The sequence below is a fragment of the Cardiocondyla obscurior genome, linkage group LG16 (assembly GCF_019399895.1).
Source record: "Cardiocondyla obscurior isolate alpha-2009 linkage group LG16, Cobs3.1, whole genome shotgun sequence".
Taxonomy (NCBI): Eukaryota; Metazoa; Arthropoda; class Insecta; order Hymenoptera; family Formicidae; genus Cardiocondyla; species Cardiocondyla obscurior.
In genome coordinates this window covers 3,342,456-3,778,483 of record NC_091879.1, presented here as the reverse complement: position 1 = coordinate 3,778,483, position 436,028 = coordinate 3,342,456, and the positions used below count along the sequence as shown (strand labels likewise).

At 42.1% G+C, this 436,028-nt stretch overlaps 24 protein-coding genes and 2 long non-coding RNA genes across 51 annotated transcripts; 14 read left to right on the top strand and 12 right to left on the bottom strand.

Annotated features, from left to right (window-relative positions):
* The first annotated feature begins 24,092 nt into the window (after positions 1 to 24,092).
* Positions 24,093 to 34,272, top strand: LOC139108881 (protein espinas). Its single transcript, XM_070667528.1, has 7 exons — positions 24,093 to 25,072; positions 26,570 to 26,876; positions 28,980 to 29,516; positions 31,107 to 31,426; positions 32,705 to 33,040; positions 33,205 to 33,611; positions 33,688 to 34,272. Exons 1-7 carry the CDS (start codon positions 24,552 to 24,554, stop codon positions 33,939 to 33,941), a joined length of 2,682 nt encoding a protein of 893 aa, XP_070523629.1. The 5' UTR covers positions 24,093 to 24,551; the 3' UTR covers positions 33,942 to 34,272.
* A 5,243-nt stretch (positions 34,273 to 39,515) lies between these two features.
* On the top strand, positions 39,516 to 62,717 carry Nahoda (nahoda). Of its 3 annotated transcripts, XM_070667960.1 has the most exons (18): positions 39,516 to 39,977; positions 45,536 to 45,918; positions 48,448 to 48,518; positions 52,423 to 52,520; positions 52,600 to 52,723; positions 53,038 to 53,269; positions 53,783 to 54,274; positions 54,979 to 55,020; positions 55,234 to 55,809; positions 56,955 to 57,398; positions 57,665 to 57,807; positions 57,889 to 57,966; positions 58,161 to 58,503; positions 58,749 to 58,953; positions 59,018 to 59,205; positions 59,432 to 59,604; positions 60,096 to 60,316; positions 60,871 to 61,011. In XM_070667960.1, the coding sequence occupies exons 2-17, from the start codon at positions 45,729 to 45,731 to the stop codon at positions 60,294 to 60,296; spliced, it is 3,600 nt and encodes a 1,199-aa protein (XP_070524061.1). In that variant the 5' UTR covers positions 39,516 to 39,977; positions 45,536 to 45,728; the 3' UTR covers positions 60,297 to 60,316; positions 60,871 to 61,011. The 3 variants fall into 3 exon arrangements, with proteins under 3 accessions (XP_070524061.1, XP_070524060.1, XP_070524059.1); XM_070667959.1 differs by lacking the exon at positions 60,871 to 61,011 and having other exon boundaries at positions 60,096 to 60,504; XM_070667958.1 differs by lacking the exon at positions 60,096 to 60,316 and having other exon boundaries at positions 39,530 to 39,977; positions 60,871 to 62,717.
* On the bottom strand, positions 62,294 to 72,916 carry Bsg (immunoglobulin domain-containing protein Bsg). The gene is made up of 5 exons (XM_070667967.1): positions 72,781 to 72,916; positions 65,876 to 66,136; positions 64,606 to 64,854; positions 64,065 to 64,512; positions 62,294 to 63,539 (listed from the first exon to the last, which is right to left on the bottom strand). Exons 1-5 carry the CDS (start codon positions 72,854 to 72,856, stop codon positions 63,494 to 63,496), a joined length of 1,080 nt encoding a protein of 359 aa, XP_070524068.1. The 5' UTR covers positions 72,857 to 72,916; the 3' UTR covers positions 62,294 to 63,493.
* Positions 67,614 to 72,753, bottom strand: LOC139109138 (uncharacterized). Its single transcript, XR_011546789.1, has 2 exons — positions 72,411 to 72,753; positions 67,614 to 72,285 (listed from the first exon to the last, which is right to left on the bottom strand). It is a non-coding gene; the product is annotated as an uncharacterized lncRNA (long non-coding RNA).
* A 558-nt stretch (positions 72,917 to 73,474) lies between the features above and the next one.
* Positions 73,475 to 76,834, top strand: LOC139109135 (tubulin-specific chaperone E-like). 3 transcript variants are annotated; one of them, XM_070667964.1, is made up of 9 exons: positions 73,475 to 73,583; positions 74,276 to 74,479; positions 74,567 to 74,750; positions 74,822 to 75,211; positions 75,357 to 75,635; positions 75,746 to 75,875; positions 75,955 to 76,243; positions 76,354 to 76,571; positions 76,652 to 76,834. In XM_070667964.1, the coding sequence occupies exons 3-9, from the start codon at positions 74,569 to 74,571 to the stop codon at positions 76,742 to 76,744; spliced, it is 1,581 nt and encodes a 526-aa protein (XP_070524065.1). In that variant the 5' UTR covers positions 73,475 to 73,583; positions 74,276 to 74,479; positions 74,567 to 74,568; the 3' UTR covers positions 76,745 to 76,834. The 3 variants fall into 3 exon arrangements, with proteins under 3 accessions (XP_070524065.1, XP_070524066.1, XP_070524067.1); XM_070667965.1 differs by lacking the exon at positions 73,475 to 73,583 and adding an exon at positions 73,980 to 74,108; XM_070667966.1 differs by lacking the exons at positions 73,475 to 73,583; positions 76,652 to 76,834 and having other exon boundaries at positions 74,123 to 74,479; positions 76,320 to 76,575.
* On the bottom strand, positions 76,227 to 80,698 carry Xpd (general transcription and DNA repair factor IIH helicase subunit XPD). Of its 2 annotated transcripts, none has more exons than XM_070667961.1 (15): positions 80,449 to 80,698; positions 80,341 to 80,382; positions 80,156 to 80,255; positions 79,818 to 80,072; positions 79,504 to 79,737; positions 79,287 to 79,410; positions 79,118 to 79,214; positions 78,924 to 79,057; positions 78,305 to 78,834; positions 78,024 to 78,199; positions 77,652 to 77,931; positions 77,477 to 77,587; positions 77,293 to 77,391; positions 76,931 to 77,212; positions 76,227 to 76,452 (listed from the first exon to the last, which is right to left on the bottom strand). In XM_070667961.1, exons 2-14 carry the CDS (start codon positions 80,343 to 80,345, stop codon positions 77,078 to 77,080), a joined length of 2,280 nt encoding a protein of 759 aa, XP_070524062.1. In that variant the 5' UTR covers positions 80,346 to 80,382; positions 80,449 to 80,698; the 3' UTR covers positions 76,227 to 76,452; positions 76,931 to 77,077. The 2 variants fall into 2 exon arrangements, with proteins under 2 accessions (XP_070524062.1, XP_070524063.1); XM_070667962.1 differs by having other exon boundaries at positions 80,468 to 80,698.
* A 244-nt stretch (positions 80,699 to 80,942) lies between these two features.
* Positions 80,943 to 83,218, top strand: Fib (rRNA 2'-O-methyltransferase fibrillarin). The gene is made up of 5 exons (XM_070667968.1): positions 80,943 to 81,047; positions 81,438 to 81,808; positions 81,891 to 82,076; positions 82,316 to 82,561; positions 82,746 to 83,218. The coding sequence occupies exons 1-5, from the start codon at positions 81,035 to 81,037 to the stop codon at positions 82,914 to 82,916; spliced, it is 987 nt and encodes a 328-aa protein (XP_070524069.1). The 5' UTR covers positions 80,943 to 81,034; the 3' UTR covers positions 82,917 to 83,218.
* A 303-nt stretch (positions 83,219 to 83,521) lies between these two features.
* Positions 83,522 to 89,007, top strand: Rtgef (Rho-type guanine nucleotide exchange factor). Of its 2 annotated transcripts, XM_070667977.1 has the most exons (13): positions 83,522 to 83,603; positions 83,732 to 84,056; positions 84,192 to 84,318; positions 84,405 to 84,582; positions 84,928 to 85,143; positions 85,261 to 85,459; positions 85,549 to 85,776; positions 85,890 to 85,968; positions 86,052 to 86,170; positions 87,875 to 88,055; positions 88,148 to 88,249; positions 88,352 to 88,436; positions 88,597 to 89,007. In XM_070667977.1, exons 2-13 carry the CDS (start codon positions 83,988 to 83,990, stop codon positions 88,748 to 88,750), a joined length of 1,737 nt encoding a protein of 578 aa, XP_070524078.1. In that variant the 5' UTR covers positions 83,522 to 83,603; positions 83,732 to 83,987; the 3' UTR covers positions 88,751 to 89,007. The 2 variants fall into 2 exon arrangements, 1 of the variants encoding a protein (XP_070524078.1); XR_011546790.1 differs by lacking the exons at positions 88,352 to 88,436; positions 88,597 to 89,007 and having other exon boundaries at positions 86,052 to 87,413.
* Positions 89,008 to 89,653: 646 nt separating this feature from the next.
* Med11 (mediator complex subunit 11) lies at positions 89,654 to 90,769 on the bottom strand. Its single transcript, XM_070667989.1, has 3 exons — positions 90,347 to 90,769; positions 90,130 to 90,270; positions 89,654 to 90,061 (listed from the first exon to the last, which is right to left on the bottom strand). The coding sequence occupies exons 1-3, from the start codon at positions 90,420 to 90,422 to the stop codon at positions 89,940 to 89,942; spliced, it is 339 nt and encodes a 112-aa protein (XP_070524090.1). The 5' UTR covers positions 90,423 to 90,769; the 3' UTR covers positions 89,654 to 89,939.
* Positions 90,770 to 90,809: 40 nt separating this feature from the next.
* LOC139109145 (vanin-like protein 1) lies at positions 90,810 to 94,760 on the bottom strand. Of its 6 annotated transcripts, none has more exons than XM_070667985.1 (9): positions 94,629 to 94,719; positions 93,552 to 93,583; positions 93,302 to 93,385; positions 93,024 to 93,158; positions 92,739 to 92,885; positions 92,503 to 92,663; positions 92,210 to 92,424; positions 92,023 to 92,127; positions 90,810 to 91,932 (listed from the first exon to the last, which is right to left on the bottom strand). In XM_070667985.1, the coding sequence occupies exons 3-9, from the start codon at positions 93,359 to 93,361 to the stop codon at positions 91,187 to 91,189; spliced, it is 1,569 nt and encodes a 522-aa protein (XP_070524086.1). In that variant the 5' UTR covers positions 93,362 to 93,385; positions 93,552 to 93,583; positions 94,629 to 94,719; the 3' UTR covers positions 90,810 to 91,186. The 6 variants fall into 6 exon arrangements, with proteins under 6 accessions (XP_070524086.1, XP_070524081.1, XP_070524084.1 ...); XM_070667980.1 differs by lacking the exon at positions 94,629 to 94,719 and adding an exon at positions 93,691 to 93,884; XM_070667983.1 differs by lacking the exon at positions 93,552 to 93,583 and having other exon boundaries at positions 94,629 to 94,760.
* Positions 94,625 to 103,250, bottom strand: LOC139109144 (osmotic avoidance abnormal protein 3). Of its 2 annotated transcripts, XR_011546791.1 has the most exons (10): positions 103,124 to 103,250; positions 101,833 to 101,904; positions 99,141 to 99,430; positions 98,499 to 98,975; positions 97,981 to 98,302; positions 97,396 to 97,778; positions 96,805 to 97,316; positions 96,334 to 96,658; positions 95,965 to 96,150; positions 94,625 to 94,819 (listed from the first exon to the last, which is right to left on the bottom strand). XR_011546791.1 is itself a non-coding variant. In XM_070667979.1 (9 exons), the coding sequence occupies exons 2-9, from the start codon at positions 101,902 to 101,904 to the stop codon at positions 96,048 to 96,050; spliced, it is 2,484 nt and encodes an 827-aa protein (XP_070524080.1). In that variant the 5' UTR covers positions 103,124 to 103,250; the 3' UTR covers positions 95,964 to 96,047. The 2 variants fall into 2 exon arrangements, 1 of the variants encoding a protein (XP_070524080.1); XM_070667979.1 differs by lacking the exon at positions 94,625 to 94,819 and having other exon boundaries at positions 95,964 to 96,150.
* Positions 103,251 to 103,612: 362 nt separating this feature from the next.
* Positions 103,613 to 105,017, top strand: LOC139109149 (uncharacterized). The gene is made up of 3 exons (XR_011546792.1): positions 103,613 to 103,754; positions 103,829 to 104,216; positions 104,308 to 105,017. It is a non-coding gene; the product is annotated as an uncharacterized lncRNA (long non-coding RNA).
* Positions 105,018 to 109,092: 4,075 nt separating this feature from the next.
* Positions 109,093 to 133,173, bottom strand: LOC139109146 (uncharacterized). 3 transcript variants are annotated; one of them, XM_070667987.1, is made up of 9 exons: positions 133,029 to 133,173; positions 132,650 to 132,891; positions 132,136 to 132,422; positions 131,895 to 131,935; positions 112,112 to 112,409; positions 111,808 to 111,852; positions 109,814 to 110,109; positions 109,487 to 109,696; positions 109,093 to 109,316 (listed from the first exon to the last, which is right to left on the bottom strand). In XM_070667987.1, exons 5-9 carry the CDS (start codon positions 112,404 to 112,406, stop codon positions 109,278 to 109,280), a joined length of 885 nt encoding a protein of 294 aa, XP_070524088.1. In that variant the 5' UTR covers positions 112,407 to 112,409; positions 131,895 to 131,935; positions 132,136 to 132,422; positions 132,650 to 132,891; positions 133,029 to 133,173; the 3' UTR covers positions 109,093 to 109,277. The 3 variants fall into 3 exon arrangements, with proteins under 3 accessions (XP_070524088.1, XP_070524089.1, XP_070524087.1); XM_070667988.1 differs by lacking the exon at positions 133,029 to 133,173 and having other exon boundaries at positions 132,650 to 132,925; XM_070667986.1 differs by lacking the exons at positions 131,895 to 131,935; positions 132,136 to 132,422; positions 132,650 to 132,891; positions 133,029 to 133,173 and adding an exon at positions 121,412 to 121,509.
* A 684-nt stretch (positions 133,174 to 133,857) lies between these two features.
* Positions 133,858 to 135,868, bottom strand: LOC139109082 (uncharacterized). The gene is made up of 7 exons (XM_070667898.1): positions 135,806 to 135,868; positions 135,067 to 135,335; positions 134,805 to 134,969; positions 134,321 to 134,612; positions 134,199 to 134,267; positions 134,025 to 134,114; positions 133,858 to 133,926 (listed from the first exon to the last, which is right to left on the bottom strand). Exons 1-7 carry the CDS (start codon positions 135,866 to 135,868, stop codon positions 133,858 to 133,860), a joined length of 1,017 nt encoding a protein of 338 aa, XP_070523999.1.
* A 7,133-nt stretch (positions 135,869 to 143,001) lies between these two features.
* LOC139108869 (photoreceptor-specific nuclear receptor) lies at positions 143,002 to 162,753 on the bottom strand. 2 transcript variants are annotated; one of them, XM_070667513.1, is made up of 9 exons: positions 161,453 to 162,750; positions 161,164 to 161,325; positions 156,965 to 157,373; positions 153,586 to 153,689; positions 149,947 to 150,061; positions 145,186 to 145,304; positions 144,712 to 144,923; positions 144,307 to 144,595; positions 143,002 to 144,217 (listed from the first exon to the last, which is right to left on the bottom strand). In XM_070667513.1, the coding sequence occupies exons 2-9, from the start codon at positions 161,282 to 161,284 to the stop codon at positions 143,979 to 143,981; spliced, it is 1,608 nt and encodes a 535-aa protein (XP_070523614.1). In that variant the 5' UTR covers positions 161,285 to 161,325; positions 161,453 to 162,750; the 3' UTR covers positions 143,002 to 143,978. The 2 variants fall into 2 exon arrangements, with proteins under 2 accessions (XP_070523614.1, XP_070523613.1); XM_070667512.1 differs by having other exon boundaries at positions 161,164 to 162,753.
* On the top strand, positions 145,722 to 148,135 carry LOC139108875 (uncharacterized). The gene is made up of 2 exons (XM_070667525.1): positions 145,722 to 146,168; positions 146,251 to 148,135. Exons 1-2 carry the CDS (start codon positions 145,891 to 145,893, stop codon positions 148,085 to 148,087), a joined length of 2,115 nt encoding a protein of 704 aa, XP_070523626.1. The 5' UTR covers positions 145,722 to 145,890; the 3' UTR covers positions 148,088 to 148,135.
* A 298-nt stretch (positions 162,754 to 163,051) lies between the features above and the next one.
* LOC139108876 (adenylate kinase isoenzyme 1) lies at positions 163,052 to 166,637 on the bottom strand. The gene is made up of 2 exons (XM_070667526.1): positions 166,059 to 166,637; positions 163,052 to 165,909 (listed from the first exon to the last, which is right to left on the bottom strand). Exons 1-2 carry the CDS (start codon positions 166,276 to 166,278, stop codon positions 165,353 to 165,355), a joined length of 777 nt encoding a protein of 258 aa, XP_070523627.1. The 5' UTR covers positions 166,279 to 166,637; the 3' UTR covers positions 163,052 to 165,352.
* Positions 166,638 to 166,874: 237 nt separating this feature from the next.
* On the bottom strand, positions 166,875 to 234,513 carry Spri (Src homology 2 domain-containing protein sprint). Of its 8 annotated transcripts, XM_070667499.1 has the most exons (20): positions 234,364 to 234,513; positions 234,203 to 234,246; positions 218,083 to 218,292; positions 211,566 to 211,639; positions 177,224 to 177,347; positions 175,879 to 176,070; positions 174,424 to 174,608; positions 174,106 to 174,281; positions 173,882 to 173,980; positions 173,169 to 173,749; positions 172,362 to 173,010; positions 171,757 to 172,239; positions 171,525 to 171,678; positions 171,123 to 171,358; positions 170,580 to 171,046; positions 170,312 to 170,443; positions 169,934 to 170,176; positions 169,524 to 169,716; positions 169,302 to 169,438; positions 166,875 to 169,182 (listed from the first exon to the last, which is right to left on the bottom strand). In XM_070667499.1, exons 3-19 carry the CDS (start codon positions 218,161 to 218,163, stop codon positions 169,335 to 169,337), a joined length of 4,173 nt encoding a protein of 1,390 aa, XP_070523600.1. In that variant the 5' UTR covers positions 218,164 to 218,292; positions 234,203 to 234,246; positions 234,364 to 234,513; the 3' UTR covers positions 166,875 to 169,182; positions 169,302 to 169,334. The 8 variants fall into 8 exon arrangements, with proteins under 8 accessions (XP_070523600.1, XP_070523597.1, XP_070523598.1 ...); XM_070667496.1 differs by having other exon boundaries at positions 166,875 to 169,438; XM_070667497.1 differs by lacking the exons at positions 234,203 to 234,246; positions 234,364 to 234,513 and adding an exon at positions 233,484 to 233,671 and having other exon boundaries at positions 166,875 to 169,438.
* Obp5 (odorant binding protein 5) lies at positions 223,341 to 224,738 on the top strand. The gene is made up of 5 exons (XM_070667524.1): positions 223,341 to 223,514; positions 223,741 to 223,819; positions 223,945 to 224,036; positions 224,127 to 224,241; positions 224,315 to 224,738. The coding sequence occupies exons 1-5, from the start codon at positions 223,449 to 223,451 to the stop codon at positions 224,398 to 224,400; spliced, it is 438 nt and encodes a 145-aa protein (XP_070523625.1). The 5' UTR covers positions 223,341 to 223,448; the 3' UTR covers positions 224,401 to 224,738.
* On the top strand, positions 224,830 to 228,316 carry Obp6 (odorant binding protein 6). The gene is made up of 6 exons (XM_070667523.1): positions 224,830 to 225,372; positions 225,439 to 225,520; positions 225,799 to 225,887; positions 225,967 to 226,078; positions 226,167 to 226,237; positions 226,401 to 228,316. Exons 1-6 carry the CDS (start codon positions 225,304 to 225,306, stop codon positions 226,416 to 226,418), a joined length of 441 nt encoding a protein of 146 aa, XP_070523624.1. The 5' UTR covers positions 224,830 to 225,303; the 3' UTR covers positions 226,419 to 228,316.
* Obp7 (odorant binding protein 7) lies at positions 228,412 to 231,317 on the top strand. Of its 2 annotated transcripts, XM_070667521.1 has the most exons (9): positions 228,412 to 228,521; positions 228,767 to 228,866; positions 228,983 to 229,107; positions 229,223 to 229,331; positions 229,479 to 230,327; positions 230,417 to 230,528; positions 230,654 to 230,769; positions 230,874 to 230,988; positions 231,071 to 231,317. In XM_070667521.1, exons 1-5 carry the CDS (start codon positions 228,480 to 228,482, stop codon positions 229,550 to 229,552), a joined length of 450 nt encoding a protein of 149 aa, XP_070523622.1. In that variant the 5' UTR covers positions 228,412 to 228,479; the 3' UTR covers positions 229,553 to 230,327; positions 230,417 to 230,528; positions 230,654 to 230,769; positions 230,874 to 230,988; positions 231,071 to 231,317. The 2 variants fall into 2 exon arrangements, with proteins under 2 accessions (XP_070523622.1, XP_070523620.1); XM_070667519.1 differs by lacking the exons at positions 228,412 to 228,521; positions 228,767 to 228,866; positions 228,983 to 229,107; positions 229,223 to 229,331 and having other exon boundaries at positions 229,552 to 230,327.
* On the top strand, positions 231,945 to 233,277 carry LOC139108872 (uncharacterized). The gene is made up of 5 exons (XM_070667522.1): positions 231,945 to 232,099; positions 232,288 to 232,390; positions 232,482 to 232,597; positions 232,746 to 232,875; positions 233,067 to 233,277. Exons 1-5 carry the CDS (start codon positions 232,052 to 232,054, stop codon positions 233,147 to 233,149), a joined length of 480 nt encoding a protein of 159 aa, XP_070523623.1. The 5' UTR covers positions 231,945 to 232,051; the 3' UTR covers positions 233,150 to 233,277.
* Positions 234,514 to 236,547: 2,034 nt separating the features above from the next.
* On the top strand, positions 236,548 to 239,697 carry LOC139108867 (uncharacterized protein KIAA2013 homolog). Its single transcript, XM_070667508.1, has 7 exons — positions 236,548 to 237,190; positions 237,432 to 237,903; positions 237,982 to 238,219; positions 238,308 to 238,546; positions 238,617 to 238,844; positions 238,926 to 239,200; positions 239,428 to 239,697. Exons 1-7 carry the CDS (start codon positions 237,010 to 237,012, stop codon positions 239,613 to 239,615), a joined length of 1,821 nt encoding a protein of 606 aa, XP_070523609.1. The 5' UTR covers positions 236,548 to 237,009; the 3' UTR covers positions 239,616 to 239,697.
* Positions 239,698 to 240,245: 548 nt separating this feature from the next.
* LOC139108865 (metabotropic glutamate receptor 8) lies at positions 240,246 to 300,157 on the bottom strand. Of its 2 annotated transcripts, none has more exons than XM_070667505.1 (18): positions 299,576 to 300,157; positions 278,462 to 278,659; positions 272,791 to 273,006; positions 266,125 to 266,256; positions 261,427 to 261,606; positions 259,519 to 259,688; positions 253,357 to 253,511; positions 252,259 to 252,507; positions 250,771 to 250,926; positions 247,426 to 247,552; positions 246,948 to 247,059; positions 246,471 to 246,694; positions 245,932 to 246,212; positions 245,203 to 245,507; positions 244,963 to 245,118; positions 244,723 to 244,879; positions 244,433 to 244,638; positions 240,246 to 244,237 (listed from the first exon to the last, which is right to left on the bottom strand). In XM_070667505.1, exons 2-18 carry the CDS (start codon positions 278,609 to 278,611, stop codon positions 244,097 to 244,099), a joined length of 3,117 nt encoding a protein of 1,038 aa, XP_070523606.1. In that variant the 5' UTR covers positions 278,612 to 278,659; positions 299,576 to 300,157; the 3' UTR covers positions 240,246 to 244,096. The 2 variants fall into 2 exon arrangements, with proteins under 2 accessions (XP_070523606.1, XP_070523607.1); XM_070667506.1 differs by having other exon boundaries at positions 244,963 to 245,091.
* Positions 300,158 to 302,122: 1,965 nt separating this feature from the next.
* On the top strand, positions 302,123 to 306,172 carry LOC139108866 (zinc finger protein 287). The gene is made up of 4 exons (XM_070667507.1): positions 302,123 to 302,601; positions 302,908 to 303,051; positions 303,195 to 304,630; positions 304,765 to 306,172. The coding sequence occupies exons 1-4, from the start codon at positions 302,428 to 302,430 to the stop codon at positions 305,222 to 305,224; spliced, it is 2,214 nt and encodes a 737-aa protein (XP_070523608.1). The 5' UTR covers positions 302,123 to 302,427; the 3' UTR covers positions 305,225 to 306,172.
* Positions 306,173 to 306,953: 781 nt separating this feature from the next.
* Positions 306,954 to 435,567, top strand: LOC139108868 (E3 ubiquitin-protein ligase RNF220). Of its 2 annotated transcripts, XM_070667511.1 has the most exons (9): positions 307,969 to 308,849; positions 311,576 to 311,689; positions 314,756 to 315,293; positions 343,837 to 343,974; positions 431,907 to 432,178; positions 432,339 to 432,606; positions 432,791 to 433,251; positions 434,315 to 434,389; positions 434,510 to 435,567. In XM_070667511.1, the coding sequence occupies exons 1-9, from the start codon at positions 308,784 to 308,786 to the stop codon at positions 434,579 to 434,581; spliced, it is 2,004 nt and encodes a 667-aa protein (XP_070523612.1). In that variant the 5' UTR covers positions 307,969 to 308,783; the 3' UTR covers positions 434,582 to 435,567. The 2 variants fall into 2 exon arrangements, with proteins under 2 accessions (XP_070523610.1, XP_070523612.1); XM_070667509.1 differs by lacking the exons at positions 307,969 to 308,849; positions 311,576 to 311,689 and adding an exon at positions 306,954 to 307,930.
* Positions 435,568 to 436,028: the final 461 nt, after the last annotated feature.

Below are 436,028 nucleotides of genomic sequence, written 5' to 3'. Positions count from 1 at the left end.
CTCGCAAACAGATCGGTAAAAGTCACGTTTTTTTCTTCTCAACATCTCGATATCAATAAGAGAAAAAAAAATACAACATTCCCGATAATCCATATTCCAGATAGCATCTCGTATCTTGCGGCTTGTATCTCCGCGCGAATGATGGATGACGTTCATTTAAATATCCGCGTTATGCTTACGGAATGACTTTCCTCGCGAACGAAAAAAGCGTGTTGGAATTATCGGCGTAATGTGTTTTTGGAGTTGCTTTTCCATTTCGCGAGATGGTTTTTTTTTTTCTTCTTCTTCTTCTTCTTTCTTCATGTTTACCGCAGTCAATGGTTACACGAGTAGAGGTAGTGACGACAGGTGCGGGCGGAGAGGGCTCGCGGGGGTAAGGGGGAATGGCGCGTAGAGGCGAAAGGGCGGCAGCGTGGAGTGCGGCCACGTGCTTCGCAGTCGAGCGGCCGCGAGCGGCGCCGAGCGCGGCCGAGCATCGGGATTTTGTGCGCGGAGTCGCGGACCCACCGTCGGAATGCCTTGCGCTTAGTCGTGGGCGCGTGCCGTCGCGTCGTGTACCAGCTAGGCGCATCCTCGCTCGGTTCACCGAGCATAGGTTCACCTGCCATCCCGCGAAACGAAATAAAGTGATTTGATCCATGCGCAAGCACCGTCCGATCCGCGACTTTCGAAAACGTGGCGTTCAGCTTTTTGCACCGCGAAGTTTTCCTCTCGGATAATGTGAACCTCGCGCGACCTGGTCGACGAAAGTGAACGACAGCAAGGCGGTGATTTGGCGAAGTTGCATGGAGTGAAAAGGTAAATTAATTTTAAGTTTCAACTACGCGCTTAGGAACCCTTTCGATAAAGTTGCAACGCGCGTGAATTAATTGCACATATTACAGTAGATTTTTTTCTCTTTTTCTTTTTTAACTTTAATGAATTTTATTTTTTTGTTGCTGAGGCATGACTAGGTAATTTAAACTATTCCTTTTTTTTTTTTACAATTTTATTTTTAATATTTGATAGAAATTTGTTTTCGCGCCTGACTTGTCGGTTATCTTTAATCCAGGCGCATGAATTATTCAAAGACGATCCGCGCGATACACGCCGCGCGGATATTGAAAGGGTTACGAAATCCGTTACTTGCGCCGCGGTGGAGAGACCGACTCGCTTAGGTCGTTCGCCGAGAAGGGAAAGCGAAGCAACTCGGAGGGAAAATCCATCGGGAGTCTTTCGAGAAGCGCCAATTAGCAGTTGGCGCTTTCGCGTTATGTCCCTTCGGACGTAACTGGAGTGCATCTGCTCGAAGAAACGCGCTCGCGATTACGCCCTTTTGAGCGCATCGCGCGTTTTAATTAGGCGCCCGCGTTCCACCCGGCTTTCTCCGCGGAGATAGCAACGCACTTTCGCCACCGCGGCGAAGATCCTCGGGAACCGATCGACATTTTTGTCCCGCCAATTAATTTACTTGTCGGCGAACAATAGCCGAGCTTTAATTACATCCGCAAACACGTAGTCGATGCAATAGTTTCGTACTAGCGAATTGAATGAGTCATGGGACGTTTTAATTACTGCGCTGCAACGTTCAGAAAATAACGGGAGGAAAAAGTAAATTAATCCTTGCACTATTTTATTATTTTACATAATACTTTAATATCCATTTTTTATTAATATTTCTCGTAGTAAAAGCTTTCTCAAAAGACTGAGATTTTATTCCGAAAAATGTAGAAAGTCCACTTCGAAAATGATACCGTTGAAACCGGTATCAAGTTCTTAAGTCACGATAAAAATGATCGCGAACGATAAAAGCCGAGTTTGATGCGTGCCGAGAAACGGTGAGATCCAGATTAACAGTGTCGTAGAGGGAACGATACGACGGTTCGGAAGGCGCACGATAAGAACTTTTACCGGAGGAAAAAAAAAAAAAAAAATTGCCGTTCCACCGGTAGCGGCCGCCTCGAGTTTCGACTATTTGTCCCCGAAAGACAAGATCCTAATGGGAAAGTAATCCCTTTCGGGTAAGCGGCGGGTAGAGATAAAGGCGTCCGGTCCAGAGAGGAGATTCGAGGAGATCCCCGAATCGCATGTCCGCCGCGAGTCTGGACAGAGCCTTCTCCAGATGAGGTCGCCGATAAGGTTCCCTCTTTCCGGCAGCCCGGGCTGGAATTTGTCTTCCATAGACGAGCGACGTGTCTCGGTCCCCGTGAGCCGCGGTTATCGTGAAAGCTGCCGGAGCAGCGACAAAACATTCGTCGCCACGACGAGAACGTTATAGATCGTCGGACGTCGTCCTATCTTTCTTCGAGTCCGAATTGCCACGGAATTAATCGGGGAAAAGGGAGAGAGGGCTTCAGATTCATTTAGCTTGTTTTAAATTTTATTACTCCTGATTATTCTGCTTATCGTGCCGCTTTTAATGGCCGCGCGAAATTGTCCGGCCTCGTAACGCGGCGGTCGCGGAATTCCGTATTCCGCGTTTATCCAGCGATAGGGGAGAAACGAAAGGGTTACCGCGAGACGAGATAATGAGCGCCCTAACTTTTAAGCCATCTCGTTCGCTGGAAATTAGTGGCAGATTATATTGATAGAACCGGCGGTCGCGAGGCCCGGCCGATGCGAACTTTCCCGGCGGTGGTCGGTGTTGCGAGAGGCCAGTCGCGGTTGACGACTTCGTAACCTGGAGATTCGTCAACGTCAGACCCCATTAGCTCGAGCCCTTCGTCTGCTGTCGTGCCGCTAATTCCCTCAACGGCGAATACACTTCGTCAAGCGAGATACGCGACGCCGCGCGTCGCCTCGGATCACCTCTCGGCTTTATTAGGATCCCTTGATGATCTAGAGATTCTCGAAAGTTATTTTTCAAATAAAAATTAAAGCAGCGGTTGCGTTTAACTGGGTATGTAAATTTTTATCTGAGACGAATTTTTGCTCCGTTTGACAAACATTCCAGTTCAGTTTGAGTCTTTTAAATACTTCCTGCAAGATGCATTTAGAAATTAAATAATGGTAGCAAATAAAACCAGAAAACGCCGAATAAAAATATATTTCGATTTCGTGACTTAAATAGATTTTTTTTTCTATTTCTTTTATTAAAATTATAGGAGAATTTATAAGTTCTCTATTGTTTTAGAGATTTAATGCAATTGTCCGCGCCCCGAATAAAACTGACACGCTCGATATAGGTTTTCGTTGAAAGCGCACGGGTCGATCGCTCTACTCGCGCGGGATATCGATGGAAACCGAAAATAGTCCCCTCCCAAGAAATCAAGGCGGAGAGCTCCCAATTTTCTATTTGTTCTGATATGTATTTTCAGAAGAAATAAAATCGTCCCGTTGTCGTTTTCGGAAGCGAACAACATCTTCACATTATTAATGTCATCGCGCGGAAGGTAAATACGAAAAGGCTGAGAGTTAGCTTCGTGTTTTTCGACTTCGTTTCGTAGTATAAAATTTTTTTTTTTTTTTTTTTTAAGTACGAGAGACGTGACGGGATTTCTTTGGTAAGCGTTAATGCACCGCCACTATATATAGTGCGTATCTGTTTCGCAGAGGTCAATAAACACCGCCCGACCTCCCTCACTCGAGCTTCGACTCACGGTTTATGTCTCGACGCGACGCGTGCCAGCAGCCATCGCTCCCGCAAGATAAAGGATTATTTAGCGCCTTCGCGCACGGGAGGAAGCGGCTTTAACTCCTTTATTACCGCGCGCGATACCGCGGACACTTGTGATATCGTATCGAGCTGGCTGCAACTCGAGCCGCGAAACCGAGCGCCGTCGCCGTTTCGATCCATTTACGCAAAGTCCTTTCTTTACGCTTCTAAAACGGTTGCGACTTCACGGAAATTTACAGCCGGACGTTGGTTACGTCGCGCTATAAGCTTCGGATAAGTTACTTCGGGAGACGATTTCTATTTTGACGTCTTTACTGCTGGCTTTTATTTACGCGGATAGTGTGCAGAACGAGGAAGTCTATATACATATAAAAATTGTGTTGGATTTAAAAACGGGATACTAAAAATGTAAAGATTAAATGTTTACAAAATATAAAAACAAATAAAAAAAAAAGAAAGAAAGGAAAAGTTACAAAATTCAAATTACATTTTATACATTAAATAACATTAAACATTTAACATTAAATTAACATTTAACATTTTATATTAAAGAGAAAAAATTATATTATACATGAAAAAAATATTGCGGCAGCGCGACGTGTGGTCGGCCTTTGCCACACGCGGATCCGCTGCGCGGAAATTTCTTCGAGGCGGTGAGCGCGGATTTGCGGCGCGTATCGCAGAACGGAAGCCTCAAAAATATCCGACGTCGGGACGGACGGCGTTCGAAAATAGAAGCGCGCCACCGCGATATGCGACGAGGGCCTCTTTCCGGTGCAAAACACCTTGCTTTAAAAAAAAATATCATCCGCTGTGATAGAATTCTGTATTTCGGGGTGTATTACCGAATAAAAAAATTACACGACGTACGGTGGACTGAGGCGACGCTTTAGGCAACTATCCGGTCGACTGTAATTTCCGGACGGCGCCGTTTGAGTTTGGCAAATACTTAAATTCGCGGATACGAACCCGTGACGCGTTTGAGTTTCACGCGATATCAAGAGACCCCATTTCGTGTGTCGCTTTGAGAGCGCGAGGGTTGCGGCAAATAACGAAATCATAAGATCCGAACCCGGTCCCCTTCGCCTCGAACAAGGCTTCTGTCACCGGGCGAGAGTTTCTCTTGATTCGTCGATTTTTCTCGACGACACCGGGCCCCGACAACAAATATTCGACGTGATTTTTCTTCCAGCCCCTTTGCCCTTTTGCTCGACCCCTCGTCAGACCTTCTCCTCGGACCTTGCCCCTCGGCCGGTGGGTTTTCTCATCTCGTTACATCATTTTCCGCGAGTCCGACCCCCCCCCCTGTCTTGTTTCCACAATCCGGCGGAATGTTTACTCCCTCGTTATTACTTATTACATTTCATTCGATCCTCGTCACTTTTTGCCGTATATCGATTTTCAAGCGGTTATTTCTCTTCTAGCTTCGCTTTTTATTTTGCGACGGGATCCCTTGGTTCTTTTTACTGAAATTTTCCGGCACGAGGTACAATGTGTAGCGTTTGATTTATTTATTTTAACGCGTCCACGCTGTCTCCTCTCCTCCTCCTCCGTGCTTTCGCTTTCACATCTAGTTTTCCGGAGTTCTCGCGGTAATCACGTTCAGACGGAATAGCCATCGATCTGTCTAGCCCTCCTCTTCCTTTCTCTCACCCGTCGCAGCTGCTAATTCCGGAAAATGCAACCAGGAGAGGTTCACCCACAGCACCATTTACAAATCGACGTTCCCGCCGCGCTTTTTCACGCTTATCGCATTGTTCTACGTCGTCCGTTTTTCCCCCCCGCGATTCATTGCGCGCGGACATTCCGCTGACACTTCTGATGTTTGACGAAAAAAAAAAAGGGTAACGATTGACATACCACACGTCACAATGAACCTCCTACAATTACACTCGGGATTTTTCTTATCCGTACCGGTATTATTTTCTGGTAGCTTTAATGATAACGTTATCGTCTAAGAATTACCATTTAAATGGTAAAAAGAAAATAGAGTATATCTAAAGTTATCGCGGTTTCTTCCTTATACCGCGATGTTAAAATATTTTACGAGCTCCATAAAAAGAAAAATAATAATGATAATAATAAAAAAATAAATAAATATAAAAAAATACTCTTCGAAAATGTAAATTATTACTCGTAGTTTCGACGTTCTCCCGTCGTTCTCGAAAAGCAATCTCGGCGGGATCGAACGCGCGATACCAGCCTTACTCGCGACCGCCTATTCTTCCGAAGGATCGTTCGCGAGCGACGTGTAACGCATCTCGATTCGCGTTCCGCACACATCCGACGGCCGCGCGACACATGGGGCTCTCCTCCGGCTCTCGAAGAAAATTTGATGTACTAACCGTTCCAAGGGCTGGAATATATATGTCGCGCATATGGCGCGCGCGATAAAAACACGTCGCACGCGATGATGTCGCCCAGCACGTCTGTGAGAGAGGCCGGGGTAAAAAAACACGAGGGCGATGCGAGAGATGGCCCGTGTAAGCGGCGATGGAAAGAGAGAAAGGGTGCGACTCGAGGTTGCGCCCGATGCCGCGGCACCAATTGCGATACCGCGTGTTTCAACACTTCGGGGGTGTACCGGGGTGCCCGGGTATTACGCATATGTTAATGGGAAATTAAAGAAGATGAGATTTACGTCGGGCGCCGGTGTCGAATAAGGGCGGCGTGAATAAATTGAACGCGACACTCCAAAGTAATAATTTAATAAAGAAATAATTTAATAATTAATTAAATTTTCAACTTATTTAAATTAATTTATTTGCGAGCTGTGCTTTTCGCAATTTGCTTGGATCAAAGTGAATCGACAGGGACCGCGTTGTGCGTTAATTAAGAATCTAGTTCACCGATGTATCCAATTTGCGAGGAATTTTTAGAAGGTTTAAGAAACCGTTTGCGGCCACCCTTGGAGGGATGACACCCTTCGTTCGCATCGTTTAACGTGCGGCGCGGTCGGATCGTGTGGCACGGGCTTCTAGTTCTTATTAGTCATAGTCGCGGCAGGGAGGACGAGCTGCGGCCGTAACACAGGCAACGGCAGGCCGGGGGAGACCCCTTCGGACATGGCGTCGAGTACGTATACACGCGCGCGAGCGGTCTCGAGCTTACAGGGGGGCTCGTAACGAGGGGCGCGCCCCTTACGACTGCACCCCCGATATCGGCCGTCGCTAGTATTTCGCCCGACGCTTACCCGTTCGCCTCGGCAGCCGCGCGTCTCGAACTCGAAGCGCAAAAAGTTGAGAAAATCAAGCGCGAAGCCGATCCGCGCGGGTTTTTCGGCTGTACTCGACGAGAATCGTGCGTATCGCGGCGTTTCCACGCGCGAACGGTTCGCGTTTATCGGTAAATTTGCACATCGACTAATCCCTTCGCACCCACCCCATTTCCGCACCGGCCTCCGATCCCCATTTCGGCGACCCTCGCGCTCGCAAATTCACGCGTCGCGTAAATCCGCGCGCCCGCGAGCGGAATCCGGCGCGCGTCTTAATTCACGAGCATCGGGAATCGTATTTGCGAATTCACGTGCTAAATTTTCGCTCGCCAATTCATCGGGCATCCGTGCCTTGGCGATCCGCGCGGCCGCGGGCGCAATAAATCTCGCGATCGACACGTTCCGCTCCTCCACAAACGCGCCGATAAATTTACGCGTCTGCGATTTGCGCGGCCATAAATCGGCGCATTTGCGATTCCCGCGGCCACAAATCCCACGCCCGTCATAGCCGATCGCGTGTTCCTACCAGCGACAACGTGTGGACGATGTGCAAGTGCGTTCCGACGCTTCTATATCGCACGGCGACAATAATGCCGGCTTCCGTGGAAGTGTCGCCGTGACGCGGGGGCGGGGACCGGAGGGTGGACGCCGCCGCGAGGGTGGAAGCCCCTGGATCATGGCGCGCGTCGCCCTCGCGTTGCTGGTTTCTCTGAGGCTTCGATCGGCCGCCGGATATCGGAAGGGAAAAGATGCGCCGTTTTTCGCAAGGAAGGCCTTACTACACCATCGGCGAGCAGCTGCGATGGCGGATGACGAACGTGCAACACTCCCGCATCGGATTTGCGAACGTAAGGTAAAAAACCTCTTACGAAGTTAGTGGCGTAGCTCGCGACTTCTTCCGTCTCTTTATAGTTCGCTTCAGGGCGAGCGGCTTCGAGCTTTGTCTCCTCTTCGCTCTGGCGACGAAATCTATGAATATCGCCGCTGTATACTTTGGGCTTTCCCGTGATGCGACTTTTTTATGCCTTCTCGAGCTTATACTAGAGCGCCCATTATCCCGAGGGTGTTGATTCATCCCGACGATCAATACCGAAACCCATTAAAAGTCGGACCCTCGCACGCGTGAAATTTTTTAGAAAACACGTGTGCATCGTGAATAAAACGGAGATAAATTATATTTGACAATTATACGTTTATATTGAAATTGTAACTACAAAATTGTTTTGCACGCTTTTTGTTTAATTATTTTTTTTTTAATTATTATTTGATAAATTTTTTAATTCACGATTTTACGTAGTTAGGATCCGAAATACCAGAGGTACTTATCTCTTTCTTGAATTTATTTATACAATAGGCGAGCGACTCTTGGCTCGCATTTGCTTCGAAACTTCAGGCGGTATTATTGCCAGACGCATGCGATACGCCGATCGTAAATCGCGAACCACGTGAGAATTCTAAAGCGCCTGGTACTATCTCTCAGCTACTCGAAATCCCATAAGATGACGTCGGTATCGTCCTTCTCTCGTGCCACGCTTTTCGCCGGCATCGGTTTCGATTACCGTGCCCTCGTCAGGTATTCGAGACGTGAATTTCGTCGGTATAGTCAGAGGGGTCGTGATTGAATCTACGCGAAGGTGGCGGACTGGCCCACGGTCCAGCGAAGGAAACACCCCCGGCATTTATATCCTACGGGATTCAGACCTTCCCGCCTCCTCCGTTGCGTAAGTCACGGCAGGAATAGTTTTATTATAGCGAACGCGTTGACCATAACGCGCGGATACGAGCCCTACGGCGCCCAACCCCTCGTCCACCCTCCTTGTCCTCCCGCGCGTGTCTTCGCCTCGCACGACGTTCTTTCAGAACCCTACGCACGTTTCTCGTATAATTTCGACGGGTATTTCAACTGGCTGGGACGTGATCATTTACGAAATGTCCATCTGGGAGAAACGAATAAGAGATCTATAAAAGTAAAGGATAAATAAATTGGAGGAGGCGAGGATAGTTTGAATAATTGAGTGCAGAGTTATTAATTTTTTTGTATCGGTTTATTTAACGCGATAGAATTATCATTGCGAGAGCAGTGACTGAATAGAAGTCACGTAGCGCGGATACAAAAGTAAGTCAGCCCGACACTGCCAAGACCCGCCGGCTCTGTTTCTTTCCCCAGCTTGCGTCTGTTTCTTCCCGTCGTATTATTTATCTGCGCCATGCACCATACGGCGAAATCGGTGAATGTATAGGCTACAATAAGCATCAGATTACGAGTGGCGAGACGGGCTTCTCCCTTGCAGGTGGATTATTTAATGGACGCCGAAATGGGTTATATACTTACGTGCCGGATAATAAATATACATTATTGAATTATTACTATGCGAAAGAAAAGAGGTCTCTATTTTTTTTGGCAACTCTTTTATTTCATGAATAAAAATACAAGAAAATTGACAGAAAGTTCTGATAAAGAAGGAAAAAAAAAAAAAAAATTAGCTGCAACTTTTATTAAAATAACGTGGCGTTTTCTATTCAAGTTAGGTTGAAACGTTCTGTAGATAGACAGATCACTCCTTCGTGTAGGCAACCACCGTACATGCAGCCGTCGAGGTGGCTTGCTGCAGGCGTCGACTACAAATCGAAAACACTTCTACCGTATATGCTTCTGAGTCTCGTGAGATTTGTCTCATTTTCTCCTCCCGTCTTTATATTGTATTGTCCCACGTGTCGATCGCTATTTGTTATATTTTTTTAACATACAAACACTTTTGTATGTATAAAAATTTAAATAATCTTTTTTTTTTTATGTCATTATGTTTTTCTTCAAATATTATAAAATAAAAAGAGTGCTCGAAGAGTACGACGAAATTATAAGCTCTCTCACTCCGAGAGTTTGCCGAAACTTCCCTTCGCGAAGTGACGCGTCGGTCACATCGCTGTAATATAGTACACTATACTTCTGGCAAGTGGAGTGCCCGGTCCTTCCCGAGTCGTAAGCAGCCGTCGAGTTTGAAATACGTTTCGCCTTCGGGGATCGTTCGGTGCCCTCCCCCGACCTTCCGGTCCGCTATCCATATTGAATATGGAATCCCATAAGTCGGGCGATAATGCAATATGCCGACGTCAGGTCTCGGGGTTACACGGCGTAAGCCCGCGCGAGAACTCACTCTCTATTAAATCCGACTTTACCGTCGTTCCTTCGATCCGCGCCCATCGAGATTCGCCATAAATCCGACCTACGTTGACTTCACCCCGCTCATCTTTTTTATTGACGCCTATCTAATAACGCTGGCTGGTTACAGGCTCGTACATAAGGACGCTGATGTTATTTCGGCTGTAACAAAAAGAAATTATTTCTTTGAGAATAAGCGTAATGATAAAAGAGTAAAAATTAAGACGTTGTTTTACGTAAATTTTCAGAAACAAAAAAAAAAAAAGAAAAGATATTAAATTTTTTTTTTATATAGATCTTGAATTAAAATTAAATTAAATTTATATAGTATTACACAAATTGCATTTCTTTATGTTTATTATGAACATCGGTTTATCTAGTAATAATGTCATTCATTTTGTTTCCCATTAATTTATCCGCGCCAGCCTCCTTAAGTACATCCGGTGCTTTAAGCGGCGCGACTTAATTGAATATCTCGATATAGCATACCGATAAGTACGGCACATTTACGGCCCGCTCCGCATAAAATGTTCATTAACTTTATTCCGCGGCCTCTTTTTAATTCGCGCTTAACGCGGCGGTCTTGCTAACAACATCAGTGAATGAAGTGCCTCGCTCTCGACGATTTCCCTTCCTCGGTTGTTAATGCGTTCCACCACTTCCATTCGATGTCGCACCATTCAATCCGGCGTAAATAACGACGCTCTTCTCTGTCTCTCCCTCGCTCCTCTTCCTCGCGCTTCCGATCGATCGGCTGCGAAACGTAGCGCTCGTAATGCCACGCCGGTCGTATTTTACGCGTGCCGTAAGCAGCCGCCCTTCGGTGCCCCGAGGGGTGCCCTTCAGCGCCGAGATGTCCGAAGAGAAGCCGGGAGTGCGAGTGGAACGAACGAGCGTCCCGTTATCGAATGAGCGAAGGGTGGCTCGTAAGAAATCACCGTCGTTCAACGTTGGCCGGCACTTCCGCGAGTTCTCCGTGTTTGCAGATCGGGAGGAAAAAACCGAAGGGACAGTCAATTCATATCGGAATGTACGCGTAAACCTTTGACGCCCTTTTCTCCCTAAACTGACGAATATCGTCCCGATATCACGCGAAGCGATGTTCCAATTAGACGGGAACGTCTCGCGGGCAAACGAAGCGCGTAGGCGTAGGAAAACAGATCAACGACACTTTATTAGTTGATAGCAAGGGTCCCACGCTAGCTATTTCGTTGCCTCTCCCGCGCCCCTTTTTTCGTTCGGTTCTGCACCCCGTTAGTTTCGTAGGCCGAGAAATTCGGCCGTAATTGCTATTTGCACATTAAACAGCCGCGCGGTCGTTCGGGAGAATTCCGTGGATTAATGACGCCGCGATAAACGAGACCGGGGTGATCTGTCACCGTGAAAACGTGTACTCGGAGTGACTAATCCCGCCTGCTATTTATCTCGCAAAAACGTCGCGCCGAAGAAGCTCCGTCCTGGAAAAATCTGGACGCTCTTAAAAACGCTTGTGAAACGGTATCGGGCGGCCATTAAGTTTTATTACACCTCGCAGCTCTCTCCTTCGCGGGGAAACATTCTATTAATACGAGGATCGCTGTCCCCCGAGCGACAGCGGGCGACAACGACGAGTTATGTAATCGCGCTCTCGCGTAAAAGTAAGCAACGTAATGATACGGCGGCGTGTCTCGCGGCCACGAGAGCCCTTCATCTCGACCGAGCGCAGATTGAATCTCCGACAGATGCGTAAAACGCGTGGTGCACGCGAATAAAGATATTGGTAATAACAGCATGTGGACTCGCGCCCTTGCGACGTCCGGAGCCTAGCCCTTTTCGTGCCAATTTTATTATACTCTATATTCCATTTAATGAGACACGAGGCCGGCGTTGATCGTATTTAATGAGAGGACTTCCTATTAAAACGGTAGGCCTCCGAGTGTCCGCGTGATAAACTCGCGCAGCCGTCGCGCGCTCCCTCCAGAAGACCAAGCCCGCCAGGCGGCAGATTTCATCTCGCGATCCGCGGAATCGTCCCTTGCCAATGAGCAAAATGAAGACATTAGTAATAACTGCCGCACGCTCGACGCGAGCTTCTCTAATTCCCTGTTAATCTTTATCTTCGGCTGGACTCGCACGGCGGTCGCGATAACCGAAAGTCCCTTCGCGCGCATCGCGTTGCGCCCGAGGCTGCAGCCTGATTTAAGGGCTCGCCGCCGCCGCCGTCTCCGTACCCTACGAGCGCGTTACGCAGCTTCGCCCGCAGGGGTGGAAAAGCGCCCCAACGCGGGCGTATGCCACCGGTAGATAGTCGGTCGCGATAAGCTAAATGCTCGAGCCCCTATATTACGGCCTTCGCGACCGGGCCCTCGAGCTGTAAACCGAACCGCGTCGCTCCTCTCTCTTTCTCTTTCTCTCTCCGGGCTCTCTTTGTCTCCCGGCATAGTCGCGGCGAGACAGATCGTTCGAAGAGCCGACGCGTAATACCGCCACTACGCTTTATACGCGCTACTTTCGCGAGATTGCCTTTCCACGATCCCAGGCGGCTAAATGCCACTTGCCGCGAAAACGTGTGCGTTCAGCTGCGCCTGTATTCGACGGCAAACGTCGCTTGTATGACGTACAACGCGGGAGCAATTAACGCTGAAAATAATTGAAATTTCCTACGATTTATCTCATAATATTTAATTCATCGGGATAATTCGTAAACGCGAGAGATCCCGGGGTCCGTCGTGAAGTATACAGGTAGCGCGTAGGACGGCTGTAGTTTATCATAAATTCGTGCACGATCGGTATTGTCTTGCCATCGAAAGCGGTACGTAAAATGCACGTTAAAGGGTTTAAACCTTCGTCTATTACCGAGGGCAATATTCGAGTTTAACGAGATACGAGCGGCTTGATTTTCCACCGGCGAGGAAGGACACGGGGTGAGGCGAGAGCGAGAGAGCTTACCGTGATTCGAACGAAAGCTCTTGAATTTATGACGCTGCGACATATATCCCACGTAAAGCGGGAAAAGCCCGGCCACGGCCTTGGCTCAATTTCCGCCTCGGCTGCGCCCTAAATTTCAGATAACGCCACAACTTGTCCCCCGCGTATCCTGTTTGCGGGGACGCGTTTACCGAAGCCGTCGTCCTCCCTAAGGGGAAAAAAAAAAATCTTTCTTCGGGTTTAGGGGTGCCCAAATTTAATTGCTTAACCGAATCAGCGTCCCTCCCCGTCGCCTTATTTTCGCGCTTGCGTCTCCCCGTCGAAGACCATTCGCGCGATAAGATTCAAAGCGCTTTAGACGAGCGGCGGACCACCTTTTCAAAAGAAAATTCTATTTAGGGAGCTAAACAGCCTTTGGGGACGGCCGTGGCGGTTTAATGAGCAGGAATTAGATATCGCGTACGTTCGAAAATCCTCGTCTCGAAGGCGGTGAGTTGATCGAGCTCGATTAATTACGTTACGCAGAAAATTAATTAACCGGGATTTCTACGGCGCGCAGCGCGAAGCGACTTGTAGAAATGCGGCGGACAACAAGAGCAACGAAGATGGGAAGATTTCGGTAATTTGTTCGCTATGCCAGGCCGCGAATACCTCGGTGCCCTTTTCGCTTTCGCAGATCGTCCCCTTTCGGCGCGAATCCCACCGGGGACCGGGAGAGGACCGGCAATCCGGCGCGCTGAAGCCGACAGAGAAACGCACGAGAAAATATCACGCTTAATGAATCGCTCCCGTACACTGGTCTCATCTCGCGCAGTAATGGAATTTCAAAACACGCGAAACGCGCGTCTCCCTGTCGGCGCCGCCTCTCCGCCGGGGTCGCCTGTCACCTTCCGCCACGACTATCTTGCTGTCCCGCGGCTTGGAATTAATGTCGAACTGCATTTTTCATTCCCCTTCTGTGATTATGGCCGGTTTATGCAGACGTCGCGCTTCACGCGGAAAAGGGCATTCGAGCAGGCTTCGCCTCTCGGGTCCGGCGCGTCGACGAACATACCACGCGATAATCGTAAGCATTAACATTTCGGTAAGCTCCGCTATTTAAGTTGAAAAGTTTAATAATTTAATAAATTAACTTTGGAATAAATTGTGTTTTATTTTAAGAGCATGTCGTGACTTTATTACGGCATCTGAGAACGAGCATAATATGTTACGACGATGTTTCTCATTAATATTACTTAGCTTGATATTCTCATTAATATGCGATATTATTTAGTAACAATGCGCGACATAATGTGCAGTGATTATAATACTCATCATTAACACGTTAATAAATATTACTCTGAACCGCTCATCTTCTCGGCTCGCTAAGGGGGGCCCGGCAAAAACCCCGCGACAATTTTATGTCTTATAAACGCCGGACAATATTTCAAGCGGTGTCTCATCAGACATGATCGAGGATGCGCGTGACGAGGGGGATTTCACCCGCCCTCTCGCCCTTCTCGCCTGTTCGATACATACTAATCAAAGTCGCGCGTAGGATTAACTTAATAGCGATTTAATCGGAAAGCGGAAACGGTCGTTTATCTCTCGCCGGTCCGATCGAGCGTGTATCTATCTTATCGATAAACAGTTTCTCAATCGGGCCCCACGTTGCCCGGCTAGTTACGGTCGTTGTCGGCTACCTGCAGTTATTATCACGTACAAAACGCCCGCGTGAATCCGTCTGCGATCGCGCGCAGGTTGTTTCTGATCCAGCGCGCGTAATAGAGGCCAGGTAGGCGGGTCGGCGGGCAGCACGAAAAGTAGGGCCCTGCGGCTTCTTCGACGAGCGTTTTTCTCTAAATTACAGCCGCCCTCTTCCCTCCGCGCTCCGTATCTTTCCCCCTCGTGTCCTTCTTTCCCGCGGGGTACGGCGAGCTCCGGAGTCGGGGGCCCCGGCCGCCATCGCTGCTGCCTGAATTGCCGGGCGCGACGCGATCTCCCTTCCTGCGCGCGTGAATAAGAGTTACGCACGCCGGCGCCGAGGCGGACCACGGCGCGGAATTCCGGAGCCGAAGGACGCTCCGACGCTCGTCCACGGTGGATTCCGCCGCCGTGATGGCCGAGCGCGTCCACATCCGGTTAATAGCGCGAAGGAATTAACGGGCAAATTGTATTTTTGATTTAATACGCGCAGCAGCCTCTTAGTCTTTCACCGGCCTTCTGAATCCTCCCGTCTTTCCTTACCTCTGTCTCGATTTGACTCGAGGTTTCCCGGGGAGACGAGAAGCTTAATGCATGCCTCCGGAGAGTATATTATTCTCTAAATTATAGCCGCGACCGACTCGTTCTCTCGGCTGCGATCCTCTCCCGTCCTTTCCTCTTCTTTCGTACTTTCCCCGCGGGGCCCAAAGGAGAAGCCGACTCAGGCAACCGGCTCGTCGCTACTACCTGAATCTCGCGCGAGTTCTCTCCCATGATCGGCGGCGGTGATCCTCTCCAGATACGAGCGATCGCGGCCATTATCGTTGGCGCCGTTGTTTGCGCCCGGAAAATCTAACGCCGCAGCACCGCGCGTTTGTCACTCCGACGATTAAAATCTACCCAGCGGACACTTAAGCCGCCGTTTCAGAAAATTAACAAGCGAGATTAATTTTATTTTACACCTGTCCGCGAGTCCAGTTATATATGCCGTTTTTACTCCTGTTCAATTAGAAGAAGCCACGACGTGACAGAGGCCCGGTCGCGTGAAGCGAAGGAAATGGAGTTGTCTAGAAAATTAAAACGGCATTAAAAGTAGAGAACTCTCGGCCGTTAAACGTGCTCTCTGCCGGTGAAAAAATATATCCGCGTATAATTACGTGCAATTAAATACAAAACGCTTCGATTTATCGTTTATGGATCAATTTGCACTTCGCGGTAAGTCAGGCGAAAAGTCCGTCGACCCAATAACCCTCCTAAATCATTATTATGCTCGTCGGTATCTAGCGGTGTGCCGGCAGCGGTGCGCATAATTCCTTCCGACGTCTCGCAGACTCCGCGAACGGGTCCCAGCGAGGATCCCAGAACCGAGAGGGAGCGCGATATTGCGAACGGTACCCGCGGAGGCCGGTGGGTTTATTTTCGCGAGCCGCGCCGCAGTTTTTCCACGGCCAAGGCAACGCAGCGTTTATCGCCGATGGACCGTGCACGCGAGAGAACGAACCTCGGGACCGTCCGTCGCGAGACGGACCCGACGTTTATTGGACGAGATAGGTAAACCGGATCGCGCGAGCGGTGCCGCTGGCGATCTTTCAGGAATGAAAATAGAGGAGGTGCACCCCGAACGCCGCGGGGCAGACTCGGACGCGAAATTTCCGTCCGTCTCCGTGCAAAGAGGAAACACCGTGGCGTCTTCCCGTTCATGTTTTTCCACCCTCGCGGATCCTCCTTCGATCTCGCGTTCGCCACGCCGCATCTGAATCGAGCATCTCGGATCGCGCGGACCCGTTCACCAATTCGACGCGTTTTTTTTTTTCCTTTTCTTTTCGTACACGATGGGAGGAGGTGAGAGGGGCAAAGTATAGGCAGATTAACGCAATGCGATTAAGAAGTAATAATTTTACCGTTAATAACGGCGATTAATTCGCTCGCGTATCGAGTCGCGAGTGCCGGTTACGGAAACGTGCAGCGCGTGTGCGGTTCTTTCTTTCTTTCTTGCTCCCTTCGCGATCAGCGTCGCGTAAGCGCGCATTAAAGCGCAGACCGCGGAAGGTCGGCGGAGTCGAACGGGTAAATGTATATACGAACGGACGAAGCGAGAAGAGCTGCGTACTCGCGTCCATCGTTTCGCGCACCGCGCGGATGAACTCACGTACGTTTGGCCGAGCCGATGGAGATGGATTCCAACCTGCAATCTGCATAATTCCACCGCCGCAGGATTGCCTGATGCCTTCGCGCTCGCGTGAGCGCGATTCGCGGAACCTCCTCCGTTCACCGGCAAACGAACGAGTTCCGTCCGCCGACTGACCGGCCGAGATTAGAATTCCGCCTGGGACACGGTCCCCGTCGGGCGAAAACCGCGGCCTCGATCAGCGCGAGGCACGATCTTCGCCTCCGGGAGGCCGACTGTGTTAAATAAGGGAAGAACGTCGATATTTGTGCGGCAAACGTGCCGCGTCGGAACGCGACGGTTTCGTTACCGCGAAGCACGACTCGAGTCGGCCGCAACAAACGTCGAACGTCGGTTTGATGACTGCGGCTTACGAAATTCATGCTCGTGGTCCGCCTCGCGGCGGACTCGCGGGGTCAATAAAAGTCAAGGAACGTAATTTAATTTCCAAATCTAATTGAATTAAATCGGAGGAGGCCCCCGTCATCGGCCGGCTCGATTTATGAGCATTCGGAGATACGTAAAAACATAATGACCCTGATACCGGACAAAGAGGCCCCCTCGCTTCCTCCGCGCCGGAGTCCACTTAGCACGTCGTTTCACATTCCCGCAACGACACGATTTCTCCGCGGCCGCCTTGCGGCGATCTAATCGTGAAAAGAATTTAACAACTCGTTAATGGTCATCTTTCCCGGCTTGATCCTCGCGGATCAATAAATTTTTACGACCGAAGGCGAGAAGCGTTGTCTAAGCGGCTCCCGCCTTTTCATCCCTTTTTTTTATTTTTATTTTTTTCTTCTCTTTTTCTTTTACTCTTTTTTTTTTTCTTTATTCCTCTTTTCTCTTTCGAGATATTTATCCACGGTGAAGCCGGTACAAGCCGCAGCGGCATTTTTCTCGCGGGATCGATTTCCTGCGCGGTTTAATCGCGCGCCCGCCGCCCTTCGACCCGACAGGCAAATGCGATATCCGGTAACTGCGTTTCGTCCGGCGTCGTGTAAGGCTACATTGTGGCGATCGGTGCTTGCCTCTTGCGGCTGCCGCGCGGATCGAAATCGCTATTACTTCTCTCGCGGAGAGAAGCCGGGCGTAATCGCCGTGTGCGCTATGGTACCTTCGCCGGACACCGCAACCGCGGCTGTGGCCAATGTCGCACGACGAAATTGCCGGCTGTTTTACCGTACCGCGCCGTGCCCGCGCCGGTGTGCGGACCACAGGGTTCTCAAGCTGCGTTATTTTTGCGCAAATCCGCGGACGTGTAAACCGCGATTGCTTTCCGGTGCGTCTGCATCTTAATCGACTTGCATTTTGCGAGATGTAAATGGACCGTCGCGAGTCCCAAGAAGAAAAAAAAAAAATCCAAGAAAACGCTTGAGGATTTAATTCGACGGATGACGGTCGAAGGCGTGAGGATTTCGAGGCGGAAAGGACCTGTCCCGGTTTCGCGGAACGCCGTTGTTGCGTTATTTATGTTTGAGTGCCCCTGCATCTAGGTGCATCCTGCACGCGAGCGGCTCGACCCGTACGATCGTTCGCGCCGCTTACAGCGCGTTCATCAACGTCGACGATCAAATGGATTTTCGCTTATGCAGACTGATGTATCGCTTATACTTAGCGTCATCGTCTCGAACGACTATATCCGTTTGGGCATTACGTCGAATTGCACTCTTTGGAAACTCCCGATTTGCGGCACGCGCAAATTGCCGGCTCGACCTTACTAAAAAAAAATTTCTTTTATCTCTTGATATAATAAAAATATAATAAAAATAATTATTTAAAATTAAAAAAAAAAAAATACGTAAAATATCATATGTATTATATTTTTAAATATAATATAATATAATTTTTCCACGGAGGTTTCGCTAAAACCGCGGATACGCGACCTGCAATTTTTATTTCCTCGCGCTGAGAATTCAGCTCGAATCAAGCCGCCGCTTCTGAACAAGTGGGTATGAATACGCCACGTTGCGAGCCGTCCACCCATCACCTGTTTCGTTACCGCGCAGGTGTTCCGTGAAAGTTACTCTACTAGAGTCATTCTACATTGTGCGTACTAGGACAGCCGCGCAGCGTTACTCTTACGGTTTCTGTTTGAATATTAAATACACGCGAAATTTTACTTCGCTCTTAAGTAAGTAAAGTGAGTATAGATAATGTCCATCGTCCTATATACTTCGTTACTGTCATTAATAAAATTACACATCAATAATTATAATATTCTCGGCTTACTGGCTTTCCTCTCGTCGCGTTCAATCTTTTCCTCGCGATTTTCCTACCTTCGAAGATAGGTTTCAAAGACATTTCGGTTTCCGGAAACGAGCGGGCACCTGCTGACCGACCTTCCCGTGTTAGCGCTACTCCGCAACGGTAACGACGGCCCTTCCTCGGGCCCTTCGAGGAGGGCGACGGTGCAGGTGCGCCGCGGAACGAAGGGCACCCATCGCGTCGCGCGTGCGCTCCGCTCGTCTTCTTTCTTTCCTGCGCCTCGTCGCGGCAAGAATCTACGGTGGCGAACAGTACGACGACGTCGCTACCTCGCTCCCCCGTTTCCCACGGCGGCTCATTACGGCTTCCCGACCCGCCGGGGCATTCCCGAACGGTGCGCCAAGTGGCATTCCCTGCACCACGCTCGACTTCGTTCCCCGTTAAGAACCACGGGCTAACACGTACCGTGGAACGGGACCACGGTGAAGGGAGAGCCTTCGTTTCAATATTTGTGCTAGAGGTGGGGGTGGGGAGAGGAGGGAACGGAATACCGATTCCTACGCACGATTCCCGTGTACCGCCCCGAGTTCCGCGGGACGCCGAAGGTGCCGGCCAGGAATTGGTTTCGCCTTATACGCTGATACGCCGTGGAGTCTGTCCGCCGGAAAAGGTGGCGTCCAGACGCGCCGAGCAATTTGCATCTGATTTCTTTTTAGCGGATAGTCACTTAACTCGTGACTAATTGGTTAAATTATTTAACACACCGAGCACCGTGGCAGATGGTGGAGGGAAGCCTGTTCTGCGGCGAGGTACAACCTCCGCTACTTCTGCCACGATGTCGTCCTAAGAGAGACGAGCCGCGTTTTCTCCGCGTTGTACTCGGAAACGAAAGCGTTTCGCCCGCTATTTCCGACGCGGTTAAGCGTCGCTCGGCTGAATACGAAAAAAATCACGAGTAATCACGGCTACACCTGCCCGCGCCGCCGATCCTTGAACTGCCGATGAGTCCCGTCTCGGAGAAGATAGAAGACTAATTGCTTGCAAGTAGCTCGCGCTAAGTGCAGCTGATAACTCGGCTAGACTCTCGGCTCCGGTTTTTATCTTCAGATAAGTTCGCGAATGCCGCGAGAGGCACGAGATAAATTAGTAATTTGTAAGATCCACTTCGATACGACTTGTCGTTTAAAGTGCAATTCAAGTTTATAACCCAGGCTCATTCTAGTTAAAAAAATAAAAAAAAAAAAAAAAAAGCCTTCGAGTGTTTACATACGCGAGGCACGCGAGATTTTTCTCAACTTCTCAGGGAAAGAACGAATTTCAGCTTCGACGGGACGACGAAATATTTTATTTAAATCAGCGTTCAAATTAGGATCGATAAATAAAATTAAAAAAAAAAAAGAAAAACATACTAATTCTAGTTAATCGATTTAGATACAGGGGCCCGAAGTGGCATTTTGAAGGGTCTTTCGTTTGGATCTCGCTGTACCTTTCGAAGGGTTATCAACGGCTAGAGATAGAGCCTGAAAAGTTGGACCACCCAAGACGAAAAAGCTATTTCTTGTCCACGTCCGGTGTATCATTAGCTCCTACTTACACAGACCTCACCGATTTCAACAGCGTCCCGTGTTCATCCTTCACGTTTGTAAGATAAGTCTATTTCCGTATTAACATGTTAATTAAGCGATGTATAATACATGAACGGGGTATCGTATTCGGTGATTTTAACGTGTGTTCTATCGAACGGTATTGTCCGCGATGTTAATCGCGCGCGGTAGTCGTGACGGATTATCGGCGGTACAGTTTCAATCTGCGCTCCATAATAGAGGCGTTTATTACGCGCGGCTGAAAAACGCGGCGGTTCTCGTTTTGTTGCGTAATTGGGTCAATTCGCGAGGGGTGCAGCGCGGCCGATTCATCCATACGTGCGCGACACGCCTTCTCCCGTCCAAGTAGATCGGGTTACTTTGAACAAATCCAGTCATTTAAAGCAGACCGCGAGATTTTCCCGGAGCTGCGAGAGCACGTCCTCGCGGGGAGTTGACCGCAAAAACTGTCACACGCGAGGGTTTCGCTCCACGCACGGCGGCGGTCGCGCAAAAACCGCCTTGCAGAATCCCGCAAAATACGAATATTCGCGGAATGTTTTGTTCTTCCGTCCCTCTTCTTCCCCTCTGGCCGGAAATTCCTGCGGCCGCTTACTTGTCGTTTGTCCATCGCGTCGACCAATACAGACAAGATTCTCGCGCTGTGAAGAAAAATTTACGAAGCTAGAAATTTTAAAAATAAATTAATTTAATCGTACGTAAACTTTTAGGCGGCTATAAAATGTAATCTGATCAATCGATGTAATTAAAGATACCGAGGCCTCAACTTGCCGGCCTTCTAAGTTCGCTAATGCGACTTCGGCGTTCTCGTAGGCCGTAACTTCCTTCCCAACGTGTCCTGTCGATACAGTCCCGCGGTTATCTTCCAGTTTACATTTTATAAGGCCCTCACAGCTTGTTACACGGTGGAAGCTCGTGGCGAGGCGGCGTGCCGGCCTACCCGAGAATTAATTTATATCGCAAATGGGGGAATATTAGCGCTGCTCTTTCGGCGCGGAGATTAGAATTCTCCCGGTTAACGGCGGATCGCTCCGCGGCGATCGTCGTTAACGTAAATTATCCGTAGTCGTAGCGTTCCGTAGGATCGGGCGACGATACGCCGGCGGGACCCCACGGAATCTCATATCGTATAATTGGGAATTCACCGTCGGCCGTCGAAAAGAAATCCCTCGCCTCGAGAGGACACGTTACGACCGTAACGATATTGCGGAGTGTTTATTGGGCCTACCCGGGTGTAAGTTATCTTCCACGCCACGAATAAATGGATAATCGCCGCGACGGAGTCCTTCTGATTAATGACGCTTTCCCTTCGTTTCTTTCAACGCGACGATCCTCCGAGACCGCGGCCTTTCCTGAATCTCGCCCGAAAAATCTGTCAGCCCGAGAGCGTGTTGATTCTTCTCTCGCGCCCGAAACGGCGGGGTCGAAGATTGCGCGAGGGGAAAGAAAGAAAAAAAAAAGAAAAGAAAAGGAAAAAAAAAAGTTCGAATGCGGTAGCGTTAGACGCGATCATAAATCTCGCACGCCACGGATCCGCGCCGTACTATTCCGAAGAATGCGGCATAATGAGAATTGTTGCGGAGGAGTCCGCTCGCGTGGCCGACAGGTGTCCGCCGTGGAAACTGTCCTACCTGCCAGCGCGGCGGCCTCCGCCGCTGCTTTGATCTTGGAGAACAGATAATAATTGTATTTATGGAATGTCCTTCCGCTAATTAGTGCCATTGGTGGTCATATAATTTGGCACAGCGGGGACAGTCATCGGGCGGCTAGTTTAATTGGTGCGATCGCCGGCTAATTAAGACACTTGTATAATTTACTATTTGCGCGCTCTGTCATTTGAAGAAAACTGAGGGCTCTCGTTACACGTAATGCCGCGAGTAATTTACGAAGAAAATACTCAAATGCCGCATTAAGTCGAATAGCACGGCGAAAAGCGCGAGCGCGGCGGTCAGATTTCCTGCTAACAGAACGAGGCAGGACGGAGCGGAGTAGAGCAGAGCGAAGCGTCCTCGGCTCGCTCGCTCGGGGGCCCGTCGCGGGGCACGCATACGCGGAACCGGGCTCCGCGCGCGTTCCGACGGTGAAGCCTACGGGCGAGAGGCGTCGGGCCTCGACACGCCGCGCGTATTAGAAACGAATATAAATATATCGAGAGGAGCGAGAGACAGAGAGAGAAAGGAGCGACTTCACCGAAGAAGGGGGCTCGCGCGCGTATTGGTAAAGCCGGAGAGTTACACGCACCGACGCGGTTCTCGCACGCTCGCTCGCTCGCCCGCTCGCCCGTTCCTCCTTCCTCGCGCGGGGCCGGCACTCGCTAGCGGGCCCTCGGCCTGGATCCCCCTCTCGCCCCGTATCCCGCAGACACGGAGGCCCGCTGAGTCCCAGAGTATGCTCAGTGTCCGCTCGGCCTCAGCACGCCCCGTGCCGGTAGAACGAAGGACGAGGACGCCGCCTCTCGAAGGTTTTATGCGCGTCGCATCGCGCGTTCCCTTATGTTGTTCTTCGCGATCGTCGTCAGGTTTCCTCGCGCGAGTGCCACGATCCGAGAGTCACGCGGGGGCGGCTCGCGGGGACCGCGAGAAGTTGCCCCGAAGGAAAAGAAGTCAAAGTGCCGTTTCGCCAATCGTTCCGCGCGAAACCGTCGGCGGAACCGTCGTCCGCGCGCGGGTTCGCGCCGCGATTGCATCTCGGAGAGGGACGCGAGTGTGTCCGAGATCGCGTATCTCGGGGCCCCTGGCCCTGGACCGACCGATCGCCTTTGTACCGCGCGATAGGTGTCGCGTATTAAAACGTTAATCCGCGCTGTACTACCGGTTGCGCGTACATATTGGCCCTCATCCCTGCGACCCGTTTCTGCCCACCCTCTTTCTACCGCGCCGTCTTTCTCCTCCTTTATCCTTCGCGATCCTTCCAGGCCGCGCTCCTCACCTCCTACGGCGGTCGCTTTCGCCGGAGCGATCCTGTCGATCCTCTTTCCTTGTTCTCTCGGCCGATCATCCCCGTGCCCCGCGTTTTCTCCCGCACTACCGCCCGCTCTTCGTCGCCCTCGTTGCCTCGAGGACCGAAGGCTTTCGCTCGCGTTTCGCGACTCGATCGGGAGATGGTCAACGGCGATGAGCTCGATTCTGTCGACGGCGAGACGTTTGCGAGACGACGACGACCGCCGTGCGGCGCGATTGAACCCTCCGTCCTCCGCTTCTTCCGGCGCGAGACACCTCCATTCTGCGCATCTCCATTCCGACATCGGACTATCTCCGCGCCGAGGAACACCTTCATCTCGCGGCGTTTCGCGTGTTTTCTCATTTCCTCCCCACGTCCGTTTCGAGGCGAAACGAGGCGCGCTGCTCCCGCGAACGCGGGCGTCGCTGACGTCTCGAGATAATGGAGCGAGCTGCGGCGGAAGCGAACGTCCTCGCGGCGGCTGACAAGAGCGCATCCGGTGGAAGAACGAAAGGGAACACCACGGGCGGGGAAGCCTAAAGTGTCGGGTGTCGCGTCGTCTCGATGACCGATTGTCCATCGATCAGCTAGATCGAGAGTCGGAGGAGATCTTATTAGCTTTCCCGAGGAGAGTCTCCGAATGCGAGAGCAAATATACCCGACGGCGAACGATTTTTCGAAGAACCGCCGCTTCCAGGAAAGCCGGAAGGTCGGGCTACGGACGCAATCAAGAGCGTATACCACGGGAGAGGCATTTAATACCCCGCAGAAGGACTTCTACGTGGGAGCAAAAACGCCAGAGTGTTTCGAGTGCCCCGAAGCGTCGCCTTATTAGCTTTTGCGCGACGGACGAGCGGCGGCGGTCGCGAAAAGGGACATAATATCTCTGACGGCGGTGAGGAAGAAGAAGAGACCCGCCGGCGCTCTCTAGATTAGAAGGTCTCGGCCACGGCGATTATTACCGTCGGGACCGGGGTTACGCCGCGCACGGAGGAGGAGACCGCCGGTGGTGATCGATCCTAACGACCACCGTCCACCATCGGTCGTCGGTTCCGGATGCGGTTGCCGTAAGAAGCATGTCGAGCCTCGCGCGGAGGAGACGCACGGCGGTGCTCGGCTCGAAGCGCTGGTGGCAGGGCGGATGTTGGGCCACCAGGAGTCACCAAGAGGCGTATCTGCGGAAGCTCTACGGTAGAAAGAACAATCAGGATGCGCGGAGCGGCGGCCAGAATGACGAGGACGCCTCGGCGCGACCCGCCGGCATCGACGCGCCCTGGGCGACGCCCGGCGTTTACGATTTACCGACCATCACCGACGCCGAGCACCATTACTTGGACGCATTCCTGCGGAGTCATCGCGAGAGCGCGGCGAACGGTGACCACGACGTCGACGACGTCGTCGCCGCGATGGTCGGCTGCTCCGCGCTGGCGGCGTCGCGCGCCAGCCCGACGGAAAAGTGCGTCGAGTTCCTGAAGAGCGCCCGTCACGACGACGGTACCAGTTTCGGCCGCCGTGCCGTGGGAGACGCGGAATGCGGCCGCGTACCTGACTGCGGCTCAGTGCATTCGAGTTACGACACGGCCGCCGGCTGTTCGGAGTAAGTGCCGCACGGTCGTCGAGGAGAGTCTTCTTCTTTTTCTTTTTTTTCGGGACATAAAATTTACAGTTCAAGGAGATCAATAAAGAAGTCGCAGAAAAATATGGGGAGGGATTTATTTTAAAATCTGAGTGAAAAGTCCGCGGACGTGGATATAAAAATTTCAGAAGGAACGTCTGAACTTTTTAATACGCGTCAGTTAAAAAATGGGAGCTTTCAACAAAAATTATACACTTTACAAACATGAAAAAAAAAAAGAAAAAAAAGAATCTTATTCCGTATTTTATTTTTTAAACACACAAGGTTTAATTCGAGGGTCAAACCAATTTTCCAGATTTTACTATTATAAATTAGAAATGTGCGAGGAAACGTAAAGTTATAGTCGACTAATTGCACACAATATATTATACACGCATGAGTTACGTTATTAGATTCCAGCGGTATCGTCCGACATATTCATAGAAATTAGATTTAATGAGCCGGGAATTTAACGAGGGGTCCGGGATGTAAAAATCAAACGCCGTGTGACTGAGCGCATCATCAGGCCCGCTTTTACTACCTCGTCTGCTTTCGCGTAAGCTTATCTAGACCGCGATTTCCCGTTTAACATTCTCAGACGCTTCTCCGCGGTTGAAAAACGCATATTTGCACGGTGGAATGTGTATTAATCAGGAATCCCTATTCGACCGCTGCACGGGGACATCATCGCGAGATCGTTTCGATAGTTCTGCGCTCGCCGATGCGGAACATGTGGAACGGCGCGTGCGATTTCTATGCACGCTCGCGGAGAATCTTAGATTGAAACGTGTATCGATTTATTCAAGCGAGGAACCAGGAATCGCCGTCAGGCGATTAGGTGATAATTTACCATTCGTTCCATTTTGTCGTGCATCGTTCCACTTCTCTCGTTGCTACGTTCCCGATTTTTCTTCCCGCACGCGGAAGGATCAGCTCAGCCTCGGACATATTTTAGGAATTACATCTACATCGTAGAATTCTGGTAGAATTTTGGTAGAATTTCCGAGCCACCTAGCCCAGGTAGATTTTGCGAAATTTAGGCCTGTAATTAGGCAGGATTCCAGACTCTAATAAGAAGATCCTAAATTGCAGGTCTGCGTAATTTAATTCAAGGAAACACGAGGCACAATTGCGCTCCTCAAGGATCACTCTCGTGAGAATCTCTCTGTATCTATCTCGAGATCTCGACGTATACTTTGTAGATTTATATTTTTACGTACACTTTCCTCTCTTTTTCCCATTTAGACAATGTGGCGTTAAAAAAATTTACAATCGAGCTCAACTTAACAAGGCAGGTGCGATAACAATAAAAAAACAGGTAGCGTCAGGTATATTTGCCGTAACAATGTCAGAGTGGCTGTTTAAAAATTAAATGGCTCGTTCTAATCTCGATCGCGTACGAGATCTGGCAAAGTATTACGAATAAATGTTTAAATATCGACGAGATAATCGTTACTAACATTTGGTTTTTTTTTACAGGAAAGTGTGCCGAAGCTGCAGGTGCCCGCGGGAGGAGCACCAGAGGGCTTCGACGGAGGCGGGCGGTTCCTCGGGACTCGGTTTGGGCCCGGGTCCGCCGATGGCGATGGCCATGGCCTTTCCGGGCGGCGTCGGGGGCGCCTCTCACCAGGAACCCTTCAAAAGCCCGGTGCAAGCCGCGCCGGCCGGCCTAGCGCTGCAGGAGGCTCTGATGCAGCATCATCAGAGGCACTCGCAGAGCGACGACGACAGTGGCTGCGCGCTCGAAGAGTACACGTGGGTGCCGCCCGGACTCAGGCCCGACCAGGTACCAGCATAGATTTATTTCGACTTGATATAGTAGACTTTCTCCGTGCTTTGATATTTAGACATCCTGTCGTGGAAAAATTTAAAACGAAGTATATTAAAATAAGAAAAAAATATATATTTTTTATTTGCATATCAATTTTTAAAAAAGAAATCTTTTAACGTGAACTATTAAACCTTAAATATATACATTTCATAAAAGATCGGAAGTTAAAATAATGCGGCTGAGCAAATCGGTAAACGGGGCGTGAAAGTTTTTTGCAGGCTTTCATGCTTTAAGTAGTAATAGAGATCAATTAATGCGCCGTTGCGGTGAGAGAGAAAAGAGGTGGAGAAGAAGGCCTTTCCGCCGTCACGTATGCGTGTAATGCGAGGGTGTCCCTGGTGATTCGTCTCGCCGGGGACCAGTGACCGCGACCGCGGGCCCCCAGATAGCCGGGACGATTACCATCATGAACGACGACGGCGCAGTGAGTCATCAGGCCGCGCGCCGGTGAAAGCTCCTCGCCAGGTATAACGATGATAAAGCGCGATCGAGGGGTTCGCCCGAAAAAGGGCACGACAGAAGAGAATGCAGAAGAATGTATTAACAAAACGTGCGGTTGTACATTTCGACCTTCCATTTCGAGAAATTTTATTCTTTAAAAAGAAAAGAAAAAAATATGTTAACCCAGAATATTTCGAATCCTGCTGGATAACGTGATAAAAAAAAAAGCTCGAGCGAGCTTCTTCAATTTTTTACGGAGCGGCTTTGTGATTATCGGTATCCTGACTAATCTACCTCGTTCCTCTTTTTTTTTTTTTTCCGAAACACGTCCTCGCACGTAGAAACGTGCCGCGTCGCGGGATATCGGGAACGGAATCGTTTTACTTAATTAAACGCGCGATAGCGTGAGCGGTCGAATAACGCCACGCAGATTTCCGGCCGAGTCGAAAGGGGACTAACTAACGCATTCGTCGGCCATTAATTGGCGTAAAGCGCGGCACGGCGCAGTGGAATAGAGTCCTTCTTTCTCCCGACTGGCGACGGGTGCCGGCTTTTGCGCGCCGCGGCGCGAACACCGTCGTTTATCTCGCGACTCCTCTCTACCTTCTACGTTTCCTCGCCTCCTCGCCCCCGTACCCCGCTTTTATTTCCCGCTTTCGCTTCTCGTCCCGGCGGCGTCCGTCCGCGCGTTTTCTTTACTCATTTTAAGTGTCATTACGTCTAACGCGCATTATATATTATGACTCGGCGTTCTCCGCGATGGGGACGGTAATCCCGTGCAACAAGCTTTTCGCGCTCTTAAGCCCACCCCTACCTCCCCGCCGGTTGACGCCGTCACTTCGCGTTTTCGCGCAAGCATCTCGAGTGTATCTGAAAGCACAACAATTCGTGCGGCAATTCGCGCGGCAATTCACGGGGATTTTGCATCCGTAATGAGCGACGGCGAGCCGGTATCCGCGATCCCCCCGTGAATCAGAGGAGACCGATATCCTCTTCGGAAATCGGTGACTCCAGCAGGTTTTCGTTTCAGCAGTATAAACGCACGTCGGTGTTTTCCTTCGCCTCCTCGACGTGTTGACAGTGACCCGTCCCGATACTTATCTAAATTCGCGGCGGTCGACAAGGGCTTCAACGACCATCCGTTAATGTCAGCTGCAGTTGACACTAAATTCCTTTCCCCTCGTTTATCTATACGTATCACGTAGCCGGCGATCTGCGACGGGGACGAGAGTCGCCGGGACTGCGTTGGTTGGAGTCTGGCGTTCGTCCACCGAGTTTCAATCGCCGGGTAATAACCGACGTGAAACCAAGACTCTCGATAATAATTTTTTTTTTAACGACCGTTCTTCCCCCGCTGAATCTCGAAGAGTTTTTCGGATCGCTTCGCGAGCACGTTTGCGCTCCGTTAAAGAAAATAACACGCCTCGGGCACGGCCGAATCCCACGCTCGACGTAAAGTAACCGTAGGTCGGTCGCCGCGTGCAATTTTCGCGATAGGCGCGCATTATCGTCCGCACGTGGCCCGCCCCAGAGTGTTCGCGGTATACGGGACTCCGTCCTCCGCGTTCTCGGGGACCCAGGCTCCAGTTCTCAAGACGCGGTCCGCGCTGTTCGCAGGTGCATCTGTACTTCAGCGCTTTACCGGAGGACAAGATCCCGTACGCGGGTAGCGCCGGCGAGCGGGAGCGGGTTAAGCAGCTGCTGCAACAGCTACCGCCGCACGACAACGAGGCGCGTTACTGCAGCGGCCTGACCGAGGAGGAGAAGCGCGAGCTACGCGTGTTCGCGGCTCAGCGGAAGCGCGAGGCCCTCGGCCGCGGACACGCGAGCCAGCTCGAGCGGCCGCACGGCGCCGGATGCCGCGAGTGCGGCCGCGCTATCGCGGCCGGCGAGATGGCCGTCGCTGCAAGCCGCGCTGGACCAGCCGCTCTCTGGCACCCCGCCTGCTTCGTCTGCTGCGTATGCCGGCAGCTGCTCGTCGACCTGATCTACTTCTGGCGGGACGGCAGGCTCTACTGCGGCCGCCACCACGCCGAGACCCTGAAGCCGCGGTGCTGTGCCTGCGACGAGATCATTCTCGCCGACGAGTGCACGGAAGCCGAAGGTAGAGCGTGGCACATGCGTCACTTCGCCTGCCTCGAGTGCGACCGACAGGTAAGATTGACAAACGATCTTTCTCATCTCGCGATCATTGAGCTTCTCGGGGTTTCAAGCTGGAGAAATACTTCTCGCGAATTGAAGAATTAATAGCAAGACTAATTAAAAAAAAAAGAAAAAGAAAAAATAAAAGCTGACACTTTAAGGTTTTGACAATTACAATTTTTAGAACCACGTGGCTGCTATGTAATATCTGCTAATTATTAAATTTGTTACGGGCAAATAAAGACATCCGCGTGCCTCGGTTCCGCACGCGGGGGCACGTAATGTATGTAACGGCCCGCGCGATATAACTTCTCTTCCCTGTGGGGACTGGTCCGCGGACACTGCATCGAGACTCGAGACGGGATCGGGTTTATAAATATATAAATGTGGAATATCGGATTTTTCGTAAGGCGATATTCCGAGCCGCGGCGAATCGCTTCGATCTAACGGTACCCGGCGCAGCGTCGGAAACTGCGCGCCGCCGAGTTAATGATTACGTCGCTATCGAATTTACAGCTGCGCGGCAATTCATAATTCCGCGCCAGCTGACTCTATCTTCAAACACGTCTTCCGACTTAGATAGAGCCGAGATGCGGCACAGAAGCAGCGCGCCTTCCGTCCTGCCAGGCGTTCGGAACTTTAGGTGTGAACTTGTAACAATGTGAAAAGAAACCACGTGTAAATTACCGACAGTAATAAACGTAGAGCCACCCTGTAAAACTTTCTCAAGCATTACGCAAATGGTAGTTGCAGAAATTTTATTGTTTAATATGTGAATATAAAAAAAAAAATTAATCCTGGCAACTTACAGCTAACTTTTTCTTTTTTTTCTTTTTTCTTTTCTTTTTTGCAACGAGGCGCATTTATCACGCGGCCTGGCAAGCTGGGAAAACTTTGAAGGGAACGCGGCCGAGGGGGATCCCTATTTAAATTCACTCGACGCAATTTACTAAGTGATGATATAAGAGTTATTCTCTCCGGTTGAGCGCGGGATAACGCGGTATCTATATCGCGTACGTACGCGAGAAGCGAGAACTCGAGAAGAAGCCAGCGCTTTTATCTGATCGCCGCCGTATGTAGAGTACATGCTCCAGTGAATAACCGGTCACCGGCGCGGTGCCATTATCACCGAAGCCGTGCTTACTTCCCCGCGTCTAGATAAGACAACTATGTTCTCCTACGGTTGAGGAATGCGCTACCGTCTTTCGGTACAACGTACTTCACGACTATGTCCACCCTCCTTGTCAAATTCCACTCATTTCATAAAATGTACAACCCGTGAAAGCTACAAGTCTTTCACAATTAGAAAATAAGATACGATATTTATTTATATTAAAAAAATATATATATATATTTAATACTCCAATTGCGTGTATTGCTTTAAATGATAGTCTTCTCTGTCAAATTAAAAAAAAAAAAAGAATATAGCAAGCGGGTTTTTCTTTCTCTCTTTTTTTTCTTTAAATAAAATTATGCAATGAGTTTGCAGATTCAAGCTCGCGGCACCGTTCGCCTCTCGTAACAGATTTATTCGCGCTCGACCCGATTCCGCATACGGCGCATCGTAATCACGTAATGCTGGATGCCTTTTTCCGTTCGCAGCTCGGCGGGCAGCGGTACGTGATGCGGGAGGGTCGGCCGTACTGCCTCAGGTGCTTCGACGCGTCCTTCGCCGAGTACTGTGACAGTTGCGGAGAGCCGATTGGCGTCGACCAGGGCCAAATGTCGCACGAGGGTCAACACTGGCACGCGACCGAGGCCTGCTTCTGCTGCGCCACTTGCCGCACGTCTCTTCTGGGCCGGCCGTTCTTGCCGCGACGTGGTGCCATTTACTGCAGCATAGCGTGCAGCAAAGGGGAGCCGCCGACGACACCGAGTGACTCCTCCGCCGGTCCGCCGCCGCCCCCGCCGTCTTTCCTCAGGTACTCATTCTCCTCGCATACCTCCTCGGCCCGGCGGGTCACCGGGGGCTTGCCTTCATTGTCCCCCGCCGCCAACTCCGCGAGCTACGCGCGCGAATCCGCAAAAATTATAGCCGCCGGCAACATCCCCGCGATTACGCGCGAGGGTCTGCACAATTCCCGGTGCTCGCGAGCTGCACGGGAAATTATTACGGCCGCGATAAATTATACTAATGCGGCCAGTTTCATCGTCCAACTTGGTCTAACTTGTTTCGCCTCGACGGAACTTGCTTCGGGTAAATCGTTGAAACTGCAGAGATTAAAGTTGGCCGACGTGAACGGCGAAGTAGTCGGCCTTAACGCTCCGCTTGAGCGACGTAGAACCGAAATCGTGATGAGAAGCAAATCACCGGTGCCGAAGCCGTACGCTGATTTTTGATTTACGTGTAAAATATTTTAATTTTATTTTACGGGTGATAGGGCATAATTTAGTACTTTGTACGGATCGTGGTTTTGAGAATAAATGCATATTTTATGAGCGATATTCGGGCGTGAATTATCCTAAGCGAAATCGGTACTCGGCTACTCGGGGCCACATGCTTAAGGACATGTTAATGCGTCATCTATGGAGCGGCGCCTTTTCGTGGTTGAATTTAAATTCGGCTTATACGTAACGACCTCGTTTCGGAGGCGTGCACAGGGAGGACCGAATGTCGCATTTAAATTTTATTACGCGTCTAATTGTCGCGGATTTCTAACGTGCCGCGAGTGTGAATATAATTTAAATTCGGAATGAGAAATAATTAAAAACATCGCGATCGTCCGGCGAAACGGGGATGAATTTTTTAAGTAATTTTTATCTCCGGCGAAAAACGCCGGTTATAATTTAATGAAATGCGAGAGAGCATTAATAGACTGTTAAAAGAGGCTGCGTTAATTAAATACCCTCATATTGGGTCAGGAGAATTTAATATTACGCTTTTAGTTATATTAGTATAATATAATTTATATGTATATTAATATGAATATAGAAAACTGTTTAATATTTAATGATTTTCGGCAACGAACGACGGATGTATTTTATATGATGCTCTGAGCACCTCTCGTTTCTTTTTTCAAATGTAATCTATGGAAATATAATTAATTGAATAATTGACAGGTAACTGGCATTCGTCAATTAAAAATTTGATACATTAAAATGAATTATCTGCCATAATATTAGATCAACGCGGCCCGTCGAGGGACGCACAGTTAGTGGAGCTCCTCCGTACTTATTTTTAATTTATATTTATTCCCTAGGAGCGGTAGAAGACAAGCGGTGGCTATGAGTGAGGGCTCGTCGAGTCCACCCCCGCCGCCGCCGCCACCGCTACCTCCAGGCTCGAGGCATACCCTGGGATCTCCGAGAAATTCGCCTCGGATGATCAGGAGGCACCAGCAAATGTCCGTCTCTCTGGCAACGACGCCCACTCAGAGTCCCCAGAACGCTCTGAATTCCGAGTTCGGCGCGGAAGAGCTCACTTCCAGCGGTTCCCGACCCAGCGGCCTCGACAGGGTGCTTCTGGAGCGAAACCTTGAGAGGCTGTTGCAGGAACGCGGCTCCAACGCCGACGAAAATTGCAGCGAGCTTGGAAGGTACGGCAATTTATGTTTGAGTACTGTTATTTATTTTTATCTAATTCTCCAAGCAGCTGCATTTAAATGAAAATTACAAAACGAGGATGGGACGCTAGTTGAAACGCTTAATTTTGTTCCTCAAGGGACTGTATTAACGTTGCGAAAACGCGATTATGTTGCAGGCTGATGCAAGCGCGGGACCGGGAGCCGCTGAGATGCGTACAGAATTGCACGCCGACTCACGCGTCGAGCATGCCGGAATTGCCGCCACCCCCTCGGTCGTCGTCGGGAGCGTCGGCGTCGACATCGACCGCCGGCGTCCTGACGCAGGAGCCGGCGACGTCGCCGGCGAGCGCCGGGGTTGGGGCCGGAGCCAGCCAGACGGATCCGCCGACGCCGACATCACGGCGCGTGCGATTCCAGGGAGATCTGGATGTCAACGATCACGGTGCGACGTCGCGCATTCCCCTCTCGCCGACGAACGACCGGAACTCGTCTTCGTCACCCTCGCCCACGTCGCTGTCGCGACCGAACGTGTCTCGATCGCGGAGTCTGCAGCCCGAAGAGGTCGCCAGCACGTCTACTTGGGGTGCGTTAACGTAATATTTTATTTTAAAATCTGAGGAAAAAGCATCGTTCTGATTTTCTGAAATTTATTTTCGCAGGAACGCCAGGTACGTCCAGGTCACGGTTAGACGGTGAAGACGACGACGTGGAAAGCTGCTGCTCGACGTGCAGCTCCTCTAGCAGCTCGGACGAAGCCGCGGCTTACGCGCTGCCACCACGGCGAGCTTACGGTGGCGTCCGGATCTCCTACGTGCCGAATGACGCGGTGGCGTGTGCGCGAAAGCGCGCGCCCGCGTCCTCGTCGTCGTCGAACCAGGCGCAAAGAGATACCGAAAAGTGTGTCATATCTTGATAACTCATTCGACGTTACGCGAGCCTCGACGCCGTTCCGTCGTGACGATCGAAAGAGTACAACGCGGTGGAAGAGTTTCCGCGAGGTGGACGCACTTTCCAACATCATTCGGAGCGTCGTGAACGCCTGCGGCATCGCAGCACGCTTCGCACGCACGCGAGGCACATGGACCTGCACGGCGAGCGTGAAGATAATACTCATTTCAGTTCTGTAAATAATGCGAGCTCTCTTCCGGGACACGCGATTGCCGCTACGAACCGGTGCGCATGTTCCCTTATTTTTTAATACCCCCATTAATGTATTTGATAATAATAAATGACAAAGATAATAATCTTAGGCGTTCAGCTGCTATATTTGTCCATTTCGAGATGAAAGTATGCGTAGCTACTGGGCATCGGTGTAATAGCTCGCTTTTTCCTCGCGACTGACAATTCGCGTGCAGAAACCGAGACAGCTCACCATGAGTATACCCTTCTAATTATACGATATTACCCTTTCACGGCTGTATTCGATTGTTTATCGGATGCGCGATGATGCGATAATCGCGTTCGTCGAGGATCATTTCCGCGGACGGTGAAAACTCTAAAGCGAGCACGATCGCTACGGTCAATTGCAATGCGAAGTAATCGTTACACAGCTCCATTTTGATAGAACGCTCTTCGATGCGATTAAACTTTTTTTTTTCTCTCTCTCTTTCTCTCGTTGCAACATTATTTTCAGTGCACAGCATTAATTAGTTTTACTTTTCTTTAACGAGGAAGATTAGATAATCGCTAGTCGCTTAAAGATTTAAATTAATAAAAAGCAGATGCTCTCTTTTTCTTATTTCTTTTTTTTTTTCTAGTTAATGCATAACGCGCAAAACTGTTGTGCAATTAAATCGATAATTTGAAGCCCGCTTACGGCTTCACCGTGGCGAATTACGAAGATACAACGCGGCGTGCTTGAAAACTGAATGATCCGGCCGAGCAAAATGATCCCTCACTCGCTTTCATATTTAGACGCGCGGTATGGAAATCTTCAAGTAAAAGCGGCGAAGACAAGAGCGGCGAAAATTGAAATTTACGGTCGAGTGGCGAAAAGAGCGAAAGTAGCGGTCCCTCTTAGAGACAATCGTTCACGGTCCGCTCGCGGAGGGTATTCCGTGCTTTCTCCCGTACGGTGAGGCACGTTACGCGCTCCCGGCGAAGTGTTGCGTCTGACAGCGCGTCAAAACCCTGGCCATTAGGCCTCGACGAATTCTCCCATTCCCCGATCGGGGATCTTTCGAAAGATCGTCATTAGCATAGACGCACTTACGATCGCGCGCCATTGACGTATTGCCTAATCGACGTTTCGAAGGATGGCTCGTCTGCTCGTTTGTTCGACCGATAGAAACGCCCGAGACGAGATCTGATAAGTTGGGCCTTTGATTAAGGCGTAACGGGCTGTTCCCGTCCGCGAACAAGCGCGCACTGTTTTTCTTTCTCAGTTTTTTTTTTTTTCATTTTCTATTTCCCCTGAAGGTAAAATGAAAGAGCTCCGTCTCTTTTTTTTTTTTTTTTTTTGTAGATATTAGTTGTCGAATGTTTTAAAAGTATATTTTAATTTTTTTAAATGTATTAATATCATTTTCTAAATGACGAAAGGAAATAATCGTGTTAATACCGTTTTATGATTGCAAATTAAGTAACGGTATTTTAATGAGAGTATTTGAGGCAATCGATGCTGCAAGAAGTCGGTCTATTAAAATTTACATATCTCAAATAAGCAGCTATAAGTCTTGATTAAGCAAAGATGAATAGGTGATCATAATTTAAGTGTCTTTTGAATACTGAGGTTTTCGGTATAATGCAGCGAGATTTAAGAAAAGAAAAAAAAATTTTATTTTATGACGCAATATTTATTGAAAGGCTCATGATTTATTACAGATTTGCTTCACAAATAAGCTATAAACTTTTTATACGTTATTTATATGCGGGAAGTGGCAAGGAGAGAGACGCCGGAAGCACCGCGATCGCGCGAAATGCAATTCCGACGCGCCTTCCTAGCGCCGTAAAAATTGGTACCGCCCGCGCGTGTGCGTGAACCAGACCGCCGGTTACGCAACTATCGCGTGCCGAGCGTAATTTCCAAGCCGATCGCCAGCCCGCTAATTATGCGCCCGAAAGAGAATGCACGGCTCGCCTAATCCCGGCAAAACAATTTCGCGAAGATCCGCCGAAGAAACGGAACCGGATCGCGGCCTTGACGTGACATTATCCCGACTCCAGCGTGACAAGGATAAGGCTTCGGATTCATCCGAGGATTCATCAGAAAAAATGCTGTAAGAAAAATAAAAATTTCTAAGGATCAATTTTTGCGTTTCGCAAAGCGTGAAGTTTCACACTCGTAGAATCACGGAGAACGCGAAAAAAAAAAAAGAAAGAGACGAACGGAAAGGAAAAGAGCTGGGAAAATAAAGTCGCGCAATTACAATGTAATTGAATCGAATCAGGGGATATCTTCGCGGCGTGTCCTTTGACGGAGAGAGATCTCCGACGTGCCGTCGCGGCGCACTTACGAGCCATGAGATCACGCGCGTAAAAATACAGAATACGCCGCTACGATCCCCGCGAGTCCATTCACCGCGGTGACTCGTTATCAGGGTGATGGATGCTGCGTACCGCCGTATCGTCCCGCCGCCGGTACTCGCGATTGATCGATGACACGTAATACGGCGCAGTATTCGCGATCCCGGGGACCGATCGGCGACGGGAGGGCGACGGGATAGGAAGGACGACGTGCCTCCGTGACTCCTCGAGGCCGGCCGAGGGAGAGGCCGCATTCCGAGCCGCGCCGCGCGGAGAAAGCCTCTCGTGCGGGACGACAGGCGAGCCTTCGGAGGTCGAGCGAACGGCCGAGCTTCCTTCTCTCTTCACGTATGCCCGTAACGCCGTCTTGCCGTAACTCGCCGACGAAATTTCTCGGTGATCGGGAACGCGACGTGCCACCGCTGGCCGATACGTCGCCGCGAAGTGGCCGCGTCGTCGAGAGATTGCGAGACTCCTCTTGCGCGAGTTGAAAAAAAAAAAAAAATAAGTCTCGTAATCGTCGGATAGTATCATTTAGATGCGAAAATTTCGTTAAGATAGAAGAAACAATTGGAAAATTATAAAACGTTGTGCCTCACACTTATTAATCGATCTAAGAGACCGAGAAGGCATTTATATATTTTTAATTTTTTTTTTTTTCTTGCATTGTCCGGAGGGTCCAGTCTTCTTTCTCCGCTCGGTTAAATCGTGATCAGTTTACGGCTGCCGGGAATATTTTTTACCGATCTGTAGATTATCCCGTTTAATTTTTATATTAATTTTTTCCCTGGTTTTCGATCATGATTGATTCCCAATCGGACAATTGATGCCGCTCGGTGACGCATCGTCGCTTTTTAATGGCATCCAGCCACATTGTAGCGTCCCGAGGATACTTGAATGGGTGAAGGCGCCTGTTAGCCAGCTCGTTTCATAACGAGCGTTTATTAAAAAAAAGAATTCCGACTCGACTCGATGAAGAAGTTATACAGTGTGGCTTCGTTCCTCGTTACGCAATCACCCGGAATAGGATCTACTATTTTTCTATTCGAGGGAACACCTGTTCGACAAATCGCTGAAGCTTCGCTCGCGTTACGCAAAAAACAATCTAACTGGCCATCTTTCTACGCTGGACCCGCGATTCTCTCTCATCGTCAGCCGCAAGAACGGGCGAAGGCCGCGATTCCTGAGCAGATTCGCAAAAAAAAAAAAAAAAAAAAACGTAGTTGCGTATTAAGTGATATCGCGATCGATATTGGTGAGCGAGATCGCGTCCACTACTTTCCATTCCAATCCCCGGTGATCGACATCGCCGGTAAGGACCGCGTGGAGAAACATAAGCGCACTCGTGTGCACCTGTGTGCGCCGACAGTCTAATTGGCTGCGATATTGGGACTGAAGTACCGCTAACTGGACAGTCAAACGCACATCGTATCGGGGTTACCGATGCTTCGACGACGTAAAAAAAAAAAAGTCTCACGTCTAAGTAGCCGAGTGTAATAAACAATATAAATATAAATGTAAAATGCAGTGCGAAGATTCTGCAAAATTTCCTTTGAGTTCTTTCAGTCGAGCGTCGCGTTGACCGGCTTGCGTGGAATTTTTATTTCGGACTACTTTCCGAGATGCGGCACGGAATGAAAGTTGCGTCGGAAAGAAGATTCACCTGGAAAGAGAAGATTCGGAGCGCGTAAATTTGGAGCGCGGTGGGTTGAGCGACTTCGGCGATATGCGTTTTCGTTGATTCCGGGCGCGATTATCCAACTCGCTCGCGGATCGGAATGCCAATTGCGATCGTGCCTTGATGAGGTTTCACGGACGGCGCGAGCAGCAGCTCGGTGCGACTCGCCGAACACTTTGCATCCGAGACTCTCCTGAGAGACGTTACGTAACGAGTCGTTTTTACGTGACGTTTCAAGGTAATTCGAGCTTGCGGAAGTGGCGCAGCGATAGTCTCGATTAGCGTGAATATTTTCACGTGCCGTTGAAGCAGGGGTGCAGCTCGCAAACGAAGCTCACTTTTTTTCTCTTTTTTTTCCTTTAATATTTCTCGCAAAAATTATAGAATTAAAATTGGAAAATGATAGAATAAATTCAGAGAAGCACGATTATTTTTCCGCGTTTGCGGCATAAGCTTATGCAAAGCGAGAGACTTGTAACACCATGCTAATCTTTTTTTTTTTTTTGTAATAGTTCGTGTTACGATAAGCAATCGGCAAAACCGGCCTAGCCGTTTATCGCTCGTTTATGATTCATGATTGGAATTGGATCTAGTACATTTCTGGGATACGTTAAGATCAACCGCCGCGATGCTGTCGCCGTGCCACGTCCCGCTGGCTACCTTGCGACACCTGTTGTGCTTAAAACTGCGTGTCGCGCAACGTGAATTCCTTCGGAAGCTAGTCATGTTGTAAGATTATTTATCGGAATTTAATTCAGTATCGCGCGATTCAGGTCGACGATTCCTAGCGTCGCAAGCTCGCTTTCCATATTTTAGAAACCTCAAATCTTTTCCTCCTCTCCGAACGTTTAATTGTCGAAAAAGAACAGAAATTTCCGAGTTGAATTTGACTAATTTAGATTTCTTTTTTTTTTATTTTATTTTTTTCTTTAAATCGCATTCCGTTTCCGCTCTCTCCGCTCGGAGCGGCTCTCCTGTCCGCGCGAATGTTGCGTAAATCGGTGCGTGATTGAAAAATTCGGGCCCGGGAGACTCCTGTTTTGGCGCGGCTTTCACGGAATGCCGTTCTTCTGCGGAGATATCGAATTTACTATGGCACGTAGTAAAGGCACGAAGGCGCGGAGCACCTCTGCGGCCTGCTCCTCGGCGTAATTCATCCCGGAGTTTTTCAAGTCGAGCCCGCTCGCCCGCTCGCTCGCTCGCTCGCTCGCTCAGCCCGAATACCTGCCTCGCCAGCGAGCTCCAGCGGGAGCAGCGGGGGGTCGTGCGGGGGGGAGAGCACGGAGGTGAGGCAGCCAGGTAAGAAAGCGGGCGAGCGAGTCCTCGGCCTCGCAGAAGTGGGAGGCAAAGGTGGTAGTGGAGGAGAGCGTAAAGTGAGTTTTCGCTCGCGGCGTTCGCTCGGCCGCCCGCTCGCTCGCTGGCAGAAGCGAGTCGTGCCGTCAGTCGTCTCCGTGGTTCCGCGGTGTCGCGTGTATGTCCCGACGGTATCGTCGTCTCACGGGTTGAGTAAGTGGTGCCCTGCCTCGTCTCTCGCGACTTCCTCGCCTCCCGCGGACGTGCGAACATCCGGTCGGCCGCTATCAAGATGGCCGCGCGCTGAGGAGGCCCTCGCCGGATTCCTGACAGTGTTCCGCGGCTCCTCGGTCTTTCTCTCGCCGAATTCGCGCCCTTCCCGAGTGGTCCCCGTTCCCGCCAAGGGCTCACGTTTTCCTGACGATGTCGCCGACGCGAAAACGCCTTGGATAGAATTTTCCCGCCCAAGAAGAAGGAAGGAGCGATTGGAGAACATCCGGCAGACCAGCAACGGTAAGGTAACTTTTATTCAAGCGTTTAAATCCTAAAAGTCGCGCACGGATGATGAATAATTGTCGCGATCGACACGTATGAATGAAAAGACGTGCGATAACATCGGCTGGAGGTCGACGGCATCCACCTGGTTGCCCGTTCTTACGTTCTCCATGAGAAATAAGCCGATTGCTCGTCGAACGTGACGCAACCGCGGGAGTAGAGTATCGCTCTCGCGATTCTTTCGCGAGAAACGATCGCGAACCTCTTCTTCTCTTAAACCTCGAGGATGGTATCTCACAAATTTACGTATAAAGAAAAAAAAAAAAAAAAATACTGGCTATAATAAATGTAAAATTCTACTGTAAAAATCTAACAAGTTGTCACACAAAAAATTACAGTTAATTAATTGCGCAAGTACAAGATATTATGTAATCTTTTATATTCGCACACTTTATTATAAAACTCTTGCAAAAAAAAAAAAAAAAACAATACTTGCAATTATTTGTTCAATAATTACCGAGTTGGTACACTGCAATTTTACGTCTGCGCCAGTTTACTTGTAATTTTCTCTACAGCGTAGCCAGCGTGTGGGATCGATTCCGGTGTCTTTTCCTCACCGGCGGACGTCACGTACGAGCGTTATCGTTTCTATTCAGCTCCGAGTGTCGTAACTTCGCCGACGCTGGTTTGTTTATTTCGGGGCAGGGAAAACGGCTGCTCTCGCGCGCCGCGCCAACGAGCACGGGATGTTAATGAGCTCGACGACGCTCGTCGGAATGCCAGCTCGCTTTCCATAACACATACGTCGACCGGCGCAGTTGCGTTCTCCATAAACGTCCCGCGGCCGGCCGCCTCGCGCCCGCGTATCTCCCCCTTCTCGCGTACGCGAGATAACATCACGCGGCCGGTCCAGGTATGTAGGCAGCTAGGAGAGCCGCGAACGAGCGCGATCGGTAGAAACGCCCGATCGGCCAAGGCCGCCTGAATAACGTCCTCGTGCGATTCGGCGCGGCGTCCCGAAGTCTGCTTGAACCTATCGCTTCTTTTTTTTTTTTTTTTTTTTTCCTTTTTTCTTTCCTTTTTTATTCCGCTTGCCTCCGAGACAATGGTATCTTCCGTTTCCATCTCACTCGCGATGCGCAAGATAAAGCTCATTATATAATTGTTAGATAATCCTTAATACAGATTGAAAAAAATTGATCATAAAAGCTCCGGCCAGTTCTGTTTCGCGCGTGAGAGACTACGGTATTGTTAAACGACTGAAACTGAATTAAATCGTTCCGCGGAGGAAACGCTGTTAAGAGTCGCGCGAGGGAGTACCAAGGACGAGTTAAATTCGCGTCGCGTTCAAGGAAAAGGGGGACCCAAGCGGACGCGTCGATCCTCGAACGGCTAGGACGATGGACACTCGACTTCCGGCGGCGTCGCGTCGATTTCCGCGCTCGTACGGGTCCTCGGCGCCGGCGCCGGGCACATAAGCGGGAACGGGAAGCTCGGCGAGCTCAACGGCATCGCGTTCGCTGGAATGCTAGGCGGCTTTCCAGGACGTAACGAAGGTGAACCGTTCCACGTACGCCGCGTTCTTAATCTCCTACCTCTCTCTCGCTGCCATTCGCTCGTGTACTCCGCTCCTCTTTGCACGTGAATCGAAGTATCAATGAGAACGATCGCGGCTCGGAGCACATCTTCGAGCCGAGCTCGGCGGACTGATCGTTCACCGGATCCCCCGGCTTTCCGAATAAAGATGTTTAAAACTATACATATCATGTAGAATTTTTAAAACCACGCGCTGTATTTTAAATTCCATGCATTGTACATTTGAATTTTATTATATTTATTTGTTTTATTAATTAAATTCCTGGAGACCGAACTGATGAGTCGGCAGAGATTAGGAAACGCTCGAACGTCCGGTGACTAAACCCGTCGAAATATTCTCGAGTCCTTCGTCCTTTTTTTGTTACGCTATCTACCTGTGTGTCTGTACGTCAGAGAATTTTCGGTCGACTGATTAAATTCGTTTTTTTTTTTCTTTTTTTTTTGCGCGCTTTATAGTCTCAGAAATAATAGAACTTTTTCGAAACGCCTGTTCCTCAAAGTACCCGTGTTCTTTCTACCTAAGCGAATCGGGCAGTAATAGCAAATTGGTCTTGCGTTGTCCGATTCGATTAGCCTTATCGCGGGTACGAAGTGATGGATTTTCGCTCTGACGCGTCCGTACGTCGGTGATAAATAAGAACTCGCGTTAGCGAAGACTCGCGTCCATCCTTGTTGCTCCTTTATCGACACCTCGTTCATCAATTACCTGGTTACGTCCACCTGGCCGCCTCGCGTTGACAGCTCCCGTCGTGCGGGACCAAGTCCGTTTTCCGGCACGCGAAATCGGTAACGCAAGTCGAGCCGAGCGCCTTTCGCGTGCTGTTCCGCTCCGGACGATTCCGTAATGGCTGTTATTTTTACGCGGCTGCTTCTCGCGAGCGGAGTCATCGGAGGGAACGAACTTCATCGGAATGCTCTGCCGCTCGCCTTCTGCGGCCGAGGAAGGGAGGACTCCGCGGCTCATCCGCCACGGCCTCGAGCCTCTCGACGCACTTGCAGCGTCTCTCCCGCGATTGTAATCCTTCGCGGGCACCCTGGGTGGCGGTTCAGTACGGTTAGGACTGGAAAACCAGGCGCGGGGGTCACGGGAGGTTAATGAGAAGCCTGGCGGAAGGTGAAACTCGATCACCAGTTCTCTGCCGGCAATTTTCTTTTCGCTAATTAAGTATTTTAACGCGACGTTTTGGAGCGTTCCTCCCGTCTACTGTTTTAAATACTTTCTCGTTGCCTTTCGTGAAAAGTTTTACTTCGGGGGTTTCACGAGCAATGTGAAATTCTTAATTAGCCATTAAGCGGACAATCCTTTTCTTCTTCAGCAATTAGCTTGTCTCAAGACGTCCTCGCGTCTTCAGTTTGGGGAACAATGCCTCGCGTATGCAGTCCCGCCGCGTGGCTTCCCACGTGGAAACCCGACACCTGAATAGGACCTTTCATCGACGTCGCTCGATGTGTCACCGCGACGCGTAGTTCGTCCTCGCGTCTTCACGCTTCTATTCCACTTGGAAATTGTGCAACGCGCAGGTGATTTCAATCCGCGACAATTTTACGCCGTTTGACTGCGCTCGCGTGACGGGTTCGAGCGAAAGAGACTCTTCTCGCGAAATGCGTCGCGTTTGTCGCGTCGTATATTATTACTATTTTTCAAGAGACCCGTATATAAAAGATCTGTAACTTCACATTTATTATGGTCAGCAACTCGCTCTTCGAGATGAATGTAATGTATTCTTCAAATTAAATCAAGGTACGAAGTCGACGCTCTCGAGCGTTATCGAGCGGCTTTCGGGACTCGGGTATCTTCTCCCGCGGCTTCTCACGTCCGCGCGTCGCGAAGAGAGAGTTAACGATAAAATAATTACCGGCTGCAGCCCGTTCATTGTTCACCACCGATCCGGACGCACGCACATTCCTCCGACACACGGCAGTGTCTCGAGACTTCGATGACTCACGAGCGTATCATGGGCAGCGAATAACGCACGCGGTGGAAAGTGCGGCTTGCACCCGTAAGAAACAAAGCTGGAATTCGCGTTGCACAATTCTGTCCAATTCCCGTTATCGGAAATGCAAATCCGGACTCTTTTATTTCTTTTTCCCGGCGCGGTTCTTAATCGATTCTGCATAATGACTCATGGGCCTACGTAAACGAATGCAAATAATAAAAACCTGATTTGTTTTTTAACGGCGACAGAAGCAACATAAAAAAAAAAAATATGCCCAGGTACGAAATTATGTTTTAACAGCGCAGTTTGCGAAACTGCTGTGGAAACTCTTGGCGGATCCAAAAAAATAAAAATCCGACCGTTCTTCCATAAAATACGCCAAGAGATGAGTTTCAGAGTACGAGAATACAATCAGCTTCACGTCAGTCATCTCAGCTCATTTCTAAAAACGGTGCTCGGCAACGTTTCTATTTTTTTTAATTTTTTTTTTCCTTTTCACAAAGGATGACTCACGGTGTGAAATTTAATTTTTATTGCTTGACGTCCACCGGACGCAGGCGGGGAGCACACACTCAGCGTCTTTCCCTCCGCGTTCGTCTTCTCGGAACGTCTGCGTCCTTCTGTCCTGTCGGCGGAAGCGGAGAAGAAGGCTGCTCACGTAAGAGACGCGGGGCATCTATCGAATAACGCGATCCCCGGGCTCGGGCACGATCTCGAGGATCGATAACGAGGAAAGCCACGTCGCCTCCTCGTTCCACCTTCCTCAAGCCGCGCCGAGGCACGTCAGGACTCCTCTTCTGATCGGTCGTTACGTGTTTATTTTGCAATTATTACGTCCTCGTGTCTGGCACGCCGACGTGCATCATCGGCGATTAACGGGCGTCGGAGTTGTGCAAAGAAACGAGCGCCCAGCGCGGCGAAAGCTACCGAAGAGAGCCTGGCGTGTTTGCGAACGTACTTACGTAGGTGTGCCACTCGTTCCACTGGCACGCTTCCGGTGAAATATGGCGTTTTCGCTCTTACCGAATCCGTTCCTCTCGCGTACAGCGAGATAAACACGTCATTATCGTCAAAACGTGCCTCCGCGAGCTATGCAGTCTTTCCTCGCCGCTGACTTCGTTCGATTCTACTCGGGAATCCCCAATTTTAAAATTAATACATTTTTTTTTTTAATGAACGCACGTACAAATGTTTTTAAGTACTTTTCTACACGAAAGTTCCACCGTGGAAGGTTGACAAACCGGCTAAGAAACCTTGGCGAGCGAGCAAAGCGTCGGATTTTTATTTATCTTTCGAATAAAAAAAATTCAATCCGACGGGACAAGTCGAACCGTTACGCAATCGCGAATAAAACGCGTGCAACGAAGGTTACCGCACTCTTCCTGCGAGCTGGTTCTTCGCATAAACGAAGAATTCGTCTTCACATGAGCCATTTCCCACGCGTCCTCGCGAGCGCCTGAGCTAGCATGTGACCGGGCAGAGACGGCCGATCATGCAACTTGCACGCGAGCATCTCCACTTTTCACTTTTCACCTTTTCGCCTTCTGCGCGAGATCTCTTCTCCATTCAAGTCTCACGTGTCGCATGCCGAAAAAAAAAAGAAAAAGAAAAGAAAAAAGAAAAAGGTTCGCGAGCGCGATTTCGACAAGCTCATGCGAAAATTCTCGCCTCTTATCACACTTGACACGCGAGACTTTCACCGTTCGCCCTCTCACTTCGCAAAGACGATCGCATCATCGATACCATCGAAACGGAACGGGATAGATCACGCTCGAGATAAACTTAAATGCTATAAAAAGCTTTGAATTAAAATTCTTTCCGCTCCGCGATTGTTCTGGCCTTTTAATTATCGCAGGGCCTAGCTCGCGAGCCGTCGATCGTGCGTTTTACTCGCCGATCAGCGTCGGACAATAACGTCTATCAAGCCGTACGCGCGTTTTCTCGCGGTCCGGATGCGGATCCCCGCGAGAAAAGTGAGAAACGCGGCCTCGAACAGCGATCGGGATCGATCGCAAATAACAAAGTTCATCGCTCGGCTTTCAGATCGGCCGGAGCGAGGAGCGCGAGGACCTGGACTCGCCTATGCCGGGCGAGGTGAAGGAACGCAGCAGGTGGACCTCCGAAACGTGAGGGGACGAAGAGTCGCTGGTGAAATAAGGACCGGTCGCGAAGGACACGGCGCGTCTCTTCCCGCAAGAGGCTTGATCTCCTCGCGAAGACGCACCTTTGCGGAAGGATGGCACGGAGAACGGGACATTCGACGCTCTCCGCGTCCCTCGCGACGCTGCTGATGACGGCGCTGATAGCGATAACATCGTGGAGGGTCGCCGATGCTCACGTGGCCCTCACGTTCCCTCGTGCGAGGCACTACGACCTGGACTTCCTGGACAATGCCAGGACGCCGGCGCCGTGCGGCATGCCACGCGGTAAGTCTGCCGTTCAATATTCTTAACTCGGGATTTTCTTTTACATTTTATTTTACTTTAGAATTAAATTATATAACAATTGAAAATAAATCTAGCACGAGCGATAAATACCGCGGAAACGCAATCTTGAACGGCTCGAGAAGCGCTCCGAACGCGGAATCCCGCGAGAGCTGAGAGCGTAATGGGCGCGTAATAGAGCTCCTCGTCAGAAGAGCCCATCTCGATCGACATCGAGAGCGCATTTCGGAAACCGCGACGAAAGGCACTTTTCGCGGAGGAATCGCGGTGCGACTTCGGCGCAAAGGGGGATATAACCGCGGGTTTCTATGGGAAAACGACATTAACGCGGACGGTCGGTCTCCCTCTCCCCGGGTGGAGGATACAAGCCCGCCGACGTCGCCGCCAGTCGGTCCGATTCGCGGCGACTTTCACCGGCTTGCATGAAGGGAGCGAGCCTCTCTCGGTACTCGCGGGCATTACCTTTCATGTTTCATGCGTACCTAAGCGCCGATACTTCAGGGCCGCATTTATACGCGCGGAGGGGGAAGTGCGGGCCGCCAGCGAGATCGCGGCCTTCCCCTCGGAGGAAGGAACTTCGAGATCGAATCACGCGCGAGGCGGACCGCGATGTGAAAGCATCTCGTAATTAATTAGACATCTGACCGCGCGAGATAGGAAAATAGCGCGTAGTGTCGCGTTTCCGTAGCCTTCTCTTCGGTAACTCGCGGCAGACCCGGGCTTCCCTCATCTGATTTTCATTCGGGCGATTTAATGACGGTGTATTCATCGGGTGGGATGGAAAACTGCGAAGAAAAGGAGATCGCAGCCGGTTACGATCGCCGGTTTTCGCATTGTTGCGTCGCGAGGCCGTCGCAATTACCTTGCCCGGTGTCATCGATCCTCCCGCCACCCCCTCATTTTTCCTTGCGAAAGCGTAATTAAGACCGAGCCGTAGATGGCACCGCGTTGCGTTACGCAAGCGACGGAGAGAAGAAAGATGTCATTATTTCTCTCCCGTGTGGGTAACGCGGATTATTCCACGAGCTCGAAGAAGTGAGGCGAGCGGGTCCTCTTCGAGATTTCTTTCCGTACGGCGCCGTTCTTATTTATCCACCTCCTTCTTCGCTCATTATCGGGCCGGTGATTAACTCGCGCCGCGCCGCTTGTTCTCTCACGTAAAATTGCGAAAAAGTCGCGTAACCGGCCGTGGAAAACTGCGCCGAGCTGCATAGATCTCGGGAGCGCGCGGGCGGATTACGTAGCGACGTTTACCGTAATCGAGGAATCGAAGGACCCTCGCGATCGTATCGCGCCAACACCCGCCGGTGATTCAGGAAGTACAGCGCTCGTGACAAATTTACATTCCCGGAAGAGCGCCAGAAACTCGCGTCGCGAGAACAGAAATTCGCGCGAACTTTATTTCGCGGCTCGCGGCTTTTTACGAACGCGTGTCGCCACGCTTCGCACTCAATTCTGGATTATAATGACTAAAGCCAGCCGCGGTTTGCCCCGGCTTGCATTCGCGCGATTGCGCTAACGCGGCACCGGCTGCGCGAACGCGCGGCAATAAATTTTTCTTTCCGCGGTTGTAATTTAATCGAGCTATGCTCCGACGGCTCCGCTCGGTCAGCGGAGGAGAAGAACCGCTTTCCTTCCGGAGACGCGCGCCGAGGGGGAGCGGGAAGCGGAAGGTGGGGAGGGACCGTGTATTACGGTAATACCGGAAAAGTTGATTAAAAGTACTGAGGGGAGGGCAATCGGTTATTTGCATTTATATTAAATTAATGCGTAAACTCCGCGGATTCGGCGCATCCTAATAGTACTAGGCCGTTTCCCTTTCCTTGAAATAATTACCGTAATAGAAGAAAGTCGAATAATAACTGCGCGAAATACCGCGATTGTGCTGCACAGAAAGGTATCTGCATCTTCGCTGGCTCTCGTGATGAAATATATTTTAAGATTATTTAATTTTATATGAATTTCTTTTTTTTTCTTCGTGGAAAGTTTTCTAGCTTCGTTCCCTGAAATCTTAATACGTTGGGAGAGACGATCGGATTAATATAGGATACTCGTTCACGTTATATACCATCGTGTACGCGCGATAAAATTCGTTCGCGCACGTAGCTCGGGCTACGTGATTTTTTTTCCCAAAGCGAGTGGTGAAATTCTGCGCGGTCTACATTCGGCGCGTCTTCGTTCTAAAGTTTCGCCTCGTTCGAGAGGCCCGATGGAATGCCTGATATAAGGCTGAATGCAAATTAATAGGCGAGAAGTGTCTCGCGACGCATTCCCGAAATACCGCGAGACCTCCGGAACAGGTTGCGGCACTGCCGAACGAGGCCAGAATCAGACCTCGAATTTTCAGAAACTGATCGCCGATGGCGCGGAACGGAGTCGTATGTCGTTGCTCGATCTTATTTGCCGCTTTTTGCGTCTAATTTTATATATTTTTTAATTATTTGATAAAACGTTCTTTAATCTTTTTACGTAGCTTTTTAAATCTTTGTTAATCGTTCTTTATCTTTTCAGGCCACGTCAAGACGTCGTTGTTGGCAGGAAGCAATTTCAACGTCACATGGCACCTCGCATATCCCCACAGGGTAAGTATAACCCCCATGAAAAAAATATATTATATATATATTTTTTTTTTAAATTTTTTTTAAATACGTATATTGTGTAAAGATCGAGGTTGATTAAACTTTGCGGCGAAGAAACGTTTCAGGCTTCTGCGAAAATTAATTAGTCGCGGAAGTAACGGGAATTTCTCGAGTACCGAAAATAGATTCGAGGAATTTTGCCTCCTTGAATATTTTATGAATGTTTCGCCGACATTCTTTACGCTCGCTCCACGGCGACGTGCGCAATAGCCGATTCTGCGGTATCGAAATCTCCATCTTAATTTTACGGCGCCGAGAATTTCTCGGCGTAAAGAATTACCATCTCGCTGCACTCCTGCCGTCAGTATCGAACTGTCTCAGTGCGTCTTGGTTCACCGTCTGTGTGCCGCGACGTACGGAAGAGCCCGTTTTCCCGAATAAATTAACGCTACTGCCGCGCGGAGCGTCCCGCATGAATCTCTCGCGCCGCGCGCTCGGTCACCGTCGTTAATTTCGTCACGCGTTGTAGATCCGCGCTTAAACACCGGGAAGCAGTAGTCGCTTGAGAGTCCTTATGGCCGGTTACGTGAGGACAGAATAAAATCGCGTACACCGCGAGTTTTGTTATTTCGCATCGGGACCACTTTCTCCGCAGTAGCGCCGGCCACTTTCCGGGGCGGCGCGTAGAACGCGTTTGGCATAATGGGGCATTCTTCGCAGTCCGCTATTTCTGTTTCTCTTTTTGCGTCCCGGTAATTAACCCTTTTGCTTGGCGCTCGCGTTACGCGCCGTAATGGCCACCGCCCGTTTCCGAGGCACTCCAAACGGATCGAGATCAAAGTTCGCACGGCTCGCCGGGATCCTAGAATCTACGTTCAAGCCCGAGTAAATTGAATTCAAATCAGCCGTCACTCGTACGTGGAATACATATGACTTCGTCCTATACACGACTGCAACTGAAGCTGAACGAAGGAGAAAGCTTTACAAGGCTTCGGAGAAAGCACTTAAGTGATCGTGAAACGTGAGATTAACGAGACGTCGCGTTGTTATCGAAACTCCGGGGGACCGCAAACGACGGTCCTCGCTCTATTAAAATCAATTTTTGTCGCTTCAAAGAAGAGAAAGAAACACAAAAAGAAACTGAAAGAAAGATAGAGAGGAAAAGAAACCTGCAAAACAAACCTGCCAACGAAAAAAAAAAACCAATCGGCCTTACCGAACTTCCCTTCGCATAATCACAAATATAAATCCGTCGAAAGACTGGAGATCGTTAAAAGCAGTAATTTATCTCCGCGGACGAGCGTCATCGTTCTCACGACGACGGGCTCTTATCCCGTTGACGCGGTGCGGATGTATCGTCGAATAATAATAACCACGGCAAACAGACTCCTCATTGTTCGCCGGCGCGAGGAGACGCGCGCTCCGACGACGTGGACGGCGATAATCGTCCGTATTCAGCGTAACGAGCACTCACGCACGCCAGTTACGCTGAATGCTCGGCCCGTCGTTCGCCGGGGACATTGCGAATTTGTCCGCGCGCGGTTCCGCGAAGAGAAGAGAGGAGCGACAACGACGACGTGCCGTGCCGAAGAGGCTCTCCTCTCGCGGCCTACGCGCTCTTCGTCGCTCAAGGTGACGCGCGCTGAATTATTCACGAGCCCGGTGCCTTCTCGTAGGCACGCGGACCTACGAGTAGGACGAAAGAGCAGAGGCGGCGCAGAGAGGCGAGCGGAGCCGCGAGGCAGAGCAGATCGGTATGCCGGGTACCGTAAGTCGAACGTCGCGCCGATGACGATCGCTCGAGCACGAAGGCGTCGTCCCTTGCCTTCGAGCGCAAAACCCACGATTCTCTTCTCTGGCCGTCGAGGCGAAGCCGAGCGAGAGCGTGCTCGCACGCAGCGGCGAAACCACCTCTCGTCCTTGCGATTATCGGGCGATATTTGCATGCATTTTCTCGCCGCGAGGCTCTTAGGCGAACGCAAGAGCGCAGTCGGACCGTGGCGTCTCTCTTCGAAAACCTTACATCGCCCGAGATGTATTAGATGGTACGATAGATGGGCGCGATAGCGGAACAATGGACAATAAACAAGTAAATACTATAAAAAGAAGGAAAAAAAAACCGTGGGAGATCTCGAGGAAAAAATTTATACGTAAAATTATGCGTGCGTTTATATATTTATTCATATATAATACAAAATGTATTAAAAAGAAAAAAAAAAAGTTGCATTGCAGCTTAAGAAACGTGACAGGTAAAATATTAAAGATACTTCTATCTTTTTCCTCTTTCGATTCCTCGGCTCGAATCCGTGAAAACGTCAATAATCGCTGCGGTGAAAGACGCGGGGGAAGAATCCAATTCCCATTTTGCAAGATCTTGCGTGTAATGCGCGGGAGAGGCTCGCGATGGTAGGTGCACCCGCGGCGTGCATTCGCGCGGATTACGACGGGGAACAGGTTGAAGTCCCTCCTCTGCGCCTCCCGCGAAAATATCCGCGGCACGAGAAAAATTCGACAACAACAACCGAGCCCACCGTGGAGTGCAGGTGCGCACGGAGCCGTGCGAAGCGGTACCACGGCTCCTCGACGCTTCCCTTTCTCTTGGGATTCGCGTACGAGAGGGGAAAACGCCGCCGTTTCGCGGCCGCCACCGGTTTTTCGTCCTGGCCTCTTGCATCCGAGCGCGAATTTATCTCGGAGATGCCGCGAGGACACTCGAACGCTGGCTTCGCGCGTGCAAAGTCCTACTTGGATATAAATAAAAGTAAAGAAAAAAAAAAAAAAAAAAAAATTGCGGCGTCGAACGTTGAAAGTAGAGGATCGAGTCTCTGCTTAACTGAAAGTATCATGAATGTTGCGCACTTCGATCGAGTCGCAATACCGGCCGCTAATCGTGTCGCGATAATTCTCGCCGCTTCCTACAGACCCGCGGGACGGATGCGGTTACTCAACGACGTTTATGAACTTGCGTACGGGCCACCATACGCTTTCCTAACGGTGCTCGGGACGCGATTATAAAGTCCCGCGTTGTCGCAACCGGTGGCGCATATCAATCGGCCGATCCGTTCATTAAGCCCGCTGTCATCGTGCCGTCATTGTTCCACGGAGGGGCTCGTGCCCCGAGGAGTCACGTTGCGCGCTCCCAATTCGGGACACGTTTCATAAACCGGCAAGGAGTGGGTGTCGCAAGCGCCGAGGTGATTGCGAGGCAAACGTTAACAGAAGCAGCGTGACCGACGCGCGTATACGACACACTTGTAACGCGAAACTCTGTTTGCTATGCTAATTATCGGCACTCCGATGCGAAACCCGACACCTTGAATTGCAGCCTTAGAACTTTGTGGAAATATTGGAAATGTATACCGAGCGCGGCCAATCGTAAAAGCAGAGTAAATAAATTGAATTAGTAATTTATGAATGTAAGCTCTTGATAAGATTGCGCGTGACGCGTTAGCGAAAAATTATGGAACGACAGACGTCGGCTGTGTCTGTATACTTCGAGGCAGAGAAATTCTGATCCGTTATTGTTGATTTATCGAGGATAGCGCGTCCAATTGACGGTGACGGAACGAATCGTCCGCGATGTTTCTTGTAAACTCGACAAGTTGTACGAGCACGGGAAGGGAAAAAAAAAAAAAAAAAAATCGAGAAATCGGACGACCGGCATCCGCTTGCATCGATTCCGTCTACTGGCCGGTATCGAAGCCGCGCTGCCGCGTCGCCTCGTTTCAATGATGTGTCATTTATTGCGGAACTCGAGGGGAAGAGAAAAAAGGTATAAATTTTAACGGAACAGCATGAATGGGCAAAATACGAATGGACGGATGGATGAACGGACGAACGTTCAGCCCGCGGAACATTTCTAAATAGGATGCTCTACGAATATAATCCTTTACAAATTTTATTTTAGGGAGGATTCAGACTTCAGATTCTGGACTTTTACGACAGACCGCTGCTGGATCTGACGCCTATCACGCGGAACAGCGAGTTCGTCGAGGACGACGCCACGTAAGTGCGCGGCAACGCGCTTTTTTTCCTTCCGGATTTCGATTACCCCCGAGTGACCCTGGCGTTTCCGACTTTCCAGGGCGCAGAGCTATGCTGTGCAGCTGCCGCAAGATTTCACCTGCACGGACTGCACCATCAGGTTACTGCGGGAGGCCGAGGAATGGGGCTCCAGCTACAGATTTTGGTCGTGCGCGGACATCGACGTGAGTTTCTCGTGATTTCTCTCGGAAAATGTAGCTTCTAACCCGATTAAACGCAATCGAGTAGTTCGGTCGACGCGGAGTATCAACGCGATTTTATTCGATTAAAAAAAAAAGAAAAAAAAAATTACGCGTATAATTATATCGGAAAATTTAAGTCTTACAATTAGTATTATATAATAATATATAATATTAAAAAATGTATAATTTCACAAATCACATGAAACATGAAATTAACGATGTAAAATCAATTTTTATCACGGGCTCTCGTTTTGATAAGCCTTATCTCGAGCGATCGGTGATTTTTCCGCTGACAGATTCGCGACAAGAAGGACTATCGGGAGGACTGCAGCGGTCACGGACGCTACCTGCTCGGCAGATGCAGGTGCGATCGTTTGTACCACGGTGCGAGGTGCGAATTCAAGGAGGAGTGTCTGGACGACTCGGACTGCGGTATTCAGGGCACGTGCATCGACAATGGTGGCACAACCGCGCCTACCAAGCACTGCTACTGTAACGCCGGCTGGTTCGGCCCGGGCTGCGCGAAGAGTAAGTTTCCCTCCGAGGATTTCTCGCGACAGGTGTTTCGCTTATCCCGCGGCACCGAGGCGTAATTGGAAACGGCGAGAAAAACATTGATACTTGATTTCCCTAACGTAAAAAAAAAAGAAAAAAAAACAGGCGCAATTTATATGTTGCTTTTTTTTTAATTTTATTTGTTCTTTCTTTTACGTCAAATTTGATTTATGTGCGGCGGCATTTAAAACTGCGCTTTCGTTCGATGTATTTACATCGAGATTTAATAGCCGGCGATTTTATCTGGTGCGTCTTGTAAATTCCTAATCATGTTACTTAAAGATTGATGACCCATCAACTTTTTAATAGCTCCTTTAAAACCAGCGGCGATTTGATAGCTGCCACCGCGAGCGGACAGTCTATCGAACGAAAGAGAGGCTCGAGAAAGCCACGGGGCTGTAACAAGCGTTGTTGTCCCTAAGACTAGCCGAGCAGTGAAACCGTCCGTGACAATCGCTCTTGCTTCATCGACGGTTCTACTTTCAGGATCGCCGGTGAAAAGCATCGACGTTAATTTGGACGCGTACACGATGAAGCGGTTCTCCAACGACGTCGCGTTCTACTGGAGGATCCTGAAGGACACCAAGGAACTGGAGGGTATTCTCGTCGCGAACTCCTCGACGTGGATCGCCGTCGGATGGAGGCCTAGCGATCTCGGTCCATCCTGCCGAGCTTTCCCTATCATCAAGGACATACCCGAGCCGCTTCCGCAGCCGGAGCCGAAATCCGAACCGGTCGACAAGTCGACAGCCAGGCCGAAATCGAAACTAAGAGCGGAACCGCATCCGGAACCGGAGCCGGAGCCCGAGCCCGAGCCGGAACCTGAGCCAGAACCGGAGCCGAGTGCGGATGGTGAGAAGTCGATAGCGAAGAGGCGATCGGCGAAGTCGGACACGGCGACATTCGGCGCGACTTCGCGACCGGATGCCGATGTTACCGTGCAGACCAGCGTGACCTACCAAGTCAGCACGAAGCAAGGTAAGATTCATTCATCGTCTTACACTGCGTTAGTTCCCGGAAAGAAAGCACGTGATATTGCACAACGTTCGTGTAACGGAGCGTATCGAAATTGCAGTAGCTTACAATAAAAAAAAAAAAAAAAAAGAAATTTATATTAAGATATATCTAATATTTCTTAAATATTTTTTTATTTTACTATATTAATTTTTATTATATATTTTAAATTAAATATCGTTTTGCGTATGATTTTCTCACGGGTAAACTGTTCCGTTACAGATGTCGACGCGTTTCTTGAACTTTAAGTTACTTTTTGCAGCAATATTCTTGTTTATAAAGCGTACGTGCTTGTATTAGGAAGATAAAACACGTTTGTCGACGCACGCATGATACCCGGCTCATTTTTTTTCTCCTCTCTGCTGCATCGCGCGCGAGATAAACTGTCGTTAATGCGCTATCGCTGCTAGTTAATGTATTCCTACGTGTTATAAGTGATTTGTACGGAGTTCAAGGAGTCCGTAATTATTCGAGGCAACCGTAAAAAGTGACAATGCAAACAGAACAATCCGTGTCCGAATAATGATACGTTACGTATAACACGCGACGGATAACACATGCAATCGTGCGTCAATGATACACGCGTGATTTTTATTTTTAAACTACGACATTAATAAATGATATTTTACGGAAAATTCTGCTTAATTGTAACTTAATTTTTTACACAGGCCGCAAGAGGAGATCTCCAAAAGACGGAATCAACTCGCTTGGTATGTATTATGCACTTGCGTCGGAAACAGCTCCGATGAGTCGCTCGCTTGCTCCGGAATTTAATAGCAATACTACATAGTAATAGATTTACCCCCTTTTCCTCGAGATCCCAGTAGTTTCTGTAACAATAGCCTTTTTTCGAGACACGACGCACGAGGTGATGGCCCCAATAAGTAGATAGCTCGCACGACGTACGATGCTTTGTTGCACAGGGAAACGTGGCGTGTCCAGCGCTGTCGCCGTGCCGGAAACCAGCTCCGAGCCGGAACCAAGCTCGGAGCCGGAACCAAAATCCGAGCCTGAACCTACTTCCGAGCCAGAGCCGAAATCCGAGCCTGAACCCAGCTCCGAGCCAGAACCCAGCTCCGAGCCAGAACCCAGCTCCGAGCCAGAACCTAGCTCCGAGCCAGAACCAAAATCAGAGCCTGAACCCAGCTCCGAGCCGGAGCCGAAATCCGAGCCAGAACCTAGCTCCGAGCCAGAACCAAAATCAGAGCCTGAACCCAGCTCCGAGCCGGAGCCAAAATCCGAGCCCGAACCCAGCTCCGAGCCGGAGCCGAAATCTGAGCCGGAACCGAAATCCGAGCCGGAGCCAAAGTCTGAACCGGAACCTAAATCCGAGCCGGAGCCAAGCTCCGAGCCGGAGCCTAGCTCCGAGCCAGAACCAAAGTCTGAACCGGAACCTAAATCCGAGCCGGAACCTAAATCCGAGCCGGAGCCTAAATCCGAGCCGGAGCCCAACTCGGAGCCGGAACCAAGCGTGGGCCCGAAGTCGGGAGCGACCAAAGGTAACGAGGACCGTTTTAACGCTTACTTTCGCACATATCGCCACGCTGTCATATCATTAACTCCCAGAGCTACCAGAGATTTTTCGCTTTCTAACTCTTAGTTATTTAACTCGAGCACTTTTCAACGACAAGAGTTACAAGTTGGCGATAATTTCCACTGTACATGCGAATATATTACGTTAACGAAAACAAGCTCAACCATAAGATACGCAAAATCTCTCGTAGTTGTAGAACATCTCAATCGGCAATCAATAGCGTATACATCTCTCATTACTTTCGTGATACCCGCGACTTTCACGATAACCGTACGGCCGCCGGTAAAAGTTTATACGCGAGTGGAACGTGAGGACCGCAACGGTAAATAGTTTCCGTGAAAGCGTATATTTAGCGTGCTGATAAGACGCGAGAGTAATCTATTGCATCCGTTAGAATGTATCCACCGGATGCCGGTGCTGATTGTTAATTATTAAACGCAACTGCCGGGGCAAATAAATCCCTCCTACCGATTCCGCGTGAATTCCCGTTGACTTAATAGCCGCGGCACGCGGCGAAAGATAAATAATTGTACGCGGAGATGTCGATAACGCTTATGCTTCACGTCCCCGTTCGTCGCTGCACCAAGCTCACCACGAAAACTGTATTCTCCCCTGTAAATACCGATAACTTCCGGGTTACCGCAGCATGCAGTACCACGACACGAAAATTTTTTTTGCACGTGTCTCGATTTACCACCCATTCACGGTACGACGTAGGGTCACCATTTAATCCTCGCATTACCATAACACACCTCATCTCGTTCCGAGACGAATACCGGTCCCGCTGGAGTTGAAATGCACTTAACGGGAGGAGAGCAATCCTTTTAAATTTAATACGTGTGCGTAAAAAGCATTGAATCAACAGGAGAGCCACACGAGACCTCAAATAATTTAGAATAAAAAGTATTTAATAAGTTACAAAGAAAAAAAAAAAAAAAAAAAAAAAAAAGAAAAGTTGCAAAGAACTTCAAGAAGTAAAAAGAATTGGACGCATTTCAGTCAGCCGTTCGATTTCATCACGAGGCATCGCATCCTAATTAAGCAGCGAATTTTTTTTTCTTCGCAATAATCGAGTCTTTGTGCTAATTGTATTTATTTGCGCACGCGAAGCGTCATTGCCGGCGCCGGGGCACAAGTACACCCCCAAGCACGATTTCAACCCCATGGACTGCACGGACATCATCATCGGCACGGCGCGCGGTGCCAGCTACAGGATTGGCGACTATTACACGAGGGACAGATCGACGCCGCGCAAGGACTCGTACTGGGACGGCAGGGACAGCCTGACGGCCGCCTTCGGACACGAGCGCGACGGCGTTACCACGATACTCTTCCGCAGAAAACTGGCCGCGAGCGAGCCCACCGACCACGAAATTCGCGACGGCAACATGCAGGTGATTTGGGCGAGAGGTCAAGAGCCGGGCAGGTACGTGCACCAGCCGCCTAGCGGGATCGAAAAGGCCAAGGCCAACGTCAGAGACTTCTACAAGGCCGACGAGCTCAAATATCACGGCCACGGAATGCAGAGAGGCGCGGTCACCATGAATTTCTTCGGTGAGATCATCCATTCAACATCCGCCGCGAGATTATTCAAATCCGCGCCGCGCCCGGCGGTCAAGAGCCGCGGCTCGCGTATCTCTGTATTTTTCGTTGACTCTTTAACTTTAATTCTTAGTATTTTATTTTATTTTTTTTTAAATATTTTTTTTTGCTATAGATAACTCTTATTACGCGGGGGATGATTCGTTATTTCTTAAAAATATCCTTTTACTTGCGACGGTGATTTATACGCAATGTTTGAAATATTCTGAACGTTTCAGATGAAGTTAAGAAGCCGGAATTCGCCGGCGGCGTGGCGTCGCAAGACGGCATCTGCGGAGGACAGTGGCGATATCCGAGAAACTGTTCGCCGGAAAACGGCACCTGCGAATATGCCATACAGTGGACGTACAAGGGTAAAAAGGTATAATTTATCTCACATTTCCTGTTCTGAAGCAGTTAAAGACTCTAATAAAATTAATATTAAAAAAAAACTTCTCTACAGGACCTAATAACGTTCGTGATTTCTACGACAAACACTAACACGTGGACCGGCGTTGGATTTTCCGAGGACAGCTCTATGGTAAAAATTTATTAAACAAGGAGACAAATTTTTTAATAAATTTCTTCGGTGCGCAATTAAATCACAAATTAAAATTTAACGTCACTATTATTCAAACAAATGGTTATTTTACTTCTTTTTAAAACGAGACGTCGTGTGAAACGAAAAATTAAATTCTGCGAGGCTCATAGATAATCTGATTCTATTTTTTTTAGTCGCAAACCGACGCCGTGCTTGGATGGGTGGACAAGACGAACGGTCGGGCTTTCGTGATGGACACCTGGGTCAGCGGCTACAACGCACCGTTGCTGGACCCATCGCAGGATGTCTACAATATCAGTGGCCGCATCGAGAACGGCGTGACCACCCTCCAATTCTCAAGAAAACGTGTGACGAAGGACAGCAAGGACCTCTCGTTCACGGACGATCACTGCCTATACATGATGTTCCCGGTGAAGGGGGGTGTATTTAATCCGATCAATAAGAAGATTCGAAAGCACGACGCGAAACCGGTTGTCTCGTCGGACAGAATCTGTATTAAGTCCTGCGGCTTGGAAGGTAAATACCGGCCGCAGCTTTTTTTTGTCGCTTACCGAAGCTACTCGATGTGGCTATTATCACGCGACGTATTTATTAAAAAAGATTTTACTAATATGTATAATTTAACGTGGCGTTACCTAATCAAATTCTCGCAATTATTACAAGCTACAGCTGTGACTTAATTTTTTTTTTAATTAATAAATCATACTGCGTCAATGCATGATTAATATCACCGATTGCTACAATGTCATTTGATTGTCTAGAAACTGAGGACCAAACCACTCCGGCGCCACCGAGGCTGCATTACGATATTGAGGTCAAGCTCGTCAACTTGGGTGACGGATTCGTTGCCCCCTCGCCCGACAGTCCCGACTTCGAAGTGATATCAAACAGGATATCCGAGAGCTTCGGGCCGGTTTTCGAGAAGCTCCCGGGCTATTACCAAGTCCGACTCGACGAACTACGAAAGTAAGAGGAAGAAAAAAAAAAAAAGAAAAAAGCTACCACTTATTCCCGTTCGTTTTCGTTGCAGAGATAACGAACAGGGCGTGATCGCGCGTATGAATCTGATCGTCGATAAGAACGAAGCCAAGGGCAGGTCTTTGAAAGCCGCGGACACCGGTCTGGAAGCGGAAAAAGCGCTGCGCGAAGCGCTCGTCACCGGCAAAGTCGGAGCACTTAGCGTCGATCCGCAGTATTTAATAGTGAGAGCACCACGAGGTAAGTATTTTAAGTTTCCGACGACTATCATTAATGCGGTATTAAATTCTTTCGACAAATTCCCTCCCTCTCTTATCGCCTGAATATAAAAAATATTGCGCTTCCAGCTGTGTCTCTTAAAACTAAAGTAACGCGAAGTTTTGTTCAAGTTATTCAAGACATTCATTATCTTCATCGATTGTGCTATCAAGAGATGAAAATATAACACGCACGTACCTGTTTTCAGTAAACGATATCGAGACAGATGACGAGTACAATCGGCCGCCTTCCGCAACGGACTTGTTCCTGGGGGCGACGAAACTTTACATCGTCGTTGGCTGTGTAGCAGCATTGCTGGCACTCGCTCTGCTCCAGGCCAGCTGCACTCTCTATAGAAGCTCGAAGAGACGAGCAACTAAGGTATGTTCAGTGTGCGGTAGAATCCTCTTGTTCTTCTTCACGTTTTGTTGAATTTTTTTTTGTTTTTTCCTCCACTTTTTCTCGCATCCCCAGATCTTTCTGAGTGTGTTGTGTTCTACTCTTTCTCTAACGAACTTGTGGTGATCCCTAACGTGTCCCAAGGAAGGCAGTTTTCAAATATCATGTCGATAGAACTCCCATGCTTGTTGTAGCAACTAAATAACTGTAGTACTGTAACAAACGTAGCGATTAAAATAATTGAATGCTGAAAAAAAATCAAATTGTAATGTCGTAAAAAAAAAAAAAAAAAAAAAGAAAAAGGTCACAATGGAATACCGAAGAATTCTTCCGTCACAGGAAAACGTAAGACTGATTGCTGAGTTTTCTTGGGACACTCTGTAGCGTAAAGTCTACGCCTCTATCCCCTAATGAACCCGACGTCTTTTGCTTCGCTTGTGTTGCATGACTCGCGCTCCTCGCGACCAAAAAAGAGGGTGTACTCGCTGCCTCTGGCTTCCTCCGACGCGCCCAACCCGATTCATCGCACGAATGCGACGCGGTACCATCGACAGCAAAACGGCGATCATCATCATCACCATCACAACAACGCCACGAACCACCATCATCATCACCATCAGCTACGGCATCACTACGTGCCGTCCGAAATGCACCGGGCTAATCCCAGCTGGTAGAGCTTCTCGTCGAGCAATTGGTGCGCAATATCATACTCGTTCCTCGTTCTATCGCTCTAATCCAGGTATCTTACTAACCCGCTCTTTTAAACTGGCTCTACTTCCGCCGTTGCACGTTCCTGCGCTTTCACGCTCTCGCTATCGAACTCATCTTCTCTTCCACTAACACGAGGTGAACGACTTGCGTGTCTCTATGCACTTTTGTAGATATCCGTTAGCAAGTTCTCGTATATAATGTATAAGAAAGAATTGATTTACGTCGGTTTACTCCGATTACTGTTTCCCGATTGTCGAGATTTACCGGTGACGGCTATATGACTGTCGACTCCCATTGGTGCCTTTTACTTTTTACCGGCGACGGTGGCGTCGCCCTTGAGACTTTTCGGGTACTAAAGCGAATTTAAAACTCGTCGCGAAGTGTAATACTGATAGAAATCGACTTGTTAAATGTGAAACAACTTTTAAAAAGAAAGAATGAATAGTAAATAACGCGCGCAAAGCACGCGCTTTGTGATATCTAATTTCTAATTAAATATTGCATCCTAATAAACACGTTAATTCTTTTTTTTTCCAGGAACGTTTGATCGCTAGTAACGCCTGGAAAGACTACGCCTCCGGCGCGAACACGAATTTCGCGTTTGAAGCGTTCGAGACGGAAGAGAAGGCGCCTCCGCCGCCGATTTCCAGCCTGCCGAGAGCCAGAGAAATGAACGGCATGAATGGCATGAACGGCATCGACGCGGTCGAGGGGCCGAACAGAATAGTCGGGCCCAGAGCGACCTACAGTCTTCCACGTGCGCCCGGAGCTAGACACTCCGCGCCTATTCAACACGGATACTATACGCAAGATCGCAGAGAACATTACGGACGTCCTAAAAGCATGCACAATCCGGCAGGCGGTCATGCGAACCAGCCGGACTTCTACTTTATGCCCAGCCAACGAAAGTACAGCGGTGAGGTCGTGCGCGTTTACGTCGACTACGGCAATCAACCGAAATAGACGGATGGAAGATCAGCTCGAGTTGTGCTAACAACTTACTCGCTTTCGCAAAAAAAAAAAAAAAAAAAAAAGCGATCTGTACATATATATGAATTGTAGTGACAGAGGACGCGGAGAAAAGACTACGCAGACCCTGTGCGGTGCTATTTTATCTCTGTTTCTCCCTTTCCTTTCCTCCGTGACTTTCCTTCACCAAGGACTCCACCAGAGTCCAGGTTGGAGGTACAAGTAAAAAAGTCACCTCCCCCCCGTATGGAAGCATAGAAGCGGCGCTTACGACCAAAGAAAATATCTACGGGGCGCGCGCCCTGTATTTCTATATGGAACTCTCGTCGAACTTTTGTGCTTTTGCGATGGAAAAACTGTATAATTATATGTAAGGTTTATGTAGTAAAGCCGAGAATCTGACAGTCCGAGGATCCCTGGGCCCAAAATACGAATCTTATGACCTAGCGGTATATATTCGAAGATTCAAGAAAGCCATATAGCTTAATAACGCGAAAAATAAGACTCGAAGGACCACGGACCCAAGAATAACAGGATTTAGCAATCCTGAAATTCAAGACTTCGAAGATTCATAGAAAACTAAGTTTATCTCGCTCAAGAACGCGTCCGTTTATATCGCGGAACAGAATCTCAACGTATTCAATAAATGCATCTACATCACCTATTCTAAAAAAATATATATATATAAGCGTGAACACGCGTTTGAGCAATAAAATGTTTGTACATTTTTAAACGAAGTTAACGCATCCTATTTCTTTAATGAGTTACCTTCAGCTTTAAGCGTCGCTTCCACTTATAGATAAAATCGGCCTATCGATACTCCGAAAAGATTGAAAGCATGGTCGTAGCGATAAGAATAAACGAGTAAAATATCTGCGAAGCAATTGCTAACAACTGCTGTGAATAAAAATTGCAACGTCTCTGACAATGACGACATTGTCGATATAGAGAATCGTGTTGGTTCGGATTATAAATTATTACAATAGAGTGATAAAATTAACGATATAATACTTGTAATAATCATAATAACGATAGATGTAGCAGCAGTAGTAACGATGGCAATAATATTACAGTATTAATTACATTAATGTCATTAACAACGGCGTCGCGTGCAGTCAGACTTCCGGGATATTTTCACGAGCGATGGAATATAAGGCGACGCCAAAGATAAACTCACTCGCTCATTCTTTCTTTTCTCTCTCTCTCTCTCTCTCTCTCTCGGTTTCTTTCTTCCTTTCTTTCTCTCCTATGATCTCTAAAATTACGCGAGCACATATCCGGAAGTCAATTGTAGCACGCACTGCCCGCGTTCCTATTATTACATAACTAGCATCGAGCACATATGTTCGGCTCTACCATAAGTTTACTTTTTTTTTTTTTTGTTTCTTCGTTCACACGTGCGAAGTTTGAGAAACGAGTTCTACGCGAATCTAATATGTGGCATGCCCAACGAACGTGAATACAAATGCCATGCAAGTTAATAGAATGATGTGTATGACGAGTAAACGCGCGATCGAGCTATGGCGCTTTGTCAGAATGGCATTCTCGAAGCGTTTTGTAAGAAATTATACGTGATCACGCGCGTATTCGCGTTCGGCGAGCACGCCATTTTATCTCTGCTTTTTTTTTTTTCTTTTTTTCAATCTATCGGTTTACTTATTAGCTTGTCACTCATACAGAAAATTTTTTTTTAATCTTTCTTTTCACACACATACAGGCATACAGACGAGCGCACGCATACCTTCCATTCCCTGGCCTCGTGTCATCATCGGCACTTGTACATAATTCGACGCATCTCGTTCTCTCTCTCTTTCGCTCTTTCTCTCTGGCATTCTCTCTCTTTCACTCCATCGATCAAAAAGCGGTGTAGTTAAAGAATACGAACAGGCGAACATCTGATAAACGGAGTGAACACCGTAATAAGGCTTAATTTAATTTGTTAGTAACTTGTGTGATCCTGCTCTGTACGCGTTTACTGCACAAGCCTGTTTTCACACAGGTATGCATTATGAATGGCCCACGCAAGCCCGCTGCTGTCCACTTTGCAGTGTTTATCCCACGTTTATGACAACACATATCTCTCATTCAAAAGCCGTATTCCGTTGTCTTTACAGGTTTCCATTACAGCACTATACATGAAAATCCGGTCTCCCGCTTCTATCACGTCGCTCTAAGTCATTTGCCTGTTGTTTCATTTCCTCTGCCTGACGTCGGACTCCTTGTTGGGTGTCGGTTTACTATAAATTTAATAAAAACAAAATGTCAGGCTAACTGGTGGCTACTCACGACAATCTATAAAGCATCTCTATTTATAGTTTACATTTTATATCATACTTTATAAAATCAAAAGTATTATTAACGAGTGCTACAAGTATATTAGTAGAAAAAGAATAGAATAGAATTTGAAATGCAGAAGAAAAAATAATTTCCATCTGCAGCTTTTAATTTGTAAATAATTTAACCAAACTAGAACCAATTTTAGAGTAAAATGTTTTCCAAACTTATTCAAGCTGGATGCGAAGTGAACTCCTTTGGATTGAAACTGCGATATTGATTGGATGGAAGGTAAATTAGATGGGAGAGGGCCTTGTAGCGGAATATACCATTCCAGAAGTTCGTCTTCAGGATTAGGTTCATCTTCGGGATTAGGTTTCGAAATACTGCGTCAAGCAGGAAGACAGAATCGCACATTTCGTAAAGGGATAAAATTCCAATAGAAAAAAAAAAAAAAAAATTACGTAATTATTTGAAGGCACACTTACGTGTCAGGGCTTTGATCGGTATCGGATTCTTCAAGTTCAGCTTTGTTTCGTTTCTTCTCGTAAACTAAAATGATGCCGCATAGAACGACAACCTCCGCGCAAATGCCTAGGAAGGGCCAGAGTGCGGCGAGCTTGTCCTTCACCCTGAGGAATGTCTTGGCCTCCGATGAGTGTTCCGGTACGGAATCGGACCAGTTGTACGACATTCTGCAAGTTATCTCACCGCGATCCTCCATATCGATGTCTTCAACAATCAGGAAGGAGCCGTAAATACCCTTGTCCGAGCTCTTGGTAACTTTCACGCGGCCGCTGCTGCGCGTATAATTTTGATCTTTAAAGGTCCAATATATCTTAACGCCGGGAGTGCTCTGTTTACTGCCGCACTCCAATTGCAGTTTTTCACCTTCTACTACGCTTGTAGAATCAGCCAGATGCGCTATCGGCCTCGCTGAAATTTTAGAGTATTAAACGTTAGTAAAATTAACACGGTATTTACCAATTAAGTCGTGTAAATCTAAAAATGCATCGCTGAGATACTCACGTACGACTCTGTACTCGATCGTGGCGTTAGCCACCTTGCAAGTGTAATTTCCATAAGCCTCGTCCTTCTCTTTTACGATCTCCAGGCTTCCAGTTTCGTTATCAATCTTGACAATATCCTCCTTACCAGCCAACGCCGTGTTCAACGGTATCTTTTCCTTCAGCCATTGCACTTTATCGCTGGCGCTTCTGTTTGCGCATTCGAGCACCAAAGGTATGTCTTTTGGCGTAAGTACTCTAATCTTAATATCTGTATCAAACAAGACGTTGTTTTTCAAGGCAAGTTTAAATATAATCGTGCATAACTGCAACGTCACGGAAATTATTGAAAAAATATACCACACGCGCGCGCAAAAAAAAGACCCCCGGCAAGAATTAAATGTCTTACCTTCCACATGTGATATGATAAAATAATCGATTTATAATTGCCCCTCGAATTACTCACGATATTATAATGCACAAGTGATGACGACAGCTACAACTGCAGTTGTATTTATAGAATGTCGTCCTAAATATTCTGTAATAATAGCCGAGAAACGTGGCGGCCGAAGAGACTTGAAACAATTTGCGTATTCTACTTTCACAGAGTAAGTTCATTCACTTTTACATGACTTGCGCGAGTGTTACCGTGTTCTCGTTAGCTTTTCGAATTTTTTAAGCATAAAATAAATTATTGACTATCAAAGTTTAACTTTTTTTTTCATACTTGTAATAAAGTATGATGTAACATGTTGATTATCTTATACGATTAAAGATATGCGGTTAATATAATGATAGCAGATCTTTTTAAGAATGTGGGAACTAATGCGTGATATGTCCTTAACCCATGTGAGTTTCCGCGATGCGTATTGATTCTCTCATTCGACTCATTTCGTCATGCCTAGTGTGATAAATATTAAATGTATCGAGACCAAATAAAAAAGAAAAAAAAAAAAGCGAATGAAATAATCTCATACGTGCAATAAAGCAATAACCGGCAGCTTATTCGAGATGCAGTATCAGTTATCAAATATTATCACGTGTTGAGAAAAGATTTCAGATATAGGCCACGTATCTCCGTTTAGAGGTGTAAATACTTGACTTATTAATTTTATATAGATAATCGATTTTCTAGCTGTCGTTCAAACCCCAAGAATTTGGTGAGCACGTGTGTACGATAAACGTGACGGTAAAATAATTATTTGAAATTCTTCAGGTGATTAATAGAACGCGGTCAAGCGTACCGGACTGCCAATGGCACCCTACGTTTTATAATAAGATGCATTACAAACCGAAGTATATCGAGAGGTGATAAAACTCCGAACCGCCGGTGCACTTGTAATCTCCCTCATGGTTTTCGGTTGCTTGAGTAGCCGAGAGCTGGCTGGTGCCGGTGCCGGGCTTCGAGTAGACGACCAGCTGGCCGCTGGACAGCTCGGGTTCCAGCGTCTGACCGTTTCTGGTCCATCTAATGAGATCATTATCCTTCAAGTCGTCGCACTGGATGTTCCAAGGTTGCCCCTCGTGCACGACCGTTGGCCCCGTATATTTCACTAAAAAAAACAGAGATCTTGTAATCACAGAAAAAATTGTAAAAAAGAAACGGTGTGAAATATTAACAAGAGTACATAAGAGTATATATAAAATAATAAAATCAACGACAGTCAGGGTACTGCAAGTAAAATCAATCAATTAGCTGCGCAATTAATTAAAATGATTAACTAAAAGTTCCAATCTGTAAGTCAAACATCAGTTTGTTTGCGCCTTTGAGGTCGAGCCGAAGAGATTCGCGGCATCGCGCTCGCAGAGCGGGTCGATCAATATTGACTCCAGAAAACTTACGTGATAGATATGCCCCGGGAAACAGGCGCGGCGGAAATGTATTTGTTCTTATCGCGAATGCGAGAGGGAATGATTTGAATATCGACCGTCCCGTGCTCGGGGAACGCGTGGTTACGCACGTTTAACGTTCCGCCGTGCGAGAGAACGCGCCTCGCGGTCGGCCACTCGGGCTATCGATCGCACGTGTATAATCAGTTAATTATCTTAGCGCGCCGCAAAGCAGCGTGTACTGGAATTCTTTCGCGAGAAAAGGCAATTAGCGGCAATCTAAACAATTGCCCTGGCGATCCTCGCGGTGGCTCGCAAAGTTGAGACTCGCTGTGCGTGAATCATTCCGCGGACAATGAACGAAATTAATTTTACATTAAAGCTATCATGCCTTTAAACGCTACTCGTGATACATCGCTTGACATTTACAAATATAAAGCGCCAGACACTTTAATATCTAAGCATTTTTTTTTTGTTATTTTTATAAAAAAAAATACTTAGATATTTGTAAAAAGAGAATATATTAATTTCGGGTTTTCTCAGCCTTTCGTGGAACTAACTTTGCCTGCTTTCAATTCGTTTTCTCTTTTTTGAAATAGTTGCCTTAGGTTTATTGTTTTATAATTAAATCGCGTGAAATAATATAATAGAATAACTTTCATACGGTATAGGAAACCTTCGGACGGACAGCTCGAGGAACTCTTTTCTCGGCGCCGATGACGAATCAGCAGAATTATACCCGCGCGATGACGTACACGTGCCAGTGTACGTGTGAATTACATGCGTCATAGTGGTTTCACGGTGATAAATAGTGACAAAGCCCGCTGCGGCCAGCTGAGAATACGAATCTCTGAGCAAACCCGTTATTTTCGAAGCGCGGCACGGCGGCCTGGCGGTCAAAATAAAATGCTGATAGCGCTATTAACTAAGCAGATCGAGGCGAAGCCTATCCCGATTGCAGACTCAACAGGCTGATAACCGGGCATGTAAACGCCGGGCGGAAAGCCAGGTAATGTACGAGGAAAAAAGAAACTTCCGAGAACAGGCCGCTCGACGTATTACATTGTGTACAATTATTCTCATCGCGGACAATTGTTCCGGTCGCATTGAACGTACATTTGAATTCTTACAGCACAACGCAATGCTTGGATACTCGAGTTTCAAGGTTTCTTATACAATTCACTTATCACTTATTACGGCAAAAAAAAAAAAAAAAAAAAAAAAAATGTAAAATATTCCTGATATAATACTGATATTCTGCGATCGATATCATTAATAATTGGACCTTAGCGCATTTCTTAACGTTCGGCAAGTCACGAGGATACCGCTGAGTATCCATCGTGGTACCAAGTTGATATTTGCACATTTAATTTCGTCGTAAATCAATTGCTCGCGTTCAGTATAAATCTTCTCGGTTGTTTTACGACGCGAATCTTCGAACGGTAATCAGGAGTTTAGTGGGTTGGCGGTACGTCTATCATGAATAACAAGTCCGGCGCGGCCGCATAAGTGGCAAGCAAGCAGTAATAAATGTTTCGCTGGCCGAGCCAGCGTCGATTTTCGTTATTGAATTACTCCGGCCGTCAACGTCGCGTGTTCGCGGCGGCGGGATTTTCCCTTCGATATTTTAATTTCTTTTTCCCCCTTCGATGCGAAGTTCCGTCGAATTCGGCGGAGGAACTGTCGCGGCGGACTGACACCGCTCGACGTTCGAATGCGAATCAGCGGGGCGCGGTAACTCCGGGAAAATCAATAAACTACGAATGTTATTTTAAGCCCGCTTTCACGACGGCACCACGCGGCTGAAAATCCGCGCGTTTGTGCCGTCGTCAAGTCCGCGGATCCGACGGACGGATGCCGGACAATCGAGATAACAAAAAACAACGGAGGTCTATTTCGACCGTTCGGTTCAATCGACGCTTAAGCTTACAATTAGAAGCGGGAGAATAAAGCTAACAACGGCCATCCCGTAATTCTGTTTCCAGCCGGAGACGCCGTTCATCTCAATTCGTTTCATCTCAATACGCCGTCCACTGCCAGCTGTCGGGAATCGAGAGCGCACCGATGTGCGTGGCTTATTGGCTCGTTGAAACTTCGCATACAGTGTTACATTTTCGAGTGCGGTAATCGAGGCAAGATGTGACACACTTTCGGCGTATATTCCTAGACCCGCCTTCCCGTTTCGAGAGGCATAATCTTGAACGTGGCCTCCTCTGTTTCTCAGTTGCGAGGACCATGGGAGGCCACCGGTCGCATTGTCATAAAAATAGACGAAACTTTGCACGAAAAAAAAAGCAGTTGTTTCGGACAGAAAATATTAATTTCATTAAGTTTTTCGACCCTTTGTTAAATCTTTTGATCTTTCGTTATCCTCCGCGTGCGGAGCGCAAGGTGCACGGCCCGACCTTGGTAATCAAGTGACGCGTAAATGCCTTCGGGAAGTTACAGCCGGCCGTGTTTTCTTGAGTCGCCTCTGAGACGTTGTGATTCGCCACGTCTCTCGCGGTTTATAGATGTAAAAATAGGCGGACCGCAAGCTGTTCGGAGTTAAATTTTTAGCGTTCTCCCGCTTCTGGCACAAACGCGAGCGAGCAGGCAGCTACGGAAAGACGACGCACGTCGCCTCTTTCTCGACCCTGTCTCTAGTCTCCCCCACGTCAAGAATATCAGGGACTCTAATGCTTACAACGATTCTCTTCGACGGACGGACACCAGATATGGGTTACCAATCGCGGGAAATGAGCCGAGCTTTCTAGGTGAACGGGAAACAGGGTCGATCGTTGCGCAACGAAAGTCGTCTTCCACCTCGACCCAGTCGCAACATGTTAGAGACGTTTGAAAGAAACAAAAAGAAAAATCGAAAGATTCCGGGTTACCGTAATTCAGCGCGATTTTCACACGTCTAAATCTCATGTAAATTTTTTTTCTCGTTTTTTTTTCTTTCAGACATTTCTAGCAGTCTTTTTCCTTAATGTTTAGCATATAGACTAAGAGATACCGCTTTAAAATAATACATTAGACTCTGAGGTATGAGCAAAACGAAATAGAGTGGCCAGGATAGTGTACCGTTTGAGGGCTAAGAGTGATTGCTCATTACGAAACGTCTCGACACTCTGTACGAAGAACGGAATCGGATACCAAGTTACGCGACAGAGAGAGACTCGAGCCTTGGCAGCAGCAACCTGGTGAGTCCTTCTCGGTCGTGAAAGTAACATTCTCGCGGTGACGTAGCCAGTTATATGTACAAATTTAATAAAATTCTTACAACTATTATCCGCGTAAGTTTTATATCGAATATTCCGTAATGAGTAACTTTTTTTTACAGTGTCATGGCCAATCTATATCACTCATTAGCGCGTACAAATATCCGTCGTACATTATTCAGTGTCTACTATTGTTACGATGCTTAATCGTAACGCCTATCGCGCTATACAATCATTCTCCATTATTATAAATGTAAAGTAACGAAGGAATATAATAAAAGAACAGAATGGCAAGAGAGTACACCAGATTTCGGCGAGTTCGGTGAAATAAAGATTGATGAGAACGACGCCGAAGGGCCGACTGACGGGCTCGTGTGATAGACGCGCGCTGTGACTCGCGAGGATGCACAGTTGCAGCATTATCGACTAAACTTTTTTAGAACGCATCCCGCCGGTGTCGATAACTCTCATTAAAGCGACCTAGAAAGCGACGCGTTGCCGTGAGATATTCAACAAACCGCAAATTACGTTAATAAACGACTTCGATGGAGCGCCTTCTCGCTTGAGATCTTCCGTTCTCTTCAGGAAACCGCGCGCCGAGCGTGCACCGAGAGAATATAATGTAATTACTTTAGACCCAGCTAAAATTTTATAATAATCCTATTTCTAATGTACATCACGTTTGATCGTTAAAAGTAACAAAATTGCGATTGAATCCAGAAGTAATTACATTTTTCTTTCAGTGTTCTATTCGTACACGTCTGTGAGACCGGCGCGGCCTTCGTCATCTTAAAAGTAATCGAAGAGTAAAACGTTTTCCCCGAGGACGTTCCTATTATTTTTCTCCTTTCTCGAAGACTTCGCGCGAGCCTCCCTTGCATTGTAATTGAACCTTCGCGTGTCCGCGCGAATTTCGTGTTGCGTTTCCGTACGTGATCAACACGTGTTACGTGAGAACCGCACGGGAAAGTCAAACTTTCAGTTTCACCGCAGGGAAGTTCCTACGAGTCGCGCTCCGCCAAGATGTGGGTTTTTGGCTCGTCGTTATAAACGCGTCAGAGAGTAAAGCCGTAAACATTAGCGACCCGCGACGAAAAGATCGTACCTGGAAAAGGAAAATCCACATTCAGCACGTGAGCCTCCAACGCGGCAGTTCAGCGGAAAGGCAAATACGCTGACGCGCATATCAAGCTTAACGTCCTTACGCGATAAAACCGCGAACGTTATCTTTTCATAAAGGAAAAAAAAAAAAAAAGAAAAAGAAAAAAAAACCTCCATCGCGAGCAGACTGATTTATATCTGCATTTTCATCTACCTCGCATTGTTTATTCTCCGGCTTTGATTATCACGATAACGATTAGAATTAGAGCGAGGAATTAAGGTTGCGTGCCGCCGTAAATATGAGATTACGGGCAAAAAAGTCGTTAAATTAATAACATTGTGACCTCGGTGAATAATCGCATATAGAACTTCACGGATGTTAATTATATTAAATCACCTTTGCAAGACGCGAAGCTTTAGATTCGCGTTTCCATCCGTATCGCGGTACCGAACCGAAGCAATGTTAAAAGACTCGGAACTTCTATGAGATCCGGCATCGCCAAACAATGCCGCGTCGCAATTTTGCCGGGCGAAACTGCAGGAATCGCGTGGCTATTATTGTCGAACGAGCAATCTAATCTACGGACAGAATTCGTATGATAGATACGGCTACAATGAAACGTCTACTCGAGATAGTGACTTTGCTCTGCGATCGTTTCACGTAACACGGCCGTTACTTTTTCAGATAAAAACGGGAGCTATAATCTATGTCGCGCTGAATACAAAGAAATTTCGTCTCAAACGGCTCTCACATACAAGCAGAAAAATAATAGCGTTAATTTGAATTGTTTATTCAAATTAATGCAATTATTCTTTTGCTCGTATTTCAATCTGGGAGCGATTCTTCTTCTTCTTTTTTTTTTTTTTCCATTAAGCGTCGAACGCGTCGGTTTCCTGTCCATTTCCGCGTCTATTGTGCGAGTTCGAGTACGAAATAGGAGAACAACGATCGATGACAGCCGGTCGTATTTAATCCCGAGTGGAACACAAGCTCCGCCAGTTCTCCTTCGACGACTCAATTCAATTCAATTTCTCCTGACGTCCAAAGTGCCCTGCCGTCGATCGAACGGAGACGGCGGTTTTCGTCCGGGGCGAATTCGACGGAATTAAAAATGATCTTTCGCTCAATGCGACGGCCGCGCACGTCATCGCGCTCCGATTTTAAGGACCCGAGGCGTGCGTTTAAGCACCTTTGACCTTTAACGCCGCCGCTCCTCATCACCTTGGCACGATTAATAACGTATTACCATCGTCCGCGTTACTGGCCGCGGACCGAGAAATCGGTGGCGGTATCATTGACTCGAGGTTTAATTAAACCTGTCACGCTGGTTGGACCGGCTCGGGTCTTAACGACCGCCGTTGGAGGGGCTCATTGGGACCCGCGATCCTCGTTTTAGAAAATTCCGCTCCGCTGTCGGACCGCGCGACGAAAAGTGCGGCCGACATATAGCTTGTCCAATCGATGACGAACGGCCGTGATCAAAAAGCGGCGACGCCGGTTCGTGCTAGACTCCAAATTCGCATCACGGCGCGGTAATCCTCTCGCTGATGGACGGGTGTACTTTCGCCTATTGATAAAACGCTGTTAATTCGTGGTTCCCGTGCGAAGACGGAGGATATATCGAGAATAGATAATCGGAAAAAAAGATCACCCAGGATGTCTTTGCGACAGCGAGCTTAAGTTGCGAAATACCTGGCGTGAGAAACGAGCCTCTCTCGTCGCTATCGCTACTTCCATTCCGCAGTCACGTTTGTCGATCATCGTGAACGTCAATTATCGTAATTAACTTAATACTTGAGCAGCGGCCGTTATCGACCGCAAGCGGGAGCTTTCTTATCCTCGAGAGGCGGCTCATCTGGATTTCAATACGGGACCAAGGCGGGATCGAAGTGGACTTGAATACGGCCGCACCGTCGAGGACGAGGACGCACCAGGAGGCCGGACGGGAAGAGGGAAGCAAGGCGTTGCGTGCGCGAAAACCTCGCGGGAGTGCCTTCACGGCGTCTGCCTGTCGGGAAAAGAAGAAGCAGCAGAAGGGGGGAAGCAAAAGAGGTAGACTCACCTGCCTGGACCGTGACGAGGGTGCCCACCGCTAAATATAGCATCCCCAGCAGCACAAATGCGGCTCGCCTCTCCATCCCGATGGCGCTGCTGCCGACGTACGCGGTGGCGCGTGACCGTGTGTACCGTGCACGGCGATGCGATTACTACCGACGAACACGATGCCCTGCCTGCTCGTCGTCACGAGAGCGCTGCCTGCCGAGACTCCGAGGTCGCCGACGATGCCCGTCGCGCCGATGGTGGCACGTCGTCCTTGTCGCTCGCGACCGGCCGCGCTCGTACACGACGTCGGTGCCCTCGGCCCGTCAGCCGCGATTCCTTTTAGCTGCAACTCGGCTGCGCGATCCGACTTGACGATCGGATCGTTCGCGTGAGAGTTTACCCGTCACACAGCTACCGCTACTGCTTCGCCGCCTCCTTCTTCTTCCTCCTCCTCCACCGCTGCCTCTGCCGCCGCTGCCGTTGCCGTTGCCGATGATGATAGAACAGTCACGGTCTATCACTGACGTCCGCTTATCGTTATCTCAGCAGTCGGCTCCTTATCTTAATGCGCACTACACACGGTGACTGTCCGGGCGCCGTCGCCACCGCCGTCGTCGCCGTCGTCGCCGCCCCGTCGTCGGTCCCTCCTCCGCCTCTCCTTCTCCTCGTTACCGTCGTCGTCGGTTCACCCTCGCGCGGGAAAGAAGGGGGGGCAGAGAGATACCCTGAACACCACGGCGGACAACAAAACGCGAGGCCGCACCAGCCACACGGCAATGTCAGAACAAAAATGGCGGCCGCCGTCTTCTGCTCGAGCTCGAGGTGACCATGGAGCAGAGAGCCCAACTCGGAATCGCGGCTTCCACGCGTACAGATGCAGAGGCTCGTCCGTGTGAAGCCAGCGCTTCGGTTGCCGTCGGATGGAGGAAAAGGCCAGAGCTATACCTTGTCTGTCCTACTCTTTCGCGACGTCGCCGGCAGTTATCGCAGATCCGCTTCTCGGCAACATCGGCGAGTTATAAGAAGAGAGCAGACATATATTCTTGACTCTTTCTTTTTGCGGCTATAGTCGGTGTCGTACAATCGTACTCGTCGCGGTAGCCCACTGTAATCTCGATGCCTTCATCTCATCGAAGAGATCAATTGCGAATAATGCTTAAACTTAACAGTAAAATAAAAAAATCTGCGATAACTGCCGGCGACGTCGCGAAAGAGTAGGACAGACAAGGTATAGCTCTGGCCTTTTCTTCCATCCGACGGCAACCGAAGCGCTGGCTTCACACGGACGAGCCTCTGCATCTGTACGCGTGGAAGCCGCGATTCCGAGTTGGGCTCTCTGCCATGGAGGTAAGAATGTATGGAGGGAGCATTTTGTTAATTTTCCGTGGAGGGGACAACATAAAATGCGATTGGTTTCCACACGAATATGGCGATTTGTACTTTCCTGAGGCACTTTGTGCCCTTAAAGCGCAAATATTTTGACATTCGGTAATACTTTTTTTTTACTTCCACAGCGAAGCCCTCGCAGAATACGCAAAATAGAAAAGTAGCGCGTCACCGTGCGTCTCAACGCTTTTGCCTTTTACGATACTCGCTAAAGTTCCTCGTGCACAGCGATATTGCAAATCCGATTCTCCTACATTTTCTCAATGTGCATTCCTGATTTAGAGGTTACGCTGTCAGCCGCAATCTGAAAAGCAATTTGTATTATCCGATAGGTATATGTAATTTCTTATATAAAACGTGAAATAATGGATATGTGCTCTTTTCTTTGCTAAGAATAATTGTCACTTTGATATTTTTAGGTATGGTAGAAGATAGAAAATATGAGATTCCAAGCCGTATCGAGTGCGATGGATATAGAGGTACGTTAAAATACGTTGGAACCGTTGGAAACACCAAAGGAGAGTGGCTAGGCATAGATTGGGACGATTCAACTCGTGGCAAACACAATGGCACGTACGAAGGTGTAGAATATTTTCAAGCCAGGTATAACACACAAGTCAATTATTTTACAACAATGACACCAGTAATCTATAGCTCTGTATTATTTTCAATAGACATTCCACATCAGGCTCTTTTATACGACCGGGGAAAGCAAAGTTTGGAATATCTTGTCCACAAGCTATCAAAATGCGTTATGGACTAATTGATGATGAATTAGCAGGCATTGACAAAGATGAAGTGTCTAGTTTAAGAAAAGAAATTAATGCACCATTTTTAGAACTTGTTGGCTTCTCAAAAGTAAACAAGAAACAAAGCAAGTTTAATGAGCTAAAGATTGTGTGGTTGAGAGAACAATGTGTGTCCAGTGCAGGAGAGCCACAGAAATTGGAAGAATTATGTCCTAATTTGGAAGAATTGGATTTATCTAGAAATTTAATAAATTCTTGGAAGATTGTAGCTGATATATGTTCACAGCTTCATTTCCTAATACGTTTAAATGTCAGGTGAGTCATTTAAAACTTGTTTTTTTTTATACATGCACATTGAAATTTTTTTACTTATTAATTTAAACATTAAATTGATAATACACATTAATAAATTGCAATTTTATATATAAATTAGTTGCATCATTAAATTTTTCTTTTACAGTGAGAATTATTTGCCTATGGAAGATGTAACATTATTAAAAAATATATTTCCAACAGTTAAACATTTAACAATAGCTAGAATGAATTATAACTGGTCTGATATTCGACACTGTATATCCATGTTTCCATCAGTTGAAGAACTTTCAGTATCTTTTAATATTGTCACAACTATAGAAGATATAATGGCAAATACTAATTTCATGAAAATAATCACATTAATACTTGAAGGAAATTTAATATCAAATTGGGACGAGATACTTAAACTAGGTACCCTTCCCTGGTAAGTTTTATTATAAAATATTCAGTTCCCTTTTATTATTTATTTTTTGTTTTTAAATTAATAAAATATAAAATTTATATATATGTATATATGTAAAAATTTTTTTGCAGCTTAGAATATCTTAATTTGAATTTGAATAAAATAAATAAAATTAGATTTCCATTATCGACATCAACAGATAAGACTGCTTTGTTTCCTACGCTACGTCAGCTACATATTTCGGAAAACCACATATCAGAGGTAATACATTAGAGTTTCGTAACAATGTTGATAAAAAATGTAATTAAAATTTCTGATTCGTTATTTGATACAATTTCAGTGGCAATCGATTAGCGAATTGGATAAATTATTGAATCTAGAAGATCTGAAATTCAGAGAAAATCCAATTTTAAAGAACGAAAGTGTAGAGACTGCTCGACAATTGATAATCGCAAGAATAGCGAAATTGAAAATATTAAATGGAACAGAGATACTTCATGATGAAAGGAGAGGTGCCGAATATGATTATTTAAAATTGTATTTACCAGTGTGGCTCGAAACCGAAAATAATTCAGAATGGAGAACATCATTTATAAATGAACATTCGCGATATCCTATTTTAGTTGGTAGTATGTATATTTTTTACATATTTTTTGTTTTAAATTATAGCAAAAAATACTTACACAAAATAAAATTTAATTACAGTTGTGAAACAAAAGAAATTATTTTATACTTTCAGAATATGGAATTGCCGATATTCCATCGGCTAAACCGAAAGTAGAAATGGTTTCCAATGTGATAACGGTAGAGTTTATATGTCCGGACGATCCGTGTCAGCCTAGAGGGATTAAAAGAAAGTTACTTAAAGATATGGAAGTTCAAAAAATGATTGGGCTTGCCCAAAGACTTTTTAAAACTGGTGGAAAGATTCCGGCTCTTTCGTTTATTCCGCGAAATGTAAGTTTAATATTAATTAAATTATATAAAAATACACTGCTTATTAATCGATGTATAAATCCTATTTTATAACGTTTTAGTTATCGAATGATGAAATCTCGTTGGATAAACCGCTACAAGAACTTAGTTATTATTCAATACAGGACGGTGATCAAGTTCTTGTGAGATGGTGATATCGAATAAATTATATTTATAGATACGGTTGTATTTTTTACGCTGTTAAAATCCGCTGATACTTTGTTATTAAAATTTTTTTAATTGTATCTCATGTTTTTAATGAACCTTGCTGAAATTACTTATAGAAACAATCGACAATTTTATAAAATTATACGACTTCATTTTCGATTTTAATTTCTTACCTATAGTTTTTTCAGAAGCGACATGTTTGGAATACCTGTATAGGCCTTTGTACAAGTAGCATATAAAATATATTTTTCGTAAATAGTACAAAGATCACTCTACTTAAATAAAATTAACTGCATAGGCTTAATGCCATTATCGCATTATCAATTTTGCTGAGCCTTTTGTTCAATTTTAGCAGCCTCTTCTTTCTCGAGTTGTTCTCTTGTCAGTAATGACAATCCAAGCTGGTTCTCACGTGTAAATGGCTGTGCCATTTGTCGCAACCATCTTTTACTGATCTAAAAATTGTAAATAAATATATTGGATAATTTGAAAAATTGTAATCACTAATAGCACCTGTTATCAAACGAAACATTACTTGTATAGCTTCTTCGGTTGATAAATTGCATAAGCTATCGTTCAAATGTTCCTGGATCCATTTCGGTAATTTGCTTCGTTTGTCTACTCTTGAAAATCTCTGTTATATATGTAAAAAAAAAAAAAAAATTATAAAATACTGAAGCATTTTTGTAAGTACATGCGTTAGTTTTCGATAAATTTACCTTATCTGCAAATACCATAATACCGTAATCTGTTTTCCCTCTGATCGCACGCCCTACGCACTGTGCGGCGTGTCTCATAGCATCAAAAGTTAAGAAATCGTTCTCTCGAATCTAAAGAGCGAAATACAAAAGCATAATAACGTTTTATGACGATTTTAATTTACAATAGATTTACCTGAAATTGATCTCTAAGATATTCTAAACGTGCTTTCAAGATACGTGACTGCGTATATACGTAAGGTATGCCGAACATCAGTACGGCTCTGCCCAAATGATGATCAAAGTCGACGCCTTCGGACACTTTTCCGCGAGCTACAGAGAGTAAAACAGCTCCTCTACCATTCTCGCAAGCTTTTATGTAATTGATCAAAGCTAAACTAGTTTCTGCTGAATCCTGCGTTTCAATAAATAATAATTTATACCTCTGAAGTTGATCTACAACTCCTTGATCATACCTATAACATAAAATGCATACATAAATTGTTATAAAAATTTCAATGTATAATATATTTTATCTAATTAAATATATATATATGTATGTACGTACCAAGCGGCCACTACAGATTCCATGTATAAATATGACGTAAAAAAACAGACTAAGCCATCAGGCACTGTTGCAGCAAATTCAACTAATAATTGCCCATAATTTCTTATAACTGCGACATCTTCTCGTGTTTCGTATTTCGATGAAATAGCAACTTGATCGTTACCTTTAGCAACAATCTGATATTGGCATAAATAAAATTGAAATATAAGTATATATGATTAACATAGTAAAAGTATTTATAAGTTATTTATAAAACCAGTTATTTCAATTTTTTAACTTACCATGGGTAGAAGACATGGTCTAGCCAATGTCATTGTAAACGATGACATTATAACCGGATGAAAGTTTAGAATTTTAGGATACATATCTAACGGAGATAACGTCCCAGAAGTAATGATCACTGATTGAAATCTATCGAATATAGGTTTTATAGCAATAGAAGAATCTAAGCAACTAAAATGTAAAATCGGATTCAATACTGTCGGCGTTTTATCGTCAAATGGTTCTACTATAATTGTAAAGCCTTGCGTATATGTAGAGACCAATGTTGCAAGATGCGTCACTAAGATTATCGGAGAGAAATCTGTTAAATCTGTTATCTCCATAGTGCGTAAAAGGGACGCTAATCTTTGAGCACAAAATCGCAACGGCTTCCGCTCAATAGCAACTTTTGCTTGAATATCCCTTAGAAATGCCGCAGGTGATTCTTGCACGACGTGTTGAACGCGCAAACGAGTTTTCAAATATTCAACGAATCGTTTCAGGAAACTGACAAAGTGCTCGGCAATTCTTATGTTACCCGGAACAACCTCTGTAAAGATTTTCTTTTTTAATTTAGAGAAAAATTTTTTTGGGCCGTCTTATGTACAAAAAATATTTAAATTATGATAATTTTGTAACCTTCAAGTATTTCATTCGGTAAAATAGGATTGGCTAAAATGACGTCAGTCTCTCTCTGAAATTGAGCATCCCTCAGTCCTTCAACCAATCTATCGTATTCTTCTTTTAATTTATTTACATCTTCTTCTTTCATTCTATCAAAACAAAATTGATAAAAATTTCTGTAGAATAAAATAATATATTGAAATACTCACTCAGCCACAGTCTTTTCTAAAAGTTGTATATTAGTCGAACTTTTTTCCATTAATTTCCTATTTATTTTAACGCTCATGGAATCGATGCAAACGTTATCTAAAATTAATAAATTTTATTTTCTTGCATTGCAAATTATCCCAATGCCATATATAACAATAATTATTATACCAATATTATGAGCTTCATCAAAGACAACTACAGAGCTCTTGCTTAGTTCTTTGGATACAGTTTCGGCAATTTTTGGATCCAATAAATAATGATAACTGTACACTACAATCTGTGCATGCAAGATCTAAAAAAGTTAAGCGTCAATTTTTAGTTTTACGTCTGTTAATTATTTAAATTGTTTGTAAGCACAAATAAAAGTTTATAAAATTTTATTTACTGTAAATCTCGCGAGAAAATATGGACACCAATTGCGATCTCTTCCATATTCCTTTAAATCATCAATGGAGTAAATACCGGGCGGAACTATTTGCTCTCTGCCCTCCATATCAAACCCTTCATAAAAATTACAAATTGGAGTAGATTCATTATATTGATGTCTCTCTCTTACATAAGATGCTGTGAGAGAATGACAACGGCCGTCTACAATTTTACCTTCGCGCTCACGGCTAACCTGCATAAAAAAAAACATAATTAATTTTAATATAAAGTCAAAATCTATATTATAACCATTAAATAATATAATTTAATTACCTCAGGATGAATGCACATATTTTTTCGCGAACTAAGAACTAGGCCAACAATTTTTGGCTTACTTTTGGTTTCTGTCTCATAATAGTCTACAAGTTTCTTTAATTCTTCAATAACTTTTTCTATCTCTGGCACAGTTCGGGAGCAATATATCAATTTTGTAACATCTAATGGATGCTCCAGCATATATGCCATGATAAGTGACAATAAAGTTATTGTTTTACCAGTACCAGAAGGCATTTCCAGCAGACAGTGTCCCTGAAGCATACCATTTAATTATTTAATCTTTTAATATGCAACTTAACAATGTTAATAAAATATAAGAAAGAGTAAAATAGTACCTTGGCATCAAGACCACGCTTGAGCTCAAGCATGTATGCATACTGCTCTGGATAAATATAATCATAAGGAAAATACACAATCAACCCATCAACACTGATTCTGTAACAAAAACGTAAATTAATAAATATTCATAAATATAACTATGCAAACAAGAGAAACATCCCATTTGATGGAATCTACTTACTTCATATTGTCGTTTGCGCTGTCACATGTAAATGTATAACACCTGCAGGCAGTATATACTTTAAAGTATAATATTAAAAAATCTATTCGGAATAAACCTCCAGCATACCGCAAGTCAGGTTACATACAACCGTTGCCTTGATTTTTACTGCTGATCAGGACAGGAGCGAGGTGAAAATATCGCGCGTTCACAAATGAAAAGAAATCATTAAACGCAATATAACATTTCCTCGTTTTTTATATACATTACTTCGCTTGAACACACTAGTCATTATCACGTAAACATGTGATAAGCAGTGATGAAAGAGGTTGTATCCGATTCTTTCTCTTTATTTATCCCGCTTCCCTCACCAAGCATTCAAATAATTGTTTCACTTGCCATAAAACAAATTTGTCTAGCGCGTCAATTTGCTGCAAGGTAAAAAAGTTCCAACCTTTCAGAAGTTCTTTCTGTATCGCGATTGGCTGTTCGTTTTTCGAACTTTACACGCATCTCAATTATTTTCTCTTTCGTGACCGCCACACTGCGCATGTTGGTCTTCCGGTGCTGCTTTGCGCGCATCCACGCGCAGCAAACTTCCTTCGCTTCTGACTACGACGTGCCTCAACGTGAATACACACGTGTTGTCGGCTAGCGAGAGCCAAATTTTTTTTTTAACGAGAGTTAACTAACTTTGTACATAAAGCGGATTGTTATGGGCAAACCAGGTAATATAAGTATAAGCATATTATATGTATAAGTAGTATATTCGATTTTGATTTTTCACTTTGCGACCACCGGCACCCGCGTGTCGGCCTCTTTTTACGCACGAGGTTAACCCCTCTCGGCGAGGAAAGGAGCGCGTTTTATAATCTGACACGTTGGAGACCTAAATTACAATTTGTATTTTTCGCTATTCCGGTTCGTAGCTTTTTTCTGCAGCGTTTGCGACGGCTGTAAACATATATTTATGTCAGATAATAATTATTTGTTTCACCGGCCGCATGGCGCGTATCTTTCTCTGCTCTCTTTCTCTTCCTATTTTTTTTTTATAAATTTAATTTTTTTTTCTTTTTCTAAATTTAAGTTTTTTTTTCATTAATATTTTTATATTGCAGCATTTTCACCAGGCGGGGGTAGAGGAGGTGGAGGAGGATTCCGTGGCGGCGGTCGCGGTGGTGGCCGAGGTGGTGGTAGACCGAGCTTTGGTGACAGCCGCGGGGGAGGTAGATCAAGCTTCGGTGACAGTCGCGGAGGCGGCAGAGGTGGACGAGGCGGTGGTCCCCCGAGAGGACGAGGTGGTGGTCGAGGAGGAAGAGGAGGAAAGGGCGGCGGCGGTGGTGGCGGTTTTAAAGGCGGAAAAAATGTGATAATAGAGCCACATCGCCATGAGGGAGTGTTTATAGCTAGAGGAAGAGAAGATGCACTAGTGACCCTAAGTTTGGTCCCGGGTGTAGCTGTGTATGGAGAAAAGAGAATCAGTGTTGAGGTAAAGAATTTGTTTAACATAACAGTAATATTTGTACTTTTTACAATTACATAAATAATATAAAATAATTTATACTTTTTAGTCTGACAAGCCTGGCGATAATACCGAGAAGATTGAATACAGAGTATGGAATCCATTTAGATCCAAATTATCTGCTGCTATTCTTGGAGGTGTTGATCAAATTCATATGCCCCGTGGAAGCAAGGTTTTATATTTAGGTGCAGCATCAGGTACCACTGTGTCACATGTTGCTGATATAGTTGGTCCAGTAAGTTTATTTTATAAAAAAATCTATCAAAAATATAAAATATGCATACATTAGAGCCAAATTAGTTTGCTATTGTTAATTTGGTGTCGAAGTTATGCTAGAATAATTACATGTGCGTTTTTCTTGAGTAAAAACGATTTAATTTTACTCTTAAAAAAACGTACGTACAGACTTTTTACCGATTTAAAAACATAAATGATATCGAATAGAAAATAACTCGGTATTTTTATGTTTTATAGGAAGGAACCGTCTTTGCGGTGGAGTTCTCCCATCGAACAGGAAGAGATTTAATTGATGTTGCAAAGAGAAGAAGTAACATCATACCTATTGTTGAAGACGCACGCCATCCTCACAAGTATAGAATGCTTGTGGGAATGGTAGATACTATATTTTCAGACGTTGCACAGCCAGATCAGGCTAGAATTGTCTCATTAAATGCACAGAATTTCCTCAAAAGTGGCGGACACTTTGTTATCTCGATCAAGGTAAGATATTTTGAATTATACTATGATTGTAAAATATATATTTTAACTTAGCACAAAATGCAATATTAAATTTAATAATTAAATAGCGATATTAAACTATTAAAGTTCACTACTTTCGTGCAGATTACCACATTATCTTAAACTTAATTATTCTAGACTTTAAATAATTTATTATTTGTTTTAGGCAAGTTGTATCGACTCACTCGCGCAGCCTGAAGCAGTATTCGCGTCTGAAGTAAAAAAATTGCTTGCCGACAATTTGAAGCCGCAAGAGCAAATCACCCTCGAACCGTATGAAAGAGATCACGCTGTCGTCGTCGGCGTGTATAGGCCGCCACCGAAAAAAGCTTCCTAAAGTCGTGTATATAAATTCGTATATAAGATACGTTATTGAAAATAATTGAAGTTATTATTGTAATTTGTTTTTTTCGCTTTTCCGTTTGTACTATTTTTATAATGATGAATCAAGAGAACGTATAAAACTTCTTTTACACCAAAACATCGCGAAACATTGTATGACGACAATTTTATAAAGCGACAAAACACAAATGACTACATATATAATAAGTACCGTAATTGTAGTATGCATATTATACTGTGAATTATGGCCGTTTATTAAGAAATAATATACGTCGAAAATAAATTGATATACTATTATTTGATTTATATTTTTATACAAATAAACAAGAAAATAAATTTTAAGTGGCAAGTGGCGAGAGCTTTAAAAGGGCGCGTCGCAAGAATTAATTTATACGCGGAGTCAAGATCCTGGCTGCGAATGCTGCAGGTCGTGACGTTCCCCAACATTTACTGCATGCATGCAACAAGCTCGCGCGTCTTCGAGGCGGACAAATAATTGATGCTGATGCACGCGCTGCGAGACCGGTGAAAAAATATCTTCACGGCCGCCGGCGACGTGTCGCCCCGCGGATGTGTTCGTAATTACGATCACGTGACGCAACGATCGAGTTTATTTATAGACGCGAAAATCCGTAGGTTTTGGCAGTCGCGCGTGCACGCGTGGGCTCCGCTAGTTTTAGGGGTAAGTGCGTTTTATTACTTACATGGTGCTGCGAAGTTACAGCTTCGCACAATCGCATTATTACTTGTACATACAAGCTCCGCGAAGCTCCGTGTAATTGTACCACTACGTTTATTGTACATATGTAGCAGCGGTTCTGCTAAGGTGCTACTGGAATGTGTGACGACTGTGACGAGGGCCTTCGCAGCTGTTCTGACCCGTGGACTTTCTCAAAAATAGAAGCTGCACATCGGCTTTCTCGCGTCACGAGAGACCGCTGAGCTAAGGACCTGCTACCTGAAGGCTGAGCTACCGATTCTGAGGGAGAACGATGCGCGGAGATGCTACCTGGGAATTAAATCACCGACGCTTCTCTATGACTCGCGGTTGGTGAGCACGAGAGCTATGTCGAAGCCCGACGCACCGAAGTTCGTCACGGCGCTCTTTTCCTTCAAGGGAAAGAATAACGACGAGGTGTGGCGTTTATCTCTCTTTCCTTTTTTTTTCTCTTTGCGAGACGCTTCAAGTATCGCACTTCTGCAACAGTATCGTGGTTTCTAAAAATACATTCACGAGTGTTTATTATATTTGGTGCTTTTATCTTTTTAGTTGTGCTTCAAAAAAGGAGATGTAATAACGATAACTCAGGTAGACGATGAAGGCTGGTGGGAAGGTACACTGCACGACAAGACTGGCTGGTTTCCTTCTAATTATGTCAAAGAATATAGAATTCCAGGTGAGACAATTTTTATTCAATCTTTGATATTTATATTTAAACATCTTAAGTCGCGTAAAATTACTTTTATATATATTTTCGTGCAGACAGTGGTCTCGCGCCGATTAAAACATCTCCGGAAAGAAGTCCACAAGAGTCACCGGCGCATCAAAAACTCAATCGTGATATAGTATTAAAGGATATCGTTGATTCGGAAAGAGTTAACGTAGCTGAACTCCAAGGATTAGTGAATAATTTTTTGCAACCACTTGAAACATCAAACATGTAAGTAATATTGCTTAATGGATACAAAAAATTATATTGTTACGCTCGAGGTCTCGTTTCCTCGGAACGCTCGCTCGCATTCTCCGCGTATTCTCGCACTCGCGCGCGAGAAAAAATTCTAAACTCACACCTGAAAAGAAAATAGATTATATTATTCGGCTAGAATGCAGATAAATTCGGGAGACTCGGTTATATACGTGTTCGTTGATGGCTCTCTAGCCACGAGAAGCATTTCACTGGCCGAGATCCGGCTCGTGAAACTCGCGAGCCTCAAGTTTCGTCCACCGCGGGCGTAACAATATTATTTAAGCATTTTGTATAATGGAAATCTATAATTATATATAGACTGAAGAAAGACGAGTATAAGCAGTTACTTGGTAATATATACGAGGTCCTAGAAACTCATCAATGTTTATTAGCAAACCTGGAAGGAACTGTTTTACAAGGACTCTCTGCAAGAGTAGGGAATCTTTTCCTAACTATCGCGCCGAGATTAAAATCGATTCATGCTGCATACTGTAATAACCACCCACAAGCCGTTTGTATATTAGATAGATACAGGTGGGTAATCTAGAAATTGTATTTTTTATTCGTTTCGTTTTCATGGCGTTATAGTTTAAATTGTATTATTACGAAACTAAATCCATGTATTATTACATGCATTAATTATTATTACAGAGATGAATTAAATGAATTTATGGAGCGCAGTGGAGCAATATCGCCTGGTATATTAGTGTTAACTACTGGTCTTAGCAAGCCATTCCGAAGATTGGATAAATATTCAGCCATGCTTCAAGAGTTAGAAAGATATACCGAAAAAAATCATCCCGACAGAGGTGATACTCAACGTAGTATAACAGTATACAGGGATATCGCGGTACGACAATTTATCTGTATCTTATACGTATAAAAAATAATATTAATATTTAAATTAAGATTGCTTATCTTAATCGATTTTATTTGTAGGATTATTGCGCTTCCCTACGTAAGCAGCGTGAATTAGCACTTCAAATATTAACTAGTGGAATTAAAGGTTGGGAAGGTGAAGAATTAAATTCATTAGGCGAGATTATTCACGTCGGGTCTGTAACTTTAGCAACCGGCGTAGATCGCAGAGATAGATACTTTGTTTTATTTCCTACTACACTATTGGTGCTTAGTACCAGCCCCAGAATGAGTTCTTTCATTTACGAGGTAGGATTGAAAATATCTCGATCATGTTTGTTCGATCATTTGATCAACGATCATTGCTTTAAAATTTAATTTAAATCAAGATCTTAGTTCACATAGTGCAATTAATTGTACAGGGAAAGCTTCCATTAACTGGCATTAATGTAACTGGAATAGAAGATACAGACGAAATACGAAATGCTTTAGAGATCACTGGTATGTTTATAGCTATTTTATTGAAGTGTAATTTTATCGCGCGAAACAAAATAATTATTAAATTAATTTTATTATATTTTTAGGACCAATGATCGAAAGTATAGTCGTGCTCTGTGCCACAAAAGAGGAAAGACAACGTTGGATCGATCTCTTAATTCAGGAACAGTGTACAAGCGTTCTAAAGTCACCAACAATGTCTCGTGTGAGTTTCCATCATCCTCCGTACGCTCGACTCTCGAGATACTTTGCGAAGCTCGTGAGGAGAAAAGTCATATATCCTGAGTTAATGAAGAAATTATTATATATTCAATATGTCCTGAGGCCAGATTTGAGTAACGTGAAAATGAGAAAGTGCAACGTGACCTATACTATTTTTCCTACTCGCGTTAGCGAAGAATCAGAATCTGATACGCCTACTAATAGTAATGTGCAAGAACACCCGCGAACATTGCGTAAATCCTCATTAATACTGGATGTTAGATATGTAATAGACAATACCGATCTTAGTAACGTTGGAATAGCGAGCACTTCCTCACTCACGAATTTCGCACCGAGAGTTAACTGCGAGAATCGATGTACTTTTGAGACTAGTAAGAGTTTACCCGCTGGTGTTACGATAAATCACGTCCTAACAAACGTTCCGCTCGCGTCGAGTAAATCGTACACTTCGAATCTTCAAGTACGTAATAAATTTTGTCGAGAGCATTTGGAAATTCTACATGACAGAGATTACAGTGATCAAAGTATGAATTACAAATATTTGAAAGCGATCGATGAGATTTATCCAAAAAATTCAGTTGTCCCGGTTCGATATTCGGTGACTTCTGTCCAGAATAATAATTGTGATAGCGTCGGGCGAGAATTTCGAGAAACATGCGCAAATATTAGTTTACAATCTTCGGATTCGGGAATGGCTGAGAGTTATCACTTACGATCATCCGAAGTTAATTCCTGTTACAAGTCATACGCATCTAATCATACTAAATATACAGATCCTGTAAGAATATCTCATAGCGAAAGCGACAATGACGAGAATAAGTTTGAGCATCAGTGTATTTGCACTTCGCCATTTGGCTCAACGCCTCGAGAAAGCGCTCACTCGTTGGTTTCGTCGAAAAACATTGACGAACGCACAAGTTTTACGAAATCTTATAATGCCGATGATAACAGTGTCGATGATAATCTCGATAGTGAAAAGAAAGTTCAGGAAACTATAATAATACGACCTTTGATAAATTATCAAAATGTACAAGGAAAAAGGCATACGCAACCGATACCATATGCGCATCAATGCGTAATTAAGAAAATTGGGAGACGCGTAGTTCGTCCAATCCAGCCGATTATGGAAGAACGTGACGAGCCAACAAATCAAGTGTATTCATCTGGATTATATGCTCATTGGTGGCTCAAGAAATCTATCCCGATATTTGGATGCACGGAACAAGGCAAGCTTCCATAGCATGGCTGTTTCTTTGATCATTTAAGTTTCTTAACCATTCTGGTGTTTTTACTAATTATCATTTTCTATCGAAAAAATCGTATGCTTTTATTTCACAGCCATGTTGTGTGAAGTAAGCTATTGCTTTACTAACACAATACATTATAGAATAGTTTCAAAGAACACAGATTTTTGCGTATGCTCTTATTTTATCACGTCGCAACCATCATTCACCTCACAAACGATTCTAGTTAGCTTGATTTTTTAGTAAACGCAGCTTTAATCTTCAGACAGGGCGGTGCACTCCAAGTAATATAATCACAGTACCTATTCTCTTTTCTATCTTATATTTTAGATAGTAAAAATTTTATATATTAAAAATAGAATCCTGCAAACGGCATGCAATAGAGATGATTTTAATTATTTATTGAAATTGTTGAGTATTACAAATGATACTTTGTATTGTAGCAGACGACCAATCAGCCAAACGGAAAGCACCAACGACTGGCAATGGAGCATTGTACATCGCCAGGGATTAAGACACCTTGGAGTATCGCATCATTAAGACCTGCTCCTCCCTTGTATTCTCTTAAGAATTTTGGAAAAATAGATAACACTACAGATACATCACGTTCACCGCGATCATGCAGTAAGATTTTTAGTTTTTTAAATATTAATCAAACATCGAATTATATATCAGCTAATTTGTACTTTATATTTATTACATATTCTATATTATAGACGAGCGACAATTTGAAGACGATGCTATCATACTAAAAGTAATAGAAGGATATTGTCTTTCTGTTAATGCTAGATTCACTGTACATTCTGGAGAGTCTAACTGTAAGTTCCTAATTTGTTAATCGATATTGTTAATAATTATGGAAATTTTTCAATGTTATTTCATCACGAAAATATTATGTTTGTTTCTTTGCTTTTTTCCAGCAATGCTATTTTGTGATTCACAAAAATTACGGGACAGAACATCATCCACGCATAATAGAGGCAATTGGGAATCTTGTAATGACAGGTAAATATATTTATATCTTTATAAAACACCACTATTTCTTTCCACTATTTCTTAACAAATAGTATTTTAATCGGTTTTAAACATATCCTTATTTAAATGAGAGATGTAGAAATTTTGTTACCTGATATTGTTACTCGAAAAATATATTTTTTTATTACAGAACATTGTCGGAAACAGTTAAAACCTTGAAGAATCAAATGACAGACTTACAGTCGCAAATGTCGCTACTAACAAAACAATTGGATGAAGAAAGAAGATCACGACTCTCGCTAGCTGCTACAGTTAAACGTAGCATGGGAGTTATAGATGGATAAAGTTGATAACATCACAAAAAAAATTACATCACAAAGAAAAATATGCAAAAGCCAATGTTTTATAATGGTTATTTCATGTATACGAGTTTTAATCATAAAATGCATAATATATATTGCATTATATTGCATGGAATGTTTTTATAAAGTATACTATTTTTATGACTATACTAGAACAAACCGTGCGCACGCTTTACGTGCGCTATTTTTTTGAAAGGTCCCAATTCGTGCGCGTCATTATAATTGGGGACATTAATTAATTACAATAATTTCTATATGATAATTATATTATAATTGACTATATTATAGTCGACGACGTGTTATCGGTTCATGAGACTCAATTTTAAACTACGAAAAAAAGGTAATGCGACTTACCAATCTGCATGAGCTTCAGCGGAGTTATAAAATTCTGCCGGTGACTGTAACATAAAATTAAACATTACTGTAGACATGTTAGTATTTAAATTAATGTAAAGGTAAAGCTTTATTTTTATAAAAATTTTATAAAAAAAAGAGGAATTTATATTTACCTAAAAGTTGCTCCGCCGATGCAGGATGCCTCCTGGGCCTGCTCATCCTGTCAGATGGGACGTGTCAAGTCATTCTCCCGCGCACTGGACACTCGCGAGATAGTCCACGATACTCCCGACCGTCTCAAATCCTCGAGTTCGACACGAAAAACGGGCTACGACGCACGGATGCCTCGACATTTTCGTTTCGAACTTGAACCGCGTGCTCGTCGTGTCCTCTAGTAGCACGTAGTAGCACGAGTCACATAGTCTGTTACCAACTCACAATCAGGCGATCGATGGAGCGCTGTAATTGGTCGACGTGCTAAAGTTTTCTATCACCCCAAATGAGAGAACCAATCAGCATTGGTTTTAAAAGACTATATGTAATATAAAATAGACATGTAAAAAGTTATTTATGTATTTTTTGTATATTGTACACACATACTTGGCAGTAAAAAATATTCAGAAAATTATATCAAATATTATTAAATTTTATAATAGCTATATTATCTTTATATGCAGTTTATTACAATGCAATTATAAGTAGGATAATAAAAAAGTTCTAATTAATAAAAGTATATAAATTTATTGTAATATGTTACAGATTGTCGCGAGCAGCATTAATGTAATGTTACTCGCCATTTGTAACATATATTTCAGATTGAAAGATAATTATGTATTTATCGTAATTTATTTTTTATACGTTCCAATTCGTTAACTCTACTTCGTGCATGTTCCAATCTATGCCATGCCATTTGCAAAACTTTCTGACTTGCATATCCAGAGCCTTCGTGAGGTTGACCTATAAAAATGATTATTACAAATGTGTATTGAATAAGAGAGCAAAAATAATGTATCAAATATACATACCAGTAGAAACCTGTGTAAGATAATTAATCTGTTCACTTAATTTGGATTCCAATTGTCCTAAAGTTTTCAAGAATTGATGTGTCTGTGACTCTGCTTGCTTCAAGCTGGACTTCTCTTTGCTTAGTTCCATGCAAGCTTGTCCTGGGCAACAAAGTACATCTCAATCTCATATGCACGTTATATTAAATACCCTTGATTGAGAATGTTTAACAATTACCTGCGCTTTGTAAACACACGATGATATCTTTTTCAATAGTCTCCAAAATCTGGATTCTTTCCATTGGCGGTGTCATGATTTCTATTGTGCCTGCAGCTGTTGTACTTGAACTTGAATATTCACGTAATATTTTTAATTCGGCTTCTTCAGCGAATTTCACTTACATCTCATAACTTTACTCGATCGTGATAGCAATAATAAATATTGAAAAAGATTAAATAATACCGAACACTAAGTTAATATTGAACACACAGAATTTTAGATCTCGGATCGGTTTACAGGTTAGGTAGCTACAGAGAACCCACCGAGTAGTATAAAGGCCTTCACACAGGAATTTACTGAATACATGATAAACCGTAAGGAAATCCTCCAATCAAAATCAATTCTCTTCTACATTTTTCTACGCAAGACTTGTTGAAATTCGTGCGTGAAGACCACAATTAATACAAAAATGAAATATGCAGAGTTTATACAAATTTATATATTTTCTCACTTTAATTGTTGATATCACAAATCACATTTGTTAGCAATTCAATTTAAACAACATAATAATTTCATAATTATTAACAATAAATAATTGCAATCATTAATTATTAGCAACAAACGTAGATTCAATTTTACATTTGTATATATTTTAAGAAAAATATTTTTATACTTATTGATATTATACATATAATATTATATACATAATTAAAACAGTAATTTATGTGTATTCTTTTAATACCGTTATTAGTATATACTTAAAAATGTTACAAGTGGCATATTAGCATAAAACAATGCTGATTTAAATTTAACTTTTAATCTTATAATCAACATTGCTTATGCATATTAAGATACAAATTATAAATTTGAGAACAGCATCACTACTGTCAATATTAAAGAATTAACGATACAAAATGATATTTTATTTGCATTACTCTTGTCAAAATTTCTCACATATATTCCAAATGTCACTAAATTATTTGTATTACTATTTAGAAGCATGTTAACGTGCACATGATTATCGTGAGCGTGTTTATTAAATGTCCAGTTTTCGAGGGTTAATAGATCTGAATTTAACGTAGACGGCATAATTAACTCGCCTTTATTATTGTGTAAAGTTGTTGAAATTTCAATATTATGAAATACCGTCTGTGATTCTTGTACGGAATTGCACGATAAAACCGAATCATTCGAGCATTGAATTATACCACATGCACGTACATAAGCGTCGTCTAAATAATAACGACGAGCTCCATTAAAAACTGCTAAACGATACTTTACGCTTGGATCTGCCTTCGTAATTTCTACTTTGAACTCGCAACAGAAATTGTTTTGGCAGATAGACTTCTCGGTACTTTTCTCCAAAAGAAATGTTTGATAGATTTGAATATCTTCGTGCTTTAATAATATTTCATTAATCGTTATCATTGCATCGTTTACTTGGTTTTTCTGTTGATAATCTAACGAAGTTCTCTGAGCTTGACTCTTTGAAAAATCATGATAATTTTCATTATGTTTAGTTTTAATTATTTTGGGTACTTCAAATATCAATATTTCTTCGTGCGTAGTCTTAGGCATTATTTTCTTGCCAACTCCTTTGCGACCTATATTAAACATGACTTCGTATAGTATATTCGTATGGTAGAAAGTTTTAATTGCGAATGATATAAAATATAACATATAATTTACTGTACCTAAGTAAATTCCACTGCCAACATTGCCAAAACTAGGTCTATTGTAACCCGAAGCTAAAAGATTTACGTCTTCGGCATACGACCATCCCGCTTGCGTTTGTACAGCTGTAATAATTAATAACATTAACATATGTATTTAAAAAAAAAAAATAAAAAGAGAAAAAAGACTTTACTGTATTTTACTTGCCTGTTAAGAATGGTGTCTCAGAAAACCATGCCGTAGGGTACACTATGTCAGTAATTTCTTTAATTCTTGTTAGTATTAATGCCGGTTCAAAAAATAATATATCAAAGCATATAAAAGTTCCGAATTTCACTCCAAAATCAGTATTAAAGCTCACTACTTCCGGATGTAATGTCACGTTAAATTGATGCTCTCCATAAAGATTAGTCTTGCGATACCTAAAAAAATTATAATTAGACATAAATAATATCCATAGACGTACCTTGCAATAGTAATTATAACGCAGAGTTAAATACCTGGCGATAATCATTCCTTTACGATCAAACACAACGTTGCTGTTGTAATAGAACACTTTGTCTCTTGGGCAAGGTATATTATTGCAGGGTGCTTTCTCAGCGATATTGATCACCACATAGATTTCATTATCTCTTGCAGCACACGATATCTTTTTTAATGTCTGTAAGTGCAAAGATTCTCTTATATAATTTATACTATATTACTACTCCCATACAATATAAAGAATATTACATACATTGCTAACTTCAATAGTATTTTGGGTGCAAGGTTTATAGAAATCCATGGGGCTAGGAATAATAGTCGTCCAATCTCCCATTTCTTCTCTCTCTGGTAAATTAACTGTTGTCAAACCATCTTCTGGGAAAACGATTATATCTGCATTCTAAAAAAAATATATATATATATATATATTAAAATGCTTTACATAAATTTTATAACATACTGTGAAAAACATTAATTTCTATAATTATTTTATAAATAATTAATAAAATGTTTAAAACTATTTTTTTTTAATACTCACACTAAGACTAGCTGTTCTAATAAGCCTGACATATGCATCGGAGTTTACGTTTAAAGTCTCATTGGCATTTGAGAAATATTTGGGTGGGTATTCTACCACAGCTGCTATGTAAGTCATTGAGTCAGGCGTTGATTTCTATTAAAATATATATGTAAAATGATAGAAGTTATAATAGGTAAATTGCTTCAGAGCAAATAATATGCATTATAAATAATATTCTTAATACATTAAAAATTTATATTGTTAAATATTATATATAAAAGTTGCTTTATATTTACTTGATGTGATAGATGTACAGATACTATTAGTAGATAAACAGCAATCCACATTCGACCCATGTTTGATAATTTTGCTTTTTTTTCCTGAAAGATAAAGACTTAATATTTTATTAGTATAAAATATAGAGTATATAACAACTTTTTTTAGAAAATTGTCATTTAGATTAAAGTTACGTTAATATAGATTTTTAACAGTTAAAAAAAAAACTTTTTTTCCGATTTAAATAGAGAAGAAAGTATTTTTAAATACCTTGAATTTTGTATCGAAAAAGTAGTTACCGTCTGTAATTATTCTTATTACTTTTCTGGTAACATTTTATTAAAGAAATCTTATTGTTAGCTTATAAAGAGCTCCAATGTATGTAAGTTAATTATGTAAAAATATTTACATGTTTTATAAATATTTGCATATATCATGTTCACTGCACTTATTTAGATGGCTTATTTAACGGGTAATTTTTATAACGTTATTTGCACATAAGGTAATAAATCCTTTCTTTCTGTAAATTTCTCATTCGAGTTAATTTCCTGTACCGAGTTAATCCCAGTCTTGTTAGAAACAAAGTCGATAGTATATATGCTCCTGATACAGAGAAAAAAACGTGTTACGTGTACGCGCTACAATTCCCAGGTGATCTAGGTTTTCAGAACGTGGTTGACCACTTTCTTGCATCAATGTTATCTGCGCATGTGCGATGATATTAGTCTCAGTAAAGTAATCACTTCAGCAAGAAAGTGTTATGTATAATTTCTTTTGATAAGTCTCTTAAAATTAACTTGAATGTTTGAAATAAATTAATAAATTAGCCAAAAGGTGACGTTAAATATAAATGTCGATGTTAATTTATTTTATTCGTATGCAGCTAAATACTGATTCACTTCAAAGGTCTTCAAAAGATACTCGAGATGTTGACGAAAACAAGATATAAACGTCGAACACTCTTCCGAAAAATTCCTTGTAGAAAAATAAATAGACTGATAAAACTTTGTTTAACTTAACTGGCGATTAACTCGTGTAATATTTTGCCAACTAGATAAAGAAAAGCATTCATTAATTTGTCGCTACTTAATACAGTACATAGAAAAGAAGAACGTTATAAATTCTATTAGAAAAAAAAAAAAAAGATATGGTACAAAAATATAATTGATGGAATATATTTGACGCGTAAACGAATAATAACTTTTGGTAGAAATTTTTGATTAATATTACTTCTTAATCTGTCCTGCCAAGCATAAATTGCGAGCTAAATTAGAGCAAACTTAGAAAAGAATTCAGAAAGACTGTTATAAAGTAAGTGGACCCGTTGGAAAAAAATGATATAATTACTTAGATGAAAATTGGATAGAAAGTGTTCACAGCATCTGTATATAGCGTCAGATTTTCTCCGCACATGAACTCACAATCAGTACGTACAGAGTGCTACTGATATAAATTTCTTTAGAGACTTCAGTTTTCTTCCACAGTCCCACCGCGATCGCTCGTCGCGAATGCTGAGTCAATTTTTTTCCTGAAACATTCTTGGAACGTTCGGTGGTAGTGCGATCAGGTTTCCTCTCATGTATTGCACGTACACTCGTACATGCAAAATATTACACAGCATAAGAAACGATAAATGTATCTAAATATAAATTTATTTTATAGAGAGTTGTAAAATCTAAGAGCGACATTCAAATTTATTATTTAAGTCAGGTTTAAAATGAGACTTATGTCATATTCTATAACTGTACGTACGGGAAATATTCAAAATCCCGAATACATCTTACTTGCAATAAAATTTTAAGCTTGAATCTGTATTTGATAACTTTGCGTACAAATAACGATAAAATTAAGATAAGATAAAACTCAAGGTAGAAAGTAAAATTGACAGAAATGCAAGTTATTTTCAAACAAAAGATTTTATACAAAAAGTAAATATCACTTTAATTTAATACGAAAAAATAGACGATGTTTTTTAATTATAAAATAATCATGCTGTGTAATAAACTGCATTCCAGTTTTTTTTTAAATAGATATTTTGTATTAGAAAAAATGACGAAGTCTATCTAGTAAATCATTTTATGAATGTTTTTGTATAATTATCGCGAAAGTCATATCCTATGTGGCAAGTAATAGCTGCAAAATGATTCAATCTCTATTTTAGTCAATAACGTATTTAGTCAGAAACGTAAAGATAATTATTATTAGATAAAAATATATCTATACAAAAAAAAAGATAAGTGAGAAATACTATTACTAAACAAAATATGTCTTTAATATACAATAAATTTTAATTTGCGCTGTACAAGTATAAATATGTCTTTAAATTAAATTTTATTTATTCGTAGTATAGAAGAAAGAATTCAGAATTCACCAAATTTCGACGTTAAACTGAACAAAGAATTTATAATATATAAAACAAGAATTAATATTAATTTAAAAGAATTAATTTATTAAAATTAATTAATTAAATTTAAAAGATAGATTTTTCAAATAACTTTAAATTAGAAATAGGTTTCAGATTTTTAGTAATTCAAAATATGTTTAATTTTAGTCGTTGCATATGATACGTAATTAAAAAGATATAGTTTAATCATCAATATTTTAATAAATAATTAATTTTTTTTAACAAGTAATAACAAAATTATTTTTTTTATGATTAAATTGCGTTTCTCTAACTACATACCTTTTTAACGAGAAGTATCTTGTGTACAATCTCTTTTAATTTTTTTTTAATATAAAATATGACATTTATTAAAAGATGTCTCGTTAATAAGTTGGCGAACACGCGTGTTCGACGTGGAATGGATGATGTCGAGTAAACGTATTATTGCTGTTCAACAATTTTGATGGCAGTTCTCGTTCAGATATTCTGATATAAAGAAAGATCGCGAAGATTAATAAGCTAAGGTAGACTTTATTATTAAACTAATAATACGTTAAGATACTAAAAATTAATTTTAATATAAAACTGTCATCTCTATAAAAAATTCTAATTAACTATATCTATTTAAATTTATTTAAAGCTACTAAAATTGCAATAAAAATTACTTACTCCTTTAATTCCATCTCTTTGACCCGAATAGGCGATTTGAACGGCATGCCATCGCGTGGATATGTAGGTAAGGCTTTCAATATTCTTGGAGGAGGTTTCTTCGTAGTATTGTTAAAAGAATTGTAAGTAGGTCGGTTAGATTGTTCGTCGTATACCCAACCGCCGCGTATCGTTGATCTGTGCTGATTCGGGCTGTAGCTGTTCTCGCCGATCATCGGCGCGCTACTTTGTAAATTCAGTGCGTTTAGCTGCAGATAACCACTGCTACCTGCGATTGGTCCCAAGTCTTCCGAACCTCCCGATTTGCTCAAACGATTTCCCGGCTCTACAACATTCGTATCATTAGTCGCATAATAAATCTTAGGATAGAATAACTCATTTCTTTTTTTCCGAAATTATGAAAATTTAATAGTCTGTACTCTTCAATGCAAAATTATCATTACTGTTATATATCGTGTGATGTAATCTTACCGAAAGTTTTTGCTTCCCTTGCATGTGCTAGAAGAGTATCTACTCTGCTTCTTCGGAAATAAGTATTGACGACATTCCAACCCTTATTTTGCTTTGTATCTCGTCTAATATCCTCGTCACTATCGTTATTCTGACCACCGTCGTTCTCGTCATTGCTGCTATTATTACTATTGTTATTGTGATCCGCCTTGGAGGGAATATCGGTAAGATTGAGAATATCCGCCCGTGCTGCGGGAGCAGCCGGAGGTAGAGGTATATGAGGAGACACATCCGGTAAACGCCATCGTCCTAGCTCATCGCACCAAGTCGCTGCCGCTCTTACCGCCGCGATATCTCGAAAAGGACAGCCGGGACGAAGGTAGGGTATCATAAGGTCGCACAACTGAGATGTTAACAATTCTCTCCGAAGAAGATCGCGACGCTCAGCGTCCCAGGATGCTTGTAGATCCGCTGCTTCAGCTTCTAATTGTTTAACTCGCTTCGCCATTTTCTTTAGCGCATCTTCTGTTGATCTATTAATTTAAATATATCGATAAATTATTATTATTATCAGTTCCTCGTTTCTAATTGCTAAATAGATATTGCACAAACCTCAATTGGCCGTATACTTGGAAGACACTACCATTGGCATCATTGGCTTCCAGCGCTCCTGCAAGAACTTCTAACTTTTTCCTTCTTTTCTCCCTTCGTTTTTTTAATTCCGCGTTGCCGATCTCTTCTCCACCAATTGTTAATTTTTCCAGTCTCCTTAAAACATCTTGTAAAGCTGCTTCTCTCTTCTTCCTTCTTCTTTCCATTCGTTCCTTATCCAGCTCATTAATTTCTTCACACTCTTGATTAGGACTTTCAATTTTATCGGTAATACTCATCATATTTAATCCCGATTCGTAGCGGAATTTTAGAGCTTCTAGTTCTTCTTTTAATTTTTGAGCTGACAAATTCGAGCTCTCACATTCTTTCCTCAACCTCTCCACCTTAAATTTTAATTTTAAACACGTTTACGCTTTTTAAATTAGATTTGTATTTATTAATTAATAAATAAATTAAATTGTATTTTAATTTAAATATAATTTTTTAAAAATAATACGATATAAAAAAAAGATGTGGGATAATTTATTTAAAAAAAATTCACGCTTGTTAAATTTAAAAGGCATTTCAAAAAATGTGTTACATTACCTCTTCAGAATATTGCTTTTCTCTTAAATCCTCTCTTTCCTCATCTACACAATTTTGGAAGTCCGGTCCAACGTTCAATGGATCATTGCTGTCAAGTAATTTCCTTAAACGTTGAAGTTCTAATTGGTATTGTCTAAGAAGAGCGTCTTTGGGATCTTCGTTTACAATAGGCTTATTCTTAATGCATCTAGCCCGAGCGGCATAGCGCAGAGTGCTGAGAGTTTCTTCGGCGTCGATATCGCTTGGACTAACGCAGGCAATCATCAAAGTTCTGGCATTTCCGCCTAGACTGTCTCGTAGCAATCTTGTCAGCTTACTATCTCTGAAAAAATTAATTTAATTTTTTTTTAATTTAATTCAAGTTTAATAATATTAAATTTTTTTAATTCCTACGGAATTTTAAGCATAATTTACAAATGTCACCAAAAGCTCGCCACACAATGACGCATAAAGCAAACTGATTCAGATTGAAAGTTCGCGAGAATTTAATTAAAAAAAAAAAAAATTTAGTATTGTACCTGTAAGGAACGTGTCTTCCATTTCCGGCGGCTAGTGCGCTTATAACATTCCCTAATGCTGATAGACTTAGATTGATACTGGCAGCCTCTTTTAATCGATCTCCCGTAGCTCCGGTTCTGGTTTGCCTTTCGGATCCCGCGAGATCGACAAGGTGTAATCGACCTCTTCTGATAGCATTGCCACGTTTGTCGTCCTCGTTGATGGCGATCGCCTCGAGTGACAAAGTTAGAACGGCGTGACTTCTTGAACTCGCGGCATTCATCTTCGTCGCGGCTGCGGCTCTCCTTTGATCGCCTTGATGAACCAGCGCAGTGCATTCGGTTGCATCTTTAACGGTGACCTCGCGTAATCCACCCGCGACGTAAGTACCTTTCGTAGGGTCCTCTTTCAGGGTCAAAGTCTCCCCGGTGTCGTCTTGTAACAAATCTCGCAATCGCTCGTTATAGATCTCAAGATAACTGAGCAATGCTAAATACCTAAAACGTAAAAAATATAATAAGTACTAAAGAATGTAAGATTTTACGTAAATCTTGCCTGCAATTTTGAATAAAAAAATCGTCCGCTGGAAGGATAATGGGTTAAAATAAAATATTCTATACTCTACATATTTGTAAAAATTTATCTACGATTTTGAAAACTACCTTGTTTCAGAACTGGCGGTAGAAGTCGCTTCGAATAGATGTTCCAATGCACGTTCGATGAATCCTCGCATCGTAAACGATTTCCCGCAGCCAGTTTGACCGTAAGCAAATACGGTGCCATTGTAACCCTCTAATACGGCCTCGACGATAACAGAACCTACGTCTTCGTATACCGATTCTGTCGTAGCGGACGGACCGAAAGCGGCGTCGAATTGGTACACCTTTCCATTTCCATTGATGGTATTTTCCAACGTGCAGGATTTCGTTAGCGGATCGATCGTCACCACGTTCTGCAATAAATGTGTCGGTGAGAAATGCATATAAGGCGATAACAATCGAGAAAGGGTGACGTATTCAGGGGTTTCCTATTTTTCACACTGATTGATCAGCTTGCGGAAGTTTCCATAACACGAGTGTTCAACACATCTCTTTCATCTGGAAATATCTGTTCGATATAAATCTCGCAATAAAATTATAATTACTTCTTTTTATTACATATAACAAAATGCTTCGAGTAATGCTAAACGTAAAATGATATTATCAGAATTGTTTGCGTTAAATATCACGACGTATTGTTATAACAATTGTCAAGCGGAATAGTAAAAAATATATTCGATAATCGGTCAATCGAAAAGTACGATGACTCACAAATGCAGAGCGAGTTTCGCGGAAAAACAGTTCCGCGAATATAAAGCTGCACGTACGAGAATGTGGAATATCGTCGGCTGCGAAGCACTTGGACGAAGGTAATAATTACTAAAGTTAGCGTATAAAAAAGTATTCAAAAAAAAAAAAAATAAAATAAAGGGGAAAGAAGTAAAATAAAATTAACAGAATTAAAAAATAAAATTAGCACAGAATAAAAGTAGCAATTATGTAAAAATAGCGAAAAGTGGCAATTATAATTCTGTTATCAAATCTACATCGTACGGATATTTCCAGCAAACATTAGCCTTTCGTTATCGTTAACAAAAATCGAATGACTAATGCTAAATGTAGAAAGTGACATAATAATGTTACGATCGTTGATAAGAATATTGGAATGCATTGACACACTGTTCCCTTTACCAGGATGGTCGTCGCTTCATTGATGTACATATGTATGTAGGGAAACTGTAAGTGAGTGCCGTAAGTGAATTACGGTAATATGGATTACGTATATCGATGCATAAATTATTTAGCGATTCGTGAGGACATTGTGCACGAGCACACGCTATCTATCTACCCTTTCGTTACATTTAATCTTTACGTACGTGCATAGCGCTTTGAAAGCTTGAATTCTTTTTCCCTTTTTTCTTTTAATTCAAAAACATTTTACATATTAAATGATATAGTAGTGAAAATAAAAAGAAATCTTATTTCAATGTTGAATAATAAATTATGAAGGCAGTACATTAAGATAAAAATTGGAGCAAAATTATAATAGAAACTTCTACAAATTACAGGAAATATTAATTAATTAGTATTTCTATAATTTTAAGCTCTTAATAATAATTTCCATTGGGAACTGTAATAGCGATTTTGGGAATGTTGCGAATGCACGATTGAAAGCTTATCGCATGACGAAGCTGAAAGAAATTGTTACAATTTTCTGCGGGAAATATAGAGGTTGCTTTTTAAAATTGAAACGTGCGAAGTGATCGCGTGAGCCGCAACGTCACTAAAAGCAGGAAAGTGGAATGGTATGTCCGCTTATTCACGTGTGTATGCGTATACCTGCAAAGCTTGTGTCGTCATTTACAGGAAAGATGGTAGAGTAACTTGGCCGCGCTATCGATTTGGCACATATTCCATATTCTCGCCATCGATAAACGGCTTATAAATGTGGTACTGTTTGTATTACATGCAACTACTATACAATGTGTTATAACGGACAAGAGTTGCACAATTTTTAACTATTTAAAGAAAAGGGAAAAAAAAAAGATCTAATATAATGTAAGCTGACTTTCGTAACTTGACTGGGCCAAAATAAAAAAAAATTTTATTTTAATATATGTGCAAGTAACTTAACGTAGAGTTATTTTCTTCTAATTTCGTATTTTTAGTCGATACAATTTTCGTCAGTTTTATTATTCTATTATTTTAATATTGTCTCATAATTTTTTAAAAGTTACATTTTTAATTTTTAAAGTGTCTTCCTCTCTTTTTCCAATTAAAACGACGTACTTGGTGAGAAATGGTTCAATAAATGCCTAATCGATCGCACTGAAGGCATTGGATAGTCAAGATACGATGTCGCTTCCATCAATCATTTTTCATTAGGGTTAAAGCAACCTCCGATCTTGTGCCAGTATTTTTCTTTTTTTATAAAATGTTATCCAAATGACACTTTTCGTTATTTTAGAAATATTAAATTCCTCGCCGTTTTAATGTTAACGATTCTCGCACATAAATAAGATAAGAACTGGCCTATCGATAAACGCAGAGGACATTTATCACTTACGGAATAAAATATTTACAGCAAGACTCTATGATAAATTAAATTGTCCTATACACTCATTTATTATCCAATTTTTACGTTAGTTATGCAGGTATAATTACATACACTTAGCTTCTTAAACTCTAGTTCTTTTTTTTTAATTATTCACGATTTTTTCAATATTTTTTTTTTATAATCTCTTTAAACTGTTACCGAAATATGCAAGATGAGTTTTTGAGATATGTAAGAATGTTATTTAATTAGTACAATTACCTGACACCCCTGTTGCAATTCTTTGCTGGATATAGGCCGACATCTTACCGCCACTTTTACGGACTCGGACATCTAGAAACGAAAGAGAATTGTTTTTTTTTTTTTTTAATCTATTAAATATTAATATTAACGTTGTTACGGTGAAAGTTAGAGAAACCTTGTTTGATGTTTGATTCATGTGTCGGTTTCATAGTTTCGATAGGTGGACTGACCTTGAACTTAAAGGTAAATCGTCTGGGTCGTGACATCGCGTTTTTATCAGTGCGTGGGTACAGTCATACGGTACGTAATTGTATGTGTGTATTCAGAGACAAACATCGAAATGTGCCGTAGAGTGTTCATGATAGAATTATTTATCAAATTAAATAAATTCACTAATAATCCAGTGGATATTTTAATTTTCCTCGAGGTTACTTAATATTAATAACTTTCCACGTAGGGTAAAATAAATGTTTTGCTTTGTCTATAACGTTGCGCATGGTCGTTTTATATGAACGAATTAAGATCACGAGAGGTAGATATTTGGTGGGCTTGTCCGCGTGACCGAGTAAGGTAAAATTCGACCTACTTATGAGATCTTATAATACTACTTTAATTTCCTTGAAAGGCAAAAAATTGCCGAAGAAAAAAAAGAAGAAAAACTAAAAAAGAAAACGTTACGCGCATATTTTTAATATTTTGCTCTCGAAGATTATCCAAAGTTTTACTGTCTACAATCACGTAATTAAATCTGCCTGTTTATTTGAAAATTAATCGAGAACTCGCGACATTTAATTTGCATTCTGCGCGAAACGTTCAGAGACGTGCAAAGATAATTTGCAGCTTGCAAAATAACTGCGGGAATTAATATACTCGGAGAATTTTGTGGGAATATTTCTACTATTGATTTGCCAGTGTTCGTTGTCACTTACGCCGGCGATAAGCGCGTTTTATCTCGTGGTTTTACATTGGAAAGCACGAGAACGTGGTTCTTCGCCGCACAAAAATCGAATCGGAACGGACTTCTAGCAACATACGATAATACGTACGGAACGGCGAGCACATTTAGACTGACGATATCGCGCAGGTCGCGGCGTCGCGACGCCACAATGCTTCCGTGATTCATATTAAATTCAAATCGTTATAGTAGCGCGCGCATATTTCTACATGCGGTCAGAGTCGTACGTTCGAAGCCACTGCAGTTGGCCTGATGTGTACGAGTGCAGTTAACGCATAATATAATGCTGCAATTTCTTTATGATAATTACTATCGAGTGATTTATGGCAGACGGCATGTTGCTGATTTACTTACTCATATTTGTAGCTTTCGGTTAGGTTAGGGCAGGGTAGGTTATTTCCCTCCATCCTTCCTTCCTTCTTTCTTTCTTTCCTTCCTTCCTTCCTTTCATGGCAGTATTCTGAATTATCCTGACGTCTTGTAGCTTAGAATTACTTGACACTGTATTATACTGCTCTGCTTTATTTATCACTCGAGAGACGAACGACTGAAAGAACGACAGTGGATTATCGACAAGTGAAGTCGACAGCGTCGGCACTTTTTCGTAAGCGAGATTATCCTATCCGCGATTGAAAATACGCGTAATTGCGGAGCGATTAGCGATACGTCCGCACTCCCGAAGCTCCGCAATAAGACTGACCGTTAGAGATTTTGGGGCGAAGTTAGTAAAGTAGTGAACATGGCCACAGCTGATCGCAGCTCGGCAGGTGGAGCCCGCCAAGTTTGCGAATTTAAGGTTATGGTTATATCACGGATTGTGGCTTGTAAATAATTAAAAATGCAAACTGGATTACACGATAAAATAAACTTGGAATTATTGGTTAATAATGATAAAACACCGCGAGATCTTGGGCTTTATGCTTTTATCAAGAAAAATGTGTACGAATATTTTTTTATAGAGCTATTTAGTTAACATTATCCAGAGGTATGATTAAAATATTATTAGTTTAATAATGAAATAATTATGTACATACCCTAAATTTTTTATCTTTTTTGTAGGAGATCGATGATACACAAGGATGCATATTCCTCACTGTAACTAGGATGTTAAATAAAAGGAGACCCATATTATGACCTGCATTGATGAGAAAACAGTCCAGTGAGAGTACAATTTGCAGAATAATATTCTTATTTTTTAACTAATACTTCTGATAGAGCAATAGGAGTATACAAAAGCAGTGAAATATTACCGAGAATATTACCATGTAGCAAGGATGGTGAATTAGAGCCAATACAGAAGTTGTAGGATCTTGTGAATGAAACAACATGAAAGAAATATTGCTTTTTGGGAGATGGTGAGCACTGGTGTGAATCAGCAAAGCATCACATATGTTACCTGTGAAAAAAAGCATTGAAAACTTGATGAAACTTTTATGTGGAACAAAAGGTAAGCTTTAATTTTATGTTGTGCTAAGAAAATTAATCTAATTACTGTAATATTTTTTATGATACACCTTAACAGCTGCTTTCAATTGTAGGTCTAGTTCTGAAATTTTTTCTCCCAGTAAAATGAAATGGACTGCTAATCGTGATATCGGCGATGACATCGTGTCGTTAGATCCAGAGGAGGAATTTAATTTTAATATAGAGATGTCACACAAACGTTTTTGTGGGTTTTACAGAAATTTACATTTTTATATAAATTATGCGATCCTACCAATAAATTGAACGGACTACTTGTAAAACAGTTAAAGATAGATTTTTGTCGTGTAAATTTGAACAAAATGACATTATAATGTTAATAATTAAAAAAAAAATTGATTTGCATGGAAAAATTAATTTCTAGATAATTGGAGAAGAAGGGAACCTGTTTTAAATGTTTTACCTCGTATATACATATAACATTCATTTGTAATATATGGAATCTGTTCGCATTACATTTTTTAATTTATATTGACTAGAAATCAAATTTTGCCTATATTTAAATTATACGGCATCGTCTAGATGTATATAATAATATCTTTTAACTAATTTTGTTTAACTCCTTTAAATGTAATTTTTTTTTTTTTTTACATGTATACATTTCGATTTACAACAATAAAGTCTAGCAATTAATTTATATAACATATATTTGTAATTTATATATAGCGAGAATCAGCTTAATACATAGCAATAAGCATTTAACGATTTCACATAATTGATCTGGAACTTTGTACGTTATGAAACTAATAAAAATCCAATAACGGAACAGCCGTAAAGTCTTTTCAAGAATACAGATCTATACTTTAACGAAATAACAATTATTGCTTAATCTATGAAGTAAATTAAGTGCCTCCGCTTTAACGTAACGTTAATGCGTTTATGCATAAGCGTTGTTATTAACGGGTACAATTCAAATACATATCTATATTAAAAATGCATTTGCATACGAACGCAGTTACACGCAATTATTTTTCTAACTAAATCTTTCGTCCATACATAAATAACGCAATCGTAATTAGTTATCTAAAAAAAAAAAAAAATTAAATAAATAAATTGCGCGCAAGTAATTTTTTTAGTTTGAAAACTACATTATTTTAAAATATACAAAGAGAATAATTAAAGAACTTCGGTACACTTCTATTTATTCCAAAATATTTCCACGCTTATTATAAATAAAAATCAATGCACTGTGATAAAGAAGCGGAACACACACGCACGCGCGGACACCCTCGCACACATACACACACGCAGATGCATGCGCAAATTAAATCTTAAATTTAAAATTAGTATACGCTTGATAGAGATATGTTGAAGTGCTGGAAGAAGCAATTGTACATTTATCGTAAATATATGTTTTAGTTTCTCTGTTATTTTTTTAAATACTTTTTTTTTTATTAATTTTTTATTTTTTTTTTTTTTTCAATTTCCTTTCATTACCTTAACTCTACGAGCTTTTAATATTAAATATATTTTACCATTAATTATTGTCTGTCATTTCTGCTCGCAATCTTCTAATTATCTGATTGATTCAGCCAGGATCTGAACGTAGGGAAAAGGCTCGAGCCTACAAGAAAACGTTTTAAAGAAACAATTATATAAAAATTCACTTATATTCACTTCTCCTTTAAAGCGTTCTACTGCAGCTCGAGCCTTTATTTATATATTCAGCCTGTGTCAATCCTGCGGGTGGTTAGTATATATGTAAAATTATAATAATATTAAGGTTTTCTACGTCAAGTACGATGATAAAGTGTAGTCTAGTTAAATTTATCGAATAGATGCACGAGAATCATGTGCATACTATATATATATGTCCATATATGTATATACACGCACACAAGCGTGTGCACGTGTGTATACAGGATGTTTCTTTGAGAATGTGTGAGTGTGCCTGGATGCGTGTTGTACATATATTATAGTATACGTATAGGAGAGTAAATATATAAGAGTGACACTTATATATCTTAAACAATATGCAAGTCTTTCGTTTTAATTACAGAATGCAACGTATTTAAGATTATCTTTCTCTCTCCTGTTTTAAAATATTACCTATGATTTATTGTCATTATATATTTGGCAATTTTTATCTTTTTTTTCTTTTTCTTTTTCTTTTTTTTTTTTCTATATCATAATAAAATATAGGTAAGCACACTGTGAGGTTTCCAAAGTTTCGAGAGAAGGTATTCAAGCCGCTGCGTATTCCCTCTTGCATCATTTTAATCGAAATAAAATTTATTATTTGATTAATATTTTATTCAGAATATTTTATTCTTATTAGAGAAGTTACGTGCGATAACAGTAAAATTCAAGTAATAATGCACTTGTACGTATAAATTTTTTTTTGTGTAAAAGAGAGATTATTGTGGATGTTGAAATTTGTTTAAAATAAATTATTACAAATATAAATATCTTTAATATTTCAATAAAAAAAAAAAAAAATTAAGTTTGCAGCTCGCTTAAATTCTAATCTCGAAATTTTTCGATCTAATGTCCCTAGTTTGTAATATTCAGGCACTGGGTCTCAACTAAGAACCTCAGCCTTAACGACAGTGTTTTAAAATAATCTACGATATTGTAAGTAACAGCCTTTCTTGAAGAAACCTTTCTTGTGTGAAACCTTTTTCACGACGAGCGGGGGGTTGATCGAAGAGTTAATTCAAGCTGTTTGCCGATTGAATAATTTGTAACTTATTCAATAACCGTGACATTAATGCAACAGTTAACAGAAAAATAAATTAAATTATTTGCAACGAAATATAAATTGTTAAATAAAGAAAGGAAAGCATTTCTTTTAATTTTTTTTTTTCTTTTTCGTTAAGTTATAATGACTTATGGTATATGCAAAATAAGGAATTAAATACTTATTTTCAGTTTAAAAAATTTTATTAAAAGGTAATGATTATTTTACGAAAATTGATATGCTTGGCTTTCGATTTTAACTGTATTTAACGTTATGAAACTTTTGCTGAAAAGTATATATGCTTATATTCGCACTTGCTACTACCGTGAAAACGGACGTAGCTGTGAATATAATCGCACGTAACATAGTATATAAAATATCTCAAGAGAAAATGGGAATCAAGGGATCATGTGATATGTTAGTGCATTCGTGTTCGTGTATGTAGATAATAATAATATATATACGTGCACATAGATATGTGGTATTCAAATATACAAGTATAAAGTTTTCCCCTTCGGAGCCGTCATTTAAATATCAAATTATATGCAATAATTATATCCAGCATATTTTTTTTTGTTGTATTTATGTCCCTTGTATGAACTACGAAAGCTAAAAGTGGTTATTCTTCAGCATGAGAGCTACGGAGTAAGCCACACAAATAGCTGTCCTACGTAGTTTCAACTTTTTTTTTCCTTTTTATATAGAATTACAAGAAACTTTTACATTTATTGTCATTAAGAGATTCGTTCTTTAACCCTTAATTGTGTTTGTTCAATTGCAAGTATTACATTTCCTCTTTGGAAGGGTTAAAATTACAAATTAGTAAATATTTTAAATTTTATAGATAAAATATTGAAAGACGTACACTGAATTCACGTTGTCTTTTTGTTCTTACGTGTACGTGAACATTTATACATTTAAGGGTCAAGATGTAAAGTTGCTTGCACGTACAATTAGTGTCAACTCTCGCAAGATTCGCAAAAAGCTTTTGTCTTAATCTTGTTTAATAAGCGATCAGAAATAATACCATCTTTTCTTTTTCTCCCTTTTTCTTTTTTCTCTTTTATCGGAATTTATAGCCATATTCGTATTAAGAACACAGATATATATTGTACGCGCAAACCTTTTCTTAAGAATAATTATTGTCTTTCGTTTTCAATATATATCGGCACATATAATAATCTTGATGGATTATCGAAGAATATACTAGAGTTTCTTACATTTAAATTAATGTACAATGTCAAAAATTGTTAGATATAAGTCTTACTAGTTTATTGTCCACGTATCGTTTTTATCTTTTTTTCTTTTTTTTTTTTATATATTTAGGAAAAAAAGCGGGGATGCGGCATTTTATTTGGCACAGCTGCAAAATATTCATATGCAAACATCCCCGAGAATAGTTTGCTGCATTTAAATTGAGTATCGAGTCATGCAACGAATATTCCTCTTTCAGTCGAATTATCGAGAACCCCTTTTTAACAACAAATTTAAAATAAAATTTGTATTTAAATCAGACTAGAAGAGTCGAAAACAAATAATATAATTTTATTCTATATTTATCTAAATTATAAGAATAAATGTATATTAAAAAAAAAAAAAACTATATTAACAAATTAAAATATGTAACCGATAATTGTAATTAAATTAATATCAAGCAAAATCAACTCTTATCACGTGCAGTTTTCATTTATAAATAATACCAAATTTCAAACAGAGCATCTTAAAATCCAATTCTAACGGGATCGCTTTATATCAAATTATTCGCTTTGACGTTATGCAAAACAGTACGCGAGTATGAAAATTATACGTGCATATTATATACAAAATTCACCCAATGTGTAAATAAAATTTGTTTCATGCATTTAATATTTAATTTTAAATTTAATTCTATTTGAAATGGAGGTGTGCGCACGATTTTCCGATACGTAGCTTTTCGTAACTGTTAACTCGTTGCCAGTAGAAGTCATCAGTTTTTGATACATATTTTCTTTTCCAGAATTAATTTCTTTTCTTTTCTTTTTTTTTTAAATTCAGGATTGAAAGCATCGGTGTTAGGAGAATCGTTTATTTCTTTCGCAGCCGGCATTGAATTAAATTCTCTGATTTTTGTACTTACGTGTTGTTGACAGAAAGAGTTAAAGATTCGTGTGGAGATGTAGGAGCCACGGGTGTTTTTTTTCTTTTTTTTTTTTCAAAATGCACGCGATCGTCGAAGTGAGCCTCGCTTATTCTCGCGCTCGTAGCTTCGTCGACAGACGCAATCGGCTGCGGAAACAGTCTCAGACACTAGTATGCATGCGGCAGTTTTCGGATTTGTACCGTTCTTTCGCAACAGTTCGCAGCATACTAAGGTAACATGTATTCTCGCGAAAGAGGTCCGCTCCTCTGCAACAAAAAAAAATAACTCGTATTTATATTTTAATCGCATTTAATATTTTAGATTATTATTTTTTTTTTAAACGATAATTTGTAAAACGATAAAACGCAAGAAAGGTTTAATTAAAAGATTTGAGAATACTCTTTTCTAACTTTGGTATAGAGATAAGAGAACTCACCGACCAGGCTTGACCAATGTTAGGCGGATTATTATAGCGCCGCTGATTGTAATCGTAATTGACTTTTGGTGTCATTTCTAGAAGTGGCAACGGGTTAGAGAATTGCTTTCGCGATTGTTGTCTGTTCAGCAATTGCTCCTCGCTGGTTAGATCTTTACCGTCTCTATAAGCGGCGCTTTTCGCCGCCATCTCTTCGGCTAGATGTTGCTCCTGCGAAACGGAAATTCTTTTATACACATTTAAACGATTCTTCGCGCAGTTTTTATTATTATTTAATTTAGTTTTTATTCCCATTTATTCGGAAATTAAAAGAAGTCAGTGATCAACCTGCAATTCGCGTGCTCTCTCGGCCTGGATGAGATTCTTAAGCGCCTCGAAACTGCCAGATTGAGGAACTTGTGCCGAGATACCGCCGCCAACGCGGAAGCGGCGATTATTGTTGGGCGCGTATGGTCCCGTGTTCACGGTCCCGAAGTGCCGCGAGAGATCCTCGACGACTCTCAAACGCGATGGACCTCGCATCGCGTTTCGCCATCTGCTTCCTGCCGGCGCCTTGTGCACCATCCTCCCGTAAATCGGCGCACCCCCAGCTGCCCGGCTACGCGGCCGTCCGCCGTGTCTTCCTGCGAATTATTAATTATTTACCTCCTCCCGACTTGCATTTACAAAACTGTCTCATCGCGTGAAAATCAATAACGCCGCGGAAGTAAAAAAAAAAAAAAAAAAAAAAAAAATAAAAGCCAGTTGTAAGATTGTAAAAATCAGTCGTAATTTTTATTTAATTATTTCCCATTATAATACGAGTCCTCGCTGAGAAGCTATTATAAATATTTCGAACGCAAGAGATATGCACTTCCTCAAAAGAAATTCCGTATTAATTGAATAATATCCGGGGCAGACTGAATTCTTTTTCCTCCTTTGTTCTCGTAAAGAGAAGAAGATCTTGTTCGTCCGTTAATTAAGATTCGTAAGAATTAATTTCAACGGGGGAGAACCCTTCGGGCACGTAGCGAAAGCTATTTTAAGTTAACAGCGCGGATGGATTTTCGGAATAACAGTCGTACCACCGCGGCGTAACGTATCGCTTAAAATCATCGGGAATACGTGTGTTTCCGCGCGTTCTCCGCGTGGGTGGGAATGAGTGACGTCAGGTCAAGAAGCCCCGGTGTATTGCGCCTCGATGGGTGAAAAGGGTTTTGAAAAGCTAGGGCGCTGACGTTTCGCGTGGGCGAAGATGTCAGGTATTTCGTAGTAGCTAGCAATCGCGATTCGTTTGGCGAATTAAGCGTTAATCGAGACGAAACTTTGTTTTTAATTTCTTTTTCTTTTTTTTTTCTCTCTCTCAACTTACGCGTTGTGTCGCGTGTCGCGCCGAAGAATTATTATAATCATAATCGTTAACAAGCGAGATCAACGGCGTCACGGCACGCACGTACTTTGGTAGCACAATATTGGCTACCCATTGGACAAACATTGATTTTCCCGAGAACACCCGGGCCAATATTTCCCAGCGTAAAGTCTATACTGGTCGCGGAACAAGTGGTAATGTAAATCTGACGTTGTACGGATAGACCCCCCCTCGAGTTAAATCGATCGGCAGCTACGGAACAGCGCAGCGTCCGGATTTCAAAAACTAACAGCGTGTCGCAAAATGTTTTCGTACGGTTAAGAGCGACGAGGGAAGAGGGAAACTAAATGGCGGGGGCGTTAATGGGGTGCGCGGACTCGCACGGCGGCCGAGGGGCGAAGTCGATGCGCCCCCGAGGCGCTCGGGATTCAACCCTGCGAACGCGATCGCTCTTCAAAGCGATAGGTAACCAACGTTGCCCTCGATAATTAGCTCGAACCGTGGCGTATATACTCGTTAGCGTAAGTGCCGGGCGCGTATGCGTAGTAAAGTGGCGCGCTTGACCCACATGTGCGTCGCGGCGTATTTGCAAGACGGTATTGCCGCCTGCGGGTCTGCAACTCTCTATCGGGGCGCGATGCACCACTTGATGCATAAAATCGATAGAAACTCACGCGTTTCTTCCCTCGTATCTGCTCGCTTTACCAACGACGACACGGGGATCCTTTTACGCCGACGAAGACACGTACACCTGTTCGCGGAACGAATTTGCATCTTAAGACCGCCGATGGCATTGCAAGACTAGCATTTTTGTCTTTTTTTTTCCTTTTTTTTTTATCGAGTCGCGCGAAGTAACTTCTTATTTTTCCCTTATAGACGACTTTTCCGGGAAATATCTAATCCCCGAGGCTATTCGGAGTTTCACATTCATCAGCGCGTACAAGTTGAAAAATTACGCAAAAGACTTGCTCACCTTCTAGCTCTTCTCGCAGCTTCAGTCGTGTGGGAGCGACGAGATCTGCGCAAAGCCGATTAAGTAGTCTTAGATCTTTGAATGACTTATTTTATACTCGAGAAAGAGAAAGAGAAAGAGAAAGAGAGAGAGAGAGAGAGAGAGAGAGAGAGAGAGAGAGAGAGAGAGAGAGAGGGAGAGAGAAAATTAATTATTTTTACCTCTGCGATCTACTTGTACTGGGGCGAAACTCGAGGTTTTCAGGGAGATGTCACCAAGTCCCGTCGCAACCTCGTGTTCCGGGGAACGTAGGGAGGATTCTTACCTCGCGTGTATTCCCTGGATAATTTAATGCGATCAGGAAACATTGCTGTGCGCGGCCATATATTGGGATACGGGTACATCGGGTATCCGTTGGTGGTTTTAGCAGCTCTGCTCTGCCTCTTGGTGTATCTCCACATTGCGCGCAGCTCGTCGCACGACGGCTCGGCCAGGTCCAGTCGTTTGTCGCCGATGTCGCCGCCGCTTCCCGCCTGCGGATCGATGTATCGCAGACCCGCGACAAATGACCCGCTCGTGTACGTCAGGACGAAGGCGATGCACACGGCCGCGGAGCGCATTTTCTGTAGTCAAACGAGAGCAAATCGATCGCAGATTTGATAAATCTGAAACCTACCGGGGAAAAAAGCCTCGCGCTTCAAGAGGGTAACTCCGTTCTTCCAACCCCAGATATTAATTTTATTTACTCCCCAGAGATGCGGCTACAAAGGGAATTAAGGAAACGCGGCGTCTCCGACTCGAAGGGTGAAAAGTATCCCTGTTGACGATTACTGTTTTTTCTTTTTTTTTTTTTTTTTTCTCCTCTTTTCGTTTTTCGCATTTTTTGAATCGTTGGGAGTGCGCGGAGAGCTCGGGTGCGTGAAGCAACAAGCTGTTTGCGTCGCGTTTGCGTTAATTAAGCGTCGGCGCGTGTCGAGTGACACCTAATTCGAGAAGGTTGGAGTACTTTAATGACGCCCGCCGCCGAGAATCTGTATCCGATCGCCGGATTCGCTTCGGAGGGAAAATACAAATCGGATAAAGGCCGCAATCTCTCCGCGTCAGTTTCGCGTATCGAGTGACGTCGCGACAAATCGAATTTGGGACCGGATTTCCCCGGCCGATCTCGCGTTTCACCCACAGGACTGATCGGATGCCTTTTTAAATCACGGCGCGAGTTCCTTTCCTCTCCACGATTTTAAGAAAAGCCTCCGGGCGATTCCGCGAGTCGCTGAAGGGATCGACCCAAGTCGCGAAAAATATGCGAGCAGCGTTCTCGATTTTTTTATTTGATATATTGCCGAGCAATTCCGGGAGAAACGAGCCTTATTTGCCCAGACCCGCAACGTTTGACGTTGAAACGTGAAAGGTCTGCCCTTTTTCTCTTCATTATTTTTCCCCGGCGCGATATTATTGTGCACGTGCGCCGCCGATGGTCGGTAATCCCCTCGATAACCGAAATCATATTTCCTCAGGTACCGGAAATTACATTGGATCCGCAATCGCTACCGTCAACCATAGCATTGTAATAGAAAAAAGCGAGGAAATGGTATACGAACGGTAAGATTTAAAACAAAAAGAGGAAAGAAAAGCAAACGCTCCAACGTTTCGTTGTGGCTCTCGATGTCGGGGTATATCAGAAATATATTTCCTTATCGCTCGACGGAGTTATCGATTGCTCCAACGTTAATTAATTCCCCCCCCCCTTGTTAGTGCCAATTAATTTATCAGTAATTATAATATTAAGCGTGCTATTTTGCAGATCGTTATAATTTTGCGCAATGCTAATAGTGGGGTTATAAATCGGACTGCAACAATGTAATTATATCTTGTTGCTTCGGTTAGAAATGGTTCCGATATAAACACGAATATCGAACAAACGCGTGGGCGGAGCCCGTGAAATCCAATTAGGGAACAATTAGCTTTGCGATACGCGCCTTCGTGGAATTTTAGCCGCGCGCGTTTCGCCGATTTGTTCGACGGCCGATCGTAGGATGCGAGACCGGAGAAGTACGGCGGTATGTGCATCAATGTGATGAAAAGTGCGAACGGAAACGGCCGCGCCGCCGCGGAAGCTCTCATTGTTCCGCAGCGCTGGACCGAAGCGCCGAGGGGATTCAGGCGTTGCGGCATAAAGCTCTCATTATTCACAAAATAAGAACGATAGTGATCCGTCTGCCGCTTGTACCGCCATTGTCTCGCTAAATAATCCACAAAATGCAGCTTGCAATACCTTTTCCTTGACATTTCCCTTTTTTTTTTTATTTCTTTTTTTTTATTTTCTTTTATTTATTAAAGCCGGTCACTCATAAAAAATACGAGACGCGAAAAAGCTCGACACGTATTTCTTTTTTGATCTTTAACGTCAAAAAAAAAAAATTGTTTTTTTATTAGCACATTTGATTGAACACATTTTGCAAATATTAATTTCTATATGAGACACATCTGAAGGTTAACGAGATTTTAATTTTCCTCCCAAATATATGCAATTCTTGTCCGCGCATTGCACGATTACGCGCGTGCATTGCCATATTGAAACGCAATCGGATTACGTTCAGCGGGGGTCGCTGAATGTTATTGCACTTTTGCGGAGAGATTTCTCATTGTCTTCCCCATTTATATTCATACCATTGCGAAATCCGTCCTATCCATTATTGATGATTTCTCGCACACACGCCGCTCCGTGTTCATTATCGGATTTTATCAGGATTTAGGGCTCTTTAACAGAACGGCACGTGCTTTCACGCCTGCTAATATATCCCGTACGCGTACGTTAAACACGATCGCACTCGAATTTTTACGATTACGTTGTGTAATTAATTTTATTCCTCCACCCTATTTCTAATATATGCGATTTCAAAGGAGGATTTTTTTTTTGGACTGTTTTATGGAAATATAACGGCCGATTGAGTTTCCGAGACAACAATGCGTCGTGACACCGTGATTTATTATTGAATCGCCGCCAGAGTCACTATTGAACCGAGCAACATGTGTTCTCCCCGGCGAATGTATTCCAAAGGAACGGCATGTGCATCGAGGAATGATCTATGCATATTCAAGTTATGCGCCGTTGCACATGTTGATCCGCTCGACAATTTCATAGCCAGTCGCTCCACTAAAGATTTACGAGAAAACATGGCGAGCAAGCAAGAGAAATCGTTCACAAAAAAAAAAAGGAAAAAAAAGAAAGAAAAAAGAAAGAAATATATATACATATATATAATTGTATATACGTTATGCATATAATATGCCGCGCATAAGCAGGCGAATAAAGTCGATATTCCAGCTTCGCGAACTGAAGATTCGTCGCGCCGCTCTTTGCTCAATACATCATTTGACATTTCTTTCTATTATGCAAATACATTTCTCTATAGAGACGGTACACCCTCGCCTCGCGTTCGTCTTCTTAAATATCACGCGGATCTATTAAAGTAACATAATAACTGAATAGTATCGCGAGAAAAGAATAACGTACGTGGAATTTATTAACGGTGTTCTGAATATATGTACGCGTGCCTGGCAAGATGTTTTAATTGAATAAAAAAAAAAAACAAAATTAAAAAAAAATTAGTTTTTATTCCGACCTGCGTGGAAATTGTATTTGCCGAGTGGCAACGCGCTGGTTATGAAGGGTGACATCGCCATGAATGTAAAAAAAAACAAAAAAAAAATATATATATATCTACCGCTTCGGATTTTTCACGGTAAATAGCGAACAAGCCGTTTTAACGCGTTTTTGCAACACTTCGCTCAATTTGGCGTGCAAATACGCCGAGAGCAGTCGAGCGTGCACGTACTTATCGAAAGTGCACGACTGTTGCGAATTTTATCTTTCCCAGCTTTTCGAGCTTATCGGAGGGGCAGCTCGGCGCGCGATCTGTCACCGTCTAATTAGGCCGCGAGAAGAAACGTTAATTGCCCGCAAAAGTTCGCCCGGCCTCTAAGCCGGGAAAACTTTATTATGTTAATTCAATCCGCCTCTCGCGTTTGATTGATTAATTAAGTTGATTGTTAAATCCACAGTTATAACAATATTCTAACAGAGTTATTCCCGTAATTATCGCGCGGTATTTTGTCTTTGACATCCTCCGGCTGCGGAGTAATTAAAGTCGGTCGATATAATAAATCGTAAAAAAAGAAAGATACCCCTCTCTCTCTCTTTCTTTTTCTCGAAGCTTTACGTTACGTGAATTTTTTTCTTTTTTGCCGTCGACTCGCAAGCATCGTTAGCCAACTCTTATTCCGCGTAAAAGCCACGGCGGAGTCGACTGACATCTTGACGAGGGATAAACGCGCGAGGGTGAGAATATTGCAGTGCCTTTTCCGATTTCCCCGGGTATCGAGCCTTCATTCAGATGATTTATCCGCGATCGCCTTTAGTCAACAAACCGTAGCAATTACCAACCGAAATGGCTGTTCCAACTTTATCGGAGATAAGAGGCCGGCTTGGAAGAAAATGAAACGTCCGTTCCGTACAACGTTGGGAACTTTCTTCGCTCCGAGCTTACCCTTGTAAAAAGTACTTGAAGCCTCCATCCGGGCTTATTTTTCTCGGTATTATTTTCTTTATGCTTTTACTAAATAATATTTCCAACACCGTCGCCGTCGAGCTTTCGATCATTTCCGCGAACAAGTCGGCACCAGCCGTGCGTTAATTAATCAGTTTCAGATAATTTCGTTATCTTCGATTATTTTAAATTAAAACGGAGAACCGAGGATGCGCTTCCACCCCTTTTATCCCTCCCCCCCCTTTCGTCGGCTCGCGCGCTTAACACTTCTAGCAAATAAATTAAATTGAAAAATCTAACGTGGTTCGCGGGAATGTTAAATTACATCATTTGCATACATTGGTATTTCTGCGAACGCGAACAGAATGCGATGCGCCTCACGTTTTCTATTTATTTGCGGTGTATTTAATGAAGTGGCGCTGAGGGGATTATATATGCGTGTGACACACGCGAAGACAATAAGAAACCGCAACAAATATCTCAAATATATTGTCATATGCTGCGGCGCACGTACAATCCTGTGGGGAAACTGTGTCTCCTACCATCGCGCACTTGATCAAACGCAGAGAAACGGTCTAAATGAATTATTCAACGATACGCGAGCGTGTGAAGCGGAATACGTGTATATCGTCGGGAAATTAACACGCGAATGGGACGGTGCTCGCACGTGCCCGTCGCAATTCCTTACTGATTATTATATTTATTAATTTAATCGCATTGTGCACCGGCATATTAATACCTGGTTAATTTATTACTTGGAAGCGCGACGGTATTGCAAATTGATTTTTGACACGCGGACGGCGGCGATAAAAGTTTTACATTTTATTTCGCGGGTGAGTCGGCTCGATTAATTTACCCGCTGCCGAACGTTAGCGAAAAGAATTAATAATAAATTTTCCAGGGAACAGTTATTACGGTCCGTAGCTCGCGCAATCGTGCGCGTTTTGTACGCTCCTCTCTCTATTTAAGATTAATCGCTACCGCGGGATGCTCGAGTTTACAATTCGCAAAAGGTATTTGCCATTCAACATTAATTTGTTAGCCTCGGAGTTCCCTCTTTCCCGAGAACTCCCGGCGGCACATATGCCAAAGTTGTATAAGGGAAATTATTCCCGGTGACAATTCAAAGGTGACTATTTCCAAGCAGCGGTACGCGAGCCTAAAGTCAAGTAGTACTTCGTAAGCCACGCGCGACGGACTCGGTATATTTGTTCCCCCTACCGAGCGTTAAAAGCAATCTATCTTGTTCTCCTTATTGCACAATGACATTCGCCGTTTAGCACAGATGTGACACGCATTGCCTTTGCAGCCGTTTCAGAGTCACCTCGATTCGCGGCGAGTGGGTTGCGTTGCGCAGATAAATTTATTAAATAAAAATATATCTAAGATAGTGGAAAAAAGAAAAAAAAAATTTAACTTAATCTCTCGCAGATATTAAAATTTTTTTAAGTATAATAAAAAAAAAACAAAATTAATTAAAGACTTTATTTCTCGGCAATGATAATTTTTTAGAGACTGTAATAAATATAAAGTTTGCGTGTTTTTTTTTTTTTTAGTAATATTCATCAATCTTTGAATATTGGCAATGAAAATATTATTAGCTCTCTCTTTTGTGGTCGTAAAAAGCGCAAGTGACGATAAGCACGAGGGAAAAATCTCCTCGGGCGAGAAATCAAAAATTTGAATAGACTTGAACAGGGATGTGCGTCATAAAGCGGAGAGGTTCAACAGTCTGCGGTATCTGACTTTATCTTAGCGCGGCCTTTTTAACGTATCAATATGCTATCGCGCGCAATAAAAGGACGGCCCTACGTAACGGCCCCGGATGATAAATGTGCTAAACAGCGCGTCAATATAAAAGAGATAACAGTAAATGCCGCGAATATACGATTCGATCGTAAATCCCAGCGTTCCCTCGCTCGTCAGTACAACTCATCGCACACCTCTCGATTTCGTCTCTCGTGTTTTTTTTATTTTTTTATTTTATTTTATTTTTTTTTTACGCGTCAAATTCTATTGGTTTTTTTTCCTTTTTTAAAGAGAAGAAATTGTTACGATAACGGTGTACTAAATTAATATTCGAAACCGATAGAACCAGTTAGATATATATACGCAAAAAATATATAAACGTTTTTTATCGATATGCAATAAACTTGCAAAAGGCGGATAAATAAATTAAAAATAAAATGTGAAGAAAGGAATGCTATTGTATTAGACCTTAAAAATAACACTCTTCTGTGTTGCAATATTATTTAAAATTAGCGTCGAAATAACTTCCTCAAATTATAGTAATTGCAACTGCTTAAATTTCAAATTGCTCAATTGATTAATTGATTCGGCAATTTTCGCGCACGCAGCAACGAAAATTTGTCATATATCGCAAAAATACAAAATAAATTTTTTTTTATTTCTATTACTTGGTAATAAATTAATAAAAGAATGTTACGCATTTTTATTGCATATATCGATAATAATTTGGCGGCTGTTATTTATTGCTAATAAAAGATGATCTTTTTTTTCCGCTCGAGTATCTCTCGCTTTAGCGATTGAATTTTTAGTAATATCGATTCGTTTCCGTTTGAGAAATAAGGCCAATGTCGCAAGAATGGAGACAATGAAAATTGTGTAAACGGCCCAATTATTTAAGAGTCAAGGGGGGGAGAGGCCTCGGGTTGCGCAAATCACTGCAACGATCTTCGCCACCTCCGTTCGTGAAACGCGTCATGTTCGATCTCGTGCTCGTAAAGCCACCGTACATTTTTCGGCCGGGAATCCATAAATCATCCGAGCCTCGACAGGGAAATAACGAAAGGCGCTAATCCGATTTGCTCGGCAGAAGAAAAACGAATAAAAAAAAATGATGCTATCTTTCTCGATAGCTCTCTTCTCGTGCGAGCGCATCGAAGTGGAAAGGTTGCAACAAGTGAGATTTGAATCCGACAGGTATAGGCAATCCAGATTATTTGTTGCTTGCAAATATGTCGCGTCGCACGATACGCGGAGCGCGGAATTGCATTCGTCATCCCCCTCGTTGTAACAGTTTAAGTCGGAATTCGCATATATGCAAAATACGATTCTCGTTATACGACTTACGCTCTTTGCGTATGAATATCGCGATTATTCCTCTAAAAAGCGCCAGTAGATCTAAAGACGCGTAGTAAAGCAATAAAGGACTTATGAAATATGAAATATATAAAAAATAAAAAAAATAAATAAAAAAAAATAAAAATCGCAGCAGGTGAATCCTCGATACTGACTGCCAGAATTGGGATAAATGTATCGCCCGCGCGACGGCTTCCGGTAAATAAATTTCTAATCACGATCGCGCTCCAATTATCTCGCGCGTTATCTCGGCGGCTATCGATGCTCGTACACTTTTGCGCGATTAATCAAAACGCCGACAGCCCGCGGAGGAGAAAATTCACGCGGAGTGCGTCACTCGCGAGCGGCTTGACATTTTGCAAATGTTGTCGGTTCGCATTAGCCTAACATGAGGATATTACCGCATTAGTCTCGTGTTTATTCATTATGGCCGTCGTATCAACGCAGTTTGCCCAAGTTAAGCCTGTGATTAATGGCCGACAACGAGGCATGTAATTAGGATGCAAAACCCATCGACGTTTCGCGCGCGTCCGATCGAATTCGATTCGCGCCACTCCTTGCGAGCCACGCCGGAAGTAACGGGTGCCGATCCGCGAGTTGGTTTTCTTTTCTCACGCACACGCAATTTTTTTTCCGCGGCTGCGAAGCCAGCCCGAGGCATCGGCCCGTCTGCCTGGCGAATGCCGCGCGTATAAGACATCGCGTCGAAATTCCTCCGCGCCGATCGACGCGTCTTCCAATTTCGGAACTGACCTACTTTCGATCGATCCGAACGGGGCAATCAGGGATTTTATGACCATTCATATATAGACGTAGTAACCCCCGCGATGATGATCATGAAGCTATTCTATTCTCGTTCAAGGTTACGCCTGATATTATCCGAGTGGGAAAACGAATCTTGAACCTTAACGAATCTAGGACGGCTCGTCGCTGCACGCAGCACACTTGCAGCGAGATCCCTCAGATCGAAACGCTCGCCGGATGAATTTTCGCGGAGCAAAGCTCTCCCTTTCTCACCCTATCTCGCCCTTTCTCTCGCTTGATTTAATTCGCGTTTTCCGTTTCTCGGAGAAACTTGCAGTCTACGGTCTTTTTAGTTGAATGTAAATTATTATTTACGTTTAATTAATGAAAGTTTTATCAAGTTAATTAACAGAAACGACGATTTTTCAAAGTGTTAGATTGAAAACCATTTTTCGAAACGAGATTATTGTCCTCGCGAGAGAGCAGCGGGTCGCGAAGGGATTTTAGGTCAAAATCCATTCCGATAATTTAACGCGCTAAAAAAAAAAAAAAGCTGTAAATCTATAACAAAAAAATCACCTATCAATCCGATTGACAAGTCCATCTATCGAAAAGCTCTGATATTCGACACACGTTTTCCCGTGTGACATTTTGCGTCTCGCGGGCTACGCCTCCGCTCTAATTCTCCCGCTCTAATTCCAACAGTCTCATTAGACACAATTACATTCCTCCTCGGTTTAGTATCCCGACGCCCTACCCCGCGCATCGCAGCCTCTTCTGCAACGCGGTGGTATAACAGGTTGTGCGTCACCGGGAGCGCGAACGCCTAATTCTCATTAATCGGCAAGGAGTGCCTCGCGAAACGCACGTCAGTTGTGACATTCGCGAGCACCGCGACGCCTCATTCCTCAGATTCTCCTCGCGACCACGAGACCGGGACGAAACCGGAAGCCGATTCCGCGGCGCGTTTCGACCCGCGTGTTTATAATTATTCCCCGGGGAAAGGGGGGAGAAAATAAAAAAACGAGAAAGCAAGGAAAGAGAGAAAAAAGGAAAAGTGATCCGGCCGAGCGACCGCCGGCATTGCGACACGTGAAGCGCGACGTGCAAACGGCGACGTGCGAGTCGGAGGGCGAGAGAAAGCGAGAGGGTGCGCGGAAATGAAGACCGGATGGGACGCGACGGAGGGACGTCTCGCGTCTGGTGAATGAACGGGAATCGGATTCACTAACCTGCCCTGCCTGTCCGCCGAGTCCGGAAACCGTGGAGCAACTGAGAGAGATGGTAGCGTCGAGGCGACTGTCCGCGGCTCCACTGCCTTGGCCGTACGAAACCCACCCCCGCGGCACCTTCTCTCTCCGCCACCCCCGCCGTCGATCCTGCCACCACGCCGCCGGGGTCCCTGTTCCTTTCGCTGAACGGGGGATGCTCTTGGGTTGGGACTTCGCTCTCTCTCGCCCCGTTCATGCTCTCATTCGGCCCATTTCCTCTCTCTTCCACTTCCTCCTCTGCCACCCGCCGTTCTCCTCCTCACCTCGCCTACCCCTACGTCAACCCTCTTCCTACCCCCGACCGTCCCCGTCTCTCGCCCCGGCTCGTTCCCTCCGTCACACTCGTCGCGGCTCTTTCATCTCTTTTTCGGGACGATTCTGGGACTCCACCTCCGCGCAGGATTCCACTCGGTCTGTCAACCACCCCCCTCCCCTTCTCCACCCTCGCGTCTCCCCGCTGCTGAATTTTCCCCTGAAAATCATCCTACGGACGAGTGTACGTCCGGGAAACTGCACCCCTCACCGTCAGTGATGTAGTTGTCGCTTGGGGTGCCCTCGAATTCCGCGGCGTTCGGACAGTCGCCAGGCTCTTTGCATTCGCGAGATAACGCGGGACTAAGAGCGCCATGTGTGAATTTAATTTAAACAACGAGTCAGGTGCAGGGCGTGTTAAATTATCCGAGTACACCGAGTTCTAGTTAGACCTTGTTATTTGAGGGGAAGTGAGTGCAAAGAACAGAAACGTTTGCTTTAGCTAATTGGCCACACAACCAAGTTGCGAGGTTCTAAAAGCTCGCTTTTTTTTTCTTTCTTTCTTTTTTCAAAGAACCGACGACGTAGCTCGACGCAGTTAAAAAATATACAAATAAATGTCGGAATAAATATAATATAAAAAAAAGAATAAAAAATAAAGAATAAAAAAAAAAAAAGAAAATAAAATTGAGAGAGCGATCTGATTACTTTAAAGATGCTTCTCGACGAAACCTCGCCCGGGAAAGTCGGGACGATTTTTCCGTTCCTGCCGCCTTTACGTTTCGGCAGGCGCGCGAGGGATGGCTTTCCGCGAAAATGCACTTTACCCGACGTCAGGAAAAATCGCGAAGCAAAATATTACGGCGTTAGCGACGTAAACGCTTCGGAAATAAACGCGACGGCCATTACGCGAGTTCCTCGAGGCCCGCGGATAAGCACTGCATCATGCGAAATGTCAAAGGCTAGCCTCACGCGGCTACATAGAGCGAGCTTAATATTTTTTCGCCCACACGTATCCTCGGAGAAATTGCGAAGGGAACCTACCCCGCTGAGGGCCGATGGGCTCGTAGAGCCCGGTGCCGCGGCGAGTAATAGCTCCTTGTTGACCTAAGTAAATTGCGCCGTCGAAAAAAAAAGTGTTGAAAAAGATCGAGCCGCGTGACGTCCGGGGAATTACGTCCTTTTACCCGGCTTTTCTTATAGACGTTTTACACGTACGATCGAGCGGTGATTGGTGCCAGGGTGGAGTCCCGAACTCGTCTTATCGTTTTACGCCGCCTCAATAAATTGAATACCCGACACGCAATTGCTGAGAAAGATCGAGCGCGAAACTTACTTGGGGAGGGAAGAGATAATTGTGCAAATTTCAATCGTTTACTCGGTGCCTGTAATCTCCGGATTGCGCACAAAGCCGGCGATGAAGCCGAAGTCGACGCAGAAAGCAGCTATTGGATACGTTCACTTATCGCGAAACTCTTTCTATCGCGCAATTTACGGGATAATTTGAGTTCTATCGGAACACGGGTGTTACATCGGATTCGCGCTTACGTTCGTTTTCATCTTCGTGGCTCTTTAATTACACTAATGAACTTCCTGACGAGCCAAGTGAAGGAAGCGAGCTCTTTCGAGCTTGCAAACTCCGGAGCAAAGAAAAAAAAAAAGAAAAAAACGTCGATGAAGCGAACGGACGGCGCGGGCGGAAGCTCGGCGAAGTGCTCGGAAAACTTTTCCCATTTTAGTCGTCGCATCGAAGAGGATTTTCCGCCCTAATCCTCACCGTGGTTGAAGGGTCGGGCGAAAAGTATTAAAAAGGCGCGACCGAATCGCCGGAAGGTTTAATCTCGCGATCGCGAAGGCGAACGCGACGGATCTATTTGCGTTTGCAAAAAAAAAATATTGTATTTTTTTTTTTGGCTTCGAGAATACGCGAAATACTGCTAAATCAGATAGCTACTCGAGCGGAAAATCGCGTACGTGGAATATTGAAGAAGCCGGGGACTTGTTATTAATTGCGTGATCTCGCTGCATCGGGAAAGCTACTCCTCGCGAAAGCTGCGAAATTCATTCACGGTTGCGGCTTCGAGATTAAAACGCCACGAGGATAATCGGGAGAACGAGAAGCCGCCACGAAGCGAGCTATAACGATTTTGACTCCCGGATACTTGTTGCGCAGGCGAGCTAAAACTTAGCTTCTTCAAGCTATATCGACTGTAACTGGTGCGCCGCCGAAAAAAAAAAAGCCCGACCCGCCGAAATTTAATTCCGCCACCGCGTACGACGGATCTTGTGATAAATAAAGATTTTATCTAATAGTTAATAAATTAATTAGGTCTGATTAACTATTGTTACTTATTTAGAATACAATTTTTATGCTACGGTTTTATCTGTTTCGCGCGGAAGAAGCATTTTCTTTTTTTATTTTCTTATTTTTTTTTCTTTTTTTTTTTTTAAGTCTTTTTTTAGGTGTTAAACAGTTTTGTACTTGAAGAACGTAATTATGATTTTCGGAGAATATAAACGCCTACGCGTTTAATGTAGCACAGACCGAACGAATTGTTACGATGCTAGTCATTACGAGGCATGAAATGAGATATATGTAACGATACCGGATCTATTAATATTGAATTGGAAATGTACGCTGTCAGCGAGAAAATTAGAGCAATGCGAATCGCGAGATTATATCGGCAATTATTTTACACGCGGATAAAGGTTACGTTTGTCACATCAAAGACAATTTTAGAAAATCGTCAAGATATCATCTATCGCAGTAACCAAGATCTAATCTTATTATTAGTCCACGATATAAAATCGTAATAAAATTAATAACATAGAAGACTCAATAATTTCGCAATTAGACAATAAAAAATTTATGCGGCGTTTTTTTTTCTTTTTGTATTTTCTAATAAATTATTTTTAATTTTCTCACTTTAAGCATAACTTAAATTTCAACCAAAACACGCTTGCTTTTCACGTCTTTCGTAACTTTTAATTTGTGTAATAATTTAATTCATCGTGTCTGGTAAAGGATCGTTCTTATCTAAAAAAAAAAAATAAAATAATAATAAAAAAAGGGGACAAAAAAAAGCAGACGTTGATTTATATTGCTTATTGAACTAAATAGTTTTAGCCGCGTTCGCTCTTTATCACGGAAGGAAAGGGCATCGGCGCAATGTCGATCGCACGAGTAATTACGGTCGTGCGGCAAATGAATCAGAAAAGTTTTTCGCATTGGCAATTTCTCTCGCCGGTGCTCGCGTCTCAAAATACAAATCTCTCTCTTTCTCTCGGGTAAAATAGAATTTTGTGCCTCGCACCTGACGCTATTATAACCGGACAATGTATGTGTGTCGTGTCAACAATAGATGTCACGCCGCAGTGACGCACATTGTGCCACCCTAGAAGTCTCCTCGAAATAGTTCGATGAATCGGATCGGGGATGGCACGGATCCCGGATGAACGAATTAAATGTAGACGGCGGCCAATGGGAAATTAAGATCAATCAATCATTTAGCTGCCGATTTCTTTTTTCTTCCTCTTTTTTTTTCCCCCCTTTTTTCTTTTTCCCTTTTTTTTTCCCCCGCCAACGTTCGATCATTTTAAAAGAGCGCAAAATGTGTCGGCGCGAGCGATAAAGTGAGGAAATAATTTTGTTCCTCCCGCTATCGTGCATAGAAATTACATAATAGGTTGAAACAGTTGCCATTAATATTCCCGCAGAAACTGGGAGAGTTTAAACTTTCAAGCGCTATGCTTCTTTTTTGATATTAATATAATAAAATAATAAAAGAAATGAGATTAGAATTTTAGATCGTTCCGTCTTTATCAAACTGGACATCACGTTGCAAAGAAAAAAAAAAAAATGTGTACTGCACGCAAAAAAATAATGTAATAAAATTTACGAAGTAACAAAAATAAAGCTGACGTTTAATTCTCACAGCGCAAAATGAGACAAACGAGAGAGCTAATCGGCATCTCGGGAAAGCAGTAACAATCGGAGAACAATAAGATCTCTAAATTTCCTTTCTAAATAAGAAAAGGTTTTTTCTTACGACTACTTTCCGCGGCGAGTCTATCAGAAGTTAACTTCTGCGCGGAAAATTCACATAAAATCAATTGTTTATTCAGTTTATGTTAAAAGGATGAAATGTCCGACGACGTCTCGATCCCGAGGGATCAGCCTGACTTTTCCGATTTCTCAATAAATGCCTCGGAGACGAGAAACGCAGATGCAGATTCGAGTTCGAGGAAATTGCACAGCCCCGACGCATCGATATGCAAGATCTCGATATTAAGTTAAATCACAATCGGGATTGATCGTGACAAAGGAAACTTTCGAAATCAATATCCTCCGCGGAATAGGTAAAGGACGTGAATTATTTTTAAACGCAGATACTTTAGCACGGCCCGAATAAATATTATTTTCCACCTCGTTTGGAAGACCGTTTTGTAAATTAAAACCATACAGTCGTGTGTAATAACGTACAGTTTTTCTATAGACGTACGAATGTGCAATTTCTATTTTCACTTCTCTCTGGTTTAACGCAAATTCTTTAATAAATGCATTTTTCCGGCTACTTTCCGAGGAAAAAAAAATTTACGTAACGTAAGTTTTATGAAAATATTATTTATATAAAAAAATAAAATAAAATTATACACGCTACGACTTTTGAGGCGCTGCATATATTGGAAACGCGGTCAAAGAGTGAAAGACAGTCAGATAAAGAGATAGAGATGAAAGGGTAGAAGTCGTAGATAGAATGCGCAGACGGAAGGGTGCGGGGGTAGATAAAGTGGAAACGATGAGAACGTCGGGGGCAAGAACGGTCCTTTATTCAAGTCCTTGCGGTACGCGCGTTTTCGACAAACATGGAAGCGCATAGTTTTCGCAAAGTTCCCGCGAACACTATGCATCATCTTCCACCAGATATTAATTCTGTCCTCAAATACACGAGGGAGATACACTCAGCGGAATTTGCGTTGTAGGCGTACGCCGAAAGTTCATACATATAAACTGTTAAATTAAAAACGCGCAGGCGATTAATGTCTAACGCTTTTCCGCCGCGTTAGAATCTTCCCCGAGAACATTGATCTTCGGTGAAATTAAACTTTACTCAACTTTTAAAATAAAAAAAAAAGAAATTTTTAATTACCTACATCTTCCTTCGCGCGAAAATAATTCCGTCGAGTAAGGCGAGTAAATAAAAGTTAAATTACGAATAATAGTTTATCGCGTTACACTTTAATTTATTAATTTTTCGGCCGAGCCGAACAAATAATTTTCCTCAACGCATCGTAAATTCATATTTCGAACTCGACGACTCGTAATGTTAAATCGCGGCGACACGCCCGTATATTGGTTATCGTTTATACTTAATGTGCGTGTGCTGGTATCTGTGCGTGTGCCCTACATCCTGCGCGAATCGGTTGCATTGAGCGCAACGAAATTTAACGGGCTAGATAAATATTTGTGGGCTACTTCGGACGAGATAAAACGCGGGCGATTTGTGTTATTGTGTTAATTTCCACGTTGCGTACGGTCTTTAATACGTAATTGACAATAAATCGTTATGTTCCGCTTGCGAGGGAACGGCGGAGGGAAATATCGGACGGAAAAGAATTATATACTTAATGAAATATAAATTTGTTTTATAAAATAACAAGTCGCGTATATGAATCACATTGGGCGGTAATAAATAAACTGTAATCACCGTTTAATTTTCCGGCACGCCACGACATATTACGCGGTATTCTGTAATGAAAGTTCGGTTCGCCGATTCAATATAGTACCGTAATACAAGGGATGATATTTCTGTTAAAATATCTCCACCGCAATTTCCGGGACCGTCGGGCTTTCGATATCAAAGTATTTTCGCGATAGCTCGCGAGGAAGACATAAGTAATAAAGTACAGAACGTCCAGACGTTAATTAAGAGCGCGTAATTGAAGCAATTTATTGAAATGAAAGAAATGTCGAAACCGCGCGCGGCTCAGTGCGGTTGGTTTCCCATTCCGCGGTGCGTTTGTCAAAAAGAAGTGCGTTATTTCGACGTGTAGAATTTCGCGGAACGAAAATAAAAAGAGCAGCTTTTAAAGTGCCGCCGCTTTGGACGGTTTCACAAGCAAAGAGGGGAGAAAAAATAAAAGTGGTTGTAGAATTTTTTTCTCTTTTTTTCTTTTCTTTCTTTTTCTTTTTTTCTTTTCAGAATATATCAAAGCGCATATAGGTGCGCCAGCGATTTTCATCTGCAATTAATTTTCGTTACTTTATTACATCGCCGTTTGCGTGAGACAAACATGTTTAATTTATCAAAATTTATTTTCCTTCAGGCTGTCTCAAATATTTATTCTTTCTTTTTTTTTTTCCTCCCCTCCCCCGAATTCCCTTACGCTTCGCCCAGATTCTCTCGATTACATTTATTAATCACGTTTCTCGTTTATGTGCGGCCAGCTTCACATATTTCGTCTTTAATTAATTGAAATGAAACGAGTTACACGATTAGTCGCGAAGAGTTCGCCACGAACGAAGCCACTCTATTACCGTCGTGCTTTGATTGCTGTGATTTACATAAAGTAACATTAAAGGAGGAAATTCAATGAACGCGATAAGCGTATTCGTACTTACGCGGCGAGCGATTGAAACGGTTTGCTTAATGGCAAAAAAAAAAAAAAAAAAAAAAAAATAAATGAAAGAAAGAAAGAGAGAATTTACGTCAATTTACGTCAATGACCGCCGCGATGCCGCATGCATCTCCAAGAATTTGCGTAGTAACCTCTGGTAATGTCAGGCATGCTTGACGCGCATTATTTTAAAGGAGAACTATGAGCATATGGTACTACGTGCGAGCGCACTGCAACTATTTCCGACAGAGTGAAGCCCCCCCGGGCGAAAATTGCACTTCTTTGACCGACGGTTTCTTGCGCGGACGAGCGGTTTTCACGAAAACCGACAGATTATATTTTAATAGAATCATTTCTTTTATCATTAACGCGATATTGCAATAAAACAGCAGAGTAAAAGCGTTCTTAAAAGTATAACCGTGCAAGAGTACGCAAATATAATATGCAAATAATTTTAATTAAATATTTATTAAGAGATAAAACTTCTTTAACGTAAGCAAATGTAAACTTCCGTTTCTGCTCTCTCTCTCTCTCTCGCTAAAGTTTTATTAGTTCCATTAATTTCCTGGTATCGCCTCGATTTTATTTTATTCCGAAAGCGTATAATTAGTATGCGATTGCCTACGCTTGCCGGTTACTCAGGGAATAATTGTGCCCGTGATGCAGGCGGGGAAAATTCGTGTCGCCGCGGCGCATAGTACGCTGAAAAAAAATAAAAAAAATAAAAAAAAAGAATTCCCTCGGACACCGCGAATTGTCTTAATAAATGGAATTTATTAATTCCACGCCCACGGCGGTGTCGGGCGCGCGAGTTAAGAAGAGATATGAGTATAATTTTCTCCGGAATCTCGCGATTGTCCTTTTAAGCGATGGCGATACGTCGCGTAATTAGATTTCGGCCTGCGGAGAACGGACGTTCTAGTCCGCCAGCTACAGCGGCCATTACACTGCTATCGTATTAGAAAATCTAATAATACTTCGTACGATATTATTATCACTTGAGATTGCGCGCGTAATTTCCTATAAACGTGTTCCGCGGGATCTATCGCTGGGAAAACGGGATTAAATATTTCGTGGCGGTACAGAATTATTTAGACGTATGCCGTCTAGAAATTGGGCAAGCGCGAGCTGGGAATTAGGTAACGAAATAAAGCCGCGGAACTATTCTCCGTCGATTAGTCCGTGGCGTAATGTGCGCAGCACCTTTTGCGAATAATCGTTTCGCTCTGCAGAAAATCAGGAAACGGGTACCGAGCACGAAATTTAAGACATTCCGCGGGAGGGGAGGCGTTTAATAATTTCTGTTTGCCCGAACAAATTTATATTTACGTTTATTAACTCTTCTACGCCCCCGACTTCCTCTTTTTGACAAATAGAAATCTTCTCGACACGAGTATCTTCTCTCGCAACGTACCCTTAAGCGCTTTATTACGCTCGGTAACATCGTAAATCTCTCTCTCTCTCTTCGCTCCGCTACGATATCTTTTACAACCCTCTTCTAAATCCACGCTGCCACATGATATCCACCTACAAGATTCCGAAAACCAACCTATGGTCATGATCGTGTCAATAATTCCGAACGAAGGATCAACGTATCGGCGAAAACGGTTCCGCGTGAACGGAATATCTCGAAGGGTCCGCCCTCGCGAGTTTATATCTATTTCACTTTTTTTTTTTTTTTCTTTATACCTATCTCCCGTTTTATTTTATTACGTATATATACCAATTTTAACGTTTCAAATATTCCGCCAAGCTGTACAAATCCAAGACGGATTACGCAGTCATTTCCGCGAGACGCGTAATTCCGCGGCTTAGAGCGAAAGACCGTCCCGTCGAAACTCGGAGAAGGCTGGGGCCCCGCGGTTGATTCTTCGAACGGTACCGGAGAGAGAAGTTTTCTCCGAAAGCCGATATTAAACGTAAAGCAAACGTTTTGCGAATGGTACTGAGAGATAAACTAAATTAAAAGTAAAAGATCCCCGGTAGGGAAGCCTGCCCGACCGATCGAAATCGGCGGCGAGGATCAAGGAAAGTTAATGGACCGGGGGGGCTTGAAGCCAGAGCTAAATCAGCACGGAGTTTGTAGCTTTTGAATGCCGCGAGCTACTCCTCGATTCCATTCACGCGTTCGTTACTACACGTCCCTAACTGCACGCCCGACTGCTCTGTAAATGCCACGATGGAAAATGGCCGCTCTCGCATCTCGCACCGTTGCAACAAACCGTTCTCTCCGTATGCGTATCGACCACGAGACGCGTGTGCATAATACCATAAATAAGCTGTATACACATTTTCATGCGAATGTTAATTAAAATCGTTAACTAAACCCTAATCGACTTCTTTTATTATTCTCAGTTCCGTTTTTCTAAATAAAAAATTAGCTTAAAAAAAAAAGAAATATTACTCTAACAGCACCCACCAAATTTTATTATTATTAAGTATTAAAAATAATTATCTCTCCTCTCGATTGATTTTAAACGGCAGAGAAAAGTGTCTCGGATATAAGCTTCATCTCCCAGGTATACTTATAAATTTATAACTAAGTTAATTAATTACAAAGCTCGCGGGTAATTAAATGTTTTAAGCGTGCTCCGGCGCGCTCGCAAAACAACTCGCCGAGCCCGTTCGAGCTTCCTCGCGGCGCTAACCAGCAGTAACATAGCGAGTGAAAACCGAAAATTTATGAATGAACAGTAATACAGCTGGCCCGGTCGATAGAGCGGCACCCCGCATGCCCTCGCGTCATCCCACCCTCGACGTAGTAATCAATATGGAGGAGGGGGGTTAGGGCGGACGAGGGGTACGGCGGAGGCGCCAAGTCCATTCAGTAGAAGCGGCAGGCCTTGCTATTGATTGCGTGGGCAGCTAAAAGGGACTTCCCCACTTTCGGCCATTCAGCGGACCGCAGCAGCCTGCAGGGGTGGCAGGGATAACCTAGCAGGGGTGAGGTTCCTGGGGTGGAAGAGAACGCGCGCGTATGTGCGCGTACGTCTGTGTGTCTGTGAGAAAGTGAGCCGAAGCGACGTAGGTGGAAAACGAAGAAGGGGAAACAATATTTTCCGCGAGAGAACCAGGGCTGGCTTTTCGGGCTCTGCTAAAACGATCTTTCAAGCGCGATTTCCGTAAAGAAAAGAGAAAGAAGATTGGTAATAATAATTGTCTTTTTAGTTTTGGAAAATCTCGAGTTCTAAATTGGAAAGGAACGCGGCTGATCTACTTTGGGCTCGGCGTGATGGTCGAGGTGAACGCCCTGTGGCTTAAAATATGATAGGTTTTCGCGAGTGTTAGTTTGTAGAATTATTGCGGGAGAATATTGGCTACTTCCAACGATGAAACTTCCGTATATCGTTTTTTAAATCGAGATATATCAGGGAACGAAGAAGGTTATATAAATATATTATTTGTACATAGGTACTTTAAATAGTAAAATCTTTATGCCCGTTTACTTTAACGATAATTCCCGAACAATGTTCTTTCATTTTACGCCGCGGGTGTTAATTTTATTTTCCGGACAGCATGATTTTTCCCACCCGAAATGTCGATCTACGTTATAAAAAAGTAGTATGCCACTCACCGATTGATGCGCAGCAGCGGAGTTCTGCAGCGTTGATCATTCTGTAAAAAAAGAAATAAAAATATTAATGTAGATATATTAAAAAAGTAAAGAAAAAAAAAATAATAATTTGTACGAATAAAAAAAAGAACTTTACGCGTCTTTAATTATTTTCTGAATGAAATAATTTAAAATAAAATTATTTATTATTAAAATAACAAAGCTAGTAATTATGTATCATAAAGAAAAGAATTATTTTTACCTTCGGGTTGCTCCGCTGAAGCTAGATGCCTCTCCGAGGCCTCCTCCTCCTCTCAGGATGTTGGATGGTCCTCCTTCAGGTTTCGTCAAGTCCTCCTTCAAGTTTCGTCAGGTCCTCCTTCGATGCACATAACACTCGCGACACGCCAAACGTCCCCGAATAAAATAATATCGCGCGACAAAACTACTATTATATATACGACACTCCCGGAAGGAAATTTCGACGAACTGGCTGTAGTTTAGTCACTGCAAAACGGCAACGACAACGTTCCAGTCTCTCCTCTGCATCTGAAAGTAAGAAAAGAAAGTATTGCCTGATTAATCAAGTACGTAATTCTGCAGTTGTATAAATTATTTGATAAAAATGTAATAAAAAAAAAAATCGAGTTCCACGAAAATTCTATTAAAAATATAATTATTCCACGACGCGAGTAAAGGCCCGGGCCCGAATCTGTCGCAATGCGGTTACGCGAGCGACGAGGAGAAGCCGAGCATTAATTCGCGTATTAACTTACCTTGCAGAGAAAGTAGTTGATCTCCCGTGCTCGCCACACATAGAGCTTGGATAGGAGAAGGCGATTTGCGCCGGATGCCACCGTCGTTGGTCGAGATCGAGCTGATTTCCCGGTACGAAGAAGACACCTCCCGCTTCGTCACCAGCTGGGTCCGTAGTCGGAAGAGACATGGAAGGAAGATGGAAAAAACCCCGTCGTATTATTCCGTGGATGAGTTCCGTGGCCGGCAGTAGGCGCCATCTCTATAATTAACGCAGCATCGCGGATTAATCGCCGATCATCTGGCTTGAAGGTCAATCGACGTGGACCCGAATCCTGTCGCTCTGCGATTACGCGAACGACGAAGAGAAGCCGAGCATTAATTAGCGTATTAACTTACCTTGCAGAGGAAGTCGTTCGTCTCCCGTGCTCGCCACACATAGAGCTTGGATAGGAGAAGTCGCCTTGCCCCGAATGCCACCGTCGTTGGTCGAGATCGAGCTGATTTCCCGGTACGAAGAAGACACCTCTTGCTTCATCACCAGCTGGGTCCGTAGTCGGAAGGGAAATGGAAGGAAGATGGCCGCGATCGGAAGTTCTGGATACAGCGACACGTGCGCACGTGGCGCCTCTCGCGCCTGGAAGTTCAACAACTTTTCCCGTCTCTACGAAATTTAAAAGTATTACGAAAGAACTTGTGCGCCGAACACTACAGAGAATATTAATTACACCTTCAATAGGTATATTGCGGAGCACCGGTCACAGAGGACTGAGAGGGAACGCGGCCTACTACACCTCCCACCATTCGGCGGCCGAGAGTGGGGGAAGTTTCGTACGCCAGCCGCCGTCGCCGCGGCAAGGCCACATGTGCTTTTTACTGTATCGCCGACCGCGATTTACGTCATGTAAATACGTAGCTTACACTTACAAAGGTCAAAACACTGCAAAAGAATTTATAAAGTCGAATACTACGTGAAATATTATATTGAATATTACGCCGAATATTCACTTCTAATGTATCACGAATTCGTAATCGGCGGATACATATTTATTACAACTGTAATGTTATAATATATATTTAAAAATATTATTGGATTACATATGAGATATACATGCATTTTTTTTTATTAGTTTTTAATTAAAAATTTGACTGGAAATTAAAATTAATAAAACGTTCGATTAGGTAAAAGAAATGATATTTTTTTTAATTTATAGTTATTCCTCGTTAATTAAATATAGGAGTATTTTGGAGGCGATTGTATCACAAATACTACGATCATCGCAATAAAGTTTCCACACTGAAAAAAATTAAAATTTTATAGTTTCACTTCTGACATGTTCAAACTTGAATATATTTTTTTTTTAATTTAATATGCATCGAAAAGTAATTACAAACCTCAAAGAGGAATTTAAAACCGAAGTAAAAGAGTCCGAGCCCAGAAATTTTTAATGGTTTTCTCAATATTTGAAATATAAATTGCATGATCTGTAAAAAATTATATAATTATAAACATTTAACATTTACGCAAATGTACATTAAAAATAAAAAAAAAAGAAAGTTGTCGCTTACCGTTTGACGAGCTTCCACGTCAAAAGTACCAATTGTCAATTTGTTTAAAAACATTTTCGTTTCATTTGCCTAATATTAATAAGAATATTTTTTTAATATCTACATATCTATTTAGATTAAAATGTATGCGCGTAAATATAGTATATCTTTTTTTTTTTTACCTTAGTACAAACTTCCTCGCAAATGTAATTAAAAACAACCATTTTCGTGATGCTGACTATGATCCAAAAGCACATGCAATAAACATCCACTATTCTATCATAGCATTTTGTATATATCTCCACAATTATAATGTAAAGATTGTAAATAACGTGGACTGTGAAAATGTGAAATGCAACCACATGACTCGCCATTTGCCATCCAAATACCGTGTTCAAATCATATGAAATCGAACATAGTTCGAAATGTATGTGCCTGTAACATTTAATTTAAATTAATTTTGATATAATAGTTTTCAAACTATTATTACAAAGCCTTTAATGCGAATGGAGAATAATATTTAAAAAAATCTTCTTTTATACATTTTTAATTTATTACTGTAAGAAGAATAATAAATAGATATTAAAAACTGCTGTAATGTGTGATTATTCTGCCTGTTACACTTACATTAAAATCCATATCTTTTCTTCACGTGTTTCCTTGTTAGTTATATCTTGATGAATCGATGGTGAAGTAGAAATTGTCCACGCGTATTTCACTTTTTCCTCCTTCGACTGCTCTTTTAATTCTTGAATATACTTGTTAATACGCTCAAATTGAGATTTCACATAGCTGCAATTAAATACAAATAGTTACATGATCTGTTCAATTTATTGTAATTTCGTTTTATATTAAAACATATTTATTACTTAGCAATATTATTACAAACCTTAACAGCAACATATATACAAAATCGTACAACATGTTGATGTGACCGGCATGGTTAATAATGAATGGTAATATTATAGCCTTTGTAAAAGTATGAAAGTGTTTAAGATACCACAAGCCGTCTGTTGAATCTGTTACAAGTCTCAAAACAATCCAGCCGATAACTAACCCCGTAGTTTGTATCCGCAATTTCGCATAATTGTTTGATATCCCAAGTTTCTCTAACGTGTTGTTCAAAACGTGTAGTTTAACCAAACAGTTGTTGAATTTCTGAAAATATATCGTGAATTAGAATAAAGAAAAAAAGAGGATTATATCTTAAAGACAATACGAATAATAAAAGAATCAAATTAGAAACGTTATCATGTTTAAAATATTTTTTTAAATACTAGTTTTTCTTTTTATTACAATTAATTTGTATTGTCTAAAAGAAAATAATGCAGAGGTAGTTTACGTAATGGAATGCATAAAATAAATTATAAAATTCACGACTTGGTTACTTGCAAAATTTGACTAAATCACCGTACCTTATTAAAATATATACTAATCGGTAGACTTAACATTGCAAAAAAAATAGCAGGAAAAATTATTGTAGGAAAATCAAGCTGATGGTTAAGAAGGAACGTTCTCGTTTTTAAGACGATGCAGACGAACACCAACCATGATATCAAAATGTAGAAAACGTAACAATTATTTATATAAAATTTCAGACAACTTTGAGAATAATGAAATGGAAATACTGCAAATCCGCACAAGAACATTGTAATAGTAAGTGGTAACAAAGCTGCTTGAATGTTCTTCATGACGGCTTGTCAGTGCCCAATTCACAAACTCTTACTCCGCGTCAGTACATCAAATGTCTGTTTTACTGTAAATGTGTCGTAATGTGAAATAATAAAATTACATTGGTATTAATGCTTGAAAAAAAAAATGATAATTCTTGTAATTTTATCAATTGCATTAGTTATTCGCACTTATGCAAATTACAAAATCGATCCGAATAGGAAAGGTTCGATTATTATTTTAATTATTTTAAGGTCTGTTCAAATTATATTGATATCGATCAAATTTAAAAATGTGCTGTCATTTTGAGCAGTATCTTTTTTTTGTTTTACTTGTAATAAATAATCAGTACTTATATACTTTTAATCGATAAATCATCCTTTCACCATTATACCTATATAATTATTAAAAGACCTATATTTTATTTTAATATAAAATTGTTCTTATTACTTCTATCTGTAATAATATGTTTCATAAATTACTGTTTATTTTATTGCTTAAAAATATCTTGTTCAGTGCTCGTGTTTCGATGAATTACCATCTGTCCATACCTTCATCCCTATCTCCGATATTAGTTTCAACCCCATTTCCTTAACTATCGACGAGCGATGAGAAACAAGAATAGTTTAACCGGAATCAAGATACGCAATAGTGTACATAACGTAATTTTTTGGTAGAAATGCTTGTATAAAAAAATTCAAGTATATTACATTTTTTTATTGGGGGTAATTTTTATCACGACAAGATAAGCGACAACGACAGTTCAACGAAGTAGAACGTTTCTGTTCCGATAGAAGATTACTCTCGATGATTTCGTCGTTATCAACTAAATATTAATTTATTGATTTAACAATATTGAAGTGCTCGACAAAGACTTGATAAAAAATAGCTATATATTAATTAATTTAAATTAAATTTGTAATAAAAAATTATTTTATCTTCTAAGTTATCGATTTGGATGAAAATTATACCAATCTATTATATAAAATAATATCTATTTTATTTCTTTTATTAGCTGAACTATTTTTTTTTCTTTAAAAAAACCGTGTTAAATCAAATTGAATTATTGTTGTCGCTTTTTCGCGATGAAGATAGTTTCTCTCGTTTAGCTAACTTTGTGTCACGTAAGCAAGTGTCGGCTTAATTTTATTACTTTGTACGCTAACTATGTACCAGAAACATTTAAAATACCACGTGAGATATGTACGTAAAATCGTATTCATTGTTTAAAAAAAAAAGATATATTAACAGTAAAATAAATAATGTTCACCCTCAATTTCAATTAAATAAAAACGATAATTTAATTACGCGATCATGTAAGTAATTGAGAAATTTAAAATGATAAATTCGTATTAATCCCGACGTTCCTCGGTGACGAGAGACTCTAAAAACGTTCGTAACAGAAGTGCATAGTGAGTAAGAATGTATTTTTGATTTTAAACATCTTCGTGTTAACTATGAACTTTTGTTACTTTTCAAACACTCTGGCTCGAGTCTCGCTACCAAGATTTCTCGCAGCTTAACTCGTCGCACGTTCTCTCGTTTGGCTCGCTTGATGCCTCGAGAGTATAAACTTAAAATTATCGTAACTTTATAATTCTCCAATATTAGTACTAAATAAAGACGTGCATATCAAGTAAAAAAAAAAAAAAATAGATTAATTTTATTAATCTACCAGTGACATTAATTAATTTATTAATAATTAAAAAAATATTTTCTATATTTTTTATTTATTTAATTCAATAGAAATTTCGGCAAAATTTGCGCGTCTTTGTAAAGATTTTTTGAATCTTTTTCTTTGCACCGACCCTTTCTCCTGCTATTCGTTCGCGTCTTTAAAGCACAGTCAATAAGTCTGCAGGTCCTTCCGAAAGAGGAACTTCCTCCCTTTGACATCGCGTTTCACGCAACGCTAAGTTATGCGAAGATGCTCCTTGTTTAAGCATAAATTGAGGTTCGCAGAGGTAAGGCTCGCCCGCTATAAAAGATCCTCGCCCTTGAAATTAATTCGCGAAAGAGACAAAGGCATCGCCCTCCCAGTTCACTGAACGACTCGTGTGGCTTTGCGGATGGCAAGCCGGCACGCAGCGAGCAAACGTTGCTTGAGTGGAAAGAAAATAATTGGACAGATAATTGTAACGACATCGTCCTGACTGGTAAAGGGATTGTATTTCCATGAGAAATATCTGCCGGGCAGACTCAAATATGACTACGGCGAAATTGTTAAAGAATAATCTATTTTTATAAAGTAATTATTACGGCATATGCCGCACGCGTAATTACGTTAATCATGGAATTCAATTTGCAAACGTTTCTTTATGAAAGCGTTAGCAATAAAATTTTTGACCGAATTATCAAACGCAAGAAATGGAAATCGACATCCGCATGTTATTTATTAATGATTACACCTATTGATAATACACGATTGCTCGCATTAATAATAGCGTTCCATCACGATTTATAATATGCATTATATAATCGCTTCGCAATTGCAAATTACATTAACGAACGGCGACGTACCTATTGATTTTAGAAAAGAGGAAGGACGAGGTTCGAAGGGAGCGAAGATAAAAATGGTCCGACGGCCTGTTCTGACCGTCGAAACTTTGATCTCAGAAAATTTTTCATGTTAAAAATTTTAGTATATACCTATGCTTTTACAAAATATAAAATATCAATTTTTGTGATAAAATTATAATTTTAAACTTGCATATTTATTTGATAAAAAAATTAAAAAAAAATTATAATAGAAATGTTTTAATTATTATTATTTAAATCTAAGCTACTTATCTTTTTTTTTCCTTTTTATATATAAATATTTGTCAACGAGGGATATTTTTTTTCGCAAGCCGTAAGGTTCGTAGAATTCAGAAGAGAGGGAACAATTTTTCAGGTTGCTCCGTAAGTCCATATCTCGTCCATCTGGAGTATATAGCTGTTTACGGGGTAGCCACCCCAAGAAGATCTCGGCGAATTTTTCATCCAGGACCCGCGAGTCTTGGAGTTCTATTTAAGAAATCAGACTTCCGCCTCACGTATTTCCCAGGATTATGGTCCGTCTTCGTCCTCAACCAGGAGGACAGCTACTTCATCTCGAATATCCACAAACGGAAATGGGATTCGTTTCTTCAACCTAATCGACTTTCCTTACCTCTTTCCTTACTCTTTTTTTTTTTCTTCTTTTATAATAAAATAAAATTTGTTAAATGTAACAATTGTATTATTACTTGTTACTTGACACACGATGATTTTGTTTTCTAATTAATTTCTAATTGTCAAATATACGTATATATATCTCTTCAAGCTCACTTAAAGTATTATCCGCTAAAATATTAAATACAAATATTAAACCTTTACCTCTGTAATACATAGCGCATTTGTTTTAAGCGCTGATTAATCAAGCAGATTACCACAAAATTAATTCAATCGGATTATTTAACTTGCTGTTCTACAAACATAATTTTTTTTTAAACTATTCCACTTTATTAATAACACATTTTATTTTTATCTTTTAATTAATGAATCAATTAATGCGCACGGATTATTATGACTAAAACGATACGTTGTTAAAAAATTGTTTCTATAAAATAATCTTTCCTTAGTGCATAAAATAATATAATTTATGATAATGCAATAAAATCATGGAGTAGATTTACGCAATATCTCTATCTCGATTCTCTCTCCTTCTTCTCTCTGTTTTATAAAATATATATATTTTATTTTCGCCATAAAAAAAAGTGCATATTTTTGTTAATAGCTTTACTTTCGTCAAAGCAGAAATTTCGGTCAGAGAAATTTATTTATCACCGAAATTACGAAACATTGTCGCCTGGGAGGATCATCAGCGCAAAGGAGAAATATTATCCGAATGTTTGTGTGAAATTAAATCGGTCGCGTGCCCAGTGAAAAGGATATGTCTAACGAGATTGTAAAATCCACTAGGATAATTGTATTCGCGCTCAATTTAAACTCGCGTTGATAATCGATGGTCGTTAAATCGCACAATGTTCTCTCTCTCTCTCTTTCTCCGTGCCGTGTCGCTTCCCCGTTTTAATTCTACTTAACGAACGGCTCGTGCGGCCCGATGCACGATTTAATATTCAAACAAAATGCGTTGCATCAAATTCCGTTTATGATATAATTGAAGCAGCGCGGTTTCGGCCGCGCACACCATTCCAAGCCGCCGGCAATACGCGGCACACCATCTGGCCGGTGGGATTCGCAAATTTTTCCATATCAATCCTCGTCGAAAAAGCGCGTGGAAAAATTTGTCAGAATTGGCCGCTGATTTAATCGAGTCGGTGCTCAGACTTAATGAGAAGCTAATTGGTTAAAGCGCGAAACGACACTTGCATCCGGGCACCGCGACGGGAATTTTAAATAAAGATTGTAATGATCCCCCGGAATAATTGGCGCCGCGGCAGAAGGAAATAATAATGGGTCACATTTTTTAATTTTTCCCTGATTAACCGTCCGCAGCGGATTTACATTTCCCCAAACGATGTTTGGAATAATTTTCTTTTTTTACTGTTGCAGCGGTAGAAAGGCTTCATCTATCGTTCGAGATCTTTGCATTGTGCAAAATAATTTTTTTAACAATTACAAGGCACTTTTAATACATAATAACTATGACCAGGTCATTAAAATGTTTAATTGTCTGCTCGCGATGTAATTTTTTTTTTCTTTTATTTTTTTTTTCTCTTTACTTATTAACGCAGAAAAAGAGAGGAGGCGAGATGTAACCCGTTTTTATTTTTATACAACGTTTTTACTTAACGCGAGACTCGGCCGGCTTCGATCAAAGATTAAAGTATCGAAATTTTCGCAGAAGTGAAATATTCGACGGCAAAGGGATGGAGAGAGGATCGCCCATCGGCAAAAGTCGCGAAAGTTTCGCGCAACGATTTGAGAACCGTCGCTTTAAAGTCCCACTTATCGAGCGCCTAGTTGGTATGATAATGTAATAAAATAAATGGAGGTTGCTGCTTCCTCTCCCGAGCGATATAGTCCTCCACCCTCTCTCGTTCCCACCGCTCGCCCTCTCCACCCGGTGTTCCTCCTCATTCCTCTGGGGCTCTGCAATCCGCTGCAGCCCTCTTTCCCCTCGGCGCCGCTCACATCTCCTCTCCCGCCATCATTCCCGACCACCCCGTGGGACCGGGGGGAGGAGGAAAGGGGGTTGCGGGGGGGTCCGGGATGGGGACAGGGATGGAATCGAGAAGGTAGAAGGGAATGGAGAGAGCTCACCTCGAAAGCGAAATACAACAAGTCCCGCCGCCATTGCTGGATCACCCTTCAGCAGGAGTTTTGTCGTCGCGTGGGTGGGGGGTTGACAGCCCCGCACGACGAGAGTCAGTCTCACCCTTCCCGAGCGACCCGGTTGAGCCCGGCGCGACCCCGGCTTCCCTGCTTCCTGGGGGGCAGCGGAATGGAACGGCGGCTGAGGGGGGTGCACGGTGAGGACCCGTCGCGGTAGATAGGTCGAAAACTCCGCCCCCGCACATCCGCGAAAGCGAGTCAATACTATCGCTGCCTTCCACCCTCCCCGCATGCCGCCATGCTCGCCCTTTCTCGCCGGCGAGGATGGATATCGAAATTCGTTACCGGCTGCTGCCCGCGATCCCCGCGGGATTTACGACTGCGAGAGGCATTCCGGGAGAGAAGGGGTTAATCGCGAAAGGGTTCGATACAGGTATCTCGCAGGAAGTGTCGATTTGTCCTCCCACTTCGGCGACTGCGTCGAGCGAGAAATGCTCTTTTAATCCCCTGTTATGTGATCGGTATATTCGGTACGCTGTACAGAATCTGATCGTGACGGGATTAATCCAGGGAAATCTTTGCGAGCCAACTCCTTTTCCGGCATTGATCTCGGAAGGGTAGATTTGTGAAACAAGCGGTAATAACCGCGTCATTGATTTTTTTTATCTCGTCGATTTAATCAGTTTAATATCCAAATTCAAAGATGAGGATCTTTAGAGCTGCGTTTAAGACAAAAAAATTGCTGAATAAAAAAAAATACTTTTCCCACAAAAATTACATAATTAAATATAAAACCAAGCAATTAAAAAAAAAAATCTATGTGTGACAGAGGTATATACTTAGTGAGATATCGTTCGATCTCTTCTTCCAAAAGTCCCGCGAAATGAAGTCTTCCTTTTCTTCAATTATTCCCCGCAATTCGCCGTCTGACTCCGCGCGTTTCGCAGATCCGCTCGAAAAGGCATTAAGGACGCTCACCTCCCCCTCCCTTCGAGCGCCGGGGCGTTTAACTCCCCGATTGCTTTGACAACTTAAGCAGGCCCTTAAACCTCTCTCGAGCCCCGATGTAATTTATAAGCGGCCGAGGGGGTAATTCCGTCGGGGACCGTCAAACTGCCATGTGGCAAAACCCTCCTCGGCAGGGGAAGTCAGGGATTATGCGGTGATAAATAAATATGTACGTTTATGCAACAACCGCGCCGTGACGGGGGTCGCGGAGGGGGTGGAAATATCGTTGCGTGGCGAAGTCAAATTGTGTTTCGAGGGTCCGAATCTCGGGTCCATCCCTTCTCTCTCGTTCCAACACACCGGTGATCTTTAAGCTTTCGATGCACCCCTCGAGAAACACCATCACCTACATGCACTTTCGTCTGACCTACTGAAACTTAGTTATTTCTGCGAGTAATTAATAATTCAGTTGGCGATAATTAACGATGTCGTTAAATCTTAAAGGATCCTCTCGTTTATCGTCGCGCAATATAAGTATTCAATTTCTTAATTTAATTTTTTTGTGTATTTTTATCTTCCGCTGCAATTATCTTTCTATTTTACTTTGAATCTTTGCACTTATAATTTTTTTCTTTCCTTTTTCTTTTAATATTAATTTGGCGTCATTATTATTTTAATATACTCATGTTGAGCTGCAATGTAATTTTTTTAAATTAGTTATGGTATAATTAATGCTTACCTGATATTCCGTTGGGTTAAAAGACGTTTTAAATTAAATTAGTTAATCTAAAAAAGTTAGTGACAATGATTTAGTTAATCGGATTAATTTTTATTACAAGTAATCGTTACAATATATATCACTGATTGAGAATACGTTTTACAGCAAATAGTATCACAACACGAAATATACAGAGAAAGTGAGGACGAGCGTTTCATTTATTACAGCTTGAAAAAAAAAAATTAAATAAAAAAATATTAAAAAAAAAAGAACCGATTCCGCACACCTTTACGAAACAAATTACTTTCATTAATCAATATTATGCAACATTAAATTTTATAAATTCGTGTCACCGGCTCGATTATTTTCGAATGCGATTTAATTTTGAATTTCCCGTTTCATCACGGTTTATTAATCGTACCGCTGATACATAAATTTCGATAAAAAAAGAAGCTTTTTAATTGCGTTAATTTTTTAAGTAATTTTAAACGCGAATTTGGGAAAATGTGAAATAATTGATTTCCATGTCTCGTTTCCGGCCTTCACAAAGCTGCAGAGTGCTCATTGCTCACCCCGTCACTTTTCTCTCTAATTCGGTAATTTTATTTAAATCGAATTAAAAAAAAAAAACAAAAAAAGGAGGGAAAGAGAGGAGGAGAGAGATAAAGAGAAAGAGAGAGAGACAGATAGAAAGAGATAGAAAGCACAAAAAGGAAAACGAACTGTCTCTGAATATCCTGGATTAATTTCTACGAAAAATTAAAAATGTGCTATCAACGTGTCAAGCCTAGCGCCCGATAAATATGTCTATAATAAATAAATACATGTATATACCTATGTGTGTATAGTTACGCCGCGATTGAGTGCCCCTCGGTCGACTTTAGTAGCCGTTTGATTCGTTGGCGGTGCCGTTCTTTCAGTGCCTCGCGTTTGTACGACAGAGATACTTGCCAATCGGTGTCCTTACGATCATCGAAAGTGGAACTTAGGATTTCGTCCTTAGGCCTGATCGCGTTGAAACCAAGTCCGTGCACCCCGCTTCCTTCTTTCGTTTAGCAAAACCTCGCCCGGTAATCCTCGTCTTCTCCCGACGACCTTGCCTTCCACAAATCCCTTCAGCTTCGAATCCGCTTGAATCGTGCGGTGCTTGCGTTTTGTTATATGGCGCTCGCAGCCAAGTCTTTCGGTATCTAAGACGACTTTATTTAGTTTTTGTACATATCGCAAAGGACCTTCTCCATCGGTGTGTTGCCGATGGTTCTGTGAAAGTAGATCAGCTCCACCCTTGCGGCTGGTACCGTTCGCAGCAACGGCAGAAGCAGCAGCAGCCTACCGAAGCGGGCCGGACTGTTCGGCTGTTGAGCGCGCGCGTGATGCCCGAGCATCAGCTGCGCCTGATCCTGCAGGTTCTCGATTTGGCTCGAGTCTTTCAAGCCGCGGGTTTCTGGAACACGAGAAAAATAAATTAAAAAAAAAAAAAAAAAAAAAAAAAATATCTGACTTATGAGAAAATTATAAACGAGAGTTATCAACCTGGGCGGAAGAGAACGATGGCCTTCATGCAGGCGAATTCCGCGGGATCGACCATGACCGCCTTGTATCTCTGCAAGGTGTCGTGCAGGTGTCTGACGTCCGCCGCCACTTGGCTGGGCTTCCCCGTGGTGGTCTGCAGATGCAGACCCGAATGCGGATGCGTATGGGGTGATAAGGTCAGAGCGGTCAGCTCGGCAGCGCTGAAAAGAGGCGAAGACTCGAGCGGCAAACACCATTGAACCGCATTTAACAAGAACAACTCGGACCAAACTTCTTCCAGCAGTATCACCTGCGTGAACAAATAAAACAGGGGCACACTTGCAATTTATTATCAACCGTATCGCCGTCGAGACATAATTATTATCGGACGAATCGTTATCGCGATAAATTTAGCACGGTCGTTACCTGATCTCTGAACGGCAGCCCGGCGAAAGAAGGAAGATTCTTCGCCCATTTGACCGCCATGAAAAGCAGCCTCGCGCTGGTCTCGTAAACTGTTTCGGCACTCGCTGGTGAATATAACGACGGTAACACCGGTGGAAGCTGCGCGCATCCACTTCGCTGAGGCGTCAACGGCTCCTCGTTCGTTACATCTATGCTATCTTCGGACGCGTTTCCTGTTTAGGCGCAAAAGTTTCCTCTTCAATCAAATATTAAATCCCTACGATAGCTGCGACGCCAGCAAGTAATTAAAATCCAGAATTATTAAAAGAATAAAATAATAAATAATTAAATTTTGCGATTTGTAAAATAATAAAAATTCTATGTAAAAAAATTATTATTTTTTTTTTAATTAACACAAGTTCAACATTTTCGTAAAAATATATGTTAATGATTTTTACAAGTGTAAGTAATAATTGCGTTTAACATGGAACTTACCGTCCTCGTTGTCCTGCCGAGGTGGTGTCGACGCGTTGTTCGTGGAGTTTGTCGTCGGGGCGACTGTAGGCAGAGGTAGTGGCGTGGTGTATCTCGCCATAGCCAGAGACACCGGCGGTCTGGAAAACAATTTAACAAAATAAAAAATTAAAAAAAAAAAAAAAGAAAGAAAAAAAGAAAAAAAAACTGTTCAAACGTCCATGCAATATATCCAAGTAACAATCGATCCGAGAATAAATCAAAGTACAACAATCTTCAGCCCGCTCGTGCGCGTGTTTCGTTTTGTAGGTTTTGTTTGGTTCCGCGCAGAGATATTTCACGTTGATTTCAGGGTAAGTAGGCGGTTGAACGATCGATCGCGAACGCCGGGACACCGATCAAAAGTAAAACGCCGTCGATGTCTTCGTAAAAATACTATCTTCGGCTCACGCGTGCTTGGCGGATCGTTCCCCATGGAAATCTGATGATGCAGATGACATTTCGCGAGATTGCGGCTGATCCTCAAGCGAAGCAGCAACGACAAAGGTAAACTTTTGTTCGGCATTTACGGTACCGTGCTTCGGCGTATCTTAACGCTCGGCCACAAATCTGAAGAAATAAAATCCGTTCGTGCAAGTGACGGAGAGGAGGCGAGGTCTAATAGCACGTCGATTCGCAGCGTCGAACGGGACCGCTGTGATTCCGAGGGTGAAATCGTCCGGTGCCATGCACGAGGGTAAAGTCCCGTCGCAGCACCGACGGAAGCTCGACTCCGCGCCGCCGGTTTCGCCGTGCAAAATGGCAATCCCGGCCGGCAGAAATTTCGCCAGTTGCTACATGGAGCTGTGCAAGCAGCAACGATTGCGACCGCTGCCGGTGATATGCGTGACTTTGCCGCACAGTCTGGACTTCACCACCGATCGCATTAAAATGGACGACTGGGGACCAATCTTGAACTCCCTCTCACTCGACCGCTCGCTGAAATCGATCAGCGTGCACAGCAGGTTGAAAACCGATTCGTTTCGATGCACTTTTACATACGTTACTTTCGTACTCGTTACATTTGCGTTGTGAAATTTCTGCCAGGTATCAATCTCGCAAGCCGCTCGAGGAGATAAACTCTGAGAACAAGGCGCGAACGATGGGCAAGGCACCAGTGGTCTTAACGCGTTACCTGCTGGAGTGGCTGTCGCAGAGCGTCGGCCAGTGCTTGAGAAACTCGACCAGTCTGACGCACTTGGACCTCGAGGGCATCCCTTTTCCGCCGGATTGCGTCGCGGTGCTCTGCGTCGGCTTGTCGGGGACGCATACTCTGCATCATCTGTCTCTTCGTCGCTGCTACATCGGCGATAACGGCTGCGAGCTGATCTGCCGAACGATCGCGGACGTACGCAGCGTGAGAACGCTGAATCTAAGTTTCTGCGACCTGACGTCGTGCAGCGGCAGCGCGTTAGCGTCCGCGCTCTCGAGGCAGAAGCTGGCGTTGTACCACGACACTTGGAAACAGTCGTTGAGATACCGCGAGCCGAATATCGACACGATGCCGGGATTACGCCGGCTGATCTTGAACGACAACCCGCACTTGGGGAACCGCGCCGTCAAGGAAGTGATCGAGGCGATACAAGACAGTCTGTGGATGAAGGCGCTAGATCTTCAGCATTGCGGCTTGACGGATCAGATCGGCGGCGATCTGCTGAATCTGATCGAGCAGAACAGCACGCTCGCGGTGCTCGACGTGAGAAGGAACGTCAACCTGAACGGCGATCTCGCGACGGAAGTGATGATGAGATTAACGGACAACGACGTCGAAGGAAAATCGGAGTATAAGTGGATGAAATTGGCGCCGAAGGGCAAGACGATCGTACCGGCCGACACTCGTAAGGACTACGAATACGAAGACGTTCCGAAGCTATCGAGAGCTTACAGTGCTTTTGCGAAATACACGAGGCGACCTTACCAGGTGCTTCCCCCGAGGAGAACAGTCCCGCTGTCGCTTCTATCAACGAAGATAAAGATCCCACCGCATTCGCCGCCAGTTTGCGAAGTCACTCAGCAACGCAATTCAACTCGCCCACAGGCGATCGAGGCCGCGCGAATGGTGCCTAAAGTTTCTCTTCACTTAGATCTTCAATCTCGCATGCAGACCGTCGATCGCGCCGATTGTAACGTAGAAACGCAATCGAGATACAAAAAATACCCGAACGAAGCGAGCCTCAAAAGCTTGGACTCGACCAAGATGGACGTTGGCACGCAAAGTGTGGACCGGCGAGATAATTCCGAAGAGATCCAATGCGTCCTGAGGCAGCTGACGGAGGTAAAAGCAGAGCACGAACGCCTCTTGGAAGAAACCAAGCGGATCGATCTTTTGCTCGTTGAAGAACGCGAGCGCCGCGAGAGCGCCGAGATGGATCTAAGATCGGCGCAAAGCAACGTGACCGAGCTTGAGTGCGCTCTGAAGAGAAAAGAAAACGAGAGCAGAGGCCACTTGCTGGTCGATCAGCAATCCCTGGACGAGATATGCCTGTCCTTCGATCGGCTTCTGGAGCTTCTTGCGAACGTCACCGGCAAATATCCCCTCGACAGATCGCTGGATTCGCGCGAGATCGCGAGCGCGGTTATCAGGCGACGCTTGGCGTCCGTCATCAGGCAAACTAAGTCGGAGAATCTAAAGCGGGGCCAGAAAGTGAACGCCGAGCTGCACGCGGACAGCCCGCGGAAGTTCGCGAAATCTGAGAGCGACGTGAGGTCGAACGCGCCGATTCCCGTAACGCGTATCGAGAAAAAGATCGGCGAATGCCCGGGCGGCGATGACGATCCGCGCTATCGGCGTCGCGACGTCGACAAACCGACGACGTCCGTCGATCGAGCTCGATCGATCTTCGCGAGCATCGTCAGCGGCGAGACGGCGCTCGAAATTTGCTAGCCGATTAATTCTAGAACTCAACTCGGAATCGTTCCGCCAAGATACCGCTTAAACTTTTTTTTTTTAACATGATGTACATATACATATTTCGTATGCGATGTATCACATGCGTGCAAACGCACGCACGTACCGCGCCTAGATGACGTCAAACGACTAAAAAGATACTCCGGTTCCACAGCGGAGTTCCTTCGCAATAGACTCCAGTTTCGATTGGAGCGAAAGTTTTAAATGTTGCCGTAAAAAAAAAAGAAAAAAAAAATCTTTAGACATTTATTAATAGACGTCTTTTGTATTCTGGTTGTTATTTGAGAAGTAAATAATTTTTCTATAATTATATAGCAATATGTATATAAAATTTATATGAGAAAACTGTATCCGTCGAGCAAAATCGACTGGGGAACGTCTAAAAGGGCAGCCTCGGATAATCTTTCATCTTTTTAATGTTCTATCCTACCCGGTGAAGCGGATTACAACTGTTTATAACTGTAACAATAATCTTGGGTCAACGTTAATTTATGTGTAATTATAGATTCTGATGTCATTGACGATTATACGCGTGTCCGCTCCGCTGCAGTTTCAAAGCCTCATGTTTACGCGATTGAATGGTTGATTTTAGTAGAAACGATCTCTCTCTCTTTCTCTCTCCCCCTCTCGTATCTCATGATTCGTATTAAATTGCTGCAGGAAACCAAACAACCGAAGTGTGAATCGTTTTATAACAATAGATTATATATCCAATTACATAAATGCGAAGCTGCAAATCCTCGCGTTGGCACGTTACATGTATCTGATTATCAAACACCGCTTCATTTCTATGAAATTCTCTGCACTATATCAAATTTATCAATTAATTAAATCACGCATCAATTTAAACATTTAAAAGACAATAAAAAGAGAGAGAGAAAGTCCTTTGCATTCGTGTTAAAATAAAAAAAAATTCTTTTTTCGTAAATTTCCCGAGACGAACTCGACGCAAGTCTCGCTGACTAAAGTTCTTCTCGCGATGCTGCTTTCGGCTGCCTCTTGAATTTTGAAATAATATCCGCGCACGGGAGATAAGATCGAAATTAATCTGGGGATAATTTTATTTCGTGGAAAAGACCGGCGACTTGTATAACAACGCAGTGCAGGAACTCGCCGGAGAACAACGGCGCCGGGACGCCGGCCGTCGCTTTTAACGTTCACCCCTTGGCGCTCTATGGATTTTCCATTAGTTCGAACCTGGGCAGCCGGTTGCCTGAAAAACGCTACGCCTACTCGGGCTGCTAGTCAAAGGTAATTTTTCATGATAGATCACGCTCGGCGTGTCGCTCACAACGGCGAAAGGTAAGCTTGGTGCGCAGCAGAAGATCAAACGTGCCAACAACGTCGTGCCGGCCCTCGTTGTTCGCTCTTGCCGTTGCACCCGTCGACAAGTAAACTATCGATCGCCGCCTTCATCGGCTACCGTTCTCTAATCGAGCATACTTAATCGAAAGTTGAAAATTTCGCCGAGCCTTTGTGACGCGAGTCGCTAAGTGTGCGGCCAACATTCAACACTCTTGACCCTTTCGACGTAAATCGCGAGCCCCCGAGAGCCTCGTACAACGCTTCCGAGATCCATCGCGGCGACATTTTGCGTAAATTTCTCAGTCAACACTGTTAATTAGTAACTTGACTCAATTATTTTCTATGAATAAAGTTAATTTTTATTCTTCTCATTTAATTTCGTTTTTTCTCTCTCCTTCTTCCTCTTAATTTTAATACTTTCTTATTTTTTTGTTCTCTTAAATCGCTGAATTTTTTTACGGCTGGTTTCAAAGAACGATATCTCCCCCAAAAAATTTATTAGAAAAAAAAAAAGATAATTAGTGACTTACCCAAAGACGCCTACGGCAACGGCAGCTTCGCGCAGCGCTCGCTCTTGGTCCATTTCAACAAGTGCTTCCGGTCTGATGGTGGCAGTGTTCCTCGGCTGACGTTCATTCTGAACAGCTGCAATTTTTTTTATTTCCCCACATTTATTATTTATTTAACACGCAAATAACAAATTATACACACGCATAGAAAGAACATGCATGAAAGCCGTTTTATTTCATCTGCCGGCGTTCTGGAAATCATCAGGGGTGACGAGCTAAGAGAACTCCTCCGTTTCGAGTAGAAATCAGTACCATTATGCAACGACGGCAGTAACGCGGCGAATAAACCGTGGTATTGGCAAAACGCGCATTTCGCTGAAACCGAATCGTTTCACCGATTGATAGATAACGAGAGAAATCAGCGCCGTAAAACTTTTACAACGACGCGCTTATCGATCGGCTTTTCCTATTTCATTCTGTCGCTTTTCTTTTCTTTTCGTTCAAAAAGAAAAATATGTATATAATTTGCGCAAGAACGCAACTGGCGAACAATAAGAGCGTCGTGCCGCTCGTCAAATTCGCGAACGATCGAAATATTATTGAAATATTAGTCGAGTGGATTCGCGGGGGTGAGTGGGAGAACGAGGGGGGCGGAGAACGAGGTTGTCTGCCGCCCTCTCGTCAAATTCACGTAACGCCACGTTACGTCATGCCGGCGATCTGCGTCTGACACGCGTGAATTCAACAGGGCACGCAGCGAGCCAGCGATGCTTATTGTTTGCAGTACGTAACGCGGTGCGCGACCACCCAAGGGTTTCATTTACCGAGCATCCGCGCGAGGGGGATGAGGAAAAAAAAAGCCATTCGACGACGACGATGACGATTTAACGTAATCAACACGCTTTTATCAATGAGCACGCAACTGGCTATAAATAAAGCTCTTCTAAATAAAAAGGTATCGGCACGGTTCTCAACGTAAGAACCGCACCCTCGCAGGCCCACCGTATCACCGTTCGCAAAAAACGCACAGTGGCGGTTCTGCATTTTTATCACGGAGAATTTAAATCACGCGCGTGCAAGAAAAAAAGAAAAAAAAAAAGAAATCGCGCAGGGTGATCAAGTGGGATTACCCTTAATCTTGATTCAACTTGCATTTTATCGTGTTCTAATTCTTAAAATCAGACGGAGATAAAGGACAAGTTGAGCCGAGATTAAATCCGATCCGAGTTCGGTAGAAATAGCCCTTAATTAAAATGACCCACGTTCGGGGTCGCAAAAATCCAAATCGCAAAGATTGAGCCGTAGCCTCTTTTTTTTTCTTTCTTTTTTTACTTTCCTTTTTTTTTAATTCACGCGAACCAATCGAGCGCACTCGCAAGTTCACGCTCGTGCGGTTTGCCGCGACGCGACAGTCCTCGTCGCCGCCGCCGTAAACACTGCGGTCGTTAGCGACGGTCGCGTGGCCCTCGACGAGTCCCGAAGGGTTAATTGGGGGGAAATAAACGTATGCAACGTGCGGCCGACCGCCCGACGCGCACGCGGAGGCCTCGGCCCTTCGGGGTGTCCCTGCGGCCTCCCCCCGGCCGCGACTCCGGCCGGCGAGAGACGGTCTGGCAAGGACGAAGGATGCGCAGAGTGACGTCGGCGAAAGGGTGCTCTCCCGCGGCGCAGTCGACGATGCAAATGAGAGGAACGATCTGCACGGGGGCGTGCGCGCGAGAATTCGCGCGAGAAACGCTGCGAGGGATAATAATAGGCTGGTGAACACGAGCATTACGTTCTTAACGATTGTTAACGTAACGATCCGTCCCGGCCGCAATTATCGAGCTGTTTTTCTATCACGCGTATTACGTTTAGAATCACCCTGCGTATCAAACCGCGCTTTCGTCGTTTATAATTAATCCCCGCCGCGAGAAAGAATTTTAAACAGCGACGGCGGTACCTTCGCGTTATACTTTCGAGGATTTGTTAGCCACTCGCGCTAAGAATTAAGTGAAAGACAATGAGAAATTACGCGCGCGAGAGTGACCAAAGGGGCTGAAGATTAAAAAGAATGAAGAAGAAGGAAAGGGGGAGGGGTGCAAGGTAAGCGGAGTGGACCTCCCGCAGCGAGGTGCATGCAAATTGAACGGAAACAGAGCGCACGGGGGCGTTTATCTTTTCCGGCGCGAGGGCGGCGAGATGCAGAGGGATGGAGAGAAGAAGCGAAGGCCCGACGAAGCAAGAGGAGCCCATTAAGCCGCCCAGCAGGCCGGAGGTAAAGCGAACCGACACGCTTTTTATTATTACGAAATTACTGCGCCGGGGCCGCCGCTAAAAGGGAAGCCGGGAAAAATTGCGCCCGGCCTGGCGGCAATGAGTGCCCTAATCGCGCGTCCATTAAAGCACGGCGGACACCACGAAGTCTCCTTTTCGCTATCCGTGACACGCTCCGCGTGTCTTTCACGCGCGTTAACACGGCCCGTCGTAATAATTATTCCGCTCGTCCTCGCCGCGTAAACGCGAGAAGTTGAAAGGAATTACACCGTCACGCGATTTTCATCCCTCGCGATTATAGTCCCCGATGTATCTATTATTTTTTCTTCTTTTTTTCTTGTAATTTATTATAACTTATTCCTTACGTTTTAATTGCCGACGCCCTTTTAATCGTTTTCTTTTCCGCTCGGCAATACATATTGTTACTGGATAAAATTGATTTTATCTTAATTTATCTTCTCTCCGCGGGATGGAAAGAAAAAAAGAAATCTGACCGATCAATCGATCAGAGTGACACGCCGGTACCACATCGCGTCGATCATCATCGCGAAAATATATCCGGGATCCTATCTCGGCGTTTCCGAGACATTGTCGCCGGGCGGGAGTTATGGATCCAGCGGATTATCCATTTTCGTGGGGTAATGCCGGAATCAATCAGCGACGGGGAAGTGAAATTCGGGCGGACCCTTTATGTTCGCGACATAAATAACTGGATAAAGGCGGGGCGAAGTTGTACGGCGGAAGTCTGGCTGCTTCGAACAGCCTCCGATTCAACTCTTAATGCCTTTCGGCGAGACGCGGGCGGCGCACCTGTCTTTCCGTTCTCCACTTGTTCTTCCCTGCTTCCGTTCTCGTTTCGGCCCTCAGCGCCGTCCCGCTGATAACTTTCTTATTGCCGAACTCGATATCGCAGAAGGGGGAAGGGGAAAGATCTTTTTCGATTGAATCGAATCGCGTCGCAGCAGCGCGTCGATTTTTATCCAAAAAATAGCGTACGTCTATATAGAATTTATCGTACGGCACGAACTTTAATGGATTTTCAAGTCTCACTTTTTATTAATTATTTTTCATTACGCGGTATAAAAAAAATAGGTACGATTTTTTTTTTTATCAAACTGATACTTTTCTTTTAAATACTTCGCGCTACGCTTTTTATATCTCAAATCTTAACGTAAAAAGATTTTGTTATTGCACTTCTTTTTTTATTTTTTTAATTTATAAAACTTTGAGAAAGGGGTTTTTTTTTATTTTTTGTAATTTATAAAAGTAATTTTATGCCTGCTACTCGACACGTCATCTTATCTTTTTCTTTACTCGCACAATGTTTTATTCCCAATATGTTTAAACGTAATTTCAGACTTCAAGATTTATGCTTAAATGAGAGGATAATATGTCGTTACTCACCGTCTTTATTCATTCCCATTTGCATGCATTTTTTCAGGCGGCAAGCTTGGCATTGATTTCGATGTGCTTTGTCTACAACGCATCTTCCGGTACCAGCTTGACATCTGTAAAAAAAAAAAAATATATTAAACAATTGTTTAATTCCTCACGCATGTAATTAATGACAATGCATTATTGCGCTCGTGAATTTCTGCCACGAGGATTTTCGACACGATCAAATCGTCGTAAAAAAAGGAAAAAGAAAAAAAAAACAAGGGAAAAAAATCAGAGTCGCGACGTTGCATGAAAATTTCACGGCTCCGTTCGAATCGCAGGAGTTTTACGTCCGCGCCGTAACAAGGGAGGGAAAATGGGACTCCTTTAAGGCCGACGCAACGAAGTGGCAGGGACGCTGTCGCTGAATTGAACGAGATTAAGAGGGATAAGAAGAAGGTACGTGACCCCGGACGGTCGCCTCTTTACGTTAGTCAGCCCGGAGGGATAACCGGGTTAGCCCAACAATGAAAGTAATCGAATTTAGCACCATCTCCCGAAGTGCGCGCACCCCGGATTTCCGACAAGTGCGCCCCGAAATTTCTCTCTCGTCGCGGAAGACAAGAGCTGCGGAGCCGCGACGATTGTTGACGAAACGACGTCGTCAAGGATCGATCGACTTCGCGCCGGAATGACAAACTCGTCAGATATCCGGCCATCACGAGTCCCTTCGTTCCGGCCGACGCGAAAATTCAAAGCGAGCGAAAAAAAAAAATCATCGGACTCCTTATTTCAACCCTGCGCAACTGTTTAAGAATTACAATACGAATGATACTTGCGTAACAATGTTCGTCTTCACCTCCGAGAGTGTTTGAAAAATTATGAGTTCTCACCGTCGTGCTCTTTAACGGTGGTAAACTTGTATTTTTTTGCGCCAATTATTTATAATCCTCCCCGACGCGTTGTACGGCTCGACGCGCGTCGCTTATCGCCTCTTAGCATTCATAACATCACGTTACATCAGAAAGATCGTTTAACGGAGGCATATCGGGTAAAGGGCTAACGCCGGCCGCTTCGCTGGGCGACGTCAGCAATAAACAACGCGCGTCCGGAGCGTCCGTGACGTGCAACCGACAGCGCGAAGTAGGGCGAACGCCGGGCGTGATAACCGGTAGCACATGCTTCCGGTAATTCAATGAGGCGGGCACAATGCCTGGGCCGCTCGTAGAACAGAGAGATGCGTAAATAAATGTATGATGTGCTTCTGAAGGGTGAATGCTGGAAAGGGAGGCGCGCAGGGTGGAAGGACCTCGCGCCCTGCGGACTCGCTGGGGTGTGAACGCAAATCAATTTGCGCAGCGAGCCCCCCCGCTGACGTGGCCGAGGGACCGTTTCGGTCGGCGGGCCCCTTGGTGTTACAATGCCTTAGGACAAGATAGCGGCGGCTAGCTTCTTGTGACTGACATTTGTTAAAATTGCGCTAACAGCGGTTTAGCGACGGCCGCCGGCGGCCGGAGGGCTTCCGGTATTAATTCCCGCATATGCGCCACGTGTGCCGCGCGAAAGGGATGAGCGTGGGTTCAAGCCAGATTAAGCCGGTGGCTACGGAATGGCGGCTCGTTACACTTTCTGGCTCGAAAAGAATCGTCAAACGCGGAATCATCCCTCTTTCCGATCGTTCACCGGTCGTTACGCTAAAGCCGCGCTCCGCGTATCCTTGCATGTCGCGAAGCGCGATGTCTTTAAAGAGCTCTTGGTCGACGGGGAGAGAAAGGAAATGTTTAACAATTTGGAGAGATATCGCGGCAATAAATTATCGTTATAGATGTGCTCTTAAATTCGTGCAGCGCCGTATTTGAGCGCGCGGTATCGGCTATTTGTATCAACGGGAAACGTTCAGTTTTATCGCTCGCGAAAATGGGAAGAGAGCGCCGTTTCGTTCCCGTCGGGGAGGGCGGCTGCGGTGCGATAAAGACTGAAGAGCCTTCGCACAGATAACCAATTATCCGCGGTGAGGGGGAACGAGATGCGACAGATGCGTCCCGACGCGATGCCCCGCGACGGCGCGCCGTCCACAATCGCCGGATTAGCGCAAATCCTCACGGATCGGTTAGATGCAATTAGGTGCACCGTGCGTGGATAAGAACGGCCGAAATGTTCGCACGAGCTCCCGCGGGGCCGGCGCTTCAACTTTAGCGCGCAAATGTCGCGCACTCCAGCGACAAAGACCGCCGCGCGTCCTTTACTCCCTTCGCCGCCGCACAGATCGCTTTCAAGAGCGGTCCTTGAAGCCGCTCGTCGAGGTAATACATACGTTTTTTATTAACTTTCTTTTTTGTATCGTTTAACATATCTTTTTTTTTTGCCCTTTCTCTTTCGCACACTTTTTACCAATCAAACGTGCGTATTATAAATATGAACCTACGTCATCGGCTTGAAAGATACTTTTGGTACCGCGGCTGGTAAATTATCATATTACGCTCGCGTGTTGTATAATCTATTAACTGAAACGTCGCCGATGTACAAGTCGCAGGTTTTTCTCGTACTTTTATATCCCAGCCGCGTGAAATTTTGCAATTAAACGGAGATGTTGCATCGATGACCGCTCTCGCGTGATCCGGGGGGGAAGAGGCAGGATTAATATCGAGTTAAGCATCGAACGGAGCCATGTGGCCCAAGTTGAGTGAGCTCGTCCTAATGCCGCGTCGCTACGCGGGACGGTATAATGTCGAATCCGCCGGGGGCCCATCGAGAGCAGCTAACCCAAGAGCCGCCGCGCCGGCGACGAGTTATACCCGGGTATCACGGCCGCCAAGCAAAGCCGGTGGAGGAACTATTACCGTCCCCCGGGAACGGCCATCCATCTCCATCGGATCCCTCTCGCGCGCGACTCGCCGGAATCGGTTCGATCCGCGCGTCGACGACGCGCGCACCACTCGATACGAGCGAGCTATTAACCCTCCGTGCTTTTTGAAAAATAAACAAGCCCCGGCTCCGTGACCGAAATGCAAAGCGCGGCCGGTACCGTCCGCCGGCGTTACAATTCTTTCCCCGTCACGGATTGAGTTGTCGGACTGTTAACGAGTGCGCCGATGAACTATCGCGCGCGAGGGACGTTTGACCGTGACGAATGTCGTTATCCGTTCACCATGCTCGGCGTTCTGGCGTATATACTGTAGAAAAGAAAGCTTCAAACCCGACGGAGGACAATTCAATCGCAATTAAAACCGATAAACGACTGCCAGGGAAGCTTGTCGGATCAACGAACTTATATTAAGAATCCGGAAACGTAGTTGGATAATTAATTATTAATTCCAATCGCATTTTTTTTTTAATCATTTTAACAGACTCGATCTTTAACCACAAGTCCAAACGACGTGAATCTAAACTCGCGGCTTTGACTCACCTGTAGATCAGCTTTCGGCGGACGCTCCTTTTGAAGAAGCCGCTGCACCCGTTGCAGGCGAGTATCCCGTAATGTTTGCCGGAACTGGTGTCGCCGCAGACCACGCATATCAGGCCGAGGCTACGCGGCGGCTTGTTGCCGTGCTGTGGCTGCTGAGGCTGCTGCTGCTGCTGTTGCTGCTGCTGATGCTGCACCTGGCCCAGCAAGTGCGGATGACCGTTTCCAAGGGCGGTCAGGTACGGCGACCGTGCCAGGGGAAAGTCCGTCGGCATTCCTCTGCAAAGAGGCACCGGGCACTCCTGAACTGATCGAGAGGCGTAGGGATCATGGCTGGACGTGGATCCCGTCGCTCCCAGAGGACTATAACGCTCTGGTAGACCAGGAGAAATAACGCTGCTCTCGCCGGAGTCTGGAAGATCCAAAAAAACGTCTCCTGTTATTATTAATATTATTCATTTTTAATTGCGAAATAATAAATATCACTAATTGTAATATTCGTTTGAAACCGTCTCGCACTGAAACCGAAACATCGTACTAAACCGATACCGAATTTCGTACTTTTATTAATACGCATTTGCGTGGGTATTTGCATGTAAAATACAAACGTGAAATGAAATTGGAATTGTTAATAATATTAGTTTGATCCTTGCGCAACTTAATTGAAAATATCGTTCGATTGTTAAATTACCCCGCGCTTATCTGTGATTATAACTTTAATTACAGTTTTAATTATAACGAGCATCAATTTAGCTGAATTATACTTATGGCATTTACATATTTCTATTAATTTAATCCATTATATTTTCAACAAGACAGAAAGGCCGTCAGCGCCACAATTCCGTCACATATTTCGCGCTACATAAAAATTAGTTTTATTTATTTTATCGCTTTAATTTTGTAGAAAAATTGACGCAATTGTTTGTCGGGTAATACCGCGCTTAGACGAGAAGGGATGAAATCATATTACGTCCCCAACTGCAGTATCATGTCTGGCCGCGGCAATCCATTATCTTTTTCGGCCGCAAAATTGCTTGACGACGCGACCAAAGGGCCAAGATTTACGACCAAAAATATCATTCCTTCGCAATCAGTTCGGCGTTCTCGTTTCGATCAGCCGATCGTTACTTTCGGCTTAATCCCCAGAAATCTTTCTCGCACGTTCGGCCGGCCGACCCCCAGGCGGAGCGAGTCGAAAGATCCCCGCTTCATCCTTGATTGATTTCGAAGAGCCGAGGGTCGTCGGGCATCGCGATCGCGCATAAAATAATTGCGCGCGCTATTCTACGCTCGACCACTGCGAGAGTTCGCACGATCCGTTTTGCCAGGACATTTATATTCAATTTGCCGATAGTATCTTGAACACGAAATCGGATCTCGTGACTCGGACGACTCGATTAGATGGAATTACTTCATATTGTCGATCGACGAGACATATTTATGCTAATTGAGTTTCAAAGACGCTTCGTGCGATCGTACTTAAGCGACCGGGAAGAAGGCACTGAAATCGTTTCGCGCGGACGCTATCTGCGTCATCTCTTTGTCAATCCGTATGGTAATTCTCAAACGGATTTTATCTGACCCTGCGACATTAACGAGGCCGAAACGAGTTTTCGATCGAGTTCGTAGACGGCCGACAAATGCGATTCCGGCGAGATCTCGCGCCTCGCCGAGGACACCGGCGTGACTAATAAAGTCGAGCCGAGCAAGAGAAGCGAAATGCGATTTCGCTGATCGCCCAGATGTTCACCACCACGCGACTTTTCCATCAAAACCCATTTATCCCGTCGGTACAACGCGCTGCATTTCGAAAAACTCACCCCTTTCCGTCGCCTTCCCCGCCGCGCATTTCCGGAGGCGGACAATCATCTCGCGTTCTCGAAAAAAAAAATTTTTTTTATGCAATTTACGCGTTTATATTAAAAATTAATATTCACCGAGGAAGAATTACCGGCGGTGGTTTCGGGGAATTTTCGTTCGAGCAAATCTACGGCGGGTTGCCGGGAGCGAGCGGAATCATCCCTCCCGTTACGTTCGGTATACATATTTATATTCGGGCGCTCTTACTTCCTGAGCTTTTTCCAAACTCATTTTCCGATGTAAATACTGTTTGTCCTCGCGATCCGTCCGGTAAGCCTTCAGCGGGGGAGGATTCTTCAGAAGGAACAAGGATTCCCGTGGGGTGTCAGAAGCTTACGAAATGTAGTAACTTCGCCATCGAAAAAAAAAAAAAAAAAAAAAAAAGAGATACCCCGTCGCTCTCAGAATTTCTTTTATCGGTGTCGCTCGGTTGCAAAACCCCAGGTCTCGTCGTTATCGAATACGCTCGCCGCCTCTGACAATCCGATTGTCAGGTTACATCGCTTCCGATCGTTATCAAATCACGTCGGGACGGGCGGCCGTATCAATCTTATTAATTCAACTCACGTGACTTTGTATAAGCGCACGGGCTTTTCGATCTCGTTAACGTACACCCTCTAATCCTGTCGATTGCCAGAGTATATTCCGACGCATTCTAATTCGATCACCAGCGAGGAATCTGCTTGACGGCGGGAACCACTTTTTTTAACATTTCCCCGCCCCTTCGCTCGCAAATCGGCGATAAGCGTTCACCGATTAATATTCCCTCGAGCGTTGCACTTAATTTCGTGCACCGCGGAATCGTGCAAAAGATAAGATCGCGGTATCGTTATTAAAAAAAAAAAAAATAAATAATGCAGATACATACGGACGTTCGCAAATTGCGGCATTAAACTAATCAAATCTCAGCGCGGGTGCAATCTGTCGGCCGCGTAAGGTTAACTGAGAGGAGAAAAATGACGGTCCAATATAAAATACACACCCGCTATAAGCCACCCGCGCCGAGAGTAACGCACGCAAAAGCAGGGGCGTCAAATTTCATTAGCATATCAATGCTGGTGGATGGCAAAGCGCCACCTGCGTCCCCGTATTATGGGATCATCGGGAAAAGTGAGAGGGGGTCGTTCGGAGTAGAGCCAGGGGTTGCATTACTTGCAGAGATCAAAAAAAGCAGTTGGTCCAACCCCCTTCTTCTCGATACATTCCACGCTAATTTCGTCTAATTGCTAACGTATCGCAAGTGCAACAAGCGTTTCTTAACATATATATTTTCTTTTTCTTTTTTTAATCTGTTGCATCAAAAATTATACTCGTAAGAAACCGGCTACCGTTGCATGTAAAATAAATATAAGATAAATTCGCGATTAGGTGAAAACGACCAGCGTCGAATTGTGTCGCGTGGTTTTCTCAAAATTGTCGACTTGAATAAAATAAATAAAATTGTTATTTTCAAGCTTATGCATTTAAGCTGTGCATTTCCTCAGTTCTCGCGTTTCGCTCGTCGTCAAGAGCCGAGAACGTGAAACGACGAGCGGGTTTCACTCTGGTCCCACCCCCGCGACGGTCTTTTATACGAGTTACAGTTGTGGGGTGAGATAAGTGGAAAAAAGAGGGTAGGCAACGACATTATGCCATTAGAATAATCAAATCTCGGCTGACCTGGCGCGAGCGGTGAGAGAGGAATCGCGCGCAAGTTTAGGCATTACATTACGCATTATATTACGCATTACATTAGGCGTTACATTACGCGTTACGTTATGCAAAAGCAACGTCGCGGCGGAAGCTTTAGAGAAATTAATACCTCGTTCATTTGCAGCGAAGATATGCGCGGCAAAAATTAATTTCGAACATTAGCTATTATACGAATTACGTCGACACGTTTCAGCACGGAAGTTTAATTTGTATATAAAAAGATGTACTTGGAAAATTTACGAGAAAGAAAAACTTGGGCGAAAAATGTTAAAAAAAATACATTTGTAATTAAAAGAATTAATGTAATCCGTGAATGAGTTTAATTAACGTTTGATGCACATTATAAGACGTGGTAGTACACGCGCGAAAAGAATTCTTAATAAAAGTTTATTATCAAGTCAAAGCCCCGTTGCACTTAAATAATCTTAATTAATTCTCGCGCACGAAAAATAGAAAAATTACGAAACGTTCGGCATCGAATACAATCTCTGTGCTCTACATCTTTAGGGTTTAAATACTTTTGTGCTTTCTCAACGCACTCTTTCTCAACGGCGGAAATAAATTCTTCATTTCGGCTATGAATTTTCTTCGCGGCGTTCACGGCGCAAGTTCATCTAATAATTTAAATATAATTTTTTAATTTAACTCACCGTGTCTGACGCTCAGTGGACTGGCTGGACTCCGTGGATGCTCCGAGCCGGGCTCATTTTGCGACTGCTGATGCTGATGCTGATGTTCCTCGGTGGCCGCAACTGTCGCCGTCCCGTTCATCTTACGTCCTCGATCATTCGTCAGCAGGCCGATCGGATGCGCTAAAACCGGCATGCAACTCCTTTATACACGGGGGTTACCGATTGCGACGTGAAACGTAAAGCAATTTAAATGTGTAGCAAGTTGGACTTTAACGTGCGCTCGACTGAATGATCATAGTAAACTCACGTCGGGTACTCCGTGTATCCACACCGCGAAGCCGTAGGTCACTTCTTCCGCAATCACTAACTGCTCGACTCTTTTTAGTCTATCATCAAGGTCCCTGGTCGCCCGACCAGGGCGACCTACAGTTCGTTCTCCAAGAGTCACCACCGATGCCCGACGATCGCGGCGCACTTGATCGACCCCAGAGTGATCTCGGAACCGCGTAGACCCTCAGGAATACCGTCGCGAATGCGTGAAGAGTCTGCCGAGGGGGTTTTGCCGGATCCACGCGCCGTCGACTTCTACAACTTAGAGATCGACGGCGTAGGCGAAACGATCGCTCGTCGATGTCGGATTGGCGTATGACGTCTGCGGCGTCCCGATCCGGGATCTCTCGGGCGAGTCGCCGTTACTCGCGGATGACGTCGGTGCCGGCGTCGCCGCCGCCACCGTCATCGTCGTCGCCGTGGCGGTTGCCGTCGGAGGCTGCGGACGAGCAACCCCCGTCGCCGATTGGTCCACGGGCACTTTTGAAGGCGGGATCAGGAGGCAACGCTGGAAAAACGACAAAAACGAGGAGCGGGAGGATTTAACCTATAGCTTCCACGTTTGACGCGGTGCCTCGCCGCGACGCCCGTCGCCAGGACGGGGCGCCTGCGCCGACCCCTTCGACCCTCTTTGATGACGCCTGGTATCTCCCACCCTTTGGCCGACCCGGACCAAACTACCCCTCTACCGAGGCGAAACACCGTCATGGGAAACGACGCCTACCTGAGCATCGGGGCAATTGTTGATCGTTGGCTACGCGACGGCGAGGCTCGCTTTGCCGAGTTGCCTCGGTACCAGATCGCTCGAATAAAAAGTGACGACGCGCTGAACGGCAGCCGGGACTCTTTTGATCTGCCGTAGATTAATCGACTTCTCACGCAAGATGGCTCAATAATTTATAAGCAGAAATTTGCCAGGGGAAGCTCGCGATAAAAGTTGAATCATTTCCATCCTGTGACTTTGAACCTAAAAGAAAAAAAGAAAAAAAACAAAAGTTATTTTATATAGTTTGCAGTACAGTTAAATTTAATACCTTCATGAAAAAAAAAAGAAAATAATGCTGAAAGAAAGAAGACATCGTTAAAATAATAGCGAGATGCCGTGATTAGTTTAGAAATAAAATTATGCTCCTCAATCTAATAATACTTAAACCAAGTTTCCTGACGAGTACTCTAATCTTTTACAAAATAAAAATAAAATTAAAAGGAACTTTAATCACGATTACCTTTCTCGCCACTTTCCGGAAGAGTCAACGTTCAAAAGGAGATGCTAGAGGAGCAATTAATCGAACGATTGAACTTTCGATTCCTGAAGTGTTCTCCCGGACAAATCGAGCGAGATCTACGAGAGTGGGCGCTGGCAATCGGTAACGGGCGACGCCGGGCGTCGTTGTGGTGGCGACGTCTGTGGTTGTGGTGGATGAGCCGCTCGGCGACGATGTCTAGGGGTTGCCGGGTCGCCGCCATGCTGGATTCCTGCCGTCGCGCGAACCCCTGGCTGCCTTCTGGTAATCGTTGCCAGGGTTGCGACAACCCCACCAGGCCGGCGTCGCCACGCCCCGCGGATCGCGGGTGGACCAATGACGCCGGGACGTCGCGACGCCGGCGTCCACCAATAGGATTACCCTCTGATACGCTCTTTCGCTTGTCGGTGACTGCTGCGCGCCCCTTACCCCCGCGCGACCCCTCCTCGCGAAGCTGGATGCCTTTCAATTTCGGACCCGCGGCCTCATAAACGCTGCCAACCACCCTCCGTGCCACCCGCGACGCAGGGGTAGAAGGGATCGCGAACGCGGAGCAGTCGAGGCTGCGTCGGTGTGCTCATCCGCGCACCCAGACAACCGCAGCCCGTAGGGATGAAAGGGGTACGAAGCTCTGCGAGGATTGAGAAACGGAGTGTACACGCGCTCTGGTACATAGGAATGCGCGTATAGACAAGATGCGGTTCGATTTGCGTGCACATACATGCATACGTGTGATCATAGAAGCGGCACAGTGACGGTAATCAATCATTCAAATGTTGTAAGAGATGTTATACGCATAGCTAACGATAAAATTATACTTAATATTACACCCCGGCCTTTTGTAAACGCCGCAGGCACGCGTGACGCACCGCGAACATTGCACGATGCGAATTAAAATTTAATTAGATTTTAAACTCGCCATCGATATTCATTTCTGGCTCGTTTAAAAATCAGTCCTTCGTCGCGCAATAAATTACCGTGCACTAAAAATAAATTAGTCCCGAGTTAAATAATTATTTTCTTACATCGTCGAAAGAATGATCGCGTTAAGTTTAATTAAGTCTTTATCTAAAACAAATTTTTTTTTTTATTAAAAAAAAAGTATTTTTGGATTAAAATGCGTATTTAAATAAAGGTAATAATTGTTTTGCTAATTTATGAGAGTAACATTTTCAGCTCAAGACCAATTTATCTTTTTTTTTTCTTTCTTTCTTTTTTTTTTCTCGCAGCGTGAACGTTGCGCAAGCTTTATTACAATCGCATTAAAATTCTCGTGGACTCCCGTGATTCTTTCGAAACGGGCGACGCATGTATAATCGCAGATTTTACGTAATCCTTACCGGAGGATTAAAGTTTTTGAGGACACGATTACGATCAATTTCTTAGAAACCGAGTATTTGCGAGACATCCATCAAACTCTCGTTCGCCTCGTTTAATGCCACGTTAGAAAGTAGAACGAGCACCAGAGAGGAAGTCGCTTTTCCTCCCTCGATGAATACCTCAAAGGGGATGCTCCGATCGGTGCGCACATCTCAAGCATCACCCCGCAAATTTACACGCCTCTGCTTTCTTAGCGCGTCTTTTGTGCAATTTTCTTTAGACGAGCGTTATTTTCATGCATGTGTGACAAAGATATATATATACATGCATACATACATATGGGAGCCTTATGTGAGTTCTCAGAAAAAAAAAAGTTTTTTACCACAAATACTCGCACACGCGCGGGCGACAGCGATGTACGTAATACGACAATGTGTGGTTGCGTCACGTTCTGCTTGATAAAAAAAATTATGACCTTCGATATAATAATGATATTTAACAGTGGGGTTTGCCGTATAAAAAAACATACTAAAAAAAGCCGTAGTAATGAAAAGAAAAGGGATTATATTTTTAAAAGCTACGGTGGAGATAAAAATTCCCTGTAACTGATATTATTTTTAACAACGAGATTTATGTCATTAAGATTAAATATCATTTTCTTTTTTTTTTTTCCTTTGAGAGTAATATGTTCTTATTCTTCATGACATTAAAAAAAATATTTTTAATTAATTAATATTCTTTAATTTTATACCTTTGAATTAGATTTGAATTCGAGATACTATTTTATCATCGTCTTTCACACGGAATCGATAATGTAATTTGCGCGAGATATCCTGTGTGATTTTTACAAAAAATGTTACGTAATTTAATGCACGTATAATTTATTAATATGTTATTGTAAATTAAATAACTCGCGCATTCTTACGTATATCAAGTAATGATAACTTGCCGCTGGTGAATAAGAGCGAGTGCAATCTTTTCAGTAATAAAAGCTCCCATTTGAATTTATCTTTCGCTGATTTTCAAAAATAATTTTCTACAATTAAACCATTCGGCTATAAATATAATAATTTTTTTTACTCAGTTCTATTATTCTTGTAATTATTATATTACGTAATTAAAATATTAATTATATTTTTTGGATGTATGCATAATTATTATATACCTTTCTCTAAGTACGCAGCATAGTTGATCAACGTAAAAAAGGCAAATTTATTTTTACAACACAATGCAAAATTTTATCAGCCAACTAATAATAGCACGATACGTTACTTATTTCCGTTTAAACTGTCGCCTATATTAACAAATTCTAATTATCCGCTTTTACTTGTACTCGGTAGCTTGGAAAGTTTATCAACGAGATTATCAATCGCGCAGCAAATGTCTTGAAATACCTCTGTCTCGTTCTTTTCGCCGTCGATGACCACCAGCTGTTTCTTGTAATATCTAAGGATAGGCTTGATCATTCGGCGGTGGTTCTTTATTCGCTTCCAATTTTCGTCGAAGCTACGATCTTGCCTCTCGGTGGAGGTGACGGTTCTGGCTAGGATTCGGTCCATCAGCACCGAGTTCCTGACGTACAAATACAGGACGAGATCCGGCGGTCGGATCTGCTGGTTGAAATTCTGGCACTGCAGCTTCTCCCTCGGAAAGCCGCTCAGCAGGAAACCTCGCGTGCCGCCCAACTTATCCAGCATCCGCGTCTTGATCAGCTCTACCATGACGTCCGAGGGAACTAGCTTACCCTCGGACATCAAGTACGCCACGATAACACCTCGCTGCGAGCCCGTGCTCACTTCGCTACGCAATAAATCTCTGCTAACGATAGCGCAGAAGCCGTAATGATCCGCGACCCGTGCAGCTTGTGTGGCTGCAAGAAAAAAAAAATTAAAATTACTTCGAAATCCGAAAACTTCCGTTCAAAGACCGAAGGGTTATATTCAAATCTTACTTTATCGTATCTCAGTGGCAAAAAGAATTTACAATTTTACTTATGTTGCAAATAAATTATCAACGAACCTCTTCCTGCTCCCGGGCCTCCGATTAGAAAAATAATCGGCAGGCTTGATTGCCTGATCGAAGAGGCATCGATTTGAACGCTTCTCGGTATCTCGGCATGCAAAGGATCGACGGGATGCACGCAGCTCAAACCCATCTTCGTCTTCTGCGCGCTCGTTTTCTGCGTGCGGCTTTCGCTGCTTGAAACCGCTTGAAAAATAATAATTAATACCTGATTCATTCGATGTTCTTTTCTTTCGAGTAAAGTCACGCAAATAAAAGTCACATACTGTTTAACTTAACGTTGTTAATATGTAATCTTGCTTTATTTAACGGTGATGCGTTGACTCTTGCGATTGATACTGTCAAAAAGTAACGGTGGCGGCTCGTGACGGTCTCTTACAGAACTAAGTTTCGACGATCAGTAGTACGAGCGAACGTGCCATCGTATAGTCAGATAGTCGTCGATTTCAGTAGTATAAATGCAAATTTAAAAATACTAAAATAAAATAATATAAAGTTATATAAATTGAGAATTAATTTAACATAACAAAATGCGCGATCCAACTCAACTCTGGCTGATTCGTCTTCGACCAGATTTTAATTAAGCCTCGATGAAAATTCAGTCTATTTCTCTGATACTTAGTACATTAAAAAATTTTTACAATTTCTTTTTAAATAGGGAGCGTGACATTTATTCCAGCATCAGTCCGAAAGACAGGCGAATACTTCACTTTGAGTTTCCTCGCTTCCTATTTGAATAATAGAAAAGTGTTTATTGAGCATAGACTTACATATTACAATGATAATCATAATAATAATCACTTACGACAAGTATGTAATTAATTAATGGTACATATTTATTTAACAAATAAAAAGTTATTTACTTAAGTATAATTTTTAATAAACCTTTCCGATTTATATCGGCTTGACTAGCACATTAGATGCAATATCGACATTAAAATCCGCGTTAATCATTATATAGAAAAAGAACGAAAGCACGTCACTACGCAAAGATCACGATACATTATATAGATAGTAAAAACGCGTTTAATAAATTATGCGAAGAAATATACATTCATAGATCGTGAATTATTATTACATGCGTAACGAGTGCGTAAAGTGCAAACGAAAAACAGTAAAAGAATGCAAGGCTGATTTGTACGTTTCACTTTAGTAAAATATTTTTAATATTATTTTCGTAAGATTTTTAAGACCCCCGACGACGTTTTGCAAATTTAAAAAATAATCAATATTTATTTATACTATTTAATTTTATACCGCTGGTTACATTATTGCATTATGTATTATCATTAATTTATCTCACAACGTTCTTGACACACGAGTTATACACAGCCTTCTAGATTTAAAAATCAGCCTAGCAAATTCTTTCGCGAGAAAAGAAAAAGCAAAATGGAAGGGATCACATGTGAAAAGTGGTAATTGAAATTCGTCTACAACTTGTAGTAATAAATACACAAATAATTCGCCTAAGAATATAGATCGTTTAGCTTAGCAGAATTTGCGATATTTTCGTTTCATAGAAAGTACTTAAAATAGAACGTCTAAGCTAGTCTTCTTTGTTTTCTATTCTAAACCTTCACGCGCAAGAGAAAGGGTTCTCTCGTTAATCATGTTTGTCACTCGATATTATAGAAAACGTATAGCAATTTGGGCATTTTATATATCTAAATTAAAGGAAAACCCTTGTGTATTATTCTCTCTATATATATGCATTTAATTATTACATATATATATATAGATGTGTAATATAATACTCGCAAAGCCTTGTGCCCAGAGAACATCGTCTCATTATCATTATGATTGTATATATGCCAATATATTACGAATGCCTTTCTTAACTTAAAGCAAATGCTAATTCATTAACTTAACAAAATAAAACTTTGAAACATTAATTAAGAAAATTTAACTTTTCTTCTACGTAATATTACAAAAAAGTAAAATAGATTTTTAATTATAAATCATAAAATAAATTTTTACAATTCTTTTTTTCTCTCTCTCTAACTCTGAATGTTCTCTGGACATTCTTGTAAGGTATGTTCCTGAAAGAACAAACCTATTCTAATTTATTTTCTCAGGATAGAGCCGTTATCAAGTATTGCCCTTCCTTTTTTTATTGCAGATGTCCACAGACATAGAATACTGAGTAAATACATACAATACGATTTCACGATACATCGTGTGTGTGCGTGTGTATACGTGTATGCACGAGTGTGTCGTGCAAATATGCACGCGCGCTAGCGCGAATTCTGCGTGCGATTGTAAATGGTGTACGCATTTCGAGATTAATCGCACACACGATTACATGTTTTTTTTCTCTTCCTCTTTTCACAATACAGTTTAATCAGTGATCAATTCCGTCAAGTCAACCGATAAGTAGACACTTAATCGCGAACACTATCGCACATGCACAATGCGTTTTTTAAATGTATTCGTTTTAATAAAATATATTAACCCTCAGTACAAATCGTAAATTTTACAACATTTCGTTAAATAATAAATAAAAAGATTACAATAAAACATTATATATAAAAGACGGCACAAGTTATATATTTTTATAAAAAAAAGTTTTTGGTATTAGCTTTTTAATGTTTAACGCAATCTCGTTAGAAAAAATAGAAGTAGAAGATTAATTAAAAGAGAATAAGTTACGTTATTATTTATTAATTATATATAAATATTCGATCTTAAGAAAACCTTAATACTACTTATTATGCTAACTTGTATGCGGAGTTTAATATTTTATTATTCATTTTTATATTCTAAAATCAAAAATTAAACTATTTATCTGCTGAGGGTTAAAATATAAAAAAAATTAACAATTGTACATGATATTGTAATACTTTACAATACCAGTCATTTTATATCAATCGGACAATTTTTACGAAACTTATTTAAGTTTTTTTTTTCCTTACAACCATTTTAATTATAATTACTTAATTCTTCTTTGCAATTAAGTACCCACATTACTTGCACAAGTAACAAAAATTTTCATTTCACTACACTTAATTTTTTACGATAATCGAGTCCTAAAAATGGCAGTGTTGAAAAGATTTCTATCGAGATACTTATAACAAAAGTTTTGAAATACGTAGACAATATTGAATCGTTCGATATCTAAAATCTTGAAAGAGATGTTTTGGTAGAAAAAATATATTTTTTAATAAATTTCCATGTATTTTCAAGATATAATATTGATATCTTGAAAAAGCGCGATTTACGACAAAGATATCTAAAAGTTACCTTTAAATTAGTAAAATATTTTACTACTCTCTCTTAAGAACTGGTCTTGGGCCATGCTATCTTGGCATCAATTCGCTTGTAGGCGAAAAGGCAGTGAGAGAGTTCTTGTGGGCATTCGTGATCTCCGAGTAACGTTTCTAAAATGTTTATAAGTAACACATATAATATTTCCAAATATATTACTTATAAAAAAAATATAATTTTTATATTAAATGCGTTTACCTTCCCCTTGCACCAATTTAAAAAGCCCGTAGTCCTGAGGATTTGTGCATCTGATCTTATGCGCAAGGATGCGACAGATTTCTCTAGTATTCATGTTGGGTCGCACTGGAAGTGTTCTAGTATTTAAGGAACCATGTAGTTCATCCGGTACCAAAATCCGCAATACAGACGAGCAATCCGGCGTTCCACATCCCTAAAAACGAGAAAAAAAATTAATTGACTGTCCCACTTTTTTCGCGATTGTCTCTTTTCCAGTATTTTCGGTCTGCTTCACTCGCAATCGCAAACGTATACTATATTTAAAAATAAAAGTGAGTGCTAAAGATTCTTGCCAAGAACATCATTGCTAATTAATGTAAACTTGATACAGTTTGAAAGATATACGATAATTAGAAATATTTATTCCTTACGTTTAATGTAGACACGGTGCTTTGACTGGACTTGAAGGTCTTTAAAACATGTACAGCACTTGATAACGTTGTCAAATAATATCCGCCTTCGCCACTCAAAAGAGAAGCATGCAGCAGACCCCACATGTATTCGGCTTCGATCTCAGCGTCCACCACTTTACCGCGTACCAAAACCCAAATTACCAACGGTAAAAGATCATCAGCGCCTAGCGCAACATGTCTTCCCAAATTAGCTTGTTTTACCTACAAAATAAATATTTAAAATCTCTGCAAAGTAATTACTATTAATTTTATTACACTAAATTTCTTTCGTTTATTTTGGATTACTTATTTAAATAATACAAGTGGTAATTTGAGAAAGGTTTCAAAAAAACTTACAGAATTAAAAATAGTTGAGATGGCTGCTAATAAGTGTTCTAATTTTTCAAGTGGAGAATCAGCTTTCTGCAATCGCTCGATGCATTTGAGAATACGCTCCAGACTCTCTTCTGAAGGGGGTATAATTTTTGACTGTACACAAAAAAACAATTAGAATTTAGATGCGACAAATTTCAATTCTTCCTTAATAAACTTTATAACTTTCGTAAAACTATTTTATTAATTTTATTACGTATTACATATTTACATATTAGATAAATCTATTTACCTGGACACCAAGATCGTGAATGGTTTTGCCTTGGGCATGCTGAATGTTCTCCGCCAAAGTTTGCAATGCACCAGTAGCGAAATAATGTTCAATAAATAACCGGCACACGTGTTCCCGAAGAGGCCTAACCACGAGGCCCATCATCACGTCCTCGAGAATGGCGTCAAGATTAAGAAACTCGTTCGGACGTAGTTTTAGTCGTTCCTTTTCCACCTCCCTCTCGAATCCGCGTTCGCCGTGTTTTACCAAATAATTTTTCATCCCTGACATGAATTGACGCATATTACGCATTACGATATGCGGCATCGCTTCCTTGCCCTCTCGCGTGCATTGAATAAAATTGTCAATGTTTTGCGAGAAAGTTGTAGTTTTGTCTGCCGCAAGTTGAAGAGCGTAAGCTCTAATAGCCGCTCCAGTCCCGTTAAGCAAGTCACGATTCTTCGCAATCGCTTGAACTCGTGGCGGTGCTGTAAAAAAAATAATTTATATATAATTTTTTAATTAATTATATTTATAAACTGTTAATAAATAATTAAAACTTACATAACAGAGGATCTAGTCGTTCCTTAAAACTCTTGTTTCGTTTGAGTCTTTCTACATCACTTTCCATGTCTGTGTCTAGCATAGTTTCCCACTCGGAAGGATCATACGTGCGATTCTTTCGCGAGTCCGGAGTGTCCCCACGTTCTACATTTCTTTTTTCTACATTGTCATACGACGAGTTCCGATCGCTATATAACGATTCGCAAGTATCTGGCGATTTCAGCAGTTCTGGATACCTATAAAATAATTTCAAGCATTCAATGCAATGTTTTTTATTATATATTTAAATTTCCTACTAGCAATATAAAAAAATTAATCGTTTAAAAAAATTTCAATCACCTAATTTTTTTTTTAATTTTTGTTGTATTAATGTCATTATGTTGTTTCTGTTAGAAAACTTACCGTTGTAAAATAATATTCTGAACAGTTATGGTGTTTCCAATAATGTTTCTATCGCATTCTTCATCACCGGGAAATTTCCTTGCAATATTATCACCGTCGTAATCAGCATCACAGTCGTAATCCGGTTCGCAATCTGGCTCCTCGGCTTCGTTACCTATTTTAAAGAATAAAAAAATGTTATCTAGTAATTCACTCTTTTACATTAATATAATTTTCTATATGTGGAACGTACCGATAAACTCCCAACTAGAATCTACGGTCCAAGAAGTGTCGTTAAATGCTTTGGTTCTTATCTTCGGTGGTTGAACGGGCTTTGCCCGAGGAATCTTCTTCGTCTCCTTAGTTTGAGCTAATCTTTTCGCCAAATTGTCGACTGACGATGAGATTAATGGCGTTTTGTCCTCTGTCTCCTCCGATGGCTCTTCCCAACAATCAATAGGATGCAATTGATTAGCATTATTTCCCGTTGGAGTTTGTAACCAACCTGGTTCACTATGCCGATACTTATTCATCGCCGGATTATGTTTAGTTTGCCGTCTTCTCGGAATAATAATTGCATTTTGAACAATTGCATCAGCAGGTTCCGCATAAAAGGGACTACTTTGTTTAGATTCAGGTGTTTGGGGGCTATTGCTTTCCGATTTCGCTAAAACGAGGCCTAATTTATTTCTTGGAGGTGTTACTACGTTCGGGCTGTTCAATGAATTGGCGCTGCCTGCAAAAAAAATATTTTACTTTTAAAATCTTTGTAAAAAATATTTAGAACTTATTTAATTTTAATAATAAATTGTTATATGTACAGAATGCTATTTATATAATAATTTAATAAACACTTACAAACTCTAGACAGCAAATCGGGCCTCTTTCCCATGCTAATTTCTTCCGGCGAACTCTGGTTAGGACTCTTTACGTCAAGAACAGGCTTGAAACTACTAAATTCTGGACTCATCATTTCTTTGTATCCCATTTTATCGCTCTTTAAGATAAACTTATCGTGCTTGAGAACCATCTGTTCCCCAGCTGGCAATCTTTCATTAACAAGACTCTTTTCGGATTCTTTAGGACTCATCACGTGGTCGTTAGAACTTTTCATACAATCTTGCGGGGTGTTAGCGACCCTGTTACTGTTATCTTTTAACCTGTCGTTCCAAGTTGACTGAGTCGATTGGTCAGTAGTATTCCAAATATCTTCGTAATCGGAAATCTTATCCGCTGGTGAGCTACGATAATATGACTCCAAAATATCAGACTCTTGATAATGTTGCGAGTTTTTTCGATTCTCACGATCACGTCGTCTTTTTGATTTACTAGTACTAGAAGGAGTATTTGGAGAGAGCATATTAGGAGTCTTCGAGAATAGTTTTGAGGTAGGGGATACGACCGGGGTGATAGATGAAAGGGGTGATTTAATGGAAAAGTTGGAATTGAGAGATTTATTAGATTGAGGACTCAGCAGTGACGAATTCGGATCCGACGGAGTGTTTTGCTGTTGACAAAAAAAGAAAGAAATAAAAAAACATTACAATTATTTCAATGGTAGTAAAGAGTTGCGATTAAATTAATTACATTAAAAATTTTTTAATTTATTAGAAAATAAGATAATAAAAAAATTTAAAAAGAACACAGTACTTAAAAAAATTTTACCTGCGAAGAATTTACGTTGCTCTGGTTTACGTTGAACGTCACGGTCGTAGTCACAGTAAAATTATTCTGATTCTGATTGATGCCAGGCTTGGCCCATCTTGGTGGCGGGGGTGGCGGAGTCTTTACATTTTGTCTAGTTCCTTGATTTTCGGCGATGATACTTCTATTATCCGACAATTCTGGAGATGTGGTACACGACTGATTGTTCTGATGAAAATTCGAGACCGACATAAACTTTCCTGAACTCTTGGTGAACTCAACAGGGGTCAATTTCGGTGTGTCCAGACCGTTCTTTAAAGTGTCGAAACTTCTCATATCCTGAATAGGGCTCAGAATGTTGTTTTCAACATTATGTACCACGGGCGAAGGGCATCGCACGCTTTGCACGAGATTTGGCGAGATCAATTTGTGAGAGAGCTTGTCGCTTGGTGACGAGATCCGATCCCTTTTGGCATCACTCAGAGGTTCGTTGAAAGTTGTCAAATTCAAAGTGTTGGGTGGAGTTGGACGAGGTTGACGCGGCAACGACGACACAAATGTCGAAGTGTTCGCGTTAACGGTATTCGTTGGAGAAGGAGTGTCTAAACAAAGTACAAATTTATTATTTAAAAAACTAAGAAGTCATTTAACTTAAATTAATACATGTTTTATTAAAATTCCTAAACTATAACTAAAAAAAATGTAACGTAAAAATGAAATAATAAATATCTTACGTGTATTATGAGAAGATATTGGGGCTAAATTAAGCACTATACTCTCCGTAGTCGGCGTGTCCACGTTATTATTATTATTAATATGATTATTATTATTACCTGCAAAAAATAAATTATATTTTAAACATGTCAAAGATAACGCATTCATTTATTAAAAATCAATAATTTTCAATCAACAATTTATTTGAAATATCTTTTGCGTAAAAATTATTTAAAAAACGTACCTCCATGGAAACTACTCAGACTAGAGGTATTACTGCTGCTGCTTTCCGGTGGTTTCGGATTCGCCATCGGGTATCGCCAAAATTCTTGACCCAGCAACGCTAGTGACGACAACTGCTGCCTATTTTTCGCGTCTCGCATTGCTCTTGGCAGAGTCAATTGCACTGGCAGTTCATCACTGTTTTTAAATAAAAATAGGTCAATCGTGATTATTTAAATGTAAGGATGTATTAGTACTAATTGATAAATTTAGAAAATAATTAAATAATCAATAATCATATATAGTTAAAGAGAAAAAAAAAAAAAAAAAAAGGACTTACCAGCACTGTGAGTAGTGAGCAATCAGCGAAGGGATATTGTCGAACCTGTTCTCGCTCGTTTCCAAGCTCAACTTGCCCTTGTTGGCCTGAATCAGGTAATGCTCGATGTAGGGTCCCTTCCCGGCAGGTAATCTCACTGAAAGAGCCATTGTATCGCTCTGACTCGATTGCCGCACCACAAAGTTCTGTAATCGAAAGATATTTATAATATTTAAATATTTTAAAACGTACGTATAAAATATAATATTCGAAAATTGTCAATAATTGCAATACATGTATAAAAAATTAACTAGCAATGTGAATACAGAAAAAAAAAAAGATTAATTATTTTGTTTTATAATATTAAATTAATTAATTGCTGCTACGTTAATATTAATCTTTTCAATGACGGTTCAAAAATTTATGACAAAAGATTGTACCACGATTATTGTAGCGCATCCGAATGCGGAGAAACGAAAGGAATTTCGTTTCATTCGTGAAAAGGAATTGCGTGGCATATTGTCCTTTGGATAGTGCAATTCGTTCGAAGCAAAAATAGGACTGCGAGAGGATTTTGAAGGAATGGAAATGACGGAGGACGATTAACAAAGGTGCAAAACAATGACCCGTTGGGAGAAACAATGGCAAAAGAACGATCCCCGTCGCTCGCCCGCCGTCATTTTCGCGCTGATTACAGTGTAGTGCTTCGCGCGTTATTACAGAACGTTGCAAAATGAGAAAAAGAACGTAGGCGTGGAAAGAAGACGGTAATCATTTTACTGTTACGTCTTAATCGATTCTTTCGCCAAACCACCGAATAAAAAGTCTATTTTACAATATTTGTAGTTATTATTTCACTTTCCCATCCGACCTTTATAACGCAATCAAAATTTAATTAAACAGTAAAAAATATTTGTAAAATATACGTCCTTTTATTTATTAAGAAAAAAAAATGTAGATGCAATCTCGCGAATTTAATAAAAACATTTATTTGTAACTGCGTTAATGTCGCATCTATAAATTAAAAAAAAAAAATTCTACAATAACCGTAAATAACTAATTTTTGCGCTTCATCGAATCTCGCTGCCTGGATTTATACGCAAGGCACCGGAAGTGTAAAGGATTTTCCTAACGTAACTTCGTGTCGGCTGCATGTCGTCAGGCATTGACACGGTTTCCCATGTGTCTGGGAGCACCATTATTCTTCGAGTCGCCCGGCGTGTTGGATAAGAAGCCGGTATACTCACGCTCATTGTTCCGGGGCATGCCGCGATAGATATACGCGCAGATAGCAAGAAGTAAAAACGGTGCTGAGCGAAAATGACCTTCCACTCGGAGAATAATATTCGGCTCAAGGAGAACGTATTACGTAAGGTATGAAATTGAGAAGAAAAAAAAAAGAGCGACGAGAGAAGTTCCGCTTAATCCCGACGTGTTAAGAATAGAGAAATTCTATGATGTAAGTGTACACCTTACCCCTTCTTCCTTGCCCTGCAACAAGTGAAAGGCCCCGGCTCTCTGGATGCCCGGTAAAAACCAGATCGGGTGAGAGCGTATAAGCCTTTCGATTAGAGTAATATCGCAAGCCACCTCGCTGCCGGAATCCTCCGTGGACCTCGACGATCCTCCCGAAGTCGCTGATTCTTCCGAGGAAAGCGATTCCTCGCTCTGAAAAAAAAAAAAATTAAGTTCGTAATACAAATAAAACAATATGCATTTGTGCAGTACGTTAAATTAATTTCCATAGGAACAATAATAAAATAATCGCTGAAATTAATTCGCAGCATCCCGCTATTGTTTCGACATTTGAGCGCGGAATCAGCGATTTGTTTTATCACTGGCATTTTCGCCTCTTTTGAGCCTCGGGGCGCAAATCCCGCTGGCTTTGTCCCACAATGCGTCCCTAATTCCGCATTATACTCGGCACGGTTATCTCTATTTGCAGCCAACGAATGGACGGAAGATTTATTTGTCGTTCTCCCTCGCAATATATATTTTTTTATCTTTTTCACCGAGGCGCGAAATCATGCCGCGAGGAGAACGATAAGCAATCGTTTCCGAAGGCAAAGGCAAACCGGTGACGAAGATTAAGTCTTCGAAACGCTGAAGACCTCATCGATCCCCCTTCTTTTTTTATTTTTTTTTTTTTTTGTATTCTTGATCTGATTTGATCGATATTGATCGAGCTGTTGGTTGTCCACGTTCTTTCAGCCTAACTCAACCCTTTTTTATCACGGACCTCCGGTATCAATGGAGATGAAAGGGAAAATCGATGATGCCCAAAGCGAAACGAACGGTGGGAAAGGAAACGGGGGACAGGGGGTACAAGCAAAGGGGGCACCCGGTGAAGGGGTTCGAGTGTAATTTAATTTGAAATGCAGACTGACACACGGTTTCGAACTAACGGGATTAAATGCAGACGTGCGTCGCGTGTTGAATACTCTCTCCTCGAGAAAGAGATGGACGAGAATAAGGGGAGGGGGAGAGAAAGAGCTAATTGCAAATCCCTTAATTGCTCGTCAGAAAAAGTCACCCGCGATGAGACACCGTTCGCGACGAGTCTGAATCTAAAACACGGTGACCATTATAAAGTTACGGGCGGCGTTAGTACCGTTCTGTAAGAACGAAAACACGGAGAGACTAAAATTTGCCTTCGGAAAGTCGCTCGTTTAAGATTCATTATTATTTTTTCTTTTTTTTTTAATAAACGGAATGGAATTATAATTATTAAGAAAAAATGAGCATTGACAACGGACAAGTCTTCGAATTCAGATATTATTCAGACTACGCTTTTGCATCTTTTCCGTAATTAACGACTCACCTGTACATGATGTAGCTGCGTAAGTTGATGATGCTGCAGCGGATTCGGTGGCGGGGTGCTCGGCGAGCTGACCACCTGAACGGTCCCGTGCTGCTGCAGATACGGTTCCAGGAAGACATCGCTCCTGCAACACGAAAGGGAGAAAACGGTGCGATTACGATCGGTCACCAAGCTCGTGTCTCATGCATCAATTAGATTGCCTTTATGACGAGTTTGCGGCGCGGGGATGCTACGAGAAACCGGCGCGGAGCGTAGCACTGGTTTTCCCACGCAAGGCCGGCCTACCTGCGCCTCGATATAGCCCGTATCAGCTATATCAGGTACACGTGATCAATATTGGCGACGTAGCGGTGAAATTCCAACTGGATCGGAGACATAAAATTTGCCCGACGTTGTAAAACAGTTATTTTATTCATTAATAGCGAGTAAAAAAAATATAAGCCAAATATGTGAAATGTGATACACCAATTCTTTTTTTTTTTTTAAGAGCGCGTAAAAATGTTGTTGTCAATAAAACAAACAGTTGATTGTTCAATAAATAAAAAATTATTGATAAATTATTATTAGTATTTTATTTTTTATACCTCGCTCTCGCAAAATGTCGAGAACTGAATGTATCTCTGTGAGAGGAACTTTGATCTCGCGGGATGATGATTATACTTGACGGGGACTCAGTATCGCGAACTCTGACGAGTCTTAGGCTCGCTTGTCTGCGAACCAAGCGAGTTTGAAGACGACAGGAGAAATTCTACATTTTCCGTTTAATTTAGCTTGAAGGCTCGTGCCGCCGCTTACGCTTTCCTTGCGATCCCGAAAGGCGTCATGAAAGAGCGAGCGGACAAAGATATCTTTTCCCTACCTCCTACAAAGGACTTGCTTATCGCATAACGGGTGCGCGAGTTCTTGTTGTCGCGTAGAAGTACCCTCGTACCGGTAATCGCTCGGAAACTTGCAGGTAAATTCTCCAAAAGAGAGAAAGAAGGGAAAGGGAGGGCTTGTACAAGGAAGCTGAGGAAGCCGTACAATACGGATACATTGTGTTGTGATGTAAATAGGCTTTTACGTAATTTCCATAGAATTAATCCATGAAAAGACAGTATAAGAGCCGTATAACTCGGTAATTGGCTTTGCCGAATTCTGTTTCATGTTTTCACCCAGAGCAATTCCACTTTCTCGCGAATTATCAAAATTACCAGCCAATTTAAAACCGCACGATAATTAAGAGATACATTATTACAATCATCTCGAGATGTGCATCGCGAGGGAAACTTAATTATTTTCTTTATTTAACTACGCGGCTAATATTTTAATAATAGAGAAAAAATATTTTTTTTTTACATGTAATTAAAATGATTCCGTGAAAGCTCATTAATATTTCAGCGGGCTCGATGCGTCTTGAAGATCGCACTCTGTTAACGTTCTGCAATATTCAAGAGCATTTCGTGTCGATTTCAAGTTGTGTGCCGGGGTGGCAAAGTTACTCGGAAACGATGAATAACTGACGCTGGCGCGTGTCACGGTATAGCGCTTATTTCCGGCGAAGTTTCCCGCGGCAGCGTTGTTCCCGGTATGGAACTTTGCGAGATGGTTGAATGTCAAATTTCGGGCGTGGACATATGCAAAGTCCACATCGCCGGAACAAGCGGCACGATATTGTGATCGCGGCCCCTAACTCCCTTCACGTTTGCCGTTTAGTTATATATTCCGTAAAGACTGGATCGCTAAGGGTGCGCTTTTGAAGCTCGCGATAAATTTGCGCTTAACGGATCTCCAGTAGACACGCGATATAACACTTTTATTATATTATATATAAAAGATTCTACGAGATGTAAAATGGAAAAGTGCAAAGATACGCGAGAGAAAGAAAAGTGTAATGTCACGTTGAGGCATATCGATCTCTTCATATAATATATGTATATCCAGATAGACGGATACACAAAAAAGGTATGTAATATATTCTTCCGCGAAGCCTGGATGTGTCTTGTTCGCGGAATCCTCGAACCGACATTACGCGATGAACTTGAATATGTGAGTGCCGAGAGGCAGCGAGATATCCATATACGGGGTGTCTCGCGACCTGCTCGGCGACTTCGCTTATAAATCTCCGGCGCAGTTTATAGCGAACATTATTTTCAATTAATTAGCCAAGAGAAAATTAATTAATATTATCCCACGCGTGAAAAAAAAAAGAATTATATTAAAATATTTTTAATCGACGTTAAATGTAAAAGATTGCACAAGCCAGCATCCGTGCGATGGTACTTTCATTAAGGGAAAAAGTCGATCTCCCGTTGAAGGAACATTCTCATTTAAGGAAATTATTAAAAAATGTGAATTAAAATTTAGAGATATGCGGTTGGGCGTAACATTTTTTTGTCTTAGGTGAAATGGAGCAAGTTTTATGTCGCGTCAAGCTGAAAAATAATGCAGACAGTAGGGCGATGATGCCGAGGATACATTCCTGGACCGGTAGGGATGTTAGCCGTCTGTGAGATCGGACTATGGGGGTTGCCATGACGATGGGATGGTTCTCAACACGTGGTTCGCTGGTAAGCGACGGCGACATTTTTACCTATTAACGAGCCGCGGGGTGCATTCGGGTGCATAAAAAGGGGTCGCACCCTCCGGCAAAGACAAGAGCATAAAGGACCTCGCGAGAAAGACCTTTACACGCTTTCTTCCGCGTCTTCTTCGTTCAGGAACGAAGACGCCGGGAATTCAGCGGTAAATTGACGTAATTAAACAAGATTCTAACACGATGCACTTTATAACGCACTCCTGCAGAATTAACTTAGAATTTCATCCTCGTGGCGAACGGTATAAAATTAATAAAAAAGCTGAACCCTAAGGTTTTAGTTTTAGTTAAGTTAAGTTAAGGTTTACAAATTTTGAAGAACTTTAATTTTATTTAATAGTAATTTTTTTAAAGATTTTTTTATAATTATTATTTCTTTTTTTTTATTTATATGCCGCTATGTATTCAAGAATTCCAATTAACTACGCGCCGCCAAAGCGATATCATGATAAAAAGAAGGGCGCATTGAAAATAAAATTCGGGGATGTTTGGGGCTGCAACTTCGTGTCTTCCTTCGACCGAATGATCAAAGAGCGGCAAGAGACAGCGATGTTCCGGTACATTTTTCGATGCTTGCGCAAATAAAAATCCGCGTATCCCAACAGACCTAATTTGAATATCTTTCGCTCTTCTGAGACGGAAGCATAATGTTTCCATAAACAGAATGAACTAATCCGACACAATTTAAATTAAAAAAAAAAAAAAACCAGTTGTTTAAATGACTTCTATGATTTTTAATTTTCTCGGGGAAAAAAAAGAAAAAAAAAGGTTAAAATAAAACAAAGTTAGAATTGATTGTCTGTAGATACTGTTGAGCTTCTTTGTTCGGTAAGTTGACGGTGACGCGGGGATGCAAGAAACGAGGTTTATCTATTCAAATATAGGAATAGCAATCTGGTTTCGTATTCAAAGTACGGGCTCGCGCTCGAGAGCGATTTTCAGACGTCGGGTCGCCTCGTTACAATTGGAACGCCGCCAATCTTAGAAGAAAATTTACGATGCCAACGCCGAATTCGTCTTTCGCACGCTTTGGTGCACATTTTACGTGCAGGATCTATGCGATTTCCTTTTACAGATTATTAAAGCAGAGCGGCGGCTTCGTAACGACGAACGTTACTCTACCGCGATTACACATGCGGAGCTACAGAAATTCCTCTTAATAAATACTGAATAATGAATAAGCAATGCGCGAATTAATACGCCTGGCGGTATTAGCGCTGGCTTAGTGCGAAAGTTATTCTAAATTCTGAATCTTTGTTAATTGCAAGAAAAAAATATCTTTACGGAGTTGTCGTGATTCAAAGGCATTCTCGGCGTTGGGCGATAATCGTATATGCCACGTAGGAAAAGTGTCAGAAAGCAGGCTAGTGGTATGTTCTCGTAACAGCTTCCAGTCACGAGACTTCGCGAGCGAAAGGGGATTAGGAAAGCTGTCGATTATGATGATCATCGACCGGAAAAATACGGTCTAACGCTGGGATCGTCCTGGGTCTTTTTCTTTTCGATCGTTTTCTCTAATTCTCTCCTTTTTCTCATTCCTTCATTGATTCCTCGCGTGTCATCCGATAGAAAGTTTATGGAGAAAACGATCGATGCGGCTATGGGAATTGCGACGGTATCGACAGTCATTAAGCTCCAAAAATCATTTCGTCTGCGAATATATATTTTTTTTTGTTTGCTAATTAATTATATGCGCGAGAGAGAGCAGTTTAATTGTAACGCGTCGGTGTTAATTAGAGTGAGGACTTCTTTATTGGAGGCTATTAATTAGACAAGATCATTATTTGTATTTATATTTGATTAATTGTAACGTGTGGCTTTATTTAATTTCTTTTGCTGAATAATCTTTATTGAAGAAAGAAATGAAATTGGACCCAGTTTCTCGCGTGCCATCACGTATGACGAAAGTTCGAAGAACTCTCAAGTGCTTCTCGCAATATGTAGCGAATAGCTTTTAGTCCGAAATGAGAATCACGCATTATGAGAAAAGTATTTCTAGTTCGCAGCTGAGTCATGGCTGTTCAGAACACGTTCATAGTAACACCAAAAAAAAAAAGAAAAAAAAAATGCGACAGCAATCAAACCTATATTTCTACTTATTAAATATTACGAAGAAGCGACGTTCGCTTCTTTCACCTTAAAGAAAAGCTGTTATAACGCATTTAATAATTTTTAGCAATAAATTAATAATGTATGTGATCTTACACGATACTTCAAACACCTCTCGTTCTTTGAAATGTAATTTCAAACATTAATCATATATAAAAAAAAATATATTTAATAATTTATATATTATGTACGATTACACCTATGTAAATTCTTCGCGGAAAGTATGTTACGATCGTCTCAAAAGCGGACGGTACTACTTTCTACTTGTCGTGAAATTGACTACGTGTGCAATTCTCTACGTGCACTGTTACCCCGTGATACGTAAACGTTCGCGAGAAGCTGTGGGAGCACCTTACAGACTCCGCTTGGTCGGTGATTCCGATAAGCGCGAACTTAATTAACACGTCGAATGGAGGGACCGGGCTCCGACAATATCCGGCATTGTCTGGGAGAAGAAGGATGAAATACTACTACGCGCGCGCGCCTGGTCGATTTAATCTCTCTCTTGATTAACCGCGCTGTATAGCGCCGATAACTCGATTATCGCTACATTTCGGCGACACACGCGGGAGCTTTCTTTTTCTTAGGGACAATTACTTCTGCCGCTGCTCCTCATTCTAAAAGAATCCGAGTCCCGCGTGCCTTGGCATCGAGTGGCTCTCGACGGAAATCGGCTTACAAACTGAAGCATTTATCTCTCTTTTTTTTTTCTTTTTTTTCTTTTTGCAAGTAAAAGGCAAAGTTCCAACAAGAAAAGTAGACAGGAAGACGAAAGCGAGAATGGGGACGAGAGATGGAGAGGGAGAAGAACAGAAGTCAGGTGCTTTAGAGCAACTTCCGTGCATCAGCCTATCCGGTTTCTCGCATAAAACGAAACCGAAGCCGAAGAGCATCTCCTTGAATTTCAGCTTGGCAGACCCGTTCACCGTATTATAGCAAGTTTAAGTTACCCGAGTTGTAGCTCTCCGCTCGCTAAGCATCGCGGACGCTTTCGACTTTGTCTGTCTCTTTGTCATTTTTTTTTTTATCTCACGATCGGAAGATGTAAAAAAATAATTGTTCCTTTCTCGAAAACGAGCTATTCTTCAACATACTACGTTAAAAAAAAAAAATAAAATAAAAAGAAAAAAAAGATGAAGAAAAATAAAACATTTTTAATGTCTTCGCAACCTGTTCGTTCATCAATTTTGGCACAGTTCCTAAGTGTCGCATACTTTAGTAATGTAATATAATCACGCGGTTAATATTTTCGTCTTTCTTTTTCGATGACGAGCAGCCATACGTATCCCGCAGCGAGTACAATGACGAGTGGCTGCTCGGCTTAAGGGAGACCGGAAGAACATCGGGTGGACGTGCACATCCCCGTGGACTCCGATGTACTTTCAAAGGTCTCTCAAGTCGATATACCCGCAACCGGGAAAATACCGGGAGACTTCTTTTTCCTTCCCCCCCTTTTCCCCCCGGAGGATTTGGAAGTCAGACTCGATTTCCACGGTAGAAATGGGTTTTTCCTGCCAGCGACCCGCGAGGAATTTTGCAGAGAAAGGATCTCGTCAAAGCGAGACTAGCATTGATATTATTATCCTTCGACGCGTCCTCGCGCGAATCTGTGGAAAGTTTCCCCACCCGTTCTTTATACGATCCGCCGAAATAAGAAGAATCTCGCTCTCCGGTTCCGTAAGTCATTGTTAGAAAATCAGCAATTCGTAATTCCCAAACGTGCAACAATTTATTCTCGACGTATAATATCAATTCCTGTTCTTTTCTTTTTTTGTAATCTGTATAACGTTTTAATAATTAATTGTCAATTTAATGGCTACAGTGGAGTTTGTATAAAATAAATTTTAGGTAAATTAAAATAAAAAAAAGTCTTATTTGTTCTATCAAACCATACGAGCTTCGTGAATGAAGTAACTCGCCAAGGTACCGAGAGGAAATCATGCGAAACACTATATGCTACGCTCCGTCTAACGTTACAAGAGACTCGTACAGTTCAGCGATCATTTAATCTTGCGGTGATGAAGAGCTAGTAGCTTTCCTTTTTTTTATATCGCGGAAGAAGGTAGTGAAATAAAAATAAAGAAAAAAAAAAAAAAGGGAAAAAAAGAGGAAACGAACTGGCGGCTTCCAGAAAGAACGCCTCTTTGAAAAACTGGGGAATCTCAATGGGGATCTGATTAAGTGGAAGGCACGACCGTGGAAATCGTCGAATCTCGTTTCCAGGCAATTTGCAGGCGAAATTAATTCTGTATCGAATCGAGAGATGATTTATTTCGAGAATTGGACACCCTCGGTCGAATAAATGTCGGGTAAAAATTATATGCGGATGTTTCCGCATTGAAATAAAATCCCTAATTTGGAAAAAAATGATCTTGTCTTCTCCTTGAAGATTTCTAGTGGTACGATAGGGCGAGCCTTTCGCGAAAACAAGAGAGAAAAAGAAATAATGGGACCAGTCCAGAGGTCTATTCGTGGGATCGTAAGCGGATTACGACTAAAGCGGCTTACATAAGAATAAACCGAAGGGCTTCCTCTCGCGCTCGGCCACTTTGCTATCATATTTCATATTAACTACTGATTAAAATCGATTTCCTCGCGCCAGCCACTAGCATCCCTAGTTCCCTCTTTTTCGTTGATACTAGATTGTTATCATTTTTACGGCGAGAAATACGTTCTGCACATTCAAGCTATTTTTCAACTTGTATTTTCTCTCCTTTTTCGTTGAATATTTGACAAAACAAAAAAAAAAGAGAAAAGAAAAAAATGATAAATATAAAATAAAGATTTTTATTGCATTGACAATTATTATTTGTAATTTCTTTTCTTTTTTCTTTTTGTTTCTGCTGCTGTATAAAATCTGTACCTACTAGATTTTTTATTCTATTTTTTTTTTATACAAAGGAAATTTACCTTTTAATGCCAATTTCCGCATAACGGCCTCTGTTGACAGTCCGCGTTGCCACCACGTTTCTCCCGTTGCCATTGCCGGGATTCGTGTACAATGTCAATATGTCGCTGTTATTTATGTTGCCGATGATCGGCGGCAACATTATGACAAAAATCCCGCGATCGATTTTCTCACGATTGAACGACGATCAGCATTTCACAGCCGCGCTGATGCGAATCGGTATTCAATCTTTTGTGGTTCTTTAAAAAAAGGGAGGGAAAAAGAAAGGGAACTGTTCGATTATTCGATCGAGTTTAAAAATTCATCGATAAAAAATAGGATCCGTGGAGATATGAATGACTGCCAGTAAAATATCGGTTGCAAATTATCATTATTAATATTATTCGGGAGCGAAACCTTACGTCGGGTTAATATTACTATTTACGATTAAGTTAGTAATAATTTCAATGTATATGGTCGAAAGTCGTTTCAGATTATATTCATGAATACGACGCGTAATAACGATAAAAAAGTATTTATCGTGGCTCGAAAGCGTTCGACAATTTTTACGAAACGACAATGGCACTTAACAATTGAGTTGTACGACAACGGGGAAAAAGGGGATTGGAAGTTAAATGCCGAGAAGAGAGCTGGGAACGAGATATCGTGTTTGTACCGGCCAGCGACTTCCGTTGTGTTCTCTTCCATTTCTCGGCCCGACCAATATCCACGTACGCGCTTCTGAGACCTCTTTTTTTATTTTTTTTTTTGTTTTTGTGTTATCCACCGGCGCGATATCGATAATAACGCACGTTCCTCGCTTCCCTTCCGTGATACTTTTTTTTTTTTTACGTCTGCGAGCAACCTTCATTGGAGGGATAACCCTCATATTTTTGGCGCCAGCGTAACGCACGGCGCGTAAACGCGTTATTTTTTGCTTCCGTCGTTATGTCCTCGGTAAAAAAATATATCGAAAAACACCACGTAAAAAGGATGTGGTTCAAATATCGTCGGTCTCGACCGCACAGAATGCGTTTCCTATTTATATAACATTTATTTCAACACGATCTCTTTTGCAAAGGAAAAAAAAAAAATACAAAGACTCGCGAAACTTTAGAACTCATTCTTTCCTTAGGTTTCGTCGCGTTTGTGGACTTTTTGTTTAAATTATCTAGTAAAGATTTTAAAGAAGACACGCCGCAAATGTTACGACGGTTCCTTTCCTACAATTCCAACAATTGGATCGATCTTATCGTAATCCTATTTCGACTCGTTTCATCGTAAGGTCGCGAACCCAATTGCGCAATCGTATTATAACAACGTGAAATCGGAACCGAAACCTTGAGATTTTCTCTGTCAAGTTGCACAAACAGTTCTATAAAATCGATTTCGATTCTTTTCTTAAATTTAGAATGAATCTATGTGTAAAAACTGTACAAAAATATAAAAAAAGAAAGAGAATTTATCAACTGCAATATTAAAAAATTTAATTCCTTTTCCATAAGTAAAAAAATGCAATAAAATTTTATAAAATATAACAATTATTATAATAGTAAGCATAATAAATAAATTTTAAATATCTTTTACTTTTAAGTACGAAAGTATGATTTGTAGCAGATTGTTTGCCAGAGTATTTATTCTTACTTATAATAAATATCGCACCAAATGAAAATATGATAATTTTTTAAATACTTAGCAAGAAGATTACCTCGATGGGGCGACATGCGCGGGAATCATAATTCATCTCCAGTTATTAATTCCGCGCTTTCACCCGTGGAGAAAAATAAATTCTAATAGTGATTGATGGTTTTGCTCTCGCTGCTCAATCGAGAGAGTTACGACTCGTTTTCGCAAGTCCAATACGATACGTCGACGTCAGCAGTCGCGACGAGACTTAATGACGATCGATGAAGCGAATTAATTTAGAATTTTGCTGTACAGAACGTGAAATTAAATTAAATTGAATTAAAAGAAAGTATTCTACCTGTTTGAACGTCAAATAAAAATCTGCTTCTTTAAATCAAGCTTATTCCCGGTTTATCGCAGAAAAATTATCTTTAAATCGACCACGAGGGCTTCCGGAAAAAAATATCCGGCTGCCGTCTGACATACCGCACAGTGATTGCCGTTAGCGAGCAGCGTAAACGACTTTTCCCTCCGCTTTCTATTTCGATCTAATTGACACGCATTGTAAAGAAAATAATCGACACAGTTGTGACTCGGTCTTCACCGGCGACGTCACGATGACTGCGTTTTTTAGCTCCGTCATTCGGCTACGCGGGCAACATTTAACGTTAATTTAAAATTAAACGTTTAAAAAAATAAAAAAAAATTTCGCGTTACGTATCAGCTTTCAAATGCCGCTTTTAATAGATCGAGATACATCGCGGCGTTTGTTACTCGCGCTTGATTAATTATGTAGGTAAGACGATAAATCATACTCCGTTCCCCCGACCCCCTTCCGCCACCCACCCCTTCCCTATGGTCTCATGAACAGAATGCCAGGCAGCTCGTCGCTAACTAAGTGCGACATCATTTTTCTTACTTGCTCTATACTTAAATGCCCGACACTGACATGAAAATGTAAAGAAGAAAAAAAAAATCATAGTTTTGAGAAAAAAAAAAACGTGCTGCTATGACGCTGCATATGCGAAACGGACTCGGCGGCGTCTCTTTTTCCGTTTCAAACGTTTATAATCATGCACTGTGCACTGTTATTAATCTCCCGTGCTCTCTACCTGCAGCGCGATTTAAATGAATTACCTAAAGCATACGGCGATTCAAGAATCTATTTTCGAAACGTGATTTGATCGGAAACTTTATCTTCGAATCGTCGAAAGGTCACACGTTCGCTCGTTATTTTATTAAATTAGGTAAAGATTTTTATAATTTTATTTGGGGATTAAAACAAAAAAAGGAATTATAGATTAAACTTTTGAAATTGAGTTTTAAACTAAATTTCCACCGGCGGTGATCAAGCGAGAAAGTTTCCGCGCTGCTTTCGTACGACGAAGCCGTTAAACTGCGTACAAGTCGATATTATTCCGGCAATAGCGCGATTACTCATCGTATCGGTCAGTTTATTGCATTCCGATCGTTAAAGTCGACTGCCATTCATGGTGGGCCCAGAGATAAAGCTGTTTTACTCACGATAAGAGGCGCATCTCCTTCCAGGAATGAGCGCTATCAAATCAACTTGCTAGAGAACACAATTTCAAGTGTTGCATTCGACAAAATACGTAAAAAAAATTTTAGAAAAATCACAGAGCTCATTTTATCTCTCCGCTTTCCGAGTATTTATTGCGCACCTTGAAATATAATAATAGACGTAGAAAAAAAAATTTAAAAAAACAGAAGAAGAAAAAAAAGAGAAAATCGATTACGAAACGAGAGAATGGGACTTTTCGAGATGCCGCGACCTTCGCGGTATTTCCGGGGCCATAAAGCCTCACGTTGGCAATTTCTATTATTGTACCGCCGCCTCTGTCTTCGCGTGGAAAAAAAATAGACGGGTAATAAAGGCGAATGCGCAATCAGGAAGCCCGGCGCAGCGAAAGTAAGATGAAGTCCCTCGTCGCGCCGGCCGGTGGAGAGAACGATCCACCCCGTAATGTTCGCGAAAACGACAGTAGCAATTTCCCCCCCGTCGCGTCGCCGCGAAAATCACGGCAATCAATAACGACGGATTTTTCAAAGTGCTCGCCGACCGGAGTTACTTTATGACGCAGCGTTTCCTCTTTTTATATCGGAAGATGCTAAGCTGCGGTATGTACAAAAAAAAAATATATATATGCACGTTGCGACACTTTTTAACGCGATTGTTTTCTTTACACAGTCGACGTGACGCTATATATAAAAATATGCTCACAAAATAAAAGAATAAATAAGTAAAAAGAAACGTTATCGAAGCACTTTTCTCCGTACAAAAAAAATTGACGTAAAAGAATTATTCGCTCACACACGGTGCATATTTTGTTGTACATAAAATACGATAGATATTGAAATGTATTTAAATATTAATCGGAAAAAAAAAGAAGGACAAAATTAATTTTTACAAAAGACGTGATATAAGATATTTAACGCAAGGAACTCGGCACTGTCAGGTTTTAAAATATTGAGACCTCAAAATACATCGATTTATCTCTCGAGTTTTAATTAATTATATCATACGTATTATCATTTTATATGTCTGTGCATTTCAGCTCGATAACACGATAATAATAATCTGCAACCAATAGCCCACCAAATAAAACTACTTAAAAAAAAAAAAAAAAATTCCCCCCGAGCGACAATGTAAATACATTATGCATGTACTCGGATCAGTAGGGTGCAGTCATATCTCCAGGGAAACTATCGGATAAAAGAATTTCGAACCCGATATGCACGCCGTAATCGCGTCGGCGTGCCCAGACGAATGCACCGAAATGGAGCGCGGCGTTCTTCCAGCCGCTCTTTCTTTTCGTCACGCACTATCGAACGCGATACGTAACGCAACAGGAAAAGGCCGACGGCCGACGACGACGGAGACGCGCCGTGACGCCCGTCGACGGCGCACTGCCAACGGCGTCGCGACGACACGCGAAACGTGCACGGGGACGCCAAGCGACTGCCGGTGGAGGCGCGAGACGAGTCGGACGGGACGAGGGCTCCCTCGCGTATATCACAAAAGGGGGAAGAAAAAGGGGGGAACTCTGGTACATCGGAGGCGCGCAGGCGCCGCCGGTTCATTCTAGAGATGCTCGATGCCGCTCGCCCGTCACCATAGGGACCGTACTCGCCGGTGTCCGAACCGGTCCGCTGGAGATGGACCGGCACCGTCGTGGGCATCTGTTACGTCTGGACCGTCCTGTCATCTCTCCTCACCCTTTCCCTCGCCACCCTACCTCTCTTCTCTCTCTCACTCTATCTATTTCTCTCTCTGTTTCTCTTTCTCTCTCTTTCCGTTTCTCTCTTTCGCCCTCGACATCACTGTCCCGGGGGAGAGCATATTAACGAATGTCATGGACAAACCATGGGTGGCTGGAAATACTTTGATATCAATGTCGATATCGGGGACCAATACGGGGATTAGCCGTGACGACTCGATATTAATACGTATCAAATTTTTTTGGATTTTTTTTAAATTTTACTTTATTTTATTTTTTTTTATACGAGGGAGACCTTTTCCTGTGTTCTTGCGTCACCGTTGCGATAATATACCGTTGTAATATCAATCGATTCTTTATACGCTCGCTTTTCCACGTTCGCTTTTGAAATGGCAATTAAACGTGACGTGCAATTACCGTGTGAGCTATTTAAAGTTTGTTTAAAATAAAGGAGGTTTGATTACTCCGGTGAGTTACGCGTTTCACTCCGCATATATCGCGCCGCACGTCTCGCGAATGGGGTGGCAATAAAAGCTTTTTCTTCCGGCGGTGGGGCGAGTGGAGTTTCTTTCGTGTTCGGAGAGTGGAAATCGTAAACGCTTTTCGCGCTCGGGCGGGTTGTTCAACCTTCTGGAAACCACCTGATTCCACGCAGTTTTGATACTGTCCAGTATAAAACCGCTATCGCAACTACGGAGTTAGTCGAACGAGTTTTATGCGCCTTATTGAGTGCTACATTTTTTTTATTCCACCGCTCAAGCCTCATAGATTTTTGTTTCCGGTCAATTTTAAATATTAAAAGAAATTATATTTCCCTCACGCGTTATTAATTTTTTTTTTTAATAAATTATAATTTCTATTAGAAATATAATGATTATAAAAATGCACATAATAATTTATCTAAACTCGTGTAAGATAAGAGGAAAAAAAAAAAAAAAAAAAGAAGAAGAAGATAATGATACTCATTATCATTTACTTGCGCAAATTCTTAAAAAAAACACAGCTTCGAAAAAAATAATTTCCACAGATTTGATCCTTTCGATCGCGCGGCCCGCGCGGGCTTTTTGCAATTCGGCGCGAGGCTCTTTGCGAATGATCGTTTGTCTTCCGGTTTCCCGGCGTGATAACTTTTTCTCACGGCAAACGCGACCGGGGGCGAGCACGGGGGAATAAGTTCAATGCTTGCTCGCGCCAGTAAAATCCATGCCCTCGCCACAAATCTCTTCCGCCCCGGCGTGCTTCTTGGTTCTTCGCGACGTCGACCCTTCGCAACGTCCCTCCTAATCCAGCCGCGCGCGCTCCTCGCGACTTAAGAATATCTATGTACTCTTTCTGCCGAAGAAGTGCCGCCGCCGAGATGGATCAATGCCGAGATGAATAGACCACGGGTATAAAAGTGAGGGTGGAAATTATTTGGCTGGAAGTATGGTCGACGTAACAAAGAATTTTTTCATTTTTTCTTTCTTTTTTAATAAAAGCGCTAACGTATTAATAAATTTTAAAGAATAATAATAAAAATTGAACGGCTTGATTAAGAATATTTAGGCGAATGTTTCGATTAGAAATAATAATTTTTACCGAATATTTTATTAATTATAGGATCTGAATTACTGCGAAAAATTCTCGCAAATGAGCCTCGCGTATTTTCTCGTTGTCAAGCAACGTTACGCATCGTGCAGTTATGTACAAATTAATTAAAGATCATAGTTCCAGTGTATTTTCTTAAGTGCGAGGCGGACGTTGCGAAGGATCGAGGACCTCAGGTGCGGTAAAATTCGCGCAAACTTTTCCGTCTCTAAAGTTTTCTCTGAAATTTCCACGGTAGACCGGACATAAAAATATAACATTTTCGCAGACGAGGAGAGAGCCGCGACGAGCGGAGGTTACCGACTTCATAAGAGTATAAATTCAGGGGGATTACGCGCTACTCGAACCATCAAAGTCCAGCCAGGTTATACGAAGCTCTCATCATAGACTGCCGAAACTTCAATCGTGCGTATCACACCACTTTTGAAAGTATGAAAAATGAAAAGCATGCGAAGAGAAATGCAGAAAAAATGTTATACGACCGTACAGATGTATTTTTTGAACGTATGACGGAAACAAAAAGAGATGAAAGAGGAAAAAGAGAAAAAGAGATTTTCTTTTTTTATATAAATTCATTGTACATATGTATCTTGAAATTCTTTCGCCAGAAACTAGAAATTTGCCGAAAATTTAATTCGTACAACAAAAATCGTTGCTGTATAAAATTTAATTTTAATTATATATTCTGAACTTTTGTTTTTAAATTGTCAAACTTGGAATTATTAATCTAAAAACTTACATCTTATAAATTTATTTTTCTTTTCTCTCATAACTCTCATAAATCTAATTAATGACAATTTTTAACAATTAAGAGTCTTTAAATTTAAGACTTATTTATTATAAAGTTTTACGCGGTTTCGGTTTCTTGGCATAAACACGAAATAAAAGTTGAAAAAGAGGACTGACAAATGTCAGCCGAAGAAAAGTTTTACAAGTAGAGGTAGTCGACCTAAAGGATCGTAAAGAGGTCGTGAAAAACCGTCTGCCATGTCGTTTTCGAACGACGCGAGATTCCCCGCGTGCGAACTTTCCACCGATGCCTTCGTTTTTTTTTTTCCTCGTTTCACGACGCGAGAAAAAGAGATGGGGCGGTAAACGAAAGAGACGCGGAATTAGGAAACAAGTACGCCGGCGAGTAATCATTTTTATATGCATATCACGCGAGCGACAAAAATAATTAATGAGAGCGATGCCGCTTTTATTTTTATAAAAAAAAATAAAAATATCTTGTATATTACAATAGACGAGACTATTTTTTTTTTCCTTCTTCCTTTTGAGTCTCTCATAAATTAATTGTGCAATTAAATATTAATTTCGAACAACGGGATATGATTGCAACGAGATAATCGCCATTACAAACGCATCGAAAGCTATAAATAAACTGCGGGCATGTCGAAGACATTTCAGGATTGCAATCGTGATTGAAATAATTTCTAGTTTTCAACGATTGCGTGCGGCTGCAATTGTAATGGCGAGACTGCATGCATAACAATTAACTGTTTTCTCTTCGCTGCTGATGTTCCGGGGGAATAGGCTAACGGGCTTTCGGCCGCAAAAACTTTTAGCATTCGCTGGCGCGCGGCCGGCAAATTTGTGCGTCGCGGGACTCGCGTGTATGCGCAAGTGTGCAATTTGTATACAACACGTCAGGTTTTTTGCCAGACGAGCGGTCGGGAAATAAATGCAACGAATTTTCCCCGCCCGAGCACAATTTGTGCACTCATTACTTTAATAAAGTTAAATCACATTAAAATGATTAACGCGTTTAATTGCTGCAAAAATTAAATTAAAATATTTATGATTTTTTATTTTATATAATAACGAGACAGCACCGAGTACCAAAAATTTTATTCAGACACCGTTTTTCATTTTTAAATACCAATCTTTTAAAATAAAATAAAATAAAAATTGACATTTAATAACAACGAGCTGCTATTAATTTTAATAAAATTAGGAAGGAATTTGTGGAGGTTTGTCGAGGTACGTTCTTTTTCTCTCTTATCTCTTTCCCCTGTCGAAGAAAGGCATGTCTTTTGACGTTTTCAATGCGACGCGAAATTTTCCGATTCAAAAAGCAATCAGCCAAAGACCAAAGGCGATGGAGGGTCGGGCGAACGTACGTGACGCGATTTCCCTCCGCTCGGGATGATTTTTTTTTTTTCCACGCTCTTTTTTCCCCTCCGGGAACGGACGTCGCTCTTTGACAGAGACGAAGCTCGCGATATGACGAATCGCGCGGCAGCAAAGGAAAAAAATGACAGAGAACGTTAAGGCGCGTGGCAGACGACAAATCGTCGCGCAGATGTGAGGCGATATACGGCGATACCGCTACGCGAAGTTTTTCTCCTCTCTCGTTTCCTTGTCTCTTCTTTCCGTACCAACCAATTCGTTCATATACTCTTTCCCTCCGCGCTTTCTTTTCTCTCTACCGCTTTGCCTCGGCAAATAAGACGGCGAACGAATGAGACGATATTTATTACGAGGATACCATTACGCGAGAAAGAAAGCGATCTTGCTATCAATTCTTAAGAGTCTCCATAACGACAATGGTATTATAGATAACCACCGATCCCCGAGTGAAAATTTATCTAGCTATTCTGATTTTATATCCGATGATCAAATCGCGCAAATTAAATATATATTCTTTAATCAGTGACCAGTTTGATCCTAGCCATAATTTGTAAAGAAAGAAATTTTTTTATTTAATGTCCAGCTCGACTGCCGTACGTCTTTTAACATTATCTAAAATCTTTGAGTTTGCCACAGCGCGATAAAGATGATTCGGGGAACCGAGACATTGGAGGCACAATTTTTTTTTTCTCGCGCGTGTATTATGCATCTCGCATTCGCGCCACATAGTCGCACGTAATTCGTATTACGCATATGCGTATTACGGAGGTCTTATAAACGCTTTGGGATTGCGCGCGCGTGAAGGACCGCGCTTCGGAATAATTTAATTAGAGCGAGCGCATGAAGTGAAGTGCCAGGTCTTGTCCCATGGGTTTAATAGCGAGCTCGTACTACCACCGGCCACCCCCGGGACGCATCTTTCCCGGAGAAAACTCGTCTGCGAGGAGCGAAGTGGTGAACGCGCAACCACTTTGGAGCGGGATCGCGCGGCAACGCGTCTAATGAATTAATTAGGCGTTTATTATGCACGCTTTGTCACAAGCGATTCCTTTTATTTCCTTTGTTATCATCGCCAGTCTTCGACTGCGTCCTAAAGTCACGCTCTGATTGAGAACTCAGTTTGATTTGCCGAGCTACTTTGATTTCTTTATTATCGCTGTAACGTATGTTATTATTTTATTTTATTTTTTTTTTTCTTTTTTCAATAATCCGTTAATGATTTCACTTTTCAGGGGCACAATGTGCCGAGCGTTGAAACGTATTACGGACAAATCGGCGGACTCGCGGGACCGTGTCGTACACGGGGCCACTTTAAAAGCGAAACTTTTAATTAAAAAGTAACCATCGATGTGCCAAGGGCAGCCCCGAGCAATACTAGCGACGGAAAAGTTTTTTTTCAGAATCAACGGGAACCCAGAAGGACCGCGACGATATTAAGCGCCAATTCATACGGAAACTGTTAGCCTTAAATTTGTGAATTCAGACCTTTTTCAAAACTTTTCCCCTGTAATTTGCGGGTGATTTTAACGAGGCGAAAGACAAAGTTGTAATACAAATGCTCTCTTGCGAGATAGCCACGAGTTGGCTACAGCAAACAAATAAATGCATTATTTGTTTGAGAGGATATAAAATATAATTGTGCGACAAACGAGGCATTCGATTCTTAATACATATACGCATTTTCGACTAATTTTCTCAAACAAAGCTAACGAAATGACAACGTCCCGAAGCTCTCTTAATTACGGTTACGGGGTTGCAATAGGGATTCGAATCGAGGGTTCCCTAATGAGACGTCGTTATGGCGTCGGTGAATGTATTCCGTTTATGTTACCGGCTAATATACAAAAAGCAACGTCTGAAACGTTAGCGTAAATGTCCACATTCGCGTAGATATTCAATTACTTTATTCCCATTTTCCCTATTCCCGCGCGTTATTTATTCATTTCTTTTTTCTTTTTTATTTCCATCCTGCTTTTATTAACTCTTATTTTACCCTCCTTGTTACATTTCGCGTCTCAGTTTCAATTTTAAAACACAACATTTTTTTCAAATAAAAATTATAAATTTTTTAGTAAATAAAATAATACTTGGGATATTAATTCAACTTAAACCGGGCACATCGTCGCCATCACTCTCTTCAAAACTCCGTTCTCGGGACGGCTCGTAGTGCTTAATTAAAACCGGGTAACGGCGTCCTCCTGTGCATCCGTAGAGTCGGCAGGAGGTAGTGCCGCACAGGCCGAAAACGAAGGAAAACCAATAAAGGGTGCGATTTATTTTTTTTTTTCTCTTTTTTTTTCCCCCCTTCCTTTTCCTCAACGGAACAACGAACGGCGACGAGATATCGAGCCTCGGAAGTCTTCGCGATCGATCCCGTGGACCGGAAGCTACGAGGGAGGACAATTTATATCCCCGATAAATTCCTTTTCGTTTTCATTAGCGGTCTTGTCCGGCCTACGCCACCCCCGCGAAGAAGTGATGGTATACGATCAGAAGAGAGATTTATAATCCCTCCTACCTCCCGAAATGACTCATTCGGTGAAATAAAACGCGAATTTAGATGGTGACATTGTAACGCTTACGATTTAGCTCTCCGCAGCCTAATTTGGGACAATACGAATTAATCTTGAGCCACGTGGCTGGCAAAGAAACTCACGACTTCTCTGAAGGTGGCAAGACGACGAGCGCGTCTTTCCACCTCGAAAATCGAGATCTACCCTCGGTAAATTTAATAATCTCTCAAAATGGGCACGCCAGCTTCCATTCGATGCGCTCGTTTAAATATGCACTGAACGATTCCCGAATACTAAGCATCCCTTCCCTGGAAGTCGAAGAAATTCGCTCCTGAGAGAACTCGATTATGCCCAGAATTAATGAGCGAAATTAAATCCACTTCCCAATTAGGAGCTCGGTATCATTAAAAGTTGTTATTAATTATGAGGGGTAATTATCGGTCGGCGATGGTGTCGTTATCGCGAAGGGAAAGAGCTTATGCAAAATTTGGGAAAGTAACCGAGAGTGACAATAAGTATGCGTTATCTCGAAAATAAAAGAACCGATAAAAGTTATACCTGACGATTGCAAAAATATAGTTTTGCAAAAAAAAAAGAAAAAGAAAAAAATGTTCGCACAAATTTTAATTAACTCGCAGAAGTATCTTAGTTTGTAATTAAATATTATTAAGTTAAATTAATTATTAAATAAAAAATTGTTACAGTTCAAAGATGTTAAAGGTGACGTATCTGAGAATTTGTCTCACCTGATAATGTGCTGATTGGTGGACCGCAATAGGATCGTAGTGTACTTAGTGATGAGCATCCTTTTTGTACTGTCTCATCCCATTACATGTGTATCCTCGCACGTGCGATTCATAGATCGGCGGGGCCGTGAAAGGCTCCGGAGCTCAACGTGACGTTTGTTAGGCTCGTTGCACGAAAATCGAACAAAAGCAAAATCGCGAGGAGCGAACAGCCGCGACACTGGGATCCAGCGAGAAAATTCTTTCACCTAAATTTAGCGCCCGCATACGAGGTGCTCCCGAAATATTCATTCAAACTGCGGTAATTAAGCTGTGAAAGATCGTCGCGTAATGTATACCAGAATAAGTTTCGTAAATTTAATAAACTTGTAATATTTGTATAATAAAATAATTTTGTAAATTACATTGTTGCATTTAATTTATTCGCGCACGTGTGGCGCAGCGTTCATATGCAAAAGCGATGCTCATCTCGTTGCTATTGGATAGAATTATCATACTACATTAATAACGTTTTATATCTTGATCATAATCGCGTATCCTGTTTCGAACTTCAAGGAGAGACACAGTTCTCCGACTCTATTACGCGATAAATATTAAAAGTTCCAAGGATAAGCGACTCTCTTTTTTTTTTCCTTTTTTTTTCTTTTATTTTTTCGTTAGTAGATTTTCTTTTCTCTTAGAACGAAGAAGTTTAAAAATGACAATTTACATTTCCTTACGGCGATCTAACGAGAAGAACTCGACGCCTAGAAGCGTCTGTCATCTAATTATCTTTTCTCGATTTGCGTAACGTGCTCATAATATTTAATCGTCCATCGTCGCCGAAGTAAAAATAATATTTTGCTTCGCAAAAACGCGTGTTAAAATCTCACGTCGGTCAATGCGGATTTTAATTTTCATCACGTTATAAATATAGACGTGATTTCGCGCAATTTTTAACCGAGCTGACAATAAATTGCGTTCCCGATAATTAAGATCGAAGATTAATGCCGGTCCCAATGAAGTTGATCGCGACGGGGTCATCGTCGGTCGCATATACCGTCCTTGATGAAACGACTCGTTGACTACGTCTCGCGCGCGTCATTGACTCCGATTAATCCCGTAACAAAGGAATGTAGGGTAAACAGAAGGGGCACGACTTTGATAGTTGCTTGTAGAAATGGAACAAATCTATCTCGAGGGCTTTCACGCTTCTCTCAAGAGACTGTCAACCCAACAAAAGTGCACCGCATAGTATTGGAACGCAGAACAAAGTAAAAAAAAAGAGAGAAAAAAAAAAAGGACAAAAATATTCCCGATTCAGAATTCCCTCGCGCCTTTATTCCAAAACCTAATCGAAGTATCGCAAATGTATCAAAAGTGTTAAAATATATTAAAATATGAACTGAAACAAGCGCGGCGTATCGTGATTCATAATCCGCAGACGTGTTTATGAAGAGAAACGCATTTTGTTTCGAGATTCTATTAGCTCGCGTACAGCGCCGTAAATTGTCTTTATCATTAACGCGAGTTTTACACTATCGCGTAGCGAAATTGAATTGATGTATGTCGCGGAGCACGCGCCGATAGCGAAGGAATGTGATGAAATACCTACTCGATACCGCACGCTCGATTTAATTCTACAAGTATATTTCTCCCGGGCTTAGATATGCCGGCTGATCGGCTCCCCAGCTTCGTCGCGAATTGATTTCATGCTCGATCGCGCTCGGTCTCTGGGTCATCCGCGAGGCGTACCTTTTCGAAATGATTACGATCGATTTATATTAAAATAAAAAAATTTAAAAAAAAAACGTAAGAGAGGGCAGACACGAGTCGGCGCATTCAGTCGGTTTCGCTAGAGATTCGACACTCCTAGGGACCGTCAGAACTCAAAAAGTCAACGAAACGAGCGTTTTACCTGCGAGGAGATCAACCAAGACGACGCGCGGACGTGCAATGCCTCGCTTCACCGTTTCGGCGATCGGCGGAATTATTTATAGATGCGCTCAAGGGGTAGACGACAAAGGCGCGGTATCGTCGCGTATTTAGCACCAAACGTGACCGCTTCGAAAGAGGATCCAGAACGATTTTATTAGCGTTCACTTATAACCGGCGTTGTACGCGTAAAATTCCCACCCGTTTTTCTTAAAGATTAATTTAATTCCGCGGAGGCAAAATAAATTCTCCAAAATTATTAATATTACTTTTTTTTTTTAATTATTTTTTATTTCGAATTCTGTAGAGCTTATCTAGGAGGATAAAAGTCTACTTTTATAGTTACTTGCGATGCGAAATATTATCAAACGCACAAGTTTACGTCAACGATTAATAAAGATGTTAAGTCACTTGTTAAATTTTCCGCTTATTATTCAGGCGCAAGTTACGCAAAACGGGAGAAAGTATCCGGATGTCGCGGCATCTCAGGCTGCGATCGTAGCAATCAAAATATCACCTGCGCCGAACACGGACGGGCGTCACTTAACACCGTTAAACGTACCTAACTAACGCCCGTGATATGACACGATTATATTTAGCGCGCTAAAGTACAGAAACAAAGATCCGCGCGTTAGATACGTTCCTCGTGTTGCGTCCCGAGGTTCCAAAACTAGCGCGGGTAAAATAAAAAAAAAGAAAAAAAAAGGATAACGTGAAATAAAAATCTGTGCTCTCCCTGAGTCGCGCAACGGGACGCAAGTGTCGCGTTTATCTCGCGCTTTCACTTTCAGTTTTCGCGGCGAGAGTCGCAAATCGGTCTTCGACACCTTCGGGAAGGACGCGTTCACGCCGCGAGGCGAAGGAGAACGCGAGACAAAGAGATTCGAGCGCCGACTCTCGTTCGGCTGGCGGTCGCGGATCAACTAACTACGCGAGCCGGTCGTTAAACACTGCAGTCGCGCCCGCAAGGCGGGACACGGCCACCTTATGCACCGTCCGCCTATGGTCCACCGCGAATATCGACCGTGCAGATAGGACGTGATCCCTGCATCCTACCGACGTTGTGCCACGTGCACTTGTGTGCGAGAGATTGCGAGATTGAACGACGAAGTCACCTAGGCACGTAGGCATGAAATGCTGCACGCCTACCTGCTTTAAAGCTACGCTTGACGAGCGTTCACCAAAAGAATGAACGAGCTCTTTGAAAAAAGAAAAAAAAAAGGAGATGTATTCCGAGCATTCGAAATAAAAATTAATTAATAATTAACGAGAAATAATATTCTCTACAGTTTAAAAATAGAAAAAAAAGAGATATATATTTTTATAAAGATTCTATAAAAATAGCACCTCGAGGAGTTCGTCGGGGGACTCGAAATTCTGATTATTCTCGATAGCTGATGAATTTATTGTTACATTTAAGCCTTCTATAGGTCTTACGTTTTACGTCATGAACGCGCAGGAAACTGTATTGCCGTTAATCGCCGCTGGCGGAATGCAGCCGTGCACTTTGCGGGATTATTGCAGCGAATTTCCGGCTGAATAAACTTGCGCCACGCTCAAATTTTCAACGACGGAAATGTTGCGCAGCATCAATCCCGGGCTTTGCATAATAACGCGGTGCGGAGCATTAACGTGTAATCGTTAACAGCTGATAACGGCGCGCTATGTAATTCGTGCGGATTAATCATGCTGTTTGGTAGAGCTCGCTTACGCATCTCCGCCGAGTGTTTAATCGCGGTTGTTTATGGAATCAAGTCGCTCCACAATGCGCTCAAAAAAAGAAAAGAGACGGAGTTGAGCAAACTCCACTCACGCGAACAGATAAAATTAAATTATTTAATATTTTTCGTACCTAATAACGATATAACAACCGCTTATTATTTTTCTTTCTTTTTTATTTTTTTTTTGATTTTGTAAAATAAAACGTAAAAAAAAATGTGCTAAATATTAATGCGTTAAGCCTTAAGTGCTTTAATTTAAATAAAAAAAAAATGTTTAAGTAGTCGTACTTAAAAAACCGCACGATAACTCAATATTGAAGCTTGGTAAGGAAAAGGAAGAGTAGCTTTCCCTCATCCCGCCAACGTTCTTTCGTTCGCTTTTAGCGTCTCGTTGGCGGGACGTCGATAAACTAGCCGAGGCTTCGAACTCGTGCTTTCGAATCGTCTGGGCGCCTTCTTTTCGCGCGATAAAGGAACTCCCTTCGATCCGAAAGGGAAATCCAATTAGAAGAAAAATCCCCGGTCGTCCTGAATAAACGTCGCGCTTTCTCGGTCGGTCCACGAATGCCTATTATTTGCTGCTCCAAATACTCGGCGAAGAAAGCCGCGGTAGCGTGCATCAATTTTAATCCCATTAAAATGTAGCGAAACACGCGTATGTAAAACGTATATCGGCGTGGAGCCGATCGTAAATAGATATTACGTTACCAAGTGGCTGGGTTTCAGCGGGAAAAGCTGCTTTGCAGCCGCTGTAAAGATCGTGAATCTGATTGGCGCATGCTACTAAAATTCGAAACTCGACCGTGATTTAAATCGAGAGCATACACGCTAATTAGATTCACGATTTTTTTTTTTTCTGGAGCTGCGAGGCGCCTTCTTTCCGCGGAACGCGGCCAGTGTGTTTGCCACCGAACGAAATACGGGGAATACCATACGTGTTTCTGCCCAACGCGCGCCGTTTTTTCGAGAGCGATCTGGTTCTCCTCCGTGAATGGCGATGCCGCGAGGAACAGGATTGTACGCGAGAAAAATCCGGCGGAAGAAGAATACGGGTCTCATCTGTGACGAAGATGACGAGGGGTGCAGGCCTTCGCAAGAAACCGGGAGCTGTTTTCTCGGCATTTGCCGACGGTCAGAAGAGTGAAGGTCGCCTTCGGTCAGCCGGTAGGCTTCCACAAATAGCCATTGATATCATTGTACCTCTTTCTTTGTTCGCTAATCGACTCGCGGAGGCAATTAAACGTACAGACGTCTCGCGCGTTTAGGCGTAAGTACCTCGGAACTCGGTGATATCTCAAACTTTCCCTCCCGTTGTGTATTTTTTTTTTTTATTTCGTTACGTAATAGCTTTATAAATCGCGATTTTGTAATTATTTCGAATTTCTTACGCTCGTTGCATTTAATTTTTAATTTAATAATCAATAATAATAATATTAAGTAGACACAATTTTTGTTCATCGTTTTATAAATTAATTTATCGAGTCGCTTGTTAAAAACCGTCATTATTATATTATATTATATTATTAAACCGACAGCACGAAGAGCATTCGAAAAAGGAAAACCGAGGAACGTGAAGATGTATAACTTGAAGAAGAATTCCGAGAAAGGAGAAAACTGAGAATGTCTTTTAGCGGAAATTAATCTTGGGTCTTAATTAGAAGGTTAATGGGTTAATTATCGCATCGACAACACGATTATAGTTTTTCACCCGACAGATGTGAAAACTGCTTATTACTCATTTCGAGATAAATTCTTAGCGATGATTTTATGAGACCTTTCCTTGTTCCATTCTATCAGTAGGAGCTAATAGAAACGCGTAGTAGAATATTCGCGCTGTGAATCGCTTCGCGGGCTCATTAATCCCGTGAGTGAGCTCTTTGAGGCTGCTGAAGACCGGCAGATGCGAGTCAACACGGAACTGTTCCGCAAAAAGAACAGTTTGAGCCGTCGGGCAGAGAGAGAGAAAGAGAGAGGGAAATGATTCGTCAGAGTCCCGATTCATTATACAGAGAAATGCAAATCACTTTTCGATCGCCTTTCGTGTATTAATAAAAAAAAATAAAAATAAAAAAAAAAGCGAAACAAAAGGAACCATCACGTTAAATATTAGCAGCAACGTTTAAACATTTACGATTACTTCGAACAATCCCGCGCGAGATGGTAAAGTGTACGCGTGTCTCCGCTTTTCTGGCAGACCCGAGGAAAAGTATGTCTACTCCAGCGGAAGAAAGGGTACGGCTGCAGAGTATTATGCCGCGTGATCCGCGCTCCGTTTACTATCTTTATCCTCCTGAGAAAGTCTGGAGTGCACCACCAAGTGCCACTGTGTACACACACTTATCTCGCGCGGCGCAACTTGGGATTATCCATGGCGTGATATACAATCACCATAAATCGAGCTGGTGAATTTTTCTTTTTTTTTTTTCTTTTTTTTTCCCCTTTCGCGCGAGATTCATGCGATTTCAGCTTCATCTCCTTCGTATTCGATAATCTTTTTGCGCCCTCTCGAAGGGGCTCGTCTCGAGGATCGCGACGATTTTTCGCAGTCGCGAGGCCGTTTTAATATGGAAAAAAATTGTCTCCTCCTACGAATTTATAACGCGCACCCTACCGCCCGTCGTAGGTCGGAAACAAGACTCGAGACTGTATTTAATATATTCTGGTATATTTGCATGGAATTCACGGTGTCGAGGGTAAAAAAAAAAAAATAAGTATTAATTTCATTAAAGAATATAAAAAGTAATAATAATCTACAAAGAGACAGAGTCGATCGTGTAGAACGTAGAGATAACCGATCAAACGAGTAGTATTAATAATAAAAATCATAGTAATAATTAAGCGCAAAAAAGTAAACCTGCGTTTGTATATCTTTATGATGTAATTTCAGTCAAGAGTAGGTACTTGGCAAAGTCAATCGAATTAAAATTAATTTGAGGTTTAATATTCATATCATTTTTTAGTGTCTGAAAGAGAGTTTAAATTAACGAAGAAGGGGCAGCGCGGGCAAAATGCTTTGTGAGGGAAACAGGAGTCGGCCTCGTGAAAATTGTTATCTTTCATTTTTCACTTCATAACGCCTTAACAATAACGCCGTATTCCACCCAAACCCCATTGTCGGCGGTTGAATGCGCATAGCAACCGTGAGGCTTCCCTTCGCGTTGGAAAGCAGACTCTTCCCTGCTTCCCCTTTCGTGACATTAGACGAAACGTGGAATATCCACTAGATATATGTAGCTGACTTTACAGTAAATTTAATTTAATTCTTTCATACGCGAAAATAAAATATTAACATAAAAAATATATATTAAAAAAAATTTACATGCAAAGTAAAATGTAGCCGTGCTTGATATCTCATCGTACAAGTACAGAAAATTATTATTATTTTTTTTTTAATAATTTTATTGAATATAGAACTATCAACGATTGTGAATAAATTCATTAAGCGCAATTTCGAATCACGAATTTACCGAGGTATTTGATGGCGCATCTAACAGCGACCGTACGAGGAATCATAGACGTCTGGACGCGATAAATTTCAACCTGAATGTAATAACGCGAACTAATATTAAACCCGCATATATCTGTTGGCGTGAAATAAGAAAACGTTAAAGGAGCGCCGTGGATCTTGGACATTTCCCGAACTGCCGTGCGTAAATATCCGTACTCGCGATTACCGTGATTACCAGTTAGCGGCTCGTTAATCATCGCCGCGAGATGCGAGGTGCACGAGAATTATCACTTTCCGCGATGTTCGCAAATTACAGCTCGTTCGTTTTAATTGGCCAGCGCAGCAGCGGCAGTCGATTCTCTTTGAATGTTTTGTTTTTATTATTTTTATAGGCAATCTCCATACCGCAAAAGAACGACTAGACTATCATTATACGGGGTGCGGGTAGCTCGATTTTGCATAAAAAAATCGACATGCTGCTTAAGACATTCTGTACAAACGTAAGCTCACCTGCCTCGTCTCCCATTCACCAGCCCGATAATTATATCACAAAAAACCAGCATGTCTTTCAATCGAATAATTTTTTAATAAATCGATACATAAGAATTATTTTCTTTTTCCGAACGAACAAACTGTTATATCACTCGCGAATTAAATGTAAAATTTTCTAAACAGTTTTTCTTTTTTCTTTTTTTTGTACTTCACCCGCACGTTGACGAGAACACATTTCGATGTCTTTCGGAAAGTTCGGCAAGGTGGCTCAGGTCACGAATTAATTAATCACGATGCGCCAATGTATTGAGAAGTACGGAGGTGACTCTATTTGCACCGAACACGCGACGATCCGGCGGATGTCGCCGCGGCACAGTGCATCCCGGTGCAGCGGCCGAGAGTCCACTCGCAGCCTAACATTAGACGGAGACGGAAATAGATCATAATTCGCGAATCGTGATGGTAGGGGAGTGACCGCGAAAAAAAAGGAAGAACAGCCGCAGACAGATCGAGAGCAACGATCGAGCCACTTGGGCGACTTTTCAAGACGACACCCTACGCTACGCGTGACGTTCGTTACTGCGACCTTTTCAATTAGCAGCAATTAAAAATTACGCCTGAAAAAAAGTGTATCTAACGCGAAGGACGAAAGGGAAACCATCGTGGGAACGTATTTCTTCCAGTTCACGGATCATATTCTATTTTTTCGTCCGGATATACTTTTCCCTTATGTCTGTCGTCTCCTTCTCCCTATCTTTCTCTTTTGCTATCATGTTCATCTCTCTTTCTCTCTCCCTCTATCTCTAATGCTCTCCCATGCACGCTTCTACATATCGCTGACTTCGCTGTTTAATCTGATAGCCCGTTCTGATTTACAGTCGAAATTCTTATCTGGCATATACCCCCGTCAGCGTTCAGGGGCTTCGATATTGAAGACGTTGATAAGGAAAAATTATGTTAAAAATAAAATTGAAATAAAAAGAAATACACTTCGTAATTATTATTATATAAAAATCCTGACTTTTTAAATTAAAATTATATTATACAAAATGCGACAGTATTATCACTTCTAATGTCAGTACTTAAAAATTTTTATACTTATGAACTATGATTAAATGTATTCATCCTTTGAAAATCGCTGTTTTACACGGCGTTAATTCTCCGGGTATTATTAAATCCCCGCGTCCGGGAAAACGCAATTTTACGTCGGACGGAAATGACACGCGCGCTGACAAATTGTAATTAGTCCCGCGTATTCGCTGTAAGCGCGATTTGCGCGATTAGTTTCGAACCCAGCGGTGCAGATGTAAGCGACAGTCGTTGGTTTACGCGCGGAAGGGCGGTTATATTATCGATTCCATCCGCGCGCCGCGCACGACTGTCCAATCGGCCGACGAACGTGTCGTTGACTTTGCCGTAAATACGCATAAAAGCCGCCAATAGGCAATGTCAAGGGATATTAATGAATTAATATCGATCTTCTCATCCAGACACCGAGTCTGTCATCGAGACGCAATTTTGTACGAATTTAACAAATTTTTACGAAACATTTTATTAAGTAAAAACGACTGACGTTTAAAGACCGGCATACATAAGAGCGAATAATAAATAACGACCGCAAATATTCCAAAATAAATCAATCGCTATAAAATTAACACACCGACGAGTGCTGAGATTGCTGTGTTCGTTCGCTAAGTGTATACACGCGCGCGTACCTTCAAAGTAACATAATTTATTGGAAACACGTAATTCTCTACGTTTTACTACGTTCGGCTCCACCGTAGTGAATAATGTCATCATCGACCTGATTTATTCCGACCTGCCTGTATTCGATTGTAATTTGTAATACGGCAATTCACGAAATTGCCTGCAGTCTGACCAGCGCACCTGGGACCATGATCCGAAAAAAAGATTCTTTTTGGATGTAAAATGGGGAAAAAAATCTCCACCCTCTTTTTGAATAAGTTTCTTTTCTTTGTAACGAGTAAATAAACGACACACTAAATTCAATCGTTGGTATTTTTTCAGGAGCGATTAGAAAATTATTCATTAAGCAAATGTAATTAAATTATATAAATAAAATTGATAAAAAAAAAGTACCGTGTGTATTAAATTTAATTTTTTAAAATAATATGACATAAAATGTCAGTGTAGTAAGCAATATAATCTACATGTTTCTTTTATCCTGTTATCGCGATATGGTTTCTCAGCTTGTTACACCCTTTCGAAACACGAGAGATTCGATTTGCTTTTCGATAAATTTGATTTCACGCTTTATAGATCGTCTCCCGTCGATACATTGGATATAGTTTATTACATTTATTATTGCATACAGTACACATGAATTAAACGCAGTGCACTTATTTAATTTCGCAAGAGGATCAAACTGTCTAGCATGCCGAGGACCCTTAAAAGAAAACGGTTGGTTTCCTGCCGGCCAAAGCGTGTATAATTCAAGGGTGGACCGATATCGATTGAATCGCTTCTCCGAGCACGAGCTATTCCCTTTCAGTTTCGCTTTCGAGAACGAACGAGAAGGAAATATGTGCAACTTCCTCACAAATAATATATCCCTTTTTTTTTTTTTTTGCGCTATTTTTATTTATTACGCGGTAACGTCGAATATCTTACTTTTATAGGAAAATCCCGAAAAGAAAAATTTTCTCTTTTCCTTTCCTTCGATCTGGCGAGACTAGATTTTCACGGAGTTTTTCTCAACTGGCTGAACGGAAGCTTTATTGCGCGAGGACACGCACGTTAAATAAAAAACGTTCGCGTGCGCCAAACTCAATGTACCTTTTCCTGTCTTTTAGAAAGGGAAAAAAAAGAAACCCCGTGAAAGGAAGGATACACACGCGCGCGTATATGTATGTATAAAAGGAAGAAGATCGCGATTGCCGAACGTAAAAGATGAGATATCGGTGTTATCGTTCCGCTCGAACTACTAAGCGCCCCCTTTATTGCACGACGCCTCATAAACGACGACAATGTATTATCGGCGCTGACTGTGATTAAATGTAATTTCTCACATTCTCAAAATCACTCGTCTTTCAATTTTTTTGCGAGTTTATTTTATTTCTTTTTACTGACTTTTTAAATGACGTGATAATTTTGTACTAATTATACGTAATATTAGCAGCATCAAGAATCTAAACGTATTTTCGCGACGGCTTATTGTAATAATCAAGTACAACGTAAGATTTGATATTAATATAATAGATATTGTAGAATCTAGTCTTTTGAAATCCGCGGCAGACATCGCGACCCTGTTTCACGTCGAATGACATCTTTGTCGAGCGACACGACTGACGCTGACGGCTGCCGGAAATTAGGTGAGATTGTTAGGCTAAGTTCTAAACGCGCCAGTTGTGCGTGCTGACAGTAAGATTAATTAAAAGAACCGACCTATGACGTGATATTAATTAGAAAAGTCAGCCAAAAATATACGACGTGACGGCTCCGAATCTTTTTCCTAATAATATCTATTTCAATATACTATACTTTTTTTTTTTTTTTTTTTCCTCGTCATCTACCGTCTTACTTTTATGGAATTGTCGCAAAGTAAAGCCAGTCCTTTATTCCTTGCTCTCGTAATTTCGTGCCGCTCATAGTGATTTTGTGATCGGCACAATCCGTGCAAACGAGGCCGCGTACCAATGCCGGAAATGATGCGATGCGTCGGACTTGGAAATCTATTATCGGCGGAATTAGCAGTGCCTCGAGGCACGTATTCCAGCGACACGGGCACGCACCCTTTGTCTACCCGCTAACGATATAGGGTGGTGGATAAGGGTGGCCGTAGCGCGCCAGTCCCCTCGGCAAACATCAGACTCGCGTTAGCCGTCAGAAATCAGGGGGATATCCGGAGAAACCGACCCGAGGGAAAATCTCCATGAAGCGGCCGCGCCGTTATATCGAGTTTCCTGATAATTCGATCGTCTTCCTCTCTCGGGCGCGCCCGCTCAATTCGCATTTCACGAAGTTCCCGTGTTCCTTCTCCCGCGTTCGTTTCACTTTAAGCTTGATTTTCGTTTATTTACGCGACTCTCAAGACTTGTATAAAAAAAAAAAAAAGGAGAAGAAAAAAATATCGCGCCTCAAAAAAAAAAAAAAACGATATGAGAAATTAAATAATTTAAAATAATTGTCGAAGGAAATGAATGAATGCCAGCCAAGTGAATTAAACGCGACAATGTATATTCTATATTGAATCGTTTATTAGGGTACCTAAAACCGCCAATGGCAGAAACGGCACGTTGTAGGTCTCATAAATTACAGACAGACGGCGTCTGGACCGGCGACTTCGTCAGATGAACCGCTCCTAGGCGTGGTTTACGCGAGCGCACACTCTATATACTACATGTACGGATCGTAGGTCTGCCAGAAACCTCCGTAGCCCGTAACGGTCATGGCACAAGACGCGAGCAGCTTTCGCAACTCCCGAGAGCATCGTATCTCAAACTTTCCGAATTCACCGTGAACGTTCGCTATATCGAGGGAGATATCTTCGAGGATGCGGCGGCGCAGCATGCAACATTAAATCACACGGGGATCGAACGAAAGAACACTTTCGTACACTAATTTAACTTTAAACGAAACGAGCATAAAAATAAAGCACGATATCAAATTAATTTTTCTGCCGTAAGCGAAACAAAGGACCTTAACATTGTTTCCGTATACCGTATTTATTTCACGAGGGCCCCGAGGAAAAGAATTCCATTCTTACCTATGTAACGCGGGAAATACCGGAAAAGCAAGGCGCGTAAACACGCGTTTTTACGTCGTGGCGAAAATTTTTATCCCCTTGTCTGGCGCGCGCGTCGATCCCATCCAGTCTAACGCGAATCTAATGCCGCGATCAAGCATCTGGAGCTGTCCAGAGGGGTTGCGAGGGGAGGAGATGGGAAATAGCATTATTTTTTGGCATTAAGACGCCGAGCGATGGACGGCGAATACAGAGACGAGAGAGATGCACATTAAAAGAGGATTTGCTGCACTCACAAAATTCGCGTCGGTCGAGATACAGGTCGTTTAATGGCTGAAGGGGGGAAAAATATTCCGAAATACCGTAGCCGGAAGAGAATGTACCATTAGGCTCGTGAAAGGCATTATTAAATTCTTCACGACGTTAAGTTGCCCTTAATACCTACACAATTTTCTATTAACTATATTTTAGAATATTATTAATCGGTTATTTTACTTTATTTTATTATTTTTTTTTCTTTTTAACAAACGATTTTGTTTTCGGTGCTTTTGATTTTTATTTTTATCTTTCTTCGCGTTAATAAAGAAATGAATAGCTCGGCGAGTCCTATGCGAAGGCAAACTTTTTAGCGAGATTACTAGCCGATAATAATTCAACCGCGGGGACCGAGGCTGGAATTTCATTTCAATTCCGCGCCTCGTCCCTCCATTTTCGCCACCCCCTTTGTCGGAACCTGCAAGTGACAGTGGCGCAAAAAGCCCAGAAATCTGCTTACGACGTCGCTGATCAAAAATCCGCGGAGTACGATATTACATACAACTTGCTCTTTCTCAGAAAGGGGATTTAAAAAGCTCAGTAAATTTCAGCAAACAGAATAAGTTTACAGAACTTTTAGTTAACTCGTTCGATGTTATCGATTTAAAAACGCTTTCCGCTATCTTTACCGTCTGGTTGTTTTTCTTTACTTGCAATTTGTAATTTTAAATTCAACAATGCAAAAAAGTGCAAGCGAGAGACAATAGCAGAAAAAAAAAGTTTCGCACTTGTCGCGACGGCCATTTGTTAAAAACGCTTTTTTCTTTTTTCGCCCACTGACACCCGGGCGAAAACATTACCGCGCTTGAATTTGACGAACAAAAGTGTCGGGACTGGAGAACGATATTTCCGGCAAACGCGGAAAGAACAAAAAAAAAAATAAAAGAGGGAAAGGTTTGATATTTCGGAGAACGAAAAGTGATAGAACAGAAATTGGAAATTTTGTTCGCGCAAAACATGTCGCACCGTATCGCTCAGTCATCCGGTTCATTCACATACGGTACTCATGTGTTTTTTGTATCGATTTACACGCGTCGAAGACAAAAATTCGACAGTTTTAGTAATTTAACAATTTTCTCCCGTAAAAAAAAAGGAGGGAATATCGATAATATTTAACTCCGCCTATACTTTGATTACTCTTCCATTCGGTTATAAGATCAGGCGCTTAAATAATTAATTAATTCCACGTTCCGATATTAAGTTGTCTTGAAACTGAATCGCGTGGCTTAATGTCCTGAACGCACGCGAAATTGGCATCTCGGCCAAAACCTAATTCGTGACATGTGCTCGGAATTAGTGTCATAATATTATGCATAATTGCTCTTTCGTTGCCAGCCCGCCCGTCGTTTCAACGTCACTTAATAACCTCATAAAAATAAATTTATTTAGTCTTGTAAGTGCAAGAGAACGAATTACATTATTTAAAACAAACGTTACTCTCAAAAAGTAAAAATGCAAAATTATTATCTTTACATTTGTACGTATTTTCTTTTTAGTAATTTCATTATTTTATAACAAAATTTATAAAAATCCATACCGTACAACGCAGCAAACCTAATGCCCGACTTTGTAATAACCGGCTCGAGTCGTATCAAACAAAGACGCACGTACCCTTCCCGTTTAATTGTCGCAGTTAATCACGTTCGTCGATATGGAACTGAAGTTATGCCAAGTTTCAAACTTCGGCGAGTGCGAACCCTCCCCAAGTCTCATTGAAATTTTGCGTCCTTTCAGGAAGACGCCGTCCATCTTGTCTTTGAAGTAAATAGAGGGTGCACCGTATAGATGTTAAATTTTAAGGTTTAACCCTACTATGTATACATACGTAACAATCTATATAGTACGTGAGCATAACCGCGTATTACGTAAATATCTCACGCAACGGGTGATCCGAAACGAAACTACGAATTTTTTACGCGGGGAGAAAACGCCATTTTATTATTAAAAAAAAAATCCGTCATCGTTTCTCGTAGCGCGAATAAATTAATATAATAAATGCGATAACTGCACGTAATATATTTAATTCAATTAGAACCTGACCGCCCGGTATAACACCCACGATTCCATATAGCATCTCGAATATTGGTTGGTACAATCTCATACATCACGGGGAGGATTCCGCGCGATGTGGAAATTATTCGCGCGAGATTTTCGTCGTAAATTACAGGAATTAATTCGATTTAACCTCCGCCGCACGTGGCAAGAGTGGTTAATATGTTTTCCCCTCCCGTTTTCATTTTGTAAAATCTTTTTCATAATGCGGACGTGTGAAATAAATAATAAATAAGTGGACACGATCGTACACGATCTAGTTAGAAAAAGAAAATCTACTCACCGTTCGTAAACATCCGGAGTCGTGCAGAGCTCGCTCAGCATGCAGTCCAAGTCGGTGGCCAAAGAATTAAGCAGCTGAAAGACAGAAGCAGAGAAGAGGGTTAGGGTCAGCGAGAGAGGTTTGACAATAGGTCATTATTTTACAAACTAGCTCGTCTGGCCGATCAATAACTTAATAACTGCTTAAGAATTAAAAAAAAAAATGTATCGGCGTATGAATTATAATTTTCAATTAATAATCTAACAAATTTCTAAAATTAAATGTCATGTGTATCATATGTATAATGATAATGTGTAAAGTGCCGATAATGACGACCGAAGTATCTTCCTCTCATTGTCGCGACACGGCAAACTGTTCCTGTATTTGCGTTGACGAAAATTGCGAGGCCGGAAAATTAGAAGGATTTCCAACCGTGAACACTTTTGCAAAGTCAATATTGAGCGTTACGAGGAGAAAAAAACGAGTCTATAAAGCTTTTACGTGCGGAAAGATTTTATATACGTATAAAAATTCTGTATTCTTTCATGGCGATCGATATTTACAACAATATTCTATGGTTGCGAATTTATAAATCTGCTATAAAGACATGATTTTGATTTTAACATTGTATATTCTTTATTTAAAAATTAATAAACATATCGAAAATTTGTATAAAGGCGTCGCTTTTAAATTAAAAAGTAAATAAAATTTAAATACTTCGGTAATGCACGGAATTTTATGTGTACAAAAAATATGTATTAACTTCAAACGGGAAAATAACTTAATAATAATAGAAAAAACTAAGAAATTAAATTTGCGGAGTAAAAATAATCGTGGCGTTTTTAAATGTTTGGAGAGAATGCATCTCATGTTTGTGCGCCACGTTGCAAATTTTTCTTTATCGCAGCTGCAAACACCGCGATCATTAGTGAACCACAACCGGCCGTTCGACTCGCGTAAAGTGCGTGCTTGCGGTATACAATAATGCGTGCACGTAATTTAAATGCGCGTTGCCCTCCTCTTGGAAAGGGGGAGTCGTGTTGCGGGAAACAACCTCGGAGGGTCATCGTGAAAATGTAATTGCAGACTATCATCCCTTATCATATATTCCAATCGAGCTCTCTCCTGCCTTCTCCATCTTTCCCGTCGATAGATAAAACAAACCCGCAATCTGTCGATACGAGTAACAGTTTCCGTCGTGAAACCACCGTCATTCCGTGCACGATTCGTGTGCTCTTGAAATTTTTATAGCATTTGATAGATAACAAAAATTAAATCTCCCGTCTTGCAATTTTAATTCGCTCGATAAAAACTGCCGGAATTGACATTACTTTTAATTAATAAATCATAAGAAAAAAAAAAAAAAAACTGTGTGCAACGTGGAAGATGCGCCCCGCTTATGTAACCACGTGGCTGCCACGCGAATTCGACGTGAGTCACGGGAACCCGATGAAGCATAAAACCCCATAAAACGACGATCCGGCCGAATATTCCGCCTGCGGAGAAGCCTTCCACCGAAATCGATAAATTCTCGCGAGAACGTGCCGAGGAAGACGTCGCTCGAGAAACCCTACGTCGATCCGAGACAGCGCGTACCTCCACCCGAATCGAAATCCGTAGGAACGACGGCCTTCGACGGCGGCTGCAGCTTCCCGAAAAGAGGAGCGAAGAGCGAACGTTTAATTGAATATAAATAATAGAATTTGCATGATCTCCCGACGGCGCCTTGCCCGAAATCCGTGATCCCGTAACGCGAATGGCAAACGTGGAAACGTCGCGTCGCGAGAGATTAACTATGTATTGAATATTTCGGCGTCCGGAGGGCCGGAAAGAGATTGAAAAGATCGTGGAACGAAGTTCAAATATTCTAGCCGCGGGTTGATTTAATTAAACAAAGGACGGGATCGAGTTAAACGTATCCCCCGTCGTTGCGCAACGTGTTGCGTGCTCCGCTACGCTTCTTCGAGCGAGCAGCGGAGCGGCTGCCGCCGCGACGAGTGCTGATTGGATCTAATCCGTTTAATTCGGGGAATGAGTTTCAGTGGACCATTTTAATTCGAGTCCGTCGCGCCGCGTTTGCCCGCTCTCGAGTGCTCTTCTTAAACTTGAAGCCTCGAGAGCGCTCCAGGCACGCCGTGCCTCGATATTGAACGACCTTTTACATTCGTGCCTTAATGACCGGCCCGGAAATTCGAGAGCCTAATCTTGAGAGAATATGTTGCGATCTTGAGAAAGATCTCTGTGCTTTGATTTCGGAGTTCGAGTCGATTACAACGGGATCATAAAATTTTGATCCAAAAAAAAAAATATCACAGCTTGCTACATAATAATAATAATTTTTATAAGTATCAAGTCTCTCTTTTTTTTCTTTTCCTTAAACGAGTAAATTCCCTCGTACAAATTGATTCTAATCCAAACGGCTTCCCCTTTCGTTAGATAACGCAATTCAGACAGATAACATTATCGTACCTTTATCGGTCGTGTTCGCACACGTGTTGGGACGTTCGTGTGTCGCCTCGTATCGCGTATTTCCCAGGGCACGCCGTTCGCGGAGACGTGGAGGAACAATGGGGGCCGATTAGACACAACGACGGGAATGACACGGACGACAATTAAACGGGCTCGCGGGCTTGTTATCGTTACGGGCAACACGCATAACGCCGCGGTAACGCGCGCACGCCGTTCGCGCGTGCAGAATCACGCCGGACAGGAACTCGGGCAGATAGGCCGGGTCCACGCAAGCCACGAGTAACAGGCACGAACGCGCACGGCGGCCAGAAACGAAGACAAATAAACGTCGAAGGCATCCGGCTAGCGCGACATGTGTCCGCCGCAAAAGTCCAGTGTCCACTGGCGTTGTCGACGTTGTCGTAAGAATGCGTTTAATAGGATCGCGCGACGACGGGAAGAAAGGCTACCGGGTGTCCCCGAAGAAAAGCCCACGTACGAACCTCGTACCGCAAAGCGAGCCGACCGACGAATTTAATTAAAAACGACAAATTTCGCAAGAATCAAAATACATAATTAAATATAATTTCTCGTGAAAATTGCGACGTAAATTAAAATAAATTGTTTCTTTTTTTCTTTCGACATTTTTCAACGAAGGTATTCGAGACAAATGTGACGAATTAAAATTTCCCACGATCGAAACGACCGCGTGCCGTCATTAAATGATGAGCCATAAAGCGCGCGCTTTTGCGCGATCCACTGCGAGCACGTTGAACTTTGGGAGACCGCGAGAGATTTATTGCACGTGAATTCCGCTCGGCGAATAAATGAGGGAATAAAAAAATGTATCAAGCGCATGCTTCTGTTATTAAAAATTCTATGAACGATAGGCGGCTTCAAATCTATTCGCTGCTACTTGCGAAAAATGAAATCGCAAAGTGCTTTTTGAGGGGAGAAGGGAAAAAAGATACTTTGAAGTCGTCTGAGAAAATCTTTCTTCTTTTCTGTCACTTAAGGAAAGAAACTTACTATCGGGAAAAAACCAAGTTTCGAGGATCCAAGTTGTCCTTTCCAATTATCCTTTTCACTTCGCTATTATCTTTTATTATGCCACCGGCACTCTCATTCGATACGTTGTACAAGAACGTCCTCATCACTGTCCGCACGAGATTTCAAATTTTATTCGCTAACCCGTATACTTTCGCGCTTCATTGAAAAAGTGTCTATTCGCAAACGAAAAATCCCTTCCGATGGTAATTTCATATAAAGCCGACAGGGGACAAGAAGAAATAAAATAAAATAAAAGAAGAGGATAATCCTACTTCGTTTCACTTCTGTTTGCGTTTAATTTCGTGTAGAATTCAAATGTCGAGAGAGTGATCGCGTGGTGACGTTTCTCGCAATTTAAAAGACTTCGCTTCAATACGATTTAAAGACATTCTTCATCACACATTACTGGCATTTTGTTCTGCAGGAATTTACGCGCGGGAAAAAAAATATTTATATATATTACATACATAAAAAAGAAAAAAGAAGAATTGAAATTTATTCTGCAATATTACGCGTGGAGAAAATTCGTTTTCTGTGCTGCGATATTATATCATTCACGTACATGTTATTTAATAAAATTTAATAAAGCTAAGAATCTAACGTTCCGTAATTAAATGTGAAATGCGCCCGGTAATATTTGTGACACTTAACGCGCGTGTTGCGAGTTGCGACTGGACTTAATCTCAAATGTGCAGGCACCGACTGCCACCTGGAAATCGATACACGGGCCGCCAGCGGTAACTTGAATTGCTATAGCAACATTCGATCAAAACAGAAAGCGCCTGTTTACAGTGCGGTATGCTAATAACGCGGGTGGAGGAAAACATTGAGGTAACCGCAAGGAGGAAGGAAAAAAGAAAACACCCCGGTCGCGATAAATCCCGGTTTCAATCAACTTAAAACAATGTTAAATTATTTGAGAGGGCGCAACGGCGGCGCTTCTAAAAGTCGAAACCCGCGAGATATATGTATGTATGTACACTCACCGTCAGGAATGGCGTTCGTGGTTCTGCGACGGCGGCTGGCGTACGTGATCTTGTCGCGGTGTGCGTCGAATCTCACACGAAGCGCGCGCGTAGATGTGTTGCGGAGCACCGGTCACAGAGGACTGAGGGAGAACGCGGCCTCCTACACCTCCCCGCGCTCGGCGGGCGAGAGAGGAGGAGTCACGTACGCCAGCCGCCGTCGCCGCAGAAAATGCCATATCTGCCTTTAAATGTACGATAGCACTCACTGTGATTATTTCTACCGCGTATTTTTAAGTCGACGATTTAAAGAGGACCGGTCGTCTCCGAAAAATTCAACGCCCGTAATATTTTCTACCTTCCATTTGCACCAAAGTACGGACAGTTCCAACTCGTGACCGTCAATTTATCTTTGCCGTAAATGGGCAAGCAATTATTAATACCGCGGTGAAATCTAAAACTGTTAATAACGCCGGCCGATAAGCGGCGACTTTAACAAGGTTCGTATAAAGCGACGAATATTCATTTGTGGAAAAGTACGGTTATCCGAATAGCGAGGAATGAAGTGAGCTGTCGTTTTGCCCGATTATGCTAAAGCGTGACATGGTCCGTTCCGTCATCATCGTCCCCCTTGACGACTTTCGTATTAGCAGCTACCCCGCTGTCCCGGCAGCTTAAAAACGCTTTAACTTGGCGCTCGGATAAGTACAGATGGTCCCTGCTCGAGTAGGCAACGCGGTGAGTTAATGCTCCACTGAATATTCACGAATAGTTTTGTAGTGACCCTTATGCATCTCTCGCATACCTCGCGTATATATGGACATTTGCATAAAACTCATTTCAAGCCATCCCTCGTCTGAGGTCGATCCCCGTTTGTAAAAAAATCGAGTTATAACAATACGGCCGATTTATATATCATCATATTTACGTAATTTTAAAAATGCAATTTTGCGTTATCGTTTAATATTATTATACGTATATTGCCATTCAAATATGGGCCGGTTATTTTTATCGCCAAAATGAAATCCTCGCGCGGCACATTCGAACGATTTATCACATTTTGAGAGCCATCTCCGAGCTCGATCTCGGCCGGAAATGAAAAGGAAACATCGCGGACATTAATTTTACAAAGGCTCGATATCTCGAACGATGCATGACGAAAGTTGGATTAAAGATTTTGTACCACCCTAAATAACGTAATGATACTTTTCCCGCTCCGCTAATTTCCTCGATATTTTTTATACATATCCGTCATGTTTTTTCAAATTATCTTTTTATATCGATTATTTAACATTTTATCTAAATATTGCAACAAACAGAAAAAAAAACAAGAATAATAAAAAGATTGCATTAATATTAATTCAAAGTCTTGCAACAGTTAAACATTTTTTTCCAAAATTAAATTCACAATAAATAATTCATAAATACACATTCTTCTTTTAATAAAAAGAATAAAAAAAATAAAGCTTTTCTTATTTTAAAAAAACTTGACGGTTTTAGTTTTCAATATTTTATATTCGCGCGCTCCTCATCCCCTTGCCGGCTCGTATGAAAAATCGCAACGTGATTTCTACCGAGAACGTTGAATTTCGAATTCCCTGCTACGAAACACGGGAGAATAAAAAATAGAAATAACGCACGCAAAAGTAATCAAAGCGAAGGATGACGCTGATAATAATGCGGAAAGACGTGGGGAGAGAAAGGTGGCGTTGCGCCGTAGAAAAAAAAAACTTTTTTCATGCTCGCCGAAAATTTTCCTGCGACAGGCATCCTGTTATTCCCTCACGCCGCGCCGTGACAAATAGCGTCAGTTTCTCTTATACGTCACGCAATTTTCTTTTTCGCGGCGGTAAGAGACACGCTTACTCGTATCCAAGTTATTCGCGTCGAGACACGTGCGAATCATCAACTACTCAGTGCCAAAATATTTTCTATTTCAATATTTTCAATATTAATTAATTTTTTTAATTCCGTGGGATAACGAGCTATACACAATCCCGTCTTTTTAGCAGATATACATATAGTTCAACGCCGATTCTGAATAATTTTGTAATTTGCTAATAACTGTGACTTACCAGTAAGTAGCTCGACGCTGTGCTGCTGGAGGACTCCCTTTTCCTTTGGCATCCGAAGTCCCTTTGAATCAGCGACGTCATCTTTTCATATTACACATCACAGGACGCTTTCACATCACGCTGCACTTTCACAGTGCGATCAGCTCGATTAGCACATTACGCGCACACACACACACGCGCGGGCGCGTATCACCGTTCACCAATCGTAATCTGAAACAGAAAGAAATAACAACAATGAAACATACAGTTATATAATAATTAAACGTATTAGTTTAGAGATGAATTTTAATAATTAAAATAATAACTCAAAAATTAAAAATTAATTAAAAATTAATGTGCTGCTTATGAATTGCTAGATTAAATCAGCAGCGGTATTTAAATAAATTACAGCTAATGAGATGCACGTAAATAATAAAATATTTAAGATACTAAGTGCAAAAAAATATGTACGCAGGACTATCCCTTTCCCACAGAATTTATTTAGCTTTTCTTCTTCCGCGATGATTTTCATAATGCGCAAGGAAACGGAAATATCTTACGTCATGACTTATTCACGAATTATTCCCGTTTGTTTCGTTTTCCCATCGTATTACACTTCCGCGCGAGCTACGAATTCTTTTTGAATTTATCAGACCACGGAAAGGTCGGGGCCTTGAAAACAGCTTCTACGAAATAATCCTGCAAATATTGTTCAGGAAATGCGCCGATAAGTTTCTCAACATTCGTAAAAATCGATCCTATCGAAAGATAAAAAAAAAAGAAAGAAACATCGATTTATATATAAAACATGTACTAGCGATATATCAATCATAATAAATGTTGAACGTGTCAACTGTATTGTACGCCTAATAGGCCTGCATTTCAGCAAGTCGTAATGAATCATCCAGTCCGTATCTCGCGCACAACAAGAAATGAATCAGCATCTCCGCGATATGAACTTCGATGATTCCCTATCTCGTTCCCGAGGCAATTGTCGGAACGAATCGAAATAAATCCCCGGCTATCTTCTCGAACGGAAGGTCCGCGAATTTTTCCTCCGGTACCGTTCTTCCTAAATTTTTCTTTTTCCTCCCTATCCTTCCCTTTTCCGTAACCCGCGTAAAGCGGAAAACTCGGCGGGCGGATTATCGCGAAAAGATAACCTCCCAATTACGCTTCGGTATATATTATTACGCAACACAATAACTTCCTTCGCAACGAAACGCACGTCGTGAGAGCAACGGCGAGGCGCTGCACGCGAGGCTGTCCGTAAACGTTCGTCGGTGGCGGACAGATACAAGAATATTCTCGACCGTCCGACGTCATCGTTAAGGATCGTTCGAACGATTTTGCAAGCGAGTCAATTTTAATCGAGACCAATCAGCATGTTGCACGGCCGCCACCGCACGCGCTCGTCGAGCAGCTGCAAGTATTTTATGGCAATGAGCATGATGCATAGGGAATAACTGCAACTGCACGCGTCCTTTACTCTTATTATTAGTTTTCTACTCTCGCTCGGCCTTGTGTAACATAAAATAATTGAAATTCATTCCCGAAGAAAATCAAGTTAAAAAAAAAAGGTGACACGAACAAAAATAAAATAAAATAAATATGTAAGAAGATTTGTACTTCACGTATGCTAATTTTAAGAATAATTTTTAGTAATAACAATTCTGAGAGAGCTATAATATTTGAGGAGAGATGTGTATTTTATTTTTTTTTATGCGTTCGTGTATTCGCGCCAGTCTTGCATAACGTTTTGCATAATCCTCTGCATAATACAGAAAAAAAAAAAATTGCACCGCACGACAATAGGTGGCAATAGTAACTGCGTCAAGAAGCGGTCTTTTGTGGTATCTACAGATAATGCATAGTGTTGCATACGAGAAATGTACGCACCTGGGACATGTAATTTTTCACATAAGAAGAAGAACGGGATATCAATATTTAATTATTACGAAAATTACTGTAACTCTTAATTTACAAAAAAAAGTATTATTCTTATCCTTAAAATTTTTCTTTTATTATTTAAAATTTAGCTATCATCACATACCCATTACGCGTATATTAAATTATTTAATTTAATATTCTACTTAACTCAGTCTTATAATTAATTTACCATTCAATTATTATTTGTTGTCTAGATTGAAGACAAATAGTTTATTCATTAACTCTTAAAAAAAAAAAAACGTACTCGCCGTAATAAAATATTTTATATCTGCGCGAAATGCAAATTATTTTGTATATCATAATTCTTAGAGCGCGTTTGTATGTACGGCGGGGTTCAAGCCTCTAAAAGGCAGGCGAACGGTATTGTTCCTCGTTTCCTTGACTGCGTTTCTCTCACGCCTGTGTATCCGATTGTCGTGCCGAATGTGAGAACCCGTCTGTCGAGGAGGAAGAAAAAGAAGATGAGAAAGAAATGACGCTTCCTTTTTCTCCTCCTCGCCAGGGTGAATAATACAGCGAAATACCGGTCGGTCGAATTTAGGAGACAGGACTCGTCCACGGTTCCGTACGGGTGGAACTTAAAGGAACTGCTAACACGTGGAGGAAGGTGCATTCCTAAGAGGCGCTTGCCGTAGTTCCTGCTTTCTGAATGCGCGGTAAGGCCCTATCCCGAGTTCAAGGCAGGTGAAGGCGACCAGATAAATACCGTCGTTCGAATTTAAGAGGAGAAACGCTCGGGCAGAATGAATCACGCTGCGCGTGCGAAATTCGAGAAGACGCACGTCCGTGACTACTCCCGCCGAGAATGTCACTCCGTTCCCTTCGAGTCGCGAAACAAGTCCCCTCCGATATGCAATCGCGAAAGGCAAATGGAAGAAAAGAGATAATACCTCATTACACGGGGAAGATTAAAAGCCGTTGCGTTATCGATGCATTGTTAAAAGAACACTGAAAGCCACTCTTGTCTAGTCCGCTAATGAATTAGAAATAGAGCTTTAAATGTACGTAGGATGCTTAAGTGCTTCATTTACGTGCACGTTTATTAATTATTTGTACACCGCACATATTCACTCACGCGTCATACTTCTCGTTTCTTTTTTCTCTCGTTTTGTTCACATTATTATCACTTGTCTACTTGGATCGATGAATAATTGAATATCCGAAAAATAATGCCTGAGGGATATGTAAGTTTGCCGCAATTAATAATAATTGACCTAGCTATCAAAGCGAGCGTTAAAAAAATTTGTGTTTAAAAAGCCGTACTAGTGGCAGAAAGAGACGACGGTGAGAGCAAGGGGGTCTGGAGCACCACTGGTTCCAGTATTATCGCCATCGTCACCATCAACCGCCTGCAACCACCACCACTAGTACCACCATCATCATCACTGCTATCGAGTTATGTTACTTGCTAGCAGTGCTGACAACGACCTTACGAACGCGTCGATTATTTTTATAAAAAAAAATTATTGTAAGAGAGAAAGACAAAAAATAAAAAAGAAGAAAAATGAATAAAAATTTTATTTAATCTCCTACGTTCTTAAAAGAATTATTTAAAGATAAAAAAAAATGTTTTCCGCTAGATATATAATTAAGATATTATTAGTTAATTTTCTCCGATTACAATAAATTAACAACAACATGCTGTGATTACAGTACAAATTGAATGTAACTATCAACTTTAACTTTTTTTTTTTTTTTTTATTCTTCTACGTATATGAAGATTTAGTCCTGTTATAATGGTAAAGTAATAATTAGTTGTTATTAATTTCTTGCGTAAGCCCGTGGCTCGTTGTTGGCTGATTAAACAGTGCGGCATTTCCGCTCGCTGTTAGTTATTATCATGTACTAACAGAGATTTCTTTCACGATAAATGCATTTACATCGCGGTGGACACTTTATTACCTCGATTTGATCACGTAATTAATAAAGTTATTAATTCATTCGATCATATTAATAAACTTGTATTATTTTACTTTCCGTAATTGCAAATAAAAGAAAATATTTAATTTAATTTTAGAAAATATTGGTTAAAATATAAAACAATATAAAATTTTTTTTTTCTAGCAAATATTCAACTCATGGATATATAATTCATTTAAGAGTTACATAATTAATAGAAATAATCAAAAAGGTTCTTATTACACGTCAATTTAATAAGTTATTTTCAGACGGTATCGTCGCATTTTTAATTTGTTTATCGCCGAGTTGTACTTTTAAATCTCGGAAACGCGCACTATTGTGCGAATGGAAAATCGGCGGAGAGAGATTCACGTCGAAAACATTGTTGATTAGTCATTTCCGGATGCAAGAAAAAAAAAAAAAAAAAATTATCATATCATCCTACGTTCTCTGAACTCAGGATACAGTGCCTCAATGTTTACGCAGATATGCATTCGCTCTTTTTATACTCGTGGTATACTTTAGACACGTGGGTCTCTTAACAAAAAAAATACGCGATGAAATGAGATGAGGCCCTGATCGACATGGGATAGACGGTTCAAGTTTCCGAATTTAATTGAAGGCTAATTAGCATCACAAAAGGCCGGGCGGGTGTGACGGTGATTAATTCGGCGTGACTTTGTCCTATGTCAAATTTTCGCCCGCGCAATCACCCAACGCTTTGATCACGTGCATGACCAATTATAATAATTACCAACGTTCAGTACACACTTTTCTCGGTGTGTCGTACTTTCCCATCTCCAGAATCTCGTTATATTTAAAGCAAATATTACTCAATTCCGAAACCATTATTTATACTTAATTTACGTACGCAAATTAATTTTTCCTACGATTTTCAACCAGTTTCGAAATCCTGACACCTCTCAATAGACGCTTTTTAAAACAAACTAATCAGCTTTAAAATTACCCTCCCCATTGTCTCATACGTGCCTTTATCAGTTTAAACTGCTCTTTGTGGCAGATCAATAATTATATTTTTTTATTTTCTTGCCCTCCCTATCACTTTCCCAGACGTCCTTCAACATTTTCCCGTCTCGCGATTAATTTCTAAGTATTTGTTACACGCCCAAACGTAATTAAAAGTCAGGCTCCCTGTTAATTATTTTCTTCTATCTTTCATTTCGAGGGCTGAACAAAAATCTTGAGCGCAAATTTGCAGCCAGATCCGTTTAATGATATAACATTATGCGAGGCAAATTGTTGATTGCTTCTTCGACATGATAAATCGCGGAAGCTTCCTACCTCGTCCTGACATAATCTCTCTTGTAAAGTATGTATTTTATGCAAATGATACGAAATTAAGCTTCCAAACGAGATTATCACTCGGTATATTAACCACAAACTTGTCGACAGTTGTACACTTTATAAAAGCTCGACGGAAGCTCGGCCACGTTCAGTGAGTAGATTTCGGAAAAAATAATATTTCGGATTAAATCCGTTCGTATTTTTGTGCGTACTGTAATCGGCAATATTACAACATGTGCGCGCGATTAGTGATCTACACTATTATAGTTGTACTTGTTGCAGTGAATCAAGCAGATGCAGTAAGTTTTCACGCGTAATAAATTAATATTTTCAAAATAAATTACAATTGATAACGCTACTGATTCTTTTTTTTTTCTTTCTTTTTTTTTAAATAATTATTAAAAGTAATCAAATATTTTAAATACTTTTCAAATAGGATATTACTATTACTATACGTATAGGTATATTATTTTAACATTAAAATCATAAAACCTAAACCAAAAATTAAACCTTACTGTAATTCAGGTAATGACAATGGAACAAATTCGAAAAACCGCAATGACCATGCGAAATTCGTGTATTACAAAATCCCATGCAGATGCCGGTAAGTAGTGTGCAATCATCCTAGCTTTTATATAATTTATTATTCGTTACTTGCGCATGTACAGAAGTAAAATCAAATAGCGCATATTCGAGGTATGCATTTTTCGATATATTTTCTCGCTGCAGGAGTTGTCGCGGCGATACAAAACGGCGAATTTCCGGACGACAATCAATCGTTAAAATGCTATACACTTTGCGTAATGAAGGCAATGCGAACCGTAAGAAAGACATAAAAGTTTAATATCCCGCGCGATATCAGCAAGTCGGTATTAATTAAATAATTTAAAAAAATTGTTTTTTAATTTAAGTTTAAAAACGGGCGCATAGATGACGGTATGATGATCAAACAAATGGATCTAATGATGCCACCTGAAATGGCCGTCCCTTTAAAAGCGAGCACGACTAAATGCGTGGGCGAAAGTGGTAAGAAAATTATATCTCGGTATTATATTTGATAAATATTTGATAAATATTATCGATTTTTTTTTTTTTACAGCACCCGCAGGCGATGATTGCGAGACTACTTATCAGTTTGTAAAATGCTGCTATAGAACAGATCCGAGTAACTTCTTCTTCCCTTAACCGAAATCGAACGGCGAGAATCGCAGAATACGATCGCGTGCAACGAAGCTGCGTAATTGTTTTAACAATAAATACATATAAGAATGTACGAACATATTAACTTCAACCGTTTACATTGCGAGAACTGTGTTGTCTTGATATTGTGAATTAAATAGATTGTGAAATGTAATATATGTACATTATACATGACGACATATTAGCAGTACTAACAATTAGTAACAAATAATTAGTAACTATGCAATGACATAAGCCTTATTTAATTATTATCATTAACGTAGTTAGTTTTTAAGCAGCTTATATTTAAATAATAGAATAAAATAAAAGCTATTTCCAAATAAGTGAATGCCTAGACTTGTGTTCTTTTACTTCCTCAAATTTCTTTTTTTAACTATTTTTATCTTGTAATTTTAAAACTGAAGTAACTAAACTCGAATATTACTGAAAAATTAATAATGTAAAATATACAATGCTAAAGCTGATAATTCTAACTAAAGAAACTATAATTAATCAATTAAGATCGTTTCTAAGTAAAGGATTTTTTTGTTTTAATCGCTACTTCCTTATACATTTGCATCATTAAATAGATAATACTCTGATCGCGAGTAAGGCATTTGCATAATGCAGTAATTATTCGATCTCGGGAATGATAATAAGACTCGGGTGTCAGTATTAGCGTTAAGTATCCTTAATTACGTCAACCAAAACGGTAATTTAGACGTATTAGGGTGTGTCACCTCTTGCAAAATTAAGGGTTCTCTTTCCATTCTACTTCCGTATATAAAAGTTAGCAGACAGATTTTGCATGCGATTTGAAAGTTCGGGATTAGTGATTCGCTGCGAGACTCAGTCGCGTTCGGGAAATAATTAAAAGAACTCAACGAAATTTAAAATTACAAATTAAAAATGAAAAGCGGTGTTACAATATTCTTCGTCTTATTCGTACTCGTAGCGTATCTACGGCATGCGGAAAATGTAAGTCTTTAAAATCGTCGGATTGGGCCTTATATTTTTAATGTTAAATTTTGTCTACTTGCGTAGAAACTAGTATCCTTCCCTGAATCAAGAGAGGCCTTAATACCGGTTAGGAACCACTGTATCGAAAGGGTGCATACAGATCCAAGTACGTCATATTAAATACTCGAGAAAAAATTTTTATAATATCTAAAAAAAAAAAATCTAACTAAAATCTAAATAATATCTAACTTTCAAGATTTTTAGATTCTCGTATAATTATTAAAAAAAAAAAAAAAAACTTTATAAAAGTTTAATAATATGTAGTGCTTGTAATTTTTGAAAAATCTAAAATTAATTCGATAAGTTTCCATAATGCATTTGAAAATAATTAATTAAGAAATAACAATATAGTGAAGACTACAGTATAGACATTGATTTCTGCAGAGTTAATTGATAATGCTGTCAAAGGCAATTTCGCAGCCGATCGGAAATTAGAATGTTACTACAAATGTATGATGTTAAATACAAAAATGGTAAATACATTTTCAGTCGTAATCATTCATAGACCCCTTCTCAATATATGTGAATTATATAATAAAATTTTTGATTTAGATGAGAAACGATAAGATTGTTGAACGGCTCTTGTATGACTTAGCGGAATTCGCGGTAGTAGAGGAATCTAGGACTGTTTTTAGAAAAGCGGTGGAAAATTGTCACGCACTTGGTAAGCAAAAGTCATATAAATCTTTTCATTAAAACGTTTCTAATAAAGTGAAAACTATTTACGTATAAAATAATTTCTATTTTCAAAGCAACGAAATCGATGGATGGATGTAAATTGGCATATGAATATGTCAAATGCTTGTACGAATATGATCCAGTGGTAAGATATATTAATAATTGACATAAAAATTTATAATGTAAATCTTTTTCGTAGCGAAATATGTCTAACAACGTATCGAATGAGAACACAAATCTAAATAAAATTAATTCGATTTTAGGTACGATTTAATAAAGTGTTTAATAAATTTTCTCAACTTTTTCAGATAATGTTTTTTCCGTAAAGAAAAAAAATTTTTCGAACAATTCCTTTATTTAAATAATTATGGATACGATGTTAATTTTTACATAACGTGTATAAGGAGCGCAATATGACCATTACGTGTCAAATTGTGGAACTTAAAAAGCTACTCCTCCGAATATGTTAAATAAAATAAATAATGTACATATATCACGCTATTTAAATCCTATGTTCTACCTTATCATTCTTTTTATCAGATTTTCAAAAAATCCCAATGCGTTTGCGTCATTATATTTGGGGAAATTAATTAATTATAATAAATTCTTTATAATTACATTTTCAACTTCTGTAATTTAGATAGCTTTCGATAATACTCACGAACGTTTGCTAGTGATCTCAAGTGAAGCGCGGTGAGGAGAGCAAAAATCGCAAAGACCGTCTTTGCCAGGACATAATAATAGCTAATTTAGGCGTCACACTGATTTTTTTATTTAAGATAGGATCTTGCCTTTCTCTTAAAAAAAAAAAAAAAAAAAATACTCTCGTTACATCCTACAATCTCGAGTATTTTGTGAAATGCGCTGCACCTGTGCGTGAACTTATGAATAAACAAAGCAACCTTAACGCCTTGTGAATTATTTAGCGTCGCGACGGTGATAAAGCGTAACGTTTTAACGGTCACTGCGAACGTATATGAAGCGGGGCACATGCCCATGTGCAAGCCTATGTAAAAGCGAAGATGGAGATCGCGTAAGCGACTCACGTCGCCGGTTATAATGGCAGCCGGTAATGCTGGAAGTTAGCTCGTATATGCGGCGTCGCATAAAATTGTAGCCGGATGGAACAAGGGTTTCGAACAAGGTGCTAGAGAGGGTGACATTTTAGATACCGTGGCAAATAGCCCTGGGTTTAAACGCGATTATTGCCTATTAAATACCTATGCGAGACGCTTTAAAAGCTTTCCGAAGCTCGAATCAACGTGTAAATAAAAAATATTTCACGTACCCAAAACTAACGCAGAGAGGAAAGTATAGCGACAATAAAATGTTATTTGAAATGATAACATATTTTATCTAGGATGGCATAATGTTAAAATCGCGTGAAGCTTAATAATACACAGTGAAACGTGACTGTGTTCTGAAAAAAAAAGAGAAAAAAAAAATAAAATAAAATTACTTGTTTAACACGGATATAGGCGTGTCGGCTGCAACTCTGGTTACATTTTATTACCCAATAACCAATTTTTTTTGCCGACAACAAGGCCAGAAAAATTTCGCTTTCGCGGAAACTATTTGCTGTTAAATAAAACCGACAATAGACAATACCAAATTAAAGTTTGAGTTCGTATATCTGTTGCACGCTGCAACGAAATAGCATATTGTGGACCTTGAGCAATAATTGTAATTACTGTCATTATTTTTATCACTTATCGTCATCTTAATTTACTATCATTTTTATCACGCATTATTTCATCGTAATTCTCTATTTTTTTTGTTCATTATTTATTCTTCAATAAACGCGAATGTATTGTTCTATATTTTATATTAACAAAAATGTTTCTTATACCAAATAATAATTATAACCATTACGTCAATATTTCAGTACGAATGTAACTTTGTAAATGTAATACAGTTACGCAATTTACTTTATTATCGAATTACGTATTACTGAATAATTATTAAATGTATATTAAAGAGTAAAAAATAAAATGAACAAAAAAAGAAAATAAAGTAAGAGAAAAACGACATTGTTTGTGCAAGCATTTCACTTGAATAGCAGCCTTATGTGTGGCTACTGAATTTTATTCTGAATGCAGCTAATTTGTACACATACATGCCTGCACGAAACAATTGCGACATTGTAGTCGCATAGTATCAGCGCGATCGAAACTTATGCAAATCTGATATGCCGACCAATTATACCAAATCGCGCTTCCGCAAATCCCCTCACGTATACGTAGCACACACACAGACGCAGAGTTCCCTCTCACTCATCGATGATGTAAGATAACATACAATGCTACGAACGATATAAATATGCGCCATAGAAATACAGTGTGCACAGTCGAATTAGAATTGTGCTAGTTGCCTGATATAAACGAAAAATGAAGAGAGTCGCGCTTTACGCTTTAGCACTCATTGCTATCGTAAGTTTGCTATCGTAATATTTCTACAAATATATTTCTATAAAATAATTGTTGACTATGTCCATGTATTAAAAGAAAACACATATTAAATTTTTTTGTCTTATTTTTTTCGCGTCAATTAAAACAGTGCATCTGCGATGTAAAGACTTATTGTCAAAGACTTAAAAATTTTTTTTTTCTTCTAATTTAATTTAGAAAAAATAATCGACGTGTAACTATAAGCGTATAATATAACTCTACTTTAGGTAGTTGCAGATGATAAAGGTATAGATGATATAGCGAAAAAGTATGATAGTGAACCAAAGGCAATAGAGGAATGTTTGGCAGAAACTGGAATAACCACTGGTAGTTATAATTTATTAAAGAGTTTGATACTTATAAGAAAAGTACCTTTGGACGATGTAAAATCTATTATTAAAATATTATTAACAATGAAATATAATTCTTTTATAATATTTTAGATGAAATATATGATATAGTTGATAAATTTGAAGATGTAAAGGAAGACAGTTTCAGTGGTAATATGAAAGAATCCCTTGCGAAATACAGTCTTTTCCTAAGTTGTATATTAAAGAAGAACGGCATGGTAATAATTTGCAATAATTATTATATTGATAATTAATTATTAATCGATGCAGTTATTAAATCGCTAAATTTTATCATGTCAAAATGTACGTATATTGGCTTTTCTTTTATTGTAGATAGTAGATTCAAAATTGGTTGTAGACAAGATAATTGAAAATATCGACAAAAGCAAGGACGACGGAGAATTGGCAAATAAAGAAGGTTTTAAGGAATGTCTTATTGCACGTAAGTAAATAATTTAGAAAAACATAAAAAATTCTTTTTCTACTTTTTCTCAATTTTGTTATAATTTAATCAACGATAAAAAGAACGATTAATCTATAAATGTCACGCTTCTAATAATTTTTCTAATAATTACTTTAATGATTTCAGTAAACGAAGCCGAAATGTCTCAGGAAGACAGAGTTTTTGGTTTAATGCTTTGCGCAGTAAACGGTCAGGGTTAGATAAGTGGCGACGAAAAGTAAAAGAGAATTTGTCGTTACATTATATATATCGTTCGAATAATAATATTTCCAATATATGTATATTATATGCAGTGATAGTAGAAAAGAAATTTCTTATATCGGGGCTTTTATTAAAAAAAAAAAAAATTAAGACGCCGTTTCTATAGATTCGTAATAAAACTTGTTGCTTATAAAACAAATTGATAATGTTAAATAAAATAAAATTAGTTTAATAGTTTTAATCATTTAATTCTATTCTTATATATTTACCGTTATCCAAGTTCATCTATCCTTGGTCAAAATGCAAAAAAAAAACCCTCAAAAAATCTTTTTCTCAACAACTGACGTTAACTTTAAACTTGAAAAATCAAACGTTATTACACTACTGTTCACATCGCAGATATACTGTCATTATCATGCATGATAAAGTCTCATGCTTTTCGATAAATCTTTCATAAACTTCGGTAAGTTATTAATACCTTCAATGTCTTCGCCTACAAACATGGGCTACTATTTTCTCGTTTTAATTTTCGTTACAAGACGATACAAATTATCAAATAAAGATACTACACGCATGAGACACGATAGTCGGCGATAAAATTTATTTATGTGTTTTCTTCAACAATCATATTTGATACTCGTTTTGGGAGATATAAGTAAGAGCTCATGTCAAAGTATTATCAGTTCGCGAGATTTCGTTCGCCAAAAGTGTTCAACTAGTAAAAGAAAAATCATGAAGTTCTTCGAACTGTTCGTCTGCGTAATGGCAATTGCCGTAAGTAATTTTCAACAGTAGCCGGAATTGAATTAATTAGCATTAAATTATCTTTTCTATATTTTTCATAAAATAATAATTGATTTTAGACGATTGCCCTTGCTAAGACTAATGCAACAGTTACTAATTTAGCTTTATATAGCAGTGCACTATCCGACGCGGATTTGCAACAATGTTATACGAGTGCGAATTTGACGGAAGGTAAACCTTCTAAAATATCTTTAATTAATGTATACATATATTATAATAAAATTATATTTGAGTTCAAAACTGACTGTGTTTTTCTCTCGCTGTACATTTAGAGTGTATAATTATTAATTTTCTAGCCAACGTAATTAAACTTGAGGAAATAAAAGACGAATCTTATAAGAAAGCAGAAAATACGGATAGAACAAAGAAAAGCGGCTGCCTAATATTATGTATATTGCGAAAACGCGGCCAGGTAAAAAATATGCGCATAATATTACTCTGTAAAATAATTTTCGGACATATTAAAACCAAAAGCTGTCTATTGATTCTTCATACAACGATTAAATGTAATTTTAGATCGTCGATTCGGAAATTCAGAAAAAGAAATTCTACAGCAAAATAGCAAGTGCCTTTTTATCTGTCACAACGCAAGTTGAAATGTCTACAAAAATAGATAATTGCATCAATCAAGGTAGGCAGATATTTTACTTTTTTTTTTTTTTTTTTTTTTTTTTCCTTTAATGATAACTTAAATAATTATTTTCTCTTTTCAGTTCAGACATATCCGGATATGTGCGATAAGTCTTTCAACCTAATAACGTGCATTTGGAAAGATATGCTTTAAATGCATAAAAAAAGATCCACGCTGCTACATAATAATTATTAAAACAATTGTTATTAAAAAAAAAATTTTTATGTAAATTAAAATTGCTACTTGTAAAATAAAAAATGTAAAGCACGATATTTTATGTATACTTTAAATTATAAATAAAATGCTTATAAAGAACATAATTAAAAAAATTTTTATTTATGTATGTTCCTCTATCCTTTTCCCTACTTGTAAAAAAAAAAAAGCAAAGTTTATCATTCTCCGATTAGCTAGAATTATTCCAAGTGCAATAAAACAATAATTTTTAAAAATTGCTTCTCGACTGTATCTTTTAAAATATTTTATCACTTTCTGCGCTTGAACAAATAAGTTAATTTAAATAACCGAGAAATTTCAATTTTTAGAATAATGATTTGCATTATCTTCCTTTCTGAGACATCGAAGAACTTGCGTATATTATGAATTAAAACTAGCATCAAATAAAATAAGCCGAAAATTAAATTATTATTATAATATAATTGTAAGAGTAATAAAATGCGATACTAATTTGCATTTAACACCAACGATTGTTTGCCAGATAATGTTTTCTCAATAAATATAAATGCACAGAAATATTACACGTTAATTAGAAATCCGACGCCAATGCATCAATTATGAGGTCACTTCATTAGTCATAGCAGATTTCTCAATAATATAAGCTCCGCAAGCAAATGCTCAGTGAGCACAAAACGTATTTATCTTTTAGTAAGTTTACATAAATATATTCAGCACGATAACCCTCATAATGCGTCAATAATATTTTGTTGCAGTTATTTGAGATTTTTAGATCTCGGCAGAGTGCTGTTAAATAAGTAAATTGTATCTCCGACTCCAGTCTATCGTTGAAAACCGTGTCAGTAGCACGTATACAGAAAATTCGGTAATCATGAAGCAAATAATATTCGTGGTTAGTTTACTTATCGCCGGTGCATGTGTAAGTATTCGACGTAAAAAAGAAAGAACTTCCTTGTGACATAAATGTGATTTTATCTCTCTATAATAATTTATTTTGTAAATCTCAGTTTCAAGAAATTTTTTACTAAGCTTTAACTAATTAATTGTATCTCACTTTTTAATCGTTTGAAAAATATAATCAATGATAATTATCTATTTTAATTATAGGCACTAACTCTTATTGACGAGGTCACAAATCAAGTGGCTGATATTTTATCATTAACGAAATTAGATGTAGAAACGTGTATGAATAAGACAAATGTATTTACTAGTAAGTAAATCCAGCAAAAATGGCACGTGCCAGCCCGAAAATAATGCCTATCTCTGCGAATGAATTTGTGATCTAAATCATTTATTTTTAGCCGATTTAATGAAAATAGAAGGAGTAGGATTCGACGACTTAACGAATCCGGATAGTGAGAAATCAGTTTTGAAAGTTACTTGCTTATTCGTCTGTCTACTTCAGAAAAAAGAAATAGTAAGAATTTAAACAGAATGGTTTTATTAATATTTTAATTTTGATCTTTGTAAAAGAATCGATAATTAAATGTTTATTTTATTTGTGCATGCCTAATACTACTTCTTCTTTATTCATTCATTATTTATGCTTTACGTGAAATCTTTAGATGTCGGGCAAACATTTCAACTTGGAAAATTTAAAAAAAGTGATAGATACTCAAATCCATCCTTCGGCGCTGAAAAATCCCACGTATATCGAGAAGCGTGATCACATTGTGGATATGTGTAACAACCGTGGTAAAAATTTTAATTACATGTGAACTTAAAGTGAAATAAAAATATTAACGTATTCTACTATTAATTTAAATTTAATTCAAGATAAATTATTAAAATTATTAAAGTTCTTAGCTGATTGACTTGTTGCAGTAATTTAATTAATTACATGAAGCAATTGATTACATGCTTTAATAATTAATATTTCTTTTCAGTTCGAAGCAAGTCCAACGAGTGCGAAGTACTTTTAAAATTTTATATGTGCATAGTTAAAGAATTCACACAAGCTGCTTTGTGAACAACGCAACAACAATGTATATACCAAAATAAAAATTAATATATTTGTAATATATATATATTTATCAAAAATAAATTTTATTGTTAAGCATTACAAAAAATTGAAATAAAAAAAATTTAAAAAAAATTACAATATCTAGTTCTTTTTATCTCACTTTAAATCGATGTTTATCTCACTTTCCTTCTACGTAGCTTCGTAAATGTGTTAAAAATAACGTGCGTAAAGATATTAAAACAAAAATTTTTCTAACGGAGTCAAGTTTCAAGCTCAAACGTATGCGTTATCGATTTTGTTCGAATTGGACGCTAGGCGCGCCTCCGAACAACGCACTCACCTGCGCAACTTTCCCCACCACAAAGAGGACAGATAACCGGAATAAAAATCTCCTAATGGCGCCCACGTGTTTGATGCCGCTGGTCTACTTTCAAGACATCCAGATACGGCAAAAGCGTACGAAATACACGCGCGCGCGCTACGTTATCACAGATACGATTACTTATCGACGTCGAGACGCACGCTAAACAACGGCATGCAACACCTGTTGCACGATCAACACGAACTGAGGAACTCTACTATCGCCATAACGAACAATGACCAAGAGCGACAAAATACGATACCTATCGTGCCACCTCGCGTCGATTTTATGGCATTAAAAGAACCGCGCTAAGTTAACGACGAATGAAAATAGTTGAACGTATTGAACAAGACTGCGATATTAATATTATTAAATAAACGAAAAATATGCAATTGGGTTTCTCTCAATTTTATTTTTTTTTATTGCTTTTCTTTCAGACTGATCGGTATTGAAAAATGTGAAAATATATTTTTCTTTTTCTTACAATTGCAAAAAATATATAATTTATATTTATTAGAAAAAAACTATGGGCACGCTTCGCGTGCATTATTTTTTAAAAGGTCGTGCGCGTTATTAAATTGGGGACATTAATTAGAACAATTTTTATCTGATAATTAAAATTGAGAAATATATGATCGACGACGTCTTGCCGGTTTAAGAGACCCAATTAAATCATGAAAAAAAATTATGCAACTCACCAATCTGCATGTACGTCGGCGGAGTTGTAAATATCTGCTGGTGACTGTAACATAAAAAAAAATATTAATGTAGACATGTAAATTGTAATGTTAATAAAGTTAATAAAAAAAGAGGTAGGATTTTATTTAATAAAAATTTTATAAGAGAGATTTATTCTTACCTAAGAGATGCTCCGACGATGCAGGATGCCCGTCCTGAGCCTGCTCCTCCTCTCAGATGGGACGTCGTGACGAGCCATCCTTCCGCGCACTGGAAACTCGCGAACGCGACCGGGTGAAGTTACAATCGCGAAAATTACTTAACAAATTTTTCGACACTCCCGCATTAAAAAGAATCGTAAAACAAAACGCCCGGTAACTATCGGCAGCCCCGAACGACCGACGAACCGGCTGCAGTTCGTATAATTTCGAATCGGCGTGCGGCACTGAGCGATGCGACGCAGCGGAGTTTCTCTTGACCTGAAACAAAAAAATAAAACAATTATTTAGTAGATATAAAATTTAATTAAATGAAAAAAATTAAAAAACGTTATTAAAAATCCAAAGAAAAAATTGATATATACCCATGGGTTGCTCCGCCGGGGCAGGATACCCTTCCTGGGCCTCCTCCTCCTCTCAGGATGTCTGCGGGATGTCGGGTTGGTCCTCCTCGAGTGGTAGAATATTATCTGAAACAAAAAGATTCAAGTTAATATGCTGTTCTATTCAATGTATTATTCAACGCGTGTTGTTTTTATCTTACCGCGCGCGTGTTTTGGTTGTGGGTGACCGGACGCGAATTCCAGCGCAAGCAGAGCTAGCTCGCACCGTCCCCCCCTGCTCCCCGCGCTCCCCGCGCCTACACCCGTTGACTCCCGAACCTACGCAACACGAAACGAGCTAGCTGACCGCTGCTGGCGAGCACCCGTTCCCTTTCCCCGTCCTCTTTGGTGTCCCTCCGCCGACGTAGGACAGATGGAAGACGTGACGACTCATCCTTCCGCGAGGGAGACACTCGCGGGATGGTTCGCGACACTCTCGTTAAACCCTCGATCTCGACACAAGCTAGCTACCGCGTACAGCGAAGTCGAGACAGGCCGCGATATGAAAGGTACGCGACGATAAGCTGCGAGAAAACGCACGGAAATGCCGCGGAAATATTCGTCTCGAGAACCGCTGATCTGTACGTGCCCGGCGTATCTGTTCAATTGCGCAACAATTTTTTGCCGCTTAACCTGAAGACGATCACTGGGGGTCGCGGGTGAGGCGCGGTGAGGGCAGGGAAAATTGTCTTACCTGGACATATTCCACCGGGTCTTCACTCCGGTCATCCTCGATCCCGACGCAGGAAACTGGCTGCGATGTAAAGCCAGGTTACTTTTGATCCTTTGGTCTTCCCGTCGGCGGAATGAACGATGTCGTGTGTGCCAAGTGACGAACGAAACGCATCGCAATATATAATGTTCCCCGCGCACTTTATCTTTCTAATGTTCCTTAAAAGTCACTTGCTCGAAGCGGGATAAGAATCGCGGCCGCGACGGAGAAGACGCGCGAGATGCAGACTCCACGATCCGACAATGGCGATCGTCGGAACTCAGTGAATACCGCTGAAGAAGATGGCGAGTGAAGCGGGTTGGTACTGCCGGCCGAACGCGTGACGCAATTCAGGTCGAACGCCCTCTTACGCTGCACCCGCTATGTACCCTTGTCGCTCCGAAACACTTTTTCGGGGCACGAAACGAGGCACAAAACGATGATTAGAATAACAGATGAGCACAGAACATGATTGTTCGTTCCCGGGTCGACGACGTTAACACTTACTCGTCCGCGAGACTGTCCTTCCTGCGGTCGAAAGTACGCGAAATTGCGGAGCGATTACCGACCCGTCCGCGCGCCCGTGTCTCCGCAATTAGACTGACCATTAGATTTTTTGGCCCTTAGATAGAAAGGGACAGCCGCGTAAAAGAGTGAGACAGCGTCAATGCTCACGTACCGTCGCCCAACTACATGTATGCGAATCTATTACGGCGGAATAAAGAACGAAACAGTTGATCTTTATTCGCCAAGTCGAATGTTGGTGAATGGACAACGACGATGTCCTGTGCGGGACACCTGGGGTTCATAGGGCTGCCAGGGCGAGGCAAGACATAGGTACGCGACGATAAACTGCGAGAGAACACGCGCCGAAGCCTCGATATCCCGTTTCAAAAACCGGAGCTCTGCACGTGGCCGGCGTATCCTCTCAACTGCGCGACGGGCTGCGTACTGTTCGCGATCAGGCGATGGAAGGAGCGCTCTGATTGGTCGGCGCTAGGGTCACCCATCTCTTCTTCCCGGATTGTCGTTTTGTGCCGCTTAGCCTGAACACGATCACTGGTGGTTGATTTTAAAGGAAAATGTCTAGAGCTCGCCGAGATCATCGAAAAAACCTAAACAGATTAATTCGGCGTCAAGCTCGGCGCTTTCGAGAATTCCGCGCGAAAAGGACAGCGTTCAATTCACGACCGGACCTATTGCTGTCTCACTCTTTTACCGAGGTTCTCTCTTTCTATTTAAGGGCCGAAATTGCTCAGTTCTAAAATTTCAGCCTGCTTATTCGGTCGAACATGTCGACGTTTACGTTGTATCCGAGCGCAAGGCTGTTTTAACGCTCTCCGACGCTGTGAGCACGTAACGGAGCCGCATGAGTCAAAAACGATTGAACGAAAATGTGCACGACGTTGGTTTATGCGAACGTTTTTCTTCGGCGATAAGGTTATGTCTGCGGTCGTCGACAGAGCGACGGGACCACTGTTTAGGCAAACGCATTTTCCTGGCACGAGCTCGCGATGAGAACTGGCGGTATTCTGGACGGCCGCGAGGTCGGCAAACGCGTGCGACGTGCCCTAGACGGCAATTATTCGTATCGTAAGATTCTTCTGATTGTCATAGTATGCGGTGGCCTGCTCCTATACTTTGGCCCGACTTTCGTGCAATGGCTTTTCTCTTCCGCCAGGGAACCCATAGAAAGTAAGCGTTTTCCTTTAATTTTCTTAAAACATTCGGATCAATGTTACTTTAAAAATCTCTGAAAATATTTATGAACACTAGATGTAAAGGATTAGCCACTCCTTTTTTTTTTTTTTATAATTTAAAATATACATTTCGATTGAATTTTATTACGTGCAGTTACTTTTCTATATATATATATATATTTTTTTTAAATAATAATTGTTATTACAGAAATACTGATACCTGTATTTTTCTACAGCATTTGAAGATCATTGCATAAATGAGAGGCTAGCAAACTTCTATTTTGATGCTGTGGAATATAATGCAAATATTTTACACAATCCACCAAAAGAGAAGGAACATTCTTATTTGCCATACATTGGCAATGGTGTTTTTGGTGTTCCGATTTCTTCAGAAGCCTGGCTTTATATTAAACATGGACGGGCACTTTTGCTGCCTGTACAGTGGCAACCACTGATCTTACATCCCATATCCAAAGACAGCTTTTATCGGGAAGCGACAGTTGTTCATTTTACAAATGGGATTGTTTATAAATTTCAGTGCCTTAGAAAGGGATACTACATAGAATTTCAATACTATGCTCATCGAGGTCTCGATGGAATTTTAGTGCAGGCTATCAAGTTTTCCAACCCATTTTCGTATTCTCAAGAAATACCATTAAAACCACAGGAATCCATCCATTGGAGTAACTCTCACATTGAGCCTGTTAGGTAAACGATAGTATTAGTATTATATATTTATATAAAAATATACAAGTACTTAACTTGCTGTATTTTATGTTTTATCAGAATTCAGGTTAATGGACTTAATTATGACTACTCCTTCGTGTCTGGATTTGTATACGTGCCCAACTCGAATAAAATAATAGTTGTATCAGTAATTTATAAGACACCACCTAAAACAGTGCAAGTAAAAGCACACAGTTCCGTTAAATTGGAATTTCTGTCGAGCATTCAATATAGCGAGCCAATCTCGTCCGAACAATATCACGTTGAACGCGACGCCACTAAAAAGCGAGCTTTAGACGTAAGTACATAATATTAAATGTATACAAGTTCCCGATTACTTGAATTTATTATCGAGAAAAAAGATATACGTTTTTATTTTTTTACAGTTAATGAGGAAAGCGATCGCTCGCTCGCAACAAAACTTGAGAGAGGAGCATGTAAATCTTTGGCAGAGTTATTGGTACACGAGTTTAAGAATAAGCGATTCCAAAGCCGACGGTGCCATTAATGGCCACAAAATTAATTCTACAGTTTATTACGTGTTATCTCAAGTGTCACGGAGTGTTCAAGATAACGAGAAAAACGTTGCTATGAATGAAGGTTGCTACCGTGGTCATCATACCTTGTAAGCAAAATCCTGCATTTAATGTTTAAAATAATTTACACTTAATAATTACGAATTTTATTTGGCACAGGGATGCTCCTCGCTTGTGGAAGGATACCTCGACCATTGACGCCGTGAATGAGATAGTCGAGGCATGGTTAATTACGTTAGAAAAGCAAGGCTGTCATCATCTGGTAACTGGAGGTCCCGCAGCTGTACAGCAAGCAATTGTACTGAGTCTCGGTAGTTTAAGATTTAGCAATCAACATCTGGAATTTAATATCGACCCTCAGTACCTTCATCGCGACTATTTATTTAAGTATGTCTGTTGCATATAATTATTTTTCTTATATATTTTTAATGTTACAAATTAATTTGCAAATAATTATATTTCTTTCAGACGAATAAGTTACGGAAATTTAACGCATGTAAATATATCCGTAACAGTTGGCGAAGATAATCGTGCAATATTAGGAGTAGCTTTAGATAAAAGTGATAGCATTTATTACGGATGCGATGCCGGTTGTTTGGACGCGCCAGTTCCTCTCGATCAGACTTATACTAATTTCCCTGTAAAATTGACAAGACCGTTAACTGCGATTCTTTACATAACATCCGATCATCAGCACATGCAAGATCTTCGTAATGCTCTACATGTGCACGAAGTAGATGATGGTATGTTAAAATCTATATAATTTAACTATTATTAATTAAATTAGTTCCAAAAACCTTTATTTTTATACAAAATTTTACATTTGAGAAAAATTAATTTTGTCTTACAAAAAAATTCGTTCTCTTTTGTATAAAAATAAAATAAAATTAATAAGCAATGAAATTAAAATTGAAAAAGGGATTTCTTTGTTAGTTTAGAAAATCATTATCAATATGCATATGTTTTTCAGCGCCGGCACATGATCACCAAGTAATGGCTTTACACAAGCATGGACATCAGCTCGGAGGCTTACCCACGTTATTCTGGGTTAGTATATTTTTTTTGATAATTGTGTTTCATTTGTTTCTTTGTAAGCTTATTTGTAATGAGTATTACGGGCACCAAGATCGGCAACGTGTTCGATATAACAAGCCGTGATATAATTGTACATAATTTTCCTGTAACATGAGATGTATATACGTATATTACAATAAGAATATATATATTTTTATAAGTCGTATGGTTAACGAATTAATTATTTTTTCAAGCAATATGGGTGTGTATGCGTGTGCGTATCTTAATGTATAAACTGTATTTTTATAGTATTTATTGTAGTTACTATATGCTTTGCGCTCTTGTCTATGTCATTAAGTAATTACGGATTTGGAATCCTTAAATATGAAAATCTGTGGGATTCTTATATTTATATACACACACACGTACACACGAGAGGTGTAAATCCGACCGTGTAACTTCCATGCGCCAGAGTTCGCAAAATTTTAACTCAAAATATAAAATACGATGCAATTAAAACAATTAGACGAAGAAAATTGAATTAAAAATCAGTTTTCTTCGCCCAAATATGTTTTAATTGCAAAGTATATCTTATAAGTGATATTGTATTATATAAAAAAAAATGTAATTATACAACATACTGCAAATAATAAATTAAAAAATATTGAGTTTTTAAAATTTGCGTGATTATTTGTTTTATTAATAACTTTTAATGAATAACGAGCGTTAACTAAAACTTTTTAAAGATTATTTAAGAGAGTGAGATTTTAACATTATATTCTTTTGGAAAGGTGCGTTTATTTTCGCTTGATTCTTTCTCCTGTCTTCCTACTACAGAAAGAGAAATGCCTGCAGTGCAATATTGAATGTCGAATATAATTATATGAAAAGTTTATTTGAGATTATTTGCATTGTGGAGTTTAAAATAAATCAGAGTTTAACTGTGTTTTGATTTAATTTGATTCTTACTTACGAAAATGAATATATGTGTTTTTTGAAACCGTTGCATATATTTAATTTCGCGCGCTACGTATGTACCATGTTACATATTACGTATATATGTTCTCTTATTTACAAAATCTTACTTGCGTCTAGGTATATCGATTTAATGTTGCAAGAGACAACGATTCTTTGTGAATATTCTACGAAATATAGTTTGCAATTGTATGTACCTAATATATCTATTTTCTATAAACTTTTCCTCTCGTCCTAACATCGATTTTTGGCACTGTAATATATAAAACTCTCTTTTAAAATTGAATACTCTACTGTCAGGAACAGTTTTAAACGTTTAACTGAGAATTCTCGTTTTTTTTTTCTTTTTTTCTTTTTTTTTTCTTTTTCTTTATGTGAAATTCGCATTTGATATTATATGTATACATATATACTCGTATTTAACTTTGTTTTTCACGATTCTCTAACTACCATATCGATCTCAAATGCGTAGACATACGTATCAAATTACCGATAAATGCGTCGACTAAACAAGTCTGTGGAACTTCGTTACAAATTGTACCGCCCAGCAACATATTCGCTAACTAATCGCTCTAAGATACGCGCTTTGATGCACCTGCAACGTCAATTCCAATCATTTGCAAATGTTGGCAATATACATATAACGCTTGACCTGTTTTTTTTTTTTTTTTTACAAGTACTTTTATAAGTACATTTCGTTTAAAATAATTTTCAAAACAAGTCTATGTGACGAATATTATTCAAATAAGATTCTCCACGCCATAACGACGACGAGACGATATGATTCGACCCAATAGGATCGCAAAATTTTCAACTAGAGAAAATTAAGCACTCGTCTATCCATCCCGGACTTTAGAATGAGACATTGCACGAAATTGCACTTAAACCGTATATTGCAGTTTAGACTCATGCGAACAGGTCTCTCCTCAGACTAGCCTTGTTACATATAGAGTCGTCATTCGATAATCGATTTATTATCGCAGGCAGTTGTATTTTTTATAAAGTTACTTATGCACCTTTCAGATCGACAGTTTAATATATAATTTTTCGTCGTATGTTTAATTAACGTATTCAATAATCATTCGTGCATTCCCACTACGCTAGTCTATTTAATCCGTTAAGCCGGGTAATGATTTACTCGTCGAAACGTTTTATTATTTGTGCATCCAAAATAATTATGAAATTAAATTTAAATTTACGAATTATGATAAAATGTTTTAAAACTAAAAAAAATTTATTTTACTTAGTTTTTATCGTTACCCGACTTAATCACAAAGACATCGACATATGGAAAGTAAATCATCGATGCTAGGCACATAAATACACACATATTACAGCTATATCGTATTGATACATGCACGCATTTTCAACGACATTCCTTTGATTTTTAACTCTATATTATATTTTGTACAATTATTAATTAAGAAATATACCATTTTTCAGAAAAGTAAACTTTCCTAATAAAATTGTAATATATATATGTACAAGCGTACTTAATTATAAAAAGTATTAACGTTAGAACTATAAAAAAATAAAGCTATATTTGATTTTACTGAAGGAACTAAATATCTGGTTTTCGAAGAAAACGTAGTATTAAATAAAAAAAATCTACATTTATATATATCTTTCGTTATAAACATTTGTTTTAGATAATAATAATAACACAGTTCCGTTACGAAAAATAATTAACCATGGAGGTAAGACTATCCAGGAGGGAGCGTAAACTACACTTAAAGGCGAGGGGTATGAAGCCAGATAAGCGAGGGAAAATCGTTCGACGGCGATCTTGATTGTTCATAAATATATGTAGAAAGTTAGTTAGATTAACCGCAGTGACGTTACGTTAGCCAACAAACGTCGCTATCTTGTTTGTTCATTTTCGTGAATGTAAGACTTCGTTCCCCTTGCTCTCTTGGTTTCAACCCCGCAACACTACGCTCCCTCCTGATATTCTTACCTCCATGTAATTAACAGTAGTACCTTAGGCATATATACAACGCATAAATTAGCAACGTAAAATCGAATGACTATGACTTCGTATCTTTTAATAACTTTCTAGAAGTGATAATAACAATTCTAACGAGTCGATAGACTTTTGTTTATCTATACTTTACGTTTACGATGGCTATAACAACATTAATGTAATAGTCGCCGAAAAACGCTTTGTCGAGACTTCCTTATCTAACAATTCTTATCGTGCTGCAAGTAAAATCGTTTTAATCTTGTATTTGCATAGAAATGCGCCACTTGTAAGATAGATATTATCTTTATTCTCCTCCCCTTTCTCTTGTAAAGTAGTTAATTATTAGGCGTACTTTTAATGCAGTAATTACGTTGAGACGCAGTTGTTAAAGATCGTTGTCTTAATCTTAGCATATCGCGTCTCGAATTATACGTTCGCGCTGGGGAGTCACGTTTCGTTTTCGCGAAGCTTCCCCAACTTGACACAAATTATTAATTTTTACTTAAAGTTAAGATGTACAAAAGTTTTTGCGCAGAAAACGGAAGATATTCACGTAGGATTTATATTTATATTTCACAATTTTATACGATCTCTTTTTTTATGTAAATTTGAATAAATAAATACAATGTTTTTTTTTTTTTCTTAAAAAATGAATATAAAAGTAAGATTTTTACAGCCAGATTACGATCAACCAATTTCTATTTCGAATATTTGGCAAGTGACATTTTCACACACGGTTATTATTAAGATTATAATTACCGTTCTTGGTTCTATTACTGAGATCAATGCTATCGCTAATATTCGCATCTATGATTCGTTTTCGAGCGATAGGATTATTACTTTAGCTATTTGATTATCGAATTTTAATACTCCCACATATCTTAGAACACCTCTTATATTCGTTCATAATTAATTAATATACAGTTTTATTCCAAAATTACTGATGTAAATGTAATTTTACTGGCGTAAATTTTAAGAACGTTTGCATAATTTTGAGTAAATTGTCATTATTTCAAGTAATAATTATTTGTACCATATATATGTATATAATAACATTGAGATAGTTTTGTCGTGGTTGAATAAGATTTTGCTATTTATCTGGTGCAAATTAATTACGAGAAATATCGAATTTTTTTATTTATACAAATCTCCTTTGTAAAAGATATTTTTCTAGTATAAAATAATATGAAATTATTAAGTAAGAAAGTGTTTTCGATTTTAATTTAAATTTATCTTTTATAGTTTAAATTTATGTTACTTTATTTATAATAAAAATGTCAATTGGTTTAGTTAAGGTGTTTCTTAGAGATGCTGTTCACGACATGCTGTCCAATATTTTAGACGCCAAGTTAAATTCATAAACTTTTCTCATTTCAGAAATAAATATTTTAAGACTATTAATTTTTATAAACTTTTCTTCGCCAAATGATCTCAAAGATCAACTTCTAAAATATTGGAGTACTAAGAAACATTTCGTATAACTCTGTTTAGGTAGTCACGGGAGTATAAAGAATTGAATAAGTGTTGTCAGATAAAATGTACATCTCGTGAGAATGTATAAAATGCCTGGCGTTTATAAAATTCTGTTAAATGCGGTAAGATAAACGAGACCTTTCGTGCTGGTCGAAATTTTCGTGAAGGATGCTGAAGAGGAATTCTGTCGCGGTTCGAAATAGTCGTTCGAATACTATGAGGAGAACTCGGAGAAGGTCGGCGAGTTGCTGTAGCTTAGAATTTGCTCCTCGTTCGTGTGCGTTCCTTCTTTCTTCGTACGTGCTTCTACTTTTTCAGAAATGCTGCTGATTGCGGCTTCGTTGCGATCGTTCGGCTCAAGAAGGAAATAAAAGAGTATATGGAATAGGAATCGAGTGTCGTAACGATGCAAAGCCGTAACGGAAGTTACAAAATATTATACAATAAATTAAACAATGTAACAAAGTAGTTATAATAAAGCTCCAAGAAATTACCTATGTCTAATATCTTAATTAGAACAATTATATCAGAGGTAAGGAAAATCAGTTACCTGATCAGAATGGCGACTTGGCTCGCTTTGATTCCTTTTGCGCACTTGGTGCATCGCTAGGCTCATTGGCGGACTGGCGGTAAGCTCCGGCAGTTCCTGAACGATTGACAGCTTGCGTTCCTCTTCGTCGTCGTCGTCACCGCTGTCGTTGCCGCCATCATTGTCGCCGTTAACATACACCTCCGCCTCGGTCCTCGCCCGTTGCTCTGGACAGGGAGGGAGGTGTATGAGAGCGACCTAGCTAACGGAAGTCTCCTCGATCGACGGACTCGCCAGTGCCTGAGTCTCACCGTTCGCGTGCTTCCGCTCGTCTGCACGTCCCGCACCCCCGCGAGCCATCGGGGGGCTGCTACGTGAGCCCGAGGTCACGCTCTGCATCGTCTGGCTGCGACCAACAGTGAAGCGCATGCTGTATGCTGCACGATTGCCGCTCTGCAAGCCGCCCGTCTGCAGAAGTCCAACGGATTTTAAACATCGTCAAATGGCAGATGAACATGTAAGAACATGTATGCCATCAGCAATACACATACGTTAGGATGCCCGGGACGAACGTTCTTGTAAGGCTGGAACAATACCAGGTAGACCTTGGGCGTAAACAGGCAGCCGAGAGCGACCGAAGCGGAGATGTTGATGCACATGCACATACTCGCAATCTGGACCTGCAACGTAGGCAGCCGTCCGCTCGACTTTACATGTTAACACAAAAAAACGCGCCGTGAGGCTCGTGTGTAGATATAGGAAAAGACGCGCACAGGATTTGCGTTACAGACCTTGTAGTCGTTGTTAGTGCCGAAGTAGATTGGCACAAAAGCCAGCCAGACGATGCACGTGGAGTACATGGTAAAGCCGATGTATTTGGCCTCATTGAAATCCTCCGGTATCTTGCGGGTCTTGAAAGCGTATAAAGTGCACATCAAGATCAGGAACATGTTGTAGACGAGAGACATCATCAGCGAAAACGTGGACACGCGACATGTAAGCACCGCGGACAGCGGATACGGATGGATCTCCGTGGTATTCGGTGGTTCAATTACCAGCCAGACAATGGTGCCGACCAATTGCACTGCGGTGATCGCTGCATAAATAGGAGTTACACAATCCGGGATTAGACTATGCGTACTTTAGAAGCTACTGTTTGAATTGTTAATTGCATGAGTAGAAACGTGAAAAGGGAGAATCTATGTATCACCAAATTATTTTCCTGTTTATAAAAATAAAACTGCACGCACAAACATCACAATTAACGTTGCTCAAATAATTTTTTAAATATTAATTTCTGTAAAAAAAAAAAAATGTTATAAAATGTACCAAGAAAATATTAATAAAGTATGAAATTATTATCTTGATAAAACTGTAGCAAACTCTTATAAAAATCACATCATTATTTTCTCCTTTCGTTCGAACATGACTTTTATTTCACGTTGCGTCGACGCGCAATTATCCTCTCGATGCCACAGTTTGTCGACGTGTTTACCGAGGTGAGTGCAGCTCATACTCACCGATAGCGATTACTACTTGGCTCTTAGGCGATGTATAGGAGAGCCTCTTGATCTTCTTTGTACCCTGGTTGAATATCCGCGATATACGATTGGTTTTCGTAAGGATCGCGCTGTAGCATATACTAAGACAGAGACCGAGGCCGATCCTCAGGTATGTGCAGTTCCACGTTGTTGGCCTGCTCAATATGATGAAACTCATGCCGTAACAGGAGAGAATTCCCACTAACAGAACGTAACATAGCTCGCGTCCCGATGCCATTATCACCGGAGTGCGATTGAATCTGTAATTCAAATACATAATGTTCATAGCGAAATCGATGAGATTATACAAAGTAATTCAGTTTATACAATATCTACAAAAATATTGTTAACTTCGTATCTAAAAGAGATTATCCTGAAATTGTAATATTTAAGCAATATCTCTGCAAATTTCTGGATTATTTTTTATTTTATTATATAATTTTTTTGAAGCCTAGAAAAAGAAAAGAACTAATTAAATATTTTTTTAAAGGAAATATTTCTAGAAAGATGCTGCTTACCGTATAAAAACGACGGTAGTGAAAAGAGTACTGAGAATACCGATAGACGCGAATATCAAAGGTACCAGCGCCCAAGGGCTTGTCCAGGGTATGACTTCAGCGGTGAGCTTAACACAGCCAGTCATTGTAGAATTCGGCGCATACCCAGGATTGCAGTTCTTACATGTGTCGTTGTATACGTAGGCGTCTTCTCGGCAAGCGACACAATTCCAACAGCAAGGTTCCTGAAATTGTTAAATGTTAGAAAAATATTGTCAATTGTAAAACTAACGAAGCGATCAAATAAACCATTATTTGTTTTAAATTTATGTTTATTCTTTTTAAATATCTTTCAATATCCTATTTAATATTCGTATTTAATACTAATTTTCTGATACTCTTATTAGTCAAAAGTGGATCAGTCGCTTACACATTTCATCAGCTAATAAAATTACTCAACGAGCTTGGTTATCTTCAGACTTTGCAGTATGCACTTACTACAAAATTGCGAATGTGTCCCATCGGGCAGTTATCGCTACACATACTACGTGGAATGTGACGCTCGCCAACTCCGGTCGCCCATCGTGTCATATTGATGTCCAGAGTGAGTCTACGAGAGTAAATTATCCTTTAATTAACAATCCAAACGATCCACTGATTTCATCCGCAAATTGTTACACGCCGAAGATATTATTAACGAGGAATGCACAGATAGAAACATAACAGATTCTTTAAAAAAAAAAAAAATTAAAAATGCGTATATATATCGCGTAAATTATTTTTTTAATTGAATGGATTATTCATTGAGCTACAAAGGCGATCGAATTTTTTCAGACAGAATAATCTTATCAATTTTCAAAACTTGCAACAATATGCTGGATACAATACAGGAAGATTAATGCGACAGCTTTGTGCAGTCTGTACGATAAAAGGCGAAAGTTTGCGGGTCCCATTTAAATCACAAGTTACAACTTACTCTTCTCTCCACGTGCCGATGAGGGTATAATCGAAACGACCCTCGTCTTTTCTTTGATATTGATAGATGTTGTAAAATCCGTAGGCATCCCCGTCGGAATTGAACTTGATCTCCGTGTGCTGGCGGCCTAAAATATAAAAATGTCTCGTGTTAGTTTCGCAGTCTAAACACAAAAGCGTAAAATATTGAATTTAATCGTGTTTAAAATTTCTCAAAAATTTGCTGGATTATTTTAATTAATATTACCGACAATTTCAGTTGTGAAATAAAAATACTATAGAAATAACAAACCGAGAAAAATAATATGAAACGTTGGGATAAGACGAGATAAAAAAAAAAAAAAAAAAAAAAGTTTCGACATCCAGTCGGTGGAATTTATGCCGGCTATTTTACGCACGAATTACGGCTTATTTAAAGGATACGTCCAAAAGGAAGAATCAGCATGCGGCTTTATTTCCCGCCTTTGTTAGGATCTATTTCCTTCCCGCGGCTTATTTTTCCACCCTCGCAATAATTCGACGCCCGCATCAGTAATGTGGACCAAATGTAGGCCGTACACAAAACGTAGATATACAAAATGTTATCTCTAAGACCTAATGGAGAGAATAAGCGGTATGAAAGGAAACTTAGAAGAAAAAGTAAATAGGCGCCACCGGGGAAAATAAAAAAAAAGAAGTTGCAAAGAAAAAGAGGGAGAGATTTTATATGCGAAGGCAAAGAAAATTATGAGCGGATTGTGGAGGTAAAAAGAATTCCAAAGCAAAGAACAAAGTTATGTGTGATGAAACGCGGAGGAGAAATTATGAAAATCATAGCAGCAATATAGGGAAAAAAAAATATATATTTTTTTTTTCTCGTTATCATCGTGCGTCTTCGACGTTATGCCCGAGATGTTGATGTTTTCGGATCAAAGAATTAGATCTCTTTTTTCCCTCCATTTACTTTTCTTCTTGATGAGATAAAGAGATGTCAAGTGTAAAGCTAAGTTACGATAAAAGACACGAAGGAACTAAAATTATGTGAGAAATATAAAAAAAAGCTCTTTCATACTTTTATTTCTTGGATTGATTACCACGTTAATTATTTAATGCTTGGTAACTTCCCGAGAGTTTGGTGACAATCACGATTGAATACGGCATATGCAATTAATAGACGCAATTTACTTAAATTGTCAAGCAAATTTATATTGTGAATTTAATTTGCAAGGAAAAAATGTATACGTATAATATAAAAGAATTATGAGTGAGGGATCCCTTGGTAATCAACAAAAATCCAGGGCGTCTCACAATCATCTCCGCTTATTCGATAAACTTATTAGTCGATTCATCAAATGTAATGGGAATACGTGAGAGGGAATACTTCTCGCTGGTCTATTAAATTATTGCTATTATTGCGATTTATTCTTTTTTTTTCTTTGTTTTTTTTTCTTCAACAAAGAGAAACGTGCGATAACGAAAGCACGTGCATTTAGCGCGATGCAAAAATTCGTTCGCGGAATTTATTTGTCTTTCGTAGCAATGTGTGCAAGTGCATATATAATGGGGTATAAATAAGTGCCGGATTGTAGCCGGGGCTAGTAAATAAATTCGACAAAGGAAAATACATGTACATTGTTATTCCGCGCACGTGAGCGCGCCAGATTTGCGAGAAACCCGTTGACAAAACGCTTCAAACAAGTCCACGGCGTTTGTACAGAGTTATCGTTATCGTCATTACAGCGACGACCGGCGTTATCGGTGAAATTATACATCTCGCCCGCTGCAGATTATCAGCTGGAGATCCGTAATTTAAATCGCAGCCATTTAAACGACGAGCTGCTATCGCGTTATTCCCGAGGCGAGTTGCGCGATTTCGTTTGAGGAAAAAAAAAAGAAAGAAAAAAGAAAAAAGTTTCGCTCTCAAACGTAATCGAACCGAAGTTGCCATGTATGTAACGCAGCGAATCACTCGCTTCCGCCCACATGTATATTTCACATTATTTGAATAATATTTGCTTTCGGCTGGCGGCGTTTCTCAGCACTTTTGAATAAACGAAACTCAATTTCCCGAGAGAAAAGTTGCGGTAGAATTTTACTTTTTTTTTATTTTTTTTTATTAAGCAGACTTGTTGAAAATTTGTTTTACTTTTCGTAAAAATGTTATTTATGGCGTAATAAATAAGAGATAAAATAATCGGAAGTCGACTGAAGTAACAAGATAACAAGGGTAATATCGAGCTGAGATTTTGTTTCAGAACTACGGTCGGTTTTACTGCCGAAATACTTGCGAAAATGTTGCGGACAGAAAGGGAATTTCTGTATTAGAAATGCATAGCCCTAAAGAAAGAACGAAAGAATCGTATAGATTATATAGATTAGAGAGAGAAAGATGGTTGGTGGAAGAGTGAGAGAAAAGGAGAAAGAGCCCAGATAAGTCGAAGTTTAAACCAAACTCTTTTCGAAGTTTACCAGTGGCGGCTGCACAAAGTTTCTTTTTACGAAACTCAATTATCGAAAACAATCTGCAAACATAAATAAAGAACGCTGTCTTTATTCGCGGCTGTTTGCTGTGAGATTTGCGGTAACGTTGAATGTTACCCATCACGCAGCATGTAATTAAGCGCCATCGAACGCGGCAGATTCAGCTAATTCCATAATAATCGACACCCTTTTTTATTTATTTTTCCCTCTCGATACTGCGCTCTTTCTCCACAAATTTCAGAATTACCTTGCGGATGCCTATAGATTTCGAACATTTTACAGCTCACGCTCTATTTATACTATTAATATTGATAGGAGCTATTGAAGCGGGATATCCCGATATATAAATTTCTCGTAAAGCGCGGGCGAATACCTCGCGAATTAAAAGCGAACAAAGGATTAGGCGCGCGGGATTGAAAGACGAGGTAGCGATGTTACGAAATTATTGGAAAATTCCGCGGGTGGAGGGAAAGGAGAAAAGTAAGTTCGAAACCGTTATGCAATATCGCCGGGGATAAATCTCTCGGCCGATGCCGATCGTCGAACGGCCAGTTAGAAGATAATCGCATTGCCATTTGATAGCGCGCCGTAACGAGGAGCAGTCTTAATTGCATCAACGTGAAAGTGTTACGTTGTCCATTAAATCAGAGAAAATGCTTTAATTGCAATATTGATGAGGTGTCGGGATCGCAGCTCTCTGACGTCACTGACCGGATTACTCGCCGCGGGAGGTGATGTGGCTCTATCGCTCTCCCCGACGTGCGCGGAATCGCCGCAAATTAATAGCACGTGAGCCAGCCGGTTTTTCGCGGCTCTTAGATTTTACTTAGAAGGTAAATTGAGCGTTAAGCTGGAAATTTATTCTTAAAGAACGGTTCGGACTCACCGATAAAACTGACGTTACGAATATGCTGGAGAAGAGTTGGGCCGTCAGGTGCTGGTACGAGCGACTCGCATAAATAATGCGGTGTACCCAAATTGTTAACACATTCTTCCTCGATAACACTATGAACACCGTGTGCCATGGCGTAAACTGCATCCACTGTAAAATAAACAACCGTGTCACAGTCTGTCGAGACCTTAAGAGCTTTGTAAAATTTAACGAGTACTTTATATCGTATTTTTTTTTTTTTTTTAATTAAATATATTACTACCTATGAGAAAGAAATTGTTCTACCTTCGCAAATAACTGTAAGGATTAAAAAAAAAAAAAAAAAAAAAGAAGAGAGGGATTAAATTATTTTTCTAGATTAAATGAGAGATCGCGTACATTGTCCTGTTTCTACAATCTTACTTGTCTCATTTTTCGCAACGAAATGTGAGTTGAATTTTGGTTTAATTTGCAAGATAGGTACTTCGCGCAATCAGACATTTTTATTCTTTAATCCACTTCGAGGGTTTTCACGTAGCGCAATGGGGGGGAACGTCGTCGCTATTTATTTATTCATGGATAAAGAAAATATCAAGCGCAAATTGTTGCCTGACGTGGCGTGCTAGTAAGATTTATCACTATCGCGATGCACTCGAACGTAAAGAGTTTCCGATCGCTTCGCGCTCGACAAGACTCCGTCATTTATCTCGCAAGAAAATAGAACGTGAGAAACGAGGGAGGAAGAGAAGGGAACATAAATGGAATCTGGGGAAACGTGACGGTTGATTTCGTGCAACTTTTCACACGCTGCCAGACATGTTTGTTAACCCAAAAACCATAGCCGGAGAAAATTGCTTAGTTTTGGCTCGCCACCGACTTTCCTTCCCATATCGCGTCCCTTGCACTACGAGCTCGTCGCGAAAAGCTCGTTCGATTTTCAACCCCGTCGGAAAGTACGCGATTTAATGGGTCGCAAAATACAGTCGGCTAGTTGTTCACCAGCGAATGCTTATGAATAGTTAACCGTCCTGGATTAATTTACTTCCGTTCTACATTCTCAGCGAGTTGAATTCCGTGTGCAGGACGACGTCTTAGTCATTGAAAAACCCACCAACAAGTTTCTTAAAATATTCTACGATTAAAAAAAATAAAAAAAAATTTTGTTAATACTAAAACGCCGCGATTATATAATAATAATTTTTAAATAGAAGGCAATTATATTTTGACGAGTGACAGGGGTTGAGTTTCTTGCGCGCTCAAGCACGGCGAGATGACAAATATAAAAGCCCCCCATGAATAGCGTCTTTCTTATCGTATTATAATTATATAACCGCTTGCCACTTTCTGTCAGCTTGACACAAGCGAGCCTGTGCACGCTTCGAAGAAATACATTAATATAAATTGGCTGTCGTCGCTTTTTCTTTAACGCGACGTTAAAATAAAGTAAGACGTTTGAGGAAATAAAAAAATCTCAATACACGGTGGAATAAATTGGTACGTTACCGACAAAAGGCACCAGACCCTCCTGTTCATAATCGATGAGGTTTTCCTCGCCGGTGCAGCGTCTCACGCTACTCGATGCGTTCGCGCTGAAAGTGCACTTGTGATGCTGCGACCAAAACTCTCGGAACCAGATATTTCGGCAGTTAACTATCTTCTCCTTCTGGATTTTATGGGGAACATTGCTTTCCGTCTGCCCGCTGCATTCGTCGCCTATCCTCGGCCGTAAGCTCAAGTAATAGTCGTCGAAGCCTGGAAATATCAGAATCGTACCGCGTTTCGTACAATCGTGTCGGCGCTACCGATTGCTCGTTGTTACAAACGTATCGCCCTTTTATTGCCGAGAAATTGAAATAAGAAGGCTTAATTTCCCAAAATTTAATCTAGCGTTTGCATTTATTTCGGAAAATTGTAACGGATAAATTGGCAATTGTGGCAATCAGGAAAATTATCTGTTATATCTTGTCACCCCTCGAGGATCCGTCGGTTCATAGAATTAATGAACACCCTAATGATGGCATTTATCTTTTTTGATACTTGGTAGGCCATAATTTCTAGTAATTTAGCCCCGGCTAACGAAGGCACGGTATACGCCTGCCGTTAATTACTTGGCAAAACAGAAATGCCGCCCGTTGCGTCATTTCTTCGGTCTACTAATGCTAACCCAGGAGTTGGGTTGTAACGCGACATAATCGGAAGAGGAAAATATTACTCACTTGTCACGCGAGATTAATGAACGTCAAGCCAAAGTTGAGACGATATCGCTACCGCGGCAACAAAGTTGCACAGTAAGCAGCCGCGGTAACAAGGAATTTCAATTGTGGCTCGGTAAACCGTATCAGTTATGTTGAGGACAAATAAAACGTTAACAAAATTTAATTATTTAATACATTATTAAAACTAATTTTTAATCAAATAAATTTTAGTATTTTAACGAATTAAAATGCCATCCATCCTTGAAACGATAATAATTTTATTTCATTATTTATCCTGTAATCCAAAAACCCGATCTCTAACTCGTCAGTGACTACGTAAAATACGTTTCGAAGCCCTTCCAGTTAAGTCGATAACGATTCGAAAAGCGTGGCGAAGTCTTTTTACCTTTCAGAGCATTTCTATACGGCAGGATAGTGATGGCACCCTCGGCCGCGAACTCTTGATCTCGAACGGGATGAACTTTGGCGCCCCACGAATCACTACCCACCCACATGAAATGGCCCGTGCGATTGGCCCTTACTGTTGCCTGAAGCAGCTTCCTGCAACAAGATAAGCCGCGTGATAAGGATAGATGAATTATGAGCAACGACGAACGCCAGCCACCATTAACTCACCAAGTACAATAGGATCCGCTACGTATCTCGCAATCAGTTAACTAAATCTGCATGATTACAAGACATTATACCCTACGTTTCTCTTATTTTTAGCGCAATGGTATAATAAAAAAAAAAAAATATATACATATATATTTAAAGAGCTAAAAAATCTGAAAATCGTTTAATTAACAATCCTTATCATTTATGTATTAATCAATAATTAGTCGCGAAACGTAGACACGCCAATCATTGACGGTTGAATATTCTTCAAAATTGATCAAATTGGATTATTTATATTTTCTTAGTAATATAAAAATTTCGACGAGAATAATTAACACGCTGCACGACGTTCGTTCTCATTGTTTCAGCGAGGGAGATTCAAGTCAGTTCTCAACTCGGTCTCGTCTTAACTTGATCGCGGCAATAAGAAAATCGACAAAAAGCTGAGCCTTCGCATTACACCGGCAACTTAAGCCCCAAGGAATCGTGATGGGATTTAATCGCGTTAATCCGGAAAGATATCGACGGAAGAAGCATCGGCAGCGAGCCGCAGATCGATATCAACTTATCGGTCCATGGAAATCGAATCGTTCCGGTAATGGCTTTTCTCCGGCGTCGGGAAACTCGGTCTAGAAGTCAATTATTTGCTTCGCGACGATCAAGCTGGGGGATCGTAAGCAACCGAGAGGACATAGTGCTCGACGCGACACGCCGATGGAGCAGCGGGAATCTGCGACCGATCGTTATCTCGTTAATTCGCGTAAGCTCGGAAAAATAGTGTCGCTTGTTCGCGTGTTTACATCAACGGCGCCGCTTCTTCGTTTTATTTATTTCATTTTTTTTTCCCCTATTTTTTTTTTTTTTTTTCCAAAACGCCGTTGCTCGATTTACGTCGTTTCATCCTGTAACGAAGGGCTTTCAAGGCGTGCCGAGTATTAGGTAAGAAATGCTCGGTGACTCGTGTATTGATTAATATTTATAATTATTAATTCCTTCGAAAACGTGAGAGGCACGAAAAATTCCACTTTCGCGATGCTGCGCGATGTCGAGAGGGACACGCTGTTTATTTTTAAGATACTGAAGGGAAACTCATAAAAGTTGGCGATATAGTGTAGAATAAAGCAAAGTGCAAGCACACAAAGGCCGGCGATCGATCTTATTACGATATATCGAGGTCATGAATTCGGATCGCTACCGGCAATAACTATTCACTTCTGCTCCCTGCTTCCGGTAAGGGGAAGGAAACGAGAAATGTACAACCGAGCCTTCCTCCCTCGGCGGAAAGTTTGACCAGTTTCGAACGGATTGCGCAAAAAGAGTCGGGCATTGTTGGATTATGTCGGTGGCGCGATCAGAGAACTTTGGAAATATTTTACGAAATTACATTCGAAATTTTTTAAAGCATTTTGACCAGCCCGTAGCGCAAAAATAACGGGCGGATTCAAGTTGTACAAAAATGCGTGTTTAAAACGGAATAAAAGAGATAAAATTCCGATAAAATTCTTCCCTTTAAAAAACAAAATTTGAATAAAATTATGTCCGATACCAGAACTGCCTTTTGATTCGACGTTTCTGTAAATTTTTGTTGCTGGCCTGACCTTCCGTGATCTTTCTCGATAAAAAGGTTATTTTTTCATCGAGCCAAGTTGCTATAAGAGAAGGGAAAAAAAAACCTTTAAAGAGTAACCGGTGTTCTCTTTATTAACGCACGGTGGCCGACAGTAGCGTGAGTTATGCGCGAAGAAACATTTCAAAGGTTTTTCGACGTTAACGCCAACGTTTCTTCCAACCTTTGGCGGCGCGCCAAAAATTTCATTGCCCGCGGAAACATCGACTGATATCTGTGCTAGGTGGTTGCTCGATAATGTATTGTTTCCTCTTGAACGCGCAATAAAGTCTCGTTGCTTTAAATAGACAGCCGAGCGCTTCTTTCGAGAAGGGAAAAAAAAAAGAAAAAATTTCCGTTCAATACATCATCGGAGTAGCGAGATAGATGGATAGATAGAAAGGGGAGAAGAAGAGAAGATAAGAGACGTGAAGATGACAGAGAGGGAGAGAGAAATCTCAAACCCTTCGACGGCGATGCTGACCGGAAATCCCTTTCCCCTTTTCGTTGAGATGCATCCGGCGGGTGAACGAAATTCTGATCGATTAGGACAAATTTTCGCTTGGGCAACATGATACATATATGAAACGCGCCAACTGAACCGTACGGAATGCGGGGCGCAAGTCGAATAATAAAAGTCACGTACATGATGTATTAGCTCATAAACTAACTTCGCACTCAATTACGTATCTAACTTGCACGCTTTTAAATAACAGTATAAAGATAGATTGCGAAGACTAGCAGTACTTGCACCCAAAGTGACGATATAAATCATAAGAAAAATGATCTGAGAAATAAGTACAGCTTTTTTTGTCAATAACTTTAGCAAAGAGCAATCGCGATAAAAGTTTTTATTAAAAAGAAAGATAGAGAGAGGAAGAAAAGAAAAAAAAAAAATTAACATATCGAAGAGATACTTTTCCGGAAAAGCGTCGTGGTATTCCAACACATATATTTTTGCACAATAAATACAACGACGTGGGAAAAAAAAGCGAGAAAGCAGCAGGGGAGGCAGGGAAAGATTTATCGCCAAGACATTTTCATGGGAAACTTGGAAATACCGCAGATACCATTAATTCTTTACGTGTTACCTTCGCGCGATCGTTGCTCCTGAGGGGAAACTAATCACGAGTTGTCTGCGCTCCCGCGACGCGGAAAGTTCGCGAGCGAGAGCGAGTCTTGGCATTTAGCGTTAATTGAAAGTTTCACACGGAGAGAGCAAATCTCTGGGCGAGACCGAGCGAGAGAACCGGGGGCTGAAATATGTCGCCTTTGAATTGACACGCGAAACACGTGTAAGGGGGCGATTATCCACGGGTCTCTCGCGGCAAATGGGGAATAAACCCGGGGAAGAGAGGCCATGCATCACGATTTCAACGGACTTTACGTAACAGGGGCGAGAAGAGCACGTCGGTGAACATTTCGCGAATCGCTGGCTGAAGCGGTTAAGCTGATTCGCGTCGAGTCGCCTGTGCTTCTTCTTCGCGCTACGTCCGCATTTACGTCACTCGCGCGGCAGCGAAAAAGAAAAGCGGGCCCGAGCACAGTTTTGCAACATCGACATTTACGAAAGAGAAAAATGAAACGGGCGAGGAGGACCGCGGTGCTGTACATCACGGACGTCAAAGGGGGGGAAAAAAAAAGAGCGAGCCGGGCGATTTTGTTAAAATATTGATGTCTGAAGAAGGACCGGGGAAAAATAATCGTTCTCGGCACGCATTTCGATTAATCCAGCGGGGGATCTGCCCGAGCTTCAGTTGAATTATTCGCTACAATGCACGATGTTTAAATAAAAATTGAATTAATAAAAAATATCTCTTCGCGAATATAAGAATTTAATATTAATTTATTAATCTCAGCCAAGTTTGTTTCTTTTTTTTTTTTTTTTTTCTTCCCTCCCAGAAAAATAACGAGCACGTTTAGAAAACGTATTTAGAAAATGTTCAGTCTCTTCATACGATTAGAAAATTTATGCGATCTAGAGTACTAGAGTTTCAAGCACTGGCTGTTAACGAACCGTGATACTGCTTGATATGCTAATATGTATATTCACATACATATTATGTGAAGAGTATCCGTGAAGTTCCACTACTTTTATGCTGATGACTATTGGAAAATGTAATTCCCAGTGCACAATTCATTGAAAGTAACATTGTACGCGGAATTGAATTTACTCTGTACGATTATACGTAAAAAAAAAAAAAAAAAATTAAACAAGACTATAAAATTGGATTAATATAAATCTTATAATTAAATAAAGAAAATCCTTTTTCTGTAAACGTTTAAAACGCGTATTAATTTTTTCACGTGGTTTTTTTAAATATCTTCTTGATACGAGAAATCGATTTTTCATGAATTTTTTAATATATTTACAAAACCGTAACGAGAAACAATTCCCATTTTCTTTCGTTTTAATTTCATTTAAATTACCTACTGTTTCTTTAATAAAAGCTGGCTCATCTTGCTCGGCACTGTCAACTGCAAAAGCCTGATAGGCACGTTTTATCATATGTTTCTTGCGTACTGTACAAGTAGCGAGACCTCCATTATTTTCCTGTTATCGAACGCGGGTGAGAAATGCACTCTTGCAACTGCTCGTCGCAGCTGCTCGACATTTAATTCGGTGTTGGTTTCTTTGTATTCAAAGTAACCGAGGATTGCGCGATGAATATCGGGCGGTTTTGCATTTCTTTTTACGGCGAAGAAACGCGCGCGCTGCGGCATTCTCAAAACACAAGAACGCAAAAAGCGAGGTACTAAGTTCCACCGAGATATTCTAGTCCGTAATTCGCAGCGTCATTAAGCTATAAGTTGCTTTACCTTTTCACGAATTAGAAAAAGAAGAAAAAGAAAAAGAAAAAAAAAAAAAAAAAATTACTGAAAAGTATATTCTTTGATTCAAACATTAAAATATATCTTTATGTGTCATTAAATTTATTCTGCCGAGTAAGATCTAATTGTAGCGATATCGGACGTTTATCTTTTTAATCAATTTGCACGGCCAGAATTTTGAATCGTTAACGCGAGGAAATTTGTCATGCGCTCGCCTTCAATTATCTTTTACCTGCCTCTAAAAGCTAACTAACTAATATCGACTTTTTAGAGCAGAAGATTAATCGCCGCCTGTTATCTCGTCCGCTTGGTTACGCCTTGATTCACTCGTAAGGTCGATTTACACTATGTGGCGTGGACCATCGCATGCCGGCAATAACAGCAGCACGGCGAGGCTTCGCGTTTTAAATGAGATTGTCTTCCCTAATCAGCATTCTTAACTCGTCGTAGGAGAACACACGTCGTTTTCGAAAACCAAACGCTTCGTTCGCCGAACGAATAATCCGGGCGTAAAATTTCATTCCGCAAGTTTACTTTCAGAATTTATTTCGGGAAAGTATTCGGCAAAACATTTGTTTCGCCTGGTGTTAATTATAACTCGTAATTAGATTACAGCGTGTACGCACGCGACTACTCGCGCAGGCACGTTTAAATATATAAATAAATGGTCGCTAATTGCGACAATCATCTTCCTAATTCAATATTATTTCTGCCGATATTACATTAGGTTTCAGGATAATCGGAAATTACACGTTCCACATTATCCACTGGGTATTACGTCATTATGCGAGAGGTTTTGACGTAGAAATTTGGAGCAAATATCGCTGCTTGATTGTGCCGTGGCTTAAATATACATTATCGAAATTAAATCGATTGTAAAATACGATGTTAATCGTTTTAAAATAATACTCCTTTAAATTAATCTTCTTCTTTTTTTTTTTTTTTTTTTAATTATTTTAACATGCCTTAAATTTTCCGATTCATGTTCTTGTAAAATAATTTTCTATTAATTAAACAATCAAATGTAGTTCGGCAGAAGAAAAATATTGGAACTTTTAAATTTAAATATACAATGTATAATTGAAAGTCGGTTATTATAATGTATAAAAAATATTCAGTACGTTTTAATATTTAGATTTTTAACTCTTGCGTCGAATATGTGTCTTTTCTTTTTCTTTTGCTTTTTAATTTAATGAGCACCGCGAGGGCATTGTACGTAATAAAAATAAGTTGCACAAAAATTGTAATTTGTTCCGATGTTTGAGAACATTTTGCTTAATAAAGAATGTACGATAGAAACAGTTAAAAAAAAAATATTCCCCTTGCAGTCCAGTAATTCCATTTTTCTGGTCCGGGTGCGGAGAGGAAAAATAAATAAAGCAAGCGCACGCCGCATGTTTCATGCAAGATAGATTTTAACAATCGTACTTTTTGCAATGTGCACTCTCATACGATATTTTATACAGTGACAACCTTATTTAAATGCAAAAGAGTACGTGAAATTAATCCTACCTTATGTTATCCTCGTCGACGAATATTATGACTCCCCTGGCGTTGTGCTTCGAGCTCAGCCGTTCGATTATTCTATCAAAATCCTCGGTCCTGGAGTTTCTCAGGATCTTCTCGCTGACTGCGACACAGATGTTATACTCCGACGAGAGAGCAATGAAACTGGCGATGCCCTGAAAATAGAGTTTCAGCCGCAAATAAATTGCCCGTCCATCTGACGAGAAATCGAATTTCAGCTGTAGCACGCGAATCTGTTTTCTTCGCAAACTATTGGAATATAACGAAAAGTACAGTATTTCAGAATGCACCTAACCGATCTATATTTATCCACGGCCGTTCGTTATCGACAATAAATTTCCTAAATTTGCATGAAATATCGCGATCATTAAGTAAAAGACGGTTAGGTTGTGGTGTACGAAGATAATATAAAGCAACGGCAAAGTTTCTACTTTCCCAGAGTTTTTTTTCTCTCCTTTTTTCTTTTCTTTTTTTTTTTTTACAAAAGAAACTTCTTTTCACAGTTTATTAAATTTCGTTGTACACTTTACGTTAAGCAAACCCCAATGTTGTATCAAGATTAAAACATAAATCTCGATTAAAATCTTACGTGTATTTAAAGAAACGTTTGCGGCAACAGTGCTTAGCTTGAAACAGTCTGATAATCGACTTTTTTTTACATTGTATAATATTGAACCGAGCGGTAGGGTTAATTCGACGTGTTTAACATTATAAATTTAGTTCGCCGACACAATCTATCTTATGCGTCTGTCACTGTACAATTGTCGAGACGAAATACGATACGGCCGATCACCGGGATGAACTCCACCTGTCTCTCACATTTCTCACCAAATGACATATACGCGATAGATATATCAATGCGGCTGGCTTGTCTTCGCGATAGTGCCCTGTATTTCGTGATATATTCGACTGCGTGTATGTAGGTGAAAATAGGAGAAAAGACGACCGGAGGAGCCCGCGGGAATACGAGACAACGTGTTGCAACCGCAAGTATTATTGACGTGTTTCACGGCGTAATAAAGTCGCGAGAATTTATTACGCTTCGCAGGCACACCGGGCGAAACATTCATCCACGCAATATCTCACGCACGTTGCAATAAATTAATAATTGAAACGATAAATAAGCGCTCTCGTGATTTTTAAACTGGGCACGCGTTTAATAATCACCGACGACAAACGCAGTGCTCTTTCTTTTTTAAATGAGAGATATGAAGATCTAAGGCCGGTATTCATAGTCAGCTCTTATATGTATTTAAGATTGTCTTTAGTCTTATTTGATTTTAAGCCACAGAGCCGTGTATTATCGTCTTAAGGCATTTCTCAAGATCTTGAGAGAAGAACCGACTGTGAATACCGGTCTAAGTATTGCCGCATTTTCGTGATAATTCTTTTTTTTCTTCTTTTTTTCATGCATTTTTTACTTTCTGAAATTTTCGTAAGATTGGATTGCTGTGGTAATCTCTTTACGCGGGCTACTATCGCCGCATATTAATCGCCTAATTTAAGCAGCGCGGGTAGCACTTTAATATTAAGCTTTTTGCTTGATTGTGCAATTAGTTTCATTTCTGCTTATTAACGCGGTCGCACAAAATCTCATATCATAATTACCACTGTTATAATAATAATTATCTGACGTGGCGTTAATGCAATTCTATGAAAAGCTGCAATCAAATGTTACATCGCGTTATATGTTTAATTTAATGTCGCATTTTAATCAATTTCTGGCGTAATTATAGGCTTTAAACGTTATTTATGTTTGAGAACAGTTTAATAAAATTGCACTAAAGATAAAAAAAAATATTACATTACAATAACTACTAAAAACTTTTTTTTCTTTTTAACGAATTTCATTCTTATGCTTCGAAAATAGCAGCTGTTTGAAACAACACTTACCTTCTCACCGTATTCGCCTTCGACAGCGACCGTAGAAACGTATTTCCATCCAAGCAGATGGATGACTTCGACAATCGCCTGGGCCTGAAAATTATCCGGCGGCACCACCCTACTGAAGTACTCGAATCGACTTTTATCTGAGAGTTCTGTACTGGTGGAGGCATAACTTATTTGCGGTATCTGCAAACAATAAAAGCGAAAGAAGCGTTAGATCGATTACATCGATTTAGAGTACACCTTACTTGTAAAGAAAAAAAGCTAACATCGGATATAATTTTTTAAATTTTATACGACTTTGCATTTTCAATTCTAACTTCTCACCTATAGCTCTCGGGGGCGACACGTTCCGTGGAATATTCTGTATATTTAATCACATTCGTAATAAAAAGAAATAGCGCAGATGTGAGAGATAAGCTCCGGTCTCGGAGTCAAGATACATTGCCGCTTTTCCGCGATGTTAATTGGTCCCCTCGCATACTATGCGGGGATTACACGGGTAGATTTATACAATGTGTACATACACGTTAATATTCCGGGCCCAGCGATAATGAGGGAAGCGGTATAAAAACATTGATAATTACCGACATTTTTAATTTTTATATTTTTTACGGCAACGTGCATTTTCCGGCTCGATGGCCGATCTTTATTTCTTCAGCATTCCCCTTTAATATTCCGCATTATTTGATGCGCGACCCTGTTTTCTCGTCGGAAAATGCAACGGGAACTTAGCAGCATCTGTGCAGACAGCATTGCGAATCTAATAATCGTGTGCCTGCTGGCTAATTGTAAGACTGCCGCCATTATCACTCCCGCGAGCTTCTTCGGTCGGCAAGTAACTTAATTTTTGCAAAGAGCACGCGCCTCGCTAACACGGTTTACTTGCCGATAACGTTGCATCTTGGAAGATGTCAATGGTATTATTCCTGATCGAAATTATAGTCCCCGACATGTGCGCGAAGGGCGACAATAGCGTGCCAAAGCCGCGACCGCATTATCGCTTTCCGTATTAATTTGCATCCATTTGTTTCGATAATTACCATTGTGAGACCTACCGACGTGACGTGAATTATAAACTGCGAGATTGATCGAAACTTAACGTTACTGATCGGACCGACGGCACAAAAGTTGCGGAACAATTAATAATATGTATATGCGACGTTACGTTTAATTTTACAGCATTCAAAAAATTTTAATGTAATTATTCAACCGCGAATCTATTTCAATTTTTTTTTTTTACGAACAAAAGTTTATTAAACGAGTTCTTTTCATTAACCACAAATAAGCTTTTTTTGCTAGTCATACTCCACATATAAATATACACTTCTTTTTTTTTAATGGTAACTTTCTAATTAATTAAAAATCTATTTATGCTTTGATACATTTTTGTGCGCCACAAGATACTGAATTTACGTAAATAGCATTTAAACCCTAGAATGTGTTCAAGCAGATTTGTGTGGCTATTTCGTTACCAAGAATTAATGTACTGTGATTTGCAAAGAGTTACAAGCTACACGGCGCAACTGGAGTTAATTAGTTAATTATTGCCTCGAGACGAAGGCAAAGAAAATACAAATAATCAACCGACGTTATTGGCACAGTTAAGGTTACGGCTCTCGTTGCTCATTTAATATGCCAAACGTGGTTGCTTGAATTATTTTTTTTTTTTCTTTCTTATTACGTATCTTATTACGTATATTTTATTACGTATATCTTATTACGTATTACAGAACGCACGTTAATTCACTCTCGTTTCGTCCACGTAAAAGAAAACACGCTTTTACATTTAATTAAAATAAAAATTATTAATTTTTAACAACGGATTATGAAAAACCACCGAGTTTCAGAGACCAGGGCGTGTGCGTTTGTTTATCGCGTTATCGTCGCGTAGCGGGTGACGCGTGGCTTGCGCGGGTGTTATTTACATTCGAGCATAATGCCCGACTCGCCAGACACGCAATACTTGAGATAGGTCATCAGACGCGCTGAGAATCACCAGTGACAAAAGTAAAAGCTAAACGAGACGAATTCGACTCGATCTAACATGGATTTTTTGAGACGAGATTAAGTAAAAAAAAAAAAAAATTACGCGTTTGGAATTTAATACGCAAGAAACATTCCGTTTAATAACCCACCGTGCGAGAAGATACAATCACTAATTAGAACCTTTTAATTAGGATACCAAGATTCAATAGCAATGTTCGGTGTTACAAACAGTTTGTCGATACCTAATTACCAACCGGTAGCAATTAGATTTCTACTCAATACACACGGTCTCGTTTCGTAAGCTATTTGGTATGTCATTTATACATGGTGCTGTAATTTCCGTAATAGAGACGAATCCGTAGATGTAATCTCGAATTCGGAGTCGGAATAAAAATCATCTATTCATATTTTCCACATCATGTACCGCATGATTTTACTGTATCGTAGCAATAATAGTTTTTTTTTTATTTTTATTTTTTTTTTTACGTTCCAGTTCTATTTCCGATAACTAATTTGTTAACTCTACTATTGCGGCCGCGGGCTTTAAAATGAATTTAATACGATTGGGATAAAATTTAAATAAATATCGGCTCATAATTCTATGCATTAATTGCTTATTCTTTATAATTTTACGTATCAATTATTCATTCACGATTATATGCATGATAATAGATATTACAGAGCGCGCGCTTCGCGTCATTTACTCTTGCCACTTTTGTGTCAAAATAAAAAAAATAAAAAAACTATTAAATTCAATAAAATATCATCGCGTTATTAAAATAATAATTGCAATAAGTTAAAGAGCAGTTTTACATTTATCAATGAATTCTTATTTGAGGGACATTCAATTTTCCGCACGGGATATTTAAATGTAAATTTCAAAACCGTTCCACTCTTTCTCTTTCTTGAAATCAAGCTGCATTTTCTAATTAACTTATTATTAATAATTTTAGCGCGCTTTTCCGTGACAATTTTCGACGAAGTAATACAATAAACGGCTCGTTGCAATTCCGATGAGCCATTGCCATTTGTAACACAATGTATAGATATAGCGTATTGAAATAGAGTGCTGTTCCGATCGAAAAATGTTCGATAAGAGAAAAAAAGAAATAAAATAAATAAAATAAAATAAATTACCATTAATCACCGATATATTGTTTAATTCTACGATATTTCATAATAATAAAAAAATAAAACCAATAATTACTCCAACTTTAAAGTTTAATTTTAAATATTATACAAAAAAAAAAAAATTAAAGAACGAAATACTATTTAATTAAGATAGCACCGGCGATAAATTAATTATAATTTCTCGCATTCATTATATCCGTGTTTACCCGAGAGCTTTAACCCGGGTTAATCTCGCGTCTTATTTATTACATATATCGACTTTTCAGGGACTTTTAAATTTGCCTTTTCGGTATAGCTAGTTGATATAATACGAATATGCACGAGGCACAAAGGGTTAATTGCGTCCCACGCCGTACAAAGGAAGAGCATCGCATAACCATCGAGTGCAACGAATGGCTTCATACTGGGAATCCTAACGAACGAGTTACGTTTGCTATGTAAATTGAATGCAACGTGCGCGAACGTTTGCAACGTGGCGAAGATTATTAATTCAAGTTGAATAATGAGTGAAATAACACGGCGATTTTCTTGATGTTTAAGCACGTTAGGTTTCCTTTTTTTTTTTTTTTTTTATGGCGAGATAAAGACACGCGCAATGTGTAAAAGGCTGAAAATTGAATAGCGCATGGAAAAATTGAATTATGCGCGGGGAATCCGCGGGACAAAATCGTATTTTATATTTGACAGGAGCTTCGACGTTCCGTGAGATCCATTCGCACGTTCAATGTTGGCGGCGAGGAATCAATAGAACGTCTTAACATCATCGGATTCCTTTCAGCGAACCCGCGCGGCAAGATGTATTTTTGAGAGCGTTATGAGCTCGGGAGATATCATCTAACATAAGTCCGGTAAAGATATGGAGCCGATTTCGCAAGAGTGGCTCTTCTCCGGCTGATCCTCGCGGATGAACGAGTATGATTGATAGTTGTATCGTCGTCAATTACTGGTTACAAAGTTTCGGAAGTGCCACACTTTGAAAAAAGTCGATAAAATTGATTTGCCGTCTCTCCTCGTTTTTTTTTCTCGCGATCTTTTTTTCTTTTTCTTCTTCTTCTACTTTTTTTTTTTTTCTTTTTCCTTTCTTTCTCAAACTCACCTTTTGTAACCTTCGTATCAAAGGAAGGCACGTTTTCACATGTCCTGTAAGGACCTGCCGATATCCGGCTTTTTACAAAGCTGCTTTCGAATCGGTTATTTTTCGCTTCTCAATCTCGGTAGACGTGGCATAACAACACGTCGAACGGCGCGAATAAAGTAAAAAAAAAGAAAAAAAATGTTAAAATGTTAGATGTTGAAATTTTTTTCAGTTAAAAATATCAGCCTTTAACAGAACGGAACTGATTTACTTATCAAAAATTTCAAAATTATTTTTTTTTCGTAAAAAGCGCTCTTATTTTATACGAGGTTTATGAGTTCGAGGTATTATTTATGGTCGCCTAAGTTGAGTTTGGAACTAATCGGCTTTACTCCGAACTTTATTCGTGAACGTCAATTTATTGCGTTTGTTTCCTCGCCGCTTTTCGTAAACGTGCAAATCCATCCCGGACCGCCTATTCAAAATGGTTGAATTATACAAATAATTACCTTGAAGAGCCTCAAGATGTTGGCGACCATAATGGAGACCACGCTGAATGCGGCACCTATAACACCAGTTACCGGCTTGTGGGGGACATAAGTGGGCGACTTGCCATTCTCGCATTTGTACTCCGATATGTCCTGAAACCAGAAAAGTACCGAGCTCTCCATAAAACTGGTTTTTTTTTAACTCTATTATTATTGTGATTAACGTGTCCGCTTATCGTATCGATAGAATCGAATTTACGTCGATACATCTTTTCGTTACGTCGCGTCTCTCTTTTTTTTTTCCTCCTCATCGGCATCGCGCAACGACAACGGCCTGGAAAATCGCATTTGAGCTTCGACCCTTCACAATCTCGCGGATTTGATTACGGTTCTTCGTCAATTCGGTCCGGCGGAGTAATAACGTTGGTCCCTGGGATTCGCAAAAAATTCTGGGCTTAACTATCATTTGTCACAGCCCGATGAACAAAAAAAAAAAAAAAAAGAAGGGAAAAAATACTCAACTCGTACATGAGTCAACCAATAAAAAACGTCCTTTTCGTGCGCTTTGCGACACACAATGCGCCAAACAAAGACCAATATTTAACTTTGCGCTCAAATATATCCGCTACAAATTTTTCGCGGATTTGATAGAAAGTACGGAGCTATCACGAAACATTTATAACCACAGAAAAACTGTCTTGATAATTCTTTTTTCCTCCCTTCCTACAAATTCACGGATTTTTCTTTTTTGTTTCGCTGAAACAAAATTTATACTAGCGATTTTCATTGAAGACCACCTCCCACGAAAATAGGAATACAGAAATATATGCTTACGCATCTCGTTATTAAAAAAGAATAATTTATTTTAAACGCTACCGTCCGTATAAATGTTTAAAGACGTAAGAATGATACCAAGCGTGCACGTAACATAATTTAATAGCCAAAGTGTAAAATACATTGTGCAGTTAAACAATGGCGACACGCTGCGATATAACTTGCGACAATGTAAACGTAATTGCTACAACTCGGCATAACGACGTAACTCACCGTGGAAAATAATTACAAATTTTTCTTCGTCTTACGCACGCAATACGCAAATTACTCGTTATAACTCTTGCAACGTTGATTAAACCTGACGCCATGTAAAGTAACTGGAAACTAATAAGGGAAGCTAGTAAAACTTTGCGCTTACTAATAAATAACTTTCTTTGAAGTAACCTGACCGACGTAACGTAACCCGCAGACAATTCGTTTAATCTAAGTTACCGCTCTATGGAGATTGATACGACACATGTGCACACAGACTCCCGCAGAGCGTATAAAATTTAATTCCGATCCTCTGATCAATTTCGAATCGGTTTGCTTCAACAAAATTATTAATATTTTTTCTTCATTTTTTTTCCGGCTCCCGATGATAAAAATAAGATTTACTGTCGTTCCAAAGTATTTGTATGTTTTAATCTATAATCCGCTTTCTACATTTTCATGTTGTTAAATGTTTGCATTTTAGAATTCGTTGCGTACCGTATAAATTTCCATTTGTATCTTTCCGCGTTTTATCCTTTTCCGGGTTTCTTTTTTATTTTATTTTATTTTATTTTACTTTTTTAAACGGGCGCATTTAGACTTGTATACTTGATATTTTTTAATCTTACTGCGGGTAACGTTTACAACATCAGTCGTGCCCTCAAATCCCTCGCAGCCCGAAACACTTTCTTTCCGGTCTTAAATCCTTGCATGCGCTTGGTGAATTCTCAAATCCCGTTTAGCCGGCGATTTTGTTTCGCGACAGTTCTACACTTTCCCGAGGATGACGGTCGCTCGGCGGCGCGCAAACCCGGCGAGAAAGTCGGAAAGTTTCTGAAATTGCATTCTGCACGACACGCGTGTAAGGCGCAGTCATAAAACTCGCGCTACAAGAACAGTCGTCAGCGAAACTAGGTGGTTAAATCAAATATCGACAAAACTTGAGTTCCCACCGACTACTGGGGGAATACAATGACAACAGCAGGACTTTGCAAAACTTGATTTCGCCGGTTCAAACAATCGCGACCGCGGCACCAACTTTCCCATTGCTAATATTTATATAAAATGTACGATTTTATTTTAAATAACAAAATAATCAATGCGCAAGTGCCCTTTGACTTATCTATATTATAAAGAAAAAAAAACGACGTTTAAAATTCATTACCGAATATTACGACACGAAATTATAAATCATTATTTAGAATCAGTATAACGGAAAGAATATATTTATTATACTTTTATCGTTAAATAAAATTCAAATAATTTACGGCACTCGATCAACTTGATAATAATGATTATGAAATATATCTCAACGAGACGACGGGGCCGTCATCCGATTTCTCATTATCCTGTGAAATGCGTTGAATAAAGTCCGCTGCGTCTATTTGCGAACAGTAACACTCGAATAAAAATACTCTTTATACATTGCTTTTAAAACTTCGAAATACTTTGACGAAGAAAAGGACGCATTATCGGAAACCGATATCCGTGCAAGAAAAGCAGACAGACTGTAATTACAAGACGTTACATGATACCGATGTACTTTGGCAAGCCATTAAGCAGTTTTTTTAGCATAACCCATAAGAACCATTTCAACGTAACGTTATTTCATTTTTTTACCCTTTTTCTTTTTTCCCTCCCAAGTAAAATAGTTTATATCTGTATGATGTACCGCGAGTTACTTATTCTTTTACGCAGAAAAATAATCGTACGAGGTGCAAAAAAAAATTTCAGTCAAATTTAATTTTTTTCTCGAGATGAAAATTGAGAAGCATACACACATACGTATTCGCGCTATCGCAGTTCGTTCTCTCGGCTGCACTTCCCAACTGCAATTTCTCAAAACTGCCGGGAATGTTGTCATTACATTCGATTTGCTCTATTTGTTTTCCAGCGAGTCTCATATTGATATATGAATAAAATTTGCCGCGGGAAAATCAATCGGAAGGCTAATCTTTATAAAGCCCCGGCAATTATTCGCGTTAGATCATTAAGGCCGCCGCGGCTAATACCTTATCGCAAATCGAAGATATAAAGTCCGTTATAAACCTGAAAGTTAATTTGCAGCTATTATATTTTCCAAAAACTCGTTAAAGAGATTCCGTAATACTCGAGCTAAAAATAATGTAAACGTCATTTATGAAACTTTTTATTTCTATAGTCCCTCTTATATATCCCGTTTTTACTTAATGTGATTTAATTAAACTTTAAAATAGCTCCTTAAATGATTTACCGCGGATAATGCGTGCGTAATCCACTCATAATTTTTTAATCGACGCGATAAAATAACTCAACAAGGCTGACAATTTATAATTTTTTTTTTTTTTCCTTTTTTTCTTTTTCACCAAGTCAATACGTTCTCGCTCAATTTTCTCCCGTTCTCTAATCATATTTTCCCCTAATCATATTTTAAAACGTAATAACTTTTAAATCTTCATACATTTCAATATTCACGCGTGTGAAAGGTCACGTTGTTCCATTCTCGCGACATGAATATATTTTTTTTTTAATTTTGTTTTCAAAGAGCATCGTATAATATTGCAGGAATAATAAATGAAAAAAAAAAAAATCAACGAAATTGAACTGAATCTTTTTAGCTTCGCCCTTTGATTCATACTTAATGTTATGCTTGCTGTGCAAGACAGTAACATAAACCAGTCCATGCATATTAATGTCATGTCATACCGGTGCCGCGAACTATAATGGAACTCTTTGCGTCTCTCGATTTGACTGAGCTTCGCGCTGACATGTGTGGGGAGCCCTCACCATCCGCACTATTCAACGTGCGCATTACAGCCAAGTTAAATTGTGCTAATTCTTATCGGGCATTTTTGCATCGGGGCAAAATCACCGCAATCGACCTGGTTCTGTCTTACGGACAATGGCCGTTGGTTCCTAAATCATGTGCCGCGGCGTCAACGTCATGACGTAACTAAATAGGGTTTGTGGTTATAACTGGGTCAGTCGTTGGTAGCGGAAATGAAAGGAAATAGATTAAATTATTATGTCAAGAGCGTGGACGCAGGCACCCCCCCCGTGATGGGACATCGAGAACGCACGTGCGCGAATTATTTATCGGCCGGCTCTCGTTAATTGATCAATGATTTTGCGCTTCCACGAAAAATTCTGTTTACGAGATACGTAGATGTGACTGCATATCTCGAACGTAACAAATCACGGCATACAAGCGACAGAACATCGAACGAGAAACTATTAAGTGTACCGAAAGTCACGAGTTGTTTAAAATGTAGCACCTTCATATTCATAACTCTCAGCAACGTCCGGCGCAATTTTACAATTGCTCAATACCAACTCGCTATACGTATACATCGTTCCCGTTCCGATGCCGATAAACTTCCCTGATGTCGCATTAATTCATGGCTGCTAGTTCGGTATGGCATTTGTGTAAGGCGTAGAAATCGCTCGAGACGATCTTGCCGCGGAGAAAAAAAAAAAAAAAAAAAAAAAAAATATGATTGCGTTCGCCCGGGGTGTCTATATTCTATATAATAGTATAAACCAGCTAACAGCTGACTCACAGTGAATAAAGGGAGGAAAACCGATCGATCGTGTTCTCTTCAACGCGCGACCTCAGCTTGAGTGGCCCCAGCCTCGAGTGGCCGTGTACAAAAAGCGGCTTGTAGCCACCTACGTTGCGCCAATAAATATTTACCCTGTTTTCATCCCGCCGTTGGCACGTCGATGTAATCGTAAGTGCGAGGGGTGGATCACAGCTTTGTGGGTGGCCGGGGAGAACAGATCCGCGGGCGAAATCGCGAACGAAATCGACCCGGTCTCATTTGTCGCGACTGTGCGATAAATATTTACGGGCGTTCTTACGGTTCACGGAACCTCGGGCGCCGTTGTACTTTGTAATATTCGTAATGGGGACGCGGCGCAGCGATTTCGACCCGCCGTATAATTTCCAGGCGATACCTATTTGTCACACGTCTCGCGCGCGCATTCGGTCGTAATGACGTAAAGGGAGCCGGCCGGAATTATATCCTGAAATATGGAATAATGTCCTGAACATCTCCTGCTTATTATAATATTTACATAAACTTCCTCGTACGTCTTCTTTGCCATGTAACGGAGCGTAATACGTCTCCCGCACTTCGGTGGAGGAGCATCGCAAATATTGTTTTTCGCTTTAAAAGTGACATTTCGGCTGTTATGTTAATAAGATCCCGCCGCGATCAACAAGCCCTAAGATTCTCTCTCTCTCTCTCTTTTTATTTTTTTTTTTATGTTAATTGATTCAGTTTTATATAACTGTTGCATGCGATATTTATATTCGTAATAATATAAAAAAAAAAAAGTATATTCGCAAATTTTTATTGAAACAAGTTTCGAGACGCCGGTTGTTCATTCGGCCAGAAGTGGCGAGGCCATTGGGAGTTGTTGCATTTAATCAGCTTTGTGGAAGATGTTATCCAATCGTCTCTCGCCGCCGCTTCGGCATGGATAACCGACTAAAGCAGCCCGCCGTTACCGTTGGTAAAGTTTGGAAGCTCCCTGAACGATGGCACGCGAGCCATATCTATTTCTGTGAGACGCTCGCTTTGCCGAGGCGCGGTATAACGCTGAACATCAGGACCGCGAGCTATCAAAAAAGATAATTATCTCGAGGCCGCAAGAACCTACAATTTTTGTCATCCGCCGGCTTCTTCGACATTTTTCAATTTAGAAATTTTAATCAACGTCACCGCGCAAACCGTATCGCATAGTCGCATTCATTCGATTAGATTTCTTTTTCCACCCATTTGTTTCGCTCGCGAATCCACGTAAAAAGTTTAATAGACTGAGCTCTATAAATCTTTATGTTTCAATGTTACATATTACGCTACTTCGTTTTACTTTAATTTATTAATTTTTTTTTCTTTTACGTCGAGCATCGCTTATCAACACGAAATGCAATTAGCAAATTATCATAAAATAGCGCGGATATCTAAATATCCGTCTCAAATCCGCAGATTTCCTATTGTACTTTGGAAAACGGACAGCGGTTCTAGCTGAAGAAAATGCTGGCGATCGCGTTTCGGCATGATAAACCTTATTATCGAATCTATGAAGAGAACAAATGTCTGGTGGATAGAAAAGAGAAAGGGAGGAAGTAATGTGCGATCATGCGTCCTGAGCGATTCTCTCGATCAAATTTCTATCCGTATTCCCGCAAGCCCGGGCCGTCATAAATTCTTCCCTTGCGCAACCGCGTAGTCTACTTTATGTCAAATAGATTGAATCTTTTATCTCAAAACCGATGTGAAATAACGTAATTTCCGTGTAATTTAACAAAATAAGCCGTGGCAGAGTTCACGCGCAACAGACTGCACCAACGCGCGCGAGAACAATCGGAAAACGAGTATTGATCGTTAAATTTAAAGACCGTATTGTCTCTATTTATTGTCTTTTTTTTTCTTCTCTTTTTTTTACGCGAATTAAATAATTTCATACACAAAATAGAATTTCGTCCAAAATACGGGGCCGATTTTTCTTCCCGCAAGCCGCTAAGAAAGTTAACAACTACGCTTATCACCCTTTTTCTACTTTCTTTTAACTTCGAAGTTTCACAAAGAGTTACAAGAGTTATCACGCGAATGCTGACGGAACTTGCCGTTAGCGATCCACGCGATTGCGTTTTAAAAGGAAATTGTGACTTACTTGATTCATGTACGATCTGACGAACTCCATGCTTTGATCCAGAGCGTAAGTATCGCTGCTGCAGGAATCGAGGATGAGAGCGCCCAGCGTAGTGTTCGGCAGAAGTTCTTCGTCGTTGTTAATTTGGTCCAGAACATATAACATGGCCTCCAATCGCTGCATGCCCTTTTCTTCTTTCACGGCCCCGCATGGTGATTGTCCGCCGGCGCTTGCGACCTGAAAGCAAAACAATGCGCACGTTATTCGATTTGTTTTTCCTCTCGATTTTCCTTCAATTTCAATTCTTAGAGTCCATCGCTATGATCGCTTATGAAAGTATCTTTTTATTCGTTTAAGAAACTTTGCTAGACGACATTTTTTATCCCTGCTTGTTATTGGAAATAATAATTCAATAATTTTATTGTGGAGTTATTATTTGAAATGAAATAAGTAATAATTTAATATAGCGACACCATTTAATGCGTCGCTTAATAAATTTGTAATTAACGCGAAATTGTACGATTTTAAATAAACAATTTCAAAAGGAAAATCTTGTTTTGTTCTTTAATTACGTTCCTGTTTTTTTATTTTTTTTTCCCCCGCAATATGTTGTGCATATTGCGTTCAAATATTGCATGCGCAGACAATTAAACGTATCGGTGGGAATAATTTTTGATCGGGCCGATGCAGCTTTAAAAGAGCGTAAGCGAAGAATAAAATACACGTACAATCCCGGCGGATTAATGCCCTACTTTTCGCCAAAGCCATTTATTTGTACAATGCGATCGTGTACGAAACCCGGGCTTCTAGTCACGAAATCGAAAGATCAAATGACAAACTTCGATCCGATCTCTCTTGTATTTTCGAGCATCGCGACCGAATGCACCGAATGGCTGGCTCGGTCCTGTTAATCTCGAGTTGAAAGAGTACGAAAGAAGTGGATATGACGTAATGATGCAAATTCCTGCGTCACCACGACTGTAATGGAAGGCTCCCGTCGAGCCGAAAACTACACAGTCCGGCCAAACACGCTCATAAATTTTAGCGACAGACGATCCCGCCGTCTGATTTCCATGTATTAAAAAAACAAAAAAAAAAGCAAATACAAAAAAAATAAAATAAAATAAAATAAAATAAAAATTAATTGAAAACGCCGACTATTTGTTTCCAGAACTGCGAAACTCTCCTGGATTATGAAAGTTTTTAATTTTAACAATCTGGGATTTTGCTTTTTTTATTTTTTATTTTATTTTTTTTATTTTTTAGTCGGCATATGTGGGAAAACGACAAGTATTCTCTGCGTTACATTTGACACGCGCACGCACGCGGTCGGAATTGCGCCGTTTGGAAAAAAAAAAAAAAAAAAACAAAAAAAAAACTGATCATCCACCGGAGTCCAGGTCGACCGTTACTCTCAGGAGTCACTGTATCGAGCGACAAGAACAACTGGCCGGGATGAAAGTTATTCGTTAGGTGGAAGTTTGGCGAACGGCGGTTATTTTGCGCGAACTAGTTGCTCGGCGACAATAAATCAGCTTAAAGTTTTCGATATTATTCCACCTATAGCCGGTGGAAGAAGTAACGTTTCGTGAGCGTGTTTACTTTGCACTTTGCACAGCAATCGTACTTAGCCGCGTACTCGATATAAATGCGAAGGAAGGAGGTTGAGATTGGGAGGGAAAAATAAAATTAGGGAAAGAGAAAAAGCTCAGCAGAGAATTATTTAAATAAAATTTTGAGAAAACCGGGTGGCATGTTGTGTTAAAAGTAATAGCTACTTTTTTTCTTTTTTAATTTAATTAGTACATTTTAGAATTATTAAATAATAACTTTGAAATTCTCAATGTTAAAATTGTAATTTAATTCGTGCTATAAATAACAATTCCATAAATACGTAATTTAAACGCAATAACGTGTATTTTTATTATATTAAAAATTTAAATAGTTAAAAAAATTTTTATCGTCCGTGTATATTTTTTAAAAATTAATATTTACTTTGCATTTTATTTTTTAAAAGACGATTTAAAACATCTTTTTCCTGTTTATCGCGGTACCGTTTGCAAAAACCGTAGCTCGCAGCGGCAGCAAAGTGTTTCCTTATATTTCTGTTTTTAAAATAAATATTACATATTTTTTTTGGTAGACTATATGCGGCGCGCCATACGTTGTGCAATAATATTGCATATAACTACGCAAGAATTAAGAAAAAAGGAAAAAAAAAAAAGGAAGGAAAAAAGTAAACTTTTAGGAGGAAGAATATTAAAGTTAAAAATCGAACTCGATTTCAATTTTCTGCAAAATCGCGTTCATCTATTTTTCTTCTTCCTCGTTCTTTCTTAGCGGAATATTTTGCGACGGTAGGGCGCACATATCGTCACATACACACACACGCGCGGCACCCCGATATCTGTGATCCTCGCAGATGAGACTACGGTGTTATCCTATATTCCATTTGTATTTGTGAGGTATGACGTCAAAGCCGAGAGTCAGTTTGTTACGTCAAACTTTTACATGTATTGTGTAACACGTACACGCTTGATAATTTCAAAAGTTGACTTCATTTTCCATACGCAACGTAATAAATAATTTCTGATAAAATAGCGACGATGTATTATGCGACCCAGTTTATTTATATCACACGAATAAAATAAAAATCGGCACAAAACGCGGTTTTAAGAGATTCAATTACAATTTACTAATTCGCTTAAATTTTTCCCTTTTTTTATTTATTTTTTTTTCTAACGTACCGCTTCCTAAATAATATTTTACCATGACGCAAATAATTAATTCTCGTTATTTTAATTAATTTATTTTTTTTTAATTCTACGCGTTTAAATATCCTGGTGCTAAGCACAGCTAAATTTTGCCTGTCATTAAAAAAACGAAAACAGTAACATTTCACCGCGCCGCAAACATTATTACGAAATAATTAATTAATTAATTTACAAATAAAAATAATTTCTTTTTTAATAAATTTTTCTCACGCGTTCTTCGGTACAAAAGAGGGAGGGAGGGAAGGAAGTTTGTAAAAAACGAGCGACAATTGTCGTGAAAATACAGACGAAAGGATGGCTTTTTTAAATATCATTCCAGCAATTTCATATAATTATCAAATTTACCTCCGAGCCGGTCCGATGCCGTCCAGGCCGTCTCCTTCCTCTCAGCCGCCATTATTGCACAGCACACACTCGCGAATACACGGCGGTTCTAACCTGATCAATCGCTCGTTGTTCGTCACGAGAATCGCGCGACATTTCCACCGACACTCGCGAAATCAATCGCACGTAATGCGCAATTCCGCCGATAAAAAAAGAAAAAAAAAGAGAGCACGGAAAAAGTACTGGCAACGATCGAACCATTGCTTCCGTTACACGAATTATTTCGCGACTCGCGACACGGTCGATCGCTGCACGTCCTCGATAATATTCAGAATAATATCTCCAATCGGTGCGAAATTCCAAGCGCGACGCGAAGCACGCATTTTATCGGCGTGAGGAACCGTTGACGATCGTTGCGAGAACTAATGGCTTACCTCCCCTCCGCCCAGATGTACGTACATTGAGAGAAAGATACGGCATTTGCCACGGCGACGACGGTTAGCGTACGACACTGTCGTGAAGTGCGTCGATCTTCACACGAAAGCCACAGTTAATATATCGCGAAACGCCGGCCGCTGAGAATCACCGAGAACTGAGAGAGAGAACAGTTCCGCTGTCCCGCTACGTCTCCCTCCCCTCCTTCCCCGTCCTCACGATCGTCATTTTTCGGGCCCACCCAGAGAAAACCGCGACGAAACTCGCGAAAAGTAATCGACTACGCGTAATAATCGGCCGCCACTTCGTCGAACGATCGCGAATATAATGCCTGGATATAACTTCGTCTCTCGAGAGGCCTAATCAGACTAATGAAGGGTCGCGACGTCGTCGCGAAGATCGCTGGTCGCGCGGACAACTAGCGACATCCTGGACATTGCGGTGGCGTCCCTAACTAAGTTCGGCTAGTTTCAAGTAGTGGCGCTAAGTGCGCCGTGATTGTTCGAGACGTACGGGTCAGTTTGGGAAGACGCGCCGACATTAACGCTTGTACAGTTCGAAAGGATTTTGTCAGCGGGACCCTTCCGTGCCTTTTCGGCGTCCCTTCGGTGTCCCGATCGACGGTGTTGTTCCATTGTTACTTCAGGAACACGGGTGAGTAGCGGCGAGGCGTCGTATTATCGTCTTCGATTCGATTTCGTGATTAATATTGAGGAGACTTAATTGCCGAACCGAGCGATTCGCGGAACGAGACGCGGAGACGTCATGACGTCACGATTATTCTGAACATTGACTCTTTTATCTCGCGTACACGGGCTAACGCGATTAAAGTACCGTGTGTTTCTTTCTGACGAATGGTGCGTGCGGGAACGTAATTAGCTGCGTATTCGCGAAAGTTGTGCTGTGCTGGAACTGAGTTGAATAGACCAACGACGGAAGCCGAATGGACTCTAAGAGGACCGAATCGCTGGAAGCTGAGAGGACCGAATCTCTGGAAGCTGAGAGGACCGAATCGCTGGAAGCTGAGAGGACCGAATCGCTGGAAGCTGAGAGGACCGAATCGCCGGAAGCTGAGAGGACCGAACCGCTGGACTCTGAGAGGACCGAATCGCTGGACTCTGAGAGGATCGAACCGCTGGAAGCTGAGAGGAAGAGGCGGCCTGGGAGGCATCGGGCAACAGAGGAGCAATTGTAAGGTGAGTTACGCATTTCTACACTTATTAAGTTCTTTTCAACGGTGGCGAATTAGTTTCGATAAACTTGATGCGAAGGTACATCGTCTACTTTCGCCAAAAGCATAGCACATTCAATATGCATTTATAAATATTTATTTGCTTTAATTTTATTTTAAAATAAATTACCGAGTTATATTTTCCCACAACGGTTATGAAACGTTTTCGCCGCTGATGAATATTAATAAACTCGAAAACTGAATGACTTGTTTGTTTGCAGGTAGGGAACACCAGATTCTTGTTTGAAATATTCGTTAGCTTCAAGTGGACAGGCTTGAAAGACGAGAGCGCGATTTTCTGCGAGGCAATTTGAAACGAAAGAGCGCAGAATAAGGGAAAAGTGCACTTTCGTAGATACAAGTGTAACGAGTGGCAAAGTCGAGATGTATACACATTGATCCGCTACAAGCACGGTCCAACATAAAAGAAGCTGCGTACTAATTCAATCTTTACGTACGAAAGATTACATATAACTTTACTCGTGGAAATAAAATTGTAAAAATAACCACCGTATATTTGTAAGGGTTTGATTAACAAGGACTATACATTTTGGAAATCACATGCTTTTAATAAAAGCTAAAATTCGCTTCGCTAAATTAAAGTTTCTTAAGGAATTTCTCGCAAAATGTGGCCAATAAAATGTTAATTTAACTTGAAGGATAAAACTTATTAGCGAATAGCATTATAAATGAATAGTAAAAGTATATGTCTTATTCAGTTGTAAACTTAATATTAATTTTATTTGTAGTTAAATCATCAAGATATTTAGCATAAAAAGATATAATTAATCGAACTAACGTTAGATAGGTTTTATTGTTAATCAAATCTGAACTTCTGCTGAGGAAAACTCAATTCCAGAAGTTATCGAGTTAATCTATAGGTTAGCGCTATTAATACTTTCTGCGTGCAAAAGTTGGAGAAAGTTACCTGTTCGTGCATCGGAAAGATCCCACCGAGGATAATATCACCGCCGATACGTATCAGCTTCGAGCCGTCCTCTCCTCTTTTTTTTATGATATAACATTCGCTTGTAATCAGGAAGCACCACATCCACGGTAGGATCGTATGTAAATTCATCTTGGTCGCGAAAGATGAATTATTCTAGTTCTTGCAGTTGACACTTTCCTAAAACACAAAAGAAACACATTTATGTTATTTTACATGAAAGTAGCATTAGCGGTATTTTCTTATCATTTTATATTAGATACCACTGATATATCGTAAATTTTGCACGACTGATTATATGATAAAGCAACATAAAAATGCCAAAAACATGATGGACTCGGAAAATATTTCTAATATTTATTTTTCTCGAGAAATGGACAATATTAACATAGTATTGCATTTTGATTTTACTTTAGTTGATTAGAATGAAATTGGTGGCATACCATAAATACATATGTTTGCACAGTTTGAATTTCCTTCGCGTAGGTACCTCTCATAATAATGTAATATATTATCATTGTGTAATGCATGTAAGAATTACTTCCAAGTGGCTATATATATCGAGGCATTGGAACGAAAATCGTGATACACAGCATCATACGCAATTCTGTGAGCGCTGAAAATATGAATTTATAGCGAAAACAGATAGATCGTACGTGCAAAATATTTACAAAGATATAAATATATATATATATATGCTCCTCTTCTCTCTATCTTGAACTCTTGCACTCAAGTCACGTTTTCTAAATTTATGACAGAGTTTCTTTTCGATAATAAATCTCCGTCCGCATCATATTAAACTTTCACGTTCAAAGATAGAATCTTTTACTCCGTCGTAACCTTTTTTTTGAATTATCAAGATATAAGTTGTTGCTGCAGAAAGTAACTTTAAACTATTCATATTTTTTAAACTTGTTCAATGGATAATCATGCAATATTATACGAAATTTTATTTAAATTAGTTAGACTTCTTTTTTTTTTCTTGATTAGAGTTCTTTTTTGTTCCCGTGGGGAAGTTACTTTATTACATTTTCAGTAAGCATCAATTTTTATTTCTGTTATGATTCTTTGTATCACGATCGACCACATTCGAGGGTATAATGCTGAGCACTCCACACCTCGACTGAGATTGAATAGCATTGTATCGAACATACCAGAATTTAGGGAACCATTCCAGTGGTTCTAGAAGAGTTTCGTCAATGTAGAGCACCAATACGATCTGTGCCAATAATCACCGTGTAATTCCACGTTCCATTGGCGCATAGTCTTTTATTGGAATTTTCGACTTTTTCAACTTCATTACTAAGTGCATGTTAAAAGAGATAAAGTAATACGCTTTTCCTATTGTTATCTTATCTTGCGAAAACTCGCGAAAGTTTTCCTTTTCATTATTGTTCTATTCTAATAAAGATTATCGTACTTGGTAAGCGAACAAAGAAAGAATGACGTAAAGATGAATTGAACACTCATTATTTTAAACTTATAAACTGACAGAGAAAGAGTGAAAGAAAAAAAAAATCTGTAAAAGATTAAAGCTGACTTTATAATTTAGCTTGCAATTAGGAATTATGAATGTGCCAACTGCGGTCACTCGAATAATTTAGCTTTCGTTGCCAAGATAAACTTACATATTCCGTCATAAAGTACTTCATGTGATGTTTCCCCAATTAGGAGCAGAATGACCAAACTTTCTTCGTTTTCGCGGAGCAAGTTAATTGCAATAATATAAACAAAGTTTGATTTTAAAATTGTAAAATTTTAGATAATTTAATGCTTCGGTGGAACTTGTTTGAGGCACGAATTCAATTTTAAGCGCGTCAGAAGTACCTCAATTTTCTTTTAGTAGTAATGCATCTTGTTCACATGTAACTCAATGAAAGGGGAAGCTTTTTATTGACAATGGTCGCTTTAGAAATAGTATGTTTCACGTCTTTGATTCGATTCGCGAATACCTGCCGAAAAGTGCCCCTCAGAGAATGCTACGGAAGGTAGCCACTCAAGCAAAGATATCGTTTTACTCGAGCAGAAAAGCTAGCTCGAAATAATATGGCTATCTCTAGAAACCAGACGAAAAAGGGAATTCACACTAGATAAAAGAGAGCAACGCAAAGATATGTAACCAAAGTTGAATGCTGGATAAAAAGTGATTGATCGCACCCTAGGCATCACTCGCTTACGATTAAACGCGAATTGATTGTGTAAAATTGTAAAGTAATGAGCTTTGAAAAGAGAGAAACACTCGGGATCTGAATTTAAAATTTAATATCGCAATTAATGATTTTATATTCTATCTGTTATTAAAATAATTAGTTTCGGTACAGCAGTTTTCTCTCCCGTAAACACGAAAATCATGTTGTATATATTATAGATTGACGGTCCTTTTTTTAGATTCGTTATCAAGATACCTGATATTTCCAATTAACAAACACACACATACGCGTACACGCGAAAAATAAAAAAAGGTCGATAAATCGTTATTTATGAAAACTATTAAAAATATTGAACATGTCAGATTCACAATCAGGGCTTGCATATCAAAGAAGGGATAAAAATAGACGAGCGTTTTTTTACGAAAGCATAAACAGTTTTACGTAAAATATAAATTATTAAAGTCCCCTCTGACAAATCGCTTTAAAAGCAAAATCCGGTGCTTCCTTTCTTCTCGGCGCGTAGATGATAATATCAAAGAACCGATGTATCAGGGAAAATGGGAAAACGGTCTAAATAATTTGTTCAATTTAAATATTGATTCGCGTTAATTCTTTAATTAAACCCGAGAGAATAGAATTTATGTAGGAACGGAATTTGTCTGTTTAAAGTAGTTTAATTAGCCGCCTCTCATTGATAATTTCATCCAACAACTTCCTCGCTCTTTTAATATCGTTGGTACTAATTATGTATCTTTTTCGTAATATCTGAATTATTTATCGCTACGGGGGAACTCCGGGGGTGAAGTATCGCTAGGGTTCGCGTAAAAGTTCAATTGCAAATGTTATTTATTTTCTCGCTAAACATTACGTGATGTATAAATTATTTATCTGATCAACGAATATACCGCGACGTATCCGCAGACTTGTAGATTTCGTGATAAATTGAAGTGGAGTGTTCGGTGTACGAATTTTGTTAGGGCGCATTGAACTACGTAAACTGTAAAGGTAGCGGGCGAGATAAATAAACAAAGAGCCGGGCCGGTCCATTGTTTCGCACTATTTCGCCGTACGACCGCCGGTGAATTCCTTTGCTTGGCAGCCGAGCGGTACTCGGTTAGCGTAGAAAATGATAAAATAAAAGCCGAGATTTACTGGAAAGACCGTATAGCTGAATCGCGAAAGCAGATGCGGTATGGATATCAAAAGTCTATCAATAACTTTCGCGTTAAAGTCAAATAAATGCATTAGGATGTATGGAAGATAGATAAATGCATTCGAAAACGGAATCTGAAGTTCCCTGATAAACGATCGAAGCGGATGGAAATGGAAAGTTAAAAGGTGGCAATCGCGTAGCTCTTGAAATCGAGCAATTTGTCACCGTCATGGTAGCTCGATGAAATTTCTTGGGAGGCGCATAATTTTTCATACTACCGTACGTCCGAGAAAATCTGATGGCGATTACCGTGGAGGTAATCGAAAAAAATCAGCGGCAAAGAAGATAGAAATCATCGGCAATTTTTCAAAGTTTAAGATTTCCGTCTCGGAATCTAATTTAGATGTTATCTTTTTGACTTTGTTCTTTTTTTTTTTTATTCTTTTTAACGTGTAATACTACTCGCGCGTCTTATTTTCGTGTACTCGGGGAAAACCCAAAGGAGGAAAGAAAATGCGAGAAGAAAGGAAACGTGTGATGCGTGTGATATTGAGAGAGAAAAATCTATTCGCTGTAGGTAATGAAAGAATATATCGGATTTACGTTATATGTAACATCATAACGCGAGGCTAAGGGTGGGAACGAACTTCTTTATAACGTGTTATGCATAACGCATACGAAAATAAATCAGTCGAACGATTTTTCATTTTTATCTCGACGGCGGGGAACAAAGATCTGATTAGATTTATTTTGCATTATGCGTTATGCAAAAGTCACGATCTAAATTACATGAAAGTATCGCGAGCGTCGGGTCTTCCGGATTCTACGAAACTTGCGGTAATTGATAATTTTACATAAAAATAAAAAAGAGAAAACAAATTTCCAAGGAAATTCTACGTAATATATTTATATTTATTATTCGAGAACCGATCGAGACGAAACGCATTTATAATGCACACGCGACGTAAGTTGATATGGGGGGATAAAACGGATAAAGGTCGACTTTATGCAGATGTTTTAAGATTCAATAAATCCGCGTTACGCAGTAAATCGTGGAGGTAATAAAAATTTATGCCATCCTTTTCGAATTTGCGTGAAAAATTTATCGGGACACGTGGCTGCCGAAGTTAACGTGGGAGTTTGAAGTAGCGTTTCGATTATGACGTGTAATAAGTAGCACTCACTCTCGCGTAACGTTAAGCCGTTGCCGGCGGCATCCCCTGATCTTAATAGCTCCTTTCGAGCGGGATATGCATACACGCCGCATTAGGATATCCCGAAGCTAATTATCTAGAATTTATGCGATAGCGGCGGCGCATTTGACACGCGAGACACAAAGGCGAATGCAAGTGCGACGCGCATCAACCGTGAATGCGAACGCGAGCGATGTTGGAGTAAAGTTAAACGAGCGTAAAAGCGATTACGCGAAAATACCAGAGAATCGAAAGGTGAAGATAGATTGTTGGAGTGGACGGACCCGCCATAACGGGATTCGATCATTTTATTCGCTGTTGTGGAAAAATACGGAAAAATTCTATAGCCCGCGAGACAAAAGGCCGGGCACACTTCTCGTCGAGTTTCCCGCACGTTCCAATCCATCCGGCGAGAATTAATTCGCGGTACGAATCGCTGCCGGGATTTTCTATATCGAGATCACGATCGGTGTTTGCGGAAAGAATTGCCCTGGTAATAATGTAGCGTCTTCGCTACGAGGGCTATTTATTTTGAGAAATGCGTAAACGTGTATCCTTCCTCTCTCCCCGTTAAAGCGTAACGATTTAAAGATTCCTGCCACGAGTTTGGTGATCGGAAACGATTGTTTTAACGTTCGAAAGAAAATGTCCATCGGATAAAGTTTAAACAGCTGCAGTGTCAGCGCCGGCGGAATACCAATGAATTTCAAACGAAATATTATCAGAATTGCATCGTGCGCTTTATTTTAACGGAACCTTCGCGATTTATATTCCAAATTTAATTTCCCATTATCTTTTTCAATAGCGCGTCGAGACAGTCGATTACGAGCGCGGGCGCGAATAATGTGTATAAATTGAAAAATAAGATATACTTGGCCAATTTCCTTTTAAATTTTAAACGACTGAATTGTGGGTTATCGACGCCTTTCGACATTGACGCCGCGGATAACGAAAAAAAAGGAAAAGAAAAAAAAAAAAAAGAGGTACGCGGAAAATCGATGTGACATTATTTCCGATGTGTTTTACCTTCCGTCTTTTACATCACGTTCCTCGCGCACGTCTCATATCTCTTTTCCTTTTATTTTGCACTCAACTCACCGTCTTCCTTCCTTTTAACTTTTATCCGCATCTCTTCCCATTTTACTTTTTTTCTTTATGCTTCTCGGCCTCCGGTAACCAACCCTCAGATATTAAACCTGATCCAGAAAGAGCCCGAGCGCGGCTTTCATCTCGCGTACGAAGCTGGGTCTCGTCTCGTATTCGATGACGTCTCGTCTGGTAATTCAAGGTAGATTTTGCGATCGCGAAATCCGACATTTCGCGACGACTGCGAAAATGTTGCGACGGATAATCACACGGCATTCCCGCCTCTTTCACCTCTAATTATCCGTGGCTTTAATGAGAGTGCATTCCCGTTCCGCTTTGCAAAAATTGTTTCCGTATAATTTGCGATGCCTATTTGTTTATGTTCATAAACCGGGTACACGTTTCGCATACTCGATCGAATTTAATTTATTCCTCCAACATTTCAAGCTCAAAAATCATCTTCTTCCGTTTCCTCCGCGGAATCTATTTTATTTCTAATTTTTTAATCTTTACTACGAGCAGTCATTAATTTTTGATTTTGAAAAAAAAAAAAAAAAAACTGAGATTGAGCGCCGACCAAAGTTGGTTGACCCGAAAAGAAGAGGGAAAGCTGATTTAATTAGTTTTTAATTAAACCATCACGCGGCGAGACGTAGAGATGTCAGAGAATAATTAGAACACATATTTCATTCATCGCTATCGGCGATTTGTTTGCAAAATTTATAACAATCTTATAAATTATAGATATCATTAATTGAAAAATCCTGGGGGATATTTTTTTAATTAATATTAATTTTGTACACGTAAAAATATTTAAAAATCTTTGAACTGCAAATATAATTTAATTTCTATTCCCGTATGAAGAATAATTTAATTTTTTAATTTTTCGAAGACAATTTAGACTGTTAACATTAAGTTTATTTATTTCGAAGATATAGGCAAAGTTATCGCGTGCAAGGGTTATAACTTACGCATCTTTAATACGTGTTAACTTCCCATTAAAACACGGTGTATTTAAGAGGACAGAAGTGCACTTGGGAAAGAGCCAGCGAGCGCTAGCACGGCTCTTTCCATCGGTGAAAAAAAAAAAAAATGGGTTAATTAAGTGCATATTAGTGGATATCGTATACATCCTTGCAAACTCAAGCGGTTTGCAACACGTTAAGAGCATACCATTACTTTCCGCGAGCAAAACAACATCGCATTTTGCATAAACCTCATAACAGCGGGATATTAGTTTCTCGCGATTGTAGTTCCAGTCGTAACTGAAAAAGCAGTCGGGATTATATATTTTGTGACATTTAATCCTAGTATAATTTTCTTTAAAATTAAACTTTATGAGACGTTAAATAATATTGGGTATTTAATTCTTTGAAAAATTAAATTACAATTTTTTGCACTCGTTTTTTTTTTGTATTAATTCGGCGTTTTAATGGCCACGGCTTTGTGACTTAAAAAAAAATTGAAAGTAATTAATTGCTTGTACGTATAATAATGAAAAAATATAAATGCGATGTGTACGTGATATACGGTTTTAATTGAGTTTACGGGTTCGTTAACACGTATTGATATGCATTGTTACGTTCGATATGACTGGACAAACGTATAAAACGCAGCTTTTCATCAATTTTCATAAAATATTATTTCGCGTAAAGCAAAAATACAAACTGTGCTTTATAAAAAGTTCTATTATATCGGAATATCAAATATCGAAAATCGTATACAACTGTTGGATGCTATACACGTAGAGTTGAACATCTGTCGATTGAACTTTCCATCGCTCTAATATCGCGAACTTTCTCTACATGGAAGTGGAATGCCCTTTCCCGAGTAAGTTCTTCGAAGTTCTGGCCCAAAGGATTTTCTAGAAATGGTCTTTGAGAATTCAATGGAGAGCCGTAGTCGACTAGTGTAGATTTCCGAGATCACGACATATCGAAGAAATTCTCTTCCTCCGCGCCTTCGCTATCGCTGACACTAATTTTCGTCGTTCAAAGCTCGGAAAGACGAAGTAGCAAAAGCGTTACGAAATCGGAATTTACGGCTTGTAATAATTATTTATCTTTAAACGTTACGACTTTGATTAAACGCTGCAAAGTTCTGCGCAATGTAAAAAAAAAAAAAAAAAAGGGATTGTCACTCGGCAAACTTCTCTATCGCGGATCGAGTTGCGAAGGATATTTATGCACGCTTTATGACTGATGCTTAATGGGTTGAGAGTAAAGTTGCGGGTGGCATGGCCGATATATACAATATATATATATATATATATATAAAGTGCGAAGAAGAGAATATATACACTGCGCGAAGTTGAAAGAAGCCGCGGCCGGCGTCAGTTTGTTTAAGAATCATCGCCATGAAGACAAGGGATAATGTCAAAGACGACATTCTATACCTTTAGGGGGTTGTCGCCAGACAACTGAGCTCCTTCTATTTTCTAATGTAGAAGACGGGGCTGCGCGGCAGAAAGTAAACATTCGTTCCCATCTTCTTTACTTCCCTCTTCCAAGAAATCCAGTTTAACCCCTCCCGGGTTTAAACAAAACCGAAAGAAGTGCTATTTTCTGCCGCAGGCACGATTATAAGTTATATGAATGAATATTGTGAATGAAAATTGTGGGAGAAATTTTTGACGATAAAAATTTAACAAGTTTCAGCGGCATAAGTTAACGACATATAAATATATTCTACCAAGATTTTTATTTTATATTAAAGTCCTCGTAGTGCGAACTCACGAGGATTTTATTGTGGAGTTATTGAAAATATATTGATAAATAAAAACGTTACTTTAGAGCCACTAAGTTAGAAATATCAAAGTAAACTTATTTCAGGTAGAAAGTTCTCGGTATTATTGGATATTCCTTTAATAAAAGAAGAGCGGCATGAAAAAGACCTACCAAAAAGAGTACTTCGCCTAAGAATCGTTAGACATAACATTGATAATCGATAGCCATCCTCGGGGCCTTCAAAGCTTCATCTAAAGCTCATTATCCGTCAATTTCCTATTCGTTTACGCTGCCCGCTGCTTCCGCAAAGCGAAAAAGGTACAGGTACGGCACCGCGTATCGCGGATCGGAAATTACTGAAACATCAAATTCGCGTAAGGCTATTCATATCACCGTCCCATCTAACCCCGTTTCGCAGTATCCCTTTTCTCTGTTTATAAGCCCCGGCGTGATTCCTAATGGATTCCACGAGTTCTCGAGCGGTACTTACTCGCCATTAAATCCTGATGTGCGGTGGAATCTTAATTCTCTTTCTTTTCAAGCAAAGTGCTTGGAACAACTCTCCGAATAGAAGTGAACAAAGTGATTCGTTGAATTTCGCAATATTGATCACCTCGCTGCACCCCAGAGATACATCATCATAAATTTTAGAAAGCACTCGCGATATCTTGAAAAGTAACGTAGCCAAGATAAACGATGGAATATCATATCGAAGGGCAGACGTACAAAAAATAAAGAAAAAGAAAAAAAAAAAAAAAAAAAAAAAAAAGAAATCAATGCAGAGTGAGCGTAAAGAGAAAGGGGATTTTCTGATTTGTCGCAATAAACGTAAAGGCACAATAATAAAGCTGCCTGTTATCTTCCGGGATCTAAAAAGATTCCCAGATCCGCGAACGAAGCTTTCGCCTGTAATGCTGAATCGGCAAGATTCGCTATTGCGATATGAGGTCGTCGAGCCGACACATCGATCATAGCCGAGGGTCACTTTACGACTCTGAGCAATTCTCGGTTGGTGCGCACCGCCCGATTGCGAATCTCCATTTCCGCTTCCGATAGGAAGTAACTACTGGCACGAAAAAGCTTTTCGCCGAGAGATCGCGTTTAATCTATAACCATTTTCGATGTTGTATTATTTTACAATTAATTAGCATTAGACTCTCTAATTAAATCGCGTTTCTCATTTTACGTTGGATCGCAAAGTAATGAACTGTTGGATGAATCGCTGAATTAAAAGGGAATACTAATACCATGGGTTTTAAAGAATTAAAAATTCTTTTGATAATTTTAAATGAAAGACGAAAATGTGAATAAAAATTACCGACAGAAATAAAGAGATCAAGAAAAGCTGTATTTTATTTTTTTATTACTTTTTTTTCTTTTTTTTTTTTTTTTTTAAAGCACTTTTGGAAGTAACGTAGCTCTGCGGAAAATAATCGTATTTTAATTCTAAAAAAAAATAAAAAAGAAAAAAAAGAATTTTAAAGCTTGAAGCTTCTTTTGGACGCTTTTGTAAATTTTAATTATCTTCTTTTTTCCCCCTAAAACGGTACATGAAAAAAAATCTCGATTTCTTTTTAGCTTCTTTTCTACTACTTTTATACCACCGAAATCGTAGTAACTGGGTCAATAACTTACACGATCGGAATATTCAATCAAGAACGGTTGGGCTCGGGACATTAGTCGTATTGTATGAGGTCTGACATTCTAATCTACAGACGTGATGCAAGATTGGACCGTTCAGGATGATTTGTTACGTGTGTGCCCAACGTTGTCGTTATTGTCAAGCAGACCTGTCCGCAATTCCACATAGTCGAATGAGTAAGCACAATACTCGCGTTCCTTGCTCCGCGTTGTCTGTCGTGGATCGTCGAGGAACGTACGCCGAGGCGTATACAACTAACAGGAAAAACCAATTAGGATGGGCGCACCGGAACTTATAGTCAAGTGTTCTCTCAACAACCCCCGATACGAGCCCCGGTGCAATTTCTGCGAGTAATTTAAACCCCTTCCGGGCGAGTTCTTTCGCCAAGCGTCGTCGAACCTGGCAATCGACGTGATTAGATCAATGTATCAACACAGATTCTACAAATGTCACTCGAACGGCGAAATATTCAATTAATTGCTCGTGCTAATTATGGTTTAATTTCGATTCCGTAATTCTTCCACCTGCTTTGCATTTTCGTAATACGCGCAATATATCCGATAGTGTCTTTTTTTTAATTTACGTTCGGCTTGTTACGCTACGAGTTTTGTCAATTATTCGGACCGTTCCCAGGGGCGCGAAAGTGAAAGAAACTACGAGAAATGATACAGAGGGGAGGAGAGGGTATCATCTTTATGATTGCGCAGAGATGCGTTCGAGTGCGAGAAAATCCGAAGGTTTTCTTAACAGAAATGCGGAACGACGAGGCTTTATCGACGTTCTGGAATTGAAAACTCGAGGACAGGAAAGCGAGCGACTTCTCCGTGGAGATGCCTCTCGCACCTTTTTTCCAAGCGGATTACTTCGCGTCACGATCGATCGAACGCGGTCATCGAACGCGAAAAATACGCGCGTCACTTTTTTACATCGCGCGATTTGCAGTGGAAACTAAAGGAATACCTTATCACAACGAATTATCGGAGGTTTAATCAACGTTCGATTCTCTGGTTTGCTGGATGTACCAAATAAAATATCTACTGTAGAGTAATGAAAAATAACGGTAGAGGAATAGAGGAAAATAACAAGATATATAAATAGCTCTGAAACGTATCTTGAAAGCCTAATTTTTTTTTGCTGCGAAAAACAGATTTTTCCAAATAAAAGCCGTGGGAAGGAAACCACAAAGGCACAGTGCAGCGAGACGCTTGTCGCATTCTCGGCATTTGCATTTCGACCGCATACCGCAATATCCTCGTCGATATTCACGACGTGAGAGTCGCTCGTGCGTTCCGTTGATTTGGCCAAAATTGCACGAGGGTTGGCAAGGATAAACGAGGATGAAAGACGCGCTCCTCGTGGAGAGGAGGGAATTAGAAGCCCGATTGTACGCGGGTGCAAATATTCGAGAATACAAAAAAAAAAAAATTCTAGTATCTATTTAGCCACTGTCTAGAGCGAGCTATGTAGCGAGACGATTATTACTAACTAATAATGAGCCAGAAAAGCCAGATATCCAAACTGATCTACACGTTTTTTTCCGCCGTATTAATCTACTACGCCCGCTGACCTAGCTAACGCGAGCTCGACTTCCAAGTCCGCCGGCTGCTGCGCGCCGCGAGCACGTGCTTGTGTTTACATCGGCCGGCGATCATTCGCGCTTTTAATCATTCGAACGCGAGTAAGTTTCTGCGGTCTATTAATATCGCATTTTCGATTTTTGCAGTTTATAATCAATATGACAGAATTTAATATTAACAGCGCCGGCCTTCAATTAACCGTGTGCGATTAGACATCAGTGTTTAAAAAACGTGACGTCAATCGCTCGCTGATAATTATATAATAAAACCAAAGAAAATGTAGAGCTTAATATTAATTGCGTGTATAAATACGTACTTTTTTACACGCACGTATTTGTAATTAAAATCTAGCTTTATACTCACACATGCGCATACTAGATAGCCGTATGGATGCATTAATTGTCGGAGATAATAATTAGAATTTTTTTCTTTTTTTTTTTTTCTACCATAGAAGATTATTTTAGAAATATGGGGCAATATAACATTAACATGTAAATGAACATTCAACTTGAGCAAAGAGGACCGCGGGTAATATATGGACTACGATTTTTTCGCAGATAAACCGCGTATCGCCAAAAAGCACCTTTCAAGCGTCGAAAGATTTATTTATAGATCGAGCAGCAAAAATCCTCTTTCGCTCACATTAGTCTTCTTTCGTGTCATCCTGCACACAGGCTGTGTATTCTGAAGTAACGTAAGTCACTTAGCTTTAAAGCCCAATAAATTTGAAAGCGACACGAGCTTAACAAAGTTTGTATAATGTGCTTATCCCTATTAAAAAAATATATATATATATTGCTGACATTTTATTGTTATCCGATTATTAGCGTAAATTTTAATCATTATTATTCTTCCGCGTGTAACATACTTTTCTCCAAAACGCTTCATAAATTCATTCTTCTCGTAAAAGATTATTGATTAATCGCAGAAATTAATTCGCGTTAAAATAGTTTTATCTATCGAACATGTAATTAATTTTTGACACGTATAAAGCTCCGCTACCTGCGTGACACTTGCTTGCTTGTTAACGTTTGACTGAGGAATGCGGCGATCATGTTAAAGTCGCGTTTTGTTAACATATCTCGCCCGCTACCTGTACGCACTTTAACGCGCAACAGAAAAATTTACACGCCGAATATTATTCCGAATATTCGCTTTAATCTATCACGAATTTGTAACTGGTGGGCACGGTATTCGTTAATTAAATCAATCGTTTGTAATTTTCGTGATTATTCTAAACTATTTTAAAGAGATGATCGTAATTAATGTTCGAATTTAAATTACATTTAAAGAAACGAGAGGGGGTTTAAATTTTCATGTGAAATACGTACATACTTGCTCTGTCAGAAGTTAAAAAGATAATTTTGTAAAAATATTTTTCCCTTCTTTTTTTTCTTTTTAACAATGTATGGAATACATTAGAGGATATTTTGAGTATATTTAGATTCATGCATTTGTATATAAAATTACATAAAAATTCATGCACACATATTTTTTCAATATAAAGGAATAAAAATATAAACGCATGCATGCACGTACCATCTGGCTTAGAAAATACTGTTCCCAAGGCAGCGATCATATAATTTTACGCGAAAAGTTCTACTTTTAGTAATTCCACTTATCTGGATTCTACGTGAACTTTTCTACTTTTTACGGAGTAATTACGTATTAAAATGTACCGAAAAAAAAAAGGAAAAATAAATTTAAAGTGTTAAATGATATTTATATAATAATCTTATATGAAATCTAGAAATTTTTATAATTATTCGTTCTCAACGTCAAGCGTCGCTCGCCTGTATTAATAGTTTACATATCATGAAATAGGGAAAAGTTAAATAGACGGCGTCGTATTTTCCTGTATATCTACCTTTCTGCCAGTAAATTGCACGGCTAACTAGTTCACGGGAAAAATTTCACGTTTCCGCTTACATGATGGCTAGTCCACGTGAAATTTTTCGCTTTTCACGATTTCACCGTAGGGGAAAATTACGTAATCGAGGCCCTTCGCCGTCGAAAATAAACGAGCTACGCCTGTGACGTCACAATCTGCTTAATGACGATTGTCTGACGACGCGAGCGTTTCATCGCCGGAAAAAAAAAACAAAAAAAAACAAAAAATTTATGTACTCTGTTGCGTCGCAATATCCCACGCTCAGTAAAATCGGTAATTGAAAAATATAATTGTTTTTATTATATAATTTCACGTCTATGCTGCTGATCGAATTTACTTAGAGCTTAATCGGTTTAAACGTTATTGAGATTCGATAATCTAAAGGTCTCTCAATTCGTCGGCTCGCGTAAATTGAATGCAAACTTCGCTGGGCGCGAACTTTAGGCGCGAGACACCGGTGCGTCCCTTTGATAACGAAATCGCGTAAAAGGGCAGCGCAAATAAAATTTTTGAGCGCACGGGAAATTTAGTTTGCGACGTGGTACAGTGACGCGACCTTGATTAATTATTTGCCCGGTGCTTTTGTGAAATTCTCAGCGCGACGGGGCTGCATTATGTTGCACGAGCATCACCGGCGATTCTATTCGAGATAAATCAATTCTTTGTTCTCTTTTGGCCACTTGATGAACGAAATTTGAAACGTCCGTGATAAAAGGGAACGATCAACAGCGCAAATCAGGGGAATAAATTTCGACCGCAATTTAAATTGAGAATTGTCACTGGGCCGTCGGGCGCGCGAGAGCAAATCGGAAATTAATACGATGTTATAAAATAAATGACGGGGCGCCAAAGGATTACGATACCAGCGAAAACATTTATGAAAAAGACTTTGCGATCAATTCACCTCGTAATCGCACGGTTTTTATACAATTTCTATCGAGCCGTTCGTTTCATTTTACCGCGCGAACATCGCACTTTAATTTAATTTCAAGCATATTATTTTTAAGACTCCCAGTCAGTCAAAGTCTACGCTACGTTTGTGGAACATGAAATTCCGACGCGGGGCATTTCAATTGATCCGCGCGATTAAATAACCGTTCTTTAAGGGCGCTAAAAATGATCATCCCCTTGAGCCCCGTTCTTATTTTCTCGTCCCTTTACATAATAAGCGGCTTTAAAGTCCTAAAAACTATATCGACATCCGGGGGAGGGTTTCACTGAGGCGTGCCGAAGGATTAAGAGCTTTTGTCGAAACGTGGCCACTTTGATATGCATTGCCCTAAAGCGGGGCTGGATAGCCTGGCGGTTCCCGGAAACCTGAGACGAAATGCCATAATCGATATACCCCGGTCCCATTTTAGCCGGACGTGCAACTACGAGTTACGCGTTCCATATACCGTGCGGCCTGTTTGCGGAAATGCGGTGTAGACGCGCGATGCAACGTCCATGCAACTACATCTACTTAATCCACGTATAATTGGGGCGCACCTCGTCGTCCAAATAAACTGGCCCCTCCTCTTTAAACAACGCAATATTTCAACGCGGCCGAGGTATTTAAATAACGTTCGTATAAATACACTTTTACATTTGCGGCTTGAAAATTGGGCCTCGCCACCTGGTGCAATCGAGACATTTAAATTCATTACTTGGTTTTAGTTTAATTTATCACCGTACGTATAATAAATTAAATTCAGTCTATCGATTAACCCACGTGTTTTATAAATACTTGAACTTACGGATGGCAGTGGAAAATTGACTGATCGCTGTAAGCGCTAATAGCGAGAAAAACGTGCGCGTTGTTACAGATTCTGTAAACTTTACGGTTTAAAACGGGGAAGATTTATTTCGAGATTGAACAGCTCGGAGTGAGGGGGAAAAAGCGGTAATTAGCATCTATAAATTCGCAGGGCGCATTCAAGTATGCGCGTATACACGCTAACATGGAAACGAGCGCATACGCGAACTATCTCCCGAAATAACTTGCACCGAAGAGATAGAGAGCGGCGTGGAGTTTCTTTCGGTATACCTGTTTGCCGCGCGCTGCCGGCAGACGTACTTGTAATGTAACGCGACAGATAATAATGTAACGACACGAGTTTTGCCGTGTCCGCGTACGACGATCTCCGCGAAATTTATACAGTCGTCATACTCTGCTCGCATATCGCGCATCCAATTTGTTGCGTTGTCGCGCGGCCTTGTTTTCTTTCCCCGCGTTTCCCCCGCCAATTTAACGAAGATAATCGCGCCGCGTTGCATTAAACGCGGTAAAATTTTTCGCCGCCTTTGTCTTGGCGACGCGTTCAACAGAATTGTCGGGTAACACGAATTGCGCGCAGCGTAAATCCCGTTGATATTTTAATGTATGCTCTTCCCATTTATAAATTGGACTTTGATACCGGATTACGAGCCTTGGGCAGGGGGAGGGAGGGCCATTAAACCGATATGAATACTGATTGTTAAAGATAATAGTCAAATCATCATTGGCACAACGGTGAAATTATAATAGCCAATTATTGCTTACACATTAACTATGTATTAACCCGTGATGTAAATTTAATGTTCGCTAATTAGCCGCCGTGCAATATGTGCTCTCGGATAAGTCACGCCGGTCAACCGTATCGGCGGCTTTTCCACCCGTCGCGTTGAAATTCAACGATTTCGGATCCAACTTTCTTTTTTGCAACCGCTGCCTGAGTGCAGCTGTTAGCCACCTCCGTTTAAAAGGGAGAAAAAAAAAAAAACGGAGTAAAGCAGAAATATTCCGCACGTTAATATGCAAATTAGCGTGATGTATAAAAAGCGCAAAGGTAATTTAAAATGGGGGGGAGGAGATATTTCTTTTGTTTGCGACCGGCATAAATTTAAATTTTTTATCGACGAAAAATCGAGTCTCTCTGCCTCAACATTTGGTGAGAGAATCCCCATGTGACATGATAACTTACGTAATTTCCTACTTCATTGCGCCCTCATTTGCATCTTTCGTGCAATATACATATTTGTCATAATATATAATTAAATGTTTTGAATTTATTATGTAAAGCGATAATTACAATAATTATCTTAATGAATTCGGATTTATTACGAATTTTCAAAAATAGCAATAATGTAATAGGCTCGTAATAGCCTCTACATGGTTAATTTATTGAGAAACTTAATTTTGTAAAATAAAACAAGGTTTACATTAATTAAAATTATTATTTACGCTACGCAAAGTAATCTTAATAAAAATTTAATTTACCAAGTAAATAAGAAAAGTTTTACTACGATACGAGTTAAAAGATCATCTTGCTTCAGAATTAAAAAAAGACATAGGTTGAAGTTTGAAAAGTTATCTGCAAAGAGCGTAAAATGAATATCCCAAATATTTTTCGAGATATAATTTTTGTTAGCTTTGAAGAAAACTTGTGTAGATGAACGTTTTTCCGGAAAAAAAAAAAAAAGAAAAAATAGCACAGCGTTCTACACAATTGTCTCCTTCGGCTTTCATGTATTTTTAACACACACAGATAACAACAAATGGTTTTCTCTCTCCTCTGTGACTCTAAGCGTTATTTTCGAAGGTCCGACTCCAATTTTCAAGTAAACAAGCTCGAAAGCGTAGAACGTCTGAACTGATCGCATAGCAATATCGCATCTCGCAAACTTACATTTATTCGAAACTTTGTGCGATGAAGCGTGCAATAATTGATACACACGGCGAACCTTGTCATTGGGTCAAATGTAACGAAAATATGCAAGGAGCAGAATAAAATTTGAATTTTAATAAGCTAGGCGCGAAACGTTTGAGACGTCTAAAAGGAGTCGAATTGAGCGACGACGAAACACATTAAAATGAAATACAGGAATCTTGAAGAAATATATATTTAAAAAAAAAAAAAAGAACGTGTTGACGAGTGAAAATAATTTATTACATATTCGAATATTATTTAATGTACCGTCTCAAATTTTATTATTTTATTTTTTTTTAACTTCTGATATGCGAGTCTGTTCTAGCAAATATACAAGTTACAAAATTATTTCCGTTCCAAGGCATTATCATACCGCTAAGCTCAAACATGTGCCATTTCATTTATTTAGTCGTAAACTTGTTATAGTTCAATCTTTAATGAGGATTGCATTGGGAACTTTATTCCAGCTCAACTAATTTCGAACTGGCTCGGCTCGCGATTTTTAGAGCTAGCGAGGTAGGTCGTCGTACGAAGTTTTTAAATGAGATTAAAGTTAATTCGAACCAATCACCAAGTTCGCCGATAATCAGCCGTTCAAAAGTCCTCGGGAATTTTAGGGCCAAATTTTCAGAGTTTACGATCGCATTCAGGACGGAAAATGAAATAATGGTAAGGAATATCCTATTCATGTTAATCAGGAAAAGTTAATCGCCTCAGGCAGCCTCGGTTTCACATTGAATAAACATAGAATAAGTCCGCGTGGATGAAAAGAAAGGGGTGGAGGGATGATTTCTAGCCTTGTTTCTCTTTCTTTCTCACCGCTTCTTTTTTTTTTCTTTTTTTCTTCCTCCTTTTAACGTTATTATCCGCCCGTATGTTACATTTTTTATCTTATTATATTCGTTTATGTTAGCATTTCTACTGTCAATTGTATAGTTCAGCTATCTTTGTACTACATTAAAAAAAAATATATTTTCCTATAAAATAATCGAGAACAATAGTAGACGTCAACGGTTTCGAAACCGCAAATCGTTCTGATATATCGATTGCATCGCGAATGCTGTCAGTGGACAATGTCCGCAAATCTCATCCACGTAGCATAATCTGGATCTTCTCCTCGCAAAAGTTCTTTTGCGTCGAAGAAGCTCCATTTCCTCTTGTATATTATCGGAATAGCTTCCCGGTGGTTCCGTTTCTCGACCCTCCGGTCGATCCCTCACCCTGACGACGCGGCGCGCGTGTTCTTCCCACTCTTCCAGCCACCCTCCGAAATTTCAATGTCCGAATCGATATGTAACGACGCAATTAAGTCGGTAATCGTCAAATCGGTCAAGCCTCTTTTTTTTTTTCTTTCCCGTCTACCCTTTCGGACCGCGACATTTACGCGAAAAGTCAGAATCACCTCGGCAAATCCCAAACTCCGCGCAATCGAAATGTAATTACAATCCACGCCCTGCGAGAGGCGTGAATTCCTATTTAGCACTTAAAAAGAAAAAAAAAACTAACGACAAATATGCTCTATCTAAATGGGTCGATTTTTATTCAGATTTATGAAAATATATTTAAAAATATTCAATAAACAAGATTCCATAGGAAAACAAAAATGCACTTACCTGCGGGGGATAAAATATACGCAAGCCACACACGTCGGCGTCAACGATAAGATAATCTTTTGCTTATTAATAATAAATATAAATCGAAATAAGTAGAAAGAAAAATTAACGTCAAACTTTTGCTAACCTATTATGTAACTCGGCACTCGGCCGTTTATTTAACCGCAGCTAGCAGGAAACGTACGATTCCTGAAGGTGGCCTACATTTCTCGCGTATTGCGTAAAGTAAATTCCCCTTTAAGACGTGAGCTTCCGGTTTCTCCATCTCGATGAATTATGCCCGTCTTCGTGAGGCACCTAAATTATAGGCCGCTTGCCTGGTAGGCGCCGAAACTTTGCAACCTCCCCGGCTCGATCGCAGTTGTTTCAATTACATTTTCCAGCAGTTGCCACAACTATTAACGTGAGGTCGAAGCCGGGGCCATTATCAATTTCCCCGAGACGTTCTCTCGTCGAATATCGTGCCGCTTGGCACTAAATAGGCGCCTGTCACCGCACATTCGGCTGCGACGTCTCGTTTTGTGCATTAAGAAAGGACACACACGCTTTGCATGCAATAGCTGAGATTCGCGACAAACTGAATTACATGCTGACGAAGGTTCTAAAATTAGTAAACAGCGCTAACGAACAACGCGGCCGGTGCTCGTTGTAAGCAAGGAACAGCCCTCGATAGAGTTTTATTTGCACTGAGCGTTTGTTATCTTAACTCGACTGTGAATTTCAATTCAATTCCCCCGTTTTGATATCGCACTACTAAGTTAGGTGGATGTTAAAAAATGTATAAAAAAGAAAAAAAAAATATATATATATAAATAAATAAAAAAAAAAAAAAAACAACTCACCCGGGCTTCGAAAATTGGAAGTCCCTCTGGTGTGTTGCGATTGATAAAATTTTTAGAGGGAACAAAACGTTAGCGAGCGGTCCTTTGCAATGCGATGCTTTCCCATGTAATCGATATCCCGCAATATCTTACCGCTTATCGATGGTTTTTCGATAAGTAAAATTTTTCTCTGCTTGTAGCTGATCCACTTTTGTGTTTTACCCGCGATCTATTCGGTAGCGAGGATATTACTGACGCACGTCTGCCGAGATCGCATTTGCGTCGAAGTGAATTACGAAAATAAGATACGCTGGTTTCCTGGGAAACCTCATCAGACCGAATATTACGCGGCGCAATTTGAGTTGTTAAAAATTTCGCAGATTTGCGAGAGCTACGTAGAGACATTATTTATTACTTCAAGCCGTAATTATACCGTGAAAGTCGCGGGAGCAATTTTTATTACCCTCCCCAAAGACGACGATAGCCACGCACCGTCGGAAGTCGTGTATTGTGAATTTGTCTAGGAAGAAAAAGAAAAGGGGGAAAAAAAAAAGATAAAATAGAAAAAAAAATTGGCGGACCAGAGAATCTAATAATTAATACATCAGGCACTTCGGAACCGTCGCCGATGCGTGCTACAAAACGGGAAACAAGTAGTACAGCCTCCCTTTCTAGCCGCAGCAGGCGGCTGAATGGGAAACAAATGCCCGCGCCAAACGTGCCCTATCCCTCCCGCCTAGTTTCTAAACTAAAATGAAAAGGGACTATTTTCCAATTTCAACTATTTCGAAATTCAATTTTCCCTCGGATACCCCAAACGCGACCGCCAATAACGAGGTCGTTAAATTTTATTTTTACATTTCTTTTATATTCATGCGAGGTGCCCCTTTTATTAAATTCAAAGGTAGTTTATGGGGTAAGATAAGAATTTAATTGTGATCGAACTAACCTACGTTAATTTTAGAGGCACTGCGAGTTCCCATCGCGCGCAACAGATACACGAAACGACGTTAAAGTTACAGATTAAAAATAAATTTTTTGGCACGCATCGAATAAAAGTTTATTCGGACACTTTGCCTTCGACGTACTCGAGCGGGATTAATATTTCAATATTAAATAAACATAATATTAATTTCTACTAATTCCACTGCGCTATGTTTAAACATAAAAGACATTTAAAATATTATACTCCATATTTCGAGATGGGAAGATCCTTTATTGAAACAGCTAAGCGATTTCAATTAATTAACTACGAAATGAGATTACACACGTACAATCTAATTAAGGCAGAAATGTCATTCATGATAATAGCAACGAAAAAAAAGGAAAAAAAAGAGAAAAAAAAAAAAAGAAAAAGTTCTTCATTCCACCATCGAGAACGACAACTTTAACAAATTGGCAATCCAACAATCGGCAAGAAATAGCAATGTAAAACAAGTACCATTCACGGAGCAGTGAACAAAATTAGAAAGAGACAGACAATCAACGTCATTCACCATGAGGAAAATGAAAGGAGGAATATTCGTTCGCGCAAAAAAAACACAACAACTATTAGACAGCTTCGTCCAGAGTTTACCAATCGGGTAGACGTATATCCGCTATCGAACACCGAAAAGCGATCGCGTTCCGTCTCCGCCGACGATCCCACTATTTAGCAACGCAAAAGACATCACCATATAAGAGTCGCGTTCACTATTAGTTAAATAACACATATATATAGGGCACAGTCACATGCCGCATAGAAGAGAAGTTTTAGCGAAGAACAATCCCATAGGATCTCGCCATTACCACGTCCGCGAAACAACGGAAAGTACTACTGCCGTTCACAATACTCTTGGCCTCTTTTGATGTCAACATACGCTGCTTGTCCAGGAGAAGGAACGTTGTTGCTGACGTCGGCGATGACGACGGCGGCGGCCACGACGACGACAACACCGTTTGACTTATCGCAACGGCGGGAGAGAAAAGGGGATGAAAAAGGAGAAGTCCCGCTCGTTCGCTCGGCCTCCCCTTCTCGGGGTCTCTCTCTATATCTCTATCTCTCTCTCTCTCTCGTTCTTAATCGAGGCCGGGAAGCATCATCACGGGGGGGAGTATTGTCCGCGAAAAGGGGTGGCTCGTGGTAACGTTCTACGACGACCGCGGCGCCGATACTGAGGGTCAGACTGAAATCCGCGCGAGCGATACTTAGTCTCTCGCAGGAAACGCTGGGCGCAAGCGCTACCGGTGGAGGGTGCCGGTCACCCGAGAGGGATGGGCCACGTTTCAAAAAGGGAAGCTCCCGTCGATCCACCCCGTACGGATCGATCGACTTTTCATCGACGCTCGTCAAAACGCGAGCGATGACGGAACGTCATCATCGTCTCCTCATCATTGAGTTAACTCGCAATCGAATTAACCCCTTGTTGCGTAGCATTATCTGGGTGCGCGCGATTAAACGCACGCACACCAAGAGAAAGATTGAGAGAGAACATTTTAATTATTGGTACAATTCCCTAATGTCGATATATTTTTATTTGAAATATTTTATGCGTTTGTACGTAATGTGCATATTTCATTCGATAGCTTTTACATTAAATTTTTTATTTAATTGGCTTTGAAACGGGAGGGATTTTACGGGATAATGTTGAGTGCCGAAATCTTTTTTATTTTGATTTATTAGACTCCCGTATATATTATATATGATAATATAATTAATCTGTGAATTTGTTAATATTCACGCTTTAATTATCTGACACTTTCAGTGATTAAAATCAAATTAAATACGATTACTTAAACGCAATACGATCGTCATAGCTATTTGCGCGTTATAACTTCGGATGTCCATTACAAGGACAATCAGTGTGAACGACGTGCTAGTGGGAGGAACTTTATGTAAAATAAATCCGGTTTTCTTATGGAACTTCGTACGAAGTAAGCCGAGAACTTAGTTCACTTCTCTTTTATCATTTGAATTTATCCTCACTATCGCTGCGTCTGACGCTCGAGTCCACATTACTGATACTTACTTTTCTAATTAATCTTTAACTTCGACGTCGTCTTCACGGTAAAGACAAGCTCAAAGTTCAGACGCAACGATGTTGAATTTTACAATGCGGTTTAATGTAACGGATAATAAGTGAAGGAACATATTTTTTTCTAATATAATAATCCAGATCTCAATTTGTCGAATTAGTTTTATATTAGAAGAAACTATGCGCGCGCTATTTTTTAAGAAACCCTAATTACAAACTACGAAAAAAAAAAAATCATGCGACTTACCGATCTGCATGAACATCAGCGGAGTTGAAGAGCTCTGCCGGTGACTGTAACATAAAATAAAACATATTAATGTAGACATGTTTGTATTTAAATTAATGTAATGGTAAAACTTTATTTTTATAAAGATTTTTCTTTAAAAAAAGATTTTTTTTATTTACCTAAAAGTTGCTCCGCCGATGCATGATGCCCTTCCCGAGCCTGCTCCTCCTCTCAGATGGGACGTGTCGAGTCATCCTTCCGCGCACAAGTCACTCGCGAACACCCCGACCGTGATTTTACAATCGCGAAAATTATTGATCACCTTCGCGCGTTCCTGTTCGGCACTCGCGTTTAGAATAAAGCCATGCAAAAAAATTACGTCCGAATACTGTACGGAACTCCCGGAACGACCGACGAACCGGCTACGGTTCGTATAATTAATAATATCGACAGTGACGACACTTTCGATGACAGCAGTGGATGCAGCTGCGTCGATCTGTAACAAAAAAAAATATATATATTAATTTAATAATAGAATCGATTAATTCAGGCGTTGTACAAATTTTTTACAGATAGGAATATCAGCAAATAGTACTTTTAAATAATTATTTTTAAAAAATGTATATTTCTAAGTGTTTGCTTTAAAATAATTTATAAAATTAAAAATTCCTAACGTGCATTTTTTTATTATTTTTTTTTTATTGTTTTAACGTTACGTCTTGAAAATACGTTTTTATTTAGAGAAGAATTAGAATAGATCAATTTTATGGGGGGATTTAACGATTAAAATAATATTATAATATTATAAAATATGTTATATGTTGACGCATTTAAATATTTATAATTTATATAATCTGTGTTTTTCTCTTTTGAACAGCCACCAAAATTAATCCAACACGGCGCCTGCTCACGTGTTCAGTGATTCTTTAATATAATTGGATCCTGCCTGTGGCCATTTTTTTTGTGTGATTGGCTCCTACAATTACATACAACGTGAAGCTAGAGGCAAGAACCAATCACGTCTACGACTCACAGGCTGCCGACGAGCTCTCTCAGGCGATCCCAGCCAATCGTTAATTGATTCAAAGAGCTGCTTGTTTCGGTGAATGAGACTCGTGATAATTCTGACAGTTCACCGGAGCTGTTTGTTTTTACCGTCTCGCATTTGCGAGCCGTCATTTCGGCGTCATGTCGTGGCAAAGCGAGAAGCCAGAAAATGAGAAACGAGAGCTGATAGATTCCTGTATGAATACGTGTCGCGCGTGTATGAAGGAAGGAGGTAAGATGTTGCCCATGTACGACGATAACATCATTAGCAAAATCAATTTGCCGTACAAGCTCTCGCAACTTACGTCCATCCAGGTAAATACTTCACTTACTTTAAAATATCACGCCCTGACGCATCATAAATGAACGCGAAACGCAACGAAAACACGAATTTTTATATCTAACCTCAACAAGTGTCTGCAATTAGTAGACCTGATTGACGATATTTTAACTTTAATTAAAAAATAATAATAAAGAATCTAGCAGATGTTTAAAACCAGGACGGAAAATGTTTACACGGAATAAGCGTTTGACACAATTAAGATGAGTTAATTCTGTGGATTGGTATCACTCCCCAGTGTCAAATTTTTTATATGTATACTAATATACTTCTTTTAACAGATTGATAGATTTGATGGGTTACCCAATATGCTCTGTCCAAAGTGTGCTTATCGAACCAACGTTTTGTATAACTTCCGACTGGAAGTGCAAGAGTCAGACAAGAAATTTAGAATGATACGCGAAACTCAAATGTGCTCTGTTAAGGTACTGTTACTGAGATTTTAAAAATGACTTTAATTAAAATTTAATGCATATTTAAGTAAGCGTATAAAACATGTCAATTAAAAATTATTTGGATTATAATGTTTATGTTTAAAAAATTTTTTTTTTTTGTTTCTTTTTTGTAGAAAACTCAATCACCTAAGAAGAGTGAAAACAGCAATATTATACAAGCAGATGGACCCTTGGAATTAGACATATCGGATAATGTAAATTTTATACACGGCAATGATAACTTTGAAGATTTTAGTGATAAAACAACAAATGAGAAGCTGGAGGCTGAAGAATACAATACAATCGAAGAATCTCAGTTAGTTGAAAATAGCGAAAATAGTAAAGAAAATTCACAGTTGAACAATCTCTTTTATAATATAGTAGAAACTAATGAAGGCCAAATGGATGTTCAGTTAATGAAAACTGAGATAGCACCTGAGGAAATTTCAAAAATATTGTCAACGCAAGACGTTGCAATAATGTATATATCAAAATCTGCAATGGACTCGATGTCAGTGGAGAACATATTAACCCTCGATATGAAAGAAGAAAAAATTGAAAATGATAATGATATATTTATTTCTCAAATGGAAAACGTGAATAAAACGGTAAACGAAGAAACCTCAAACAACGCATGCGTTTTCGATTGTCTAGAATCTAATGAGGCTGAGAAAAACGAATGTGTCTATTTAAAACAAGAAGATGCATCAACAAGCGCTAATGTACAAGAACACGATATGACGGAAAATGAAGATAAAGAGACGAAGTTCCATGAAAACAATTCTAACCCTGAACAGTCTATAACACCAGACGATAGTGAAGAATCTGATTCCGACTATTTTGTCGACGGTAAAGATAATATATTAGGCAGTGTGAGCGATGCAATTATGCGAATAAAAGAAGTACAACAAGAAAACGGTATTGAATATCAGTGTACATTATGTCTGCAGAACTATAATAAATTAAGGAATATATTGTTGCATACCGTCGATAATCACGTTCCTCTAAGTGGTCCATTTTTTTGTATGGTATGCGAGAAGGACTGCAAAAGCCATCGCGAATTACGCGGTCACGTAAAAACGCATACTGGCAAATTTCCATACTCTTGTTTTATTTGTGAAAAGGCATATACCAAAAAAAGATATCTGAAGAGACACATGGCGTGTCACCCTAACTTCTCACGACATCGCTGCTTGAAATGTGGCTGCCGCTTTAAGTCAAAATCAGAATTGGAGACTCACGTAATGGAGACGCATGAACATGAACATGCCCCACCTTATACTTGCAACCAATGTACACGCGTATTTAATCACAAAGCTAATTACAAACGGCATTTAATCAGCCATTTGGATCCTCTGGGTCTTCATTTACCTAAGTATCCATGCACCTACTGTGGCAAACGTTTTCCTAACAATCGTACACTCCAAACGCATATACGCGTACATACCGGCGAAAAACCCTTCGAGTGCGAGATTTGTCACAAGTCATTCTCGCAACGAGGAAATTTATTAAATCATCTAAAGCTACATTCGAACCCTCGCAGTTACACATGCGAAGTCTGCGGTAAAAGGTTTGTAACATATAAATTTGTAATTTTGTATAAAAAATAATTAAAATATAGAGTATAATATACTATTTACGCATTTTAAATAACAATCTTGTCGAATATAATAAGATATTAATCTTTTTATGTAATTGTTACAGTTTTAATCAACGCGCCACATTGCGGGATCATGGATTATTGCACACGGGTGAAAAACCTCACGTATGTAATGTATGTGGGAAAGCATTTACAGTAAGTGCAGCATTGAGGAGGCATATGTTCAAACACGCCGCTGAAGGCAAACCATTCAAATGTGAGAATTGCAACATGGGATTTGTTGGCAAATATGATTTACGCCGACACATGCGAGTGCATGAAGATCGGCCGAGAGAAAGACGAAGAAAAAACACTAAAACAATAACTTTTTTCGATGAAAAATCAGAGATGTCAGAAAATAATGTTGCATTAGAAGAACCGCATACCGAAACTGTGTATATAGAAGTAGCGGAAGAACTTTTGGACGAACAAAACGTTATACAAACAATGCCTCGAGTTGAATCGGAAAAGGAAAATCAAGATGCATTGTTTAATTTTCAACCTTACAAATCCAGTTTTTTATAATTTAATTAAGTAGGTTATTGATTATAACATTATGCAACAATGATTACGATCTTGTTAACAAATATATATTTTTATTTGATTCATTTATTCGCGAAGTTAGTCACGTTAGCCACATCACTTTTTTTTTAAACTTGCTTTAGTGACGAATGAAGCAATAGAATTTGTATAATACTTTATTAAAGTATATTTTTAATTCTTTTAAAATTAATAATTATTAAGTATAAGTGTATTATAGTAGACACTTGAAAGATTATGTATTTGGTTTCGAAATTAAGATCTTAATACTATAATTATGATACTTATTTTGACAATTTCAGTGAGTTAATGAAATTGATTTTTACGATTTCTACATTTAGAAGTAGCAGTATAGAATATAATATTTTTATTATATATAGTATATTTTATTAGATAAACCAGGTTTTTATCATGGGAGATAGGTTACCAACGGTAACTCAAATTTACTGAACAGTTGGCTGCTTTTTAATATTTACTGCCAGTACTGAAAATCAGTAATTTACGTTACAAATTTTTGGTACTGCCAGTATTCGAACGTAATCGATACAGATAATAAGAGTAAAGAAAGTAAAGTTGCATTGAAGTTAGACATAAGTAAATTTTTATAATTAAACTATTTTATTCAGTATAGATATTAATGATATTGAAAGACGTAAAATTAATTCTTAATATAAATAATTAATTTAAAATGCAGTTAAATTCCTGGTTTATCATTGTACATATGTATAATAAATGAGCAAATTTTTGATGCAGTAGTATTGTATTGTTTATGTATGTATGTATCTATAAAACATCTAAAATTTAAATTATAATTAATTAAAACCTAATCGAAATTCAGGCAATTGCTTGAACTTTTGTAAGAGCGTTCAAAAAAATTATAAAAACCAAAATATTAAATATAAATCCATTAGATTATAGCGTGTGATCATTTAATATATTTTATTAGCGATTTATTAATATTTTTGCTATATTTGTTAAATCAAATTTATTAATAATACATGTACAATTTGTTTTAAGAATCATTTAATGCATGATGAAAATATGATTAATATTTTTAAGCTTTAGTGTCAAAGAAAGCTGTGCCGTTAAAGAAACACTAATTTTTAACACTAAGTTTTAGTAATTATACATATAAATTATAAAGTCTTACTAAAAATCTTTTATAATAATAAATTATATCTTTCGAGTTTATCATGAATTACCATATGGATAAAACGGTACTATTCTTTGAACACAGAAAGCGCCACGTATATCATTTAAGACTTGTTCTGAAATTTAGTTTTTTTGAAACAATTATTAATTAAGAACTTTATGCATATGATTAAGAAATGATTTATAAATTTTTACATGCTCGGGAGTTAAATATTTTCTTTTTTATTTTGTTATTTGAATTTTGTGTGAAAGTAATGAGTATTGTACTGGCAGTTTAATTAATGTCTGTTTAATTTACTGTTTTTAACAATATTTTATTTCGAACTTTATAATCTTTTAATTTTTATATTATTCTTGAAAACTAGTTAGAATACTTGGATAATTAAAGCTCCTGTGCTTTCTTCGTCACCTACTAGATGCCGCATTCTGTCCGTCAGATCATTAAAGTTAAAGATTTTCTTATTTGTTTGATTATACATTATACGGATACGGAAATTATTACTAACAACATTTCCTTATATTAATTAATAGATATTATCAGCGTATTATTATAGTTTATTGATTAATTATTGGTAGTTGTTTCATAAATGAAAATTATAGTTTGGAAATATGAATCCTGAAGCCATGTCATTTCAGTAATATTAGATAGTAATTAAATTGATTAATTACATACGTGGAACTCTCGTAAAGGCTTCATCGTGTATTAAATAATTCTTTAGACAATATAGATTAATTGATTGCAAATTAATTATTGCTGGTAACTTTTTCAATATCGAAAACATAGTATGTTTCAGTTTTGATTTTCAACAGCGTTACTTTTATCGATTAAAGCACATAATTGGCAAAACTCGCCTTTTAATTATTAATGTCATTATTAATTTATAACGTATATTAAATAAAAAATTATATATTTTTACAAATTGACTATTACTCTTCAGGTTTCATACTACGAACGTATCTCTACTATGTATAAATTATAATTAACGCGGCTTCGAAATAGAATGCTACTCTAAACTCTTTATCAATCGACATACATAACGTGCACTTCTAATTATAAAAATCCTCATCACCTTCGGTGTTTCACGGCGAAACTAAACAGAATCTCTGTTTCAGGATTCCATCACGAGTGCGCGTTTAATATTTTGGTGCGGGGAAGCGAGCAGAAAGGGAGAAAGATCGCAAGACAATTCCACGTAGCTGAAGCTGCAAAAGGACTTTTAATCAAGAAACCTCCTCGGCATAACAATTGGAGATTATGTTTCGACGGCCGTCGGACAGAGAAACGACCGATGTTGCCGGCAGCGCGTCCCGTGCGCGATTGAGATCCGCGACAAGTGTCGCGCGTGGCTGTGTGGCGGGCGATTGCGCAAGTCCGCGCATGTGCCTGTACCAAGTTGCCGCTACGGTGGCGCCAGTCATGGCGGCTGAAAACACACGCGCACGCCGCTGCCGCCGTCGCCGCCGCCGCCGCCGCCGCCGGTCGGTGCCTCCACGCCTCTACCTCGCCTCTGCCACCGCCACCGAGCCTGCGACTCGTGGGTAAGTACCCTCACACTCCATGCTCCAATCAGTCTGCACTCGCATGTCCACGAGGTTGCTCGCACGGGCCTGGCGGCATCCTCCTCTCTCTTTCTCTCTCTCTCTTTTCTCCTCCACCTTCTATCTCTCTCCGTCTCTCTCGCTTCGCCCGCTCGCACCACCGTTCTGTCATCGTCTGTCTCGCTCTTTCTTCCCCCTCTCTCATTCGATGCCCGTCTCTCTCTATTCCCGTCTTTCTCTTTCTCTCTCGCGCGCGCTCTTTCATTCACCTGACTCTTAACGCGAGCAGTGCGTTACACAGCACGAGGGTGATACCGGTCGCCAGTCGAGGTACTGGTCGCGGACACCGCGGCCGTGGTTGAGGTTAGGTCGACGGGACCTGTCGGTCGTAAGTGGCGGGACGCGGCGCGGCGGATTTGAATTTTCGAACCCGCGGTTGCCCACCCTGGTACGGCGGCTTCATCGGGCCTCTGCCCGCTGCAGATCGATTCGCGCGCGCGTCGCGATCGGAGGATCGCGGATCATCGCCGTCGTTTTCCCGCCGGACGGCTGACCGCGCGAGCATTGCGATTAGTCCACGTCCGGGTGACCGTTGCGCGCGCCTGCTGATTAGGTGAGGCGACGTGTTCGACCGGCCGCGCGTTTTTCGAAACGAGCAGAGACGCTCTCGCGAGGACGATGCGCCGCGAGTTCTCGTCGCCGTCGTCGTCGCCGCCGTCGTCGTCGCAGCCGCCGCCGCCGCCGTCGTCGTCGTCGTCATCGCCGACGTTGTTACTGTCGCCCAAGTTGCACTCGCGTCTAGTGGAAACGCGCAGCGACGGAGACGAGCTGCGGGCCCTGTGAGGTTCTGTGAATGTTCTCGGACAGCCGCGTGCCGCGGCTAGCCGCGCATCAGTTTCTCAGTGCACACGAGGAAAACGTACGCGTACCTTGGTGATTCAGCAAAATGCCATTCTCGGGCCCGGATGCGCCCTCGCGTCCCGGAATGACGGAGACGTCGTGGTTTGCGGGAAATTTCGGCCCGGCCGAATAGTGCCCGGCGCTTTAAACGACGATGAGAACACCCGTCGAGGAAGTCCTGCCTTTTCCCCGCGGCAAAGAGGCAACGAAGTTCATTAACGCGAAATTTCGTATGGCATTTCCCCGCGCGCTGAGCAGAACTTAACGCGAGTGAACGCGGAACGATAACAGAGTCCCGTAGAAACCGTTATTAGGCAAAACTTTTTCCGCGCGTATCGCTATTCAAATGTTAATATTCACTTACGCTGAGTTACCCGACTCGGTTTTGGCCGATTAGATAAGTTACGGATATTGACGTGCTGTCAGGCGATTGTTTTGCGGGACGACTGACGGAGATTATTGGCATCTCTTTGCCGCGATTAACGCAACAATTTTCGTCCAAAGTTGGAATGAAACTTATGTCGATTTAAAAAGTTACATTACTTACGTTTGAAATTAATAATTAAATTTTTATATTTATTTGTTAATTTGTTAATTTTTTTTTTTTGTACAATTTAAAGTAGAAACGAGATAATTTTAGAAATCGGTAGACACATGTCCGAACGTCGTGTATTTTTTTTGTACATTGACAGATTGAAACTATAGGGGTATTGCGTAAGTGGGTTTCCGTGGACACGCATGAAAGATAAAAGGATTCGTGCGTGAAGTGGGCTCGAAACTCATTTTGCCCGAAATAAACGTTTTCAATTCGATTACTTTTATCCTTTGCGGATGAAACGATAAGACGCTGGATACGTCTGTTTACCGAAATACCGTAATTTAATACCTTGATCGCGCCAAATTACTAATAAACTGATCGAGTCGATACCCGCGAGTGAAATCGATAATCGTTACAAAAATTTAGACGTATGCGAAGGTAATATTATTCTCTTGCACTCCGCTCGGATATTTTATCGCGTTTAATTCTTATTAAATACAGCTTTCAATTGATAAAATTAATCGAATTGAAATGCGGCAATCGAGCCTACGAAAAACTTTTTCGGTTAGTTGTTCGCAAAACAGCACGTCGAGCCGAATTTGTTTGTAAAATTTTAAAATTAGGGACAGTTTACATATTGGCATATTCGCTAATTTTTTTTTTTTTAATTATTAATGTTAATATATATATTTTTTTTTATGCGCAACTTTTGAGCCTCGTTTAGTTACTGACGCGAAAGCAAAGGCATCGATCGACGCAATTACTCGCGGATCGAATTCGATAGCTTTCTGGCTGAAAGGTTAGAAGTAGTAGAAATTGTCAGCAAATCGACACCCGATCCAACACCGGTGATTAATTGACAATCGCGATAATTAATGATACATGCGGTGTACCGCGATCTCGTGCCACGACACGCTGATGTGTTCCATTAAATCGCGTTTTGCGGAAGAAAATATCGAGTGAGTTATGAGCGAATCTGTTCGCGTTCGTTCATTTTTTTTTCTTTTTTTTTTTCGATTTTTTTATTTTTAATGGTTAATTACAGTTACTCGACGCAGCGTTCGATATTGTTATGAAATATTTCTGTATTCCGTGACGCGAGCTTTTGCGGATTTTAATAGTTTACTTTCACACGTTTGCCGTTTTTAAACGGCGAAAGTTTAAGAAGCTGTAGATTATAATTTTATATATAACTTAAAGTTTCTTTAAACGCTTGTAATTTGACTCGGGGAATGTCGAAAGATCAAGTCAGGTGACATAAGAGTTCGGAATGATCTACGACTTTGGACTTTAATTTCGGAAGTAAAGCTTTCTTAAATGAATCTCAAGTTAAGCAATAATTACGTGCCGTGAGAATAAAATTAGCCTAAGGTTCTAGATGTATGTTTTATTGGCTCTTGCCAAGGTCTTCGGCGTTTCTGAAGCGTGGCTTCACGACAGGTGAATCTTGCGTTAACGAAAGTTCTAATAATTAAAGAACTATCTCGGAAAGTGGAATAAATTGCGTAGTCAATAATTACCACAAAATATATAATTTCAAATGTGAACTGCGCCATTAGGGAATGTTGGTTGCCAACGGACTTTATCTGACTATTTCGTAATTAATTAAATTGCTTTTGCGTGCGAGAAGTGCCAATACGAAAATGATAAAATTATCATTTTGTTCCGTCGAGGAAACACGACGTAATTCTCATCAACGTAATTAATGCGCCACGACGTAATCTTCATTGACGAGCAGAGTCAATTTATTGAATTTTGCTTCTCGATCGGTGACGTCTTCTTTTTCCGTTCTGCGCGTCCTTAATTTGCAAAATCTGAATTTAAATTGCTTTTTTTATTTCTAATAAATTATTTATTAATTTATTTTTTTATTAACAATTTATTAAAAAAGTAGCGAGTGAGAACTCGTATGAGAAATTTGAATTGATAAGTTCTCCGATCGAGAAGCGTGGACTGCGCGAGAGGATAGTCTGAAAATCGCGAAGGTCCGATTAATTCCTGAATTCAATTAGTAATTAATAATTGATCGGCCAATATAAATGCGATCGATAAGGTATGCCCCGATTATCGCCGGTCGCGCTTCGGAGATTCCGTGCTCGCGCGAAATTCCCCTCGGGTCTCGCGTTGCCGGATGCGCGAATTTAGAATAGGCTACCGATTAATTCGGGGAAGGCACGAAAGGAAGAAAACGACGATATATGTTTTAGATGGATAATTCTGCGTACGTACCGAATCACCTACCGCCGCCGTCTCTGGTCGTGTTCTCGCAGGCCGGAGGGCTGCCTGAAGCCTTGAGAATGCAAAGACCGTTCAATCCACAAGTTAGTGTCCCATTGTCCTTACCCTTATGCCTTCGCATCAGCTTGCATTTACGCTTAACTGTATTTACGCTTGCTTGCAACGCACAAAAACGCGCTTCGATCGTTTGTCTTTCAGATAAGGACTTCCACCTTCCTGCGCTCCGCGAAAAGAGATCTTTGTCTCTTTTTTTTAAATTTATTTTTTAATTTTTTTTTTTTTTTATATAGAAAGTAATACGATTGTGCGAATGTACCGGCGCGATCTTGATTGTTCAAAGTACACTCGCGGTGGAAATAATATAAAATACAAAATGTCGAATCTGTGTAAATCGATGAATAGAGAATACTGATAAAGACTCGGGGTGTCTGTCTGTCGCAAATTCCGCGTGGCAGGTGTTGCCCAATTATGTGAGAAAATAAACTACGTTTAATTTTTTTTTTTTTTTACATTGAAATCGACAATAAGCAAGATTCGTCGGTGCATTCAAAAGATTAAATCACTTTCGTGTTTACATCGCATGCCGCGAAACTGCCTCTACGGTAATTCGAGCATATCGCATTTGACGGTAACATACGTCACTATTTGCCCGAGCAAAGCAACTTGAAATACGTACAAATTAAAAAAAAAAAAAAAAAGAAAAAACCCATTAAAAAAAAAAGACTAATTGCCGCCATTGATTTCGATGAATCCGTCGAACTGCTCGAGTTACTTCTATCTCGCTTTACACACCGGCCGCTTTATCCGCGCGAGTACTAATTAATGCACGCAATGAATAGAATTTCGGTTGTATAGATGCACGTAAATGTACCTGCTCGAATAACAGTTGCCACCGAGTCAATGATGCGTAATCTTCTTTGGCGAACGACTGCCGTCTTGTTTGCCCGTTTTAATATTTACATAATTATTATGAAATAAATAAAAAGGAGCACTTAAGAAATATAAATTTGATCGGGCATTCGCGGAGAATAATGATTTTTTTTTATTCTGTGGAAAAATTCAAATATAACGAATTGTGCATCGTTGGCTCAAAACTGCGCGTGGTAAGCAAACTAAACGATGAAAAGTAGAATCACCAGTGAGATAAAGTAAGTACTTTTACACGATTAATAATTAAATAACGATTCCAACTGTTAACAGTATTTACGGAGCAGCTGTGATGATTTTTTGATAATTTTAAATGAAGATTGACTCTTAATAAATTACTACAGTGATTTTTCCGGGAGGGCACACTGTCGAGACTTGACCGTCTAAGCCGTCGCGATTTTCTTACGCTCGCTTCGCGACTTGCCGCGTCACAATCAGAATCCCGCGCTTATCGATAACGAATTACCCGAAATATATCGTTATTAAACTTCCGATAATAACAAGACTCTTTTAAATACAATTTTGCATCGCGCGCATTTCATAACTGTGATTGCTGCAAATATTTAACGAACGAGCGTCGCGGTTAATTATAAGCGTATTCCGCAACGTTTTTAAATGCTTGAATATTTTTCATACGTGCGGGACATCAATCGGGAGCCGGATAACGCGTGCGGATACGGAACGGTTGATACAGATAGCGATGAAACGAGGAGGATGGGCGCGAGAATGGGTCGCATCAAAATTCAGCATCGTTAAAAAATGAGATAATTTCGGGGTGAACCTAATTGCGGTGGCTCGGTGACAAAATACGCTCGTGTTTTACGCTTACCCGCGGTGGCAAGCGGGGCTCGGGGCAGGGAAAGCGGGAGAGAGAGAGAGAGAGAAAAAAAAAAATAAAAGATTATTGCAAATATGCAAGCGACGCGCGTCGCGCGACACCGATCGCGAAAAAAGGGCCGGGGTCGCAATTAAAATAATAATGAATACCTAATAAATCACTGATTGGACCGCGGGCACAAATACGCCCGGCCGGCGGACGCGAACCTCATTTCCCCGTATAAAAGAATAATAAACTAATCGCGGCGCACTAATACCCGCACGTGTAACTCATCGCCCGCGTCATTATCGGCCGAATGAAATGTTTATCCGGAAACCGGCTGTCCGTTCTCGCCGATAAAATCGCTTCGATATACTTCCGCGTCGTTTCTTTAACCGCGCGGAATGGTCGAGCGTCACTTTCCGCATTTCGCGATCGCAAGTGAGCCCCGATTATCGAGCTCGATAACAATTCTAACGTTGGAGGGTAAATTGTATTACTTTCGATGCTCGCGCTGGGCGAAAGTCAAGTAACATAAATCACGCGAATCGTTGCTTTATTGCCAGAGAAAATTGTCTCTTTATTTAACGAATAAAAAAAAAAAAATAAAAATAAATAGAAAAAATTTTTTGAAGACACGATTGAATACCTTGAATTATGATATTATGTCATAAAGTACTCGTGCGTAATTACGCGTTGGGGCGTTCGCGTGTTATTCGCGTCATTACGTTTTTCGACAACTTGAAAGCGTAGAAAATACAATGCGCCGTTATTACTTTGGCCACGTTTAATACGATCCGATAATTCTAGCATTATAAATGTTACAAAATCCAACGCGTAGATGCTTCAGCCGAGCATTCAGTATGCGGCTTAATAGACTCGTCAATCACGGCGAATTGAATGATACAACCGGTACACGAGGGTGGAAGAGGACCGCGGGGTAGAAGAGCTTCAGGTTTTGACGGATTATTATAACACAGTGGTTTCGCGTTATTAACAGTATACTACCACGCTGCTTTGATATTATATGCCATTCAGACGTAGCTGAAAGCGCGGAAATATCCACATGCTGCAAATGAGCTATCGAATTACGCGATTCAAGCATTTTCTTTGTTTTTTCTTTTTTTTTTTTTTAATCGCTCGTCACGCGCGTAGTAAAGTTATCTCATCAACCTAGACAATACGAGGGCGATTTCTTGAAACGGGAGCGAGTAACGAACAATTAAACACTGACAGACTGTTACAAACCTGGCTAATTCCTGACGATACCTTTATACCACTTAATCGACGACATTGTATACAAAAAGCAAAGCTGCGATTATTAATATCTAACTGCTTAATATCTAACCCGCCCAGCTGCCGTTCGATTCATTGTCCCTCACCGATTTCTTTTCGTTCGTTTCAGGTGACCGATTCGAAAGATCTACAGGTGCCCTTTAGCACGGCGGCGTCGCTGGGCTACGGGCTGCATCACATGCTGCATCTTCCGCCGCAATTTCTGCATCCTCTCGATCATAGACTGCCCTTCGGTGGCTTCCGGCCCTTGGTGCCGTCCGCGTTTGCGCCCCCCAGCAAGTGCCTCAAGGTCGAGACCGGGAACGGCGCGGTGCCGGGGAACGGCGGCCTGCCCAGCATCGGCTCGCTTTCGAGTATGTCGAACATGTTCTCGCCCACGTCCCTACCTGGCACCGGCGGAGGTACGGTGGTGTCTGTATCCGGTGCGGCGGCCGCCGCGGCTGCCGCCGCCGCCGCGGCCGGCCAGGAAGTCGGCGGGCCACAAAGTCCGGCTGGTTCCGCGAGTCGTTCGCCTACCGGTACCGGCGGTACCGGCTCCGTACCGAATCGCGGCGCGACCCCCGACGAGGAAGACCGTGACGCCAACGCCACCCCAGGATCCGAGAACACCGAGCGGTCCACGCCGGAGGAGGGACGGCCGTACAGACGTGAGTCCAATTTCATGCACGTTACTTGCTTTTTTTACCGAACGGATACCGATCGATACGTGTCTCCCTGAGATTTTACTCCACGTTCAAATATTTAATTAAAAAGTAAAATATAATTAAAAAAAAAAATATATATATATATATTTATATTCTTCGATATTTTCCGTATGATAAATTACATTTTGTGTCGATCAGTCTCTGTTCCTTGCGCAATCTTAATAGTTTCTTAACATTAATACGGTTGGTCGCCGAGCTTCGTTAATACATTAACGAGATATTTTATTCGGGGAAAAGAAGTATGATAAAGTGTCGGTGAAATGTTCAGTCCGTAAGACACTCCTAGTGATGGAAATTTCAAAAATAACCACGCGGATTTTCTTCGGTATGTCATAAACATTTTTCCCCGTTGAGCAAACTCAGCTGGTTCGAAAATTTTCAAAATATACCGCGGGTATGTATCCTAAGAAGATAAGAGGCGAACACATGCCGTATTGTTTGAGAACGCGATCTTTCTCGAGTCGCGGACGCGCTTGGGGTGGACAACGTATATTTTTTCGCGCTGACCCCCGACGTATGGGCGGATTACAGCCCGGCTACACCAGCAGGGAAATCATCGAGATTTGTATGCTTAATCTACCTAAGTCGTTTATTTGAGCCCCCGGCAACGTAACAGCTGTGCCACGAAGCTCAACTTATCTCTCTTCTCTCTTTCCATCTCTCTTTCCATCCCTCCACCGCGCGTTTGTTTATTTTTCACAGTTGTCTTAATTACGGAAAGATAGAGCCATCCATTTTTCCCGGTCGCGACGCCGTTCACTTTTTCTTTCCCCTCTCAACGTGCACCTTCCTTTGGGTTTGCATTGCCAAGATAAATTATTTTAAATAATCCAATACAAAATAATACTCTGAAGAATTTAAGTAAGATTTAATTGGTTTTGGAAGTAAATTTAAAGCGATTGTTCAAAATATTACTCAACTTCGAAAGAAATGCGTTGATCGCTATATAATTTGTATTTATTTTTAAGAGCTCTGCGAATGTTCTTTCATTTTTTTTTTTTTTTTTCTGAACACGAAATCTGATTTGTGCCGTTCGTGCCAAGCGTGTCGGATGCACATCGCGTAGGTAACCATTTAGAAGGATTTATTTTAATAATCGTTATCGGTTTTTCATAAGACTTTTTCAAGACACGGTTAACTTAATATTAATAATACGAAAGACAAATAATTTCTTTCCAAGTGGTGGAATCAGATAGTTCGTGAAGGCTAGGCAAGCCCGTGGCAAAGACCTACGTTTGTTTCTCCGTGCAAAATAAGCGTCGGCGAAAAACGGCGCGATGGTCAGTTCGCTCGCTTTTCCTCGGCTAATTTTCGTTTGATTACGAAAGAGAAAAGGGATTGGGGAGAAAGAGGGGGGAGTGCGAAAAGCCCTCCCTTCTCGCTTCTATTCTTTCTCTCTTATTTCTTTTTTTTTTTTTTTTTTTTATTCCCACGTAGTTGGGTGCAGAGATAACGATGCCCTTTGACCGTCGCGTTTGCGCCCACCGTGCCGGTCGAGTGCGACGCTGGCGCGTTGCTAATTAGTTGATACCGACTTTGTGGCGATGCACGCCGCGTTGCGCTACTCAACAAGGAGAACAGTCATTGCGGAAAATTATTCGCATGATTGAGAGCAAAGAGTCAACTTTAATTACGGGAAATGCCGCGCTGTATGAAGAGAGGAATTGTTTTTTTTTTTTTTTTTCCCCTTTTTTTTTTTTTTTTTTTTTTTTTTTTTTAAATTACCTTCACTCTCGTACTAATTATTCGAATAAGTTCTGAATTTAAAGGAATGCGTTTCACTGTCGGACTGAATTCTTTTCGGTTTGAAATCTCATTGACGCGTTAAAATCCAGTGCCAATCATGGCCCACGGTGCGCCGGAGATGTATTAATGTATTGTTTGATATCCCGTACGTTGGCGGTAATACGCGAGTCTGCCGCGCGCGTATCTATTTTATACCCGATGTGTAATATGGTATTTTCATTATACACTCGCGCCCTTTTTGAGCCGCCTCGCGAAGGGTGCATATAGAGACACGCGGTTGACATACACTCGTGCTTCATCGCTATTTATGGCAAATAATCATGCGCGACTATATCGCGCAATTTACATTGCGTTTGTTTGACTCTAATGGCGCGGCAAAAATATCATGTTAATATTGACTCATCTCTGTACCGCGCGTGTTTGGCTGTATCCACTAGTTGCTATAATCAACTCGTCAATTCGATAATCGTTGTTGCTTCGAAATTTTACTATCGATAGAAAAAAAAGATAGAATTAAAAGCGTAGTTCCGACTGTTCAACTCTTTTAAAGCGCGATCGTTACGTCATCTGTGTCTAAACAGATTTAATTAATTATTAATCGAAGCGGCAGCCTTTTTTCTAATCTTTTATTAATATTCATCATCGAATCCTACGGCTGTAACTTATCGCAAAGAAAGAACGTAGCCTTTAATTGCCAACGAGGCAGGTTAATTTTTGATTATTAAAAATTAAAAATAAAATTCGCCGGTAAAATCGGCCTGTAATCAGCTCGCCGATGCGGAGAATGCAAGCAAGGTAATACGCGTTGTATCGCTTATCCTTGCCGTAACTCGCGAGTGCGGAATCGGGGGCGGGTGTGTGCGGTGTTTGATTCGCAGCCAGGGATTGGAGTGTACAATCGTACCGTTTGGCAGCCTGTTTGAATGTTTTGCGACGAGTTTATTCGAGTTATCAATTTCCTGGCAAATATCTGCATTTCCGCGCACCCACATTCTCTCCCCCTGTCGTTCTTCCCTCACTCCGTTCTCTGTCCTCTCTATATTGCGGTCGCAACGGCATCGCATAAACGGTAGTTTTGCCAAAGGTGCAAACTATTCGCGAGATAACTAATAACGGTCGGTGATGAAAAGAAAAAAATAAAAGAAAAATAAGCCACGGTGTTTTTGTTTAATACTGGCTTATATATTGTTCGTTCCCGGATTTATCAGAATTTGCAGATTAATTCAGATCTTTCTCTGTCTTCTGTACGCGCTCGGAAGTATGAAATAAAATAAATGGCAAGAAAATTGGCGAATTTTTAAAAGTAGATTACGCGTACTGGGAAATTTAATTGATTTATACATGAATTTATACATGATTAATACATCGACTTTTGCTAGCGTGTGTTCGAAAAATGTTACACAAATGTTTCTTTGTTCTAGTTGTATTTGAATTATATATATATATTTTTTTTGCATTATCTGTTATATTGTAGTTTTTAATTAATTTCGCAATTTTGCAATCTTTATATCATCGGAATTTTACTTGTGTGAGATGGATTTGTGACATAAAGAGAAACGTTTGAAAGTCGAAAAGATATAAAGAGTCATCAAAAATCATTGATAATTTAACAAAAACAAAGCAAAAATAAAAGAAAAAAAAATATCAGGCCTTGTTTTCGATATACGCGGTCGCTTTAAAACGGGCACTTTCCCATGTAAAAGCACATCCCGGAGGGTGCGAGCGCACGACCGGCTGAAGGGCTACGCGTGTATTAGCGCGTTATCCGATTTTTTTTTACACACGCATAAATACGCGGCAGTAATATAACATAGGGATGCTGCTCGTCTCGACGGTCATGAAATAGCAAACGTAAACCGGAAGCGTCGTGATTTTTAGCCAGCAGCGAATGTATGGTGCCTTTTTTTTTTCTCCCCTTCCTCCCTCCCAGTTTTGCGTATTTATGTTTGTGCGCAATTTTTCGCGAATCTCGCTCCGAGAGTCATTACCCACCCACACATAGTTTAAAACGCGTTAAAAAAAAAAAAGAAAAAACACCGTAAATTGAAAATTCTTGAAAGAAAAAAAATTGAAAAAGTTATCAACCAAATATTCTACGAAACTAAAAAAAATTAATATTGAAGTGCGAAGTCAAAGAGACTCTTGGGTGAATTTTTTCGTCCTCGTACCGTGTCGTGTATAATAAATTCAAAAAATTATTTCTTTCGGGCAATATTTTACAGCGTGCGTATGGACAAAAGAATATTCTTACTTGCGGAGGAGTTTAAAAAAAAAAAGTTATTGACTCGTGAGGTGTTGAGGAAGTTAAAAATGCAGGTAAAAATGCAGACCTAGCGTCGCGCGTCGCGTATTGTACGTATGTAAATGATCATTTCTTGAGAAAAGCAGTTAGTATCGTAACCGTTACCGGCTACGTCGTACGTCACGGCAAAAGCTTGTAAACGTCAGTTACGTCAATCATTCTTTAATGAGAATGGATTTTGCGTGGGCTAAATCACTGTTGGCCAATAACCGTTTAACGTTAACAAAATATTGCGTATGTCGTCGGTGAATTGATGTACAACTTCGCCGACGAGATGTAGTATAAATACTCGCAGACGTGAACGCTACAACTACGTTAAGCAATCGGGGAAATCGGGGGTAAAATCGAATTTCCACGTAACGCCGCCGCGTAATTGCTACAGCGGTAAATCGATTGGAAATTAATGTCTCTTCGGTTTGTTCTATCGGATATTCTAAATATCAACGAGTTTTATTAAAACGTTCCAATGTGCCGCGACATTCACGGCGCCTTTGCACGCGCGGATAGTCAGATATTTTTGCGCGATATTAACGACGAGGTACTTTTCTCAGGAACGACCGTTGTTCGAATCGCCGCGCTCGTCAATGCGCGAATAGATGTCTACCTCATTTGTATTCTTAGGGCGAGCCGCGAGCCGGCGCCCACCGATTTACTATCACGTCGTACGAATTATTTAGTAATCAAATTTCGCCCCCCGCTTACCGAGGCTTCGACAGCGGTACGAAAGGGTGACTGCGTCGTTAGCTGCTTTTACGATGATTTCTCTATTTTACGGTGGCTGCGTGAGGAGACCATTAGGCAGCCGTCGAGATTCGGTGTAAACGTGCCGCGAAAACCAGCTTTAGCCCGCAGCTTTGCCCTTTTTCTCAGAACTCATTGCGGGAAAGTGTGAAAAATATGATAGTGGAATATGTTGAAGTTAATGTTAAAAGAATTATAGAAAAAAAAATTGCCAAAAATGTGTAATCTTAATTTTTAAGATTCTCGAGATCTTCGTTTAGATTAAAAAAAATTTTTTTTCTTTTTTTTTCTGTACGAGCCCTCTTGTGAAAATACAGTTTTACTTTAATTTATGCGATTTTACGAAGGCGCGTCGTTGCGACCCGACTTTCCGCGAGTTTTAAAAGAGATGTACGGAATTTGCCCACCCGATAATACGCGTTTCGTTATTTTTGTTATTAAAAAAAAAAAAAAGAAAAAAAAAGAGAAGAAAAAAAATTTCATAGCTGATATCGCGACCCAGATAACTTGGCGCCGGGCATGGCTGAACCAACAATTCGTTACCGCGGATTATCCAGCTGTCCGCGTCGAGAAAAGGCGAGTAACGCGAAACTCATTATGATGCAGGAATAACGAGCCGCAGTATAGATTACCGGATTACAAACGAACTGGAATTATTGAATTACAAATGATTCCTCCGATTCCTCCTCCCTGCTACGCCTGATATTTTGTTTCTTCGTTATTATTTTAAGATACACGGTCTCTCGCATTGGCATCCATTTAATTTCCGCTCACACGATCCTACCGACGCGAATCCCATTCCGGGAGCTCACCTGTTATTCTCCCCGTCGTCCACCACCATCGTCGCCCTCAGAATCTTACGAATTCGCTTATTAACGACAATAATAGCATTAAAATATCTGAAAATAATCCTAATTTGAATAGTATTCAAAATCGCTCTGCTTGAAATATTCTACGATACAATTTACGTTCGGCGATCGAGTCCACCGCGGGTGTTTCTTTAAACTGCGATGCGACCCGCACACTCCAACGCGACTTCGCTCGTATATATCGACGGGTTGAGGCGCAAAAACAGACGGCCCGGCCCGTCTGTGACCCATATTACTTGGAAAATTTTTAATTGCATTTTTTTTTCCACCGACAAAGAGGAGCCGGCCGTGTTGTGCCTTACAGGCCCGCGCGTCCATCGCGCTCGTTTGTATTCGACGGGGATGGCTCGCCGAAACGAATGGCGACATTGCGAGCGGACGCGCCACCTCGACGCGACCAATTACCAATCACTCTCGCGGAACAATAAAGCAAAACCGTGGAAAAAAATTCCCGTCAAAAGTATCGCGTTTCATATGCACCTAGCGCGTCCCCGCGGAGGCCGCGGTGGCATATAACCGTCGCGCAAAAAAAAAAAAAAGAAGAAAAAAAAAATTAAAAAAATAAAACTGAAAGCTGAATGCCGCGGGAAAAAGCGCGCCGCCGTGTCGGGCTTCCTTTTGTTCGGCGAAGAAAAATTCCACGCTCGCTTCTCGAGCGATTCGGTACTTTTATGTTGCATTAATCGCGCTCACTTTCGACGAGAGGGGTGACGGATGCAGTCTTCGATAATAATTTCCCTGAGGACGATAACGTTAATTCGTCGGTAGATATCGGACCCGCTGACTGTTGACGATTCACTTAAGGGTTTTTATTTTCTCGCCGTAATTTTCGTTTTATTACCCCGAGAGCCACTTTTCGTTACGCAACGCGGCACCATCGAGCGCGATAATGTCTGGCGGAGTTAATTCACGGAGCGAGTCCAGCGGAATGTTCCAGCGCAATATTAGATAACGCCACTCTACATGCATGATCGTCAATCAACTTCAAAGTCGGTTATTTTAAAACGCTGCGCACTTATCGGACACGCTTCCATTTACTGTTTCCGTCAGTATAATATCGGTGTATCATTAACAGCTGCTAATAGCTCGCTTCTCGGAAATATAATTAAATCGGAATAGAACAGATAGGGAAAAGGAGATTTAAAAACTTGAGATAAATATAAAGAGACGAGAGAAAAAAAAAAAAAGAGACAGACAGCAAAGAAACATACGCAAAGCAGGCGTCATCGATCTCGGGAGTATTTGGCTCGGGGGAGATTTCACAAGGAAGGGGTGAATTCCGCAAGAACCGATGGAAGGATGGGGGCTGGGAGGAAGGAGGGTTGCTATTCATCACGGTCCAAGACCAAGTGATGCAACTGCAAACTGCGGCGACGTGAAGCTCGCCGCGCCTCCAAGCGCGCACAGTCGCTGCGGAAAGGCGGAAGAAGTGGCTCGCGGGGCCGAGGGGACGGGGACAGGGGAATAGAGATGGCATAGTGCCGGTTGGTATCGTAGCCGGGAGTAAAATAACTGAGATACCAGCAGCTGTATCCTCCCGCTCCTCCACCACCACCTCCTCCTCCTCCTCTTTCTCGCGATTGCAACCGGCTAGGCGGAGCTCGACTCGTCGGGCTCTATATAACTGCTGCATTGCATTGGGCACGTAGACACTCCTCCACCTGCATTCTTGCGCAATAGAAACTACCATCGCCGTCTTTCACCCTCTCCGGTTTCCCCGCTCCTTTTTCGCCTCTTTGCGCGGCCCGCGCGGCGCAACTCCCCGCGACTTATACGCGACTTATACGTAGTGCCCGCAAAAAGCCCCGCGCCGCATGATAGTCGGGCACGAAGCAGTTTCGCGGACTTCATTTTTCTCTGCCCCGGGGGCCACTTGGGCTCAAGTAGTCGGTCGTCGCAAAATACCCAGTAAATATTTCCCCGAATATACTTTCGGCAGTAATATTATACGTTTTATTTTATTTTAGTTTAATTTTTATATGTATATATATATTAATTATTAAATATACTTTTAATATAAAATTGTGATCAACGGCAACTGAACCTAAGCTTTCGTTTCCTGTCAACGTAATCGAGGACCGAGTTTAATGTTATTCGACTTTACCGATCTTCTTTGAAGATCCCGCTTTCTGTAATTAACTATACTCTTCTGCACACCGCCGGCAATAAAATCGCAGACCTGCTTTTTCTACCTCTAAGACACTCATAGAGCTACGTGACACCGTGCGTTCGTCATTTAATTCGCCGCTGGGTCGACAACCGCCCTACCTCGATTGCTATCAACCCCCGCTGAAAACCGCGATCGTTTTCCTCGCGACTACCTAGTCGATGTTGCACCTTCCCCTTTTTATCCTCTCCGTCGGGAACGGAAATAATACTTTGTTCGCGAAGAGGGGTCGGAGAGAGAGAGAAAGAGAGACGAGGTTCCTGATTTTCCTTCACGTGTGCGCGTTCGCGGCTGGCGGATTCTCCCTTTTCGCCTTCCGTCTTCTATCTCGTCGTTTCCGCGTTCGTTTAACGATCCGACTCGCGCTGCTAGAAATAGAGGCTCCGCCTCCTAGACCAGGATCCAGAGGTCGAATAAGAGAGAAAGAGAGGCTGGAAGAGAGGAAGTATGGGTTAAAGAGGAAGAGAGGTATCCCTCTCGGATGTGGGAGGACGAGACTCCTTGCGAAGCCCTGGGCGTGGTGAGGGAGGAGCTTCCTACACTGTATACGAACTCGTTTATATCCAGCAAACGGCGGCCGGATGCTGCGGACGACGACGTCGGCGTCGACGTCGCCGAGATCACCGGGGATTATGACGCAGCTTGGCAAATTCGCGAAAACGTCTCGCTGCTGCGCTATCTTTAGAATTATTTCTGATACGCCATGCAGAATAATTTTACCGCTTTGATTTAGGTTTTTTTTTATTTTTATTTTTTTTTTGTACCGATTTTATTAATGCACGTTAAATTTTTATTTATTTATTTATTTGTTAAATTGATAAGGAACGATGAATGATAACGTTAACGTTGCTTGTGAGATAGAGACGAGTGGCGTCTTGCGGGTAATATTGCGTGCGGATTTAAATATAATGCACTCAAGTAAACACACAATAGGTTTGGCCGCATTATAAGGGAATTCTATACGTTCGGTTATTTTGGGGAACAATGGAACGCTACAAGCTCGAAATAATTTTAATCAAAGACGTTAATTTCAATTTATGATTCACGGCGGATTCGACTGGGCTTTAACATAATTTAATGAAATTCGGTGCTAATGCAACATATTTGGCATACGTATTCCGTCGGATGGAGTAGAGTTTCCCTGTAATTTTAATTAAAAGTATTGATTTAAATTCTACGTACTGCTGCACGGCTCTCCACATATTAATTCGATTCATTTAACGCGCGTCGTCAATTTTATTCCCATCGTGCAGTTTGTGTTTGTAATGCAGTCGCGAGATATCTTTTCCAAAACGCTCGCCCGTGAGACGGTTCTGTTTATTTAAGAGATTTTTTTTTTTCTTTTTTTTCTGCGCGCTTTTCGACGCAAGATTGCCCGACAAAGGTTTCGGCACTTCGCAGGGAAGATAAAACCTGCACGTAGAATCCGCCAATCTCGCGTAACTCGATGAACACGAGACTTCGTAATGAATGTAATGAAGAGGGTTAATTTAGATTCGCGTTGCTGGTGAATCTAACCGAATTTCCAGCTTAATGAAATCCGGCAGCGGGATGCATACGATTAATGTGCGATTTAATTGAAAATTTTATTTATTCTCATCGGCCGATTCCAAGACAAAAGTTTTAACCCGCTTCGACTGCGGAATTGAGATTCGGGTACTCGCAAAAATATATTCGCAGGTTTATGTCGATGAAGAAAACGAAACGTTTGGCGAGCTCTCGAGGTGCTTCGAACCATCTACGTTTTATTTTAATAAAGTAAAAAATAATTAAAATTAAAAAAAAAAATTTTTTTTAAACAATACTTTCCTAAAATACGTTCTTGTTTAGGGGCATCTCGTGATGCACGTTTCGCGATCGATGCGCTCGTTTACGTGACGATTCCCGCGAGCGGAGGAAATGCGGGAAGGTGGACGGACCTTACTCGCGAAGGAGGGTTAAACCGGTACAGTTTGCCAATTTGCCGCAGGCGTTGTCGCCGGTGGGGTGCGTAGGTGCGTCATGCCGCGCGAGGGGTACGTTTAGCGGGACCGAGAGATGAAGTGCGCGAACGAACGAGATTCTGCGAGAGGCTGATGTGCGGTTGAGGAGATTAATATGCGCGCGAGGCTCGCGCGCGCCACCCTCCCCCGTTGTCCTCATCCTTCACCCTCGTTTCACCCGTGTCCGCGGCTCTTGCGCCACCGTCGTTTTGCTCTTCTCTCCCTGCCTCGCTCTCTCCAACCCCCTTTTGTCTCCCCCCGTCTCGCACCCCCCCGCGGTCCCATTTGCGCGTGGCGGCGATATATACACACGTATAAATCCAGCGGCGCGCACACGTGCGCCAACGTATATCCGCGGCCGGTCCTGGGCATTTAGTAATTTCTGTCACGAGCCGAACGTTCCGTTCGGAACGTCAACTCACGTGTAACTGCGGAGCGAATGGCTGCTCACGTATGCGCCGAGCTTAGCCGGCGGCCGCGAGAAGAGGATGGCCTCAGCGAGAAAATTCGAGCGCATCGCGACGCTGATGGTACCCCCCCCGTGCCGCCCTTCGGGCCGCCACGTTCGTGCAAATAGTCCGCACGTGGAATATCGAAAGTGCCATCTTACTCGCGGCGCAGACACACGGCCCGAAACACAATCGAGAGAAGTAAAATCCACAATCGTTACAAAGAGAAAATTAATTAATTTAAATCGAGCACTTAATTTCATAACGCGTACGCTTTCGAATTCGAAATCGAATCAAAAGGGACAAATCTGATCGGGAGTGCGAGGAATGAAAAGTGATGGCTTTTATTCAGCGCGATACTTGCATTTCTTTTGGAGGCGCGTCGTTGCCTTTTATTTCCGCGCTTAAAAATTTCGCGTCGGATTCTTTTAATCTGTAATTTTTGTTTTCTTTTTTTTTTTTTTAATTTATACATCGCGTCAGAAATTCAACGATTGGAGGACGCGAGGGGAAAAAAGTCGCGCGCGGGTGGACCGATACTTTACGGAGAATCCGAGGTGAGCGGCGAATCGCGGGACGGTCTTTCTCGGACATTCCGGGGGGAGCATTCCACGTGCATTCCGCGGAAGGATTGAGAGGGCGAAACGGCTACGGTAGGAACCCGGCTCGGTCATTCGGCGGGGTGCAAAGAGCGGCAGAAATCACGCGTGCGGTTTTGCGGGCTGCGTTCCTGACCACCGAACGCCGAAGTTCGGATTGAACTGTCACCATCAGCCCGTACGCCACGACCGCGTGACGTATATTCGTTCGTAATAACTGCGGTCGGCCAGTCGAGACGTTCGGTAAATGTTGTTTTACGAGCCGCCTTTTCTTTCTCTCGCGTCTCCCCTTTGCAGCGCGTTACGATGCTTAACCAATACGCCTGAACCTGACTAAGAAGAAGACGCCTCGTCTTCGCTGAACGCGAGACCCACGTCGACTACGTGGCTTTAACCCCTGCGGTTTTACCCGCGACAGCATAAAGCGATGCTGTAACCGCTACGAAAGCGAACTACGTTCTTTACTTTTATCATGAAAATATTTCTATCGTAATTTTTAAAACTTTAGATTTTTAGATTTTTTTTTTTAGACGAGTTAATGAGATGAATTGTAAAAATAATTGGTTGATCGTTGACGCGCGGAGGCCGGCGAGTCCCGGCTGATTTATGCTCGATCACCCTCACTCGCTCGGAAGGCGGGCACGCACGAGAGGAAACATCTCCCGCGTCGCGTTACATTGTCGTAAGCGTGGGCGTCGCCGGCCTATCGGCGGTTTTCGGAGGCCGTAGGTTATTTGTCCACGTTTGTTACCTTTTTATTTGCCCGCCCGTTATATATAGCGGTACATACGTATGGATACGCGCGCCCATATATCCGGACCGGGCCATAAAAATACCAGCGAGAGCCGATACGTCGGGTATTATTAGAAGCTCAAAACAAGATTGCCCGGACGACTCCCGGGCCACTTTCCTGGGTCCTCCACCTTCGTTTCTGCACCCTTCGTCCGGCCAGCCCTTCGCGCCACCGCCGTTCTCTCACCCCCTCCCCCTCCCCATCTCCCTAGCTAGAATGCGGACACTCGCGAGAGCCCTCCCGAAACGTATCGTCGCCAATAATCGTCTCGAATCCCTTTTGCGTAAAAACATTGACGAGTTTTTGGTTCGGCGATATAACGCGATGGTTCTCAATCCGAGTCTTATTACTCCACGTCCGCGGTCACTCCTCGCCTTTTATCCGAATCTTACGGATGCTGTCCCTCGCCAGCTTGTAAAGAACAGTACGAAACGAAACGACATTTTATTCGATACATACGTCGCGCGTTATAAACTTGTAAAGGGCTGCGATGACAACGTCTCCCTACGTCACTCGTTATATAAATTTAATTGAATTTTTAATTAATTGTAAACGCGGCGGAGCTGATTGGACATACGTTGCTCGATAGCACCTAAATAGATGAGTAAAAACTCGAGCGACCAATTTCGAAACGTTTAAATATTAAAATTCAGGGGAAGCGATAAGGATTTGGTTCCACGCGAAAACTCATCTTTTCGCCGCGCGCGTCATCGCTCGTCGCTGCGCGTCGGTGGGACTTTTTACGTCAGCAAAAATTATTCGGGACTTAGCTCGACGGTGAAAGGGCACCGGGGAGAAGAAAAGAGAGGAGAACGTTCTGTCCGCCGATCGTTCACAAAGGGACACGAGAAAAGGAAGAAGCGGCTTACGCGCGCAGGGCTTACTTAAGCCTATCGGAGTAAGACGTTCCACCTTTAGCCCTTTACTCGTGGCGCCTTCGTGGATATTTACAACGTAGTCGCCCGGGCCCACGTCGGGCGGAAGCCGAGGAGTGAGAAATGGTCCCGCCGACAATTAACTGAAATCACAGCGGACCAAGGCGGTTTGTCACTGTCCGCGCCCTAGAACTACCGTGCCCTGTTGTTGCCGTTAGTGCCACTAATACCCCACGCCCCGACGTCTGTCCTCGGCCAATATCGAGAAATATTTCATACGCCCGTACCCTTTCGCTCGGGCCCTTTCTGATTTTGTTTGCTCGATTTGTTCGTAACGCGCCTCTATTTTAATAACATCGCTGTTTCGTCTTTAAATCGGGATTTTCTGTAAATTTATTACACGACACGAATACGCGGAGTTTACTGTATCGCAATTAATGCAGAGATGAATGTAATGAAATTGATAATTTTTTTTTTTTTTGCCGGGAATGTTGATTAAGGATGTAAAAGTGATAAAAATAAAAAAAAGGCTTTCGTACCCTTCAGACACGAGTGACGTTCTCTTTGACATAAGCATAGCTAGAACGCGATTAAGTAATTAGAGGATTTTTAATCTTGTCTCACCCTCGTTTCGGCACCAGTCACGAGTCGGCGAAAGAATAAATAAACTCAAAGCCGTCGGCGTTCACAGGAATTAAATCGTTGATGAAGAGCCCGTGCCGCTCTTTTTTTTTTTTTTTTTTTTTTTTTTCCCCTCTATCTCGGTTCACTTAAATCGATAAATTATCCGCGATGTAAATTTTTAAACCTTAAATCTCGCTCTCACTCGTCCGCGCTAAGTGCTCTTTTACATTTCGATTCTCATCTGGTAATCGTCAAAAATTTTTATATGTATATCCCCCTGCATTTTTATTTCTCGCCCATAAATTTATTCTGAAACATTTTTATTAAAAATGCGAAAAACTATAATTTTAACTTTTTTTTTTTTTTTTCTTAAATAAATGTATTGATATTAATTTTTTTTTTATTATGGATTAGTCGCTCGATTAATAATTTTAAATAAAGTCCCCGCAAGTCTCTGTATTAAATTCGAGGGTGGCTTCAGCGAGGACGAGCGAGCAAAACAGATTGGAGCGACGGTAAAGGGAAAGCGGAGAGGACCGAGAAGAAACGTGTTTGGTTACAAGTAGCGAGATATTTATCCTCGCCCTTTTAACTTCGCTCTGCTCAACCGTCCATGTGCGCGCGTCGTGTACATTTCTAATTCAATCGCAGAGCGATCCAGCGAGTACAGGAAATGCGTAATAATTCCAAAATAATTCGCTCAAGGCTCCTTTTGTCGCCAAACTATGATAGTTTTTTTTTTTATTAATTGCACAATGCCTATTTTAATTATTCGCGTATAATTTTCTACGAGAGATCGAACGGAACTGGGAAATAAAATCTCTATGCACCTTTCTAACGTCTTCGTCGATCGTTTTCGAACATTTCACAATTATTCGGTAATTTATCAAAGCGTTCGGACACAATGGACCGATATAAGAGCAATCGCGAATAGTTCTCCCTTTGCGGGTCTCGCACGCAACGCGGTGTCTGCGAAATACCCATTCGCAAGAGTAAAAAGTTTCGATACGCACCGAGATAATATTCAAAATATTCTCGACCCGAACAAATTAGCGCATATTAATAAATATTTTCAACGACGAAAGCATTCGCTTTTAATTTCATACGACTTAAAAAAAAAAAATCTAAATAACAACGTAATAAATGTTGTAAAGATGTTTTTTTTTCTTTTTAATAGATGATTTTTATTGCGATCGAATAAATAAGATTAGGATCGAGCTCGCCTACAAATTCGAGAATTAATCAAATCGAACGCTGTCTTTTCCGCACGTCGCAAGAACGCGAGTCGCCGCCGGTCTCTCACAGTCTCTACCAGCATGAAGGGGCCCGGGGCTGCTATACTTTGTTCGGCGATTCGGAAATCACCGTTTGCGCTAATCGTTTGTACCGGCTTTCAATTATAATTAAATACGTTGGCACTGAGACGCCGAATGACGAGCACGGTCGTGAGGCTGCCTCCAATTAGCGGCATACGTCGGTAATATAAAGCAGTAACGTCGCAGATCGACACCGTATTCCATCGCTGATTATCAGCTCGATGGCGGGCTTCGATCGCTGATCCCCGCGCGCTTAATACCCCCGGTCGTCCACTTAGCAGTCCGGCAGTCCGGTTTCTTTGTAGCGGGTCGAATCAGCGGCCACAAAACCGGCGACTAACGATCTCGTCGCTCGGTTTAGCGAATAAACTATCGCGGAAACGGCCGGCAGACATTGCGGCGGTGGCCGTTAAAAACCGGCGGAGTTGATAATTCGATTTAAATATAAGCGCGCGCGGGCAGCCGGCGGTTTTTAATTTTTCCCGCCGGTTCTGCGGACCGCGCGGGATAATGACTTTTTTTTTTTCTCTCTCCTTTTTTTTTCCACGATCGCCGTCGCAGCGGAACTGCGATTTCATTTAATTCACTCGTTTGGGATCCGGACTCTATAGCGAATCATTAGTGCGTGAGTTAACGTCGGAGTTTACAGTTTGGCGCAACGCAGAGCGGCACGCACCGCGCGCGGCTTGTCCCACTCCGCAATTTTTATACGCCGCGCTTGACTTCGCGGGTGTATATTTCGCGCGAGCGCGTTTGATGTAACCCGCTTCAGAGGGGGGAAGAGACCGCCGGCCGTTTTTCTTGCCGAGGAATAGCGCGGAAAGATATTTCGTCGCGGATTATCGAGACACCCGGTGCACCAGGTATCCCTGGTATGGAACGTGGCCGCCCGACATCGAGGCGAACAAGCGCGGTCCCGCGTTCAGGGCGACGGAACAAAACTATCTCATTGTGTGCTAATACACCGCGCCGCTCTGCTTGGCCGACTCGTGCGACCTGCGACTGTAACACGCGGCGACGGTGCGGTCTTAAGTCGAGCTCACATCGCGATTCGCTCGATCGCGAGGAATCATTTTGGCTGCCCGCCGGCGGCAATATTATCGCGCTCGCGTTTCCCACGTTTGCTGCGAAAAATCGCAGAGCGTTTAAATAAAAAAAATAAAATTAAAAAAAAAACTAGACGTTCTATAAACGCATGCCGAAATTATGTAAAAATTCGTGCTCGACTATGTGTTAATAAGACGACGCTTCTCTCGGGGTTACGAAACGACTCCCGTGGATTTTCTCGAACGTTGCAAATGCGACTTTATCCCCGCGACGTTACGTCGTTAAGATAGGCGTGTGTGCCGAAAGAACTCGAGATTCTCAAGCATCCGATTGTGTAAAGGGTGCGTAGGGGCGCGTAAACATGCGAATGCTAAACCATCTGAGCCAGCATCCACTCTCGCCGTTTTACGCCTTTTACTCGAGAATTTTTTTCCGTTTTCTCAAATCATTCTTGGAGATCTCGTTAGTTTTCTACGTGAAGTTTAGATTCTTCCTTCAACTAAAATTCTAGTTTTATATTTTATACATTTAAAAAATATTTTTTTTATTAAATAATTTACTATAATTCCAAAAAGGTTAAATTTTTTTTTTATTTTTTTTTACTGTAAACATTATTGTTTCGTCTAACACGTCTTTGTTTCGTCTAACAAATTCGTTTTTTTTTTCCACCAACGATTCGCGACTGCCGATTAAAATGCTAACAGCCTTAAATTGCGTCTGACCTCATACTTCACCGTTTTACTTCGTTTTTGCGTTGCGGGCTTTTTTGGCTGTATTAGCATCTCCTTAAGAGCCACACGAGTCGCGCATCTCTTTAAATATTCAGAACTCACGAGGCCCATATGGACGACGGCGGGCGGTTTTCGGGGGCAACGGCGAATTCGATAACATAGGTTGCGATTACACATTACTACGACACGCAGACGCTAGTTTGCGAGGCAGCGTCCCTTGGTATTCTAAATTACGCGAAAATTCGAAGACCAATTTTCAACAGCTTAGAGGACTACCGTCTCTTTCTTTCCCTCTCTCTCTCGTTCTCTCTCGCGGGTTTCGTCGGCGGTTAGTAGGTATGGGCGAGCCACATATTGGATCATATCGTATCTTCTCACACCCCATGAATAATGCATCTCAAAGGTCGCCCCCTCCCCTGACCCCGCTTCTTCTCCATCTCGATCTCCCTCTCTCTCTCTCTCTCTCTCTCCCTTCCTCCCCTTCTGCCTATCTCTTTCTCCCTTTCTTTCCGTCTCACTTTCTCGCCCACTTGCTCTCGCAAAAGGCCGGAGTCGCGTTCCGAAATCTCTCCGTAATTAAAGCTGCCATATATTTTACTTTAATCGAGAAGATCGGTCGGCTACCATTGGCCGCGACGATTTATCACGACCGGACCCGTTCGTCCGCCTCTCTTTTCGCTTCTTCACCTCCGCAGAAGATTATAATGCCGAGGATGTATGTACCGGCGCGGATGTAATTGTGAAATGTTCTCACGACCACGCGGGTTTCTCGTCCCCCTGAATCACGGTTGCAACCGACGACACTTGTATGAAAAACGTGTTAATTATTTTAAAAATATCTCCCGGTCAGAATCCCGAAGATTTAAATACTCGTGAGAGAATAATTTTCCGGAACTATCGCATATAATATTCGATCGCTAATTACTATCTCATTTCAATTTGTTCTCATTAAGCCTAATAGAATCAGTATCGTTTCACAAATCAAATTGCAACAGGCGATTATAAATGCACATGCGAAAGCGATCTAGTCTAGCATATTTAATACGCATACTTAAAAAAAAAAAAAAAAGAAAAAAAAGGAAAAAAAGAAACCTCACGTTTGCGCGTCTTAACGATTTGCGCAGGCAATCAAGTTCGAAGTCCGGAGCCCTGCCTTTCTTTTGCTTCGCGCGCGAACGCCTCCAGTCCGCGAAAGCAGAGAGAGAGAGAAAAAGAGAGAGAGATCCGGTAGCCCTTGAAGCAACAGAAGCAGCAGCCCCGGTGTCACAGACTACGAGATAAATCTTGGATTACCACGCGCTCCCCTATCCCCTATCCCGTGCCTGCTTTCTCGAGTAGTAGCACCTCGGCATCCCGATTCTTCTCCGTCCACGACATCCGCGTCTTCCTTCCCCTTCCCCGTCGGTACTTCGTCCTCGCGCCCTGCCCGGCGCGACAACGGGCTTAGCACCGTTTCGCTGCGAGGACTCGCGACTACTGTACTCCCGAATTTACAATCTCGAGAAGTTCCTTGGCTAGATCGCACGCGAGAGCTCCGTATTAATGAGCGATTAGGGACATAAATCTGACTTTAGCTCTCGCTCACATTTTTCTTACGAGTCTCGCCCACTATTCCGCGGATCGTTAACACGTTAGACTCGAACGTCTGGAATACTCGGAAATTATTTTTCTCTCTTTCACAAGTATTAAATTCCGGCGGAGACGCGACCTACAGATTAAACGATTTGATAAACGTTAACGGAAAAAAAGGACACGGTACCGCGGATTAAGAATTTTTTATTATAAATTTTATGGTATATTGTTACCGAAGAGTTACTTTTTTCTCTTTCTCTCTTTCTTTTTTTTTTTTTTCTTCCGAGAATGATGAGAATTGATCGTCATCGAGCGCAAAGGCGCGTGCAAAGGGAGAAGATCGGCGTCAAGAGGGTGGAGAACGAGAGCAACGAGAAACGAGGAACCCTCCTCGTCTTCTCGGTGATCCGCGAGACGCCACGGTAGTCGGAGTAGCTCGAGCGGACCCTCTTAAATTAATTACAGGGAAAAGATCCGCGAGCATCCCCCCGGCAGATAGCCGCCCTTATTCGAGAGGGCAAAGAAGGATACATGCGCGCGCGCTCAGCCAAGTGTCTAACGGATGGAAATCCTCGCTAAAGGAGCGGAATGCTCGTCGAAAAAATTTCTTATACGCTGTAGACGCCGAGATTTTAAGTAGTCTCTTCTTTTCCGTCTCTCTCTCTCTTTCTCTCTCTCTCTTATTCTCGTCTTGCCTTTTCTGTCCTAGTACGACCCACCCCTGTTCTACTATATCTTAGAGGTATCCCTGTGAATTCTTTAGACCAGTTCCCCTTCAAATTGGTTCGGTAAATTTACTCGATGCGCACGCCTTCTTTGACTTGTGCATGTCTTAGGGCGAATTAAAGGTACCTCGATGAGAGGACATCTAGTCTCGCTCACTTGTACGATTTTTATCATATTTAAAAAATAAGAATATAACGAGAGGATCGATTAATCATAATGTTAATTTTTTTTTAATGTATAATAATAAATAAAAAATCTTAAAGTCGTAAGCAGTTGAAAATCGAGGAATCTAAACTCATGTGGAAACGTTACATGTGTAAATGCGTTCGCACCGTGTCCCAGGGAAACGTGAATGTACTACTACCGTGCGGATCTCTAAATAGTTGCAAAGTTCCCGGAGGTCGATTCGCTAGAAATGCTGCTTGTAACCCAGCTTTATCGCAGATCTCGTACAGAACGGTGGAGAACAAGCTAATGCCGTTGTAATCCCATAAGCGGCATAAGTCCCGATGACTGGTCGGAATAATTCCGATAGGCCGTTTCACCCTCTCCGTTGCGTTCGGGTGTATTTTCCCCGTACCTTTCTCTCCCGTGGAGCTTCGCGATCCCCGGCCCGAGCTTACAGTTTGCCGAGAAATAAAATCCGGCTTCGTGTAACTTCGCGCTAACCTTTTGCTCGATTAGCCGATTATCTCTTCGAAAGATTTTTCATAAAATTTTTCCGCTCGTGTTCTCGGCCGTTCTATTTTATTTAACTGCGTTTAAAAATGTTTCTCTCCTATAATGCGCCTTTTCGATATCATTTTACAAGCGTTACAGAACTTTTATAATAAAAAATTGATATAATTGGAGAAAATCGAGATTATTGACGTCGTATGTAAAAAAAAAAAAAGAAATTACTCGCGTTTTTAATGCTTAACCCAAATATCGATTTCGTACGGGGTTTCGACACGGCGGGGAAATAATCTGCGTGCATTCTTAATATGGCTTCTCTTCTCCGATTACCCGATCTCATCGCTCGCAGATTTAATCACACGATTCATATGCGCAACCGGCGCTGCTCGCTTTTTCCTCACTTGCGTATCGGCCCGGCATTGGCTTTCTTTTTAAAACCGAAAATTCTAAAGCAATTGTTTTTGTTGCGTGATATTGCTTTTGACTGTTTATCGTGCAATTTCGCGACACGCATACGTGGCCTGAATATTAAACTCCCATACTGGTTTTTATCGATTTGCCCGCAATCCAGTCCAATATTGAGTACACAATTAAACAACTCGCTTTTATACTGGATGCTTCAAACAACAATGTTTATACAGCTAATAACTTCTATTTTATGAATAAAATTATTTTAGACCGTTCTATGAATTTCCCTACGTTCTATGATCTGCGTTCGTACAGTGCGCGGTGTACTTGCAGTTCGCTTAGCGGTGCGTTAATTAAAATTTAAAGCGTCAGAGAGCCGCCCGCCAACGGCCGCGTAAATCGTAATGAGATCAAGAGATCGCGCGAAACACGGGGCGCTATTAGCGTCAGCCGGAGGAAAGGCCGCTAGATCACGCCGGGATCTTGAAGAACTCGCGGGGAAGAGAGCCGGGGACAGATCGTAAAACAGCCGACGCCGGTGTTGGCGCGCGGCAGGGCCAAGAAAATACAGGCGAAGTGGAACACTGGCGGGCTGTGTCCTCCTTTGCATTAAACGCGCATTCCCCGCTCAAACGATTAAGACTTAAGAGAAACCGCTGTCCCCGGCGCGGAGACACGAATGAATGTCCTTATTGTCTTTCGCCGTGAGAACCTTAGACACGCGCAAATCCGATGTAATTAAATAAATGATGCGCGGCCCGCGCGAGCCGCATTCTCGCGGTCCCCCTGTTCCTTCGCTTCTGTATTCATCTCGGTGGGTGACGTCAGGAGCGCGAAATAAAAGAACCGTATTTCCCTCGTGCGCGTCCGCGACTTTCGAATCCTACCGTCGTCCGTGCGGCGATCCTAGAGATTCCGAATACCGACAGCTTACGGCTCAAATTTTGAGAAGTTTACTCGTGGAGATCAACGTTTTTTTTTTTTTATTTTTTTTTTTACGCCGCCGCGAAGTTTGCACCCCGAGAGTATCTCGTTCTGAGAGGATGCTGAGAGGGAAGCCACGCCGTATTGCGCAAGCCGGATGCTAAACCGCACTTTACTCAATGGGGTGTACATACATAGGTCGGGGAAGCGTAATAACGGGGAAAGCGTTATATAGGTGACGCCGCATGGTGGAGGACGGTGAACGACAACGGGGTACTCCGTTACCCGGTCTGTATGAAATATCAACCACCGTGAAACTTGAACGCCCTGAGAAACTTTGGGACGCTCTCTCGCCGGGGTCTCTCGCTCGATTGACGGATCCGGCACCGAAGCGCGGCGGGACGGCGAAAAATTTCGAGATTCCTCGCCGAGAGGAGCGTATAAACCTCGCCGACCGGACGTGGCGAGCGACGAGGAAGGATCGACGGTGAACTATGCGCGACTACATCAGTCCCCGACTGTCCCTTTCGCGGAAAGTTGTAAAATTAATAAAGACTACGGAAGAACGAGTTTACGAGAGGGTCAATCGCGGCGCCGCGATTTTAAAAATACAGGAGACGGACTAGGAAGGCATTTGGCAACCGTTTGCGATAATAGTCTCCCATCGGAAGCTCGCATTGAATTATCGGGCGATGAGATCGTATAATTTGATTTATTAATGAGAAATTAATACTTTCGCGTCGTAATAAACTTATATCGCCGCTTTCCGCGGCCGAAAATAAAATCCATTCACGGATATTGCATTACAAAAATGTCTTGCGCGATCTGCATTTTGTATGTTATTTTCAGCCGTATATTTCTTTAACGTAAGAAAGGACGTGGATAAAATTCGTCGCATTTCCCGCCGCCCGTTACAATTTATATTTTTATTACGCATATATCTTTTTTCTCTTTTTCTTTTTACGTTCTCGCGCGCAGCGCATTTCGCCAGATGAATTTATTTATATTGCCTTTCGACACCCACGGATCGAGTTATTTAGAAAATCGTCATCCTGTCGATTATTAAACTAATATCGTATTGGACGATTCGAGACTCGGTGCTATTTATGTTCCCGTTTCAATCGGTGGACTTCCGCTGCGGGATAATACGGTTAACCGCGTTAGCCATTAGTCTTTCCACAATCGATACACGCCGGCTGTTACACTGGAAATCGATGTCGATTATCGCGCCGTGGCTCCCTACCGCCTGTCTCTCCGTCTCGATCTTTCCGTTTTCTCCTCTCCTCCCCTTTTCGTTTCTCAACTGCGAATTTTTATCTTTTTGTTTTCCCCCCCTTTTTTTTTTACATCACGTAATGGCATACATGCGATTTAGAGTATCGCATGCCGCGTAATTTCTTAGCATTATTTATTATAATCGAATCTTCAAAGGGATTTAATTAATATTCATATCGATGCAATTTTTAAGGCGCATGCTTTTATATATTTTTTTAAATAATAAATAATATTATTAAAAAATAAATTAACGCGCAAATTTTAAAATGCAATATGACCGTACAAAGGAATATTACTACATTATGCCATCGTATATTTTATTAAATTAAAAAGAATTTTTTTTTGTTTTAAAAATTATGTTTCTTATCGATTTTTTACGCTCGATTGTCTCGCGTTGTGTCGTCGCGAATTTTTTAAACTTTATCTTTGATAATCGCAATTACGGCTTGATAGATACTCTTTCGCGATTCTCCTCGGTTTTCTTAGCTCATCTCGCGTCATATCGTCAGTTTGACATCGTTGTCTAACAGGATCTCACGCCGAGTACTGAGCCGGTTAACTCGCTGCAACCCAATCCACTCTCTCCCATTTCAGTCCCCGAGTCTTCTCGCTCTCCTTACCCTCCTCATTTTCCTCTTTTTTCGCAACTACTTGGTCGGGGACGCGTGCTTTTATGCATCTCGAGATAAGTTTTTATTACCCGCTCGCATAAAGTGGATCCCGATCACCGTGAGTGTAAAAATAAATACTAGCCGCGATTATTTCGCTTCTAAATAATTATTAAAACGTACGAAGGTATCGACTCGGTTCTTGCGTTCATTTATTACGGAACGATTTATCTTGCCGTCGCGCCGAAGCCGCGGCTCGCGCGCTTTTTCTCCTTCGTCCGAGATATAATTGCCGGAAGCAGCGTGCGAACTCGTTTTCACCGTTGCTCAGTGATCGCGTCGACGGAAAAGGGCGCTCTCGACGTGCACCGTAAACAGCGCAGGGCGACCGCTCGTCGACGAGCCCTGCGCCCGATCTCGATGAATTATTCAGGGTGTTTTGATCCGGTCGGCCGACCGACAGACGGATTCCGGTTCGCCCGTTTGTCGCGATGCCCCACGATTTTTTTTTTCTTTTTTTCTCCCCAGCTCTCTTCCAGCCGCCTCTCCCTTCTTTGCGAGCCGGCCAGATTAAGATCGCAAGGATCGCACTGTCAGCTGCGACGATTCGATCTACCGGTGATCCGCGCGGTTCCCGAGCTCGTCTCGCGCGCCATGTACGGCAGTTCTCCGGATCCTCGCTTCTTCATTCATGCGCGGCCCCCGTCGTTTTCGATCGACGTCGATTCACCGGATAGACAGGCGACGAGAGACACTTCGGTCCCAGTCGGACTTGACCACGACACCTAACCATATTCAGTCGCGCAAACAGACGTTACATGCTCGCCAAATGCACCCTTCAGATGCGAGATCTCAAAGCCGCAAAGCTCCCGGAACGCGTCGAGTTTCATAATGTTAAGATTTTTTTTTTTTTATACTACGTGTGAGTAGCGCAATGTTCCCTTTTCACGCAGGATTAGTCGAAAAACTGGGCTCTTTTATTAGACAAACATTTTTACGACGTCCCGGAATGTACCTGATTAATTTGTATATAATGCCGCTTTATCAGCAAAGTGCTCCGAGAAATCACGCGACCTCGTAACGAGGGAATAAAACGTTCGTCGGCAGTAAGTGAAGGCGCTAATGACGCACTGTAGGCGATGGGCGACGCTGATTCCCGATTAGTTTCGAGACGACCGTTTTCACGCTTGTAATTGGCGAGACGAACCTCGCCGGCTGCGAAGCCGAGCATGCACGGTAGTCTTGCGCGAGGATTAACGTTAACAAAGTCCACGGCTTTCATCGCCGACCTGACTCTCGCGGCTTAAACGAGCCGATTCGTCGCGCTATACACCTGACTACGTCTACGGGGTGTCCGCATTCTAAAATACCTTTTTTTTATATATGTATATATATTTTTTAAAAACAAGTAATATAATTTATTATATTTTTAAACATTTTTATAATTGCTCTTAATTACTATTGGTCCAAAAATATTAATTAATTAACAAATATTAATCGTACCGTTATTGGATTTAAAATTTTAATGCTAATCAATATAATGATAAAATATTAATTTGGTGTTAATTAAAAATGTAGGGTTTAAACGTGTTAATTGGCAAAATTTAAGCGGGCAACATGATTAGGGGTTGTTTAATATTTTTTTTTAATAATAAATTCGTAGAAATAATCAGATCGTCGCCTCGGCGAAGATATATTTCTTAATTTCTCTCCCAAGGGCCTAACATACTTTACGTTACGCTCGTCAACTGCGACTGTACGGCAGTTCATAAATTTTCACCATTTTCCAATCACTCGTTTGCAAGACTTCTATTATGAACTCGTCGAAATTACATGATTTTCCAAAAGCGACGTGAACGCGACGGATAATACTCGATCATGCTGCACCGTGCTCGACGTGCGTGCAAGTTTTTCCAGCCGTCAACGCGGATCATCGGGCGCGATCATTTCGCGTACGCGCAACCGAATGACGATCGATCGGCGTGGAATGACGCGCGTCACCTTTTTCGAGGTGCCCGCTGGTCCGTCATCGTTTGTGACGTAGAAACCCACAGCTGCTCGTCGTCGTTCGTTTATTTGACGAGCTCGACTAAACGCGCGGAATTAACGTTTTGGCGTTAACCCTTTCGATATATCCTAACAGAGCGATTTCTACGCGCGTGATATTGAAAGTTCAACTCACTCTCGTGAAGAGATTGATTTGGAGAAAAATCCGATACGTAAGATGGCATTAATGTTTGAAAGTCCATCGAAAAACTAATCTTTTAAACTTTATCTTTTTTTTTATTGGCAAATTTAATGATAGTCGTTTAAGAAAATTTAATTTTTTATATTTAATGAAAATTAATTTTATGGTAAAGGAAAAGAAACCTATACTTGTATTAATTTTTTTTTCTTTTTTTTTACGTTTGATAAAATAAATAGTAATCGTCCGCGAACACCCGTTACACATCTCTGGTTCGTGAGCATGCAAAGGATGCCGGCTTCCTCTCACGCGCGTCTTTTGAGGTTCTCTTCACCGCCTAATTGTATCGGGTGTCTTAATCAGCGTGTAAGCTACTAAGATCAGAAGAACGAAAAGTGAACGAGAAAGAGAAGTAGGGGTCCACCTCCGCACAGTGGGCCACCGTTCTGCATCTCAAAGGCGCAATTTAAAAAGTATGTTAAGTCGCTACCATTATGCTCGATGTACTTATCCGCCCCGGTATTCTGTCAGACATGAATTTAGATTATGGGTCGGGTATTGTGCGTTGCTTTCCCTTCTCTCTCTTTTAAAAAAAAAATTTGAACAGAACCTAGAAGCCACTTCTCGCGCATCTCGTTCTTTCGAAAGACAAAAGAGAATCGTACGGCTTGGATTTAAATCGAAATTGTTTAAATTAAATTAAATAGATTTACGCTTACGCTGTTTTTTAAAAGTTTTTAATTACAAATTACAAAAAATAATATTTTTTTTTTTACACGCGATATTATTTATTTATTAGAAGAAACCTTGCGCGTGCTAAGCGCTCGTTATGTTTGTAAGAATCCCCAATTACAAACTACGGAAAAAAAACTATGCGACTTACCAATTTGTATGAACTTCAGCGGAGTTGAAGAATTCTGCCGGTGACTGTAACATAAAAAGAAAAAAATTAATATACACATGACAGTAAATTAATAAGATTAATAAAAAAAAAAGGTAAAATTTTTTTTTTGATTTTCTAAAAAAGAAAAGATTTATATTTACCTATAAGTTGCTCCGCCGATGCAGGATGCCTCCTGGGCCTGCTCATCCTCTCAGATGGGACGTGTCGAGTCATCCTTCCGCGCACAAGTAACTCGCGAACGCGCCCGGGTGAAGTTACAATCGCGAAAATTACTTAACAAATTTTTCGACACTCCCGCATTAAAAAGAATCGTAAAAAAAACGCCCGGTAACTATCGGCAGCCCCGAACGACCGACGAACCGGCTGCAGTTCGTACTTGTTTAATTTCGGCGTACGATACTTTTCTCCTTCGGATTTTTATCTAAGCAGAACTCTTGTTTCGCTCAGATAAAAATCCAAAAAAGTGTTGAGCTGTAATAATATCAACGTAAATTCCATACAAATGTATGTAATTTACGTTGACATGTGAAATTAATATTAAAACAAAATATATAGTTAATCAAATATTTTTTTTAATTCACCTATATCGTTTTAAAAGTTTTATTTTAGGTTACCGACGCGGTGTATTAATTTTTTATTTTATTAATTATTTATTTTATATCGTGTACTAACATAATTGTGCCGCGGGTAATATAGAATTGATTTCCCACCCGAAATGAATATGACTAAAATTTACAAAAAGGAAACATGCGACTTACAGATTGCAGGCGGCGGAGTGTTGCTAAGATGATCTGTAACAAAAAATTAAAAAAATTAACTTGTAGAGATCTCAATTTATTACTTAGAAAAAAAATAAAATTACACGCGCTTCTGATTTTTTCAATTTAATAATACAAAATTAAATTTAAAAATCGGCAAAGATAAAAGAAAATTGATCCTTACCACTGGGTTGCTCCGCCGATGCTCGATGCCTTTCCTAGGCCTCCTCCTCCTCTCAGTACTGGGCACTCTTATTGGGGATGTCAGATTAATGCTCCTTTGATAAAAGTCCTCCTCGGAATTTTTATCTGAAGCAAAAAAAATTTTATTTGGTTAGTAAAAATGGAAAAAATTAATCGTGTTGCGTTACAAGTAATTATAACTATTCCCTGCGAAGTATTCGCTTCACAAATACCCTACACATGCACTTTATCGATTGCGAAGATCTGTTCGCATCAGCTAATATATTTACTTACACGCGGCAGCCGATCGGCCGGCACATATCTACGTTTTACGTGATAACCGCGCGAGATGTGTACGCCGCGCGCTCGACCGACCTCTACTCTCGGTCACGCAGCTATAAAAATATGTTAACAGAGATTCTCAGGCCTCACATTTCTACGTTACGAATATATATCTCCCGAATCTATCGCGGACTGGTCGATCAAAACCTCTTCCCTCGAGCCCGACTGTACTTATCGACGCTTCGTTTACGGCAACGAGACGTGAATTTAATGTACGCGTATGCACGTGGTTTCCACTTACTTTATATCGAATATATGTAGCCGCCGGTACGCACAGTTATTGCGGGAAGGTTGTCCACGCCTGATTATGTGCACTTGGCCCGTCGAATTTGCGTAGATCTTTAATACGTACGGAGCACGTGCTCCGTACGTACGCTTCGTTCGACCGCTGGAGAAGGATAGAGCGAGAGTGGGAGTAGTGGGGGAACGTAGCTCGCGCGCGGCACGTACGCCGCTCACCCTCCCCCTTCCCCCCTTCCTCCCCAGCTACCTGCCCGTTTCTTTCTCTCTCTCTCTCTCTTTCTTTCTCACCTCTACACGATTCAACGCGTTATAAAAAATGTTATATGCTGAATATTAAATAAAAAATGATTCTTACTCCGTGATTGCTCTGCCGAGGCAGGATTAAAAATTTTTTTTTAATAGAGTATTCAAATGTCGAGCCCGTTCAGATATGAATTTCGATCGGCGAAGAAGGAGAGGGCAGGAATGTAGGCGATTGCACGAGGAATTAAAGGGAGAGTCCGTCGGTCGACAGCCCGGCACGTGCTGAATGTATACTAAAAAGCAATAAACTCCTTCGGGAACTTATCTCGTAATGACAACGCGTAATATCTATATGGGATCATAATAAAGCCACTGGGAGGCAAAACGACGAGGGCCTTTGAGGGCATATTGCTCCACCTTTTGATCCTGCTCGCTAATTCGCTACGTATATTTAGGGATCTGCGAGCCGTACGAGCACGACGGCGTAATTGAATCGAAACGAGCGGAAAGCTTTATGAACTTTTCGCGAGTCTTAGTAAGCGACAATTGAAAATTCGTAAGTGCCGGAAACATTGCGAATAGAAAAAAAATTTATATATATATAGCTGATGAAAATTCGTTTAAATAATTATCAATTTTAATTTATTATAATAATTAAGGCAATCCCGTATCGGCAGTTTCGGAAAGAGCCTAATCTAATCCTGCTCGAAAAATTTACTAAATACATTTGCAGATTAATGCATGTCGTGATAAGATTTTCCACTAAAGTCGACGCAGTCGCAAAGTAATTTTTATACCACGTTTTTGTTTTTAATTGCGTTCTCCAATTCTCTCTCTTTATATTGCACGACTTGTGTCTTACTTTTTATCGATTACCGCTGATTAATCTACTAAGCCATGTTAGTTTAACAAACGATCTCGTATACTGTGGTACCTTAAATATATCTATTCGAATATAAGCTTTTGAAACGTCTTGTTAAAGTCTCCGCTAATTAAATGTAATTATATCTGAGCGAAGGGACCTCTCGGGATTTTCAGGCTTCGGCGAGAAATACCGACTTTTCGGTATCGCCGGCCCGAAAGTGTCGTCGGGTGCCTTGCATGACCAAACTCTTGCTAATTGATTATTACTTTTTTTTTGTGCTACGTGCTTTGATGATGACGATGACTGATGACTACTGTTACATGGGTGATTCTAGTGGGGCCTGTGTTCGGGGGCCGATGCGGCGCGGAGGCGCTCGGTCTGGGGCTGGGGCTGTCGCCGGGCCCGGCCTACAGGTTCGCTCTGCCCCCGGGACTCGCTGCCAAGACCACCCGCTGCCTTGTATTCGACCAAGGTAGGCCTACCAGCCATCTTCATTACCGCGGTAGTCATTAACTTTGACCCTTTCGCGTTTTGCATCCGCGAAACATCCCGTCGTCGTTTCGTCCGCGCGCAATATCCCGGAAAAAAAAAAAATAAAAAAATAAATCAAGGATCCGACTTGCCGAGGCAATGAGAACCGAAAGGGTTAATGAGAATGACGCTTCTATGTGCGAGTACAGTTAGCCGTGTAATTAAGTCGCGCGTCTCCACGGGAAAGTATGCGAGATCGTGCCCTCGCCTCGTTTAAACTAGGAGGAATCGGCGGGAATCGAATTTTGCGCCCCGGGAATGAAAAATATATTTTCGAGAACTTACAACGCGGTGCGAATATCCCCCGGGATCGAGGACGGGAACGAATGAGAGCGTAATTAACGCGAAGAACGACCTGCTCGCGTCGATAATCAGATCCCGAAATGCATAATTAATTTTCGTTAAATAGCGTCTAGTTGCATCGGTAATTTTCGGCGAGTCGCGTAATGAAAAAATAATAATAACAGGTAATTTGATCGGAGCAATTTCGGCAAGAGTAATTTTAATTTAATTATATTGATTGCAATTTAGTTCGATTCATCACAATCATTAAAATTTATGAGGTTATTGCGACTGAATTATTTTAATTAAATTAACGTTACTTTATTCGTAGCCGCGGCGTCCCGCGGCCGTTGCGCGGTACGACTTTAATACCCGGGGCCGTTAATTCGGGCAAAAGCGTCTTTAAACGCCGCCGCGACGAAACGTGGGGTCGCGATCGAGTGCACTGGCGCATCAGGTGCACCCCCGAGCACGCAGCTGGCGAAAGGTCCAGGGGTGGCGGGCGCGCCACCGACGGGGGTCTTAGGAGATTTGTGGACAGGAAGATGATCGTATCTCGTAGGCTTAGCGCGTGCAAACGCGCAAGTCGATCTCGCAGCTGGATTTGCGGGATCGATGGACCGGTCGGCGTTTGTCGGCCGGCACGCCAAATTCGCGGGAACGAACGCACGTCCGGAATCGATAGCTCGGAACTCGCCGGCAGCGGCGCGACGTTCCCACCTTCCCTCCTCCCACCGGACTTAACCGAAATCGATCGGAATCAGTATCTACCTTAGCCATTCCCTGATTCCGCCCTGTTAATTGCCCCGGCTCTGCGTCCCTCAAGATTAATGACTTTCATAAGGTGAATGCACCGGTATCTGACGCTTTGAGCCAGTGACTCTCAGTGCGCGGCGTGTCGGGACTCGTCGCGTTGCAAGCGAGTCGCGATCGAGAATATAAAATCGTTCGCGCGACAAACAACGTTAAACTGTCTTATTAATAATAAAATCAACGAAGCGCACGGCGCAAAAAGTAAATTCGAATGCTGCTTAGCGGGAAAATTGATGATCCCGTTATCGAGCGTGTATTTATTCCCACGTGCGAGGAGAGAGGGAGGGGAAAAAAAAGTACGCAACGTCGTTAACGCGTCGTCATTTAATCGCTACCATTCATTCAGTTTGCAATGGCACGATCCGAGATATCGCTGAAAGTAGAGAACGACAGTTAATGGTGAAAGTTAAACGGTGACACGTCCGGAATATTGTAGAATACATACGCCCGAAATTTTTCATTCCCACACGACACGCGATAATTCCTAGTTTTATTGCCGTGAAAAGCGCGTGTTTGCTGTCGATTTTAACGCGAGCTCGTTAAAGCTTGACTGATGCAACACTAATTTGAACATTGTCTGCAAGATACATTTTCTTTAGCCTTTTTTTTTTTTAATTTATCGCTTTTTACACTTTATAATAAAAAAATTAATAAATATTTAAATACACAGCAGTCTCTTACAACAAAATTTCCTCGCGAACGTTCTCATCAATTGATTATTTTCGTTCGCGAGATAAATTCTTACGTTGCCTTTTACGGGGTTTTTTCTCCCATTCTGGCGCCACTAAAAAATAATACATTATGTATTACGGGAGCTCTAATTTTTCGTCCGAGTACGGCCCGACACGATCGCCAATTAAACCGCTTTGCGGCACGTCTTTTGCTCCGAAAGAGATGAGAACGCGGCAACGGTTTGAGAGCTCCGTTACGAGTGGCTCGCGGTCGGACTCAGGAAGAATATATAAATTTTAACGGCGACCAGCGTCGCTTCTTAATACCGGCGGACCAGTTTTGGTCCGGGAGTTAGTGCCTTTCCTAGTAAAGCGCGATGATCCTCGCCTCCCGCGGTACTTTTCCCGCTCGTAATCGTCGTCGGCGACCGGCATTCGCGGCTTGTAATCAAATCTCGTTGCTCCCCAAAGCCGACTTTTAACCCTTAACTGGTAGCATAAATGTGTGATCACATTTTTTTTTTTTTTTTCTTTGTAGCTGCAATACTTTTTAAAAGGACTTTGAACGATTTCCTTTCTCGAAACACTTGCGGGAATATCACGCAAGCAGAACATGTTCGAAAATATTTGTATATTACGTGCGCGCGGCCGTGACAAATTGATATTCAAGACGGCATACTTGTCGAGGGATATACATTCCGGAAATATCGACGACTAATTTTTCTCAAGAGAGCAGAATTTTTTTTTTTACAAAATTACAGGCAGATTGACATTCGGGAATATTCAATATATAGTTAAAAAAAATGCATAAAATACGGTGGGATCCATGTGAAAGAATTGTGCTTGAATATGTATCGAGCTGTATTATATTTACATAATTTGTAATAAAAATTACGAAAATAAAATTTACTGATTGCGTTTTAAAATGTAATTTATATTTGAATTATTTAATATTACTGATTGTAGCGGTAAATATTAAAAAAAAAAAAAATTTGATAAAACGTGATGTACCTACATTTGCCAATTGGTAACGCATTGCGGAAAATATTTCTTCGAAGCGCGTCGGTTACGAAAATTCAGAACAAGCAGAGAAACCATGTGTTACGCCAAGAAAACAGAAACACGAACATTCGCCGGAATTGCCAGGTCGCCTCAACGCGCGCATAAATTCATATTTTATCGTGGGATGCATAATATATGTATCATTTCAGCGTATTTTAGACGACGGTTTTTAGATGCTCTCGCGCATATTATTCGCGCGTTTAAAACTCCGCTACAGTATATTGCAAACAAACGTAATGACCATTTTATTTATATTTATTTATTATAATTTTTTTATTTAATTATTAATTTATATTTTTTATTTTAATTTTAGACGCGAGATCTATTTTTTTTCCATGCACTCGGGATTCTTGCGCGAAATTAAAGACCGCCGCATTAGTGACGCGCACGATCTTGACTAGGAAAAATATCTCGGCACATCTCTATTAATTCAATTTCTGGGAGATAAGTTCGCCGTTGCGAGAGGGATGTGTTATTAAAATATTAATTGTTCGAGCATTGTCACCCGCAATGTCGAGGTTAAACCTGGGAATTGAAATTAAAATCAGTTAATTGACAATCCCGCGATAGAGTATCGTCCAACTAATTAAATCGGTAATTAAAGGCCGTAAGAAAGGTCGTGGACGAAGGAAGTAAGAGGGGGGGGGAGGTGAAGATCCTTTGGATATTCCCTCTTGGAAGGAAATAAGCTGCTGTTAATTTATCGTAATCGCTCGGTGTGACTAAGTAAGTGAGCGACGCCTCGTAATATTCTTTATTAAAATATCGGAGCTGCCACTTCTCGCGTCTGCACAATTTCACCCTCTCTCCTCTCCCCCCTTCCCCTTGAGACACGACTCGCCTTCTAAAGCGAAGAAACCAATTCGAATATCGCCGATACTTGTATCGCGCAACAATTTAATTAATTATTTTCCTTTTATTTTATCGATACAATATTATTATCCTAAAAAGTTTACTATTTGCTGGGTGATTCGTTCGCTTTATCGTATCGGTAAAAGTGATCGTTTTGACTTAAATGACGCTCCGCTTTGCGCTGGCGTTAAAATCTTTTCGGCACGCGCGTTTACTCAGAAAATCAGGGAGAAACGTACAAACTTTTTCGGCCCTCTCCCTCGACGTCCGAGGGCAGAGGTGACGTTAATTCGCGGCGACAGGGGTGGAAACGCCTCGGCTATGCGGAAGGATACGCGTGACACCGTTTCGATCGATACACGCGTGTACCAGGGTTTAGTGACGGTAGCCTGGTAATCGCATCACGAGGCGATATCTCGATTCGTTTAATCGTACGAAGGCGGCGACGATGAGCAAATGCCAGATGGACATCGCAAAAGTTGCTCCTTCCCTTTTGTATCCCTTGCCCTTTTACTACGGATTAATTAGCCCTTTCGTGAGTCAGCGTGACGAATCGTGACGTGAACGAGAAACGACGTGACTTTCTTTCAACTCGACGGCGAAAGAGATCTGCCGAAATCTGCGACATCTCGATTCTTTACTTAATTTTTCAGACTCTTCTCCTCTCATATTTTTGCGCACCTTTTTTTTCTCTCTTTTTGTCTTTCTTTTCTCTCGCTGCGGATATATGATTCGTATTCTCAACTCGTTCGCGTGACGAGTCGCGACAATTAGAACCCGTATAAATTAATTTAATTAAACTGACGTATTCTCCACGGGAAAATTGTGGACAAGGTAGGGGAACAAAAGGAGAAAGAGAGGCCGGCCTGGTGATAAAAGTCAAGCATCGCTGGACGAATAATCGCTTTTCATAAATAACCATCGCGATAAATCAATTCAATGCCGGGACTCTTTGGATTTCCAAATAAGCAATAACTGCCGAAGTACGGGAACGGGAAAATGAAAAAGCGCGGACTAATGGATCTTTTTTTTTTTTTTTCAAAAGGGAAGGGGAGCTCCCGGTAGAGATAGGGGTGAGGCGCTAAGTGGGTCAGTATCGACACAATGCGGCAGACATGCAACAAAAAACACGTTGTTATACGGACCGCAACGGAGATGCGCTTGGTGCATACACGTTTTATCCGGGCCGATATACCTGATAACGAGTTCCAAAAAAGGAAAAAAAAAAAAATAACTCTCTACAGGAAATGGATATTGAAATGCGTATTCTCGGCGAAGAGGTCGAAGTAGGCCGGATATTGAAATATGCTTCTGCGTGGGGGAATCGCGGCGGGGTTCGAGGGAAGCTTGTGCATTTTTGAACAAAGGCGATTTTTTTTGCAAGAAGGAATCTGCACGTTAGGAACAGATTACATTTTTTTTTTTTTTTATTTTTATATTTGGAAACAAATTTAATTTAATAAAAAATGTTAGTGATTGTTTTGGGAACTTTTTCTTATTGCATCCGTTAAAGACAGTTTGACTAAAGCGCGACTGTGATTTTAAATCTCTGCCGTTTACGTAGATTTCGCACAGCTATTTTTTTTTTTTTTTTTTACTTAGCTAATGAATGAGAAATAAAAGGTGAAAGCGGTTCGTTTAACACGTATCTTTACGAGCATCTTACGTATCATTCTGCGTCGAGTAAAAAGTAATCTTGAAGAAGAGAGAGAGACGTTGCAGATCTAAGGGCAACGTCTGTCTCGATCTTCGCGATCGTTTCGGTGGGAACGACTCGCGGGAATTCGCTCGTGCGACAGCGGGGATATTATTTTTCATAAGTGCGGCGTAAACGGCCGTTTCGCGTGATTGCCAGGATCTTTGGAGGAGTCGGCGAACGAATATCCACTCTGTATAGGATCTGCCGGGTGATTTCTAGTTACGCTTTCATGAAAGTTACAAAGGCCCGCATGCGAGGCTATTTTTCCAACGATATTTTTCGAGATAAATTCATAACTTTTCCTCGCTCTAAAACAACGTAATGGAAGTGCCTTCTGCCTTCTCCCCTCCTCCCCGGCACAAAGTATTTCTAATATCGAGGCCCGAGATAATTAAGAATTAATTAAGACCGAGCGGATCACTCGGAAACCGGCATTACTAAGTCTTGTAAATATTCTTTGCCACGGTATTTTAAACATGCATTTAATCGCGAGGGGTGCGCGAGAGGAACCACCGCGCGAATTCGTTTACTTTCTATTACTTCGTTTTTATCAGGGGATGAGATCATTATGCGAGCCTCCCTTCGCCGCTCTGCGTGACGTCTTGCGTCACCATTTTTTTTTCTTTCTTTTTTTTTTAGCCGGGTTTCGACCGGAGAGAAGCTTCTCGCCTCTCCGCGCGACAGTAATTTTACTTAATTAAATTCCGTTCTTTCCGCCTTTGGTGGCGCGACCCCTCGTTTCGGGCCGGCCACCGCCGACAAACCCCTCCTTTTCTTCCTAGAGCAAATGCCGCCTTTTCCTAACGCGTCACTCGTTGTATCGCCACTGATTTTTCTCCTCCCGCTCCGGGGCTTCGTTCTCGCTTCAAACGGTTTTTTCTCGGTGGACGATCTCAGCCGTCGAAAGAGAGACACCCCCCGAAGTAGAAGGAGCAAATTAAAAAAAAAAAATTTTTAAGAGAATTGCCACAAAGGTCGCATTAATTATTCCAATGTTTTCGATTATTAAATCATTCAAGGGATACATTTTCGTAAAGATTATTAATTTATTGTGTGGTTTATTTTGTAGTTTAATGATAAGCGATAATGTATTCTTGTTTCGCAAGTCTCTTAAACTTATTTTTTTTTTTTTTTTACGAAAGACTAGGAGGATTCGTTACACGTGTTAGGTTATTACAGTACCGCGCTATTATTACCTTCATTGTGCGTTGAATAATATCATCGGCGAATGATTTACATTTAATAGCGAGGAGGGTAAAAGCGCGAAGAGATGTCAGCAAAGTCGTAACGAGGGAGGAATGTGTCTATCGCGGCTTTCGGAGTCGGGATAACGTTCGCGGGTGCTCGTTAAGCGCTGTAAGAATTAAAGCGGCAAAGAAGGGCTCGACTCCGAGAGAGCGAGACGGAGAACAGCTTCTTATTGCCACTTCATCTGCAATTAACATTTATAGGCGCGGGCGAGTGCCGTTGGAAAAACTAATTAAATATTCCGTGACACGCCACGAATCTTAGGGGCCGATACTTTGTACGTAGAAGTACATAGTTTCAACCCTTAAACGTCGCGACGAGGAAAAGGGAATGAAGAGATAAGAAGCCGGCCGGGAAACGTTTCTTTCGGTTTTTCGCTAAAGTTAAATTTAACGCGCGTAACAATTGCGCCGATTAATTTTTTTTTTTTTTTTAATAATAATAAAAGAAAATTTATCCCAATAAAATATATATTTTATATTTATTTATATTTTTATCTAATTTTTTTATTATAATTATTTTTGTAGCCTGCTTAACGGGATTTTTATCACGGACTGTTACGGACGAGTCGGATCCAAAAATCCGTGCGGCAATCGGTCGACATATCTCTCGTGCAATTAAATCGACCGGCGTGTCGGCCGAAACGACGGCAAACCACGCGCGCGGAGGGAGGGGTGGCTTTGTCGCACCACTCGTTTGCGTAAAACGTACGTCATCTTTCGACGCTGATGAACGCCGGTGTAAACGCGGTATAATCGCGACGTGTTACTACCTATTTGTCGGTCGGCTCGTAACGCGGGTCGGCCAACCAACCCCCCCGGGACAGGCGGGGGAGAGCGAGGGAGCGCCGAGGGTTAGCTCGGCATGGTCGGACGAGAGAGTATATCTAACGGATTCGTGTGCGCAAACCGCATCGGGTGGCGGTTGTCGAGCGCGCGATCCGCGTGTAAGCCCCTCACACACGATAAGCACTAGCCGATAACGGAAGAGCATCCCTCCGGCGCGTACTCCGCGCGCGCGCGACTGTTTCTCTCTTCGCGTCTCCCTTTCGGGTTAACCCCTCGTCACGAGGGGGCCACCCCAGCGCGACGGACGCTTTAAATTTTCACCGATTTTCTTTAAAATCTTTCGGAGGGACGCGTACGGCCTGGATGGCGATGGGATAAAGGCGAAACAACCTCGGCGTCGTACGGGCCAGCCTCGACCCCCCGCGCAAGGCGACAAGATAGCGCTGACGGATAGGGGTGCCGGCTGGGGCGATGAGAGCTGTTTAGAGATTTCCGAAGTGATAACGCAGAAACACGGCCGCGGGCGTGCGTTTAAATCCGCGAACGCGTATGCATGCCACCGTTGGGGATTTTCACTGATTTAGTTTCCACGCCACCGTTTTTCCGCCTCATTCCTCTCCGCGGTTTGTCAGTGACGAAAGGCACCCGAGGAGATGAAATTTCCCGCTCGGCCTAGCCGACCGGTCAATCTTAAATTGATCTTCGTTTTGGTTACGGTCTCGCTCGACGATCTTACGATATTAATTGCTTCGTCCCGCGCGATTTGTGAAATGTCATATTTTTAGAAACATCACACGAATCTTTCTCGGTTATTTTTTTATTTTCGTACAAATGGAATTTTTATCTCTGGCAATAAAATTTTATTGTATAAATGAGCTAGTAAGCGATATCGTTAGTATAAATTGTTATTCTTATATTAATTTTGAATATCGATATAATTTTACATTTATATTAATTTTATTTTTTTATTTAATAAAAAAATTTTTTTTTTTTACGCATGTCATCAAACAGTCTCGACGTTCATGAGAACAAATTAAAAATGCTGTTTACTGTAACCTCACTTAATAATTAGTTTTTAAATTTTTTTATTTAATATATGATTGTCATCTTTCTTCAAATTTTCCGTGACTGTAACTACGAAAATTCGTTTGGATTTACTTTTCTAGTTGCGTTTTTTTTTCTGCCCTCCCTTTTTGACAATCGGTTTACAGCGATACTCCTACGACGAAGCGAGCTCACGTGAATGGGTCCGTTTAACGCTATCGCGCCGTCGACATTTTCAGCGCACATTGATCTCAACTGTCGCTTCGTTATCGATAATCTCCCGGCCGACGGAAAAAATCATGTGTCGTTTGTTTCACCGTATTTACGAGCCGATCTCGGCTGACTGAACTCCCACTATTTCGCCAAGGGCGCTGAGGATCCCCTACGTTTCTTTACGATTTCCTTGTAATTTTTATTATCACTGTATAATATTTTTATACCTACATTTTTTATTACCAAACTCATTTATTAATTCCTTTCGGATCAAAAGTATTTACGGATCAAAAATATAAGACTTAGCTTCTTCCAAAATTGTTGTAATTTATTTATTCAAGCATTAACGTTTAAAATTAAATATTATCATTTATGACTAGATCAAGTATCTCTTTGTTAGAAATTAAATGAAGTACCAGCCTGTTCTTTTTTTTTTTCCAAAATACGATTGCTACTCTTCCAACGTCACGGTACATCTTCCTTTCCCTAAAAGAACTTAAACGAAATCCCGCGTTAGCGTAACCAGAAGTAAAACTCTTCGAGATTTATCCGCGCCTCGAGCGTGGCGTATATCCCTGTGTCACCGTTTTTACCCACCGCTTCATAACTTTCCTCCGCCATCCCTTTGTCATCTTCATTTTTTTCTCTTTCTTTTTTTTCTTTTTTCTATTTTTTCGTTTTTTTTTTCTTTTTATTAAACCACCGCGCGCTATTTGTAGTCGACTACGACGACATCGAGAAGCAACAACCCGCCGTAAACCCTGAGATATTATGTAGCCGTGCAAACCGCGCAATGACAAACGTTCGCCCGCCACCCCGCGCTCTTTCCGCAATCACCCCCCGCGCGCGTAACCTGTCGCGCGAACGCGCGGGGGTGAAGGCCCGCCGTTTTTGCGCTCGCACACAAACGTCCACGATTTGCTAGCACGCACGCCGCCCCCGTGTGTACCACGGCAATATGGAAGATCATATGTCATGTAGGGGGATGACGGGGGGGCGCCGCGAACCCGCCGACAGAGAAGAAGAGAGAGAGAGAGAGTGGCACGCACACCCCCTCTGGAGAGGACCGGCCGCTCGTTCCGTTTGCACACCCCGTCCGTTTTCAGTCTGTACGTACACGCTTCAGGGGTGGACGGCGAAGCGAACAAAGAGCACGCCGCCCGCGAGCAGATGAGATCATTTTATTAGGCCCGCTTTATTCAAGATATCTCGAAACGCGATTCGGTTAGGTTATTATATGCGCGAACGTTAATTAACGATATATTTATAATTTTTAAATAGAGAACGGGACAGATATTTCTTTGCGGCGTCAATTATTATTTGGGTTTATTTAATTATTTTTATTTATTTAGAAATTTATTAAATTTATTTAAAAGAGTAATTGCGTCGCTTGTGTCTTACGGTAACATATGATTGAATCGAAGTCGAACAAGATTTTGATCGTTCTACGTAGGAGGCCTTAAAAGTTTTCTGGTTTAATTTGTTAATATCGATGCTATTTGTTCGGCGCTAATTATGTTCGATTATAATAATCGCGTTATTCCAATTTCCCCCGCAGCGTTGAAATTTGATATTTCGATAAAATGTTGCGTTATACCTGCAGACGTTATCACCGCAATCCTGAAGAGCGATACCAAAGCGGGCGACCGGCCCTGTGCTCGCACGCGCTCTCGCGTAGATTGAATTCCCGCAAACGGCGATGTAACGCCGCTGGCGGAAACGAATAAGCCAAATAAAATAAATAGTAAGGGCTTTCCGGCTGCGCCGTTTTCCCCGAGGTGTGCGTGCGTGCGTGCGTGGACGCGCGAAACTGCGTGATGTACGCGCTGTGCGTGCACGCGAGGGTGTGCGTCGCCGACCGATCTCGTGCGCGCGGCTTATTAATCTGACGCTAAAGCGATATAAAGCGGCCGCCCACGCGACAGCCAGAACGGTACTTCATGCCCGCCGCGATCCTCGTAAGCGACGTCGCTGCCTTCGATTATCGGATTAACCCGGCCCCGTCGTTAAAAAATTTCAAGGATAACTACGTACGATAAACGACGTTTTTATTTTTTATTATTTTTATTTACTTATATATTTTTTTTTTAGAGAGAAAATTTTTTTTTTATTTTATCGAATTTAATTTGAAATTGATTAATTTATTAATAATTATCGATTTGTAGGGAAATATAATTTAAATTTTTTAAATGTATTTGCAAGGATAATTATTTTTGGAAGATCAACTGCGATTGGCAAATTATTCTCGGCGGTAAAAAAAAAAAAGAAGGGAACTTATTGACTTTTCTGGGGTAAGGAGGGGTGCAAAAATTTGTTGCGAAAATGATGCTGAAAATTCTTTTCCGGGAGATCGCGAGTACACTGTGACTTTCGGGTGCTGCGTGTAGCCGCGCGAAGGGGTGGCGTTCGGGGCTGGCTGGTTGATATAAAGCGCATAGCGCAAGTCGGCCGTGGCGAGACTCTTTGTTCGGGCAACAATATAAGGGTGAATCGCGGTCGAGGATTGTTTGCGCCATATTGTTAGGGTGGGAGGATGATTCGACCATTTATTACGCCGGCATTCCAGTCTGATAATACGAGTAACGCGACTGCCAGCCGGAATGCTGGGTTTATTCCTTACCGCCGTAATCAGAAAGATGTCCCCGGAATTGGAGCCCGCGAATAATCTCTCGCAGTTTGCGGGAAACCGTACGTTAATTACATCTATTTTTATAATCGATCTCAGAGCATTAAACCGTCGCATTGTATTGTTTTAAACGTTACTTCGAATAAAAGTTACGATGCCTTTCCCTCGTGTGATTTGTATTCTTGTCGACTAATTAGTTTGAACGCCAGTACCGGTGATTCTTTCGCAAATGACATAGATTTCAACGACGGGTTATAAATCCAGGGTTCGCGGCGCGATCGGAGAGACCACGCACCCTCTTTTCTATCGAGGGCATAAAGGGCATCCGTGATATCCGCCCGGTAGAAGCTAATCGATGCACACTTCGCCAGGGCGATTTCCGTAATTGCGGCGACGCATTAAATGTCGTGTGCATCGGCGGCAGACGCTCGTTCGTTGGGAGGATGGGCACTCACAAATTAGAAGAATTCCACCATAAAAACCAGTTTCTGAGGGGGGAAAAGGGGGGGATGCTGGTCGAACTCTCGACACAGCCTCGCGGAATACCGTAGCGGCGGCGGTATTGTGCGCCACCCGATATTAAAATGCCGGTGATTGATGTGTGTACCGTGTCGGGGGAAAGAGTGAGAAAAAGAGAGAAGAGAAGAGAGAAAAATAGAGAGAGAAAGAGAGACCGCGTTACGCGATATGCCGGGGTGGCCAATGGGACGCGCGCCACTCTTCACCCCCGAAGCGGCACCTTACTAAAATACGGGGCTGTCATAACAGGGGTGATATTGCGTCTTCTAGCAGGGGCTACCCTGTTTCTTTGTGGCCGTCGGAGCAAAGTATCCGCGGGCTCGACCATCTCGGGGGAAGAAAAAAAAAGACAGAGAGAGGAAATAGAAAGATATCGCAGCGGCAATCGGTGTATTTATATCCACGTAAATCATTCGGCTATTGTGTCTCGTCCGCTTCGAAAGGAATGCAGCCCGTGTAAATCTCGCGATTCTCGCGACCTTCGTCCCTCCTGATCGCGGAGGGCGGAACGGAACGAAGGGTCGCGCTGGAAGTATATTTTATCGCGAATTATTTTATACGTAACAAAAATTATTATTAAATAATAATAATAGCAAAGCGTAATAAACTGATCCAATTTTTACAAGATAGATATGTCACAATTAAATGACTCGCTTCGACGTTACGGTTCCGTCGTTTCCTCCCGTCAAAATTATTTCCAGAGCACATTTTCCGTTTCTCTTTCGTTCTAATTTGCGCCTAAACCATCTCGGTGGTTTTCAATCGCGGGGCTCGTCTCTTCGTCGGCGTTTACATCGATTTATTACGTCGCAGCTCTCCCCGAAAGCTCGCGGAAATCGAACGATCGGCGAACGGTTAAGTGTGAGTGGCGAGACACCGCGGAAACCGAGTTTTGCGGTGCTAAAATCAATTCCGTGTTTGCCTGTCAATTTGTCGCTAATGGCCGGCCAGGTAACACCTGATGATAACGCGCCATTCTCTGGCAGTTTACCTCGAATGTCGATTTTAGTATTGAAGCATTCAGGCACGACGCGGTTGACCCCCCTCCCCTTCCCTCTTTTCTCCCCTTCGGATTAGCGCTCTCCTGACAGGACACTAGAAATACTGGGTAATACATTTTTAAGACAATGTCCGCGACACTGTCGTAACATTTGCAACAGATTCTCTCGCACAGTCCATTTACTGTTAGGCTGATAATTTTCATTCCTGACCCGATATACACAGCCAGGAAAAATAATTTTTGTTAAACAAACTATACCTTTCAACCAAACCCAGATTTAGTTAATAGAACAAAATTATTAATTAACCGAATGAATTATCGTCCGAACAGACCACAATTTACTTTCGGTTTATTAAAAATTTTATTGTATTAAATCTGGGTTAGTTGAAAGGTTTAGTTTGTTTAACGAAAATTCTTTTTTTTTTGGGGCGCAATAATGCAGTAAAAACTGTGAAATTTACGGAGCGAGACTAAGAATTCAACATTCACGTTGTTTCGATTAAAATCACGAATTTGTTAATGACAATAGAAATATTAGTTTATATATATTTCCGAATCTGCTTATCCGCATTTTTCCAGCCCGCCCGAAAATCGTTGACGGAAACGAATTCATCCGGTAACGCGATAAACATTGGTTGCTGCGAACGGCAAAAACAATAACGATTTCGCGGGCGATGCATTTAACGTGATAATTAATAATATAATGTCGTAATTACGTTCAATGTAATAACCAATAGTGATGTTGAATATCGTATGAGTTTAATGTTTGAGCCATCCATTTTTCCATTCCACGCCTATTAAAATAAAATATTAACGATGGAAATGCGTGCGTATGTGCGTGTGAAATGGGAATCATTAGCGGGATGCTTCTATAGTGATGATGAAAACAAATTTCGGTGCATAATGAACGTTTCTTGCGCACGAAATTTATCTCTAAAATATTCGATTACTTTCTCAATTTTATCATTTTCAGCGGTTACTAACTTTTCTATATGAATTATTAACATTTATATACAACGTAATATATTAATTGTGTGCGAAATAGGGGGAAATTCGAAATTACAAGTTTCGCTATAAATGTGGACCTAATGTGGTAACGTAATACGTTTGCAAAAATATAACGAATCAGGGATGTTTAATGCATCGATAGGATTTGCACGCAATGGCAAAAAAAAAAAAAAAGTTATGTACTATTTATTATTCGGTGCCGACGCAATGTATTTTTTTTTCCCCTACAAAAAAAGAATTATACATCTCCGTTATCACGCGAAGCTTGATGTTTCATTTACATCAAATCACTCTAAAAAATTTATTACGCCGTATAAAATAAACATTGGTATTTTTTAAACTATTAATTATTTTTTTTTTTTTTACGCGTGCGTGTTTTCGTAGCACATGCAATATGTTCTTAATGTATACCTTTTATAATTTTATATAAATTATCTAGATGCCGAACGCATGTTTTATTTGTATCTTTCGCTGATACGCCCATAACATTTCGTGAATACGAAATTTTTCATGTCGCTTATTGCTATCTTGAAAAATATTTTACAGCATTATCGCATTACACATAAAACTCTGATTTATTCGTTATTCAAGTACTGCATAATGTTTCTTTTTAATGTTTTATATAATGTTACGTTAAACCGTGGCTTTCCTCGTATTACGATTCCAACGGGACATAAAAACATCCTACTAAATTATATTGAAAAATAGAAATGATTATATTCTCAATTTACAATTTACAATATAAATTACAATGCAATCAATTTAATAATATGATAAAAAAAAAGAATCGTGATAAAAAAAATACCTTTTCGGAAAAACAGATAGAGCAATTAATAATAGTACAATAAGCAGAGAATATCGCGGGTCTTTAAATTTAAATTAATCCTCGTTGTTATATACAAGAAATAACTTGTTTTCGAACATCACGCGAGAGTAACTTTGATATAGTTTCATGCGTTATTTCGTTTAATTTTCGCCACCTAATTATGCAGGGTTTTTTATATTTTAAAAAATTAATTTTTACATTTTTATTTTTTTATTTTTTATTTTTTTAAGAGAAATATAATAAGGCGACGCCCTCGTAATTTCGGCGGGTACACTCTAGTATCTTTCGGCGCTATGTACACGAATCGTTAGATAATGGGCGCGGATACAGGGCATGCCGGCCGTACGATTAATACGGCGCCTATCAGTTTTTCATGGAGAAATAATCCTCTCAGTGCCGGGGCTACGTCATATCGGCCGCGTCACGAGGTGGAAAAAGGCAGCACGTGTTCCGCGACCGAATTTTACATTTCGCCCGCCGGCGGCGGACGGAAACCGGCAATGCGAAAGAGCACGCGCGGCTTCTCACCCTGTGGCCGAATAAAAATGAAAATATAACGCGCATGTAATATCTGGATTACTATACGATCGGCCGGTGTTGTTTTGGAAAATATTTGCGTTGCTCTTCCACGAGAAAGCCGCCGTCGAATTTCAGCGGCCCGTATTCTACGCCCGTACGGGAGATCTCTCGCGCGTTTTCCTGGTTTCTAATTTGCTTTCCTTCTCCCTTTTTTTTATATCAACGAATTAAAGAGAAAATAATGACATTTAATATTAAGTGCTGATTTTTTTTAACGATCGCATACAAAGAAATATAAATAAAAAATTGTTTTAGTCTTATTTTTTAATCTCACGTCGATTTTTCTAAATTTTGTTTTATGAGATAAAGGTAAAAGTAGAAATTTCTGCACTGTAATACTACAATAATTAACTTTTTTAATCAATAAATATTTTTATTTAACCACGTGTTTATTATACGTAATAAATTAAAGCACCTTGTAGAATCTTAAAAGTGATTACTCTCGGAAATACTTTTGCGCGAGTAATCGGCTCTCTATCACGCTTTCGCATAAGAAACAGGGGGGACGGGGTTGTGTGCAAAGAGGTTTAAAATGCGCGGAGTAAAGGCGGCTTAACACCCCCGTAACCCGGCTGCCGGAAAAAGACGAGAAATTTGTATTTGTCGGCTCGTTTCTCGCCTTTACGAGGAGCATCTATTCACACATACATCCTCTGCCGCCCCTTTTGGCCGCTCGCTATCCCCCGCGATTCCTGTACATCGCTATGCAAACTCCTTCGCGATCTCATCCTCGATAGGATGCAGCCATCCCTCGCGACACTCTCGTGCCACCGTTACGAGAGCTTTCGATACCTCTTACCATTTTTTTTTTCCCCTCTCGTAAGGTTTTACGAGACGCGCTTGTAACGTTGGAAGAGCAGTCGAAAGATCACGCGGAGAAATGTGGGACGATGCGAATGACAGCAATCGAACGCGAATAGATGACACTCGCTCATTTCAAACTTTATGTCACGGATAGTGGACAGCGAATACGCGTTATCTATCAAACTTGACAATTCGAAAATAACCAAATAAATTATAATTTATTGTATCAAAATTAAATTTCAAATAATCTCTAATTGACGCGTTTAATATTACCTCTGCCGTTTTCTAATTCCGTCGATTTCCCAGTTAAGTTTACTTTAAGTGCACACATTTTTCCGAGCGAAGGAGGGAAGGCGTCGTGTAAATTATTTCGCCCGGTTCTTTCCACGACGCTAATGGGTAACGGGTCACGTTTCCTTTTCATTTACCGAACATCTTGTCGCGTTACTTTCGTCATCCCTCTCCCCCCCCCTCCTCCCACCCCCCGAATCGCCGAGAATAGGCTAAGGTTTTCGAGTGAAATGCCACAGAATGGGTTAAAGCTCGTCATTCTATTTTCAGGAAACTAAAAGTTTTCGGGACCGGTTAATCCTCCCGCGTGGCTCTTTCACTCTCTTCCTCCTCCTCCCGTTGGCCTCTCTACTCGCGGAATCCTCTGTATTTCTGAACCCGCCCGTCATTATTCGCGTTTACGCGCGCAATAAATATCAGCGATCGCATGATCGCCCCGAGTGTCACGCGTATCGTGGACCCGGCTCGAATTTTCCGCTTTGATGCGACATGCGCGGAATCATGACTCTTCCGACAGTCACCGTCGCCGTCAACGGTCTCGATATTATCCGCGATGACGCGCCTGGGCCGCGTGTATCAGATTTTCGACATTCGAAATTCGCACCTAGCCCGAGGGCAGGTGTGACGGTGCCCGCTCGATACTTTCGGCAAAAGCTTTCGTCGAAATATAATCCAGCGCGGGGTTAAATTACAGCCGCGGCGCGGCCGGGCCGCGCCGCGCCACGCCGGGCGGATATTTCAATTGACAACGTTATTCCGAAACAGTTATGGACCGATGCGAGCCGCGTGTACGGATACGCCTGTACGTGCCGCTTTTCGCCGTCCCTTTCGGATTCTACGAACGTGTCGCGTGTCAACGAAGCGACCTGTCCCTCTCCCTCTTCCTCTCGAATCCCCTTTTCTTCCTCTTTCTCTCCCGTTCCATGCGGAACGTTGGGCGATTTTTTTTTTTTTTTCCTGTGTGCGCGCGCGCGTGTTTTTTTTACTTCATTCGCCGCGCGTATCAATCGCTGGCCGCAACGCTCCGAAACACGATTTCGATATTCCGCCACCGTATGGAAAACCTTGTAACGACGTTACGTCGTTCGCCATTTAACGGTGGGATTTTTAATGCGATTGCGACGAACGCGCCGAGCGAGCGAGCCGCAATCGCGCGCGAGTCCGCGGAAATGGGATTCGTTTGAGATAGATTGTAAGATTGATTCGCTTGTTACATGTAACTGGCCACGTTCATCGCGCCGAATCTATTTATCCTCTCTTCTTTCATTTCTTTTTTTTTTTTTGGTTTTTGCGCGAAAGCGAAATCTATCGAAAGAAATCCGAATTTGTCTCCGTTCGCCGCGATTTCCGCGTGCTGCCTCTGGGTTTTGAAAACGTTTCAACATTTTTTTTTTTATTCTTTTTCTTTTTTTGCGAAAGTGTCTTTGTACCTTGTAAGATAATTCTGCAATTACGTTGAGCGCCAAAGGAATTTCCGCACACGAGTCCGAATAAAACATTAACGTTTTTATTAAATATTTTCACTGCATGAAAACGTTTTTTAATGTTATCAGTCGCCGCTGGTAATAAACGCGCGATGAAAGTCTTGCGGGTCGTTGCTGCTTTAAAATTATGTAAAGTTGCCGGATTAAAATAAACGGGTGAATTTTGACCGCGATCAAAATGGTCATTCAATTATATCAAACATTCGGGTAACATCCTGGTTACAATATTCTCGACTGTATTTAGAACTGCTTATATTACTGTAGCTATATTATAATGATAAACTATAACCATAATAGCGAATATTCGCGGAGAATATCCGGGATATTCGTAGAAATCATATTCGACGGTATACGCAAAATAATAATCGTCAGAATTGGCGTGCGGGATGTCTAAACCTCGCCGATCCAAAGTGTGAAATACGTTAAATCGCTGGAAAAAAAAAAAAAAAAAATAGAAAAATAAAAAAAATAGAAAAAAATGAACAAAAAAAACATTGGGGGTCGGAGCGAGAGAAAACATATCGCCGTCACGGTGCCAAATTGTCATGATATTTTTTTCCAATATATGTATAACGGATATTTCGTGCGCCAGAAAGGCCGGCGCATTATTGTATCTTTGCGCACATAAAACACAAATGCAGTTAATCTTCGTGAAAGCGGCTGATGCGAATAAACATGAAATATTAATGTATCCCCCCTGTCATTTTCGCGCGGCCCCGTACTTTTCTATTTGTCATTTCGTCGCGATCGCCCCGTCTCTTTTTCCAAGATTTCATACCGACGGCTGCGAAATAATTCTGTCAGCCTGTCCCGTTTATTAACGAAAAGATTTCGGTTTGGAAGAACCTCGCGCGATAAATATCCCTTCAATATTTTCGAGCTCTAGGCGGCGGTCGAGTGTCCCGGTAGATTTTTCGTCTACAGAGATAAAAATCACACTCCATCCGCCGTTCGTTGGCGTTTGTTTCAGAAATCGTGATTATTAGAACGCCATACGTCGCGCGTCATACGAGCTTGAAATTAGGATCGAAAAGATTCGGCAGGAAAAAGGAACGAGATTGGAAATTAGCGTGTCTCGGAGCGGGGGAGAAATTCACGTTTTCCGACGCGGACGGAAAATGAGCGGCCGGCCGCCGTCCGTTTGCGTTTGCGACCGGACGATCATTCGTGGGTCAATCAACGTTCGCGCTTGCACATGTACCAGAAGCCGAGTCCGGTTATCGCGAGACAGATAAATGGGAAGAGAGAAGAGAGTACGCGCGGGCAAAGGGGGAAAGAGCGGGAAAGAGGCGGTGTCGAGAGCTTGCTTTAAATCCGATAGCTCTGGTGCGGGATAACCACTGGCTTTTATTAATTAATAACAAATGTATCCCGGAATGAGTTCAACATCAAATAAAATGATATTCCTGTCGGGTAATCCGGTCGCTCTCTCCCACTCCCCTCCCTCTCCCCCGTCGACGAGGACCTATTCATATCGCGGATTTTCAGCTGTGAATATCCATCCGTCGAATTTCGTACTGTTCAGAGCGAATGGAAAATAGAAACACGTATGGTCGGTAAATAATATCGTGGGATTGATAAATATTACGCTACATCTTATACGCAATATATTGAATAATATTTTAGAACGAATACCGGAAAAATGTGTCGAGAAAAGAAAAAAAAAATTTCAACATAATAAAAAGAAAGATAATTGACGACAAATTTATTATCTAATTTTGTTTTTTAATTATAATTTGAAGGGTCATTTTATCACTATACTATTATTATTTGTTTCACTTTAATTGAGTTGAGATAATCACGAAAGTTTAACGCCGACGTGCTTCATCGAAGGCGTTTTTACAATTGTGATTCTCACTTTTTCCTCCTCGTCGCGTTTCTTTTTCCGAAACGACCGTTCCTGCAGACGAGGTTTCACGAATCGCTGCAAATATAATGCGGAAAATAAATAACGCGGATTGGTGTGTAAAATCGCATCGGTGGGTAGAAATAAACGTATGAATCCGGGCGTAATTGCACGATTAAAATTTGACCGCGCTCTCATTATCGTTATCGCGTTACCGCGATGGAAAATTGCGGCCTTCGCGTAAGTCATTTATGTCGTCTACAATTATTTGCGCAATAACCGACGTTATAAATCTACGCGCTTAATGCCGTGAATTATATATATTTGCGGGGATTTTGATGCACGTCGTGCATCGCTTTGGTATTTTCAAAAATCGCCGCAGGGAAAAAGTCGGAGAGCACGCCGCGACGTGGTTTAAAGAACGCGGTCAAAACAACGCGTCGGTGCGTAACTTTCGTGTACGCTCCGTCCATTAATTACGGATAATATTCTGCCGCTGCCAAGGGGTGAGAGAGGGGAAGGGGAGGATCGCGTGAAATATACGCGGGATAAACGCCGATTTCGCGAGAGTGCGAAATTGCCGTGCGCCGTGTAAAAACGGCGGAAAAATTATTCATGCTGTTTTTACGCGGCGCCTTGCTTGCTCTCGAAAGCCCAGGTAATTCGTAGACGCGCGCGCTAATTTGCAAAACCCGCGAAGGGATATGCGAATTTTGCCCGGCTTTATTTCGCGACGATACGCTGCCGCGATTCGTTATTTCGGCCGCGTGTAAATCCGCGCCGACTCGTCGCCGGAAAGCTTGTTCGCGATGCGAAATTAAAGAACGCGTTCGTTTTGAACGGTGTGTATTTGGCGAATCGAGCAACGTAATCGCGAGGCTGCTATTCGTCTCCGGTTCCCTCTGCGATTGACGAGGATCTCATCGAGATTCAATTTGATCCATGGAGATCGACGCGTTTTCCGCGGAGATCAAGACGCACGCCGATCCGTTGAGGAGGGTTAAAGTGCCGGGTATCAAACCCGTATAATAGCGAGAGTGTCAAGGGCGAGAGATGAGGAAAGGGTGAGGAGGAGGCGGAAGGGTGCTCGACGACGGGGTGAACGATGCCTGGTATAAGTCAGAATGCGGACAAGCGTGTGGTTTCGGGGGTGAGAAGTTTAAATGGCTCGTCCGTATGGTGCTTCCCTACCCCTTTATCCCTTATTCCGGTGTTCGGTCTCTCTCTCTCTATATATATCTTTCTCTCTCTCTTTTCCTCTCTCTATTTCCCTCTCGTTCTCCCTACCTTTTTTTTTTCTTTCTCTCTTGTCTCGCGTAAAAATACGGATTGCAAAGCCCGTTCGACAATCCAGTTATCTTTTGCACCTCCGCGACACGAATTTTGCCCGCAACAAGATATCGAACCGGCATCGAGCTGTTAGCGTTTTCGTTTGTATTTTATTAAAAATATTAAAGCCCGGACAACAATGTCGCTGCCGGTTGCTGGTCACGGGCCGGGCATTTATTGCGCGACCGGGTTCAAGTCCGCTTGCGTCCGCGCGGCTACGCGAATAAAACCGTTGAGGAGCATACGTTTACGTAGAATTAATCGGAAATCCAATAACTCGCCTCTCGTCGTCGATGTAGATTCAATCATGTTTGTCCACGCTGCGCGTTTCTGACCATTTACATGGATTTACATGGACTTAATTATTGTCATCCGACGCTTGAACCGTTGTTCCGGTTTTATTTGTTTTTTTATTTTCTTCCCTTCCTTTTTTTAATTTTTTTTTGTCTTTTTTTTCTTTTTTAATGAAATTTCTCGCGGAACAATCGAGCAGAAGAAAAGGAGAAAACGACACTTTATGTTAAAAGGGAACTTTCGCGCACCTCGCGCCAAATTATTGTTTGCACTAGCGATTTATCCCGGAGGAATTTATATAAGTATATAATATTTTAGAAATTAATTAATTAATTATATTTATGAATAATATGACGTTTGACAATTTTCGCTTAGGTATACGCGCATATTATAAGAAAATTAAAATATTAATTTTTACGATTACAATTGCTTCGGAAAAAGACGCATCCGTTGTGTCACTTATCATTCCTAGATAAAAACTACGTCGCTCAAAGTGCCGTCGGTTATTTTAAGGGCTGCTTTTCCGCGAAAACAGGAAGGAGCGATTTTTATCCAAACTATAACATTTATTATTCCTACGTGGTATTGACTGACGACGCAAACGGTGCCGTCAGTCAATTCGATATACGGTTTTATCCACGAGTGATTTTCGCGCGCGGCAAAGTTCTCTCGCGATAACGTTATCCGTACGCGAAAGCGATACTTCGCGACGGGCGGCGAGGGAAAAAGGAGTCGCAGAATTTTCTCACCGACGATTTGCACCCTTCGCGCGAGAATCGCGCGGCAAAGCCCCCTCGTGTGCTCGTTCTTCCGCCACGTTTCATCCCCCTGCTGTCAGACGACTGACAGTGCGCGGCCGTCCCTCCCCCTCCCACCCTCCCCTTTCGCCGCTAGCTCTTCTGCATCTCCACTCGAAATTTTCCCTTCTTTTTCATAATTTTATTCATTTTTCTTGCCAACCATAGCGATCCCGCGGCCGTCTGTTTGCCTATGCAAATGCAACGCGTCGGAGCGAGCTGCTCTCCCGTTTCTTCCGTCTCGGTTTCGCCGGCCCCTCGCTTCGTATACATTTTACAATACCGACCGCTTTCCTCCCCCCGTCTCACTCCCCCTCCGTCCCGACCTTTTCGTTCTTCTCTATCTCCGGCGAGTGTCTGAATATTATTAGTAATTAACGGAAACGCCCGAATACCGCTTTATGCGGGACTCACCGTCCGCCACCTCGGCGAATTACGTTTCTCCCGCGCGGTATAATTCCATGAATAAATCGCGTTCTACGCAAATTAATGCCTTTCGGGGACCGCGCTGTTACTCTGAAACGTGCGGGGCTAGTCGACGTCGAAAAAGACATCGGGCGTTACGAAATGAAGAAAATCGCCGCTTAGCCTTCCCGTAGCTTTGTCGGAAAGCGACATGCGATGGACTTTTTGCGGTTGAAAGATTTTGTTTCCAAGATTCCGAATGATAGTTTCTTGTACGAGAATTTTTTTTTGTTTTGTTTGCCGAGACGGTATAGCGAATGCGGCAAGTTTACCGACTCATGTCGACGGCGAAATCGACAGGCGAGAAAGACGGACGAAGACGCGGCCGGGCCGCCGTGCTCTTACGATCCGTCCGCACAAGTTTCGTCGATTTGCCGCATCTGTGCGCGTTTAGGAAGTTACTACGTTAGCGTGCCACTTAAATCACTCCCTCATTCGGAGGGAGCCCTCCCTTTCTCCGTGCGCGGAGCATCGGTCGCGATGATGCCGCGCTCTCGTCTTGAACCTCTGCTGGAACAACCTCGTCATTGAAAGTTCATCCCTCCGACGAGACGCCGCGAGTCTTTATTGCGTTGCGAAGTTTCTCTTCGAGGACACGTGTCCCTTCGTAAAGGATCGCATCAAGTACGAGAACATTTTGCCCCCTACGTTCACCGCAATCGCGACGTGTGCGATTAATCTCACGACGTAGCCGAGCGGATTATTTAATCCCGAATTAATGCGCGCACCGAGAAGCAAATTAATGAATCAATTATTTTTAATTAAGTTAAGATTCTGATTGTTAAAAGAAAATTATTAACAAATCGATGCGATTATCGGCGCTTTATACAGAACGGCGGTATGTTTAAAAATCGTGTCGTGGCCTTTTTTTTTCAACGTGGCGAGGGGGAGGGGGAGGGGAGAGGAGGGAAAAAAAATCACACGGCGGGACATATCCAATCGGATTTCCCGTGCTGTGCTCTCTTGATCCTTTAAAAGATTTATATGGGGCATAGCTCGTTATTTATTTAAAGTCATTGATACCATTACTGACGTTTATCCCGCGCTTGAAAAAAATCGCGTCGCATCGGGACCGACTGCATCAAGGGTCATCGATCACGGGGGCTCCTGAAATCCTTTGATATTAATAATACAAACCGATATTTATTTAAAAAACGGGAACGAATTTTTATTTTTTTATTTTTCGGTGTTGAGAGCCGCCGGGGAGGAAGCGTTTGGATAAAATATCGGTGTTCAGAGTGCCGATTTATACGGCGATAATTCGTGGACCTTTCCAAGGCGGTCAAAAAGTTGACGGCCCATCGCGGGATAATAAATACATCGTCTTCGATGTCGATGACGGCGGGGAAATAATTTACGGCGCGGAATCGGGGGAAGCTTTCGGGCTTTTTAAGCGGCGACCACATCGCGCGGGCACACTCTCTCGTGTCGGATACGAGCGATGATCGACATGGCGGTGCACGTGATGGCTTTATAAATTCGTGCGCGTTTCCCGTGCGTGTGCGCGAACTCGCACACGCGGTTCCCAGTAAATAAATACGCAACGGGTGAGAGTACGCGCGCGTATTATTCACCGGATCGAAGTGGAGAGAGTATTATGGAATTTATTTAATCCACCCGACGCACTGGCTTTGTCGCATACGAATGCTGGAAATTGCGATCGATCATTATATCCGCCGACTCTCGTAAACGACAGCTAACGTTCGTTAGGCGGATCTTGAACGACGAAAAAAAAAAGAGAGTGAGAGAGAAAGAGAGAAAGATAGGTTTATTCAATGGTTTTTGTTTATCCTACGTTTGTCGCTGAAATCGGTCCCTTTGAATGTTTTTTTCCCTCTTTTTTTATTATTTTTTTTTTTCCCGAACAAAAAAACGCTGGAGAACGCTACACGCTGCATTATTCCGAAAACGCCAAGCAAGCTCGAACTCTGAGGTGTCGCGCACTTTTGAAATATCCGAGGAAATGTATAAAATATGTAATAGAATATTGTATATATTCCGTCGAGGGGGAATTATCTGTCTCTCGCCGGGCGGATTCGGAATCTCATCCCTTTTGTTCGTCTGTCATCCCCATGTCCCGCGAAAGCCGCGATTCTTCTTCTGCCAATACTGAGCTCTCCGCCCAGGTATTGTATCGTCACCGAATTTGCATCGTTACATGCGGTCTGCGATCTCGCCCGACAATCATTTAAAAAGTTTTGCGGCGGACAAAGGAGTCTTTCTAATTTTTTTTTTCTTTTATTCGTTGCCTTATCTTTTTTGTAATTAAAAACCACTTTTATTACAAGTCGAATTGTGCTATCTTTTTGTAATTTTTTAAATCACATATTTTATAGCGGTAACCTATAAATTTCCAGGACAGTGGAGAGCAACGTATTACTTCCTTTTTACATCGCAACATTTTCGCTTTACGCGCCAGGCTCTCCCGGGATCGAGCGAGAAAATCGGATGGTATAGCGCCGCAGTTCAAGTACAGGGCTGTTAAAATCGAGTGCTCGTATCAGCGGCATTGACGCGAAGCGAGCATAGCGAGGTATTCGAAATTTTTTATTCCGCGCCCCGCGTTATTATTTCATCATCGACGTAAAATTTTTTTTCGACGAGACTGGCAAACACGTCCGAATCCCCCGAATACTTAATACCGGAGCTTTAATTCGTCTCTAAATTATCGAGATATTTATTGAGATAAAGATAGCGGAAGAGAATTACGTCCGATCGCAAAATTCCTTTAGGTATAAATTCAACGCGAGGAGATTCGTAATTAAGAGAGCAAGAGAGAGTTCGCCATCGAATAAAATTGCTAAAAGGCCAAGTTTTTTTTCCCTTCTTTTTACTGACGCTCGACGACCCAGAAATTTAACGCCGTGCATGTAATCGTTGACATAGCGCGTATCGCCCGATGTATTTACGAGCGAGTGCCTTGGAAAGGCAAGGCTCTCGGGATATTTAGCCCGCCATTACATCTCGATAATATCGTTTCGGGAGCCGCCGCGGCATTTAATTAGCCCCAGTTTCGCAATTTCCCGCGAGACCGTTACCGAAACTCGGCCGACAAGCGCGAGAAGACGCGGCTGAAGGGCCGAAGGAGGCCAAGTGGCGCGGAAAGTCGTAATCGCCGGTCGAGAGAGGGTGCCTGCTAAAAGACTTCCTGCGAAATTCTCGGGCGGTGAAAGGGAGCCCGAGATAGGCTTCGCGGTCGGCGGCGCGACTCCACGAGAAAATTTAATGAATATGGGTAAACGATATCAAAGGGGGCGGGAGGCAGATACGTGTATCTCAATTCTTCAGCCTGACGAGGCGGCGAGATTGCGTATTTTTAAGCCCGCCCGACACCAGAAAGAGAAATTTCCTTCCCCGGGCGGCCCCGAGAGCGGATTTCGTTCTCCGTTTCGTTTCACGCAACGGCGGACTCCGTCAGCCGGCTCCCGACGATGCTTTTACCTCCGAGGCATCTTCGAACTACCATCCGGTCGATAGAATCGAGTCTCTGCACCGGCACTTTGCCACCGTTTTTATTCTTCACGTTTTTACGGAAGCTCTTTTTTCGCGAGCTCCTCACGGCAGAGAGAAAGCACGAATACAAATTCGAGACTGCGAATTAATTGAATTCAATTATATGTCCTAAATTCCATGTATGCTTTCGGGTTGCAAATAAAACTACGATTAACGTATAGAACGGTATGTAATTTTTTATCATTTTTTTTCTTTTTCTTTTTATATACGCGTGTAACTCGTAAGAGAGCGTCGAGCACTCCCGCAAATGTTTATCGTCTCAAAACTATTTTCGCCGCTTTATCGTATCTTGAATTGAAAATGTCAGTGAGTTCCATCCCCCGAAAGCCTGTTACCGCGAAACGCTGCCGGGATATACGAGGGAACGGCCGAGGGACGAATCCAGTTACGCGTAACGGTATTTCGATGCATTAATATTTTCGTGCGAGCGAATCGTATAATGTCACTGCGGCCGGACCGCCGCATCCGGATTACGAATTAATTGCCGCGCGATGAAATCAAAACATCCACCTCCGTTTATAATTAATGTTATTGCGTCGTGCAAAGGGCGGTTCACCGCAGGTAAATCGCCGCGGCTGAGCGCGCGAGTAAATTCGAGTTGATCTATGATCGTTTTCGCGGAGACGCGGGACCCGCGCGGGTAGGAGGGACGCTCTAAGGGAAGGACAATTAGCAGAATAGCTCCTCGAAGGGCGATCAATTGGATAACTGGATTAGATTAACTTGTTTTGCGGCCGGATCTCCTTCCTACGTCGATACTCGTCGTAATGGAGTACCACGGCGTCTCTACCGAAATTAAAGGGGCTTCGTTTTGGGGAGCGCACAAGTTTCCTTTCCTGCCGCGGTTTCTTTTTTTTTTTCAAAGAAATTATACGCTTTACGAGGAAATAGTTTTAAACCGTGTAAATTATTTTGTGCGTGAAATCGCTCGACAATTTAATACAAATAAATCTGAATGTATTTAATATTTAATATTGCTAGTAAGGTTGTTTTCAGACGTTTTTAATTGCAAGTTGTTAGATTTTGCGCGTCGAAAATTGTTCTCGGTCAAGTATCGAACTCGTCACGAACGGGATATATTGTATACGGCGTCGAAGTGTCCGCAGCGCGTTATACATTTGATTTACATCCGACCCGGCGTAATCGAGGAAAGATTAGACAGCGGCCAGCTGCTGGGTCAGCGCACCGGCACGGCATGACGATCATGACAGGGTTGCGCGCACGTAGATGAGACTTGTCGAAGGGCTACACAAGCCGATGGCCGGCACTAATCACCCTGTATTCGAACCCGAGAGCCGAACCCCTCCGTTCCAGCTTGACGTTCCTTTACTTTTTACCGCGTCATTCATAAGTGAAACCGAGATTTCCGCGCCATAAGTTGAGCCAAATATCCCCCCGACTTGTTTGCTGAATCGAGCAATTATTGCACGCGGGCGCGGAAAAATACCGACATTTTGAGATAAAATTAAATTACATGAAAAATTGTAAAGCAACTTACAACGATTCTTTCAAAAAATTAAATCTTTCACAATGCTTTATTTGATTTTAATTTGCTTACATAAATTATTTATGTGAATATTTTCATTATTATTATTATTTCTTTTTAATAGATTAATGAAGGAAACTATGTTGTTTTTCAATTTACCGAGCTCGATTTACGCGTGTTAGATATGATATTTTAACAGCGCTGCGATAAGACGACCTCGCCGTTTCCAATTAAAATATGTGAATTAACATTATTTTATATCCCATTACATTATTTTACCCCAATGGAATGTCAGTTGGAAAACAAAGGGCGTAATGATACAAAAGAATCGGTAATTCGCGAAATATATAACAATTTTCGATAAACCGAGGCGCTGGGTGGAAATATAATCTTTCATTTCCACACGCGTGCATTAACGCCGCGCGCTTCTTTTCAGTCGATTTCGATTCTTATTTCCACGGTGCCGTTAAATATCTTAAACGGGGCGCGCGAGGGGGAGGGCATCGCGTCAGAAAAATCGATCTCGCGTTCCATAAACGTCCGCAAACTCATAATACGCACACTCTCGTCGCGGGAATGACCACAGCCGGGGCAATATCGCGAACAACATTGCACATACCATTTAATTTTATTCGCGGCCTCGGCGAGCCACGCCGGAAATATATCGGCGCTCGTATCCGCGGGAGCTTTATAAATATTGCCGCGGTGATATCTCTGTCGCGCCTTGCGCGACTCCGAATCCCCCTTTCCTCCTCCCCCCTCCCCCCCGCCGTGCTTGGGATATTCAAATGTCAGCCGGGATCAGCGGGCTGACAACGTTTTAGCGCCTCGAAATATTATTTTCCGCCCCGTTGCCGTCGTCGCGGCGACGTCCATCGTCGATTCACCACGAAGGAAGAAATACAAGGCGACGACGTCGCTTAAGCGAGGGTCTCGATCTCTTCGTCGTCGCCGCTTCTTTATTCCGCCGGCGGCTTAACGATTCAATAACCGATCCGCGCGGCTCGGTCGTAGTTTTGCATCGAAAGTGTTTGCGACACTTTTGTACATTGTCCCCCTGTTCGAGAGGGCCACTCTTTAGCGATCCGACGCTTCCCGGATACTCAACAATTTCTCTTTGTGCAATTATGAACAATCTGTAATCTCGCCCGATAAGTATAAACTGCGATATTTTACATTCCCCCGGTCTCGCAACGAACGCACCACTTAGTCGGCCGATTTCGCGTGGCTATCACCGAGGTGATTCGTTCGTATCGCGCGGCTGTTGCCCGCTCACAAATTGATCTCGATGCCGATGCACCGATTGAAGGCCCGCCTTATGACAAGTCCGCGTTTACGAGTGCGCTTGAACGGGATTAAATTGACCGGCGAGTCCCGCGCGGACGCGGCTTAATTGACTCGCTGAAATCCGTCAGGATTCCGCGATTTTCGCAGCCGCAATCTTCGGAAACGATGCCGATCCCTCAATTTTTAAAGAGGTATAAAACCCCGGTGTTTCGAGACGCGTCGTTTGCATTTGAATTATACATTCGTGCGTCGGAAGACGCGCCGCGCTCGTCGCGCGATAATTGGATCTGCAGCTTTTGCACAGCTTTTCAAAATGACGAGTAAAACCGCATCCTTGAATCTAAGTTCTCTTTTTTTGTATTTTTTTTTTTTTTATATTTTTTAAATTCTTCTGCGAACGCGTTTTCCGTCATACATAAAATTATACGACAATTGTCGTAAATCTATACGGAAACGTCGCTAACATTAAGATTGCGATATGTACATTACGAAATTGGATGTGAATTACTAAATTCAGATATCTACATACTCGCGCTATAAATTCCGTTTCTGAATTTATTCTACAACTGACATAAAAAAAAGCGGAAAGAAATGTATGTTTTATCGTCCCGGCCAATCAGCTCTTACAGACTTGATTCGGAATAGCTAGACTTCGTATCTTCTTATTTGAATTCGAGGATGAGAGAGAGAAAGAGAGAGAGAACTTGCTTTAAATGTCGCCGAAAATTTACTCAACTTATTTTTTCAGCTTTTAATTTGCAATTTTTCTGCCACATTTATTTACTCTCGGTATTTAATATAACACTTTCAGCTCTTAATATTATCATAATGCATCCGATAGCTTTTTGTCCCAAAGAAAAGGAAATGGCTTTAATTAAACTCCACTTCGATTTAATTAATTTTATTCATGAAGTTGCATATTCTATTCACTATCGGAAAATGATCTTTCGTGTATAACGATCACGCATCCGTGATGCGAAGTTGTGACGGTCGTTAAACCCGGATTCCCGATCGTCCTGTCGAACCAGTATCGAAGTTTGTCGCGTTTTTTTTTTTTTTTACGAATCGTTCAAGTTCTTGATCGTAACAGAGCAACGATTTGCTTGATACAATACTTTGAGTTACGCGGGTCTCAAGAAATGGTTTTTACAATATCGGCGATAAATTTGATGTCATTACGACCGAGATATTCGAGTTTTTCCTAAAACTCCAAAAACACTATCGTGCCTCTTGATTATCAATCCTTCAAAATTAATTTTGTTACGTGCGAAAATAATTTCTTGCATTTATGAAGAATTAATCTTTTGCGTTGTTTATAATTTATTATATATATCAATTACATAGTCACTTTAAATATATCTTTGCCATTTTTTTTTTTTTAATATTATTTACGCCGTTATTATGTTCAATCTCTTTGGAAAAAGAAATAACAAAAAGTGTACTTTAACTCGCAATTTACAACTGTTCGGATTTTATTTCTCAGTGAATTACATGCTCACTGATGCTACAAAGTTGCTGTTCTACACGCGAACGATCGCGGATTTTATTGTCGCTGAGAAACGGCGAGGCGAAGGACTCGTATCGCGGATTGTAAACGTTTGCGGGATTCATCGCGACGTGGAAGAGGCGCGGAATCGTTAGTTAGTTTGCAAGATCGGAATACATCGCGGCCGCGGAACGATTCGGTCCCTCTCGCAGGCGAATTAGCCGGCCTGGCAATATAAGTTTACAGCACTGGATCAGCGATTATAGTCCGGTCTTAACGATTCTTGAAAGTTGCAGCGGGCCCCGAGGCGACTCTCCTCTCGTCTAATGCAAAGGATTTCGCCGTGAAAGCCACCGTGGAGACTTTAACGTCCGGCGACGCGAGGCATTCCCGCCGGTCTCGACAAAGTAGTATCGTCTGGTGGGATACTTTGTAAAGAAATTAAACGGCAGATGTTGATCATATACGAGGTTGTTTAGGCTGTTGGACGTTAATAATTTCCCGGCGATTCGAAGTTAACTCTCTCGTGATAAAAATTCGATTAAAATTCAACCGTTGAAAAAAAAATTAATTAACAAAGTATATCACGATGAAATTAAAATAACGCACCGAGAAATCGCGATAAGAGTAATCTCCTCTTTTTTCTCTTTTTTCTTTTTCTCTTTTTTTTTTTTTTTTTTTTTTTTATTTCGACTCGCGCATCCTATCACGCATTTCTCTGTCGCTGCCTTGTTTCAAGATACGTTACGACGGGAATCGTAGGCCTCTACGCGCGCTATTATTCACGAAGGAATGCTGAAACGATTTAAGAATTTTGCAAATCTGCGGGGACACGGTGTCGGGAGCTCGGGGAAGTAGTAGAAGTCGGTAATATAAGTTTACAGCACTGGTTTGACACGGCGATTAAGCGGGAGGTTTAACGATCGATCGTGGCGAGGTTCCCCCGGTTGAAAGGCGGGCGATCCAATATGCGACGGAGGTCCTTCGATCCTTCTGCGGCCGGCCGCAAACAGGACGGCGGACGAGCCTTTCACAATGTAGACGAGCCTTTCGCAACGTAGACGAGTTGCTCAGCCGTTCTACGTGAAAGGAGTATGTTAAAGTCATCGATTTTTGCGTCTCGTCGGGACGTAAAACTCGCCTGGCTTTACATAGCCCTTTCTTTTGCCTATAGCCCCCGCGGTGACATTAATTTGTTGTTAATAAACGCACGAGAATCTTAAAAAGTCTTAATACGCTATATTCGTAGGTGTAAATTATTTTCAAGTTTTTTTTTTTTTTTTTATTTAACTTAAATTATTTTTTATTTTATTGTTTCTAATATGTAGAGTTTAAAACCGAGTCTACGGGTTCAAGTATCGTTTTTATCACTAGCCGAAAACCTCAACGACCGATCGTAAAGCTCCGATTTAAACGCCTCACCTTATGGCGTTATACGCTCGGTTTCGTTTAATGTCCCCCGCAGCCCAATGTTTTTCTCAAATTTCAAGCTGGGCTGCAACGTGCTGCAGCATTAAACCCTACACGATCGAAGTCGTCTTCATTTTAATACAATAGATACCAAAAAAAAAAAAATTAGAAAAAAAAAAATTAAACTTTACGGAACAGAATGGAGTTTGCGTGTCTGTCAAAAATTTTTAACTAAGTTCTAGCTAAATGTCTGCTCGTGGGAAGCGCAATTTACTCGCGAAACACCCGTTAGAACCTCGCTGTCGATGGAGACGAGGTCTCGCCTGGTTCACTACGTGCGTGCACGCATGCAAATTTGCAAGTTTGTTGTTAAGCGCAAACGGGGCTTCGGCTTGTCGTTCGTCGGCGTGAGATGTGGTCCGTCAAAAAGCCGTAAAACGCCGCGGGCCTCCACCGTCCCCGGGCCCCCCTCGCGTCTGCTCCCTCGCGCGTAAACCCGCACACGCGCGCGTGCGAGTGCGTATACGTACGGAGCTTTCGCGCCCGCTCGCTGGGTTTATTTGCGTCGGTCAAGTCCCCGCTACTTTAGAGGCCCCTCGTTTCCCAGGCATCGCCTTAAACGGCCCCTCGGCGAAGATAATAAAAGGCGCGTCCGCGTCGCGGGAACCGATCGACCCGGTAAACTCGGTGACAACAACAACACGCGCACCTCTCGACGCTAAAAACGCGCTACCTCCGTCCCTTTCCCTCCACTCTCCGTCTCGCCCCGCGATCGAACCGGGCCCCGAAAGGCCTCTGGCTTTCTAAATCTTATCGGTCGGTTGTAAAACTTTATGTTCGCGCCAGGACGAGAGAGAATGAGAGAGAGAGAGGTCTTCGAACAACGACAATAGCCTCGGAAATAACGGCGCGAATTCTTGCGGGCAAAGTCCAAGTGGAAGCGAACGGAACAAAGTAGAGTAGGCATTAATTTTTTGGCTTCAAACGCGGCTGGAAGGGACTCTATTCTCGTCGAAATTCCCACGCGGTGTCATGTCATTTGACTGCAACTGCGATTGCGAAAGAAAATGAGAAATCAGTATCGTAAACTAGGTTTTACTTCTTCGCGCCTTTGCGAGATATCGCCAGAGAATAAGATCGACGGCTTAACGGTGAACAGGTTTTCTAGTATTAATCTAGAAAGTCCAAGATGGCCGCGTCGAGGGAAAGACAGGGAGGGACCGGAGCAAAAACAAACGAGAGTTCCGCCGACCACACGGGGGGTGGGCAGAGCGAGTCTCGGCGGCGGTGTAAGGGTGGATGTAAACGGTCCTGTCCGCGCTTGCGGACCGATGGATCATCCGTCGTCACCCCATATCGCGAGCGGTCCTCGAGCGTAATTTATCCCGTTATGCTAATCGGGACGATTTGTCTAAATTAAAAGGCGCTCGGCCGTTGATCCGCGGTCAGGCCCTTCCCCATTTTCGACCCTCTCGCGCACGTCGTTCTTTCGACGTCGGCTTTCGTCACTCTCTCGCTCACCGTCCCCGGCGCGCCCGCGCGTTTCATCATTATTTCCGTCGTCGTCGTTGCCGCCGCAGTCATCCGTGGTGGCGAGAAACGACCGCCGGACACTAGCCGGCCTCTCTCGCTCACCCCCGAGGGACGACAGTCGTGTTATCGCGGCCAAATCCCGCGGATGATGAGACTTTAGTTTATTGTACGTGCGGTCCACCCTCCCTCCCTCCCCCGGGAAGACAAAGACGCGGCCCCGTTCTAGCTCCCCTCTTCCATTGTCGGTGGGGAAAACGGTTCTCCGATGCCCGCGGATTTGCTTCTCTCCTCGCCCAGCGAGGTCCGAATCGAAGCCCGCAAATCCTACTTCGCGCACGAGACTCGCCTGCGAAATGAGATTCCTTTGAAAAAAGGAAAAGCAAAAGAGAAAGAAATAGCTCTCGGTCGGTCCTGCTGGCCACGCTCGCCTTGCAACGGTTTCAGATCTCGCGGGACTTGCCGCCTTTGAATCGACGGAATCTCGTCAGTTGTATACATTTCGATATTTCAGTCTTGTAAAATATATTTAAAAAAAAAGAAAAAAAATTAACTCCGCAAGTTTCGGTATAATTGTTTTTTTTTCGGCGACTGCTTTGAGAAAGAAATTTTCGGATCAGCTTTTATTTTTTTTATTATTCCGTGGCGAAATCGTTTGTTATTACGTCACAATGTTTATGTCTTTTCTTCCCTCGATTATATTTTTCGCGCGAGCGTTTAATTCTAATTATCCCTCCCAGATAGGAAGCTGGACGACACTGTTAATGACGACCCATGACGAAGGCGATGACGCCGCTGGTCGCCAGTGATAGTCGGTCGAGCGTTCGAGACCGCAAACGCGGCAGTGCTAATATCTCATCACGTCGCTTCCTGCGGCAATGGGCGCTCGATGGGATAATTTTCCGTCATTAGACTGCCGTAAAGTCGCTACCCGGGTTTAGATTCGCGAGATTTGTCCGGAATCAATCAGAGTGGAAAAATTTCTTCAACTTCTCCCAGAGACGTTTCGAGTTATTAAATTATTGTACGCGAGAACGGCTCGCCGCGCAAACTTTGTCGTAATTTTTTTAATTTTTTTTTTTTTTTTTCACGAAACTCGTTAATCCCGCGCATTTATAAGCGGCGCCGTCCGGTCGTTCTCGCGGCCGCTGAATCGCTTGTAAATCGCTGAAAACGTAGACGGTGTTGAACGCGCTCGCGGACAACGCGCGGGCGAGCCGCCGCTAAGCTATATAAATCTGAGCATCTTATGGCGGCATAAGTCTAAGGATTAACCGGCGTCCTCCACCGGGTACCAGCATTTCTCGCCAACGTTACCGCAGGATTGATCCCCCGCCGACTTTCTTCTCACCCGAGGCACTCGACTCGCCTTATATCCGCGTCTGAGATATATTTCTCTCCCCGCCGACGCGCCGTCGGCGAATGTTAATTTTTCCGAGAGGCTATTGTTATTCGCCTGGGCGCTTTGATTAAATCCATTACCCGCCCGATCGTCCGGATTTCGTGAAAGCCCTCCCCGCCCGCCTTTCACGAAATAAAGTGCTAACTGGATTTTCTTCCCTAACGGTAAATTTTTTTTTTCTTTTTATTTTTAATAATTAAAAAGACAGAAGCGGACGTTGGTTATTTCAGCAGCAGGGGTTTAACAACTCGAACATATTGTCGTTAGTGGAGTCGAGAACGCGCGAAGATCCTCGGAGGATCCTTGAAAGCCATTTGCAGAGTCGTTGACTAACTTTCGTCTATTTCTATCCTCGGAGGAAACGGCTGCTTGGTATTCGTGTCGATCTCGAACGGGTCGCGAGTGGTTGGGGTGGCGTCGAGCGCGAGAGAAAGAGAGAACACCGGGGGGATATACAGGTTTCCCGGGGGCGGCTGATGAGGTATTGATGATAGGATCGCGTCAACACCAGCTGAGCCAATTACACGCCTAAATCTCTCTCTCGCTTTCTCTCTCTCCCTCGCTCTCTCTCGTATTCAGCTTCTCTCTTTCCGCTATGGAACGTATCCCTTGCATTTATCGCTTTTATGTATTCTAATGTTAATCGATAAAATCCTGCCCTGCGACACAATAGACGCGCGAACTATATAATATTACAAGATTATATTATACAAATTTAATTAATCAATTAATTTCTTTTCTTTTTTTTTTCCTAGTATATGTTTATAATTCGTATTAAGATTAAAATTTCTTGCGGAAGCCGGGCAACTCTTTCTCCCAGAAAATTACGTGTGTTTTATGGAGTTGTATCTCATTCTAGATATTAATTATCACGCTTAGCGCCCGTCGACTCGTAAAACGGAGCGCGTTAAGGATTCTCGCACTTTCGCGGACTTCTCGGGCAGTCGTAAAATTAAATGTCACGCGATATTAAGCTCCGGGTCTGCGCGGCATTGTCGCGCGAATCTCACCCGCTCGCTCGCGCGTCGCGATAATCGCACGGGACAATATCGTTAGTTAAGTCGTCGCCGGTCCCGAAAGACGAGGAAAGGGCTCTTTTTATGGTAAGACCCGCGGTAAAAACGGGACCCCTCGTCGATATCTTATCTCGCGCGGCCTCATGCGATTCGTCCGCCACTAATACGCTGTTCTTTTTTTCTTTTTGTTCCAGGTAAGTGCAGCCAGCGGCGCTATCAGCCACTCAAAGTAGTAGAATGTCAACGCGTCTCCTCATCGACGGCTTTATCTTTACCGCCGCTCGCGTATGCGTTCGTAAGTAGGTGGACGTGCGTCTTAGACGAAGAACGATAAGAACTTGGCCGCACCCTCGCGCGCCGGCAATAATCGTATGAAAGTGGGCCCACGAGGAGAGAAACTCTCTCTCTCCTCTTTTATGCCGCCCGTAAGTTCTCACCGCGGCCTATGCGGAATGCTGACGATTCTTGGCGCTTCGCGATGCTTAACTTTATTCGACAATCGCGAAAACGCGAGAAGGAACTCCCGTAGAAAGACTTCCGTACACCCCTCTTTTTTTTTTTTATTAATTTTATTTTTTACTTCCTGGCGAATGTTCGTCAAAATAACCGGACTTTATTCCCTAACCATCTCTCGTCACGAACGTTTTCCGCTAACAAACAACACGGGAGAAAAATAAAAAAAATAAAAAAGAAAATCTCTTTCCATTTTAGAATTTTTTTTTATCGTGCGTTTAAAACCATAAAACTTTTGTGAAAAATATTTTTTTATTTGTTATAGTTTTCAATATAACACCGAGCGTGTAACACCTCGGTGGGCAATTTTCAACTTGCCAGCGCGAAAGATCGTGGAAAATATTTTCATTTCCTCCCATGCAGCTGTCGGTGATCTTTGAAATTGCGTTTATCGCGCATTAAAAATTCATCGATGTATCACGCGCCGATCGAGACGGGGCTACGTGTGAAGCATGAAATCCCGGGTACGCGAGCATATGTTATTCCTGGCGGCGCTTTCGGTGAAGAATGACACGCGCGGAGGGATAGCTATTTGTCGCGACGGCGGTTCGCCTCGTCGCCCACGAATAACAAACTGGTAGGAAATAACAAACGCGCCGCTACATTGAAATAGCCCCAGCGGGTCGTATCTCACGAGGAAGGACGGGAGGGAGTCTTCGTGGGATCGCGGGGGTCGAAGGAAAAGCGAGAAACGAGGGAGAGGGGGCTCTCTCTTCTCTCGCGAAATCGCCTCCCAAATCTCGCGTGAAAATTACCCTATTGTCGGATGCGGCCTCGACTCAATCCCCTTCCCTCACCGCGCCGCCCCATCGCGGCGACCTCGTATTTCATCCCTCGGTTACATAATCGGCTTTTTGTTTCACGTTTTTATCCCCGAAGCGGATCCCAGCCCCCGCGGGCGCCCGCGCGGCTACCTTTCCGCCGACCAGTTGTCGGTGGATTCGAGGGGATGGTGAAAAAGTGCCCGGAGGATATCGTAAACCTTTCCCCAGCCACCGCCCGCGTTCCGTCCTCCGACCGAATCGCGCTCGATTTGCTCTTGAGCATCTCTTCGTGGTTCGCGCGCCGTTCCCGAAGACGACCCCGGTCTAAATCGACCGGCAACGAGCTCAGCTCGTTCCGGAAAAACCCACCCTCTGCTTTCTTTTTATCTCCCGGGGGTTAACCCTTAACTCACCCAGCGTGTGGTCTTTATCCTTTAACCCTTCAAGTATCGCGGAATCTGACGATTTTCTGGGTGTATGAAAAATTAAAGAAAAGGGGTTAATTGCGTGCTTCAGAACGTGTTAGTTTAATTAACCCGTTAATGAAAGTGAGAGAAAATAAGCATCATTGTGAAAAAAAATTAAATGTAAGATTTATATCCATATATTTATATATTTTTATTTTTTTTTTTTTTTTTAACGACATTATACGGAAAAGAAGAACAACTTATGTTGAATCTATTAATCACGAATTAATACGAAATTGTCAGATTCGATAATCATATGAAAGACATTTTTATCCCGCTCCGGGGCGTTTCATCGGCAAGTCTCGCGTCGATTATTAGTCGCGGTCTCGAAAACCGCGAATTCTCTCTTCCATTCGCGGTAGCATCTTTCCTCGTAACGAGCGCCGTCACCTTAATCAGCCTCATATCGGATATCGCGTCCCAATTAACCCGTTTTAACGACCCAGGTTTCCGTCTCCCTTCCGCCTCGTCGCGCGCGCCCGTTCCCTTTTCTTTTTTTCATAACCAGTCCGCCGCACTCGTACCGAAATGTCGAAAAAAAGGCGAAGCACCGCTCGGTCATTCGGTACATAACGTTGAGTGGTAGTCAGGTATTATCAGGGGTTATCGACGTATAGTTCGTGAAAGGGTGAGGACAGGTGGCGGGGGAGGTGATCGGGGGAACGAGGGGAATGGATGGACAGAGAGGATGTGGACCATATGCCGCCCAGTATGCTCAACACTCTCTCACCGGGACAGTCCAGTCCTCGACTCGAGGCCTCTCCTCTCTTGTTCGCCACGTTTCCCCCCCTCTTTCGCCCCCGTTCTCCGCGCCACCCTTTCCACCCTCTCCCTCCTCGCCCCCTCGCCCTCTGACCTTCTATCATCATAATCGATATATTATACCGCGGTCTGTATTTTATTCGCGTGTCACACTGTGGAATGCGTTTGTTCGGGATATTGTACGCCTCTCCCTCCTCCCTCGTTCTCTTCCGCCCACCCTCTACATTTTTTTTCCCCCCTCGTCGGTTATTTGATCGGCGAGATCACGACAGTTTTTTTTTTTTTTTTTTTTTGTTCCTATTTTTCGATGGGGCGCATTTTTGGAGATACGATTATGGTCGCCGGAGATCACCGCACACGATCGAATTAGACAATGCCCGGCGCGAGGGATAATATCAGGGTCCTTTATCGACTCGCGCGTTTGACGCGCAGTTCCCGTAAAGTACATCAGTTTCCAGGCGAACAAAATTTGCGAGGAATTTTGCCAAAAAATATAATTTAAATATATTCGAGCCCAAGTAAGCGGATCCAAATATATCGATCTGATCCAGTCGCGAAAGCTAGTCCCTTCGTTTCTTTAGCGTCTTCGTTTCCAACGACACATTCCCGCGCGTAAACTTTTTCGATCACGCGCCGGTAACGACTCGAGATTGTCGCGATAACGTCGAAGTTCATTAGCAACGAATCGGACCGCCGCGTCTCGTCGCGAGACACGCCAGGAAGAAGACAAACGCCAGGAGGGAAAAAAATATTTGTCAGAACGCTCACGTCTTTTATTGGGAAACTTTCTTACGCCGCTTTATCGCGCACGAGTGGGACGCACGAGGGGTGGCCAGCTAATGTCGCTGTTAATTTACAATTTGCGCGACTAGCGCGACGAGTCGCACGAGGAAACGTCGATATCGGCCATCTGCTGCCGATTCACTGCGGTCATCCCGCATAATTCTCTGCGGTTGTCGAAATCGTTCACTATTATATCCCGTTTGCGGCAGTAAAAACCGCGGCGGTTAATTGTTTTTTGCCTCCCTTCAAGGGACGGGGGAGGGGGAAAGGATCGAAATAGATTACGCATGCCAAGTTGCGTTTTTTGCCGGAGTATTTCATCGTCGGTGTCGTAAAATCACGAAAAAGTTCCGCGATAATCGAAACTGCGCGTGAACGAGCGCGAGGCGTAAAAAAGCAAAACTTTGAAATAACGAAAGTGCCCTGTCGCGATTCGCGTAATGTTAGTGTTACGCTGGTATTAAAATTATTAATATTGCGGCGAATTAAAATTTGCCGTAACGTTACAAATTGCGGGAGTAAACAGACGATCAATTAAACATTTTGAATAAAATTTAATGTTTTAAATTTAAAGTAAATTAAATATTACGCGATATTTGATTAACAATTCAAACAGAACTACAAATCGTTATCTTTCGGCTCTATTTCGAGTCATCTGCGGTCGCGGCAGCGGCAAATAAATTACAAAATTATTGACGTCAGGCCGCGTTGAAAGGATTATTAGAACTTTATTTTATTAATAATCCGCCGTATCAAACTTCCGCGTTAACATTGCACCGTATCAAAATTCCCGACGTCAGATTTATAATTGATTTTGAGATCGCGTTTCGGCGTTGGCGTTTCGCGTCTGGTACTCCCCCCGTCTTATCGTCGTGCAATCTGGCTTATCATCGATTACGAACTCGGGTCACATTCGCGCCTACGTCATCGGCGAAACGCGATATTGAATCCACGCCGGTGAGGAAGCCAATTTATCTCGCGATTATTATGAAAATTCGGAGCGTTTCGAAAATCCGTCCCGCTGCTAACGACGCAGGCAATAAAAATTCGAGGGACTCGGACTATGAAGGAGTCGTCTACCTACGTATTGTGTCTTTTGCGATCGGCGCGCACTTCTTAAGCATTGTGTAGCCCGGACAGCTGTCCAGAAAACATTTCTCTCGACTTGTACGCATCTCTTTCTCTCGTCCTTTCTACCGCGCGCTACCTTTTTCTCTCTGCGCCTCGCTCTCCTCGCACCTCGAGTGTTCTCCAGTTTCTCCTTTTATCACTTTTATTGGGCACCGACCACTGTCGTCATTGAAGCCCGACCGGGGTTTATGGACGCGGTGCCATTCAGTAGGCAGGAAATGCCACGGCCGATCCTCCTGCGCGGGATCGCGACTGCTGGAACTCTTTCACGCGTGCTCGCGAGCTCAATTGGAATCATAAATTATCACCGAGACCGCGCGGCCGGTCCCTGCATCCTCGTGAATTATCGGCGCGGACGCTCGGCGTCGTAAATGACTTCCAAAGAAAACCCCACCGATCCCTCCCGTGTTTCGGAGCGCGGGGGCATAAGCCTCAAGTAAGACGTTCGAAACGAAACGCAGAGTGCTCGTCAAACGGACGAAGATATAATTTAATCGGCCGCCACGAGGCAGATGAGACTTGAAACGTTTGGCATTTTAGTAGCACAACGGCCCGAATCGCGCTACCGGGGCATGGAAATTCTTTTTGCCGTACAATTTATCGAAATCCTCTCTGTTACGTTAACAGAAGATGAAAGGAAATATTTTCCATGATTTTTCCCGCTGTTAAAAATGGCGCGCGCTCATCTACCTGTCAAGTATTTCGAATTTTGAAATGAATACAAAAGCAGCGCGTACCGGGGGAGTATCGCGGTACAAACGGGAGATTTGATAGCACTCATAAAGCTACGTGAAAAGCTCTTAATAAGCATTAAAAAAAAATAATAAAAAAAAAAAAAAATTGTTATCCACGCGAGTGTGCGTGTTACTTTGTAAAAATGGAGAACTCGGTATATAGAATCGGGGCAACGCGCGAAGGTCCTGCCGCTTCAAATCGCGGCTCGAATGGATCGCGCACGCGGACCGGGGTTAAATTAATAAACGGCGTTCCGTGGCGATTTCCTTCAAATTGAATTACGAGTGCGTGTGCCGAGTTTACAAATTCGCGCGTTCCGAGCGCGGGGCGCAGGCCGGAACGGGGCGCGATATAAAGAGAAAAAAAAAAAAAAAAGAAACAAGCCAGCGAAAAGAGAGGATCGAGGAAGAAAGGCGCCGCGCGCATACACGCACTCGGAAGTAAATCATTCCGAAAGCAATCGGCTGCGGGCACCCACGGGTGATTTACAACAAACAGCCTAGGTGTTTACTGGCGTTTGCGACCCGCGACTGTGACGACCGACGCGAACAAGAATCGATTCCGTTCTCTTCGGTGAGCTTCTCGCGCCTCGAAAGTCCCCGCCTCGGTTATTTACGCCTCATATTGTTCGCTTTTGACGAGCGTAAACGTCAGCGGGCCAATTTACAACCGACGATTTTCGTCCTGTTCGCGACCGCGTCGCGAAGCCTCTATTTTCAGCGACGTCTACATCAGCCCCGTAATCGCCGGTGTTATTAGTGTGTCTTGGGGATGCACGAACGCGCGGTTAAGGGTGGCCTTTCTCGCGGGTGGTCCGATTAACTAAAAGCGAGAGAGATCAGTCCCTCGTAAATCTCGTAACTTTTTCCATAACCCGAACTTCTCTCAAACTATCTGATTTGAAAATATGTTTAATTTTAATTCTCGCGACATGGCCGGTTTAAATGTTTCAAGAGTATTGTCGCTAAATGTCGAACGAAGGCATGTGGAATACTCGCGTCTCGCGCCGTTCCGCGGCTCCTTCACGGCAAGGAACGAGATGCATCTGCGGCCGCGGATGGCCACGGCCGGCCGCGGTAAGCCTCCTTAAGTCCGTAACTCTACCGTGATTTGTGTCCCCGCTTTCGCTCTCGGCTCGTTCGTTTTCTCTCGGTCCCTCCTCCGCGGGACTCACTTCTGTCCCCGTAGCTAGTACACCCACACGCCGTCCACCTCGTCGTCCCCGTCCTCGCTTCTTCCCTCCCTGCCTACCGAGAGCAATTAACAAGTCCCCCTCGAGGACTAATCCCGCTAATCCCTTGACTGATGCCCCCGTCCACCCTCCCCCCCCTTTCCGCCCCCACGCCCATCTTCTGGCTCATGTCCGTGACCCGCTGCGCTCCCGGGACGAGCTCGTTCTACTACCAGCATCCTTCGAGAGGATGCTGCAAGATCGCGAGATATATCACCCGGTCTCTCGACGACTCTATTCTCACTCTTTCAGCGCCCTTTCGCACGGCCGCGGACAGGATTTTTCGTATCGGCCCGCATACGTTCACCGACGTATATTTCTTTGCTAAAGTCTAAGAGACTTCATTTTTATACGATAATATATTTTTTTAATTTTATTTAGTTATTTATATTAATTAATTTCTTTTTTTTTTTTTTTACTCTTACGTATTGTGTTACTAGATAGCTTTCGACTACTGAAATTAACGCAGCTCGCCAGTCAGTTTCTTCGAGGAGCAATTCCGATTTCGCGATTTTAGCGCGTTGTCGGGGAGCACTTTTGATCAATTTTCCGTGCGTCATCGAGCCGAGATACGAGACGCGCGGAGGGAGGGGGAGGAAAATCGGGGGACGGGGGTGAGCCACGGGGGCCGCTGCGCAGAGAGGGGTTGCACGCACGCACCAGGGGTAGGTTACATCGTGGAGTGAATGTCATTTATACCGAGCGGTGCGGTACACATTGTTAGCGCGGCATGACGGGGACGCCACCCCTTGTCAGGCATTGTATATTTTTTGGATCGCGATTTAGCCGTGATGTACGGCTGCGGCTTTGCGCGTTATGCTAGTCATACACGCCCGTCCGTCAGGTAGCGCGGGGCTCACGCAGTTTAGAATGGAAAGGTGTAGGCGCGTCATAGATATCGAGTGGACTCAGAGAACAAAGTCGCGAGCGCGCGCTTTCGTTGAAAAGACATTTCTTTCTTCCATAATTATAACGTAAAATTTCGCGGCGGTACCACATCGTTAAATAAAATTTAATATCTTGGAAATTAAACTGCGCTAATCACGATTTATTTATATAAAAACAACACATATTTTACGCTTCTTATAAAAATTATGTTTCTTGAAAAAAAAAGAGAGAGAAAAAGAGAAGAGAGATTTGAGGAATACTTTTTTAAAATAATCCTGCTTGATTTATCGCTGTAACGTTCTTTAACGTGTTTATTATTAAAATTTTTTTTTTTGTTTTTTTTTAACAAATCAATTCTAATCGAAACAACTCTAGTATTTCTAATCTAATGGCGTTGTGCCGCAGCGATTGGAGTCCGTTTAAAAACAAACATCCTGAAAGAAATGAATGCTCACGCGGCAAATAAAAATTATTTAATAATTTTTAACAGCGTGCACACGAGTTTGTATACGCGCATATGTGTTTTGCGCGACAGATCCGCGACATATCGGCGGTATTTACTCCGCGTTGTGTAATCTACCCCGTTGTCAATGGTTTTTTTTTTTTTTTTTTTATTCTACCGTGTTCCTTTCATATCCGGGAACAGCACTGGGATACCGAATCCCTGTTACACATGCGGCGACTATCGTGTTTTCAAAAGCCATGCGATTTTTCGGGACGCAATATCTCGATTTGCTCGCGCGTAGCGATTATCCCTGAAAATTATTGTTACTGTTACGCGACAATTTTTAGCGCCGTTTCGCGCTTTGCCGATATTGTGATTCGTCCAAATTTTTTTTTTTTTTTCCAGGATTTATAGATATCGCCTAAAGTACCCCGAATTGAAAATAATTCATAGCTACGTTACACGCGCGATAGTTGGTGTCGGTGCGCCGATGAAATAAAACAAAGCTATTGATCTTAATAAACGCGTCGTTAATTTTTTTTTTTTTTTTTTCTCTTTTTCTTTTAACGACAGAAATTTTGGCGAAAAATTAAAATTGAAATTTGTCGCGATGCTAACGCGTCTTATTACTTTATTGCTCTATTCTTAACCGATCGTCCCGTGTCCCGACGTAATTGATTCCTTTTCAGGCTGAAAAATACACCGTGCGATCGGCAAGTTTAGCCTCGATAGGGATTCGCGCGCGATGCATCGCGGAATTAATGGTAAATCAAACATACCCCTCGTTCACCCCGTTTCATCCCGTGTCAGTGGTCTTGTCGCGCTATTACAAGGCTACAATGGACCGGGGATCCACTGCGAAGCTATTATGTCGCATTTCGTTACGTCTCCCAATACAAATATCCCCGGGACGATGGCGAGTGATAAATCAGACTTTTCGTACAAGATCCGCCATTGTACTCACCCTACTGACACGAATGGATATCGTTTTTTTTTTATCTCTCTCCCTCTCTCTCTCTCTCTCGTTCTCTCTTTGCATTCAGTCCTAACCGGTCTCATATGTTCGCGTTAAAGTTCTTGTAACTGGCGCGACTTACCGGGAATTATCTGCGGTTATGAGAATCGATCGATGCAAATTAGGGGCTGCATCGACTGTGAATGATTACGATTTCCACGAACAATGGACAGCGATAATTAGAATTTCCCGATTCTGTTGTCGGCTTGTTAAAAAAAAAAAAAATATATATTTTTAATTTTTAATCTTTAATACGAATATAAGTGTTTAACAAACTTTCCAAGGCTTGTCTTTATTTTCTCAATTTAGTTTAGAAATTAATGGTTAATAATACATAAATGTTTAATTGAATTGGGAGGTCGAAAGGCGACCACGTTTCTCTCGTCCGACGCAATTTTTCGGGATGTTTCCGGTTTTTTTTCCCTCGACCGGCGACGAGAGCTCGGGGTGTCGGTTACAAGGCGGAACAGAGGGAACGACAGGTCAGACTGTCGACTAAGTGGAGTAGCAGAGGCGACGGAACAACAGAGAGAAGCTGAAGGGAGCGACATGAGTGACACATGGAGCGTTGACAGCTTCTCTCTCTCTCGCTCTCGTCAGCCTCCTCGGTCCAAACTCTCTCGCCGAATGTCATTACTCCCGACCTATCCATCCGAGATATCTCCGGTCGAATTAGTCTCTCTGGGTCTCGAAAGACCCCTTTTTCTCGTCAAAAAATATTTGTGCACGTGCTGCGACTTCGGTACGATTTTGCGCCGAACAAGTTATAGCTATAATATATTTTTCGCTTCACGAACGGACGGATAAACTATTTGCTTTAATTAATTAAAATCATTCTTGCCGTTTTTCTTTTTAAACGTATTATTTTAATAAAGGGGGGAGGAGGAAACGAATTTCATATCCGTTTTATTGTAGTCCGCGAAATCGTACATAATTTCAATTGCAAAATCTAAAGTAGATAAATGTAGACGACTGTCGCGCGAGATGGAGATAGAGTATCTCTTCCGCGAGACGAAGGACGAACGAGCTCGAAATCCATAGGAAAGTTTGACGGAGGCGAGAAGCGAAACGGCCAATTTATTCTCTCGAAAGTAAGACTCGCAATCATGGCTTCGTTCGGCAAAGTTTGCTCGCTTAAATGGCCGTAGATCCGAGGTGGGGTGGCTAATCTTCCGGCGAATGAGCATGAAGCCGGAGACGTTTCTCGCCGGGCCGGGCGCTTAAACTGCGAGCAAGTTAACGGAGCTCACGGAGGAGAGCGTGGGGGGGACAGAAACTTTACTGCGGGGGCCGAAAGAGAACGAGGTATTACCTTAATCACCCGGGGGGCCTGGAATATTGTTTCAAACGACTCGCTGCCATTTTTGGCCCGCCCGCGAATTAATACGATCGTCCGTGAAACGTTGTCGATTGTCTATATCTATCGTCCGCTCACTTACAGACCTTCCAATCGAAGATTTTTTTGTAATAAAAATTATTTTAAAAAATCCATAACGTGTAATAAATTTTTTTTAAATATACGTGAATTAAATTAGTACCTAGAGTCAAAATTAATTTTTATAATATCTATACGAAGTTTTTAAATAATATTTCTTTCACACCGCTACATGACAGTTTTACTAATAAACGATTGTCGAGTATCGCGAGAATAACTCCTCATTTTTAACTCCAATCACTGGTATAAAAGCAATGGGGGAAACTGCAGGCCGAAAACTGGCCGAAGAGTTTGAAAAATAAATAACAAGGTGCTAAGCAGTTGCCGGGAACGAAACGAGCCCTTCGCCTCCGGGGGATCATCGCAGTTCGAGGGGGTAGAAAGAGGTCGTTTCAGGGGTGAAACTCGGCCGAGTGAACGAGAGACGGAGTGGACCGTCGAGGAGGAAAAGGAGAGCAAAGTGAAAGAGGGGAGCGGGACTGCGGTCGAGAAGGCCTGTTTAACAGATTTAAAAAAATCACCAATAATTCCGCGAGGGGACGGAGGAGAGAAAGAGAGAGAGCGGCTGTTTGCTCACCCGGAGGGGTGGGTTGTAACTACTAAGAACGCGGTAAGTGAGACCGTCGCGGGGATGTCAGCGGTAACGTCATTTTTCATTTTAATGGTGGCCTCTTCTGTCTCCTTCACCTCCTCGGACTTTTCTGCCGCCCTCTCGAGCCCGTCTCTCATCCCATTTATTTGTTTCTCTTGTCTCCTTCGCCAGAGATTCTACCGTAGCCCCCTTTTATTCGCGGCCCCGTCCCTTCCCCTCCGCTTCAACCTACGCTCTTCTTAGCCCCGCTACTGCCGCCGCTTCTTCTTGCCTCGTACCGACTCGACAGCTTCCTTTTATCTTGGCGCGAACGTCTTAATAGCCTGCGGCCGCTCTTCGCGCCCGACTCCCGCTTTCTTCTTCCCCCCCCTCCCCCCCGTGGCTACGTCGCGGCCACCGACCGTCGAAACCGTCGCCCGCAAAAATGCACACTTTACACTCGTGTTTTAAGCCACAACTTTTACCCTCCCCAAGGAGAAATTAATAAAGCAGCGCGTTAAAAAGGAACGTGAAGCCCTGCGCCGCGGCGAATAACGAGTTCGCGATCGATTCGAAGAGATTAATTTTTACGTACGATCAAGCGTATTAAAGTTAACTTCAATTCAATTGCCTCGCGGATGAAGATAAATTTCCTGTATTCACGTGTACTTGGAAAATTATTCTCGCTCATAAAAAGGGGACGGCTTTGACTTTCTATGCCACGGGACGTAAATGGATTTATCGTTGTCACTTAAAAAGGCTAAACTCGATTGAACGCGAGGCAGGAAGAACGTAGAGATTGCAACAATAAAAAAAAAAAAAGAAAAGAAAGAGAAAGAAAAAAGGCAGCTACGTAAAAAGACGGATCCGATCGTCGCGAAAATCGAGCGATCTCGCCGACGCGACGCGGCGATCAGAAAATCGGCCCAAAGGCGTGCCGCGCGATCTTTTTGCGCAATGATCGCAATTGGAAGCGGTCGCGAGACTCGATTCGATGTAGACAGAGGCCCGCGGCAACCGGTCGAAGGGGACCGCAAGAAAGATCGGCCGGGGATAGCTGTAAGCTCGACGAATGACAGTAACATGTCAATACTGAATTGAGAACCGGCCGTGCCCTTTTTCCGCCGTTCTCTCGATCCTCTCCCCCTCTTTGCAAAAAAATATCGCAAATATTCGCATTTGCGCCGATCGTCTTAGCTCTTTTTCGCGAAAGAGCGCGCCTTTCTCTTAAAAATAAAAGCCAACGCGGCTGTAACGGAAATATTTTTATATTCAGTTTAATTATTCTGTGAATTAAGTTCATTTAAAAAAAAAATACACAGTAGAATATTGTTTTAATTTAATATGAGTAAATTGAAAAAATAAATATTTAACGTACATTTATGACGAAAAAAAAAGCCTTTTTTTTAATAAAATGTAAAATTGTACGAAAAATTTATTAGAGATTTAAATTTGGTTATTTTATCTACTGATTTTTGTCATTTTAGTTTGTCGATAACCGCGCGTTGTCATATCTGTACAAAGCTGATCCTTCGTCTCTCGTTTCCGTCGTTAGAAAAACTGTCAGAAGAAGAGCCGGGAGTATCGGCGGGATAGTTGTAAAGTTTCAGGCAACGCGATATACGGCTGTCAACGACGGTTCGACGTCAGTCAGGTTTTTCCTGTTTTGACAAGCCTCGTAAAACTGGCAACGATTTTTCTCATTACGAATCTGTCAGCAAAACTTCCGTCTAGAGAATATTCGTTAGATCATCCTCAAGAGAAACGTCCCGAAGTATTTGCGCGAAGAAAATAAAACAGCGAGTGCCGTCGGAATGAACAAGTGACGCGTAAAACTTTAGCCGTTGCCGAATCACTTTTGGATTTCCAATAGCGATAGTTAAAAGTAATCGGCGGAAAAGTGTTGAAACTCAATCATCGATCTGATATTAATAACTTCCGTCGTGTTTACTGGATTTCACGATCGCGGGATAATCACGCGGGTGATAATTTTTCCGTCAACCCCCGGAGGCGTTAAAAGTCTCGCTTTACGCAGGTATATCCGATTACATCGAGGTCCGTTAACTCGAGGCCGCGTGCATTCATGTCTCTTTTTCCACCGCACGTTCGCGGATAAGCATCGGCTCGCCGCGAAAGAGGAGAAAATCCCGGGGAGAAAAGCGCGATGCGAAAAAAAAAGAATAATAAAAAAAAGCGTGTATTTCATGTAACTTTAAATGAGGAAATAATCTCGGCGCCGCCAACGAGCTTTTTGAATTAACAGCCGTCCGCACAACAGGCTGCGTTTTATTGTTAATGCCTAGCGCCATTTTCGCGGCGCGACGTATAATTATTCACCTCCGGTAATGAACATCTGATTTCGTTAGCGCGGTCGCCAAATTTTCGAAACGCGAGGCATAACTCTGTCACGCGACATCTACCGAGATGATATCTTTGCAAGGCATTTTTTCTTTCCCTTTTTCTTTTTTTTTTTCTTTTTTTAATAGAATACTATTCGCGCGGAGAATGCTTTATGGGTTCAGCAAATCACGCACCTTTTTCTTTACACTATCATTCTCTTTGAGAGAAAAAAAGGAAAACGCGATCGGCGCAGATTATTCGCAGGATCTAATTTAGGGCGCTCTCGGACTAAGCTTTCAGACAACGTTCTTCCGTTGCGTTTAATATCGCATAGATATTTTCGATAAGTATCATCCATTAACAAGTGCAGAAGGCAGCGTTCGAGAAGCGCTTCCTCATCAGGCGGCGATATCTTCGGCCGAGGCCGGGGCGCTGGCAGAACGAAGGGCTCGGGAGAGGAGGCACGGGCCGAAGCGAAAGGGGTGATACGGGGGAGAGGGGCAGGCATACAGGTATGACTGCTGCTGTCATATATAATAACCGCATAAAACAGATACGCGCGAACCAGCCGGCCCACGAATATATTATGTTGCCGTGGCTAATTTACGATTATAACGTACGTGTATAACTATCATTGTTGATATACTGCCGCGACGGAGAGGCCGAGAGCGGGCTTGTAGATAGCGGGAGAGATCGAGAGAGCCAGGCCGAGAAGAGAGATCGAGCGAGATGAAGAGAGAGAGAGAGAGAGAGAGAGAGAGAGAGAAAAAAAAATTCGAGAAAGAGAGAAGTGAGTCGAATTACTTTGCCGGCGTGAAACCGGCCGCCGAATCTCGCGAAATAATCGCGGAAGGAAAACGATCGCCGGCTTTCCCCCTGAATAATTCAGCATTAGGAATCGATTACGACGACGGGTTGTTATCTGCGATCCCGCGCTGGCCTCGTGCTCGATTCGTGATCCCGAGTGATCGCTATCGCGGGCACCCTCGAGCGCGAAAGACTCCCTCGTGACGTCGGACTCTGACGTAAATGCCGGCCGATACCGGCGGGTTGACGCAAAGCGATGATAACGACTAATATGGTGATATGACAAAATTGCAACAACCATATCTCGCCGCGGAAGATAAATGTATTTATCGCCGTGGGATCAAGCGGCGGAAACAATCGCGGGAGGAACTCGAGCGGGTTTTTATTGAGACGATAGTTCTATTGTTGACTCTACGATTGAAATTTCTAATTACGCGCGTCGTAATTTGCTTTTCGTTACTCCGCTAGTAGCCTTGACTACGCGTTGCCTACGGCCCCTTAAAGACCTTTTTGGTACGGTCTTTAAATAAGATATAATTATTTAATTAAAACTCGAAAATTCCTCCTATTAAAAATACTTAATTATCCGATCGATATTTCAGATGAGATAAACGACTTTTGTAACGAGGTGCTTTAAATTCCACTAAAAACGGCCGTAAATTCTTTTGCGAGAGAAACCAGAAATGATACTTTGATGTATGAAGTAAAACGGCCACCGGACCACTTTCGCTTCGCGCATTCGTTTTGTTAGCATAATGTTTCCGAGGCGATGCCTCGGCGCGATACGCGAGAAGAACGACTTACGTATCGATGCCAGCCGAAGATTGCATTCAGTTGCACGCGCGTAGAAATTCGAGAACTTCCGCGAAACCGAAGAAATTGCGCGAGGGAACTATACACCACCCTCATGTGCCTCTTCCAATTTTTTTTTTTTTTTTTTTTTTCCTGCATATTCTCGCCAAATTTCTCCGTAATGCTCCTAGTGATCTGGACTGCGCCTCGCTATTCCGCCTGATCAAATTCTATCGCACGACCGTGAAAATCGAAAATTAAGATGTTCGAGCAAGCATCGCGGTCCTACTTATCTTATCTTAAATATTAGAAAACCCGGACGCGGTCGATCTCTCTCTTTCTCTCTTTCCCGCGGGCAGCTGATTCATATCCCTGTTCGGGGATGTTTAAAAAAAACGCCTCCCGTCCGACGCATGCTCGTGCACGTCGCGAACGCGGTCGTTTCTCACCTGGTCCCGGCCAAGTTTCCTGCGGGACGTGTTAATTCCGCTTGCGTGCGCTTCCCAGAAGGGCACGAGCGCATAAAACGATCGCGCACACCTGACCGCCGCGCGAAAACTTCTTAATCCCCGGGCCCGGGGCCCACGCGGAGAAATGATGTTGGCCGTGTCGGCGGGACGTGGTGTCGGGGCCGCATGTACGCCGACGTGGTTTACAGCCGACGTCGCCTCGTACATAGATTCCCGAGGGAGGAGAAGAGAGGTCGATCTCCTCCTCGCGCGGATCACGGCGATATTTTAGAGGCCGAGCGCGCGCTCGGGGGCTGCCGACGTTAAATCATGCAACTACCTCGTGTCGCGGGACTGGACATCGCATCCTCATTACGGATTATTCATTAATCGCCGAGCCGAGCCGTGGTGTCTCGAACGTACCTAAGTTATACACGGCGGATCCGGCACCTCGTCGCGTTCCCGGCGAACACAGTCGCGCCGCGCCTCGCGGACGTATTTATACGTCGGTCCCCTTTTCCTTGAGATTCTCCGTTAAATATGTAGATTGAGACGAGATGCATCCTCTCGCGATCACGCGAGAAAAAGCAAAAGGGACGACGAAGTTCTTCGAAAAATTAAATAATTTGTCGCGAGAAGAACGGGGGGAAACGTGTACGGTGACCAACGCGACTGATCGCGTCGTAACATTGCTACACGAGATTTTTTGAAAATTTGTAAATGGATATCGGTAGCCGAGTGGCTGATTTTTGTTTAGTTGTATTCGTGATAGTTATATGTTACGTCAAAATAAAAAGTATTATATATTTTTTTTCATTGATTGCTTTTTTTTAAGTTAATTAATTTTGGATAATTATTGCGTGGCACATTTGGTCAGCCACACGAGTCATCGTACATGGAACATATTAATTGTATACTTTAAATTAATTAATAATTTAATTAATTGCACATTGCTTCCCTTCATTTTCTTAATGAGAGATTTGAACGATAGACCGTTTGACGATTTTTCAACCAGATATCGAATCACATTCCATTTTTATTGCATTTTAGAGGGGGAGGAGAGACTTGAATATTTTTTTTTGTTTTACGTAAAAAAGTTGAACGCTCGCATTTTTGCAAATTCGACATTCCACCCTCTCGGATACTTAGATAACCGGAATGTCCATAAAATAGTCGTTTCGCGAATTATTGTTAGCGTCAAATAATAGCGGTTTCGTGCACTTTGAGGGAAAGAGAGGAGCGCGGGGGACGGGGGCATCGGAGACGGGGGGGAAAAATAACACGTGGAGGAATGCGCGAGTGTCCGTTAACGGGGCGACGTACGTAGGCGACGTGTGCAGGATGACGGGCCCCTCGACTACAGGCTGATCGATAAAACACGCCCGTAAATGGATAACGGCCGGACGAATGACGGAGATTTCACGAGAGAGCTGAAATCACGAAACGCTGGCAGCTGCCGGCTTTCGAACGGCCGTGCGCCATTAACGATCATCATCATCCTCGCGAGAGGATCGTCCCCGGCGTCCCTCCCCCGTCGTCGTAAAATCTTTATTTTCCGCCGGCCGATTCTTCCGCGCTGCTTTCGTTATCCCGACTCGGCGACGGCCTGTTAATAATAACCGGCCACCGCGAACGCGCTCGACTCCATCGCCGTCCGAATCTTTCTTTATTAGACGCGAAATCCGAAGCGCGTCTCGCGAATTTTTAAAATCGAAATCAAACGTGGGACGTAATTACTTACGATGACCATTGACGGGTCCATTAGAGAAAGCCTCGAGAAAATATCCGAAGAGATATTGGGGGACGGTGGAAGAAAATTGGACTCGGATAAGTTCAGATAAGTGGAATAGGACGATAAAACATTTTTAATAGTAGGGAATTGTTATTATTTTACCGTCCTACGTTATTATATCCTGAGACATGACCGTCTCCGAACGCCTCGATATCCCGCAGTAACGAGGAGAGACATGAAACGTCCGCGTGTGGGTTTGCGCGTTTGTGCGATTTACGATAAAGCGGGATAAATCGATTTTTGCACTTTTGGGACTGATGACGGTGTCTCGCGCTTTATTGTCGCGCGTTAAACCGGACACTTTAAATCACAACGCGATGCGGTCTCTCGTCTCAACGTGCGAGATTGGCAGTAAAGACGAGCCCGCGAGTTGGACGCCACGGGATCACGGTTGATTCACTATCATTTACCCGCCATCATCCTCGCGTTCTGCCCTTTCTCGTTTTACATTCCACGCGCTTAAAATCCTATAAGATATCAATCAGCTAATTCTCGAATTCCTGTCCTTTATTTCAAATTTTCGCGGAATACTAAAAAGAGAATTAAAATAAATTGCAAAGGAATCGTTAAAAATTCAAATAAATCGCAAAAACAAATTATCGAAAATAATTAACGTGAATATTCGATAAAATATTTATGTTAATTATTTTTATCAATTTATTTCCGCAATTTATTTTATATTCTTCCCTTTTAGAAAAAAATGAATAAAATATCGGGGCGGGAAGGAAAAAAAAAAAAAAATTTGATATGCCGGGGGTGTACGTGTGTTTTACGAGATGTTTGAGTTCGGATGGATGCTTCCTCCGCGGTTTAACGCTACGCTGCTGGGCTTTTCGGGCCCACTTCCGGCCTCGATGCTCGACGCGTCGCACCCGATTACGGGCACTTCCGTGGCCTACTAGTCATGCGCTTTCGATATCCGACATACTGGCGCAATTAATGTCCGCCGACAGTGCTATCGGGGGGAGCCGCGCGTTTCAGTTTCCGGCGTAAACGGCGCGAAACTGACCATTGGCGAGATGACTCCCGTATATGTAACGTGCGTCCTTTAACGAGGCCTCCCTGCAGGATTTCTCGACCCGCGGCAAGGCCCTCTCGTCTGTCCGTTTAACGACCGCATCGCGCGCGCGATGCAACGCACCGCCGATAAGCTTCACCGCGATTATTTATGGTTCCTCCACCGGAAGTGCACGCGACGCGACAATCGCGTCCGCTTACGGAGTGAATTGTTATTACCAAATAATAAAAGATAAAGATAATTAATTAAATCCTCTATTTCCGACCGTGGAGATCGCGGAAATTTTTAATTTAGACCCTTAAAAAACGTTGGCAGGTTTCCACAAGGTTTCTATCAGGTCTGATCAGCTTAGACCGTCGATTTTTATTTTATAAAATTATATACGAACTTTCGTCTTCAAGGTCTTATTTTTTTATCTACAATTTTCGGGAGCGATATATCGTTTGGAATGCACGCGTGTCAAGGAAGTCGAGTGACTGCTAATCTCGCGCAAACGGTAGGAACACGCGATACGCAATACTTCTCGTTATCCGCAACGCTTACGCGGTCGATTCGGTAACGATAACGCCGCGCAAAAGCCTGTTGCAGCTTTTCCATTGATTCGCGTTCTGTTACACGTACGAGACGCCGATCGCGAACGGAGCTTTGATCACACGCGCCGAGGATGTTGTTAACGTCGATCCTATTCCGTGATATTGCAAATATTTAATACGCGCAATTAGCTTTTTACAATTAATTCGTCGCTTGTGTTTCCCGTATTGTCGACGGGAATTAATAGTTAACGCAATTATTTATTTATTTGCTCCTTTTCATTTTTTTTTTTCCTCGTTTTTTACGAGCGACGGAGCAACGATAAAATCCTATCATCGAGCTACTTTAATCGGCGACGTCCGCTTCGCGAAGAAATCGGTACATGATATTCTTTATTCTCATCGTTTTGGTTCATTAGCGTCGCGTTGCTCGTGTTCTTTATTAACGACAGGAATGCGATTAATCTCGAGCGCACTCGACGCATCGTGCCGATATTATTTTTGCCCAATACGGTGGCGGTCTGGAATAAAAGCGCATCGAGATCTCGCGGACGAGCGAAGATAGGCCGGGTAAAAAAAAAAAAAAAATAAAAAATAAACGTTAAACGCGATACGATTCGTTTTCGCGGCGGCTGCGACCCGCCGCGTATCGTGACTTTCCGGATCAGTGGGCGAGAATCGCCCGTTACCGTCCAAATCGATCAATCGCTTTTTTTTTCCCCCGTTGTTGTAAATAAATGCTGCGACAAAGCGCGCGACGGAGAAGAGGTAATTTATTGGCAATAAAATCTCGATGAATAATTGTCGTGCGGGTGTATCTTACAATCGTTTCTGTTTCGCGTTTTATTTTATTTCTATTTTTATTATTTTTTATTTTTTTTAATCCGACTGTCAATCGCTTTTGTTTTTAAAGAGCACGCAGGTGATGTTTAAAAAGCATAAAATATACGTATCGAAAGATCGGTTTAATGCCTGCAAACGCGATCTCCGCTTAATGGCGAAAGGATTAGGCCGCGATCGGCGACGGAATGCCAGGGGCGACTGGTCAATAAATAAATTGACAGATCCTACGTCGCCTTGTTCCCCTTTGACGAGTTCTTCGGCGCGGAAAGAAGTAAAAAAGGCGGGCGCGGACAATTAATAATTCGTGCCGAACTTCGTGCCGGTCAATTTGTCCGGCGCGAAACGAATTCCGTTCATCGTGCCCGCTTTTTCACGAGCGAGCGGAATCCGCGAAATTGCCCTGAGAACGTCGGGCCGCGACTGTGACGAAATTTGCGGACATCGTCTTTTTGAGGTTTCAGCAAGGTTTCCAAAAAATTGTTTAATGTTGAGATTTTATTCGTTCACAGCTGCCGCGTTAATTTTATAAAATAAACGTAATTAGCGGTTTTGATTTACGATTTCTGAACCTAGCGCTACTTCTAATTTCTCGCTTTTCCATCTTCATATAAGTTAACTAAATTTGATTATCGTGAACGATTACGTGTTCGCCGCATTAAAAAAAAAATGTACATTTTACGGGTTTCTTTTTTTTTTTTTACAACAAACACGCGCATTGTTTACAGGAAAATGTTCAATGAGATTTATTTTTATGCGAATGAAATACTCCGCGAGTAGCTGACAGCTTCATTGATTTGCTCCAAATTTGTCAAAAAATGCGCTCGCGAAGTACGCTTGAAAAGTTTATGTATCCCGCACCGACCGATAGGACAGCGATAGGCGTAATTTTGCGCGATCGACGTGTCGATGGGATTGTTTTCGTCGCGGTCTGAATTAATATCGAGGCCGATCTGTTATCGAACAATTCGGCCGCGTGCGCGCGAGCAAAAGAGATAGACGCCGCAAAAACACGCACACGCGTGTACACGCCAAAAACGAGATCGAGGGAGGAAACGAGAGAGAAAGAGAGAGACCATCGATATCTGTGACGGTGGAAAAGGACGCGCGCGAGGGTGGAAGGACGTCGACAGGGCCGGGAGTCAAGAGGGGGGGGTGCACATTGACACATCGCCACAAAATTAACACATTCTTCTCACTCCACCGGCGGCCCGGCGACAATCACGAAATAATGTGGCCTGCGCGAGCGAGCGAACGCCACCGAAATGTGTGGCTGCCGTTGCGGTCTGTTATAACCCACCCCCGACGCGCAAAACCACCCCCAAGCGTTGCCACTTGCTGTGTGTCGCTGCACCGCCGACAATTATCAGGAACGTCTACACTCGCGATTTCGCTACAGGTTTATCGAATCGATCGCCGCGAGGTCGTCGTAGATTACGCGGATTTCGTTCGCGAAGCCGGCGCCGATAACGGGATACCACTAGTGAGTACTCGATCGGTTGCGTGGCTATCAAGGTTGCGATAGTTAACAATGATTCCAACTTTACTTTGCTCATTACTTTTACCGACGCTCGAATTAAATTTCGGTTCTTAAAAATTCTTAAAGTACCGATCGGTGAAACGGCCTCGCCGCTTTTCGACGCGGAGTTTTTGACTTGACCGCGGATAATAGATTTGCAAGATTCATGCCGATCAGCTTTGCCCGCTGTTTGACTCGTTGCGGCGCGCGAAACCGGGGGAAAATTCAGCGAGATTTTGAGCGCGAGTGCATCGCGGTTACGAACTCGGGAGATCGAAATTAACGTTCCGCGTTAATCGCCCCGCGGGCTGCACGTGAAAGCTGAAAGTTTAATTATCCCGATAATTAATTGATTTCGAATGGCTCGGCGATCGGCTTCCGTTGATCGTCCATAATTCGCCACGGCCCGCTGCCGCGCTCTCTTCGATCTTTCCCGCGGCACAAGTAAAACTGCGCCGAATCTCGGATTTATGCCCGCCGCGAATTCGCGCACTAATCTCGTGATGCGCCGCGCCGCACCGTCGATCGCGTATAATTGTGCTTAATCTCCATCGTCGGGTGTTCGTTCGGTATAATGCATATCATTAATGCCCGCTTGAAAACGTTATCCGTTATGCTTTCATCAATTTCACGTCCGGCTGGATATTATTCGCCCGATGTTACTTATACGCTCGAGCTTGAAAAATATCAGCTGCCGTATTAAAGTATTTATTTTTCCTCTTTTCGTTATCAGATCATTAAATTGCTCGACAGGTTTTTTTTTTAATATATATATATTCGATGACATGTAACATAAACATTTTAATTGAGCGGAGATAATTTTAAACGTTAATCTTTCCTATCTTTTTCTACGTCCAAAAGGTGCTTTTCTGCGAACTTCAACTTTTATCTATTGCAAATTTGAGGACGCGGTAATTTTATCGAGCTAATGGTCGAGATTGACGGCCGTAAGTCGGCCGCGAATAGTGTGATCAACGAGCGAAGGAAAAGTCCGGGTGGTACGCACGGAGATAGGGTTTCGATCATCTTCCCACAAGCTTCGAAGAGGACCGTTTAAGAGAATCGCTCGTGGCGTCAAATGCAATATTTCACGAGCTTTACGAGGCAGTCACTCGCGACGTCTCGGTAATGTATAACTGGCGACAACGAAGACAGCCGTGATGCTGTACAAAAATCTCCGCCTAGCAGAGACGGCGCCCACAACGCTCTCTCTTTCTCTCTCCATCTGACTAATTGTCGCTTATTAAAAACGGTTCTTCTTAGCACAATGCCGGAGACGAGAACGGGAGAGAAAGAGGGCAGCGATCAAAGCGTCTACCGAAGCATTTTCGCCGGGCCTCGTCTCCTCGAAACTCCTTAATCTCCGCGGCGGGCAATTTCCGACTCGGGAGTACCCGAGGAAATCATCGAGTTGCACTCGACGCCTCTCGCGAAAAACATAAGTTCCGAATAACGAGATCGGCCCTTGAAGTCTTTGTCCCCGGCCTATCTTCCGAAGCTACGGGGATTTGAAAATGAAGCGACAATCGAACGGCCGTGTCCCGACAAAAAGAAAAAAAAAAAAAGAAAAAATTGCTTGACATCGAAATCCAGCGATCGAGGAAAGAGTCACGTTACTAAAATAGCCGTGTCTTAATTTATTACGGTTAAAATATTTTCGACGGCGGAGTAGTATTTTAACGAACGCGACGTGCACCAATTACCGATCTTCCAACAGCTGTCGATTAATAATTAAGTGTTATCGGTGTCGGTCTGTTCTTCACGGGTTTATCGAGATCGAATTGTCCGGGGGCTTTTTCAGCCCGCGCGACGCAATTAACTCGGTCGCGTTTTCGCGGACGGAAATCATTCGGTTCCCGGCGCTAACGAGGAGAGAAAGGAGACTGATGCCAATCGATCGCCGGTCGATTTCACCCGACACACCCAGTAGAACGGCCCGAGGCGCGCCGTCCGGCTCGATACTTTCTTGTAAATTGTATTAAAACGCTCGTCTTTTACGACCGTGTCAAACTACCTACACGAGCATTCTCGAGAGCCAGGGAAAAGAGAGCCCGTGGACTTGCGGGGTGATCGGAGTGAGACGAAGGGAGTGCGAGATCGAGAAGGATGCCACGTGCACCAATCTCGTGAAACTTCGCTACACATACGAGCGCGTATGTACGTATACATATAAAAGAGTTATACGGAATAAATAATATCACATTTTCCTTTAATAATTAATTAGAAAAAAAAACCCTTATTTTCGTCACGGCATTTGGCGTAAAATCGACGTAAAATTATCCGCGAAAAACAGATTATTTAAACGTTTTTTATATCAGGCCGCGCTAATTTGTACTCTCTCCGTATATTTAACGCTAAATCCGAAGCGTTCGCTTCCCTCGGATATATTTACCTAACATAACTATTATATTCAATGTAAATACGAGATGAAAATCAGGCAACAGCGTTTAGAGCTAAATATATAATTAGAATCGTTGGTCTATATTCTCACCGCATGTTTGGCTAAATGCGACCATCTGATTTCGAGTTGATACAAGTATATACTAATATATTATACAAACGCTCGTAGCGCGTTCGAGCTACGCGGGAACCGAAAAGTCATATTTAGAAATGCGGCTGGGCGATGGGTGCACGGTGAGAATCGCAGTTTTCGAGGGCAACTCAGTCGCTTCGAGGCGAGGAAAAGAGTTTCCCGAAACCTCCGGGCTTTCCGCATTTTCCCGTCTTTAAGCTCGCGAGAGCGCGTCGCTGAATTGCGCGTCCGCACGCGCTTTTTTTTTTTTTTTTTTTTTACGTAGATATCCACGGCCCCTTGAATCGGCGCCCCTTGACATCCTCGTGACACATACGACGTGCCCCGGGAACCCTTCTCTTACCACCCCGTCCACCGTTTCACGATATTGAATCCCGATTTTATGATGCTCTTCCCGGTGCACCCTCGCGACGCCGCTCGCGGTGTAAACTTTTATTCGCGAGTTTAGAGGAAATCAGGCTGGCGCGAAGGGCGCCCATCGCTCCGACGGGCGCTCCCGATGGGGAAGACTAAGGGGTAGTCGAGCGTGTGCGAATCGCCGGCGAGCCAAGGGGGTGAGTTACGCTTTTACGCGGGAATAAAAATATGGTTACTCGATGAATTCCGCCGGTCGGCGCCTCCGGGCGGACTTTCGCCCGCGCGAGGATATATGCGACGATCGCTCGCCGAGACTTTAGAAGAAAAATTTTTTTTTTTTTTTTTGCAACGACGATTTTTCAGACTCCTTTATATTCGAAGGTACTTTTGAAATTGCACGCTCTCGTGCGCGGTTCTCCGGCCCCTCGTCCCGTTTTGTAGTTTATTACATTTGTAGTATTCTCGGACTTTGCTCACTCGAAAGAGAGAAATACCGCGAAGAAGATTATCGTACATAAATTTTATTGGTCCGCCATTCCTCTCCCCGCCTTTGCGATTCTCTACTCTTAATTGGCGTCATCTCCATACGTTTACTTCGCATTCCGCGGTAATGTCACTGTCGATTGGCGGAGCCCCGATCGAATCACTAAAACGACCCGAACGATGTATCGTTGCGGCGACGTCGCGGACAAAATTATTGAAAAGATTTCGCTCTCGGAGTGAGGGACAATCTAAGGAAAGATACCGGTCGGTCGGAAGAAACGAAAGGAGCCACCGGCGAGTGTTTCTGTCTCCCTTCGTGACGGCTTTTACTGCCAGAGAAGCGCGCCGGGAAAAAGGTACATCCTCGAAACGTCCTGTATCCATAAAACGAAGATAGCCCCGGTACACCGTAATACCGTTTCAAGCGAGCGAGCAAGCAGTCGCTATTAATTAATGCTTTAGTACCAGTATCGCCGCTCTTCTTCGAGAGCGAGTGGTAGCGGTCTCGACTACGGCGAATGAGAGATGCGTGTTCAGGACGGGGGAGAGAAAGAGAAAGAGAAAGCGAGAAGTGCCCGAACGGAATATAGGGTTGCTCCTTTTCTACGTTTCACTTTGTAGCCACTCAAGGGCGGTTCCCGAGCCCTAAGAGCCGTCTAATCGACGCTACTAAACCCACGAGAGCATCACGAAAGAAGACGCCACGAAGGGTCGTCGTATGTCCGACGTTTCTGCATAACTCCCGTGCCGGCGGAGGGCGGAGGGCTCGTAAATCACGCGCGGCGAGAGGAGAGGAGAGACCCGCCGCAGGAAGCGAACGAGCCTTTTCGCGCGTATTATTCGTAATTCGTAATTCTTTTCTTTTCATAAAGTCTTCTCTTTAATTTTATGTATTTCTAAATTTTTAATTTTCTTTTTTTATCAAATTTTGTATAATTAATTGTTTAGAATTTACAACAAGACGAAAAAAAAAAATCTAAACGGGTAAAAAATATCTTTCAGCGCGTGAGCCTCCTTATGAAATTAGATGCCGCGCTTTGTGGAGGTAAACTCCGGTTTAAAGGATCATCCGGCACGTAGTCGAGCCCTCGCGTAAAATTAGTACGATGCTAAGGATGTGCTTTAATATCAGCCGACGCCTGGTTAACGAAATGCCTTGTTGCTCCAAGTAGTCGTGCGTCCAAAGGGGGAGGATAATAATAAGGATAAGACTAAAGGATATTAGTTGGCACAACTAAGCTTGATCCCCAACTCGCGCGCCCGCCTTAATCCTCCGGGGAAAGACCCGGGGGGCTGCTGTATTTTGAACTAATTGTTTGATGCCGCGTCGATAATCGCTAATTACCGTCGCCGTTAATTGCGTGCGACAAATAACGCAATTGCATTTGATCGCGATGCAATATCGCAAGTATATACATATGTATTGAGATCTTACGCGCGTACGTTGTTCGATACAAAAAATTTTATTTCATAGTTAATTAATTATTTTTTCTTTTTAACTCGAGCACGCGCGATAATACCGGGGTTGAAGTATCGAAATAAATAATTTCTTTTGATCGATTTTGAGTGCATAAAGAAATATGTTATATAAAATAATAATAGCTTTCTTTTTCTCTCTCTCTGTCTCTCTGTTACACAACCGAGCGTACGAAGCGCTATGATAATTTAGCGGAAATTCGAAGGAGGATCGGGAAGCGTTTCAGCCACCGCACAAAAGGGTATTATAGAACAGTCAGACTCACAATATACGGGTAATAATAATATTTTGTGGATTAACTAAATCATCGCGCTCGCAGTGTGCGCTTTACGGTCATTAACAATGCGCATAATCTACTTACTGACGGGAAATCCCGCGTAACGAGCGGCTCGTACTGATGGATCGGCCGCATTGATCACTAAATTGATAAAATAAGACTTAGACGGTGAAGTAATACCGTATAATTGCCGAGATATCATATTGACGGCCGATACGTACTTATCTCCTCCCGACTGGCGATATTTATCGAACGCGGAAATTATTAATTAATTTCCGCAACCGAACTAATTTCAGTGACTTATAAATTCGTAAAAAATCAACGTCGTTTTAACATTTCTGCGAGATTCTCAGCTCGGGAATTTAACGGCTGACATTTTTTTTTTCTACAACCGCGTTTTTCTCATACAACCAGGGCACTTTTCGACCAAATTTTCTAACGAAATCCGAAATCGAAACGCTAATCCGCAAGTCATCGCGCGAAAAGCACCGGAGAACAGGACAAGTCTGCATCCCGTCGGGCGGGGGAATTATCATAATTTAAACATGCCCTTTGTGCACGGGCGCAGCGTGAAATCGGTCCGCGCTACCGTAGAACGGTGTCTCGCAGACACGGGCAGGTGTGCCGAAACCGGAAGCCTTTGGAGCTCGCCGCGCACCCGACTCAATAGACCGACAAATTCGAACTGTGACTTCTGACTGTATAATCCATCTCGTCCCCGAGCCGTCTTTTCATGCCACCGAGAAAGTCCCCGCGGCGCGGCACTACGGTTTTCTGACGATTGTCGGGCGACAAAACTCACCTATGCGGATTCCATCGAGGTCGTTTACAATACGGGCTTTCCGAACAAACGGCCTTTTACTTCTAATTTGTGTTTAATTAAAAGGAATGACTGCGAGAGCGCATTTAAATGCACGTAATAGCGACGAGATTAATATTCGCGAAAAGGTCTTAATAACATTTCATTTCGAGCAATATATGCAGGGGGATATAGAGCTATAGTATATATTTATTTATGCAAAACCGCCTAGCGCGGGCGGGAACGGATGTATCGCACGGGGTTTCAGCCGCATTCGCGATTTATGGCGCTGTCATTTTCGGTTTTGCACTACCCGATGTGTAAATCATTCAACCGGCCGTTCGCCCAGACTCGCCGCAAGAATAACCATCGATACGCGCAGCAATTCACGAGCGATTCCTTTCTTCGTTGCAATTACTCCGCCTCTCGTTGCGCGCAGTTAACCGAAAATTTTCGACACGTCAAATATCGCGACTTGACTGCTCGACGGAAACGCGCGCGCGGATCGCGCGCGGCAAAATTATTCGCTAGCTAATTGCGCGGAAACCAGCTGCCACTGATTTATCACGAGTCAAACGCAGATGAAAATACAATAATATATAATGAGATAATAATAATGAACTCATTTCGTGCCGGTGATTAATTAATATCTCGCGCGTGTTCGAGAGGAAGATGACGCGTCTCAGGGGCGCACGTCGCCAGCACGCATTGCAGTTGCGTGCCGTCCCTAGGACCGGCATGAGAAAATCCCGGTCATTCAGTCAGTCGGTCAGGGATGCCTTAAAGAGGGGAGGGCTGTGCATCATCGCGGACGAATATGTGACTTGTGGGCGAATTAAATACAAATAGCCGACTTTCGTGCCGCGACGGACGAAGAGAAGTGATTATGTCTACGTGTTACAAACGCTAAAATAAAATAAAAATTTCTTGCAGCAAGAACTGCGTCTCTTCCTTACGATCGCGCTACTTCGCTAAATTTTATCGGTCATCCCGACATATTCCGGAACAAAGAAAAGGCAGAGAAGGAGGAGCGGGGGAAGGCGGAGGTCGTGTGCGACTCTCGGAAACCCTCGTCGCGCAAACAACCCCCTAAATGCCAGCCGAGAACCACTGACTGACTGTTCTGACTGACTGGATGACTGACTGACTGACTGACTGACTGCCGTGCTACCCGCGGGCACAAAGGGCCGGCTTTGTGCGTGCCTACAGATTAGTGGACTTATATACAAAGTCATTCACGCTGAGCGAAGACCCGTATCGCTCTTCTCGCCCCGTCGTACCCCTCGTCATACTCGCCTCTCCCCCCCCTGCCCTCCCGCGTCCACGTTCGCACCTATTTCGTGTCCGAAACCGGCTGTGCATCACGTATCCCGATCCCTTCCAGACACCGAGGGAACCATCCGGCGATCTCGCTAATACAGATGTCAGCGACGGATACACGGGACAAGCTACCGAAGCGATTCTACGTCGCTTCACGTCTCTTTGACTTTTCGACCCTCCCGCTAATACCTTCCCACCCCTCAGCTCTCGCTTTTCCCGATGAGGCTACCGAATTTCAGCGCCTTTGCTTTTGCTCACAACCCGTAAACCGACTGAAAGCTAAGTTTCGAAAAAGAACGGAGACTAAGGCAATTTAATTTTTTTTTCCTTTTTTTTTTTAAACGACGTTTTCCTTCAATTATAAAATAATAATAAGCTGTATTGTATTTCTTGAGGACTTTATGCACGGCGGGTAACAAACAGCAAAATTGCTTATTTACACTTATCCATATAAATGCAATTGCCGGTATGCAAATGGTACCGCAAATTATTTAACACTATTGTTTGTAATTAATGTAAAAAGGGAAATAGTTTTGATAAATCATGAAACGTTCTGCGGTAATTTCCATTAAATGATATAAATTATTCAAAGATTGTTTCACTGATACTGACATTTATATTCGATCCTGATCACGTCATTAATTTTTCACCGCTCGTAATTAATTTAAATTAGTTATTCACAATTACAGACCGTGTCTTTTTACTCGCGGCGGACGGCGCGCGTTGTATCGTCGCATTATTTATTTATCGGGTTCCTCCCTCGCAAATGGGGAGGGGGTCGAGCCGTAAAAAAAATTTGCTGGTCGTCGGAAGAGCGAAATTAAATGACGTAAAGTATCCGAAAAGATCATCGAGGATCCGCCCGCGGAGGATGTCGCTTCGACGAAGTGTTTTCACCCTCGAATAGTTTAATGCCCCCTCCTCTTGTGTCGACACCCGAGGCAACTCACCCCGGGTCTGCCGAGGCCGCTATTAGTTTGGTTTCGATGGTGCGGTAGTGAGTTACTCGGTACGACGCGTTCGACCCCTCAATGATCGACCGGACCACTTAAGGCTTCGTGTACACGCTCATGGACCGCTCGCGAGATGTATCACAACCACGCGAATCTCGCTTTCCTGTGGAGTCTGCACTGTGAGTACAGATATCGCTCTCGATGGGGTCGGTCTCGAGTTTAAAATCAGTCGCCCGATCTGTTACGAAAGCCGATTGCGCGGGATATTTATCAGATTTTCCTGCTTAACGTCGTTTGCGAAATCGCGACAAAGACGGGCACGGTCAATGCGAATTTTTTAACGTTGTTAAATAAATCGCAGAACAAATTTGTCCATGTAAAAGGTTGACATTTCGCAGCAGATTTACCGTGCGATAAATTAATATCAAAATTGCAGCGCAATAACATTGTAATTATTTATAATAGCGTAGAAATTAAACAAAGAAATTAAACGCAAATATTTCGAGCAATTAGTACTGTAACGCGATAGAAATATCTCTATCGGGCAATGAATATTTATGTCTGGACCGGTGGAAACGAAGAGTTTCAATGGTATTAATGTGAAATAAATTTTGTTGTTTGTTGTTTAGAACGATTGAGATGAAACTGCTTCTGCGTCGCGTTAAAAAAAAAAAAAAAAAAAAAAAAAGAATATGGAAGAGTTGCGAGAGGGGACGCGATTGCTGTTATATGTTTAGAATTGTCGAAAAATCACGCTTTATAGTACATCGCGATTGATAGTAGGCGCATTATAAATCCGGCGCTTCCGCGGCGGAATTTCCGCTCGGGGCGTTCGACAAAGCGCACGAGTATACAACTAAAATGAACACCACTCGACTGGTTCGTTAGCGGATAGTCAAAGTGCATTTCACTCGAGCAGTTGCACCCGCTCCGGGCCGTCAATTATTTCCATTAAGCTATTGACGTTTCGGACCACAAACGATCCGTCCAGTTTTACGCGACTTGTACTTTCGTATCTGCGCGATTTCATATTTAACAGGCCCTGCGTTTTAACACACGATTGCGCAAATATTATATGAGCATTACGACACCTAGCTCTAATTGCATATAAGTCGTCGTGATATTGTCAGAAAATTGTAAGCCCGCGGCAAGATAAAATTGTGTAATCGCACAATTACTTCAGCGACGCGAATAAAAATAAAATTAATTAATTAGCGAGTTTCTCTAAAAAAATTAATTGAATAAATAATAATCTTATTGGATCTGTGTACAGTTTGATTTTTGTGGAAAAACGAATATTTTCATGATTTTAGTCTTTTTCGTGAAAGAATAAAAAATTAATGTAATAATATATTATTTTGACAATTTAATCAATTTGGTCAAATAATTAAATAGAACCTTCGGCTATAATTAAAGACTATAAAAGCGTAGGCGGATCCCGATTCCGCGGGCTTAAACAATTCAGCGTGTCAGTATAATTTAACTTAATAAAGACAATTTGATAAAGAAGCCGCAATCATGCCCGCGTACGCGCTTTATCGGGACGATCTCACTCGTCCTGCATCCAGGTGTGCAGCATCCAGCGAGATTCGGACCGGTTCGCGGGGACAACGATAAAGAGAGAGAGAACGAGAGAAAGGCATTAGGGCGGCGTAAAGGGGCAAAGCGCCAAAAAGTCGCTTCCTCGTCTTATTTTATGGGCGCGCAATTAAACGGTTGATCGCGCGGAGTAACCGATGGCGTTTTGCACGAGCAGGCGGGATCTAATTCGTACGAAAGGAAGAAAAAGCGAGAAAGAGAGAGAGAAAGAGATGTACAAGGGTGGAAAGAGGGGAACGAACGAAAGACAAGGTGGAGAAGCGCGGCAGGATAGCGAAAGAGATAGGAAGCCTAGCGGTATTTACAACCACGGCCCTACGTATGTATCGGCGCATTATGGGCCCCGTGGTATCAAAGGGGCCGCCTTTACAGCGAGCCATATACGGCCGTTTACAGCGTCGGGTACCTAACTGACGTCTATATAAGAGTACAACCGGGACTCTCCCTCGCTTCGCGGGTGAGCGTGAACGTCGCGTGAAACGTGCCCTCGCCCCCTCGTGAGAATAGGAAGTCGGAGTGAGCGACACTAGTTTTCGCTTCGCGACCTCGCGCGTATGCTAATGGACACGACGTTTCGCAGCGGCACGCGTTGAAAACCGCGACGATACGCGACGCGGTTTGGTAACGATCGCTGTAAGGAATCTAAATTGAAAATTAGCGAGACGTCGCGAAATTCCCTTCCTTAAAATAATCCACCGCCGGGCGCCGTTCGCGACGGAATTGAGATCTCGAATCCGAATTAATCGCGCCGACGTACCTACTTGGCCGTTAAAGGCGGCAGACGTTGAAGGCAAACGTAAAAGGATTCCGTTAATTATACGAGGAGCTCTTACGCGCGATAGCGCGACGCAAATGCTTTTCTTTCGCATCTCGGGAGTGCCACGTCTGCGGGCGAACGCTTTAACAATGCCTCAACAAGTTGCTATCCCGATAACGAGCTGAATACCACGGTCGCGGTCTTATCTTCTGAGCGACCTGTTCCTCGCGCGCCACCGTGGTATATCGTTTTATCGCGCGGACACACTCGATTTAATTATCCGATATTGTGCGCGGACGGAAAAAGACGCGGTATCTTGAGTTACGCTTATTGCCGCGCGAGAGAACGACCGCGGATTCCACAAAGCGTCCCGGTTCCTTAACAATGCCTCGCAGTTAATTACGAAGCTGACGAGAATACTAATCTTTCCTTCGAAAAAAAAAAAAAATAGAAATAAAAATTTAAACTAATATAGTAAGGAACCTATTGTCTTCTTCGAAAACTTTAACGCAAGTTTGGAAACGCGATTTACTTTATGAACACGTATTACTATTTTGTCAAGCGAAAAAAAATGAAATAAAAGGAGAATTTTCTTCTGAAAATATTCGACAAATTTGGAGCATTTCGAAATCGAGGAGCGATTAGAGGGAACACTTGGAAGATTTTTTTACCCGGAATGATTCTGACAATTCGAAATCGCGAGAAGTGGGACCCCGCGCTTCCTTAAACGGAATCGCCGCCGACGTTTCGCAAGTACAACACTCGCGGACGTGCGAAGGCGTAACATCCACGTCCTCTTGCTACCTTTCACCCTGTTTCCCTCCCCCCCCCGCGACTCTCTGTGCACGCTATTCAGGCGTAACGGAGAGTTTAATTAATATTCGCACAGCGGGTTGGCCCGTTTGATTAGCTCTACGTTGCGTGGCCTGATGGGCAGGCATGCATCCACGTAGAATGCACATAGGCGGAAGGGAGTGAAGCGAAGAGCGAGCGAGAAACACCGAGAGAGAGAGAGAGAGAGAAAGAGAGAGAAAGGTTACAAAGAGAGAGAGAGAGACAGAACGACGGAGGGCTACACATTCCGAGAGCCTACGAACCAACTGTAATATCACAATCATAACCAGACCCCTCGTTGGCTCGTCCGTCCATCCGTCTGTCTGCCAAAACGTCCTCACGCTTCAGCGATATCAAAGAACTGTTGGCCGCTCGTGACGTTTACGGTGCGCGCACGGTACGACCACCAGTGTCCCGCAACCGGTTAGCGTTTTGCGCTCTTCGTGGTCGGTTATGAGCGATATAGTCGATACACGGGGCAGGCGTCCGTAGGCCCGAAGCGAGCGCAAACGGAAGGGAATTATTTGCTAACGATGCTCGCTGCTAATTAATTACGTCATTTTAAACCAAACCCCCTCGCGTTATCGCGCCGGTGTAAAATGAGACGTTGCTGCACGGTAACGCCACGGTCTCGTTAGGTATTACATGTTATTTACGGTAATTTCGGTGAACGTCGGCGCGAGCGTCGTCCGCGGGATACGATTCGAAATTCTCGATCGACTTGTCGTCCGGAAAACTAGCGGAGTATCTAGCCCGTCGTGCTTAGAATAACGACGAGCGTAAGTCGGATAAGTTATGACCTACGTCACCTACCGCATAACTCGGGAGTTTCGCGCGAGGGAGAAAGGGGGAGAAAAAAAAAAACGTAGGAATATAATTTTGCGAGAGCGATGAATTTTCTTGCGCCGGAGTTTCAACAGGACCAGGACAAAATGAGGGGACGAATGTGAGAAGCCCGAGAAATCGAGGGATTTACCGGCCCGAAACGAGTCGTTCGTTTGGCAAGGCGAGTCCACGGAAGCTCCTCCATATCTCTTCGCGTTCTCTCCCCCGGCCTAGCCGTCCCGTCGCGGGCCCGCTGTTTCTTCTCCGCGTTGCAAGGTGGTCACCGGGATAAGGAAAATAAAGATAAAGAGATGGGACCGAGACAGCACCGGGACGTTACCAGTCGCGTGAACGGAGCGGCGCGAGCCTGCTTTACGAAGTGGACGCCTACGTTTATTGTCGTGGTATAATATTCCCGGTGAATCATTCACTATAGCCAGCAGAATGTTCTTTATTCTCTTTCCTTTCCCTCGTTTTTTTTTCCTTTTTTTCTTTTTTTTTTTCTTTTTTTGTTTTACCGTAACACGCGCGGTCGAAATTACTTTTCATATAGCACCATAAATGCTCGCGGCGTTATTTCGCGCGAAACATTCTATCGCGTCAGATCTAAACGCGTCTTTTATTCAATCGTAATGTCGTTACGTCAGGGATATATTAAATATTTTTAAGAACCAAGCGGATAGTTTAAATGGATTCTTATCGCAGGGGTATACAGGCTCAGCTCGCGTTTCATTATCCACTTCGAGATAGAGCAGCGCCTGGACCGACGCGAGTGTGATCTTACGTAAGGTCGGTTAAACGGAATTGCGTCTCGCGGCGTCGGTTTCTAGTAACGCGACGTTTCCTTCGGGACGGTTCTCCAACGCCTTCGCGCGACATCCGAACGTATCCGACAATCTATTCTCGCGGCGCAAAATAGAATCGCGTTTAGCTTCACCGGAGAGAGAACTTGTAGCCTTTGTGCGCGCCACGACGGAGATAAACACGGTCCTTTTTACACGGGAAGCTGTCCATTCAATGTACGCCGAAAATAATCCCCGCGGACTCAGAAACGTTTCTCGCCCGAGTAAGCCGATCCCCGCTGGCACCGGGCCGCGTTCGTCCGCTACCGATATTGCCGATTCACGCGTATCTTTATCACCACCCACGGGCGCACATAAAGCTCGGGGCTCGCGGCGCGATCCGTGCCATTCGTCGAAGAAACAAACTGCTCTTAAACGCGCCCGCGGGTCCGGAGGATCCTCCTCTCGCGACCGCTTTACGTTACGCGCCAGAGCGAGAGAAACTAAGTAAGATATCGCGGGCTGTCGGACGTGTTTATGAATATTGGCGGGCGAGCGAGCGAGCTCCTTTCAGTCTGCCGTGCACAAAGCTGTGCTCCAACATAAGTTTTCCGCGTTTCGTGCTACGTCGAATACCGTCCACCAGAATCCGCGGCTAAAAATTTATCAGCTGCTCGCTCGGTGGTGGTAAATCGCGGGGCATATCGCGGTTTCGATTAAATTAATTTTTGTTTTTTTTTTTTTAATTGATTGGGATCTTTGGGATATTAAAAAAATTGATATAAAACCGCCTAAGGCAAACTGCTCTTGACTACGACCAGGGATTTAAGAAAGAAAAAAAAACGTATTTCGACAGGAAGCTAGTCGACGACCGAGAAGAATGAGAACGAGGAGGAGATATGAAAGCGCAAGGGTGTGACAAAAAAAAAAGAGGCTGAACGAAACAGCGTGTCTGTGACGTCGATGAGAGATGCGTCGCAATTGAAACGAAACGAAACCCGCGCGGCTGCGGAACCGAGTACCATTAAATATCTGGAAGACTTATATGTAGCATTGGAAATCATTTCGTTGGGTGTCTGCAACGTTCTCTCGCAACCGATACGTTTATTAGCTACGTTATGTTCGCATTATTACTATCGTTATTTCATATCACCGCTTGTTCCGTAAGACAAAATGATTTTACGCACGTTATATACCTACATATAATCAATTTTTTTTAATAAAAAGAATAATTACCACGAAACGTGTCAGAGACTTGGTGCTCAATTTTCAATTTATTAAAAATTATAATTCAGCGAGGGAGACTTTAGGAAAATACGGAATCGTAATACACTTCTAGAACGTTTTCTATATATATATATATTTTTTTTTTCTTTTCGGGGCAACGGTATATTTCCGCATCTGGGCGTAAATCGCGGCCGCGTACCCGGTGAACGGAGTCGAGGTCAGCGAGGGCAGGAGGCGGAAATCAGTTCGGCGAACTGCGGCCTCCGAGTCCTGTTGTGTAAATGAGGGATCGTAAAGAAAGCCACGCAGTATCAACTACACACCTCGGACACCTACCGAAACGCTAGCTGGTGCCCCGGCCCGAGACCCCCCGCCGCAGGGTCTCCCTTAAATCACGGCTGTTTGTAATTAAGTGAATGAATGGCCTGTATCAGAGTTAATATTTGCGACATGACGTATGACGGTGCCGCGGAGACAAATCCCTTATATATCACCGCGCTTTATATAAGTGCTCCTTCACCCTGTACCCTTCTCGATGGCTGCTGTGAGCACCCATCGACAACCTAGCGATCGCCTTGTTCGCTCGCGCCGCAATTTATCTCGCGGCGAGCGATTGAGCGGTTTCCCATTTATTTATTAGCCTACTTAATTTTTATTGTTTTGTAAATTTTTTATTAATTTTATTTACGAATGGGGATATACTTTTCACGAATCGGATTTTATTTACGTATCGGATTTTATTAGCGATTCGGACTTTCATTTACAAATCGGATATGTTTTACGAGTTGCGGCAAGTACGCCGCCGAGGAAGACGGTGACAAGTCTTTCCATTTGCCACCTGCGCTATTTTTCTAACTACTTCTACTTTTACTACTGCTACTGCTACTATAGGTAGGTAACGAATCTACAAATTGACTGTTTCTAAAATTACTCTTAAGTACGATATTACTACTTAATTACGATATTAATATTTGAATTATTATTATTTTTTTAAATTTGACATACTTAAAATAGAATTTAAAAAATTGAAATTACTTTAAATTACGATATTGATTATTGCAATGCAAAATATATTATAATAAATAATTTTATCGTAGATTCGTTACTCGTTAATTAAAATTTGTGACTTACCCTTTCGATGAAGCACCGGCGGAGTTCAGCTAAGATGATGCCATGGAAAGATGCCATTCTGTAACAAATTTAAAAAATTAAAATGAAATACATGTATCAAGTCATGATTATTAATGTCAAATATAATTTTTATACGCGACCTTATTAATTTTTTTTTTTTTTAATTTGCTCACCAAAAAGAAACAATTTTTCTAAAACTTTAAATCTTTACTTTTTTTGTAATTATTTCTTTGATTATTATTAGAATAATAAAACGAGCCAAATAAATTACAGAATTTTTTTATTTTTATACGAAGATGAAAAAAAGATATTTACCTCAACGTTGCTCCACCGATGCCCGATGTCCATCCTGGACCTGCTCCTCCTCTCAGTAACAGATCTCGTCTTCACTGGTCACTCGCGACACTCCCGAATACGCGTGCGGGATTCTAAATCAAAACTATCGCGCGATACGAACGGTATTCCCGATTAAAAGATTCCTATAATAAATTTCGGACGCCCGTTTACTTTTGCGGTATCCGCGACGAACCCCGACCGTGGTTCGTGTATTCGATTATCGGCGACGACATTTAAAATTCTCCTACGAATTTCCATATCCCTAAGAGGGATACTCAGCTGGAAAAATACTTGATTAAATTGCACATAATACATATAATACAATTGTGGTATAAAAATCTACATCTACATCTACTTCTACTGTTACTACTACTACGAAGTAAATTGTTTTACGCGGTTTTCGCGGAATACGCGGTTTATGAGGAATATCCGATTTACGCGATTCACTCGATTTACCTACAACACCCTATTCGCGCACTTTTTTTTTTTTTTTAGTTTTACGCGTAGTCAGCGGTTCCTCAAGTCGCTGACGTTTAAAAAAAAGTTTTCAACTTACGAAATACGATGCGCAGCAGCGGAGATGATTCTGTAACAAACAAAAAGAAAATTCAATTATAGAGATGTATAAAATATTTTTCACTTTAAAAAAAAAATTACACTTGTCTCCAATTAATTTATTAAATAAATAATTAAAAAAAAATTATTTTTAAAATAAGAAAGCTAAAAATTTTACGTAAACGAAAATTTATTCTTACCTCTGGGTCGCTCCGCTGAAGCCCGATGTCCATCCAGGACCTGCTCCTCCTCTCAGGATGTTGCCTGGCATGGTACTTTCGCATTTTCTCCGAATTTGCATCTGAAACATTCGTATACATTTTACTGCAGCAAGATTATATTCCGATTATTATCTCGAATGTTATATATTAAGTATTCACTTTGAGGATTAAACATAAAATAATTATCTTTGACGTAAAGAAACGAGAGAAAAAGAACGAGTAAACGACGCGCGCGCTTTGTAATATCCAGTTCAATTATAATATTTCTTTTTTTCTAAAACAAAATAACTTTACGGCAGATCAATTAATTAATAAGAACTGCTTAATTATGATCAGGTAAAACTTGCAAAAATATTCCGTTAAGTACGTCTTTTCGATATTTCCCTGCGATCCTCCACGGATTCTATCATTCCACGTTCCCGGCGGGCCTCTCCTACCGTCTAAGAAACTCGTAACGTCCTTTCAGCGCGTTCTTATCACCGACATCGACGTCGTTTCGATGAAATCCGGCGCGACGGAAGCTGCTCTTCCTGTTTCTCGTTACGCCGGGATTTACGCAAATTCTCGGGCGATAAATTCATTTCGACGATCCGCAATCTCGAGAGCGAATCACCTCAGGCGAATAAGGGGATGATGATCCCCCCCTCTCTCTCTCTCTTTCTCTGCTCTCCCGTTCTCTCCCTTCCTCAATCTCTCATCCCTCCGTATCGGCACGCGTGTCTGCGTACGTACGTGCGTGCGGATGGCCGGAAGAGCAGAGGATACAGGAACAAGCACGGCGGAAGGCAGAAAGGAATGTCTATATGAAACGACCGACGGCAAACGCGGTGACGCGTGATTCTGCACATCGGCCAAAGGAAAGATTACCATCGCCCTGCTTTTTCCCAAAACTACAACCCTACGCTTATCCCGATTTCCCGGCCCTCTCCTACCCCCCCCCCTCGGCCCTACCGCGTACCGAAACGCCCTGGATGCCGCCGTCGTGTATGCCGCCGGAAGATTCTTTGATATTAAGCGCGCGAGAGAGCTGAAGGGTCCTGAACGGCGTCGCGATACCCACTCGACAGATGTGCAAGGAAAACAGACCGGGGCTCGACGAAATGTTCGGGATTCTGAAACGTTGACGGTAGCCATCAACCGCTCTGCCGGGGACATGACTTATTTATTTGTTTGTTCGTACGAACGCGGGAGAGAAGAAAGAAGGAGAGAGAAGTATGTGGAGGGAAAAATTGACGACATTGTCCGAACCTGTTACGTGAGTAATTATCGCGCAAATTTATATCCCGCGGAATATCGAATTGATAACGAGTGCAAAAATGATTATACGCGACACGCGCGCAACTGCGATTAAGAAGTCTCTCAGATTATTTTTTATATGCCTAACTAAAGGATCACCGATTTTTATTTCAATGACGTTTCAAGTGATAACGATTGTATTCTTAAAAATTATTTAGTTCGCACGCGCTGCTTCCTTCGGCGGTAAGAAAATCGAGGGCGACGGCGTATTTAAAATCCAAGCGTCTTACAAGTGGATGTTCCCTTATAAGTTTGTTCGATTGCAACCCGAATACCTCTCGCAATCGCGTGCCTCTCGCGCGCGGTTAGCGTCGAGCGTCTCGAGAAGCCGGGCTTCTCCTTTTTCCGTCCTGTCTCGCGGCGGCGAGAACTCGCGGCGGCACATAAATCTCTTTCGAATTACCGGGCGACCGTAGGGCCGCGTCGCTCTTCGCTTGCGATTGCCGTACGCAGGTGACGTTTTTTGATCAGAGCCGAGCTCTCTCTCTCTCTCTTTCTCTCTCTTTGCCTGCTGCGGAGCTGTAAAAGCGAATTAGACGACCCTCCGGGTTTTTCGCCTCGTCCCGTAATACGTCTTCGTCCTTCGTTCCCCCTCGTGCGTCGTGCACGACCGAACGTCGTTTTATGTGCGAAAGCGCGACGTGAAATTCATACCGTGTGATAACTCGCGGCGGAATACTGTCCTTCGAGGAGCCGACGGTGGGAATATCGCGAGGAGAGACGAGGAAAGGACGAGCTTCTTATCAGAAACGCGGAGAGACAAAGGGACGAGCGAGAACGTAGTGGCAAAGCGAGAGGAACAAGAACGGGACGCAGGATACTACGGTATGCATGAAAGGACTCAGCGCGGCGCCGGGGCCCTTCGCGCGAGTTGCACTTACGAGGCACAACCCTCGGTTCCCTTATACCCATAACTGCCAAACTTACGGCACGATATCCGCTACGGTAACTTGCAGACAATCCACGGCTACCGCCGCGTCGCAGGCGAACGCGAAAGTGAGTCCTGGGGACGCCTTCACCTCGTGTCATTTAGACTCTCCGTCTCATTACGGAAAATATTAGCGAGCGGAGGCAATAATAAATAGAAATATGTGAAATAATTGTCGCCCTGTCTCGCAAGTTGTATATTGTTTGTCGAAGCTGAGCGATAAATCGCAGGAGATTTCGCCTTTCACTTCACCGGCGGCACACCTGTCGGCCGGACGATATCGATCTTAATTGAGTGCTTCATTACTCAAAGACTTATCGCGTGGGGCGTGCAAAGAAAAAAAAGTGGCAAACGGCGAAAGATGCGCGGCGGCGATACGTTAACGCAATATCCGGGAGCAATAAGCGTGAAGATATTAACATACAAGCGAAACCGACGGAGAACTCGCGGCCTAATTAACATGGAAATATTATCTGCTCGCAAATCACACCGCCCGCTTCTCGCGACTCTTTTATTATTCGCTGGAGATTGCACGACGCCGTAAGGAAACGCATTAAATTGTTCGCGCAATCCCATACGTTATATCGCGAGGATTAAGAAAATAACTGCACATCGGGAAGGCGGTAATTAATTAACTAGACAATGCGAACTTTTCTATCAGCTTGATTCCTACAGCGATACATTTAGCAAGAACGTATTGCGTTCTCTTTACGCAATCTAGCTCGTCGAGCATTGAAATAAGTCCGACGTATAAAAACTAAAAGATTTTAAATATATTCTTAAACTGGCGAGGAAAACGAAATGTCGGACTTTTTTTTTTCTCCCGTCGGGATTATTTTTTCTTTCTTTCTTTTCCACGTAAAAATATAAATATCTGGACTGCTAGTCGTCCAAATGAGACCCGAAACAAACAGCCTCGCGATTCCTTTTTCTCGGTATGTCACTCACCTCGCCCCGGCGATGGGGAACGTAAAATTGTCGTTAAAGGCGCTCGGGCCGGCCCTAAAAATACGCTGGGCGCGCAACGATATGGAGCATAATATAAAATAATTGTCCGATCACCGCCGCGTCCAATTTTAAAAGCGGCCCCGCGATTCGACGACTTATCGTTCGCGTATCGGCGTCGTTTCGGTTTTACTACCGGCCGACAATATGTTCCTCTTGCGCCTGGCAGGTGATGCGACAGATACCGTCCTCGCTTAGGTTGACTGACGCCGCGGTTAAAAGAAACCAGTTCTTAAATATGTCAGGAAAGATCATCCGAGTCATCGCCGAGCGGTCCTGCGCTAATCTACAAGGCCCTTCAGAGTCGCGCTTGCCGTGGATCGCTCGCGAAGCGATCGCCCTCTCAACGATTTTAGAAATATTCACCCTCCCTGTATGCGCCCACAAGTTCCGTGAGACAAATGAGATTTTATTTCGTAATTACGAATTAATGTTTAACACGCGACGGAAGTTCGCGTCAATGATTGAACTTCTCTTTTAAATAACCACTCGACTCTTCGCTCAAACGAACGTTATCTGCTAATTGTCGATAATTTTTTTTTAACTTTTTTTTTATTTCTGCCCTCAGTTTCCTCCGAGCCCCGCGTATGAAATAGCCTGTACGATATCCGTAAAGCGTTCGCTTACTTAGTTCTCTACCTGCGGCACCGAGAAATGCCTCTTTAAAACGCGCGGGTTATTAAAACCGCATCCGCGAAACGACGTCGTGGGACTTTTAACAACCACTAAACGCTTAGAATTTACGCGCGAACTCGCCGAAAAGGTAATATTTGTAAACTCGGATTTCATGCGTTTAATTAAACAAACGGCCCCGAGCTGCCGGGCAATCGCGGCTTGCCGCACGATAATTAGGATCACGCGAGACTGGCATCGCTGAGTTCGAGCCGACGATAATTGAATCGGTTATCACGTCGAGAGACTTGTCGCGGAAATCGTATAATATATCATCGGGAAATCGGAAACCAGCGATGCAAAGAAATCTTTCCGTTTATTTTTCTTTTTTTAGAAATGCTTAATTTTTAATAATGCATTGTCATACGACCGCTTTTTTTTGTCTCCGATAAAAAATTACCGTTGAAAGTCTAAGGTCTTTATCATCTTACCGCTATTCCAAGCATTTCCGTTTCCCAGATATATCGCCACGCGGTATCGAAATGCAGATTGAGAGTTCTGTAAATAACCAAGAGTACCATCGACGTTCCGTCTTCCGCTAAGCTATCCTCTCGTCGTTAACCAACGCTGACGCGGATATTGGCGACTTGAGTATTCAATGTGCCTCCGTAAGAACCGCGTTTTATCATACAATTTCAACGTGTCCCGTAAAAAGTGACACGTAAATCACCCGTAAATGTAAAATTACACGACGCGCACTGTAAAAGGATTCAGCAATTTCGCGGAAATAATTGTAAAAAAATTCATTACTAAATCTATTTTATTTTATTTTTTTTTAAGCACCGCGCGGTTTTTCTAATTTATTTATATAACGCGATTAAAATACGAAATGCTTCGCGGAACATTATTCTTAGAGATATAAATTATCCGTTCGATTAATTTAAGTCTACATTAATAATGCCGGTCGACAGGAATTTGTGTTCTAATTGTCCAGAACATGCCGCTTTTAAGTTTACAATAATTTAATCTGACGGCGCAAAATGGAAGACCGATCTAATGGTGGATGTAATTGCCGTCGTCGTTGAAAGAGCGATTAATTATTTTCGTCGGTTGCCTGCCGGTGTAACGTCCGCGCTCGATAACGCATTCAATCTTGCAAAGGTGCATCGGTTAATTCCATAATTTTATTTAACCGCGCTCTTCTTTGCAGCTCTGCCAATATCGCTCGCGCCATTATTGGCGCACAAACACGGGGCTTGCTCGCGTTATACATGACAGACACGTGTAAAATTTAAAAACCCAACGACAAGAATAATGTCAGACGGCGATGAAACTTTCAACATTGTCGTCTAAAATGAAAGCGCCTTTCAACGTGATGCACATTATGCTGTTACAATATTCCCACTCGTCCTCTCTCTCTTTCTTGTTATATCTACATCATCGTTTACCTCGTGATCAATCTAAGCCGTAATCCATTTATAGAGAAATTATTTGCCATATTTTATTATTAATCGCCGTTTGACATTTTTCTTTTTTTTTTATTATTATTAATCATACGACTCGTCTCGGTAAAAATCATCCAGAGCGAATACGGGCGAACAAATGTCTCGCTGACGAAGACGTCACGCGTGGGATGAGGGACACGCGCTCATCTAGACTTGCGGGGCAGCTCGTAACCCACGCCGTCGAGACAACAGTTGCGGTTAAATGCCTGACACCCGGTGGTGGTCGTGCCCGGTCCCCCCGGCTGCCACACCGAAACTCAGGCTTCGCGTAACTCTTTCGGCTTGCACACGACTCGCGAAAAGGGGTGGAGGGACCTCCAGGACTCTCGCCCGCGGGCGCCCGAGGGCGAGCTCAGTTATTTAATTAAAACCGGATTACCGCGCGGCGGTGCCGCGCCACGGCCGTTACAAGTGCCTGCCGTACATCTGTAACCGCCGGCGCCATCGATATATACTAATTGCCCCATCCGGATTAAAACGCGCGTAAACACTGCATCGCCACCGCCGGGCTAATTACCCGCAGCCTGTATCCCGCCGGAGGAGAGCCGAACGGCGGTGGTAAATTTTTTTTTTTTTACGGTCGCGAGATCCGCGTCAAATGCGGAAAAATCGACGAGCTCTCGGCGACTCGTCAGAGACGCGTCGAGATTTGATTTTTAATCGAACCCTTGAGAATAATTAATCGAAGCTTCTTAGCCGTCGCCTATATTATATACGACTGCGATTAGCTGTCGAAATTCACGCGGGCTAACGGCGTTGTAATTACTGGGAGGAAAAGGGTGATTCGTGTCGCGAAGCTTGAAAACCCAAGCCGCATCCCCGCCGGTGAACGCGCCCCTCGCCCTTCGGTGGGCGCCTCGCCGCCCTTCGAGTTCGCGTTGATGTTCTCTATTAAATCAGAGGCATTCAGATGGCGGCCGATGCGCCAGGAATCCAAATCGGGGCCATAAACCCTCCCGAAAGGCGACGCTCGAATTGCAGCCAAATGTCCCTCTCGCCCTGCCATTACGCGGCCATTGCTTGCCCGCCACGAGATCAAATTCTTTCCTTCGGTTCACAATGCTACGATCCCGTACTTCGAAGTGACTATCGCGTAGAAATGTCAGACGCGTGATTTCGCGATCATCCGAGCGTCGCGGCGATTATTTTTCCAATCGAGTCTTCTTCGCGAGGGTGGCCCTTCCAATAAAGGCGGAAAGGCGGAATATCGAGTACAGTAAACGGGCACGGACATAAATTTGCGAGCGATCTAATTGAAAGGGGAAAGGAAGAAACAGAGTTCGCAGACGACGCGCTCCGAGGACAAAGAGGAGGAAAAGGCAGACGGCGGAGACGTGGAGCACAGGTCGGAGATGGAAATACGAGTTCCGGATGGGAAAAGGAGTATCGCGCGCGGAAACAGAAGGGGACGGGAAGCGACGTGTTTGCCGGACTGTTCCGTGGGATATGTTAAACTGCTCGGGAATGCCGACATTCCCCCGGATAAACGACGGGAGAGCGCGCGTGGCGCGGCCCGGAAACGAGATTCCATAAAAGAGACGCGCCCGTGCGAATTTCAAGTATTAGATCGCCCCGCGATCGCGACGCTTTTTCACACGCCGTCGTGTACCGTTTGCTCGGCGTTGCCTCGTAATGTATTTATTTTATTCTATTTTTTTCGCGAGACATTATTGCTTCTCGATGGTACATTTCTTTGATATTCGTTACTCCTGAAACTTCACTCCAACGTTTTGCCTTCGATATCAGAAACGGAACTGTCGGGTGATTTTTCTCAAATGCCTTCATTTTTTTTTTTTTTTGCAAATTATTATTTTACTTTATTATTTTTTAATTATTTTTATGGACAAGTGCATAGTTAAGCTCGTCAAATTTAACGAAAATACAAATATCTTTGTCTGAAAATAGAACTGAGGGCGATCGATAATATTACATTTCGTCTGATTCGTTATTTCATTATAGACACGTTATGGACATCGAATTACGATCATTGAGTGCGGGTAATTAAATGCCGTACCTTCGAATAGACGTCGGTCCGCGAAGGCACGTTACACCTGGTTGTTCTATTTCTCCGCAGAATTGGAAGTGATCAATATTTAATCCCATCGATCGGCAATAGTTCGCATTCGCGTCGAATAGAATTACCGAGCTGAGAATATTAAACTATTTAGGTCGCCTTTTCTCGACTTCCTTTCGCTCGTCGCAAAGTGACGAACGTATTTTTACTTATCACACGAAGCGCAATTGTTAATTACTTGATCGCGTTACATTTGTCATTTAACTTTACATTGGAAACTAATCGTGAAATACGTCGAAGGCAGATAATTACGTAAAGCGAGAATAATAGTTCATATCTTAAAAATATTTATCGGAGTATTAATTAATCCAATTAAAATTATAATTGAACTTCGCAAAGGAATACGGAAATAATTAATGATCAACTCTAGTCAACCGATGTATATTTCTATTTTAGAAGAATAAAATCTACGATAATAAAATCACGCATGTGATTAAAGGCTCTTGGAACCTCACACGTTTTTATATTTTATCATTTATGAATAATTTTTAATTAATAATATCTACAGTTTGTTGAACATGCGCGGGTCTTTTCTAATTCAAAGGGGCATAAGGAGCACTTTCGACTCCGAAAGAAGCTCGTCGTGACCTTATCGCCGTTATCATCAACGGTCGTTGGGACGTCAAAGGGGGTGATTCGCGTTTAAGGACCGCCGTCTGCTGACATAATTAACGGAAGCAACGTCGTTTTCTCGCAAAGTAGTTCGCAAGGGTTTGCGAAAATAAAAAGGAGGAGAAAGAAAAAGATGTCGACAGCTGGCTAAGCCGCGGTTCTTTCATATCTCCATCTCGTTCGTTCCCCAATGCGTCCCTCCAATTCTTGTCGCTTTTTCTCGTATCTCCGCGCCGCGTCTTATCGCACTTCCTCGTACCCGTGAAACGTTTTCACTTCTACAACAAGTCGCCGAACTCTCGAAAACGTACGACAACGCAGGGTTTTTCAACTTTCTCTTCTCTTTCGGAAATTATTCTCGCGCGAGTACTTCGCCGAAAAGCAGAAAGACGCGATACTTATTGTAATGTCTCTCTAACAATCGCAGTTTTCACGCTCTTTGAATTGCGTAAAAAAACTGGTTCAACTTTTAAATAATATTTCCTTAATCGCTCCGTGTTGTTTTATAAATATTTCTTGACCGTTTATTTTATTAATATTCTCTATTTAAATTTTATATTTGCAACTGTACGATTGTGGGAAATATTTAGCCGACTCGTTTCGAAAGTGAGAACAACATTCGGAAGCAGCGAAGGAGCGGAAATTCTTTAGCTCCCACGGCCGGACTCGCGTGCGCTCCCAATATCTCTTGTCGCGGATCTTTTCTTTCGATTAAAGGACAATGCCGCCCGTTATCCCCGCGTTCTCTCGCGAGGCTATCTCTCCGAGTCGTGACCATAACTGCGCCATCATTTACACTTGGTCCCCTTTAGAGCGGGGTGGTCTCGAGATAGAGCGGTCGCGTATCTTTAATTAAAAGAGGCGCGCTCACCGTCTACTTACTCCGACGCCGAAATAAAAAGACGACGGCCGCGTGCACGAGGGGGAGGAGGACGGGGGGAGTTGGTGTCGCGATATTAAAACACCGCGCGATTCTAAAAGGCTTAGGGTAAATAAAGATGTTACACCGTACTTAACGGCCAATCGAGGTGGAGATAAGATTTCGCGCGCCCAGCTGATTCGGTACGTCTTCCTCTTTCTCATTTAGTCGCTATCGGATTTTCTCATTATCTCTCGCGCAGTCATTTAATTTAATCTAAAAAAAAGGTACATCGCGTCGTGGAACGGTACGAATAAGGGTTAGTTTTTAAATTTCGGAATTAGATATATTTGCCCTCCCGAGAATTTTTTTTTCTATTTTTTTTATTGTTATTAAATGTCATAATTAAAAAAAATTTTTTTTTACTAATAAATATTTCAAAATCTTCCTTAAATATCGATATTGTATTTTTTTCTTTCCTCTTTTTTCCTGGTATCTATTTCTAACTAAATCGCATGCCTTTATTTATCCGTACAAAAGTGCCGTACTTAATGAAGCCGCTATGCGGACAAAACGTGAAAATTACACAAACGTAATTATAGACACTATATCGAATAATGTCCGCGTCCGCCAGAGGAAATCACGGCGGAATCATCCAATTAACGAAATACCTAATTTTCAATGAAATTCCCATTATACTGCATACGGGGATAAGCTTTAATATTAAAGCATTTTATTAAAATGTAAAATATTAAAACACTGTAATGCATCCAGTGCTCGTCAAATAGCGTCCGTGTTTGTACTGCAAACGTTTCGTGCGCATTTACAGCCCGGAAACAAATTATATCATTTCCTACCTTGCTTACCACCGTCGCAATCGGTAAATATTCCACCGTGAAACCGAGAATTTAAAAGTCATCGCCAACCATAGCTGATGACATTTATCGGTATTATAATAATAATGAAAACGAGCATTATTTTATTATTTGTATGTTTCTTTTAAAGAATTCTATATTAAAAAATTGAAAAACTAAAGATCTAATGAATGTAGCTTTTCCCCGATGCTGATTAAGAGTTTTATGTAATTTCGTTCAATTGTACGATTCTCCGAAACACTGAACATAGCATAGTGCAAAAAAAAAAATGCTGCTTACTCACCGGTTCGATGCGCAGCAGCGGATTTCTGCATTTGCGATGATACCTGTAACACAAATAAAATTTTGATTATAGGAACGTTCTAAATATTTAAAACAATACTTCTCACGCGACTTATTTAATTGTTCATTATACAATTTTCTATTATTTCTAATTATTATCGAAATGGAAAAGCAATCCCGGTAAAAGACGAAAGACTTTCAATTGTAATGCAATTTTGTGGAAGCAAAAATTATATTTACCTTTGGGATGATCCGCCGAGGTATGATGCCCTTCCTGGGCCTCCTCCTCCTCCCAGATGGGACGTGACGAGCCATCCTTCCGCGCACAGGAAACTAATGACAACCGTAACCGTGACTTTACAATTGCGAGGAACATTCGCACAAAAAAATCGACCGATAAACTAGCGGCACTTACGAGAAAGACGAATCGGCTGCGGTTCGTTAGTTGAATAATATCGGCGACGATAACACTTTCTCTGGATTTTTATCTGCAATCAGAAAAAGAGTTGGTTAAATAACACGGAATAGACTCGGACGTCCGCGATGAGAAGAACGTGTGAGTAAAAGACGAAAGAGTAAATCGGTCGCGTGATAAATGATCGTAAAACTATTCTGAAACAAGCACTTATAACAATGCTCTGCGTAAAGGTCGTCAATCGCGGAAGCTAGCTGATGATAATAATAAGCTGTGTACGTCGAATATAAACCTACTTTTTGCTACGTACGATGCTCGACCTCGTAAGTACTGCCTGTTTTGCTCCAGCGGTCGAACCGGTCATGCGGAGGCAGGAGAAGGAGCGCTTGCGAGGCACGTACGCCACTAGCCCCGGCCTGCTCCAGTAATATTCGCGACGATAATACATCTCTCGGATTACCTGTAATTAGAGAAAGAACTGCTAGGGCCATCGAATGCGACGAGAAGAACGGGCAAGTAAAACGCGCAGTAAAAGAGCCACGTGGCGAATAATCGTAAATGTATTCCGAGACAAGCACTGACTTCATATCGATGCTTCGCGTAAAGATCGTCAATCGCGGAAGCTAATTCGTGATAACGATAAGCTGTGTACGCCGAATATAAACCTACCTTTTGCTTCGTACGATACTCGACCTAATGAATACTGCGCGTTTTGCTCCAGCAGTCGAATCGGACATGCGGGGGCAGGGGAAGGAGCACTTGCGAGGCACGTACGCCACTAGCCGCGGCTTGCTCCAGTAATATTCGCGACGATAATACATCTCTCGGATTACCTGTAATTAGAGAAAGAACTGCTAGGGCCATCGAATGCGACGAGAAGAACGGGCAAGTAAAACGCGCAGTAAGGGAGCCACGTGGCGAATGATCGTAAAAGTATTCCCAGACAAGTACTGGCTTCGTATCGATGCTTCACGTATATATCGTCAATCGCAAAGGCTAATTCGTGATAGAGATGAGCTGTATATGCCGAATATAACTACCTTTCGATTCGTACGACGCTCCCTCGGTTAGTTACTGCATGCTCTGTGAAGCGCTCTCGTCGACTGCGTACTGCGTGCGCTGCTTCACACGGTCGAGTGAGGCGCAGGAGTGGGGGGAAGGAAGGTGCTCGAGGCACGTATACCATTGACTACGGAGCTTACCTTACATAAGTTCAAAGTACTGTAAAACAAATTTACAAGCTGAATATTATTGAAATATTATTCTGAATATTATGCCGAATATTCACACAAATGTATGACGAATTTATGACCTGCGGATACGTTCCGTTTCTTATCAATTAGATCAGTCATTTGTACTGTACATTATTAATTTACAGATTGTAATATAATTATTGTTCGAGTATAAATAAATTTAAATTACATTTAAAAAACCGGAAAGCATTTAAAGTATCATATAAGATGCGCGCGTGCATCCGTAGTTCATTATTAAAAATTATTAAACGTATAACAATTTCTTTTAACGTATCTACTGTAAAAGGAAATAAGAATAAATAATACGCACTGTAAATAAATTAAGCGACAGCAAATTGCCCGCGTGGTTTACAGTGTCTAGTCGTATAAAATATTATAAAAAAATAACGTAGTTCTACGTTGAAATAATAAAATGGGTTTCTTTTAAAAATTCCGATGTGCATGACATCTAAACAAGCCGTCTTCTCTTTTTCCGGAAGTCGCGGGAACATCGCGAGTCCGTCGTCTATTTTTACAAGTCGACCCTTGAGGGTCAAGATTTGTGAGGGCGAGGGATATCCCTTGTCTTTGCCATGTTGACGTAAAACATTTGTCGCAATCAAACCCTTATGGCTATAGACGCCTTTTGTTAAACCGAACGCTGAGCCGATCGCCTTTGAGTTATATTTAAAATATAAAAAATTGTGATAAAAAAATAAAAAAGGTTTACAGGATAATCTGTTTTTTTTTTATGTTGTCATGTTCCCTTTTTTTCTTTTTTTATCGGCTCGTTCATTAATATTTTATTATCGGATATTCTAGAGTCTTTATTAATATAGAATAGTATGTAATTAATAAGAGATCGAAACAAATCCTTCGAACTCGTGATAATTATTTCGCAAGTTCTCTCTATTTTTTGAAACGACGTCATTTACCGTCGGAAAAATAGCGGCAGGTGCGAACACTCAGTAGCACGTTTATTTTCGTACTCTCTACGGAATTCCTGTCGGTAGGTATTATTTTTTTCGGAATTTATAATTTTCTTTCTATTTTTTATAATCGGCAGTATTTTACATTCGATGCCAAGCACGGTGCAATTATGAATTAATAAAATATTATTTAATACAGTACATGTTTAGTCTGCGATAGTAATCATCAGATTACTGGAGAAGACTTTAATAAAATTTGGGAAAATTTTGCAGAATAATTATGATTAATTTATACATAACACAGTTTTATATGCAAATAAAATATCAGTATTTAAAAATAAACGAGAGAAAAATAACGGTTCCTAGTTAAAAAGTTATTATTAAAAGAATATCTTTAATGAGCATCGACATGATGTAATCGAGAAATCTCGTTAAAAAGCAAAAACGCTTTGAAAATTGCAACCGCATGCTAATTAAGGCTTTCGGCTGATGTGTTTATCACCGGAAGGAAAACGCGTTTTTGAACGTGATAATTTGATTTACCACTCGTCTTGACATCGATATCGTAAAAGCAGACATGCCTGCCTAACTAGATTTCCGCGATATCGCTCGTCAATCTATGCAATCTATTTACGGTCGTTTGCAGCAGACGAAGAGCAATTTATTATTACAAATGGAAGTGCAACTGAAAGGTTTCGTTGTGTAGGTAACAAGACTAATTTTGAAACGGCGACAATCCGAGAACTATTCGAAGTACATACATGCATACATACATACATACATAGTTCGACGTGTCGGGAATACATAATTATTGTCCGTGCGCTTTTTTGTAAATTAATTTCTGTTATTAAGAAACAGAAAGTTTAGTGCATTCGATAAATTTTCACATTATTATTACAGCGGTATGTAAATCAAGGTACAATTTCAAACGATCATAAAGATGGCACGACACATAGGTAATACGATACAAGCGGAATTCTCTTCAGGCCTTTCGGCGTAAATTACAATGTATGACGCACGTTCGCCGCGTTCGGTCTATAAATCGCTTCCGAATAATTACCTAGTCGATAAATTCGGACCGCATTGCGGCATTATCCCTAAAAGTGCCATCGCGTAGATTTCAATTTAAGATTCGACGACTCAAGCACATTCGGACGTCTCAGAGCGCCCGAAAGCGTCGCGCTTTTTCGAGATAAACCGTCAAAATAAAACTCTCAGTGGCATACAGCTGACGGATGCATCGGAGGCTGCGTCACGATCGCAATCTCGGTTTCGTGCCTCCTCCGGCCGCGGTTATCGCGTCTCGCAATAAATATTTACCGCCATATAAAAGCCCTCGGTATTTCTCCGGCGAGCCGGCGACGTTATGAAGCCGCGCTGAGGTACGAGCGATTAACGCGTAATTAAAATCAACCGAAGGAATCCGGCACGTCGGCACCGCGAACTTCGCCTATAAGTTTTATGCATTTACTTCGACGGCCGTGCTTGCGAGTCGGCGGGGCGCAGGCGGCGACAGGCTTTCGCAATTAATTATGCATTCCTGTCAGAGTGCGTTGGGACAGAAGTATCCCGCTGGATTACCGCGGCCACGCGGCCGTTTGCGCCGCGCTTTTTCCTCCGTCCCCTTTCCCTCCTACTTCCCTTCGGCTGCCTTTCCGCCTTTCCTTTCTTTCCCCTTTTACTTACAGTTTTACGGGGCAATAAATTGCGAGTAAACGAGCCGGACCGCGTTGACCTGCGACGGTGGTTTTCGTTTCGCGGCTCGTTTCTGGGCTTAATGCGACGCGCGCGTCTCGACGGCTCGACTAGTCCGCGGAAAGTAATTACGACGCGAGTTGAATACTTTTTAAATCGTGTTAGACGACGTCTTCCAAGAGGAGACTGCCCCCGGTGATCCCGTTCCTCGGGCGTGTACGACATCTAAATCCTCACTTCCGAGGACATCAAAGGCGTCTCTTAAATACGTTTAATTGACGAATAAAAAAATATCTTTCTTTCTTTTCATCTTGCGTTTTCTTCCTTATTGAAAATTATTATACTTTAGAGACAGCCCTTTTTACTGACGCACAGTGAGCAATGCACATTACCATAATGACACTTGTCCGCCGTTTGTCGGAGAAAATTTATTAAAATTGCTCTTAGAGTTGTAATTTGATGCGATTATAATTGAGAGACGTGAAAATGTGAAATTCCGACGAAGCATTAATACGAAATAATAATTCTTAAGTACAAGAAACGCACTCGATGTCGAACGGCTATCTTAATTTAAATTTCTTCTGTTTTCAGGCAAGAAGAAATTCCCCTCGGATCCGTCTTGCTGTCCGGTGTGCGGAGTGACGGTGAGACCGCAGGAGCTCGAGCAACATTTTGCCCAGGAGCTCGATCGATTGTACAAGGTCTCCTCAGCGTCTTCGAGGCCTCGACCCTCGAGGTCGACCTTGCCGCCGACACATCCCCAAGACCATCCCCATGGCCCGATGTTGCATGCCCCGTCGGCGGCGGATGGCACCCCTCAGGGTAGATGGGAGACGTACAAAAGGATCAAGGCCAACCGACAGGTTCGTCACGTTTCTTCCATCTACAATCACAATTATATTATAGTATTATGATTTTATTATTAGATTTTATTATTATAATAAATTACAATAGATATCGTACATAATAATTTAATCTAATATCGCTTAATAATATGGACGCGCGTTACTTCTTTCTGTGCAGGCCAGAATACGCATTAAAAACCGAAAGCGGAAAGCAGACGAAGCATCCTGTCCAGTTTGTAGCGAACGGCTGTCAGGTACCCCGGAAGAGTTAAACCAGCACGTTGACCGATGTTTGAACAAGCAGAACAATGGGAACCCGGCCGGACAGAATGCAAACGTCGACGAAGAAGAGGTTGACGTCGAAGGTGATCCCGAGTACGAGGAATACGAGTGGGCTGGCCAAACAAGGGTGCGCGCCACGTCCATGCTCGTCGGTGGATTCTCCGGTGAGTCGATCTACGCCGCTAAATTACCCGCGTTTATTACGACACGCGCGGAACTCGTAAATTGAATTAAATCTGCGGCTGTTAAACGCATACAACGTGCCCCCAGCTTCTTTTCAAGCTTCAATTTACTTTCGCGAGTAGTAATGAAACACGCTAAGAGACTCACGCTTCTCTGTTCGTGTAGCTGCGGGCCTCGCGACTTCCTCGACCAACCGCGGCGGTGGCAGAGGCGGAGGTGGTAACCAAGAGGACGAGGATGTCGACCTGGTGGTCGACGGTGACGACGCCGCCGAGTTTGGACCCGCACAGTATTCCGAAGCGGACGTGGTCGCGCCGCGGGTCGACGGTACGCCGCGGGAACAGAAGGAACGGGACGCGCTTCGCGAAGCGGTCATCTCACCGAACGCGCCGCACACGCCGCAACAGCTGACTCCCGACCCAGGTCTCACAACACAGGGCCTGGTCGAGGTGAAGCCGGAGCCGGGCGCCGGGACGCCTGGTGCCCAGCAAAACGATCCCGACGAGGGTGCCTCCACGTCGCCCAGGAGAGATGGCGATACGCCCGTCGTCGAGGCCCTTCGCGGCCGTATCCGCGAGCTCGAGGCCGAGATGCGCGGGCAACCCTTCAAGTGTCTCATCTGCATGGTAAGTCGATCGATTACGAATAAGTCGAGCTTTTCATATCGCGTTCTATCTGAAAAATATTATATCGTTTGACGAAATGAACAAACGGATCGTGGGGCGTAATATTAAAAATTAGGTTTCGCTCTCCGACAACGATTATCGGACACAAAAATTGCGCCGATTAACTTTTGAACGTTAATACGGCATGTAGTTGTAATTGAGTCACCGTAATTAGTTCACCGGATCGTGTATGGATAACTTGCTGGCTTTAATATTGTGAAAAATCAAATTAAGCATGCGAAAAATAAGCTGGAAAACGGCGCGCTTTATCGCATTTTGCATTATTACATTCCTGTAATATTACATTGTATATATACATGCATATATATACATATATATATCATTTCATCGCGTTTCGTTCGTGATCTGAAAACGCATGTTTCGCAACTCGTAAATAATTCCGGCGACGTATAAAATACGCGTAAAATTCGACCGCGATTTCCCGCTGGCGGCAGTCGGGAAATATTTAGATGACGAGATGAATTATTCGCTAATACGCCGCACGTATTTGAATTAACCAAGTAGTGAAAAAGCTTTACCCGTAATCGCCTCTCGGTGTTCCCGTTCTCGATGTGGCTTTGTCCTCGGACTCGCTGCACTTTGTTGCAGGTCCGCGTACCATGCAAGAGAACCGCGCTCGAACTCGCCGCACGAAATAAGACGCCGATCTTGATCGCAAAATGGCGGCAGTAAAATTAAGGGCGGTCACACATTATAGCGAACTACGGCTCGTATGAAGTTGGCTCCAATGCGCGATTCACCTAAAGGCGTTATCGATCCACGATCGCTATCGGTGAATGAACGGCGGGAATACTTGACGATCCCGATAAAAATGTCGTTTACGTAAAGGCCGCGAATATATAAAATCGCATTAATTTATTTTGTTAATTTAAACCGAAATTAAAAAATAAAACAAACCCTAAAGTTATTTTCGAAATATATTAACTTAATTAGCGGTAAAAATGCGACACCGTCAATTATCTTATTCAACTTTTCTCGAACGCGAATAAATTCTCCGTTTCAGGAACAGTATAAAAAGCCAGTTACCTCGGTTTGTTGCTGGCACGTGCACTGCGAGCAATGCTGGCTGCATACGCTGGTGAGTGTTGATTGCCCATTTCATTCATTTTACAACGCGTTCGGGGTTCATTCTCCAAGTTCGCGGAGAGTTCCGGCGGGCGTCCGAGGCTCGTTGAGAAATAAAGTTCCGTTGTTTCAGGGTGCGAAGAAGCTGTGTCCGCAATGCAACATGATAACGTCGCCGTCCGATCTTCGGCGCATCTACATGTGAACGAGTCGACCCCGGCGTCTCAAGAGCCGCGTTCTCCAATCGGCCGTCCCGGAAATCCGGAATCGGCCAGGCAACGTTATCAGCGAGCGCCCGGGCCCCCTGTAAATATTTGTATATTTCTCTGCGTTACGTAAATTAACTCTCTAGTGTGTACGTTCATGCATCTTAGAGCTAGTAAATTAACTCCGTTAGTTCTTAACAATCGCCAGCCGAGCGTCACTCCAGGAGTCTCACCTGACGTAGTTCCGCGCGTTTACAACGATCGACGTGTTCATTCAGAATTCATTCGGAGCCGTCAAGTTGTTCTGCAAGCTCTTACCGCGCTATTTCTTCATTGCGGTTAATTTTCACAACCAATTGTTCCGTTCTTTCAGATTTAACGCCTCCAACGGCTTCACAAACTTCTCGTATAGACGTCTGAAACAATTGTTTATTATTCAGTAAAGTGTTATAAGTGTACAACCTAATATATGCACTCGGATTAAACGTATGACGGAGATCGTTCGCGAGAAAACTGCGAGACGCGCAGCGCTCTACAATATCTTCGTTTGCCAACGACAATTAAGGAATCTTTAAGATTTTACGCGAAGGGACGATGCGAGAGAAAGCCGATCGGCTGTGTGACTTTTTCGTTTACTTTTGAATTATTTGCGTGGGATCCACGGCATCTTTTGCCCTTCGAAAACGCATTCGTTTCTTGATGATCGGCTTTCCGACGCTCGCCGTTTTCGTATAATTACAAGAACTTTTAGATGATCACCAAACCCGTCTCCCGCGATGCACAAGCGAAATGTAAATACACTAAACGGATCAAGAAGAGAAGTAAGTCCTCCCGATCGCTGTTCTGTAATCGAAATAAAACGATCATGGAATATACAACTGAGTATATGTTGCATTGTCACAAGTTATTTCTCCCTCTCGAATCGCCGATTTAAACAGGCTCGCCGAAGAAGATACGTAAGGTACGTACGAGATATTTATCTATTTTTAGATTAATAGAGAAAAAAACAAAATAGTATTTCGACAAGCGTAATCTCTTTAACGAGAATCTAGAAAGGATTCGGTTAATAATTTTCCAACAAAATCGTGTGTGATGTCGCGCGCGAGGGAAGGAAGAAAGCGGCTCTTAAAAATATATGCTAAACGCGTGAGTTTTGCGAATGTATAACGTTTAATTTCCGTTTTTTGTCTTCGTGCGACCGTCCTCTCGTCGCAGGGGTTAGACTCTGATTAAAGCTGCGGAGGAAGTGGAACCTGGGATCACGAAGGGAGATCGAAAAGGTCACCGTAGACCTTGCGGGAAAAAAAAGAGTCGTGCAAAATGGCGCACCCGGAGTTCTCGAAGCGCGTGATGGGCGAGGGGCGGCTGGCGGAAGTGAAGGCGGTGAAGACGGAAGTGGAGGAGGCGGCGGTGGTTAAAGTGGCAACGAAGGTGGGGCCCGGTATT

Coding starts and splice junctions, on each gene's coding strand:
- LOC139108881 (XM_070667528.1), top strand. CDS start 24,552: ATGTCGAGCCTCGCGCGGAGGAGACGCACGGCGGTGCTCGGCTCGAAG. Junction 31,427..32,704: donor CCCCCGCCGTCTTTCCTCAG/GTACTCATTCTC, acceptor TTTATTCCCTAG/GAGCGGTAGAAGACAAGCGG. Junction 33,041..33,204: donor AATTGCAGCGAGCTTGGAAG/GTACGGCAATTT, acceptor ATTATGTTGCAG/GCTGATGCAAGCGCGGGACC.
- Nahoda (XM_070667958.1), top strand. CDS start 45,729: ATGGCACGGAGAACGGGACATTCGACGCTCTCCGCGTCCCTCGCGACG. Junction 57,967..58,160: donor TTTCCGAGGACAGCTCTATG/GTAAAAATTTAT, acceptor TATTTTTTTTAG/TCGCAAACCGACGCCGTGCT. Junction 58,954..59,017: donor CGACTCGACGAACTACGAAA/GTAAGAGGAAGA, acceptor TTTTCGTTGCAG/AGATAACGAACAGGGCGTGA.
- Bsg (XM_070667967.1), bottom strand. CDS start 72,856: ATGGAGAGGCGAGCCGCATTTGTGCTGCTGGGGATGCTATATTTAGCG. Junction 66,137..72,780: donor CCTCGTCACGGTCCAGGCAG/GTGAGTCTACCT, acceptor TGTTTTTTTTAG/TGAAATATACGGGGCCAACG. Junction 64,855..65,875: donor TCACCTCTCGATATACTTCG/GTTTGTAATGCA, acceptor TGTTTGATACAG/ATATTAAGATTAGAGTACTT.
- LOC139109135 (XM_070667964.1), top strand. CDS start 74,569: ATGGTAGAAGATAGAAAATATGAGATTCCAAGCCGTATCGAGTGCGAT. Junction 74,751..74,821: donor GTAGAATATTTTCAAGCCAG/GTATAACACACA, acceptor TATTTTCAATAG/ACATTCCACATCAGGCTCTT. Junction 75,636..75,745: donor AAACTAGGTACCCTTCCCTG/GTAAGTTTTATT, acceptor ATTTTTTTGCAG/CTTAGAATATCTTAATTTGA.
- Xpd (XM_070667961.1), bottom strand. Junction 78,835..78,923: donor ACCGAATGAAATACTTGAAG/GTTACAAAATTA, acceptor AAATCTTTACAG/AGGTTGTTCCGGGTAACATA. Junction 77,588..77,651: donor ATCTTAGAGATCAATTTCAG/GTAAATCTATTG, acceptor TTCGCTCTTTAG/ATTCGAGAGAACGATTTCTT.
- Fib (XM_070667968.1), top strand. Junction 82,077..82,315: donor TTGCTGATATAGTTGGTCCA/GTAAGTTTATTT, acceptor TATGTTTTATAG/GAAGGAACCGTCTTTGCGGT. Junction 82,562..82,745: donor ACTTTGTTATCTCGATCAAG/GTAAGATATTTT, acceptor TATTTGTTTTAG/GCAAGTTGTATCGACTCACT.
- Rtgef (XM_070667977.1), top strand. CDS start 83,988: ATGTCGAAGCCCGACGCACCGAAGTTCGTCACGGCGCTCTTTTCCTTC. Junction 84,057..84,191: donor AGGGAAAGAATAACGACGAG/GTGTGGCGTTTA, acceptor TTATCTTTTTAG/TTGTGCTTCAAAAAAGGAGA. Junction 88,437..88,596: donor TGGGAATCTTGTAATGACAG/GTAAATATATTT, acceptor TTTTTATTACAG/AACATTGTCGGAAACAGTTA.
- Med11 (XM_070667989.1), bottom strand. CDS start 90,422: ATGACACCGCCAATGGAAAGAATCCAGATTTTGGAGACTATTGAAAAA. Junction 90,271..90,346: donor CGTGTGTTTACAAAGCGCAG/GTAATTGTTAAA, acceptor TTTGTTGCCCAG/GACAAGCTTGCATGGAACTA. Junction 90,062..90,129: donor TCTTACACAGGTTTCTACTG/GTATGTATATTT, acceptor TCATTTTTATAG/GTCAACCTCACGAAGGCTCT.
- LOC139109145 (XM_070667980.1), bottom strand. CDS start 93,718: ATGATATATGCAAATATTTATAAAACAT. Junction 92,664..92,738: donor ATACTATTGAAGTTAGCAAT/GTATGTAATATT, acceptor TTGCACTTACAG/ACATTAAAAAAGATATCGTG. Junction 92,425..92,502: donor AAAGGAATGATTATCGCCAG/GTATTTAACTCT, acceptor TAATTTTTTTAG/GTATCGCAAGACTAATCTTT.
- LOC139109144 (XM_070667979.1), bottom strand. CDS start 101,904: ATGTCCGAGTCCGTAAAAGTGGCGGTAAGATGTCGGCCTATATCCAGC. Junction 98,976..99,140: donor ACCGCCAGTTCTGAAACAAG/GTAGTTTTCAAA, acceptor TTTACGTTTTAG/GTATTTAGCATTGCTCAGTT. Junction 96,151..96,333: donor AAAGAGATGGAATTAAAGGA/GTAAGTAATTTT, acceptor TCTTTATATCAG/AATATCTGAACGAGAACTGC.
- LOC139109146 (XM_070667987.1), bottom strand. CDS start 112,406: ATGCGCTCCGCGGCCGTGTGCATCGCCTTCGTCCTGACGTACACGAGC. Junction 109,697..109,813: donor AGAGAGCACGCGAATTGCAG/GTTGATCACTGA, acceptor TCCGTTTCGCAG/GAGCAACATCTAGCCGAAGA. Junction 109,317..109,486: donor ACATTGGTCAAGCCTGGTCG/GTGAGTTCTCTT, acceptor TTTTTGTTGCAG/AGGAGCGGACCTCTTTCGCG.
- LOC139109082 (XM_070667898.1), bottom strand. CDS start 135,868: ATGAAGAACATTCAAGCAGCTTTGTTACCACTTACTATTACAATGTTC. Junction 134,115..134,198: donor ACGTGGAAGCTCGTCAAACG/GTAAGCGACAAC, acceptor AATTTTTTACAG/ATCATGCAATTTATATTTCA. Junction 133,927..134,024: donor GTTTTAAATTCCTCTTTGAG/GTTTGTAATTAC, acceptor AATTTTTTTCAG/TGTGGAAACTTTATTGCGAT.
- LOC139108875 (XM_070667525.1), top strand. CDS start 145,891: ATGCACGAGGGTAAAGTCCCGTCGCAGCACCGACGGAAGCTCGACTCC. Junction 146,169..146,250: donor TCGATCAGCGTGCACAGCAG/GTTGAAAACCGA, acceptor AATTTCTGCCAG/GTATCAATCTCGCAAGCCGC.
- LOC139108869 (XM_070667512.1), bottom strand. CDS start 161,338: ATGCCGGTTTTAGCGCATCCGATCGGCCTGCTGACGAATGATCGAGGA. Junction 157,374..161,163: donor TCCACTGAGCGTCAGACACG/GTGAGTTAAATT, acceptor TGGATCTTCCAG/ACTCCGGCGAGAGCAGCGTT. Junction 153,690..156,964: donor CGCCGAAAGCTGATCTACAG/GTGAGTCAAAGC, acceptor TTTTTTTTACAG/ATGTCAAGCTGGTACCGGAA.
- LOC139108876 (XM_070667526.1), bottom strand. CDS start 166,278: ATGAATCAGGTATTAATTATTATTTTTCAAGCGGTTTCAAGCAGCGAA. Junction 165,910..166,058: donor AGGCCCGGGAGCAGGAAGAG/GTTCGTTGATAA, acceptor TTTTTCTTGCAG/CCACACAAGCTGCACGGGTC.
- Spri (XM_070667496.1), bottom strand. CDS start 218,163: ATGACGTCGCTGATTCAAAGGGACTTCGGATGCCAAAGGAAAAGGGAG. Junction 173,011..173,168: donor GCAACGTAAATTCTTCGCAG/GTAAAATTTTTT, acceptor TTTTGTCAACAG/CAAAACACTCCGTCGGATCC. Junction 169,717..169,933: donor GCACCGTGTCTACATTAAAC/GTAAGGAATAAA, acceptor TCTCGTTTTTAG/GGATGTGGAACGCCGGATTG.
- Obp5 (XM_070667524.1), top strand. CDS start 223,449: ATGTGCGCGCGATTAGTGATCTACACTATTATAGTTGTACTTGTTGCA. Junction 223,515..223,740: donor CAGTGAATCAAGCAGATGCA/GTAAGTTTTCAC, acceptor ACTGTAATTCAG/GTAATGACAATGGAACAAAT. Junction 223,820..223,944: donor AAAATCCCATGCAGATGCCG/GTAAGTAGTGTG, acceptor TTCTCGCTGCAG/GAGTTGTCGCGGCGATACAA.
- Obp6 (XM_070667523.1), top strand. CDS start 225,304: ATGAAAAGCGGTGTTACAATATTCTTCGTCTTATTCGTACTCGTAGCG. Junction 225,521..225,798: donor AAGGGTGCATACAGATCCAA/GTACGTCATATT, acceptor TGATTTCTGCAG/AGTTAATTGATAATGCTGTC. Junction 225,888..225,966: donor TGATGTTAAATACAAAAATG/GTAAATACATTT, acceptor TTTTTGATTTAG/ATGAGAAACGATAAGATTGT.
- Obp7 (XM_070667519.1), top strand. CDS start 230,160: ATGTGTTTTCTTCAACAATCATATTTGATACTCGTTTTGGGAGATATA. Junction 230,529..230,653: donor GAGTGCGAATTTGACGGAAG/GTAAACCTTCTA, acceptor TTAATTTTCTAG/CCAACGTAATTAAACTTGAG. Junction 230,770..230,873: donor TATTGCGAAAACGCGGCCAG/GTAAAAAATATG, acceptor ATGTAATTTTAG/ATCGTCGATTCGGAAATTCA.
- LOC139108872 (XM_070667522.1), top strand. CDS start 232,052: ATGAAGCAAATAATATTCGTGGTTAGTTTACTTATCGCCGGTGCATGT. Junction 232,100..232,287: donor TACTTATCGCCGGTGCATGT/GTAAGTATTCGA, acceptor TTTTAATTATAG/GCACTAACTCTTATTGACGA. Junction 232,876..233,066: donor GGATATGTGTAACAACCGTG/GTAAAAATTTTA, acceptor ATTTCTTTTCAG/TTCGAAGCAAGTCCAACGAG.
- LOC139108867 (XM_070667508.1), top strand. CDS start 237,010: ATGAGAACTGGCGGTATTCTGGACGGCCGCGAGGTCGGCAAACGCGTG. Junction 237,191..237,431: donor CGCCAGGGAACCCATAGAAA/GTAAGCGTTTTC, acceptor ATTTTTCTACAG/CATTTGAAGATCATTGCATA. Junction 238,220..238,307: donor CTAAAAAGCGAGCTTTAGAC/GTAAGTACATAA, acceptor ATTTTTTTACAG/TTAATGAGGAAAGCGATCGC.
- LOC139108865 (XM_070667505.1), bottom strand. CDS start 278,611: ATGAATTTACATACGATCCTACCGTGGATGTGGTGCTTCCTGATTACA. Junction 259,689..261,426: donor AAGGCGAATACGGTGAGAAG/GTAAGTGTTGTT, acceptor CTCTATTTTCAG/GGCATCGCCAGTTTCATTGC. Junction 247,553..250,770: donor TCGTAACGTCAGTTTTATCG/GTGAGTCCGAAC, acceptor TTTATATTTTAG/GCCGCCAGCACACGGAGATC.
- LOC139108866 (XM_070667507.1), top strand. CDS start 302,428: ATGTCGTGGCAAAGCGAGAAGCCAGAAAATGAGAAACGAGAGCTGATA. Junction 302,602..302,907: donor CGCAACTTACGTCCATCCAG/GTAAATACTTCA, acceptor TTCTTTTAACAG/ATTGATAGATTTGATGGGTT. Junction 304,631..304,764: donor TGCGAAGTCTGCGGTAAAAG/GTTTGTAACATA, acceptor TAATTGTTACAG/TTTTAATCAACGCGCCACAT.
- LOC139108868 (XM_070667511.1), top strand. CDS start 308,784: ATGTTCTCGGACAGCCGCGTGCCGCGGCTAGCCGCGCATCAGTTTCTC. Junction 343,975..431,906: donor CTGCCTTGTATTCGACCAAG/GTAGGCCTACCA, acceptor TTCTGTTTTCAG/GCAAGAAGAAATTCCCCTCG. Junction 432,179..432,338: donor GGATCAAGGCCAACCGACAG/GTTCGTCACGTT, acceptor CTTTCTGTGCAG/GCCAGAATACGCATTAAAAA.